Source organism: Fusarium flagelliforme, assembly GCF_020744385.1.
Source record: "Fusarium flagelliforme strain FIESC 12 MPI-CAGE-AA-0113 chromosome Unknown B0J16scaffold_1, whole genome shotgun sequence".
Classification (NCBI taxonomy): Eukaryota; Fungi; Ascomycota; class Sordariomycetes; order Hypocreales; family Nectriaceae; genus Fusarium; species Fusarium flagelliforme.
The window spans coordinates 3,232,966-3,746,445 of record NW_025763503.1 but is presented as its reverse complement, the minus strand read 5'-3'; the positions used below and the strand labels follow the sequence as shown (position 1 = coordinate 3,746,445).

Genomic DNA, 513,480 nt, shown 5'->3' with positions numbered 1-513,480 from the left:
GGTAGTGTAGAAGAGGGGTGAAGGAGATGGAAGATTTGCGTGTCGTCACCTATTTTCTTGCGCTCACGTGGCTCATTTTCATTGTTTACAGTACTGACTGACACTGCAATTTCTGTCATAGACTCGCCCATGCCTAGATGAGGGTGCAATTTAGATGAGGCGGGCAGCTATAGTGCCCATCTTTCCGTCCGAACTTTTCAACGGGGATGTGTTCCGCTTAACGGGGAGATTCTGTAGCTTCCCCTTTTTTTCTGTTTTTTTCTTTACTCTCTAAACAGTGTCGGTTACGTTGGATATGTTGAGAGCGGTGACTGGGTTCCATGTGAGAGAGGAAGAGAGAGGGGAGACAGGATGCACTAAGTTTACCCGACTTGGGTACAGCACAGCACTGTCACTGGGAGGAAAAGAAGGCGAGCGGTGTCCAAAATACATCCATGATGAGAAAAAGAAAATCAACAGCCCACATGAATGGAGGGGGGTCCCAGGGCCTAGGCCTGTGCTGTGCGGGCTGTCCAGCTCTTTTTAGCGATGTGAACCCCCAAAATTTGGCAGGTAATGAGCGTAGACTGGCGCCTGGGCTGCCGAAATTCAATGCAGGCTGGACCCGTTCACTGGCTGGTTGGTAGGTTTCCATTAGGTTGTCCATACTGTGCGGCCTGTTGTTGCTGGGCTCTGAACCGCTGCCCGGGCTGGCTTCTGACCCCACCTCCACAGCCCAGTCCCCGTCCCAGTCACAGTCCCAACCCAGTCCAGTCCCTCTCCCTCTCCCTCTGAGGTTACGGTCATAGGTTACCATCTCGCTCCCTCCTCCTCTCACCCCCCCAAATCTCAACCTCCAAAAATTCCCATCTTCTCACTCACAACCTCAACTTCTAACTTTCTTTTCCCTTACGACCGCTTCCTATTTTCTATCAACCAAATACCCAAAATCTTCCACAATGGCCACTGAGGTAAGTCGTCTCTTTGCTGCGCTGCGCTGCATCATTCCCCCCTCCTTTTCCAGAGGGTCCTGGCATCCTTTTCCTTCTCGGCCTGCTCCCGCCGAAGCCCGCACAACCCCTCAGTCGAAGCCCAACATGGACGGCATCACCACCACGAGTTTCCTCGTCGATAATTTCCGGTTCATGACCTCCAACACGTGGTTATGCAGCTTGCGATGCTCTTCGAGTTCTCTCGTGTGTCCTCCATGCGGTACTGGCTACTTTGATCTCATAGCTCATCTCTCTCGCTCCCTATCTCCCTAATCTATGTTGTTTCGATGCTGACTATTATGGTGTGATAGCGTGAAAGGTTTGTCCAGATGGTTCCCTCCCACCTCTCTCGTGACGCTATCGGCGCTCGATAACTGCTCTGGCTCGTCGAGATTTCAATCATCCTGCCAGGACACCGTTTCGCTAACCTCGTACGTCTTACCGCAATATAGCAAGACCTTCCTCGCCCGCCTCTGCGAGCAGGCTGAGCGCTACGATGAGATGGTCACCTACATGAAGGAGGTGGCCAAGCTGGGCGGAGAGCTCACCGTCGACGAGCGCAACCTTCTCAGCGTTGCCTACAAGAACGTTGTCGGTACCCGACGTGCCTCGTGGCGCATCATTTCCTCGATCGAGCAGAAGGAGGAGTCTAAGGGATCCGACAAGCACGTCTCCACCATCAAGGACTACCGCAACAAGATCGAGACCGAGCTCGAGAAGGTCTGCCAGGATGTCCTCGACGTTTTGGACGACTTCCTCATCCCCAACGCCGCCACTGGCGAGTCCAAGGTCTTCTACCACAAGATGTGCGTTTTTATCTTCCCCGCCTCTGGCCTGAGGCCCCTCGTCTGCCGCCCTTTTTGTGCTCATGCACCAATCACTACATTTCGACATATGCGTGTTTTTTTCCGCAACGAAAAAATTGCAATGCACCCCAGATATTTTTTTGTACCGAGAAGCTGACCGAGTTTGTTTACAATCTATAGGAAGGGTGACTACCACCGTTACCTGGCTGAGTTCGCTTCCGGTGAGAAGCGTAAGGGTGCTGCTACCGCTGCCCACGATGCTTACAAGGTAAGGCTAAACTACCCCCACCACAGTCACATGCCGCAAGATCCGGGCCCCTGGTGCCCCTCGCTGACAACTGTGCCCAACAGAGCGCCACCGACGTTGCTCAGACCGAGCTCACTCCCACTCACCCCATTCGTCTTGGTCTTGCCCTCAACTTCTCCGTCTTCTACTACGAGATCTTGAACTCTCCCGACCGTGCTTGCCACCTCGCGAAGCAGGCCTTCGACGATGCTATTGCCGAGCTCGACTCCCTGTCTGAGGAGTCTTACCGCGACAGCACCCTCATCATGCAGCTCCTCCGCGACAACCTTACCCTCTGGACCTCTTCCGACAGCGCTGAGGGTGAGGCCGCCGGTGCTGCTGATGCCCCCAAGAAGGAGGAGGGCGAGGCTGCCAAGCCCGCTGAGCCCGCCGCTGAGGAGCCTGCGCCTGCTGCTGCCTCCTAAATCTATCAATAATCCTCCTCGATACCACATGCGTCTCGGCATATAGGAACCGAGATGTATTCTCGCCCCGGTTACACTCGTCTGCCCCTGGACATACGGATAGCTGGGACTGTCTTGGGCGGGCTGGATGATAGTACGAGGCTTCTTCTTTTTGCGCGGTGCGTTGCTTTTTTCATGGCGATGGAGAGGGAGGAATGAATCAATAAGGGTCTGGTTCTGGCAAAGGGAAAGTGTTGCGGTGCGGAATCTTTCGTCTCGTTCGTCCGTCGGACTTTGAAGAAAATCGACCGCCAACCTCTATGATGATGACGGCTCTTGTTTTTTTCTTTTTTACCTGGCAGATAAATCGCAAAGTTCCCCCCTTTTTTTCACCTTTATTCTTTGCCTGTCTCGGGCACCTAGCATCCGTGTATCTCTCACTTCCCGTCTTGTTGGTCATTAAGAAAGTGGACAGGGCCTTGCCCATCCCGATGGATCGCCGCGAAGAAGGCTTTCTCATGTTTGCGCTTTTTGTTTTCTCCTTGTCTCTTGTCTTTTATGTCTTTTCGTTCCTGTCTATCGGTCCATTTCCAGACCGTGCCCTGGTGAGAGACGATGGAGATGAACTGTTTCCTGTTTCTAAAAAAGACCATTTCCCCCGAAAATTACACCCCTTACATTTATGTTCACGGGTACCGAGATGAGCGACTGTTATGTTGTCTCCGCTGGCTTCCTTCGTCCTGAAGCCTTTCCAAAGGTTCTGCCCTGGTGACGTTTGTCCAAAAGACATTTGCTTTGTTCCTTGGGCCGTTGATTTGTCCAATCTTGTCTTCGCAGGCGAGTGCTTGGACACAATTTGATGTTTATGGAATTAGCATATCATATGGCACAATCGTCGCATGTCACTCGTACCCCAGATTAGAAAGATTAGTTGCACGTACGTGCGTGCTTGCATACACGCGTGAAGCTGTCTGTCAAGGACATCAATTAATGAAGAATAAATGCTATATCATGACACATGTCGGCATGGCCCCGGCTTGCCTATTAAGAAATATTACTGGTTCCGGGCCTTTCGTGATTACAGAGACACATTCGTCATAGCGAGTGGTAGGTGGATGCGTCAATCAGCCAGAAGGTCACCGTTCCCCAGCGCGTCGGTTGAGTAATCGTGCTGCCCGTGCCAACCTTTCCTGCTTCTCTCTCAAGCCATTTCCTTGCTCGCTATCCCTCTCGAGTATGCCGCCCTCTTCGTCCATCACGTCTTCGCCCCTGGGCTCCCTGGTCTCGAGCCCACGGTACATAGCCGTTCGGCCATCGGGAGGTAGCTCGGCAGCGGCTGCAGCCATGTTGGCAGCTCGTCTCTTAGGTCCGAAGCGCCAGCTGAGGCGCTTCCACAAACTTCGTGGTCTTGAACCGGCTGGCGATGGGGGTGTCGCGAAAGAAGTATCCGGATCGGGATCAGGTGTCGCAGCGGATGATGATGATAGAGAGGATGATAGAGACGGGGCCGTGGGGAGGTGAAGAGCGGAAGCGACTTCGGTTCGCCAGACATGGATGCGTTCTTGCTTTGCCGGAGGCATAAGGGGGTTGACCTTGATTCGAGGATCTGAAGTGCCGGGCATGGTTGATTATGTATTTATTGAAACTTGTTTGAAACTTGTGATGGGGTATCCGATAGATGCTGTTGATATGATGGGTGGTTTGGTTCCTTCCTCCGCGTGATTGTAAAGAAAATAATTAGGCGGCTGGTAGGGAAAGGCTGGATTATGTTGATGTTGTACGTCGTATCGTATAATATGAGTCCGAGACCAGTCGGAGTCGTGATTCTGACATCCAATTGCTTCGCTTTTGCGTTTTCCCACTCTTCACGATGTGAAATTGATGATTAAAATCTCAATTCTGGTTTTCACATGGGCATGGCAGTGTTTTGTTCTGCGCCATCAAGCAAATTCGTTGGTGTACGCCAATGACTCGTGTAACTCGTCTGCTCGTGCAGGGAATTACACCACGATCGACGGGTCTGAGCGTTTCTGTTTCTCGCCGATTGATTGATTTGATATTGAAAGAAACAGAGCCAAGAAATGAAAGAACCCGTACAGTAGATGGAAATGCCAGGAACAAGGAACAAGACGATGAATGGGAAAGCAAAAAAGGAGTATCCGTACTCGGTTGGTTCCTTTGTTGAAGAAAAGGACGGGAGCGGAAAAGGGAGAAATTGCGATCAAGGTTTACGAGAGAGGCAAGCCAAGACAAGGTAAGGCAAGACCAATTGCAAGGTAACTCAGGTAGGAAGTAGGAACGGTTTTCTCGGTTCGAGAGTAGTTGGAGCTAATGGGACCACAGACCAGACCGGGGACGATCTTTCTCGAACAACACGGTAGAGTGGGGTTTTGTTGAGGAGGAAGAGTACCTAGGTAGGTATTGACTCGAGATGTTGAAGTTTATTCTCTTGAGGTTACGGATATGCAAGTAATAATGTAAGGAGGAGCTGAGCTGTATTGTGGAGAGAGGGACGAGGAAGAGAGCGGAGCGAAGGGAAAAAGTGAAGGGGAAAAGGACAAGGACAGGACGGGAAAGGCGAACAAGGGTGTGATATGATTGATAAAGTGATCAGCATTGGTCTAGATCGTCCAAGGTCAAGGTCTCGTGCTCACAACAGGGTACAGCTACAGCGACAGTGCAGCTGGTACCTACAGGAAAGACCTGCTTGCTGTATTGTACTAACAGCCAATGCAATGCACTCATTCAGAAGCGAAGCCTTTTTCATCCATTAAAAAAGCTAAAGTGAGTGTGGATATCGGTAATATCCATAGCAAAACATCAATCAAAAACGTTCGAGTTGATCCAGACTAAATTAGTGCTTCCTTTTGGTTCAGCCCAGTCTTAGTCTGAACTGTATCGGACGAGGATCTGTACTGACTTGAGAGTCAGCAGAGTGAATGTCTTAGTTCGAACTGACCGAATATTCAGACCAGCAGCAATAGAACCAACCCCAGACTTGATACATGCAAATTGGTTGGAGATCAGATATCCATTGTTTGTCTGTTTGTTTGTGGGGCAACGAACCTGGGTCATGAGGCCAAATAAAATCCCTCCATTTCGCCTCTCCAGGGTAGCAGCAGCAGGAGTCTTCTATGTATCTCACACACACATCACCCCACGTGCAGTTCTCTAAAAGGGATCGAATTAATTAGCTGCATCTTGGCGATGAACAGTGGCTTGACATACCGCCATATCGATTCTAGGGGTTCAGGGCTTTGCGTGACCGACTGGTCACACTGATTCATTTGTTGGCTCACATGTCGTGTAACAGACTCAATGTGAACACCCTCAACAAGAAAACATTAAAAAAAAGAACCATAGAGATAACAGTTATAATTTACTTCAACTTTTATGCCGTACCAGTAGCTATAATCCAACACGAGACAGACAGACAGGCAGGCTTACTCTAAATCCAAGCCCACAGAAACGCTCCAGTCAACGCCTGCGCATCCAAATACTACTATGCTAACAATGCTGTTCATCTCCTTATGTTCTCGTGCTTGGCTTCAATGTCTCCCATCCTCCAACATTCTGGCTGTCGTCCAGCGAACCTAACAAATCCATCGATCCTTGCCGTTGATGTTGATTTGGCTGCGGTAATTGCGGCTTGGGCTGTACCGGCGGCGCGGGTCGGCGCGATGGCACCCCGCCCGTCGTACCCCCGGTTGAACTTGACGGCTTTAGACCCGTTCCGTTAGTTCCTTGCTTCGGTAGGCCAACGGGTTTCCGTGCAGCGGCTCCGAGGCCTGGTAGTTGATGGCCTCCCATGGGACCGCCAGTTTGAGCTCTCGACGGCAGCGGAGGCCGAAAGTCTTCATCCATAAGGCTGTGACTCAGCCCAGGGCTCGAACTGGGTGATGTTGTGGTCAAATGTGCCGGCTTCTTTGCTACTGGAGGTGCCGGCTTACCGCCCTTACTGTTTTGCGAGAACTGAGAAACGTGCGAGGCCGCTGATGTTGGCCTTAGAGGGGGTGGCAGCGGCTGCGACTGAGTCTGAACTCTATTAAGACCAAATCCAGTGTTCGGTGCCACCCCTGACGTTCCTCGTCGGGGAGGCGGAGGTGGAGGCGGCGTCTCAACATGGCCCATAGGAGTCTGGTCATCCATAAGGTTGATACGTCCCACCTTGGCTGGCAATGATGATGGATCATACGGCGGAGGCAGCTTTCGAGGCTGAATACTCGAAGTCGACGCCATCGAGTTAGGCAAGCTGACCTTTTCAAACGGTGAGCTCGACATGCTGGATAGTGATGCCTTTGAAGATGATCTTGGGATAGAGATCCAGTCTGGTTCCTCCGTAAGACCAAATGGATTCGAGGGACGGTTGGGATTGAGTCCAACTGCCTGCCCATTCCTAGGTTTGGGCACAGGCACTGCGGCACGAGCAGGCTGTTTATTATCGAGCCACCATTTCTGGCGATCAGAACTTGCAGGAGGCAGCCCAGGTTCGATAGAATCATACCCGATGAGATCTTCGTCATCGCTGTCCTCACCAGTCCCGAGATGAGCCGTTGCGTCTCCAACGTCGGCCTTTCGACGCTGATACAATTCCTTGCTAATTGTTTCTCGCAATTGCTCGTCAACGATGCTCACTTTACACTCAAATGCGGCATGAACAGGTCGATGATCGGAGAACTTCAGGGGTGCCGAGTTATACAATAGTTGTCTCAGGTTGGAACCTTTTCGAAGAATACGATCCGTCCATGCAGGAATGCGAGCCTTCTCACTAAATCTCAAGTCAGCATACATGCACTGATACGTGATTCACAGCTAAACACATACGATGTATCGTAGTTGTCAGTCCCAATGTCGAACTTGTACGTGGGTGGGAATGTAATGCGAGCTTCAGAATAGAAAGGGAACGACAGCCCAGCTACCATCTGAAGGTTAAGCTGATCGTTCTCATACAGCGTCTCAAAGTCACGTTTCTTGACGAGAGCGCGCGCAGTCTCCGAATTAAGACCAATACGATAGTTGAAGTCGCCCAACCAAATCACAGCGTCTATTGATGTCAGCATAACGGCATAATAGGAGAAGGGACAGTAAGCACTCACCATGGTCATCAATACCACGATTTCTCTGGAAACGTAAGCCATGGTGAATTGTGGCGTAATCACGGTTACGTTCATCGTAGTTAGAAAACCCAGCGGCCAAATGTGCCGTGACAAAACAGATGTGAGTGTTGGCGTAGTCGAATCGAATCGCCACCGCGCCCTTGTTTCCAGCCATGCCAGACATACCCGTCTTTTTTACACTGCCTTCGACGTTCTTAATGTTGGCTAGACTAGGCGTCTTGACAAAGATGCATAGTGCTGCTCCAACAAGCTGCCCGCTTCGAAGCAACACATACCGCTCGCCGCCCAATCGCTTCTGCCGCTCGTTGAGATTATACTTTACAGCTTGCTCCCAGAGATTCTTCCGTGACGGATCACTGTTCATGATCTGCTGAGGACTGAGCTCGACAATCTCCTGAAATCCAACCACAAAAATATCTGGCTGGGCATTACCCAGGGCTTCCGGGAACAACCAAGGCCCGAGATCATCCTCAACGCCTTCTGTACGTCCGTTGAGATTGAAAGTGCCAACCCATATGGTGATGCTGTTAAATGAAGTGAATTCACCGCTCCTCTTGGCCAACTCTGATGACACGAAGTCGCTGATGGGATCAAACAGTAGCACCGGTGCTTGCCCAACAAGACGACCCAGAAGCATGTCAATAGTGATCTGGCGAGAAGGATCGAGAAAGTTGTTGTGGTAGATACGCTGTACGGATTTGCGCACGTCAGCGACCGCTCCAGCGAGCGACATCTTACCGTGGCGTGTGAAAGACGACTTGAGGGCACCCGTTCCAGCGTAGGTCTTGGACAAGGAATCGCCATTATCTGCCCATAGACTGGAATGTCTCATCCAGAAATCGGACGCAGCGTATTCACCGCGGTGTCCTAGGAAAGCCTCAACCGCCATTTGTGAGATCATTGTCTGTATAAGGTTGGTTCGATCGAGACAGTCAAGACAGTTGGTTCGAAAAACACCCTCCTGCTGGAGCACGACCACCATACGCGTATGTCCAGCGTTATCTTGTTCATACCTGGGCTCAGTCGTCTCCTCAGCTAGAAAGTACGCAAAAGCATCGGTCGAATTCTCAATATAGCGACGAATATCCCGAGCAGCCTCGTATCCGGCGGGCCCCTTTGTCTCGGCGTGGAAATCATAATTTGTCTCTCGCAGGAGGGCATGATCCGAAGATCCACCCTGCTCTCCGTGACTCAAAGGACAATGCCTGATACCTTTATGGTAGAGGTTACTGAGCTCGACCTCACCTGGTTTAGTCTCACTAAGAAGGTTGATGACATGCACTGCTCCATAGGATTGCTCAAGCTCCTCGAAATGTTTGTTGAAGGCAGGCTGCGTTCCGTCGGGAGATCTGGTGACTGTGATCTTCTGGCGACCTGGAATCAGGTCGGCGGCCTGCTCCCAGAACACTGGAACCGATCCACGTACTTGAGCATACGAAAACATTGTTCCTGCTGGACTCCAGAAAGTGGTTTCAGTTTCGACAAAGTTAGCTACGTGCCCATCATCATCGATACCTCGCGAATTGAAGCGAGTCCCAGCTCTGCGACAAGACAATCGAGATATGAGAGTCATAAATGAGGGCATCCCTGACTTGACATTCTTCAGGGGCGATGAGCTCAGCGGGATGGTCATTGTTTTACAAAAGCCACGAATTGCTGAAGTAAGTATACGCGACGAATCAAGAGCTGCTCGTTCATTTGGCATAAGTCGAGAGCGAAACTGCACAAGAGGACTGATCATGAATGAGTTCCAGAGGAATCCATCATCGAAGTTGTCAATCTCAAACGAGTTGGAGTTGATGGGTCTGTCGTTCGTCAGTAGGGGTTTGTTATAAGTGAGACGCCAACCCACCTGTCTTGAAGTCGGTTCGTCAGATCGAAATCTGTACTGTAGTAAAAGGTTCCATTGCTGAGTAGGTTGCGCAATTCATGGCAAGGATGCTCCATGGCCACCTCCCTTCGACCAAGGCCTTGACCGTAAGGCGCCGACTGCACTGATGCAGAATCTAAAAACTCGGGATCTAGCGATTCAAGGGGAACTACATCGTCGTAGTCTGCGCTACTCAAGCAATAGAATGCGACTCCGCCTATGCGTTCTACGGTCTCGCCAGGCCGTAAGGTGGCAGCGCGCGTCGCATGTGTAATGATAGATAGGAAGACCTCGCTGTTGACCGTGATCAAGCCCAATGTTCCATAAATCGGTCGATGAGTTAGACGACGATAGTCTTGCAGTAGGTGTTTCGAAACAGGTGCGAATTCGACCATGCATTTTGATACTAGAGTCTCGCCGACGTTCCCGCGGGGTCTCGAAATCGCAGCTAAGGATGTAAGCGAGCCGTTCGCGATGGCTTCACTGGTGGACGAGGTGTATCGGAATATTAGGGTATGGGAGGACGACACGATGGCGATAGACCGGTGAGGATAGTCGCGTATATAGAGCTCGCATGACTTTTCGGGAGACGGAGCCTGAGAAGACCAGGCTGCTGAAGGATGTTCCATTGTGTAGATGATTATGGGACAGGACAGATAATTTCAGGGTTCAGCGTGTTGGAGATAGCGATTTCGGAAAGGGTTCAAAGCTTCGCTTGACCCATGATCATATCAATGCATGTAAATTGGAGCCGTAGAAGAGAAAGAAAAAAAAAGATCTGGACGATTAAAGTTGGGCTCCGTAGGGTTTCAGCTGGTGCTTGGATGAAGATGAGGTTTGGGCATTGCATTAGACAAATGTCAGGTATTGGATGGGATTGGACGCTCTGCGAATGACGTTTCTCAGCTGGCGGCTACTACAGTACGAGATCCAACCCCTGGCTGGTAATAATCAAGCGGATGGAGACCCACCGATAGGTACAGTAGTGTAGGTAGCTTCTATATGCGGATACAGGCGTACAGTGCAGTATTGTGAAGCATATGGACGGCCAGTATAAATGACCTACTAGGCTTCATCTTAAATCAAACACTGCAGTTTTAAAGAGTCCTTCACAGGTCTCCTGAGCCGATTGGTAGCCTTGATACGGGTTTCAGAGCCCGGCTCTGTAACTTCTGTACATAGGTGTGAATTCATAAACACCAAAGATATGGACATATTCAGATGAAGGCTCAAGTGGAAGCTCAAGCATATGTTTCTTATCAGTTGTGTTTTTGGCGAGATACGACTTCGGAGCATTACCAAGTATAGAGAACGTAAAGAAACATCTTCAAGCACCGGCATTATGAAGTTCTGTTGAGCAATGCCTTTTAGAAAACTGCTGCTTTCCAGGCAGCCAAACCATGCCCCAACCGCAAACACTTCCAATCCAAGTCAATTTAATTTGACTTGATGAAAGGTATTGGTCGACAAGGTTGACCGGCGGCGTAGATCAAATTATTAGAAGAAAATGCACAAACAGTCAAGAAGCTATAGATGGTGTGGTATGGCCGTGATATTCAACGAATGCCGCTGGATGAGATTTTGGGGTGATAAACAAAGAGTAACAATTGAGCTTCAGATTCGAATTTGAGATCATGCTCTCTAATAGAGAGCGTTCATTCTCTTCCTATCATATGTTTATGTGAGAATCATCATAAGCCCTTTTTAGGATACAGAAAAAAGAAAGATTCTCTGACCTCGCACCCGCTCTGAGAAAATATGTGCAAGCTCAAATTTGCGCTTAGTCAGCTCTAGAACGGCGAATCGTTGGCCCGGAACTGGTTGATCGAGACCCATCCAAGCTGCGGAGACTTGTTGGACAAGTACAGACCTGTTTGCATCACACCCCTGGCAGCACTAATCTATCATGGTTTCGCGCGTCCTTGCTCAGGCACGTGCAGTGGAAGCTCTTTAAGTGACCAAGTCGCCAAGTACCTTGAAAAAAAGAGCTTGTCTGCAGCGCGAACTACCAGCCCCTGCCTTTCGCGACAGCCGTGAGCCTCAAGCGTCATCTCCTATCTGCAAACTTCTCAGCTTCACAATTACACTACAGAATTAGGTCGCAGTCTTTTCTCTACCCTACCATCAATCTCACTACGCGACCGAGAAAAACGAAGAATCAGTTATCCAAAGCAATGAGCGACTTCGGCCACTTTGGCTCCGAGGAGGAGTACGCGACTGTGCGCAAGCACAATGCGGAGGTGGTATGTTTATATCTTAAATTAGCCCCCTCATGCCTCGAGATCTCATCTGACATCTCGTGAAACAATAGGAATCCGATCCCGACAACTTCGATCACTGGGAAAACCTCATCAAAGCCTGTGAGACACTGGAGGGTGGCTTGAACCGCAACTCAAGCCCCCAAGCATTAGCAACTTTCCGAGATGCCTACGACCGACTTTTGACCAAGTTTCCCCTTTTCTTTGGCTACTGGAAGAAGTATGCGGATATGGAATTCAACATCGCCGGTCCTGAGTCTGCCGAGATGGTCAGTCATCCCTCTATAATATCTGCGACATGGCTGACACCACAAATAGGTCTACGAGAGAGGATGTGCAAGCATCACCAATTCTGTCGACTTGTGGACGGATTACTGCTCCTTCAAGATGGAGACAACCCATGACCCACACCTCGTCAGAGAGTAAGTTCCATTTGGATGGTTTCCTTCCCCTTCCCTTAACATGCCTTCGGTGCAGTATTTCGCTTGACCAGAGTGGTCTCGGTCGACATATCCGCGAGGGCTCTACACTCCATTATCAAGGTGTCTGATGGTGAGATATGCCTGCGATAGCCCCTCAAGCTGGGATGCTCTCTCACGCTCTCTACCAGGCTCTGTTGATAATACCTCCGTGCTCGTTCTAAACTCCAGAGTCGTCCCTGCGTTACACGTCACCCGCTCGATAGAACATTATCTCGGTTTTGCTACTCATTCGCGCAACCATCTTCCCCTCTGTATTAATCCTCTCCACCCTTCCCCTGAGTTATCCCTTCCGCACGCAGTCCTCATGCTAACCTTCTGTTCTAGGCTCTTTGAACGAGGAGCAACTTTTGTTGGTCTCGATTTCCTGGCGCACCCTTTCTGGGATAAGTACATAGAGTACGAAGAGCGCCAGGAGGCACATGACAAGATCTATGCCATCCATGCGCGAATCATCCGCATACCGATGCACCAGTACGCACGATACTACGAGAGATTTCGCTCATTATCACACAATCAACCGATTACCGAAGTGGTACCCGCCGAGGATCTTGCGCGATTCAGAGCAGAGGTTGAAAGCGAAAATCTGGCTTTCGGAGGCGCACCCAAGCCCGAGCTAGAGATCGAGCGCGACGTTCGTGCCAAGATTGACGCAATGTTCTATGAGATCTTCACGACAACACAAACCGAGGTATCGAAGCGTTGGACATATGAATCTGAGATCAAGCGACCTTACTTCCACGTCACCGCCTTGGAACATAAAGACTTGGCGAATTGGCGCAAGTACCTTGATTTTGAAGAGGCTGAAGGGGACTTTGCACGAATTGTTGCTTTGTACGAGCGATGTCTTGTTACTTGCGCATACTACGATGATCTTTGGTTCCGATACGCCCGGTGGATGTCTGGCCAGGATGGAAAGGAGGAAGAGGTACGCAATATCTACGTACGCGCCTCCACAATGTTTGTGCCTGTCAGCCGACCAGGCATCAGAATGCAGTGGGCGTATTTTGAGGAGAGTGCTGGTAGAATTGACGTCGCCCTCGATATCCACGAGTCGATTCTTCTGAGGCTACCTGACTCTGTGGAGGTTATTGTGTCATGGGCTAATGTTGAACGACGACAAAACGGAATCGATGCTGCTATCCAGGTGTACAAGAACCAAATCGACGCTCCCACAGTGGACCCCTATACCAAAGCTGCCTTGGTGGCAGAATGGGCCCTGTTGGTTTGGAAAGCTAGAGGCTCTGCCGAAGACGCTCGCGACGTATTCACCAAAAACGTACAGTGGTGCGGTGACAGCAGCCTATTCTGGGACCGATGGTTTCGTTTCGAGCTGGAGCAGCCAACAAGTGCCGAGACTGAAGGCCAGCAAGGCGAGTTCATGAAGAAGGTATTTGACGAGCTCCGAGAACGAAGTCGACTTTCTGCACCGGTCAAAAAGGACTTGGCTCAGCTGTACCTCAACTATTTGGTCGAGCGGGGCGACAAGAATGCCATGAAGGTGTTCTTGCAAGTTGACAGGGAAGTCTTTGGGTATGTTGTCACCTTGCTTCGTACCAACAATCGTGCGCTAACCACTTATAGGCCAACGTCAGTAGCAAAGCTGTCAACGACAAATAGCAAGGAGAACGACGTGGCAAGAGGAGAACTGGATGAAGCCAGCAAGCAGCGAGCTGAGGCTCGATATATTCATTTCTACGAAGTCCATGGGGAGCCAGACGCTGATGCACAAGGCAATGCAGACTTCAACTGAGCATCATGGATACACGATGGACTATGTGTGTAAAAAGTGCTGCGACAACTGGGATCAATGAGGACTTAATAAACGAACGAAAACAGCGCCTCTGTAAAAGCGGACGATTTGGATGTCGCTGGAGGATTGATGGGATTGCTTGCGGACACATTGCTGGATCAGTTCGATATGGGATTTGGCATTCTAATAGATAGAGACGGCACTTATAGCCTGCAGCAGGTAATAGACGATATATATATCCAATATTGAAAATGAAGTTGTTGATAAGTGGGACGATCTCGTTCAGTAGGTTGTCTAGATCGTGTGGAGTCTAGAAACGAAGACTTGCATTAGTGCTACTGACGAAGCCATCGGTATCGCTTACTCAGTTCAAATGCAATAAGTTATTGTGTCTCCACCGGAGGATTGTCGGCGAATGTTGCCCAACGGGATTCGGGATGTTTTGCCGTCTGATCGTGTTCCAAAACCTGGGGAAGCGAAGGCGCTCGCTGCCTCTGGCCTCAATTGATCATGAACAGAAATTGTCCAAATGGCACAAAACAGCGAAATTGTTATCATGTGAGATTTGTAAAGGTTGTTCAGCTCATTAAAAGGGTCCTGCAGCTATTCAGTGCAAGTCTGTAAGTGTAAGACAATGTAGTCGAAGTTGGCTGTAATTTGCTGATGACGACAGATCACATGTTACAAGGCAAGCGATTTGGAATCTTAAAAAGCCCAGACCAAGCGGACCCCTGTTGTGTAGAAAAGATTCCATCTCGCTGTGGTCATGTACCCGCTCGTGGCTAGTATTTGAGGCGAGCACTGGATGACAAATCTATTGTGGAAACATTAGAATGTATTTCGAGTATTGTTGTGTTCCAGAAGGGTCACAGGCAGAGTTTGATTGACATTTGAATCAAACCGAGATTGAGAGCGGCTCCGACTTCTGTCTGAGCTGATGACTGATATGGCCCGAGTGAGAGGCGTTGGAGAAGATACTACGAAGGTACGTAGTCTGGAATGGAGGGTTACTTCAGGGTCCTGGTGCATCAGAATTTTCCCGTCTCTTGGACACTCCAATTCCGACTAGCTGAGCTCTGATGGTTGGTCGCCTTGTGGTTCATAACCGAAAAGGGTCTCGCTTTCTTGTCTGACACATGGCAGCCGTTTTGACGACTTCTCATGAGCCTCTTTGTCAAGCCATGGTCGTTATCAGGAGCGGGTAACAGGTGTAACACTTTAATGCTCCAAGCAACACCCCCTGTTGTTTCTTCGACAGGCCTCAGCATTAGTAACCTCTCAGAGGAAAGAGAATCTCCATTACGAAGAATCCCCACCGACTCCACAGAATCCATCCGAGCGTCATCCCCCACCTAGATGAAAAGTATTGGGGCCCCTGATACTGAATTGACCAATTGTTGAAGGCCAATTTCGAGACATGGTGCCGGTTCATTAAGCCGGTACCGCTCCGAGGCGAGAGCCTGGGGAAATGATGTGAGGAATCATTGGGAATCTGGCCCACTAGGTCTCTACACAAGTACAGATTCAGTGAGAGTCTGAAGGTTCATGCCAAAAGAAAGCGATTCTTCACAGTCTCTTCCTTGGTCTTCGGAGCAAAATGGAATCGGGAAAGCCTAGACAGACCTAGCAGTGAATAAAAGAATGTTTGGAAGCTTTGCCATCCATTCTGCAGCCTTCCATGAATCGCGTCCCGGCCGCCAGGTGAACTTATCAGTCAGGGTCGGGGCTGCCTAATGGCCACTGACACGGCAGGTCCCCCGTCTTGCCCTCGGCTTCCCGCAGAGCTGAACCGACGCCATCCCTTCTTATAGGAAGGTACATTGCCGTTCGTCTCAGATTTCCCTTTCCTTCTTTCCTTCCCATTCTTTCTCGTCCATATAGTCTTAGCACTTTGCGATCTCATATTCAAGGTACGTTCAACTCTCCCACGTCGACTACAACCTCTCTTCCCCTCGGCATCAACAACAAACAGAGTCACCTACCACCACTCATCCATTTTCGTGCCTCATACAATCATCAACTTGATATTAACGTCTGCCTGTTATAGATGGCCTTCGCTACCCGACAGTTTGCCCGTGCGGCCACTCGCGCCACCCGCAATGGCTTCGCTATTGCTCCCCGACAGGTTATCCGCCAGCAGGGTCGCCGTTATTACTCTTCCGAGCCCGCACAGAAGTCCTCTTCAGCTTGGATCTGGCTGACAGGTGCCGCTGTTGCTGGAGGTGCTGGCTACTACTTCTACGGCAACGGTGCTTCTTCCGCCACTCCCAAGGTCTTCAGCCCTAGCAAGGAAGACTACCAGAAGGTCTACAACGAGATTGCTGCCCGCTTGGAGGAGAAGGATGACTACGATGATGGCAGCTATGGTCCCGTTCTCCTCCGTCTCGCTTGGCACGCCAGTGGCACCTACGACAAGGAGACTGGTACCGGTGGCAGCAACGGAGCTACCATGCGATTCGCCCCTGAGGCTGACCACGGCGCCAACGCTGGTCTGGCCGCTGCCCGTAAATTCCTTGAACCTGTGAAGGAGAAGAACCCCTGGATCACCTACTCTGATCTATGGATCCTTGCTGGTGTTTGCGCCATCCAGGAGATGCTGGGTCCCGTCATTCCCTACCGACCTGGTCGTGCCGACCGTGATGTCTCTGGCTGCACACCCGATGGTCGTCTCCCCGATGCTTCCAAGCGCCAGGATCACCTCCGAGGTATCTTCGGCCGCATGGGCTTCAACGACCAGGAGATTGTCGCCCTGTCTGGTGCCCACGCCCTTGGTCGATGCCACACCGACCGATCCGGATTCGAAGGTCCCTGGACTTTCTCTCCTACTGTTCTGACCAACGACTACTTCCGTCTTCTTGTCGAGGAGAAGTGGCAGTGGAAGAAGTGGAACGGTCCTGCTCAGTACGAGGACAAGTCTACCAAGTCCCTCATGATGCTGCCCAGTGATATTGCTCTGATTGAAGACAAGAAGTTCAAGCCTTGGGTCGAGAAGTACGCCAAGGACAACGACGCTTTCTTCAAGGACTTCTCTGACGTCGTCCTCCGACTATTCGAGCTCGGAGTTCCTTTCGCCCAGGGCACCGAGAACCAGCGATGGACTTTCAAGCCTACACACCAGGAATAAGCTGCAGACGAGTATCGGGGAATTGTCTGATAGAATTTGTGGAAATTGTATTTGATCATCACGTTGGTTGATGAACCGGGAGAGCGATATCCGGAGTTTTTGGTTGTGATGATTGGGTGCTGGCAGGGAATGCCGGCCTGTTTATAGATCATGTTATGGGATCTGACTGCATCAGCATGTCATTAGACTAAGATATCTATCTCGCATAGTAGAGACCAAAAGAACTTTCTTTTTACTCATCTTTCACTCTGGTTTCCCAACATCGTGAGATTTGGGTGGACCGAGATTTGAATGAAACCACGGTTCGGGCCGTCAATATAACCCATGACGCTCCATGACGGCAACTCGTTCAAGGGACCGGTGATCATTGGACTTGTTCCTGCGTCTGCCACAACGGCATTCAACTTTAACTAAGTTTGTGCTACGTGAGATTAGTGCTGCTGATCTGAGTTTCTGACCACGTTTCGAAATTCATTGTCTATGGCAGCATATAGATCAATACATAATTGTGTTTTGTATTTGTTAGTGTGCCTCCTGGCGTATAAGCAGCCGACGAGAAAGTTATGGCATTTTGACCTTCAATTATCTGTAGTAAGAGCATATAATAAACAGCCTTCGCTATTTGGGCACCTTTGTTAGACATACGAAGTGGCAATAACGTTATCGGCCAGAGTCGTTTACGAGAGGCTTGTTGTGGCAGCAGAAATTGTATTATTCAGCATTTGCCTTCATGGGGCATCCAGAACTCAGTACTCCGCAGGGTGTCAGAAGAATTGGCCGTCATAAGCATAAGAGACGAAATAGTTTAGTCATTTTATGCTAATTTAGAAGAGAATATAGACTTCTTTATTTTGGTAGCCTAAGGCCTAGAGGACATTTCTTCTGTTACCCACCTAGGTACTGTACAAATGTCTCCGGATATTATAGCCGGAAATGCGATGAATAATGGTTGCGGCGATGTTAGTAAAAAGGCACGTTTCTTCGCACGTCATTTTTCGCTTATCTGAGCGAATTCAAAGGTCGATACCGGAGGGATGTCGGAGAATTTTCAAGTGATCATTATGTTGCATAGGACGACTTAGCAACTATTTAGTAGTGTACAGCGGCTTACTTAAATGCCTTTGTAACTCCTTCAGATACTGGGCAGAAACATCTTAACTACTGATTCTTGTCTTGATACTATCCCCGGCTTGATTGGTGGATGCTTCGAAACTCGCGGAATTCCATACCCAGTCGCGCGATCCTGTATTAACCAGACCCAGAAGCCTGAACTGTCACCTACCCATTCGATCTTAGTATATATAGTTGCATCCCGCAGTCTTTACAGCGAGGCAAACGGTACATCACCTACCTTACTCAAGAATATCAACAGCAACCATGGGTAGCCAAATTCAAAACAAAGCAGCCTCCGGGGTTCCTTACTTCACCCCGGCCCAGGAACCTCCGGCCGGTACCCCGCTCAAGACCGATTCGGCGCCGACTCTGTTCAAGCCACTCCGTACGCGAGGTGTTGAACTTCAGAACCGCTTTGTCGTTTCTCCTATGTGCACCTACTCAGCTCAGGATGGTCACTTAACAGATTTCCATCTTGTTCATCTCGGACAATTTGCCCTCCAAGGTGCTGGCCTTGTTTTCGTTGAAGCTACTGCTGTTGAGCCCCGTGGGCGTATCAGTCCCGAGGACTCAGGTCTTTGGGAAGATAGCCAGATTGTGCCTCTCAAGCGCATCACAGACTTCATCCACAGTCAGAACACCAAAGCTGCCATTCAGCTTGCACATGTAAGCTCAGCCCAGTAAACGAACTCGAGTTCTGTGCATGAGCTAACAGATTATCCAGGCTGGCAGAAAAGCGAGCACAGTTGCGCCCTGGATTGGTGGCTCCGTGAACAAAGCACTCGCTACCAAGGATGTCGGAGGCTGGCCTGACGATATTGTTGCGCCCAGCGCCATTTCATTTGCCGATGACTTTGGAACACCGCACGAGTTGACGACTGAGGAAATCAAGGCTCTTATCAAACAGTGGCAGGACTCCGCTGTGCGAGCGGTCAAGGCTGGTTTCGATGTTATTGAGATTCACGCCGCTCATGGCTACCTCCTCCACCAGTTTCTCTCGCCTCTCACCAACGTAAGTTGTTCTCAGTATTCACCCTGAAGGTTTCGGCAACTGACATGAACTACAGAAACGAACGGATCAGTATGGCGGAAGCTTTGAGAACCGCACTCGTCTGCTCTTCGAGATCACCGAAGCAATTCGTGCTGTTATTCCTGAAGAGCTTCCTCTCTGGGTACGCATCTCCGCCACTGAGTGGATGGAATGGAACAACGAACCCTCATGGGACCTTGAGAGCAGCATCCGCCTTGCCAAGCAGCTTCCCGCGTTGGGAGTTGATGTCCTCGACATCAGCAGCGGTGGAAACTTGAAGGCGCAAAAGATCAAAGTTCACCAAACGCTTCAGACAGACCTTGCAGGCCAGATCCGCGAGGCTCTGCGCACCGAGGGAAAGGAGCTTCTTATTGGAACCGTTGGTTACATCACTGACGGACCTTTTGCTCGGTCGCTTGTGGAGGAGAACGAGGACCCCAAGGCGGACCTTGTGCTTGCTGCTAGACAGTTCCTCAGGGAGCCAGACTTTGTCCTCAGTGCCGCTGATCAGCTGGATGTTGAAGTCAAGTGGCCTGTCCAGTACCAGCGAGCTACTCCAAAGAACCGTAAGCCACACAGCAAGTAAGCGATGAAGATTATGTCATATGAGGCGTTGGGGAAAAGGTAGATAGCATTACTATAAACACTATCTGGTTGATTCACCGAACTCATTCACGGATATCGAAGATGAAGGCAAACTCTTTCCAAATTTTCCCAATCAGACGTCCAAGAATAGGTACCAATCGATGTTACTGCTCAGGGAGGTCAAAGAAAAATCGAGACTTAGTTAAGGATGTCATAAAGATTAGGATGGTCTACTACAAGCTTTAGCCTAAGCATATCTAAGTCATTTTTGTTAATAGGCTTCTGTGTGTCCTGGTTATTTTTCGGACCACTTGCTGCTATCTTGGCCTCCGACATGTTGTACCGTCGGTGAGTCTAAGATTATAGACTGTGATGGTGGGGCCGTAGCGAAGGAACGTGGGGCCGATACGTTGAATAAGCGGGATCATGTTTCGCCTCAATTCCTTTGGTGGCATATTTGATACCAAGGCTTAAGTTACTGCTACCCATTGAACTAAAGATACGTTTATAAATCATGATTACGAGTTGAGTGAAACCAGTTTCACCTTGAAATGTGTCAAATTCGTAATGCTATGGTATCTCGAAGGATCAAGTTGCAAGTAAGATCCTAAGATAGAACATGATATCTTCATGACTAGCATTGGTCAGAAACCTAGGAGCTGATGGCTCATATATGCGCCAACGATACAAAATATGGATTAATAATTCGAAACTACTTATCAATAAGCAGACATGGGATGTCACTCAAGCCAAGTCATGTGTCTCGGAAAGATAATTTTGTCTTGAGTCCGACGAGGCTGGGCTGTGCAGATTGTCCGTCTCTAAGAGACGTGGCCTTTTTTTCTCCAACCCTGCTATGAGTTTATTGCCACATCCTCCCGAATAGAGCCTTCAACTGTCAAGTCAGACCATGTTAGTTTTCCAGGGGAAAGCTAAATACCCCTCGAATATTTCGGAGCATCGAATCCCGTCTTGTTGCGGCTCAATTGGGCAACTATCTTTGCACTTCCCTAATCCGTCCCTTGATTTAGATTCAGATTCCAATGAATTCTACCATGGTGTGTTGGGGCCATTAATCACTAAGAATTAAAAGCATTGGTATCAATGCAAAGTCACATTCATACTTGGATAATCTAGTGCGTTTTGAATATGCTCATTTCAATGGGTTCGAAAAACCTGTATCACCTGTTGGTTTAACATAATACTGTCCGTCTCTTTCGTTTCCTATCAATGGACCAGAAACAGGCGGATGACGATCCCATAAATGCCCCTGGCTCCAAGGTCCCTACAGCCGCTTGGTGGCTCTGGCGCATCCTGTACGGCAGCTTCGACCAATTAAAACCGGTCCTAGATCACCACTACAGCCAGAAACAGACTAGTGACTGGTCCCCTCCGCCGCCGCTTATGAGGGGCCGTGCTGCCACAGCGCTGGGCTGCAGCTCCGGCGGTATGGAGCCAGGGAGCCCCACCTCAGGATCAACCTTCTCCTCTCACAGAAAAGGCGTAATAGTGCCACCTGCCACCAGGCAAAAGGGACACTTGTTCAATTGAAAGATGGACCCCCCGGACGTCTCCTCCACCTTTTCTAGGCGGGAGTTGGCTCCGGGCCCGGTGAACATGTAAACCAACCACTGGAACCTCTCGCCGCCCACTGAGCCGAGCGGGAACCACACTTTAACAGCAGGTACAATACAGTACAGCACTGTAGGTAAAGTAAGGTACACTGCACTGCCCGAGTGGATTGGATCTCTGTTACCTGTCCTCAAGCTCCAACTACAAAACTCTCCTCCATCTTCCCTCCACTCCAGACCTCCATTCTTCCTCCTCCCTCTTATCTTGTCTGCTTGTCTGTCCCAGCGAAGCTCTTTCTTTGTGTTTTCTAGGATACCCTCATAACCACAGCCCATCATGCAACACAAGAAGATCGCTTGCAGCTTCATGGCTGCTCTGGCTGCCTATGCCTCTGCTGCCGACTCAGATGTCTCCCAGCTGACCAAGGACACCTTTGACGAGTTCGTCAAGTCCAACGACCTTGTCCTTGCTGAGTGTAAGTCTTGATCAAGACTCGTTCTCTCCAGCCAGACAGCTACTGACAGAATACCTCTATAGTCTTCGCTCCCTGGTGCGGTCACTGCAAGGCCCTCGCCCCCGAGTACGAGGAGGCTGCCACTACCCTCAAGGAGAAGAACATCAGACTCGCCAAGATCGACTGCACTGAGGAGTCCGACCTCTGCAAGGACCACGGCGTTGAGGGTTACCCCACTCTCAAGGTCTTCCGTGGCCTCGATAATGTCACTCCCTACTCTGGCCAGCGCAAGGCTGCTGGGTAAGTCGATATTTGTTACGATCTGTCCAGATTTCAGCTAACACCAGTTCTTCAGTATCACCTCATACATGATCAAGCAGTCCCTCCCCGCTGTCTCCCTCCTCACAAAGGACACCCTCGAGGAGTTCAAGACCGCCGACAAGGTCGTTGTCGTTGCCTACCTCAACGCCGATGACAAGAGCTCCAACGAGACCTTCTCCAAGCTTGCTGAGGGTCTCCGTGACACCTACCTCTTCGGTGGTGTCAACGATGCTGCCGTCGCTGAGGCTGAGGGCGTCAAGGCCCCCGCCCTGGTTGTCTACAAGTCGTTCGATGAGCGCAAGAACACTTTCACCGAGAAGTTCGAGGAGGACGCTATTTCCTCTTTCATCTCTACTGCCGCCACTCCTCTTATTGGTGAGGTCGGCCCTGAGACCTACGCCGGCTACATGTCTGCTGGTATCCCCCTTGCCTACATCTTCTCTGAGACCGAGGAGGAGCGCAAGGAGCTCGGAGATGCTCTTAAGCCCATTGCTGAGAAGTACAAGGGCAAGATCAACTTTGCTACCATTGACGCCAAGGCTTTCGGTGCCCATGCCGGTAACCTGAACCTCAAGACCGACAAGTTCCCCTCTTTCGCTATCCAGGAGGTTGTCAAGAACCAGAAGTTCCCCTTCGACCAGGAGAAGGAGATCACCCACGACAGCATTGCCAAGTTCGTTGAGGAATTCAACGCTGGCAAGATCGAGCCCAGCATCAAGTCTGAGCCCATCCCCGAGACCCAGGAGGGTCCCGTCACCGTTGTTGTCGCCAAGAGCTACAACGACATTGTCCTCGACGACACCAAGGATGTCCTGATTGAGTTCTACGCTCCCTGGTGTGGTCACTGCAAGGCTCTTGCTCCCAAGTACGACGACCTTGCTTCTCAGTACGCCGCTTCTGAGTTCAAGGACAAGGTTGTCATCGCCAAGGTTGATGCCACCCTGAACGACGTCCCCGACGAGATTCAGGGTTTCCCTACCATCAAGCTCTACCCCGCCGGTGGCAAGGACGCCCCTGTCACTTACCAGGGCTCTCGAACCGTCGAGGACCTCGCCAACTTCGTCAAGGAGAACGGCAAGTACAACGCCGAGATCTCTGTCAAGGAGGAGGGTACCGAGGAGGCTGCCCCCGCCGCCAGTGAGGAGAAGAAGGAGAAGAAGGCCGAGAAGGCTGCTGAGGAGGAGGATGCTCATGATGAGCTGTAAAGAATTGATGTCAAATTATTAGTATACAAAATGGGGTATAACTGATTTCAATGGCGCGGGTTTTGATGGTGCTAAGATTTAATCGCACCTCTAGGTTTTTTAGTTCTCGCTACAATGGGACCCTTTCATGACTTGACTACTATCTTGACGTTTTTTTTTTTGTACCGAGTGAACAATGGTTTGAAAGATGTATTTTTATACAGCTGCAAGATGTTTGACAACTGAGTCTTGCAAATGTGCCAACACCGTAGTACCGAATCATACAAATCCCTCCGAATGCTTTCATGCTAATAATTCCTCATAGCCCAGATACTCAGGACGCACTGAGAGGCGTCATGATACTGTCGCTTCCACCAGGAGAGCCAGAAGCACGAATTTTGCTTCGCAACTCGACCTGTTTTATACACTTTTCGTGGCTTGTGCCATCCTAATCCTTTATTTCTTTGACCTGGTCTCGAGGGCCTGGACGTGGTTGCTGAGACGGGTGATGGAAGCCTGAAGAGTCTGTGATAAGAGACATTATTAGTATTTGGCAATATCTTAAGCGGTAGAGCAACCGAGTAGACTCGAGTTAATCAACTGCTCCGCCATGCTGGCTACGTACGTAAATGTCCTCAGTCAACAGGTCGTTGGCAGTCTTGTACTCCTTAAGAAGATAGCTGTAGGCGGCGCTGCCGGAGAGGAAGCTGCCGAGGAGGAAACCGAAGAGTCTGGTCGCAAGGTTAGCGATCCCAATCCTTTTTGAGATAACTTCTAGACCATAACATACCCTCCACGGAAAGCTCCCAAGGGTTTCCGGGCAGGAAGAGGCGAGGCATCGGCCATTCGTCGAGCAGAGGTGCTAAAGGTTCGGGTAGCGAGCGCGCGGCTGCTGGAAGAGAGGATTCTTGAGGCCAGAGACATTGTTGCGATTTCGATGTTGCTGTCGCGTGGGTGTCAGAGAATTGGAGTTTGCGGTGTTTAGTTAGGTAGGTAGGTTACGTTACGTGATGGCGACGACGAACGACAGCGATGGGCGTCAGAGGCACGGGAGAGCTACAGTGGTATGGACAGTAGGTATCTGTAGGAGCTTGTCGGAGCCGGGCTCCATCGGAATATTCTGAGCTCGGCAGAGTCACAGTGCCCTGTGTTGCTGTACTCAGCTTTTCTGGTCCATGATTGGCTACGTCACGGCATCCACTGGCCGAGAGGTAGGGTGGATTTCTTAGCGATATCGACGAACCCAGGTTGATGAAACTCCTACTCTGCCATTGCATGTTTCATTATTCTTCATGCTATCAAGAATCACGCGACAATGAACAATTTCGGGGTCGTCGAGCTCGCCAGCGCAAAGACAACTTCGGCGCCAGGCTGGGCCTATGTCCCCGATAATACCATCAGTCGCTCGACAGCACCGACTAATAGGAAGCGCGCCAGAAATGCCCCTGGCCTTACATATAGCGATCTCACGGCTCGACAAGACAATAAGATTCGAAAAGAAGTCGAAGCCTTGGACAAAGATGGCGGCAAGGATAATACGATACCGTTACCGGTGAAGAGTGGAAGAGGTACGTTCAGTAGCTGTCTTGCTATTCCTCCGGTTCAGGTCTAATATCTGGCAGCGCAAGGGAAGCATACGCCCAACGTTCGCAAGATTCTACAGTCGCAAAAGACGTTTGGAAATCACCTGGACGACTTTCTTGCCATGCAAGCTCTCGCCGAATCTAACCCTGCAGTTTCTCGTGCATCTGGCGCAAACAACAAGCGACCCTCCATCAGTCGAAAAGATACCCCTTCATCATCCAAGCCACCACAAGACGAAGATACGACTATGACCGACGCGAATCTTCCACCTGTTCTACCCGAGCCCTCGAGACCACCGCCAGCAACACATCCAGGCGATAATAACCCATTGCTCGTGTCGTGCGTGCCTGAAATGCCGTCAGACGAGGAACTGCGCAAGCTTCTTGCACATCCACCTCTCAACTACGGCGAAGCGACGGGTACTAGAGACACGAAATACCCCGTCAGATCTTTCTGCGAAGTCTGTGGATATTGGGGACGAGTGCGCTGTATGAAGTGCGGAACCAGAGTTTGCGCACTGGATTGTTTAGAGGCGCATAAGGAAGAATGTGTCACCAGATATGGACTATGAGTAGTCTTGCATCTTGCTATTCCTTTGGTTTATGATATTGATAGACGTTACGGCAAGGCGTTATGGATTGTTTGTTTAGAAATTGGTCTGATACCCCTGGATTTGAAGATGTTCATCTCGAATGAGTCAAGTTTGCGACCTCGGAGTATCGATACTCTAACACGCTGTTTACTATGAGTCCTGTTATTTGATGCACGGGCTTTCAGCATGACTCTACAATTGGACCATTGATGCGTCTGTCGTGAGGAAGCTTCGTGGTAGGTCCGGCTATAGCCTGGCCAGCGTACACAGTCGCGCAACAACGATAATGCTTAGGATTGATCTGATAACAGCAGAAATATCCTTACTGAGATACCAGAAACCCAACAGCATTAAGTTAAGCCTGAAAAGCTTCTCGAAGTCAGGTTGCCCACATGTGCCAAAATCTGATTAGTTAGTTCCCACTGTCGTCGGGCTGCGGGCAGAATTGAGCCCCTGCCAAACCCGATCAGTGACTCAAGTTCAACCCCACCTTCGCGTTTACTGCCCCTTGTGCCCCGCCATCGATAGTACAAGGCCACTTTCAAGACTGCAACTCTCCCACCAAATCTTCAACACCAGTGCGAGGTTCTCAACATGTCGTCCGATCAAGCTGATGCCGCCAAGGCGGCCGAGGGTGCTACTGAGCAGAGCCTTCCTTCTCGTCCTGCCAAGCAGCCCAAGGAGAAGCAGCCCAAGGAGAAGCAGCCCAAGGAGAAGCAACCCAAGGATAAGTCCGCCAAGGGTGGAAAGTCTGCTGGCCTCGAGGTTTGTGCCCCTCCTGTTGTCGCGATGCACTGCACAGCATCATGTCCGATCCTGGGACTTCTAACGCTTTTTTGTAGATGGCCGAGCCTCCGCAATTCATCCAGCACCGACTCGACATCTTCGACAAGATCAAGGCCCGCCAGGACGCCGAACTCGCTGGTGCGTGATGCAATTTGCCCCGCGCTTGCAAGCCTCGAACCGATCAAATCTAACAAGACAACAGCGAAACCCCGCGAGGAAATCGTCATCTCGCTCCCCAATGGAAAGGAGGAGAAGGGTACCTCATGGGAGACCACTCCTGGCGCCATTGCCAGGGGCATTTCCAAGTCGCTTTTCGAGCGCACTGTCATCTCCCGAGTTGACGGTGAACTGTGGGATCTGACTCGACCTCTCGAGAAGAGCTGCAAGGTTGAATTCCTCGACTTTGATCACACCGAAGGAAAGAAAGTCTTCTGGCACTCGTCTGCTCATATTCTCGGAGAAGCCGCTGAGCGACGCTTTGGATGCTACCTTTGCAACGGTCCCCCTACTGAGGATCCTCCTGGATTCTACTACGACATGGCCAACATGGGAGAGTACGTCAGCTATTGTTGCCAAACTGCAATCCTTTTACGCTGACACATTAATAGCCAAGTTGTTACTGAGGAGGACAAGAAGGCTTTGGAGCAATTGTCGAACGGAATTGTGAAGCAGAAACAGCCTTTCGAGCGTCTGGAGATGACCAAGGAGGAGCTTCTTGAAATGTTCGAGTACAGCGAGTACAAGAAGTACTTCATTCAACAGCGAGTTCCCGATGGCACCAAGAGTACTGTCTACCGATGTGGTCCCCTCATTGATCTGTGCCGAGGACCCCACGTCCCTACCACCGGCAACATCAAGGCCTTTTCCGTGCTCAAGGTATGCAACTGGAAACATTCCAAGTTTAGATATGACTGACACACTATAGAACTCGGCTGCCTACTGGCTTGGTGACAGCAAGAACGAGTCTGTGCAGCGTATTGCTGGTGTCTCATTCCCTGATAAGAAGGCCCTTGAAGAATACAAGCACTTCCTGGCTGAGGCTGCCAAGCGCAACCACCGAAAGATTGGACAAGACCAGAAGCTATTCTTCTTCGACGAGGCTTCCCCGGGATCTGCCTTCTTCCTACCCCACGGTGTCCGCATCTATAACGCCTTGATGGACCTCATCAAGGGCGAGTACCAGAAGCGAGACTTCGAAGAGGTTATGTCTCCCAACATGTACAAAGCAGATCTTTGGAAGACATCTGGTCACTGGGGCCATTACGAGGAGAACATGTTCACATTCGAGGTCGAAAAGGAGAAGTTTGGCCTGAAGCCCATGAACTGCCCCGGGCATTGCAAGATCTTCGCCCATTCCGATGTCACATACAAAGATCTGCCCTGGAGGATGGCGGACTTCGGAACATTGCACAGGAATGAGTTCAGTGGCGCACTCAGCGGTCTTACTCGAGTGCGCCGTTTCCAACAAGATGATGCTCATATCTTCTGTACAGTGGATCAGGTAAGTAGCGTACCCTATAGCGATATAGGGAGTTTACTGAACAAAGCTACAGATTCGAGAGGAAATCGAGTCTGCTTTCGACTTCTTGAGCAGCGTCTACGGAATTTTCGGTTTCACATTCAAGCTCAAGCTTTCTACCCGACCTGAAAAGTACGTCGGTGATGTAGCTACATGGGATCTTGCCGAGAAGAAACTTGAGGAAGCCCTTGAGTCGTTTGCCGAGAAGACCGGCGCTAAGTGGGAGTTCAACCCCGGTGATGGTGCTTTCTACGGTCCTAAGATCGATATCGCCTTGTTCGATGCGTTGAAGCGCGAGCACCAGTGCGGTACCATGCAGCTCGACTTCAACCTGCCTCGACGATTCAAGCTCCGATACGTTGCCAACAAGGGAGAGACGGGAGTCAGCGACGGCAGCAACCCTGAGGAAGAACTCCCTGCTGGATACGCACGCCCTGTTATGATTCACCGAGCCGTGCTGGGCAGTTTCGAGCGAATGTTTGGCATTCTGACTGAGCACTTTGGTGGAAAGTGGCCGTTCTGGCTCAGCCCCCGACAGGTCTTGGTTGTGCCTGTTATGCCCGCTGCCAACGATTACGCCCAGGAGGTTCAGAAGATCTTCAAGGCCAAGGGATTGTACAGTGATGTAGACCTGAGCAGCAACACTTTCCAGAAGAAGATCCGCACTGGTCAACTGGAACAGTACAACTTCATTTTCGGTAAGTTTTGAGAGTATCAGCTTTGTTGATGAATACTAATTCAATCAAACAGTCGTCGGTGCTGAGGAGAGGGAGTCACGCACTCTCAACATCCGTAACCGAGATGACCAGGCCACCCAAGCAAAGGGTGAGCTGGTTGCTATCGACGATGCCCTCGAAAAGTTGGTGCAGCTCAAGAACACTCGAGGTCTTGTGAACAAGCTGTAAAGAGATGTGATAGGTTTGATGAGACAAGGACGGCGCGTAAGGAAGGAGGGTGAGGTTAAAAGCAGAATAGGGTACATGGATTTACAACGAAATGAGACATGTTGGATGAGTGACGTGCGCGGGAACCAGCATAGTCGTGTAGAATCAAGACGGCAGTAAGTAGCGGTCAATCAAGGAAAGAAAGGCTCATGAAAGACACACGAATGAACGACTGTCAATGACTGGCTTCTGAGTTGTGAGATCAACTCAAGCTAGAGAACGGGGCTGAACGTGACAAGCAAGATCGGGGGTATCAAGAGCGGCAACATGCATTAGATGATGCCGGCCCGGCAAAGGACTTGCCTTAACTCGACTCAGTCAACGGGGGGTTTAAAGTGGATGGAGACAAAGGCTATTTGGCTGCATCGTAATTGAGTCAATATTGTATCAAAGCCGAGACAGACAGGTGACAGAGGTCAATATTAGGCTATGCAAGTTTGAAGATCCACAGTTCCAGCCTTGAGACCAGAAGAGAAGAGGAAACAAGGCGAGAAAAGTACAGTACTGTATAGATGAAGAACGATCAACCAAAGCCGAGTAATTGGACATGGTAGCCCCTGATTTGAGTCGCGGCGGCGCTTCTCTGTCTCGCTGTGTAACGTGAGAAGCTGAAAGTGAAAGTGAAGGTGAAAGAAAATGCCAATGGACACAAGACCCTTGGAAGCCACTTTTCGGTGTGCGGATTAAATGCTGCTTTCCTTGGCTATGAACATGGGATGAGACGAAATGAGCTGCCAGACGTTGCTTTTTTCGTGATTTGGCAAATGAGAAGCATGCGGACAATATTTCCGAGTTTCACGGTGTGAAGGATAAGCTTGCCATGGATTCCAAGTCGAGTACAGTACATAAGATACTTGTGATAACATTGAGTCATGGGAAATGATATATCTATTCATTGACGCCAAGTTTGCTTATCCTCATTCTCGTCACAGCAAACAAACAAAAAAGAATACTGGAATGTGTTTGGTTTGGTTTGGTTTGCTAATGCTAATAACGAAGCCCAGAAAAGTGACAGAATATTGTTGTCTAGGTACTGTAAGTGGAGGCCAACCCCCGTCTTATTCGCCGGTTAGAAATGACGCCTCAGATGATGTATCATTTCTGACGAGAAAAAGCAAGCAAGGCAAGTCCGCGGAACCGGCGAAGTGAGAAGGAGACAAAGAAGAAAAAAGAGGTCGTGTGGGCTAAAATACGCAAAGGTAGACAAAAAACGAGGCCCTCTTAGGGTCGAGTCAAGGGAGAAGAGAAGAACAGAGGCGGCGCGTCTAGACAGAGTCACGGGATAGGTTTATGATGTATCAACTTTAATAACCTAACCAGCCACCCAAAGAGTTGAAGAAGGTTTAATTGAGTATTGTACAATACAAGATTGAGCGAGGTATAGCCGGACAATCAGATCTGTGAAGAGAGTTGAATCTAGCGACAGCAGATGAAGCTTGGATCGTGATGGTTTATAGTAGGTATCTGTACTACTGTACCTATAGTGTCTAACAAGTCTAGTAGTCTAAGCATTGACTGACCGAGTGGGTTTGGTGATAGATCACTGTTGCTAGTAAGTGCATAGTGGGGGTTTAAGTCAACAAGAGACATTTCTATCCGTAGCGGTAGGAATCATGACTCCGATTACATACACTGGCTGACTGGTCAACAGCACGAGTCAGTCGGTATTCTCTATTCCGTCTTTACCATTTTGATTCATCAAGCGTCGGGGTTGAGAAAAAGTGACAAACAGAGCGGATCCGTTCTCAAAGAGACTTGAGCTGCACCTATGACCATGAGAGGTAAAGACCAGTCCACACGGGCAATTAATTGCCTTGTTGGTCAGTGACCGGTCTGGCTCTGTCTCTCAATATCGCTGATTGTGCTACGTCAAGCAATTCCTTTCCACTGTTGCGTTCCAGGTTCGTGGGATTGCAGCGGTGCATCCCGTGGGGGGGGGCCTTGTGGTTTGGTGGGTAGGACAAGAGATGAGACAAGACCAATGAAATGACCCTGTCTAGAACCGGTCAGGCTGTGGCTGGGCTCTTCCATACAGTGACTTTTGTACTGGATGTAATACCAAGCAGCAGTAAGCGAGGATATTGCATCTTATGAGGGCTGGTGACAAGCCGATACTGCAACGGTTTGCTTGCTAACGTTAGTCTAGACTATCTCGTGAAGCTAAACCGAGCCAAGACAAGGCAACGCCAACAGGTGACAAGTAAAATATGGTGGATGTTCCGAGAAAGAGGGTGCTGTCTGTTGGTTTGAGACAAGCACGGTCAGCTAAGTTATGCAGCGGAAGGCCTCATATTTCTATATCAATAACTGACTAAGTCGAGACGGAGACCGGTCAAGAAATAATTGCTGCACATTGTCTTAAGCGGAAGGTGTTCCGATGTCTTTCATTTGTTGTCTTCCGTATGATTCTTAGTCTCCTTTACGTGTTAGTACTCTGTAAGTACATAGCCTATACTGCTGTTGTGATGTTGCAGGTTATTTCATCTTACCTCGTGGCAATAAGCAAGGATATCTTGAGATATCTTGCTCTTTACCTTTTTCTTCCCCCCCACCTGATGTCTCTGGCTGGTTGCACAGAACATCGTATGGGCTCTGTCACGGCCATTTCACTGTTTCACAAATGCTGTGCAACAGCGGGGATCTCAAAGTGATCCAGGTTTGCGAAAAGATATGTCAGGCTGGGGTTACACAAAGAAGCAGGCTGTGGTTTGCCCATGTATAGTACAATCACGACAGGGTCGTGCTGTCTTGTATTATTGTTATAAAGTCAGGTAACTGGGCAAGCCTGGCAAGGCAAGGAAGGCCAAGGTAAGCAGAACTCTCCTGATGGGGATTCTGGGGCATTTGGTTGGATCTGCAGGTCGCCCGGTGTGGATGGTCATTGCAGATGCGTTGTCGTACATTGTTATTTCTGATGGTCATGAGCCTCGGGTGCATGAAGTCATGAGAACTTTTGGTTATCAGATCGTGTAAGATATATTGACAAGGCGTTATGCTAAGAGACCAAAACACTCATCAGTTGACGAATGTTTGTTCCGAAAGACCTGTTCGCTTCACATCAGCACATCAGCTCTGACCTTGGTCCCTGGATATCTGCATGCATCTCTCAATCGGGAATCTCATTACTGGGATCTCGGGCAGAAGCGTCCAGGGATGACGATGGGCGGGGCAAGGCGTGAAAGTGAGCCGGGCCAGGGCAGGCGAGTCCTGTATAGAAGACGAGAACGAATGGATACGGATATTCTGTGCATAAGCATAATGCATCCATGGCATGCCGCTATTGGGACATGTACAGTATATGCCCATAGAATTGCATGCATGCTTTACTTACTGCCTGCCTGCCTGCCTACCTTGTACCAAAGTAGGCTATCACTCAAAAATAAAGGCAGGGGCTTCGGAGTTGAACTCGATTTGATATCATCAAATATCAACAAGCATAGTAGGTTAGTAATTTCTGTATCTGATATCCATTCCTAGGTACCTACAGAAGGTAGGTGCTCCTTGATCTTGTGCCGCGCGCCAACCCGAACCCGCACACCCGCTCCTGCCGTTCAGATCGACCCCATCACTAGCGCCCGCCTAGGGGGGAAGGCCCAAAGAAGACACGGCCTTTGTTCTTTCCTGTACTCGTTATTGTTGATGGCTATTGTCAATAACTCGACCGAATCTGTTATTGTCATATAACTATATCAATTCATTGTATATCCTTCATATCCTCAGTCTGAGATGACCTTTCTACGGAGAAAAAGAAATTACTGCACAGGTAGGTAATTAACTATCTGTCTACCTATGTAAGGGTATTTTCGGTTGTCGAAACCCAAAAACCACCTGTCTCCAGTATTCATCCTGGTCTCCGTAGAACTTACCCATGCCCATGGATCCTTCCTTCCCAAGCTCCGCTCCATACCGGCACTCCACCGGGATGACTACCTGCTTTGTAACTTCTCAGCTTTTGCACTGCACCGCAGTCCCTCCTGCCGCTGTAATATTGCCATCATCCATCATCACAGCTTGTAAAAGAGGCGGCGCCATTAGCTTCAGCTGATGTTTTGTCCATCACTCAACCATCAATGGCGAAAGGCTGAAACAAGGCACATCGAGTATCCTACTGTACAGACTCTTTCTTGTTCTCTCAGCTTATAATAGCCGCGGCGATTCCCGGAGTCGATCCCTCCGTACCTAACTTACCTGACCTACCTAAATGCGGGCAGCCTTTTTAGGTGTTTCTCCTGCTGGGACTGCACTGCACTTTGTTGTGGCTACTAGGTACCGTGTTAGCGTTAGCTCAACTACCTAAGTTATTAGCTCACCCTCTCTTAACTTTAGTAGGCCCACGCGCCGTCGAGTTTCATCATCTATCATGTCGACCTCGGGTTTCTCATATTCGACAAAACTATACCGCATTCCCCCCTCCGCTCACTTGCTCCTCCTCACTCCAAACACATCGCATGACAGTCTGACAGTCTGACTTGACTCTGCTTCGCCGCAACCTAACCGACCCTTGCTTCAGACCTTCTTCTTTGCTGCTTCCAACATTGCATTCCCATTATAGGTACCCCATATGCCCTGTTGGCTGCACCCTTGCTGGCATTACGTCTCGATATGCCGTATGGATATCGGTAGTAGGCATTACAACTAGCGGACAAAGTACATAACCTCCAAACCGCCCGGTATTGTACATCGCGCATAATTTTGACACGATCGATACCCGCTCCTCGGCCTCATCTGCCAACCGTTGACGCCAACGACAGACAGTTTTAACGCGCTATCTTCGTCTAGTCTAATTCACTGCAGTCCACCTCGATCTGCAGCCCACCTTTGACTGTCTCTACTGTCGCCGCTCTAGCCTGGAGCGCCCCCCTCCCTCCATCTTCCATCGTCTTGAAATCAGAGACAACTGTCTCGCTATTAAAAAGCAACGACTGCCAATCTGCTAGACCGCCAACACGCCTCTAGCACGCGAGCGAATCCAAGCCTTTCTGGCCTCTTCAGCCCCCCTTTTGGATCTTGACCATACCGTATGCAGAAGCCTTCTGCCACTCATCCAAGGGCCATCCCACTGTAGAAAAACATCGGCTTTCCCCTACGCTCCATCGCCGAGCTGGTCCTTGATCTCACGATGCGCCGAGCCGCCCTTAGCAACTCCAAGAACCGCTCACTCGACATTCCTCCGCCAGCTGCAGATTCAACGTCACCCATTGTTGATCCGTCTGTGAACCTCGTCGAGGCTCTTCGGTGGGATGAGGCTTTCCAGACTGATCATCCCCAATCCATCAATACCGTCACTGTCATCGACAACGCCCCTCACGATTTCGAGACATACTCACAAACTCACACGGGCCAGTCCCAGTACAATTCTGCTCCCATCTCCACTGCCCAGCAGTCTTATGTCCTTTCCGAGCCTGTGATCGATTCGCCCATGACAGATGCGCTCTCCGAGGAAGTCGACTCCGTTGCCGCCATCGCCGCCACCAATGCGACTTGCTTCGCTGTAGGAACCATCGATCATACTTTTACAAACTCTAGCTTCCTGCATCAGGAAAACTACACCCAATACACGTCAAATACGTATATCAATGTCTACAACTCCGAATCAGAAACCCCCGAGCCTGATTCCAATTCCGATCCCGACCTAGACCAAGACCAGAATCAAGAGGAAGAAGACATCGACGTCGACTCGGAAGCTTCCATTAATGCTCCCCAGCTTGAAGATCCTTGGACCTCACCTGCACTTTTCGATCTACATCCTGGCTACGTTCCTCAATACCAGAGCGTCGACTATGACCTTGAGATGAGCGACAGCGAAGGAGGCGCCCCTTTGAACGACGACACTTCCAGCGAACCTCAGAATCCATCGCATCACCATCATACTTTAATTGAAGAGGACAATGACGGGGCAGCCCCCGTTGCAGGCCCAACCAACTATCTCTCACAATCTATACTATCATCCACCGTAGCCGATTCCGATTTAATCATGGATGCCGTTCCACCACCTGCGCCATGGGACATCGTACCTGGTGACAACGCGGCCGAGCCGCCTCAAACTCAGACTCCTGAACCGATGACTCCTATCGGTCTTCCGTTTATCAGCAATCCCAACCCGTCTATGTTTGGGTCTGAAAACCTGGGCTTGGTTGATTTCCTGAGGCACTGGGCATATCAGGCCCGGTTTGCTTCTTCATCACTTGCGCCACGACTAAACGCGCCTTGTCCAGAAGACATTCGTCGACAAGCACGCGAAAACCCTCGTGAGATTGGTTACGATGACCTTCTTGGCGATCGTTGTGATATGCAGGGCTTGGACTGGGAGTCCATGAACACCACTCGGAGGTATGCACGCCAAAGACGTAATGACACTTTCAAGAATTATGTCAACAAGGAGGGCTCAGATAGATGGAGCGTAAGTAACTTGCTTCCCTACGTTTTCTCAACTTCAAAAGCTAACCTGCCTAGCCTCATATGGTTGATGTTGATATCCCCCCTTCTGAGAGTTTTATGAGATTCAAGAGATACACCATCCGTCAGGATGTCTATCTTGCTCATTTTCAGCTTCGCAGTGTCTTGGCTTGTCCATCGATGTCACAAGTCTACTACCCTCGAGGCGACGGAGTCAACCGTATCAATCTCGCTTCTGGACAAACAGAACTTGCCCTCCACAATAATCACATAACTGGCCTTGGAGCTCTTATTTCTACTCTCGATGCGAATCACGGGGCATTGTTTGCGGGGACTTTCAACGGCGAATACTACCTGAAAAGCTTAGAGTCTGACGACAAGAAAGACTACTCCGAAGGGACTATCACTGAACACATGGGCGGCATCACCAACCATGTTCAGATCTACAAGCCTCGGCAATCTTCTGGGCCCGTAGCCGCCATCTCAAGCAACGACCATGGATTCCGTCTTTTGGATCTAAATACAGAGCAATTCGTGATGCAGAGCAGGTATCGATTCCCGCTCAACTGCTCACGCATCTCCCCGGATGGCCGTTTGAGAGTAATGGTTGGGGACGATTTCAAAGTTCTCATTACTGATGCTGATACTGGCGAGATCCAGCAGGAGCTGTCTGGACATCGTGACTACGGGTTTGCCTGCGACTGGTCTGACGACGGCTGGACAGTTGCTACCGGTTTCCAGGACAAGGGCGTGAAGATTTGGGATGCTCGCCGTTGGTGTGATTCGAGGGGAGTGAGCACGCCTTTGTGCACTATCAGGTCTGAGATGGCTGGAGTGAGAAATTTGCGCTTCTCCCCAGTTGGCAGCGGCGAAAGAGTCCTTGTCGCTGCTGAGGAGGCTGATTATGTCAACGTCATCGATGCCCAAACATTTGGGAGGAAGCAGACCGTGGACATCTTTGGTGAGATCGGTGGCGTTGCGTTCACGAACGATGGGCAAGATCTTAACGTGCTTGTGAGCGACCGAGATCGTGGTGGTCTACTCCAGCTCGAACGATCGGGCCTTGGACCTGAACCTTACTTCCGCAATTCGTGGCGCCGTTATCATGACCATGCGACAGATCAATGGCGCTATCGAAGCGATGAATACTCACATCTTGGTGAACCTTGTCAACGCAGACCCATATCAACAGACGCTTTGCCCATCTTCTGAAGCGTCGTATCCCCCTTTTCTTCTCTCCTTATCTTAAATCCGGAGCATTCATCTTTGGTTCAGATTTTATCATTCTGTGGCAGTCTGCTATTATTATTATTATACCCCTTTTGTTATGACTTCATCCATTTCTTGCATGTCACTTATATACATGCAATGATGGTCCACTTAAGGGGACAAGCAATATAACCCCTCAGCTACGAGGCTGCTTGTTATACTATTGTTTAGCGGTTTTCTTTGTTTTATTTTTTACATTCAATTCAGGGCTAGCGGTACTGCTGGTTATCCTGAGACTATATTAGATATAAGTATGAGGATGAGAAATTTGCTCTCTTTTTTCTTTCAACAACATGCATACTATAGATTTGGTCTTGGGGTTCATTGCATGGCTTGGTAGGGAAAATTGGGATATATGGACGGGATAGGAATGTCATGGACAACAGATTACAGTTAAACATCCTACAGTTTGGAGAATAGAAGTGTCAAGAACCCATACGGATCTCATCGCCAGCCTTGCCAGTGTGATTTGAAATGTCATATCCCGAATATCCATGACCAACGTTATCTTGGTCTCAATTGTCCAATGCGCCATACAGAAGGCCTCCCACGCTCAGATCTGAGACATTCGTAAAGAACCGGGTGATGGCTGAGAACCGCTCAGCACAAGCTCCGAGACATGAGGGTTTCATCGTCATTCCAAATATGCCATGTCCCGTTCACTACCTGACCGCTAGAATGCGAGAGAACTTCTCTCTGGTACTCAATTTGCCTTTCCTCCAATGTATACTGCTGTTCAAGGCTCAAGGTGCTCAAGATGCAGTATAGTAAATGCAATGAGACAGTCAACATCACACTCAATTCCTGGCTCTTGATTCATACCTCACATCTATCAGATCAGCGATATGCTACCAAGAAGTCCCTCCCTACCTGTTCAGCTGTGACGACACATCACCGTGCCCGACCTCCCTTCATTTCCAAAGGTTCAGGTATGTCACCAAGTCACTTTATCGCCAAGCCTTGCCATCGTCTCGATTAGAAGCCCCGAGTGGTTGGAAAGTGGGCTGACAGAATGTCTCACCTATATATGCACACGCCGCTGATGTCCAGGCGCCTTCATACATCCACATAGTACACAGATCTCATGCAGGCGGGTATTCAGTAGCAGTTACTGCCATGCCATGACAGTTGTTTACTGATCAGTTCGAGCGGCGATAAAGATTCTGGTGGCCACGATCGGATCCTTCTTCAAATTGATATATTTCAAGACAGGCAGATTTAGAGGGGACTAGCGAATTAAAGTATTATGAAGCAGGTCAAATGACAGCCCAGCTATAGTATATTTCATACATAGAATCATCTCCCCAAAAAGGCATTCGCTTTCCCTTCGCTCAAGAGCCGTGAAGACGCATATACCGTAGTGTTACACATAACACCCTTAGAATAGTGACAAAGTAACTAAAATTCGTATACCGAGTGAAGAAAGATTAAATATGTTTCATCAATGTCGTCCTCAACAACCCGGCCTTATCCATTTTTCGGCGGTCATGATGCTTGTGATAGCGCAATGTTGCCTATTGCAGGATATCGTGGATGATATAATGAGTCACTAGATAAAGGCGAGAGGAAGATCGTTGCAAAGAAGTGAACAGTCGGGCGGTATTGGTCATGCATTGATTATATACAACAGTTCAACATATTCCAAAGGTTGAATCGTACAAAGGACGCTTGAGTATGCCATAATCAAAACAGAGAATCCTCCAGAGTGGCTTAGTAACCACCGATGAAGGAAGACTTGCAACCCCAGCTGCGCTCACAGTTGCAGTCACCGGGCTCCTTCCAGAGGTCATCCTCGTAGGAGAAGAAGACGGTCTTCTCACCACAGGTCTTGCGGATGGACTTGATGGCCTCAGCCTGCTCCTTCTTACCGGGGCAAGCAGAGCCGTTGCACTCGCCAGCAGAGGGCCAGCCGCACTCCAGGTTGATGACATCGTTACCCTTGCAGATACCACTGAGAAGGTCGAGCTGGCCCTGAACAAATTCACCAGCGCTGGAGGGGGTGACCTCGGCGTTGAAGTAAGGGTGGATGTTGGCACCGGTGACATCAACAACGCCACAGATGGCGCTCTTGACGTCCTCTCGCTGCCAGATGTTGAGGGTCTCGGCGATGGTGTAAGGGCCGTTGTAACCAGAGCACTTCTCCTTGACGACAGTGATGAGGTCGGCGAGCTCCTTGGGAGAGCAGAAGTTGTTCATGATGGCCTCGTTACCGACGGTGAAGAGCTTGACCTGATCCCACTGGGCCCACTCGGCGAGGGCATCGACCTGCTCCTTGATCTCGGGGGTCTCGTAGGTGCAACCAGAGGCCTTGACGAAGACACCAACGATCATGTCAATGCCGTACTTCTTGCAAGCAGGGGCGACGGTCTCAAGGGTGTCGCAGTCGGTAGAGTAGGATCGGATGATCTGGAAACCAGCCTCCTTGAGGGCAGCAATATCCTTGTCAACCTTGTCGCCAGACTTGCACTTGCCGGTGGATGACTCGTAAGGAGTGTAGGTGATACCGTAGTGGTCGTTTCCGCCCTTCAGGTTACCGGGGTTGGAAGGCTTAGGCTTGGGCTTAGGGGCCTCGGAGGGCTTCTCGACAGCAGGCTTGGTGGAGGCAGGAACTTCAGGAGCGGAGTAGACGGGCTTGGTCTCCTTGGTAGGCTGAGGCTTGGGAGCCTCGGGGACCTGGCTAGGAACCTCGTACGCAGGAGCAGTAGGCTTCTCCTCCTTAGGGGGCTCGGGCTGAGGCTCGGGAGCTTCGTAAACGGGCTTGGTTTCCTTGGGAGGCTGGGGCTTGGGAGCCTCGGGAGCCTTGGTGGTGGCAGGAACCTCGGTGGTGGCGGGAACACCGGACTGAGAGTAGGGGCAGACGTAGACGAAGTCGGTCTCAGTGACGGTGATAACCTGCTCGGGAGCAGTGTAGGTACCAGGGACGTAGCTGGTAGGGACGGGGTAGACGATGACGGTCTCCTCCTCGCAGGTCTTGGTGATAGGAGCAATGGTGTAGGTACCAGCTGAGGGGCAGACGTAAGTGGTGGTCTCGATGATGCTGGTAACGACACCGTCGTGCTCGGTCTCCTTGGCGTAAGGGCAAGTAACGGTGGTAGCAGTCTCAACAATGGTGGTGACACCGCCCATGGTGTGAGTTCCAGCAGGAACCTTGGTGGTCTCACCGACGCAAACGGTGGTAGACTCGGTCACAGTCATGGTGGTAGCGGGGAAGGTGTAAGTGCCGGGAGTAGGGCACTTGTACTCCTCGGGGGTCGGGATGGGAACAACGACCTTGGTGGTGGTGGGAGCAACGGGCTCGGGAGCCTTGGTGGTAGGAGCCTCATAAGCGGTGGTAGGCTTGGGCTTAGCAGCCTCCTGGGTAGTGATGGCCTGCTTGGTGGGCTTGGGAGGCGAAGGAGGGTTGGGGACAACTGGATCAGTCAGTATATCTGTGTCACGCTATAGAGATATTCAAATACTTACGAGTAGGCTCGCCATAGTAAGTGGTCCAGATGGTGGTGCAGCTGGGAACGCAGACCTCTCCACCACGACGGAACAGCTCATGAGCACGTCGATGGTGAGGCAGGGCAGCCTGGGCGCCAGTGGCCATGGCCGCAACGGCAGCGGCAGCAATTCCTCCCTTCATATTGAAGATAAGGCGCGAAATTCAAGTAGGTACTTAAAACAAGTTGATTTGTAGTTGTTCAAGAAAACGAATGCCCGCTGAAAGAGTGAAGCGGTAATGAGGATATACGGAAAACGAGGGGACGAAAGCGAAAATTAACTTAACAAGGTGCTCTCTAGATTCGCGAAGGACAGAACCGTGAGGGAAGAAGAAAATCAGAGGCAAGAGCAGGAAAAGAGCGGCGTATTAAAGGAAGATCATTTATGGTCTCTCTATTTGCGACCTGGTCTGCTGGGCCTTGGCTTGCAGTGCCCAGATGGCCATCGCATTAACACAAGATGACCTAACCGAGAAAAGTGGTTTTGATGGTACCTGAGACGATGCAAGATATCGGCGTCAAACGCCAAAACTCAGGTACCCGTCTGGCCCCATGTCCATGTGCCCTGTCTGTGCCTCATGAAATGAGCTGGGGTTGTCAGTCGCCCAGTCCCGAAAGTGGACGACCGTTGGTGCAATGCCGAACATCATTACCATGACAGTTCAAAAACCCCCCAGTATTAAGGCCGGGGTTTCTGGACGAAAAGGAGGACGGTGTGGAGCACGGGGCACGATGCAATCTCGTGGTTTCGACCGGCTCCAGGGGCTTTTTGCTCACGTTGTCGATGCCATCAAATAACAAGACTGGTCTCGTTGAGGAGCTGAATGGGGTCCAGGCCAATCATGTACTGGTTGGGGTTACCTCTGCTTAGGGGACCTGTCGTGAAGCGATATTATCTCGAGGATGAGGCTTCTTTATCCGCTGGTTGGTCACTTGATTGCAGCCAAGGGATTTGAGATGAGGAAACTTGGAGATGGAGATTCGGAAATACCGATCTTTGTCTCTGGCATCTCTTTAGCAGTTCTTCCTTGTGCTGTAGTCACCGCTTTGACTTTGCAGATTATAAGCCAGTGTCATATATATAATGATCCTCGTATAAATCATCGATTTAGGGTCTCACAATCCCTTGGAATCAGTCGGTTCGTCGGCGAGTGGGGTCGAGACATTCATCCATTGTTCCTGTGCCTGTTCCTGCATCTGCCAAAGTCCTGGCGGCCCCAATTTGCTTTTAGCGGGGGTGGCTTCACTTGGGCCTTGGGAGAAACCCATCCAGGGGTTGGTTCTTAGTGACGTGCAGCGACTTTTGCCCACCAGTTTTGGGTTAATTAGCGACCATATCATATCGAATGGGACCATCAGTCAGGTCAATGACAATCTGGTGGCTTCGCAACCCACCCCCAAAGTACTCTGTACTGTACAACACAGACAATGTCTTGCGGGGAATTAAATCAATAGTTTAGCTGGCAAAGCTGGGGCAAAAGCTTGTCGGTCGGTCTGGTCTCTGCGCTGCGCCGAAACAGCCTAAGCCTAGGCCTAATGTCGTGTAGTATGATAACATGATCCTTGAATCCCAATCTTAGATTGCGTTCGTATTTATCGTCACATCGCATGGTGTTCTCGACTTTCCAGAAGTTCTCGCAAGAGGATAAGAAGCAGGCCTGCCTGTATCCATCAGTTCTTTAAGCGATAAATGTTCTCTTGTCCTGTCCTCGCCTATTGACTCCTTTTGCTGCCCGCTCTTTGGTGTAAAACTGTAGACCAATAGGCAAGCAAGCAAGCGGCTCGGAGAGGGGGATTGCCAGTGTCGATCCTGTTGGAATCATCTCGTTGGTAAATGAAGAGAAATCTCACGCGCCTCTTGGCTCTCGGCGGTCAGAATACTTTTCCGATTAGAGAAGGTCTTGATTCGAGACTCTCCTTAAAGGGGATTACTGGCCGACAGCTAAGTTAGTTAACCCATGATTAGAACTGTTTTGTCGAGGTAAACAAGCGATGAGTAGCTGACAGGCCACCCCCTTTCGCTATGCTGTTGTTGGCTTAGACGACAAAATGCATCAAAGGGCGAGAGATGAAGGTTGCACAATTATTTTCCATCACGATGATTGTACTGGACAGTCGAGGAATATTCACTGTAAACATCTGTTGGTATAGGTAAAGACTGTAGAATGCATGACTGATTGACTTCAATTAAAGTGGAAAGAGCTGTGTCATGTGACATCGCGACTATGGAAATCGCCAACACGGCAATGGCAAAATTTTCAGCCTCGCGCGTTGGCCTCGAAGAATTTGAAGGAGGCGACTTTCTCCAAAAAGTCTTGATAAAAACATCGTAAAAATGTTGAGGTCGTCGAGTCGGTCTTATGTTTGCTGGAAGTGTCTTTCGCATGGCCGTAATGACTTGCGGTCGTCGCTTCCTTCGTCTGTGCAATCTCTGAGTAGACATCAAGTTTGTTACCCTGAATGTCACTTTGAAATATCATTTTTCTAACAATATCCTAGTATTCAACTGAAAATCAGCCTCAAAATGCATTTGGCCGAAAGAATATTCCTACCTCTTTGCCTCAGCAGTCAGCTGCTCGAGATAAGAGACCGATTCGACAGAGACTACGGGACTGGACTGCTAACAATGATCCTGAGAGAGAGATAACTCACATTATCCCAGATGTTTCATTCTGGTCACACGTAACCAACAGCGTCACTCGTCCTCAATCTACTGGATCCTCAGAGTTGGACAACTTCAAGGCAGAATCAGTAGGCATGGTTGATGGTATCGAGACCATCACTGATGATGATGCAGAAGTTTCCCCTGTTGGACAGAAGAGCCAGTCACCTGGCGATCTTGTTGAAATGAAACAGCCTGGCTCAAGAACACCTCTATTCGGCATATACTTGGGTCACTTCGGCAACAGGCACCACTTCTATACAAACTCGGGCCGCTGGGTTATCAGCCTGGGCTTCTCTGCCATCTTCTCTGTCTCCAACTTCGTCTCCGCAAAAGATCTGAAACCCATCCTTGAATTGATACCTGCGAATGCCACTGCTGATCAGTATGAAGAGTGGCGCGACCAAGAAAAGGGTCCTGGTCGAGACATCGGTGCTCATTTGATCGCCAAGATGAAGAAGTTCATCTGGGAAGCAGATAAGGCCTACCAGGCCAGTCTCAACAATCTAGACAGAGCTAGGTCTTTGGTCTCGGACGGGAAGACCACCAAATATCTCAGCTTGTTTGAGTTGGCAGACATGTTGCTGCCCGCATCTCTCAAAAGGGATGGACTGTTTCCTCCTCCTGTGTTATACGCTGTTCACACTGCTCTCTTGCGTAACGACTTTGTCTTCCGACCAGTGAGCCCGTCTGCCGACATTCATCGAAAAGACCACCTCTTCGAGATCTTCCCCTACCAAGACTTCATGATGATTAATCGTGTGACTCTTATGATCCGGGAGTACGTTCACTTCCTAGGAAAGACGGGGGGCAAGATGTCGCAAGAAGACCTGGCACAGACGGCACTTGGCGCCTTCATCCTGAAAGCACGAGAAATTGTTCTTGCCAATCGAGAGAAACGCTCGTGGACGCCCCATGGTATCCTCGCCCCTACATCAGGGGTGACCATCAAAACATCAGACTGGTCCAGGAAGCATGCTGAGTTCATTCGCTTTCTGGAATGGTGGGCTAGCTACCATCTCTTCGAGGACTCTTCGCACTTTCACGCAGATGGCTCTCTTCTGCTACGAGCACTAGATCTATATGAGGATACAAGGCTAGATCAGGCTTGTGCCTGGACATTCCTACAGGAGCTGGGCATAATCCCTCCATGGGAGGTCCCTTCTCGATACAAGGTCCGTTTCCCTGAAGTCAAGATACAGAGCGGAGGTGGTCTCATTCGAGACCCCATCACCAGTCTTGAAGATTCAATTCGGCCAGACATCGCAGAGGGTGCCAGGAGAGACTGGGCCGATGACACTATTTTCTGTATCGATGCCCCTGAGACTATGCTTATCGATGATGGCATCTCTCTGGAACACACAGAGAAGCCTGACGAATTCTGGATTCATATCCATGCAGCCGACCCAGCGTCAGGAATCAAACCAAACTCTGAGTTGGGTCGGTTTCTGGAACTTATCCCCCAGAACATCTATCTTCCTGGTCACTTCCAGGCTATGCTTCCCCGTCAAGCTGAGCTGGATAACTCTGGAGACTACAAGTCGGAGAGCTTGGCCGATCAATATTCTCTTGCCCAAGGCAGGCCTACTCTCACTTTCAGTGCCAAGATCAACGAGAACGGAGATTTGCTCGATTATAAGATCGAGCCAGGTACTGTGCAAAATGTCAAATACTTGGACCCGGAGGATGTCAGCAAGTTTTGCAAAGAACCTCCATATCCTGTCAAGTCGGGTCAGACTCTTGTTGTTGGTCAGCTACCTGACAAGCCAGACACTCCACCAAACCGTCCCATAATATCAGCTAAGGATTTGGATGATAAGAGCAAGGAAGATCTTCTAACACTGCATCGTCTTTCTGGAGCTATCAGAAAGAGAAATCTCAAAAAGGGAGCATGGCCAATCTTCTTAGGAGACACTTCCGTTACTGTCAAGATTGATGATGTGCCCCTAGAGCAAGAGGAAGATACCAAGGTCCTACCAGCTGATCCTTACATCAAGGTTGGCTACGCCAACTCCAACGGTGCCTCCGTAGTGACCAACACAATGGTACTTGCTGGTGAGATTGCTGCTCGATGGTGCTACGATCGCAAGATCCCTATCCCTTACCGCCGAGACGTGGATTCAGCGAAGAACATGCCCAAACTCCTCGATTACACCGCCAAGGAGGTGTATCCTCTACTGTACAAGGGTATTTCACCATCGATGGCGCAGCGTCAGGAAATGTCACGTTTGACTGGCGGTGTTGAACTGTCTACAGAGCCTGGCCCATTCTTCATGCTCGGTCTGGACATGTACGCCAAATCAACTTCTCCTCTTCGCCGCTTCTCCGACCTCATCGTCCACTGGCAAATCCACGCGGCATTGGCACATGAGCGCAACATGAAGCGCAGCATAGATGCTGAAGCTGATGACCTGAACGAGATCCTGCCCTTCACTAACGAGACACTCCCCAATACCCTTTCCCTGCTGCGTATGAGGGAGAAAATGGCCCGGACTATCTCTCGCGGTACCAAAGAATGGGTATTGATGGCGCTTGTGCGTGCTTGGAAGTTTGAGAAAACGTTGCCGAAGCAGCTGTGTTTCACCGTTGATGCCCGTTGGAAGCAGGGCGTGTCTGGCCGGATAGACATGTTCGACCTATCGGCCAACCTCACCGTTGAGGGCATCGACGGTCTCGTGCTCGTCAAAGACATCAGAGTGGGGGATAAGTTCGATGTTGAGCTGACCGATGTCAATGTTCACTCTCGGCATATCTTCGTCAAGGCGCTCAAGCACCATCCCAATCCTAATAGCCAGACCGAACTAGAGGGTACTAGCCAGCCGGCACTCTCCCCGGATTCCCCGGACCCAACCCCGGCCTCGTGAGCTACGCCGCAGGGTCTTTCTCGAACACTGGCTTTGTTGGGGTAGAAAAGTTCTAAGCTTGAGCGTCACCGCCTTGAAGGCAACGGCATGTCTTGCGGGATCGTGGGCGAGATTGGCGGTGATTCTGTCTTACATGTTGCACTTTATCCTACCCACTCCTAGCCTTTGTTTCTGGCGACTTACATCACAGCACACCACAGCGCTTGGCTGTCGACTGACGTGGAGTACTGGAGTCGCTCATTTCTCCCCCGCATTTTTGCACATCCCATCGAGTCACCCCCTGCGTCAGAAAACATGGGGTTTCCTTCTAGAGGATTGATTGTCAGAACCCTGACGTCTGTCCATGGAAGTCATGTGCTGCAAAACGCACTGTACAATTATTAACCATCATTCTCAGGGGGGAAACACTAGAACTCAACGGTAGATCTCCCCTTGCCCGATGTACGTCACCTACCAACCTGTATCATCACCTGTACAATATTTTTACACATACCACATCGGATTTGGAAGAGTTTTGGAATACAAAAGCATGAGATGTACCGTAGATCATCCAATTATAGAATGACCAAATTCCCAAATCCTCATCGATGCCAATGTTGCATGTCGCGAATGACCATCGTCAAACGTTTCCTCGCTCTCTGTACGACACTAAGACAGTATAGTAAGCAACATGACATCCTCGGCTAATAGCCTCACTCACACGACATGCTTCCAGCCAGCCGTTGCCCTTGTCCCTGTCCTGTCCTGTCCTGTCTTGTCTGCAAAAGAAGTAAAAGGTTCATATCACCAATTAATCAACCGGCGACTCAACTCTCAGTACTGCACACTTGCATAGAATATGCGGCAATTTGCTAGGGCACGCGGCATGAGGTCACGCGGCCAAAAGAGAACAGACCAGACCGTGTCCTGTTTCCCCAACAATTTTTAAGACTTGCATTGCACGTCAATTGGCGATCAACGTAAACGAAATGCTCATGCTCATGCTCATTCGCCCGCAAAGAGCTTTTGCCTGCGCCTGAATTGTGGCGAAATCATCCAACGGCGACCTGTAAAACACGAACTAGAAAAACCAAGGGCCCTGGATGATCAGCAAGGTACCAACCAACCTCAGGCAATTCGTCCCTAGTTTAAATGAACCAGCTCCAGATCTCAGTTGGATGGGTGACTGAACTTGTATGATGCAACCGATCTAATTTGGCCAAAGCCGATAATTGACGACATGATGTAAACAGAGTATTATTGTATCATAGCATGCTTTTGTGTTGGCTTTTTGCAACGTATCTTTGATTCAGTCCGGTCCGCGTGTGTACGTCGAGATCCGATTCCCTGTCTGTATGTACAACGAATACACCAACGCACTGAAGATCCGGTCCTGTTGCCATTTGCCGATTGTGTCCTTCTTCTTTTCTTCTTCTTCTTCTTCTTCTTCTTCTTCTTTCTTCTTTAATCCGTCCCTTCCATGGCCTTGGCCGTACCGTATAGTCGCCGTAGTCGCCGAAAAAAAAAATCAATTGACCCCATATACCTTTGCCCTTGCCTTTCCTGATCCGTCCGTAGCCGCCCGAGGCCGCCTGTGATCCGTAGTACCCACTTGCCTATGGGATATCATGAAGAAAAAAAAGCCCTTGCCACAAAAGAAAGACATGAACGAAAAATTATAACGCCGAATATCCACCGGGCCTGTGACCTTCGCGATGCTCCGTTTGCATCGCCCTGACTTTGTAGCCGGAGTCTGGGGGCCGGGGTGTCACGGGGCAGGCTGATCCTTTGCTGATAGGCCTGATAGCCAATAATTGCGGTTTTGGTTGGAAAATGCCTGGCCAGATGACTGACTCTCCCCCTGCTGTGAGGATTGCCTCACAGCCACCCAGATCCCGTCCACAAAAACAAGTACATTGCTTTTCTTTAGCCTTTTCGTCTCGGTCCATTCCGTTATTACAGGCCGTGATTGAGCGATAGAGATGCAAATCCTATTCCGCTTTCCAAAATGTCGTCGTGACTAGGCCAGGTTGTCGACTAACAAGACCTTGACTTGTGATGGTCGCGGTATAATGACAGGTCAATGCCAATTACCTTCGAAAATCCCTTTATATAGAAGCGCTTTTGTTGATTTTTGTCATGGCGTCGTGTCAACTCACTGATTGTGAGCCACAAGCATTTGTGCTTGTTCAAATTCAAACTGCGTCGCTAAATGAAAGTCGAACGCATGTATAACCATTACTTCCTCCATCCCACGTTCCAGATAACGTGGGCGATGTCCCGGGCGGTGTTGACCGTGTCGATAACGCGGCCAAAAATCCCATCTCCAGATTGCATATCGCCTTCCTCGTAAGGCATAAACATACCGGATGGCGTGCGTCGCATACCCGCAGGCTCCTCACAGAGACTGCCTGAAGAGATGGATCTGTTTAGACCGCCATTGATGCCTTCACTAGGTGGTGAAGCCCACCCTGAGCGGGGGCTCAACAACGCATCGTCGAGGCCGTCATCATGATCCTCCTCCCCGAAAAAGAATTTTCCAGACTGCTTGGCAGGTCGCAGGGTCTCTTGCGACGAAGAAGGGGACATGAGGGGACTCCTTGAGTGCTTCATGGCAGTCTCTCGTGGTTCGGGGGTGTCCTCGCGGTATTTGAGTGTCGTTGATGGCAGCATGGCAATTGTCTTTCCTTCAGCCGCAGGCTTTGACTTCAAAGTCTTGCGTCGGGAAATAGGTCTCTTCTTTGTCTTGACCTGCTTCATCATGACTCCATCGTCTGAATCACTGTCAGAGCCATAGTGGTCATCGATTGCTTCTTCTTCCTCTTCGCCCTTTATTTCAACGGCTATGCACTGCTCGACTTGCTCGTTGAAATGAATGTGTTTTCGCTCAGCACTAGGCGAAATAATGCCTGATGACTCAACTGAAAGAGCGGCGCTACTGCTGTCTCCACTCAGTCGACGTGATGCAAAAGGATAGGCAAAGTAATCCGTGTTGGAACGGCCAAGGTGGGGTCGAAGAATTCCTCTTGTCTCTTGGGCCTTGACAGCGGCTGTGGCTTGCTTCAATAATGAGGCCGTGGACAGTGATCGCTGGAGCATAACTTCAGACATGCTTCGCTTCTTCAAGATGGGCTTCTTGCTAAGGTTGACAAGTGAGTCAGTCTTAGATAGTGACACACTGGAGGGTTCCGTGTGGGTAGGGTGGATGTTCTTGGGTCCTGACTGTAGAGGGCCGTAGAGCCAGGTGACATCACAGTCCTTGAGCCTTTTAGATGTAAGTATTTCAGTATATTCATAGGATACATGCCGCGGGGGACAAACCAGTTGAGGGATTCGGGAGAGATGGTCTTGAGGTTGTTCTTGGCCTTCATCCATGTCCTCCAAGAAGCATTTTCCAATCGAGCGCTGTTGGGAAATTCTCCACGTCGAGTCACGACATATCGCCATGATGACCAGATATCCTCTTCTCTCCATTCGTGAGACAGATAGTCGACCTGTCGCGAAGGTCTGCTTGAGACTGCAGTGTCGTCCTCTGCATGCTCGGACTTTTCGTGTTCAGGTGTTTCGGGTCTTGATGTATCCTCAGAGACCTCTTCGGGGTTCTCATGTTCTGCAGGAGAGACAGTGTAAGAGTCGCCTGTTCGAGGACTGGGGGGTGGCTCTAGGTTGTCATCGTGGTGGATTTCGGGGCGGATATCTTGGTGAACATAGAACTTCTCTTGCGCAAAGGAAGGAAACATAAAGTGGTCTTCAGGTGATTCAGCAAGGCCAATGGGATCGTCGTAATCAGATGCAATAGAGAGATTAGTGGCGGGGGTTGAGGCGTATGAAAGGTCAATGGAGTCGGCGTGGACTGTACGGGGAGATGAGGGAGCAGATGAGGAGTTAGATTCGGCGTAAGATTTGGATGCTGGGTTATAATGATCGCTCAAGTGTGAGGAGGTGGAAAATGGTGAAGTCGATGAAATGAAGTTGGATTGTGAGTGTGAGCGTCGTAGACCGGAGCCGGCAAAGTAACCGTTGTCGTCGGACTGAAGAACGACAGCCATGATGGAGATTGGAGAAAGAACCGTTAGGATGTTTTTCAATGCCAGAGCACCAGGGATAGGTGAAGTTGATGGAGTCGAGGTTAGAGACTCATGAGTACAAGCGAGACGACACTAGACCAGAAGTCGAAGGTATGCTGGTGAAAGAGATATATTGATGATGGTAAAGTAAAGGCAGAGCGAAGATCCAGCGTGGGTACGAGAGTATAGAGAATATGTAGAATGAATGGGTTTGGCAATGTGGGTGGGGGGCCAGGCTTATAGCAGGTGCAGTGTCGACCTCTCTAAGTTAACAGCCGACGGGGCCTGTACTGTATGTAAAGCAGAGCAGGCGATAGCCGGGGGTCCTTGGGCTTGGGGCAGGTGGACAGGTTCTGTTTGGGGCTAGTTCTAGCGTACCGGAGGAGCACGTAGCGTAACCCGGTGCTTGTTGGTGTTGTGGGTGTGGGCTTTTTTCGTTTTTGGTTTCTGGTCGGGGGTGTACAATGTGGAGACTGGCGTACAGTACAGTACGATGGATGGCAGGCCAGGGATGAGCTAGAGCTAAACCCGGTCGAGGCGTGGTGGCGTTGGAGCGACTGAGACCTCCCCAGACCCAGTTGCGGTGACGAAAATCGTGGGGACTCGAGTCTGGTCCGCTCTGGGTGGTTTGTTGCTTTGAGTCTGTACCGTACTGCGCTGTACTGCACTGGCACTTCGGTCACCGGCCGGATAGCGGAGACGTGCGCCCGCTACGACGGTATTGGACAGATGGTAACAGTGGGTGTCTAGCGAGGTGGGTGATTGTTGCTGTTCCCCAGGCTTTGAGGATGACAGGTACCGACAAGGACGAGAACAGGAAGAAGAATTAAAAGTTGAATACCAAAATATTTAGGGTCGAGGAGATGATGAATAAATAGGGAAAGAGGGGAGGTGAGGGGAGGTGATAAGTTAGATGGGTAGGTACGGAGTACTTTGGAATAATTTGGGTTTGGGCTTGAGGAAAGGACAATCAATAAAAAAGAAGACAGGAAGGGAGAGCGGGGGAGATAAGAAGCCACAAACCAAACCAAACCAAACCACCTTAATTCTTGAGACGACTACAAGTCGATAACACGCAAAAGTACGGTACAGAAAGACTTCCACCTTCAGACCAAGACCAGCAAATACCTGTCAAAAAGCCTAGTCTATACTGTACTGTATGCTGGAGGGCGTATCAATAGAGAATCATTCGCCAATTGATCAAATGATATCAGGGAGCAAGCGATTGCGATTGCAAAAAAGAACCATCGGTAGTTGACGAAGGGAAGCTCAACGGTCGAGGGAGTGTCGCAATCCTGAGGTGAGGTTGAACTGCACTGTAACTCTCCTCCTCAGCTACCTATGTACAGAACAACATCAGGGTATCTGGAGGTGTATCTATCTGGGTTACGACTGGCGGGTGAAGACGGGAGATTTGCTCAGGTCCAATAACTTTCCCAGTCTCCGATCCCATCTTCATCTGGGGGGGTCCTGCAACTTCCCCAGTCCAGCTTCGCATGTACTGTAGCTTGCTGTATAGTAAGATATGCCATGCCCCAGGTCAATGCAAGAGAGCGAGCTTGCAGGGCCGGTCAAGTTTCTATGCTTTGGCGAGCAGCACATCAATCCCTTTTGGTGTTTAGCCAGTTACCATAGTGTATTCCGTACTGCTACGCAGATAAGGTCTAGATACGTAGCTACCCATCTACCGTATATGCATGCTGCAGCTTAGGTATGTTGAGTTATGTCAACGATGGCGACAAAAGTCCAGGCAAGAGAATCATTGATTGACATCCGGCTCTCTAGACGAAACCAAGGGAGGAATACTGCTTATCTCGAATTATAGCTAGCCTATGGCTCATGTCTTACACAGCATATATCGCAAAAGGCGCCCACGGTTGCGTATTATGACTGATCGGCTTGCAGCAGTGATGAGCCACTGAGGTAACAAACGATGGCGTCTTTTTGGGGACCCTGAGGGGAAAGGCACATATCGTGCATTTTTGTCTCAGCCGACTTTGAGCTTGACATGGATTTCAAAGCTGTGGAGAGGTATGAGCTACAACTTATCGACGTGTAAACTTGTCGAGATTGGGGCCAGAGCCAAAGTACAAGGTACAGTAGGAAAGACACTCAGATATGGCTTTACCCCAGACGTGGGGTTCCCGTTCAACTCAGTGCTGCAAAGCAACAGACAGTTCATTACCTATCAAGCCATAGAGGTCGGATACACCAATAAATGGCATTACATGAGGTTGCACGCAAACTCACGCCATTGCAATTGCAAAAGGTCGCTTTGTGATTGCATTTTGATTAAGTATCACAGCAGCCTCTTCTGTAGAACAAGATGAGAAGTATTAGAGAAGGGGGGCGTGGGGGGAGTGTCTCTCGAAAGCGTGGAGGTCCCAAACCTGGGCTTCAAGCCAGCATGGGGGCGCAAGCGAGTCTGAGTGCTGTGATTATACTGCATTACCGTAATAGGGACGTCGAGATATCTGCAGAAATATTGAACAGAGCCATGGTAAGTGCCGTGCCCGCGCGTCTGTGTGTTGGTCCAGATCAAGATCAAATCCAAGGGAAGCGAAGCGAAGCGAAGCGAAGCAATACTCGCATTCTTTTTTTTTCTTGTCAATGAGGAGTGTCGATCGGGAATGTGCCGTCAAACATGTGCTTTTAGATAATGATTCTGAGTCAATCGAGAAGCCTTTGTTTCGGATATAATTCTTCTGCATTTCTCCAACAATGCCGCAAGTCAGCCATATAAACACCACGATGACCCAATACGGAGTACAACTCATCCCTTGGCTTGCGAACCGCCCTGCCACTGATTCAGTCTCTCAGCCTTCAAAAGCTCTTGGACTCATGCTCATATCAGGAAGCCCAAACTCACGGCATAGCCGGTGAAACAATGAACCAGTCAGGTCTATAGCAACAGAGTCTGTTCGCATCTTACCTTTGATAGTTGATGCAACGTGATGTGATGATTATTCTACAACCCAACTGGCCAGAAAGTCCACAGTAAGCAAGCCAGGTTACTTGGAGGCTTCTCCAGCATTGCCGAGAGCTCAAGTTCAAAGCGCCTTCAAGTTCCACAAGGGAAAAGTAGAACCGAACAATCCGCATGTGCAACCCCATGACCTTGTTATAAATGAATAAGATGCTATGACCTTGGACGTACGTAGACGATAATAAAGCTCTAAGATGAAGCTACAAGGTTGTTTGCGGGGTTATAGAGCCCAAACTCTCTAAGCAATTTGCTTCCAAACCCACTGCATGGATGGAAGTAGCCGTTGGGTTGCAGGGGAGAGAAGGATGAGAATCCCGCTATCCGGTAGCGAACGATACATACGATGCAGACGATTCAGGTAGATAATTACAGACCTGGTCATGACGAGCAGAAGGTGATCACGAGTTCATCTCCTGAGGGTACCTACAAGGCAAGGTTTGAATTACAGTACGGTACGGTACGGTATAAGTGAGGTATTGCAGGGCAACGCGCGTATTGATTGGGGAAGCGAGCGGCTGAGACGAACCGAACCGTTCAAGTGTCCGTCTTTGGTCACAGGTGAAGAAACCAGCCTCACCCCGGACAGACAGCCGAAGGGCAAGACAAGACAAGACGAGCACGACATTCATTCAATCTGAGTACCCAAACTGGCCCGGGCGTCGTTAGATTTTCCCTGCTTCTTCTTTCGGCTGAATCGAGAGCCCTGGGCTGGCCCCGTTTCTGTGCCAGGAACAGAGACAGACGAGTCTCAGTCTTGTGATAAAAAAGGTCTAGAATGAACAATGGCACGGTAGGATCAATTCTGATAAACTACATTTTATTATGAGGTAAAAACACATCATACTGTAGCTAACAAGCAAGAATTGCAGCACCAACAGCAACACCAAAACAACGCCACATAACGGGACATGCCCGAGTCACGATAATACTGTAACTCTGTCCGGCTCGACTCGCGGGCAAAAGAAAGCAACAATTAAAAACTTTGAAGCCATCTGATCCTCTGTCAATCTCGTGTAATAACCCAATTAAGGCCGAGCCTTTCTCTGGAATGGGTTCGGGAACCAGATTCGAGACAACCAGGGGTACTTACAGCGCAGGCAAGCAGACAAGCAAGCGGAAGTCTCAAAAGGGCAAAAAGAAGCCAGGCCAGGGTAAGGGGGTGGTTCATTGAAAGGGGCCCAGCGGAACGGTCCAACCTAGACAACCGGCCCTGTCTTGTCCTTCGGGGGCCCACGATTAGTTCCCCCGTCGAAACCGACTCCAGGGGATTGGACGGACAAGTCTTTGACTTTTGGGGCCTGAGCAGGGGTTTACAGTAGGGGCAGTCAGGTCAAGTCAAGGCCCAAGACGACAGCCTAAACAAGACAAGGGTCCATGTCTTTTCCATCCAATCAAATTCATCAAAAGAAACGAGGGGCAGGGGAACATCGTGGGATTTTTTTATTTTGAATTTTTTTTCTCTAATTCTTTTTTAGTCCATCGCTTGGCTTCGCTTGGACTCCTTCGCAACTGTCCGACGGTATAGAGTACTATACAAGCGGGGATCATCAAGGGCCGAATAAGTTCCAGAAGCCTCTTACTACGATTCATCACATCAATGCAACTCAGCCCCTTGCTTTACTTGATCATACAGTTAATTGACAGCTTTATTGGCTCGGATATCATTGTCTCGCCAATTCCCAAGTAAACGTGATACGATTAGAATGAAAATTTTAAGCCTCCTTCTGGAAAAGATCCACTTCGTAACCACAACTCTGTTTTACTCTGCAGAATACGGATACCACGCGTTGCTTCGACAAACGTTTTTTTTCTCTCACGCTACTCTGCTATGACATGTCTCACTTCAATGCAGGGCTCTCTCTTGTCTCACCAAACGTCACTACTTGTCATTTTTCCCCTGCTCGAAATTAATTATGTGTTCAGTGGCGTTTTGCCCTACCCTTAAATCACGGATCTTATACACAAATTTCCCATTATCTTGATAAAATATCTCATTGAAGACGCTATATTGCTCAGCGGCTTACGGATACCTGTGCACCTACTATAGCTTTAACTTTGCTGAACCTCCATGTCCTAATTATAGACAGGGATGAGAGAATTGTTACGAGCTCCAGTAAACAGACTCGGAGTTACTGCACTGCGTCGTATGCCAACAGCTATTGTTGTTATTGTCTTTCGTAGATGAGACGCGGTTGAATGTGAACCTAAACTTCTGGAGCACAATGATTTTCAGCGCTATCATCTGCGATGGAACAATTCCCCTCACATCAGTTCATCCAAGTGCTCCATAGTTCCAGGTCTCGATCACATCAGCCGCCGCGGCAGAGAGCTGAGGGCGCCAATAACTGGGGATGAAGATGGCCTCCACTGTCGATTCGATTGCGTCTTCGGGGAGATAATGATACTAGTGGGCATCCGGGAATCAACCCGGAACTTTGCTGACGCCCAAGAACTCAATTGTTTGGGGGTCAAAACGCCAATTAACCTGTCATCAGCTGTAGAATTCAGCTATTGTTTCGGGTGCTGTAGGGCTTTGTAGAGTAGGTATGGATTTGCGCTTGCTAATATCTCATCTCGACTCTGTTTCTGATCATTCACTAATTTGATGCTGGGTGCATGAGACTTTCAAACTTGAGAACATACTGGGTCAAGAGCCAATTGGAATCCCAGGCCGTCATCCGTGGTATTGTTGTTATCAATTACACGTCCAGCTTCTGCACTTGATCTTGTTAATTCTTCTACATGCCGGCTTCAAGTCAGTTCCATCCAGACCCTGCAACTAAGTATGTATCTAAGACCAACAAAGGACGGTCTCATCCATATCAGTCGAGATGCATCTTTGATACCGTATGTGGCTTCGTTGTTTCCTCGGTCGCGCTCAGGCCAGTGCAGGTCAGGGCAGAACAGAACGCTTGTTACATCACATCGCAGGAAAGAACAGGAATGCAACCCCGTCTTGTGGTGTTGTGGCTGTTTTGACAAGGTTGCGGCATTCCTCAACGCCAGACTGTTTTGATGTTATTGATGTAATTCCACATACGGTACGGTCCGTGCGGTCTTTGAGATCGACGTTTAGCTACCTCAAAGATCGACATTTCTCCATAACAAAAAATCTGGAGGGCAAGATCTTTCATTATAGGCAGTTGGGGTACTGTAGCCTTCGGATACTGTATCATACTGTACTGTACTGTCTTGACCTGCAGCCTGCGTGTCCGTCCCTTTCTTGGCTATGAGCAGCTATGCAGCTCACTTTCAGGGTTGATGCCACAGGCCGCGCAACATTGTCATCATGACATTCCGATCATCTTGGCTGCATTTCACATCGGCAAATCAAATGCAACCCGACCACGAGCATTGGTAATTGGTGAAGAGTTATTCAGGCCAGGTCGATATTATACGGGATCCAGGGGTAAAATTCATGATGGCTGCCACAATAGTGTTTTGGCAATTAGGGCTCTGCTTTTGCCTGGCTTCTCGTAGCTTTACCTAGGATGACTAGTCCGTCAGAGGTACGTCAGCAGAACAACAAAGGAAACTTCACCTATACCTTGACAGCAGTCCAGGCCTCATCTAAGAGACATAGAGTCCCGTGACTGAATGTGGAAGTACCTTGCCGAGTCGCTTGTGTCACAGCTCCAGTATGGCTCTCTGACGGATGCGCATTTCCCATGTCTTCCAGAGCCATGCCCTTTAAGCAGTCTAAGACCTTTGTACATAACTACACGCACGCGTAGTATGTTTGCCCTGAATGTTCTGAGCAAACAAAGGGAGTGCCACTGAGACACTTGTTGGAGAACCAACTGATCAACCAACAGTTTGTCTAACACTCCAATGGGGGTCTCTCGCACAGCAACCATGTGGTTTCTCCCGGCCGTTATATGTATGTCGTTTCTGATGTACCATGCTGTACTGTATGTAAGCTGTACCTGGATGTTGCCGACTGCTCAATTGGCTTTGTTGATTGGACGAATGTGCTGTTTCTCAACGTCTTCTTGACCAGGGTCTACCTGGTATGATTGATCGATAACCAGGTCTGCTCAATCAATTGCTCGAGATATCGTCAAATACCCTACTGATGCTGTGTACCAGATATCAGGTAGACGCTTCAAGATCAATACGTACCTACCTTGATATTCTTCCCCGTCAAAGTGATGATTGACAAATGCCAATTGCCGGATAGGTTAGCACCTACCTGCCTTAGACAAAGATAGTAGCGGGCGTTGATGGCCAGTCGTTCCTTCTACCTCAGACTCCCCAAGCTCTTAACTGAAAGCCACCGCCCGCATTCGCACTTGCACTTGCCAGCCCCAGGTTCCATCAAGCTAAACCCAATCAAATGCACTCCCCTCACCTCACCCCAGATTCAGAATCTCCCCCAGACACAGATCCATCGTCCATCCGAATCTGACCCCTCAGAGCGGCAGGCCAAGCGGAAGAAGCCAAGCACCAAACAAGGCACCCTACAGCTGATGTACAATACGTTTCGCTAAAGGTGCACCCCTTCTCGATATCTTCTTCACCTAGGTGCTTAACTGATAGACAACAACAGCAACAACAACTTGCTTATCTTCCTTATCTTGGAGTTTCATATCTCCCTCTCGCCAAAGTGCTCTTCGTGTCTTTGACTCCCTCGCCGAGTAACACAAACATGCTTATCATTATCATCTCTTGTTTGTTCGATGTCGCTCCGTCACTCTTCGCTCGGCTCGGCTCTTCGATGCCAGTCGTTTCGTCTTATTCGTATCTCGGACGGTTTCCGATATGACTTCTTTTGCCACACGCATATACAGCACCTTCCAACATTATGGATTCTTCAATCAATCCGTGAAAACCCGAGAATCCAAGCACACCAAGCTTTTTTTTCTTCTCGTCCCGGACCCTTACGCCATGACACATCAATCCTCAGCCATCGTTCCCATTAACAGGCATGTATTTTCTTGACAGCAAAATATCTTGTAGGTTGCTCTTAAGGGTGGGTCGATGGGGACCTATTGCTGCGTTGCTCTGCTTCGAGAGCAAACACCCTAGAGGGTCACTGCACTATCAAGTCCACTCCATGATGTCTTTGCTTTAACCCATTCATTGGCCGCCATGGCTTGCACTATCTGATTTGCAGGATGCATCTGTGGCCGCAGCTGCGAATGCGGATGCGCTGTGGCTACAGTAGGGCTACTGCAGCATTACCGTTACTGTACTGCTTTGACATAAGCTCAAGCAAGGGGATCTTGGCATTGGTAACGACGGACGCAGTTTTAGCTGCCGTGATCTCATTTACTATACCAGCCAAGCTGGCCGGGGCACTGAGATGCCTATCAATGCGGCTTTTGGAGATGTTCACATACAATGTCTCGTTTAGCGCCCTGTATGTGGGCAAAGTCTTACCTCTTCGTTCAGCATGGAAGTTTACAGGTGCTTGAAAAGCTGACTCCCCTCAAACGCTACTATTGGCGAGTTTGACGATGATGGCATTCTCAGCCTCTACGAACAGAATGGAGAACCTCTTCGGGACCGGCTACATCAACATCCCGCCCGAAACGAATTGACGCTCTTTCTGGGATTGGTGTCATGAACAACCCGTTTTCCCTACGGGCTATAATATAAGTGACGCCATTGGCAGCTCGTTTCAAGGATTAAGCGAATCGACAATTCGGCTATCGTTATTCGAGAGTTTCCGTTCTATAATTGTCGGTGCGATTGGCCTCTCTAATATTGGCTCATAACCGAATTCGCATGCTCGTTCTAGCTATGTAAGTCTAGACATGTAACATCGATACATATACGGATCCGTCTAATAGAAATAGTGGAATGCACACATACAGTAGAATTCGACTACTGATGGTTCTGTTCGGTCCTACCTCACACCAACTACGCAAATATCAAGACTTCCACGCAAGCAACCTCGTTCGCACCGGCTAGGCTCAGCAGGATTTCCTTGGTCGGATGTACCCGCCAAGGCTTGGTTAGCTAATGGATTCTAAAGCCAATCTACAGGGACCCTGATCAGCATAAGGATCGACACTTTCTTTTTGCTTCGGCCAAATCTGGCAGTATCTCTAACAAACTTGATGACATATGCTTTGCCGCGCAAAGCTTGGTTGTTGGTTGTACAAAGCCACTCGCGAGTATATGATGTTCATTGGAAAACTCGGTAGGATTCTACCGCATAATCGACTTGACTTTCTCACTAATAGGTACATTTTCATACAGAATGAACCTTTGCTCTGCGGTGGGCCGTGGTGATTTTGGGGTCCCCGCACTGGTGAGGACACAAGCTTTGGCTAGCATCACTGGCGCCAACTGCAACAGCTTCAATATTTACGAAGAGAAGTGGTTCTCGACAGCCATTCTATACTTTGAGGTACTTCTGTGCTCCACGTTGGCCCTCAATCTTTGGTCTCTTCAGCAGTGATGGACTGCATATTCTGTGTCGTGTCCCATTTCCAGGCGTGGTGTACCCTGGTTCTTTGCAGATGGACAATAGCTGTGTGAATAGAATCACGAGGCTCACCAAGAACAGTAACCGAGATTTGATTGCACACCGACGCGTTCGGGTTACCATTATGGGCTATGTGAGTTGTCCGTTTTCTTCACCACCATGGTATGGTGGAGTATCCTGCCATGAGCTGCGTTCAACAAAGTGCCAGCCAGCTATCATTCTTAGCTACAACGTAGCGCGAGAGACAGGATAAGGTTGCAGAGATCTTTGGCTACACTCCATGATGTATTCAATTACGCTTCTATCAGATATGCAATAACATGTTGATAATAACATGCCGTCGGCCCAGTTTGGTATCAGTGTTACTCCTGATACTTCCCTTATGATACATCACTGGAACGCCCTCGCATGCATTACCCAATACCGCCTGCCAGCGTTAACGAACTTCCATCATCGCGACTTATTATTCTCGCCTTCTCAATGCCAGGTCTGTCGAATAGCAGAAATCAAGTCTCGAACAGCCAGTATAGAAGCACTGTCTCCAATGTTCGGCCAATCATATTTCACGATTGCCCCTCGTTGCTCGCATATCGGATCGGCCGAGACTTAAGACGTTAGTGAACGCAAGTCATCTCGGTCCGAGCAAGTGGAACTTGCTGACTTCTAGACGAAACGACAAGAGAGAACAAGGAATTGAAATGGGTAATTTGTGGCTCTTGGAACGTCTAAATGGATGCCTGCTGGAGTTTCTGCATTCGATTCTCGATTTCCCCTAGCAATGTGGCTCTACCCACAAGGATTGACCAACAAGATTCGATTTTAACAATAGAAGCCACACTTTAGCATGTGAAGGCTGGCTGATTATGCGCATCCTCCAAAGTGGGATGCTATGAGCTAACAGAACTAGAGATCATAAATATCTCTCGCGAGCAAGCTCTCCACATAATCGCAACTCTAAAGAGTTATGATAATGACGAATTTCATCACATCAGACTTGGCGCAAAGCCTACAAGTCTTGTCGTCCATCCTTTGCCAACAAGAGCTTTTCCTCTCCTCTTGTTGCAATATCGCCTCATGAGTTCGTTACTGTGCTCGAACACCCATGACAACTCAAGTGCAACCCTATCTTGACAAGGGCGCTTGTTATTAACTCAAGTCCTCAGCCTCATACTGGCTATCCACTCGTCTCATCGTCTCGAAACTCCACACCCCTTCCCTCGAAGCGCTGCAGACGGGCCTAACGGGAGATGGAGGAGTTCCCTTGAAAGCAGATGCGTCCGCTGTGATGTACGTTGCAGTTGCATCTAAACGTAGACGCCAGACGATCCCCTCTCCAACCTCCATGAGCCGCTGTTCCCATAACCCGTTCTCTGGACTTGCAGCACAGCCCTGGTAGGCAGCGACGGGAAGAAGATCAATAACATCGATGCTCAGTCATGCAGACTCGCTTATGCGATAAGGAGGCAGCGATGGACGGCCTCAGAACAATTAATATAGCTGGGCTATAACCAAATGGCTGTTCATGATTGATGGTATGTTTCCGAATAGTTTCTCTTGCAGTTGATGAAGAAACCCCGGGCCCGCACCGAGAGACTGGGATGCTATAACAAGTCGCTTTGTAGATTGACAAGTTATCGCCACTCACTCTCCGTTGCGCGTTGCAGATGCTACGTTGGTTCGTATCTCTCCCAATATCTCTCACTAACGCTCATGTTCTTCAGCCTCTCGGTTTCTTTGTGGGTTCTCGAAGCTTGCCGACCATCCTTCGTATGAGAATTGTCATTCCTACTGTACAACAATAGCTGATATTTCAGGGTCCACTGCCTGTCACCATCTTAACTCTCCGAATTGACGCTGCGCAACTCGTATACCACCACGTTTTAGTGGTGTCGTGCCTCATCTCACTGATAACGCAACGCAGACATGGCTTGCAGACGTTATTTATGGCTGAGGCACATACCGTAGATCGGTCAGGGGAATTTGCGTGGGATGGCAGCACCCTCAACTGCGCGTAGGGTTACGGAATACCACACCGAGGTCACCTAGATTTCGAGGTAACCCTGGGCTCGGGATGGCGGGTATGCCAGAACCAGGGCCAGGGCTAGGGACTCGAAGCGGCCATGAAGCACGATACCGAAAGAGGAAGAATGGACATGGCTCCTTGAAAAAAGATCCTGAAGGAAGAGATATCCAACAGGTTTGCGAATGTGAGAATTGATAAGAAAAACATCACGACATTATTGATATTGGCATTATGCAGCCGCATCGAGGATCGAACCAAGCTCTTAGGTACGGTGTCGCATAAAGCCTTGTAGCGATTTATTTTCATTCTTGTATTTGCTGTCATTTGTCTGAGTGTCTCACTTAATCGGTTCGTCTCTCCGATCTTGTAACTGACCAAGAGTCTTGTCTTGTCTTGGCCTGGCTTGGGTTCTGCAAGGTTACACCACAGGGCGTGCGTCAGCTTTGCTCCAATACATGCGCGACGCACTGCGAATGCGGTGCAAGGTATACAAAACGTCGACGGTTCAACGGTGATGCCGTGAAACCATGCGAGGGTGCAGACTAGAAGGAGCTTGAGGGGTGCGTCTGCGTTGTTCAAGAGGGAGTCAGGTGTCGCCCATAAGGGTGTCCTCCAAGATAAGATGCAATCGCTGATGGGTAACCCGTTCCCATGAGTGCAAGGGTGGGCAAGGATAATTACCATGATAGGTGTGCCACGTCTTGACCTGGTCAGCCACGCCTGGCATTCGGTATGAGCTTGTTTTATGAGCAAAACAAATTGAACCAAACCAAACCAAACCAAACCAAACCAGCAGAGCAGGGCAGGGCAGGACAGACCAGAGGATGTATCGTCGATCCCTCAAGGGTATCCCGAAGCTTACGCTGACCGGCTGCAGTCACAGACCAAAAGAACCCCGCGACCCGTTATCGCGGCTAACTATACTCAGTCTGAGTTATCATGAAAGCGTCATCGTGCCTGGGCGGGCCGCGGGATAAATCACCCGGGCAAGATACAGTATCGGGCGATAAGTATTGTAAGCGCTTTATTATCAACGGCCATATCCCGATGGATGCCAATGCGACCCTGTTCTTGATTGTAGAAAGAGAAAGTTGCATTTGGCGTAGGCTTAAGCGCCTTGGTTTGTCCATTTTTTGAGTTTCCGACCTCGTACTGCATTGGGTTGGTCAATTAATATCCTACTGCAGTACGAATACGTTACAGCACAGCATAGCATCGTACAGCAGCTGTGCAAGGTAATAGGCTTTAGCCCTCCGGCCGTCCGCCCGGCCGACCGTTCCACCCGGGGCCCGACAAATGCCGGAGATATCGACATCGTCCGACCCGTCTAAGCCCTCTCAGCAAAGGCAACCTCACGCGGTAGGCGGAACGAAGCGCAGAACATTCTCTTTGCAGGCGCAACGTCTCGTACATCGTAGACGAGGACTTCGCCTTCTTTTTCGGGGTCGCCAGGCTTGAGCAAAACACCAATCTCTTTACGTATGCGTTCGCAGACGTCGTTCAATGGTGTCTCATCATCGGCCTTGACCGAGAAACAATGGACGTGCACCATGGGTAGCTTGGTCTCGGTGTGAGGCTCAAAGAGCTCCTCATGACCATGGTACAGACCCCGGTAGTTGTGAGTAAACTCAATGGCGGATGCGGGAAGGTTCATGACAAAGTGAGAAATGGTTGGTGGCACGGGCACTCGGACAGGCTCCGGAGGCGGCGCTGTAGACTTTCTTGATGGTCTTGGAGGTTTGACAACTGCACAGTCGCCTCGCTTGTGAGCTTCCAGAACAAGATCTGCGGATGTGCGGATGAAGTCGTGGCCATCGTAATTGAAAGGCTTCACGAATTCCGAAACCTGCAATCAAGAATTAACATCAAGTCATGATGGGACGAGACTAATGATGAGCTCACCTTGTTCCTGCGGATTGCGTCCTCAAGGTAACGGTAACTCTCCGGGTTCTTGTCGTTGGCCCAGACAAAGACACCCTTCTTACCAGCTGGAACAGCAAATGGCCCAATACCAGCCATGACATCTGCCACAACCTCACCTGGCTTGAACAAGCCTGCGATTCTCTTGTGCTCTGTATCGAGCTTGCTGTTCCAGTATACCTTGGAGTAATCAAACTTGAAGACGCAACCAGCCTCGCTGACTTCAACGTTCAGGTCATCAGGACCTCCAAGGACTTCGTAGGCAAAGGTTCTGAACTCGTTCTCTGAGCCGACATTATCGATCTTGTTGATAACGGTCTTGATGTGAGGGTTCTTGTCAAGAAGTACCTGGGCGATGATGTTCTTGTAGGGCAGGTACTGATCTCGAATGTTGAGGTGGGCTATCTTGTAAGTATGGATTCTGCTGGCTCTGATGAGGACTCGAAAACATACCAACGTGTCCTACTGTGTTGAAACCACTTGGGATCTCCTCGTGTAGTTCTTCAGGAAGAATCGATCTCATGACATCCACTGGCTCTTGTCAGCCTCCTGCATGTGAGATCACAGGGCCTTTGACTCACTGTAGGTCCAGAACTCGTAACCGATATCAATATCATAAGGGATAACCTTAATATCACCAACTTTGGCGGCTTCTTGCAAAATGGGACTCCATGTCTCGGGAGCTATTATCTCTTTATCAGTATCTTTCGCCAGTATCTCATATAAGGGTGTTGCCACTTACAAGTAGACTTGATCTGAGGAGCCAATACTATACACTTCTTACCTTGAGAAGCAAGCGAAGGGTCAGGGTCGGGCAGGATAGGGTTGAATCTCTCCATAAAGAGAACCTCATTTGTCTTTTCAAGTTCTTTACGATACTTGGAAAGGAGCTTGTTCTCTTTGATAGACGCCGCGGTAGCATTGAGTGTCTTTGCAAACACTGACCTATCGAGAGTCTTTGCTGCACGAGCAGCCGGTGCTCGGAATAGGTTCATGTCTCGTAGTTGAGAGTTTTTCTGAATATTTTCCAAGAGTCATTAGTTTCTGATTATTTCCATGATGGTATTTCTGTCTATTAATTTACAGTGACAGGGGTTGAGACTAACATCCATAGTGAAGCCTTGCTCCTCAGATATCGATGAATTTTTGACGAAAATGCACTGACTTTGACGGACCTGACATGAGTCAAACAAGGGTCCCTGCCTGAGAGAAAGTGAGGCTGGTTTGGACTGAGTTTAGGGCTTGCACTTTGCAGAATCTGGAATACTTTTGTGCACCGCCACAGACGAACGCCACAGTTTGACTTAGACGCAAGGCTGGGAGTTTGAAGGTGATGTCACGACTTTCAAGATAACTACTACATATTCACGGTTAAGAATTGGTGTTTCGTACATAGTAACTCAGAAAAGATCCTTTTATCTTCTTTGTACCTTAAATCGCCATTTGAAAACTTTAACCTGTCCACTCTATCATCATGTCTAAGAAGCGCACCCTTGATGCCTTCTTCAGCCCTACAGTGAAGAAACCCAAAACAGAACTTGGAGCAATCACTCCTAGTGACCACGATTCAGAAGAAGTAAGAAATTTGATATTAGTGACGATTTCATATGTTAACATCAGTCTTAGCCTACATATTCAAAACACCAGTTCTACCCTCATCCTATCAAGGACCTACCAGCCTCCCTCAGCAAGGAGCTGGCCACTCTACCAGATCAACCTGGCAGAGAAATCAATGACCAGCCTGACCTGGATCTCTTGTACTTTGAACCCTTCATAACAACTTCTGTATCTCGAAGGCTTTTCGAGTTTCTACGAGCAGAACTTCCCTTCTACAGAGTTGAGTATAAGATCAAACGGGGTGGAATAGAAACTCAAATACGAACGCCAAGGTAAGAACGATTAGACTTTCCGGTGTTCTATTGCTGATGATAGAACAGATGGACAACTGTATTTGGCCTCGACGAAACCTCTAGGTTCAACGACAAAGGCCTGCCTGTAGATGCCAACACTGGTTCCAGAGCTTTAGATAAGCGATATGCCAACTATCCTCCTAGACCTATTCCGAAATGTCTCCAAGAGCTTCGCCGTCGGACTGAGCTGGCTACAGGATGCGAGTACAACTTCTGCCTTGTCAACTATTATGCCTCTGGTTCCGACAGCATCAGCTTCCACAGTGACGATGAGCAATTCCTGGGTCGGGATCCCGCCATTGCCTCCTTTTCACTCGGAGCACGACGTGACTTTCTCATGAAACATAAGCCACCGCCACCAAACTCCGTGGACCCTCCTGCTGCGAGCACGAAACCGTTAAAGTTGCCGCTAGGAAGCGGCGACATGGTTTTGATGAGAGGCAGAACACAATCGAACTGGCTGCACTCGATACCAAAGAGAACAGGAAAGAATCAGGAAGATGGCGGAAGGATCAATATCACTTTTCGAAGAGCAATGGTTAAAGGAGGGACGGAGAATTACTACAACTACAATGTTGGGACAGGTCCAGTGTATAAATGGAATAGGGAGGCCAGAGAGATGCTGGTCTGGAAATCGTGAGATAGGATATAGTTATTCTAAACGCAAACGAAGATGGCGACAAAGAAACTACATATATGAGCATTTATTTACCGAGGCGCATCTGGGCCCTGCCATAGTGTTGCAGCGCCTTGAGGAAGACCTGATAGCCAACCCTCTCATTGTCCTGGAGACAGAAGATCTCAGTCAATCTGATCTGCCAAGGAGGGTATCCTGATAGCTCGAGGTAAGGGCCAAAAGTAAGCAACAGATCAGGCTCAGTCATGATACCCTCAGAAAGCTCAGCATCAATCAACTCAGTGGAGATGTCGCGAGGAGAGAGCTTGCCTCTCTGAGACATCTCGGCCAGGGTACGGGTGAGGTCAACCATGGATTCACGACCATCTTGCTCGGAGATGAGGTGCAGGCGAAGATGCTCCCTAGGCTTCTTGCCAAAGGCCTCTGGTAGGTCTTCCTTGTGGGGTGATGTAACAGTAAGGCCAGGATGTTCAGGGCCAAAGTAGAACGCGAACTTTTGGCTAACAGCATCGTAGACTCGAGGCATATGCTTTTTGAGAATTCCTGTTTTTTGTTAGTATAAATCGGACAATATCACATGTCAAAACATACCTGTCTTCTCGTACACAGAGAGCATCGGAATCTCGGCACAAGCGCACCATGTCGCAATCTCGGCTACCTCATCAAGGAGTCGCTCGACATCGGCCTTCGTGCGATGGTTCTCCTCGAGCTTTAGAATAACACTAAGGTGCTTGGGTTTCTTAGATAGGCCCTTCAAGTCCTTCTTAATATATTGCGGTGTGCCATGGTGATATTTGACGACGGATGAGAACTGGTAGCGCACAAGGTTCCATGTCTGGCGCAACTTGATGTAGAGAGAGAAGATCCCGTGCAAAACGACAAAGACGAGGACATGGATTTGGTTGAGGAGAAAGCGACGGAGTCCTAACCGCGATCTTCGTTGAGGTCGAGATACCGAAGCAGTCGATGGGGGGTCGTTAGGTTTGGGGAGATAGGACTGCAATTGTCAGTTTAAACTAATTATAGTCTCACGCGCTGCTTTGATTGTACCTTGAGCATCCTTTCCCTCTCCTGTTCAGACAAAAGGCCATGTTCCTTGGATTCGTCGGCTCTGTAGGCCAGACGATCGCGAGTCGTCATGATGGGCATGATGGTAAATGTGCAGCCTCGAGGCTGTCTAACAAGCTGCTGGGTTGCAAAGATGTCTCTGGACTGGTCGAGTCTATGCGACAAACTGCCAAGTTGAATAAACACTCGAGATCGGGATTTGCGATCGCGCTACAACCGGGGATGGGCAGGCTTATAAGTTGATGGAGCCTGACAAGGAAGGGTGGGTAGACGTGTCTATCAGTGGAAGACAGGCAAGGAAAAAGTCGTGGCGGTGCGAGATGAGTTACGTCGCTTCTCCACTGGAGCTCTTGGCTTCTTGGTTAACCTCACGTACGTGCGTGTGGCTCAGCTCGTCCACTGAACCTAGATAGCTGATAGCGGGGCTGGGCGCTGGCGCTGTAGCTGAGCCTCTGAAGCTGCCCTGTGATAATAGCGGGCAGCCAATGCCTACCTTCGATTGAGGTAAGGTATCCCAACCTAACCTCACCTCTACCTCTACCTACCTCTCGTCTGAATATCATGGCCACTCCATGAGCGCCAACCAGACTTGATCGACGACGTGACTTGGCAAATGATTTATGTTGCAGCCTCACTCCATCTCGAATTCGAACTACGTACAACCCTCCATACCACACGTATCAACCGTCGATGATCCCTCTCCATATGTAGCGCCTCGATTCTCGACAGCATCAACAACATGGATCGCGCTGGTTCCGGTCAGACGAGTCTCTTCCCAAGAGGACCGAACTTTACTCTCGACGACTTCTCCAACAAGGACTTTATAGTGCGTGACTTTGTCGACAGTCTTGCTGAGAGCGCCGTACCCTCGAACCGACGATCTGGCAATGCGCAAACGCCCTTCGATCCCAAACCCCTGATTCGAACATTTGAAAGTACGGCGGACACTCTTTGCCAGGCCGATATAGAGCCAACCATGCTGACTCAACGTCCTAGATGCACTCGATCAACTTGGTTCTCTTGGAGCTGAGCTCCAGGAGAAGGAGTCGGAGCTCATGTCGCATGTGCGCCGCGCAGAGGTAGCTCACGACTCAACTCTCGAAACACTAGGCCAGAAGCTCGACGAATCTATGAGGGCATTCGAACAGCTCGATCTCTCTCTCAACCAGGAACATTCATACAAGAACGGAATTGGCGTCAATTCCCACGCTGGTGGCAATGTTGCACTGCAGATTGGAGAGAAGCTCGAGGATTTGGACAAGAAGCGAAGACGAGCCAACGACGCCATATTTTTAATTCAGTGCTGGACAGAAGTCAGTGAGACGGGAAAGCTCTCGCTGTTACAAGATGTCCAAAGGCAGGCCGGTTCTGAACACAAAGTGCGATGCGCCATGATCGTTCGACAACTTATGCGCATCAGTCAACGATTGGATCCGGCATCATGGGGTCAAACAAACAGCTTGAGAAATGGCGGAACCACGAACGGCGTCGTGGGCAACGTGAGACTACATAACACCAGAGAGGTATTGGAGAAGTTCTGTGAAACGCTCGAACAGGATCTTTTACAGCAATTCGAAAACAGTAACAAGAAGGGCAACTATGGCGACATGATGGAATGCGCAAAGGTTCTATACGACTTCAACGGCGGCGCCAGTGTTATCGCGACCTTTGTCAACCAGCATGCTTTCTTCTTGGACCGCGATCAACTCCTCGCCGATGAGGTCCAAGTGGACAGTGACACCTGGGAACAGCTGGCAGATCCCGACTCAGAGCCACCGACGGTAGAGCCAAGCTTACAAAACCTGCTGGACGAGATCAAGATCGTCATGCAGGACGAGTCGAACCAGATCAAGCTTATTTTCCCATACTACGAAACAGTGCTTATCAAGTTCATTCAACGAATATTTCAGCAGTCAATCCAACAGAGGCTCGAAATGGTATTGGATGAAACTCTAAAGATCTCTTCACTGGCTTTCCTCAGAGCCTTGCACTCGTCGAGAACTTATCTCGGATCCCTAGTCGAGGACCTGAAGTCCCATGGCTTAACAGAAAACCCCGAGCCATGCTCGGCCCAAATAGCACATACTCTCGACCAGCAGATGGAAGAGCTTTTTGTGCCATATATGATTGGCAACTCGTACATCGAGCGGGAACGAAAGAGTTTAGAAGAAATGTACAGCTCTCTGCTGTTCAAGTACAGTATATACCATTCTAGACGGAAGAAGGCACCCACTGGCTTTATGGCATCTCTTGCCCAGCAGGGTACGCAGCTGATTGCATCAGCAAAGGACGCCTATATCGAGCGTCTTGACTCCTCGGAGCTTACGACCACACAAAAGCGCATGATGCTGCGCGTTGCCGGCGTCCAGGAGAAGGATAAGGACAACAAGAATGAAATCGAGGTCTCAGAAGAAGATGGTGCCTTGAGCATAGCAAACGCCAAGCGTATGCTCAAGTGGTTGGCCGAGAGCGTTCAGCGCACATTGGAGCTTGGCTCCCAGACCGATACTCCCAAGGATGTCAACACTCTTCTCAACCTGCTTCTGACAAGTTTGGGTCAGGTGTACATTGAGACAACTCTCGACGCCGCACTTGACCAGATCTCTGTGCAAGAAAATACGAAAACCGAGCCCGATCTATCATATTTACCAACGATTCATCCGGCCGTCACAATTACAAGTCTCATGGATCGATTCATCACAGTCGTCCTCATCCGCCTCGCGGAGTCAAACACAACAGTCAGGCGAAGCATGGAGGCGCAGAAAAGGGTGGCCATTAGTAACATTGAAAAGAAGACAAACAACGTCATAAAAGGCACCATTGATGTTGTGTCCAACTGGGTGACAAAGTCACTGCTGGGCCAGAAAAAGCAGGATTTCCGGCCAAAAGAGGTCGAACTCGACTCACTGCAGACGCAAACGTGTTTGAGTATCTGCACATTCCTGGCCCGTGTTCATCGTCTCGCTCGCCAAGCCATCGATGGTCAGAACTCTGAGAAGTTCTTCACCGAATTAGCATTGGTGCTTCTCAAGCTTCTCTTTGAGCACTTCAAGAAGTTCCAGGTCAACGCGACAGGTGGTCTCATGGTGACGCAGGATATCGCAAAGTATGTGTCCACGATGCGCGAGTGGCCAACGTCAAAGGAGGTTAGCTCTGCTGTCGAGATGCTTACAGAGATCGGTTCACTGTTTATCGTCGGACCCGAGGCGCTGCGTGAAAAGACCAGGACATTGGCGGCGACAGGTGCAAGAGGCGGCAAGTTATCGAGGATGGATTTTAGAGCCTTTGTACAGAGGCGTGATGACTCGGGAACGATAGGAATTCAGGGCGTATTGAGTGGTCTTTGAGCGTGGGTGCAAGAGGCGGATCGTGGGGAACTCTGTAGCACAGATAGCAGAGAGTGGGTTTTATAGTCATGAATACATTGAATGAGATACCATGATCTTGATGTCCCGTGTCTCAAACTCGTCGTGAGATGCGATCGGGAAATAATCATAGGTCTCGTCTCATACCGCCAACTCTCCCCGTTTTCTCGTCGATTTTCTCGTCGAGAAAGTCGATGATCTCACAGGTATTGGTCAACTTCATGAGTTCAGCACGCTCCTTCTTTTCCAGAAGGGAGTTCTTATCGGGGCCCATTCCGGGCGCCGTCATCTCCATGATGTGGTGCTGGACCAGCTTGAAGGGCACAGGAGCCCGTGCCACTTTGCACATGAATGTCTCGACGGCTTCCCACGGACAGGCTGAGTAGCCAGCGCAAATGGCTGGGTTGGCAAGGAGGCCACGGGCGGACATGAAGCCTGAAAGATGGGTGTTGCTGGGGCGTGGCATGTTGACAGCAGAGTTCTTCTCGTTGAGAACGAGTTTGTCTATAGAGGGGAGAGGGGCTTCATTGTTGGTGGTGATGGTTGGTTGGAAGGGGAGGGTGGACAGATCAAAGACGTCTCCAGAGAGGAGTATGGGGAGTGTCTTTGAATACTTTTCTGTCAGGATCTCGAGAGCTTCGGCCCTGATCGGGGTAGTTGATGGTGTTGACCTTGTCCGTGGGTGAATAGTGAGCCAGTCAATCTGGCGGTTCTGGGGATGACCTATCACGGTATCTATAAAGTCCATGGTTTGCCTTGGTGGGTGAGCGATATTCATTCTTTGGACTAGGGAGAACATACCTGAGATCATTGTGGATTCTGATCTTCACACTCACACTTCGACCCTTGGGACTGTCAATGTCCTTCTCGAGGCCGACACCCCATCCGTCACTTGCCAGCCGTTGTCTAGTCTCGACAACCATATCCCGGACCAGTTCACGGTGGTTCATCAAAGCAGCGCCTAACGTCTCAGCGCAAGCCCAAGATTGGGGGCAGCCGCAGTTGAGGTCCACGCCCTGTGTGAAAGGAGCAACGAGTGCCGAGGCGCGAGCCAGTTCCAGGGGGAGATTTGCGCCGAACTGGACGATAGTTGGCGGTTGGTTGGGTTGGGTAGAGACAGTTAAGTCTTCACTTGAAAATCAGCTTCTGCTTTAAGTCTTGCCTTTAGTCACTTACCACTATCTCGAGCGAAACTACTACGGTTGAACTCTTTTGCAAGGATCATGGGGGACCAGCAAAGGTCGACTCCATACTTGTGAACTGTTTGTCGAAAGGCAAGCTATGAGAGATTAGCAGTCTGATCCAGCACATATCGAATCTTGGCATACCTTCCCATATCGTACCATAGGCGCAAGAGCATATAAGAAACGATCCTGCTTCCTGGTAACATCAAAGATCTTGAGTGGACTAAGTCGTGATGTTAGAAAAGGTATACCCTGGACGATGTATAAGATAGGAACTCACTGAGCGGATTCGCCCATTTCGCCGACCGACATCATGCAGGAGGTGCTTTAACAAACAAATTTTATGTTCTTATGCGCTGTAAACAAATTTCGGCCCCATCAATGAATTACATATCGTGGTTAGATTTGCCTGAGAAAGAGGTTTTTTGTGCAAGTCGCGGGCACGTGATCAGATTAATACCCAAAGGATAGGAAGGAACTGGACAAATAAAATATTGAAAAGAATCAAGGCCTTCGTTTTATGCCTTTTATAGCTGTCTCCATCATACGGATGAGATATCAAATACTGATGATCTGTTGGAGATTTGGACAGTTGAAGTTACCAGGAGTGTAAGTTTCGCTATTAACTGAGCAATCCTCCACCAGCAGCTCCTTCAGTGCTCAACAGTCCTCTCAGTGATTTGATCCCACTTTCTCAATTACCCAATGCCGAGCATACAGAGTGTTCTTACTCATGTCACGGCATAACGTTTCCATATTAATAGTGATAGATCCAGGGCGAAAATATGTTGATGTAAACTCACTCATGTTATAGATTCTACAGGGTAGCTTGCAGGGCATCTAACGGCCCACATTGGATATCCAGTACTGTGCAGTATCCGTAGGTACCTAGGCTGGATGCAAGTTGGTGGATTCATCTAACGCCCAGCTAGTATTGATAAACTCAGTCTGGTTTCTCGTATAATGAAGGATTCTGTTATCATGTTGATATGCTTTCATTCTTTTAGGCTACAATCACTGCCCCTTTTGGTTCCCGATAAGACCACGCGCACATCCCAAGACGCGCTAGAAGCTTCAGCTGAACCTTGGTCCCGTTCCTAATGGTCACTTTTGTTAGCAACTTGTATGTACTGTACGCCCGCCTTTGCAGTACTGTCCAGATAGGACTTGAGAAATATGTGCGTGCAACCATACGGGACGTTTTATTGGTCTGTTGCCAATACTCACCAAGACCATGCTCCATCTCAAGGCATTCCAGGGCGTGATAGCTTCGCTCCATGCCTTAGGGACTGCCTCCAGGGCTGACTTGGCCTTTGGAGACTGCCTAGTTGAGTTAGCAATAAGACACATTCGGTCATATCATCCCCTAAATGAAGCCTTTCTAGGCATTCAAGTCTGATCATGCCCCTGTATCTCTCGACTTACATAGCCCAGTCCGACCAACCAAAGGAGGATTGACCTTGATTTAGCTTACAGCGAACCAACATCCTTCAGGCTTTACCAACGGACTACTGCATTGTTTGGGGCTCAGACACGTCTCAGTCGTTCGTTCTGTTTATTATTATATACCACAGCATCCTATCGCACAGCCATAGAATCTACTCAGTCAACACTTCAATCATACACAACTTAGTACTTTTGTTAACATCAGAGATAAACACTCAAAAGTGAACACTCCAACAAAGATAAGTCCAATAGGCATGGCTGGCTTAAGTCGAGGCCAGCCCCTCATGCCTGGCGCCTTTGGACCTGAAGATTATATCGACTTTTATGAGAATCCCTTTGAAATACTCGACAACTTAGAGTCTGCTTGGGTTACCAGAAAACCTCGAGTTTCTTGGTCCATCAACAACTTACCAGCCCTTGACGATGTTGACTTTGACTGGCATAAATACGACCCGCCTGGTGCTCTGAAAAAGGCTCCCAACATCACGTCTCAGGTTCTCCTCGATATACTACAATCATCAATCGAGAATATCAAGGCGAGGAATGCAGAAGAGGATCGCCAGAAGAAAGAACTCGAGGATAAACGAGAACTTCAAGAGAATAAAAAGGGTAAGAACAAGGAACCGTATCTACCCATTATCATCCCCGTCGAGAAACCTATCGAGGACGAGACAAGCAAAGAGATACCCAAGATCAAACCTGATATTCTCTTGACTACTTTCGGACCCAGCGTTGCTGCTACAAAGATCGAGGCCAAGGCAAACAAGAAACGACTCGTTGCACTCCGACGCTTTTTTCAGCGCAGCAATGAACGAGGTGAGACTAGCGCTACAGGCGCAGCTCTTGCAACTCTTCAGAAAGAAGCTGCAGAGGTCGAAGGTAGTAGAGACAGCCTCACTCGTTCGGCAAAGACCAAACCTATCGAAGAAGTGTGAGTCTTGATCTCGTTCATCACTTTTCCTTGCTAATGAGCTGCAGTGAATGTGTGTCTTGCCTAGATGACTTTCACCCCAAGGACGTCATCAAAGTACCTTGTCATAGTTATTGCCATGAGTGCTTCGTCCGTCTTGTTTCTGCCGCATGCCAGAACGAGCAGCAATGGCCGCCTAAATGCTGTTTGAACGAGATTCCACTCAAAATCATCCTGCGATTCATCCCCTCTAACGTCAAGAAGACGTTTGAGGAACGCTCCAAGGAGTGGGAGTTGCCCATCAGTGAACGGGTTTATTGCAGCGAACCTAACTGCAGTTTATGGATAAAGCCTAAGAAAATTGACCCCAGCCGGCGTCAGGGCCTTTGCGATCGTTCCCACCGAACATGTACTATGTGTCGAGGGCCGGCACATGCAGGACAAGAATGCCCACAAGACGTTGATATGAACCTTACAAATCAACTAGCTGAGGACGAAGGCTGGAAGAGGTGTTCCAAATGCCATGCTTTGGTTGAGCACAGAGAGGCTTGCCAGCATATGACCTGTCGCTGCGGGAACGAGTTCTGCTATGTATGCGAGAGGCGTTGGCGAACATGCAGCTGCACAATGGAGGAGCTTCAAGCAGTAAAGGATGGAGCAAATGCCCGAAGAGAAGAGAGAAGAGCCAACGAACTAGCGGAAGCTGAGGAGCTGCGACAAGCTCTTCTGCAAATCGAAGAGTTTGAGCGTGAAGAAGCTCTCAAGGCTGAACTATTACGACAGGAACAGGAAAGACTGGAAGAGGAACGGCGACAGCGTGAGCTTGAAGAAAGGGTAAGACAAGAAAGCATTCGACGCAGAGATATCGAAATCAAATATCAAGAGCTACGGATTCTACTCGACCAATTGCATGAGTTGCAGCAAGTATTACTCGATGTTGACCAGGAAAAAGAGGGCGAGAATATGGCTATCGACTGCGAGACTGCAAAAGACGATATGAAAAAGAAGCACGACGTGGAAAGATCTGAGTTGACAACAGCTAGCTCGGAGAAGATGAAAGAGAAGGAATGTGCTTTGAACAAAGACTTCCAGATCCGAGCATCCGAGGAGAATGAGCTCGAACAAGCCTATCACGAGCGACTCAAAGATTATTGGAAAGACAAGAAAGATGGAGACCAAGAGATAGAAACTGCAATGCTCGACTTGAGAAAGCGTATGGATCAGAAGCACCACGCATGGCAGAAGTGGAAGGCCGAGCAACTGAAGAACTTGGAGGTCAAACTACAAGACAAGAGGACTTACAGAGAAGAACTCATGTATAGCGCCAAGCACCGACTTGAGGATTCTTTCAAAGAGAAGGAGACGGAAATGGTGAGACGAATGGCAGCTGAGAAGAAGTGGCTAGAGGCTGTGGTATTGGAGAGGGAGAAGCTGCTCAGTGAATGGGAGGTTGAGGAGGTTGAAGGTGATGCAGATAGTATATTCGCACCAGAGCCAATAGATTCTGGGGAGGGGCATTATGTCGTTGGAAGTGCATCATAGAGATTGCAATAAACTTATAAGTGACAATGCTTCATGATTCTTTATTTCAGGTTGCGATCTGTACGTGTTAGTGCTCCCATCTTCAGAGGCGATAATGTCTCCACAATATGTACGCCATATTTCTCCATTCCACTGAAATTCATCAATTACATCAACACTCACTCCAATCATCTAGCCTTCAACTGAGCATCTTTTCAATCATAGACTTAATCAATTCAATTCAATATGGCTCGCCTTTCAGGACTACAGAAAGAGGTCCTCGCTCTCTACCGCAATTGCTTAAGAGAAACCCGAAAGAAACCACAGGTATGAGCAAATGCCGAGGTTATTTATTATCGTGACTGACATTGATACTTCAAAAAAGGCTACTCGGCCACATTTTGAGAGCTTTGCCAGGTCCGTTACTTGTACTCATCTCACAGAAGGTACGGCCTTTCCTAACATGCACTTGCTCCTTATAGGAATGAGTTTGCTCGCAACTTGAGCATCGATAAACGAGATTTTGCCGCTATTGAATTCCTCTTACGGAAGGGACGACGCCAACTTGAAGTCTATGGATCACCCGGAATCAAGGACATCAAATAAACGCTATCAGCTCTTTCCTCTTAAACAAACCGTGACCCAAACGGCAGGAGGTCACGCCTGTACAACACCTTCCAATGGAGAATTCACCAAATAGGTTCTCGGGTTCTCATAACTCGGCAATCTCTCCTCATCTTCATCACCATCACCAATTCATTGTATCATGCTTCCATAATTCACTCTGTCGTTTTCTTCTCTTCTTACCACCCAGATATCTGGGAATTGCATAACTTGTGCATCGCATAATGGTCGCGATATCATCTAACTTGGCTTCTAATAACATTCCAACCTTAACCAGCATACGTGCACCTCGCTCTATCAGCGACAACTCAGGACGCCGTGGACGAGTTATCTTCCGGCCAAGACGGCATGTACGTGCAGTTCATCGACCATCGACAAGCCAACGCCGTACCCAACGGCCGCTTTCATCGCCAGTTCACATACTATCATCAAATTCCTCCAACGGTTCATCTAACACAAAGGAAACTATAACAAACGGCCCAGGAACTCAGAACCACTCTCGATTGAAGCGGGATACACAGCCACGACCTGGCATTTCTACTAGCTCTGGATGTGCCGCACAGCCTAGCTCGGCAACCTCGAAAGACGAACACAGACCTGTCAATCCGCTACATATCTCTGAGATGAATGGCCTGACGCCTCCAAGAAGAGTGTTGTCTTCAACTCACCAAGACCGCACCAAAACAATGGGAATGCATAAGTATGCGATGCCATCGCAGGTCCTTGGTGCAGATGTTTTCGGAGGCACTTCTACCACAGAAAATAGCTCCAATGTGAACAATGAACTCATGGAAGCTATCTCAAGGAACATTGCGCAACAGCTGCAGTTGTTATCAATCAAAGACGAATCCCCATCAACAAAGTACACCCACAAGAAGAAGGTACCTCCAACATCCGATAGCCTCGACAACGAGTCGAGGACTCCAAGCCAAAAAGAAGCACTTGATCGTTTCACTCAAGAACTTTGCCAGTATGCTGAGCAGTCTGGTGCCAAGGGGAAGCTGCCAATATTCACTCCAACCCCACCCCAGTCTGGTGCAAGCCTCCGAACCATAGCTGCACTTCTTCCCTTTCGTTCCGAGTTCAAAGCTGCTGGGCTAGCTATTACTTCAAAGGACCAAGCAACACACCCTAGCCCCCGTGGTAAACCTCGAGCTACGAAAACCACAGCTTCAAAACCATCACCCAAACAACCGCATCTTGCCCAAGTGGATAGTGCCACCCGATGTCCAAGCTCGAGCATAGAGATTCCTTTCCCTGCCGTCGAGGACATGGACGAGTGGAGGTATGCAATGGTCGACGCCGAAGAACGCTCGCGAAAGAAGGTAGCAGATGCAATTGCGACTCATTGTACTTCATGTCAATCTGGAAATCTGTGCCATTTGAGTAAATAGAAGTGTTTTCAGCTTGCACAGAAACCAAGGCCGTTATACTCTGAAGCCCCCGAGAAAGAAGCAATGACTGGTCCTATATCCAAAGTTCCCAGGAGTCATATGCATTCTTATCCCGAGTGGCTTAACATGGTTTCTCCGGGCAAAAGGACGTCGTGTCAGCGAAGGGACCACGCAAACCGGGTAGCAAAATCATATTCGCGGCCGGCTCATAGTAAGCAGAAGCAGAAACAAACCACAGCAGCTTTCTTTTCATCCCCGAAGGCACCTGTCAGCCGTTCGAACGTATCGAAAAGATCAATCGCGTCACAAGATGCTGGTCCATCCTCGAATATTCATCGGCCCCGCGCAGAAATCGACACTCGCACCCGTGTATCGCGGGCAACGAAACCTGATCGAGACCAGAACCAGAGCTCACATGCCAAATCAACTCGACCGCCAAAGAGTCCTAGCCATGCCGTTCCAGTGTACAACAGCTCGAGACGCGGCCACAGTCTAAGTGCCGACGTCGTTGTCCCTCAGCGCACAGAGTCAGCCCGGAAACCCGAAAAGTCTTTACCAGATCTACCCCAGCCTGAATCTTCAAAAACATCCATAGAAGAAGATTGCGACCTGTCTGTTGAGGCTGGTGACTTACCCCTTACGATGTCCGCAGAAAAAGAAGATTGTAGACTGTTTGCTGAAGCCGATGCCTCACTACTTACACCAAAGACGGTTTTCAATGACAAAGGCAAAGGGAAAGCATCACACATGGAAGTAAAGAAGGAGCGAAGTTCTTCTATTTCACCAAATCATGTTACCGTCTGCTCACGGGGCTTTTCTGGGCGGAAGATTGGCCGGCCGAACGTCCCAAAAAGAACGTCATCGATCAGAAGCCTTCGAGAAAAGAGTCAAGACGATGACCAAGTCGCAATCTTAGACCGTGATGTCTTAAGGGGATTGCATATTGCAGCTTCGGCAGCTTGTAATGAGCAAATCGATGCGTTCATCCGCGAGAAGACTGGCCTACACATTCGACAGTTCTTATCCGACTTGACGCCATTTGAAAGTTTGGGCAACAATCCCACCCGCGATGCCAAGGAGAGGAGGGCAAAGAGAAGAAGAGCAGAGATTAGAGAGGTGAAGCAAAAAGTACGAAGGTCGAGGCAAATGAGAAAGCGAACCATGTCCTGATCGCTGCAGCATGCTATACAAAACGTTACATTATTAGCCTGGGCACTAATGGTTTACTTGGATGAAACGCAGACATTGTTGTGATTATAGGTAGAAGAATGAGCTTCTGGGACTTGTGTAGACCGAAGAAGAGCTAATGCCATGATGATCAACAAGAAGTGAGTTTCGTATGAAGGTTTGATGTGATGGTGTGTGGCTGCATGGGTCGTCGATGCAGTATGTATGATGATGGCTTTCCCCGCTCAGTTTCATTCTTGGCCCATCCTCAATGATGACCAATTTGTCCGCCAAACTGATACAGCCTGGCAAAACGCTATTGTAGTTGTATCGAACTTCTTTCTTTCAAACCGCACGCTCATAGATAATCATGGACCCTTCATGGCTATCTGATAGTGACATCCAAGCTTTACGAGCTAACTTCACCTCAAGCGGGGTCTCTGATGATGAGCGCTTCCGGCGATGCTGGAAGCATCAAACATGCAAAGGTTGTCTAGCGACTTCGCAATGCAGCTGGTGTCCCTTTGTATGGCTCCCATTGCTTTCGTCATGCGAGAGCCAGAAGTAACGCACTCGGTCTAATGAAAAACAGACATGGTCCTGTGTACCCAACACGAGCAAGATCCCGTTACTTGCGCCAGCATATGATGAGAACGTTTGTCCCCACTGGGCAGAGCGATGGGAACTTCGGTCACGACCTCTAGGGTGTCAAGTCTCGTCGATAACGAGTCTTACAGCAATCATCACCATCGTATCAACCCTGTTCTTTGTCCTGCTCGTGGTCCTGCTTGTGATAACCGCCCGCTGGATTCAACGTTATCACAAGAATACTGGCTGGTGGCAGCGACAGAACCATCGCTGGGACGGGGCACGGATACAGCATGGAGAGCATGAGCCGTTGCTACCAGGAAGTCGGCCAGATGGAGGTCCTTAGGAAGTGACCTTTTACAGAGCTACTACAGAACATACGAGTCACAATACGATGGCTGAGCGATTTTTTTGCGGTTGGCACTCGATATCCTTTAACCAGAGCTGACGGGAGGGATAATTGCCACTTCGTCTGCTTCCTGGATCACCGTGTCTTCAGCACCCTCCTCACTGGGCAAGTCTACATAATCGAGGTTGACAGTGACAAGGCACGAATCGAGGATCTTGGCTTTGATGCCAGGATACCTGGTCTCGAGCTCGGCGAAGAGCTTGCTGAGCGGCATAGTGGCTGGCAAGGTTTCATAGTCTTTGCCAGTAAAGGAACTGGCGCTGGCAAAGAAGAGAACGTTGAAATGCCCAGCTGGTGGCTTGGGTACCGACGACATTATGGATGAGTTACACCTAGGAGTTTCTTTTGTATGTTAGTCAAGTTGACCAGGAAAAGTGTGCGACAACAAGAGTGAATGAATGGTTAGGGTCAGAGATCTTGGTGATAAAAAGGTACATCAATGTATGTTTCAGGTAATACATGCTAAAAAGCATCATTCCCAATAGGTATGTGTAAAGCAGACATAAGTGTTGACTTACCAATAGAGTTGTTGGAACTTTGAGGAATCTTGGGAGATGTTGAAGGTTGAAGAAGAGAAGATTTCCTCTGGCCGCCCCGCCCAATTTGAGGTCGAAAAGTTGCACGTGATCAGAAACTCACGATGCGAAGCGAGGTTAGTTATGGAGAACAGGCTGTCATAAAAAGAGGCATAAATTCTCCTGTTGCTAGGTCAATATCGAAACCAAGGTCATTGAAATTTCGTAGCACATGATGACTGTATAATCCTCCAAATGTTTTCTTGTCTGAGCTTCGAGAGTGCGAGACGAGTGTTTGAGAGGAAATCGTGCGCGAGAGAAACAAGAATGAATTTCACTTTTCGTCGGATTCCAATGCTGCAGAAGAAGAACTGTTCTGGAATTTTTCGTTATCCCAGACCGTGTCCGTGTGACTCCTCTAACAAATGAAACTGGAGTGCCAGAAGGGTGATGTGCAGCTCCAGGTCAATGTCCCAATACAAGGCGCGCACGCCTCAGCATGCATAGACCATCCGTCGTTGACCGTCTTCCAAGAACCCCATGCTCCCCAGAATGCACATTTATCGTAGTCGTCGGGCCTCACGCTCGGACTCGAGGAGGCAGAGGATGTCGTCCTCACGGACTGTGTTCGGTCACAAGTCAGCATTCGCAATTCTTGATATTCTTACTCTGGACCCCTCCTAGAAAGTGAGGGGATTTTCGAGAATTATCGTACCTGGGCCCTTGACGTTTCGGATGATGGATCGGGTCTGGTCGTCCATGAACTCAACGCGGACCTGGGTGACACCACCACGAGAACCTATCCAACCAAGTCAGAAATTCGTTCATTTACTCCATCTTCTCATGGCGAATTTTTTGATAATTTCCTTCGACCATATCAAACTTCGTGGGGAGATAACGCACCGGTTCGGCCGAGGACTCGGGTGACCTTGACGAGCTTGACGGGCTGCTTGGAGGCGTCCATTGTTGCGACCTGAAGGATGGTAAGCTGGATGTGAAATTGCGCGTTGGATCGGGAGTGTCGCCGTACTGTAGGGAAATTGGTGGATTGGGCGGTGGTCGCGGGCGTGAGCTGTAGATTGACGCTTGTTTGGGACAACTTTTTTGGTGAGATTGTCAGGGTTTTCGTGTGCCAAAGCCCTTACCCCACCGCCAGCCGAAAGGCGCCTACAGTTGGTTTCGGTAGCGGATTAATAGTGAGACCGACGACTCTGTCAGCCATGTGGCTGGTGTTGTGGCGCCATGGCCCATTATGACTCTAACTCTAAAGAGAAGTGGACTTTAATATGAGATGTATCCATGCTCCTTTGTTCCCCTCCCAGTGAACCAACAAAGACAAAGGATTTGACAATCTACTGAGGTCTACGACTATCAACCGGGGCTTCATTTTCGGGACTGAACAATAAGAATTCCATAAAGACTCAGTCTATTTGCTAGGGTATCTGACCAACGCATCATCAATCATAACTCATCCATTCTCTCTTCAAGGTCCTTGACCCATTCTTCCATGACCTGCTTATTATTCTCGATAGATACGTTTTCTTCCTTTATAGCAGTTTCAATCTTGACAAGTCCTTCGTTCCACTGCTTCAGTTCGGCGGCCATCTCCACCTGCTGTTTCTCAATGTGACTCAATGTATCACTGGCAGTCGCAGCGTCTGCATGAATAGCCCTAAGTGATCGCAATCGGTCCAAGAGAGGCGGAAGTATAGGGGTAAGGTTCTCAATTGTAGGAAGAATGCCGTATAGTGCGTTGATCTTTGCTTCCTGCTCAGATTCTTCGGGTTGAACAGCAGAGCTGTTTCGGCCAAGCTCTTCTCTCAAAGATTTCGCCTTTTCCCTGGAGTCATTGAGTCTGTCCTGTTCTTGGGCCAACGTTCGTACCCGACGACTGATTGTGTCCAGGTTGGCGGTAGTAGCCTCCGAAAGGGTTGAGATTTGCTTGTTCATAGAATCCAAGGTCGGTAGAATGGCGCGAGGAAGACCGTTGGAATTAGCCTCTGACATCAATGAAGCGTTGATACCCAGGCCTTTCTCCAGCATTAACAACCGACGGTCAAAGTCAGCAGCCTTGGCTAGAGCGTGGCTTTGTTCAAATGTTGGTGCATATGTCACCGTGTAAGTCGCATCCTCTCCCGATGGCATTTCGGGTTGTTCTTCAGGGCTGGAAGGTGCGATCGGTTTGGGGACACGGATCGAGGTCAAACGACCTGTGGGCTTCGAGATCTCATTCAACACTTGGCTAAGGGAAGTCAACCTATCGTCGCCGGCAGTCGCATCAACATCTTCCTGCGCCTTAGATTCGGCCTTTCGCTTCGCATATTCATTCTTTGCCTCTTCTACCTCGCGCTGCAAGCGAGTAATTCGTCGTTCCAAGCTTTCTTCGTCGTCGTCATCCGAGAGATCACCGAGCTCGTGTGTCCCGTCGGGTAGTATGCGCTGTCTTCGGCTAGAGGCTTTGTACGATTTGCGTTTCCCGTCAACTCGATCTGAGAAGTCCACCCCATCCGCATCGACATTCGTGGGAAGAAAGCGAGATCGAGCTTCGTCTATTCGCAGACGGGACCTAGAGATACCAGGTGTTTCGTCCTCTGGCTCGTAGAAGTCATCGTCCGAGTGGGTTCGCGCAGCGGTCGTCTGTACGTTGAGTAAGTAAGAAGGCAGCGTGTCTTGCTCGGACAAAGCTTACGGGAACCGTAGAATTATCATCTGTGAGTTCAGGAGTTTCGTAGATATCTGGAGCAGAATCCTGGGTAAATAGTTAGCATCAGATGTTTGGCTTTGTTCTTTGTAGCAAACTCACCAGATCTGGCAGAGCTGCGTACTTTCGATTGAGAGCCATTTCTGTTCCAAAAGCCGGTAAGAAATAGTCTTTGAACTTTTGGGCAAATGGGTTGTGTTTACAGAGTTTATCCACAGCCCCGAGGTTTGTTTGCGACGTTCGAGGTTGAAAGCGAATGGATATATAGGTTCAGATAACAAAGGGTCGGTAGGTAGGCGTCCCTTTTCGGCTTCCAACCACTGAAGCACTGACCATGAAAGGGTGGGCAGCCTAGGTACAGCGCTAACGCTGGAGTCTTGCCCCTATGAGCGCTAAACATTGGGCGGGGTCCATTTGGCAGGAGCGCGTTTATGAAAATGCCCCTGGTGCTTCCCGTACCTAGGTACACGCGTGAAGCATTGCTGCCCTCGTTCAACTTTAGCAGATCTGATCTGTAGGTGAGGAAACACAAACAACCAAACAGTGATGGTACATTAATCGAGCGATTATAACGTTGGCCCCCTCATTCCCCTTCTTTGTTTATTATATGTACGGATACGCTCTCTTTTGCGTGGAATTGTTCTGATGCTCCCTTTGCTCTCCCTTTGCCGATACACTGCAGCTCAAAACTCGGAACGCCGCATCCCGTATTAATCTTGTCCCAACTTCATCAAGTACTAAGCAAAGGAAATTTGCAGAAAAGATGAGCAGAGTATTGGGATTGAGTAGGAACCAAAAACCAAAAACCCTCCTCAGCACTTTCAGTGGCAACAAGCGAAAGCTTGAAAAAGAAGTTGAAGAGGACGCTCCTCCACTGTCTTCCGAGGATGAGGATGAGGAACCGCCATCAGTTGCGGACTTAAAGTTGAAACCAAGCGGTCCCAAGGAGACACTTCCTGATTCTGATGATTCTGAGGCGGAAAGACCAGCTCGGGGGGACATCAAACGCTCGAATTTCTCTACTTCGAGTACCAGTAAGTCTCGGAAGAGTACATCAAGAAAGAAAGGAAAGAGCGGGAGTAAGCCATTAACGGCTGGGAGCACCGACAGAGAATCATCTCCAAGCTCCAAAAAAAGGAAGACGACTTCCTTGTCAGAGAACGCCAAGCCCAATCAATTCGTCGATGAGCGAGGGTTTACCAAGTCCAGATATGACAAGTTCGGCGGTTTCAAATATGGCAAAGCTGCGCAAGCTTCAAGAAGTTCTCAAGTATCCCGTAGTTCACAGGGATCAGAAACGAAACAAGGTTTGTTGAGTTATCATCTTCTTGGCCTCTTGTTAACTTGCTTGAAGGCGATAGAACTAGATCGGATGGCAAGACGATGAACAAGAGACACAAGGATGACGACCTTCTCAACAGCTCTCCGATCGAGGCTGAACCAGTCTTCAAGTCTGTCGCAAGAGAACTTCTTAGCCCTGAAGATTCAGAACCTAAAAAGGGCATGTTGGCTGTCCCTGCAGATGACTTTGGTAGCCCTGAGAAGGCAGTCAAAACAAAGATGGTCTTTCCTGGTTCTACCAGCACTCCGCAAAACCCGAGATCCAGCAGGCTGGGAGTCATGAAAGTATCCAAAGTTTATGAAGAAGAGCAGAGGAAAAAGAAGGCACGGCAGGAAGAGCGACCTCCTATACCAGAATATAAACCTGCCACGTTCGTCAATCCTGTCGCTCTCGATTCGAGTTTCGACCTAGAAAGTGGCAACACAAATATCCTGTCGTCGCCAATCATATCAGATCTGGACCAGCTCAGCGACACGGAATCTGATAACATGCCGCCTGAAGATGAGGAAAACCTTCAGGATAAGATGACACAGTGTCCATGGTGCGGGGACGCGGTTTCAGAGCAGTCCCTTAAGGACTACTCCAAAGGCAAGAGATTGAATGTGCAGATGCAGACAAGGTTCTGTGCAAAGCATAAGAAAGAAACGGCTATGGACACATGGCGTGAAAGAGGCTATCCTCACATCGACTGGGAGCGACTCGAGGAACGGCTGAAGGACCATCAACATTATTTGTCCAAAATCGTCGATGGGAAAACGTCTCACTACCGGAATGTCCTCGCTGAGAAGATCCGGACAGGTCAAGCTAGGTCACTCAAGAAGGAAGGGGATTTGAATCCAGGATACTACGGTCCACGAGGCTGCAAGCTCATGTGTGATTACCTCGTTGAGGAGTTTGGCGAATCGCTGAAAGAGAAAGCTACACAGGATCGTGTCATTGCTGGTCGTGGTTCAGCAGCTTTCATCCAGGTTGTTTTGGTTGCGGAACTTGCTGTACAGCTGATAATGGAGGACATGAACGTATCTGTTGGCGATGCTAGGGAAATTATGGAAGAGAGCAAGACTCTGGGTGAGTTACTACACGAAGAAGTATAACAGGACTTTAAAACGTTGGGGAAACCCTGGCAATATATTTAGCTTAAACATGATATTAGCGAATACACTGCAATCTTTGCTTTCCATCAGACCCGCCAAGTCTCACTCTGTCTTTCAATTGAGTTCGATGACTTCGAAACGAAACTTGGGATTTTGTTTATCGTGGAGGCCAATGTGGCCGTCTAGTTCTAATCACAGCTCCTCGAGCTGGTAGCTATATCGTACACGTATGTTCTAGCCAATCCTAGCCTTAACCAGGTCGTCATCCTCTTCTCTCTATACACGTTTTCTCTATTGCTCCTTCTTTGTCTTGAGGGAAGTGTCAGTTGTTGTCTGCATAAAGAACTGTCGCTCAATAGCCTTGAGGATCTCGTCGAGGAGTCTGTCAAACATTAGTTGGATGTACTTATTGTCAAAAGGGGAGCAAAACTTACACGACGGGAGCACTAATAATAACAACAGCCTTCCACTCGAGAGTGTTCAGAGGAAGGATGGAGAACAGACCCTGAAGGAAGGGAATGTAGAGAAGGGCAAAGTGAAGCGCCATTGACAGAGCGATAGCGTAGACGAGCATCATGTTCTTCCACAGAGGCAGGGTGAGAAGGGATTCGCTGGACGACAGGGCGTTGACGGCATTGAACATCTCGATAACAACCAGGATAGACAACGACACAGTCGAAGCCGACTTGGCCATATCGTTGGAGAACATGACACAGCCAATCTCGGGGAACTCAGTTGAACAGTGGTGGAAGCGAGTGAGCTGGCGGAAAGTGATCTGAGGTCCCTCGGGGTTGTACATGAACCACCAGGCGTATCCAGCAACGGTAGCAAGACCAACGTAGGTGCCGATGACAAGGTAACGGAAGAAGAGCCAGCCACCGATAAGTGCCTCATCTCGCTTGCGAGGTCGACGCTTCATGATGTCGTGGTCAGGGGGGTTGAAAGACAAGGCGGTGGCAGGGAGACCATCGGTAACGAGGTTGACCCAGAGAAGTTGAACAGGAACCAGAGCCTCAGGCATACCAAGCGCAGCTGTGAGGAAGATAGAAACAACCTCGCCAATGTTGGAAGAGATGAGATAACGGATGAACTGCTGGGTGTTGTTGTAGATGGAGCGTCCCTCTTCAATGGCGACCTCAATAGTGGCAAAGTTGCTGTCAGCAAGGACCATGTCGGCAGCCAGCTTAGCGACATCAGTTCCAGAACCCATAGCAACACCAATGTCAGCCTTCTTCAAAGCAGGAGCATCGTTGACACCATCACCGGTCATGGCAACAACTTCGTTGAGAGACTGGAGAAGATCGACCAGGCGGGACTTGTGGCTGGGCTCAACACGGGAGAACAGAGATGCACGCCTGGCGGCCTCGAGCTGCTCGCTGGGAGACAGTTGATCAAACTCGCGACCAGTATAGCTCTTTCCAGTAAGATCCTCATGCTGACCAAAGACACCGATCTGTCGACAGATGCTCTCAGCTGTATTGCGGTTGTCACCGGTGATAACGATAACGCGGATACCAGCTTCCTTGCACTGCTTAACAGCATGGGGAACCTCCTCACGGGGAGGGTCAAGCATGCACACAAGGCCGAGGAAAGTCATGTTCTGTTCAAGCTGGGCGTATTGCTCTGAAGAGTTGGCGGACTGGAGCAGAGGGCTCTCGGGGACGTTGTCAATGCTGGCGAGGGCAATAACTCGGAGGCCGTTGTTACCGTATCGTACAATCTCACTCATCAAACGGTCTGCAATCTTCTTGGTAAGAGGGACCTTCTTGCCGTTGGAACCAACAAGGGTCTGTGTGCAGCGATCGATGACAGACTCGGGAGCACCCTTGACCAAAAGTTTCTTATCGCGGCCACTGCCAACCAAGACAGACATGCTCTTACGATCGCGGGAAAATTCGTATGTGGCAAGACGGGGGAACTCATTCTGGTAGGTAGCACTGGCATAGTGACAGCAGTCTTCGGGGCGGGTATCGGCGGGAGCGCAAGGTCCAATCTTCTCAACCAAAACTCGAAGAGCACCCTCAGTGGGTTCACCGACGCTGGAAAAGGTAGCAGACTGAGAATCGTAGGCGAGCTGGGCGTCGTTACAGATGGCGGCAACCTGGGTCATTTGACGAATGGTGTTGGACGTGACGTGAAGATCGCGAACGATGACACCGCCAGCCTTGATAGATCCCCGGGGAGCGAAAGTAGTACCCTCGACATCAAGCTCGTTGAGGTCGCTACCGTCCTCGTTCAGATGCACAACCTTGTTCACACTCATTTGGTTGGTGGTCAAGGTACCAGTCTTGTCAGAACAGATAACACTGCAGCTTCCAAGGGTCTCAACAGAAGGAAGACTTCGTACGACGGCGTTTTTGGCGGCCATCTTTCTCGTTCCAAGAGCCAAGCAGGTGGTGATGACGACAGCCAGACCTTCGGGAATAGCAGCGACACCAAGAGATACAGCAATCTTAAGATAGTAGATGGCGCCCTTGGTCCAGCTACCGTGGCTAGGATCGTTGAAGTTGGGGATGTTGATGAGCCAGACCAGGATGCAGATGACGGTGATGACCTTGGCCAAACTGTCACCAAAGTCGTTAAGCTTCTGCTTCAAGGGAGTAGGCTCCGAGATCTGAGCAGTGATGCTCTCGTGGATATCTCCGATGGCGGTGCTAGCACCAGTGAGGACGACGACGGCTCGAGCGCGGCCAGTGACGACTGTTGTTCCGGAGAACAACATGTTGGTCTGGTCCTGTAGAACAGCCTTGTCATCGCTGACAACCGTGGAGGCGCGCTTTCCAACACTCTCGCTCTCTCCAGTGAGAACTGCTTGGTCGACGGAGAAACTGTTGCTTTCGACAGAGACAAGTCGGCAATCGGCAGGAATACAGTCGCCAATATGAACTGTAACGATATCACCGGGAACCAGTTCTTCAGCCTTGATCCGTGAGACCTGGCCACCGTTTCGCACTACATTGGCATCGTTGGCCGAATATTCTTGCAAGGCCGCAATGGCCTTCTCGGCACTGCTTTCCTGGGAGACTCCGACGACACCATTGAGAATGAGAATAGTAAGAATCTGTAGTAGGGTTGCAGGTCAGCGGCTTGTCCAAACTGAATCATAGTGTTTCAGAAAAAAAGCAATGTACGTACAACGACAGGGTCGACGAAGGCGCTCCATCCTTCTTCCTCGTCGAAAAGGGCTAGAATGAAAGACACAGCGGCGGAACCGAGGAGGATGATAACGAGTTGGTCCTTGAATTGCTCGAGAATAAGCTCCCACAGGGGGGTAGGAGGCTCCTCGGGAATGGCTACCAGATGGTTAGAACAGTTGGAATTGATGGCGGGGCTTCGTTGGGAGTAGACATACAGTTGCGACCATGTTTATTACGCAGTTCAGTGACTTGCGCATCACTGAGACCTGTCTTCGCGTTCACTTTGAAGTTGGCGAGAACATCGTCAACGGGCTTCGCGAAGGCGCTCTCCATCACGAAGACTGCGCGAGGCGGGCGCTCGAGGCAAGGCTAAACCTGGTTCGTGTGCTGAAGAGTCGATACGGTTTGCGACAAAGGAAGGGATATGAAGAAAGAACCTTAACGCAAGGTAAGAAAGATTACCCAGGTATGCAGAAGTCAAGAAGGAATAACAACAAGAGAACCTGTTAGAAAAAGAAAATGCGTGAGAGGAAGAGAAGACACGGAGGCAATAATCACCGACTTCCTGCCATGGTACCTGGTAGGTCTAGTCTGATACGCCGGGTGGTAGATTTGTCAAGACGAAAAAGGCAAGGCGATCGAAAAGGGCCCGCACGTGGCAACCTACTACTAACCTTCAACCTTGTTGTTCAGGACAAGACATTGATTGATTGTAAGCAGTTTCCTCCGTAATTATCCTATTATCTTTGTACGAATAGAAGACTATTCTGGTTTACTTTTCTATATTAATATATTAGAACGTTGAGGACCAATTGTAGACAGCATTGGATCTTGAAACTATCCTTTGACGCTCACATCGTCAGTTTGAAACCTCGAAATGAGTAGACTTGGTGTTAGGTCAAACAGCTTCGTCATCAGAAAGTTCAACGTGTTCGTTTCCATGGACCCCCGGGCAGTCGGCAGGTCTCTCCTGTCTTCTAGCGTTACAGTAGCGCATCCCCACAATCCGGGCGGGCAAGCGACAGGAGAGAGGGCCACTGTAACTCCCCTGAAAACAAGTCCAGCCAGGCACCAAATCCCCTGAAACGCTATTCAAGACTGCCTGAGGTGAAATGCAATGCTCGCCCGCACTCGGCCCCAGGTTGATTTTTACCTCTTTCGGACTTAGCTCTCATATGAATATGCACCGCCACGATGCCGAGCCCAGGCTAACCAGGCCAGTCAGCTAACACCTTACATCAACACAAGTCAAAACCTGGCTCTTGACTTGCCGAGCATATATGCCAAGTTGGCGATTGCCGACATGCCGTTCTCTCCAATGGAAGTTGAAGATAGTGATGGGTAACTGAGAGCAGGTGGAGTATAACCACAGCACACTTCTCCACGAAGAGGCACGATGCTCATAAGGACTCGTAAGCTTCTTTGTCTAAGAAAATTCGTTGTTTCGGTCCGGTATGCCGACTGACTCGGAAACAGTCTTGGCTCTACACACTTGCAGTCATGATAGTCTCAAGGCAAGGCTTGAGCCCGACTCGCGTGAAAACATTGAAGAAATTCATTCTCTGATGACATAGTTCTATGGCCATTATATACTACTGAACTCAAACCAGATAACGAACTCGGTTAATGATTAGCGGTCTCATGCATAGGGAAAAATTATATAACGCCAAGGTAAATCCACCAAGTCTGGGCAATGATTCATTGTGAGGAGTCTTCACGACTGTGAATCTTGGCATAATGATGTCGCAGATTACGATACTTTGAAAACTTGGAGCCAGTTCTTATCGCCTCTCAAGGTTTGCTGGTGTAAATATGTAGATGTGTTTGTTCTTGCAGGCCATTATACTGGTTTACCAACACACCATGACAGATTTCTACAGCCCATCGAAGCCAGAAAGAAACATGAGATCACAGAACATTCTATGCACATGCAGTCTCATCACTTGATCAGCTCCGCAACAAAAGTACTGGTCCCCTCAACCTTATTGCCAGTTCAGCATACATATCACCACCCAATCATCATCTCTCAAACACGATAGTCACACAACTGTATTCCGCGTTTCATATCCAACCTCCTCGGCCTTTATATGCACAGTTCTCTGGGCCGGGAAGCTCCTCGCCGCCTCAATCGGATGCTTCTGCAGCCCTGATACCGCAGCTTCGGGGATGGACGACGATACTGCGTATCTTACCTACCTGCTTACGTGGCCAGCCTTGGGTTTGTAAGGCTGCAAAACTCCTGCAAGCCATGAGGCCAACATCGAAAGGATACCAGCTGAAATATCCAATTCTGTGATATTCATATCGTGAAATCACATCCAACCAGGCTTGGCGCATTCAAGGTCTTCCATTCAAATTAACTCTCTAGTCTTACTGCATCATATTGTCAGTGCCTGGCATCAACATTACCATTACCATCACCAGTGCTTCCAGCCTCTTCTCAAGCCAATGAGACCTTGCAGGCGCCTCTTTGCACTACTACATCTCAGCTGTGATACTTAGGATGCGCATCACCGGCTGTGCCGAATGCAGTGATATGGCCCAAGTCGAGGGTTGTCGATTCCTGTCCGAGTGGACATGCAACATATCGTGAAAGACAGCCTCGCTGTAGAGTTCCTCGCTCTCGTGCGAAATGCTCGGTCGAAATCAATTTTACGGCCGGTCAGCTCCTGCCCTGCTGATCTGATAAGCCATTTGGGAAAGAGAGTCTTCAAGGATTGGTCCCTCTCTACGAGGGAGGTAGTTGCCTCAGTATCGTGACTTCCTTATAGGTTTCCATCATCGTAGAGCTGCTGCTCCTCTGACCTCTACTTAAAACTTATCATCTGGATTGTCAACCGCTCTTCGTCATTTTCATTCATCACGGCCATGTGTCACCGGCTCGCGTGAAGCCGGATCTTGGAGTGTTGATTGGCTTTCTTGGAACCAGCACTTTGTTACCTTCTTGGACTTTACCTAGTGACTCTCTTTTCGTCATGGCTCTTGTGAATCCTCCGACTTGGCCTGATGTTTCTCAAAGCATTCATAATACACGACATTTCAGCTGGACTGCCGGGTTTCCATATGCATCACGTCTCGATCCTCACGGTGGCCCACCCAGATTACATGACATCAGTTTGTCTACAGGTCTACGAGGTTTACGTCTCGACGATACAAATGCTTTGTCTGCCTTGAATACAACCAATGCCGAATACACGACTCATGAAACTGCGCCTTCTGATGCACAAGGACATATCGATCTCTCCAAGGGTCCTACCTATAAAGGCCCTTATTATGACAACAGCAACTCTCGACGACCATTCCATAAATGGATGAGATCTCTGCATCGGCGAATTAGCCATAGAAGCGATGAGGAAGCAATATGGCCTCCTGATGCTGGATGGCAATACCTTGAGTCCGACCAAACTTATCAACAGTCACTCCGCCACAAACTCAGCCGTAGACTCTCATCTTCCGGGTCCTCACTTGGTTTGATTGCCGCAGTCCAAAGCGCCAGTATCAGCCTTGCTAGCGGCAGTGCTGTCTCGCGTTCACGCCGACGTCAAGACCGTTCGCGTTGCCGTTCCCGGGCTGAGCGAAGCAGTCGAGCTTCTCTGTCTGTTCCTCGATTCTCCGAGGATAGTATCCCCATGGAAAAGGGAAATATAGATATCGATGCAATGCACCGTTCAATGCGGCGCCGAAAAATCCTGGAGGAGCTCATAAGTACGGAGGAAGGCTACATTGGCGACGTTCGCTTCCTCATTCATGTAAGATGGTGCTTCGTTCCATTCCCGATACATTACTGACGATCAAGACCTATATCAACATGCTTGCCGCTCTTCCTACTTTACCTGAACGACTACGCTCGTCCATCAACCACAACCTGGACCGCATCCTTCAGTTGCATGAAGAAATGCTAGGTGAACTGCACCGTGTGATTCCCGACTCCGAGTACAGCCAAGCCGATCACCTCTTTGCGTCCTCCAAATTCGCCAACCCTAGATCAGGACATCGTCGATGGGCCAGCTTGGATGTACTTCTAGAAGATCAGGTCAGCCTTCAGAGGCTCGAAAAGGAGCCTGGTGTATTTTCCGATCCTCAAGTGGCGGCGGAAGTAGCAAAGGTCTTCAGCAAGCGAGTAAGCTACCACCTTCACAGTTTTGTGGGAGTTACTGACCAAGTCCTTCTCCAAGGTGCATCGATTCTTCGTGTATAGAGAATATGGTGCGAAGTATGAGATCATGATCAAGGATACTACCTCGGCTCTTGAGAACCTTCCTGAATGGGAAACTCATCAGAGAGGCCTCGAGGCCTTCGCTTTCACGATAGAATCATCGCCATTGTGTGACGACAGAAAATCACTTACCATGGGGGACCTTCTTGTCAAGGTACGTCCTCTGGCTGATTATACTTCAATATCTGACATACTACCACCAGCCCATCCAAAGAGTTTGCAAGTACCCCCTCTTATTTGCCGAGCTACTGAAATGCACGCCTGTCATTGATTGTCCGAACTCTCATATGGAAATCGAAACTGCGTTGATGAGGCTTCGCGAAGCTACATCTGAGATCAATCGCTCGACCGAAGACAATTTGATGAAAGAGGCTCTTGAGAAAACTTGGTTACTGCAGGATCGCATAGTCTTTCCCAACAGGGTGTGTTCTACTGGTCACATCATTCCATGCAGCTAACGCCTCGAACAGAGACTTGACGCGAACTCGAAGAATCAGGTGCGGTCTTTCGGGCACATACAGTTGTGTGGGGTCCTGCATGTTTGTTGGAAGACACCGACTGGCGTCGATGGCCAGTATATGATCTGCTTGCTCTACAGGGACGTCCTTTGCCTCGCCTGTGGTGGCAGGTACGACCAGATTTACACGGTGTTGGCCTGCATCGATATACATAGTGCAACCGTTGAAGATGTTGACAATGGGCGTGGTAGGATATATGATCTTTTGCTAAAGCTCGTCGCTGACATAGGTTTTTTCAGGCTTGCAATGCCACCTAACGCCCTTCTCATGGAAACTGGTCTTTAAAATTGATCATCAGCTATACGAAATTGTCATGACGGCCTGTACAACAACAGAGGAAAACGAATGGCGAAGTCGGCTATGCCAACCTTCAGGTTCGAAACCGGATACAAGAGCTACAGGCCTCAACATATTTCTTTCCCTGGATATTATGAGCCTAGGTGCTGTTTTTGGACGACCGGGTATGTGATTTCGTATCGTGAGAAGCCCCTCCGTTACTAATAGTTGCAGGGACAATTGCACGAAGCTTGTCGACCCACCATACCTCAGCTAGAGACTTTGGGTCGTCTGCATGTCATGTCATTCTCAAAAACACGTGTGCTATGAGATCGAGTAATCTTACCAGTACGGTGAATGGACTCAATCGTTCACAATCACTGTTAACGACAAAACCAAGAACCCCAGTCTTGGTCCCGTCTCGAAGTGAAAGGGCCCGGCTCGAGATACTTGTGGCAGATGTCTGGAGTCGCGATGTGCTTCCGCTTCCTAGTATGACGAATATTGCGAGGAATGAACAGGTAGTCAGACGGTCGGCATCGACCGTAATGAGGAAACTGAGCGTATCAAGCATGGCGAGGAGATCAGGAAGCGTGAAACGCAAAATGGTTGAAGATCCATCCAGCGAGGAGCAAGCTCAACACACCAGCATTTCAAGTGATAGCGATATGGACGTGTTTGACAAGAACTTTCGGGATGGCAGCTCACGTTCTTGCACGACAAGGAGCTCCCTTTCCCCAGAGACCCACGCACTGAGTGAAGGGTCCTGCATTTCGGACAGTCAATCTCCAAGACTCGAGCTTGCACAAATATCAGAACTCGAACCTCTTGATCTGATAGGAACCATATCAAGGAAACGGCTTCAGAGCGGGTCGGAACAAGCGACGACTAGACAGGATCAAATGGCAGACAAGCTTCCAACAAGCTCATCACCGGCGCAAACAGGAAATGTTTCTGTTGCGAAGGACAGCACGACCGTCTGTGCAAACGCGGTAGTCAAAGCCAAGGATACTCCATGGGTGACCGCGAAGGGTTTGGGTTGTGAAAGAAAATATACAGGTATTCGTAGATTCTTCCATTGAGAAGTTTGCATGGCCAGCGGTGGTGTTGGATACACCTTCAGGGTAGCTGTGTAGATGTGATTATGGAATACACATCATTACCACAAGCTAGCTAATCGACGGCAAGCCTTATATTGTGGAACAGGACTACGTAGTACTAATATTCACCTGTTTGATGTTTGTGCACAGAATTATGTACCTAGAGTCTGGCACTAAGGGTGTATCTTCTTTAGAGCTTGGTGACATGATATTGAGACACAATCACGAGGTTAAGTGACGGGTGAATGCATACATCATGATGTTCAGGCATCTCATGCCATGAAGTTTAGAAACCTGGCCATTAGGCATCAAGTATGTAGGTAGAATGAAGCCAGCTTCCATGAATGGATGCCAAGGCAATGAGATATTACATATTGCATATCCAGGTACCTACAGAGGTAGGTATGATTTGTACCTGACGTGGAAGGCGGGAGAAGAACAAAACATCGTCAAGGTTCCACTGCAGCCAATGCTGACACGAGAAGTTGTTTGCTTGGGGCTGGCGCGGGGCACGCGAGCGATCAATTCGAAGCTTGCCATGGAATTGGTGAGGTGTCTTCTTTTCGGCTTCGCATCTGCTTGAAATACGGTGACGTACGCGGTGGATGCAAAACATGCAGGAACGTGAGGAATAAGACGAGCAACTTCTGACCTGGCAAAGCATTAGGACAGTGAATCTCCTATTATGATTGGCCAAGTTGATGCTCGTGGCTGGCTTTAATGGGGAATTCTCTCGTCTCCAGGTGAAAGTCGTCAATGCCCTGAGGTGAGAGCCCCGCGGTGGAGGTACGTACTTGCCCACTTGCCCGCCTTGAAGAGCACGGCTATGACGTAGGTAGCTCTTTCCAACAAGCTACATTCGTCACTGCTCCCCTCGTTGAGCTTCCTTTTAAACCTCCGAACGTACCTCTCCCCCTCACTTCCTTCCCCTCCTCATCTTCATCCCAAAGCAACATCAATCACTTTGATACACAATCAATCAACGACCTTTCACCACCACCAACACAACTCCCTTTCTTACAATCAACCACAATGGCTCGTGGCGAGACTCAGCAGACCAAGGTCCACTTCAAGGGCAGCGATGACTTTGTCATCTTCATCGACGATGTCGAGACCTACCAGAAGTGGAAGAGCGACAAGAGCATCCCTCTGGCTCACTTCATCTCCTCTTTCAAGATCTTCTTGACCCACGGGTAAGTCAGGCCATTTCCGCCTCGGTGTTTATTGTCTCCCGACAGAGACATGACCGACATATATGGCATCGAAGCTAACGAGTCAACAGTCAAGGAGCTCAGGGAACCCTCGATGCCGCTTCCAAGGCCGCTCTGGAGAACGAGTTCGGCACCTCTGTCGACGACGATGTCATTAAGCAGATCCTTGAGAAGGGCGAGACTCAGACCACTGAGGTAAGACATTGCTCTCATATATCATAACAAGCTTTATGACTAACATGATACACAGTTCCCCGAGCGTCAAGGCAACAAGAACGACAACAAGGGCCCTCTCCTCTCTCACTAGAAGAAACAAGGTGCCAGACGATGTACCAGGCAGCAGGCGTTTGGGTTTTTCACAGGTTTAGCGCAGAATCAAGTACGACGAAGTGGGCGATTGTTTTGAGCAACAACATGAGTCTCATCCGAAATGGTTGACGATTGTTGTTGGGCGGGTACTTGGTCTACGATCATAGTGATAGGTGATCGGGTCCAATAGCCAACGATCTGATGCTCTGAGAGATGGGCATGATTGATGATAGCGCCTCATAAATAACAACAAGCCTTTCATATTTGACCATAAAAGCTCGTGGCTTTATCATTGCACTTGTAGGATGTTAATGTTATGGTGACATGTTTTTCCTGATTGCACGGCGCATAAATGAACATGAGTGAAAAGTGCATCTTCACCAAGAGTCTTGTTAGGCTGAATGAAAGAATCAATGCACTGTCAGAATTAAAAACCGGTCTATCATTTCTATCAGCCACTCAATTAGTGATCGTTTGAATGCAGCTCACCAGCCAGCCTAATCTTTCATTATCGATAATTCCAGCTTCGACAATAGCATGCACTTTATCAATTTCCAGGGGAGTCACTGATCCTGGTTACTATTTCTCTTATCTTTTGCCCTTGTATATGTTTAATGACTGAAGATTGCACCGCCTCAAGGTGGGTAGGTCCTCAGCCAGTTCGTGGCTATAAGTGCTGTTGCTAAGGTATTGCAGGCATGCCAATATTATTATAGTCGCTATGATAACTATCGATAGGATTTGTCAAGGGGTGTTTCGGAATTTTCGCCCGATACAACAACTCGGCAACCCATATAATAAACAGATCCAGTTTCGGTTCATTTAAGAAACACCCAGTTGTTTCATTAAGTTTTGAACATCACGGCTGGTGTCTTTCCGGCTTGGCTTCGGTAACCAACCGTAAGATGACCAAACAAAATTTGTTGAATGTAACAATCCCTTGAAGGTATTTTTTGATAGTATTAGATTCTATTTTCGGTTGGCTACTTGGCCCATGAACTATGACAGGCTCCTATACGAATCTCTCGAGCCTGTGAATGCTGTCTTGCCGGGTCCTTCACCTTCCGACCACACGACGTTCCGCTGGAATCGACGGCAAATAATGTCTCCCTATCCTAGTATCCTCTACCAACGCCACCACGCTGGTCATGCATGTAATGCTGAAAATTAAATCAAGACCCAGTCCACTCCTCGGTGTAGGATCGTTCGTACAACGTGTAGTACTGGTAGTCGTATATATCATGAGATCGCCAAACGCCGGAAAGGGTATATGTGTTGTGCATTATTCCTGAGAAAATTGAAGCCCAGAACATGTTCGCCGGAGAACTCGTTCTGTGCCCCTCCTGTATTTTGTAGTATGTATAATACATTTATGCTGAGAACTCGCGACTATGCACGAGATGGGCCGCCACTACGTCCACGGGTAGGTAGCGTCCATGGCTTTGCACATATCATCTAGGCAAATTATGTTAGCCGGGATGAATGTCTCGGGGTGGCATTCATGACTTACCTCTCCTTCGCTGTAACCCCAGAAATAGACAACCATGCCGATGAGGTAGTAGATGGCGGAATTTGTGCCTTGGTAGATGAGAGCAGCACTCAGTGCCGTGAGTGGAATGATCGCCAGACGCAACTCCAGCGAGCGATGGAAAGCCGTGCCAGCGACGAAATTGAGAGGCCATTCAAGACATAACATGCCCAGTCCCAGAATCAGGTTTATTATCTGCAAAGCTGGTACAGGTTTTACTGCGCCGTCTAGGGAGCGTGTGAGGAAGTCCCAAAAGATCTTGGGATAGAAGAAGCACTCAATGGCAGCTATAACTTGGTCTGTGGCGAAGATATTAGTTAAATCCGGGTCATAGAAGAAGAGTCAACTTACAGGCTGCGGCACTGAGGATGATGAGCCGGGCCCAGTGGTTCTTGATGAGCTTTCCCATGATGGATGGATAATTGTCGAGTCCGAATTAAGTTGCCTTGCTCTTTCTTCTGAAACTTTTCTTCCCTTGTAGACAATACCGGTCGTCTTTTCCTCTCACTGATTCGTCGTCTATTCGTATGCTGCTCCAACACTGCTTCCGGATGTCGTTTTGATGTGGTATTACAAACCGGCCAGCGGCGAAAGGAAATAACAAACGAAAGAAAGAAAATATATAAATATTAAACGAAAGGTAACTGTCAGACCAGCAGACAGAAAGAAGCGAATGATCAGAGAAAGAGGACAGAGGGCGAAGGGCGGATGATATCAAGGAAGAGAAGAGGCCCTTGATGGATATAACGATGTGTTAAGGCTGAAGGTTGAGGGTGTAGCCAAGCTATTGTGGATAAAGCGGATGCTTGGATTTTGAGACGTTGGCGTGAGACGATATGTCAACGGATGGTTGTGAAGCCGATGATGTCGCGGAAGTTGGTTGGCAGATCCACGCTCTCGACTTTCTAGCATGCACCCAACATTGTATAGTATTTTTCGGTTTGGTTGTCTTTGGGAACGACGGTGGCGGTAGTTTCAAGCCTAATCTGTCTCATTAAGCAACGGCTTCGACTTGTCCCGGGTATTGTAGTCGCAAGATTGTATGAGCAGCTGAGGCGATGATACTCAGGAGTTTTCTGAGACGTTACAATGTTTTCAAGATGGACCAGGGAGTGGGAGGGGAGGGGAGGCTGTAAGTGGCAGCCTGAGACTTTTAAGAAAGGGCCAAGAAAATCGACGACGACAGCAAAAATGCGCCTCTTTCCTGGTATCGAAATCCTGGGCCAATGCAATGCAGTCATCTACAAATGAACCAGGGTATACATGGACCGTCGGGCCACGAGCCACGCCATTTCTCGGGACCATCTTGAAGTATTCGCCTCACAGACAAGCAAGCGCCCTGGTTGAAGACTGGCGGTGCGCTGGAAAGGCGGGGAGAAAAGAGCTAGGATGTTAAGTTATGCGATGCAGCGGCTCGTCACACGTCCGGCATCCATCGACTTGGAGCTAAAGCGGGTGCTACCAGCTCTGAAGCTTGATGATTGGAGGTTTAGGTGGTAGGTGTGGTCAAACATCGATAACCTCACCGGCCGTAGTGGTGCGGAGGCTGGTAATTGGTGTTGACCTCGGCGGTTAGATGTCAGAGCAAAAGCCAATGGGCGTGCTTAGCAGCCATGTGGGATCAAGAAGCGTGGGCGGGTAGACAGAGATGGGGCAGGGGTCCAGGGTTGGCGCAGTAAGCTAAAGCAAGCCCTGGATAGACGAGTGAAGAACTCGATCTGAGAGGGTCGACGACCGTATTGCTTCATTATTTCCTTTGATGAGCTTCATTTCAATCAGCAGTCTTTCCATCCTGTCTGCTTGTAGCATGAGGGAATCCACAAAGCTTGGCTGATATCGATTATAACTTATGAGACAATAGACAGCACATGAAGCACCTGCTGGGACAACCGACGCGTGCAGCGTTTTGGCTTGCTGCTGGAAGACAAGACCCCTGACCCCTGGTTTCGTTTCCCGCCCACCATTTCCTTCTAATCCCTGCTCACTTAATCGCTGCTTGCAGGATGGGCTGGATGGGTTTCTTTTTTTAACCATTAATGCTTGTGCCAGTGATGTTATACATCACAACAGCATGCCCGGTTGAGCAAAGTCCGCAAATACTGAAGATGAGGATCTGGGGCAGATCTGATGTTGGTCGGCTTCAGTAAGCATGTTGGTCGGTTGTCTAGGCTATCCAACAAACATGAATATGAGACACTCCGCCCCCAGATGAGAGCGCTTCTCGAAACAAACTTTCTTCGTTTGTTGGTAGAGGACCCAAATATTTGGATCAAGCGCTTGCCGTCGACATCGTCTACCGCTCGGGACCGACGAGACCAGACCCAAATCATTGTTCGTCATCTGATAGATAGCGTTGCGTTTGCTCCTTGACCGTCACGTCGAACTAGTGACAGAAATCACTCAGCTCATGCCATTTCAGATAGTAGCGGCTTGGTCTTTTCTCAGTCACCATATCGGCCAATACACAGGATGTGTGATTTGCCCCCAAATGTGCAAGCGAAGACTTCGGGTCGTCCGATAGTGCGCGATTACTCAGGCTTGAGGCCCGCCATCAGCATACGAACCTAAATCACATCGTTAGTAGAATCTCGCCCGGCGGTTGCAAAATCACTCTGATTGGCTCAGTAACTCATCGACCAGGCCAGCCCATGCATCACTATGCGTTGCCAGGTGGATAACCGTCCCTGTCCTCACAACGGTTGGCAAGTCCAATAATTTGAGCCTGTGACTGTTCTCTCCCACCGACTTTTTTGGGCGAAGAACTGTGAGTGGTCAACTATGCAATCCATTAAGCTTGCAGTCGCTGTGGCTTATCCCCGGCGCTTTTGCTCCATATACCTGCACAGCACTACTGGTCCCAGGGTTGTAGGACCCGAGTTCTTGGACAGGCGATCGACTTGGACCATTGTTGGTAAGATTCCATTCTGCATTGGATGATGATCATGCTATATCCATCGATGCATCCCAAGCCTCCGGTACACATGCTCATCGTTACCGCCCGGTATCTTGGGACAGGTACGAACCAACAGCTGCCCTGCATCTTTCTATAATATCGCAGGTTGGGTGCCTGTCGTGCTCAGCTTTTACCCTGGATATCAGAAGAGCCATTGGTAAGAAATGATACAAGCCGGCCACCGTCTTCGTCGCCCAAGTATTCGCGGATGGCAGCCTGTCCGCTTGGGAGAATAGAGTGGTCGGCAAGGTCTTTGAACCCGGACGTGATACCGGTTAGGATATTGACTTGGTCTTTTGAAAGCGGCTTCCCGCTAACACACCAACGCAGCAGGTCTCGATTAACCATGCCTATGTCGGCATCCAGTGGGGACTGCTTGGAGTCGCAGTCTCGTTGGAGCCATTCAAGACAGCCAGGTACTGCTTTGATGGTAGTAATAGGGATCATTGGCATAGCATAATCCCAACATAGCCATCTTGGGGGTACGATTTGTAAGTATGGGTATCAGTGATAGCACAAGCCTGAATCACATACTCAGCTTGGAGATTCGAAAAGCTCAAAATTGAATTCTCGCCGTCCAAAAGCAATACTACAGCAACATGCTCTCCCCCTTCCATCAAGAACAGCTTTTCTACGCGCGCTTTTCCCTGTTCAGATTGAAGCTCAGAGAACGACGAGAGAATGACCTTGAAATCAACGGGAGTGGTGTTAGACGCTGTGATGGGAAATGTGATATCACATGTTTCCAGAGTGCTTTCTAAGAGACATGTGTGAGCAGAGTGTGTAGTATGGAACCAGGTCACATCCTTTACGAACCTCTCCATGCAGACGAGCTGGTATTCAATGAGGGAATCACTGCAGCCCATTCTTTTCGCTTTCGCAAGGATGAAGAAAACATTATTGGCCGGTACTTTGGCGCAAAGCTAGGAAGTGATAACCTTGCATTGGGTGAGAAAGCAAGGTGATGAGAGTGTTTGCTGCGTTGAATGAGATCTTGTTCAAGGAAACAAGATGAGGAAGGAGCGATTTGCCCATCTCAATACCAAAGTGCAGCACTTGCCATGCACATTAAACGAACGGAAGGAAAACGCAAAGGTTGCCTAGAGGTTCCTTCCTAAATAGATTGCAGTAACATTAAAGAAGGCCCTTCCCTACTAACACCATCAATCAAGACCACCTAGGTATAATCCGAAGACATCCACTGTATTGAGTTGCTGGTGTTTAGGGTAGGTAGCTAATCACCAACTGGAGATTATAACAGTTCTTGGATATTCCAATATTGAAAGTGTGACATGAAGGGCGAATTTTCGAATCCTCTGAGTACACAAAATACATAGATCATGCTCTAGTTGGCCAGAGAATGAAGCCTTTCAAGTAGCAAGTGAGGTTGTTCTTACAAATAGGTATCTAGGTATGCATGGATTGAGCAGTATTAACTCGTTCAATACCATCAACCAATGAAAGCTTGATGCCTCTAGCTCTGCAATGTCAGCGCGGAACATCACGGCTCCGAAAGTGACGGCAGTCCATCTGGGCTGGAGAACAACAGCTGGCGTACTGGAATTTATACTAGGAAGGTAGATTCAATTGAACCAACAAGTTTACTGCTTTTGTCTTTATCCCCTTGGTTTTGTGCAGTGCTTGATATTTCACATACGTCAAAACGCCAATTGACCGATGATCGACAGCCCTCGATCGTGAAAGCCCCACCAACACTACCGAATATTCAACATTTACCAACTTGGCTAGGTAGCTAGTACCTTACCTACTCATTCTGAAGCCAAGGCATTCCGAACCACCGCAGCTATGGTCCCTCTCCCCCTCTTTAAGCTTGCATCACTTCTTGTGAGGCATGTCTCCAAATATGGCGCGGTATGAACTTTGCTTCCTTACATGGAGTCCAGATACTAATAGCGCGGCAGAACCATATAAAAGCTCGAGCTCACGACCACCCTCGTTTTCGAGCATTCGCCGCCCGATATGGACAATACATGCATCAATTGAATATGCGGATGTCGGTTGCGTTATTGCGAGATCCAGAAGCCGAGCGAAGAGCCAAGGAAAAGGCCGAAGCACCGACAGTCAAAACGGAAGAGCAGCAGAAACGCGATGATCAACTCAAGCAAAAGCCGGCCCCTGAAGTCCCCAAGAGGAGCATGGCTTTCCAGAATATCTGGCGGCGAAAATTCAGATCGCTCCCTGAGAACAAAGCAGTAGACTTGTTCGCCGATGTTATCGGTGATGCCTTTATTCTTTCGGTGGCCATCGCTCTTATCGTCTACGAAACTTGGAGGACGTCGAAGAAGCCTGATATGAATAAACTTCGAATAGAAGAGCTAGACCGAAAGTTAGAAGACCTCAAGAAGAGGGAGGAGGAGTTAGAGGAGGCGGAAAAGAGGCAGAAAGAAAGATATGAGAGCTTGGAAGAGGCTCTGCGTGAGCTAAAGGACCCCAAGACTAAGCAGCCCTTACTCCCAACGTTGCAGGCATCATAATGCATCAACACACGACCTATAAACGGAGTTTCTGAATGGAGATACCCGCGGCTGGGGAGACGAGATCTACCTGGAAACGTGTTGGCGAGGAAATGCTACGACGCGAAACTCTTGAAACCCCCGAGGGGCATCGGCCATGAACAATTGAAGCAATAGACAATTTGTTCAAGGTAGTTATGACCCTTGTAAATATCTTTATTGTTACATACCACCTCATCTCCGATATAGAACTAGATAGCCATGACTTACTGATTGATGATAGACATCCACAACAACAATGCGAAAATTGATTTAATCAAGCCAATTAATTGACCGCTCTACGCCCCAAAAAACCAAGGCCTAATACTGGCCATCCATTGTCGTTCAAGGATTATAGACCTATAATTGGGCAGACAGTGGTCTGCATAGTGTATGGTGTTATTTCATTGGCCAATCGCGCTCCACTGAATCTATTTGGTTGCCAACGGCAACAGTAGGAAAGTACACAAACCAAACCAACGCAACCAGTTGGAGCTTGACGACCTTTACTTTCCTCCGTCCAGCTTCACGCTTCGGTTGCTTTTTGCAGATACTAACCCCCAGGCTGATAAAAGGATCACCACAGTTCTAGCATTGCTTGATGCTCTTGCTTCTGTTTTGTGAGCAGGCGAATACTGTTCCTTATCTTGCATGTTGTCGTCGCGAGTTTTGTGAGTTTCGTCCCCTTGTTCTGGTCCACTGCCACGCCTCCGCCTTTTTCTTCATCATCGCTTTGGCTGCCAAATCTGCCCGCACTGCGCGTGTTGCTAATTCTAATTCTTTGCTGTAGTTTGATCTTCGCGATTTTCCAACGCGGTTGTTGATCCCACAACTTGCTCGTCGTCCCGTCCACGACCCGTCGACAACTCTTTCGCAATTTGCAAATTAGCTCCACAGCGTCCCAATAGTAATGGCCCATAGGCTACTGCCCCGAGGCGGCGCTGACATAGACCCTTTGTCCCCAAGGGACGCCAACGCCCAACGGGCACCGAAAATGGCCGACATCAAAACGAAGACCGCTGCACAACTCAAGGCTGTAAAGGAGAAGGAACACCCTCCTCCTCCTCCAACAGAAGTCCCAGAGCCACCAAGCACCGATCGACCCGATGGAGCAACCTACCAGGTTGGCAAACTGCTCGGAAAGGGTGGTTTTGCTGTATGCTACAGCGGCCAACTCATCCCCACAAAGCAGCGATTCGCCCTCAAGATCGTCAAAAGCCATATGCCTCCCAAGATGGAGCAGAAGGTATGTGCAATTAGAGGAAGCGTGACACATGGCTGATATCTAACACGTCTAGTTCCAAACCGAGCTTCAAATTCATTCCAAGATGAAGCACAAGAATGTTGTCCAGTTCCTGCGAGCTTTTTCCCACGAAAGGTGCACCTACCTGATTCTCGAGTTGTGTCCCAATGGTTCCTTGATGGATATGGTGAAGCGAAGGAAAGGTCTCACCGAGCCCGAGGTCCGTTTCTACTCGGTCCAAATCGCTGGTGCGATTAAGTACATGCACAGCAAAGGTATCATCCACCGTGATTTGAAGATGGGCAACATCTTTCTCGATTCCCAGATGAACGCGAAAATTGGCGATTTTGGACTTGCCGCTCTCCTGGTGACAGGTAGAGATATGCATACCATCCGTCGAACCACTCTATGCGGAACACCAAACTATATTGCCCCTGAAATTCTTCAGAAGGGGAAGAAGGGCCATGACCACATGGTTGACATCTGGAGTTTGGGCATCATCATGTAAGATGGAAAGATTTCTGGTTATCTGCCAAGCTAACATTACAAGGTTTGCCATGTTCACATCGAAACCCCCATTCCAGTCTTCGACTACCGATGAAATCTACCGCCGAGCTCGAGAGAGGGACTACGATTGGCCGTCTGCAGAGACATCTCGAAAATACATCAGCCAGGAAGCTAAGGAGCTAGTTGCCAACATGCTTCAGGACGCCGAAAGCCGACCGGAGCCGGAAGAGATCATTCAGCACCCTTTCTTCACCTGTGGCTATATGCCTACCGAAGCAGAGATGACCTCTCGCCTGAGAGAGGTCCCACCGGAGCGTGAAGAATTCTACGCCAGTCGCATGAGCAGCTCACTTCAAGCGCAATCGTACAGAAATTTCAAGGACATGTGCCGAGAATGTGGCATTGGCCCATTTGCACCATTGCAGGTTGTCCACACGCAGACCTGGAAGGAGATGGCAGCCGAGGAGAAGGCTGGACTGACACCCCTGATTCCTCTTGAGGAGGGCATCGTGTACAGACCATTTGAAGAATGGCTGAAGGAACAGCAGCAGATCAAGGCGAGATATACAGCATCGGTGGCGGCTCAGGCAAGCATAGCGACCGAGGATCCTCTATCTACCAGTCAAAGGGCTCCAGTCGGTTTATTACGCCAGCCCCCCCAGAGCTTTGCTGCGCAACAAAGAATGCAGCATAGGCCAGCCGGATCCGTGCTGCCTGCGAAGCCTCGCCCAGCGCCTGAGCCCACACTTTCGGCTTCTCAGAGCGTACGAACGAGAACACGAAGGGAGCTGCCCCGAGAAGCTCCTCCAAGAGCAACTGTCGAACCTGCAGGCACAACTATGCGAACTTCCACTCGATCTGCACCCCCGGTCAGGGCAGCTTCCCAGCAACCCCCGGAGCGTCAGCTGTCTGAGAGACCTACGCTTGACCGTCAGGGATCTGCTCCGGCCACTACTGCTCCTCCCGCACCGGCTGCACCTCCCAAGAAGGATACCACCAATATGCGTCCCGCAACATTATTCAGTTCCTCTGAAAGACAGTCCAGGATCACGGGTACAAAGCCCGATATGATATTGGAACGCTTGCGCTCCCTTGACAAGGAACTGGAGCGAGCTCTTAACTCGAGAACGACTGCTATTGTCAAATCGAGCTCGGTGACACCGCCTCATCCCCATGTAGTTGTTAAATGGGTGGACTACACCAACAAGTTTGGTCTAGGATACATCTTGAACGATGGTAGCGTGGGTTGCATTCTTCGAGATATCCCAACCACGGAGAACGGAAAAGCAGCTTTGCTTCCTCCCGCTGGAGTCTTCATCCGTGGTGCAGAGAGGCACATTGTTCGACGTGAGGATGAGACCTACGAAGACAGAAGCCAACCTCTGCCCATGACCGAACCCATCAAGTTCTTCGAGAACAATGGTGAATCTGGACTCGCCGAAGTGGTTGTTTCTCCTGAGCAGTTCCGCGTATCTGTGAACGAGGATGGAACCGCCGGCAAAATGCAGCCTGGTAAGGATATCTTCCAACATCGAAAGCGTGAAAGAATCATCCTTTGGAAGAAGTTTGCCAACTACATGATTGCGTATGGACGGGACGATGTTGCGCCTGTTGAAGAGACAGACCCAGCCGGTGCCATATCTCCAGGACAAAAGGGCACTGTGGCCGAATTGGTTACTTTCTACCAGCGCTTCGGAGACGTTGGATGCTGGGTCTTCTGTGACGGACACCTCCAAGTAAGTGACCATCAGAGAAATTGACAACGACAATGTGCTAACCAACACAGTTTAACTTTCCCGACCACACCAAGATCGTTCTTGATGCTCAGGGACAATGGTGCCACTTCTGGCATCTTCCTCAAGATGCTGCAGAGAGACTTGCTGCAACCGGCACTATCGGTGCCGCTGCTCTTGATGATAGGGCAATGCTGTCGTATCCTCTGCAAACACTGTTGAACTTTCACGTCAAGCCTGCTGCACCACGTGCTAGTCGTTCAGCAAAAACCCCAGCGCGAACACGGCTCGAAATTGCTCCCGAGCTGCAGGGCATTCCCGCCGCAAACGATTTCCGCAGGAAGATTTCGTTTATCAGGGATGTTGTCAGGGAATGGGTCACAAATGGAGGCCTGGGCAACAGTCAGATGAGTCGAGAGTCTCGTCTCCGTTGGGGTGGACACAGAGAAACTATCAGCAGCCATGCGCCGCAAAAGCATGTCTGGGTTACTGTTGGAGCCCGATGGGGTGACCAGCGAATATCGACCTATGTCGACCCTCGCAAGCCTTGGGAGCTTGGCGAGGACGTTGATCCAAACAAGAAGTGAGAGAGTCACGAAACGGCATGAGCAGAGCGAGGCGTTTGTTTAATTTCTTGACGACCATCATGAACAAATGATGCATTTCATATAGGGCACAGATTCTTTGGTTTCTGTGACTTTTGGGCGTTGCGCAACATGCATGACGGATTGGAGTTTGGTTTGGTTTGGTCGCGAGTCTTATCTTAGCTTTGAGTTAAACTTAATGGCAATTGCTTGTTCTCGAGTACTTTTGCATAGAAGTAATAGGAGTATTGAATATTCTGGCCATGACATGTTGAACCGAAGTAGAAACTCACTCCTGGTCGACTGCAGTGATTAACCTCCCCCACTTTCCGTTATCCTTCCGCCATGTCTCCGTAGAAAATGGGACTCTGCGACTGGACCCGGTCATAGCTGGTACGTACCTTTTCGCATGGCAAATGCTTTCTGCATTCAACTAGATCGCCAATCATTTTTACTTCCTGCAACTTCGCGACTTCAAGACTTCACGACGTCAATCTTTTTACGTCCCTGTCTTTAGCGGCGCATTATTTGCGCTCGCAAAAAACCATCATGGGTAAGAAACAAAAGAGAAAAGCCGCCCGATCACTCGTCGACAAAACCCTTACCGTCTTAGGAGCCGACTCAGTTCTCGACACCAACAAAGCTTCCTCCAGCGAGCAACAAGATGCGGCCCCAGTCAAATTTGAGGACGGTGTTCCCGTAACAACCGCGGTCGCGACCCTTGAGAAAGAGGTTTCCACACAAAGCGATGGCAGCCTCAAGCGTGACAAGCCGCATGAGGCCGAGGACGATGGAGAATGGCAGGTCGTTTCGCGAGCTACCAAGAAGCTCAAAAAGCTCCCCAAGCCAGGCAAGAACTATCCTACAATCGCCTTTTCGCCCAATGCGCGACTTCAGTCCAAGATCAACCTTACTCAACTACGAGATCTTGTGACTTATATCTTTGCCGACGGTGCTGGTCCTCAATGGGTTGGTGTTACCCATCGTCCTGCCTTTCGAAAGATTGTGGCTATAATGATACCCGGTGTTGAGGAAGCCATGTTCAAGCGCACAGTCGACTTTGACACCTATAACGATACCGACAAGGAAGGAAATACTGTCGCCACATCGCCTGACGACTATTATCCTAGGGAGCTGAGAGAAGACCGTTTACCAGAAGCCCTGCAACCCTTTGCAAAGATGTTCACACACCTGTGGCCTGTCAAGACACCCGGTGACGATCGCCATGGAAAGATGCATTCGCCTCTGGCGGCTTTCCTGACTGCTCCTGCCCCTAAGGAGAAGAGCGGGCAGAAGAAGGGACCCAAGCCAGCATCCGAACCCCAAGGTTGGAAGAACGAGAGGACACCCATTACCGAATTTCTTTGCACCGTCGATGATTTGAGTGAAAACGGCTACCTAGTTCATCCAGCTATGTTAGAAGGTGTCGCCAAGGATCAGTTTGTTCTACCTCCCGGATGGGTGATCACGAATGTGGACAAACTCGAGGACGGAGAACCCCCTGCGGATGAGATCCAGAAGGGCAGCGTTACAGCAGGACGAGATGTTTTGGCTCTGGACTGCGAGATGTGCATGACTGGGGAAAACGAATTCTCCTTGACGCGAATTAGCATAGTCGACTGGCTCGGCACCGTGGTCCTCGACGAACTTGTCAAGCCCGATAAACCTATTATCGACTACGTCACACAATTTTCGGGCATCACTGAAGAGATGCTTGCACCTGTGACAACTACGCTGCATGACATTCAGCAGAAACTCCTCGAGCTATTGACCCCTCGAACGATTTTAATAGGCCACTCTCTAGAGTCAGACACCAAGGCTCTTCGCATCTCCCACCCTTTCATCATCGACACCTCCATCATTTATCCTCATCCTCGTGGACCTCCCCTCAAGTCGTCTTTGAAGTGGCTTGCACAGAAGTACTTATCAAAGGAAATTCAAAAAGGTGGCGCAAATGGCCATGACAGTATCGAGGACGCCAAGACCTGTCTCGATCTTGTCAAGCAAAAGTGCGAAAAGGGAAAGTCTTGGGGTACATCTGATTCTCAAGGAGAAAATCTGTTCCGTCGTCTTGCACGGGCTGGAACCGCATACAAGGCTCAAGGGGGCGCTGCGGGAGGCCTTGAAGTGGGCAAGACGAGCGCCGCTATCGATTGGGGCGACCCTTCCAAGGGTGCGGGAGCCGGCGCCACACATCAGCTTGGTTGCAAGAACGACGAGGATGTGACCAACAACGTAATCCGTGCTGTACAAGGAGATGCGGATGGTCTTGAGATTCGTGGTGGTGGGGTTGACTTTGTTTGGGCGAGAATGCGAGAGCTTGAGGCCCTTCAAGGCTGGTGGAACCGCAACCGTGTCGAAAACACGAACAGCGACGGCGGTCCTCCCGAAGAGGCTGAGGAACATTCAGATAAGTCGCAGCTTGAGCAGGCGTTGGTTCGTCTCACAGAGCGCATCCAACGGATCTATGATGCCTTGCCGCCCTGCACCGCCTTCATGTTGTACAGCGGTTCGGGCGACCCTCGCGAGATGTCTCGTCTGCAGAAAGTGCAGGCACAGTGGCGCAAGGAGTATAACACACCTGGCAAGAACTGGAACGACCTCAGTGTAAAATGGACTGATGTCGAGGAGCAAGCGCTCAAGGAAGCGGCGAGAAAGGCCCGATCCGGCATTGGATTTATCACAGTGAAATGATAAAAGAGTAGCGGAGACTTATAGAAAGGCTTTACTTTAATGTAGATTGCACTCAGCAAACCGAGTAGTCAATGCAGGTATCATAGCGGAAGAAGTATGGGATAGAATAGATCCTGCTTCAGCACGGCCTATATAGCAAGACCCAAAACACATGTGAGACACAAAGCGCATTGCGAATATCATTACAACTTCTCATTAGGATTTTGTCTGTAAACCCTCGTCCATCGGGCATATCCAGACCCTTGACAGGACATCGGCTCAAAAATTATATATGCCAACCACGTTTCCCACACAATCTACAATAATACCAGTAGATAACATGAGCTTCAGTACCAACCACCGCTTGTGCAATTCCACTCCTTGGACCTGCTTTTTTGTTACGCCAACGCTAGTATGGACATTCTCAAAGAGTACAAATCCCTAATACACAAAGAAAAGAAGATAAACAGGCTCAGTCAGAGCGAAGATGCCACGAAAATCCATGTAAAACGCCTATCCTTTCGCTTGCACTTTCGTAGCTTGAGTTCCTCCGCAAGTCTCCGCGGCTGTGATTGAATATGCCTGATTCATAACCAAAAAGAAATGAGAGAGGTGAGCATGTGTGCTCATGTGCAAGATCCTTTGTGGACCTTGATCTATAGATCATGTACATAGCGTTTAACCCTAAAGTTACCCAAACAAAAAGAAAATAGTATTAAGATGTGACCCATGAAAGGTGTAGAGATGTTGTATTGAGGAAATTGTCATGGCGGGCAATGGCATAGGGGAGTAGTACACCATTGGTTTTGTCATGACGCCAAGAGAAGTGACGGGATCAAGTACGAGGTCTCACGGGAGGGTCTTCGACAAGCTCAGCAGAGCTGCCGAGTAAATCCACGTCACGGTGCAACGGGTCAACTCGGCTGACACCATGTTGTGATACCATGCCAAAACTGGCGGGTCGCTCATCAATCGACGGGCCGAAGTCGATTTGAGAGAATTCGCCCGGGAATTCTATAGATGAGTTTGACGACAATCGCTTCTGAGAGTTTGTACGCTCGAATGGCAGCCGCGAAGACGCTGATAGTGTAGCTCGATGGTGACTCGAAGCGCGACTTGGAGCATCATGATCGCGCCACTGCGACTCGAAAGATATTGTTGACCCAGGCATGTTCATCAGGTTAAGTGACGGTGCCCGGCTGTGGCTGTGATCACTGCTACCTGCGAAATGGCCCGACACACGCTTGGAACTCTTGCGAGGGATCTCCGGGGCATCATCCTCAGCCTCGCGCAATGCGATGTGTGGGGCCTTGGATAAAGACTTGCTCGGCTCCCTGGGAAAGCTCTCGCTGCCAGCACTGAAAGTGCGTCGTGGTCGCTCTAAAGTAGGGCTCTCTGGCTCAGAGTCGTGGGGATCGCCGTTGTCGTCTAGAAGAGAACTTTGTTGCGGCTGTGGCTGGCGACCAGGCGACCTTCTGGGCTGAGGCTCATCATCATCAGAGTCGATGGGCCCGTTTCGTAGCACGCCCATAGCCACAGGGATGCCCTCAGGAGGCGACTCCCCACCGTTCCTAGCCATCATAGCTGGGGGCATTCGCGAGCTTCTGACAACCTCGAAACCCTTGCCTTTTTCCTTCGTCTTGCCACCAAACAGATTTCGGAACCATCCTGAAGCAGTAGCCACAGGGCCTGTGGGATCAGCAGGCCCAGTTCCAAGTTTTCGACCCGGTCCATCTGAATTCAAGGCTGGTCCACGAACACCATAGTAAAAGTCCACTTCGCGAGTAGCATAATCGGGTCGATTTGGAGGAATGCTGACTTGCGAGTATCCAGCAGGAGGAGGAGGAGCTGGAGTTGCCCCTCGAGAAATATCCGCGCCCATGTCTGCCGGGTCGCCCAAGCCTCCAGGTTGACTAAGCCTCTTGGGATCTGTTGGGTTAATGGCGCCAGCTCCTTCTGAATGAATAGATTCGTTCGTCGTCTCGCGTCGTCTTCTGGGAGGTCGGTAGTAGGGGTCGGTGGCGTCCATTGACTGTGTGGGGTGATGGCGGGCAGCGTTGGGGGAGGGCAGGAAAGAAAATGTGCTCCTCTCTCCAGGCGTATTAGGCATATAGGAACTGCTGCTGTCAATGTTTTGCGGCATACCAGAGTAGACGTCGATGCTATCGAGGGCTGAGCTGCTTCTATGCCGAGGGTTCATGAGTCCACCGAGACTAGCACCAGACTCGCTACGAACCCTTCCGCTAGGCATGACATATCCTGACTTGCCACCATCGTCCATGTCCAACATTGCGGCAGTCGACAACTGGCTGGCTCGGGATGGACCAGTGTTACGATGTTGTGTGTTGCGGCGAGACAACTGTCGTGCGCCAAAGATCTTTGTAAGTCCTCCTCGGGTCAAACCTCGAGCATCGTCTCCACCGGCGCCGAGCATGCGAGCCGTAACTTCAATAATGGTCTGCAAAGCGTTGAGGAAGAAGCCAAAAATCAAAGCCGTACCATGAATTCCCAAAATCATGTACCCAATCCAACCCTTGTCACCCTCAGAGACATCGAGTGTAGGCACAAATGCGACCATTAGTAAGATGGAAACGAGACGAAGAGAACCAAATAGTGTGTGGTAGGCGTTCATCGCTGTTGAACGCTGGAATGGACGGAAAGCGTGGATTGTGAGAATGTGAATTACTTCGCAGATGGCGAGCAGCACCACTTGAGCGATGCCGCTTGGTTGAACTGCACCCACAGTGATGCCTCGAAGAAACGTCAAGAAGACGGGAATGAGAGCGAATGCAGCGGCCTCGTCAGAGTAAGTATTGTACAGAGGACCATACAAAAGTACTGTAGGTAGGTCGTCGTAGAGGACAGATTTAGGTCGTGTCTTGATAATAAGATAGAAGAGGTATGAGGCAAATATAATAAGAAAGATTAGAGTAACGACGGCGAGGGCAATGGTGTATGTAGGAGAGTCACTCGCGACGACGAGTTGAAAGCATGACAAGGCGACAATAGGGAACAAGAAGTAGTTGAAGACGATGCGGACGGCGTTTCCGACGGAAAAGGGGAGATTCTTGGAGCGCAAATCTTCCTCGGGTGTGTTGTTGATCTTGCGTAATAGCCACTGGACTGCGAATCCTCCCTGGACCAGCACAGTCACTGAGGCAATACACACGCATAACCAAACCATCATGCCGGCCCAGATATCTTGACTCTCTGCCATGCCAACCAACTGGCCAAGCTCCTGGAGTCCATAGGTACCGTTGGTGACATAGATACCATCTACGACGCTTTGCCACGAAGGGGCATCGGCGACAAAGCTCTCGTTAAACATCAGAGTCGACCATGCCATCTGACTGACGATGGGTTGATAGAAGCCGGGGTAATCGAGGGTGAGACTGCCGCTCAGGGCAATAAACTGGATATACTGAAGACAGTCGCCAAATCCAGGGGTGACGAGGCGGAGTAAATCGACATCGCGTCCGTAGTTGGAGGTCCAGTGAAAAACATCGGTTGAGCCCCAGGGACTGAAGATGGACGAGAAAACGACTGCGAAACCTGTGAAGAGCAGCACAATCATAGGCAGAAACTTGAGGAGCCACGAAAGACCCCCAAGATCTGGGGTTACAGACATGGAAACGCAGCCGATCTCTGGCGCAGCCCGAGTTCCATCAACAATAGACATGCGTGGTGCCAGAGACGCAAAGGCATATGATGCGTAAGCATCCCAGGTGATATTAATGGAAGGCAACTTGTACGCATCACTATAAGGTTATGGTCAGTTGATTTTTCATGAACAAATTCCTGGAGTAAACGTACCTGTAATCAACCTCCTCGAAGTAGGGACCGAGAGGGCATGAACCGTTAACCAATGAAGTCTCACAGAAATCAAACTTCGGGTTATACGGAACATAGGTCAAAAAGTTCACCTTGGGGAAGTAGGTCGTCGCAGTCCGGTAACCACTCTCGGGCAGCTGAGAGATTTTGCCATCGATATCTTTGTCGTCTTTCCAAGAAGAATCACCCGGTGGTGGCAGTTCGCCGGCTTTTCGAGAACCTGTGACATTACCCCACACGATGACACGGAGATTGTGTTTTTGGTCCTCGGTATCGAACACGGCATCGGCGTATAAGGGGACCCATTGCAGTCTCGTCGGTTCGGATAAGCGGTAGGCGTCGCCAAGGCAGTTTGTAAAAGGAATCCTCACGGCATAGGCAGGCGATACGGCGTGCAGGGCGATGAGAAAAGCGAGGAATATACTTTTGGAGAATTGCGATATCGTGCTATGTCGAGGGGCCCATACCCTTTGTCGAGGGGCAACTTGTGGTGACATAATTGTGGAATGTCGCTGGTGATATGAGTGATTAGAAGAATCTACGGTAGCGAGAGCATCAGGCACAGAGCCAGACAATAGACGTTTCGATGACCGTGCCACATATCGCCTTCCAGGCAGACCTTCAACGAGGCCGTGACGGCGTGTGCGAGAGCAGCAATCGACAGGTTGTTGACCGGCCAGACCAGGCTGCATAGCTCCAATGTAATGTTATCTAGAAAGCTGAGATAATCAATGCTGGATTACCGACAGAGGACTAGAAGCCCAGGGCGGACGGGAGATGGTTGAAGCTGTCAGGACGAGAGCAGTCGAATTCGAATTAGGTCGGATCGGGGGTTTCGTGGTGGCTCAGACTGAGATCATCTTGGTTGTCGAGGTAGGGTAAGCCGACGGATGGTTTGAGACCAACCAGCAAACGACGGAAGCAAATCTCGACACGGCAGCGGACGATACGTTTTAGATGACCACGAATCGGATCAGATCAAAATGGCGAAAGCTACTAGAGCTACCTAAGTAGGAGAAGGATGTTGATGGAAACTACTTGAAACACAGGATAGGGAAGCGAAGCGAAACGAAATCGAGCGATGGAACGAGCGAGCGACCGAGTAAGAAAGTAAGTAAGGTTGACGGTTTGGCCGATGGGAGGACAGGATGGTGAAGAAAAGAAAAGAATAGGATCAGACCAAACAACCACAGCAAGCAAGGGAAAGGAAAAAAAAGGGTAAAAGGGACCCAACAAACCCCAGCCCAGAGAGAGAGTGTGGTGTGCTTGTGCTTGTGCTTGTGCTGCGCTGCGCTGCGCGTGTGTCAGTTCTGCGTGTGTGCCTTGATCCTGAACTGCGATGGGGTTTCGTTTTCTTTTTTTGGGGGGGACCCAGGAAAGAGAGCAAGAACCCGCAATGGCAAGGGTGTTGCCTGCTTGGGTGAAAGTACCCGGTACTTGCAGACCTAGCATGGGGAGAACCACAGCACCAAACACGCTAGAAGCCAGCTGCAAGACTGGACTAGACTCCCCTTCAGGTAGGACTGAGGAACCATCGTCTAACCCGTCACTGAGGTGAAGTGAATGGAAGTGAAGTGCTGACGATCCCCCTGTTAGGATCTGCAGCATAAATTAGTGGGTTGTTTCTTTACTGTACATTTGCGTGCACCTGTATTTTCTGTGCTTGTCCTTTTTACTCCCTATTAATTATGTAAGTTGGTCAGAAACTGGACTACTAGTTTATTCCCTCCAGGCAGGACTCTTGAATCTGATCATAAAGTATCGACACCTGGCCTTGAGAGTGTGGAATGAATGGAAGGATCGGTTTTTGGAGCCATCGGCTCTTGGTGCTTATCCCAACTTGGGCGTTGTGGCTGGGTCGACGCTAAGAGCTGGAGCCTCCACTGTCCGTCCTATCTTTATCTCAGGTCATGGAAGCGATGGGTGCTTATCAGGAGAAGGGTAATTTGTGCGACGATCGAGGCTACGTAACAGTTATACTCGCTTCAGCTTTTCAGGAGTATTTTTATTGCATCAATCACTGCAGTTCAATCAATCCTGTAGATTCATTTGCACCTGAGTTAAAATCATGTTATGGCTGAGGTTGAGGTGAGAGAGTGAGAGAGAGCTGACTTGTACAAGTACCTGGTACTTCTCTCCTGCAATTCTCGTAAAACAAATCCCCCTCCAATCCCAATTTGCCTTAGCCTGTGACGTTTGGTACAAAACGTCATGGCGTGCGGCTTAGATTCAATCCGAGATGGAGCTTCCATTTCGACGAGCTACTAAAATGGGCAACGGCCTTTCAAAATGCCTTATTAGTCTCTACTGTATCCATCATGAGTGCATCATGATATGAGAATAAATAGTCGGTGTCATGTACTCCTCATCATTGACTTTTTGACAAAGGATTTGAATTTAAATTAACACTTCGAAATACAGGGTTAATGGATTCCTCGTTTATGAGCCAGGCCATGCAAGGAGGCGATCTCGGGTCAGCCACAGCCACGATGGAACGGAGCGCATATACTACCTACCATCAAGTTACAGTACAGCACAGTACTCTCATTCTCATACAACGTTGTATGTCAACTGCTGGGCCCTATTTATATGAACCGCGCAGTTGCATATCTTGAGACACTCTATTGGACGCCATGCCATGTCTGCTTACCTGTACATTGGACACATAAAGAATTCCATCTCTTAGCTCAAGCAGCTGAATTCATTCATCTCATGAGATCTGAGCAAACCAAACATCATGTGCTTTTTTGGAAAGTCGATCCACTGACTCACTAGATTCTTCTGCAGATACGAACTGGAGACTGGAATTAGAGCTGATGATATGAGCATAGACAATTCCGCATCCATCTTGGCGACCCTTTTTCTTCACTCTAGATTGGCCCTAGACTATGCGCTGACCGTTTATGGTGAGCCCAGGGTTGACTTAACTTAGTGCCGAAGTTTACAGGTGGGCGGACCAGCCGGTGGGCTATTTTGAGAAACATCCATCCCATCCCATCCCATCCATTGAACCCATGCCCTCCTCTAAAATCATCCAACATACCCGAGAGTTTTCTTATTCATGGATCGATCGTCTTCGAGTTAGTACAACGCCTTTTTATTCAACTTACCATTACGGAGTAATTTCCCTGTAGATCTTATCACCACCATTCCTCAAATTGTCAGGAATCTGGTTTTTACCTTAGTGATGTATCCATCCAATCCACTTCATCTCCATCCATCCATATCGCCGACGCCTTCCAGTAAATTCCAAGCTTATAAAGTCATTCCCTTGTCAATATTTCACATGTTAACACACACGTTGGAACCATACATATAAGCATATCTACGAATAGTAATTATCTCCATGCTTTGCCAGGTCATCACCAAACAAACCAGCATCATAAGGTCCCGTCAATGATGTATTCGGTGGTCCCTTGAGTCCAGACTGGACCCTCATCATCAACGACACCCTCTCAGCCCTAGCACAGTCTCAGTGACACACCCAAACCCAATCAGCCACCAACTTGACATGTACATACATACCTCGATATCATGCTTCCTCTGGGCTGCCAAGGTGTGCTGTACAGTACAGTGCCTCGCGCCGCACGCCTGAATCCCCATGAGGCCACGCGGCTGGCGCACAGAGATCAGCATACTGTACTGTACTAAGCTTGCCTGGCAACTCCTCGACTGTATCCGTATCACCAGACGTGTAATGTGCTTCACGATACTTGTCCCTGCACACTGGAGTACGCATATGGGCAGGTACCGTAGCACTCAACCAGCACGCCGGCCTTTCAGATACACCATTGCCTGCCTAATCGCATTGCTCGTGTTCTCTACTCCCCACCCATCACCTTTAAACAACTCACCTTGGTCGCAGCTTAGGCTGTCTGGGCCGTCTACTTGATGATTTGCATACCCCAATCCGAGAATTCACTTCAGCCGTGTTTCAGAATTAGCCGCGGCTCCCGGCCTATGTCACTAACTAAATCGGGGTGATTTGTCTTGGATTCAAACATCATTAGCCTCAGCCTTAGTTCCATTATTAAGTTAAGTTAACTATCTACGTAGCTTCATATCTATCTTTGGTCTCCTTAATTAGTCGTTCAGTCGTACAAGCAATTTCCGCAAGCAAATATTCTTATCTTCTTCCTGTCTTCATTGTCCCATGTGAATTGTAAAATCTGAAAGTCCCGAATCATAAAGCTCCCACGATAAAGTAGACAGACACCATTGTGCCTCAGCCCAGAACACTACGCCTTGGATTTGCCCTTCGCTCCAGATCGCAGAATGTAATCTACCTCGATCGACGAATCCTCACCCAGCCATGTGTCTGTGGTGTGCTTTAGCAGCTCATTCACTTTGTCAACTTCTTCCATGCTGCTGAACTGCATGGCGGAATCCTGCTCCGCTGCTCGGCCTGAGCTCATGAATTCCCAAGTTGCAATTCTGAGTTCGCTCATTCGAATCCTAGCTTTGATAGACAATTTCACTGTGAGATCAAGTTGAGGAATTGTTTCGAATGGCAGTTTCTTCGACGCAATGCGTTTCAGTCGTCCTCCTTCTGTGGAAATGCGTTGTCTCTTGATGAGAAGGCGTCTAGGGTCTGACTCTTCGCTTGTTGAAGTTGCGATGCTCGAGTGACGCCGTTGCCGCTTTGCTGGCCTCGGGTTGCTGTCCTTATTGCATTGATCGTGGCTGTGGTCCGGGGCTTCGCAATGTTCATTTTCGGTCTTATTGCCTGACCTCTCTCTTTGTGGCGGTGGTGTTCTTATTAACAATGCCTGTAGAGAATGTGACCATGTGGTATTATCTTGTTGTTCAATAGCTTCTTGAAAGGGCATTTGGATCTGCGGCTCCTGATCAGCCAGCCTAGGCTGTGTATGTGCATCGGATAAGAGTTGTCCATGGCCAGAAGACTGCTAACCTTCTTGGTCCTCGGAGTTGGTGTTGATATTGTGCAACCAGTCCTTCAGATGTACGTCTGAGCTGTCGCGACTGGCCGGTGCGGTTCTTCGGCTAGCCAACCCATTTCCACGCCCAACTTGTCCGGATCGACGTCTGTCGTTGGATGCAGGCGGGCCACTTCCCAGAAGAATGCGACCTTCCCTCGGCCCTTGTTCACCAATCCTGTTGACTGATGACGGTGCATTACCTTGAGATGATCGCTGTCCCCTCGTCATGATGTTGTTGGCAGAATTTCGGCGTGAATCACGACGAGCCAGGTTGTCGGCACGTCTGGGGTCCGATGGTGGAGGGGTTTGCAAGCTCGGCGACAATTCCAATCCTGTGTTGAAGCTGGGGGATTGTTGCGTCCTTGTGAGCGGCTGGAAGGGGATGTTTGGCATACGAGCACGGGCCATACGGCGTGGTGATGTGCGTGGTGATGGGCCAATATTTGTCTCGGCAAGAGAGAGCTCAACCAGTGATTCACTGTCGCTGAAATCCTCCTCCTCCTCTTCTTCTTCTTCTTGAAACATGTTGACCTCTGACTGCGTCAGTTCCTTTAGTGGACGTCGATTAGTCTCAGAAGGGCTTGCCAGACTGATTTCAAGTGTTGTGTTCTCAGGCGTGGCGGTCTCATCTGTTGCAATCACAATCGGCTCATCTCGCACTGGGCGGAAATAAGAACCAATATCTTCGGAGCGACGACCTGATGCTAGTATCCTACGCCGAGAATGAGAAGGAAGTGATTCTTTATAAGGTGAGGCCGCTCGGCGAGGTGTTACTTGCACAGGAACCAGCCCGTCTGTACCATCCACATCGGTAGAATCGCTGTCCCTGCGCGAAAGATTGATGCATAATTTCGACCTCATCATGTGTTGAATTTTTTCACTCTGATCAGCGTCGCTAATCACATTATTGATTCGATGCTGGATTTTGCTTGGTGAAGGAGAGCGGGTGAAAGCGCGAGGAACAGCGCCCCCTCCGTCTTCAAGTGTGCCTAGATTTTTGAGAAGCAACTTTTCGAACCCATCATTAAGGGGCCCCATAATATCCTCATCGACTGGCAAGTGTTCGCGTCTAGTCTTGCTGGGTGTACTCCGCTCTCTTGTGTTTGCTCTTGGGTTTTTCAAGGCTTCGGGTGTGGGTGAAAGGGTACTTCCTGCTCGCATCAATTTGTTCTGTGTTGTCTTGCTCGCCGGTACTTTCTTAATGTAAACAGTATCGCAAAGTGCTTGGAAACAGTCGAGAACCGCTAGCTCGTTGTTGAACATCACCTCGTCCTTAAGCTGCGACACATTGGGGTCGTATGAGCCTGGCGGACATTGGATGCTGATTTGAACAAAAGGATTGGAAGGCGCTCGTGAACTGTCAGGCGAGCCGAGGATTTTGGAAATGCTTGACTTGAAGATAGATACTAGTTTCTTGCCTGTGCTTCTGGCAGACGAAATAGGCCTTGAGTCAACCGATATGAAGGCTCCTTTGCCCTTTATGACCTGAACGTCGCTGTCAGGTCGAGGCAAAAGGGCCGTGATGGTCAAAACTCGCGGTTGTTCTTCTGTTGCGTCATCCTCAGTGCTCGTGTCAGAAGATACCTCGACAAGCTGAGCGGTAAGAGCATGGCCAAAAACCTGAGTGATCGCTTCTTGCGTACTGGATAGTGAACAGGGAGAGTAGGACCAGGCCTGGCTTGAAGAATTGAAAACTTTGAAGGAGAGTCTAAGATCAGGGATCGCTATCGCGTAGCTTTCCAGAAGACGTTGGATTTCAGCAAGAGACTTTCGGCTCGATTTGATAGCAGTCTGCTTGCGAACGGTGAATTTGTTGAACAAATTTAAAGCCTGAACAGTTGTTCCAACTGGGCCAGATACTGGCTGCTTCTTGCTGAAGCCACCAGTCCTTTCTTTTAGTTGAAGAAGTGATGCGACCGGATCCTGAGCTGTTCGAGTTGTGATTTTGATGGTAGCCGTTTCAGTCGCACTGGCAAGGGCCTCGCCACGGAAACCTAGTGTTTTACCGCCGTTTTGGTGAAGCTCATCAAAGTGCCGAAGTTTGCTTGTATGAGACCGACGCCCCAGATATTGGAAGTCCTCAACCTGTATTCCACATCCATTGTCTCGGACTTGAATCTTATCAACAGTGTTGGACGAGATTGTGATTTCGATAGAAGTAGCACCTGCGTCGATGCTGTTGTCCACGAGCTCTTTGACGAAAGAGTGAGCATCAGGAAGCTGATGCGAAGACCTCAAGCGATGTGCCGTAGATGGCGGTAACTGAGATATTGACATTATGGCGGTGAAGATTTCGTGAAGATTGAATTGTGTGATAAGAGCTCTCAAGGCGTTTATGGTGTATTGAGACACGGCATCTGGTTGCCCGAGAGACTAACACGGATCATGGATCATGTGGATAAAGCTGGTGGAGATGTATAAGAAGAGGAATTAATGCAATGGGCACTAACTTAGCAATGAGGAAGATGAAAGAAGACGAAGCATTCTAAAGAGCAGCGATTCATTTTATTTGCTTATCAAAAGTCGAACACGTTTAAAGAAGGAGATGATATTGAAAGTGTATGGTGCTTCCTTCCCCAAGTCGGGGGACTGTACTAACACGAGGGAAAACAACACCCATTACCTTAGTCCCATCGTCGCTGGGCAAGGGTCTAAGAAGGTGCGATCAGGTACGTACCTCAACAGTCCCTGCATCCCGTCTTGTCCCAACCTCACCAAACGATCCCCTGTGACGTGACCTACAAACCCCGCTGTGAGCCCCGCGTCCCTCCAGACTTCCAAGCTTCTGCTTTGCCCTTGAACTAACTTAAACCATTGATCCCTTGCCTAGCCAGATCTCACCACGACAGCATCAAATTAATTGCCGAAAGTTACACTCTTTCGCACGATCTGAACATTTTGACTCTCGTCTCCTCACAATGTCTCTCAAGGGCCCCTCTCCTCAGCACCACGACGGCTCCGGCCTGCGCATCGGTATCGTCCACGCGCGTTGGAACTCGACCATCATCGATCCTCTTGTAACTGGCGCTAAGGAGAAGCTTCTGGCAGCTGGAGTTAAGGAATCCAACATTGTCGTCCAATCTTGCCCTGGCTCTTGGGAGCTCCCCATCGCTGTCCAGCGGTAAGCTTCCCAGTATATCTGACTACCCACAGCCAATTGCTGACGCATCGCCGTTCTCCAGCCTCTTCTCTGCTTCCCAGATCCAGGGCACCGCAACTGGTGGCCCCTCAGCCGGTGACCTTCTGGCCTCGTCTACCACCGATCTCTCTTCGCTCTCTACTTCGTCCGGCGCTTTCGATGCCATCATTGCTGTTGGTGTTCTGATCAAGGGAGAAACCATGCACTTTGAGTACATTGCCGAGTCAACCTGCCAAGGCCTGATGCGCGTGCAGCTTGACACTGGTGTGCCTGTCATCCTTGGTGTCTTGACCGTCCTTACCGAGGAACAGGCCTTGGCTCGCGCTGGTGTTGACGGCAAGGGCCACAACCACGGTGAGGACTGGGGTATGGCAGCTGTTGAGATGGGAGTCAAGAGAAAGGAGTGGGCCAACGGTACCATTGACGGTTAAAAAGTCGACGTACGTATAAATGAAAGAATCAATATTTGGGATACGCTGTACATAAACGCGTATAAACAGATATCAAGGCATGGATGATGTGCGCACATGCAGATGAAAGTCGTTTCAAAAGTGACCTCCCAATTAGTCAATTACCGGCATAAAGATTTATCTATCATGCGCCAGGCTCAAACCCAATGGAGCCGGTGCCTGTCATATCTTTCCCCACGACGCCCTTGTGAAAACCACACTTTCTAGAATATACAATTGTATGGGGCTCTCCAAACGAAGGTTGAGTAATTCCAACCTGTGGATATCCAGATGCGAAAAATAAAAGCATATAAACCAATCTTAACCTCCATCTCTTTTGTAATAATTTCTCGACAATATTGACCTTTTGATTATATCATTGTTCCAAATCCACTTCCCTTCTTTGACTTCCACATGCTGCGCTTCTTGTCGCGCTTCGCCTTCATGGCCTCCCACCCCTCCTCGTCATCGTCGTCCGACCCATCTCCTGAAGTGCTTACAACGTTGATGGTAGACTTGGTCTTGGGTTCATTCCAGTTGCCGAGTGCCCCAGACATGGTGCTGGTTCGTCGGTGTGGCTCAGGGACAGCTGCGGCCGGCATTTGAGATACTGGTCGGTAGCGACCAGGCAGGCCAATGTTGCTTCGCTCAGAAGGAGCAATAGATGGGGTGTAACCCATGGGCATGCCGTGAATTGACCCGGCGTAACCACCAACTGGTGGCAAGAATGAGCTGCCTGAATTGGGCTGGACCATGCTCATGGTACGCATTCCGGCGTCCATACGGCGAGGAGGCTCCAAAGTCGGCTCGAGCATCATCGAATGCCGCGATGACAGGTCGTTCATAGACTGAGTAGCGGACATTCCGCCATAAGGAGGTTGCATCGGTGGCATCATGCCAGGTTGCTGCTGGTTGTTGGAAGCCATCATCTGCATAAACTGCATCTGCATCTGCATGAACTGGGACATCTGCTGTGTCATTTGGAGCTGTGCTTGATCTCCGACTGTTAATTGAGGCGGAGCCATGGGCATCTGCTGCTGCGACATGCCCATACCGGGCATGTTATACATGGCGTTCATCATGGCTTGAGGATTGTCGAATGGGGGGCCTTGTGGCGCATTCATGCCGGGAACAAACTTTTGGCCGTTGGCGTTGGGGCCACCACGTCGCATGGCCCTCGACCGTTCTTCGTTGGCGATAACACCGACCAAACCACCGGGAGGCAGAGATTGCTGAGATTCGGAAGCAGGAAGACCGCCACTGAAAGTCAGGGATTCACGCATGGCAGGCTTTGAGATACTGGCGCCCACGAAAGGGTCCTGAGGGAGACCACGAGCGAATGCAGGAAGCATCGAATGACGCTGGTTTTGGTTGCTCTCGCCCATGGCCGAGCCAGGTCGTGGTGGTGCCAGTTGCATAGATGCTCGCAAATTCGGGTTGGAACCCATGGTGCTCAGTCGAGCTGGGGGTCGGGTCTTGTTGGGGAAACCGTGGGCCTGTAGAATAGCCAGAGGCACCTCTTCATCATCATCTTCATCAGAACCGCCAGCTGGAAGTCCGGGCGATGGCGTCTTCATAAGATGAAGCTGGGGCGCACTCATCGAGCTGACCATGCCGGGACGCTCATGCGGGTGCATATCGGGTTGCTCTCCGGTGACCTTCATCATCTGCTGTCGGTATACCGCCATATGAGCCTCCTGCTTTCTTCTCTGCTTCGCTTGCTGCTTGGACTTCTCGATCTCATCCTCATCGTCATCGTAGTTGATCTCGTCTTCGTCATCATCGTTGGTGGTCGATTGCTGAGCTGCATCGCTCGATTCGTGACGTTCCTTGTCCTTTCGGTATTTCTCAAACTGGGCTGGTGTCATAACCTTATTGTTGCGCTGTGGGCTAGGGTTTCGCGTGTTCAGACGGTTGGTGATGCGCGAGTTATGAGCCGAGGTTCCCTCGAAAAGGTTGTCGTCGCCTCTGTTGAAGCTGGAATTGAGTGGCTTTCTCTCAAAAGAAGAGAAAGAGTCCTCATTTCGTCGGTATCGTCCAGAAGGGGCGTTCGAGGTGCTAGACTCTGAAAGCAATCGTCCTACCGCAATAGAATCCTGCAACAATTTTGCGTCTTCATCTTCGATAATATCGGACGGTCGGTTTGAGGTCTTGAAAGAACTCTGGTGGCGTGGAACAGGGGGCGGCACGTCGTCGAGTTCAGGAGAGCCAGGCTGGGGGCCAAGCAGGCCATCGTCTTCGTTTCGACCCCATGACTCATGTTCTTGCTCGACCTTGCTGACCTTGTTGATGCTCAGAGGGGGAGGCTGAATAGGACGGTTACTGGTAAGGGATCGAGGAGCGTCGGAACCGCCGGCCCTCATAGTAGCGACACTCGCTCTCTTATCGAATGAAGAAAACATGGAACCAAAATCTCCTCCCATGTCCATACCACCGTTCTCCATTTCCAACTTAGGCGGTGTAGCAGTGCTGGTTGTGGATTCGGTTAGGCCTCGAGATCTTCCACCATAAGCATCCTGCTGAATAGTTGGGACGGGTGGAATATCGTTGTCGATCTTTGGGGGCGAAGCGTTATGCTTCTTCTGAACGCCAAAAGAAAAGGTTCGACCAGCTCGGTTCAGAAATCCGGAGCCACTGGACTTTACAGCACTTCGAGGAGCAATATCGTGCAGATTTTGGTTCTGGTTCTGTTTCTGGTTCTTTTTGTGAGAGTGCTTGAAATCTTCCTGGGCTTCAAGATTTGTGGAGGATGGAGCGGTCGAGGCATTGCTGTGCCTTGAGGAGGTATCAGTTGATGTGGCTTTGGTCGTATTAGACGCCCCACTTCCCCTGAGAAGGTGTCAGCGCCTGGGTGCATGGCTTATTTTTATCTTTTTTCCAGACAGACCGACCCAACGGTAGCCGTGCAACACATTCCTTGGCGAGTCACACAGAGGGAGGCGGGGATGTAATTAGGGAAAAACTCACCTGTTGCCACTTTTGAGGTCTGCAAACATATTTTCGTCGTTGTCGAACTGTTCCAGATGACTTGGCTTGGGAATGTGACTACCAGAAGCCCTGGCCATCCTAGCGCCGCCGTCAAATGACTTGCCAAGAGAAGGGTCTGAACGCTCAATAACTCGGAATGATGATTGCCCCTCTGGTGGTGTTACTGGACCATGCTGGAAATCTTCCGATGTTGCGGTTGACTTCCGCCTGCTGAAGGCACCGAATCTAGCCATGTAGAAGGATTTATAGGGGTGATATGAGAATGACGGGATTGGCGAATTAGGTACAACCCATAAAAAGAGGCTCGGAACGATCCGACTTAATGTCGATTTGTTTGGGGAGCTTTCAGGTGTCGATATATGTCGGTAATGTGGACCTGGTATGTATGGAATCGAAAAGAATATAAAACAAGGGTTCCGAGTCGGGTCTCAGTGCGTATGGTATTTAGCGAGGGTATTCAAACCGAAGCGATTCAAGAAAGCAAGATGCGTATAATAAATGCGGGTAACTGCATGATAGGATCGCAAGTCAGCCGAGGTTATGAAAAGAAATTGTACTGAAGATCGTGGTCGTCGCAGTCGTAGCACGTAAATAGGTTGAACTGAACTGAATAGGACTGTACAGGGAAAACAACAAGCGATAGCAATAATAATAGCAGTGGGTATGAAAGGTCGAGGGGTGCGAGGCGAGGCGAGGCGATGGGGAAGCTTTTATTGGAATGTAGTGTCGAGACAGGTTCCAGGTTGACGGTAGAGACAGAGAGACACGGGAAACCAGGTGGTTGGAGGTTCGGCATGTGGTCATTGGCAAAAGCCAAAGAGAGTTCTTTACTTACATTATGTATATGATCTCCAAATTCAATCCAGAAACGAAAGACGGTTTGGTTTGTATTAGGAGTAAAAAGGTGGCTGGTGGAAGCCGGAACAAGACGGTCGGGCAAAGGCGAGAGCGAAAGTGAAAGTATGTATGTATAGAATGAAGTTAAAGACGGAGATGATCTCACGCCTCGTATCTTGTCTTGGAGCAAGAAACTGAACTTTCTCTCTTTCTCAACAGTGCAGAGCAACGACAGACAGAAAAGCAATCAATCAATGAAAGATTAAGAGTTAAGGTAGGTTAGGTTAGGGGGAGGGAGGGGAAGAGAAAGAAGCGAGTGGTGGTGGTGAGGTTTGAACGAGACGAGAGAGAGAAAGCGAGAGATGGAAGCGAGTTCAGGTCTAGGTTCAGGTCTAGGTCCGTTCAGTCCCAGTGCAGCCAGCCCAGAGTGAGTGAGTGATTGATTGAGTGGCCCGACAGGTCATGGATTGGAAGATCCATGTATGAAAAGGATGGATATGTATGTACTTGCTGTACCTAGAAAAGGCAGGCCAAGCCAAGAAGCACAAGCACAAGCAAAAAAAGCACAGGCAATAGAGAACTAAGAGAGTAGGGGTCAGGCGTTACACACACAGTGCAGATGCACAGTTGTTCGTAAATGGGGCCTCTTCAACGCTTTGCCATCCATCAGGTGGGTCAACTTACTGGAGGTCGCTAACGTTAACTAACGCACGGCCTCCATCTCGATAGAGCCACCTCCCGTCCCGCCCACTGCACTGCAGTCTTGAATCTTCTCGGAAGCTGCGAGCGAATGTGGCATTAGTTCCTTCCGTTGCTTTTTGATATGGATGTTATCAATTAATGGAATAACAGTATTAATATAGCAGATCTAGTAGAATAAATAGAAACAAGAAACATAAACAAGCAAGACCAGCAACAAAATCCAAGTGACGAAATACTGTCGAATTTGAGACAGGTCTAGGCAGCACAAGACATGGAAGAGACCCTAGGTACTGACTGCACAGAACTTCTACAACCACCCCAGCCCATAATATCCATACCTAAACATCAACACTTTCAGGTCATAAACCTGCAACTATTTATTGTCAACAGCTCAATGCTAGCAACTCCTGCCAGTATCGTCTGAATCCAGATATCGCAAAGCTTATCCCTGAGATCTCTCACAGACAGAAAAAAAAAAAAGCCCCGATACAGCCTCTTTCTCTTGGCTCATCATGAATGCCACCCAAACCCCTGCAAGGCCCATCGTCACTCGCAGGCTAACAACCCGTATCTTGTCCCGACTACCACCTTACTAGCACGAGATGAGAGAACCTGAGCAAACGATCCTTGTCTTTCGAACCGCAGTCACCGCTGAGGTTTGAACCACCCACGGCAACGGCCACGCTTCAGGCACGAGTGCCAATGATAATATGATATACAACATCATGTCATGTTCAGCTGGCCTGTAACATGTCCTCTTGAACTGAAGTCCAGTCGATCATAACAAAAACAAACCGAATCGTAATTAGAATATCAAATGCACCTCAACCAACAGCATCAATAAAACAGACACTAGTCTCGAGATATCCGAAACAATATTTCCAAGCCTCCTGTTCTTGGGGAGAGCTGACACTGATACTGATTACTGAGGCTGGGCAGTCTCGCTGTCACTGTCAGTCGCGTTCATCTCCAAACTCCAAAGAGGTGTGGCAGACTTAAGCCAGGACGGGCAAAGCCGTCAAATGGCTCAATAGTTCCGATATTAATTAAATCAGCTACCTACAAGTTGCTGGAGCTACTGTATGTACGGAACGGCACCTCCTCAATGTTGCAAAGTGCAAGACCTAAGAAAATCCAATTACTTTAGGTCGGACTTGTAGAGAAGCCGGTGCACTAAAGGGGGAAATTGCGTGGCATTTCTGAAAAGTGTCAACCAACAATCAACATACTTGGGTCCATAGCGCTGTTTCGTGCATCCAGACATGTTCAGTTTTTTGTCAGTGCTTCAGGAATTCTTCAGCCCTGGGGAATTTGATGATGTGCGGCAGATGGGGATGAATCCTTCGATGGATCGTAAGACAGACAATCTAAACCTAAAGATGCTAGGGATTTGGCCTTGGTGAACCGGGCTGATCTTGAACCACTTCGGACGTTTCACCGATCAAATTGCTATTGCCATTGGTGTCTGGATCATGGATAATTCTGTAATGATGTTGATTTCTTTGTTGTACCCTTGAAATTGAACATGGAAAAGAAGGGGGGGGGGAAGACGTCAACATCAAGGGTTAGTACCTCTCAACACGAGCGACATGTCGATGATCTGCGCTCTTGGCCAAGGCTTAGTTATTTTTGTAGGCAGTTGATGTAACTGACACCCATTAGTGAGACGAGATACCTTTTACTACACACAGACAAATACTGTATGTGCAGACAGTATCAGATAACGGAAGATGAGCCCCCATCGATCCGTGCCAAACCCCTTGGTGCTTCCTCACGATGGATTCAAAGTCAAGGCATTGCTTCTATTAATCTCCCGGACGGATGATACGCACAGTACACAAAGTCTCCAGCGTCTGGACTAGAAAGAAAATATTGGAGATACTGTGGAGATAAGGGTTCAATGATGCTGAGCTTGCTTGGCATTTATTAATCCAAAGTCAATGCCTCAGAACGACGCTCTTTTAAGTTTCGCCGACCTTGGTCGACACCTCCAAAGTTAATTGATACCTGCATCATATCAGAATTCACTTATATACCGTCCAGGGCCATCGGATATTGGTTCTCAAAGAGAGCAGATCAAAGTTGGGGATGGTTAATTATTGGATGGTTCGGTTGCGCCGTTCCCGCCGTGACCCTTCCATTTACAGCTCTTGACCCCTGGAACTTTGGGCTTGTTACGGGCTGGGGGTTGCGGGCACAGGCGCACCTCAGGCACAGCCTACAGGGGGCAGTCTCCACCATGATCCACGGCAGCCGAACAACTGAGCACCTCAACCTCCATAGTGAGTGGAGGTGAACAAGTTCCAGCCTTTGCTAGATTGCCAGTGATAAATGGAACTCACAGATAACAGACGATGATAGTTCCCACTTCCATCGGTATCATGGGACATCAAAAGCCCTTGCCCTGGTAAACGACTGCCATGATGTTTGACATACATTATCTCGTGGTCTTGTTTGGTTTCTCAATTCCCCATGTCTATCTTTCACTGACGTCGTTGATCTACAGGAGGAGTTGACGATCTTGATAGCAGCCAAAACTCGGGCTTCACAGCATGGTGGATTTATGCTATACCTAGGTTCTGCAACCAAAAACTTGGCCAAGAACCCGACATCCCATGTTAATAGAATAAGAGATGAATGATAGTTGACAAACTAAGTCAATAAGTCAGTCATTCAATTGATCTGCCTCTTTGTGCAGCCGCACTGTGACTTGTATGCAACCTAATCGAGTGCTAGCAGACCTCATCGTCACAGAAACTCAAGCCTGATCGGGTCAAGTTCAGGTACGCGGGTGATTTGAGTGAAAATCATTGAAAAACTCAGCGGTCACTGGACTCCTTTTTTCTTCTTATTTTTCTCAGACGATCTTCCCCTGTTCGCTGGGTGATTGAGAGTGACTGAGTGGATCGGGGATGGTCTCTTTTTTAGATCAAAGCTTGGCCAATGCTTCTTACATATTAGGGGCGTAACTCGTCCTCAGGGTGTCAGAAGAATTGGCCCTGGAGGCATAAGAGACGAAATTATTTGGTCACTTTATGCTAGCTTAGACTAGCACTTAGGCTACTTTATTATAGTAGCCTAAGCCTTGAGGACAATTCTCCTATTACACACCTGCTCGTGTAGAAAGTGAGAGTGAGTGGCAAGATATACACTTAAGGAGGAGATTAATGGATGATCTAGTGTTTTGAAGTTATTTCCGCCTCGTGTTTCCTGTCTTGTCTTGACTTGAAAGGCTTCAAATAAGAACTGACGTAAAGGAACAAAGTCCATCCTCGCAGGACACAATAGCTCGTGTACTGTACGAGTTGGGGGAGTACATAGTATATGCTTATGTTGTGAAACATTGCCACGACAGCTTCATTCTCCCGTCGCTACATCGGCCGACGGAGTACGGATACGGAGAGCTGCTGTGATGACAACTTTCGCGTGGCTGGGCCTGAGCCTGAGCCCTGGTGCAGGCTGACAGTTTATTAACTTGGGCTGAGTTCCCATCACGCCAACGTTCAATGAACATCCACCAGTCCAAACAAAAATCTGATAGCTGATGATACTGTAGCCACAGTTGCAGCTGAGGGCTGGGCTCTGGTCTAATCGTCTCACGTCAGTCGCCCACAAAAACTCAACCCAACTCGATGGGCGTTGGGGCGATCACCACACTGTTTTGTTACTGTATTTACGTGGTAGGCTGGCTACAGTTTCTATTCTTGTGTCTCCGAAGGGAGAGACACACAAATAGAAAGCAAAAGTCACACCATCTAGTGTCAACACCAGCGCAAAGCTTGTTTTCTTCCTTGGAACTTCCCTGCAAATCTTCGTATGGAGTGGACGTTGGATCTCCACTGAACTGGGGACCGTGGCAGAGGTTTGCGACTCCCCGTTTCGTTCGTTGATGATGATGTTGTTGTTATTGGATTGCCAATAATTAAGCGCGTCTAAGACACGACAAAGTCAAGACAAGACAAGACAAGACAAGGCGATTGATCAACCTGGTAATCTAGTCCTTGTTTCTGCTTTTGCTTTTTTTCCCCATTCGCGGGACACTGGTACGTGGTACATACCGGGGGACAGGAAACTCTTCATCTCCCCAGCCTTTCGTCATAACCGTCTATCTTTATTTTATTCGATACGCAGACTGATGATGGTTGTTGATCTCAAGAACCGGGGGGGAGCAGCCAAGGCAAAGACAAGAGATCAACTCCACTTTGTTGCTTTGTTGAGAGAAAAGCTTGAGCTAGGCCACCTACAGTACTCTGTGAATTTACTGCATTGCAATTATGCTCGCTGCGGTTATCAAGCAAAGTGATCCGTTTGGTCGGCTCCCCTGGTGGCGGACTGGTTCAATGGTGCAACGATAACACGGGGCGGCTTAACTTAGACGACGCGCGCGAATGCACGTCAACAAGTCTTCAGACATGAATTGCGTGGCCTCTGGTGGATCAGGATCTGGATCAGCACTCCATTGCTCGATCCCCGATACGCTAGCCTTCTTCTCCTGCTATGCCTAAACACCAAGACAGGGCAGGCATAGAGTCAAGACGCGATGCGCGCCGCACAGTGTGGATGAGACATTCAACGAATATCTGCGGACGGGACAGGATAATTCAACTCTATCACCACCCGTTGGCTCGTCTCCCGACCTTTTGGAACATCAAGATGCAATGATGTAGACCAGGCGTTGATCAACGGATTTAGGGCAGCCTCGTCCGTCCATGATATGATTTTGATTCTGATTGATGCTGGTGAGGGCATGTGATAATCGGGACAAGCCACAGACCAACCTCTCCTTATCATCACATCGATCAACCGTCCGATCTCAACCGTCGTAAGGAAAGCTGCAAACAAACATTAAGACAGGCTCTAGATCTAGGCATGCTTACCTTGATCATAGAGTCCACCGGGGACTCTTATGCGTCTCTTTATGCATGTCTTGATGACCGCGCATCCATATGTAGGCATGTTACTTTGTGATGCGGCCATGATGATGATTGAAGTAGTAGCCGGGCTGTCTGTGTTGGCTCGTAGTGCCTCTGAACGAATACGCCGTTCCCGTACGGAGTGCCCAGTAGCCGTCTCCGAAAGGGCATCTTGAGCTAGCATCTGTCGTGGTCAATCAATCATCAATCAATTGACCACGTTGTAGGCACTCTTCTTAATGCAGATGGTACAGTAGAAAGAACCAGCCTCGTGGATTAACATTGATGAGGCTGGTGGATAATTTATATGCATGCGACTGTATGCGTGACTGGAATGCAGTCACATATAAATGAGTCGTCAAACCAACAGCAATTACTAAAGGCTTAGCGACCTAAACAGGAGAAGGGGGCCATCCGTCGCAAGAGCGTTTGATAGTCACGATAAGCATACAATTAAGGTAGGTACCTATAGGTATTCACGGCACTTGTCAATGGTGTTGAGAGGGTCTTGGCCCTTGGTCCTTTAACTTACCCCATCTTCTTCTGCACTGCAACCAGCTCCAGGGGTTGTCCCGTCTTGTCGAAACCTCGGCAGCATAGAGCGAGATCAAGGATCCAATCAGATCCCCAATATGTCTCATTGCATTGCCTCACTTCACCATCGGAAAGTGACCTTCCCAGTGGCCAAAGGTTTCGAGTTGGAACTTTCAGTGGACTCTCGGTGGACTCAGTGGAGGATCTCAGCGATCCAGATCCGCCTGTCTCCACTTGCTCTTTCCTTTCGGCTCCGCTGACTAAGGCAACTTACATCTAAGATATGGATTTCAGCAAGAGGCAGATGAGAAGCACCTGCCACGAATTCGTGAATATACCGTTATTGAGGTAACAGAATTTATTCATATCACGGCTCAGAGTAAAACCTTAGCTCCTAGCATAAGAAACAACCTAAATATTGCATATTTATGCACTTTGAAACTCTCAATGGCGAACGAATTACACCAATGATTCGCCCCTCTCCATGTATTGAATTGGATCTCAATGGGTCCCTCTTCCACCTCAAAGCATCGAAAGGGACCTCACTAAACCTTCTCTGGAGTCAAGGGACCTTTAAACACCAAAGCCAAGACCAAACTGCCAGGGCAGCGGCCTTTACAGCGGAGCTGAATGCAAGCATGTGGGCGAATAATCTCGGCGCATTGGGATCTAATCAATCTTTGTAGTCTGCCTCTCCGTTTCCGAAGCTCCGAAACGTCTATCCTTTTTTGAACCTCGCCTGCCTCGGCCTCTTTTGCTTAAATCTTCAAGACCCTGTTTCTGAATATTAATTTTTTTTAAACCTTCATCCTGTTCAAGTTTTAAGGGTCCTGTTTGAGCATCAGGTCGGAGGCGCGGAGAATCGTTTCAACTACCTTCAAGGTGCCATTGGATAGTCGCATTTGTTTCTACTTCCAACTTTAACGCTTCAGATATTCCCCAGGAACCTCAAACACCAAACCTGACTCGCTACACGTTTTACCTTACTTTCTCGGCGATATATATTGCGCCTCCTCAACCAATTCCTCAGAACTCATTCGCAAGTCGCTGCGAATATTAGCGACAACTTAACTCTATTCGCGACAATGAGTTCCCCCAATACTCCCTCTTCAAAGCACGGCAGCCATGCTCAGTTTCGCCGCCCTTCCTTTCTCTCCAACGATGATAGCCATAACCCTCTCGGCACGCGCAGTGGCCATCTCCAGTCATTGATCCGCAGTCGCTCCCAACAAAGCATGCAGAGCTTGAGCAGCTCCCTCCCTACGCATTCTGCCGCATTCTGGATGGGCGACGATGAGGAGGCTGGCTTGATCCGCCACGACAATGATGAGCTAGGCAGACTGCTTGCTGACGAGCGCCGTCTAACCCAGCTGCTCCATGGCCCCCAGAACCGCAGCGCCAAACTAATTGGCCGAAGCAATCCTAGATACCGCTGGGAGCAGTACTGGAGACCCGAGGAAGAGCTGAGTTCAATGCCCAAGCACTTGTAAGTCCACAATCCTATCATTGTAGGCGCGCCATGCGCATATACTAACCAAGCCCGTCAGGCGTGAGTACTATGAGAGAACAAACGATTTGATTCAGCAATATCTGTACATCGATGCTCTTCTCGACTCGGCGATCCCCCATGACCTTCTAAACGAGTACCAGGCAGAGCTCGATGCATCTGCTTTCCGACCAGTTGATGTCCCAGATACCATCAACGAGGAGCCCTCGACCAGCACATCCGAGACCACGCCTCTCAATACCTCAACTCCTGCGTCCATTACACCAGGATCATATGGCGCTATCAGCGTCAAGCACAGCAGCTCCACCACAAAGCTTCCTGCTACCCGCACGCCTCAGGATATCTTCCGATCTTCTGAGAACCTGCCTTTGCTCCAGCGCCAGGATCACGACGACGAAGAAGATGAGCAAGTGGCACAGTCCCCACGACCTCCCAGCAAGAACGACGACAATGGCCCCAAGCCTATCCTGCCATGGCTCGAGGATGCTGAAATCGATAGCGATGATCCCATTGTTACATTGGCCATCTGGGTCAATTTTATTGCCAACGCTGTTCTTCTTGCCGGAAAACTTGTTGTCATCATGTCTGTTCCCTCCATGTCGGTTCTTGCTAGTTTGGTAGATGCCGTGTTGGACTTCCTCAGTACCGTCATTGTATGGATTACTACGCGCCTTATTTCTTCCAGTCATCATGACCAGTATAGTTATCCTGTTGGTCGTCGCAAGTAAGTTGCAGCTTCCGCCAAACATAGGGGCGAAAGTAAGCTAACATTGGCACAGGCTTGAACCTCTTGGAGTCCTTGTCTTTTCCATCATCATGATCACCTCATTCTGCCAGGTCGGACTCGAATGTATTCAGCGTCTCATGAGCCCCGAACATCCTATTCTTGAATTGGGCATCCCCGCTATCGCAATCATGGTTTCTACCATTGTCATCAAGGGTGCCTGCTGGATCTGGTGCCGTCTCGTCAAGAATTCGAGTGTCAGAGCACTGTAAGTTTAACTTTAGCTTCGCTGAAAAGGGATATCTAACCAAATCGCAGGGCCGAAGATGCCAAAACGGATGTTATTTTCAATGCTGGCTCCATCCTCTTCCCCATTAGTAAGTGGACAAAACATGCGAATTGAAACCGAACCCTCACTGACCGTTGCTTTCTCCCCTGCAGTTGGTTTCTACGGAAGAATCTGGTGGCTCGACGCTTTCGGTGGCTTGTTCCTCTCTGCAGTCGTTATCCTCAACTGGAGTCAGACATCGGCGCACCACGTTCGTAACTTGTCGGGTTTCTCAGCCCAGCCTGACGAGCGCAACCTCCTGCTCTACCTGACAATGCGCTTCGCTACAGCCATTCGCCAGATTCAGAACTTACGCGCATATCACGCCGGTGACAAGCTCTTTGTTGAGGTCGACATCGTGCTCTCCGCTGCGACACCGCTCAAGGATAGTCACGACCTTAGTGAGGTACTCACATACTTCCTCGAGTCTGTGCCCATCGTCGACAGAGCATTCGTCCACGTCGACTACACAAGCTACAACGCTCCAACTCATATGCTAAAGGGATCCGCCGCGAAGCCGAAATAATGTTGAGCTTGGATGTCAGTGGCAAGCGGAGACTCGACGAGTCACTTGCCTACAAACGAGAGCAAAGGCGCTCAATTCCCAGAATCTTCGTACCCATCCATACGTATTGACGATCGAGAAATCTACAAGTTCATGTTGGAACAAATGACTTTGAGTCCGTTACGCAAACTATAGTAGCCTTGATATTGGAAGAACTGGCTATAAAACTTATATTATCAAACAAGCTTGGCTAAGCTAATTACCATAGAATTACGGATGCAGATGTTGGGTTGCAACCATCCCTCCTGGAAGAATAGGAACAAAACTAGACAAATGCTGGAATTAAATAAAAAAATGTTCAAACCACACACTACAGATCCTCCTCTTATTTCTCCCCTAATAAGGAATGCCGTTTGTCAGCAGTTGGAACTGATCATAGATACCCGTGCTGTGGCTCGAGTAACTAGTCTTGATGAGATGCTTCATGAAGTTGGCGGCATCACGCTCGCTCTTGTCTAGAACAAAACGCTCGCGGAAGTGCTTGACACTTTCAGGCTTGAAGCAAGGCAGACCACTGTCCATCATGAGCCAGACGATCTGGCTAAGCTTCTCGCAGTACTGACGACTAGCGAGGAAAGCCTTTACACAGAGCTCCTCGAACGCTTTGAAGCTCTGGTGCTCCATTGAGCCGCCCATGACAGCCACCATCTCAGTGGTGAGCTTGAAAGGAGCACGCTCAAACTTGATGCCTCCAGGAGCGATATCGAAACAGAAACCGAAATCGATGTGCAGGATGTGGCCAGCGTCGTCGATCATGATGTTACCGTTGTGTCGATCCTTGAATTGCAGCAGGTAGGAAATGACTGAGTAAGCAGCCATCGACTTGACAAAGTTGCTGCGGGCACGTTGGAAACGAAGAGAGTTCTCGTTTCCATACTTGGAGATGAAATAGTCGTACAGACCGTTGACGGCTTCACGACCAAGCATATCACGCGAGATCGAGTTGGGAAGCACGTCGATGACACCACAACCAGGAGCTGTGGCGGTGACTCGGTAAGGGAAGACGTAGACATCGAGTCCGACATCGTGAAAGATTCCTCGGAATGCAGCAATCATCTGCAACGCCAACACATCCTGTCGACAATCATCACCGACCTTGAAAATGGCCGACTGCCAGACCTCGATCGTCTTCTCAGGAGTTCCATGATCCCCTCCGTCTTTCTCATCCATCATCTCGTCCACCTCAGACACGCCGCCCTTGTTCTTTTGGATACGGAACGTGGCCATGTATGGCGCCTTTGCGTGACTCTGCAGGGGCTTTCCAGATTTGCGATCAATGCCAATGACGACTCCATCAGGGTTGCTAGGGAGATAGACACCGACCTCGACCTTGATTTTGCGCAGCTCTTCTTCAATCTTTTGCTTCTTCTCTGGCTTGCTCTTCTTGATGTAAGGCTTGAGCTTACCAGAAATGTCTGTGACTTCGTCAAAGAAAGCGAACTCTTTTTCGTAGAACTCGCGGTCCTCTGTCGCAAATTCGTCAACCATCTGGGTCATAACCGTATCAAGAGTAGGCTTGATCTCATCCGGGATCTGTGCATCATCGTCCTTGTACGAGTTGGCCTTCATGTTCCAGATAATCTGATGAGCGAACAGTTGAGAGAATTGGGCTGTTTCCAGGATATATCGCTTGACGTATCCAAGGCTATCATAGCGGAGAGACTGAACAATCTGGGGGACGTAGAAGAAGGTCACGTCCACAGAGTGACTCTCCAAGGAACGCATGGCGTATTGGATGATGAAAGGATGATACTGGTAGGCTGGCAGGAACATGGTTACAGATGTCACAGGGTTTACAGGCTCCCAATACAACAGATACTGCCAAATGTTAGCAATGCAAAGATCAATCGATACACGAGACATACCTTGAGCTGCTGAGCACCAACGTCATCAGGAAGGGCTCCTCCAAAAATCAGGCTCAGGGCCTCGGGGCTAAAAATAGCCTTTTCAGGCATGGTAAGAAGCAGGAATCTGATGTCGCGCTGTAGACGAGGGAAAGGGAACCGGGTCGCCAATTCAATTGCAATGGCGGGATCTTGCCACCAAGCTGTGCGTATAAGTGGTAAAAGGGCGGCTTCAGTTGGTGTCTTGCCTGCTGGTGGCGCCAAAGCCTGATTACCAGAGGTGTTGAGTGGGTTGACCCAGACAATCAAACGAGTTTGTTCGTTCCTGAGAAGAAGGTCGAGAAGTTGCTCCTTGGACTGTAGAGACTTAACGTTGCCAACAGTTTGGGCCCCAATGGGGGAGACGAGCTGTAAGGCGGCGAGAACATCGGAGATAAGACGAATCTCAGTCTTCATCTGTAGCAGGTTGCCTCCAAAAGACCACTTGGGCGACGACTTGAACCAAGACAGGCCAGCCGTAAGGATTCGCTCCTTGAGTCTCCACTGTGCTGCAGGCTTTAGAGTAGTGCTGGATCGTAGGACACGCAGAGCGAATAGAATGATCTGGAATCGGATTTCGCGGGCCATAGGATGAGTTGCAGATTGCTTCATGGCCTCGAGTGTAAGGTCCAGCATTCGGAGGAATACTCTCTGAATATCAGGGCTGCCAAGCCTAGTAGCGTTGTAGTGGCTGGCGAAGAACTGCAGCAGTCGAGTATGGGGAGAGAGGATATCGTGCACAATCTGCTTCTTCTTGGCCAGAGCTTCCAACTCGCTGGGGGCGAACTCTTCCTTCAGGAAGAACGGATCAACATGGTTCAAAGTCGGACTGAAAAGGCCAACCTTTCGCCCAAGAGTGAACTCCCACTGCTGAACAATCTCATTCAGAAGCCTCGACTCCTGTCTGGGGTTCTCATTTATAACTCCAAGCCACAGAGAGACGCCAAGATTCATAGACTGCTTAGTAAAAAGAGCAAACGGAATGCTCACGAGATGGTGAGCAACAGCGGCTTCATCCTTGTCTGTGCGGCAAAGAAGAGCTGCTGCTCTGCGGAGGATATCCCGAACCTCTGTAGTGGATGTGCTTTTCTTGCTAAGAATCCTAGCCTCAATATGAGCCAGCGCAGTAGTGGCACTAGCACTCTCCTTCACGGATGACTGCGCAAATGACATGCGGCGGTTGTGGCTCATAAAGCTCATGAGTTCTGTACCACGATCTGGAAGCGTCTCGCCATACCGATACTCTTGACGAGTTGTGTACTGCGCAACAAAGGCAGATGCTGTGTTGACACTCGAGTTGCCAATTTTATCCATAGATTGCAGACGGTTGTCAGTTGACGGAATGATTGATCCGAGCTCGAGAGCGAACGACCTTCCAAGAGAGACATGACCGTACGCTCCCTCGTCACTGAATTCAGAGAGGTAGGTCTGCAAAATACCCTTTACATCGAGAGGAGAAATGTTGATAGCGGTATTCACCCATACTCTCGCCTTACGGTTAAGAATGTCTACCGTCGATCTTCGGAAGTCGTAGTCGTCTGAAAGTTGTACAGTCACACCACCAAGCTCCGATGTGAATGTTGATCGAGGAGAGTAAACATCTGTCTCTGCTTCCAAGCAGCTAGTCCACATGAGAGAGAGCAGCTCTATCAAGGCAAAGAGTGATGACCGATGGCAAAGGGCCGAGGGGATGTCGCGAAGAATACGGTCAGCGCAGACAAAAGCAGCCTGTTGAACTCGCTCAATGCGATGGCAGCAGCTGCAGAAGATGGACGCCAATTGCTCGGCAGCATACTGGGCAGAGAAGGTGGGATCCACGCCAGTTTGAGTCTTCTGAATATACTTATCCATGACAGCAGCAGCAACACCTTCCATAGCGCTGCTTACATCACCCTTAGCCATGCTCGGCTCCAAGAAATAAGATAGAACCTTCGTGCAGTCACCCGAGTCGGCTCGAAGAACTTCCATGAGATAAGCAGCCTGCAGGAATATCACCTTGCGATAGCTGAGACTCTTGATTTCATTAGCCTTCGAGGGTACGAGGTCGCTGAGAAGCTTCTTCTGCATAGATTCCCTGTCATTGCTCATGCCCCGTCGCAGAACGGTATTGAGTTCAATGTCACTTTCGACCTGTTCACCTCGCTGCTCAGCCACCAGAGGTGGAGAGTGAATCGCAATCATACGCAACTCTCTCAAGTATTGCTTTCCACGATCAGTGTTGGTGGCAAAACCATGGACAACGATGTTAAACCAGGCATCTCGAAGTAGAGAATAAGTTTCGTCATCAGTGATGGGGTTGGAAGCAAAATCGTTGCTGGACATGAAAGTTGCCAGGGGGGGTAGGAGCTCAGCAATTTCCTTGGCAGCCATTTGCACATCAGATTCTTTAGTATGTCCAGAAGAGTGAACATCGCCGAGTCCAATGATGTTGTCAAGCAAGTGCTCAAAGTAGATGTCGAACAGCTGGGAATCACGTCGCAAGTTGGCAGATATGAAGGTGCGAGCATTTCTCACCTACACAAGTAGTCAGTACACGGGTCAACATAGGGGGCGGGTGAGCATACAGCTTCAAGTAGAAACAGTTGGTTATCGACAACTCCGGTATGGCACAGTCTGCTGAACAACTTCAGTAATGAACGGAACTCAAGCTGGCCACCCTCAAGAGCCAGGGCGGCGGCTCCACTGATAATTCGAGCATCAACGCCTGTGTTGACCTTTTCAAGCTTCTGCTGAAGCATCGATTGAGCCAAGGCAGTGATCTTCTCGTCCTTGAACGCGGCAGAAATTTCGCAAATGGTCTGCACAACATTGCCTGAGACGATTGCAGTCTCCTCCTCATCATGCAGCTGAAGGGAGATGGAGCTTCCGATGGACTGGCGTCTAGTGTAGATGTGATTCAGTCCAGTTTCACTCGAAGCCCCATCGATCTGGTCGTTCACAAATCCCTGGTCTGATCCGGGACTGAGAACGTTACCCAATGTGTAGAGCGTACCGATGACAGCATCTTTGGAAAGCATTTTTAGAGCATATGCCAGGCTGCTGGAAGCGATAGTGACCATGTTCTTTTGAGGCGCGTCCTGGACAATGAATCTGGGCAAGATGCGGCTGACATTGGACGAAAACGATGGCGAAATCTGACAGATCAAGGCCAAACATCGGAGTGTCACAGAGGCAAGAGTTGGATCAGCCATCTGAACAGAGTCATCCAAGGTTTCCTGCAACCAGTTCATGAGAATCTCCGAATCGGCGGCGTCTTCGTTGAGCAGAGCACAATTCAAGTAGGAGATAAGGGCCGCAGCCTTGACAGCGTACGCGAGACTCTGCTGGTCAGGCGATCCCATGCGAATGAAGTCCGCGCCACCTTCGATGTACTGAATCTCCTCAGCCGCCAATGCCGCATAATCCTCAATAGTCTTAAAATCCGCCTCTCGAGCAGATGAAGCAACACTGCGCAAACTCTCGCCCTGAGAAATGTAGATATCAAGCACATGAGACTCTCGCAAAGAAGCAGGGCCGTTCACCATCAGAGAGGTACTAGAAACAACAAGATGGGCGAAGCTCTTGTGCAAGAGCATAGCTCCCAGGGGTCGGCCAGATGAGGCATAGTGGCGCAGATATCTCTTCCATTCCTTCACCTCACGGTCCTGGCTGTGGCAGTTGCGAATGGTGGAAAGTGCGGTTTCAACTGCAATAAGGAATGGCTCAGAAAGAAGCTCTCTAATCTTCTTAACCAACGCCAGTCGACCACCAGCTCTCCAGAAATCAGCTTGTGCCGCAGCCGCATCGAGAAATCCAAGCAAAGCCACGGCGATTGTTACAGTTCGAACGGCGTCTTCTAGGTGTGGGTTCTCAGGGTCTCCAGCTTGGGGAGAGATGATGCTCTCCGTGGCTCGTCTACATGAGTTCACAAAAGACCAGATTTTATCAATAACGTTTTCTTGGAGCTCATCGTAGTTGATGCCAAGTGCCAAAAGAGCCCCTGTCACATGAAAGGCTAGAGCTTCGGTAGGGGATGGATCGATCTTTCGGAAGAAGGGCGACGGAACGAACACTTGGACGTGTGCTTCGAGGATGTACGGAAACAATTGGTAGGAGAGCCTCTGCGCGCTCTGGCTCGACTTGATCTTGGGTGCCGTTTTACACAATGCGATTAGGACCTCGAATTCGCGGATGGACTGCGAGTGTCAATTCTCTGCCATAAAATCTGTAAATTCCCTTAAGAACCTACCATAGGCACCCGGCCCAAAGAACCTCTATTCTGACTTCCATTGACGTAGTCCTTGCTCTTCGCACCAGCGTGACAGGCTCTGCATAATCGGTCGAGGTCGGATCGGTCAAAGGATGTCGTGGAACTAGTCGCGGATAGCGAAGCTATCTTCTGGAGGGCCTTGGAGCGAATATCGCCTGTCATGATTTAAGCGCAGGCAGTGCAGCCGCTTCAAAACACAGGAGAAAAATAACAAGCTCGGAGAGCAATGTCAATAAATTTGTGTCTTAGATGCAACTTTGTAAATGACGATGGTTGTTAGGTGAACTTAGGAGGTGAACCCCTGTCAAGTTCTAGCTTAGTCATCGGAGCTACCCCAGCTCTACAGGTTAAGCGGGCAAGGCTGCAAGCTTGACGCGTGCGTCTCAACCTCAGCTCTATCGTCAGTGACAAGGCAGCATCAACCTCAACATCATCAACCACCGAAATCGACCTCGTTCCGCCCTGCGCATCGAAAACAATCATTCATCTTGTGCGACCATAATTTTTATAACATAACCCGCAACCATGGCTGCCATGTTTAGCCAAAACCCCTTGATGAACGGGCCCAATTACTCGTTCTCCGAGGCTCCCAAGACCAACAACGGAGAGTTTCGAGAACATCGATTCAACCCGTGAGACACCCCCCTTGGGCATATATAGGCTTCTTAGCTAACTGAGGCAAGATACACCGACAATGGTGGCTCAACTCTGGCCATCGCTGGCGCCGATTTCACCATCATGGCTGGTGATACCCGCCACACCAGCGGCTACAGCATCAACTCTCGCATGTCCCCGAAGGTGTTCCGAATTGGCGGCACAACTGCCTCTCAGGAGGATGCTACACTAATCCTATCAGTTGTTGGCTTCGCTGCCGATGGCGAAGCTCTCCGCGACCACCTCGACACCATCTGCAAGATCTACCGTTACCGCCACGGCAAGCCCATGTCTGTCAACGCCTGCGCAAAGCGACTCTCCACAGTTCTTTACGGCAAGAGATTCTTCCCATACTACTCGCATGCGATGCTCGGCGGTTTGGATGAGGAGGGCAAGGGTGCTGTATACTCGTATGATCCCGTAGGAAGCTACGAGCGAGAGCAGTGCCGTGCGGGCGGTGCTGCGGGCAGTTTGATCATGCCTTTCCTCGACAACCAGGTCAACTTCAAGAACCAGTACATTCCCGGAAGCGGAGAGGGCCACGAGCTGAAGGAGAGAGAGCGACGTCCTCTGACACGAACAGAAGTCGAGACTGTCGTCAAGGATGCCTTTGATGGTGCAGTTGAACGACACATTGAAGTTGGTGACAACCTTCAAATGCTCATCATTACTGCGGATGGTATTGAGGAGACATTCTTGCCTTTGAAGAAGGATTAAACAGCTGGTGAAGGGAGAATGTACAACAGGGTTTACTTAGACGTCACGGAATCGACGAGCCTTTTTACGGCCACCTGCGAGTCTTGGTCCATATTAAGATATGATTATAACAACAGGTAGCCTTTGATGATGAAATACGAAGGTTATGTTCCCACATACCCTACCAGCAGGTGTATCTACAAGTAGCACAGCGTGACAGATGTGTCTAGCTATGGCGTTGGGCAAGAGTGTCGTTTTCAGCTGCACCACAGGCTTGTCTGCTAACATTTGTTATCAGAATGCTGTCGCCATATTGCTGAGGCTACCGTGGCTCATGATTAACACCAGGTCCACCGACTGCTTGGGCGATCGAGCAGTCAATCGCATCTCATGATGATCGTAAGAATGCCTGCCCGGGTGCAGAATGCCCATACACATGACAATGTGACATACGATGCAACTACTAGGGTTCGGACTATACTATGCTCAGGTCTCACACAATACACACCACAAGGACATACAAACGGTAGAGGCTACTCAGCATATAGCATGGCAAAGATCCATGTCCAGCTGTAATCAACCCTACTCTCGGTGTCAAAGAAATGGAAACTAAATGGCACCAACTCACGGATAGAATTGTATCCGGACAAGTGAAAAAGCACTTATACTTTCAACAGCGCGTCTGGACTCTTCTGGAGCGCCTCAATGGCATGACGGCCGCGGCAAATGGCAGCACCATGTTGGTCATGTTAGTCTTTGGCGCTTATTATCCGTTCAACGGTCCGTCCTTAGACCCTGCCACGATCTCTTCAAGGGTAGGGGGAGAAAGACATCACATCCTCTGAAGGCAGGGGTGACAACAGCCAATATTGATCGGGCTAATGCCCCAAAAGCTTGCCCTACTTACCGACTGGCCACTGTTAGGTTACACACTTACGAATCATTCTGCAGCACTGAAGATCACTGTTGAAACATCCGAGTACAGTAAGGAACCGTTGGGTGCCTTCGGTACCAATAGCATCCGGGCTCTCCTTCATATCATGACAGTCACTTGAGAAGCCCTGGACAAGCACTTCCATAGGCTTTTGGAGGAACTCCGGCTATAGCAAACCAGACATGGCTATCTTACTTAGGGTTGCATCCGACCCTAAGGACTCATCAAACGGCTTGTGGCAGTCTGTCTTAGGGCTCAATGGCTTTTACGAGTCGTATACACCACGATCTCTAAAGGTGCCAGCCACATTAAGCGACACCCACCGCAGGAAACATGGACTTGCTGGACCCCATACAGGGTGTCAACTATCGAAAGTGGTTGATCAACCAGATATCTCACTGGCACGACCAATGCAGTGGCGTTTACGTTGCACAAAGTGTATGACCCTGAACAAAACTCGAAGCAACAATGCACTGCCTTTAGCTGGGCACCACTACCAAAGCCACCCCACGATTCTAAAGCCTTCAAGCTTGTGCATGTTTCGAGGTATCGAATTTTGACATATCGCCTCCTCAGCTGTTCAGGGGTCCGGTATCCCGGCTTCGGCCTGGCATTGGTGCCCGAAGAAATGAGCTTAAGACATGATAGCCCGTGCTAAGAATATCATGCAGCGGCCATCACACACTTAGTTGGGCAGAGTGCGCGTACTCGTACTGTCGTCAATCCCCAACCCTACTGTATGTTGTGGAGGGAAATCTGCCCTACAGTACACGCTTGCCTCTTTTCGACATGAAGCATTCTTTTCCAATCTCGATGAATTTTACGCCACGGAGTTCCCGATGCTGCCACCTCAAGTGATGGATGGGTTTATGAAAGTGAGGACTTCACTACAAGAAAAACAGTTCCACGACTAGTAATGCTTAGCCATATAATCACAGCAGAGTAAATAGACAACTTGTATATAAATTTGCTGTCGATAACTGACATTGCTGTTTGTTTTAACAAACAGTGGCTGTGCTTCATATCAGCGCTGGTAATGCTGGTTGTCTTTGGTATGTCAAAGTCAAACACAATATTTCATTTGCCACTCGAAAGGCCTGAGCGTGAGCTGCAGTCAAGCATTGGTATTCCTTTCCGAGAATAGTGTTGCTAGTAGGCTTGGATGTGAACTGATTGACAACAAAGTAACGGTACGTTACTATAGCATGCCTGACGGCATGGCATGCATGTTGTTGGTCTGAAGTCGTCTATACGCTAACATGAGCGAATGTTGTCGGCCTGTAATAAGTTATGCAAATAAGCTTCGCTATCCAAAATTGACAACCATGACGACTCAGTGCAGTAGTCAGTTTATTCCCGCCCTTGAACCGACGTCGTTAAGTTCAATGGATCAGCCACATGTGGCTACTGCTCCTATAGTACTTGTGCCTGTCAGTCATGGATTTGTTTGCTTGTTCAATGCTCGAGGGATGATAACGTTCTCCCGTGGTGGGCAAACAAAAGTCTCTCAGAAGTTCATGGATCACCAATGAGCCTGGTACATCGCCAGTCTTACTAGGGGCTCTTGCTGTCCGGCATTTGTTGCTATGGCTGGTGTCGGCAGATGTCACTCATACCAATATGAAGATCTAGTTACGGTGACATGCTAGTCAAAACGGAACTGAACTTTCAGTTGCTGACGACTTGCACGACCGTTACGGTTGACATTTGCCACCTCCCTCTGGAAATTGAGCCTACTGTACTGAGGCATGTGATGAGAAGTCAAGGCCCAACGCACCCTTCTGAACTTGCCAACGGTTCTTGGGCAGGCTTCACTCCTAGACAAGGCTGACGCCGTTCCTTCTCAATCCAGGTAGATACATACATGCATGCAATGCGGTACAACATATCTGGCAATTAGACGCTGCCGAGGTCCATGTGCGGCTTGATTTTCCACTGCCCGGTACAGAAACTAATAAGCCCCTCAGTGTCTAGCTTGATGAGAAAAATCTGATCATAGTCGACTCTCATCGAAGAAAATGCTGTTCGACATCGCCTCAAGCCTCAACCCATCCTGAGGGCTGCCGTACTGTACGGTCTATGTCTGTCAATAACCCGGGCGGCTCACAAGCCACACCTATTCTTAATTCGGGCCTCCGACGCAATGGCTGGCAAAGCTGTTTTGGTATGCTATCGGTGAAGACCACCTGGGAGTGTAAGGAAGGAAAACGGAGCATCGTCGTCATGGCGTCATTGCTGATTGTTCGACAAACGCAAGACGGGCATCGAGGTGCTGAAACGGTGAGGATCGGCGATAAAGGTTCTGGACCCCGGTTGACAGGCGGGTGGCGAAAGGCCCAGACAAGCAGGCTGGCAGGTACTGTAACATTTGACCCTCTCTCCGCGAGAACCAATGACTTAGATTCATGGTTATGATCTGTGCCACAATCTTCCCATCTTCCACATTTATTTCTGGTGCCAATTTCGGAAGTAGCCTTATTGCATGTACTGACGATTTTGCTGATCCGCCATGTCCAAGAGACGGCATTTTAGAGAGCAGCGCAAATATATCACCAAGTATTTGTAAAGAGCCTATCGGAGCGTTTCATCCGACCACCACTATTGGGTGTTGTTTCATTGGGTCGGTAGCGTTCAGGAACCCATCCAAGGGTCCCAGATGCACAGCTGGTGACAGGGCGCGCACATGTCTTTAGTCCAAATGGCGGTCGTACGACCGGGAGCCCGGATCCTTGGCCGAATAAAAACCACACCAACAAGAACGATGGAATTGAGTCCTTGGTCAGCGTGGTTCATGTTCGCGTGTATACAGTGGCTTCAACTTGACTTTGGCGGCATTGAAACTGCGGAGGGTTATACATAAGAGCTTGGAACCCATCAGCCAGGATGGGCTTGCGAGGGAGGGCAATTGAATCAGTATCGTGAAGTAGGAGAATCCCATGGTCGATCAGTCAATTGGGGATTTCTACCATTTGCCTGAATGGTCCCCAGAATCCCCAAGAAAAGCCACAAAATTGCCCAAGTCGTCAGGTCTAAGAGACTGTCTCCAATGAGATACTAGTGTCGCGGGAGGCTTGTGGCCCCGGCGCACTAGTTGTGCTGCAAAAGGCTGGTGGTGACTGCAGTTTTATAAAACCGGATGGATCGACGTTCTTAATGAGGACTGATGAAATATGTCATTGATCATTGATGTTGCTGTTCATGCAGCTCGTACGGTATAGTACTGGCGACAAGGATCGCGCCTAGAAACGGCGTTTCTTTGGTCGGCTAGTCGCTAATTGTTGCAGGACAGTGACGTCTCAGGATTTCTCACCTGGTGGACGGTTGGAATGGTACTGTAATGGTGATGGTTCTTTCTTAACCTCTTCGTGCGGTTTAATCAATACTGTGGTTGTGGTGACCTCTGGTCAAAACGACCGCTTCCCTCTGTCAGTTACCGAAAACTTTGACCATAATTCTTAGGCACGGATATAGTCAGGGATTCAATGTTTGGGTCCAGTAGCTGAAATTTTGTTCCACGACCTTCAGTGAAATTGAAATGCCGGTAGGAGACTTGGACCAAGAGGATGGATGGACTGGGCTAGACCCTCTGACCCTCCAAACTGATCCTGACCCCCGTCCTTGGAAACCAAGAGAGCCAGTGAAAGAGCTTGAAAGAGAGCCGGAGCTCGCCCGGGAAAAGCGCCACATAAACATGGGAGCGATAATCGAGTACGTATCCGATGGGTCGCATAGCAGGTAATGGTGGACCGCAAAAGCAGCGGATTATGACACCGGAGAATCTCATATTGATTATTCGGTTACTAATCGAGCCGGTTTTCATTGAAAGGAATTGACTTTGTTTTTTTTTGCAAGAGGATACGTACTCGTAAGGCCACTGGCGGGTCTGTCGCGCGTGTCGATCGGATCTCAGGGACCTCCACCCTACCGCCCTCGGCTCTTCCCTGTATTGCTGATCCCTTCCCTGTAAAGCGTTGAAAGTCGTCGCAAAGCTTGAGTGGCGATAGCTTCGTACGTGTCGCTGAATCGCGAGCGGCGATTGCTTCTTATCGTGGCTTACCGTACGTATGTACCGAATAATTGCGACAGCTGCGTGATTTGAAGTCGGTTGTTTGACGCTGGGTATCAGGATATAACAAGGCAAGCGCATCTGGCTATCATATAATTGGCATTGAAATGCGCCAAGTCTCTCTTTGTTTGTCAGATGTTCGTGATATAGAAGATCAAAAACTTCAGTAAACGCCAAAGAACACGGCTTAGATGAACAAGGCAGTCGCTGCCCAAATTTTGAACTGTGCCTAGGTAGGTACTGTACATACAGGGTCGTACCTACTATATTTGCTACAGCACCGTAGCATTACACTACTGACCAGAGTCAAAAATCTGGGGCTGGAACGACCTGTCGACCCCTAAAAGACAAATCACGAGACGGTGGCAAAACGGTTCCTTCCTGCCAGCGGGACGGGGAGTTTTACGTTCCCATCCTGGACGGTTCAACACCATCTCCTGCGACGACCTTGATCACACAAGCCAACGTCAGAGAGTCAGCGTCTTCAGGCCCGTTTTATGTTTCATTACGTTTCAAGCCACCAGCATCATTGACAACCGTCTACATATGCACAAGTGCTTTGCAGTATTGTCATCTTGTACCTTTGAGCGTTCACGATGTATACATTACTAAAAAGGCTGGGCATTGTTCTGGATGTCGTTCCAAGCAAAAAGGGAATTATTGGTGCACAGGCATAGGCACAGTCATGCACTCATACCTTACGTCTACCTGTCTTACCTCAAGAAGAGCTTATCCGCAAGACCTTCATCCATGAACGCAGAGACCTTTTGATCTCGGAGATTGTACCTCCCCGTAGAACCCACTAACATCCGTTTCCAGGGACCTCTGCCTTGAACACCGCGCAACTTGACTTCAAGGAAAGCAATTCTCCACAGCAACAACATGTTTACAGTAAAGCAGAAAGACCTGCATGCAAATGCGCCGCATCATCTGAGGCCTTGGCCTTGAAATGCTCTTGTCGACTTTACGGACACTCTGCCAATGATCGCTCCACTATGCACTTCATGTCAAGGTTTCCAAGTTCGCTATCGAAACGCCCCCCCGTTCACTTAACTCGAATTAGGTTCTGCTGTGGCTGTTCCTGCTTGGACCCTGTTTCTCTGCTACCGGCACCGTTTCTCGGCTCGAGCGCTTGCTTCCAATCACAATTCCGAATAGCCTCTCGACAACGTTCTTAATGCAAAGTTGTGGCACTCGGTACCTGAATATGTTCGTCAAGATGGTGGACCGATGGACGGTGGCGGAAATGGTAGCTCTTTATGTGACCTCAGCCACCAGCGTCTGACGAGACGGTAGTCTCCCAACTTACATATTACCACTCCAGCCGAGCAGGGGACTCTGTCACCTTGTGCCGAACCTGATGGATATACAGTACTGACCTGTATCTGGATCATTGTTGATTAGTCTCGCTTACGGCCAAGTATACCGTCCGTGGTTACTTCGCGGCGAGCTCCATCGTGTGTCTTAACGGCCTCTCGAGACCGTTGATCTTGCTCGGTCCTACCATAGCACCACCATATCGTTCTGGTAATAGCTACACTTGTCCTTACCTACTCGACTCTCGTCCGAGCTCTCTTCCTCCACTTCCTCCACTCACTCCTCCACCGACACGGCCCTAGCAAATTCCCATCTTCGAGCTGTGCTAACTTGGAGATCGCCCATCACATTTCCCATCCGTCATACAAACCTGTGGCTCACACCCCCATGGGCCTATCCTACTAGCACCCCTTCACTTTGGCTCGTTTTGGTCATTTATTCCCTTTATCCCTGCGTGTGTCCCTGCCGTACAGTAACTTCCAAGCCTTCCACGAGCCCTAGCTTCGGAAGCTTTGACTGTTGGCCACTCGCTATCTCCGTTGTTAAAGCCTTCTGCTGTTTAATCGTGGGCTTAGATTTCGCCCCTCGCCCCTCCAAAAGCTTCTCTAGTCTGGCATTCCCTTAGAGGCCGTTTTTCTTTTGAATGTTCCTGAGGCTTGAGAAATTGCTTTTGTCAATTCACTTACACCTTCAAGGACGCTCACTTGCAGCTTTAACAAGGCTGGCATAGTCCTAGTACGATTCAAAGGTCGTATACACCCCTCTGCAGGCGCTTCCTTCTTGTTTCTACCAGTACACCGCGAAGCCTACAGCCACTAGATTTCGCCGTCTTGTGCTGCTGTAAGTGCTTGTGCGTTGAGCCAACTGCGTGGCTGACCGCCGACTCGGGAGGCGGATTTGCTGCACTTCGACACTTCACCTCAAGCAGTCCACTGGTCCCTGGACTAAGTTCATATCCCTGTTACGCCAAAAGGAATCATAGTCAGTGCCCATTATCGATCCTATCATTGCTTCAACTCTTTTCTCTTCGAAAACTTGGCACTGGACTCGAAGGTGTTCAACGACTTGACTAGTTTCCCCGTGGGGCAATATACGCCTTTCTTCGAACACATTCTCCAGGAGCCGTCTTTTACCACTACCGCCACTTGGGTTCTCTGGAATTGCATACAAGACGAAAGAGCTATAATTTCGTCCCTTCTTGGACCAGAGTCGTGGGGCCCATACTATCCCCCACCCTTGAGCAACGTTGTCGGCTCTGACACATTCTCGGCCACAAAATTGCTCGATATCCCCTCTCTCTATTTGTCCTTAGCATTGGTCAGTCACAGACACCATAAAAGGGCTAGATCATTGTTTCTTGAGAACAAACCCTGTTCACCTGTGGCTCTGGCTAGCAAGTATACGGATATTCGTCAGAAACGTCAACGACTGACTTCCTCTTGTTGAGTTGTCTGAACGCTATCTACTCCCGAAGTACTGCGTTAAAGGTACTATAACCTCTCTTGCAAAAAAGCAATCCATACCATCTACAGTATCGGGTTTGGGCGGTTTGCTAACGCGAAGCAATAGCAGCTGTCCTATCACCACAGTTAGATAACACCTACGAAGCAACTCAAATGGGAGATCTAGCTAGCGCCCAAGTCTCAGACTCGGTGGCACTCCAACAGGAAACTACTAAGGTCGTCGATACAGTAGCAACTGGAGGTCATCCGCCATCCCAGGGCGAGTCAGAAACTACTCCGGATCACGAGCTTTCTCCACGGTCCCAACAACACTCTGCTACATCTCAGAACGCTTTCGCAACACAGTTCGACATGTCTCAACCTCCCTCGGGCCCTCGACCGGGGCCATATAACATGGCACCCATGGCCAACGCTCTCCCTCCGATGGGCTTCCGACCTGGACAGTATCCTCCAACTACCCAGCAACGCATGAACCCCGCAGGGTCGCCGCCAATGATGCAGCACATGTCACAGTTTCCTGGACATCCAGCAGTTCCAGTCTCTGGGCAGGGTTACTATTTACAACCGCAAATGGCGCCATACTACGGGAATCAGATGCCTCAAGCTCAAGCAACACCTGCAATGGTTCAGAGGCAGAACCTGGCATATTTCCCTAACCAGATGATGATGAGCCCTCAGCAATCGACTTACTACTACCCTCCCGGTCCCCAATACCAGGCTCCTGCGCAACCATTACCAAACGGCGGCGTCCCTGGTCACTATCCAGGTGGGGTATCTATGCCGAATGAACCACGAATCATGCCGCAGCAGGCAGATTATGGAGTTGTTCACCCACATCCTTTCAAGCAGGGCCAAGGTAGGACTGGGAAGCAATCTCCTGCCAAGACTGGGCTAAAGAAAACCTCAGATGGGTCAGAGAGAGAGAGACGACAGAGTGCAGTGCGAGGCCCTCCTAGAAAGCCGCGACAGAGTGGTGAGATAACCTACCTGGATGACCTGTGAACATTTACTAAAGTCACGCATCAGGACACGCGATCTGGATTGGTAATCTTCCTCCACAGACCGACCTTATGAATCTTGTCCACCACGTTTGCAAAGAAACGTCCGGCTTGGAGTCCCTTTTCCTCATCTCTAAAAGCAACTGTGCATTTGCCAACTTCAAGGACGAGGAAACCTGTAGCGCGGCACAACAGAAGCTACACGACTCGAAATTCCAATCGGTTCGCCTCGTCAGTAGGCTGCGCAAGAGTACAGTGGAGGGTGCCGCTGGTGTGACAGCCCCAACTGGACCATCGGTGGCCACAGCGGTACCAAAGACCGACCCAGTACCAGACAATTCGCAAACGGATAGCGAGGTGCTTGACCCAGGAGCTGAGTCGACAGGAGCTCATAAGTCAGGTGTTGCTGGCGATGCCTCCCCACAGAAAGATAAATTCTTCATTCTGAAGAGTTTAACGGTTGAGGATCTAGAGTTGAGTGTTAACACTGGCATTTGGGCTACTCAATCGCACAATGAGGATGCACTAAACAATGCCTTCAAAGTACGTTTCCATAACATCATTCCCCACTGAGGTGCACAAAAACTGACTGGGCGCAATAGGTCGCTGACAGCGTTTACCTGGTGTTCTCGGCCAATAAATCGGGCGAGTATTATGGTTATGCTAGGATGGTTTCGCAAATCAACGAAGACCCTGCAGCAGCCATTGAGTTTGCGCCAACCGCCCAAGCATCCAGCGATCTTGACCTTCCGAAAGCTATACCTACCGAGGCGACTGAGCAGGCTCCTAAGGGCCGCATCATTGACGATTCTGCCAGGGGTACGATCTTTTGGGAAGCTGATCGAGAGGATTCGGAGACGCTATCAGATGGGGAGAGTGAGGCTGAAGTGTCGGACACCAAGAGCAACGCTGGGGAGGAAGGCCCTGCTAAGACGTGGGGAAAGCCTTTCAAACTGGAGTGGCTATCTACAAGCCGGCTACCGTTCTATCGTACACGAGGGTTGCGCAACCCATGGAATTCGAATCGCGAGGTGAAGATTGCACGAGATGGTACCGAGCTTGAACCATCAGTTGGGCGAAGGCTTATCGGACTTTTCAACCGTGTGCAGAGCCCAGAGACAGTTCATCAGGGCGTGCGGGTTCCCATGGCCATGATGCAAGGCTTCGCTCCAGTACGACCATACGGACAATGAGAGCTGGATTGGACATCAGACGGGTTCTCTAAATGGTGTTCTCTATATTCGACTATTGCAGTGTCCTTATAAGTGGACTTGCTGAGACGATATTTCAAAGGCATGAGGATATGATTTTGGAATCTATGCAGGGCATAATTGGCATGTTACTACGGACAAGATCATTCATGGCTATTACACTTGTAACTATACGCATCTTAGGTCTTATTATGATAACTAGCTAATATCCGAGGGGTTTGGTGTTGTGGCAATAATAGGTGCATAGTAACTGGTTGTGACCTGAGGTGCTGGCTGGGACAGCAAAATGTTGAGACTAATCTGACATGGTCAATTAGAGGGGTCAAATCTGGCTTTCCCTCGAGTTGTCAGGTACCAGGTGGCAACGGCCAGTCCGGATGGTTCAACAGTGATTCCCCGTTGCTTTCCGTGAGCGGGCCGCTGTTCCCATGTCCGAATTAACTCGGGGCGTGTCTTTGACGTTGTATGTTAGTAGAGATTAGTCGGTACGTATTGATTTAATTTAGATCAAAACGATAAGACAAGGAGCTGATGTGAGGTTGGGAGCGTTGTGGCAACGTTGTGGCTGATACAAGAGCCACGGTGGGGTGTATTTTGAGGTTGTTGGTTGATTTCCATAGAAGGTAAAAGAGCAACTGGAACCAACATTAACTTGGCGCTAAATAATTTAATGACCGAACACGCAAGACTGACAAGTCGCCCCTGTCCCCTTGAGCTGGGATTTGGAGTAACTTACCTACCTTAGCTTTCTGGGGCAGGCGGTGCTGTGAGTGTGCTCTGACCTGCCCGACCTGACTTGCCCTGCGCTAATAGCCTTAGCAGCACAGAGCGTCATGGACTACGTCATGTTCTAGACCCTGCTGATCCGAGCTGGAACGGGCGAGACCCTGACCCTTGGACTTTATCCCCACCATCTCCATGTGGGGGTCGGCATTTGACGTGATGGTGATCCTGATCTTCCTTCAAAATGTATTGAGACCCAAGTATGTACTGTACTTGCTTACTATAATTAAATCATCGGAAATGACAAGGCAAAAAACCAAGGATCATAGTGACAGCCACAATGAATCATTATCGCGACCGATGGAATACAATACATACAATTACCCTTCGTCTCTGTTCTCTTTGTTTCGGTGCAGACATCGTGTGTCTCTACGTCATATTTTGGCTTGAAGAATCCCGATGCCATCTCGATCCGTGTCGATGTTACTTTAAACATGGACCCTGGTTTTTCCTTAGAACATTCAAGAAAACGTAGCTTTCATATGTCATTGAGTTTCTCTTTGATCAATTCAAGGTCACGATTGAATCAACTTGGAATTCCCAGTTCTTTTGACAATTTGGTCTCAGTTAGATGCAGGTCTTGACTTGAGGGTCTTCATCGATTCAAGAGCTCTTTCAACATTGCCTATTGTCCTGGATCTAGTACAGTATTTGTCTTTATTAATATTCTCTACTAACAAGTGGTATAGATCTGAATCGATTACAATTATTGTTAGCCGTTGCTGTCCAGGCCGATCCTGTTCCCTCCCGATCGATACCTCGCCGATACAATATGGTATTCTCATCAAACACGATGCATGATACTTTCTTTACGTATTCATGGAGCTGTGGTTATATGGAGGCATGAAACGGCCTCATATAGTTACCTTTTTATGTGTTGGTTATGACCATTATCTTCCTCAATGAGCTGGTCGTTCTATGTTTCATTCGTTGTATTGCTACCGATAGCGGTGGTATTCCTTGGCAACGACTCTGGTCCATCAAGTGATGTTCCAGATCTCAATCTTCGTTTGATATTGAACATGGCCGTTCTTGGAAAATACACTTGGACTGTCTTGTGTTTCATCCCAGGCTTGTTGAATGTGGCTTCTGCCCGGGGGCGAAAGCTTGCTGGAGACTCAAGTGTTTCTTCACCGTTCGAATTCTAGTCAGCTGTCAGACATCTCGAGTACTTCGTTGGTTTACCATGACGATTAGAAAGTCTCTTCATGCATCCCATGGACAATGTCCTTCTGTCGTGGTGGAGAAGTCGATCATCCGGCCTAGGATGTTGAATCTTGGGTACAATCAAAGGTACGGCCTGCCGATGGACGATTGGAAATGGGATTATGAATCCATTCTTTCAGTCAAATGCTCTGCTGGAATGCATGGTATTAGATGAGGGGCATTCTACATGACTCACTGTCCGACCAAGCCAATCTAACCATCGTTGCTGTTGTTGACAAGTGGTTGGTCGTTCCTCTCGCTTGGCTCTCAAAGCCATTGTTTTAACGTTCATTACCATTGTCCAGCCTTTCTGAGTCTTTATATTGTTAGCAAGCCTTTCTACTGGTTCTCACGGACTAGTTGTTTCGCTTGTTTGTTCCCAGTGTTAGTAGTATCAAATAGTCTCTCCTTCAATACAGACCTGGATTCAACCTGACCGTATACCAACAATGATGACATTGATTATCTTTACACAACATATATGTCTCTTGTTACTCAAGCGTCTGCTGCTGTCAAGATTTTTTCTTTTGTTTTTGTTGACGAAGAATCTGATGCTTGACTCTTCAACATCGGCTACATCCTCGACACCTTGATATAGTATTAGCAAGATATAGCAACAACTTTACGACTGTCTTGGGTAGTCAGAATAATAAATGAATTTAATATTTTATTTCTTGGAATATTTTGATTAATTTGTTGGTGGCGAAATACTGCCTGCGGGCAGCGGTCCATTTGAACATTAAATGAAGGTTAGGTATGTGTTTGAGCGGTTCATGCACTAGATCTTCATCATTTCAATTGGTTCAACGATACAATTCCATTGCACAGGCGATCAATAAACTGTACTATTCAGCTTGATACCGAATCTCAACAGTTGCTGAAGCCCTCAAACTCTTTAATGCTATAAAGGTATAGGGTAAGCAGAGATGGTTATGTAAGCAATCGTCGTGCACGGATCATCTCATGGAATCTGAACTTCATGGTTCGATCCCGGACCATCTTGTCCGTATCGAACATCAATGGAAAGCACAAAGACCCGATCACTCACCAACATCAGTCATTTCAAAAGGATTTAGAACTTCAAAGACATCCAGCGTAATCTTGAGAAATTTCCATGATATCTAATATTAGAATCTCAATGTTGCGAATGCTATGTTCTTGCCTGGCTGGTAATCTCTGGAACCTTCTACCGTGATCCAGCAGTTTCTTGTAAGTGCGAGCAAGCAACAGAGGCCGTGATACTTCGCCTATTCGTACGATTTGATGTCAACATTGCATCGGATGCCTCGCTTAATTGCTTTGTCAAGTTTCTATGCCCCTCTTCTGCAGTCGTGGAATTTCTAGAACCTCCAAGTAGCAGGTTTCGTCGAGCTTTCGCGAAAGGTAAGGAAGCTCCCGTCTCTTTCACACCTGCCTCATCACCAAGTATAAAGCAAGGCTTCTCTTCCTCCAAAGTTGGACTTCATTCTTCATCAGAACACAAGCAAACAAACAACCACAAGCAATTAACACTCGCCAACAACCACTACTTCAAAACTCTCTACGCACTCTTGCGACTCAACTCTCTCGAACACACCACCACTATCACTTTGAATCAACTTATCTTCAAACCCATCAACAACACAACAAACACAATGGCTTTCTTCCCCCGCAACTTCTACAACTCCTCCGACGCTTCCTTCACCCCTCTCTTCCGTCTCCTTGACGACTTCGACAGCTACTCTCGCCAGGGCGGACAGAACGGAAATGGCACTCGCCGCAGCGGCCTCAGCCACTGGCAGCCCAAGTTCGATGTCCGCGAGACCGGAGAGTCCTACGAACTCCACGGTGAACTCCCCGGCATGAAGAAGTCTGATGTTCACATCGAGTTCACCGAGCCTCAGACCATGCTCATCCGCGGCAAGACTGAGCGCACCTACACTGCTGGCACTCCTCCCGCTAGCCTCGTCGAGGGCAACGAAGCCCAGGGCGCTATCACCGAGGGCAGCGAGGAGCACAAGAACAACCACCACGCTACCGTCGAGGATGAGGAGCAGGCCAAGGCCCACGAGACCAGCACTGAGGTCACCCACCAGCAACAGAACAATGACGTTCAGAAGAAGCCTGCTGATCAGTCCAAGTACTGGCTCACCGAGCGCAGCTTCGGCGAGTTCTCTCGAAGCTTCAACTTCCCCACTCGAGTTGACCAGGACAACGTTTCTGCCAAGTTCAACGATGGCATCTTGAGCATTGTTGTTCCCAAGGCCAAGAAGCACGAGTCTCGACGCATCAACGTTGAGTAAACTCAACCACATAACAAAATACCGACCTCAATAATGAAGCGAGATATCCAAATGTTATCTCTTTTTCTGGGATCAGAAACGAACCGATTTTACGACATTAGCTTGCATGGGAAGGGTGTTTTGGAAGTTTATTAGCATGTTGACTGTAGGCCAATTTGGCCATTCACTCCTTGTGAAGTAGCAAATAATAATTCACTACATTTAAGCAAACAAACAAACTGTATTCTCGAGTGCTTGTTAAGCCAGTGATATGTTCATCATGGAGTGTCTGTGATTGATGCCTGGAAGGCATTATTATTCCATAAAACCTAAATTGTAGAAAATGAGAGGCCACTTACAAATACACGGCCGAAATTATCACCATTTCCTTCTATGGTTCATTTAAGTGGGTCATGGTTTTGAGCACTCCACGACACGTGACTTGGCGTAGCTTGGTGGCGCTGCTGCCTCCCATTAGACGCGTCCCACCGCGCTTTCCCTTAACTCTTCCCCCCTTCTTTTTGCCTCTTGACCATTTTTTCCCTCCTCTACACTCAAAAATCTATTTGTGATTCTTTTTCTTGATATTTACAACCTGAAAGAGTGTACCCGCAGTCGCAATGAGTGAGGAGTACGACGAGGCTCAGATGGGCGAGGAAGGCGGCATGCCTGGCCCTGGCGCCCCCACGCCATTATTCGCTCTTGAGGTAAGAATTCTGCAAAGGCCGATTGTGATGCTGGCTAACATGTTCTTTCAAGGGAATTGCTGGCTTGACAAAGAGAGACATCCAGCTTGTCGTCGATGGAGGCTACAACACTGTGGAGTCCGTGGCTTACACACCACGACGAGTACTGGAGCAGATCAAGGGCATTTCTGAGCAGAAGGCGACCAAGATCCTAGCTGAGGGTATGTAAAATACCTCTGTTGCGGAAAACTATTGCTAACGGCGGCGCAGCTTCCAAACTTGTTCCAATGGGCTTCACTACAGCTACAGAGATGCACCAACGCCGTAGCGAACTCATCTCCATCACTACCGGATCAAAGAATCTCGACACACTTCTCGCGGGCGGTATCGAGACCGGATCAGTCACCGAACTGTTCGGTGAGTTCAGAACAGGAAAGAGTCAGATTTGTCACACACTGGCTGTAACCTGTCAATTGCCCTTCGACATGGGCGGCGGCGAGGGAAAATGCATGTATATCGACACTGAGGGCACATTCCGACCTGTGCGATTGCTAGGAGTAGCCAACCGATTTGGGCTCTCGGGCGAAGAGGTCCTCGACAACGTCGCATACGCGCGCGCTTACAACTCTGATCATCAACTTCAATTGCTCAATCAGGCTGCTGCGATGATGTGCGAGACCCGGTTTTCTCTTCTCATCGTTGACAGCGCGACATCACTCTACAGAACAGACTTTTGCGGTCGTGGTGAGCTCTCAAATCGACAGACTCATTTGGCCAAGTTCATGAGAACGCTTCAGCGCTTGGCAGATGAGTTTGGTATTGCAGTGGTCATTACAAATCAAGTCGTGGCTCAGGTTGATGGCGGCCCAAGCGCCATGTTCAACCCCGACCCCAAGAAGCCTATTGGTGGTAACATTATTGCTCACGCCAGTACGACAAGAATCAGTCTCAAGAAGGGCCGTGGTGAGACTCGTATCGCCAAAATCTATGACAGCCCGTGTCTCCCAGAGAGCGATACACTATTTGCCATTGGTGAGGAAGGTATTGGCGACCCAGCGCCCAAGGATATGGAGAAGGATTAGTCTATGATCGATGATTTGTATTCGTACGAGCGCTGGAGTATGTGGTGATGATTATTTGCACGATTACTGGCTGGCGTAGATTTCAATGGTCGTTTTATGAGTGGCATTTTTGGAATGGTATGGAACTGTTCTGGGAAGGAGTATGGGCTATGGGAATGATTACCCAACATAGTGAATTCTCTTTAATGAAAGCAACTGTCACCAATGACTTATCTTGATATCTAATAAAGGGGAAAGAAAGGCAATATTGTAGACGTGCGGTGCCTGTTCTTGATATTCCATTATGATTCGTGATTCAGTGAGCCAGAGCTGATTGCCTTTCTCGGTTAGCGCGGTCGCGACCAACAGTTCCACCTCAGAAATTCTGCTAGGCAACGCGACCGCACTTCGCTAAGTCTGTCTACCACTTTGCGACCATCACATTGAAGACATCGCCCAGCCCACGACACCATCCCGTCACGATCGATCCGATTTATGGGGTCGAAATGGACTCAGGCGATACGCAGCATGTCTTTAAAGAGACAAGAGTAAACCTCGACCCTCCGACGGCTACTTCTGTCGTTACGATCCGAGTACCGTCGAATTCGATCCACGGCCGAACCCATCGCAAAGCGGCAGGAGAAGGCAATTCGGAGGACGAGACAACATTTCGAGTGAAAAACTTGGCGACTTCTTCATCTATCTATCATCGAATCTGGCACGACACACCCCGCAGCTTCCTCTGGCGAGTTCTTGAGGATGGTACGCTACTCAGCATTCGGGCTGTCGACGTCTGCAAGAAAACACAAGCCGCCGACTTTCCGCTTTTCTTGAACTTCCACTTCTCGGTACCAATCCAGCCAGGATGTGTGGCTTTCTCGGATCACGAAGAGCACGACTCGCTATGTGTTTTTGTTCTCGATCAGGCATACCAATTGTACAGCTTCACTCTTCGACCGGATTTCTTCAGAAAGAGATCGGCTGTCGATGCCGGGCTCGCTGATCTGGGCAAGGTCCAGGCGCCAGCAGGATTGGGCTTCAAGCATCCACACCGTATGATTGCTGTGAATGCGGAAAGCCTGCTGGTGACAGTAAATGATGGAGGAATGATCAGATTGGATAAAAACAAGGCGAATGACGGTGAGTTGCTGAAGGATCGAGAATCGAAAAGTGTATGCTAATTTCTACAGTAACATCCTCAAACGTTTGGAGAGAATCTTTCTTCAACGTGCAGGGATGGGCACAGAACCTTCGAAGTCTTCTTCCCTTCCAAGGGAAGCACACGATTAAGCACGGCAAGATCAATATGGAATACAGCTCAGCCACCTCAATCCAGGTCACCAGTTTCGGTTTAGAGGACAGCCTATTTGCGATCACCGTCTGCCTCGATCACCGAATGCGAATTTGGAACATCGACGATGGTCAGATTCTCTACACAAGCGATATCCTGAACGCCGAGAGGAACCCTCAAGAGATTGGCAAGTGGGCCATTGACCCAACACAGACGAATTTGGTCCAGATCGTAGGTAGGAACCGCGGTAGTAGAATTTGCGCGACGTACTCACCTATCGGCGCTGGAGAGTTCAAGTTTTGGAAGATTACAGCAAAGAATGCGAACAGTATTGTTGTTGAAGACATCTTCCCAAAGAACTCGTTGGTTCCAGTCACACCATCTTCTTCTGACGTATGGACTCTCGCCGACTTCGTCCTATCGTGTCCTGCTGAGGGCGCTATTCAAATCTGGACCCTTTGGAAGAACAACATGACATACAGGGTGCAACGGCTCGAAGTGGATCGTAAGAACATCTCACAGAGCTGGAACGAGAATTGGGATGGCGTTTACGCAGACAACTTGATCCAGGCCGCTGATGGGTCTGGCCCTTCCGATCCAACTGATGTCACCGAGAAGTGGCTTCAACTCATTTTGAAGCCTGGTCAATTTACTAAATCGACCCTCGAGGCAGCACTGTCGATCTATGAGCGAGGCTTTGGAAAATCAAAAGAGACTAGCAAGGGCAGGGGGCTGGCTGAGGCGATTTGCTCCATATTAGGATCAACTGCAACACTGGATCGGGGCTCTTCGGGCATGATGGAGTATGAAACCTTCCGCGCGGCGAGTGAGGCCCAGTGGTTGAGATTCTACCGTCTACTGCTTGAATTGGATAAGCAACGAGGAGAAGCACTCGGATTGACCCTCGATCCTAACACAGGTCTGACCTGGGTTGTCTGCGCCGATTTCCTATCGGCCATCAGGGAATGCAGCAGCCTAGAGCGTCTGTATCATAACCTATCTTCACCCGAGGAAGACCAGCTGGCTCAAGCGGCCTTGATCGGATCGGGTCTTAACTTTGTGGACGGTTTCCCCGAATACTTGATCCAATCTTGCCAGGCTACGCTGCGACCCGAGCTATTTGAGGACTCGTCCAAGACAGATCTCGAACGTATTCAGTACTTTTCGGATAAGTCTGGGTTCTGGCGAGGGATCACTGATGATGACTGCAATCAAGTTGTCGACGTTCTTGGTCAAAACTTCAGCACGGTGACAGATGACCTGTACACAGACGTGATGAATCTCATTTCTGCCCCTGAAGAGGCCAAGACACGTAATCTACGTCACCCTCTCACTGACTTTGGAAAGAAGTTGGTCGTAAAGGCGGTTCAAGACAGTATTGAGTTGCAGTGGAGGATTTACTTCAGCCAGTTGATCCTTCTTGTTCACATGGAATTTGAATTCGATAACGACGCGGACATCCTTCACAATCGAGTCGACGTTGGCAACGTGTTTAGACAGCTTGTCGCGGCTCTGCGACGCTTGGAGCTGTTGAAATGGCTCGCCTCGACCGAGCTCGCGGTGCCGAATAACCGAGACAAGAGCGAAAATGGCGCTGTTTCAAAGAGGACCACCGAGGAATCTCAGTACGTGACCGCACTGGAGGCGAATGTTGGTCACCTACTTGGTTTCGCCAGCAAGGGTGAACCTCTTGCTACTGGTATCACTGACCTGGTCACCAACCTGTGTGCCCCCGACAGCGATATTGAGGTTTCGCCAGCACTGATTCAGTGCTTCCTCATAAAACGAGAGAGGTCTGATTTGGCTCTGGATATCGCACCTTTCTGTGATCAGAACCCCTTCTCAACATACGTTCAAGGTCGTCTGCAGCTGGCCTTGAAGGACTTTAATACTGCAGCTATTTATTTCAGAAAGGCAGCCATTGGAATGAGTAAGTCAGTCCCTCTTGCCGTAACAACGTTAACTGACGTCCAACTAGGTACGGAAAACATTGAAAGCGATCGTCACAGCAGTGGCCTACTGGATGATACTGAGTGGAACCTCCTCAACCACGGCCCTGCAAAGTACTACTCACATATTGTCGCCTTGTTCGAAAAGCAAAAGGCTTATTCTTACGTGATTGAATTTGCCCGACTAGCTATGCAGTTCCTTGGAAACAAGCAAGATGCTATGTTTACTAAGACAGACATGCAAAGCCGTTTGTTCAATGCTGCAGTCGCGACGTCACAGTTCGAGCTTGCTCACACAACGCTGGTGTCAATCAAGGACCAGGCAATGAAGATTTCAAACCTGCGCAAACTGGTGGATAGGATGTGTGCAACTTATCACAATATCGAGCTCGTCTCTTTGCCATTTCCTGGTCTGCAGCAGGAGGTTGATGATATCTTGACGCAAAAATCAAAGGCTACATTGGATGTTATAGAAGGATTCCCCTACCACCAGGTGCTCTACTCATGGCGAATCAAGCACAACAACTACCGCGGCGCTGCATCAGTCGTTCTGGACCGAATTCACAAGTTACGAAGTTCTGGAGAAGGTGACGAAGCCACGGGAGAGGACATCTTGGACACTCCCGTGACCAGGCAATACCTCCTGCTCATCAACGCTCTCAGCTGTGTCGATTCCAAACAGGCTTGGATCTACGATGAAGCCCCAGCTGGCTATGGGCAGAAAGATGCAGTGAAGCGCAAGGTGGTCTCACTGGCGGATATCAGGAAGCAGTACCAAGATGAGCTGGACCGAATCGCAGCAATTCACAACAACCAGTTTGGCTTCGAGGCGGACGACGTTATGGAAATTTCATGAGCGCAGAGTAAGGAAGGATATGTTAGGCCGATTCATGTAGACTAAGGGGTGTATTCTTTCAAAATGCGGAGGGGCGCGATACCTCGGACATGTTTATATTTATTGGGATGGATCATTCATGGTGGAATTGATTAATTTGTTTCGCGGTTGGTTTGGTTTTAAACGAAAAAATAAAGAACTACAAATCTTCCATCATCTTGCTCTTCCCTTCTTGAAACCCGAAACGCCAGGACCGATGCTTAAAGGACGCGCATGAAGCTGATAGTGAATGTACATCAGAAGAACAGCTGGGTTCTGTTTTTATCATGCCTGGGCGGTCACCGCCTTGTTCTCAGGTAGTGATGATGTACCAGCGTTTAGCATAGGAGCCGCGTCAGGGGCTTGGCGGTACAGAATAATCTCTGACTGCTTAAAGTATCGTCGGGCATCTGCGATTCGGTTAGTTGGGTGCGTTTTGAGATGACGGGTTGAGCTGGAACTTGACTGACCTTCATCGATAAGAACTAAGCTGAGATAATAACGCGTGGAGAACTTCTTGTTGACATCGCGGAAAGTGGGTGTCAGGTCGAAACCGCCAAGGAATAGTCGGATAGGAATTGTCTCTCCTCGCGAGGGCGAGCCGTCCATGATCTCGAATCGCACAAGGGTCTCGCTTTCGTTATATTGGTTAGGCGCAGCACCCGTTGTCTCTCTCCTGATAATGGACAGCTCCATGTGCTTGATCTTTAGGCGAACGAGCAGGAAGTAAATGCGGCCGACAATGACATCCTTGAGATGGTACTTGCTCTTGCTGTACTCAAACTCAATGTGCAGACAGTCCTCGATACCAACGTCCATCTTGATGCTGCTGTTCATCTCGGGAGGAATGCGATAGCTGTAAACCCAGATATCCTTCTCGCGGATGACGTCGGCCATGCGGCGCGAGACTGTGACGCGGACGAAATAGCGCAGCTTGACGTTGATGCCATTGTATGATTCGTACTGTTTCTCGACGTTCTTGAAGTTGAAGTCGAATGTCTGGGGGTGCTGCAGCTCGCCAGGCGCAGCGAGTTCTTGATTGAGGGACAGAAATTCGTAGTGGTTACCGCGGTCAAAGAACATCTCTATGCGATATATCAGTCAGTACTGGGAGCATCGGCGAAGCGCATAAGAGCTTGTAGGCCCATTGTGGTATAAAGGGGTTGGTTGCGTACCTATCGTGCCGATGAATTGGACCTTGATACCAGTATGCTCGAGCCTCTTGCCATCCTTAGGACGAACAGTGACAGCGCCCTTAACAGACTCGCCATCCATAAAGAGGGGCGCCTTCTCGCGACGGTTCTTGTCGAGCTTAACATCGACCATGGAACGATCATCGGTGTCGTCGAGGACAACGTCGATATCGACGGGAGTCGCGAAGAAGTACGACATGACAGGCGATTTGACCAAGTCTGTTGTCTCTTGCCCCTGCTATCTGAAGGATATCGTGAAGTAAGGCTGAGGTTGGCGCGAGCTTCGCTTCGCTCGGTGATAGTGGGATGGCTGGGCTGGACTGGACTGGCCTGGTCTGAGCTGGGTTGTTTGGTGAGGACGTCGGAGGTCGGCGGCGCTGACGTATCGGCCGGGGGAGACAGGGGACCGATCAAGACCCACCCGAGCTTGCCGTGAGATGAGACTTGACCAGAGCCCGACTTGAATATGAGTTATATAGACGGATTGTATGTGAATCGTAGATTGAATTGTAGAAATAAAAACCCGAGTGTATCAAGAAATATATAAACTCTTTATCTACATGATTTCCCTACCAAAACTGTACAAATTATGAACAAGAAGTCTTGTCAAGGCCAATTCCTAAAGACAATGGCATTTAATTGGCTCAAATCAACTTCTAATAAAGCTCAGAGGGGCAATCTCACATCACGTGCTAGGTCACGTCTTTTGGTGGGAAGCAAATCACTAGTGCGGTCGGTTGCGACTTCCCCACCAGAATTGCCCTCACGTGGAAAGAGCGAGCCCTACCTCTGGCACTTACCTGGAACTTTTCCTGCCCACAGATTCCCAAAAATTCGCGGACGGCTCTAGATACCCTCAACCCCCGACATCAACACCTCACAGCCGGCAGGATGAAGTACATTCACTCCCAGGAGCTCCTTGAGATCCCCGAGGGGGGTACGTTGCGCCCGTTTTCTTTTGATTCCTGATCTCGTCGCCGCCGCCCGCTCGAATAATTCATTTTCCCGAAATCAAGGTTACTGGAGTTTTGCCCGCGATTGAAAGCTGCGCACACACGACGTCAAGACGAAATGCACTGCGTTCTCGCAATGGGGAACTACTGTATCATTTTTTTCGGGGGGACTTGTTCACGGGCAGGCGAAAATATCGAGAATTGTTAACTCGCAAGATCTGAAATGCTGACTCGTCTTGTGCCTACAGTCAAGGTTGCCATTAAGTCGCGAATTGTCACCGTCGAGGGTCCCCGCGGCAAGCTGGTCAAGGATCTCAGCCACTTGGCCGTCAACTTCACCAACCCCAAGAAGAACCAGATCTCCATCGAGATTCACCACGGTGTCCGCAAGAATGTCGCTACCCTCCGAACTGTCCGAACCCTCATCAACAACTTGATCGTCGGTGTCACCAAGGGTTTCAAGTACAAGATGCGATACGTCTACGCCCATTTCCCCATCAACGTCAACGTCTCCAAGAACGCCGAGACCGACTTGTTCGAGGTTGAGATCCGAAACTTCATCGGCGAGAAGCTCGTTCGCCGTATCGTTATGCACCCCGGTGTTGAGGTTGAGGCTTCTACCTCCCAGAAGGATGAGCTCGTCCTCTCTGGTAACTCTCTCGAGAACGTTTCCCAAAGTGCTGCCGATATCCAGCAGATCTGCCGGGTGCGAAACAAGGATATCCGAAAGGTAAGAAGACTTGGTCAACTCTTGGCTATATGGTGCGGAGATGCTAACCCGGTCACCTATAGTTCTTGGACGGTCTGTACGTCTCCGAGAAGGGCAACGTTGTCCAGGACGAATAAACGCGGACACGGACACGGATCTTGTTTCTTTTGCGTTTCTGGGTCTCAGGAGTGGCGAAGGTTCATCGTTGCATGTCATGTAGCAAAAAGAAAGGGCTACAAAACAAATTTCAAAAAGCAAAGAGATGATGACTCTGGTGCCGACCAAAACACTTGAATCTCGCTAGCGAATCGTGTATGTGACCATTTAAGGAGCGAAAAGGGCCGGCTTTAGACGAGGGTTCTGAGGGTTTTGCGATAAAAGAAAAAAAGGCGTTTTTAATCATCTCTGATGCGCATGACTTGCCTCGGAACACCACTTTGGCTCATCGTGAAGTCTGACCGATGAATCCGACCAATGATGGAACGACTTAATGCAGCACAAATTCAGTCACGTATAAGACGGTTATGTTCACAAATGGGACATTGGATCCAAAAAGAAATTGCATGTGAAAAATATCAAGGCTCGTGTTTGCATTAATACGTGCCTCGTGGTGATTTTATTCATTTTTGTACCAAACTCGTAATTTTCCTTCTTCCTTCATAGCGAGTCATTTCTCTTCTAAATTTCCTTGCGTGGCGTGATCTCTTGAGAATAAAATAAAAACAAAAACGACATTATCCATCCATAAAATGCGTGAGTAACATAAAGTGTCGAAATGGGGGTTGCGGATGGGGTTGAGGGGAAAACTAAATAAACGGTGTAAAAACTTTGATGGGGAACGGAAACCATTAAGAGCAACCAAAACGCCAGCAGCCTTATGATCAAAAGACAAGTCGAGCAGGTACAGTATGGGGGCTCGAATCTCTCATGTCAGATGAGTAGTCATGTACAGAACAGGATGTATATGTGAGACGAATGAGATAGAATGGGCGAGAAACGGGGATTTAAATGTTTCATCGCCGGCTGTCACGAGAGTAGTACGACCTTGGTCGACTTGCTGCTCGACTGTCTCTTGTGCGACGAGTGCGGTTTGTTCGTCCGCCGGAGCTTGAGCTGCCTGCTGTGACAGTTAGTACGAAGAAGCAATCATGAGTTGTCATATGGAGGACTTACTGGGACTCGTGTAGTCGCTGTATGAGTAGTAAGAGTCGCTGTATCGCGACCTTGAGGATCCGCGGGATGATCGTGCAGGCTTGGTGCTCGCAGGCCTCTTGTCCTTCTTAAGGTTGAGGAGAGCCAGGAGCGTGGCCGCGAGACCAGCAATACCGAGCCACTTCTTGCCGTCGGAGTTCTTCTCCTTCTCACGACGGTCGCCGGCCGCAGAAGGGGAACCACCTTTGCGGCCGAAACCGAACCAACCCTTGTGTCGAGGTCGGCGGGAGTGGGCAGAAGCAGAAGCAGGAGGCCGGCTTCCGTGTCGGGAGTATCGCTCCTCGTAGACATCGACTCGCTCATGGCTCTCCTTGTCCTTGTCCTTCTTGCCGAAGAGGGCAACCCAGAGACCTCGAGCAATGCAACAGAAGCAGAGAAGCAGGAGAAGAGCTACACCAGCAATAACACCGATGACGATACCAGCGATGGCACCAGCACTCAAACCTCCACCACCAGTACCAGTGGCACCGGCTGCAGCCTCATCACTGGTCTCAGTGGCCGTGGCTTCTGCGTCAGTCGCAGTCGCGGTACCTTCATCGCTCTCGGTAGGTGCACCGCTGTTGACGATAGTGGTGGTACCAGTGACTCGGTAGGGTGCCGAGTATTGAGTGGTGAGCTTTCCGTCGCTAGTAATAACAACGGCGGTGGGTTCGTCGTAACCAGGCTTTGCCGAGCACTGACCCTTGTAGGCGCAAGTCTGCCAGCCAGCGCAGCAGATCTCACCGCATTGTTCCTGTTCGTCATTTTTGGGAACACAGTCAACGCCCTTTGTAGGCTCTGGCGCAGGCTCCCAGCGGGTCATGATTGTGCTGGTGTATGTTCTGGTCTCTGTCCAGGTGGTGGTGTAGTCGCCGACCCAGCCTCCCTTTCCACCAACACATTTTGCGACTCCGTTGGAGACGTCGCATGTCTCTCCAGAACCACAGCAGTATTGGTTATCAGAGCCGCAGGGTGTGTCGCATTCTCGGCGCATCAAGTATGAGTAACCGGCACCATGAAGATTGTCTCTTGGTAGCGGACCGGCAGAGCAAAAGGCTGCAGCGGCGAGAAGCAGCAGAGGCTGCATCGCTGAACGCATTGCAGCGGCTTTTGCTGATGATCGTCGCTGTTTTGGAGCAAGGTAGAATTGAGACTGGCGCAGCGCCGAGGTCGGAATTTGTTGTTTGAGTCCAATTCCAGTCAGAGGTTGTGTTTGTTTCGAAATTGAATTGAGTGCACACGATAGATAAAAGCTGAGACCAGTTGCGAGATTTAACTGAACTGCTGTGAGACAGCTAAGGAACGCGGTAGAAACGGTTGTAGCGGGGAAAGCGTATGTATTTGGTGCCCGAGACTTGACTTCTGCCGACAACTTCAAATGGAGGTGAGAGCGAAGGTTGAGTTGAAGATGAAGGTCGCTGTGAGAAGGGGACTGAGTGAGAGGTAAAGTAAAGTGAGATGAGATGAGATGCCCAAGTTCTCAGCGAGTGAAAGCGTTAGTGAGTCAGTCGATTACAAGCAGGAAAAAAATGGGAAGAGGCAAGAAAACGGCTGCGTTAAGTTCTGGGCGCTGCACCAAGAGTTTTAAGCGGCTGGTGGTGGGCTGCAACGAAGGCTTCTCTTGAGTCCCAACCTCCCACTTAGACCTGAGAAACTTGAGACCAGCCTCTTTGATTTTCCTAGATGGGGAACTTGACACACGCGGTTTAAGGGGACATTGATCCTGATCCACACGCCAACAAATCAGTTTAAAATTTCGATGCAACGGTTCTTTTTAAGGAAGGAGGAACACTCAGCCTTTTTGGTTAATAACAATTCACTCTCTTTGCTGTCGGTGAAGATGACGACGTCTTGGTGTTGGACATATGCACCTCACTCCATGGCGGGGTGCCAGCTCATTGATACCTCTCACTACGACGCCTGTGCTCGCTCACTGGACAACGATCGATAGCAGTGCAATGTCCCCTGTAGCCCATGTTTGCGGCCCTGGAGCTAGGCCTAGACTACAGCTGTAGGTCACACCGGATGAATGTCATCACCACTTACACGCGCGGGGACCACCCCGGAATAGATCACGACTCAATCAGGGCAGCCGAGCGTTTTCTGTTGCATGATGCAGATTCTAATTAAACTGGTCAGGGGCAGTTAACTCTATTTGGTTCGTCTTATTGGCGCTTTTGTTAAAGTGCTGTGATCATTTGACAGGGAAACGAAACTCGGAGGCTGGGAGCGCTTTTTCAGGGATCATTTCCAGGTCGGTCTGGACTCGCTTTTCTTAGTGGTGTCGTCAGCTTGAACTTGACTAGGATGAGTGTTTGAATTTGGGCAGCCACAATCAAGGTCAAGCCACATTAGATGTTCCCACATCGACCTTCAATCTGTGGCGTACTTAGTGTGGCTACCCGACAAGCTCCAAGGTTTAGACTGGGTGCTTGCTTGGAAGCTTGCTACCTATGCCCTGTGACGCTCCGCGCGGTTCAAGTTGGTTGCATCACCAACGACTTCACCTCATCAGCCTCCCCATCCCCCTCCATCGCCATTTACCTCCTTCCGACCCCGCCTCCTAGATTTACCTCCCTTGGTCCATACTTTAAACAATCCGCTCGCTGCTCGCAGCCGCGACGCTGTAATCATGTCCCTCGACCCGCCGACGTACCTGGCCTCTCTCCAGAGCAACATCCGTCAGCGACCTATTCCCTGGGACGGTGCTGTCAGGGCCGGCACCCTCACTGAGGAGCAGTATGCGAAGATCCGAGCTGTAGATAAGGCAAAGAAGCCCGAACAAAGAAAGGAGATTGTGTCGGGAGATATTGATGGATACCGCGTCTTGTTTGTCGGCGATGAAGGAAAGACCAGTGTCCTCGAGACGGCAGGAAAGCATGCGAACGTGATCCAGTACATCCTCGTTTTGCTCGGCGACCTTCTTGAGGGTAAGAACGACCCTTCGATATTGTGCGACATGTGGAAGTAGTGGTGCAAGCATGGCTACTTCCTAAGCCGCAAGTTTCGTCATAACTAGATCGCCAATGCTAACTTGACCTTCTTGCACAGCTGTTCCATCCCTAGCCAAGGCTCTCTTCAAGACAAAGGAGCCTTACCGACATTTTTTGCCTCTACTTAACTCGACTAATGCCGAGGATCCTATTCCATTGCTTACCGCGCATGCACTTACCAACCTCATGGCTCTTGCTCGAGATGAGTCGCGATCGACCCTCCAGGCTTTGCCTGTGATTCTAACCTACCTCTCCGGCCTGGCCAAGAGCAACGATGCTGGTCTACAAGATATTGCTGTGCAAGAGTACTCCGGTCTTCTCTTTGGACATGCCGCAAGGGAACAGTTCTGGAACCAACGAAGCGAGACGATTGCCCCTCTTATCAAGATCCTCCAGACTGCTGCCAACATTGGAAACGGAGGAAGCTCTTCTGCTAGTCTCTGGAGTGGTAACACAGGTACCGCATCTACTGGCTTTGGAGGCTCCCTGGGCGGAGGTGTTGGACTCCAGCTTCTCTACCATGCTCTCCTTGTTATCTGGCAGATAAGCTTCGAGGCTGAAGAGATTGGTGATGACCTTAATGAGTAAGTTATTCTGGGAATGTGTAAAACGGCGCATGACTGACCCTACTTAGCGAGTATGATATCGTTCTTCTTTACACTCACCTTCTACGATTATCCCCCAAGGAAAAGACGACTCGATTGATTCTTTCTACGCTTTACAACCTGCTCGAAAAGAACCAAAAATCACTTCTACCTACTGCCGTCCTTGCTCGCCTTCCTTCTCTCCTTGAAAATGTCAGCGGTCGCCACTGGACTGACCCCGACCTGTTGGACGATCTTACCAATCTCAAGGAAATGCTAGAGGAATACACCAAGACTAAGACTACGTTTGACGAATATGTTGCCGAGGTGCAGTCCGGCCACCTTCGATGGTCGCCTCCTCACCGAAACTCAGTCTTTTGGGCTGAGAATGCTCGCAAGATCCTCGAGTTTGAGAATGGAGAGATCCCTCGAAAGCTGGCCGAGATTATGCAACAGCCCTGGGACAACGATAAGCAGGTGCTCGCCATTGCTTGTAACGATGTTGGGTGCCTAGTTAAGGAGGTCCCTGAGAAGAGATACCAGCTAGAGAAGGTGGGCCTCAAGAGAAGGATCATGGAGCTCATGCAGTCCGACGACGAGAACGTGCGATGGGAGAGTCTCCGAGCGCTGGGAGGCTGGTTGAAGTACAGTTTTGAGCAACAGTAAAGTGAACTGGTACGAGTCTAGAAGGAGGGTTTGGCGGCAGTATCTTGTTTATTACAGAGGCGACTTGATGTAGTCAAGTGGTCAATCAGTTCCGAGTTGGCGAGCTTAGAGGGTCACGTCACGCTAGACGAGCTGTGGGGGAGAGAAGCATCAGCTTGTAATGGCATACTTTTTAGTTATTGATAGTTGGAGCACGTCGACTATCATCACATTGTGCGTAAGAATGAAGCTTTTTGAGCATGATTTTTGGGTGCTATCATGACTTATAAACTGGGTGATGTTCTGTGTCAATTTGCCGCGGTGGATTTCCCCAAAGTTTCCCCTCATGTCGGGCCTCGGAGGGCGTTCCGGGGGGTCCGGGGTCGGTTTTCGGAGGAGTAGGCCGTGGTGACTCGGTGACACCCCACCAGAGTCAAGTAGTTCAATTGGCTTGGCTTTGGGGTGACTTGCATGATAAGTAAGTGAATGGCACTGGACTGTAATCGCCTTTAAGCGCCCCCTCGGCTGTTTGTTTGGTTTAAACTTCTTCTTCTCCCTCTTCTTTACTCTGTCTCCTGATCAATTGGCTCTCCTCACTTACTCCTAATTCCGTCAATTGAATACATCATGAAGAGCCTCAGCTTAGCCGCGAGGGCTGGTCCCCGTATCCTATCATCTGCTACCGCGCGACCTACGTCACTGGCAGCTCTGAGAGTGTCGCAACAGAGCGTGCGATTTGCTTCTGGGGGCTCAGCTGATCTCAAGAAGACTCCCCTGTACGACTTTCACATCGCCAACGGTGGAAAGCTGGTTCCCTTTGCTGGCTACTCGCTTCCTGTGCAGTACTCAGGCCTCTCCCTCGCTCAGTCTCACCACTTCACCCGCGAACATGCCTCACTCTTTGACGTGAGCCACATGGTTCAGCATATCTTCAAGGGCAAGGACGCAGCTGCTTTCCTTGAGAAGGTGACACCTTCGGATTGGACAAACCAGGGTAACATGCAGAGCAAGCTGACGACTTTCCTGTGGCCCAACACTGGAGGTATTGTGGACGACTCGGTTGTTACCAGAATTGGTGAGGATACTTACTACGTTGTCACCAACGGCGCCTGTCTCGACAAGGACACTAAGTACATCGATGAGCAGCTCGGCAAATTTGGTGGTGATGTTCAGTGGACTCGTCTCGACAACTCTGGCCTTGTTGCTCTTCAGGGTCCCCAGAGTGCTGAGATCCTCAGCGAGGTCCTCGCCAGTGATGTCGATCTCTCAAAGCTCTACTTTGGAAACGCTACTTGGGCTGAGCTGAAGCTCTCTGACGGCAGCAAGACTCACCCCGTCCTTATCAGCCGTGGTGGATACACTGGAGAGGATGGTTTTGAGATCTCTTTCAACGGCAAGGACTATCCTGCTTTTGAGACAACAACGCCTGCTATCCAGTCCCTCCTCAGCAAGGCTGGCCCTGAGCGTCTACAGCTCGCTGGTCTCGGTGCTCGTGACTCTCTCCGTCTCGAGGCCGGTATGTGTCTCTACGGCCACGATCTCGACGACACCACAACACCCGTCGAGGCCGGTCTGAGCTGGATTATTCCTCCTGCCCGTCGCGAATCCGGTGGCTTCCACGGAGCGGAGACCATCATCCCTCAACTTACACCCAAGAGCAAGGGCGGAGCAGGAGTCAGCCGCCGCCGTATCGGCCTCGTCGTCGACGGAGCCCCCGCTCGAGAGGGTGCCGAGATCCACAAGGACGGCGAGAAGATCGGAGTCATCACCAGCGGCGTGCCCAGCCCCACGCTCGGCAAGAACCTCGCCATGGGCTACATCAAGAGCGGCAACCAAAAGGTCGGTACTGAGGTGGACGTTGTTGTCCGAGGAAAGGCACGCAAGGGTACTGTGACCAAGATGCCTTTTATCCAGACCAAGTACTGGAAGGGCACTGCTCCTGCTTAGACGGGGACTAAAAAATGAGATTTATGTGTGTCAAAGCGAGTTAAATGATTAAACGCGTGGATGGGCGTGGATGATATCTGGAGAAGGAATTCAACATGGGACACTTTGGAGTCAATTGATTATGAATATCTTGTTACTATTAGTTACTACTGCGACTGGAATAGAGTCCACAAAGAATAAAACGTCTTTGAATCTGTACTTGTTCTTTCTATCTATCTTCTACAGTTGCGTAGTGGTTGCTTGAGATTGTTCTAGCCCCGGAATTTGGTGCTAGCTTCGGGATTTGACAGTTTCCTCGGAATCCGGTATCACCAAATATTGAATCTCGGGATTTGCGGCGGCATGTAGCGCTTTCCACGGCTCGGAGGGTCTGCCGGGGTCATGAGGTTAGTTGGTTATCATGTGAATTCTCAGTCTCAGATAACATCTCAACTTGATACTTGGACTAATTTTTTTTTTTTTTTTTGAGAATGAGGCCCATGATTATTTATTGGTCATGGTTATCTGCTCTTGCACAATGAGAAGATAACACACGCACAAATTTATTGGTCATTGTTCGGGAACAAGCTCACAGGCACTGGAGAACCTTGATCATTGAGAAGAGGTATTTTCTGTCTTTTCTCAGAAAAAGCACATCTATCCGTACTACAGCTTGGACGAAGCGGGCTCTCGAGATCCTCCATACGCAGGAGGTAGAGAGAATGGATGACAATGAGTTCAAGACGTAATAAAGCAGTCATTTCTCTTCAAAAACCTGTGATATTTGTATTCGAGCCATTTTTGACCATTCATTGGGACAGTCAAGATTTCGGTACTGATACTATTTATGGCCTTATCGAGAACTTCACGTTGATTACACACAGTTGAACTACAGGGTAATCAGATTGGTTATCTGCTCTTGCTGCTCTTTGCACAATGAGAAGATAACACGCACATATCCTTTTGCAAAGAGCAGGTCTAATCAGATAACCAATATGATTACCCTGTAGTCCAACTGTGTGATCAACGTGAAGTTCTCGATAAGGCCACAAGGCCATAGCATTAGTACCGAAACCTTGAATGTCCGGGAATAAAGGGTCACAAATGGCATGAATAAAAACATCACAAATTATAACGGGAAAGATATGTAGCCACGAAAAAACCATAGGAAACCACCACACAAAAGCGTATGGCCTCCCTCAAACGAGCGGCGATATGGTCTAGCAACGGCCTCCTCTCAATAGTGACCACCTGTTGAGGAGACTAAGATGTTCGTGACGCCAGTTTTGGATGTTACCGGCGCCGTCGAGGAGACGATGTTGCGTGGTAAGAAAAGGAAAAGAAAAAAGGAGAAGAAAAAAATTGAGGCAGAATTTTTGTACATCGAGTTAGCGGCGGTTGTGGCTTAGCGAGATGCGCTAGTGGGGCAGTGGTGGTTACCCTGAAGCTTCATACTATAAGTTTGTATCCTCGATTCTTGACTACCTCAAAGAGATGATGGTGTGTTGTTCTAGAAGCTCACGCGAGTTGGTCTTGTTATTGTTTTTCGTGTATCTGTTTCTAGTCTATGTTAGACAGTGAAAATAACCTCATTAGGATGGTCATGTTCTTCATAGCAACCAGTCAGCAAAGAGCTCCAACATCATGGGTTCAAATCTTGGAGGTTCGATTTGTCTCGAACACGGGATGCATGAAGACTATTCGAGAAATCTAAGAAGCCCCTCACTGTAATGGTGGGCATTCACTGAGCTGCAACTCAACATATGAGAGAATATATTGATAATTGTGTATGCAAATCTATGAGCGGTCATGATAGAACGTCCACGAGGTACATCAACAGACCTCACGAGGTTCCACAGAAAGGACTCGACAGTCCAATTAGATTGAGGTTGAGGATTTGTAGAAGGAACCCTGATGGCTGGCTGCTCCAACCTACCTGCCCACTTGCATTACGTATGTGCCTGGAAGCAAGGCTGCATTTTAGGACCCTGAATTAGAAAACTTCACTGTAAATTATAGAGGACGAGGACGAGGACGAGGAAAGAAGAACTTGTCTACGAGAAAACGAATATCAAAAAGTAGATAGCTACTCTATCATAGCACGCGATCAATGACAATAGCATAGCAGAGAACTATAAATCTATTAGAACTGAATAGGCAATCGTGTGTTTCGGTTGTTGATCTGCTCCTTCCAAATCGTCCACCATTTGTCCATTCTCTCGTACACGTGTAGCCCCTGCCACCCAAGATTGGATGAATCTCAACATCACCGGGCGTCTCAAAGTTCAAGCACACGACACGACAATAAGTGAGGAGAAAGAATGCATTTCAATGAATCCCATTATTGGTTTTTTCAGTCTTTTTGTTCCTATATTTAAGCTTCATGCCTTCCCTTCCGCTTTGCCTGCCATGGCATGTACATTCGGTCAGCTCAGCTCCCGTCGTCTTGGCTACTTCATAGTGGACCCTCATCTATTAATCATAGCTCAGGTAGGCTGGTTTTCTTGAAATTAGTTCATTGACGTCTTTTTTTCCCCTTCTCTTCCTCATTATCATCTTTTTACTTCACCATATACTCAAAAGTACTCGTCTCCTTCTACTAACGCGTCTAAAAGCAGGACTCGGACGTGTCTTGCTGCTCGAGCAGGGTTCATTCCCCCTTTGAAGGCTTACAAGAAATTGACTCTGGAATGACCTCACACCCTTAAACGGTCAACGCTACCACAGCTCACATCAGCCTCACTTCAACTTGGCTCTTACATCGAATTCCAACTCCAGAATCTCAGATTTTGCAGCGCGATATATAGAAAAGAGAGAGTACGACTAAGCGCCCAAAATGACACTCACAGGCGCCCGACTGCTCGTGGCAGCCGCCCTATTCCTCCCTAACGTTTCTCCGTCGCCAATCTTCGAAGCCGGTCAAAAAGTTCTTGATGCCATCACAGGAGCCCACGATTCTATAGAAACAACACATCACATTCAACAACCAAGTCGCAAGCTGAAGGGGAAATTTCTGCACCTAACAGGTACGTTACAATACACTGGAACAAGCTTGTGGATACTGCATATACATGGGACGAACTGGTGGTACATCAAGGTCGCATTCACTAAGACCAAACCCACTGACCATTGCGACTCTAGATTTCCACCCCGATAGTTTCTACAAGGCCCATTCTTCCACGGCAGAAGGCGTTGCCTGCCACCGCGGAGAGGGCTCTGCTGGTCTATATGGCGCCGAAACCACCGATTGCGACTCCCCATTGGAACTCGTCGACGCGACACTGGACTGGATACGGACTCATGTAAAGGACGACATTGACTTTGTTGTATGGACTGGTGACACCGCACGCCATGATAGCGATGAGAAGCGACCACGAAACTCCAGCCAGGTGTTGAATATGAACACCAAGGTCGCCAAAAAGGTTGTCGACACTTTCTCTGATGATGGCGCGCTGTCTATTCCTGTTATCCCAACCTTTGGCAACAACGATTTTCTCCCCCACAACATCTTTTATCCCGGACCAAACAAATGGTTGCAGGCCTACAGCAGCATATGGCACCGCTTCATCCCCGAAGAGCAGCGCCACTCCTTTGGCTTTGGCGGCTGGTTCGAGGTTGAGGTTATTCCCAACAAGCTGTCTGTCATCAGTCTCAACACCATGTACTTTTTTGATCGAAACGCGGGGGTAGATGGCTGTGCTCTTCCCTCAGAACCTGGTTTCAAGCATATGGAGTGGTTGAGTGTCCAGCTGCAGCGTCTGCGTGACCGTGGAATGAAGGCCATCCTGATCGGTCATGTTCCCCCTGCTCGAACAAGGAATAAGCAGCTCTGGGACGAAACTTGCTGGCAGAAATATACGCTATGGTTGAAGCAGTTCCGCGATGTTGTTACTGGCTCTGTCTACGGGCACATGAACATTGATCATTTCCTATTACAGGACACGAAGGACATCGACCTGAGCCTTTATGAACAGTCTGACATCTCACGGGAACCCATCGAGGATGATTTCTCCATTGAATCAAAAGGCGACTACTTGATTGACCTGAGAAAGTCGTGGTCGAATTTGCCAGGCGAAGCCGCCAAAGCAATGGGCGAAGATTTCACCGGCGACGACGATGACAGCCTTGTTATGCAAGCTGGTGACGTGGACGAATTGAGAAACAGAAAGAAGGGCAAGGGAAAGAATGGTAAAAAGAAGAAGGGCCATGGCAAAATTGGAGGCAAGTACGGCGAACGATACCAAGTATCTCTCGTCAGCCCCAGTGTTGTTCCCAACTACTTTCCCACGATCCGCATCGTCGAGTATGATATCAGTGGCCTGGAAAACAATCCAGTCTGGACTGACTCAATCGACGTTCGCACTGAGGTACCGGACGAATTTGCAAATGTCTTCGAGGATGAAGACGATGGAACTCATCAGGAGCTCAAGAGAGATGTCGAAACTGAGCGAAAGAAGAAAAAGAGCCACAGCAAGAAGGGCAGAAAAGGAAAGAAGGGTAAGAAAGGCAAGAAGAAGCCCAAGAACCCCGAACTTGTCGTGCCCGAGGATCCTCCCAAGGGATCACTTCCTGGTCCTGCATACTCTCGCCAGCCCTTTACCTTTTTGGGATACACACAGTACTTTGCCAATCTCACCTATATCAACAACGACATGACCGACTTGACCGCGATGAGTAAGTGGCGCGATGGTGACTTCAGTGATGAAGTACCCAACCACGACGAGCCCCGGCCAAATAACTTCAAATACGAGGTTGAATACAGCACTTTTACCGACAAGATCTTCAAGCTGCCCGATCTGACAGTCCGAAGTTATCTGCGACTGGCGTCTAGGATTGCTAAGAGAAAGGCGAAGAAGGGCAAGGGCAAGTCCGTTCAAGAGTACAACGAAGATTTCGAAGATGACTCAGATGATGATGATGACGAGGAGGAAGATGAAGTCTCTGACCTTTCAGAGCATGATGATGACAATGACGACCAACAGCCCGAGTCCGACTTTGATGGCACCAGGAAGGGCAAGAAAAAGAAGAACAAGCGGAGAAAGAGCAACAAGGTCTGGAAGCATTTTCTTCGGGAAGCCTTCGTTAGCACGGTCCCCGAGAAGAAGCTCAAGAAGTGGTCACGTAAATGATTGGATTTATGTGGCATAGCAACCCGTTTTGTATATTGTTTGTAATTGGCATATTAGCGAAGAGACGGATGGAACAGGGCACATAGTCTACGGTGTTTGCGGCGTATCTGTTTTCGAGAGCATGGCCATTGCCAAATCACTGATATCGGTTATATTTCTGATCATATTAATGGCACCCTTGCCGCTAAGAACATTGACTGGATCATACTTCGAAGCAAACTTATATCAGATTTAATTATTATGCGTATAAAGCACACGACATCATGAACAAACCATCACTTCTTCGCATTATACTCATCGTTAACATTGTATATATGTAAGTTGTCCAAAGTCTGTACATAAGTGAGACCCTTTCAACAGGACAGTAAGAAATAAGGGGGTATCAAGCGAATGCAGCTGCGTTGGTGCAAGCACCTTTAGCATTTCGTACATCGTTCATTTGTTCGTATATCATCATCAACCAATTCCGACCGATTTACAAGTCAATAGAAGTAAGAAAAATTCAAGTCCTTTCCTTTATCCAACAACGCCTCTGCTCGTACATACACTTTCTATTCCGCGTTATTGACAACCCGCAACGCTCGGCGTGGGCCCATAACAACGCTGAAGAAGCTCGGTTCTTCACCTTCGAGTAGCCCTTCGGTTGAGCCTCTGCTATTACTCGTTCCGGGTCTGGTCTCTTCGCTGCGCTTGGGACCTCCAGACCCGGTGCTCGAGCCAGGCGCTCCGGGCGTAGTATCGTCTTCATCTTCAGGACGCCACTTAGGCTCTGAAGTGTACTCTTCGTTACGATTGGCACCAACCCAACCGAAGAGGCTGCGCTGGGAATAGCCGCGGTTGGGGCCCGAGGGATTGAGCATCGAGTGCGAGGCGGGGTAGCGATTTTGAACTGCCAAATGCGTTCTGTAGGCGTTGACCTGACGGCGGTAGAGCCAGGCACAGAATCCAAGGTAGCAAGCCAAAGCGCCAAAGACACCCGCAATCACACCTGCAGCTACAAGTCCTCCATTAACAGTACCTTCGTCTTCATCATTGTTGTCAGAAGACGAGCTGACTGTTGCTGTGGGTGCGGACGTAACAGTAAAAACCGGAGGTTTGCCCGTCAGGAACGGACCTCCGGTGGCCGGCCCCGCAGCGGGGCTTGTCACCGTAGCGCTACCGTCTTTGTCTCCACCCACAACCTCGCGTACAGCGTCGGGGACCTCGTATCCATGCGATCCAGCGAGAACAAAGTTGTCAGGATAATGGTCGGAATCGTGATCACCCGCCGTGAATCTATCTTTCCACTTGAGCGAAGTGGCATCGAATACGTACATGCCTGGATCGCATTTGATATCCTCGCCTACTCCGCCAACGACGACAATTTGACCGTCGTACATGGCGCAGGAGTGGCCGGCACGTGGGGCTGGTCTGTTATCGTCGTTTTGGTCGACTTTGATCCATGTGAAGGAAGGGATGGTAAGGATGTACATGTCATCATACTGCGTTTGGTTTCCCTGTAACAATGTTAGCATTGGAGAGAGGTGGGAAGATACTCGATACTCACAAAAGGCAGATCCTGTCCACCAAACAAGTAAATTTGGAAACTTGATGCGTCGGGCGCGCTGGCGATGACGGCACAAGGGTTGACACGAACGCCTGGTGTATCTCCCGATGTCTTCTGATGGAACCATTCCGAGTTGGCGATATCGTAGACGTTCAGTACACTGAGGTCCTCGGTAAAGCTATTGTTGGTGCCTCCAGCAAGGCCAATCAACACACCCTGCTCTCCCCATCCAGGCACGAAGACGAGAACACCATCTGCCCTTTCAGTAAAGTTACCACTCTGAATGCCTGCCTCGGTGATGTTGCGATAGGCTCCGCTTTCACCTGCACCCGTACCGTCGGAGAGACTGTCGATGCCAGTGTTGACATAACCAGGGTGCGTAAACTCAAGAAGGCTCTTAAGATATACACGCTCGACGCTGCGAGACCAGTCCGGAGTAGTGGCCCAATCGAGGTGGCCGCCAAAGTACCAGCTAAGACCGAGCTCTGGCACAGAGATGCCAGCTCCCTCAGCAGCGCGGTGAACTGGCCGATTCCCTGGTTCGGATTCGTTACCGGTCGACGTTTTAGGGTTCTTAAACTCGGTCCATTCCTCGTCTTTTATGGAATAACGCCAGACAGACTCGGGCGACGGGTCGACGTAGGGTGCATCAGAGAATTGACCTCCGTATAGATAAAGGTTGTTGTAGTCGTGCCAAAGGTAGCCCATGGAAACCTCTGGGGGGCCGTCAGGTTTCTCAAGGCCCTTAAGAGCAGGCGAGTCAATCTCCCAATCCTTGGTGAGGTCCAATGTTAGAAAGTTGTTATTCCATGTATCTTCAGTTTGATCAGCCTTTGATTTAGAGCGACCGCCGTACAAGTAGAGCGTTCCGTTCAGCTGAGCAGCTTGAAGACCCCACCGGGTGCATACTTCAGTAGGACTGGTCTCGCGTTTGTTGATGACACCAGCACTGGCGCCATTAATGTCGGAGAATGATTGTCCATTCCTCCAGCTAAAGGCGGGAAGAACAATGGCGATGAGAACTGCTAACATGGTGAAGCGCTGCAGGCCTGAAATACTTGGGGCTGTACCAGAAGTGCTCTTGATTCTTGGTCGGCCTTTGGGATTTGATAGTTTAGCGTACCAAGTCGAGGGCGATGACAATGATAACTGTCGTGGGCGCTGGTAGTTACTGCCCTGACTCTGATTGCTGTCTTGTTCGAATGTTCGCTTCTTTTCGTTGTCCTGGGTATCAAGCTGCTCGCTCGCCAACAGCGAAGGTGCTGATGCAGAAGTGGGACAATCCAAATCGTGTTCCAAGCCGACTTCTTTAAAGACAGATCTTCTGCCCTTTCTAATGGCGCCTCCCATTTTAAATGGTGGTGTTACAAAAGTCTGAGCCTCACGCAAGCGATCCGAGGTGCGTTGCGAGTTAAAACGAGGCCGGGCTGGAGCTAAGAAACCCGAGTTGGACGGGGGAGAGGATTTAACCATCGACATCGTGACCGAATGCTTGGGCTTGGGCTTATACGGATTGGATGATGGCTTGTGGCGATAACGTCTGTCTCTTGGTGGCTCGGATCGGCGAGTACTATGATGTAGCCACCTTCAAGCAATACAACTCTGTAGGGATCATATCCTGCAGGCGGCTTGATATGATGGCCTGTAGGAGAGCGGATTTGATTGGGGTATTGGATATGACCTCTTCAAATGGGAACTGGGCTCTGGGAGACGTAAAAAGAAAACAATAGCTGAGAGAGCCCGTAGAGAATTCACAAGCGGGAGTCGACTGTGCCTTTTGAGGGAGCTTCAGCCTCTAATAACGGATTTAACAGTGATCGACGTTCAGAGCTGAGCAACAGGAAGCTCGGGCTCTCTCCACTTGGTACAGCACTTGCTATACTTGGGCCAGACGAAGGCCCTTATTGCACTGTAAATCATCTCGATACTGTAGTGACAGACAGCGAAGCGCGCCGTTGTTTCTTAACCCCTGACCCACTACATCATCGATTCTCGCGGCAGCTTTGCCTGGATGGAATTAGTTTCGATATCACTAATATCGACCGAGATAGACGCGAGGTAGTCGAACAAGGCGAAACACAGCCCATCAGCCCAGCGATCCGAGTATGGGAACGGAGATGGTAGACTCATCTACATACCAGTCAATTAAGCAGGACCTTGGCAATAGCAGCGATTACCTGCTAGATAGGTCGGTAGAGTATGTGTGCTGTACCTTGTACTTGGTCTTTAGTAAAGGGTGCACAAAGGTACAGCTCAAACAGGATCGTCACGTTGAGCGCATACAATCCAATATCGCGAATGCAATGCCAGCACCGTCTCCCTCGGTAACGAGACGAGCTTGGACGAGCCAAGCAAAACCCTGTGATGAGGATTTGCACACCAATGTGAACAAGCTTACTCTTAGCAGCCGTACACGGTGCACTAAGAACTGCAGCCGAGCAAGCCAAACCGGATGCTATTGTTTGTTTCCCCTTGCTGATGACTGACAATTCGGTTGCAGCGTCGTTCATTACCGGATTCATCTCCGGGTCTTGGCATGGAGGGTGTCATGATTGGGCCACCGAGACGTGGCGATGACTTCACATGCTCCCAGGGGTGTAGCCTTGGTTTTTGTTGTTTTGTTTTGGATTGTGTGATCGTCCGATAGCCCGACCGCTTGTTGATTGATGCTTTAGCATTTCTCGAAGATGATTGTTCGGAGATTTGACTGTGATGCCAAGAAACAGGACCTGTTGCTTATTGCTTTCGACGCTTCCTTTTTTCCGTTGCAACGCCTCGCCTGCAGGCAATGCAACGGTCGTGGAATCTGGGGTAAGACTTGAATTGCTGTGGGAAGCATAAGAGGTAACAGCCCAAAACAAGGCTAATGAAAGCACGATGCAGGGATTGTGCAACTGTTTCTTGTGTTCGATCACGATCTGGATCAATGATGAATGAGAGACCGAGGTTGCAATTGGCTCGGATGTCACTCGATCCGTTTACCGTTTTTGGGTAGATTCTGACACTGTAGCGTTTGGTGTAAGTGTCCCGTATATACAGTGCGACTTGAGCCACCCGCAAATAATGTGGCAGCATCACCTCGTGTCAAGGCTTGAAATGCTGCTGCAAAGCGTAAAGCCAAAGCTAGACCCAAAGCCGGAGCTAAAGATAAAGGCAAACGTCAACTCAAAACTGTAGTGTTTCCATTTTGAGAATCATGTCTTGTGTTGTGTTACCCTCCAAATCACCAACACGAGCCACTAGTTGCAGTAGAGTAGACCCTCTAGACCCTCTAAAAACAGCCGCTGCTGAGGATTCGACCATCCACTGGATTAACTACCGCCACCCGCCGGGCTCATGTACTCTCCGTGTTGATCATGTCGCTTTTCTCGTGTTAGAACCGTATCTTTAACCAAAGATTTCTCGGACTTTTATTTGATTGGAACTGCTTAATCTGCAAGCTTGTGAGTGACATATCGCACTGCCACACCTCGCTTAGCCGGGATGCTGAGGTTCCGCCACAGAGGCGCCACAAATTTCATGGGCAATTCGTGTTAATGGAATTGTATTGGACGTTTCTTGAGATGCAATGAACCGCTGAAATTGCAGATAACTGTCGCTTACTTTGGACGTCGATATAGGTTTGCAGGCTCTAAGCGTGATCCTGTTCTTGCCACCGGTATTCATTTCAACCCATCACGAAGTTGGCCAGGATTTGGCTCTCCAGCCAAGATACTACAGCTCTAAACTTAGAACATCCGACCCAATATCTCAGTTGGGTCTCACGGAGCGGGTCTCGGATTTCCAGCTGGGTCCGGAGACTCGGAGCGGAGCAGAGCTTTGGGGCCGTCTGTGTCCTTGTGGGACGTGAGTAGAACCAGCCGGAGGTGCACCAAAGAGAGTGTCTTGGTCTCTTGAGCGTTGGAAGCAATGAACCAAGTGTGGTAAGTGAGCCTCTGGATAGTCTTAAGGCATTGAATGTCAACCGAATCTGAACAAAGACCGTCTAAATGGCGAGCCTGTATATTGAATACTCCTCACATTATTCCTCGGCTCTGTGGTAATGGATCAAAGGTTTCGTCCTCTACCAGTTTTGAGGGTGTCTCTGCCTCTGGAGGCAGTTTGGACTCTCCCCGATTTACCTTCAGACCCTGCCTCACTCCCAGTTCCCGTCCAATAAACTGCAAAGATTCCCCTGCGGCCTCACTCTGCTCGGGGAGTGTCGACGGGACAAGGTAGACCGCCGTTAAGGGCCAAATTAGTTTCAATGCATCAAACACTGTTCTTGGAGATGGGTTGTTACGGAAGGATGCTGGGTCGAGGTGACGCCGTGTCGCTTCCATGACACCTTTTGCACTGTCTCGGACGCGCCAAACGCAATGTGCGCGCAGTACCTTGAGCTCATCAGCATGGACAGGAGTAGTAGGGTGATTAGATAGAAAGTTTGCAAAGGTCAAGATGATATGATATCCCTTTAACCGTGCCGAGTTGAGCATGTTTCGAAGATATGGGTTGAAAACCTCATCAACAAAGTGATAACTTGCATCAAAAGTGGTAAAATGATCTTCAGCCTTGAATATGATCCCGACCAGGTCGTAATACTCGGCAGCGGCGGCATCAAAGTCCCGAGCTCGAAGAATATCGAGTATGCGCTTTTGAACATGTGCCATCTTGCAAATGTATTCACCAACCTCAACCGCTAGACCTTCTCCGGGATGCAGCGTCTCTCTGATCGCTTCGAACCATTCTTTGGACTCAGGTGGGCATTCCAGGGACGTTAGTAGACACCGTACTTGCTGTCTTGTCGTTAGTCAACGGTTGATAGTCAGCCCTAAAATGACTTGCCACCATGTTGTAGGCAGGCCAGAAGCCCATTCTGCTGCCTCCTTCCCGCAGAGCAATTGTACCTCTCTGTTTGAGAATGCTGTATAGCCCATTCGTGTGAAGATGCCAGGGACTCTGGGGTGATACGCGGTTGATTGAGCCCATAAGAAGCTGTGGAGTCGTGAGTATGATAGCACAACTGCCAAGTGGGATATACTGCCTACTTCGTAGTTTGCCAAGATCCAGACTGTTGCGAGAACGTCGTCTCTCATAGGACCATCTGGAGTCTTGAGTGCCTGGCTTACTGAGCTGAGAGTTTTTCCAAGATAAGTGCCGAGTTCCTTATCGGTCTGCTCAACGGAGCCGTTATCTATTGCAGTTGGATATCGCAGATTGGTGATGTAAGTGCGGGCAAATAGATGTGTAGCCCAGAGAAGAGGACCCTGAGGGCTGCTCTTCTTATAAGTGTCGTGGAGGAAGTCCAAAGTATAGTAAACATTAAGAAGAATAGGAATGGAATGAGCCGTCCAATGTTCGCTGAGGGATTGAGGGATAATGAGAGAACCCCCTGTTTGTGTGTATTCAACGAGATCAACTATGATTGGGGAGGCCGGGCTTAGTGCACAGTCGTCCTCTGTTGTAACCCTCGGAGTAGGAGAGCCCCCACTTGAGGAAGACGAAGAAGAAGAAGGAGTGTCAAATGACATGACCGACTCGCCATGAGTCTTTTGTTGAGTTTTCTTCTTCCTCTTCTTAATTGAAGTTGGGTTTGCATTGCGAAAGACGAGCTCCTGTTCATCTCGATAACCCGGACACTCTTTTCCATATTTGATACATCTTTGGCAAGACGGGCGACCTAGATCACACTGCAAACGTTGTCAGTAACTACATATATACCTAGGTAGCTTAACGATTGACGTGAGATGAGATAACGCGTAAGCACGAGCAAGCTGGCTAGCTGACCTTGACACGCCGTGAGCGGCAGAGATGGCAATCTTTGCTTGGTTTCCCTGTGTTGGGCATTGTACAGAGAAAAGAGATCAAGATCGGCGAGTAAATAGAGAAACATGTAACTAGCCTGTAACGTATCTTGTTAATTGATGGGTTGTCAAGGTTGAAAGAGGTAATCCTTTCGAAGCTCTTCTGCAAGCTGTCGTCCAAAATGGACTAGCGGTGGACTCGCAACGAGGAAGGAACGATCATCACGTGCGGGGCCGGTTACCTACAACGGCCACTGTCCACTACCACTATCTGGATACTTTAGATACAGTAGATATCTGGTATCCATGGGCATTTAGTTATAAAACTACCTAGGTAATTATCTGTGGGTTGTTCATAGCGAATGATACTAGTGTCCAAGTACTCTTTAAGCCATTTTGGACTGTTCCAGGTTTAGACTCTACCAAGTGAAGCAAGGAGAAAAGAACAGGACACAGGCACAGAATAATATTCATGAAAAATCCTCTGAACACATTCTTGAGATTCTATTAAATAAACCTTAGTACCTACCTAGGTGATGATATCATAGCATTACAAATGTGCATCGCAGTTAGCTCACTGTTACGGGTGGGTAACAGCAGAATTGTCCTCCAAGGCTTAGGCTGCCAACGTAAAGTAGTCTAAGTACTGATCTAAGTTAGCAAAAGATAACCAAACTATTTAATTTCTTATGCTTTAGGTTGCTAATTCTTCTGATGCCCTGACGCTGGGTAGGTAGAATGAGTAACTCGATATGTGCATAGACAACTCTGGGCTGGCTGTACTATGAGTCCTTGTTATAGCATAATAAGAATAGAATTCAGTATGAAGCTACGTATGAAGGAGTTTCTTGGTGCTTTAGATGTATTATAAATAAATTCTAAGTTTGTATCGGCGATATCCAGAAAGCGAAATCGGAGTTCCTTGAAGCAACGAACGCCCTTGCATGGCGAACACAAACAACAGTTCGATTGTTCACGCCGAACACAATAGCAAACAACAACAATAGAATAAAAATGACACGCCGCTTACATAGAAAGCACTAGATCTATTAATGCGACCCCACTATTCTGCGAAAATGAATGGAAGTGAATGTTGCCTGCCTGCTACTGGCAGCCGGCTGTCAGATACCTAGGGACCTAGCGATTTTATTGTGTGATCGGGCACTGCCATGGACTCGCCCCCCTCCTGCCACTCTCTATCTCTTCCTACTCTCCTCTCCCGAATATTCTTTCTTTCTTCCCTCCTTCAACCTTTTCCCAAACCGCAACCGCAACCGCAACCGCAACCGCAATTCACATTAAGAACTCTTTCATCAAGAACTATTCTATCAAGAACTATTCTATGCAGATTCACTTTATTAACCATTTCCATCTACCAACACGATTTCATCTATCATCTTTGAAGAGGTCTCGATCACCACCGCAATGGATCTCAAGCGTCTCGAGAAGATGAAAGCTTTATGCCCATCACGAAAATCCATGATGGATTTCCTCTACGACGGTAACCCTCCCAGCGATTTGGAGAAGCCAAACACCTTTGAAGTTGGTAGAGTGCCATCTCCCCCTAACGATGGCAACATTGCCAAAGAACCGCTTCGCGATATTACAAATATCCAGCCTTCTCTCAATGTCGGCGTACAATACGAGGTCGTCAAAAGGGACCGTACCACGGCGGGCAAGAAGAACGCCGGATCTGCAATCATCGGCCATGTCCTGGCTAATTCTCACGATGAAGGTTATTATGTGACCAAAGAGTAAGTTCCATCCCTCACCCTCTCGGTATAGTTTGATCTAACACATCCTCAAGTAGCGAGACCCCCGACAACGATGCCTCCTCTGTTACCAGCGAACGTATCAAGCTCAACCCTGATGCGCCCGTTTTCGTTCAAAAACAAGCGCCAGAGCAACAATCAGTTGGCAGCCCTACTTTTGAGATATCCAGCCAGGATCTTTCGGATGTCAACTCCGAACAGTCAGAGCCCACCAAAGACGGTTCTTTTGAGCAGTTTGAGGACGTCGAGCCCCGAGCCATTTGCACTCCAACACACGAGGTAGCAAGTATTGAAAATCCCCCCGCCCACAACGAGCGAGCCCAGCCTCATTCACTTGACACCCCATACTACGAGATTGAAGATCGCCAAGGCTCACCAAATTACCGTGAACGTCTTGATACGATCTTTGAAGAACCCGAGACAGAGAAAAACGAGACTTCTGAGGTTAATTTCACTGGCCATGCAATTACCGATTACCGCACTATTTCCCCCAACGAGCTTTCTGCTACTTGCAGTGGCTCATCAACCACTGAATCTGAAACCAGTGATTCTCTGATGTCCGAGAGTCTGGCGATCGATAGCAGTGTCCTTGAACCTGGCTCTCCAGAAAACACCACTAATGAGCCCGTCGATGCAGAACGGAAGAAACAAACCATTCGCTTTGACCGCGATGGAGATCTGTACCTCGAAGTCGGCAAGAAGCACGTCCGTACCATGCTGGTAGACTCACGAGCTCTTGGTCGTGCATCGGCCCAGTTACGTGATGTTATCTCTCAGAGTGCTACAGAGGACACCGGACACCGCTGGACAATCGGCTTTCCTGAAGATGACCCAAAGTCTTTTGCAATAATTCTTAACCTCATCCACACCCGGTTTGAGAAGGTCCCGACACAACTTACACTTGACCGGCTCTACGATGTGTGTACCCTAGCCAAAAAATATGGCATGACTAGCGTTCTACGACCTGTCGCCGAAAGATGGTACCTATCGGCTCGAACACTTGAAAAAGCCTCCATCTTCAAGATGGCTTTTATTGCATGGGAATTTGGATTCCGAACCGACTTTGGAGAAATCCTTGGGTACATAACCCATAACTGCTCCACTAATGAAGATTCCCAGTTGGTTTTTGGTCCCGATGAGCAGCGTCTGTCTGATAACGACATCTTGAAGAAGCTTCCAGTTCTAAGTAAGTCTAACCAACCCTACTAGCATTGAATTCACTAACTCTATCTAGCATGCATTGAGGAGCATCGTCAGCTAGCCTTGGATACTTTCTAGGATGAGTGCCAGGGTCTGAGCGAACTAGTCCTGAGCTGCTCAGTGAGCGGCAAGCTGTGCGGAACCCGACACGGCCGTGCCGACATTTGTCTTATGTTAGGCAAAATGTTTAGCAAAGCTGAAGAGGAGGGCGTCATGGACCTCTTTACTCCTGGAGGTCGGTACCAAGATTGCACAAGCCTGAGCATGAGTCTCACAACACTGGAGCAGAAGGTTAGCAATGTCACCGCGTTCATGGATATCTGCGGGTTATGTGTTGGAGTGGCTGAGATGCTCAAAGAGATCCGTGAACAACTTGGAAGAGCTGGCGACCCCCTTTACAGAAGCCACATTAATGCTATGGCCGCGCACGCTGCGAAGGTGCGAATGTTGTCTGAAGATGGCCGTGAAGATGATTAAATTGGACGACCGAATATCCGAGTGTAAGGAACCGTGGCAGATTGAGCCACGAATTGCTTTCTCTTTGTTTTTTCTTCTTTTTCTTTTTGCTTTTGGACGACATCCGATTTATATTCATGGAATGAGGTGAAGAACAAGGACCGCCCTAAGTACCGGCGGCCGCTACTGTGAGACAAATAGCTTCTTTGATATGTATGAGAAGCCGGATGTATTTTGGGAAACGATGATATATTTTGATGTGATTCATAGTATTGCTGTGAAAGCTCCCTTGGTGCCTGATGATGACTTTCCTTGACACCTACGAGACCTGACAACAAGGACATGGTTGAAGGACAGCCGGGCCAAGAATGATAGCATAATATAATTAATAGAAACAAGTCGAGTTTACTCTATCTGAAATCATTTATCTATGCCCGAGAATAATAACATCTAAAAGAAACAAACAACATCCAATGGGAAGATGATATGATGCCTCCGATGCCCATCTTTCCTTAGTCAACTCCGACATTAACTGGGCATCTGTTTGAGGAAGTTGAACTCCAATTTCGACTGTCGAGGTTTGACTGGGCGAGCTTCCCAGTCCATCCGTACATATTAAATTGGCAGCGCACAAAGCACCTTCGGGTCGGTGGCTTACATTAAAGAGCATGCAATGTGGTACATGAGGTGCACTGAGTTTTTGTTTTTGTTGTTTTTAGAGAGTGGAAGGCGAGCTGTTCAATCTCTACTAACATAACTGGTTTCTCCCCTTTATAAAAATTAACTCCTCTCTCGTCCTTATCTAGATCATAGGGGCAAAGTCTCGTTGGTGTCCCCAGTAAGTGAGGTCTTTTACCAATTTCCTAATTAGGCCGTGTCGCTCCTTCTCACTGGCCAGCTCTTGTCACCCCGCTTTCGTTGGACAAGACATGGTCTTAGCGAAGCCCAAGAGTGAATTAAATAAAAGGGAAGTAATCACACAGAATTGTTCTTCTGACACGGTTGTTCCTTACTTAATGGATTAGTAGGTAGATATTCAAGCCATGGTCTAGGTACGTAAGTAGGTAGGTAGGTAGTTTGTCAGCTGTTTGCTCCTTCTTCTCTTGTTGCCTGGGCTCTTCTCTTAACCTCGTTTCTTCTTCTCACTTCCTCCTCCATCCTCACTCTCACTTTAACAACTTCAGCAGCTTGATCACTTTGAACAACTTAACCCCCCATCAACAAATCACCACCATGGCCAACTCACCTACCAGGGGCAACTCGCCCGACATGAGCAAGTCGCCTGCGGTGACCAGCACGCCTGCCGTGAGCAACTTACCCGCCGTAGACAACTCTCCGTCTATGAACAACTCGTCCGACACGAATGACTTGCTCGGCATAGAGGACTTGCTCGATATGAGCAAACTATCCAGTACAGAAAACTTACCTGATATGGATACCTCGCCTACCATGGATAACGCACCGGACATAAATAACTTACCTGATATGAACACCTCGTCCGCTATGGACAACTTGCCTACCATGGACAGCTCAACTGACATAGGCAACTTACCTGATATAAATACCTTGCCTGCCATGGACAACTCGACCGACATGGATACTTCGACTGGCACGTGTTACTTACCTGATCTAAACATCTTACCCGGCATGGATAACTTGACCGGCATGGGCAACTTACCTGATATAAACACATTGCCTACCATAAACAACCCACCGGACATAAACACCTTGTCCGCTATAGACAACATGAACAACTTGCCTGACATGGATAGCTTACCCACCATGACTAACTCGCCTGCCATGAGCAGCCTATCTACCATAAACAACTCCACTATTGGGATTGATGATACGGATACACTACCTCTCGAAGGTGGCTGCGCCTGCGGTTATGCTCGCTACAAAATCACCACATCATTTCTCCTCGTTCACTGCTGCTACTGCACCGCCTGTCAGCGCCTAACAGGATCTGCTTTCTCCCTCAATGCGATCATTGAAAGAGATCGTTTACAGCTAATGAGCGGAGAGCCTTCCTCAAATGCAGGCACACCCTCCAACCCAACCCCTGTTCCCACAGCCGTACAGCCTGCCTTCGCAGGGCTCACCATGGCCGAGTCTGCTCGCGATGCTACCCTTGCGCCTGAAGCCAGGTTCGGTGCATGTATCCCGACAGAGTCTGGCGTAGGACAGACAGTTTGGAGATGCCCAAAGTGTACTATTTCGATGTGGAGTTACTATGGGGATGGAGGGCCCCATCTGGCGTATGTACGCGTTGGGACACTGGATAAGCCTTGGGAGATCAAGCCAGATGTGCACATCTACACGCGCAGTCGCCCGAGCTGGCTGGCTGCCAATGATGGCAAACCTTCCTTTGAGGAGTATTATCCTGACCGAGAGGAATTAATGTCGGAGGCTGCTCGCATGAGGTATGAAGCAATCAAGCCAAAGATGAAGAGATTCGGGAGTTTGATGGTAGCTGGCTGGTAGGACGATGATGAGCAACTACCCTCATTTGAAGCACAGTAGCACTCAAGAGACTAGATATTTCATTGCAGCCATTATCATTAGAAAATGTCCTCTAAAGCTTAGGGTACAGAAATAAACTAGCAAAAGGTGACCAAATTATTTCGTCTGTTATGCTCTCGGAGGCCAGTTCTTCTGACCCCCTGACGCCCAGCCAATATGATATGTACACATGATGTTGCACTGAGAAAACCATCGCTCCGTACATGTAGCCGTGCTCGCTATAAGGCTTTTTCAATTGCATCCCTACTCCTTCCCTGTTTGCCTATTCCCCTTGACCTAAAAAGACCTGCCCCGAATGTACCGCCTGTGGCGACTTGATATATGATAAATGACAAAATGAAGCAAAACGGTCCAGTTGTTGCTTTCCCTCAAACGCCTGAACATCCAAAGACATGTAACCCAAGTACCATTTAAATCCTTAGACAAACGAACAAATCGTGGGGATGGACTCGAAACAATGCCGCGATCCACGCCAGCCCCACTGGGTTTGATTTAATGCAAGAAAGGCATCCCAGGATGACCGATGACAATATTGGGGTGTTTGTGCAGAAAAAGTAGATATGCCCATCCACTGCTGATGCATGTAATAACAAGGTAAAGAGAATCATGTATGCAAAAGAACGTATAGCATAAATGTGCTGTGCTTAGTAGTTGGGGTATCTTAGATTCATAGCTTTTAGCCTCCGACCTTGCGGAAACCCTCAACTCCAAGAATGGGGATTTCCACGTCACAAAGATTTTCCATCCCTTCATCGCGGCGGCGTTCGACGAAGTTATTGCATTCAAAAACGACTTGTGCCCACTCGGAGAGTGCCCTTCCAGCATAGACTGAGTTCTTAACGTAAAGGCCAGCAGGTTTCACAGGCTGCACCGCGGCATCAGTTTGCAAACCCGCGTTAGGATTAGGTGATGCCGATGGTGATGCCGACTGCGAATGAGGTTGCGACGGTGCAGGTGACGGTGACGGTGACGGTGACGGTGATGGGCTGCCCTTGGGGTTATGGGGGCTATCCGATTCGTCACTCGAGCCTGAGAGCGTGAGTTCAAGTCTTGGGGGGCCACTTTGCTCGATGGCCGAGTTCAGCATGCTGGCATTCTTAGCATTGTCAATAAGACCCTGCTGAGGACTACCTGAAAACTTGCGTGTGGGTGCCGAATATCCAGTAGGTACAGTAAAGCCGTTGACTCGTAACGGCCCACTGATGCGGGTCTGTGCCGGGCCAGGAAGTCGAGGGCGAGTCAGAAAGCGCTCTCGGAGGGGCCCTGCCTGTTGTTGCCAAGCAAGAACAAACTTGAAAACAAACTTCGGCTCCTCGTAGGTGGGCTGGGAGTACAAAGAGTCATCCTCAGAGGCGCGGGGCTTGTGATTGTTGGTGGCAAGTCTGTTCGATGTTGAAGCACGGGACTCTGCAGTCTCACGACGAACGGTTTGGAAGTCATCGTCCCAGCCAGAGTTTGCATTACCACCGAGGGAAAGTACTTTGCCCAGTAGCGACCATCGCTTTCTGCCATCCTGTCTCGAAGAGTCAGGCGGCAGGCCATTGAGAACGCTATTCTCGCTATTAGGAAGCTTGGCGAACGAGTCGAAACTGCCCATATACAAGCCAGGCTGAGGTACGTTGATTTCCTGGCGAATAATCATGAAGCGTTTTCCTGGGGCTGGGTTTACCGGGGCAGTCGAGGGTGCGATCCGTTCTTCATGTTCGGCAGTGTGCTTGATATGCAGATAGTGAGACCACGTTGTCTGAAGTCGCTCAGCCACAAGAACGAAGATTTGACTATGACCAATTAGTAAGAATGCAAGATGCGGAGTACTCGATATGCTTACCCATCAACCTCATCCAGCGTTCCTGAGTCTCGGCACATTCGCCAACACAGCAAACGCTGGTAGTAAGCCCGAACCATCGGGCACCAGTGGTTGAAGAACTCATTGAAAGTCTCTTCAGTAAGCAGCCAATCCTTGCAAACTGCCAACTTGCGCACAGGGTCTCTTGAGATGGCGTCCCATATCGAATAAACCAGGGCCAACATTCGAATCTCAGACATGGTGTTGAAAGAGCCCATGACCTTTTGGCAAACATCAAACCAGAATGGCCAGTCGAGATAGCTGTCAGAACTATCTGGGTCCTCGAATTCGCTGTAGAGTACGAGAACTTCCTCCAAAAAGTCGCACAGGGTGAAACAGGCAGGATGGTTGTACATTGAAACTCTTCGGGTTGCTGCCTTCATCATGGTGGCGAAGGTCTCCGCAAACGTGTGTCGAGCCCCAGCGATGTCAAGGGAGTCGTCCGAGAGATAATCTTTCAACAGCATGATGCATCGGTTCTCAGCCATGCCCCTCATGACATTGCTCATAGGAAGAGGCAGGGCCATTGCGGCATCGGCACCTGACATGCCGTCCATGGCAGCGGGGTTAAAACCACCATCCATGGGTGCTTGGCGGTGGATGGTTGTGTCCAGCACGTACAGAAGCTGTGCCTGAACAAGAGCGAACCCGGGAGACCTTGCTTTTTCTAGGAGAGGCAGCCCGGGGGGCATGAACTGTTCGGATAGGATGTGGAAGTACTTGACGAAAATGAAGAAGACATCAGTATCGCGACCTTTCCAGCGAGCCGCCCAGGGACCTGTCCAAGGAATTCGAGACACCAGCATCGGCAATCTGGGAACCTTCTTAAGGCTATCCCACATACCCTTTGGCGAGGTCCAGGCAAATACGCCAATGGTTGGAGGAAACAAAGCTGCAATATCATCGCTCTCACCCTTGTTTTTCCGTGGCAGACCGAGCTCATCGGCAACGCGTCTAATCAATTCAGGAGAAAGACCCCAAAGCCTAATCAGAATATCGGCAACACCAGGCGCGAAAAAGAAGGCGTACGCGCAGGCCTTTCCTGCAAAGTTGACCAGGCTGGCGGGTGTATGACGAAGCGAAAGCTTATCCACTACAAACCCCATCTGTTTTACCAGGTTGGTAACAAACATAGTTCTAACATTATGCTCAGCCGACTCTTCGAGGAATGCTGCTTGACTAGACGTAATAGATGAATTGGACGAGTTAGTCATGGATCGGGCTCGAACTCGCTCGGCTGGCGATCGGTTGGAGAGCGGTAAGAAATAGGAAGTAGCTTGTCGCCATTCGAGGCGCATCATAAGGAGCGTTGCCGCGTCGAACAATACCGGGCGGTCGACACCAGGTACAGGTTGGGGAGCTTGACCGTCCAACATCTCCAAGATCGAAATCCACCACTTATTCAGAATTGTTGCTCTTCGGTCAACATCTTCAGCGCAAAGCTTCTTTGTTGATTCATGATCCATGGTACTCCGGAGGAACGGTAAGAGTTGTGTCTGAACCTGCGACATTCGCTGGGCGGTGCTCTTGGCAAGGAACCCCTTAAAATCCTCGTCGATCGCCTTGAAAGACGACCACAGCACGTCTCTCTGCTGAGGCGGCATCTCAACAGAAGACTCATCAGTAACAGTCGTAGCAGATGTGGTATCGTAGGCGGAAGATTGCGGTGTGTGCTCTTCTGTGATGGTCGAAGCTGGTGGCGCGAGGCTTGTGGCCGAGGAAGCACAGCTGGTGTCGGAGTCGGTGTTCGTATTGAGCTTGGACAAGCCCGCTTGTTTCTGTTTGAGCTTTGAAAAGTAGCTGCTCGCTCGGGAGAAGGCTTTAGGGGCAGCAGATTTAAGCGAGTCGCTCGACTTGTTCTTATCCACTTGATCGACGGTCAAACCAGGGCGTTTGCGAGTCTTTGTCAATTTCATTGATGTTGTGCTCTCGGATCGGCTGCGCCCAGACTCCTCATCTTCTTTGGTAGAGTCGGCATTCTTCATAGGCGAAGGGGAGCGAGAAGGTCTCCATGAGCGTTTGGCGAAGTTGACAAAAGACTCGGATTTCGTCAGGGGTTTGTCTGTTGGTTTCAGATTTCCAATCGATCCATCGCCAAATTTCTTGTCTCCTGCCGATGTGGTCGGTCGAGGAGGGTCTTCGCGAAGGTTGTGAAGATCCGACGTGCTCTTAGAGCTTTGGAGCCAGCCTCGAGTGTCGATGAGCGAGCTTGTTCTTTTTCTGGCGTGTCTGAATCGTGAATTTTCTTCAGGCGCCTCTTTTGTTTCAACGATTGTAGGTGGTGGTGGCGCTTTCGTCTCAGCCTGTTGCTCCTCGGGCTGGAAAACGGTCGTATCAAGGCTGGTATCGAGGTCAAAATCAACATTGAAGGTGGGAAGGTCAAAGTTGGGTAATGATTTGGAATCGGGAATCTTCTCGCGCTGCGGTGTCGACGTCGTTGATGTTGATGTTGAGGATGAAGGTTTTTCGAGAGAAGATAGTGAGAGAAGCCCCAGGTCTGGGCTGGATTGAGACCTGGAGAAGGGAGACGAGGATTCGACGGCCGGAGCCATTATCATGGTAGGACCACTCATCTCATGACAGAACGGTTAAGTACCAGGTAGGCTTCAACGAGAGAAGCGTCCCGCAGGTTTATGCTTCTCTTGCTGGAAAGCCGACCGTATAAGAAGAATTAACAAAGCAAATAAATTCTATCTCAGTTGACCATTATTCGATGCTTCTCTGTCCGGCAGAGGTATGAGTATATGTCGGGGGGACTGCAATTGGATGTGAAAGATTCGAAGTGGTTTGAAAGAAAGAAAGACAAGGCTTCTCAGGGTTTCGATTCAATAGGCAGAATACAACTGAACTGCAGTTCAGCGCAGCGCAGTGCAATGCAGGCCTAGCCTAGTATAAAGTGTGGACTCGAGAGTACCTTCTCTCACTAGTGCGACCTGCAGCTGCAACCTGCAACCTCCACATACAGGATCGCCGCGGACTAGCCGGGGGTGTAGCGCGGCAAGACGGAGGAGGTGATTGACAGGGAACCCGTAGGGAGGCCGAAGTATCCGTCCAGCTGGCGTTGTACCGGGCTGTACTGACTGTAGCCTGTAGGTACAGCGCAGTCAGGTCAGTACGGTACAAGGAGGTCCCCCAAAACGAAATGAGGCTATGCCCAGAAGGGGCTGCGGGCTGTTTGTCTTGTCAGAATGGGGCGACGCACGGATTAAGAGATGGAATAATTAGGTGTTGGGTTCCTTTCCTGCTCCTGGTCTGTGTTGTTTCTAGACAGAAAGGAAAGACTCCATGTAAGAAAGTCAGGACAGGGTGAAAGCATTGGCGTGGTGGAGCGCTGTAATTGATTGCAGCTTCAGCAGATGAACCGCTGTCAACCCCCGTGCAATACTGTACCTAAATTTAATTACCTATGAGCGAGGCGGGATCCATCCAATTTCGATCAACGCCTCTGAAATGAACAAGAACGTCATTGATGAGAGACGTCAAGTCTGAGCGCTTCTTATGGCATTCTTTTGGGAAGTCGCTTATTGTTTAGTTCAGCAGCTAGAACAATAATTGATTGATTGAATCACACAAGATCATGATCGCACAAACCTACATATTCCCCGGTGAAACATTAGACAAGAGGGGATGCGCCCGCTGTTGCATTACATTGCATTGCATTGAATCTAGTGTTGTGTATCGTAGAAACCTCGAGATGCTTTTAGATACAGTACAGACTTGGAAATCAAGGCACACTCCTGGTACATAGAAATCAGCCTAGTGCACGACCTTCATGTCGACGAGATGCTATTCGTTAAAGGCCACGGCACTCTCCTTCTCCAGGGGTCGAAGCCTGGCGGTACAAGGAGCTGAAGAGGCACAGATTACAGAAAGATTGGACGGAGCCGAATGCAACACCCATGGAAAGTCATCACATTATTGCGCGCTATCTCTTAACGGTATTGACAACGAAGCAGAGTGAGACGCAGTGAGACGAGGTCGGGGGCAATCATTCATTCATTCTTCTTGATCAAGGTTTTGTTCCGATCTGTACCATGATTCTCGTCTGACACTGAGTCTGATATTTCAGAAATCTAGCTAGAGGTAGCTAACCTTATATGTATCTGACAGTGCATAGATGGCGATATGTATATCGAAGCGAAGCTTAGCTTTGGTGGCGGTGGACGAGGCGCAGAGTAAATTAGACTTTCCTCTGATGTAGGTACTCCTCAACAACTGAATTCATTCATTACAAATGAAGACCGACAAAACTCGGAGGATATTACCCGTCTGTTCACGCATATAATAATAGCCTTGTTATAGCGAAAAGAAGCGCGAATATCATGGTATTTCTCAACCCCAAATCTGTGAAACAAGTGTTTCGGAACCCTCAACTTCCAAGTTTTTTCCCCAGTGACATTGTGAATACATTCAAGCTTTCACTTGTACATCGCAAAAAGAGCGATAAAGTTAGATCGTCGATTGTATATCTATAAGCCCCCTGACTCTTAGCTCCGAGGATCGAGACGGTTCTCGTCTGGTTGGCTAAATGAAGCAACTCGGCCTTGTTGGATGGAGATCATGAGTTTGATCCATGGTTAAGTGACCCATTAAGAGACAAGCAAGTCACTTTGAGTGATAATAGCAAGAGGATGAAACAATAGCATGTGCATGTCAGACTAATCTATGTCTGCAACTATGTTTTTGTTATTCTAACATACATATTCTATGTCTCAATTATTCGTTCAACCATCCGGTTGCCTGTCCGGCTGAGATTTCGTTAGTGGGTTCAATGGACCAAAGCAAAAGCCCAGTCCAGGCCCATGACAACCGCTGGTGGATCTTGCCGTTGAGGCTGACTCTTGTCGTCTCAAGTTTTATTCTGACTGGATGTGATGGGCATAGCAACGGGGGCTTCATCTCTACGGTTGAAGAAGATCTACGGGACGGGCTGACAGTTTAACGGGTACATACCTGATCGGTATGTACAGTTGATAAGCCAAGAACGTATTGACATTGTGTCACCCGGGCTTGACAACAGACGAAATTCATCAATTTTCACATGATTGGAAATCGACGATTGTTGGCTCAGCAAGGAGTATGGTTCATTCTAAAGTGGAATTATTTAATGGAGTTGTCCGAGATTGAGGGCCGATAGAGTCACTGCACACTGCAAAAAAGGTAACGAGCGAAACATGGGCCAAAAGGTTAACCCCCCTAAACTAGTAACGTATCTAGCTGATAAGGAAGAAAAAAAGAAAACGAGGTAATTTTTTAGATGATTTGATTTTATCTTATTAACTGTGACTGGAAAAGGCTCGGGTCGTTCTAAATTGTGCATGGAGCCGGCTCTCACTAAGTTAAAAAACTAGAGCCGCCGTTGAAAGTCGGCTGTAAAGCCAATCGCTGGGCCATCGTCATGCCGTGCTGTAGCTGAAGTTCTGTACCCGCCCGACAAAAAAAAAGGGACCTAAGAGCGTAGGTTTTTCTCCGCGGCCGGACATATCAAATTCTTTTTTACCGCTCATTGGATTGTTTTGGTTCTTGTAAATACGTGCCTTACTCATGCAACTGCAATGCAGTACTGCGCCGGTATGTAGGTAGGTAGGTATCTAGAACACAGAAGCAAATGGCAGTTGATTGGATAACATGTCACAAAGTACATCAAGATAGACAGGATTCGGAAAGCTCAGACTCCGAGAAAGGGGTCCTTTAAGCGATGGCCTATGGATGGGATAGGATGGGATGTTTCTTGGAGCACGCAGCAGCAGCTCATTTCTCACTAGCCCCACCCAAAAGTACCTCTTTGTATTCATTGTTCATACAACGTGTTGATGACGTTCATTAACTGTTCTGAATACATTTACCTGATCAAGCCTAGAATCTGGAGACTGGATGCTACATCACCATCCTTATCCGACCTAGCTATGGTAATGCAATTTTAGATTTGAAGAAAGAGGCGCCTGTTCCGCACGTGTCTATGTTCCGACTATATGTCTCAGTTATCTGGTCTGGTCTGGTATGGTACTGTCTGTTCTGGGGAGAAATGTTTCTTGTTGTCCGTACAAGGTATTCGGTCTCGAATTGGTAATCCGGAATTCTGCTTGTCAACATGGCATTCTCGGTTTCACAACCGTAAACTTGTGATGATGCTTATTCATGCCATGCGCCTTGTAGAACTACGGATACACGTGCAAGGTCTATTGGTCGTCTGTTCCGTTGGGAACTTGGCGGTGACAGGAGGATTCTCCATCTTGTCTGTTCCGTCATGTTGTGTCATGTCATCCATGCCATGTTCTACGGATACAGAACTAGCAATCAGATTTCCCCAGCTTTATCTTCTCTTTTTGCTTACTGTACCATAATGGGGCTGCGGTTGCGGCTGCGGCTGCGCCTGGTGCAGTAGTGCAGGCAAAGTATCTGATTATCAGTACACCGAACTGCAGAGCAGGGTACAGCCCATATAAGCTGGAGGCACAACTTCGCGACCGATTTCACTTTTGGTTTCCCTTGCATGCATGCATCGCATCACGCTGTTCAGCTCTGGAATACGGTTGAGGCCCTTTTCTGTAGCCCCATTCTCTCAGCTGTATCGCCGTGCGTATGTATGTATGTGCATGTATGTGCACCTTCGATCAATCGTAGGGCTACCTTGTCCAGGCTGGGTAATTGAACCGAAGAGATGGAAAACGATAGGACCTTGGCTACGACCTGGCGAATAACCACAGATGCTGTTCTGGATCCCTGGTCGGCTGAATCCGAGGTAGTCAGAGTTCCAACTTGATGGACCTGTATGCACTGACCAGGCTGTCTGTTGGTCCAATGCGACCCCTAATGTGGCTCTTATTGTCTTTTTGCCCACCGCATCTTTTTTTGTCTGATACCAAGTCCGCAAGCGTGCGGTGATGTGGGCTTCTCAGCAATTCGACAACCACCCAACAAGGCTTGTCTTGCTTGGCCTTTGGAAAATCGTCCAATATGCGGGCTGCATGCTGTATTTTCCATCCTTACATGTAACCTAAGGAGTTTGGCCGATTAGGGGTTCACAACGTCAAACTTGGCAGTCGAGTACGTACTTGCTCTGCAAGCTTCCTGGGGTTCCCATGTTGGAAAACAACACGGCTGGGCTGGCCTATGCGAGGGGGCATCTCCAGTGACAGTATCACCATTCTTGCAGCCGTCGGGGCGTGCTTCACGTTGGAGAATTGTATTTGTTGGCAAAAGTAACATGTCCATTGTAATGGCATGTACCCCTAGCTTCATGCACCAGTGTCTGTGGGATTACAAGAACAGAGGTGTTTGGTAATAGTAGGGGGATATCAATCTTGGCACGAAGAAAATTCCTTCAGCAAGGCGAGCATAGAAAGAGCCCATTTGCTGTACACACTAATGCCGTTTGTGCAGTTTTCACTGCACTTCACTGTTTCACCGAGAAATCACCTACCTGGATAACCTTGCCTGGGTCACTCGTATTTGAGATCTTGTGCCATCGGGACGATAGGTTGAACCACGTACGAGTCGGTCAATCGCAACCGCATGCTCGTGTGCGTACTCCTTGTCGGACCTGATGCTGTGATCTTGAGCTGGCCCAGGTTTGATCGCGAGGGACCTTGTGCTGTAGTTCAATGGTGGCCGATAATTCGGCGTTGCTCAAGAACAATGCATTGTGAGAGTTGTGGAAGAATTAAAATTTCGTGGAAAATTTTGAGGTTGATAAGATGGTTGTCTGCTTATGTAATAACTAGTGGGGACGTCACGAGAACTGGAGCTGGCAGGAGCTCCTCAACATCTTTCACTATTTTACCAGTTGGTGCCTACAATGTCCACTTTCGATGCTGACTTGTGCGTTTTTGTACCAGTCATTACAATTGAGTACTAGGTCGGTAGTTTGATCACGGCTACCTAGATCCAATAAGTCGAAAATCACTTAAAAACACCACATATTGAAGAGCAAGCCTACTCAACTAGGAAGGTACAGATAGCAAAATCGAGAAAGAGAATAATTAAATGACGTCACCCAGATATTCATGCTTAACTTCTAGCTTAATATTGAGTGTGTCTGGGGGTCGCTGGACTGAAGACAATTGATAAATGATGATGGAAGCTAGAATGGATTACCAGAAGATCTCGATAAACCCTCCCGGGTAGGTGAGATTCATCGACAAATGAAAGAGGATTTATCCATGACTCTAATGTAATGAATCGGTATGTAGATCTTGGCGGGGTTCGAAATTAGATGGCGTCGATGTGTGGATTGTTCCTGTTTCATGTTGCTCTCTCGATAAACATGGCCAACAAATATCAAAGCACATGATTGATACGAGTCTATGTACTCGTCTTTAACCGTAGAATTAGGTCAGATAAGATGCCCTTTAGCCAAGTCCATCTTCATGCTGGAAAATTAGATGGTACACTCATTACCCCGTCAACCGTCGAGTAAGGGTTCATATCCTGGCCAACTCAGGTCCATAGGAGCTTGATAACAAGTCGGTGTCTTGGGTTCCCTGGATTCTCCCAGGGATCGCTTCCACTGTAACCGGCTGACCAATGAGGGACTTGACGATGTGCTTGGCGCCATCTCATCCCATCCAATTCCCTGATCCTCATTGCTGTGTCCGTATAGTGTATAATTTTAGTCTGTGCCTCAATGGGGTTTTCTCGAGTCTTGTTACTTGATGGAGTTATGTTTGTGTCGCTGAACAGCTGATGGAGGAGCCAGTGGTGACAATGGATCTAACAGCAATTGGTACATGGCATGCACGGAATAGAGGAAAGTACCTTCCTCTTGGTGTTTACAAAGTCCCTTATCGCAACTGCCCCATGACCCCTGCACCAACTGGCGGGATGTGTCTGGTTGCACCTGCGTCATCATCCAGTTGTGCTGTGCTTTCGTGTCTTGGTGTCTTACCGTTAGACTAAAATCCTCTCGTCGGTCTTACCCTCGAGGTTTTCTCCCGGACATTGTCATTTTCTTTCTTGTAGCATTCATTGCAGAGTCTTGTTTTGGGCTTCCATAGCAGTGCACGTTCTGTATTGAAGACTTCGCATTACCTTGGACTATTGTCCTCGTCGCGTTTAGTGACAACCCGCGTCGTCGATTTTCCCACCCGATATTAATCCATAAAAGTTGCGACGATCTATCCTGTACCACACCCACCACAGCCGGAGGCCTCCATATATAAGCTCCCGAAAAGCAGCATACAGCTGTTTCTTGCGACCAGATTCACAAGATGGCAAACGTTGGAGAAAGACCCACGACCACAGAGTCGCAGCGCAATCCATATGCGTCGTCTAGTCGCTGGCGACACCAGGAATCTTCTGCTTATGCTGCGCATGCCTCGCAGCTCTCTGGCCAAGGTCCTCCGCGAGATCCTCACCAAGAGAATACAGCTACGGGCGACCTTGTAGACTTCCTCAACCAGTCGCGCATGGAGCCAGAAGACGAGAACCGCGAAACCGGAAAATACAGACCCATCACCGCTGCCGCTGGCGATGTCAATGGATCCGTTGTGGGCGATAATGTAGGCCAAAGCCATGCCGGCCAAGGTCCCCAAGGAGAGAATGCCCCCGATGGAAAGACAATTGTTTGCGGTCCCCTCCTGAACTATCGCCATATGAACGAGGGACGCTGGCACGGCAGTGTACTGGTTGTTGTGGAGGGCGGCGGCAAGATTCCTCTGCATCAGCCCTACTTGACGCTCAACCTAGCTGTCACTCTCCCAGAGGGCAACAACGTAACCAATGGAGCAAGCGAGGAGGTGCGTGTAGACGGACATTGTCTCTACTCTGACCCACGCAATACTTTCTGGGCTTTCAATATCAGTGTCCCGGTCCAGGACACCGAATGTGGCTACGACTATTCTCTGCCTGAAATGCGCTTCTCAAGCGAGCACAAGCCTCGAGTAAACCGATTCTTTGTACCCGCCGCAACCGAGTCTTTTCGCATGATGTTCCACTCGTGCAACGGTTTCAGTGTTGGAACCGATGAGGAAGCTTGGAGCGGCCCGTGTCTATGGAATGACGTTACACGAAAGCATCGCGAGATCCCTTTTCATGTCATGATTGGTGGTGGCGATCAGATCTACAACGATGGAATCCGAGTCGATGGTCCTCTACGCCAATGGACTGACATCAGTAACCCCAAGAAGCGAAGACATTATCCCTTCCCCGAGACACTGCGTGCTGAATGTGATGACTACTACCTGAAGAACTATATCCGTTGGTACAACCTTGACCCCTTTGCTGGTGTCAACGGTCAAATCCCCCAGATTAACATCTGGGATGACCATGATGTAAGTCTGGAACGCGATTGCGTGAGCGACGGCAGTAGCACATGACTGACAATTTTCAGATTATTGACGGATTTGGCTCATATGTCGACGATTTCATGCAATGCGACGTGTTTCGTGGTATTGGCGGTACTGCTCACAAATACTACATGCTCTTCCAGCATCATTTGCCACCTCCTGCATCAACATACACTTCCGGTAGGATAGCTCCATTCACTCTTGACATTATTCATACTGATGTGCGACAGACCATGCCGCTCTCGAAGCAGCCACCCAAGGACCTGATCCTAATCAGCTCATTGATACCTACGTTGCGCCAATGATCAAGTCGCCCGAGTACATTGTCGGTGACCATCCTGGTCCATATGTCGCTGAACGTTCTTATAACATCTATACCCGTCTTGGAGCTCGTATTGCTCTTGTTGGTATTGATGCACGAGTAGAGGTCAGTACATCGCGTTCCAAGAGAAACAGTAGCTAACTCGAAGCACAGCGCACACGTCACCAAGTCAATTACCCCGAGACATACAAGAAGATCTGGGCAAGACTCCGTTCGGAGCTCGAAGCGGCAGCGGCAGCAGGACAGCCAATCAAGCACGTAATTCTGCTCCTTGGTATTCCCATTGCGTATCCGGTATGTGTTTTGATACAGAACAAAATAGTTACCAGCCGTCAGACTAACATGTTTTAGCGCTTGACTTGGCTTGAGAACATCTTCCGTAGTCCAGTTATGGGCCCTATCAAGATCCTCAACCGACGATTCGGCATTGGAGGAAGTTTGTTTAACCAATTTGACGGTAGTATTGATCTGTTGGACGATCTGGATGACCACTACACTGCGAGAACGCACAAGAAAGAGAGGCGTGAGCTGATGGTTGAACTTCAGAGGGTCGCTGCCGAGTTCAATGTTCGCGTGACCATCCTGGGAGGCGATGTGCATCTGGCTGCGCTGGGACGTTTCTACTCGAACCCCGACCTCAAGATTCCCGCGGAGGAGGATCACCGCTACATGGTGAATGTCGTTTCCTCGGCCATTGTCAACAAGCCACCACCGCAGGCTGTTGCAAACCTTCTGGCCAGAAGAAATAAAATCCATCACTTGAACGCCAAGACTGACGAGACTTTGCTGGACCTGTTTGACAAGGACCCTGGCAACTCCAGCAAGACAGCTAACCATAACAGCTGCACAATGCCCAGCCGTAACTTTGCGACCATCACCGAGAACTCACCCAACAATCCAGGGGTTGCCAACGGCAGTGTAAATGAGAACGGAACTGAGACCTCGGAGCAGAACTTTTTGGGCAATGACGGCCACAAGGTCCTTCACAAGGGAGAAGTTCAGGCTGGAACAACACACAGGGCAGCATCGCGACAAACTCATGGCAAGGCCAACGACGGAACGCTTGATGTGTGTATCAACGTGGAGATCGACCAGCACGATAAGGAGGGTCGAACAGAGATGTATGGATTGACGGTGCCATTACTCAACTACCGACAGAGAGATGAGCCAAACACCCCTAGAACGTCAGTCACGTCAGGAAGCCAGCATTAGGAGGACTTAAAGGCTTCTGAACGGGATGAATATGATAGCCATACCGTTGACAAACTCAATACTCGAGCCGGTGCGACCGGCTGGAAAGCAATAACGGGGTGGGTCCGACGTATGCGGGGCCGGGCCGACGACGGCTTGCGAAGGGCGAAACGAAAAGGACGAAAATGGCTTGAACAGAGGGATGAGAGAGAGCCTGGGCAGGGATAAAAGGTACCCAGCCAACCAGCGAGAGAGGCAATGTTCCCATGGGGTAGTTTCTGTTTGTTTATACCCGTTGAAGGTAATTGCCTTTGACATTAAAAGTACACGAAATAGCGGTTGGAAGATGTGGGTGGCTGGAGTCTTGACATTACTGTTTGCCTGACTGAGCTTATTCGGGACATGCGACGGTTTGATGAGACAAGTATTGAAGTACTCATTGTTTATAGTCTATACCTAATTCATTCTATTCTTACATTATGATGTGTCGAGGTATCATGCAAAACCGAACCATGTCTTGCATGTATCACATCGTAGCAGATAAGGAAAATTTCTTCCCCAGGCTCGCCAAGTCAAAAGAGGTAAAGTCTTTGATGTGAAATGCTTCTAATGCCGCCGCTACCTGTACCAAGACGAGATACTGTACCTAGCACATGACCGTCAAAGTACCCCACGTTCGGAAAAGCGCGGCCATATGTAGGTTTATCAGAGACCCCCAGTTAACTAAACTAGAGCTCTCATCCTTGGCTTTCCTGGAGATGGAGATACATGCTGGAAATAACTGACTTTAGTTGAATACCTTGTTGAGTCATGAATGTTAGGTGAGTTGGGTATCTCTCATATTCGAGTAGAGTTCTCATATATGGGTGAGAACTCACGGTCTACTAATCTAGTGGCACCTGTTTGCGTTAGTACTTGGAAATTCTAGAACAAAAAAAAAAGGCCCTGTTTCGGTGATACAAATACGATGCCTGCGGGTGCGGCTCTTCGCGGGCAACAAAAGATAACGAGCCATGCCCCATCTGCCGAGATCGGCCCCAGCATAGAAAATGGCCATTGACCAATCAATATTGATCCCCGGGCTGACCGTAGCTGGGGGAATACAGGCGACGTCATGTGCCCATTCCCCACACAGATTCTTTTTAGGCCGTGATAAGCCGCGATCTTTAGCTCTAACTGGAGAAGAAAGATAGAGCCTCTAAGAAAACAGAGGCATTGATAGGATGGAGAGTAGCTTGTTTAGCTTAGCTCGCGTGGCGAGCGGCGGCAGTTCACTTTTTTGACGGATCGAGGAGGATTTGCTACGCGAGGTCTGGGTCTTGAGTCGTGATATTGCATCTGAATTCGGAATTTCTGTTAGTCAGTACAGTCAATACAGTACAGCAACTGGATTTCTTCTTATACCTACTTCCTTTCCCCATCATCTTCTTTCCCCTCCTCTTTTTTCTTTTCCTTTCTCTTCATCTTCCATCTTCGATCGTCGTCGAACCTCTGATTTTGCTTTTTGTGATACCCCTCCTCGACGACTCCCCCGATAACGAAGAACAAACACAAAACATCACATAATGTCTTCCATGATGTTCCTTAACCGGGCTGGTGCTCAGGGTCTTCGCACCGCAGCCCGAACCCAGCAGCTGCGAACTGCTGCGACTCTGGCTTCTTTCAAGACCCCCAAGGTCTTCAACGAGCCCAACCAGCACTACGCCAAGGGCAGTGAGCAGCGACAGGGTTTGACCGCTGCCATTGAGAAGCTCCAGAAGCAGCTTCCCATCGAGGTTCCCGTCGTTGTTGGCGGCAAGCAGGTAAGTTGGCTACAAACGCCTACTCGACCACTATCATAAGAACCATAGCTAACACGAGATCTCGTAGATCAAGGCTTCTGCCCTCTCCAAGCAGCAGAACCCTGCCGACCATGCCACCACCGTCGCCTCTTACCACACTGCCACCACTGCCGATGTCTCAGCCGCCATTGACGCTGCTCTGGCTGCCAAGCCCGCCTGGGAGGCCCTCCCCTTCGCCGACCGAGCTGCTGTCTTCCTCAAGGCCGCTGACCTGATCTCCACCAAGTACCGCTACGACATCATGGCCGCTACCATGCTCGGCCAGGGCAAGAACGCTTGGCAAGCTGAGATCGATGCTGCCGCTGAGCTGGCTGACTTCCTCCGCTTCAACGTCCACTACGCTGAGCAGCTCTACAGCATCCAGCCTGAGCACCACTCTCCCGGTGTCTGGAACCGTCTCGAGTACCGTGCCCTTGAGGGTTTCGTCTACGCTGTCAGCCCCTTCAACTTCACTGCCATCGCCGGTAACCTGCCCGGTGCCCCTGCTCTCCTCGGTAACGTCGTCGTCTGGAAGCCCAGTGACTTCGCCATTGCCTCCAACTGGCTCGTCTACCAGATCCTGATCGAGGCTGGTCTCCCCAAGGACGTTATCCAGTTCGTCCCTGGTAACCCTGTCGACATCACCAAGGTTGTTCTCGAGCACAAGGAGTTCGCTGCCCTCCACTACACTGGCAGTACCAGCGTCTTCCGTCAGCTCTACGGCACCATCGGTCAGGGTATTGCTGAGGGCCGATACCGCGGCTACCCCCGTGTCGTTGGTGAGACTGGTGGCAAGAACTTCCACTTGATCGACCCTACTGCTGAGATTGACAACGCTGTCAAGCAGACCGTCCGTGGTGCTTTCGAGTTCCAGGGCCAGAAGTGCAGTGCCACCTCTCGTTGCTATGTCCCCAAGTCCATGTGGCCCGAGTTCAAGGAGAAGCTGATTGCTGAGGTTGAGGCCATCAAGATCGGCAACCCTACTGAGTACTCCAACTTCATGGGTCCCGTCATCCACGAGGCTTCCTTCAAGAAGCTCTCTGGTGCTATCGACGAGGCCAAGAACGACAAGGACCTTGAGCTCGTTGTCGGTGGCAAGTACGACTCTTCCAAGGGTTACTACGTCCACCCTACCATCTACGCCACCACCAACCCCAACCACAAGTTCTTCTCTACTGAGTTCTTCGGTCCTATCCTCACCACCTACATTTACGATGACGCCGCCCCTAACGCCATTGCCGATGTCTGCAAGCTCATCGAGACCACCTCTGACTACGGCCTGACTGGTGCTGTCTTCGCTGCTGACCGTGAGGCTTCTCGCTTCGCTGAGGAGCACCTCCGCAACGCCGCTGGTAACTTCTACGTCAACTGCAAGAGCACTGGTGCCGTTGTCGGCCAGCAGCCCTTCGGTGGCTCTCGTGCCTCCGGTACCAACGACAAGGCTGGTAGCCAGAACCTCCTGACTCGCTTCGTCAATGTTCGCGCCATCAAGGAGGAGTTCACTCCTACCACCAAGATCACCTACCCCAGCAACGAGGTCTAAGTGCCGAACATATACCCAAAATTTAAAGGATAGAGTGGAGTTCGGATGATATGATACGACATGAATGACCTAGGTGGAAATGCATATATACATACTCCATCAGGGCTATCGCCCACGACATAAAAGGAAAGAAAACACACCGGACAACAGAACAGACCGCATATCGATCAAGTCAATTTGTTGTTGATAAGCTGAGGAACCAGTTCAAGGATCTTGACTCGCTGCCTATTTGGGTGATCAAGCCTTGTTCGTGGGTCTGCGGCGTGTCAGGGGTAGGTTCTTGGCTAAGAGCCGCTCCAGGGTCTCTCCCCACGTTGGCTCACACAAGATGGTGATGGGTGGGATTCCCATGTGGAATTGGGGAAAGTGGCCGAGTGTGTTGCTGTATGATAGAAAAGTCATCGACGTCTCAAAGACGCGCACGTGCTCAATTAAGTCCAAGGACGAATAATAAAGCCAATTTTTTTAGTTGCAACCTTCTCCTCTCTTACTGGTTAAATTGAATGTCGTAAAGACCCGGGTCTTATCACTTTAGAACCGAGTCTTGAGTCTGGAAGCTCGCAGAGTTCACATGGGACACGTGCCCTCTTGCACTGGCTGTTTATCTTTGCCTAATTGGAAACCGAGTGAAGCATGAGTCCTGGCTTCAATAGGCTTGTGGAGTTGATGTTGTGGAATGGCGGAGGTGGAGTTGAAGATTGGAGACAGATTGGAGATCCAAAGCCCCCCCTCCCCTCCCCCGGCTTACTCTCGCTCACAGACTGGCAGACTCATGTTCTGACCCAAACGTTTGTTTGAACCAAACCCAAGACGAAGGACAATTTGTCTGGGGAATTGTTTGGCATTTTGACCCCGCGTAGTTCTCAACTTCAATTCCAATTGTGTCACTGAAAATGATCATTTTCATGTGTCAGGAACTGTGCTGACTTACCTTTAGCCTCGACTTACACCATCATGATGAGCCATCATGGTACCTTAACCTTCAAACTCGAGTCAACAGCTGCCAATGTAGCACAAGCTACCGCCCCTCGTGCCCTCCTGTACGAAATCCCAGTAACTTTCCGTCTTTCTCCATCAAGCATAGACGCCAACCTAAGCCTCGTTCTGTGTTTCCGAGACTGGACCCCTGCCCACCGAAAAGCCTACTTGGACCACGTTGGTCAATCCCCCACGCTGATTCGCTCATCACCAAATAGAGCACGCGACCATTTCCTCGATGATGCTTGGTCCATGAACTTACATCCCTTCAACCCGGTCGTTCTAGGTTCAAGTTGGACAAAGCCTGCGATGTAGTTTGCATCTCCTTGCGCTGAACCGGAGCGAACAGGGGGCTCAGTCGTGCAACTCTTGCGCTTTTGGGACTGGGGAGGCGTTGTAGCGCTGCGTGTTCGTGTCTGCATGTGTCGGCTCCGTCTCTGTATCGCTGGAGCACGCCTACCAGTGTGTTTCCAGTAATCAATTTAGTATCTTTTGCCCCATGCCCGTATGCTGTCTCTAAAGAGAGACTGGAACTTGCTTACCCTTTAAGAATATCGCACAAACATACCCTACTCTCCGACCAATCCATATCTCTGTGCCCTGCCGCTCGACAAGAGTGTTATCATTGTCTCTCTCACAAGCGGCCTGAACGAACAGCTTGATCCATTCATTATTGGCTTGGTTTCAGAGCAGCAACGGTTCCAATTGCTCTCCTGACTTTTGTTCATTGGCTCCTTGACGAAACCCGCCGCCATTATTCTTCCTCAGGCTCTCATATGTTCGTCTTGGCACCAACACCACTCATCGTGCCAACTGTGTTGTAACAGAGAACTCCTCCCAGCATCCTCAACATGCCCCGACCAGGCCTCCCACCCACTCCTGGCTCCTCATCCGACATCCAGGGAAAGGACGGAACTCAACAACTCGCTTCTTTCCAGCTCTCTTTCGAGCTGCCGCCTCCAGCGATCCATGACGCATCTCGCACATCGCCCACGATACCATCACAGGTTTCGCCAACAGATGCAAAGTCGCGCCAAGTCGGCACTACTTCACCAGGCACGACATATCCAATGCAGCCGGCCGAGGCTGTAAAGGCTCGACGTCGTTCATCGGCTGCCAGAGATGGCAAAGATAACTCATTTGCCCTGCCGCCTCCGCCAACTCGATCTCGGAAGATTATCCAGATGAAACCTCGACAGGAGGGAAGCGGCGATAATTCCAACAAAGAAAAGGCCAAGACGACAGGCAAAGGCAACGCAGCTGCGAAAACCACAACGCCGGCAGCTAACTCAAAAGCTTCTGCAGTACCCACAGGAGAAGCAGTCACGGATGACAAGTCGAAGAAGAAGCAGCCCAGTGCCACAAGTGCAGCAGGACGGAAAATTGCAAGAAAAACTGCACACAGTCTGATCGAACGTCGGCGGCGAAGTAAAATGAATGAGGAGTTTGCTGTACTTAAGGGCATGATCCCAGCTTGTACGGGAGATATGCATAAGCTATCCATTCTTCAGGTACGCCGTCCGATGTTTATGCTGAAGATGATTGCTGACCAGCTTATATTTAGGCCTCGATTGAATATATTCGGTATTTGGAGGATTGCGTCTCCAAATTGAAAGCACAACAGGATGAAGACAACGACCAAACAGAGTCCGGTCGTCAAACGCCTACGGGTCGAGAGCGGTTGCCGTCTATTCGTGAATTCCACCCAACTTTTCAAGGCGATCCAGCTGGTGATGATGATGATGTTGAGATGGAGGATTCTGATGTCACGTCACCTGCACTGAACGCGATGCCTGATCAAAGTGCCCGCCATCCATCCGTGTCTCCCGCTCTTCCACCCCAAGACTCTCGCCATCGAGCGCAGTCTTACTCTTCAGCATCAACAGAACATCGTCGATACAGTTATAGCGTTTCTGCCGGCGCATCGCCCGCTTTTGGCCCGCAGATATATGGAGCACCACATTATGCTCGTAGTGACGCCTCAGCGCCAGGGTCGGCCTTGACAAGCCCAGCACTTAATCCTCAAAGCGAGTTGGATCAAGAGGCCATGGCGGCACTGTTGATGTTGAACAACGATCGCCGGGACTCTAAGGGCCGTGGGTTATCAGTGCGTGACCTCCTCAGCACATGAGCCTCATCAAGAAAGACGTTGAACGGTTAAAACCGGCACTGTCATTGGCTTCGAGGGAAGTAAGAATCGCCTGGTACCTGTACCGGTCCGAAAGAAGGGAATTTAACGGTCAAGGCATATAAATGTTGGGTTTACTTTTTGGACATTGGGGTGTTGGGAAAGGGAAACGTTAAAAAATGGATGGGTACTTCTTGATCATTAATTTAATGGAAGGAGGGTGGGGTTCTTGGTTGATGTCGTTCCTTCTACTTATCACGACTGGCGCTTGTTCTTAGATAATGCACCTCTTCGATGCAAAAATATTTCCTTCTTACAAGTATTTACTACCTAGAGAAGAGCTTAATAAATGAAGACGCAATACTAAGTACTGAAACTACACTGCCGTCCTTCACTGTGAAATTGTGAAGTCAAGGTTGAGATTGTGTATATTGATAGATTGACCGGGATAAATACCGACGCGAGTAGCGAATCCTCAAATCACAAAGAAATAGGTATGACAGATATCAACCATTAAATTAGTTTTATAAGCTGTTATTGTTCTGGTAGTGGTACAAGTATAATGGCTACTAAAGCTTGAGCCTCTGGCTGTTAGCCATATCGTCTCGAGCGTCCTTGACGAGGAAACTGTTTATTGTTAGCAATGTAGCGAAAGAGTCGAAACGTACGACCACTTACTTGTACCACAAGACGGTTGGCCCAATAGTCATAAAATGCCAAAGGCTGTGAGCATCGATACAACCCAGCCAAGGTGGGAAGTCAAAGAGCTCCATGCTCATGGCAAATATGACCCAAGCAACCACAAAACCAGGCCAGACTGCCCACATGCGTCTTGATTCTCTATATCTCTTGAAACTGAACCATGTCCAGAGAGCATTTTGTACAATACCTGCTGCCACATTCGCGGCCATGTTGTAGGTATAATCCCAACGAACGAACTTCAAGAACGAGATATGGCCAAGAAACATGGAGGCACAAAGGAGCGACCAGACTCGGAGTGCGGTACGCTTTCGAGGTGTGCGCTTATCGAGCCTGAAGACCCTCACAACTGTATAGTATAGGCCATACAGGACACTGGCACCAGCAGCAAAGTAGTCGAGCTCCTCGGTGACGCGGAAGTCGCGGGTATGGAAGATAGAGCTGAACGTCCAAGAAGCAATGCCAACATATGCCAGCCAATCATAGAATATCCGCATAGAGTATGAGGTTGGTATCCTGGCTTGGACCTTCTTCAAGCCATCCCAGTGCGCCCAGAGATTGCCCAGCGAAAACAGGACACTAAAGGGTTCCTGCATGCCGAGAAATCGGTAGAAAGGCCACTTCCCGTAGAATTGTTCGACCGAGAGACCGGTGGTCATTCGTTGGCCCGTCACTATATGCTGGCAGGCATAGTCGCATTCGCTGGCGCAATTCCATAATAGGAGACGATGTAGAACAGCTGTTGACGGAAAGACACATTAGCCAATTGCTGTGATGGCAGGATCGAAGACACGTACGGATCGGAGTGTGTGGTTTATCTGAGGCGCAGTTTTCTGCGTTGCAGACCTATCATGCTATTAGTCGCTGGCCGCTTTGCGCTGTGGCTCTCATTACCTTGAGACAGTCCTTGAATTCTGGCAACCTGTCGCCTTTTGAAGCACTAACTGTAGCTGCAAGAGCAAGAACGAGGACGGTCAAGGATATAATCCGCGCCCATGGCCGCCCCCTTTGAGTTGTCATTGCGAGCGCATCGACGTATTTATGGCGAGGGGAAAGAAGTTGGAACAATTAAATGTAAATCTGCATGAGAGAGGGGGAAGAGACTCTATGTACCTAAATAAGGTACTACCTTGCTCCAGTTGACGATGTGGCTCACTGGCAAGAACCCGGACGTAACGTTGGCGTTTCAGAACCTTGATTGGCTGGTAATCTGCAGTTAGCTTTTGTGGGGAAGAGCATCATTGTTTGCTGTCTGGGGATCCATTACCAGAAGCCTGCCAACAGCCTCTGGAGTATCCGTACATGCCGGAGAGTCGCATTGTATTTAAAGATGCTTATATGAAGAGACATACTCCACGATTCCTTTGGGAGAATTAGATGCTATGTCATTTAGTTGAGGAGAAGATATGAGTCAGACGTTGAGTACAGTACATTGTACAGAGTAGTCTATTTGGGACTGGCATTCGAGGCTTGACTATAGACTGGGGTCTTTATATCATTAGACAGTAATGATGTTGGGCTAACAGCGACTTGATCGTGAACCATGCCGTTCTCTTACCAGTAGTGAGAATAGAATAATCTTCAGTTCTTCATTTGTTCTTTTTCTCGATTTCCTCTCGCGGTTAAACTGGATGTATTACATGCATATGCGGACTGAAGCATGAATTAAATTCAGGTGGCTAGGTTATGGATACGCCAGTTGTCCTGCATAGTAACCGAAAAACCGTCCTCAACTTCAACCCAACTGCCTAACGCTATAATATTCAAGACATCTTCTGTTCGATCGACGAGATGACAAGCTGCCGGTAACCAACTACATGATATTTGCTTGTCCAGCAAGATATAATGCATGAGATTGCAACCCTATACTTGGCCGCTAAGATTAAGGCGGATGTCGTTGCTAGGCAACCGGCAACTCAGTGATTGGACCATATTTTCTCGTGGGACAACACGCCTCGCTTCTCATATCTCTCTTCCCTGCCCCAGACGCGATAGTCTCAAGTTTTGGAAACTTGTCTTGCAAGTCGAGCAATGGCAATAATAATCGAATTGTAGCAAATATCAACTCTTCGCCAAACCGACCCTTCACCAATCCTTTACCATTTCGATTTATTACACGCCACGGACGCGCTCTACAGTACCTCTGCAAAACAGCATTAATATGGCGACTGCCTCGCCCACGCCTATAGGCAATGGCCTTGTACGAAGAACGTCGCAAAGACAAGCCCTTCGAAGGTTGCCTTCGCGCTCAGCTGTGAACCACAACGAGAGCTCCTACGCTCCTACGAACCAACCGCTTCCCAATGGCTATCACCCAAAACCACAACAATTCCACGATGATAGCTCCGAGGACGAGATCCCGGTACCTATGAAGCTCAGTGCTCTCACCAAGGCGCTTCTCAATGATGGTGCTCCCGCATCCACCGAGCGTCCTGTTTCACCTCCCCGAACGCGACGACGCACGAGCGCTCTGAACGCGTCGACTTCTTCCGCCAGTGAGACCCGCCGACATCGAAGATCCGGAAGCGTACAACCCCACGATAGGTCTTCAAGACCAACCAGCCCAGCACAAGTACAAAGTCGAGAGATCAGCCCTGTGAGAAAACGAGTTGTTAGATTGAGCAACACTCCCCAGAGTCTCAACCAAATGAAGCCTACGAAGCGACGCTCAACTTCCATGTCTCGCTCAACTCGACAATCTCGACCCCATAGCCGTCCTGAGAGCCGCGATATGTCTTCAGATGAGCGCTATGATTCTAAACAGGACTCAAAGGATTCCAAGCAAGATTCTCAGTTGGACGTGAATACCCCAGCGCAGGGTGGACGCGTTGTGCGAATTAACGCTGGTTCTCCCAGCAACAGGAGTCGCCTTGGCTCCACTGGCCCTTCTTCAGGGAGATCCATGGATCGATCTTTGGTGGACAGATCTGCAATCGAGGACAACGACCAACCCGAGGAGCCTGCCACAGTCGCAAGGAATCCTCCTCCCTTCCACCATGGCAGTGTTTCAAGATATCCTTCAACGATTACGCGGACAAGGCCTGAAGATAACGCTAACCTGCAAAGCTCGATGCGTGTCAAGCGCGTCAGCAAGGTTGCGGGTAGCTTTTTGAGTGGCCCAGCTCGACGCGGTCGCCGAAGACAGAGTGAGGAAGAAGGCGAAGCAAACGCAGATGGAGATATGATCTTGTCCAGCCAAGAAGCTGAGAGCCAACCCGCCGAAGACCACCATTCTGCTTCGTATTATGGAGACAGTATTCGGGATTTCAACTCGGGAAGCCCTGTTAGTGGACAAGCCGCTGCCAGAGCAATTCACCGTCGCAATGCTTCCAACATAGACCTACGACTTGGTGCCGCAAGGCAATCTTCTAGGGAGACATCCCCGCGAGAATCCACACCAGAGGTGCAAGTTCCTCAACCAAAATCCGAACCTGAACAAGAGGAGGAGATTCATTACAAACTTCCTGCCCATCGACCAGAGCTGCCCTCAGGTCGTGATCAAGAAAATGATGTCCAGGCGAGCCTCAAGAGAACGAAACCTTCTATGGATGCTATTTTGGACAAGATGCCGAAACGACCAATGAGCGCTGATCCAGCTCCTGTGAGAGCAGTCTCTCCCGATAGGAAACCGCTTGCTTCAATGGCACGAAACACCCCTTTGCGACAAGCTCCCCCACCACCTCCCAAGATGTCTGTCCTTGAGGCTGCCACCGCCACTGCTGGTGCCGCTACAACCACACAAGCAAAGCAGCGTAGAAACATTCTGCGAGTGAATGGTGTTGCTTATACCCGTCTTGATTGTCTTGGCCGAGGTGGTAGTGGAAAGGTGTATCGAGTTGCTGCTGAAAACGGCAAGATGTTCGCTCTCAAGCGTGTTTCACTAGAAAATGCGGATGACTCAACTATCAAGGGTTATCTCGGCGAGATTGACCTTCTGAAAAAATTGGGTGAAGTGGAGAGAGTTATCAAGTTGTTTGATTGTGAGATGAACACCGAGAAGCAGGTTCTTACTTTGGTATGCTCAGACTAAACATTTTTGTGAATTGGTTACTGACTTTTAAACAGCTTATGGAGATTGGAGAGCTGGATTTCAACACCTTTTTGAGGAAGCGATACAACCCCGAGGCGGCGAAGTTTGATCCAGTTTTTGTACGATTCTATTGGAAGGAGATGCTTGAGTGTTTGCAAGCTGTCCATCAGTGCGATATCGTCCACTCCGATCTCAAGCCTGCCAACTTCGTTCTTGTCAAGGGTCAACTCAAGCTCATCGATTTCGGCATCGCCAACGCTATTCAAACGGATGAAACTGTCAATGTTCATCGTGAGACTCAAGTTGGAACACCCAACTACATGTCTCCTGAATCTCTAATGGACTCCAACAACCCCCGAGGTGGCCGAGTCCCTGGCCGACCAAAGTTGATGAAGCTGGGTAAGCCCAGTGATATCTGGTCTCTCGGCTGCATTCTGTATCAAATGGTTTACGGCCTACCGCCGTTTGGTCACATCGCCAACCAGATGTCAAGGTGCCAGGCCATTATCAACTGGGATCATGATATTGAGTTTCCCTCGCGCGGCATGGGAGGCATGTCTGTTCCTCCTTCGCTTATCCGCACCATGAGACGTTGCCTCAACCGCGACCATCACATGCGCCCGACTTGCGAGGAGCTACTGCATGAGTCCGATCCCTTCCTTTATCCTGCCGAGCTTACCGACAAGGCTCTTCCCATCGACGAGGAGCTGCTTGGTAGAATCATTCAGAGTGTGGTGACGAGATGCCGTGAGCGTATGCCCACGGAGGCCGAGAGTTTGAGCGTCTGGCCACAGGCTTATTGGGCCAGTGTTAAGAAAGCCATGGCCGGCAGGATGTGAAAGGAGAATTATGCTTAATGTTTGAGTTGCTGAGGCGCAATTGCTTCTGGATGAACGAGTTTTATGATCAATTTGAACGGACTAGAAGAAAGCATTTTATAGCTGGGTGTTGAGGAGTATCATTCTTGTCTTTCGCTGCATAGCTAAATACCTACTTTTTTATTTCAGGCATAGGAGGTTTTTGTTCATTGGTAATATGGAAAGGCTTACGATAGTCAATGGCGTTTATGGTTCGAACCGCAAATGAGCAGGTTCCTGAATAAAAACATTTTTCAGCGTCTTCCAACTTGAAAACTTAAATGGTCTTTGCAAAATTTGCTGTATTATTGTACAGCCAGCTTTGAGCTGGTAATGGTACATCGTTTCATGGCATTTCCTGTTTTATACATATACACCAACGTCTTCCATATGAAACTTTCATTCCTCATTCTCATCTTCATTCGATATCCTCTCCATTGTTGATGTTCAGCTCCGAAATCCGTAGAATTGTGTATCGGTGCTTGCTCTTGGCTTGTCTCTTTCTTCGCTGCCTTCTCTTCTTCTTGATCTTGATACGTAGAGGTTCAGATTCCGTTCCGATAACAGTGGCCCTGCACTCAAACACTCGCTCATCGATGTGGGGAGCGCCCTTCATGGTGTAATCCCTGCTACCGAGGACACTGGCACGGTTGAGTCGTAGCACATCGCCGGGCTGAACACCAGGCATACGGAAAGGCAAGCGGACCTGATCACCCTCTCGGACCAGGTAAGGGAATCCGTGGACATGGACGGTGATATAATGATCCGGTTGAGCAGCCAGGAATGGTAGAAGGGTCTTGACGGAGTCGTCCATGGGCTTTGGAGGCGGAGTAGGATGGCTGACTTTGAAGGCCAGAGGTCGAGGCTCATTTGCTGTAGGGTTGGTGGCATTCTTTGGGTGACGCTCAGGGAACGATTGCTCAATGATGGGCGCTGTAGTGTTGAATGCGCGGGTTCGAATCGGCAGTAGAGATGAGGGGGCCGAGAGTCGGGCGCTGGGAGCTCGAAGCTCCAGCATGGAGCGGAAAAGTGCCCTGCTCATTTTGGACCGCAGTGCCTTTCGGAATTTGGCACTATCGCTGGTCAATTGGACGGGGAAATGAGCTGTCGGCCTCGAAGTCGTTGGATTGTATCTCAAAAAAGTTCAAGGTGCCGGTTCATGGGTCAACCCGGAAAAGCGTAACACCGAGCACCGGCCACTCTAGCTTTGATACCAGCCGCCTCCGATAAACCGCCACTTTTTTTTTATCGCTGGGGAAATTTCAGCATCACTCCAACCAGATATAATCAAGTCCCTGCCTGGGCGATACCAACAATATGGTACGTATCAAAGCCTGCACAATGTTGGAATTGATCGCTAACTCCCCAAAAGCCTCAGAACGAGTATATGGAAAGATGGCGCAAGCTGCACGGCCGTCGTCTTGATCATGAGGAACGAGTTCGCAAGCGTACCGCCCGTGAGGGCCACAAGGCCTCGCAGGATGCTCAGAACCTGCGTGGTCTCCGGGCTAAGCTTCACCAGCAGAAGCGACACAAGGAGAAGATTCAGATGAAGAAGCAGATCAAGGCACACGAGGAGCGCAACGTCAAGACCGCCGACGAAAAGGAGCCTACGACACCCATGCCCTCTTACCTTTTGGATCGTACCAACCCTTCGGCTGCCAAGGCTCTCAGCAGCGCTATCAAGAACAAGCGAGCCGAGAAGGCTGCCAAGTTTGCCGTGCCCCTGCCCAAGGTCCGAGGTATCAGCGAAGAGGAGATGTTCAAGGTTGTCAAGACCGGAAAGAAGATCCAGAAGAAGGCCTGGAAGCGCATGGTCACCAAGCCTACCTTTGTCGGACCCGACTTCACTCGACGCAACCCCAAGCACGAGCGCTTTATCCGACCCATGGGTCTCCGTTACAAGAAGGCCAACGTCACACATCCCGAGCTTGGCGTCACTGTTCAGCTGCCCATCATCAGCGTCAAGAAGAACCCCCAGAACCCCCTTTACACTCAGCTGGGTGTTCTGACCAAGGGTACCGTTATCGAGGTCAACGTCAGCGAACTTGGTCTTGTTACCGCTGGTGGAAAGGTTGTCTGGGGTCGTTACGCCCAGGTCACCAACAACCCGGAGAACGAGGGCTGCATCAACAGTGTCCTTCTGGTATAATATGCTCAACAGCGTCCGCGAATAATGTTGAGGGGGTTCGTTTGATGAAGTTCGAATGCATGTATTGGCGCCATGGCGTTTTTGGTTACCGCACGAAAAAGAAAACAGGCCGTGATGGTAGATGGTTGGTAAACGGGTTGATTGTCGACTGAAGATTCCCAGTTGTGATGAAGAAGACTCACTCGAGTTATAGGCCACGCTCTGCTGTTCGCAGAACTTGACATATGGCCATAGATAGACGAATAAAAGATCTAGAGGGTGCTTTGAGTGGCATTGACCATTGGTTGTGCTACGAGTGCTCACCCGATTCAATTTGCATTAGATTATATTCTGTTAGCGACCTGAATTGTAGAAGCGACGTTTTCATCTGTACTCTGGTAGCTGTCTAAGATCTGCAGTTGGCTAATCACTCGCCCAAGGGTTATCGTTTACTTCCCTCTACAGTATCAAGTAACATATGAATGATAATACAGAGAGAGAATACTCTCGTCTTATGAATAAGAATAAACCTTTAATTGATAAGTTTAGGTACTTTAACTTTTAACTCCTGAATCTACGGAAATTTTCTGTTATCTGATGCGACAGAGTCTTGTACAGCAGTTTTCTAGACTAACCCAAAAAGGAGCTGGTGCTGAAAACAGGGTCCTTCGCCGCCTCTTCTAAAATTCGGGCGGTGACGCCGATAAATTATTTTCTGCCCGAGCTAGCAAAATCGCATCCGTCTGTGGTTCCCCATCTCGCCCGCCGAAACTGTATACTCCGTTTTGCGACTCGTTCTTTTTTTCTTCTCTAGTTTTCTTCCTCCCCAACTTCATATCATTACAACAACCTTTTCTCTCTTTCATTATAAACTCCTCAGAAATTCTCAATAACCCTTCAAGATGAGCGGAGACAAGATGGACGTCGAGATTGCGGAGCAGAAGATGAACTCCATGGAGCACAGTGAGCAACACTACTTCAAGAGGTAAGCTTGGAAACCCTATTCCAGTTAAGAGAAAATGTTGTATACTAACAGCGCTTTGCAACACAGTTACGATCACCATGGTACGAACAGACAACGTCCTTTTTTATTTTGAAGCTATATAGTTATACCCAAGAATACCTTGCTAACAGAATATTTGTTGCTCTGCAATAGGTATCCACGAGGAGATGTTGGTATGAGCTCCCCTTCCCCTGCGCTGCTTCATAGAGCATCCGCTGACCAGTTTTTTTTCTTTACTACAGAAAGATGAGGTCCGAACACGATCGTACATGAACGCCATTATGCAAAATAAGCACATTTTTAAGGACAAGGTCGTTCTCGATGTTGGCTGCGGTACCGCCATTCTTTCCATGTACGTGCGCAGCAAGACCCTGCAAAAACTGCCCCTCGATGTGCCCCGCGTTTGCAAAACCATGACTCTGTCGCAACACGCGCCATTCAACACATAAAAGCATATACATCCGATGGAACTCAAATTAACATATTAATAGGTTCGCCGCCAAGGCTGGCGCCAAGCATGTTATTGGTGTCGACATGTCTACCATCATCTTCAAGGCTCGTGAGATCGTCAAGCTCAACGGCCTTTCCGACAAGATCACCCTTCTCCAGGGCAAGATGGAGGAGGTCGAGCTTCCTTTCCCCAAGGTCGACATCATCATCTCCGAATGGATGGGCTACTTCCTTCTCTACGAGTCCATGCTTGACACCGTTCTCTACGCTCGTGATACCTACCTTAACAAGGATGGTCTGATCTTCCCTGACAAGGCCACCATCTTCTTCGCTGGTATTGAGGATGGCGACTACAAGGAGGACAAGATTGAGTGTGAGTAGTCTTGTTGGGATTGAATCGACTCTGAAACAAATTGCTAATGGTTTTATAGTCTGGAATGACGTCTACGGTTTCGACTACACCCCTCTTAAGGCCACTGCCCTTTCTGAGCCCCTCGTCGACACCGTTGAGGTCAAGGCTGCTGTCACCGACCCCGCTTCTGTCCTTACTCTCGACCTCTACACCTGCACCGTCGCCGACTTGGCTTTCCAAGTGCCCTTCAAGCTTTCCGCCAAGCGTGACGACTTCATCCACGCCCTTGTGTCGTGGTTCGATATCGACTTCACCGCCTGCCACAAGCCTATCCGCTTCTCAACCGGTCCCCACACCAAGTACACCCACTGGAAGCAGACCGTTTTCTACTTCGAAGACGTCCTCACCGTCCAGGAGGGCGAGGAGATCACGCTTAACCTTGATGTCCGACCCAATGACAAGAACAGACGTGACCTTGACATCAAGATTGCTTACGAGCTCGAGACCCAGGACGCTAACCGCGCTTCCAAGGGTGCTCTCGAATACCGCATGTGCTAAGCGGCCTTTTTACTAGGCTCATGCTAATTTACTTGTTGTAATGACGACACGAAAAATAAAAATTGAGGATATAGAATGACTCAAGTGAGGAGGGATTAGATACTCTTGCACTTGAGAAATGTGTTCAAGGCGGACGGCGTCTTCTTGCATCTTGAAACGGGTGATATTGTTGTTAGATAACACGAAAAGGGGAAAAGAAAAACATGAGCGCGGGGAATGGTTTGGTTGATTGACGGCCCGTTATGAGTGATACCACAAAGAAGAGCACTCCGGAGTTACCTAGTCAATAGATCTTTTGCTTGTTATGCTTTGATATACTACTGTGTTATGTTAATTGGAGCTCTTTTTAAGTCCTGTCACCTTTGAAGCAAAAGTTTTGAAAGCGAGTCTGCTTGATCAGAGTAGAAAGTTTTCATTCATCGTTAAAGCGGGCTGAGCATATGGCTCCTTATTCCAAGGCTCATTTGAGCTGAGCTTGATAACCTATTCTTTGGAAACCTCTTTTTGTTTCCTTTTGTCCTTCTCCCATACTCGCATCCCCACAAGCCCTGTATTAGACGTTTCTCCCCCTTTTATTTGTACTTTTATTGTAGAAAAAAACAAGCTCGTTCGCTCAAGTCTGGTCGATGTATGGGAAATTCCTAAGAACCAAACTGCTTGACGATTTGAGCAACCTTGTTGGCAAGCTCATCTGCCTCGGAGCGAGTGGCAGCCTCAGCGTAGACACGGCATGCGTTCTCAGTTCCACTGGCGCGAGCAAAGGAGCGAGCGCTGGTGTACTTCTTAACGCACTGGTCGATCTCGTCCTGAGCACCCACAGGGTGGCTAAGGCGACGCTCAGCGTCAGTTGTTTGGAAGAGGTCCTTGTTGCCAACCTCGACACGGACCAGTCGGTTAGGAAGGTCATTGTAGGTCATGGCCCAATCCTTAAGAGTCCATCCCTTGTGAGCAAGAATAACCTCGACCATGAGCATGTCGGAGATAGCATCACCAACAGTCTGGTTGATAAGGTCGCTGACGGCAGCGAGAGTATCGAGAGCATCCTTCTGGGCAGGAGATTGGGGCTCAGTCTCACGGAAAGCACGGATAGCCTCTTGAGAAAAGACAACGGTACCGTGACCGTTGGCCTCGAAGTAAACACCAACATCGAATTGGCAAGCAGCGTGGTGCAAGTGCTTCACACCAGTAGGAGTGAAGACAACGGGAAGACCAAGGTGCTTCTCGATGTAGTTGGTGCTGGCACCGTTGGCATAAGCGGTCTGAACAACGCCGATGCGAAGGTCGTTTTCAAGGCCAGCAGAGCGAACAAGGTCGCCAATGAAAGAAGCATTGAGCGAAGAGATGCGGTCACCGTCGAGCATGAAGAAGCCAGTATCGGGGTCGATCCAGTAGTAGATCAGACGGTCAGCGTCACCGTCGAGAGAGCAGCATCGGGCGCCGGGAACGGGCTTAGGGCTGGGAGGAGCTCTCTGCTTGGTCTTGACAAAGTCGGCACCGGACTAGCATTGATGTTAGCGATTGCGCTTGAACCACGATGATAGGAAGTAAACTTACATCAAGGTTGAGAACCTCAGGACGAAGGACGTCGTCATTGACGACCTTGACGTCGATAGTGCCCTCGGGCACGACCTTGAGGAAATCGGAGAGCTTGGGACCACCAACACCGTTGGCGCAATCCACGATAAGCTGACCCTGAGGCTTTCGGCCCCGCAGAGCACGAGTAAAGGCCTCAGACATCTTCTCATAGTAACCTTGCTCGCTGACCTTGCCATAGGCCTTGGGGGTGCCTTCGGTGTTGACGCAACGGGTCAGGTAGTGAAGCTGGGGGGTGGTAAGGATCTTGTAGTCGGTGTAGTCGGTGTCTGTGGCCTCGAAAGCATCGGCGAGAGCAGCAACGAGGGAGTGGCCGGAGGGACGGGTATCACGACCGTAGACAACTCGACCGGGAGAAGAAAGGTCGATCTTGAGCTGGGTGGCCAGAGCCTTGTAGTTGTCGAGAAGCTCCTGATCAGAAGGAGAGTTGACGAGCTTGGTAGCAAAAGCCTCCCACTCCTGCTCGAGCATCTCACCCATGGGGTCAACGATCTTGACACCATTGTCGATAGCTGGGTTGTGACTGGCAGTGATCATGACACCAATGGCCTGGCCATTGAGCTTACGGCTTCGCAGACCGGACAGAAGACCAACACGGAACGAAACACCATCGAGAAGGTCGGCCTTCATACGGAACCCCGCAGTGCCATAGTTGTAGACATGGTTGGGCACGATAGGGTGCTTGGCCGAAGCGGCGAGGAACTTTTCGTCAGACATTCTACGTATTCTTGTCGGCGAAATAGACTAAAGAAGATGGGATGAAAGAAGAAGAAATGACAAGATAAGACAAGACGCGGACGCAGGCGAGAGGAGAATAATAAAGAAAGATGGAGCTTGAAATGGATTCTATTTGAAACGATCGAAGCCTCCGCAGTGACGAGGCGGGGTGGTCACTTCGTTGATACGAGGGGCATCAAAGCCACCACCTAACAGTAACAGTGCTTACTACAGGGGCCAACAGTTCCTACTACAGTCGGGCCCAGGTCCAGTATGAGCCGTACAGCCCAGCCACTTGCACATTCATATTGAGAGCTGAGCTGAGCTTAGCTACAGTACTGTGGGCGGTTGGCTTGGTTACACACCTTCAATACCGTACCTAGCCTAAGCTAACGGTTCAACGGGGCTATGGAGTAATCCTTTGGCGGTCAAAAATACTGTTCATGATACATACCGCCTCAATGAAGTGGATTCTTCGATGTGCTATAAACAGTTACAGCATAACTTTCACTCAGAAATGCCCCGCTTCAAAGAGCTAAATTTGTTGTAGTGCAGGTGGGAGCTTTAGCCGCTTTAATTGGGTGGGGGTTCCATTCCATTCTTACAGCGCTCTACCCGCAGAGAATCTCGGGCTCAGGGCCTCACGTCAGCCTAACGACAGCCAAGAACTTTTTCGATTCAGGGTTCACACTTTCTCCTCACCGCCCGATTTCTTGGGTCGAAGCACGCACGTGACCTCGCGTCAAGTTCTTCACCCCTGTCGTTCTCAACGCGAGATAGTCGTCGCGTCATACTTCACCAACTGGCGACCGGTTTTGGATTCGGATGAGACTGGGTCGAGCAGGCCGCTCATCTCATCTCAAGTCACAACCATCGATATTTATCTAACAACTCGCTTCTATTTCGTCATTGCACGAATTGAGGTGGCAACATGGCCGACGCAGACTCAGCCAACCCCCAGCTCCTGGCTTGGGTGAAAGAGTGGTTGGATCTGGCCCGTGAACGCAATTCCAAAGGCGTTACCACCTACAGGACAGCGTATAACTCATTGAAAGCATGCCCGATCACCTTTGAACACCCTGCGCAGCTGCAGCAACTCAAAGGCTTTGGACCTAAACTCTGCGACCGGCTTGAACAACAATTAAAGAAACATTGCGAGCAAAATGGCCTCCCTATGCCTCCACATCCCAGGTCCCGTAAGGCGGCACCAGTTACTGGAGATGAAAATGGAGAAGGATCATCAAAACCTGTGAAAAAGGCACGCAAGCCTAAAGCCTACGTCCCAGCTTTTCGGTCAGGGGCGTTCGCTTTGGTAGTTGGTCTTGCAACTCTGGATGAAGATTCTGTTACAGGAATGACCAAGGCGGAGCTCATCGAAGTTGCACAGCCGTACTGCGACTCGTCCTTCTCAGCTCCTAGCGACCCAACTAAGTTCTATACTGCCTGGAACTCGATGAAAACCTTGGTGCAGAAGGAACTAGTCTACGAAAGAGGGCGACCATTAAGGAGATATGCCTTGACCGACGAAGGATGGGAAGTTGCCAAGCGCATCAAGGAAACGGACCACTGGAAGGCTGAAAAGGGGAAGGCTAAAGACCCAACCTCAGCACAGCCAGTTCCAAACTTTCAGCCCGAAGCTATCTCAAGGCAAAAGTCGCCGTCTATGGAAATATTCGAACCAGCGCAAGCTCCATCAGAGCACCAGAGTGTCGTGTCTGATGGCCCGATATCAGAAGATTCCTCTTTGCCGAATTTTACTCCAATACTATTACCTCCGGGATCTTTTACTGTCCAGTTAGTTCTGGACGTTCGCGAAGTAAGGGCCAAGACAGATCGAGATTATATGCAAGAGGAACTTGCAAAACAAGGTGCAAAACCCATAATGCGCAGTATGGAGCTCGGTGATGCTCAATGGGTTGCGAAATGCAATGACCCTAATCTGCTCTCATCACAAGGTGCTGAGGGCGACGAGGTGGTGCTGGACTGGATTGTCGAAAGAAAGCGCCTTGATGATTTGATCGGAAGTATCAAAGATGGCAGATTCCACGAGCAAAAGTTTCGCTTGCAACGATCTGGTGTAAAGAAAGTGATTTACATCATCGAAGATATCGGCATGGACCCAGAGGTGGTCACGAGATATGCTGAAGCGGTCCGGTCCGCTATCGCCTCAACACAAGTAGTGAACGGCTACTTCATAAAGAGAACCAACAAGATGGACGAAACAATCAGATACCTTACTCAGATGACCAAGATGTTAAAACGGACGTACGAAAGCAGAACCCTCCACGTTATACCTACCAAGGTCCTTACATCTCAAAATTATCTCACACTGCTGAAACACCTCAGGGAGTCTATATCTCCAGACTGGTACATCACCTACCCAGCCTTTTCCTCGCTTGCCTCCAAGTCCGAGTCGATCACTTTGCGCGACGTATTTTTGAAAATGCTCATGACTATCAAAGGTGTCACAGGAGAAAAGGCACTTGAAATCCAAAAGCGTTGGAAAACACCTTACGATTTTGTCAAGGCTTTTGAGGCATGTGGCCCTGGCGAACAGGGCTTAAAGCGTAAGCGCGAGTTGGTTTTCAGCCAAACAAGCCATCTTGTCGGGCGAAAGAAGTTTACCAAACCCTTGAGCACCAAGATTGCTGAAGTGTGGGGTGATGCATGAAGCTTTGTGTATGAGTGTATTTGTATAAGCATTTTGACGGCAGGTTGCAAAAGGATATCATATATCTTGGTACGCGGAATTGAACAACATGGAAGCTTGCATGATAGGGATATTGATTTAGGGCGTTTATGGTGTTAGATAGGCAACACTTCACCGTCAGGAACATCCGAGTATTCAGGATGATGAGCAACATGATACCCAAGTTATTAACCATTAAAATCTATCAAATCGTCTATTGCTTCTCGCCAAGTCTTTGTGCCACAATTCTCTCGACGATCTTCTCAATGAAAGGGAACGAGGACTCGGATCCGGGCTCTGAGCCCACAACCCCGCCCAGCGACTTCTCGGCATACTTGGCCATCATGTCAACCTCGATGTTGACTGTGTCGCCCTCCTTCTTCGCCGCCACAACAACCCTCTCCTGAGTGTAGGCGATCAGCATCACCTCCCACCAGCCCTCCTGGTCGTTGACCTTGGTGACAGTCAAGCTAGTACCGTCAATGGCGATGTAGCCCTTGTAGACAATGTACCGCAGCATATCCTTGCGGGCAGGCTGGAAACGGAAGGTCAGGGCATTGCCATCCTTGGTAACAGAGAGGATCTTGGCGGTGGTATCGACGTGGCCCTGGACAAAATGGCCACCCATGCGAGTATCAGCACGGACAGCGCGCTCAAGGTTGACGTTGCTGTTCTCCTTGAGGTCGCCCAAGTTGGTGATTCGTAGAGTCTCGGGGGCTACACCGATGGTGAAAGACTCGGGTGTGAAAGCGGTGACAGTGAGACAGACACCGTTGACAGAGATGGAATCACCATCATGGCAGTCAGAAAGGAGCTGAGAACCAGAAGAAATGGCGATGGTCATAGAAGTGCCACCAGTAGAGTCATTGTTGTCGAGCTTGGAGACAACTAAAGGTTGAGTTAGTCTTATCCATTGACAACGACATGAGTAACTAACCTCCTACTTCTTCTACGATTCCAGTAAACATGATGGTTTGCTATGTGGTTGAATTGATGTTGAAGATTAATTGTTGATATTGACAACAGTCTTGAAGTCTAAGAGGCGATGACAAATGCTCTAATAAGTCGGACTGAATGCTGATGATATATTCCACTCTGCCCCGCGAGTGCCCCGCATAGAGATGAAAGAAATACTGGGACAAGCTTTATTCTTCAGCTTTAGGCCTCTAGCATTTTACATAGAAGAATCAGACTATCTCATATAATACCGAGGCTCACAGACACTCTTGAGCACCGATAAATGGTTTACATGTGCATTATTCTCGGCTAGAACTCAGTTGTCATGTACAATTCCTGCAGATGTGCTTCCACGTGAAGTGAAGATCATTAATGGGGCAATTTTGTCAACTTTTGCCCCTCAGTCAATGGACACCCAAATTGCCCAGTCTGGACATTGGATAGCAATATTAGCAACTCAACCAAAGCCTCAACGCCAGTTGTGCGATTTGATTAAAATGCAGTTAAAGAGCCTCTTACTATAATAAGTCCTATCAATAGAGCTAACCATCATATTCAAATCAAAAGAAACATGAACTATCAACTCACATGAATGAGATGAGTTGGCCTGTCATGGGTCTTTATCGATAAGACCCGCCTAAATTTTTCAGTTTCCCACTCAACACCAAAGCAAGCTTCTGACAGAACAAGCCTGCTCATTGCACATTATCTCATTTTCACTTCTTTCAACGATCGTGCTCCTACTCGATCTTACACCCAGAAATAAACAGTGACTTATCACCAGTCATTTTATTTCTTTCATAAGCGCCAACTTATTCACATTTAATCTCGCCAATTCTCACAGCAACTCCCTGCTACTGCGACATCATGGCACCCTCAAGACCTGACGGCAAAAAGACGAATCCTGACATCGCAAAGCTTCTTGTCGATGCGCAGACTCAGCTCGAGGTCGGAAGATTAGAAGAGGCTGCTACACTCGCCCAGCAGGCCCTTGATGCCACCGGCCAGGGTGGTGACTTTGAGCTTAGTGCTGCCAACCTTCTTGGTACCATCTTTATCGAGTCGGGTGATCTGGACGAGGCCCGAGCCGCTTTCGAGCGTGCAGTTCACCTAGATGAAGACGGTACTGTAGACGAGAAGATTGGAGGTGGCCCTGAGAAGTTCCTTCTTCTTGCTCAACTTAGCGAGGAGGGTGGTCTTGACACCGTTCAATGGTATGAGCGTGGTGCTACTGCGCTTCGAAAGCTGATTGCATCCCTGACCGAAATCCGATCACCCACTCCCGAGCAAAAGGCTGCTCTTCAGGAGAAGCAACACAAGCTGGCTGGAGTTCTCTGCGCTGTTACCGAGGTGTACATGACCGACTTGTCTTGGGAGCCCGATGCCGAGTCTCGCTGCGAGACCCTTATTACCGAGGCTATGCTCCTCGCCCCTGCGGCCCCAGAGACCTGGCAAACTGTTGCCAACGTCCGAATTTCACAGAACCGTGCCAATGAGGCTCAGACCGCTCTACGAAGGAGTCTTGAGCTGTGGCAGAAGCTCCCTCCCAACCACCCTGACGTTCCCGAGTTTCCTACCAGAATCGCTCTTGCCCGCTTGTTGATGGAGACTGAGTTGGAGGATGAGGCTTTGAGCGTGCTGGAGCGTCTTGTTACAGATGATGATACTAGTGTTGAGGCTTGGTACCTTGGCGGTTGGTGTCTCTACATCACCGGTGAGAAGCAGAAGACCACTGCTTCAAAGCCTTGGAACGAAGGCGTCAAGGATAGTGATGAGTGGAAGGGACTATGGAAGTCTTCGAGACAATGGCTCACCCAGTGCATGAAGCTGTTCGATATGCAAGAGTATGAGGACGAGCGACTAGGAGAACACGCCAAGGAATTGTTGGCAAACATCAACAACGAGATCGGTGAGCCAGCTGAGGGCGAGCTCGAGGACTGGGAAGATCCCAGCGATGGCGAGGGTGACGACGACGCTGAGATGCAGGGCTGATAAATTTTATACTGGAGGATAAAGACGGAATGAATTAAAAGGCATTTGGTATGGCGTTTAGGAACAAAAAATGGGCCTGACTAGAGGAAATATTGTCACCTTTAGTATTTTGTTAAAACTGAATATATTTCACCCCTGGGTCTATATCAGAACTTGATCCATGCACCAATGGCACCAATGGCACCAATGGCACCAATGAGCTCCGAGTCTCTTCCGTTTTCTTCTGTGATATCATCCGTCATCTCGTCTCATGGCAGGCTATTTGCCGTTGCTTTGTATTTGTATTTGTACCCAAGACCAAACTCCAAGTAATGCACCTTTCCTATTTAAGCCCCTATGCGGCCTCAACCTTGAGCTTCTCGACACCCTCCACAGGCATGTCGTCCTCCTCATCGTCATCGCCCTTGCCAGCAAGACCCCTCTCCCAAAGCTGTCTGCCTGTCAAGCGAGTAGGCTCCTTGACCTTTGCCTTCTTCAACTCAGCCAGACGGTCATCTTCCTCCTGTTGTCTCTTATCCTCCATCTCCTTTATGAAACCCTCGCGCCATTTGAGGAAAGTTTCAGGAGTCACCCGAGTACCGTGGAACTTCTTATTTTCCTCAGCCTCCGCGGCGAGAGCAGCCTCTTCGTGAGCCCTTGTAATGGCATCCTTGCGCTCCTGGACTAGCTGCTCGGCATTGTCCTTTAGTGTGGAAACAATCGCAAAAACCATAGCCATGCCGAGGTTTTCTTGAATAGTCTCATCTAGACTGGCGAGAAGCTGGTCGCGATCGTCGGAAACGCTGAAATGTTCGTGAGGGGTGGCATTGGGAGGAGCGAGAATATCGAGATGAGGCGGCTTTTCGGGGTAGTCTTCTGGATACTTTACTTGAAGAAGCATAGTAGGAGGTTCTTGATCTTCTTCATCGGGAATATCTAGTGCGACTGATACTCTAAACTCGGTTTCAGAGATGTCTACAAAATGGTTAGGCACAGATCTTACAGGTAGCTTTTTTGAATTGATTTTTCGTACCTGTAATTTCTTCTGGAAAAATTGACTCGAGCACCTCGCGCTCTTCAACTTGATCTTCTCGTCCCATTTTGACGATTTGACCGGAAGCCTCTAAATTGCAAAATATTGCTTTTGATAGAGTCTCGAAATGACGAGAGTCCTCATGACAGTGGGGAGGTTTACAGGCGGCGGGGTGGGAGATGAAAGAGGCTTAGTGTCTTGTTGACCGCCCGGCAGTTTGTCTCTGTCTCAAGCTTAGCTTCTTGAAGTTTCCTTCCAGAACAACAACAATGCAAATAAATATCGATATTCAGATATGAAATTCATGATGACTATGGTATTCCATCAAGAGAATAATTTCGAACTTGGTGCATAACTGCCATCATTCTCCGTACAAAAAGCAATCCGAAACCATGCTATGCTCCATGCGTTCATGTACCGATGAGACTGAAAGCAATGCACCCTTAACCAATAACTCCGAGGCTCTATCACGTCTGGCTTTAACGTATGCATACGAATATCTACTCGTATTAGTTCCACACAGGAACAATGGGCTCGTTTCCTGTCAGACCCTTTGCAGCGAGTTTCGCAGCTCTCTTATCAAGGTACTTTTGATACGGTGACTTGGGCCTCTTTTTCTCGTTGTCTTCCCAAGGTTGGTAGTCGACAGCTTGCCAGATATCGAGTTGGTCGATAAAATTCTCCCGTGGCCTCACATGTCGCTTTGTCTTGACTTGAGGGAGGATGACATCCAAACTCTCCTGTTTTTGACGCATGAGATATGCTACTGCGACGGCAGCCGATCTCGACATTCCCATACGGCAATGAATCAACACATTCGGCTCCCGGGTCAAGCCGCTACTTGGTGTAATTGAAAGTGACTCAAGCTCAGACACCTCTCCACAGACAGAGGAGGGTGGGCTTTCCAGAGGTCGGCGGCCCAGCTGTAAGTCGATGAAGTTACAGATATCGTCCAATAAACAGAGAATATCCATTGTAGAATTGTCGAGACACGGGACAAACATGTGGCAGTCCTGAGGTACTATTTCTCTGTTTTTCGTCTTGTCCCATTTTGGATACGGACCGTCAAGGAGCGAGACAATTGCCGTTATGTTGTGATGTCGGAGAACATTGCGGTTCATGGAGCTTGCAATATTCCCAACATACAGGTTTGGGGCAACCTGGGAGATTGAAGGAGGGTCCATGTCATCCATGGTTAATTAGATAAGATTATAAAAGAATGGAAACTCACGAGTATCAATTGATTCTCGTTTTAAATATTAGTTGGTGTTCATATTCATTCTACCCGAAGCTGAGTATAGGTACACTGTCTCACTTATGCTGGCTCCTCACGTGCATAAGGCGTCAACCTAAGTGGCAACATGCAAGACCAACATAATGAAGATCACTGGAATGAGCGAATAGTGGCATTAAGCGAGCTCACGTACACGCTTAGACTGAAGCTTAACGTAAGTTGCGTGGGTCAAGCTGTCGTTGTGGATAGATTTCGACGATGAGACGGTTTCCAGCGAGATCAGATATAATAGTAACGATCAGAATTTACCTGCAAGTCCATCAAGGGACAGAGTACCTGCAGCGAGAGGCCTTATGATTGTGGGGCTAGTTCTTTCAGATCTCTGTTGTCCAAATTCCTGACTGTACTTGGACCTAAGTTAACTCAAATGGATATCCTCAATTGAACAAGATAGAGATAATAACTACAATTGATCATGTCTGGGTATAAGTCAAAAGCGCAAGGTGCACGTGATGTCTTCGACCCTGGAACTAGCAGAAAAGCGGGACTTCTCTTATCAGTTAGCTTAGCGGCGGAAGTTTAGCTTATCGCCAGAAAAAAAAGTTGAAGTCTCAACTCTGCGACTCTGCATCCACCCATAGCCATACCCATACACGATCAAATTCGCAACAATGGCTACCAAATCCACAGCTACTGGCGAGAAGCGAAAGTCCGCCCCTGGTGGAAAGTACCAGACCTTCTCTAAGCTTCCCAAGAAGCCCAGACTTGAAGAGAAGGTGTCCAAGAAGAAGAAGCCTGAACCAGAGTCCGACGACGATTCAGAGGGCGGCGCCGATGTGAGCGAGGAAGCTCCCAAGAAGTCAGAAGGAAAGACATTTGAGCGAGGTATGATACATTGGTTCGATTCCTTACGCAAGCAGTCGATACTAACTTCCCTTCAGCTGCAGGCCAAACTTCGCGCGAATCCCATGCCAAGCAGAAGCAGCTCGCCCTGGAGCGCAAGGCCGCAAAGCCTCTTGCTGACGAAGTTCAACGCACAAAGAAGCTGTGGGAGAGATTGCGACGAAAGTCTCACGTTCCCAAGGAGGAGCGACAGACATTGGTCGACGAGCTGTTCACCATCATCACTGGTCGCATCAAGGACTTCGTGTTGAAGCACGACGCCGTCCGCGCCGTACAGACTGCTATCAAGTACGCCACGCCCGAGCAGAGGAAGCAGATCGCTCGCGAGTTGACTGGCACATACGCTCAGCTTGCCGAGAGTCGATATGCCAAGTTCTTGATCGGAAAGCTTCTGGTTCAAAACGACGAGGAGATCCGAGATATCATTATTCCCGAGTTTTACGGCCGTGTCCGAAAGATGATCAACCACCCCGAGGCTTCATGGATTCTCGACGATGTCTACCGAGGTGTTGCGACAAAGGAGCAGAAGGCCATCCTTCTGCGCGAGTGGTACGGTCCCGAGTTCTCTCTCCGAGAACTCACCAAGGATACCAAGCCCACGTCCGATCTCAAGGCCATTCTCGAGGCCGAGCCCAGCAAGCGAGGTCCCATCATGAAGAGTCTGGTTGACATGATCAGCTCTCTTGTCAACAAGAAGATGACCGGTTTCACTATGCTCCACGACGCTATGTTCCAGTACTTCTCTGCCACTCAGCCCGGCACTGAAGAGTTCAGCGAATTCTTCGAGATGGTCAAGGGTGACGAGGGCGGAGATTTGCTCAAGAACATGGCCTTCACCCGCAACGGTGCCAAGCTTACATGCTTGCTCCTCGCTCATGGATCTTCAAAGGACCGAAAACAGATCCTCAAGACTTACAAGGATACCTTCCTGCTGATGTCCGGCGACATCTGGGCGCATCTTATCATCCTTACTGCCTACGACGTTATCGACGATACTAAGCTGACTGCCAAGTCCATCTTCCCCGAGATTTTCGGTGAGGGTGAGAACGTTGCTCAGAATGTTGTCGCTGCTGCCAACAACTCCTTTGCTAGAACAACAATTCTTTATCTCTTCGAGGGACTTGCCAAGTCTCTCTTCCCTCCTAATCAGTCATTTGATGTTGAGCTTCTCCAGGAGGTCCACGAGATCCGCAAGACAACAAGTAAGAAGGACGAGGACGTTCGACGTAACGAACTCATTACTGCTATTTCACCTCAGCTCATCTCCGTTATCGCTGAGGTTCCTTCCGAGTTTATGGCCAGTCCTTTCGGCTGCCAATACATTACAGATGTTCTTCTCTCAGGAGCTGGCGACAAGCAGGCTGCTCTGGAGGCCGTTGCCCAATCAGCCGGTGGTAACCCCAGCGAGGAGCCAGCAGAGGATGATCTCCAACCCCAAGTTCACATCTCAAAAACACCCCATGGTGGCCGTATGCTGAAGTCTCTGATCCAAGGCGGAAAGTACGACAAGGCTGCCGGCAAGATTATTCCCGTCGACCCCCCTCTGGAGTTCTCCAACATTCTCTACCCCGTTATCAAGGAATACATCATGGACTGGGCTACTGGACCCAGCTCATTCGTCGTCGTCGGTCTCCTTGAGGCTGGCGACTTCAGTGAGACTGATGCGCTTAAGAAGACACTCAAGAAGAACAAGAAGACTCTTGAGAAGGCCGCCACCGAGGAGACCGCTGAACAGAAGGCTGCTCGTGAGGCTCACGAGGCTGCGCCCAAGGCAGCCAAGAAGGGCAAGAAGAAGGGCGACAAGCCTGTTGGTAATGCTGGAAGCAAGCTTTTGTTGGAGAAGTTGTAAATGGAAAGCTAAAGAGATTGAGTTATGGATAGAGATGTGGTGTTTTAATTATCATATATCAGGCGTATAAAACTAGGGTGTTTTTGACAATGATATCACGGACTATGATATACTCCTTGCTTGTCTATCTTGATTGTGTTCTCCAATCTCAACGTCAGTTAGTAATACCGAAACAACAAGACGCCACAACGAATAAACGAGCTGCTGCATTTCTTTTCCCTAGTAGGCCTCCTGATCCTTGTTTTTTCTTTCTGTCGGTGCAATATGTGCCACGATTAAGGATACGGTATCGAACCGTCAGAGTCACACATGGCAGTGAACTGTTTGCTCGGCGCTGTTTCGGTGTGCTTTAGCTCTTGCAAGTTCTGCTCCTGGATTAGAGAGATATTGGGATGGGTAATATGGTTTCGTCTGAGGCTGGATCCAACATTGAGGCTCAATTAGATAGCAACGTCTCATATACGTATTCATATGAGCCAAATCAAGTGGCTTGTTTACGTTCGTTCTAGACTACTCATTTCATAAATGTGTGTATTACTCATGTAGCACAAAGGGGGGAGTACAAGATGGACACAAGATGGATATGAGCCACTGTGAGATACTTTGCGCGACTGTATCTTGCCATGGCAGTTGGATGTGTTACTTCAATAAAACGTTCCATGTTACGTTTTCTAGGAGAAGGAGCTGGGCATATGCTGTCAGTGCAGGTATTCAAGGAGAGATGAAGAATAGCTGGCCTGCCACTTCTCGGGTGCAGATATTATGCCAAGTCTGCTATTGATAACCTGTCACTCTACTCTCAATACCTCTTTCCTTTTGTTGCCGAAGTGGCTATTTATGGCACTGTCTAATACTTGAATTATGATATATTCTCATCACCGTCTCTCCTCTCCTCTTTTCTCGTGCTTTGCTCGTGATTATATGACTCTCGATCTCGTTGCACCTGTCTTCTCTACAGTTCCAGAACTGTAACTCAATTATCGTCACTTGTTACGCTATTGGTAAGTTCATTGCAGTATTGCAGTGCAATTCTTTAGCAATTTCTCTTTCGATCGTTACTTCGGTGTGCGGTGAAGGGGCAAGTTTGGCCGACAGCTGTTGACAACTGGCAGCTAGGGAGTTGCAACTGCTGAATGGCAGCTGCCAAACTTCCATTTCCTCCTCCGTTGTTCCTCCTTTTTCTTTTCCTCGACGTCACCTGCACAAACGGAAAAGTCCCAACCAAAGCAACTCTTGCAAAATTGATCTTTTCATCTTTTTCCCCCTCTTCGTTCTTGTCTTCTCTTTTCTTTGCCTCCTTCCGAATCAGCGACAAGATTACCCGCCCTCTAGAGGGGGCAGAACAACACTCTCAGTTACTCAAACACTTCTTCGCAGATTCACGGTCGATGCGATAGCTATATCAAAGGCGGCTTCACCTCCACGAACACAAAACGCAGCCACCTTCCAAGTCAAACGAAGTACAATCAAAGCAAACAAGTATCTCTCTCTTGCTGCTTAACTGACTGACCGTTTGTGTCCCCATTGCCATACCGTTTGCCTACTATGGCCAAGGTTTTACGGGTGGGCGATAAGGAAGAATGCGGCGCTGACAAGATATACTACGATTGTAGTGACTCCGACTTCTTCAAATACACCGGCTGCTGTTCCCACAACCCATGCATCAAGCCTCGCGGCTGCCGCGACGATTCTGTCACCTCAGACCTGAGCTCGTGGCCAACTAGCGAAATGTCTGAAACCGAGACTACTTTCACAATATCAGAGTTCCCAGAAACTACCGGAACTTTTACTTCTGACATCTCCGACACTGAAACCACTCTGTTGAGTCAAAGAAAGCCTAGTGCTTCACTCACCATGTCCGACGACGAGGAAACTTCTTCGCCTGACAGGCACACAGCACCTTCCACTACTAAGACCGACTCAGGGATCACCCATACAGTTTCAAACCCCAGGAAGGTCACGGTTACCAACAGGAGGACTATCTTTACCAGCCAGGCACCTTCAACACCAACCGGCTTCATGACTTCCGTGACCTCAGCTGGCACAGATCAATTTCCATTTCCAACTGGGTCCTTTGATGGCACAGCTACCTCATTGCCTACTGAGACGAGCACACCAGGTGCTTCTCTCAATGATAACAACAATGCAGGATCGCCCTCAATTGGTCTTGTTGTCGGTGCAGCAATAGGTGGCATTGCTTTCTTTGCCCTCATCATCGCTGCAGTGGTTTGCATACGTCGTCGAAAGGCCAAGCAGATGGAGTTCCCCAATACCCCTTACTACCTGGAAGAAAAGGCGGATAAAAGCCTACTCAGCAGGATGCTGTCACGCAAGAGCACTCGTAGAAGTGAAGACCCATTTGCACCATTTGGAGGTATGTTACCAGATTCATCATCGGACTCTTCATCGGACGACTCGCTACCGAAACGAATACTAAAGCTACTCTGCAGGCCGTATCGACAGAGTAGACAACCACGTCCGGCCCCCCAGTGGCACTTTTGAGATGGATGGCGCTGACAATGTTGTGCATGAGCTTCCTGCAGTCACTTTCAGCGACGCCAGAGAAAAGGAGTCTCAGCCAGATCATGGTGCAGCTGCCGTTTCTGGATATTCCGCTCAGACTGCATATCCTACAGCAAATGGGAGCTGCATAGATCCTCGTGCCAATCTCAACGCTACCTTGGAGGACCGTCAACAAAAGCAATTTGTCAATCACTGGAATCAATATCGAACTCTCGGTGAAAGTACGAATCAACAGAAGCCAGGATGAAAGGGTGTCGTTACGAACAGTGTGGGGGACTAGTTGTGGTTTAACAGGGAAGGTGAACACATGCAGTACTGACTGACAAGCATTTGATGGCGTTGTGCGGAGAATACTTTTACGTCTTCTCCCTTTTGTGTTGTAAGATATGATTCGCTACTTGGAGCTCGAATACAAGATCTATAGGTTGAAACAGCCCGAATGTGGCTTGAAGATCAAAGCCCTGCCCAAGTCTCTCTCACCATGACAATGATACGCATTCCCTGCTATTGGAGCAAATCTGACAACCAGGCGGCAGTTCATTCTTCCCGTTTGCGGCCCGCTCCCCGGGGCTGAATCGGGTGAGTTTCCGTTTGTGCTGTATCACGTAGATGGTGCTTATGTTGAAAGTGGAGAGCTGACTGTCTTACTCTGTACTGTAGATGTTGGGAACCATTCGATTCGAGCTTACTATATGCCGAAAATGTCTGTACTGGGTATTTCCCCCGCCGATACCCTGCATTATACGCTGATTGACCAATTCATGCTGACGTCTGACACTTTTACGAAGCACCTGCCGAATCATTGTGTAGTTTCACCGCAACTGCCTCGTCCTCGACAAGAGCCTATCACGACTCTAGTTTCCAGCACAATGATCTACCAAAGTGAGGGGTGAGTGGTGCAGCAGACCTATTCGGGACTGCCGACCAAGACACAGCAGCATTGTGGCTTCAGCTGAGTCTAGATACTGCAGGGAGGAAAGAGACGGGAGCCTGAAAGAAACCGGGCTGTGCCCCCAGATCACCTTCATGAGAAGGATATAAGAACCCAGAGGAGAAGTTCAATCGACCGCCATCAACTCTCAGTTCCAAGACTCCCTCTATATCTTGTCAAACATCACTTAACAGAATGCCTTCTCATCCTCATTTCTCCAAAGCTCTGAATGGTGGCTCTCATCATGAAGCAGCACAAGATGCCCATGCCGCTCCCAAGCGTATCGTCGTCTGCTGTGACGGCACTTGGCAGTCTTCTGTGTCAGGCCTCAAGAACATCCCGTCCAACGTGACAAGACTTGCCCGCTCCATTGCTCGCAGCGGCAAGGACAAGGATGGAAAAGTCTGGCAGCAGATAGTATACTACGATGCCGGCATTGGGACCGGCGATCTGGGCCAAGCAGAAGCCAACCGACAGGGAGGCACAGGCATTGGGTTTGTAGGTAATGTCATTGAAGCTTACAACTTCATTGTTCTGAACTACAACCTTGGCGATGAGATCTTCTGCTTTGGCTTCTCACGTGGAGCGTACACTGCTCGTGCGGTAGCCGGCCTTGTCACTGACATTGGCATTGTCTGTCCCCAAGACCTTCAGGATTTTCCAGACCTGTACGCCCTGTACCAGAAGAACCCTGACGGCTTGCACTTCCGCAAGTCACAGGCTTATCTGGAATGGGTTAACGGAGTGCATTCTAAGAAGCAGGCCAACGGAGGATCTGGAATTCCCTCTGAGTGGATTAGTCCTCCTCATCATGATGCGCCTGAGACTTCGAGATTCGTAAAGGTCGTGGGTGTCTTCGATACAGTCGGTAGTCTGGGTATTCCAGATTTGCCCTGGACACGCTTCAACTTGAAGTTCCTCGAAAAGGCTGTTGGTATCTCCGAGCCTGGCTTCCACAACATTCACCTCAGCCCTTGTGAGTCTTCAAACAATAAACATTGGTTCCTAATACTGACTTTACTAGATATCCAACATGCGTACCACGCATTGGCTCTTGATGAACATCGAGCCCCCTTTTCGCCCAGTCTTTGGCACTTCCCAACCAGCAAAGACCAGTCTCCAGAGCCCGAAAAGGATCTAGAGCAGCTCTGGTCTGACTGGGAAAAGGTGCACTGCAATTCTGATGCCAGCAAGAAGGAGCTACAAGACGCCTGGGGTGCTGTCGTTGACGGCGAGATGCATGAGCAGTTGCGCGACAGCAAGTCTGAGCTTCTCCAGGTCTGGTTTCCTGGTGTGCATATCAACATTGGTGGTGGAAATGACGATCTTCTTACGGACAAGAAGAGTGATTTCGAACGTGAGTTCATTGGCCAACTTTGGCTCTCGAGTATGTGCTGACAGGAATAGAAATTGCGCTCATCTCGTTCGCCTGGATGTGCGAGCAGGTCGCTCCATACCTGCAATTCGTTCAAGATGGCAGCTTGGGCGACCTGGGCAAATCAGCAGTCCAAGACCGCTACAACCTCCTCAAGCCTCTCCTAACCGATATCCAGAATGGTGAAGAGAAGGATTTCGGCGGTGGTCTACTGACAAGTCGCATCGCAGCGTCCCTGGACCGCACAGGTATCAGGAAAGCAGATGTGCGCAAGATCCCAGAAGAGACAGTCAGTGGCTGGGCAACTGGTCCGATCGTCGATAGCTTCACTGGTGCCATGGTCGCTGGTGGATCAGTCGACAGAGCGCCTGGTAACTATACCAAAGATGATAAGGGTCGAGACCTGGGCGAGACGTACGAGATGATCCATCCATGTGTCAAGTACCGCATGAGCAAGGTGCCCAACTACAAGCCCAAGGCTCTGCGTGGGTTTGAGAGGGCTGCTGACGGTGGAAATGGTTATGTGTGGAAGAAGGGTAATGTACAGATTCCTGAGTTTGTGATCAAGACTGGGGATGCGTTCTCAAGACATATTGCTCAGCAGGATCGCTATGCGACTGATTTCATCAAGTCGATTGATACTATTTTGGTTTGAGGGCAATTTGTAATTAGTCACCTTTAGCAGTCTTTCGTTTTCCCATCTGTCGTCGAGTTCCAACTGAGTGTCCCGAAAGTTGAATTCAGCAACATCTTGCTTCAGTTGGATCACTGAGAGGTCTGTACATAACGCTCATTTTCCACTGATATAATATGTCCGAGCTTATAAAATACCAGGCTATTGTTTTCTTTGTGCACCATGGCACTGGCTGTTGTTATATATGCTTGGGATACGAATCCTGCGAGCTAAACAGAGGATAGTCGGTCAACTTATTTCTACTCACCAAGAAACAAATCTAATTATTAGTATTTTGTCATAAAAGAATCAGTAGTACAAGAACCACGAAGTGCCCCAGCCCGTCCAACAAGGAACAATACACATTGACTGCCATACTTTAAAACATGCATGGACTAGGGTCATCGTGCGTTTCCAGAATACAATATGCGGTGTCCCCTTTTTCCCGCTATGCGCCTCAAATGCAAGAGTAAATGTGTCGCCATCCCTGAAGTTGCGACTTTCGTTTCCCAATTTTTCTTTTTTCATTCTTCGAGCTTGGATAAATATGCACGCATCAACCACCACGAAAAGAAGCCAATCTGCAAAAGTACGCCGTCCGGTTGGTGTTAAGTCTGAATCGAGTCTCGCCATGCAGTTGTAGCAAGCGCTTCACCTGGTCTGGAGCTTGGAAATCTCGTCGAGAAGATCCTGGAGGTCCTGGTCTGAGATCTTGTCGGCCAGTGATGGGATGAGTGTCTTCGCTTCGTCGGCTCCTTCGCAGCATAGGGACCCTAGAAATCAGGTGTCAGTTTTTCGGGAAGTTTAACAAGCTCTTCCTAGCTGCCTTACCCAACTGTGCGCGCTCGAACTTGGCAAGGTTCTTGTGTGCGCTCAGAAGACGCTCGACAGCTTCTACGTTCTCCTTCTGCGTGAATCGCGCAAAGTTATCCAGGTAGGTAAGAGTCGAGTTCAACATTCTATCCATAGTCAGTCTCTCTGTTCACGATTCAGGAGTCGCGAGGATTATTTACTCGGTGTTGTTGACGTTTCGGCGGTCGTTCTTTCGCTTGGCGTGGAGGGCGTTGAGAACCAGGGCAGCTTCGGAGAGCGTGAGGGTATCGACATCTTGGAACTCGCCAAGGTTGAGGACTGCAGAAGCCTCTTCGTTTCCAGGAGCAGCGGGCTTGGGTCGCGAGGTTCGAGGGTGGCTAACCTTCTTAGGCGGCTGGGGGATGGCCGGTGTTTGTTGGTCCTCCATTGTAGATGTGAAGATTGCGCTAGATGTGAGAGGTGAAATGTGTTCGCGTGCGATTCGTATATCTTAATTAATGCGCGGGTTGTGAAGATAGTCGGTATGCGAACGAGTCTTTGTTATAGAATGCGATGGATATTGAAAGTGGAAGAGTCGAGAGATCAGAGGCAGGTAATGTACGTACCCCAGCTTAATTAGTGGGGCTTCGGTCTACTTTAGGCCAGGTACCTCCCTGAGGAAGATGAAACCTTTCAGTGGCTGTTCGCTGTTTGGTTTCGGTGATAGAGTCGCGTGGCGGTCTCTTCCAGCCTCTGGGCGCCGCTCTGTCTTGTCAATCTGTCAACCCTCATTGATACTCCGCCCTAGAGAACCGACAAGATTTGGCTTCACAGCTTCATAATCTCCCGATCCATATCAACGCATATAAATAATCGCTCGATCTTGTGTGTATCTTATTCCTGTATAAAACAAAGATGCTAACTATATGCTCACAGGCTCATCTCACCCTCATCCCTCTCACCCTTGTTCTGGTCCCTTTTCATATGGATATAAATGACGAATGAGGCTCAGGGGCATACAAACGACAAAACCAGAACACTCATGATATATAAAACAGACAAGGCATCATGTACGAGTGTCTATTTCCGAGATCCCAGAGGACACTCCATTAATCATATACTAGGACTATCTTTGCTCTCATCATCATCAACAAGGCTGGTGGTTTAGTCTACAACAAGAACTTCCACGAAGGCCTCCAACAAATCAGCACAAATGACTATTTAGTCCTTGCCGGAACCTTTCACGGGTATGTATCCTCATTTCCTCTACACAGATGTGCTAAAGCTCACGCCAATACCCAGTGTTCATGCAATCACCTCACGTCTCAATCCAGTAAAGAACTTACCGGGCGCAACACTACCAGGCAACAGACCAGAGCCATCATCAGGCTTAGAGGTTCTCGAGACAGAAAACTTCCGCATGCAGTGCTTCAACACCTTGACAGGCGTTAAGTTCCTCCTCTTCACCGACACAACACAAGCAAACGTTGATGTCACCATCCGCAAGATCTACGATCTCTACTCAGACTATGTCATGAAGAACCCTTTCTATTCTCTTGAGATGCCTGTTCGCTGCGACATCTTTGACAGGAAACTACTATCATACATTAGGGAGATAAATAATCGATAGATGGGTGGGTGGTCCATAGATTCACGGAGTATCGGGGGATATTTGCATATATCGTAATGGCTTTAATCTTCGTCATCTAAACCCCTCCCCTGTGTCTATTGTACAGTTGCTATGATGTTCAAAGCGGGACCGTAATCTATTATGAGATGTCCATCTTATCATCACCCTTCTTGTCCTTATCTTGGTCCTTGCTGCTTGATCCGTGGCCCTCGTCCTCCTCCTTGACGTCGCCTAGAGAAGCCTTCTTGGCTGCCTCTTCCTCTTCGCGAGCCGCCTTTTCCTGTCGGGCCTTTTCCTCCTCCATACTCATGCGCAGAGCAAGAGCAAGCTCGGGCTCCATCGCGGGGTCGAAACCAAATTCGAACTCGTCGTTACCGCCACCTGCGCCTCCAGCTCCGCTAGATCCGCCAGCATTTTCGCCCAGAAGAATGGGGGACGAGACGAGTTGGTCGCTAAGCAGCTTACTGCTAGCAGGAATGACTACCAAGTGACAGCCCTCGTTCGTCTTGACCGTATCGATGAACAATTGCAGCTTGTTCTTGGTGCTGTCGTCGTCGAGATCGCCGAACAGAACGAAGTCGACCGAGATGTTGGCCTTCTTCATCTTCTTGGCGAGTGTGGTGAGCTCCTTCTCTGATTCTTCAACGGGGGAACAGACAAAGACTATTATTCGTTGACGCTGGGATCGGTTCTGGCGATGCTTCAAGGCAAGCTAAGAAAGGGTCAGGACTTGTGTGAGCTCATCAACAGTGTATGCGACTTACAGTAGCCACCTGAATACCCGTCTTCAAATGAGAAGAGCCTCCAATCTTCTTCTTCGTTCGGTGCAGACCCTCGAGGATCTTGCCCTGCTCCGTGGTGAGAGTCACCAACACCTCAGGTCCCTTGCCTCCCATGCTCATCAATCCAACAGATGATTCGGGGTTTCCTTGTGTGATAGACTGGAAAGTGATGTTGACGGCATCTACTTGCGAATCGAATCGGGTTGGTTGGTAGTCGCCATTTCTGCTGCTTTCGCTGTTGTCAACGACAACCATGACCGCCTCGAGAACCATGTTGAGCTTTGTTGTGTTCTGCAATTAAATCGGGTTTCGTTTGCAGCTGTGGAGATGTGAGGAGAAGAGATGCGTAGAAAATGTTCAGGTGTTGATGTTGAGCTTCGGTTGGAGGTGAGAAGGCTAGAGGCGATTGAAGCTCCCAGTGTCGTAAGGCAGTTCAGCCTGGCGGAGTGCAGCTGTAGAGGTCCAAGGTAGAGCTACTTTGTTGCTGCGGGAACATGGGTGCAACACCGAGTAGCTCTACCTTCTGTGTGGCCGCTATCAAATGCTTGCGTCAGGGAAGCTAAGACGTATTACCTAATCCTGAGGCCCACATACTTTGTTTACTTCCCGCAGCTCCACCTCTAAACCAACGCGCCTGGGGTAGACAATTGCAACTCCAGACATTCCGCACTTTTTGATTATTGTCACTAAATAAACAACGGCCCAAATACACACCACACATACACAAAAAATGGCTCCTACACGACCAAGAACAAGATCCTCAGTGGGATCTTCATCCCCTTCCAAGAACGCCATGGCCGAAGTAGTCCCTCTACGATCTGGAAGCCCTACGGCGCACCCACGAAGTCCTATTAAGAAACGAACACCCGGTACCATCACGCTGCAGCAAAAGCAAGCCATGATCGATAACATGCAACTTGAGAGTATGAAATATTGAATCGGTAGAATGACACGCGACTAACCATGCTTCAGTCACTGAACGCGCTCGACGACTGAGGGCTCAATATAACTACATGGCCACAACAGTGCGCTCACGTATCGAAATGCGACTCAACAGAATTCCCATGTCAATGAGAAACGTCAAGATGGGAGACTTGCTACAGAAGTACATGGAACAAGAAAAGCAGCGAGCTGCACGATCAGCAGTCACAAGGAAGCCTCCCACAACAGCACGAATTACAAGCCCAGTGAAACACTCCCAACCCAGCGCGCACAACTTCAAGCCTTCGACGCGTACAAAGCGCATGAGGTACATACTCCCTCTTAACTTGTCGAGGTCATGGGCTAACAAACTACAGTGATGCTATCTCGGGAGATAAGGAGAACGAAATTGAGCACAACGAAAATGCGAAGAAGAAGGTCAGAGGGATACCAAATGGAGACATGTCTCTTATGCGGCCTGCACAAGTTTTGTCACCAACTTCGTCAAACTCGCGAATGGCGAATCGACCAGTATCCCCTATCAAATCCGGTATTGCACGACCCGCTTCTCCATTGAAGAACCCCTCACAATCTCGCTCTGCTGCGGCTGCAAATATGCTTACAAGCATGGTGGAAAAGGCAAAGGCCTCGCGAGGTGGCGTTGCACGGAAAGTCACCACATCCTCAACTATAAGCACAAACTCCAACACCGTTGCTGTGGCGAAAAACAAGAAAGTGCCAGCGAATGCCACCTCTCGGCCCCCTGTCTCACGACCAGCCACGCGGACAGGACGTAGATCAATCGCCAATAGTGAATCGAGCGAGACCAGCAACGGAACAGTGATAAGAAAGGCCTCGGGGGCCAAGGGAGCCCCAGCAAAGAAGGGGGCCACAGCTTCGCGTAAGGGGGCTGCAACAGGTGGAGTACGCAAGACAACGGCAGCAAAGGCAAACACTTCTACCGCGAGCACAGGTACAGGACGAGTCTTGCGGAAACGGGCATAGCATGCTCCGTGATGAAGCAATGAGACTTGATTGGTGTATTGGTCATTTTTATCTTGGTACATGATATGGCGTTCAAGGACATAGGCGAGTCGTTATGCATAGGAAAGCAAGCTCCAGGTTATTTTACGATGTTGTTTTGAAACTGCATATGCCTAGAAAAGAAAAGCGCAAGGTTTCATGAACAAACTCCCCTGTGCCATTTTTTAAATACGGAATGACTTCTGGTATATATCCCCATTCGCTCTATGGCGCCGGAGCGGCCTTCTTCTTCTTCTTGTCCTCGACAAGTTCGATGTGGTCCTTGGGTATCTGCTTGTACTTCTCGAGTAGAAACTCCTCCAGCTCAATGCTGACATCACCCTGCACAACAATCTCGTCTCCGCCACCGGGAAGCTTTGTCACTGAAGCTCCAGTAGCAAACTTCTTGCCAAGATCCTTGGCGACCTATGATGATGCTAAGCATTGTTGTTCTCCAGCCCTGAAAGGGAGTGAAGTAGTAGACTCACCTTCTTCAGCTCCAGGTCAAACGCCTCAAGTCCTATCACGGCGGTGACAAACTTCTTCTTGTTTCGCTCAATGCGCTTGATAGTGACCGTACTCTTGGCCAGCATGTCGGCATGCTTAGCTTCGGCAGCCTCGGCCTTTGCCGTCTTCTTCTGGGCATCCTTCTCGGCTCGTTTCTGGGCTTCGACAGACAGCGATGCTGTAGCAGCTTCCAGGGCCTCTATAGGTAGCGTTGAGGGTTATCGCATGTTCTAACGCATCCAGAATCATTGGTGATTGCATACCTGGTGACCAGATACGGCTGTACAGCTCTGGTTCGTTCTTCTCAAGCCACTCCCGGCATTTCTTAGCTGTTCCGCCATACTCGCAGTACTACTTGGGCGATTATTCAGTTGGAATGGTTCTCTCAAGGGGGTCTCGTAAAAGGTAGGTCGTTACCTCTGGGGGTAGAGTGCAGACTGTACGTAGACGCGGTCAGATATGTTTTGATTCTCGTTTTTATATCAAAGCTTCAGAATGATAGATAACTTACCACCGCAGTAGGTGACACGACGGCTCTGAGGCTCGCCCTCGGGTTGTTCCACGTCGGCCATGGAGATGAGAAGCTTTTCGGGTATTCTTTGAACGCTATTGAAAAGGAATTGTAGTCAAAAAATCGTTTGATATGGAGATACGCGTTACGCTGGTCGATAATCGGGGATGCGAATCTATGGCGGGGTAAATTTCATGGAGGGGCACTGCACCTATCTACTGGGCTTGAGCCTTGTCCTCCAAATCGTAACCTTAGAGGCAAGGCCGGGACCATCAGCGGGGACATGACGGAGCTTCAAGCCTGAGGCAGGTTGCACTAACAATTTTGTGCTGGTGATGGTCACCCTAGACTTCAACGAAAATACGACATTTGTTCATCTACATCAGCATGAATCATTGCTTGAGTATCCCTCAAATGATAGCGATTATTTTGATCCTTTTTAGGAGTTGCTGTACGGAGTACCTGGATCAAATATTGCGGTATTGAACGAAAAGTCTAATCCTCTGTGGCTCGTATCTGGACGTCGATACTGTCTTCATATGTACCCGCATCAACTGAAAATATGTTTCAATGAGCCAAAGTCTAGACTCAAACTGGGATTCTCTTATTCTCCGAAAGAACGTACCCGAAAACGGTCCTGGAGTTTATCCGCGCTTATTCTCCAGGTTCTGCAGCATCTTGAGATTTGCCTATGCAAGACGACGTGACGAGAATGACCAACGACAGATTAGTGACGCTATCTTGGGTTACATTGGAATGATGTGCGCGCTTGCAACCTGACGGGTTAATTGCTTCTTCTAGACCCTGGACTAGAGACAAGGCCTCGTGGCGTTACTCCAGTATCGCCAACCTCCCTATTCACGACTCACGTTAATCCACAATGAACTACGTCACACTTCTCACCGATAATGTGGCCATTGCGATGTTTGATGTTTGGGCTCGGATTACCAATATCGGGCAACCTTGAGTTGTCCTCGGCGCCTTCCACATCTTTCGACGTTTGATCGATCAAACCATGGTCTCTCAAAGCGGCCGGGACCATTTCAGCATGAAGAATTAACGGCCAGTGAAGTAGTGGGTTCCAGCATACGCTTGGATATACGACATTTGGAAAGTCCGGAAACCTCCCCTTTGGGCCGGTTCTGTTGCATGACTTGTCTCAATTGAGCGACCTCATGGTCTCTGTCTTCATGCGTTCAGGCAGTGCTATCACAAAAACGATACCGCATTCGACGATGCACAGAATTGGCCAAGAGGCAGTTAGCCGCCCGAGAAACAAATGTTTTCGCTTATTGGCTCTATAGGGCCGTGAGTCGACCAATGGTCTCTCACGCTCGTTACCGTCATCACAGCTTTCGCGCGCGCAACAAGTTCTACCCCTGTCAACCGCTGTCAACCAAAAATAGAAGTCCACGATCTTACATCTTATTGGTTATTTGAACTAATTAGTTGCTCGCTAGTGGGGGTCAACCGACTTAGAGACCAGGAATCGATGCCACCTTGATGCAACCTCTTCCTCGTCTTGTCTACCGCCAACACAGACTTCACATTGCTTTCGCAGCCTTATGTGCCAGTCAGCTTCTTCAACACCATATTGGCGCTCTTAGTGCCCCCGCATGCGCCACATACCATGTCAATGGATGTCTGTCGATGCATCGGCCCACCTGAGCTATGGTACGGTGGGCGAGGTGCTACTGCAAGTGCAGTATGTGCCGCCCAACCTCAACTCGTTCTGAGCCCACTCTTCGGATAGCCGCTCCAGCGAGTGTCGATGATCCTGGACAAGACTAGTCTAGCCTACGGGCTTTAAGACTATGATAATCCCCCGGCCAGAAGCCTGGCCTCTTGTTCTACATTCTCTTCTTACCATCTTCAGCCTTCCGTGCTGTGTCACTTCGCAGATCCGCATAGAGCTTCGTTGATCGAGGCATCCTGTCGTTTTACACCACTTAATACCGACGCAGGCCGTCCCCAGTCCCTAAATACCACAACTAATTTAATCAGCCTGTTTATTGCGTCGAGCCCTCGGGCCATAGTCAGATATCGGGAATAGCTGATATAAAAACGCAATATGGCCGATACACAAAACCGATACTACCCCCTGGACTCTTCGCTGGCTCGGAAGCACAGGGGGAGACTTAATCCTATAATCGAGGAGGATAGCGACGATGGTCTGGCCCAGAATGGAGGTCGCAGGCTAAGACGAACTGGCAATACTCAACTCAAGATCGAGGCTTGGTTGACACCGATGAGCGATCACTTCCCGACACCAAGGGGAATTCATTACCTATCCGCTCCAGTTCTACCATCGTCACCCTCAGCTGACTCGGCTACTGACACTTCGCCAACAACTTCCAGCAACCCCTGGAACCGCCAGAGTGTTGCTACCGAGGCCACCGAGTTTGAGGACCTCTACGATGTAACGGATGACGAGGAAGACATGCTCAGGAGAAAGGCGTCTGCTAAGTCGAGGCAGGCCCCGACAAGGCAGCCCACTCCGCTTGTTATCCCAGCAACACGCGACAACTCTGTCGAGACGTGGTCTGCTGTGGACAACATGAAGAAGTCACTGACTTCTCCAGTTCCTCTGACTCCTTCCGTGAAACTTACTATGTCACCTGCTCAGATGGAGTTCATGCACGAACAACATGCCGCGCAAACACCAACAATGTCAGCACCTCCCTCCTTGGATGGTAGCTTGACGTCTGAGCAACTCGCAGCCATGAGCGCTCCGCCCACACCAATCATTGGCAACGAGGAATCAGCCACAGATGATGCTTGGGCCGGCGTTCAACTCCAGCCTGGTGCTCTGGCTACTCTTCACGCTCTTGCAAGCGGCGAGAACCTTCATGAACAGCCATCCCAGGTTATCGAGGTTCCTGAGCAACAGCCAACACAGCCAGCAGTTGAGATGCGACAACAACCACTGCGACTCATCACCACCTTCCACCCGCAGTCTGCTATCAACAGGGCTTTCTCTCCCAACACCAACCGCCAGTCTCTCGCCGACTTGACCAAGCTCGACATTCCCTCTCCAGGAGGCTTCTTCTCTGGCCTGTCTCCACGAACCCGCAACACATGGCACATGCCCTCCAAGTCTCCTGAGGACATGCCCCCGCCTACGTCGACCACCGCCGAGCAGTTTTACCGATGCCCCTGGAACGCGGATGCTTCTGCCCCTCCAGTTCCCAAGCGAAAGGATATCGTTGAGGACTTTTACCGCAATGTCAGGTTTACACCCGCTCCTACGGAGCCCATCGTTGAACAGGTGGTCGAGCTTAAGGAGGAGGATGATTTCTCTGATGACATGCCCACTGCTCGCCCCGTGTTTGAGCACAAAACCGCTCCTTCCACTGTCGAGTCCGCCGATGCTCCCGCTTCTCCTCAGGTCGAGGATGCCCCTACCGAGATTGTCGTCGATTACGACCCTGACTATGCTCGCAAGCAACAGAAGGAGGCCCTATCCCACTTTGACCGTACTGAGCTCTGGCTCTTGGCTCAGAGATCTTACCTTCGCGGTGTCCAGGATGACACTTCTGAGGACGATGGTGGTCTCAACACTATTACTGAGGAGGCCGAGGAGGAAGTCGGAACTTCCATGATTCAGAACGAGCTCCCTCCCCTCAAGGTTCAGCCTGAGCAGTCTATTGCTCCCCTCAAGAAGAGTGTTCGTTTTTCCAACCTTGTCTCGACATCTGACCACCCCAAGCGCCTGCCATCCATGCTCATCCGCCGCGAGTCTGCCTACTACCGAGCATTCCAAGACTACATCGTCCGCATCCAGCGCCAAGATGTCTTTGTTCACCAGCTTGCTCGCTTTGAAGCTATCCAGGCTCAGCGTGTTTCTCTCCGCGACGCTCACCGCAACCAGCTTCTCGGCAAGTATCAGCTCAGTGTCGTCCCACAATCCGCCAAGAAGCGGCTCAGCGCCAACGTTGCTCGTGGAGATGATAACATCATCGACGACCCCGAGAAGCTCCGACATGAGAAGGAGGTTGAGGCCATGAACCAGATGACCGTTGCTGCCTGGCACGTTGCCGCCATGAAGATGCTTAACGGCGGCCGTCTGATCTCTGCTCCCGTGACCAAGAGACTTGCTCGTCTTTCTCGCGCTGCCCCCAACAAGAGCGGTATTGTCCGTGAGCGCGCCAGAGTTCTTGACCTTGGTGGACAGACTACATGCGACTGGGCGTGGCACTGCGCGCTCCAGTTCCCTAACACCAAGGTTTACACCGTCACTACCAAGTCTATTCGTCAACTTTCCAACTGCAACGTCCGCGGTCCTCCCAACCATCGTCAAGTTGCCGTTGAGAAGTTCTCTCGCCTTCCCTTTGCGGACAACCAGTTCGATCTCATTTCTGCCCGAGAGCTTCACAGCATTCTCAAGCTCTTTGGTGAGAACGGCGAAGATGAGTGGGACACTTGCCTCAAGGAGTGCATGCGTGTCCTCAAGCCTGGCGGCTACCTCGACTTCTCTCTTCTTGACTCAGACATCATCAACGCTGGTCCCGTCGGATTGGCCAAGAGTGTTGAGTTTGGCTTTGCCCTTAAGACTCTGGGCTATGATCCCAACCCCACCAAGCTCTGGCTTAGCCGTCTGGCTCGTGCCGGCTTCCAAGACACCCGCCGCATCTGGATGTGTCTTCCAATGGGTGCCAGGCGAAGCATGTACAAGCCTCCCACTCCCCCCATGAAGGACAGCCCCGATGGACAGGACGTTAAGACCTGTCAGATGGACGCCATGGTTATGGGAAGCAGTGACGATATCGCGAGCGCTTGCAGCATCGCTGGCGGCTGGAACTGGGAGCGATGGCTCCTTCGCTGTGAGATGGAGAAGGTTGCTGGCGAGCTACGACTGGCCGACACCACTACTACTGGAACGGCCATGGAAGAGGCTGGCAAGTGCCTGGACGGTGTCGCCGCTGTATTCGAGGAAGGCCGAAATTGCAAGGCCGGCTTCCGAATGCTCAGTGGTTATGCTCAGAAGCCCAAGGCTGGCACTGAGACAATCAAGATTGCTCTCCGCGAGTAATCTGTGACATATAAAGTATTCGTTTTCCTTTGTCAATACGCGCTCGAAATATTTGCAATACATAGATGAAATTTGCTCTTGGAATATGGATATATATGAAAAGATATATAGGAATTAAGTATGAAGGGATGACGGGATGCGTGGATGCCGATTTCACGTATAATGGGTATCAGGTTAGGTTGCATGTGTTTGGCGAATGGGGTTTGTCCATGTTGTGTACGTACAGATACCATTGTATATAGTGCAGAACATGGTGTTCTGATGCCCCTTGACGGGACAAAGATTTCCTTTGTATGAAATATTCATTCAATTATGATGCATCCATGTTTTGGAATAGTGACTGTAACTGTGACTGTAACTGTGACTGAGTAACACGATTATCTCATGTCTTGTGTAAAGGCAAGAGGCAATTGGACGAATGGTGCTTCTTAAACGGGAAAGGTCGGGCGGGCGGGCAAAAAGAGGGGACCCACACCCGACAGCTTCAATCGCAGCTCCATGACCCATCCCATCACCATCATTGACGACTACACGGACGCCTAGGAAAAAAGCATCACCACCCACGTCGACATCCCACTTCGGTTCGATTCGTCCACGCTCGCTCCGAAAACACAAGCTTCATAATGTCGAACAACAACTGGCAAGAGGAGGCCATGCGCCGTCTTCGACAGATGCAGCAGGCCCGTGGTGGTGTTGGAGGAGGTGGCCCTCAGATGCCTCGAGCAGCCGGTGGCGCTCTCGCTGGTGGTCTTTTGCTTGCTGGTGGTGCTTTGTTCCTTTCAAACTCGCTTTTCAACGTTGATGGTGGTCACCGAGCCATCAAGTACCAGAGATTAACTGGTGTGAGCAAGGAAATCTACAACGAAGGTACGAGAACCAATATCTCGGACGATTCGGATCCGGCCTAGAGGCTGACTCGGGAAAATTATAGGAACACACATCAACATCCCTTGGTTTGAGACTCCGATCGTGTACGATGTCCGAGCGAAGCCGCGCAACGTTGCGTCCTTGACTGGTACCAAGGATTTGCAGATGGTTAACATCACCTGTCGTGTGCTTTCCCGCCCTCAGATCGATGCTCTTCCCCAAATCTACCGAACACTAGGCACCGATTACGACGAGCGTGTTTTGCCCTCTATCGTCAACGAGGTTCTCAAGAGCGTTGTTGCCCAGTTCAATGCCAGTCAGCTCATTACACAGCGTGAGAACGTTGCTAGACTGGTGCGAGAGAACCTTTCTCGCCGAGCTGCCCGATTCAACATTCTTCTCGATGATGTCTCTCTGACTGTATGTACAAATCTTGCAAGTTTACTATGTATATTGGACTAACATGCGATAGCACCTTGCCTTCTCTCCCGAGTTCACAGCCGCCGTTGAGGCCAAGCAGGTTGCCCAGCAAGAGGCCCAGCGAGCAGCCTTCGTCGTCGACAAGGCACGACAAGAGAAGCAGGCCATGGTTGTCAGGGCACAGGGTGAGGCTCGCTCTGCTGAGCTGATTGGTGAGGCTATCAAGAAGAACAAGGCCTACCTTGAGCTCAAGAAGATCGAGAACGCTCGATTGATCGCTTCTCAGCTCCAGGAGGCTGGCGCCAAGAACAGGCTGATGCTTGATTCTGAGGGTCTGGGTCTTAATGTTTTCGAGAATGGCGAGAAGAACTAAGGATGTTCTGGTGAGAAATGAAGAGAGGTGTTTATGGGGTTTAATGTAACTCTCCACTGTATGTCTACCTACCGAAAGGGTTGTACTATTATGAATAATGAGGTAGTGAAAGAAAACTGCCTATTCTGCTCTGTTGCAAACGACATTGATTGGAACGCTCAACTTGTAAACCTTTAATGAAAAACTGTTTGTAGCGCAATGTATTTATGCGAGCCAACTACATGATAAAACGATTCGATAGTGTGTTGAGTTTGTCGGCAACATAAACGAATCTTTGTTGGAATCCTGCTGAAGCCTCGGATTCATCAGATGGGAAGCACTGATAACAGGCAGATGAATGTTCCTAGCGAGGCAACCGCCATTCAGTACCAGGGTCGCCCCTCCTTCCGTGAATGTTAGCCTACAACCCCACCATCGATCCGGGCTCAGTCAGCCCAACAGCGTCCAGCATTTGACTTTCCCATCAGCCTCGCATACTTGGAAGCTTCACGACTTTCCGTCTTTCTTCTTCAAAAACTCCAAAAAAGGACACCCGATAATACCAGACCCGAACGCCTTAACGCAACCGCAAATATGTTGATCAAGTACGTCACCGAAACTTCGACGTCATGTACAAACGCAGCTAACTTTGCGATTCAACAGGGTCCGAACATTGACTGGCAAGGAGATCGAGCTCGACATCGAGTCAGACTACAAGGTAATATTGGACGGGTGTTTTGCAGTTGAAGCAGAGATGTTGAAGCTTATACTGACTGCTTGTAGGTCTCCCAAATCAAGGAGAAGGTCGAGGAGAAGGAGGGTATCCCGCCTGTTCAGCAACGACTCATTCACGGCGGCAAGCAAATGTACGTCGCATTTAACAACGCGCCCGTTTCAAAGACGCACCAGTTACTAACTTATCTTGTCTAGGACCGACGACAAGACCGCCTCCGAATACAACCTCGTCGCTGGAGACACTCTGCATCTCGTCCTCGCCCTTAGAGGTGGACGATGGCTAGCATAAATAGTATCGAATTGTCATTCGAACTACCCGAGTAGACTTTATTCCCAACCCAGGGAACTCGATACAGGTTCCAGGATCATATACACTAAGGATACACAACACGCGCAATATACAACAGCTGTTGGACCGAAAGGATCATGATGTCGAGTCAGCTGTACACTGAAGATGCGCAGAATGCTGTTGCTGGGATTGAGCACTACTTAGAAGACACACACATGATGAGGATATTATAAAACAATCAAAGAGTTATCAAATTCTATAATGCCTGCCGATGCTTGCAGTTCTTTTCGCTGGCAGTGCTGTGTTTGGTGTCGTACAAGTCACCAGCAAAGATAAATCCATTTTGAGCCATCCCGTTTTATACCCAGTCTAATTCACATTGATGGACCGTATTCCTAGTCCTATTTGCAGTGTTGTACCATTTCCTGAAATCACCCGTTATAACTCGTACGCCAGTAACGCAATAAGGACAAATAGTCTCATGCCGGTAAAAACGCTCCGATACCGTCCGAAAATGCAATAGTGGAAAACAAAACAAAAAAAATGTCCCATGAAGCCTTAGGCTCTTCTTTTGGGCTTCATGAAGATATCAGTGCCCTTGCGCTTGCGTGGGTTGACAGCAGGAGGCGGTCGTGCAGCTGGTGGGGGCGAAGAGGATGGGCCAGCCTCAGGTGAAGGGGACAAAACTTCCCGCTCGGGGATAGGAGATCTTCTTTCCTGCTTGACTGGCCGCGAAGATCGAGGTTGTGAAGGTGCTGCGGCGGCTTGAGGTTTGGGGCCTTTATAACTGTTGGATAGAAGGCCTCGCTTGGCCTTGGCCGCTGGCTTGCTTGGACTAGGTGATAGCCCCTTGAGGGTAGATGATGAAGGGCGAACAGGTGCCTGTCGAGGAGGTGATGGATCGTCATCAAACAAATCGTCTCCACCGCCATCATCCGAGTCCGAGTCTGTGATGTATTGCGCTCGTTCCTCGTGAGCTTCAACTACCTCAGAAGGTGTTGGCTTTGGTGGGGGCGGCCGAACAGCGGGTTGAGACGCTCTCTGGTAGTCATTGACCATAGCGGGAGGTGCCTTTCGAATCTTTGAGATGGCATTGGATGACTGGGTCGGTCTCGACAATGAGCCATGGATGCTGGCAATTTCCTTTGTCTCCCTTCGCACCTTGCGCATTACGCTTGCGCCATTGTTTGTCTTTGTGCGACTACCCCTTGTAAACGCCAGTGTGCTGCCATTGGGGTCTCGCGCACCGAATCCCCAAGGTTTCTTTGGTCCGACTCTCCCTCCCTGCGGGAGCAGTCTCCTGTCATCAACAATCTTGGTGATGGTCTTCTCTCTATCCTTCTTGATCCCCATAAAGGCGCTCTTGAGTTTAGCCTCACTCTCGTCGAGGGCTTTCTGATGGTCTGATTTGTATTTTTCGTAGACGCGATACCATTTTGTCGCGTTCGGGGGCTTGTATGCCTTCTGCTTGAATTCCATTGGGAATTCGTGCTTGATTATCTTGAGCCATATCTCGCCGGTCTCGCCTTGGATTTGCGGGGAGTTAATCTCGATGGTACGTAGTTGTTTGGGATTATCGATCTTGAGGAGGAGAGGGCGGATGGTTTTGTAGAGGAGATAGTCGCCAACGCTGTCGAGTTCGCGGATGTTCTTGATACATGCCGTTGTGGCAATCTCCAAGAGAGACTTGGCTGGCATATTGACGTGTATGTGTAGGAGATTAGGATCAGGGGTTTGTGTTCAATTTTTCACTCGGTCCACTGATGGTATTATATATCGCGATGTTGGAAGGTCTGTCGTGGAAATTGGGGCGAAGTCGGAGCTGTCGACTATGTGACAACGGGTCAAGATGGCTTATATGAATCCAATAGTAAGGAAAAAAGGGGGTAGCCGTATATATAAGCTGGCTCAATAGCTACCGCTTGTGAATCAGTGTTACCGAGACATTGCAAAAATTAGGATGTTGAGTTAAAGAGAGCCCAGGGTTGTCAGAAGTCAAAGGGATGTTGTTAAAGAGGCTGAGCCACGACGTAGTTGTCGGGGACGTGATAGGTGAGACCTCTTTTTGGCTTTGGTATGCAGCTTGGGGAGCATGGGTCTTTGCCTTATTGGTTCAAGTGCAGAACGACTTTGGTCTAAAAAAGAAAGGGGATCTACATAAAGATGACACAAAGAAACGAAGAACCTGGGGCCTTTGAGGCGTGTTAAGTGTGGCAGTATTTTGTTTTCAGTTAGGTGTCCGCTAAAAGACAGAGAGTCATTCTGGTAGCTGGAAATAAGCAACACTGAAAGACATGACTCAACGTCCGTGCACCCTTGTTTGCAGGCTTTCTTTGTTCTTTGAAGAAGAGATGCTACCCTATATCTAGAATAATACAAACTTACTTAGCTTGCTTACAAAACAAGGTAACTGAGCATTGCAAACTTCAAGTATTTCGAGGCTTAATAAGACTATCTTACTTCTAGTTAGTGTTAGTCGGTTGCTTTCTCTTTTCTCAACTATAAGTTTCCCCATCAAATTACCTTAGCATCCATAGTTCTGCCTGTAGTCGAGTATAAAGAAAGGACCCGCTTTAGTACATTTTTAGCTCCTGCAGCCTGTAACTCCATCCATATTTACGACATTGCGCGCGCCGTCACTTTCTCGTACAAACTTGCCATCCACATCAACCAACATCATGTCCGAACCGTTTATCAAGCAAGACCCTTACATCAAACCCGACCCCGAAACCCCGGCGGAGGAAGAGGATCTATATGAAGATGCTGGCGACCTCGAATTTTACGATAAGAATGCTCCCACTTCCGAGACGCTCTACCTAGCGCGCGTTCCTCGATACATGTGGGAAGCTTGGTACAAGCTCACCGAGCGACTGGGCGATGACGACGAGATTCAGATTGGCACTCTGCGAACATGGACCGAACAAAAGCCAGACGGCAGCTCGGACGTGCGTATTCTATCCTGCGCCTGCATAAGCAAAGCAAGGCAAGGCATGATGATGGCATCATATTGACATAGAGATAGACCAAGCTGCGCATGCTTCTCTCCAACAACTGTCCCGAACACCAAGTGCTACCTCGCGAATACGACCTCGAAGTCCTAGAGCCCAATGTCAGCAACCACTTCATCTTTAGCGAAGAAGATTTGCCCGGCTTTAAGGCGCGGAGCAAGGCGCGACAAGAGGCTGCTAACGCTGGTATCCCTGCCTCGCTGCTAAGGCAGAAGCAAGCCAACAACGGAAATGGGCCAGATCGACCGACGTACGACCGCAGGAGCCGATATCAGCCCTACTACCGAAAAGCTGTTCCCAGTAAGTGCGACTGGATGCTTTGCGACCAGAGGATGAATGGCTAATTCGTTACATCAGAAAAGACGAAGATCTTTGGTAAGATTCATTATGATGTTCGCGTGGAACCTCGTGATATTAGGGAAGAAGAGCGATTGCTTCAGCAGAAGATTCTCGATGCTGAGGCAAACAAGTCCAAGCTTCAAATTATCAGTCGAAACGCAGCTTCAACCATTGTCAACCCCGGAAGTGTCAGCGCAGCCAACTGGGGTGGCAGCTTTGTCGTAAGTTTCGTTGCTTCCTTGTGTGTTTCGATTCAAGCAATACTGACTAACTTGCTAGAAAAATGCTGCAGCTACAGCCAAGCCAAAGAAGGGCGAGGTTTTCAAGGCCGCCCGTATCCCGGAGAACCAGCTTCTGGATCTTATTTTCGAGTGTTTCCGTCAGTATCAATATTGGTCTATGAAGGCACTGCGACAAAAGCTTCAGCAGCCCGACCAGTACTTGCGGCAAGTGCTTGAGAAGATTGCCGTCCTCAATAAGAGTGGTCGATTTGCCAACCACTACTGTTTGAGCGACGCTTACCGTGACAAGGGCGGCGCAGAGGCCCAAGAGGCTGCTGCCGAACCCATGGACGATGACGATGACGACGAAGAGATGGAAGATGTGCTACCAGTCTCTTAGGGTCGCGATTCCTTCACGTCCTACGAGCAACAAATAAGGAGGTAAAATTTCATCATCACAGGGAGATTTGATTACAGCATAGCTGTCGTATAATGCTACATTGGAAGGATTCAAACAAAGGATAGGGTTTTTAGAGCATGATACCCTTTAGTACCAGAGATTACAAGAAGTAGTCAATTTCAGCGAATTGTTTTTCTTAAAACCTGTCGACTTGTCTTGATAAACTGTCTATCGTTGTATTATGTCCGGCCTTTACTAGGGACCTACCTAGGTATGCAAGTAGGAAGCTTGGCCGAGCTATTATTTCCTGGTCATTGTGATCCACTCACTCTCACTCTTTACAAGAACAACTACGTAATGAACTTCCCCGCAATAACCAAGTTAACTTAACCTTAGTAGACTTTAGAGTAACCACAGGCGCTCTATAAAACGCCATTTGAATATTGAGTCAGCTGCTGGTTTGAGCGGGAAGCTACCTTCCAAGATCTTGGCTCAAATGCTTATGCTTATAGCTCTTCTCCACTTGTTGATCATCCCAGCAACTTCGCTTATAACAACAACCTCGCCTCAAGACTGCCTTCATTATTCTTCTTGTTACAAAATGCATCTGGTATTCGACTTTGACGGAACCATTACCCAACAAGACACAATTGGGGAGCTGGCCCGCTCGGCTATCGAGATACAGCGGAATAGGAACGGCCACGATCTTCAGGCTTCATGGGACCAAGTGGTTCAAGCCTATGTTGCCGATTACAGACACTACAAAGAGAACCACCCGTCACCAGAGGATACGCGGACATGCGTAGATCAAGAGTTTCACTTTTTGTCGGGAATGAAGGATGTGGAGGAGGCATCATTACAACGCATTGCCGAGTCACGCATCTTTACAGGCTTGGATGCTGAGACGCTATCACAAGCTGGAGCCGACGCCGTTACTGCTGGGAGGATAAAGATCAGAGATGGGTTCAAAGACGTCATGAGCCTTGCAGTGGACAGGAATTGGAGCGTGAGCGTTATATCGGTGAACTGGTCCCGCGCTTTTATTCGAGGCGCTTTATCTCCACATACTCTTGATATTGTGGCGAACGAACCAGCTCTGGACGGAACCATTACAGGCCCCGAGTTCTTTAGTGGACGTATGACGAATGCGCGAGAGAAGAAGGAAGCTTTGAAGCATCTCATGAAGGAGAAGGATGGGAAAGTGATTTACTTTGGGGACTCGACGACGGATATGGAGTGTTTACTTACAGGGGGAGTTGTGATATCCGATGATGAAGAGTCAACCTTGATGAAAACACTGAAGAGGATTAGAGTTAATGTTCCTCACGTTGGTGAGAAGAGTGAAGAGGACGGTAAAGTGAAATGGGCGAGGAACTTTCGGGAAGTTTTGGAGAGCGGATTATTGGATGGACAGGCATAATAGTACTGAACCTGGAAGATTCTTTGCTTCTAAAGAACATTCTAGTCTTGGGGAGAGAATTTTCTCGTTTGTTTCTAATCTAATTGACATGAATGTCGATATTGAATAATGGACGAAATGCATGAATTCGGGCACGGATGAACCTTGCGATATTGCACGCTGTTCACGCCAACGACGTGGCTAGTGCAAGAATCCATTAATAGTGAAATGAGATTCCATGTAAACAAAGAAAATGCCTCCCATCTTGTGTCTGGTTGCGCCCTGTACCAGAGAACAAGGTTTGTTCACTGTCAATGGATCTGGTTGTACATAAAGAACATAGCCCCAAGAACATTAATAGTCTGTCAACACAACAAAAGAATACTTCTTCACTGTCTTATTAGTTACTTTACTTGTTCAGATAATGATATAAGAACGACAAGATGCTTGACCGATCTCTAGACTCCGCTCTCATCCACAACAAATATCGATACAGAAGAAACCTCTACCCACGAGCATTATCAGTATCGACCCCATCAACGTCTCTATCTCTACACCGTCACTATGTGTTTATACGGCCGTGTCGTCTTTACCTGCGCCCACGAGCGCTGGGGTTTATGTGTAAAGAAGTGCCCGACCAGCGAAGCCTTTGCCGCCAAGGAGAGCGACCAAGATTGCTTTGTAAAAAACCCTCACGTGCCTACATCGCGAAGATTGCAGAAAAAGTGCAACAGATGTATCGCAATGGAAGACAAATTGGGCAAAGCTAGGAAGAGCATTGAGGATGTGAAAGAGACTATCAGAAGATTTGAGGAGAAGAGGGCAAAGATTGAAGAGAAAAAGAAGATCGAAGAGAAGAAGGTAGAAGAGAGTCAAGTTGAGCCTGTTGTTGAATTGGATCCTGGTCTCGGAGTCATTAGTGAGGAGGATGAGACTGAGGAGTCTGAGATGGGAGATTCTTCTTGGGCGAGTGGTTCATGCACATCATAAATACGAAGATACGAATCGAGATAATACCCGGTTGATGGATTTGGAGTTGGTTAGAAACATGGACTTTCGATATACCTTTATAGACTAGAATGGACACGAGTCTAATGAATAAACGAAAACATTTGATTCTATATCCAAGTAATACTTGTCTGAACTAACATGACTTATCACAGACTTCTTTTGGTGACTAACAGTTGTTATCAACATATCAAATCAATCTATACATTGGGCAGCAATTTTGTAAATCACATCACGACTCTTACCCTTTCTGGTCATCTCTGCGAGAAACAAGTCTCGTGATGTCTGTTGGTTCATGGATATCAAGGTCAATGTCACTCTACCAAAACCTGCGCCTCAGTTGAGAATCCATATTTACGCCCGAGATAAACCCAGAATGGCAGTTCGCTTATAATTGTCCAATTGATGTACATCATGTCACTGTCCTTTTCTCTTTTCCCCGGATCTAATCTAACTCAGCCACCACCGACCGCTATCCTCCGATTCCCCGTTCCGGCCGGATCCACTTCCCAGGTCCCGGAGTCCGTCTCATTCGCCGTTGGACGGATCTTGAAGCCGTGATGGAAGAACATGAGACATTCTAGAGTCGTGGAAGGAATATTAACCTTGTCTCTCAAGATCTCGTGACACTCTTTGTGCGTAGCCTAACAGCGGTATCAGGATGTCGGGCTCGTAACGAACCAGGCCCCCCGGCTAGACAAACTCTTGGCAGTCAGCTTCAGAGGATAATTCACATACATAAATAAGCTTGACCCGCCGCTGGATGATCAATGACACTTGATTGCATACAGCTGTAGAAAAAGGAGTGACCTACCGCTCGCTTACATCGTATCCCCCCACCGACACTACAGTCCTACCTTAACTTCCAATCCTTCTAGTCAAAAGACTCTCATGAATAACGAGTTCTCGACCCCGTTCAAGAGGGTCGCCGTTCTTCTCAAGTCCCGCAAGACTACGCTGTCCGTCTCGGGCGGTGGAGCACAACCGCCCTAATGGGTTTTGTACACCACGGTTTAGATCTCTTCAATTATGACCAGAAGGTCTGTTCTGAGCAAGTTCTTATCACGGGAAATGATACTCCGTCAAACATTGAGTATGATGAGTATGTCGTTTATAAACGAGATGATTCTGAGCCTGCGCCCGAACCTTCACCGGCGAGTTTGAATCATGCATGGGGACATCATGATGAGCATATCACTCATCACTTTACCCGCGATGATACCCCGGGAACTACAATCTTTGATCTAGCATTCCGCCAAGGATTCATGCTTGATCGTGAAGTCAGTATTCATCAGCAGCTACAAATGATGTTGACTAACTAGTTGAAAGGGTACTTTTCGAAAGCCAGATGACGATGAAGCACCATCAGCTGGCATGGAAGGTCGAATTCGCAGAGTGTAAGTTCTCTCTGTCATCTCATAACTACTTATCTGACTGGATATAGCATCTGTTTCAAGCGCAAGACAGGTATCTATGATGGCAACCGCGAGATTCTCAGCATGACAGTTGACGATCTCGCTGCCATGAACCTCCACCCTGCCACTCTGCAATACTCAACCCGTACCACAACAGAATCTAGATTCTGGTCCAAAGACAGGTCTCAACTGAGTAGGTTTACTTATAGTTATACAATTAGCAACTTCTAACAAAATACGTAGGCATCATTCTCGCTTTCTCAGAAATGCCAAAGACACCCTGCGACTTCCTCTCCATGACATACGACGTTCGTGACCGCGCTGCAACAATCTTGGTCCGTCAGTCCTGGGAGCCGAGACGTCACAACATGGACGATCTCGACGAGTACGATCACCGTCTCGAGTCATGCAGAACCCATTGGGCACACCCTCTCATCATGCCTGTCGTGTTACTCCAGGTACAGTTCTTGCGGTGCGAGGAAGCTGTCAGCGAGAACAACTCCAACGTAGCCCATCTGGAATACGACGTTAGCAACATTGCCGGCTTCGATAAATCAGAGTCTGGGAGACGTCTGAGCCGAACCTTCAGTAATGGAAAGGATGGTGAAAGAATTACATGGGGCCCCTCGACTATGACAAAGCTCATGAAAAGGGCGCACGAGGTTCTCAAGGATACTATCAAGCTTCTTGATACTATTCGATGGATGGAGCGAGCCATCAAGGTCTTGATTTTGGCTGGTGATGAACTCAATGAACGAATGGGGAACAGCTTGTGCTTTGGTCAGGATCTTAGCATGTTGAGTCCTAATTTCTTGGACCCATCAGGAGGACCTCCTCCAGTCAGTCCCGTTATGCCGCCTCGAGATCTCCCCAAGCTTCGGCTTCCTGAAGAGATCACGGATGGCGACTCTCTGGGACCTCATTGGCATGAGATTCGCCAGTACCTTGATGGTTTGCTTAGACTCTGTATGGGTCTCGAGACTGATAGACGTATGTCAGAGGCTAGATGCCGTGCCCAAATCGACATGGTAAGTATCACTATCTCCCTGCTGAACGGCATATGCTTACATACCACAGATCTACAGTAAGATGGCTCAGGAAGACAACATCCTCAACGCTCGAATGGCCGTATCATCCTCCCGCGACAGTTCCTCCATGAAAGCCTTAGCCGTCATAACCGCCATATTTCTCCCTGGAGAGTTTCTAGGTACACTCTTCGGCATGTCCATGTTTGACTGGCTTGGCCCAGAGGCAGAAGAAGATGCCAGCGACGATACTGAAGGACCCACGATCCCAGGAGTAAAAATCAACCGATTCGGTGAAAACTTCTGGTACTACTGGGCCACTGCCGTTCCCCTGACCATCATGATCCTCGTCTTATGGCGGGCCTGGTGGGTTAACCAGGACCGTTACTTCCGAAGACACTTGTCCCAGGAGCTCAGCGAGGAGAGATACTGGACCGCTGATGGGAAGCCTCGACAGCTGGAGCGTAGCTTTCTTTGGGACTTCTTTTATCTTTCTGCGAGGAGGGATGAGAAGCCACGTACGACAGAGGAGTTGGCTGAGCTTGAGACTGTTTCTTCCACTACGAAGGATGAATACAACGGAGGATTGCCGAGAGCTACGAGTATGAGACAGAGAGAGATTCATGAGACGCGCAGTTGGAGACTTCAAAGGGGGACTAATACAGCGGTATGATCAAAGTTTCTGCGTGTGCAATGTTAGTTTGCCAGCATAATGTAGCAGCATTTACGAATTTGTATATGGGATTTAATTAGGTTGTCCTCAGGTTCTGTACTTATTGTTCACATATCCACATATTTCCAAGACATTAACCGACCTTCTAAATCATCTTCGGACAAAACTGGTTCTCGATCAATCGTAGGAGCTTGGCGGGAGTTTGTCACGGCTGTTAGTGATAGTGCTTCCACCAGTTTGAAAGAACTTCCAGGTAGCCCTGCCACTCTTTTCTTTTCCTGTGGCAATGTGAGTAAAACATTGAATGACATAAATGCACGTGATTGTGACATCAAATGGCGGTTTCAAAGTGAACCAATTCTTACTTATGCTATGCTCAGAGAGTTACATCTGGTGTCTCATCCATTCATGGCAGAGGCTGTCCATAACTGAAAGTCGCGGGAACGGGGGGGGCATGACTGATGTCTTGTATCAGAGATAGACAGCAGAGATTTCGATGCAACCGGCCGACCCGATGGTTTCTGAATGGATAATTGTGGGCGACTGGAATGCAGATTGACAATTCGGGCGCCATTAAGGACATCGCGATGGCTTCACTAGTCTAGTGTCAGTGCCAGTGCCAGCGCCAGCCATGACTGATCTGTCATCATCGTCTCTAGCTTAGCCACAGACCCCTCTCTGAATCAGGGACAGACAGAAGAGGGGAGAAAAACTGTTTATTTCAAATCATTAACGCTTGGACGTTGTGAGAGGCAGAGTTCGTATGTTCAACGTTGATGAGTCCAGAATGAGTCTCGGCGACGCCTTTACTAACGTCTGCTTTCTGGATCATGATCTAGACCCTTGAAATTGGTTATTGCTTGGTTTCTCGGGATTGTCTTGTGTGAGTTAAAGATAGTAGTCTTGACGAGCTGTCAAAAGTGAATCATTCAAGGGAGTCGCCCTTGAGGTAGCGGGAGCGCAAGGGAAAGGACTCGGACATTAGCGGGAGCGGCGTCTTACATGCCCTGACAAAGGCTCATTGTGAGAAGTAGGGGAACAATCAATTATTTTCTCCCTTAATTGATATTAATATATAGACAATATATATAACTTGGCGATTATCCTTGAATTCAACCCTTCTTCTGTGTTCAATGTATCAGTCAGCAACCGTGAAAGTCAAACTGGGCAGGCACGACCAACGGGTTAATTCAGGGTCAATTCAGGAACAGGAACAGGCACAAGATTGGAAGGTGCAGAAATCGATTAAACGGAAGGAGGCTTACGCAGGAACAACTGTCACTTTCAGTTTTCAGCCTGTCAGGTCCCGACGCCGATCGGGGTCCTAAACTTTATACTTTCATCATCACCAACGCTACTAAGACTAAATCCACTTACACCAGGATCACCAGCATCAAGCCTACGGACTTTCTCTCCAAGCCCGAGAAAGACCCCGACTCAACTCTATTACGGCTCATTTACAATGACAATCTCATCTGAAAGAAATCACCAGTATGTTCCAGTGCCTTAAACTCCGACCGTCCCTCCCTAGTGCCATCATCCACTGGTTCCAGACACTAAGCGCATTCCTCATCAGGGTCCCAAGACATACCAATCCCACGTTTTAGAGGCTTGTGGCGCTCAATAAGCCCCCGGAACTTGGTCTTCATGTCTCATTCGGCGTCAAGACACCCTTAGTTGAGAACGGAATCCCCTTGATGGAGGGTCAGCGATGCTTTCCGTAACATGCTTGGGCGTCCTCTTCCCACCGGTACGCGTACACGATACGCTTTCGTCGACATGCTATACTCCTTCAGGGTCTCCTTCTTATCCTGAACCGACATAGCCAGAGTGGCGTGCCTTCATCATGTCCAGTGTCATAAATTTGCCTCGATTCCCGTGTCTCACCCTCTTGGCTCTCCTTCTCTTCCCATTGATCTCACCCTTGAGCCATTCCTTTTCCATCAATATCCAACCAACGTCATTCGTTCCTTACAAACCGTCTCCCTCGCTTTCATAAAGTATAGTGCTTTCTCATTCTCCGCTTCCGTCACCTGGTTTCTGTCTCACTGCCAGCCTGCCTTCAGCATCTTGTCTCAGCTTAAACTCCCTCACAAGACTGTTGGACCCCTTGAAGCATTTTCTGAACACCATCTCACTTTTTGCGAGGTGTCACTCCTTTACAATCAGCTCACTGTCAGTCGCTTATAAGAAGCGTTGATAGTTATCAATTTCTTATCGACTTGCTTTCACAACCCATCATCTAGACTCTCACAAGTTTGAGAACGATTACACCTACGGACAGGTCTCTTCTACCAAAAACTTCTACTAGAGTACTGGATATGCTCAACCAGATCTTTATCATCGCGCCCCTCTTGGTGCAAGCAGCCTTGGCTGTCCCGTCAGTGGAACCCAGACACCAGCACCTCCATGGCCACATGGAGCACTCACACGGTTCCAGGACTACCATGTCGACTGCTGTTCGCCGTCAAGCAGAAGAAACCGCCGTCGTCGCACCGCAGTTCATCCCGCCCAAGATGCCTTATGCGCTCAAGCCTCAGACCAAGGTAGCTAAGCCTACCGCTGCAGCCCAGCCAGATGACTCTCAGGATGATGTTGTACCGGGGTTCATCCCACCCAAGATGCCTTTTGTTCCAAAGACGTACCAGCAGCAAAAGTCGACCAACGAACAGGCTAGCCCTCAAAGGCTTGCCTCAGTTGCGTCTGTCAACGACAACAAGAAAACTGCAGCAAAGGATTCGAAGAACTCAAAAGACACCAAGGACAACAAGGATAACAAAAGCACCAAGGATACCAAGAACACCAAAGACACAAAGAACACAAAGACAAACACCAAAAACGCCAGTCCCCAGAAGCTTGCGGCCCAGGACAATGCAGACGATGATAAACTGCCTAGTTTCATCCCACCTAGGGCACCCTTCCGAGGCCCCAAGAAGCCCCAGCCTACTCAAGCTGTTCCTAGAGACACAGTACCCGAATTCATTCCTCCCAGGAACCCTTGGTTGCCGTCCAAGTTCAACACACGCTCAGCAAACAGTAATATTAAAGCTGCTTCTCAAGAGACTGCCATTCCTGATTCTGAGCAGAGAGCTTCTCGAGCCGATCTTCTGAAGCGTGACGAAGAAGATGAAGGCGATGTCGACTTCGAAGAAGAGGATGATGATGAGTTCAGCCCTTCGGACTTCCCCAATCTTGGCGACTCTGAGGATGAGGAGTCCGACGAGGTTGAGAACCAGGACTCTGAGAACATCCCTGCTGTCAATATGTCTGAGCACCAGGCTGAGAACGAGGAGACCGATGAGGCTCAGAACCAGGATTCAGCGAACATTCCTGTTGCCAATATGTCTGAACAGCAGCCCGAGAATGAAGAGGCGGTCAATGTCCAGGATGAAGATGACGCTAAGAACTACTTTGGTGGTGACTTCGATGATGAGGATGCCAGCAACACCCCTACTCGTCTAGAGGCCCGAGGCGTTGCAAAGCGAAACATGATTTACTTCACAAACTGGTGAGTTCTTTCGTACTTTCTGACCACTAATGGGTGCTAATAATGAAGAAACTAGGGGTACATACCGGGGTTTCCATCCCCAAAACCTCCCGGTAAAGCATGTCACGCATGTGCTCTACTCATTTGCCACTGTAAACGCCAAAGATGGAACAGTGTAAGTACTTATCGAGTACAAGAGCATCAATGAATCCCACTAAATAAATATCAGACAATCATCAGACGAGGGGGCGGACACCAAAAAACTCTATGCAGGTGATGCTGGGGGTGGTAACAACGTATATGGGTGTGTTAAGCAGCTGTATATTCTCAAGAAAAAGAACCGCAATTTGAAGGTAGCCTTGCCACTAAGACTCAGAGTTTTTGAAGTGAAAATGCTAAGACGTACGAACAGATGTTGCTTTCAATTGGCGGCTACAATGGAAGTCCAGCACTCGCCGCTGGTGTGAGCACCCAGGCTGGCCGAAGGCGCTTCATCGCTACTGCTGTCGAACTCATCACAGACTGGGGATTTGACGGTATCGATGTGGACTGGGAGTACCCGACCAATGCTCAGGAGGCTCGAAACTATGTCCTGATACTGGGTGAACTTCGAAAAGCCCTTGACAGGTACTCAGCAGACAACAAGCTCAATTATCACTTCCTGCTCACAGTTGCCTCACCAGCGGGTTCAAGCCATTACAACACCATGGATCTCAAGAACATGAACCGCTTGATTGATGCCTGGCATCTAATGGCCTATGACTATGCTGGCCCCTGGGACTCTACCACTGGTCACCAATCAAATGTTTTCTTGGACAAGAAGAACCCCCTTTCAACGAAGCTCAGCACCGATGGAACTCTCAATGCTTACATCGCTGCTGGTATACCCCCTGAAAAGATCCATATGGGCATGGCTCTTTATGGCCGTTCCTTTTCTAACACCGCTGGTCTTGGTAAATCTTACTCCGGCACTGCTGGCGACTCGGAAGGGATCTACCGTCTCAATGAACTGCCTCGTCCCGGAGCCACGACTTCCCATAGCTCTTCTCTTATGGCCAGCTGGACATATGACAGCAGCAAGAAGGAGCTTGTGACAATGGATGACCTCAAGTCAGGCCAGGCCAAGGCTGGTTATATCAACCAGCGAGGTCTTGGTGGTGCTTTCTATTGGGAAGCCAGCGGCGATAGAACCGGATCCGCAAGTGTGGTTGCTGGTGTCCATCGTACTCTTGGCAGTTTGGAGAAGAGCCAGAATCTTCTCAAATACCCCACGAGTAGATATGCCAATATTCGAAACAACATGCCCTGAAATCTTGGGGAACACTAGATGAATTTCCTTTGTAACTAATCTTGTACGGATATGTGGGATGGTCTTGGAGTTCTGGTCCAATTTTCCTTTGTTAACTTTGGTTACATTATATGTGATTGGGATATTGTCACTTGTAGATTATAGAAAAGCCCTTGTTAGATAATGATATACACTCGTTGATCGAAAACTTTTTCAAATTGAACTCGGCTTTGGGAACAGTGTTAGTAGTTTAAGTACTGAACCAAAATGTCATAATCAGTTCACTGCTTGTTGCTCTGGTAAGCAAAACTTGGGATATACCGAGGCCTGGTCTTAAAGATTTGGAGTAATGAGCATTCTTGCACAAGTGCTTTCCAGGACTCATAATGAAACTTAGGGGATTTCAGCAACTGCATAATTGAGCGAAACTCATGTGTTACCATTATCATCTAATATATTGATTTGCTTATAACCATGCAACAGCATGCCCCGAATTAACACATATATACCGAATGTCATGCATCATTCTAACACCAAACACCGGGCAAAGCCTTTCTCTGGCTGGAAGCACGAATTAGCCAAGTAGTCGAAGACCGTTCTTAGTCTTTTGACCAGGCTTGACAACACCACTGCCACCTTGGGGTCCCAGGCTGGGTTCATAACTAGCACCTCCGCCATGACCACCGTGGCCGCCCTTCTTGTTCTTGTTGTTCTTCTTTCCATTTCTATCCTTGTCCTTGACATTGGCCACCTTGATTTCGGTGTTGGCTTTGCGAATGGTTACGGGGTGACTTTGGATGTATTTGCCGTTCATTTCCTTGGCGGCTTGGAAGAAGTCGTCGGCGTCACTGAAACTGACGAAGCCGTAGCCCTTGGACTTGGATGTGCGCTTATCACGGATGACACGGGCCTTTTGAACGGACTGCCAGCGCGAGAAGGCCTTCAAGAGGGCATCGTCGGTGGTTTCGCCTGCGAGGTTACCAACGAAGAGTCGCAGGTGAGAGGGATCCCATTCGAGAAGGCTGTCGTCTGTCCATTTCTTGCCACCACCTTCGCGAACGACCGTCTTCTTGCGCTCTTGGTTTGCAGCGGTGGCTGCAGCAGCCGCTGAAGATTGGGTATCGGTTCGAGGTGCCGCAGGACCAGCGCTCTTATCTTTACTGTCTGCCGGGGCACTCGAGTATGCGCTTTGCCATTGCGCTATCTGAGCGGCCATCTCGGGGTTGTAATCGGCTCCGGCCGTGCCTGGCGTAGGGAAGGGATTTCTAATCTGTGGTGCTGCGCCATAGCTTTGCGGTTCGTAGCTCTGAGGGCCATAGCTTTGCGCGCCGTAACTCTGAGCACCGTAACTCTGAGGTTGTTGAGGGTACGAGTATGCTGCGGCCGAACTCACCGCGCCGGGAGCGGTAGTCGGGTAGGAAGAGTACGAGGCGCCATACTGTGTTGCGGGAGCGCTAGCGGCTGGGTAACTCGAAGGACCGGAGTAGGTCGGCGGTGCGCTGGAGTAGGCAGGCTTCGAGGTCTGTGCCGCGGAGGAAAATGCGGGCTTGAAGCCTGACTTGGAAGCGGGTGGTCTCGGTGGTAGAGAGCTGTTGCTGATGCCTGGAGGGGGAGGGTACGACATGATGAATACAGGAGAAGGCGGTGTAGTTTTTGCACAGAAACGTACCTTGAGCCAAGTTCTGCTCAAAGTTCCTCTTTCACAAGATTTGCTAGCAGCGTGTGCAGTTTGTTGCTGAAAGAATCGACCGGGCGCGCGTTGCGACGAGGTAACGCGATTTTGATGGTGACGATGGTGTGGTTGGATGGAAATGGAAGAAAATGGATATTGATAAGGCTGCCTCCAAAAAGTTGGGTTGCCTCAGCCTTGCTCGAACTCTGATGATCTAAGTGGGTCCGCTGTGAAGTCACGTGTAATCATTGTAAATGCCATCATAACTGATGGGTACTCATGATAGAGAGGAATCGCATAATACAACATTAAAATAGACGAACTCTATTTGATAGCCTTTTCGCTCACCCTTGGCTCAATTTGGACGCTGGCCTTTGATGTACAAGAGGTTATGCTTTGCAGCTTAAAGTTGACCCCCACGAATAGCGGGCTACCTCGTCTCGACCTTCTTGAATGCAAATCATGGAAAAGATTGTAGATCGGAACCTAGAATATCTCTCATGATCCTTCGTAGTTATTTCCATGAAAGACGTTGTAGAGCCGTATACTAGGATAGTACATAATATCACTAACCAAGTCTGGGTTAATCTGCCATGTAATATCACATACTATGTTCGTTATAATATAATCCATTGGATAGGTATACGTCGGCTTTTTGACAAGTGAGTAAGTTGGGAAATACGATTTTTGGATACTTTCCCATCAATGATAACCAAGGCTTTATTTGCCTTTGAGTGGGGGCCCACGATGTCTTCATGTCCAGGTTTGGTAAGTTTCAAACCTGTCGAAAAAGGCGCATCCGCTCTTGTTAGTTACGATACCGGACTAGGTGGCTGTCTAGACTCTGGACATGTATCCGTAATTTCCATTGAACATGGGATGAGGTTAAAAGGAAGGATGAAATTGATCCGTTATCAAGCCGACTTGGGCGGCAGAAACTGGCGGCTAATATGAACCGAGCCGATGCGACTGGACCTGAGACATTATTATCCAGATGCAGTGATTCACAATGGTTCGCATATCGATAGAAGTTTTGCTTTTGATAGAGCCGAGTCAATTAAAAGTCGAGTTTGTCAGGCGTGCTCAATGGCATAAAGATTGCCCTGGGCAGCTGGTTATACCCAAGACGGCTTTTGGCGGTTCCGCTTCTGAGGCGCGTTTCGCTTGGTTGACCTGGGGCTGTCTCGTCTCGTCTTGGGTGCTGGGTTATCCATGAGTTTCTTGTATGTTTCGTCATGAGCGACTTCGGACTCCAGTGAGGCTGTTTATCTGATTCGGCGCTTATACCGCGCCGTGGTACCTGTTGCCGGGCTAATGTCCGGTGGGGGTGTTGTCCAGAAGTAGAAGTCAGGCTGAGGTGAGTGTGCACCTGGGTTGAGAGTACGCCTGTACTGGCTGACGGTTGAGTCCGAGTCTACTATTTGCGGCCTTTTTTCTTTGGGCTTCCATTTGCCTGTATCCGCCTTTCTCGGGGGCATCGGTACGGATTGGCGAAGGCTAAAGCGCGTTGGGGTTCGGGTTATTGTCCGATGGAGAAGTCAATTGGCACGGCAGTGATTACACGGGCCCGGAAGGTAGTGGACCCCAACACTCGGACAACATGGCATCGCATGGCATGAACAACGAGGGAGGAAGAGGCTGGAAGTTATCCCAACCGAACATCGAAAGAGCTCTGGAGGCCAGAAGGTTTAGGGTTGATGCTTTTGCATGATTGATTGTCAAACGGAAGCTACGGAAGAGCAAACCCAAAAAACTGACACGACATGCGGCATGAGGTTTGTAACGAGATTTGTATTGCTTGTGTCACGGTTTCAAAAATCTTGGTAAGCCTTGGGGTTCAACTTGGGGGTAAGACCGCAGCAGCACCGCAGAGTCGTCATAACGTTGGAGCTGAGGGGGCGCAGAGGGGCCCGGGACCTGGACCTGGAGGGGTAAATCTCAGTGCCTGTGATACCGCTAAAAACATTGTGAGGGAAATCTCTGGAACTTGGTGTCCGGTGGCTGATGGACCCCTACTAGAGAGTATTAACCAATGAGGAACTACAAACAAGGCCAGGGAGTGGAGGGGCATCACTTCAGTCATCATGATGGCTGAAGGAATTGAACAAAAGTTTGAATTGTAGCTATAGATGTTTATGAGTAAGTTTGAGTATAATGCTGATGAATATTACTGATACCCGACAAGATTACTCTCAGATTCTACAGCTTCGAAAAGACGCATTGGAAATAATACGTAGTGATAGATACAATAATGTAATTTATCAAAACCTCTATCGTCAGTCGTTCACTTCACTTCGGCCGCACCGCGCAGTGACGACTGGCGAGTGACGATGACGATACGCACTTACCTAGCAAAAGCCCCGCCAATCAAGGCGGATTCTCCACCACTCTTGGCGTTATGCCAATTGTATTGGATTGGTTTTGAGCTGTTGCTTCGTTGAGCGAAGCGGTCGCAGAAGAAAAAAAGGGACCTTTATTCCCTCCCATGCTTTGCTGGCGGACAAGGTACCGAGCCTTAGTACGGGTGTGACAACATCCATCAGATTTCAGTCCATCCCAGGCCCAGTCCCCGTCCAAAGCCAGAGCAAGGTTCTGTATTCGTACCAGTACTTGAACTTTGCATCTCCTCCCACCTTCTTCTTTTTCTTTTTCTCCTCTTCTTCATTCATCCTCACAAACTTCATTTTATTCTATCACCTATACCCCGATCACATAATATAGCCCATCATGTCTGGCCCTGTGTAAGTTACAAGCTCCCCTCGTCGCTCCTACCTATCGACATTACCCCACCACCCCTCCACGACCTCTTCATGGTGATGCTCTCATGCTCTCATTTCCGCGCGCTCCGGGCGCTGCTTGAGGGAAAAAGAGAAAAATGAAGCAATCGCCATGGTAGGATTTCTCATGGAGTCGTCGCGTGGATGGTATCCATTGTCTCCATCATGAACACCGCTCATGCTCTTCTTTTTGGGGTAGAGCTCGTCTCGCTCACCTCAACCTGGGCGCCCCTCAACAACGCACTGCTTCCACATCACCCTCAAACTCTGATGCGACTCAAAATACAACGAATGCTGACAATGTGCCAAGTGCGGATCTGGGCCTCATCGGCCTCGCTGTCATGTAAGTTAAACCCCAAGTTCATCTCTGGCTCAGCCAGGAACAATAGCTTGTACTTACACGCCTTACAGGGGACAGAACCTTATTCTGAACATGGCTGACAACGGCTTCACCATCTGCGCTTTCAACCGAACCGTCTCCAAGGTCGACCGATTCCTCGAGAACGAGGCCAAGGGCAAGTCCATTGTTGGCGCCCACAGCGTTGAGGAGTTCGTCAGCAAGCTCAAGTCTCCCCGCCGTGTCATGCTCCTGGTCCAGGCTGGCCAGGCTGTCGACGACTGGATCGAGAAGATCCTCCCTCTCCTTGACGCGGGCGACATCATCATCGACGGTGGTAACTCCCACTTCCCCGACTCCAACCGCCGCACCAAGTACCTTGCCGAGAAGAAGATCCGATTCGTCGGCTCTGGTGTCTCCGGTGGTGAGGAGGGTGCCCGATACGGTCCCTCCATCATGCCCGGTGGTAACGAGGAGGCCTGGCCCCACATCAAGGACATCTTCCAGAGCATCTCCGCTAAGAGCGATGGCGATGCTTGCTGTGAGTGGGTTGGCGACGAGGGTGCTGGTCACTACGTCAAGATGGTCCACAACGGTATTGAGTACGGTGACATGCAGCTCATCTGCGAGGTAAGGAGCACTGCCCAAAATGTTCAAGCCTTGACTATGAAACTAATGACTTACTTTGCAGGCTTACGACATCATGAAGCGCGGCCTCGGCCTCTCCAACAAGGAGATTGGCGATGTCTTCGCCAAGTGGAACAAGGGTGTTCTGGACTCTTTCCTGATCGAGATCACTCGCGACATCATGTACTTCAACGACGACGATGGCACTGCCCTCGTCGAGAAGATCCTCGACAAGGCCGGCCAGAAGGGTACCGGCAAGTGGACCGCTGTCAACGCTCTCGACCTCGGCATGCCCGTCACTCTGATCGCCGAGTCTGTCCTCTCTCGATGCTTGTCCGCCATCAAGGACGAGCGTGCTACTGCCTCCACCAAGCTTGAGTTCGTCAGCCGAACCAGCAAGTTCGAGGGTGACAAGGAGCAGTTCCTCGAGGACCTCGAGCAGGCTCTCTACGCCTCCAAGATCATTTCTTACGCTCAGGGCTTCATGCTTATGCAGGAGGCCGCTCGTGAGTACGGCTGGAAGCTTAACAAGCCTTCCATCGCTCTCATGTGGCGAGGTGGCTGCATTATCCGATCCGTCTTCCTCAAGGACATCACCCACGCCTACCGCAGCCAGCCTGACCTCCAGAACCTCCTGTTCGACGACTTCTTCAACAAGGCCATCCACAAGGCTCAGCCTGGTTGGCGAGACGTTATTGCCAAGGCCGCCCTCCTTGGTATCCCTACTCCCGCCTTCTCTACCGCTCTGTCTTGGTTCGACGGTTACCGCACCAAGGACCTCCCCGCCAACCTTCTCCAGGCTCAGCGTGACTACTTCGGTGCCCACACCTTCCGCATCAAGCCCGAGCACGCCAGCGAGAAGTACCCCAACGGCCAGGACATTCACGTCAACTGGACTGGACGTGGTGGTAACGTCTCCGCCTCCACCTACCAGGCTTAAACGGCTTGGAGGTAAGAGGAGGAATTATGATTGGTTAAAGAATGAATATCGTCGGGCCGTACGAAGCTCGATAGCTGCGTCTTATAAAAAATCTGTGATTAGGAACGCAGGAACAACGCTGGCGCTGCAAGGATAATGATGAATGGGCTGGTATGGATTTAGAAAGCTCAGTGATGACATACAGGTTCGCCTTAAGAACCTGAACAGAAGAATTAAAAAATAAGTTAAATAATATCTCTGACCGTGTTCGATGAGTGATGAGTAGTGGTCTATAAAATGTGTGTGTTTTATTTTATCTTTTAAGTATCCTACCAAAGTCAATTGTATGCTGCAAGAGGATTAAACGCGAGACGGACTGATAAGCTACATGTCAACCGCATGGAACCAGAGAAATGGATAGTAATCTTGCTCACAGATCGCGTGATGCTTCCTTTCATTTTAGTGTTTTCAAAAAATAATATGTAAAGACAATTGACCTTTTTATGTTGAACTCATATCTTGCTTGACATTGGATCCTTAACACGAATGTCGAGAGACCCACCATCACCTACCATAAATACGCCCCTCTCATTGGCTAGGTGCACCCAGCCTTGTCGCGAGAAGTTTGGAGCCGCGCAAGGGCATTACTCTTCTAACAACTCCATCGCATATCATATCGTTGATTGCGCCACGACATTCCCTTATCTTTCTAACACTCAATCGCCCCATCAAAACCTCCATACAGCGAATGTCTTGTATCGCGCAGCTATACGTCCGATCACTCGCGTAAATAGAAATAACGACACGCCAGCAATTATCCATCGCGACGCTTGCCCATCATGGCTCAACCGGATCCTAGCCAGGGCGTTCCTCAGGAACTTGTATGTTCAGCTTTCACGCGCAACGACAGAAATCTCGTCGCAGTGTCCCTCTGACAGGTTGATAGATGCCCCATGTTCATCTCATCTCATCGTTTCGATACCCAGTGATGCCCCGACTTGACCTCAACGAGGTTGCTAAGTGGCTTATGAGCGCACCACAAGTCGCGCGAGACAGAGCACCTTTCTTCTGGACATATCTCGATAAACCCACAGACGGCACAATGCTCTTGACCTGGCAGCCTCTTCAGCGTTTGGGAACCAACTTCGCGACCGATGGCTATGTGTGGGCTCCCCCGGAGCAAGTCTACAAGCATGATTTGGGCAATGGACTGGTAAGATTGAATGGAATAATAAAACAGAGGAAGACAATGCTGAATCTCTCTAGATGCTCGAAATCTACTACCAAAAGGCCGGTTACTACCCTGGTGAACAACTTACTCTTCACGCCCGTCGACGATGCCGATTAGTCCCTATCCCCGGTCACCCCAACCCGCCTCAACCAGACATCGGCCTGTTTATCGTGCACTACGGACCATCCGATCCCAATGATAGAGTCCCTGTCACAATGATCCCCTTCGACGAGCGAGTCAGCAACATTATGCAACAGCGCCACTTCTTGCTACGTGCTGGTCAGATTCGTCGTAAAGAGTTTATGTTGTCTGACCGGGTTAACTGGCCCCAACTGCCGGACCTTACACGGCAGGCAATGCCTCACCAAATGGCTCCCCGAGGTGTCCCTCAGCAGATGGCTTATCCCACGCAGCCTACACCGGGTCCTCCTGCCAAGCGACCGAGACACGCCGCGAGCCAAGGTGGTCAAGCTCCCCTACCAGGAATGCCTCAGGCTGATGCTGCTTTTGATGATGAGGAGGATGTCTCCAGGGGTGATATGTTCGATCATCTCACTCCCAGAGAGATCTCGTTAAGCCGATACCAACAGAACCACGAGTGGATGGAAGAGATTCTCTCATCTCCTTATCGTATAAGCCAAATCACACCAGCCGACCTCAACCTTGGTTTCAAGGGTGAATTATCACCACTGACAGACGGAATCTTCCCTGCCCAAGGTGTCGAGGCCTTCACAACTGTGCCAGAAAAGCCTTATATCGGCCGCCTAGACCCTGATAAGGCCGAAGAATTTCGAAAGCGAGTTCATAATCACATCGAATCCACCAAGGCAGAAATAGAAAAAATGCAGGCCGATCACGCAAAGGCGCTCGCTGAGTTCAAGAAGAACTCCATTCTCAACAGCAAAGAGAAGGAGCTTCGAAGTATCGTCGAGGGCACAGGCACAGAAATTTGGCGAGTTGAGGGCAAGATTGACCCCCATGATGAGGACCCTGCCCCTCATCCCGTTAGCACGAAAACAGTCGAACAGATAGTATCTGAGGTTGAGAATGCTACTGGAAAGAAGGTGGAGACAAAGCCGACGGTGTCCCGTGTTCAAGATGGAGGTTATCAGCCACCAGCACCAGAGCCCGTTCAGGTTGGCAACTCACAACTATCCCGTCAGCCCTCACAGTCTGGTTCCCAAAACAGCGGTATCATGATCGGTGAGTCTGATATTGATATGGGCGGTACTGTTGCTGGATTGCTAGACCAGATGCACACTACCACCTCCACACCCCTGAATAGCTTTGGAACCCCTCAGCCTCAATTGTCAGCCAACCAGTCCGGAGCCGGAACACCCTCCAACCTCAACACTGCATCCGCTAATACTGGCGATGTGACCATGGGCGGAACCCAAGGACCTAAGGACGCGAGTGCTACAGCCCCTGATCAAGGAACCGGTAGCGGAGACTGGGTTGTCGTGCCCAAGGATGGTACATCTAACGATCAGATCAACCAGGGACCCGGATCAGGTACCGCATCTGCCAATGCCAACACACCTGTCGCTCCAGGAGCCGATGCCGCCAAGTCAGTAGCAAAGACCGCTTCTGCCGGTGCCACACCGGCAGCTGGAACTCCAGGAGGTTCTGTCACCTTTGACCAGAACGATTTCAGCTCGTTGGGTGATCTCGATACAGCAGGCGACGCCCTTGCTGGCTTCGACGGCCCTACGCTAGACGGCTCAGCAGGCGAGTTGGGTGAAGGTCTGGATCTGAGCATGGACATGGACGACTCGGCGTTCGGTGATGCTTTCCACGGTGTTGACACTTCCGGAACTCCTCAGGGCCAGGACATGTAGGATTCTCCTCTTTGACCTGAGATGACGAAAAGAGGAAGCAATTTGATGAAAAGGGGGAAGTAGATAACAGCTGAAAGGAAAGACGGGAAACGGATCATCAAGACGGCGGAGAATGGCGCGTCTTTGTAACCACGGGAGTTATTTTAATCTTTCCTTTTCTTTGACAAAGGTTGGGTCTGGACTTGTAGTTTTTGCAAGAGTTTTTGGTCCTTTGCTTCCATCATCGAGGCTGGTTGTAGTATGTTGGACTACTGCTGCCTGCGTGGTGTAGAAATAGTTGTAGACAGAAGCAGAGGAGGATCTTGACTGAAGGATAATATCACAATTTTTATATACTTTATTACCATGTCTGGGACTTGGTAGTTACAGTCATACCGTTTAGTAAGGTGATAAACAGTATAGCTGTGATCATCTCCATCACCACGGCCCCTTCAGATTGCTTCCAAGCTGGTTAAGGCGTCCTCGGCCTCCGGGGATCAGACAGGTGTTGTGCAGAGTTTCCGGATTTGGGATTTCGAAAACCGACATTATATTCTAGCGGCCTATTCATGAGCTTTCTTGTTTACAGGCCCGGACTACCAGCCAATAACTCATCGTTGGCTGAGAAAAATCATTATTGCCGCTGTTGAGGTGCTCAAGACATGAAGTGATTAGCTACCTAGCATAAGAGCTCCTCTATAAATATGCATAAGATAGCCTGGTAATTTGGGATCCTGTGCTCTTGGCAGCTGAATTTTCGGATAACCTGAGACCTAGAACCTCGAGTATCAAACCTGAAGAAATTCAGTGACATGTTGATCCACATAAGGCTTTGGAGAGTCTAGACTGTCTGATAACAAGAGCTTCCAGCGAAGTTCTACGTGCAACGCGAATGTCTCAGGTCACTATCATTGGTGGACCGAGAGCTTGGGTCCGGCCTCAACGGGAGAGCCCATGTCTCGGATGGCGAGGACCCTCTCTCATGGGCCTGTTAAATCCACTTGAGGACAACTCAACCGCAAGCATCTGGGTTCTAATTTAGTAGTGAATTTATTCCTGATCAACGTTACTTTCGCCAAGAATTCAAATGCCGTCTCCCGTAGGCAAACGTGATTAACTCGAATGTACTTTTTTAAAGGGGTTGATATAAACAATTGGAGTCTCCCAAATTTATCGAATACGACAACGATGTCATGATGGATAACTAACGTTGAATTAGTGCTTGGACTTTATGCAAGATCAAGCCCCGTCCAATACGAGTTGGAGACCTCCCGTTCGGTTGCCCCTGGATTAGCGGGTCGGCAATTCAACTGCAAGTTTGTCTGAGACTCTGAGTGCATGCATCTTGAATATCTTCAGGATGAAAGTTGGAGTTTCAATGAATCAACATTGATAGATCATTAGTAAGTAAGTTGATCTGACTCGAGGGTTGCATAAAGCTAGAGGATGCATCACATGGGCAACCCACACGTGCTCGAGCTTGATCAGCAGCGGACCGCTGTCGATTGAAGATCGCTACAGTAAGTACTAAGGTATCTAGAGAAGGCTTAGTCCGTAGACAGTCCGGAGGTCGGTTGCAGTACAGTATCTGATGAACCACCAACAGACAGAGCAGAGTTATGATGCAACCCCCGCATAAGCCCTTCAAGTTCTCTGTTCTTCTCGGGTAAGTCCTGGTTTATTTATTGCTGAACTGTCAGACGAGACTGCGCCTCAAATCCTAAACGTTGCGCTGTCGAATCTTGGCCAAATCTCGCCAACCTCCGTCTACCGAGACTGATACCTTGGTAGTCAAAGAGCGTAAGAGATAGATACCGCTTTGCTGAGCAGCCCGTTCTTAAGTTACCGCTCTTTTTGCTTATGATGGAAGGTGACCACAGGAAGATACTGTTATGTGCTGCACAGTCTCACAACCTTGAAACAGGGTCTTCGGACCAATCATGACTCCGTTTCGAGACCCAAATGCTGTGTCGCGTGCAGCTGGATGCGGTGCGCCACGGGGTTCCTTGTAGCCGCCAAGAGGCCGAACACCGTGAAAGGTCCACTCCGTATTTTGTGCTGCTGGGTTAACAATCCAACATAGGAGGAAAGGTAAAAACCAAGAATAGAGAGCAGCTGTGAGAAATCATCGCTGTCCTACGAATACAGTAATAGTCTGTGAAACTGTAATCAGGATCCATCAAGATGACTTGAAGGAGCCATCCATCCATACCATACCAAATGCACTGTCGACGTCAAGAGATTCAGGTCAGTGGTCAGTAGTTAGTGGTTACTGACTCCTGTGCTTGGAGTCTTCCCCCCCCCCCCCAAAAAAAGCCCAAGACACGGCACTACGGTCCCCTACCGTGACGGCCCCGACTTAAACTATTGCCACAACGGGATTAGCTCCTCCGCCTTTTCTAATGCACTACTGTACGAATGGAGTCCTTGCGACCACCTAAGCCAGCCAGAGATCGACCATCCGACAGGACCTGACCAGACCCAACCTGACTATTCATTACCATCACCTAACTAACTGATTGATTGACTTATGAAAGCCCCATCCCATCCCCTGCTCTAGTCCGTTCTTTTGTCCCCATCATGACCGCTCTTCCTCTTCCTCTTGGATCTCATCCTGTCTCCTCTTCTCCCTCCTCTTCACCACCACCACTCCCTTCATCTTCGACTCGCACTCCAGCTTCAGCTTCAGATCCCTCCGCATCCTCCGAGCCTCTTCTCATCGACGACTCCGACTCTAGACTCTTGGAAACAGCAGCAGGATCATCATCAGGCGCAGCAAGGGTAGCTCCCACGTTAAATCCGGGCGCAAGTGGAGGAAGTCAAGCAGTAGCTGGTCCGTCTCGCGACCGGGTAGCCAGATCAGTCAACGGCGAAGACGAGAGCGAAAGCGATTGGAGTATAGAGATGGAGCCCATTGCAGGACACCGACGACGGCGAAGTAGCCACAACATGGTCACTCGGCCAGCCGGGTCACCAAGCCGGCTTCGTGATACAAGCCGTGGCCCTGTACCAGGCAGCTCAACACACGAGCCCAAGATATCCGAAGAAAACTTGGATGCGAACGGTTTTGCGATCGGCAAAGACGAATCAGGCGATGACAGCTTTACCGATGAAGATTTACAAGACGACGAAGAGACGGGTTTGACCCGTAAAGATAAGCAAAGGAGGCAGAAGAAGCGCATCAGAAATACTCAATTAGATCAGCGAGTTGCCAGGGATAGGAATGACATCTCAAAAGAGGAGCGCAAAGAAGCAGATAAGACCGTTTTCAGGAGCCTGATGATTAACTTGGTCCTGATTCTATTGTGGTACCTCTTTTCATTATCAATATCGATTGTAAGTCCTCTCATGAATTTTTCCCCTTTTCGGGAGAACTCAATTGCTGACATTGCTTACAGTACAACAAATGGATGTTCGATCATGACCGTCTGAACTTTGCGTTTCCTTTGTTTACAACCTCTATGCATATGGTAGTACAATTTGTGCTATCGGGTCTGGTTCTGTACTTCATGCCCTCCCTGAGACCAGGGCACGGTGTTAGTCAGGCTGGAGTTCACCAATCTGATATGGGGAGATCAAGACATGACGACGAACCCAAGACATACGGCATGACCAAGATGTTTTACCTCACCAGAATTGGACCTTGTGGTGCAGCTACTGGTCTTGATATTGGCCTTGGCAATACCTCTCTCAAGTTTATCAGCCTTACTTTTTACAGTATGTTTGATTCCAAAATGCGTTTCTGTGAGACTTGCTAACCCGCTGTAGCTATGTGCAAATCCTCCTCGCTCGCTTTTGTCCTTATGTTCGCTTTCGCCTTCCGCCTCGAAACTCCAACACTGCGTCTCGTTGCCATTATCGCTACCATGACACTAGGTGTCGTTCTCATGGTGTTTGGTGAAGTCGAATTTAAAGCCGGCGGTTTCGCTCTCGTTATCTCAGCCGCCTTCTTCTCCGGTTTTCGATGGGCATTGACCCAGATCCTGCTCCTCCGCAACCCTGCGACCTCGAACCCATTTTCTAGCATCTTCTTCCTTACGCCCGTTATGTTTCTCGTTCTTATCTGCCTCGCCGTCCCTGTGGAGGGAATCGGCAACCTGCTTGAGGGATACACAGTTCTGGCCGATGAATGGGGTTATTTCATGGCACCTCTTTTCCTACTTTTCCCCGGATGTATTGCCTTTTGCATGACAGCATCTGAGTTCGCTCTGCTGCAGCGTACTTCCGTCGTTACCCTTTCCATTGCCGGTATTTTCAAGGAAGTTGTCACTATTAGTGCAGCTGCTCTTGTCTTTGGTGACCGCCTGACTCCCATTAACTTTGTTGGTCTTCTCACGACCATGGCTGCCATCGCTGCTTATAACTACATTAAAATCAGAAAGATGCGCGAGGATGCCCAAGAATCTGTCCATGGTCGACACGCCGACGAAGACGAACCAGGCTCTCCTGGTAGTCAAACAAGTGGAATTATCGACCGCGATGGCAATCCAGATGCGGAAAACACTGGTCTTTTGCGCGATAGCATCGACCGTCTTGATATCGATGAGCCAGCGGCAGCCAGCGAGCGTCGCTAGGTTCGAATACTTGTTTCAGCGTCACAATTTTCTTGTTTTGAATATCATTGCCTATATATAACGACTCTATGGGCCGGTTTCTTTGTCATACTGGGTGAGAGTCGACACGATGGCTCCATATCTTTTGTCTTAATGTAACACAACCACGGTTAAACAGGCGGCGCAAGGGGGGTATTGTTGCTTCCGTATATGACGGATATTAGAAGAGAAGAGTAGAGAATGGGGATATGTCCTGTGAATTCTTTCGTAACAGGCGTCCATTTTTCCAAATATTTGACCATCATTAGATATGTATGTTTGGGATGGCCTTTTGCAATAGTGAAGAAAATGTTTGGGTATGGATTTTTAGATACCAATACTGCATTCAAGTTTCAGATGGCTCTTGCTATATTCTTTGAGCAAACAGAATGTGAGACTTATTGTATCAACCATGCCGTCATTGGCGACCTGGAAGATGTTGTCTGTACTCCCGGGTAAGTCAACCAAGTGGCCTATGTAGTACTTTCATCATATTGAATGGATTTATACGAGAGAAAGACACAAGAAGTAGTTTCTGTCTTTGGAGACCTTAGTAAAATGTATGTAATCAAAGACCATGGTTCATCATCTACTGCATATCTGTTGTTTAGCTTGGCTGGATGATGTAGATACCACAGCTCTTGGCCTACGAAACGATACGCTTACCTCACGACTATCGCAAGAAAGGAATGAGTTACTTTGTCAGCCTCAAAAATGATTTACAGTCCCAAGAGCATCTCTCCTCTTTCGGGAATGGCTGCTCAGGTAATAGCGTAGTCATCCACACCATTGAAGAAGTACGTAGTTACACATCGTGAAAGCTTATAAGTAACCCCGCGCATCTCACCCTTAGAAGCAATTCCTTGGAATCGATATCTTTTATTTACTAGAACTTGAAAGAAGGATCCAATTTTATGCTTCGCCGGGGTATCCGGGGTAGTACGATGCTAAGCGTTTCCGTCTAAACCACTTATACGATCCATTACATCATTCTTGGGTATCTATCCCAAGCTCCCCGAGCTATAGCTTTTGACATCTTTCAACTACTATCAACAGTCAACAGTTTGAGAAATGGAAGGAAGACGCTCTTCGACACTCCCTGGAGGTTCCCGTCGGGGACAGACTGGGGGATATCTTCCTATTGAGGATTATGGAATGATTGGGAATATGCATACTTGTGCTCTTGTGGGTATTGATGGAAGTATTGATTATATGTGTTGGTGAGTATATCTCAAGTATTCTGTATGAGATAATATTGACCAGTCAACTACAGGCCTGATTTTGATTCTCCCTCTGTATTCTGTCGCTTGCTCGACAAGGACAAGGGAGGCCATTTCTTCATCTCGCCTCCTCCCAATGTGAACTGCACCACCAAGCAGCAGTATTTGCCTTCTTCATGTATCCTCCAGACAAGATCTATTCATGAAGACGGTGTGGTTGATGTGGTCGACTTCTTTCCTCGTCCAAAGAGCACTCAGGTGACGACCAAGGGTGTTAAGCTTAACGCTTACCGAGAAGCTACCAGGGTCCAGGATGAACTCAAGAAGTGGCTTGTTCGTCGAGTGGAATGTATTCGCGGCTCGATGAATCTCGGTAAGTTCCTCTGGGTTTGAATATGAGAACTTGAGCTGACATGTTCAGATATCGAGATCTTCCCCTCATTCAACTACGGTAGAGACGAACATGAGACAACATTATTTCAAGCCCACCACTCAACAACCGACACAACCAGCAAAGTCGCTACCTTCCGCAGCAAAGACACTCAGCTCCAACTTGACGTCGCAGTCGAGAAAGGAGAAAACGAGACAAGCTGCCCTCTCATAACATTCAGAAAAGAGAAACGTGACGGTATTCACGGTGAAGGCCTGGTAGCCCAGATCCGCATCGAAGAAGGCCAGACTATTTCCTTCGTGCTTAGGAATGATATGCAGCAGCATAACACAGAGAATATCACGACTGATGTTCTGGATGCGCAGCAGCATGCTACCCAGAGCTTTTGGTATAATTTTATTGCGCAATCTAAGTACAAGGGGCGATGGAGAGAGGTTGTGTCGAGGAGTCTGATGATTCTCAAGATGATGACTTATGGTAGGCTCTCAGACTCTTCCCGACACATGCACATTATGCTGAATCTGTACAGAACCAACTGGAGCCATCATAGCTGCCCCAACCTTCTCTATCCCCGAAGCCATCGGTGGTGTGCGAAACTGGGACTACCGCTACTCCTGGATCCGCGACTCTAGCTTCACAATCTATATCCTCCTACGTCTGGGCTTCAAAGCCGAAGCAGATGCATACATGGAGTTCATCATGGAGCGATTCGTACACTCACGCGGTCCCGATGGTGGACTGCCTATCATGTTCACCATCCGCGGCGAAACTGACATCCCAGAACTCACGCTGGATCATCTTGAAGGATATCGTGGAAGCAGTCCTGTTCGTATTGGTAACGGAGCGGCGTTTCATCAACAATTTGATATCTATGGCGAGCTTATGGATGCGATTTATCTTTATAATAAGTATGGCAAGCCGGTTCCTTGGGATGTATGGAAGGCTGTGCGTGAGATCCTTGGTAAGTTGGCATACACTGCTTTGAGGCATGAGCTAACAACTGTGAAGACTATGTTTTGACCATTCTCGACGGTAAGTGATACTCATATTTCTTCAAGACTGTGACTGACAATTTTAGACCCTGATATGTCCATCTGGGAAGTTCGCAACAACAAACAGCACTTCACCTACTCCCAAATCATGCTGTGGGTTGCATTTGACCGAGGTCTTCGTCTCTCAGAAAAGAGATGCTTCCCCTGCCCAAACCGCAATAAATGGATGCAGGCTAGAGACAACCTCTACGAACGTATCATGGAGAAGGGTTACAACGAGGAAATGAAGTGCTTCGTACAGAGCTTCGAGAGCAGAACCATGCTCGATTCCTCCATTCTTATTGCTCCTCTCGTCTTCTTCATCTCACCCTGCGACCCGCGCTTCACGAACACTCTTGATCGTATCCTTCTACCCCCTGAGAAGGGCGGCTTGACAAGTACTGGTTTAGTATACCGTTACGACACCACACTCTCCAACGACGGTAAGGAGCCCTGATACTCCACTGAAGGACAGTTGCTGACGAGAGAAACGTTATTGTAGGAGTAGGCGGGCACGAAGGCGCATTCAGTATGTGTACGTTCTGGCTGGTTGAAGCTATGACTCGAGCAGCTGTGTACGAACCAAAGTATCTCGTTCGAGCTGTCAACTTGTTTGAGAATATGCTTGGTTTCTCTAACCATCTATGCATGTTCTCCGAGGAGATCGCACGAAGTGGTGAGCAACTTGGAAATACGCCTCAGGCTTTCAGTCATCTCGCTTTGATCAGTGCTGCTTTCAACCTTGATCGTGTCGCGAGATAAGATTTATCGACGGGAGATCCCGAAGCAAGGCGTGATATTTATGGCTTGGAAAGTTGCATCGAATCATTTGTCTTTTGAATGCCCGCATTTGATAGCTTCAAGAGCTTGCAAATTCTTTCCAAGGGTGAACTTTCTCAATTGCACAATATTCAGATTTTATGCTGCACAGTTATAACCATAGATGATGAATATCTTTTTGAAACAATGCGGTCTCGCTAGCTATCATATATGTATATAGTGCAGATGTCTCATGTCCTGTTAAAACGCCTAAGCACGATGCTGCACCGATACAGGATCTCCCACTTGAATCGTAGGATATTGCGAGTCCTTACTCATAAAGTCCCCTTCACTCAAGGGATCGTGACGCATATGCACCCCAAAGTAAACCTTTCCATCAAATCGTCTCGTCTTTGCTAGCGTCACAAATGGCTCTTCCTTCTTTTCACCAGTATCTTGGTCTATACAAACCATTTGACACCTGCGACACGCACCCATGAGTTTGAATTTCTGGATTCCAATGCTCATAGAGTCCCAACTATCTTCCGAAAATGCTGGCTGGGCTTTGAAGCCAGCAGCCTGTTCGACAATGATATTTGCCCGGAAGGACTTGTCTTCCACAGGGGTACCACCACGGCTGGTAACCTCCTGATTCAAAGCATCGACACTCGAGCTATGAATCAACAAGATGGGGCTCTCATTCGAGAGAAGTATCTTAGAAGGTTTCTGCTGTTCTGAGTCTGAGTCGGGAGGCGATGGTACATCTGGGAAAGAGCCTGGTATTGCATGAGTTTTGCTTGACTGCTGATATCGTTGTATCTGAGCTTTCGAAAGGCGGCTTTTCATGCCGAGTCCACCAGGAGGAAAACGTGCCAGGACACAAGGAATTCCAAGCACAGTAGAAAAGAAAGAGTTGATCCGATCTGAAGTGTATATCTGTGTGCTGACCTTTTCACCACATACCCTTGATGATTGTTTGTCGAAGTCGGAATCAATAAGTGACGGGTCCGCGGATAATGGTATAGATATTTGCTGTAGCCGATCAATAAACTCTTTGCCGTGATACGTAACAATCAGTTGGCCCTTCTCGAAATCTAATATCGGTCTCAAAAGAGCCATTTTCGGACAACGTTTTTGACTCAAGGCATGCCCTGAACCATGATGTACCAAGCACCATTCACGGTCCCAAGCTAGACCCTCTGGACGAACTTCCCAAGCGGTGGCAGATGGGATGGAAAAGCTGGCGCAACTCTTGATAGGGTAAATAGTTATGTTTTTAACCCTCAGTGTAGGCGATTGAGATGCAATCGTTGATTCAGGAAGAAGTGAATCAGATGGGGCGACTGCTATCGCGCTTTCCCGATAAAACTCGTCGATGAAAGCAACGAAGCTGTCAACATCTGCTTTAGTACTCATCGCGCCCAAGCTGGCTCGAATCACTCCTGTTGGCTTGCCAGACATGATATCGTTATCTGCTCCGCAGCGGAACCCTGCCGAGAAATTCTTCTTCATTTCCCAAGGTTGCAGGTTAAGAGCTGAAGCGATACCTCCTGGACTGCATAGCCCGCCAGTTCGGATGTGAATGTTCTTCAGATTTGTGAGTTTCTCAAACTCGGTCAGACTTATCCAAGCACCATGACTATTTCTTAGATTGAAAGAAATGATTGGGCCATTTCCTAGATGTTCTCCATCCTCAGATGTCGATGTATAGATTGTGCAGACTGGCGCCCCGTTGGCATGACGCAAGCTGCCAAGTTCCCGAAGCATACGTTGAGCGAGGTACGAAGTATGCGAACTGACTTGGTCCATCGATCCGAATAACTTTCGATGTATGTTCATGGCAATGTCAAGTGCCACTATATTGTGAAATGGTAGCGTGCCGTCCTCTAATCGTTCGTGGAAGGAATTCGATTTCGGGGCATGCCACTTCTCCTTTCCAGAAACAACCATATCGACGGTGCCACCTCCAAAGTATCTTCTGTTTTCGAATGCCCATTCTGCTGAGCGTTTTACCAACAAAGCACCAAGGTCAGGAAATCCAAAGATTTTGTACAAGCTCAGAACTGTGAAATCTGGTGCAATTGTGGGATCGCTCAAATCGAGACGGGATGTGGCGACAAATGAAGATGCGTCTAGCAGTGTAAGTATTTGTTGGTTCGAGATCTGTGATGCTGTTTTCATGTCCTTTGTCCAACTAAGAGGATACCTCTTGCCGTCCATATGAGATTGGGCAGGGTAAGCAAAAAGGGTTGTCAACGATGAGCCGGCAGCATCCTGAAAAGGAGAGTGACCACCTAGCCACGACCGAACACCGTCATCGTCGATGGGCATACTAGTAACTGCTTCTTCTCGAGCTCCAATTAAGCTGGTGTGGCAGGCCTGGTGATATGCATATTTGAAGCCCTGTGATTGAGCTCTCATCGCATCTACAACCATCTTCACACCAGCTGTGGCATTGGCGACAAATACCACGTCATACTCAGTCGGATCCGCCCCGAAGAATGTTAATAAGTTCATTCGCGCATCTTCAATTCGTGATGTTGATTGTTGTGAAGACGGAGAAGCAGAGTGAGGGTTGCCGTAGAGTACAGTGGTCATCTCGTTGGCGAAAGAGTCCATCAAGGACTTTGAGCATAATGTTGTGCCAGCATGGTCCAAGTATAATGAATCTGTAACGAGTCAATATATTGAAAACTACTAATACAAGAGCATATAACCTTTGATCATTGGATATTCAGATTCTCTCAACTCTTCCACCGCCGCATTGTATTGGTAGAGGCTCAAGTTGCCACTGTGAATGGATGTCCCCATCTTATGAGTTTTTCTAAAAACAACAAGGTCGAATAAAAGATGAGGGATTGCCCAGTCTGTCGTTCCTGATCCTCAAGATGTCTCGAGGATACTTCAGGTTGTTATATGCGGCACGACTCTTATCATATGCCAGTGAGGAGGTCTAAGCCGCTATCATGGGCGGATAGTGGGGGTGAAGAGTGGATGAGGAAGCCAAGCCGAGGAAGGAAGTTGGTTATGGCTTCTCTGAGCAGTACTTGGATAAATTAGGAGAAATATACAAAATGCTAGTGAGATAGCATGTGTATGGCAATATCGCTAACAGTATCGAGGTCTTATCATGGTCAGCTGGGTTGTTGTTTGCCGCTTGTTAGTGAGTGAACCACTGAGCATAGAGGAATGTCCCCCAGATTCTTTTGTTAGTTGCAAGCGGAGATCGCCACTTTCCTGTTTCAAGCCAGCATTACACAGGTTCGCTGTTTGCCGACAGGCATAAACTGGATGATGATTGGTCGAAATGGGGAGGGACGAATTGCAGGCAGCAATTTGGCGACATGGATTGATGTATCAGCAGGTACGGACTGCTATTAGAAACTCATATGAGTACCTGCCATTATACCTTACCTGGTTGATGTCTATTCTTAACAACAATCATCCTTACTGATATCGTTTCTGATGCTTTTGGGGAGCAAGTTTTCTTTCATCCTCAGATTGTTACTATGTGTTATTCAGAAACATGGAATCCTTTGTCTCCCGTCGGCCAGGGACTGCAGAAAGTCAATGGCAAACACAGCGAAGAAAATGAAATCAAAACCTAACATATTACTATAAAGTAAAAGGTACTCACGTCCAAAGCATCCATCGCAGTATTGTACCTGAGAATCTCCCGCTTAACTAATTAGGTGTCCAGAGTGCCTTATCCTAAAGCAGAGCTACAAATCACCCCCTGCAGTTTCCGTGGAGTGGCCCACAACCTCGCCTGGCGCGACAGGTACGGGCAGCTGAACTTCCGAGTGGCCCCCAGCTAACCAACCAACTTAGCCTCTTCAACATCACATCGCATCGCATTACCGTTCACATTCTGAACAGTACTGTCTTGCAATCTGCTTGTGAAGTGAGAGTGCTTATACCTCTCTCTCTACCTTATTCAAGCTCATCATCTTCCTTTCAGAAGATCGCGCTTGTTCAATTAGTTTGTCTCCCTATACTCTTTCTCTCCTGCTCTACTCTCTTTTCCCCTTATCCCTCTTGCAGCTCTTGCAACCCGTCGATCCAGCCACTCTCGCATCCTCGCGTTCTCTCTCGCCCTCCCTCTTAGACGCGGCATCCTTCTCCTGTCCCTTCCAATACTACTCTTCTCTCAATCCTTCTTCTTCTCATTTTCTCTTCTTCGCTCAGGGCGCGTTGTCCTTAGCTCATCTTCTAAATGGCGCCTCTTTGGCAACCCTCCTCTTTCTCTTGTTTGCTACACTATCATTTATCCATGCTCTTCTCAAGATGATTTCTCTAACGTCGACATGTTGCAACACAATAGATTCGACCTTTGCGAACCGCCAATTATTCTGTAGAACGCAGGAAAGACCTGCGCCGGAATCCCGCTAGCCAACTTTCTTTCATGCCGCGTCGCGTCGCCGGCAACGCTACCAACAATGGACTCTTATTCATCCTTCCGGGATGCCTCGGCTCGTTCTCCCGTTGATCGCAGCTGGAACCGTGACGATTCGCGCAACCGCGATGAACGTCCCGACCGCGGCGACTCTTTCTACCGTGGAAGATCTCCAGGTTCGTATTCGAAGATTTAAGCTTTGCTTCGCGCCGGCAAGCCTCGGCATCGAATCGAAGATAACTAACATATCCAAAGGCCATGAACGTCGCGAACGTCGCCGATCTCGTTCCCCTGCTACTGTTGACCGCTATGAGCCCCGGCCTCGTCGAGACGACCGGGACCGCGATGATAGACGCCGCATGTCGCCACCCGCCAATATCGATCGATATGTTCCTGGTCAAGATTCCAACTCAGGTAGCCCGAGTGTGAACCCTCTCCACGACCCGGCCAAGCTCCCTTACCAGGTCGGCTTCTCGTACTTTGGCGAATGGTGGAGAATAAACGAAAAGATGAAGGAGGAGAAAGAGCGATTGCGCACTGGTCGACGTCGCGAGCCAGAGAGGGCCCGTGGCCCCGAAGATCGCGAAAAGGAAAAGGCTAAGATCCAGGCTGCCTATGATGCATACAAGGAGGAGCTCCAGGCCAAGATGGCTCGCTCGTTCGTTTCCGAACACAAGAAGGAGCAGTGGTTCAAGGAGCGATATGTTCCCGAGATTCGAGACGATTTCAGAACAAAGCTGAACGAATATCGACGCGGTGCATACAGTCAGTGGGAGCAGGATCTCGAGTCTGGTACTTTCGACGACTTCTCTTTGGAGGGACTCCCCAAGAGTGAGAGTAACGGTAGTGGTGGTGTTGTTGAAAAGGAAGAAGGAGAGGCGACAGCCACGAATGAGATCCTGGGTGTCGGTGACCTTGTACCCGCCAACGATGCTGACATCCGTGACGACAACCAGTTTCAGCCAACTCTTCTGATTAAGACGATTGCACCCCATGTTAGCCGTCAAAACCTCGAGGCTTTCTGTAAAGAACACCTTGGTGAGGAGGAAGGTGGCTTCAAGTGGCTCTCTTTGTCCGATCCCAACCCCAGTAAACGATACCATCGTATCGGATGGGTTATGCTTCACCCTTCTTCTGAAACAGTCCTGCCTGCGGACCGTATTGATCCCAAGGACGAGGATGGCGATGAGGCCATTAGATCTCCCCAGCCAGTGTCGACTGCCGACAAGGCCTTGGAGGCTATTAACGGAAAGACCGTCAAGGATGAAGTTAGAGGTGACTTTGTCTGCCACGTTGGTGTTCATAACCCACCCGTCCATCCTAGAAAAAAGGCTCTTTGGGATCTCTTCTCAGCTCCCGAGCGTATCGACAAGGACCTTCTACTTGTGCAGCGAATCGTCAACAAGTTCGAGGAAGACTTTGGTTCTGATTTCCAAGCTACTATAAAAATTGAGGAGAAGGTCGAAGATCTTAGAAATGCAGGCCAACTCCAACCAGCTGTTGTTCCAGCACCTGTCAAGAAGGTCAAGAAGACCCGAGAGGTTGGAATGGATGAAGCCATGGATGATGAGGAGGACGGTGTCATTGATGTCGAAGAAGAGGAAGAAGAGGGCGCCATTGAGGACGAAGAGGTCGATGATGAGGACCTTCTGGTTAAGAAGAAGCAGCTTGACCTCTTGATTGAGTACTTGCGCCGAGTCTTCAACTTCTGCTTCTTCTGTGTTTTCGAAAGTGACTCGATTCACGAGCTTACCCGAAAGTGCCCTGGTGGACACTTGCGTCGCCCTCGAAGCACCCTCTCGTCAACAGCCAAGGCCGTTGCAAGAGCCAGTGCAAACGGAGATGCTTTCCCCGGCAAGAAGCGAAACGATGATGATGAGGGCGAGCTTACCGAAGGAGAGAAGAAGTTCCGAAACACTTCTAACAAGACTGAGCAACAACTCCTTCGGGCTTTTAACTGGGTTAAGACCTTTGAAGATAAGCTTACCCAGATCCTGGATCCTCACTCAGTTGATCTTCGAAAGCTCGGTGGTCGTCCTGCTGATGAGGCTGTTGAAGAGGAGCTTATGAAGCACGTAAAGCAAGAGGATGAGCATAAATGGCGATGCAAGGCTCCCGACTGCTCCAAGCTGTTCAAAGAAGAACATTTCTGGCGTAAGCATGTCGAGAAGCGCCATGGCGACTGGCTTGATAGCCTTAGACAAGAGGTACGTCATGTTTCCAACAATTTGTTACTTTTGGCTAACCAGACAATTAGTTTGAACTTATCAACGCCTATGTGATAGATCCATCGCATATCGCACCATCTAGAACTGACGCCAACTCAAATGGCCACTTCCCAACTTCCAATGGCCAATCCAGCAGCGGAACACCTCGCGGTTTCAACCTCCAGAACTTTTCCATGAATGGAATGATGGGTATGCCAGGTTTCCCCATGGCCCCTGGCAACTTCAACCCCATGTTTGGGAACATGCCATCCGGAGGATTCCATCCTATGGGTGATGAGCGATCCGGTGGAGGTCCCATTCGCCGAGGAGGCATGGGTGGTGGCCGAGGCCAGTACCGTTCTGGTCCTTATGACCGCCGTGGTGGTGGTAACCGTTTCGATGGTGCTCGCAACCGAAATGGTGGATCGCGCTGGGGTGACGGTGCTGGAGGAGCCGCTGGAGGTCCTCGGGAAGCAGTCCAGGGCAGAAGCCTAAAGAGCTACGAAGATCTTGACCAGGCTTCGGGCGGTGGAAGTGGCGAGCTCAATTACTAAACCGTCAAGGCATTTCTTTATCGAGATCATTGCAATTTGGACGCTCTGGAGTTAATTGCTTTTTTACATAATCAGAATCGAAGCCGGATTATAAGGAGGGAAGGACTACGTACTTAGATTCTTTGTACTATATGCTTACAATTATTGCTATAAGGCGGTCACTGGATGGACCAGCAGTTTATCAACAGAATGTTTACATCCATTATAACAAGTTACTCCAGTCCCCTATTAACTTAGTACTCTATTCGGACTACTGCACTTGTTCCTCGGTGAGGTTCGGTCAGGATAAGCTAGTGGATGGGCTACGGGGCGATTATAGTTCGCTTTGTCCAATAAGGTGCAGCGATAAGATATTTTCGCGACCACACATCCCCACTGCCCACCTTTTTTTTCTGTACCTCTAGTCTTGCTCAACTCTCGCCTTGTGAATTGTTTGGTGGTTGTATCTTTCAAGAGTTTTAGGTCGCAAACATGGGACTTCTCGCAGAAAACAAGACGTAAGAGACCACACACTTCCAGAGTGTCTGTGTATCTTTACGGTCATGCGCTAATTCACTACAGTCGACGAAAGATCAACAAGGATCCCAACAACACGAAATGGACTAAAGACGAGAACACCTTCGGACAGAAGATCCTGCGCGCTCAGGGCTGGCAGCCGGGCCAGTTCCTCGGAGCCCAGGATGCGCCTCACTCGGAGCTGCACACTGCCGCCAACGCTTCCTACATTCGTGTGGTTCTTAAGGATGACATGAAGGGGTTGGGCTTCAGCAAGTCTAAGGAGGACGAGGTTACGGGTCTCGATGTGTTCCAGGATCTGCTCAGTCGACTCAACGGAAAGACAGACGATGCAATCGTAGAAGACCAACAAGCCCGACTTGCCGTCAAGACACACCACTTCGTCGAACAACGATACGGACCCATGCGATTCGTGTACGGGGGTCTCTTAATTGGAGATGAAATGAAGGAGTTGGAAGATAAGAAGACCGAGAAGACAGAGACAAGTTCCGACGAGGATGTTGCCATGGAATCTGCACCCACACCAAAGGAATCCAAGAAGGAGAAGAAGTCCAAGAAGAGAAAGGCCAGCGATGAGGAGGAAGACGAGTCCTCTAGCCGCGATACCGATTCAAAGAGCAAGAAGCGACGCAAGGAAGAGCGCAAGCTGAAGGAAGCCGACGGCGACGATACCAAGGCCAAGAAGAAGAAGGAAAAGAAAGAAAAGAAGGACAAGTCCCGCAAGAAGTCCTCCACCGAAGCTTCAGACGACGAAGATGCCACAGAAGAGCGCTCCAAGAAGCGCAAGTCCAAGAAGGACAAGAGCAGGTCACCAGAGGACTCAGACGAGGAGAAGGTGAAGGACAAGAAGTCTAAGAAGGAGAAGAAAGAAAAGAAGAAGCGCAAGAAGGAGGAAGAAGCTGCCAGCACAGCGGATTCTACACCTGCGGCTTCAGTACCTGGAACTGGAGTGACAACACCATCTGGTACATCTACACCTCGCGGAAGCAGAAACTTTGTGCGGTCACGATTTATTGCGCAGAAGAGGCAGGCAGTTTTGGATACCAAGGCACTTAACCAGGTTTGTCTACCACAATGCCACTATTATTGACAAAGTTTGCTAACAATTGATAGATTTTCATGGTCAAGGCTTAGATTACAAGGATCGACTTTATAGGTTAACCAATGCTAGATATTAAAGAGATGCATAGAAGCACCTGGATGGATGGCAATGGCTAGATCATAGCTGTCGGGTACGGATATATACGACAGCGAAATAAAAGGCGTCGGGTTGCATGGTAATGTTAGAAGAATTGATCACATTTGAAGCAATTGATTGAGCTGCATGCCCATAGTGATTTGGCAAGTCGAGTCATATGCACTCAAACTTAAGGCCAAGCGAGACAGCTGTCAGAAGAATTGACCTCGAAATCCCAAGAGACGAAATAATCTGGTCATCTTATGCAAGCTCAGGCTAGATATGGGGCCACTTTATTTCTGTAGCCTAATCATTAGAATAATTCTTCTAACTCCCACCTGATACAGCTACAAAGTCAAGATATGCCAGAATGGAAAATCACTGATCAAGATTATAAAACACCAAGACGTTGCTACTACCAGAAGAGCGGTATTGGTTTTGAACTGAAATGCTTATCAAGAGTCTGATACGCGAAGCAAAGTCATTCGCTCTACTGCCATTACCAATTCAAGCAGCGTCATTATATATCATCAGTGTCCCTTTTTGAGTTCGTATGACACCCTTCACCCTTGGTCATTATCGTTAGTCTTGTTCCTGATGATCACCTGTCAAACATGTCACAGGCTATACACAACACCATGAGAGACATGACAAGTTAATTGCATCGCATCATTTATTCTCCTATGCTACTCCAATTGACACCTGAGCTCGCTTTTGCGTTTAACTCCACGGCCAAAATACCAAATTGCAAACTGAAGGAAAGGGCCTGAAATGCCCTGCAATTCGCCGTGTTGATACTAATATTACAATAGGACAATGCCTTTCTTTTCATCATGACTTCATTTCAATTATTTATGGGCGTTCTTGCCGAAGTTGCTTCGGAGGTTGTCAGTATATGAGTCGCTTGGATGAAACTATGATATGACAATTGTGACGTACTTGTGGAAGAACTGGCCGAAGAAACCGCTCTTGGGCTGCTGGTCTGACATACTCGCTCGGCGGGTAGCGCTGTCCTGAGAACCGCGCTTCTGCTCGCTGAGGCTGGCGAAGGCGGGCATGAAGCCTGAGCTCTGTTGGTGAAGCGTGTTAGTGGAGGGTGTAAGTGAGAGTGGATACGAGTGGACATACTCGACGACGACCGCTGACGTTGCCAGTGGGAGCACCAGTCTGGGGAGCACCAGAATCCATTATGAAGGTTGTTGGAGGAAAGTGTATATATTTAGGTATTCGTTGTATTCGTATGTATCCTTTGCTTTAGGATACGTTCGTGGGCAGTGGACAGGATTTCAGTGTTGGATTGTATGTTGTGGTTTGGATATGGAAGGATGAGAAGCCAAGATGAGGGGGAAGAGCTCAGTTTATATCCTGTGCGAGGAAGGAGAGAACCGACCAGCTCTTGTCGATCTTTCTGCTCTTGCAGCAAAAGGGTAAGAGCGAGTGCAGCTGTCTACGCACGTCTGGGCCTGATCTCGCGTGTCACGGAAGGGAAGTCAATCAGCCATCATCATACAGTTAGCCAACGAGCTGTCCAATGGAGACATCACTCAGTAAGCTTTGAGACCAAACGTGCTGGCCATCCTTTTTCGAGCATTAGCCAACCAGACCATGACAAAGGTGGCGTACCCCCCGTTCGCCTCAGACTGTCACTGTCATCCCTTTCAACCTCAACTGAAAGGGACCAACCAGGACGCTTCGATCGTTAAGCTTCCTTGTGAATCTGGTGAGGAGGAAGCAGTGAAGGATGTTCATCTCGCTTGGGAAGAGTGAGCATCATGACTTCTAAATCGGCAGATGCTGATCTCTGCGGAGAAGCTCAGGCAGGCAGGGTGCTGCTGTGATAGAGGTCACACCACCCATCAACTTGGCAGGGGAATTACAAACACCAGTAACTTTACGCGGGGAAGGACGCCACGGGCGTTTATTCTCTTGTCCTTAAACTGCAACCGACTTCCAAATAGCTAACATGCATGCAGCGTTGCATTCAAGAGCCAAGAGGACCAATTGCCTCTACTGTTCTCCTTCTCGTCAGTTTCAGGGTTCAAAGCGTGATTCTACTCAAGGCACTAATTACGAATAGTCGTTACGATATTGAGGAAGAATCCAGACGTCAAAAGCCGTTCTTGGATCTCAATGACGAAGTCTCAAGTGGATGCGATGAGCCGCGATGCGATGCGATGCGATGAAGGCGGGGCTCAAGGGACGTGGGGCCGATCAAGTGTAATTGTGGAGCTGAAGAGACCAAAAGCAAAAGAAGGTGCCGAAAGCGGGGGAGCAGGGAAAGCCAAGAACTGACACTCAACTCCATCCATTTCTACTCCAGTCAGTCAGTCAATCAATCAGTCAAATCACATGAACAAGAATCAAGTTGACAACCACCTTCTCAATTGACAAATAACTGCCGAAATAAAGCGTCATGATTCAGGGTCCAGAAACTAATCAATCGAGTGCGTAATTCACCGCAAAAATGGCTTCCCTCCTTGTGGGGCAACGGCAACCGTCTCTGAAACAAAACCTCACTGACGACATGACTCCATCTTAAACCTCGATTCCCGTCTCTAGTCAGGGTCCCTCCTCATCAGTCATCATCTCAGCCCAGGGGACCCCTATTCTATTCAGATCCAAGATCGGGACCCAGATCGAGGCTTATTTCATGCTTGAAACTTTTAGGTATCCGTCTTTTTTTGTTGGTTAATCTTATTTCGTCTAGTCGTGATAGATACTGACACTGCATTGCATTGCATTACCGATTGCATCGGGTCCTCTAGATGCCGTCCTCTAAACCAATCCAACATGCGTCATACGTATCTCTCTCTTTCTTCTTTTTTGTTATCTTGCCTATGCATCCATGACTCGATCTTTTCTTTACTCCTTCTCTAATCTCACCGCAGGGTTTCTCTCAATGAAGTTGAGATCGACCTTGTGGCCCAACAGCTCTCGAATGTTGGAGATCTTGTACTTGATCATGGTCGGGCGCTCCAGTGACAGACCCCAGCCAAAGACACGCATGTCCTTGGGAAGACCCATAGGCTCCAGCATCTCAGGTCGGAACATACCGCTGTTACCAATCTCCACCAGCTTGCCCAGACCTTCATGGTAGCTGAAGATTTCCATACTGGGCTCGGTGTAAGGGTTGTAGGCGGGCTTGAACTTAAGGTTGGTGATGCCCATCTTGGCGAAGAAGGCCTCCATAAACTCCATCAGTCCACCCAGTGTAAGGTCGTAGTCAGCGATAACACCCTCGACCTGGTGGAACTCAGCCAGATGGGTTGCGTCGACTGTCTCATTACGGAAAACTCGATCAATAGAGAAGTATCGCGCGGGAGGTGGGCGGCCGTCAGGTCCCTTCTGTGCTGCTAGCTTGTAGAGCATGGCCGTTGAAATGGAAGTAGTGTGTGTTCGGAGCACCAGTCTCTTGGTCTCTTCCGCTGACCAGGGGTATCTGTAACCAATTGATCCAAACTTGCCGTTCTGGTGAACCTGCTTGATGTTCTCCCAGTACTCCTCAGTGTTCTGTCCTTCTTCTGATCGGGGCGCATCACCAAGAGCAGGGTCGGAAATGTAGAAGGTGTCCTGAAGATCACGGGCAGGGTGCTGCTGAGGGACAAACAGGGCGTCGAAGTTCCAGAATCCAGTCTCGACGAACTTGTTGGTGGGCATCTCCTCGAAACCCATCTCGAAGAAGATGGATCGGAACTCATGTCGCACCTTGTTCAAGGGGTGCAGGGCACCAGCGTTTTGGTCGGCACCGAGGGCCTTGAAGTTGTAAGGCTTGAAGTTGGCACTCTTCCATGATCCGGACGCAATCATGTCGGCTGTCAGGTCAGTCTCCTCCTTTTGGATTTCCAGTGCAAACTTGGGTCCCTTCTCGATCTTGAAGCTGATGACCTTTTGCATCTTAATCAGCTTTCGCTTCTTCAAGTCGGTCAAGATCTTGGGCTCGTGTGTTCGGGTCTCCTTGATCTTCTGGAGCTGCGCTCGGGTGACATCCTCGATGGACTCGGCCTGTTATATCCAGTTAGCCACCAATTATCGCAGAAATAGCATAAACATCCTAGGTACTACATACAGTAGCAACAAGCTTGCCATCGCTGCTCTTCTTGATCCACTTCTCCTTGAAAGCCTTGCCCTGTCCGACCTTGGTCACTGTCTTATCTCCAATGGCCTTCTCCAAATCTTGAACCGACAATCCTTCAACGGCACTTCTCAAGGCCTCGAAAACACGCGCCTCGTGACTACCGTGCTCGGCAATCTGCTCCGCCTCGGGTTCGAGAATAGCCTCCTCTCGGTCAATTGTCTCGTATGTGACCATAGATCGGGAAGCCAGACGGTCGAGGGCAGCCTTGATGTCCTGGAAGGCGATGGCGGGGAAGGCCTCTGAGGAGAGCAGGGGGCTCTTTTCCGAAAGGGCTTGAAGGATCTGGGAGGTGAGATCCCCCGAGGGGGCGGAGGTTGAGGTCGTCATGATGGCAGACTTGGAGATTTTCGAACCAAGTCGTAGGTTCTGTTCTGTTGTCTCGTCCTTGATTGTTCGTCTGAGTCACGGCGGGCAGAAATTATTTGGGCCGTTGCAGTGCTGCATCCCACCAGAGACGGCCGATGGCGGGGTACTGGTACGTACCCTTCTGCTCTCAGGTGCTGGGGCTTGATCGTTCCTGTCGGACCTTACTTTTTCCGGACTGAGCTGTGGCCGCTGGCAGCTTAGCACCTATGCCTGCCTGCCTGTCGCAGATGATCCCTGCAATCTTATCATGGCGGCTCAGGTCGTCTCATGCATGCTCCAACAAGTCACTTCCATTCACTCGAGTGCTATTAGTCCAAGCTCCAAAATCACATAGAGCCAGTCGAATCCATCTTGTTACAAACTATATATACAAAAACACTCATTTCGACTCTTACTACAGTTCCCCGCCGTTTGCGAAAAGGCCCATGACCCGCACGTGCTTCTCCTGAGCTGTCACCCTGCTCATGCAGAACTAGCTCTACAGATGCAGTTGCAGATGCAGATGACGATACTCGAGAATGAGCGATGATGCCTCGCCGAACTCTACGGCGCCGAACGATGTCTCCCCAGCCGAACCCGCCAATGCTTCGTCCGGCAGCCGCGTCACATGGGATCTGCCACAGGAGCAGTCGAGGTCGACTCGGTCTCGCGCCCAGTCGCAGTCTCAGCGTCGCAAGAAGAAAAAGAATAGAAAGAAGCGAAATCCTGGTTTAGCGAGGAAGTTGCTTTTTGTCACACATTTGCTCAAGAGTCTTGATACCCTGGTTTTTGCGGAGTTAAGTGCCTTATACTATATGGAGTACGTCCCATCATCCTCCTGCATCATGGCTTTATGCTTCTTGAGCTGTGCTTACAAGTGATACCTTTCCAGATGCTCAATGTTTCGATTCATCCTCAGGGCTGTTGGTCAGTACTTGTATCTTACGCCAAAGGATGAATCGTTCCCTTTTCTAATGCCTGCGAGTCCCCTGCATGTCTGCTTGGTACTCATTCCCAACATCATATGCATACTTCTGCATATCTTTGTTTCTCTGCCAGTGGGGCCAGACTTTCATCGTGGCTATATGCATGGCGGCCTAGTCATTGACTTTATAGGCCAGAAACCTCCCACTTCTCGAGTCTACTATGTTTTGGCAGATGTCATGATACTTGCCGTTCAATGCTTTATGTTGACGGTGCATACTGAACGAGAGAGGCTAAGAGTGATCCTCAAAACCTTCAGGCCCATGGTCCCGGATGTGGCCCAGGAGATGGCTCCCACTATAGAAGATCTGGACGCCGAGGAACGTGGGGTATCGAGGGACATGCCCGGCTCATTGCCAGTCGATGAGGAGGAAGGCATTGAAATGCAACCGTTACATCGTGTCAGCACAAATGAAGAAGGCAACTCGACGTCTGGAGAGTCGGAACCATCTGGCAGAGAACGCTCTGTCGATGAACCGTCCAGGTCGCATTTGTCCGATGTGTTGAGCTCTGGAAATGCGATCATTGGCGAGTATCATATTCTCCACTCGCTTCATAATGCGGCATTGAACATAGAGAGAACGGCTGCATATTCTCTGCGTACGATTAGCTACGGGGCAACTATGGCTTCTATCGAAGCTCGGAGGCGAGCCCTTCAAGTGCCAGTCCGGACGGTTCAAAATGATAGACAGCAATAGCATAAAGGTTTGAATTATGTTTTTTAATAAGGAACAAGCGATACTCTATGATAGGTTTGGAGGCATAAATGATCAGTTTCAGTTGGCACGGCCTCAGGGTCTTAAAACCACTTGTTTGTTAAGGTACAGAGGCGAAGAGTGAGCTAGACTATGCCATTGACGTTTCTTGGCTCATTCAGCCCTGCACTCCAGATTTCAGAGCCCAGAAGGAGTCCCGACTGTGACAGGAAATACGGCATTCTTATCCTGAATCTGAAATTTAGAAGAAGCATAGAATGGAGACCATCGTCTCATTTGCGGAAATTTGAACAGGAATATATTACTCTTTGCTTTTACGCTATCTTTCTTCCGACATTGCCAACGCCAGTACCCTTAACAGAAACAATGATATCATTCGTGTCGTCCCCAACATCTCTCAGACCCCAGCTGCTTGCGCCAAATGTCTTCAAGTCTCTTGCAAGAATAACCATCTCTTCATTTCCAAGCACATCTCGACCGATTCTGAGACGGCCAACATCCTCTGATCCCATGGCCATAAGAATAAGCATCGTCTTTGCCGAAACCTGTGTAGCGCATCCGCCTTGAGAGATGTTCTCTAGAAGTTGGTATGCGCATTGCTTTCCAATGTCCTCAGGGACAACACCACCAGTAGACGGGACAACGACATCTGCCGAGTATAAGACACCAACGGCGCTTGACTCAGCGACCAAGCTCAAACCAAAACCAATTCCTAGACGTCTCTTGCTTCCTGCCTTGTCGCCTGTGGGCACAAGGGGCGCCTGGTCGTACTGCGCAGCGATATGGATATCAGGTACCAGGGGGTTGAGGACCTCACGCGCTGAGTGGATCATACGGGCGTTGTTAGAGGCAGATACTCCAGTGCAGTATGCGACACCACGAATGCGCTTTATGCGACCAGGGCTTCGGTTAAGATGCAGAGTCTTTGGTAGTCGCACTTGACTTGCGAACCGAAGCTCGACACAACCACCGCCGCCCTTTCCACCAGGTCCAGCACAGGATCGTTGAAGTACTCTGAGTTCGATACGGGCGGGAGGAATTCCATAGAGGGCGAAAAGAGGAAGAATAGCTGTTCGGAAGGAATCGACCGAGATGTCGCCAGTCTCGGTGGATGATGTGATGACTCCGGGGCCTGTGAACCGAACGTTCATGTGCGCTTTGGAGAAGGGTGCCAATAGACACAAAGGCATAAGGAAGTAGGTAATACCACGGGTGTTGTTCATAGAGATGTTGTGCTCAATAACATCGCCATCAGAAGCTCCAAAGCCGGCGATAGTTCCGGTGATCAGACCTGGGTGAAATGTTATAGTAGTACCAGTGTAGGAGATCTGCATCGAGCTGCCATTGGTGACAGCCTCGAGGAGGCGCAAGAAGGAGATCTCATGGGGAGCGAGACCAGGATTCGTAGGCGACGAGCTTCGGATCTTGGAGATGTGAATCGGTCGACCAGTGAGCGTTGACAGAGTCAAACGCTGCGTAAAGGACCGATGTCCTGTAAATCGAAGGAATTCCGGCGTAGAATTCGACATTTTGCTGTGCTTGGGGGTATCTTTGGGAGTCGCAATATTTCCAGCCCGTCGCCAAAGTACAGACAAAAATTAATTTTCTGCCGCCGGAAAAGCTGTACGTGAGCTAAAAGAGTAAGGCGGTGAGAACCACCACTGCTGGTCCGCCTGTAAGTGGCAGATTTACAGTCAAAGTCTTATCGATAACCACTAAAAAAGGTTCCATATTCAGTCCCTCCAAGCTTCAACTTCAACACCAGCGCCTTATGTACTGAGAATGGCGGGCCGACCGCTTTTACGCGAGCTACGATCCAGCAATGAGACAATATGCCGATCCTGTCGTTTGGCGATTCGACAGAGACCGACGCAACGAATAGCGGCAACATATAGCACCAAATCCACTGCGCAACAGTCGATCGATGATGCCGTAACACGGAAACCCACCAAATTCGAACTTAAGCAGTATCTCGACCGAATAAAGTCTCTACGGAATCCGACCCAGGATAATGAGTCGTTCAGCGTCCGGTTCTTTGAACAAAATGACAATAAGAGAACCGAACTTTCCGGAGAAGATGCTTTTGGTGATTCACTCAATGAATTGGATACATCAGGCTTAAAAGATGCTCTCTTAGAGATCAAGGACGATATTGGTGGAATCGACGAAAAGGCGGCATTCCAAGAAGTGGTCGATCAACTGGGTAGCGAATGGCAGAAAATGAAGACGGCAGATGATCTGGAGAGGATTATTACAAAGCTGGATGCATATACTGCTGCGATTGATCAAGAAATCGACAAGACCGGCGCAGACTTACCCAAGGAATTATTGGAGAAATTGGATTCTGAACTTCCAGGATTACCAGGACTTGGATCTTTGGGTTCTCGAGTGACGTTCCCTCAAATCCCGGAAAAGCCATGGACGATCAACCAGCGCAAGAAGATTGCTCGTCTTAATTCTATTCTATCGCGAGTCGCCAGAGATTATCGCCGGAATGTCAAACTTACAACAAAGACGGTACAAGGAGTGTACAAGGCGTACCACTCAGCTAGGCTTTCTCTTGCCCACGGTTGGAGTCATGTACCTCTCGAGGTGTGGGATTTGCTATGGAAGATATTTTCGGCACCCGAAACTGTCAATATCCATCGTCTATCACATATTGCACTTCTTGCTCGCGACATGAGCGAGGCCAGAGTTACTCTAAGCCCTGCCCAGCAATTGTTGACTATTGAGGCTGTGTTTGTTGATGGATGGGAGTCAAAGGCGATCGAGAACTGGAAGCGATGCATGAGTACCCTGGGCGACGAAAACGCAGAGACATTCCAAGAATTCTGGGAACTTGGTGTGAGGATGTACTGCCGTGTAGGAGATCTGGACCAAGCACAGCGAGCCATCGGCAAGCTGATCCAAAAGCAATCCGATCCTCGCATCCTGATGCCTTTCATTCGTACATGTTCTGAATTAGGCACAGAAGAGGGCAAGGAGAAGGCTTGGGCGGCATATCGCCAACTCCGTGAGCTTCTGGGAGAACACATGAAGCTCGCTGACTATGATCAAGTCATATCCTACTTCCTGACAACTCACCAGACTGAGAATGGCTTATACGCCTTCGTCGATATGATGAGCGACGGCAAGATCGATTTAAAGAAGCAAAAACAGCTTCCATCAGTCGTGGCAAACAAGTTCTTCTTTGGAAAGTGGTTGAAGAGGCTGATTGGTGCTGGCGATCTGAACGGAGCGCATAGTGTTGTAGAGTTCATGGGTCAGAAAGGCATTGAGCCAGCACCTGTGCAGTTGAACGGTCTCATCGCAGCATGGCAACGGGCGGGAGGAGCTGAGGATCTTGAGAAGGCGGATCAAATGGCATGGGGCATGATTGACACACGAATCGAGTTTGTCAAGGCACGAAAAGAGGCCGAAACTTCTCAAGAAGACCCATTGAGCAAGGATGGTGTACAGACCGGCCTACCAAGAGCGACGCTCGAGACATTCTCGCTATTGGCAGAGAACTACCGCCTACGAGACCTGCACGATCGCATTCTGATGCTCTGGGATGCCTTCCGCGAAGCAGAGATGAGAGCCGACTCTTTTGTCATCAACCAACTTCTCGAGTCCTACATTCAAGCGGGACAATCTCAGCAAGCCTTGGACTTATACCAAACGCTCGTGGTAGAGAAAGGTGTCGAGCCCGACCCCTTCACTTTTAGCGCGCTTTGGAAAACCCTTTCCATCAACAGACTGCACACCTCAGCCGGTCCTGTTGCTGGCCAGGTTGAGCAAACCCGGAAGATGTTTGCTGAAACGATCAAGTTTCCTAAAATCTTTGAGCCTGACGGCATAGACGGTCAACTTGCTCGCAAGATCCTGCATACTTTCCGTCGTGTCAAGGATAACGTTGGTCTTGTTGTTGCGTTGACAACCCTTCGAGAGGGATTCCGCTTCCTTCCTCCCGAGACTCTCATTCTCGAGATGGTCTTAGATACGACTAAGCTATCATGGGATTCTCCAACCCACCGCCGTCGTCTTATGACCGCCAAACGTAATCTCGATCGAAGTATTGCCGCTTCAGCTGATGGCGATGTATCGGGCCTTGAGAATGAGCGTCGTGCTCAGGCACTGTTCGAGTATCTGCAGAGACAGTACTGGCCTACTGAGGGCGACGAGGCCTACAAGGCAAGTTTGTTCAAAGAGGCGGCAGCACAGATGGGAGTGTACGATTTGTTGAAAAAGAGTGTAAAATAGTAAAATAGGGGAGCATTCTAACGGCGCTTGGGGAATCATGAATCATCTCCTGACGAATTCAAAATATGTATAACAAATAGCATAGAAAAGGACGGGCATAGCCTGTGGGATCTTGTATACTATCTAGGTACCTAGGCATAGAACAGTCATACGAAGTGATGGCAAAAGACATGGCTAGGGCCAAATCTTACCATCTTTCTCGATCTTCTACTCAAAGTGACTTTGCATATCTTCAAGCCCAATAAGGTCGAACATTTGGGTAGATTAGATAGAATGAAATTTCAAGAATTCTCTTAAGACTACTATGAATACGTATGTCTCTTCAAGTCGAACCATTGCAAACAAAGGAGCAAAAGTGTTTCCGAAGCTCGAAAAAAAAAGCCCTGTCTTTCAAGGCCAAGATACTTCTTTCTGTATTTCCCTTTGCCTCAATCCACCCCTTGCCTCCCTGAAGAACTCCGTCGCTATGCAAAATAAACCAAGACCTAATCACTATCGCCGGTGTAATCACTCTGCCGCTCCAGCTTCGTCGCGTTCTGATTATTTCGATCGAAGAAGAGCTAGGACTTGTTTGTTAAGACAAGTCCATTGTGTCGTCCTGATCTAGACGGTCGCCTACAGAGCTAAGTCCTGAATCGTCGTCGCTAGCATGACCATTCTGTTGAGGAGCTTGTTGCTGTGGAGGTTGGTCTTTATCCTGTTGCTGGTCTTCGTCAGGTGTTGGACTGCTCGGTGGTGACGCGCGGTTGGAAATCCATTCTGCAATCGTGGTCTCTGGACCGCCTTCGACTTGGATCTCGCCTGTGTCGTGGCCACGGCCGAGTATGGTTCCGTGGTACTTTGCGTCCTCGCCAGTTTTGCTGTGCTTCTTTTTAAGAGCTGAACAGGCTCTCTGTTAGCTTGATTTCTGAATGTACAAGGTTACAAGACCTACCATTAAGATAATCCGTAGCATCCGTTTCACCGTCTCCGTTACCAACCTCCATCATTTCCTTCATGCGCTGTCCGGCAAACCACGCCATGAACTCTTCCACTCCCCGCAAATCCTCTTCGCCGCGCCACATCTCTTCTGTGGGAACGCGCTCGGGCATAATGGCACCTGCGTCCTGGAGCGCCATCCGTATGTCTGCTATGGTGAAGTCGGCACTGTCGCCTTGGTTGTGAGCTGCATGATCAGCGGTACTCTGACAAAGAAGCGACAGGTATCGAGCGGCGAGGTCGGTTAAGGAGTCGAGCACGGCTGGGCGCGTCGAGTGGTAGCCTGTAGAGCGAAGGATCTGAAGGATAGAAGGGCGAAGGAGCGCGTGAAAAAGAGAGGGTGGCGTCGTCATGTTTGTATAAAGTGTGGTATATTTCTAGTTCTCTGAAGTGAAGTGAATTGAACTGTTTCGTTTTCGTTTTCGTTTGAGCGATCAGCTTGCGATGGCGTAAATGTAAATCTTCCCGTTTGCTGGTAAGCTATTGATTCGTTCGTTTTCGGTGTCGCGGTAGCAGAGCTGGGCTTGGTTTGGCCGTCATCGAGTAATCTGCTTGAGGAAAACCTCGCAGCGCATTATCCGAACAATGCGCCTTGGAACTGCTCAAAAATTGGGGTGAAGCTATTTGGGATGAAGCTTCTCCAATTGTTTGAAGTTGGCCCGTTTGGGTGAAGTGCAGATCAGAGAATAGCTTGCGAAACGGCAGGAGCAGCCTAACAATAAAAAAGAGTGGGTACTACAATAGAGGTTGCAGGTACAATATTAAGAGCTCTACCAGGCAAGATAAGCAGGAGCAGCTAAGCTACGCTCATTCTATGACAATAAATTCAATGGCTATTAGAACAAGGAAATGGTACTTGATACAATCTTTGAAATCATTTAAATTGTATTGATATGATCTGCTTTAGGTATATGTTGTCAACATCTGACACAAATAACATGCAATGAGCAGAACAATACCATGACCGACTTGAAGCCACTGATTGAGAGCTTTATGATGTTGGGGCTCGGCTAGAATCTGAACGTGATAGCATTTTATTATCATGCTGCGCTAGAAGCTATCTTATAATCAAGTGCCAACTCAAGCTATGAATTCAACTGTACAACCCCCCTATCAATAATCAAGTCCAAATTCGCGCTCCTGTTCGGATCGGTTGCGGCTATACGGACATCTCTTTAATTTCGTCCACCAGCATTTCCTCGTCAGAAATACCACTGTATTTGTTAATCCATCCTAGAACCTCTCTGTGCCAGACAAGCGAATTCTCGGCCTTAAGCACCCACTGCATATATGGTTAGCAAGTGGTTAACCTGACTAAATCTATTGTGATGTACTTACGTGGTTTTCATCGGGAAACATAACAAACTTGCTGGGCACTTCGCGGGCCTGTAGAACATTGAACATGGCCAAGCCTTCTGAGATAGGCAGCCGATAGTCGAGTTCGTTATGAATGACCTAGAGTCCTGTTAAAGTTTGTTCACGCATTCACTTCCCGCCTTTCTTACCAGTTGAGGGGTGGCCCAGTTGCCGGTGTGCAGAGAGGGATCCCACTTCTCATATCCAGCACGGTTATCCCAGAGTGTTCCGCCAAAGTCGTGCTCAGGGAAAAAGAGCTCTTCGGTAGACCACTGACTCTGTGTCGAAAAGACACCATCGTGGCATACCAAGGCCTTGAACCTTCGTCCTAGGTCATGACCCTGAATCCAATCTAACCTCATATTAGCATACTGCACAGCTTCATACTGAGAACATCGAAACTTACTAATCATGTATCCGCCGTAAGAAGCACCCAATGCAACTGCTCGATCGGTGTCTACATAGTCGACATGCTTCTCCAAGTACTCAAAGCACTTTACCAGGTCATCATACGGGGCGCCTCCCCAGTTTTCAGCAATCGCATCAACATGAGCTTGTCCGTACCCAGTGCTACCTGTCGGGTTGGGGCACACTGCCACATAGCCTTGCTCAGCAAAGATGGCAGGGTTCCAGCGAGTGCTCCAATCGTCAGTCCAAGCTGACTGAGGTCCGCCATGGATCAGGAAAGCCAATGGATACTTCTTAGACTTATCAAAATCCGAAGGAAGCATTACCAGAGCATGATTGTCGTAGCCAGCCGATCCGGGGTACCAGATTTCCGTGGCCTGAGACTTAGAAAGGCCGAAGGTCTTGCCATTCTTAGAACTGGCTGAGATCACCTTGACAGACTTGGACTCGGGGTCCAGGATACCGTAGCTCGAGCTTTCTACACGCGACCGGGTTGTGATAAGAAGGGAGTCACTGTTAGCCAGAGTGTGGGCTACCAAGACAGAGCCATCTTCGTGGATAGGCTCAGGGAGATCGCGGGCTTTGAGGGTGTCGGCTGGCAGCTTCCAGAGCATCGATCGTCCATGCTTCTCGGCGGCGACATATAACTCCTTGTCATCTTTTTTCCAGATAACCCAGTCAGGTCTTAAGTCCCAGCCGCCCTCGTCATCATCTGTCTGGTAAAACTCTTGAACATTGCTCAAGTCGGTAACATCGGGGATTAGCAACAGTCTTGACTTGTCAGACTCGTACTGCTGGTTCTTCATTCTTGCGAATGCGAGTTTCTTTCCATCATTGGAAAAGACTGGCGTGCTGCTGTATCCCCTTAGCCGTCCGGTCTTGATGATCTGGGGCTTGGGTGCCTTCTCCGTCCAAGATTTGATGGGTACATAGTAAAGGTCAGTCTTGGTGTATCGGGCTGGGTTCAGCTCGGGATCCTTGGAAATGAAAGCAATGCCATTCTCGCAAATGTCAAAATCTCCCGCGCCACCGAAGGGAGCGACAGGACAGCTTAGCTTAGTACCTTCCAAGAGGTTGGTGAGGCTAGAATTCTCAAGTTTCCACTTATCATCCTTCTTGCTGAGCACGCCATACCAGAGTGAGTTCTGATTCTCGGTAGTCCATTTATCCCAATGGCGAACGAATAGGCCGGTATAGATTTTGGCTGAAGTATAGGTCTTGGGCTGAGCTGCTTGCCAATACATGTCCCCCTTGGGCGTGGTTAGAGAAGAGCAAACAATCAAGACCTTGTCTTCCGACAGGATTTTGACCTTTGGGTCAGAGACACCTCCAGCAAAATATTGAATCATGCGAGGCCTTGGTTGTGAACGTTAGCATCCGATTGAACCAGAGTCATTTGTGCCTGGCATGTTCTTACTCGAATTTTCGCGAAACTTCTGAATAGTATAGCGATGCTATTCCATTATCTTGTGTCCTGATGAAGCCAACTTCTTTCTCTCCGATCCAGAAAGGAGAGGTGTCATGCGTGTCGTCGGTGATGACATGAGAAGAGTCATCCTTGATATTGAGTACTCGAATCTGTGACGACACGGAATGTTTCTCGAATGAATACGTCGAGATCTGTCTGTGTAAGTAACGCCTTCAATGATCAATTGATATGCCAACTTACAGTATAGAGAATGAGCTCGCCGGTGGAGTTGGGAACGCCGGGAGAACGGCGCGGGGCCGAAAGCATCACCTCGGGGGTGAAGCGGGAGGCCTGTCTTGTCATCTTTAAGATGGTGTTGCGAATGAATGATGGTTATTTTTGATTGAGTTGGTTTGAGAATGATTGTAGTAGAGTAACGAAAGTTATTGGAAAGAGGAGATTCGAGAAGTGTTTACATTCATCGTACAACAAGGTCTAGGCGAGGTATGCGCCTGTGCTTGTGCCTATACCTCCCCCTCTCGCACCTACTCTCTTTCCCGTCATGACCTGCTGCTGCCCGCCCGGCCCCTCACTTCCGTGAACCCACCGCTCATGCTACCTTCCTTTATCATGGTACTTTTTAACTTTCACTATACCGAAAGAAAGATCAACGACACCAGGATTTATTATCAAATAATCTGTCCTGGGTTTCCCCCAATCCTTTTCTCAGCGATTGTCCAGCAACATCATAATCATTCACATTCATCTTCCACTTAGACCCCGCATAGATCGACCCATGTTTCCTGGGGGATAGGTACGGTAAATAAGCCTTGTGAGACGTCAGCTCACCCATAGTCTTGCCTTAGCTCATTGACTTAACTGGGGCACATTGTTCCAGTCTCAATTGAACCTTGTTGGCCCAGCTATGCTCTGCTTTTTCACAGTTTTTGGACCTATTATTGACATTGGGTTGCGACACAGCATCACATCTCCTAATCGTCACTCCGTTAACTCATGGCGCGCCATCTCTTCCGAATCACACTTAATGAGAGCATTCCAGGTATAAATGCTCTTCCGAGTTACCTGTATGAGAGCATACAACACCCCGTCTACAGTTGCTAAACCCATGCCACATTAGAGGACAAGGCACCTTTATACAATCGGCAACTTAAAAAGAACCCGAGGAAGGAATTTATTCTACTGCATTACCTAACGCCGTCCATACCATGCTTCCATAGCACTTCTTACTTATAACGCCCCGTCCCATTACACAGTGTATCATTACAGGTATCCTACTTGCGCTGCGCTCCAAAGTTCGTTCGCTTCTTACTCGTCGAAGTATCGTTTTCGCTATCCTCGGTTTCAACCGTCTTCTTCTTAGTCTTACTGGCGTTCTTAGCCGCTGTTGTAGACGTTGGTGTGGGATGGTTCGAGGGTCCGTCTCGGAAAGCTGCAGATGATGGTGTCGCGCCAGCTGGTGTTGACCCTCCTGATCCTGGCGTGATGCCCTCCTAAAATATAGTCAGTGTCGCATTCTTGTAAATGAACCGACAATGCCTCGCTTACCAAATTGTTAGGTCGGTATGAGATGGATGATCGCGAAAAGACCCGGTTCTGCTCCATTGGTCCAGCCTTTCGTCGCTGCGCTGCCGCGCCGCTCATACCCTTCATATAGTTGTCGAAACCTGTGATGATGTTGCCGCTCGGTGTGCTGTCGAGGTAGTTGGTCTCTTTCTGAGCGATTCCGTCTTCAACTTGCGTCTACGGACAAGTCAGCATATTCCCGCTGAGCGAATCCGAGTTGCACCCACCAAGCGTCGCTCCAGCATTCTACGCTTCTCAACCAGATCCCGAACTCGGGCTTGCGCCTTCTTGTATTCGGACATGGTCACTTGTCCGTTCCCAGCCCCCGTTCCGTTCGGTTGCTTTCTCTCGGCCATGCACTTTGTTATGTCTTCGGGTCGGTAGAGTTGTTTTTCGAGATACGCGACAAGTCGAAATGATATGTAAGATCGTGTTTGATTAACAAAGGTCCAAGATGGGTTGCCTGAGTTAACATTGCGGGGCGCGCCAAGATCAGCCGCGGTTTAGACGCGTTAGACGCCAGCCAGTCAGCACATGCATGGTTTCATTCAATGCAACCAACAAAAAGATTACACAGGTATCAAAAAAGTCATGATGAAGGAAAAAAGAAAGTCTGCGTATCGCAGATGGCTGGAACTCTCCCGCCGGGAATTGAACCCGGGTCTCAAGCGTGACAAGCTTGCATACTGACCACTATACTACGGAAGATGATAACCGTTGAGGCGGTTACTGTAGCGGAGTTCGATGTGAGCCGACTAATTAATATCTATTATATAGGTATCTAAGTAGCTTAATATCTGGCCAAGTGATTATCAACAGATCCAGGCTAGGAACGTCTTGCTCATGAATCTCCCTCTCTGTCCAACATTTTCCAAAGACCCTTCTACATAATAACCCAATTACAGCCTCATCTGATTACTTCTTGACCGATTTGTCCATTCGCGCCAGTCAAGCAGTGACTATTAAAGGTTATGCTTCTTTTGCTTCGATCGTTGTATGTCGCTCGGCTTCAGCTTCAGCTATAGCGGCTAGCTCGCGCTTGGTCGGAGGTCTCGGGGGCAACGGAGACCGGGCAACAGCTTTCAAGATCGGAATCCAGTCAGGGAGATTCTTCCCTTCCAACTGCATCTCGGCGTCTCTGACAGCTATCATGAGCAACACTCGAAGCGTGAGATGTGCATCGTTCCCAGCCATGTGAAGTTGCGAGTAGGGAACCTCAAGCTTCTCCAGCAGCTCCTTGAGATTGTTTCTATACCACAACTGCAGCGGAAACTGAGCTGCTTTGACGGTGTCGATAGTGAATACGGGTTCAAGCTTTATGTTCAGCAGTGAAAGTAGTGAAAGCTCTTGCAGTCCCCCGTGAAAAACAAGAACATAGGGCTTACTGGTGAACTTTTTTAGGAATGTTTTAAAGTCCGTTATCTTGATCGCCGTTGCTTTGCCAAATAGGAAGTGATAACTTTTCCATGAGAATGCAACTTTGTGACCAAACACGAAATGACGAGATTTGATAACACGGGACGCCAAGTCGTCACCTTGCGTACATTTGCCATGTAATTGTTGTAGAGCTTGTGCTTTGAGGTAAGACACACCAACCGCGACTCGTTGGATTACACCATTTTCTACTTTGAAATGATCAACATCAATGCTGAGAAATCCTAGATTCTTGATGTCTGAATTAAAGCCACGTGGGACAGATGTCTGCGGTATGTCAGGCCAGTTCATGCCATCGATTAGCTGAGCGTTACGGCAGTAGCCAAAGATCCATCGGAGCATCACTGTCTCGTCTCTAAGGATGCCTTTGTGGGCTGGCTCGACTGGGGTGTTCTTAGCGGAATCCATACTGGCTGCGAGTGCCAGTAGGTCCTCGCTGTCGGTAAAGTTGGATGGAATTGGAAGACGTATCGCGGTAGCCGATGGAGTATGATTCAGATGGGGCGAGAATCAGATCTTTCGTTAGACTCGTGATGGTGTCGCGGTCGAGGAATTCTCTGCTTAAGAATCTGAAGGCTTTGAATTGCTGAGGGCCGAGAGATAGCTGATTAGGTTGTAAGCTTGAGCCATAGGTAATAGAGTTAAGCTCACACGAATGCCTTGTGCTTCACGATAATAGCCAACCACAGCCAGAGCTTATTCTTTTATTACTCTATATATAACCTGCGATACTTTTATTTATTTATTTTCCCGATTTCCAACGCCGTGAATAGCAAGTAGCGTGATTACAAAGTTGTCGTAGTAGCAACACCAGAAGGGAGGGCTTTGAGGAATCGTTAGCTTCGGCTTCCCAAAAACAAGATAATCTCGATCTTCTCATCCTTCTTCATGGTACAAGAACGGCATAAAGTGAGTATAAGTTTGGTCCTTCAAGAATAAAAGCAAGTCAGCGCCAATGTCCTCTCATCCTAGTGGACATGTAATCAAAACTAACCTCGAATACTTTATTCGGTAGCCACCTCTGTCTCGGGCTTGGTCGGCGGGGCACGAGCTTCATCTTCAGAAACATCAGCTGACTTGTCTCGAATCCTGGATCGTGAAGAAGCCGAAGAACTGTTCCTTCGTCGGCCTGCGGGCGACTCTCTCCTCTTTGAAGATCGCTGTCCGCCCCTCCTATGGTTTGGGCCTCTCTTGGATTTACGGTCTGGGGATGCACTGCTCGAGCGACTGCGACTTCGGCTACGACTGTAACTGCGACTCCTGCTACGAGAGTCAGACCGTGACGAGGAGACACTCCTCGTGGACCTCCTTCGGCGGGACACCGAGCGACTCCTTGAAGGTGAGTATCGTCGGCGTTTTGCTGCAGGAGAATCCCGGCCTGACGATACAGATCGGGATGGACGACTCAAGCGACCTCTATCTCGGCGTCTGTTGGCGCGACCCCTGTACGAGTCTCCTCTGGGAGAACGCGACCGCTTCCTTCTGTCTCCTCTTCCCCCTGGAGAGGTGGCCTTGGGCCGTCGGTCTGATTGATTAGAGCTTCGTGACGCACTGCGACTCCGAGAGCTTGATCGAGATGATGCCGATCCTGAGCGAGACCGCGCTGGTGACTTTCGACGGCCATGGTCGGCCCGGCCTCCTCCTCGCCTGCCTTTAGGAACGTAACTGTCACGCCCGTACGAGTCCCTGGAATCTCGGAAGCGTGGGCCTGGTGATCGTGATCTGCGGCCACCTCTCCTGGAACCTCCTCCTCGACCTCGGTTGTCGAAATCGCGGTCTCCTCGCCGTCCTTGCCATGTATCCCCACGAGTAGCTGCCCGGTCTCGGCGGTCACGATCTTTCATGTCAGCGACTTCGCGATCGCGGCGATCCCAATCATCTCGTCTTTGTTTGGCAGTCTCAGCGGCTCGGTCTGCCTCGATCTAAATACAGCATATGTTAGAAACATAACAGTATAAAGGAATTGTGCAACGACTTACCTTTTCCTGCATGAGCTCCAGCTTCTTGGCTTCGAGTAGCTCTTTGGGAACGCCTTGTGGGCTACTTTGAGCACTCAGCAGTAGTTTCCAAAGATCTTTGCAGAATGGCGCCGTATCCTTGTCGAGAAAGCCTGTGAGTTGTATTTGGAGTGACTTGATGTCCGGCTATCGGCGAGCTGTCAGTATTCGTCATGAGTGGTTCGAAGTCGGGGTAGACGTACGTATCGCGGGCCCTCGATGAGATTGAAAACAAGCTCAATCACTACATCGTCTTCGTTCCCCAGAATGTCGGAGATCTTACTAGCAATCCATCTGACGAGGCTTGTCAGCAAACGCTACCACGGAGCTCGGGATCAGAAGACTTACTTCTTCATGACTTGTAGATTGACCTTTTGCATGTCAACCTTCTGGCTAAACTCGGCAGGAAATTTGGTCGACTTCATGAGTCGCGCATCTACACCGGTAGCCATGATGGTTGCTTTGCAATGGCAATCTGCCGTCGTGGATTTGGGAGACGCGTTAAGAAAAAGTTGCTAAGGAAGAAAAGTGACGTCGCCAAGGTAGGCTGTTTGAGCCGCGATAAAGAGTGACAACTGCGATGTGCACGGACCACCTTCGACTCGGGTAACGGTGCAAGCTCTCCAGCTGCGGCAGTCTGCTGTGGTACAAGGCCTTTAGTGGACTGCATTCGGGAGACTGCACTGAAGAGCCCTGAAGCTCTACCCAGCTCCAACTCCGTCAGGGTAAGGCACGTCACCCATCGGAGCCTATCTACCTCTAGTAGAAGAGATCACAACTTACATTGGCACAAAACACCAACTCTTATTTTCCAACGCAGGATCTCTCCGTATTGCACTCTACTCCTCTTGTTCAAACCTCTCAAAATGGAAATTTTACACGCACCAACCGTACCCTCTGGGGAAACAACCGCCTCTGTCACTAATGGCGATGCGGGGCATCTAAGCTTTGCAGAGTTGCAGCGCAAGAAGGAGGATATTGAGGCCGAGCTCAAAGCTCTTGGAGGCGTGCTTGACTCGGTATTCACGAAGTTTAAAGAATTGTATGAAGCATGCTGATTCTTCTGCAGCATGGAGTTGATATGAGCACTTCTCTGTTGACAAGTGATGGTTTCCCTCGCGCGGACATCGATGTGGCTCAAAGTATTATCTTGAACATTGTTATTAGGTGTTCATCCACTAACAGCTATAGTTCGAACCACAAGAGCTCGCATCATCCTTTTACGAAATGATTATAAATCTTTGATGGCTCGTATTGAGAAATACCTTCATGAACATTTTGCTAGTCTCGACGAGAATGATGCTGTACCAGTTGCAGACTCAGGGAGCTCCCAATCAGTCTTACCAGACTCAGTTTCTGCACCTTTGGATCCTCCTTTCGCCAAGGTCAACACTGTAGCCGCAGGAAGTCCTGCAGAGACTGCTGGCCTGAAATCTGGGGATGAGATTCGCAATTTTGGCTATGTCAACCGGGCCAATCATGACAATCTCAGAAAGGTTGCGGAGTGTGTCCAGGGTAATGAAGGAGTAAGTTGAGATTGAGGGATAGTCCACGAAAGCAAGTCAGCTAACAACACATAGAGCAACGTTTTCATCAGAGTATCACGAGCAGACGGCGTTGCCGAACGACAGGAGTTGAGGTTGACTCTCACACCCAGAAAAGATTGGGGTGGTCGTGGAATGTTGGGTTGTCATATTCTTCCTCTGTAATGCTGAAGTTGATCAGGCCACAGCCACATATCATGCCATAATGGAAGACTCTACAAGGTTCTGTGCATTGCTTATATCGCTGGCAGCCATTGGAAGGTTTTATGCAGATTAGAGAGGTGACAGAGGACCTCAAATATTCGCAGAACGAGTTTGGGTGCCTCAGACTAATATTAACCATCATCACAGTATCATGGCAGTCATCGTGACATCCAATTAGTTTCATTATGAAGTAGTCCGGATGCTGTCTATGACAGTATAGCACAGTTGCGAATAAAAAGATAGCGTTGATGCTGCCCTCACTCTTTGCCATATCATATACCTTAAGTACAGGAGATTTTATTGGTACACGGGTGTTAGGCTAAGCATAGTACTATCCATAGAATGGCCAGTCTTTACACTACATAACCACGGTAACCTACGTATCTCAACACCCGGGAAAGGTAATTCTGGCAACCTGGGAAGGAAGGAAAACATGTAAGGTATGGGAATGCATTTCAAACCCAATTCATGGTATGCCTAAGTACCAAGCTACTGGCGTACCTCTGAAATGGGGTATGCTATCTTTGTTAGCCAGCTGCCCAGAAGCATCGGTCAACAACCTATTGGTGCCAACTCAGATGAGATGATTACAAAGCTTGTGTCTGTCTGTTTAGGCAGCTGCTGAGGCATACACTCAATGTTGTTATGAAACTGGTCTTGAGGCCTCATGAAAGACCAGGAAGCACGGTATTGATGGAACTACTTACGGGAGAATAGATTACTAACCTTGCCCTCATAACTTAATATGTAACAGAGCCTTACCCAGTGATTACAATATTGTCCAATGAAACTTGCAACTGATAGTACGATAAGTGCTACCTAAAGCTGCCTAGAGGTTGCCTGGGCAAGATGACTAACCATCTTGATGCAAACAACCTTAGAGGCAGCTCACCCGATCCACGATGTCGGGTGGCAGCGTGGTATCGATGGAAGGGAGCCTGACCTGACTGAAGGTGCTGGGATCACCTCATAAAGAAAAATGACGGACCAAAAAGCAAGGCCAGGCACTACCAGGCGGCCATGCACAGCCAGCGGAGCAAGAAGCAGCGAACAGGAAGACGCATAGGATCGAATCAACAAAACGGTGCCCAATGACAAGAGCGGATTCTCGGGCTCAGAGCGGTGACGGTGACGGCAGGCCTTGATTGAGTGGGTGGATCACTGGCAGCTAGCAGAAGCAAGAGGATGCTGTACTCAATACTGAATGGACGTGCATCACGTGCAGCCTATCCACTCCAAGGTAGGTAGGGGCGACTGAATTTTTCGCTTGAGGTCCTTCCCTGCCCAAAAGTCCCCCGCCGCCTTTCAAAACATCCATCAGGTTGACCTCTTGAAAGTTTGTCAATCAATATACCCACCAACAAGCAACGGTTTTTTCAGGTATTTAGGATCCAGTCCCCTCGCCGCTCCTTCACCTCGACGTCCATATATCTCACTTGATACCCATCCATCCCATCCCATAACATTCGAATCGAGCCATCTTTGCCGACCGCTTGCTCAACAGAAGCTAACCCAGGCCTCTCAGCACCCCGCTTGTTTACATCTTTCGCGCCTGTCGCTACAACACCACAAACACAACCATCAAAATGGCTGAGCAGCAGACCCCTACCTTCAAGCTCGTGCTTGTCGGTGACGGTGGTACCGGAAAGGTGTGTAGGATCCCATGACGCAACATCCTCTTTTCGCGATTTTTTCTTCGACGACCGCCGAGCTCTACTCCGCCAAGTTGAACCGAATCTCGAGAGACATGAAGCGACCGCCCATCAAAACTGCAACGTCGACTAACAAATTATTCTACGATAGACCACCTTCGTCAAGCGTCACTTGACTGGTGAGTTCGAGAAGAAGTACATGGCCACCCTCGGTGTCGAGGTTCACCCTCTTGGCTTCACCACCGTAAGTCTGGCGACCCCACGTTGATCTATGCGGGGTACTAATTCCATCACAGAACTTCGGTCAGATTCAGTTCGATGTCTGGGATACCGCCGGTCAGGAGAAGTTCGGTGGTCTCCGTGACGGTTACTACATCAACGGCCAGTGCGGTATCATCATGTTCGATGTTACCTCCCGTATCACTTACAAGAACGTCCCCAACTGGCACCGTGAGTCGCACCCCGCCATGATATCATCATCAGAATCGCGATTGACAATTATTTCCAGGTGATCTCGTCCGAGTTTGCGAGAACATCCCCATTGTTCTCTGCGGTAACAAGGTCGATGTGAAGGAGCGAAAGGTCAAGGCCAAGACCATCACTTTCCACCGAAAGAAGAACCTCCAGTACTACGATATCTCCGCCAAGTCCAACTACAACTTCGAGAAGCCTTTCCTCTGGCTCGCCCGCAAGCTTGTCGGCAACCCTCAGCTTGTAAGATTGCTCTCACTCGCTATTTGAATTCCAAGATGCTAATCAATTTCAACAGGAGTTCGTTGCTGCTCCCGCTCTGGCTCCCCCCACTGCCCAGGTCGACGAGAAGCTCCTGGAGGAGTACCGCAAGGAGATGGAGGACGCCGCCGCCATGCCTCTGCCTGGTGAGCTTTCCGACGACGATCTGTAAATGACTCGTGCGTTCACGGAAAAACTTTGTTGAGGAGGATGCTGCCAAGTGTCCAAAGAAGGAACGGTGCATTGGGCAGTGTTTGAGGATGGCACATAGGCAGCCGGAACGACCATTTATGAGTACAGGACGGAAGTCCTGGAGTTTACAGCAGCGTGATTATGGGGCGGCACAAAAGACTGGCCGTCATGCCTCTCTTTGGGGTTACAAGGGACGGTGCGCTGCAAAGAGCAGTGTCTTATTTAGTTTAGCTAGACTTCCTCCACAAAAACAATGAATAGGGCCAAGTTTGCGTGGCTTGGCTAAGACAATGAACCTTGACCCTTTGATGGAATTATTGTGTTAATTCACGATGTGATGTACTGCAGATTAGGGAGGGATGAGACAGGGTCCTGACGGAGTAGTTCTGTCATCGAGTTCAAGGGAGATTCAAATGTATGCATCTTGTGCTGAAGATCAACACAAACGTTGTGTGTGTAGCTGCATCCCGGCCCCAGGTTGTCGGAGTAGTCAGTCAACTTGCAGCCACCATGACATTCATCAGAGCGTCGTGTTACCCTAGCCTCCCGATTAAATTTGTTCGGCATATTGCAGGTAGCACACTTAGATAGGCTCAATTGACAGGTCTGATTCGACAATTGCCATGCTGCTCTAATGCATCCTGCCGGTCTCGTTTGAGGCGGCCGGACGGGCGAGGACAGCCAATATGCCAATAGCCTATAACTTGGCCTCAGGGTATCAGAAAGATTGCCCCCCCGAAAGCATAGGATATGAAATTGTTTGGTCACTTTATGTTAGCCTAGATCAACACTTAGGCTACATTATAATGGTAGCATATACCTTAGAGGATAGTTCTTCTGTTGTTAGCTACCTACTAGGCTTGCTGAGAATTCCCGTTAATCATGCATCTAGACATGAACAAGTTGCTGGAGAGATAGAGAACTGCATTCTGAAGTTCAGACTTCCTGTGTCATATGATCGTGAATATCTGGCCATATTCTTTACAACATATGCGGAACCATGCCAATTCGTAGTCCTGAGATGAGAAGGGCCTTCTGAGACAAGTGTCTAAAGTCATGCTCTAGGAGTTCAGTGGTTGACTTGGGATTTCTATAATTACGATAACACGTTTATCGAGATTATACATTTGATCTGCATGTTACCGAAAACAGGGGTCGTCCGTGGTTCTAATCATCTAATGGCAGGGCGTTGAAGACATTCACATGCCAGGCTTGTGCAAAAGGTTAGTTGAACGGACGTTGGGATCTTCGGCTAATACAAAGACCGTTATGAGCCGCATTATTTATGCTAAATGATCGAAACACGCGACCCGGGAGTGACATGAGAGTCGATTCTCTACCAATGAATTATTTATCGCTTGTCTTTGGGTGTGCTCCTTTGACTATAAGATCGCCACTCTGGTTGTCCTGATTTGAGCATGTGCTTGCCTACAGATCAGACCAGGGATCTAGCATTTATGTCTGTAGTAATTCCAGGATTTAGCAGAGCGTGGGGATGAATTATGAGTGGCTAGCCCAGGAGAAACATGATTTGGAACAAAGATGTTTCTTCTTGTTGTAACCAAGACCTCGTTGAATAACATGATGGTACAGGACCTACGATCTGGTATTTTTATCGTAACCGAAATAATCTCATCAAATAGTGTAAAGCCTAGCTTGAGAAGTGTTTATTTTGGTCGGAGGATCTTACGGTTTCATAACATGACCCTCGTATAGTCAGAGTTAGTAATCGGGTTTAAAGTCGAGACGGTAGAGTGGGAGGGTAGACGTTGACGATCATGCCTTAGTGGTTTGACAATCTACATGGATATGGCATCCCTCCACTTTGTGCATATGTATGTACATGCATCCAAAAGCAAACAAAGCGCGTTTGGTTGTCAGTGAATGAGGAAAAAGAAAGACATGTCGAGCTGTTGTGTTTCTTGTTGATGCAGTAGCCCATAAATACGTGAGACGCGCTTTTTTGAGGGACCCATCAAAACAAGATACAAACATGGATAGAGGATGGATCCATAACTTATACGAGACTGGACGTGTAGACGAATAGGATTTGAGATAATGTTTAAGAGAAGAAAAATAGAATCAAGTAAATGAAATGAAATGGGAGATCTCTAATCTCGATAATCGAATATGGCACGCGGACTTGCTGTAGGGGAATGATATTTAAAGGATTGTTGACCAGGATCTGTGCGGGCTGTCATGTTACGTAGACAGACGGAGAGCTTGAGAGATTAGGCTTGGCGGTTTATTTATTTGTTTAGACAAAATAAAGTGGCTATTAAAACAGTTGAGATGGATGGATCATGGATGGCGGGCATGACACCCCTGCGTATCTGTACTGGCGCATGCAGCCACTTAATGAAACAGGGGTGTCAATTGACCACGATATGGTCTGGTCCCCCCAGGATCGCTACCTAGATACTTAACTAACACCGTTTGTTAATTGATCAGATACATATCCGTACATAAAGAGCGTGGGGCAGATGAGAAACAAGGGAATGAACCAAGATTTTTGAGCAAACTATGCTCCTCAGTCGAGTTAGACCCTGGGTAAGAAACTGGAATGAAAAGCTTGCCTCGAGCTAGATCTTGCCCGAATTCTTCTGCATGCATAGTTTATGCACCTTGTCCTCTAGCCGCATATACAGCCTGAGTCCAGTAAAATCGAGGAGCAAGTTTCTGCAAAAAACTCTTTTCCTAGAGTCTCAACTCTGTATTCCCCCCCTGTGACGCAAAGCACGTCAGGATAGACACCTAACTAACCGTGCAACAGATAAAAATAAAGTTATGTCTAGTATTGGACCTCACGCGTTTGTGATGGTTTGTTCTGGTTCCTGTTGATGAACTACTCCACAACTTAATGTAGCGCGTTTCTTCTCTTTTTATCCAATACTCTGGCGGGGATGCAAAACGAAGGGGTAGAAAAGGAAAACAGTTCCATAGTTCTTGTCCTAGGTACTAACGTAAGGGGACAAGTCAGCTTCCCTCATATCGTATCTTGTCGGCATTTAGGGAGTTGTCTCTCGAGCAAGACATTTTATATGAAAGCTTAAATGATCATGGAACCCAACTCAAGTCACGGTGAGACTGAGACAACGCGCTTTAACTACGGATACTAAGGGATCCAATCAATCAATACCGCGTTTTAGGAAAAAGCACATACGCCATCCATTAAAAAAGAACAAGGCGGGAAAGCTAACGACTACTAATCTAATCTCCAACGAGGTAAATAGCACTTAAAGATGGAGATCTGAAAGTGCGGTAGGGGAGGTTGGTTTGGGTTCGTAGGTTTTTTTCTGTTGTTTACTGGGTTTTTTCCCTGTCAGTGCTAGCAAGTGCCACGGACAGGGGGGCGCGTTTACAAGGTTTACGCGGAGGCGCAAGCGCCCAAGACAAATGGGGACCCAGGAGGGGAAGTACAGCGCAAGGGCCTTGGAAGGGAACTGAAGGGACGATACCTTCCTAGGCTGGGTCGCCTCGTTTTAGAAGCACGCCCTAACTACACGTCGCTCCTCTACTCTACTCAACTCGACTCGACTGGACTCTACAACGACAACCTCGTTCTCCTTCTCTTCTTTCACTTCTTCATCTCTTTCTTCATCATCAAGACCACTAGGACTACTAACCAAATCTTCTTTCTTGTCATCTTTCTTCTGTACATCTGTTTACTCCCTTGTTAATATCGTGACTGTTCTGTTCGTCCTCCCGCGAAACAAACCACCACCCAGACAAATCGCCTCCTCGTCCATTCTCCGTCCAGTAATGTGTCTGCATCATCAATAAGGCCATCTCCATCACCCTCTCCTCCTATCCGCAACCATGGCCGCCCACAACAACTCCTCCTTCGTCGCCGCTACACCCGACAGACACGCTGCCTCGGCCCCCAGTCAACACGATGTCGCCGTCACGCCCCAGAGCCTCCCTCCTCTGGCAGATGCCACTGGCAATCCAAACATGTCCGCCCCCGACTCGGAGAAGCATCCCAAGGGGAAGAGAAAACGCACGGTGTATGTTTTGACGTCAATGGCAACTCGATTTGAAGGGTGGACGAATAGCATCTAAAGAGCTGAGCTAATTTTGTTTCGATTGCGTCGTGCAGGGCCAAGGACAAAATGATTCTCGAAGAGGCGTACAGCAGCAATCCCAAACCCGATAAGCAAGCGCGCCTGGACATTGTCCAGCGCGTGTCCTTGAACGAAAAAGAAGTTCAGGTATGGCAAACTCAATGGTCGACGTTGGAAACTCTACCCTATCAAGGGTTGCCTCTCAACGCGTCTGCCAAATTAATTTTCTAGAATCACGAAATTGACATGGCCCTACCAGATCTGGTTTCAAAACCGAAGACAGAACGACCGCCGCAAGGCTCGCCCGTTATCACCACAAGAGGTCGCTGCTCTCCAATTTGGAGGCATGAACGTCATCCCTTCCGACCCTATTGTCAACACCACCACGCCTAGTAGGCCTGAGAAGGCATTCCCAGTAACCGACCCTACTGGATCACGATATGCGGATCATATCTCTGCGCCTCGACCTTACGATCAGACTCCTTCTATGCCACGAACTCATTCAGACCTCTTAAATAGCACCCCGGTCTCCATTCCTCGGGACCGTGACTACCGCTTCCCCGATGTCACTCCCAACCGTATCGATCCTGCTCTCTCTCATAGTGCTCACGGTGCTTCCCATTCTTTGTCCAGCTCCATCTCTAGTAACGTTGGCTATCTCGCCAACCGTTGGAACTCCGCTCCAGGTTCTTTCTCCACCCCACCCGCTATGAGCCGTAGCGGGGATGATTCCTTCAGGTATGCAGTGGTTTCTCTAACCATCCGTGATCTCTGGCTGACCCGTACAGATTTGATCATTTCCCTCCTTCCTCGTGCACGTCTGAAGGTTCCTCTTATCCACAGAGCCAGTCCAAGGTTCGCCTATCAATGTCTCTAGAAGGCAAGGCTGAGCTTGTCTCCAACCAAGGCTCTCCATCACGTGAAATGCCTCCTCGGCCATCTTCAACCACACCAAGTCTGCCCCAGGTGCGACAACGAAGTCTGCAGCGTAGCCATAGCGCGGTTCCATCGGTCACTCTACCTCCTATCACGGCACTTACCAACAGCTTGCCTCCTCCTAGGTTTATGCGAGGTCGGTCTCGTAACGTGCACGCCTGGGAGTCCTGCGCGGACGCAGAGAATCGTGATGAGCTGACAGCCCAGGCCGAACACGAGTCGAACGGATCGGCGATTGCGGCCATCAACATCCTTCGATCCCTGGGGGGAGCTCAGCAGCCAAGCCCTGCTAAGCGCAACGCTCCCATGACGAAACCCCAGCAGCGACCTCACCAGGCGAAGAAAGCCAGACTGGACCCCACTGGATCGAGTATCTCACGACTGGAGACGGAATTGGAAGAGCTTGAAAACGCAGATAGGGAGTATGGCAAGGTAAAGGTTTCCATGTTGGTCTCACCAACGGGCGGTGATTCAGACAAGGAAAACTTGAGCCCTGACGAGGATCATAGCTCCCCTGATCCTTATCACCGTCGAGTCCTGCCCCCTGCTCCTAAGCCCGTTAGCGAGAACCCCCGACGTCTCGGGCGAGTTCTTCAGGAGCAGAAAAGTCCAAACCTACTAGCCAACCGAGCAAACACTGCCCCCGCACGCCCCCGGTCCATTATAAAAGAAGGATTGGAGATTTTCGAGGACACGATGAAGTCTGCTATGCCTTCTCGAGAGAACGAGGTCGAGAAATTCATGCGAGGCTCGGTCAGCCCTAGCAAGAAGCCCGACATGGATTGTGTCGCTGGCCTTCTCTCCCTCAGCCAGGGAGCCTGGAGGTGAACCAAATGATGAAAAAAGTTTAAAGAGCTGCCGTTGCAGTTTCTCGGATGTAATGCAAGGGGAATAACCGGATGACAGTTATACGGTCTATGCGGCTTATCTTATGTGTTCTTTTCTTTCCAGAAACGGAGAAGAGAATCTGTCGTGCATTTGCATGAATATTGTATGAGTCTGTTCCCCAATGTACGTACATAGGTGTACGATGTTTGTTCATGTCCTGTTCAAGGGTGGCTGGGTATGGGTTTGGTTTTAGGCGCCTGGGAACTGGTGCTTGTAAATATGCTTTGACATTCAACCAATATTGCTGGCTTAGTGAAGCTGGTAGCTCGGCTTCTTGGATGAATGGAAAAGAACAAGAGACACTGTCTCGCAAACATCATCAAGAAATGACTTGTCTCGTCACGAGAAATTGGAATGCACAAAGTTGATTGCAATTATTCGAGGTGTAACGTGACGACAACGCGAGTTTGTAGAAATCGAAAGGTACTGGTAACCCTCCAGCAGGTAAGTAACAGAAGAATTATCCTCTAAGCCTTAGGCTATTATAATAAAGTAGCCTAAGCTAGCATAAATAAGATGACTAAATTATTTCGTCTCTTATGCTCTCGGGGGCCAATTCTTTTGATACCCTGGCGTCTGTACGGCCAGCTCGTGTTGTAAGCCCAAACTTTGTAAATAAACAAGTTCTTCTAGATTTGACCTCACCAAGCTCATAACCGGCCCATCTTTGACCAAAGGTTATCTCTAGTTGATGATCCCAAGCTCTGTTGTACATATCGTGGATCTTGTACAAATGTCACAATGTCCTGTTATAACACGAGTCGATCGTGGCCATATCTTGAGACATCGGGTCTTTGGGCAGCATATCACTCGTTATAATGTTTTAAAAAGTTTATAGTCATGCATTGTGTATTGCATCGACAAGGCGATGAATCTTCTTATTCTAGATGTCTAAGTACCTGCTCGCCATCATGTCCAAATTATCCCTGTATGGTCATCCTTTAACCAAAGAGACCTAATCTATTGATGTATTTATTGCCCAGATCAACTGGTAATGCAAAAAACCAAACGCCGCCAACACCTTGCCTGAAAACCATTCGCTCTTTCTTGTATAGATGGATGAATGAGATGCTATGCTACGCTTCGGATCATAGCCCCAGAAGACTCATTTGACGGCGAATGGGACTGGCACTAACACTCCCATCCTCGCTGGCGTAGCATGCACTATCGGTGTCGATATCCCAGCCGATCTCATCATCATCCTTGCCGTCCTCAGCAACGTCAGCATCAAAGGGCTTCTGGGCAGAAGCGCGGACGTTCCAGCGGAGAGTGCGGCTGACGCTGTCGAACCATTCATTGTCGGTGCGTGTGACGGTAGGGAAGGGGTACTGAGAGGCAGTGATGGTGACACAGTCTCCTTGTCGGAGTTCAAGGCGGCCCTTGCCATCGAAGGCACAGTAGGCCGTGGCTCGAGAGTTGCGAGGAACAACGACTCGGAGAGCCATGGTATCGGAAAGGACCATGGGTCGGAAGGAGAGAGTGTGAGGGCAGATAGGAGTGAGAAGAATGGCAGGGATATCAGGGTGGACGAGGGCACCGCCGGCTGACAGAGAGTATGCAGTAGAGCCAGTGGGAGTGGAGAAAATGCAACCATCAGCCTGTACGACAGTGAGGAGCTCATCGTCACCATACAGCTCGAGGTTAGAGACGTAAGGTGAAGGGCCTCGGTCGATGACGAGCTCATTGAGAACCTCAAATTGCTCAGGCTCCTCGAGCTTAGGCGCGTCAAGGGCTCCAGCGCCGCGGTTGTTGCGGTGAACGGTACAGGTAAAGCGCATACGAAGGTTGATCTTCATACCGTCATCACCCATAACTCTGTTAAGGTGCTCCTTGTACTTCTCGAATTCAAATGTCGTCATGAAGCCGAGGCTGCCGAGACTGAATGAGAGCACAGGGGGGACGATGCGCTGGAAGAGCCATGATGTGAAGAGAACTGTACCGTCACCACCAAGGGTGAGGACGAGATCGAACTTCTCGGGCTGGCTCCAGCACAGATCGGGAGTCCAGTACTTGAGCATGTGCTGGAAGCGAGGGTTCTCGTTAAGCAGACCAGATGCATCGAAGCGTCGTGAGTTACGGAGCTTAGCATCGACGTAGACGTTAACGCCGAGGTCGGAGCCGTAGCGTGGGGTTCGCAGGAGCCAGCCAGCAAGCTCACGAGTGAGATAGACCAATTGGTTGTCGCGGGCCTTTGTGACAATCATGATGTTGCGGACAGCGCGCTTGATGGGACGACGCTGGAGCTGCTTGGAAACTTCTCGGACACCAGTTGCGGTCGCAACGAGGCGCGAGTGAGACATGGAAACATCGTTCTTGATCTCCTCCAGGACCTTGCCGATATCAACAGCATCAGCGAAGCGTTGATGGTAGAAGCATGGAGACTGAAGAGTCGAGGCGAGGATGGTGGCTGCGGCGTCAGAAGTAGCTGTGTCGTTGCTGGCGATGGAAGTGTAAGTGCGAGCGGTAGTGGGCGTTGCGCCAGCGGTAGGCAAGCGAGATTTGGCGAGATCGTTCAGCGCATCAGTTAAGCTTTGCGAAGGAGTAGCAGAGCCCGAGGTCTTGAGGACATTGGAAAGACCGGGGACAGCCGAAGATGAAGCTGGCTGTGAGAGGGACTGAGAGTCTGACTCTTGAGCTTCTGAGTTGTGTACTGAAGCAATCATCTTGTGGGAAGAAGGTGGGAGTGCGAGAGATAGAGCGTCGGGTTTGTTGTGGCGGATGACCGAAGCCGAAACCCTCGGGCCAGAATTAGACCGATGAGCTTGGTACTGAGAAGAAGCCCACGACGCGGTCTGATCTGAGGCTGAAAGGGGCAATGATGAAGGAGAAGCAAGTAAAGAAGAGGAGCTCAACGGAGTTGTATCCTTTTGCTGGTCTTGAGCTTGGGCAGAAGACAAAGTGGAAGCGGCAGTAGAAGTGGAGTCTTCCAGGGAAGGTTGAGGGTTTAAAGGGTCCGGTACTTGAGGATGGTCAGAGAAAGATAAGGAGGGAAGTAAAGGTGTTGAGAACGAACCTGACTGCTCGAATACTTGACTCTGAGTTTGGTGAGAGTCTGATTCTGAAGGAGCGAAGGTTGTCTTCTTAAGAGGCGAAGGAGCAGGCAAAGGAATAGAAGCAGGAGACAAGGTACTGCTGCTGTAGCCGTTATTGTCTCGGTCTCGGGGGCTGCCAAGAGCTGGGTGGAGAGCCGTGGGTGAAAGTACGCCTGTCATATTTCCGATGCTAGTGGAGGGGGGCCGCTGTAACAGAAGTGATGGGGAGCTAAATAGGGACCCCGAATTGCCGTAATGGAAAGTAAAAACAGGGGGTTGAAGTTAAAGCACGCGATGTCTCGTTATCTTGGCTGCTTTATCTGGTGCTTTTGATCACACACTCCTGTTTGTGACTTTTAAAGGGAAAGCGATAAAAGTATATTCCAGCAGGAAATTCCGTTGACTGATTGATTGACTGAACCGGAAAAGGCCGCGGAGCAAGCGGAGACAAGCCTCGGATTTTGAAGCACAAATGCCGTTCTTGTATCCGTAAGAATATCCAGGTACACAGATACAAAGATCTGACTTGCACCAGCACTTCAGAAGACCTCCAGGGGTTGGTTGACAAGATGTGGATGACGTCGCAAGTGTGTGTGTGAGTGTGATACAAGGGTTTTTGCTCTTAATATTCGGCGGTATTAATAGCTCGGTTGGATGTACGGTGACTGGATGTAGACAACCCAATGAGGGAAATGACAAGACTGCAGTATCGAATATCGAGAATCGAGAAAAGTGATATCCGAAGGGTCGACCCGTGACAGAGGACTCGTCGAATCGCTAGTTCGTTGTGGGGGATGAGACACTTCCAGGGATTGGATTGTCGATGCTGGAACAGCTTCTTAGATGGACGCAAGAGCCGAGCCGAGCGGGAGGGACACGCCGCTATTGGGTGATGGTAGGTGATGAGTTGATCGTAGTCGCAGCTGCAAAAGATTCACGTGGGTGGTATTCCAGACCAAAACACAACAAGAACAAGAACAAGCGGTGTTCGGTTGCCGATTATTGTGTCTTCTATTCACCGTCGATGAACAGAATCTCCACTCACAGAGTGATCGGAGTCTCGGGCAGACCTGGCGTAGGCGAGAAGAAAATGGAAGCAATGGAAGAACAAGGTCCCCAGAGCAAGGAAAGACAAGACAAGGATTCGAGGATCTTTCTCTTCTGGCTGCAGATGCAACGCAACACAATGCAACCAATCTAATGCAAGTCGCCTGCAAGCCACAGAATATGTGATGCAAGAAAAGGGTTTGATTCGAATTGACTTCAACGACCAGCGAAGAAGAAAAGATGTTCAGCTCTTGTTTAACAAGAAAGGACCAACAGCTTTTTTATTCACTTGGCCAATCGAAGGATTCGAGGAAAGAGGGTGACAACTGAAATGAGAAAGAGCAACACTGTATAAGCGAAAGGCGAATTGAGGAAAGAAGGAAGAAGAAATAAAGTGGGCGAATTCTTTTGACACGAGACTCACAGAGCCTTTCTGAACAATTGAATTTTCGCGTGATTATTACAATCGATGTAGTGAACAAAACAAAAAAAGGTGCAGTATTCGAGTACGAAAGGATGATTGTCCTTGGAGGAAAGAGAGTGTTGAGTTGAGACCGGCTACCGAACCCAAGAACTGATGCGTACTATTCCTCTCTTTAATACTCTTCCTCCAGTGTTTCCTTGTTTTCCTATATCCGACACCTCTTCTCCATAGTTATCTCGAGTTTTAAAACTTCATCCCCTCCTCCTTCTCCTTCTCCCCTCCCTTGTCATATCTGCTCCAGGGTCTGGGCTCGTTTTGGTCATTTGGGAAAAGCTCCCGTCGTGGACTTAGCAGCCCATGGAATTCAGGTGCTCATGGTCCCCTTGACCTACGGTGATCGGTGATAGTAGATGAAACCCCCTGGTCGCCCCCTTTGAGAGCCTAGACTCCCTGTGACAAAATCTTTTTCCTCGTCTAGCGCCGGCTGAGACGTCGATTAAAACGACGTTGCAGTTGATAGGGGACCCAACTGCATGGTTGATAGCCAGCTGAATCTGATTGTATTCCCATAGCTAATTGCTTACCGTAACTAGTGGCTGTTGGGCGGGACAAGTAATATAGAGTGACTTATATGATTAGTGGTATTATAGGATATAAAAGAGCATCCTAGTCCATGTAATATAACTCTAGATATCCGTAGCCTCCGTGCTTTTCCTAGCATACCTAGGCGATAGGGCATTCTATGAGGATTATACGCCCAGCAAGTGGATCCTACAGTTGTCAAGTGGACATTAGCTTTCCAACGGCCTCCGGGATGTTGCAGATTTCCCCAGTTTGTTAGTTTCGAGCTCTTTTCTTTTTCATGCGGCTGTAAGTGCTCATAAACTCTATCAACACGTAGGGCATGAAAGTCTGTGATACAACGCCTACATGCAAGTCAGCATTCGTTTGAGATTTAACTTCATCTTGTTCAAATTCCACCAATTTGAGTTCATCTTTTGTTCAGTACAACATTGTCAGTCTGTTCGCCTAATTGACACATGAGCCTCGGTCTCCGAGCTCTACAATGGTTGTAACATCAGCTATGACGATCCTCTTAGCCATTGTGACACCAAAACATTGGCATCAGGTATTATCACAAACTGTTTACCAGTAAATAGTGGATAGTAGAAACTGGCCAATGTCATGTGGACATTTACCCGCGTGGCAAGCTGTAGCTGTCTCAGCAATAATCTCGCGTAGTTTGTTCACCTCATGTTTCGATACCAAACGGCAACGTGGAGATCTAGACTAAGCATTGGATACAAAGTCGGAAATATTCACTCAAAACGTCCCTTCCGTATGTAAACGCTGACAAGAGTGTTGCATTTTGCTGTAACTTTGCATGCTCGTATCTCAATGCAACCCCCAGTTTTGTAAGCCCCCTTGTAAGAGAAGAAAAGCATCAAGATCCTCACCGCGTTTAAAATCACAAACAGACCAACCAACCTTCCAGTCTGGGAATACGGTCAAGAAAAAATGTTTTATCTCAAGATTCTGTGAAATTTCATTGGTATCTATTCTCCTTCGCTAACTCGTCCAATCCCCAAATCGGCCTGAGACTGCCAACACGGCTTCTGATGCTATGGTGAAACATCCCCAGCCCGCCAGTCTCGTCTCGTCCACTGAGGCTGAGGAGCTGATGTACACTTATTGACACCCTATCCGATAACAGCCCGGATCAGCAAAGTCCCGACAGACTTAGGAAGAACAAACTATGCTTGGCAGTTTGAATAACGGGAAACAAAAAAGCCAATTTGATAATCCTGGGTTTGACCCTCTTCTCAGGATTTTCAAGGCTGGCCTCAAAGCCCCGTCGAGATAATCCTCGCCACGCGAGAGGCTTACGCTGTGTTTGATCAGATTGGTAAACGGCCAGTGGCTGGGCGCCTACTGTTCTGTAAACGAGGGTTTGATGCTCATCTTGGCTGTAGATACATGTTGGAGATAACGAGCTTGTTGTCATGCAGTTTGGACTGGTGGATCATTTCCAGTGAAGGTCTTCCGCCACTTGAGCTTCCATAGCAGAGCGGATGAACTGTCGCATGCCCGGGGACTCAACATTGTCTCCGGACATAGCTGTATCGAAGCCAGGTTGTTGATGTTCGCAACATATGCGCTGTCCGGTCTGGAGAACCTTGGTCCACTCATCCGGGGTGAAAGCGCCCTCACTCTCCGCCAAGAGCAAGTCATCGTGAGAAGTGAATCCGAGAACGTGCACTGACTTCGCGTGATCAATATCTACGGCGCTTGGATCGACGATGATGTCCTTGCCCTCCTCCTCGGGAATGGCAAGTAGAGTTGCTGCGCCGATAGTCTTCAGAGGAACTGCGGCGCTGAGAAGTCCTAGGATCGCTGTGTGGAAAAGTGCAGGAATGATGGGTAGGTTCTTTGGTAAACGTCAGCTCAAGGGTATCTCTTCTGTTTGACATCTCAACCTACCAATTGGGCTTGATTGATCTTTGCATTGACGTATGCATTCTCGGGTGTCTCGGCCACCTGAAGAGTGATCTGAATCACAGATCGAGGAAAGTCTCTCACAGGGATGAGCTGCCTGAGCGCAGCCTGCATGATGGACTCAAGCTGTCGCTCACGGGTACCTGTAGTTGCGACACGAGTCAGTATGAGGATCTGATACTATCTGTAACAAGACATGTTACGCACCTCCTACGCCAGCGGCGGGACGAACAATGACGTCCACCAGAGCCTCAAAGGCGTTCTCGTCTCGTCTCTGGGCCTCGACAGGGCCGTTGACTGCGGCTATCACGGCATATCCACCGTATGAGAATGTCGCAGAGCCGTCGGACTTTGTGAGATGTGAAAGCTCGGCTGTGGGTTCGATGGGAGCCATTGTGATGTCTTGATTTGGTGTTTGAAACGACTAAGTTTTGGTCGTCTTGTAAGGCTGGGAAATTTTCCTAGGTCCCTTGAGCTATGGCCCCGCGCTGCGTCAGGTGGTATATCGGATTATCTTGGTCAATTGAAGTGAGTGAGAATTATTGAGCGTGAGAAATTATGAGATTAGAATGAAGCTATGAGAATGAAGCTATTAAAATTCACCTGAGAAAAGAAAAATGTTCTATGAGTTGGTTTGTTACTCGCTGTGACATGAAGATAGTGGGGTCGGTCTAGAAGCTACCCGTAAAGGTTGCTGCCAATCAGAGCTCCATAACTTATGCCATGCAGCCTCTCTCGGTATTAACAATCCAACTTCAACCTACCAACAACATAACCACAACTTGTACACAAAATGACTTCACAAGCTCCTCCTCAGTATGCATCACCACAAGGTGCAGCAGATTCAGCGGCGTCATCGATACCAAATCTCAAAGACCGACTCCCAAAGCTCGAACCCCGAAAGCGACGTTCCGGCCCCTCCAATCCTACTCCCATCCCCGAGACGCCCGCTCTACCCACGCCACCTGACACCTCCAACTGGACGTTCAAGACGCCTTCACGACGAATTTTATCGAAGAAGGACCATGACATTTTCCTCTCGTCCTCAACATATAAGCTCATCACAGCCTGGGTCTTTGCCCTAGCAGAGTCCGTAGTCGATACTCCCAACTCCGCGGTCAAGGACGCAGACTTGAGCGCCCCTGTCAAAACCATCCTACACATCCTTGACGAGACAGAACAGCTAGTGTCGAAGTCACCTCCAGATGAGCAGGGCGGTTCGAGATTTGGAAACAAGGCGTTCCGCGGTCTTCTCGAGCTTGCGCAAAAGAACAGTGCAGAGTGGCATCGCGAGATCGGCGTACAGAACGAAGATGCTATCAACGAACTTTCCACATACTTCTGCCAGTCTTTTGGCAACGGAAACCGAATTGACTACGGATCCGGACACGAGCTGAACTTCATGATTTGGCTCCTCTGCCTTTACCAGCTGGGCCTATTGAAACAGTCCGACTTCAAGCCCATCATACTTAGGGTCTTTGTGCGGTACCTGGAGGTTATGCGAGTTATTCAGATGACATACTACCTCGAACCTGCTGGATCTCATGGCGTCTGGGGTCTCGATGATTACCAATTTCTGCCTTTCCTCTTTGGTGCCACACAGCTGTTGCACCACCCATATATCACACCAAGAGCTATTCATCAGGACTTGACACTGGAAGAGTTCGGCCGCGAATACATGTACCTGGGTCAGGTGAGCTTTGTAAACAGCACAAAAACTGTCAAGGGCTTGAGATGGCACAGCCCCATGCTCGATGACATCTCATCAGCGCGATCATGGACAAAGATCGACGGAGGTATGCGCCGCATGTTTGTCGCCGAAGTCTTGGGCAAGCTTCCCGTCATGCAGCACTTCCTTTTCGGATCTCTGGTGCCAGCTGACGATGGTATGAGTGAGGACACTGGTGCCGGTGATGAGGAAGCTGCTGAAGACGATCCACATGCGGGTCATGACCATACTGGCAAAGCCCACGATGGCACCGGTTGGGGTGACTGCTGTGGTATCAAGGTCCCGAGCAGTATCGCAGCTGCTCAGGAGATGAAGAAGAGAGGCATGAACCAGGGCCTGCGACGAATTCCTTTTGATTAATGTAAATCATAAGGAGCAGGAGCTTTGATGTTAGAGTCACAGCTTTGACGAGATATCATGTACTATTGTTACGTTCATAATGAATAACGACGAGACACTTCCTATCCAACTTGTTCCACTACCTAGGCACAGTGATTGTACATGTCGACAGCTGTTACATCAATACTATCGTGATGGCTTCTTCCAGCTCTACGAAAACTAGGTACTAAAGCAGGTATGATGCCAGGGCTTCGCAAAAGTTGTTCTCTGAGGCTTAGGGTATAAAAGAAAAGTAGCCTAAATGCTAACCTAAGCTATCATAAAGTTGCCAGACTATTTCATCTCTTAGGCTCTCGTCATGCATTTGTCAATACTCGTAAGTCTCACTCCTGGTTGCGTCAACCTTCTCATGTTGTTGGTGTTAGTTGCGTGACGATGACCAGAGTAAGAGAAATGATATTCAATCATAAGGGAAACTCAAAAAGCCATAGAGATTCTCTAATTGCCCCTTTACTTGTTTTGATCTCTGCTAATTTATGATGGGAAGGAGGCAGTCCGTTGGCAGTCGCGGTATCCTGCCTAAATAGCCCGCGCAGTGACAGGCAAGTGAACAGAAGTTAATCTACCAGTGCTGTCCACTGCCTTCCATAACAGAAGCGGGAATCTGCAGTGAGAAGTCGCTCTCCTAGCCTCCTCATCACAGCAGGCAGCCAGCTGCACTTGCGGTCATTCTCCTTCCCCTTCTCTTCCCCACCTCTCGCTCTTTCATCCACCTTCAACCACTCAGGATTTAACTAAACTCTCGTTCTACCTTCTTGAGAACTACGAGTGTCCCAGCTTCCGGAGAGTCCTTCTCGATCTTTTCACTTACTCCTTGAGGTACTCATCAGGGTGCTCTTTGTTGTGGCCACTGCTAGCCAGCCTCCAAAGAAAGTCAGAGATTAGCGAAGAACCCAACACTACCCAGCTCCTCTTCTTTTATCTTCTCATACATCTTCCTCGCACATCCCCCCCTCGCTGTCTTGATCGGTACGTCGATTTGAACTTTGCGCTTACTGTCTATCATCTAACAACTATTAGCTGTCGCAATGGACGAAGATCACGAAAGTTTGGAAGCCGATTCTGTCGCACACAACACTAGTGTGCTGGAGTTCGGATTAGGGGCTCGTAATGAGGCGCGCGACCGTTCGGCAATTCAGGCATACAATCGCCGATACCTCACCGTAAAGCCTATATTCCCACCAGACAAAGCTGTTAGTGACGATGACGATGGAGACGACAACGAAGACGACGATGAAGACTACAATGAAGAAGACGATGAAGAAGACGATGAAGAAGACGATGAAGAAGACGATGAAGAAGACGATGAAGAAGATGATGAAGAAGACGACGAGAACGACAATGTTGACGCTGAATGCGATTTCAGTGTCTATCTTGAACAATACCTCAAGAAGAATAAGGGGGCATGGAACAACTATCCTCCAGATGTGAGAAATTGGCCTCTTATCCGCTACACAGGTAACGCAAAGAAGAAGTGGCCTCAGAAGATGGCCATTGAAGCTGCATACCGCTGTATCAAAGACGCAAATGCACTGCACACGGAGCTATTGGATGACACAGTCGAAATCATTAAAAAACACTACAATTCGCAGAAGGGGAAGAAGAGTTCTCAGAAGAGGAAGAAAGATTCTCGCTCTTATGAAAATGAATACAGCCTAGTCAGAACCACCAAAGCTGCATGCGAGAAGGCATGGCAGGCGTACTCTGGGGCTAAAGTGCACCAAAGGCCATGGGAACATATTATCCCACGACATGCACGGATTTTAGCGTGTCAATTCGTGGCGAAAAACGGGCAAATCAACAGTTCGATTGCCACTTACTTAACTGCCATGTCGCTGCCTCACCTTCTGCGGGTCAGAACTATCAGGACTATCAACACTGGAGATAGAGACGAAGACGGAGAAGTCCGTAATTTAGCGTTATCAGCCGTCAATACAGCTGCCAATGCGCTTAAAGCGACTGAAGCAAACGAGGAGATGTTTAAGAAGAGGACTGCGAAGCCTTTCCAGGCTTTGACAGTTTTGAGAGATGAAGTTATTGCTATAGATGCTAGGGTCGATACTCTCGAAGAGAAACTCGGCAAACAACCAGCTGAGCTTAAGAAGGAGCTTAATGAGGGATTCAAGGTGGAACAAGCTCGTCTCAAGGAGGAACTCAAGAAGGAGCTTAGGGAGGAGCTCAGAGAGGAGCTTAAGAAAGAACAAGACGATCTCAAGGGTAAGTTGGACAAAGACCTCGCTGAGTTCAAAAAGACACGACTGGGCAAAGGGCAAGTGACCAGGGCGAGTTCCACGCTTCCTACTCTTACTTCTACGCCTAATAAACGTGGTTCTACCTCAAGTGAGTCAGGACCAACAAAGAAGAGCAAGCTGGATTCGAGCCTTTTCGATTTCACTAAAGAATAAAGTGTGAATTACGCGAAGGTTTAAGACAGGCTGGAATCATTAATCGCGGAAGGAAACGAAAGGAAAGAATAGTTGCTTTAAACACTGTTAATGAGTTAGCAGTAGGAAAGTTGCTAATACGAAATGTAATACGAAATTACATTACCAATTATCAATCTTAAAGGGGGGATTCTGTGCCTTATGGTCAGCTATGTGACTTGGTTTCTGCAACGCTATTAAGATAGCGGTATGCAGTTTAATATGAAAGGGCCGGGTCTTTGACAAAGCATAGATCTCTCTATCTGTATCTATGATATCGGATCCTCTGAGAGAGGCAGAGAGATAAGCATATGAGAGACTACAGCTAGGGTATTTAGCAATGTGCGGTCACTACGGATATCAGACTACTTTGAACCCCCAGACGGAACGAATAATATGATTGCGTGCGTTCCTACAAGTTCAAAGAGACACTACTGATAACAATGAATCAAAATACATAACCAGCTTCCAACTTTCGTGTTCCAGCTATTTTCAAGGATCGTCAGCAAATTTGTTGCACCAAGCATAGATGAAATTAAAACGACTACCAACGTAATCAGTTGTCACAAATAATAATGACAGGCAAGTAAACATTCTAGTCAAGGTGGTCAGGCAGGTGGGTGATAGAAGCATTATCCTCTAAGTCTTAGGGCGCCAAAATAAAGTAGCCTAGGTGCTAGTCTAAGCTAACATAAAGTAACCAAAGCATTTCGTCTCTTATGCTTTTTGAGGCCAAATCTTCTGATAGCCTGAGGTCAGGATAGCCGAAAGCAACCGTTACAACCTCTCAAAGACGGTGAGTCTTTGAACTGAACTGGAGAAGGTTTTCCCTACCTCATGGTATTCAGATATGTGGTCTGATAATAGCAAAGGTATTGGGATACGACAGTCGAGTTTCTCCGTCGCCAACTCGATAGATGTCCCCTTTAATTAAGCTCATTGCTTTTGGTGACTATTCTTGACTTTAATTGAATCGCTTGATGGCAGTGGGCCACATCACAAGGATCTAAAGCCGTCTTGGACTCGGCCTCTACATCTAAGTAGCAGTTGTGGTACAACTGAAAGGTGACAGATGACAGGGGAATCGAACACGGACATGGCATCTCATGGACCCATTCCTTAAGATATCTCTTGCACTATACCATGAGAACGTGACCTTTCTTTTCGGTATTCATTTAATCACATGCCATATCTCGTATAGTCTCGTGTTTCAGAATAGTCTTCATCTATCCTTGATCTCCGGCTCTGCTGATCGTACAATCCACCGAACTCGCAGCCAATATGACGTGTAAGGTTGTATCAAAATCAAGTTACGTATCCCCATATCCCTATCCACCATGGCTATTGAAAAGCATCCCGTGTATGCGGAGATTATTAATGATGGGGGAAAAAAGGAAAGAATATTTGCTTCAAATAGACAAAGGATACGCAATAAGAGATGAAGGAACACTGCCTTCTAATTTAAGCTTCAGGTGACAAAAACAAATCCTAAGATTGGATCCAAAATTGTTCATGTAATTAATTTATTTTGTATCTTATCTTTTTGTGGGAGTTGAACTGCTTTGATAGATCTTGCATGCCGACTACCCTGGACCATATTACTGGAGAACTGAGATCGAAGGATGAATAGAGTCAAGCATGCATACTCCGGAGTATCTGATTGGGTACTACTTAATATGTAGACATCGTGATGAGTTAGCGGTGAGAAATAGTTGCTAATACGAAATGTGATACGAAATTACATTATCAATTGTCGCCGTTATGACAGTCTCCAGTTGTTCTCTCAGTACTAACTTACCGCATATTGATTCCGCGATGAATCATCCGAACTTTTCTACTGTTGTCAAGCCCTGGTCCATGTTTTCTTTGCTCTGCCGTTCTGTCCCTCACCTGAAATCGAGCTTATGCGTACGACGTATCTACGTAGTCAAGGTAGCATTGGATGCATATCAATCATGATCCACCTTGTAACATTGCCAGGACTGCCAGTTTAGCTGCTTAGCTGCTGTCAAAAAGGCTGGGCAGATCCCAGTATTTCCGGTTTGGGTTCAGGACCCATCAGATCTCCAGGACCAGCCAAGGAACCACGACAGGGTAAAAAGGCTCACTTTGCAGAGAATGTAACTCCAGCCAAAAAAGCGCATCTCAAATGTCAGATATGACAGCTTCACAAGAGCAACATACCCTGGAAAAAACGACTGAAATAGTGGCGCTCCGGGTTCCTGCGGCAGCGAGGTTGCCACAGAATTAGAGTCGAGTTCGTCGCACTTGCGACAACAAGAGACACCAAGGATGCATCATGCAAGAAACTGCTCATTTCTATCTTTTTGTTGGCAGACAGGAAGGAGGCTCTTACAGTAGCGTTGCGAAACGTCTATGATGTGCTTTTTATGTTTCTCGGGGTCGTTCGCCGTTCCCGCTCGCGTGGCCCGGGCCAGATCCGCATAGTCTAACGGCGAAAACAAGAGGGAAGAAGAAAAGAGGCTAGAGACAGACAGGGACAGGGCACCGTGGTGAGTGGCTTGCAGATAGAATGGGGCCTGTTCAGTGGGGTTGACGTGAGGGATGAAGAATGATGTTCTTGACTTGGCCATGGTCGAATCGTACAGTAAGCATCAAGCAAGGGAGTAACAGAGATTTAAGCGATGAAAATTCTGTTGAATCTCGAGGGTTCCATGGATCTATGAGCAAGATTAGCGAAATTCAAATCTTGTATTATGTTCATTCGAGGGATATTTACAATGAACTGCCTCTTTTGGTATATCTCTGTATGCGCAAAGACATGTATGTAAGGTACAGTACGTATGTACCTGTGCAGCTGCCGGCACAGGGATGACCCCATCACTACAATGTCGGTCAGATTCTGGGTTACCATCAATCTGACATTTCCTTACCGTCGGTACCGCTGCTACTGTAGGAGGGCAGCATCCGTTCCCAAGATCCAGCACAGAGTGCTTATGCTCTAGATTGCAGGCATACAGTGACCAGTCAACTCATTTAAACCACCAATAGAATCTTCAAGGCTTTGTGAACAAGACGAGGACATCGAGACAAAGGCCAGAGCTAGGTTGCACCAAACTAGCTTCACAATGCCGGGGTCACTGCTGCGGCCTGCCGTAGGTCGCTGGTGAAATGGTTTCCTCAGCATGACCACAGACCTGACACAGCACAACGTTAAGTGAGATACCAGTCATAATCGGATCACGCACTCAAGTGAGGATTGTGGGAGGAGTACGTCAAGCCGAACCAAGATCGCTTATCTGGTCCAAAATTTCTGATATATCGACCAGAGATTCACCGAAACCCTGGAATATCAGTTTGCAGTCCTCACAGTACGGGCGATAGATCTCAATAATTTCAGCTTGGCTCGTCGCGCAAATCGGTCTTGGAGCTTCAGGTTCAACCACCTGCTTGTACTTCTTTCGGTGGTGGCTTGAAGCGGTTTCATACACGTATGAGAACAAGATCGTTTGTACATAAAGAGTGTGAGCCTCTCGCTCTCAAGTCTCACAACAGGCAGCGGCGAGCCTCCGAAGTGTTTGACAACCGGCCCACATCCAAGATAGCATGTCAGTATCACAGGGAAATACCAGTTTCGAAGATAGCATAATAACAACGTGTCTGGCAGCAATGCAGACAGATTGCCAGGCGACGAGGGATCGCCAAGGCTGTCACTATCAGTAGACCGGACCCAGTATAAGAGAGAAGGGTTGGCATAAGGGATTATGAAGGGCGCTCAGATGAGAGATGTGGTAGGTGGTGCATAATTATTCTCCCTTCTTGCCACTCATGGTCTGGACATCTAGTCATTTTATGAATTGACTCAAATCAGATGAGACATTGAGAAGCTGGCAGCTTCTTTAGAATTGGTCTGACTCCGTGAGGCTGTGAGCAATCCAGGCTCGTATGACCCAAAAAGCAAGGGAGACTCTGGTCAGTGAACCCAAATGTCATTAGCGGGGTAGATACGACTCGGACCCGATGCATCGAGGTCTTTTGATTGACGGGATTGAGTCCTGAAAAAGCTTAGCAGAGACATTGTTCAAGGCGAGTTATGTGAGAACTGATGAGAATTCTTTCGCGGATGCAGTTACAAGGCGGAACCATTATCCAGGTTAAAATGCATACCATGTTGCCTGAGAATGCTCGTGCAATCGCTACTATGGTGGGGAACAGTAAAGTAATTAGTCTCCAAGTCTTTCAAATCTGGTCCCATGACTGTTCAGAGCTGCACTGGGGCAATATAGTTGGAAGACGGCAGTTCTGGTTGACAGCCGGTTCATCTCTTGCTAGGCCATTACGTCGATGCCGCAAGCCTCGGCACCAAGCGTAACTGAACAAGGGTATGCGAAGCTAGACGCACCACTCAACCAAGGGGAGGTCAACAGGGGCCTTCAATCCGAGGACGAACAGTCGCACGGCCATAGCAGGCGGGGAGCCCATGCGTTCTACCCACCAGCATCAGCCAATGAACAAACATGCAAGAGACAAAAGAAGCAATCTGATCCCCACCTCCCAGGGCCCTGAGTGATAAGGACAGGGGCACGCTGAAAGGTCACATTCGCGATCCGGCTCAGCAAGCCTGAGCAACTTGAGAGATTCCCGCAACGAAACGTAATTTTTTTCCGTAGACAGTAATAAATTGCGAGCCCTTTTGGGTAGGCGGCGAGAGACTTTATAAAAGCCGGATGATGAGGCGAGGCTCTGCTAGTCCACCGGTGACCGTAAGCCTTGTTATGTTTTCTTCGTGTATAGCATCGCACTATCAACCTCGATCAAGTTCTGGTTTTTAGTATTGAGTGCATGCTGAACATAAAGCCGTCCCTAAAGTGAGAAGATTCGAGTCCTGGCTACTTGGAACACGGCCCGAGGAGTCTCAAACGTTGATTGGTATACATTGTCAGCCTGGAGCTACCTGTCAGTTTGCCATGAGTATTTCTTACCAAGTATTTGGTGAGGGTGATAGCGGAAGGTACGCGCGCTGCTGCGGAAGTTTCATTTTGTAACCCTTGTGGCATGTACCGTAGTATTGTAACAGACTTTTGTGAAGTCTCGTCCGTTGTTTTGTCATCCGGTACTTGATCAAGTTCGGTTGGGGGCACAGACCGAAGATATGTCCGTGCATTTTCATGGTTTCGGCAGAGTCCTAGTCGAAGATCTGCCCTCTAGTAAATGAGAAACTAGACAGCAAGAGAATGAATATCCAGGGCGACTCCAACTAGGATACTGAACAGTAGGGCGGGTTTGATAGGAAATGGAGGATCCATCCATGGTAGGAGATCCCTAGACCAGGCAAGATGTTAATAATCCAACACTCTTGAAAAGAATTTGGGTAGTTTGACTTACTGATGTATCTCCCTTGCTCGGACTTACAGTCAACTTTGCGCAAGCTCATAAGAATCCACCATTCGATCCAGCAATTTACGTTTCCTTGTGCTCAGGACTTTCTGATGGCGATCCAACCGTGCATGCCCCGTGGTAATCATAGTGGTCCGAGGCCAAAAGCTGCCAAGGGTCTGCGCGTTCATGGCCAGAAACTGTTTCGGTCACAGCGCCACCCTGCGAGAGAACTACTCTGCCAATTTGACGATAGACTATCCGCAGTCGTCCAGGGAGTAAAGGGTCCAAGACTCCAAGTCTAGGGGTCCCGAGATGACGTACGACGCCCTAGACTACAGAAAACCAGTCCAGCGTTGTGTAAGGTAAAATGACAATCACGAGATAAGCTACTCTGGGTAGGATTTGGCCGGTCTTCAACGGTTGACAAAGGCTGATCCTGATAAAGGGTTTTCAACTTTTGGCTGTTGTCGCGACAGTATTGAACAAGTCGTGTATAAGCGCATATAAAGGGTAAGTAGAATCCTAGTTCAAACCGTATCAATTTCAACTGAAGAAAAATGTTGTCCGTGACCACGGAATGCCACGCATATTGGTTTCCTCGCCTGAAGATTTGAGAGAATCTGGATAGGTCCAGGGTCATGGGTAGAAATAGTTGACTGCGCTAAGCCAAAGATGGCTCACTATAAGGAGAAGCCATCCACCGTTAGTCAGGACTAGGGACTAGGGCATGGTGTCGTGGGATATCCGGGGAGAAAACAAGTCCAACGTCTGATCTCTCGGGGAGAGATCAAGAAGCCGTGCTCCCTGCAGTGACTTTGGTGGTACCCTTAATCGGCACTGCCTGGCCCGTGGTATCGTTGTTTCGTAAATGTCCCTAACATCATCAATTGGTTCCGGCCTCCTTTCGAACAAAGGGTATTTGAAGAGGGTGGTAGCATCAGTAGCAGCGCTCATGATTCGTTGTATATAAAGACAAAGTGAGTAAAGTAGTGGTATGTGCAAAGGAGGCAGACGAGTAAGAGAGTCCGGGTATGGTTTTTCTTCCTGAGGGCTGTCACTTGAATCGAGTCCTTTCTTGAATTACTCTCGGCAGCCCGATTTGATAGATCGGATCCAGACAAAGGAGTGTGGCTATCCATCCTTAGGAATCTGAGTGAGCACTCCCGTTTCTATCAAATGTCCGTGGCGTCACCGGTTCTCTTCAGTAATGAAAAGCAAGAACAGTAGCATCCGGACATCGGATGGTGGTATTTCGTTGATTTGTATCCGTATGCACTGAATTGTAACAGAAGAGAGGCTAGTCGACTGCCTGGCTTGGCTTGGCTACTAGGTATTGAAGGGAGCTGGTCCTGGAGCCAGTTCGTGTAGTAGGTCGCCCTGGTTCAAGCAGGGAGAGGACCTAATGAAAGGGACGGGAGTGAAGGGAGTGTGGGGGCGCTAGCTATGGGTGTGCTGGGGCCCAGCCAAGCCTGCCTAAGTGGGCGGGGAACCAACTAGGGCGCTGCTAAATGATCCCTGCCCCTGATCCCGCAGCAGAGAGCAGCAGAGCAGCCACAGACGTTTTGCGGTACCAACGTTGAAGTGGGAATTCCTTGGTGGGCGTTGGATGTTTATTTTAGTTTAAAGTCGTCCTTTGTCCCAGACTGTCTCTCATGGTGATGCTAATAGAGGAGAACGAGATTCTTTCTGTTTGAAACCTTTAAGATTACTGCATTCCAACGGCTTCAAATTTGTTTGTTTTCTTGTTGTCTTTCCGTATCTCCACGAAGGAAGTCGCATCGCAGCAGCAACGGCAACGGCAGTAGGAAAGATCTAGGTACCGTTTGTCCTCGGTGGTTCCTTCCTTGTACAATCCAAACACCAGACTGAGGTTCCTTCCTTCGAACTACTCTCGCTCCGTTGCACCTGCTGTGCAACCTTTCTTGCATCTTACCGACTTGCATTACTTTACTCCTACACCTCGCACACAATTAGTATACTCCCTTTCTATCTATTACTTGCAGCTTCCAGTATCAGCATCGATATCGCCTGCTACAACGCCGGAAGCACAGCTTCCTTGTGGTGGAGCTTACACGGCGAAAAACATTACAACACACGGCACCAAGCAGAGCAAAGGAGGCAAGCGCATGATATCACGGTGTCAACCTCGACTCTGACACTCTCGATTCACATTCGATTCACCTTTGACGACCTTTCACCAACAAAGCACTTTTCACACAACGAATTCATCATAGGATTTCGAGTCGCTGCACTTGCCCTTGGGGCCATGAACGATTCCGCTCCGCATCCCTCCCTCCTCGTCACTGTTTGATACAGTTACACCTGAATAAGCATCGAATATATCGCGCCATTCAGCTTTAATTCCAGTCTGAACTGTTTTGCCTTGATCTCACAAACACCAATTTCCACCACAAGTGGCTCTGATTCACCCCAAGCGTCACCCCGGCGCACTTCTTCACGCGTCCTTTCCTCCATTCAGAGCTTTTCATCAAATCAAACCCGGTATGTAACAGCCAATACTTCTCTTCTCGTGCACCTCCAAGCACGAGGCAGCCCTTAGGTTCTGTCCCAATTCGCTAACACCATTTGATCCAGGCATCCTGCACAACATCGACTTCACTTACTCACCAACCAAGGTTCAATATGGCCAATGGTTTTGGGAGCCTCGAGCGCTTCTTCGCGAAGAAGGAGAAGAAGACTTCAGCTGCCACAAGCAACCATGTACAGCCAATTCCTACCCAGCCAGCTTCTGCCCCTCCTACTATACCTCAATTCCCTTCGCCTTCATTTATCCGCCCAAAGACTAGCCGGATGGCTGCACGAGAGGAGTTCAGAAAGCAGCCTGCGAGCCGACACCCTTCTTTTCCCGGTCCTGTTTCTCCTCATCGAGTAGACTTCTCAGATGCTCAAAGTCCTACATGCCTGTCGGGTCCTCAACCGTCACAATACTCTCCTCTTAATTCCTCCATGCCTGAAAAGTCCTTTCTAGGCGACTTCAACGTTTACCAATTCCCTCGACCCCCAACCAGCCAAGGGGGAACTTCCGCCTCATCTTCTACTCGCGATCCGAAATCATCGATGGAAGCGCCTAGTGAGCGCAGCCTTCCCCTTCGACGCCCAAGAAAGAAAGCGTCATGCAGTTCGCGGCTTGAAACACCGCCCTCATCAGATTTGGAAGACGAGGGTACCTCTAGCCCTCTCTACTTCCGTAACAAGAAACTTCCAGCACTGCCCCAGCAGAAGCTTCCAACCCCCGAGTCTTCTCCAGAACTTCGTCCCCTTCATATCGCACAACTAACAGCATCGAAATCGATCGACATCCTCAACAAGGCTGTCTACAGAGATATCCGACGCCATTTTACCAAGAATTTGGAACAGCAACAAGTACAGAAAGCTTCCAATTTCACCTACCAGGAGTCTTACACGAACAGGCTCTCTATCAGTAGCTCTACTCTTCGAGAACCAAACTTCAATGAGTTCTTTGAGCTAAGTGATGATGACATTGCTGAGTCGGCTCTGGAGGAGGCAGCAGATGGACCAGAAGCACCCATTCCATCCACCCCTTACTCTCCTACTGGATCCAATCGCTCTTCTGTACTGGTATTGACTCCCCCACCTCATGCTAGCAAACCTGCTGTCATTGGCGCTTTCGAGGCGGCTAGAATTGCTGCCCGCTACGACTTCGATTTCATTTACGTCGTCAACTTATGGACGGATCATTCTCAGGCGCAGACCGGTGTACAATCTCCAGGAAAGAAGTTCAAGCCCTTGGCCGGTCGTCTTCTTGCTTCCTATGGAATGGAGAACCTCCACGCGCCAATGCAGATATCAACTGCAAGCCATCGAAAGATGCTAAAGACCTCGGGATGGATTGAGTATCGGCCTCAACACTTCAGGGATGACGAGTTTGCGCGGGGTTATGCCCATGCCTTTTACACCGGCCATGGCACGTCGAGAAATTCTGCCTCTTCATCAGCTTCAGTGCAGCTCACGAATCCTGATCGCGGAATTGTCTTCGCCGCGTACCGTGTACCACGATCCGACGGCACTCTAGCGTGTACCAAGTCTGATCTTTCCAACCTACACAAGGATGCAGAGGCACTTGTTGAGATGCTCGTCGACATCAACGAAACAAATCAGCTGCGCGAGCCCCGATCCCCTTCTCATCAATCGGAAGAAACCGGCCCCATGCCAACACGAAGGTTCGGTATCTGCGAAGTCAACAACAGCGAACATCCTTAGCAAGTCTTGCTACAATGAGACATGTTTTCATGACATCATTTCTTTTGTTATTTCTGCGAGCAAGCCGAGCTTTGCGATGACACGACGCGGAATCTTATTTTTTCTTTGCACTCGAGATACCTCAATGGGCGGTCACAATTGTTTTCATTGCACGTTACGATCATGAACAGGCGCCAGGGTTGCTTTTGGCAGGCAGGTCATGCATGTATATCGGCTCAGATACGGGGGATGCGATGATGGAACTCGAGGACAGACACGTTGTTAGACCTCGTACGAGGAGACGATAGTTTGTCATTTTTCTGTCCATCAGTGGACAATGTGTGGATGAAAAATATGCGACACGGTTGATGCTTGATGCATCATGGTCAAAGAACGTTAATGAGCCTTATGTCAAAACCAACATGTTCAACCATAATAATACAAATGATCAAAAACGCTTCTGTTGCATTTTTCTGATTTTCTTTTTGGTAAATTTCAGTGACACGTTATCCTACATACTAGAAAATAGGAGATAGGCTGTAGTGATTCCTTCTTCAGATGTAGAGTTGAGAAGTGGAAGCTACCTCCTGGATACCTCCTAGATGTGGATGCTACTGGCTTACGGGTAGTTGCGAGCAGTGTTGCTAATGAGCTTCTGCTCTTACTGGTACCTTTCTGTTCTGAATCACTGTCAAAGTCGTATGTACCTAGTCCTAGGAGAATTGGCTGTTGAGAGTAAGAGACGAAATATTTTGGTCACCTTATGATAGCTTAGACTAGGTCTTAGGATACTTTATTTTAATACTCTAAGTTTTATAGGATATTTCTTCTGTTACCACACGGAGACTTGGGTGAAAGGTTCATGTGAATTCATCTACCTTACTCTCTCATTCCATCATAATCCAAAGCGATTTTCTTCATCCATTGATTGGCCTGGAATTCTTTGCCCTAATTCGACATTGTATTGGGCGAGGAAAGCTCGACCTGCCCAAAACTGAAAAGACCTTCGTTTTACTTCCCCTTTTTCTCCCCCTAGACCAATAAGAGACTTGCTGTATACGATGTTCTCAATGACGAGCATCAACCACTCTAAACTCATCCGCTTCTCACCCATTCTTGGTACTATTCATCCCTTTTTATCAACTGACGAAGTCATACGAGGGTGACCATCGAAGCTGAAAGGACTCAGTTACGAGCCACAAGATCGAAACCGCAGTTGGCTTGGTTCACGAGACGTCTGATGTGCGTAGAAGCAGTGGTAATGTCGTGCATTCCACCACTAAGATACCTAGTCGCAACTCTGACGGACTTAGCATCTGCCCAGGCGATTCCTTCGTCTTTGTCAATGTCGCAAAATCGATCCCAATCATAGTCGACAACACTTATATTGTCTTCGCCCTCGACCGGACGCAAGCAACCAAGTCGTGGAGTTATGTTGTTCTGCATAGCCTCCTCGCCGACTCGAAGATGTTCAAAAACATTCTGGATAGCCTGGTCCTTCTTGTGCCAGACCACAGGCACGCTCGGGTCACGCTCAGGATGGAGGTTGATCACAAGTCGTCGGTTGGCCCCCTCCAGGACCCATTTCTTGAAGAAAACCTCCCTGCCTTTCTCAGGGCTCACGTAGCAGCCTTTGACGCCGTCCCACTCGCCGGTTCCGTCAAGATCGAAGATTGAAAGGCTTGGCTCCTGATTTCGGGTAGTTGATTTGATGATGTAGAGTTTACGCTCTTTGTTGTTGGTGTTTTGGTTGTTGGCAGACATGATGGGTGATCAACGAAGATAGGGGTATATCTGACGGTCGATGTGTCGGGTCCTGCGATGACAGAACAATCCAGATGGATTTCAGAACGCAACCTCAATGTAATGAGTTGTTAATATAGGCATCAGAGTGAAACTTGGTTTTGAGAGAATGTTACGTTGTGTTGTATATAGCCCCTATACGTCTTAAGTGCCACAACGTCATTTGCAATTAAGCCCTGTTGGTCTGTCGTTTCGGTTTGACTCTGCTTCTGCAAAGATGTGATGATCTTGTGATGGTAATCCGGCTGGATTATGCTGATATATAAGAGGGAGAAGAATGAAGAGGAAGGTTAACAGAATGAAGAGAGCTATTTATAGATGGGATACCAGAGGCAATTTTGAACCATGGACTCGATGTCTGACTGTTGGCAACTCGGCTATATTCTAGGATCTCCCCTGATCATTACGAAACTACCGTCTACAGAAGCTGCATATAACTTGGTGTATCTCAAGTAGTTCAACCTGTATTATAGCCTCAAGCTGAAAACATTCTTCTTGCAGCCTTCCCGAGCATATGCTTACTCAGGCGTCGGAGTAAGGAAGTATATCACTGTATGGATGTCGTAGGATCGTTAAATTCAACATAGAGTATTGTTACTAGGCGGTTTTAATGTAGGCTGTATTTTCTTCATAATGCATAGTCTGACTTGCATCGCTAAGGATCCTTATCTATCTGTTAGAGCTAGTACAAAACCACACTATGAACTTGAATTTCTTATATTCCTATCATTTGGTTCTAAATGCCGTGGCTAGTAGGCATGTTGTATACTGTTAAACTAGATTTCTCAAGCACCAAGTAACAGGCCACGCTGACTGTGTATCTCAGGCAAAACAAGTCCATCTTTGTCGCGTATGTTTAAAGGCCAGCGATTTGGACAAAGTGGACAAAGGCACCAAAAGTAGACATCTAATGCAATGAATCAAGAGTTTGAAGAGGAAAACGAGGAAGTGAGTGATGACGACCTTTGCCCATTCGGAATCAGTTGATGCCTGGCTAATTATATGGAAACACTGTGAAGAATAGAGACACCGTCTTCCTTCTCACCTGTGGCAATAAGGAACATGGTTCTGATAGCCTAAGCGTATACATGTTCCTGAAAAACGAATTGTCTGCAGTTCTAAAGATTCTCGGGGGCCCAAAGGATAGTTTCCATATCATCTGTCGAATCTCGGGCGGAAGTCTGTTGAATTTAGGGAACCCTTGGGCACCAGTTTTGGTGATTGTGGTAGGGGCAGCTAAGGCAGTCGAAGGGGTTTGCGGTCCGAATTCCGCCCGGAAATGGAGTAGTTGTGTTCCTTTCTTCCTGTTAGTATAGATGTATTAGATAGAGAACAGGAAGAGGTATCGCTTACCATCAGGAAGACTGAGTGTTGTCTCCAACCTTATGTTTGGAGTCGGCACAAGCTTGCAACAAGCCGCCAGAGGACTGAGAATCGCATCAGTCACGCGAGAGTCAATCGAAGACATGTCAGACTCTGGCATTATAGTGAAAGAGTTCGCCGATATCTGGGGTTGAGTGGTAGGTGTATGTAGGATGAAAGGTTGAACGGCGTAAGATCAATCTCCGTATGATGCTTGAACAAAGCCAGGTGAAGGAAGATAGAATCCTATCTACTAGGTAAGGAGAAGTCCAGGTGGAGATGTTTCTTCTCTAAATCCAAGGCAGAAGTGTTAATTTAAGCTGGCAGTGGCAGAGTGTTTTGGCAGCTGCACGCAACTGGCGAACGAGAGACAGAAGCCTAGGAGACCACATGAATTTTACCTCTCAGGATATTCTTACCTAGGCGGGCATTTATTCCAATATTTACCATAAGTATACTCTTCTCCTAAGGCTCTTCTCACTTTGCACCTACGGAATTCACTTTACTGCCGAGTGTGCAAACAGAGGTTTGTCACCGGCCACTTGCATCAAGTTCATCAACGGAGTAAACACTGCGCATCAGACAAACAAAGAAGAGTTCATACCAGAGCCACGCAGCTTTTTTTTCTTCATTCTTATTACTTTCTTTACTCATCGCGGCTGCATCTTCGCTATGGCGGAGCCTCCTCCAAGCATGTCGACTTCGCTGCAGCTCAACAATATCCCCAAAGGCGGCTACAAAGTCACTATAACTGCCGCGGATGGTACAGTATTTCTCATTATTCGCGTACCTTCCCTTACTGATGATGAATCCCAGGCACCACGGTCTTTCATCAGGTGGTTGAGCACCCATCGCAAATCACTCTCAACATCAGCGGCACCCATCCCTTTCCAAACCAAAACGCCATACCGGCAACCACTTTCCCAAAGTTCAGTCGACTCCCTCCTGAAATTCGAGTCAAAATTTGGAATTTTTCCCTCGATCAGCCTAGAATCTTCTGGCCAAATAGGGACTATGAGAAAACGGACTGGCTGCATGGTACGAACTTCGACCACAAGCCCCCTGCCGTGCGTCAGGTTTGCCGAGAATCTCGAAAAGTATCCAATAGCCGGGGCAAATTCTTATTTGGGTCGAATGATACGCTTTTCGCGTCCCTCTGGTTTGATTTCCATAGCGACATCTTCTTCGACTATCTCAATGATAACGGCTCCTCCAAACGCTACTCAGACGAGGAGTTTGTAGACCCTGCTTTGACAGATCAAGTTCGCAATGTCGCACTCTCGTACGGTGCTCTCAACCTGGAAGCCATTAAAAGAATAACAACTGTTCTAGAGAAATATCCCAGCTGTCAAAGAATCATCTTCGTATGGAGTGGTAGAGAGATGAAACCATACGGAGACATCAGATTTTACCCTATTTCCGACGATGAGCTCCTTCGAGGCACCAAAAGGAATTGGGGTGAGATCAAGACTCGTACGAACAGAACCTGGCGCAAAGAGCGACCTCTCAGTAAAACCAAATTCACTGAGGATCAACTCCCAGTCATCGAGGCAGCAGAGTGCATATTCGTGGAAAAGGAGGAGCGCAAAAAAGAGCCAGACGCTTGGGATTATTGAAATGGGGGACGGATTCAGTCCATCGCATGTGGTTTTAGCAAATGGCGTTACTATGGTCTTGGTACTACTTATCTGCACTGTCTCAGACTCTGACAAGCAATATAAAAGAGCTTAAGGGAGAGCTATGGTACAGCTAATAGCAAATTGATTCTGAATCTCAACAAATAAACTGCCTATGTCGATGAGATGCAATACCACTAAGCCAGAGAGCATAAGAGACAAAATTATTCAGTCCCTTAGGTTCGCTTTATGCGAGTTTAGGCCAGCGTTTAGGCTACTTTATTTGGACATCCTAAGCCTTAGACTTAGAGGATCTTTTCTTATCAATAGTAAATCCTTATATAAGAACCTTACGCTACAATCACAGGACAAATTGTGAAACCGCAATATTCATTAGGTAGTTCAAGAACAAAAGGAATCGAGGGCATTCATTGAGTTTTGTGCTCTATTTTACAAGTGGCAATACGACGGGCGAATCTCCCTCAACTCATTCCCGTCGCTCCATCCAGGCGCGACCCCTCGACATGTTCCCTCCGCCTCAAGAGAGAAAAACGACAATAGATATTCGATATAGACAGTGACATCCCCAAAGGCCCCCGCTATTCTCCGCACAAGTTGCTTTTGATTATATTTAACCGAGGAAGCTCTTGACGAAAGACTGGGTAACGTCCTTGAGCTTAGCCTCTGTCTCCTTAGAGATAGCACCCTCCTTGTCAATGGTGGAAAGGAGCTCAGTCTCGTTGGTCTTGAGGTGAGCAAGGAAGTCAGCCTCCCACTTGAGGATCTTGTCGACAGGAATAGTATCGAGCAAGCCGTTGACACCAGCGAAGATAAGGGGAACCATGTCGGTAACGGCCATGGGGCTGTACTGCTTCTGCTTGAGGAGCTCGGTAAGACGCTCACCACGGTTGAGGGTCTGCTTGGTAGCAGCATCCAAATCGGAACCGAACTGGGCGAAAGCAGCGACCTCACGGTACTGAGCCAAGAAAAGCTTCAGGGAACCGGCGACCTGCTTCATGGCCTTAAGCTGGGCAGCGGAACCGACACGAGAGACGGAAAGACCGACGTTGATGGCAGGTCGAATACCCTTGTAGAACAGCTCGGCCTCGAGGAAGATCTGACCATCAGTGATGGAAATGACGTTGGTGGGAATGTAAGCAGAGACATCACCACCCTGGGTCTCAATGATGGGAAGGGCAGTCATGGAACCACCACCGAGCTTGTCGTTCATCTTGGCGGCACGCTCGAGCAGACGAGAGTGGAGGTAGAAAACGTCACCGGGGTAAGCCTCACGTCCAGGGGGACGTCGGAGAAGCAGAGACATTTGTCGGTAAGCGACGGCCTGCTTGGAAAGATCGTCAAAGATGACGAGAGAGTGTTTTCCATTATCACGGAACCACTCACCTGGATCTAGGTTAGCAGGTTTTAATTGTGAAATTGTATCAGGAACTTACCGATGGAGGCACCGGTGAAAGGAGCGAGGTACTGGAGAGGAGCGGCCTCAGAGGCGGTGGCGGCGACAACGATGGAGTACTTCATGGCGTCGTTCTCCTCGAGGGTCTTGACGAACTGGGCGACGGTAGATCGCTTCTGACCGACGGCAACGTAGATACAGTAGAGCTTCTTCTTCTCGTCGTTGCCATCGTTCCATCGCTTCTGGTTAAGGATGGTGTCAAGACCAACGGCAGTCTTACCGGTCTGACGATCACCAATGATCAGCTCACGCTGACCACGGCCGATGGGAACCATGGCGTCGATGGACTTGAGACCAGTCTGGACGGGCTCGTTGACGGACTTTCGGGGCAGAATACCGGGAGCCTTGAGCTGAGCACGGCGCTTCTCGGTGGTCTTGATGGGACCCTTGCCGTCAATGGGGTTACCGAGAGCGTCGACGACACGGCCGAGCATCTCAGGGCCGACGGGAACGTCAACCTTGGAAGTGTATTAGCTTGAGCTGTAGCGAATTGTCGTACTTGATGATAACTTACAATCTCACCGGTACGCTTGACGGTCTCACCCTCCTTGACGAGACGATCGGAACCGAACAACACAACACCGACCTGGCCGGCCTCGAGGTTCATGCACATTCCCTTGACACCGGAGGCGAACCTGAGATTTGTTAGCTATGGATGCATGACAAAGCCGCTCCATATTCGCTGAGTACGTACTCGACAAGCTCCTCAGCCTGAACGTTGGCCATGCCGTGAACACGGGCGATACCATCACTGTAAATTTAGAGTCAGCACTGAATAGTTCCCAATTGAGTTCATCCTGGACATCCGGGCTGTTAGGCGGTGCGGTGTTGGTTGAAGTCATCGTGCACCAGCTTCGCCTTGCTCCGGTTGCTCCCAGTGGAGATCCACATACCCGACGGAAAGAACACGGCCAGTCTCAGCGAGGTTGGTCTCCTCCTGGACACCACGGATTCGCTGCTCGAGGATGGAAGAGACCTCGGTGGGAGTAGCCTTGGCATCGGAGGCGTAGAATCGGGCGGCGTTGATGGAGGCGGGTGCGGCATTTCGGAGCTGGTGGTGAAAAACAAGTTAGCCGAAGTCCGAAAAAGTCCTCGACAAGTCGACAGCGACAGCGGCCCCAAACAGCTCAAAAAAGCTGAATCCAAAGTCGAAAAGGCAATCCAACTAATCAATTGAGCTCGTGGGGTAAATTGTCGATGGATGCACGATGTTGGGGGGCGCTGGTCGATGGAATTGTCGATTCGGGGCTCGGAAGAGCACGTTTTGACTTACCGCGGCGACCCTGCCAGCAGCAGAGACAGCGCCGACGGCGCGCGTCGACTGTCGAAGGGCGTTCCGGAACATATTAGAGGTATACGGGAGGTTTGGAGTTGAAAGGAGAGCAATTGCAGCCGGGTGCAATTGGGAGGAGGGGAGATTGGGGAGTGCGGTGCTGCCTTTACAGGAGAGCAAATGGAGATTTTTGAGGAGGATGGTGATGGAGAGCAGAGTCTGTCTGAGGGATGAAGTGGGGCTAGCTGCTCCGACTGCCCAATAAGGCTTCACTGCGTCTTTTTGCCTGGATATTCCGACGTAGCCTTAACAATTTCTTAGCCTCTTCCCGCCTATATTTCGGAGCTTTCAGTTTCATCCACCGAGCTGACGTCCGACAATGATGCCAGATCGAGAGGAATCTCGAAGCTTTAAAACATCACATCTATGTATTGCAGCCATCTTTGCGTATCAATTGATCCGATCTTGAAACCCTGGATCTCAAATAACCTCTTTCGTGGTCACTAGCCGACTTCTTGCATCTCATCTAACTCCCGTACCGCCGAATGATCGGTATTACCCGGGTACAGGACATTAGTTCATGCCTGAGAATTGTGGCTGCACATTCTAATGGAGCTGCGGGCCAATACCAGAACAGCTTTGATCCAGCAAGCTCTCATTTTCGTGGTGGGGTTTACGCTGGCCTGGTGACCGGCTACGGAGCAGAGAACAGGTTGGTTACAGGCTTACAGGCAAGCTACAGCACAGCAATCCAACGCTGGAGAAACAAGCTAACCAAGGCCAACTTTATTACGCCCATCAATTGATCAATAGCAAGCTTCCGTGGCTGAAGATCGAGGGCTTTCCTCCTCTTCAGCCTTGCTCCGTGGATATCCCGGCTCAATTGTATCCCACCGAGTTGTTAAATTTCGTCCTGGTAGCCTTGCCGTCTTAAACTCCTTTCCGGTGACGGACTCCCGTGTCCCCCGAGATATCAGATGCCATTAATCCGGGGTGTTTCTCCACTGGCGCAATTGGTCCCGTCATGAAATCCATCTTTGACTGACCTTTGATCAGCTGATGGTGGCTCACGCTGATATATCGTCTATACCTAGTGTGATACTGAGCATGACGGCCAGTATTTACGCGAAACTGGAAGCTGTGCAGAATTTGGTGCAGATGCTACTTCTAAGCCACTACGGTCGACCATTACACAAAATACAATGATTTTCAAATGAGCTGGTTGTGTTTGCTCTGGCTCGTTGACACCCAGATAGGTGGCAGAAGAAATGTCCTCTCCAGCTTAGGCCATTAAAATAAAGTAGTCTAAGAGCTGCTCTAATGGCATAAATTATTTCGTCCCATATTCTTTCGACGGCCAATTCTTCTGGCACCCTGACGACACCTCAGGCCTCTTTCTTACATTCAAATGAGATGTGCGTATTTGAATCCATATGCTCCACAGACTTTAAGAGAGTCCAATTCATTGGACTCTCTTTGAAGACAAGACAAGCTTGAAATATTCTGGCAGCGAGATACGAGGTCTCAGAAAAGGGAACGACAATGGTTGAGTTACCTTGTCTTCACGAGAAGTCTATACAACAACCATAAACCCAGGTCGTGGTTATTTGATGATAACTTTTAAAGCGACCCGAAACTTATTGACGTAAGTCTCATACTCTGCTGGCGATACATGAATCAAGTCAAACAGATAAAGGATGTGTCTTATAGCAGATACCCATCTCTGCCAATGCTCTTCTCGGCCAGCTTCTGTTACATGATATGCCTGGCCAGAAACCGGCAACAAATCTAGTATCCAAGAAGACAAGATTTGGTCAAGGTTGTGTAAACCCTCAGGTCAGGAAAACATCTACAGTTATGCAACATGCTACAACATTCACAGATTTCACGCATAGGTGGGAAGTCGTGACGCTGCTCGATTGAGCAACACCAGACATGCAAAGAGTGATGCATCAAAGTCCCAATGGACATGTTTATAACGTCTCACGTAGACGTAAACAGACGAGAGGCCAAGTAGACAAAGTACCAATGATCTGACGATTGATGGCAGCTGTCACATTCAGAATGAATATCGGAAAGCCGGCAAGGTGCCGGTCGGTCTCTCAGGCCGTGGCTCGACTAAAAGAGTCGAGCTGATGCAACAATGGCAACAGAAAATACATGCCCCATGTGAGTTTTCCCCTTATTTTCGCCGTGACCCAATCCGCAAATTCAAATAACCATTTTGTTTTCAACCGTTTATCGGACGATACCATCGAAGCGAGACTTGAACCACTTGACGGTCTCGTCACGCTTGATGCGGTGAGAGGCACCGATCTTGGTCTTTGTTCGGCGACGGCGGGTGACACGCTCACCAGGTCGGGTCATGCAGCAGTAGAAGTCCATGCCGTAGATACCAATGGAAGGGTCGTACTTGATGCCGAGATCGATGTGCTCGCTGATACCGAAGCCGAAGTTGCCGGTCTCGGAGAAGTTGCGCTTGCGGAGCTCGTACTCCTTGACCTTGAGGCCACGCTCGAGAATCTCCTCAGCCTTGGATTTGTTAGTCTCGTGCCTTTTTCGAATTGTTGATATTGTGTGTATTTACCTTGGGGCCTCGGACGGTGACGTGGACAGCAATCTTTTCGTTACGTCGGATACCGAAAGTTCGGACGGTGTAACGGGCCTTGCCTTCAAGGGGTCAGATGGAATCGTCATATTCAGAACAGGGCAAAACTTACTGTAGACGGGGGTTTGACCAGAAAGCTGCTCAAGAACCTTTGCGGCTCGAGTAAGTCTGTCACCAGACTCTCCGACGGAGATGTTCAGAACGAGCTTCTGAATCTTAAGCTCCCGCATGGGGTTGTTTGCCTTCTCGGAAGCCATGGCTGCTGTTATTAGTCGACCTGGTGATGAAGTTGTCAAAGTCCGCAAAGGTTGCAAGATCAGTTTCGAAATTTGGTGTGTTCAAATATTTGAGGAGGGTTTGGCTGCCCTTAAGCGAGAGATGTGGGGCTCGTACGAACTACTCCACTATGTGACTAGCGCCAAATCGGTACATTGTCGGTGTACCTTTCAGCCTTCCGCATCAGGCTCCGCAAATTTTGGACATCATAACTCACCTTCAGAGCTCCAGGCATTGAAGGTTGTTGCGATCGCGCGTAAACTCACCGCGATACAACACCAATTTTTGAAACATTGAGCAACTGCACTAGCAAGTTCTCGCAAAACACCGCCAATATGTCGAACAAACAAGGAAAGATGGTATGATTATTCTCCCAATTCTCACGCGTCTCAAAAACTGCTTGTTGTCCATAGCTAACCACTTCTTTCTTCTAGGCCGGTTACGTACGTATATCCGAACGCGCATGCGACGTCGATGTCGTATCTCTTTGATGGATCAATAAAGCTGACTTGGACGACACAGATCAACTGGCGCATGCGAGTCACTCTCAACGATGGACGAGCAATGACCGGTCAGATGCTTGCTTTCGACAAGGTACAACATCTTCCTCTATCATCATCATTAACACAAAGCTGACTGGACTCTAGCATATGAACCTTGTTCTCGCCGACACAGAAGAGTTCCGACGCGTTAAGCGCAAGCAGAACAAGCCCGCTGCTCCTGGCGCAAGTGGTTCAGCTTCCGCTACCATCGAATCCGAGGAGAAGCGAACTCTTGGTCTCACAATCGTTCGAGGCGCTCATATCATCTCCCTCTCCGTCGAGTCGCCTCCTCCTGCCGACCCCAGTGCCCGACTTGGAAAGAGCGCGCCTGGTGGACTCTCCTCTGCTCTGGCTGCCGGTCCCGGTGTTGCCCGTCCTGCTGGCCGAGGAGCTGCCCCTCCTTCTCTAGCTGTATGCGACCCCTATTCTCTTCAAAGTTTTAAACAGATGCTAACAGTTGCTAGGGTCCTGCTGCTGGTGTTGGTGGTGCTCCCCCTCCTGGATTCCCCGGTTTCCCTGGCGGTGCTCCTGGCTTCCCTGGCCCTGGTGGTCGTGGTGGTAAGTTCACCAGATCCCGATACACTCATAGAGTCTCTAACCATTTCCAAGCTCCTCCTCCAGGTTTCCCTGGAGGCTTCCCTCCCCCAGCTGGCTTCCCCGGAGGTGCTCAGTTCCCTCCTCCCGGATTTAACCCCGGTGGTCCCCCACCTCCTGGATTCCAGCCTCCTCCCCGAAGATAGGTTATATAGTAACTGGACGACCAGAGTAATCCTACTGGTGCAAAGGGCGGCCACAATATCGATTACAAGACTGAGAATGTCTGGCATGTCGGTCGAACCCAAGGACCTTGGACACTGGAAGCAATTATCGAGATTTTAAGTTTGGGTCATACAAAAATGTATGTGAATTTCTTCATGGCGCTCTACCATTCTCCATCAGTGTTAACAAGCTTGTCAAGAACTTTATTACGGAGCACTTGAGGCGCATGATGGTGCATTGGACTAGAAGTGGTTTGCGTTTATAGGGTAATCAGCCGCTTCAAGGCTATGAATTGATGGTGTTGAAATATCATGATAAATATGTTGTCACAGCAGTGTACAAAAGTTCATATTGGAACCAAAGAGCATACATATCATCATTGGGACCTCACTTCCAAGTTGATCTTTCATGGAATCCAGTCCTCGACTGAGCACAACAAAACCTCGAAACGAAGTAAAGATCAACAACTCGCTCAATGTGTCAGTTCGCCCGAAGGTTGATCTCTTCTGGACAAATCGTCTGGCGGGCTAATCGTTGGCATTGTGACTGTTGCCATATGAGTGTCTGACATTCAGGTCGTTGTAACAGCCAGCTCTTTGACACTAGCGCTTTGATGTTGACGGGACACTCAAATACTTTGGGTGATACAGCGTCTAGAAACAACTAGCGACAGTCCTAATCTAGTAGAGTATATTCAGTCATATTACATGGGACATGTTGGATCGGTATCGAGAGTTCTGAAGAATCATCTCACTAAATATTCAAGGTTGTTTCTAGAGTCGTTAAATCACTCCAAGCCAAGAAGGCTACTGACTCGAGGTTACCCTTGATGAGTCTTGGTTATAAGTTATCGTCAAAACATCATGGACCAGTATAGGCCTATCTGGAATATCCACCCCTAACGACGACCATGCGGACCAAACGTACACTGCCTTTATTACCGACAGCTGCAATTGTATTTCTGAAAAGCTACCTAGGTATGTCCCGCTCGCATTTCATCCCATTCAATCCATTCCATATCTTGTTCGAAAGCAAACCAACTCCCAAAGCGCCTCGTGAAACCAGCCTAACCTATACCCCATTCTTTTTCAAGCTCAAATACCGACAGCGTGGCTGAACACCTTGGCAGCCAACTGGCTAAGCAGTCTTGACTTGTCATCCTGAGGAAGCTCTTGGAATACAGAGTATACACTCTTTCCCTTGGCGTCGCGCACAGCGCCCAGTCTGTTTCCTGCAACGGCACCCGCTACAAGACCTGGCACGTTGGCAACAATGAAGCCTAGGGCGCCGCCACTAGCACCGCCCAACATGCTCCAGAATCTGCCAGTAGGGTGGTTATCCCTTCCTTCGGCCATGCCTTCTTCGCGCATCATCTCCTCAAAGACGTCGCTGAACTGCGCATTTTCGGTCTGCTCACGGTCCTGAGGAGGGGCTTGGCCTCCCGTGGCTTGGTTGGTGAAGAAGTTCCATGCCCATGAGTACGGGCTCTGGCGTGGTGCAGCGCCGCCCTCAGTTTCGGTCTCAGAGAAGTCTTCGAAGGGATCTGAGGGGGTGCTGGTGTTGAAGAGATTGCGCTGGGCATCGTACTCGCGACGGCGCGTGGGCTCGGAGAGGGTGAAGTAAGCGTCGTTTACGAGCTGGAACTTGCGAGTCCTCTCAGCTCGCTCTGGGGAGTCATTTGCGACACGGTCTGGGTGCGTCTTTAAAGCGGCACTGGAGATATATGTTAGTCATGTCGTTGGTGTAAGTGATATGTGAGCAGTGACATACCGCTTGTAAGCATCTCGAATCTGCTGGGTGCTCGCAGTTTCAGAAACCTCGAGAATAGCATCTGATGGAAAGCTTAATTAGCTGTCGCATTCACATGTAGTGGGGTTATCATGGAAACTTGCAGTAGTTTGGGGGAGCTCCAGTAGTCATGATGGATTAGTGTGATGGGGAATAGGTTGCAACGACAAGAAGATCTGAGGGGCTTGTAGCGAACGAAAGTTCTAGGATTTTCTTTGTGGATGGAGATGCCAAGTTGCAAGTTGGTAGGTAGGTACAGTAGAGTAGGTTTGTTTCTGGTGCAGAGTAAAGAGACGTAGCTGAATCAAGGTCCTCGAAGGTGTCCCTCACCCAGAAGCGGGAGTGTCAACGTCATTGTGGCGGTGCGTGACCGGAAGTGTGGCGAACCAATCAAGTAACTGCATTTCATGTCTAAACGTTGGGTATCTCAAACTAGAACTCCAACCAATGATCTTCTCAAAGGAAGATGGTAAAGATCCCCTTTCCCCAGCACCGCTATGCTTTTCCCCCTTTAAGAAGTACAAAAATAAGGAAGAAAGAAAAAGAAGTTTAACGTCTTGAAGTTGTAAAAAGGTTAAACCAAGACTCAATTGTTTCCGGTTATATCCGTGCCGCGCCATATCAGCCAACAAACACCCCCAAATCGTGTATTGTGTTACATTGGTGTAAATTCCTTCGGTGGCTTCGTGTATGACAAATGCTTCATTCCATTCCCTGACTCAAGAACTTCTGCGCTCTCGACAATGCATCGTTCGTAATGGCGTTTGCATCATCCAACCGCCCAGCCTTCTGGTAATGTGCCGCCAGAACCCACATGTCGCGAATGACGCGCAAGTTATTGTCGCCGCCATGTGCTGACTCTCTCTTAGAGATGGCATGTTGTAGGTTTCGTTCGGCCATAGTCCAATCACTCTTCTCTTCCTGCACTCGAGCCAGCATCTTGCATGCGTATGCGTGGAATCGATCGTTGGACCTGGGTCCCGTGTCGGATCTGGTGATGTCGAGTAAGTTGGTGGCGAGCTCTTCAGCCTTGACTTTGTCGCCGACGTCCATTTGTGTGAATTCTAGTCGCAGTGCTTCGACTCGTAGTCTATCCGCATCGATCGCATTTGACGTCTGGGTTTGCGCTTGTGACAGTCTCTCCAGGGCTTGGTACATAGCTTCCTGCCGTTTCCTCAGATCACTTCCCTTGCGTAGGCGCGTCCTCCCATCCCATATCAGTTGTTCGTAAAGCCAAAGCCGATGTGCATCTGAGGTTTCGATGTGTTGGCCCAGGAGATCGACGTTCCGTAGCCATGCTTGGCGTAGTAAGTGGCACAAGTAACTTCGCCCCTCATCTGAATGGTAATCGCAATCCCGTAATTGCTGGAGAATGAGAAGGAGGGGATGCTGGGCGGGGAGTTGTCGTTTCGCAAGTACCGTGGCGTGATCTAGGAAAAGACCCAAGAGCTGCAGATGCCCCCTGTCTACCATGTCGAAGATCGTGTCTAGTACGTGCCAGATTAGGTCGGGATGATCCTCGCTTAGGACGAACTCAAGCACGTAGAACCCTCGTCGTGCAGCCATCCCCGCCAAGTCGCCCTTGCCGTGATACCAAAGATCGAAAACAAGCTCGAAAATCCGGTACATTGTGCGGCTGTCCTGAATAGGGGGCGAGTTTGGATTTGCTAGGTAGGCGGACATGGGGTCTGAGATGCTGGGGAGGAATTCTAGCTTGGACTGGCTCCAGTTGAAGACGCTGCCGAGGATTTGCTCGAGGTTGGCATAGGGCCCTGTATTTGATGGTTGAACCAGGGCCATGGCCATGTTTGTGTCATCCTGGTCTGGGAGTTCTTCTGGTGATGTTGATGATGAAGATGAACCTTGATCGTCGACGGTGCTTGCACCAGAATATTCGATGGGAGTCTCTGTTTCCTCTGTTACTGCTCTTGTTTCCATTTCCATTTCCATTTCCACATCCGCATCCGCGTCTGCATCCCCCTCGGCATCTACCTCTGTTACAGGGGTTGGGGCTGTAAAATTTGTTTGACCCTTTCGATATGTTCGTTTTCTCAAGTTCCATTTCTTTAGACGCTTCTTGAACATCTGTTCTCTTTGAACCACGAATCAGCTTTCCTTTCCACCTCTCGGGTCTTTCGTTAAGGGGGTGTCGATGGGGAGGGCTTTGTAACCCACTCACGTTGCTGCGAAACCATATCGAGCTTGCAGTATGGCCATAGTCTCGTTGAGCTTTCTATTGTCTTTGATGTATAATTTCTTGATGATTTCGCGCATAGACTCCCACTCGTCCTCGGAGTGCTCTTTCGTGTAAGTCCTGTCATCCACCGGTGGCGGACAGCCCGGAAGTCGGGGAGCCAGGACTGGCAAACTGGACGACATGATATTCTATCATGAAGCGAAGTGGGATAGGATTGGGTGTAGTGGTAGAGTCGGGATCGAACCTCGACCCAGCCCAGCGGGAGAGTTGCAGGGGTTGGTGGTTAGATCAGTGACAGTACAGCAATACAATAGGGTATCTACTGCAACGGTGATAATGATGGGAATTGGGATATGCGTATAAGCCTTCCTCCACCAAGAGCCTCAACCCGAGGTCAGATATTGACCTGGTTGTAGCTGTAAGTGTAAGTATAGCTGTAGCTGTAGCTGTTGGAGCTGTAGCTGATCTGTATCGATATCGGCATCGGCATGCCGGACCGTTTGTTTGATGTGCATGGCGAACAGGAACTTAACTTGTCAAGTACGCCTCGTGTGTTTCTTTTAGTCTTCAAGTTCCCGGCAGATGGAAGCCGTTTACAAGACTTGGGGTTCGTTTCATTTGATTGGATGATCGAGTTCCCTGCATGCTGGGTATGTTCTAGGCTTTTTCCGGGTAGGTTCGGAAGTCAATTTCGCATGCTTTTTGGTCTCGAATCCGTTCGATCTTTTGCTTGTTCCTGGTGTGAGCGGCAGAAGCTTTGGTGTCAAAAGTTGACAGCCTCTTCATCGGTAGAGTGAGGCCACTAAGGAAGGTACTTTGGTACTTGATGACCTATTCATGCCATGCACATGCGGTATCCCTTCTTGACCCCTGGTACGATATACGGATACCCAATTCCAGTTGAGGAGTTTAAGATATGGAAGATCACTAGTTAGGTCACAACGGTCTGACACACGATGAGACGACCCCACAGGATGGGTCAGTTTTGGTTAATCTTCAACAGCTTGTGAAATTTCCACAACTTGGTAACTAAACTGTTTGTTGTTTGTGGGAGGAACGAGACGAGACAGATTCTGGTGATGACCTCACTAATAGACGCCCACCCCGATCAATGTCGGACCACCCAGATATTTTTATCTCGTTTTTTTCCTTCTTCAGTCATGTCACGAATCACTGTTCCTGGAATTTCATCCGAGCTTCAAGCCACAGTCTATGACATCAGGTTCCAAGGGTCAAACAGGGTCTTGTTTCTCTCGACCATGGTCGTAAAACTCAACGTACGTAACCGTAAAAAATGGTGGCGTTTTAGGCGAAGTTCCATTGTCAAGGTATCGTGATCTCGATTTCTGCATCTGCATCTGCATCTTGCAAGACACTTCATTCATCCAGTCTATAGATACGTACCTGCTACAGCCGTCGCGTGATATACCAAGCCGGTTACTGCACGTTTTTTTCATGAGCTTAAATCCACTTTCCACGGTCAACCTCCGCCGTTATATGACCAATTGGAGCTGAGCGTTTCAACATGGATCATCACCAGTTCAATTCTGCAGACTGCAGCTCAGCTCGGTGGGATTGCTGGCCACTAACATGCCATCAACATGGAGGGTTGTCGGGGCTTTTCACTTTACAACTTTCAAGGGTACTGTGCACCAACAACCTGATTTGCTTCCTAGGGCAGGTAAAGTCAAAATGATCTACTGATCCCCAGCTAGGTGGTTAGGGTTACCGTATCCCCTTCAGGTCTAGCAGTAATGTCAGTACAGTATAGTACAGTACTGCACTAGCACTTCACTAAAGCACCATGATCCTCATCGTATCGCAACACTCGAGTCTGTCGCTGTCAATCTTCATACAGTGGTTTATTTCTCAATTGTAGTCTTCCCTATATGTACGCAGTTGACCTCAATATCAACGCCAAGTCTTAACTCATATGGGCAATTCATCAAGCATTCCATGGCACTAACTAGTGCATTCGTAGCGCGACCAATAGCTGCCATTCCCAAATCCCAAATAGGATGGACGGTTGCATTCGGCCCTAGCCATGATCATCTACCGAGGAGACAACTTGTTTCTGTGCTGCAGCCGCTTGAAACTTCCATGATAGGTTCACCAACTTCTCGAAAACGCCATCCGCTTCCCGTTCATATGCATCTGCATGCCGAACGCCACCCACCAACACTACCGAATACCAAGCTTTTTCATTTCGGAAACTGCCAGTTTCCTAACCGAACCCACAAGCCCTGCAAGCCTCCTCCTAACCCACCGTTAGTTTAGGCTCTAGAGTCTAGACTTTAGCCTTCATCTCTCCCTACATACCCGCAGGCCGGTGTCAAGTCTCACACGCTTAGGCGAAGGCGACCAGGGCGATTCATCGCAGGGTGTAGCTCGCATCCTTGGCCCAGACGAGGTTAGAGCCGCCTGTATTTAGCCCGGATCGGCCGAGACGACGGCCGTCACCACGGCCACATCCCGATCATTAGTTCAACTGTTCCGCACATATACACATGGGAGGCCTAACTTGGCAGGGCTTGCGATAGCGTCAATCGTGATTATCTCTTATGTCTTGAGAATCCAATGATCTCCTGACATTGCTGTCGTCTGCCCCTTCTTGGATGTGTGCCGATAAAATTGGCTTGAATCGTAACTTGCACTTGCGTCTCGTGGCGCTGGAAACTCCCGTCCAGCTTGATCCCTTACAGTAGTAGGCTCGTCATTCTTCATGATTCGCTCGCCCGTTTGACCTGTAAGTGAGAAAAGTCTTGGCAGCATGTCTCGTACACGCCTCGACGATGTTGAGTAAACATATTTCGAGAATCGCTGTTTCGATCGCCTCTATTCAATGTCGGCGGGCGTACGATTGAGCTCAATGTCGTCACTCTCGTTGTCTCCTGATACAGACGGATCCATCAAAGTCCCCTCATCTCGAAGTTCTCAACCGCTAAGGTGTAGCCACGAATCTAGCTGCGATAGTAATGACATGTGGTACGTGAGGCAGTTTCAGCACCGGGTTTCATATCGGTGTAGTCACTGAGTGGCATCTCTCATGACCTTCGAGCTATACGGGACTGGGACCGATTCGGTGTGATTCCTGTGGACCACGATTGCGCTCTCGAATTGCGGAAAGTTCGCAACGTCCCTCAAAAACAGACTCGGGTTGCATCTTGACACCTCCACACGAGGGTTGGGCCAATGATCCCTGCGTTAAACCCTACGACGTCCGCAAGGCCACTTGGCGCGAATCCTCCGTCATATAATCCACCTCGGCATGGGTACGAAGCACCCTTAGCAATTGTTTGATGAGGAAAAGGGACAGCCTCCAATATGACAATGTCTTGGCCAGCATCGATGCACTTGCTCATCTCGAGGAGGCCTAGGGGCCTGCAACGTCCGGGTATGGGTGCACGATACACCCTTAGCACTCCCGGCAGCGTAGGAGAATCAGAGAAGCATGATTTTGAAATGGTCGAGAGCATGAAGTCTGTGGATCCAATATCTCTCACAGTGAGTCGGCACGTCGAGTACCTCACATATCACAATCGAGACTCGGGCAGGCAGGGTAGGCCATATTCCCACATCATGTATTCCACAACTCGGGAGGAGGCCTGATAAGGGACAGAAGAGTCACTGTTATGGATCAAGGTTGCAGTTCTCTCACTCTAAACGCCCACGGGCGATGAATGAAGGATCCCGCGATCCTTGGCAGGTATGACTGTGTCTTTGCCCATTTTACCCCCACGAGTTCAACTTGTACGCAATACCCAAAAGAGCTTCCCGCGATCCAAATCGCCCGGACCCTAGAACTGGAGCGCGAAACAGTCAAAGGAGCCAGCGGTCACGAGTCTTAAGCGTGTGTTGTTTTCTGTTGCCGTGCACGAATTGGTGGTGATGGACCCGTATCGGTGAATAGTTGACAATACTTGGTTGCATTCGGATATACAAAATAAGCAATTTCTTCTCTTATGCCGCAATCAAGGTCTTCCAAGTGAGATGATGTCTGGGTGATAGACAAAGGGGTAGTCAATGAGTCAGAGTTTGCAGAGTGTTTGTTCCTTCTGTTTATGCATGCGCCCTTGAATATTGAGTCGTCACTGCAGGCGGCTTCTCTCTTTCTCTTCGAAGAGAATGGAGAGAAGGGAAGGTTCTCAGTACAATGATTAGCGTGCACGAGTAAGGTGCAGCCTGCGTTTCAATGGCTGCCTAGGTAGGTAGCTACGTGGGACAGAGGATCCTTCTTCGAAACATAGGCAGGAGGCAAAGCAGGTAGGCAGGGAACAGAAGAATTGTCACCTAAATCTTAGGCTATCATAATAAAGTAGCCTAAATTCTTGTCTAAGATGGCATAAAGCGACTGGATTGTTTCGTCTCTTACGTTTTTGGGGGCCGATTCTTCTGATACCCTGAGGGCAGGCAGCATCGAGTTACTGTTGCCTTAATGAGTCCCATTCTGATACCTCAATCAAGATAGAAAATTTGCCTCGTAAGCCATTTCAAAGTGATGAGATGATCGTTACCTATGGGAGCTGTAATTCCTCATTGTCTTCTGCCGGTCATCCGTGCGCTGCGCAAGTGCCTTGTTACTCTGGCATTGACAGGTTAGGTTTCTTCAAATGATTACCTACCTACCTAACAGCAGGCAGAAACTACCTACCTAGGTATCTAACGGGTTGGCAATTTGTCTGCCTTAACTCTGTTACTGCCAGAAGTGTAGAGGTGTTGGTTAATCAATACTCATGCGAAGGGAGTTAACGAAATGGTCATCGCCTGGCTTTGTACTCTTCGTTCTGTTCAGTCAAACGGCCTTGAGCTGGCCAACTGTCTTCAATCACACATTTAATTTCTCAGTTGGATAGTTCCGTCTAGATTTAGTTGCTATCGTAGTTTGGTATTCACGTTCACATTACCCCTATCTGTGAATATTTGTCTTCGAATCGCCGGGCATGTTCGTCCTGATTATGACAATTAAACATTCTTTGTACGAATTTCTTCGCTTCATATTTCTCTCCTCCTTATATGCCTGTATCATTAAAAAGATAAGCAAGATTCGAATAGTGCCTTGTCAGCTTCATCTTTCTATGTCGACATGAGCATCGGACTCTTGGTCTTCACTTGGGTCCAATTGTCACCAAAGGGGGGTGATATCGCAATTCTTGCTATCCATTACCGTTAAATTCCAGGGCGGTCCATGGCAGTACTATGCCTGTCCTGCCAAACAAGAGTCTATTGAGACAGGTGTTTCCTCCAATTTGCCGCCCAGAGCACGGGTTCCCACTCCATTGCTCGTCTGCCCCTTGCTGCCTTCACTTTATCCATTTGGAGGGTACGTTCAGGCAGGAGCCGGCAAAATACTGACAAAATCTATCATTCTCCCCTCACTCTACGAAGTTGGCATCCATTCGACCAAGAACTCCCTTGCACTCTGTTTGCTGACCGTCTTGCAGGTAACCCCGTCAACATATCCATATCAAAGCCGAACTCGACGATGATTTGACATTCGATCCTCCCAAGCCTATCACCAGCTCTCTAGCCGAAGCTGACGTGAGCTACAAATACTCTATGCGCGACACGCAGACGATATCGAACATCCCAATGAGCCCGATAGCAGATCGATACGACACAGCCTAAGGGAGGTCAGAGGACTACAGACGCGAATATCCCTTACACTATGACAGATTTGGACATTCGTGTCCGGCGTCTCTAGTCTGTAGCTATCAAGCTGTATTACCGACACGACGGGCACGCCACGGGCCACTTCCTCTCGGCGACTAAGAAATGCCAAGTCTGCTAGAGGACTTTGACGCTATCCAGTGATTTGGAGACGCTCGGACGGATATCACCTGGAATGGTGTGTGAATGTTTCCATAACCTACTTTCTGTCACCTGCGGGAGATGTACGACAAGAATGATTGTCGACCTGCACAGGGGTCTTGTTGGCAACACGGTGTGGAGAGGAAACTCCGACTCTCTTCATCGACTATCAACTCGTTGACTATGAAGTCTACAGACAAAAAGCAATGCAAAGCCACATGTCTGTAACGTTTACGAGATGGCAAGTCTCCATTACGGGGTTGCGCCTCCACCGTCCAAACTTCAGCCCGTACCCAACTTGCTAACATTGTTCTAGTGTTTCACACGATACATGATCGATTTGTTGACATGAACGATCCAGAGCTATACCGAATTCTTCGAGACCGAAAGACCCGAATGCCACCATCGGCGACGGTCAGGCGGCCTGCACGATTGATTGCGATGAAGCTATTGATCGCATTGTCGCCGCTAGACGTATAGCGGAAGTCTGGAGAACTCGGTCCACCAGTGGGACATTATATCCAACGCAAGAGTAGGTAGAGATATGGTCAAAATCTTCCCCACCCGTTGACTTAACTCAAAGAGGAAGATAAGCACACGGCTCTGAAGAGACTCAGCCAACGTAGGGGCTCTGTAACCTCCGCCGATCAAGCGGTCTATGCGGGCAAACGTAGCTCCGCGATCGAATCCGATGGGAGACCAAACGGTGCACTGCAAATAGCAGTGTACGTCAGCTTCTTAGCTTCACTAAAACATCGCTGTCTATCAGGCCGTCGGTTTATAACAAAGCTTATTCCCCCTATACCCATCAAGAGTAACCCTAAGGTCGTCTTAGTTCTACAGATTCCGCACCGGTCGCCTATGCTTTACGATGGCGGAAATACAGCGCTTGGTTGCGAATTAGCTCTGCTGGTTATACACCCTCACTGCAGATTTCAATAAGCGGCCTAATTGTGGCTGATATGCTAACTCAGACTTAATATATGCTACTATTAAAGCCGTACTACTTTCTAGCATGCTGTTGTTCAACAACGCCATGACGAGACTCAACTGCCGAAGACGATGAGGGAGCCAGTAGGATGATGCCATTCTAGACTAGTTCTTCGGGTAGTATCCATTTCATCTGTAGCCAAAACTTAGGTTAGATATGGCGTATAGCGCTCCTCGGCTCTTCGGTGTGTACATTGGGTTCTATGAAGCTTTATTTACGAAGGTGATAGGGTGCCCATTCGCTTTGACGGTGTGAGAAGAAACTTGTCAAACCTGTAATAATTACTCATGACATATAGCTAAACTTTAGTCCGTGCCAAAAACGTATTTTCCGCATTTTGGTGGCCATAATCTGGATACGAAGAGTCTTACTGCTACTGTAAGCTAGATATAAGCTATCTTAAGCCGCAATATCTAGTGCAATTTACTGACTGCAAGCAATGCCAGTTTGAATTGCCCCTTTCGGACTATTATTTGGCGCTCCGTGCAATATGATCTCGGGGATATCGGTACCGTTTTTAGCTCGACGGGTCGTGATCGCCAACTTGGCTTGTTTGTATGCCTTTGGGGATAGTCTGATCTGCCCCAATATCTGCTAGAATGACTCGTTTATGTCTTACAGGAAACAGCCTTACAGAGTTGCTAGACTGTCTACTACCCATCTTCCTCACTGATATGCTCCTCTCGTTTTCCCCGTCCTATTCTATCGCTGTAGAATTTCACGAGAGAAACTCATCCTTCCGCCCATAGATGACCATACATTTACTTATGTGATAGAAGTTGAGCATTTCGCAGTAGTCTACCCTAGACCCTTTCAATCCCGGAAGCCGGAAGCATTTTTAGCCGCAGGACCACATTGACGCACGGACCAAGATCCGCAGCGACGGAGCATAAAATCTCGAACGCGTTGTTGAAGCTTCGCTTTTTCTTTTCTCTTTTCTTCTTCGTGCGGCTGGCATAACATGAAAATTTTATACCCGTGTTGCTCGAATCCCTGTCTCCGTGGATGTCATCGAAGCGTCAGTTATGCCCCAGATCAATCAAAATTGCAGGCCCGCCCGACCAATGTTGGCTTCGGTGTTCTACCACACTGAAGCCGTGGTTTGGGAGGCAGGACATACCAAAACCTTCACCTCGTGATATGTATATGCGACTTGACTAGTCTGAAATTGTTTGAGACATGATGCGCGTAGGATTGGACATAGTGCAGTCATGAGTTAAACGTGACCGTGGTCTATTATCTAACCCGAGTTATGATGATAACATGGATCGCCTTTTCCTAAACTCCTATTGCCCATTTCGACATGTATACATGAATCATTGCGCACTCAATCTGCGCGGAGTTTCATTGTAAAGCATAATGTCCCGTTCTATCAGCTGTTCCTTTATTCCTCGTCTCCAACCTTCTGGAGCTTGCCCATGTCGCGCTTGGCTCCAGCCTCGCCAATGAGTCGCACTCGGTCAAGACGGACGGTTTCTCCATCGCCTTCACCCTGCTGGACGTAAATGACAAGACTTGATGTCTTCTGGAACTTGACGTATCGGAGGCTCAGGTTGACTGTTCCATCGTCGTTCCAGTCCTCAGGACCGATCTCGATAGCCTGTGTAGGCTCGGTATCGTCGGCTTCGCTAAAGTCGAGGTTATGGGTGCGGTTGATATACAGGTGAACGTTGCCGGGTCGCATCACATCTTCGTCGTCCTTGGGAGGGAGAGAGGTGAGCTGTAACATATATGTTAGTAGAGTGCGTACACGACATAGAACCGATACACTTGCCTGAAGAGTGTGAAGCTTGACGATGGCCTGGAAAGGGATGAAGACAAGTAGCTGGTCATCGGCACCGCTCTGAACGTAATCCTTAGCTGTTCCTTTGCCGTTACTAAGCCCACTTGGCTTTTTGCCGTCGAAAAGGTCGCGGGCACCGCCAGCAGCCTCATCGGCGTTGAGAACCTCGAGATCTCGCAGCTCTATTTGGTCGGTGATGTCGCTGTAGCCTCGAGGAATTTCGGCACCCTTCCAGTTGGGACCACCGCTGCTGGGGCCGGAGCCGGAGCTCTCGCCGAGGGATTCCACCTCAGATGCTAGCTTCTGGACAATACCCTTCAGCTTCTGAGGGTCAGCACCCTGAACCTTGTCGATCTGCTTTCCATCTCGGAAGACGAGGAATGTAGGCAGAGAGGAGATGCTGTATTCTCGGGAGAGGTCGGTTTGGCTATCGCTGTTGACCTTGACGAAGGTGACGACGTTGGGGCGCGAAAGCGCTTCAGCGAGGCTCTCGTAGACAGGAGCGATCTGCTGGCAAGGACCGCACCACTCAGCCCAGACTAGAGAAGCCGTTAGCGTCTATCATGAGAGTTTATGTGCTGTCCTCCGAAAGGACCAGTGGTAGATCGCATGGTAGGACAAGCTGGGCAAGCGGGATGGCGGGGTATCGGTCTGTTGACTGTTTCATGGGAGGGAAGAAACTCACAGTCAGCGACAACAATGCGCGAGGACTTGAGAAGAGAGTCGAACTGGGCCTTTGAGCCTATCGAGACGACGTTTTGCGACATGATGGGTATCTTGCGACAGTTGAGTTTGACGGGGTATGACGGTGTGGCAGAGACAACCTATTAGCCAAAAATAGGCACTGTACTGTACCTTGCCTGCCTCTCTAGACCAAACGTTGAGCCCCTCCAATAGAAATCGATCTGGAGGGGTCATTGTTATACCGGGGTTGGCGTCATACAGCCAATGGGAAGCTCAATCACGACATTCAACATCCAATCTTAAGAACTAACATATATAAGAATAGTCAAGTACGAGCCTTATATAAACGATTTTATTAACGGTTCAACGCTATTATCTTCTACCGTATCTGTTGAGGAGCCCATCGACTTCGGGGTAACGAGACTTTAATAGCATACCTAAGAGACGAAATGTTCAGTCCAGCTCTTAGGTATGGTATTTTCTTCTTTATGGCACTGATATTGGAACATTGGGGTATTGTATTGAGAGGTTCATGGACCTAGAATAAATCTATCTCCGCGTAGTATAGACTCTAGCGTCAGAGATCCTTATCGGATGAGACCGCCCCGGACCTGGGGGATGATAATCTTGTGTCGCCCTTCTGCGTATGCCCCCCATTTCATACGGCGACGAGTACTCTGCAATTCGATTCGAAGGTTGTGCAGGAACCGAAGTCCAGTCTTCTGTTCCAAGCGGCTGGGATATGGTTACTGGTTCAGCGTATGCCCCCTTTCCAGGTCGCCCAAGTAACCACCGAGATAGGTTACCTAACTCTCCCATAAACCACAACCCGATTAGAATGACTACGACCGTCAACGGTATGGCGACAGCCCAATATAGCCACTGGGAGTGAGGCATATCTCTTACATCAGTCGTATTCATACCGAATATACTCGAAACAGCACTGATGGGCAAGAATACGATAGTGACAAGCGTGAAAGCGTAAATAGCTCGCTCCTGTCGATCGCGCGTAAAGTCCACCTTATAAGCTATAGCACGCTCCAGATCTTTGGAAAAATCAGTAAACCGTCGAAATTCAAACTCGCGCTGCTCGATGAGTCGTGTACACTCGAGAAAGAAAAGGCCGCGCAAACCGCCTGCATCCGTGGGCGAGAGCTTGGAAGTTGACGTCATGTCAAAGAGGAAGTCATCATCGAGGCCCGTGTATTCGTTCGCCGGTATTTCCTGAGCATAGCTAATAGGGGCAACCCGTGAGTAATCATCATCTGCTCGGTGAGAGGCATAAGTTGGGGGTGGCGGGACACTTTCTGCATAATGCCGTTTGCTGCTGTATTGCCTCTCAGCATCTTTTAGCGCTGCCTCATGTTCAAATTGACTCATGACAATATCGTGAGTGTCAATGGCGGTCAGAGACTTTCGTAATCGTGAGATGAGTAATCTTTGTTTGCTGAGTGTCCGGTTTACTGATATCAACTCTTGTTGTACTAGATCGATTTGGTGTTGGAATGATCTGTCAGAAGGTTTCGATGTGATTGCATTTTCCTGTTCATGTCAGCAACTTATCACAAAACTGACACTATAACTGACCAGAGAGTTAAGGTATTGCGAGTAAGTGTCGCAGATGTCGTCGGACCTGCCAACCTGATCCCGCAGCAAACCCATCGTGATAAGCGAAAGAACCTCAAGCGGCAGCACGGCAGCTTTATCCAAAAGGCTTTTCCCGCCAAGCCCTTGGAGAAGCTTCTTTGAACCTTTCTCAATAAGTGTTTCTGCTCTTTTCATTCTACTGTCCCATTTGAGATCCTCTTTGGAGCTATAGACCATAGCCATGATTATATAAAGCCAGGCTTTGGAAAACTCGGTTGGCAGTTCAATCTCTGCGCGCTCTTCTTTGGAGGAGTGGGCCAAGATGTTTTGGAGAGCAAAAAGATTTCGGGTCAAGTATCTGAGGGATATTCGAATATTTCCGGCGATATTGTCAAACGATGGGTGGTGAAAATCGCCATCAGTCGAGGGAAGCTTTCATTGTCAGCAATTTCTCTCCGAATGTAATAAGCTAACCAACCTCGATCAGCGTTCTAATAGCCCCCCAGAACCTGTCGATCATAGGGCCATCAAAATCCAGGGGTATGAAGAAGCTGTAAGTGATGTCGGCAGCATTGAATATGTCAACCTTCTCCTGATATGCCCGTCGAATAGTATCACTTCCAGTTTCCTCAACTAGGCCAGACAGCCCGCTTAAATAGGCATAGCACTCAGCCCTATTCCCTGCCTTGCAGGTTTTGTATGCCTTGCGCTCCGACAGGGTCGTCTCACCTATCAAGAAAGACTCAGCCGCACTCAATTGGGCTTCTAAGAACTCGGAACCGCTGTTCTGGGCATCGATACCCTTGGAACCTCCTGTTGACAATGCTAGTAGGTGGACGAAATCATTGATCTTAACCTTGCCCTTTCCTCCATGCGTTGTGGGCAACACGTGGGGCTCTGGGCGAAGGGTAGCCCGCGGAGGAGGATCAGGCATTGTTCCAAGCTTCATGGTAAGCTTGATCGACGTCGATCGCTTGCTAGAAGCCAACCTAAGAACCTTGGGCCATAAGTCGGCGGTGACGGCTTGACTTTTGTGCCAGAATTCAGGTATTTCAGGCCAAAAGGTCCGAAACTTGGACAGAAATGCCTAGGCCAAAACCCTGGTTAGCAGAGATACTGCAGAGAATAGATTCAGGAACTGCGGAACTGCCATGCTGAAGCACCGGCCTGTATTTGAGCGACTTAACACCCCCTTTGACGTTATTTGGATAGATTCGAAGATAGCATGAGAATATTTAGTCCTCACTATCATGTAAAACATCTCCAACAACGTTATGTATGCCCTGCACGAGGTGTGATAGGGCCGATTTTGACTTACAAACCACGTCTGGCACTTATCGATTTCAAAAGACCAAACAACTGAGTCGCCATACGCAACTAGAATCTTCCCTTGGTGTTCAGTTGTCACAACACGGGCAGGATGCTCTTTGATCTCAAGACTTTTGCCAAACAGATCCTCTCGAGCCATTGTGCCACACGTCACTATCAAGCCTGCCCAGACAGATGTAGTCAGTAGTTGACCCTCCAGGTAGAGGAGAGCAGGAGAGAAGACCTACTGTTGTCAATTGTGACACACCATAACTGGGATATATGAAAGCACTTTCCACGCCCCGCGTTCCCTAGTCGAACGACAGCCTGCTCCATGTCCCTTGCCACAGTGTTTCTTGAGTATTGAGCTTGTAGCAAAGTCTGAGCTGGAAATACAGATGCACTGGTAGCTGCGAGTAGACCAGAATATTGTTGAAGTGAGAAGTAGGGTATGCAAATCCATCTCGCGGATCCAGTGACTATCTCTGTAGTTGGTGCTTCCTGCTTGAGCGATTTTAAGGGTACTTCAATGCATTTGGGCTCCAAGTAACCAACTTTTGCACCTTTGGGATTAGTCCTTGTTTTCACGCAGTTCTTTTTTACGTCTGCGCGAAGCCGTGAGATGGCCTTTCTTTCTAATTCAGCAAGTCCAGAGATACGACTAATCTCGACCTGGCGACGAGTCAGTATAGAGTTCGTGTCTTTGTCAGACGTCAATTTACCCAGAAGTCTTCAAAATTCATGACGTCCTGAGGGACATGCCTGGCTGATATTAGCATTAAAACGACGCCGAGCTTTAAAGAGACTCACAGCCATCTGAATAAGGGCTGTTTCTGCACGTTCAAGTCATGAACCACATTCAAGGTCGCAGTATGGGAGCCTCCCATCTCAGCATTACCAGTATAGACTGAAGAATCAACAAAAGCCAGCTGAGAGCTTGTTTTGCCTCCTTTTCCATCCTTAGCAAGAGCAACAAGTTCTTCAGACTCGGGGGCTTCAGCGTCAGAATCCTCGCCTTTTGACGACTCAATGACGATGGATTGAGTCTGGCTAGAGAAATCGAATTTGTCGTATGGATCGAAGTCGTCACTCGAGAAGCTGTCTGCTCTTGGTCTCGAGTACCAGTCGCTGTCAGCCGTACGGGAGTGAGGGTAAGAGAAAGTCTCGCGAGAGCGATATGTGTCGTGTGTAGGACTATAACGAGGTCTTCTATACTGGGGATCAGGTGACATTGATGGACTCGCTTCAACATAGCAAACATTGTTGTTTCTTCTCATGCCAGGACCGAATCGTCCTGGTCTGGACTCTTCCCTCTCGTCGTCGTTATCATTCTCTATTAGGTGCGGAGACTCAGTGTATGCTCTGGGTGGCCTACTGGATCTTGGTGCAGGTATCTCCCATTCTGTGTAAGTTGGCACAGGGACTGTTTCTTCAGCCGTCCGTCGTCTTTCGTCACGATCATCTGTGGACCGTCGCGGAGATGGCCTAGATGCGGAGTCATAGCGGGAGCTGGGTCTTGGACGTTGTTTAACTCTCACAGGCCGAGGAAGCTGTCAAGATGTGAGTTGAGTGCCGGAGAGAGTGTTTATTAGTGAATGTAAACAGACCGGATATTCCTCTACATCTCCCCATCGGACGCGACTACGGCCATCGCCTGGAGGTGAAGGAGACATTATGAATCACACAACAGAGACTATAATTTGTTACTGTTCTTTACGACATCGTTGTCCTGTTAATGAAGAGATTCAGCTAGACAGTCAATTGTAGTTCGTGGATGAGATCGCCTTCGTTCGTACCTTCCAGCCTCCTTCCATTATTGGCCGTTAAAGGTAAGCTTGGGCAGGGGTATAACACTAGCGCTTACCCTCAGCGGATCAACCCGCTATAAGACTATGAGCCAATGATCTTCAACTTGGACCTATCATCATTCAACTTCACTTCTTCTTCTTCTTCTTCTTCTTCTTCTTAGGTAGGTGGGTGGCTCGAAGAAAAACCGGGACTTAGTTAAGGGTGTCATAAAGATTAGGATAGTCTACCCTAGGCTTTAGTGCCTAAGCATGCCTAGGTGATTTTGTCGATAGGCTTCTGTGTCCTGATTATTTTCCGGATCGCCTGGTAGGTACCTAGGTATTGTGCAAAGCAATTGAATTTCTAATATTTGTCCCAAGAAATAAAGATTCTACGTTAGACGTCTACACAAAAGCCTCAGTGTAGCCTGACCTCTAACAACATACCAACCCCTTATTCACGTCTGATCTCATTCCTTGGAAAACCAGTATCCAGTATCGGATTCCGCTAGCAAGCAATAGACTGAAACTCATAGAGAAACGCGCCTCGTACGGTGAAGAACAGGAAAATAGTACCGAGGATCACCTTGGTAACCCGTGCTCTCTGGGATATCCCCGGTCTGTGTCGCGATTGACTTGATCGCTATTCTCTCCTCCACCGACTTCGTCTCCTCAAACATCTCCCTCAACGCCATCTCGTTTGGCAAAGGACTGTTGTAATTGCCAGGAATTCTGCAAAGACGCTTGTACTCAGCAATGTCCGCCATGCTCATCTGCAAGATCTTCCACCAGGCTGACTTCAACTCGCTGACGAAGAGTGGCTGCCGCGCGAGCCAAAAGAGCATGGCATCGAGAATACTTGCCATCGCGAGCCTCATGGGCATCATTAGTTTCTGAGGCTGACCTCTAAAGACAACTTCCAATGCTGTCTGGTAGTGCCATGAGAACTGGACCCACGAGGAACAATCTATGTCTCGATGGAGGTAGTATCTTTGGATGATCGTCGTAATCTCGATTGAAGTGTTTTCAACCACTCGGAGAAGATGGTTTGCCATTCTGGCCATGCGGAGATATATAGCTGCAGTGTACGCCAAGACGCAGCGTGGGATATGTGAAGACTGCCAAGGATTTGTTGTATCGAACTCGCAGATCTCGATTCCTGTCCCTCTTGTCAGTCATTTCATGTCCTCGCGCGGCACAAGGGCAAGACATACTACCAGTGTAGATATATCGCAAACAGTGTGCGACGGCTTCAGGGGCATATCGTAGGTCCACCATGACCGGTGTTCCATCCTGGCACTGTCAGTTCGTTCATGATATGTCTGAAGGGGTGAAAACTTACCAAGTTTGGTGGTGGCAGGTTGTCGCGGAACCACCCTGATTGAGGTACCACAATATTGCGATGCACTTTGATGAGTATGTTACCAGTACGTACCAGCACATCGGCACCAAAAGGGGTTCTCCAAAGGCTGTGAATTGTTAGCTTTCGGTTTTTCGGACAGTACTTGGAGGGTGGCTGACTTCTCGGTTGCTCGAGGTGCTGCAGCTTCAAACAGCTGGCGAGTCGTAGAAGAAGTATTGGACACAGGGGAAATTGACCTGATCGAAGGCGCAGGTTGGGCGATGTCGTTTCCAAGGCGGGACTCATTCAACGATATGGAAGACTCTCTAGATGTTTCGGCAGTAGGTGTCTTGACTGGTGACCATGGTGATTGAGGTTTTGGCAGAGGCGGGAACATGCCCTTGAGAGAGGCCGCCGTAGCCTTCTTTGTTGAGCTCCATGGATTACTCTTAGGAGGCGACGCCGGTCGCAAGCTGGGCGGTGTTTCTGCCTCGGATCTGCGCAAGAGTTTGATGGGTGGCAGAGCAGCGTTTTTGTTCTTGCGCCGCCCGTCGATGGATGCTTTATCCATGACGATGAATACTGAAAAAAAAAATCAAGAAAAGAAATACCAAAGATCTTGAATAAAGGTATGCAGAGATTTGGCAGTGAGCAGTTTACAGGCAGGCGAGCGCGTGTTAAGGGCGCACGGCTGTGCAAGGAGAGCACCACCTATGCACAATAACAATTCCTGTGCGATCGATACCTTGGTCACACTGGGGCTATTGAGAGTGAATTAATACTCGAGGACTGTCAACAGCTGCCAGCCGTCCGTCGACTCGAGGGCCCGTTTCTTCGTGATTCGCGCTCCAAACGGATACCTGCACTGCCGCACTGTTTGGCAACAAAGGTTTGTAAAATCCCACTGAGAATTCTAGGTAGTAACTTGGTGCTTGATCTTGTTATTTTCCTTGCCATTTTCGTTTACTCTGTTGCCTGGTTTGCGAGGTTGTTAAGTGTTTGTGTCAGGCGGAAGCAAAGTATTCGATATCGAGGCTATGCAATCAGTGCATATTCTGAGTCCTTAGACTGATATCAGGGATCGCAACCTAGGTACTAAGCTTACCTATTTATGTATTTCAATCCGTAATGATACGTCTTTATATCTATCATAGCTTCATTGTAAAGTTCATAGTTGTATCTCTATGTAGAATCAAGCAGCATAGCCAGGTGAGCTCCTGTTTGGCTTCGTCAAACCCTTCTCTCAGGCAGTTTATGGCAGCAGGCAGCAATTGTTCACTCGCTTGAAGTACATCCCCTTTAGTTCAAGCTGCATCACATGGTCGAAATTATTCTCTAAGATTTATGAAATTATTCTCTAAGGTTTACGAAATCATTCTCTAAGATTTAGGGTGCCAGAAATAATTAGCAGCCTAAACCCCCTCCCCCTTCTCTTCACTCTTCGTCCTACACCTACTTCTCGACACTGCGAATCACTTCCATCGCTATCACTCAAGATGGAGTCGTCATCACCACCAGAGACGTCGTCGATCTCTGAGGCGATGATGTCTTCCTTTGAGAAGCTCCAGTCACAGCTTCCAGCTGGGACACTGAAGATGAGTTTCACTACACCTGAAGGTCAGTACCTGTCTGCGCCTCCTGCTGGATATCTACTTCACCACTTCACCTGGCTACCTCTGGAGAGTATCATCTGCTAACCAAATCGAACAGGCCGTCAGGTTTTGGCTCTCAAAGCTCAACTTGACAACGCAGGAGCGCAAGCAGTTGTGCCACCAACGCTTCGTCCTGCCACCACCTTTCATGGCTTCAAAAAGCTACCCAGTGAGATACAAGACATGATTTGGAAACTCTCTTTCCGACAACCAAGAATCTTTCGCGTGTGCGATCTTGCAGAGGATCAAGGCGCACAACCTGTCGTGGTTTCTCACAAACCTTTAAGTTCTGGTCAAGCATGCCGTCGCTCTCGTTTACTATATCGGCGAGAGACGCGTTGCGCTTTTGGCATCCGCGGTGGAATTCGTAAGAGTCTTCGAGTGTCGCCTTACTATGACACCCTTTATTGGGACATGGATATGAGTCAGGGCTTGCCTTTCTATTCAACCCACGGATTTGAGAATGTTGCACTGAATTTACCGCAGAACTTTCAATCGATCAAAGAGGTGTTCGCAGAAATGAATCACTACAGCTATCCCTATTTCGAGATAAAGAACCTCATCTTCGTGGTGAAAAGCAAATCTCTACCAAAAACCGACGTAACCTTTTTCGATATGGGGGACAACTACAGAGAAACTATGTACTTCAACAACGTGGACTATACCTGGAAAGTTTTGAAGAAAGAGACCAAGGCGATGTTACAATCGTGGTCAGGTCTTTCTGATTCGGTGGAAATCCGCGCTGTCGAGGTTGCGCCCATCAGACCTCAGGACTATTGAGGTGCCAAGATACCAGGCTCAAGTGTTGGAGGTGAACTGGTGAATAATCTGGGCCAGTCTTTGGCGGGCTTCGGCGTTGAGCTTTCTACTGCATCGAGGGGATATTAAGGGAAAGACGACATCTCAGCACAAGCACATCAGGAATGGGTTTATATTTGTTTTTGGTCGCGGAACAGTACAACAAGGACTGATTGAAACTGCTTGAATGAAAGTTTTGCACCTCTGGCTCACAGAAATTAATTCCACAAATTCTCTTTTACCGGGTGAACATGTTAAGTCAACGACGATATATACGGAGATGCGGACGTCATGCCCCGATACTTGCTGACTAATCCATCACCAAACGTTCGGAAGTATCGGGGTCGGCGACAAACATCGCCGTCCTCCACCATAGCATCATCAAAAGACCGGCATCTTGAAGCAACAAGCTCCGATGGAGCTTGACCCTCGCCTTGGCGCAGCTGGCGATAGAGCCTCATCACTAACCAATTTTGGGTCAGACGGAACGTCAAGACCGTCGCCGAGTCATAATGTGTCTTCTGGTAGTGGCTCATTGATGCCCTTCTCTCATTCTCACGACGCGCATGATGACCACAACAGCGCCGATAACACGCCCAGCGCATCAGCTGAAAATCGAGATACACCACAGCATCAACAGTCGCAATTTCATGATGAACATGATGGAGACGCAAACGATCCTAAGCGACCGCGGGCATGTGAAGCTTGTCGCGGATTGAAAGTGCGCTGCGAGCCTGATCCTAATGATGAAGGGCCATGCAAAAGATGCCGGAAGGCCGGAAGGAACTGCGTCGTGACCATGCCAACGCGCAAACGTCAAAAGAAGACGGATAGTAGAGTCGCCGAGCTGGAAAAGAAGATTGATGCCTTGACAGCAAGTTTACAGGCCAGGGCGGCACCTGTAGGTGGTCAGACATATACTCAAGCTCAAGCTCACGGCGCTGCGGACTCTCCCAGAAATGTCACTCCAAAGCCGTCAAATGACTCCAACCTACCTGGAGCTTCACACAATAATGCTAGTTGGAGACCGTCCACTCATCCGCCTGCATGGGGCTCCTTTGCATCGACTCAACCTCTCATGCCACAGGCGTCTACAGCCGAACAGAACTCAGAGCGCGCATCCCCAGCTCGATCAACTGCGACGATGAATCATACTCCAGCAATCGGACAGAAGAGGAAATTCTCAGACGGTCGGGAAGGCTCAGTCGAGCAACCGCGCGCTGAAGAAACTCCGGCCGAGGCTCTGGCGGCTTATCTAACTAGGGCAAAGGGTGGTGATATCGTCGAGCGTGGCATTATCACTATGGACAAGGCCACCGAGCTGTTTGCCCGATATAATGACCATATGATTTCGCATCTTCCGGCTGTCATCTTTCAGCCCGGATTTACAGCATCTGAGCTACGAAAGACCAAACCAATATTGTTTCTAGCCATCATGGCAGTTGCGTCCGCAGAGTCGCCTGCTCTCCAAAAGACTCTTCAAAAAGAGATGATGCTTACCTTTGCCGAGAAGGTGATTCTCTCGGGTGAAAAGAGTCTCGAACTAGTCCAGGCGATCAATGTCGGTGTGATTTGGTATTGGCCGCCAGAACACTTCGAGGAGCTCAAGTTCTACCAGCTTGTTCACATGTCAGCTGTCATGGCCATTGATATTGGGCTCGGTCAGAAATTCAAGCAGCGCCGTGGATTAGTCATGCCTGATGCATGGCGTCCTGCACCAGGCGCCTCGCTCCCTGGACCTCCTATGCCTCAGAACCGTCGATGGACACCTCCAGATTCGACGAGTCTGGAGAGTCGACGCACTTGGCTGACGTGCTATTTCCTAGCAACCAACACTTCCATGGCATTGCATCGCCCAAATCTCGTTCGCTGGACTTCTTTTATGGACGAGAGTCTCCAACTGTTGCAATCATCGCCAGATGCTGCCCCGACTGATGCTTATTTCTGTCATATTGTTTGGGCACATCATCTATCAGAAGAAGTCGGCATACAGTTCTCCCTCGATGACCCGACTACAGATATTAACATGAGTGATCCAAGGACACAATACATTCTCAGGGGCCTTGAGCAAGAATTGAAACAATACAAAGAAAAGGTTCCACAGGACCTGCTGCAACGTAAGTTAAAGATAAGCCTCCCAACTGCCGTTCTTCCCACTGACCTTATATAGCAACGCTTTTGATCAGCTTTGGTGTACTAAACTTATACATGCACGAGGTGGCGCTACAGTCTCGTGTCGAGAGTTTACGTCCGCCGTTCTCGACGGCCAACCTACAAAACGGTCTGGTCGGCGGGGACAAGCTGTCTGCTGCATACATCAGTGCCGTATCAACTTGTTTGGCCTCCATAAGGGACATGCTCAGCACCTTTCTCGCTATGGATGTCTTCAGCGTGCGATGCTTGCCCGTATTCAACTTCGTCCGCGTTGCCTATGCTGTCGTTATGCTTATCAAGCTCTACTTCACAGTATCGGCGACTGGTTCAGATCTTGGTCGGGTGATCAACAAAGAAGATTTACAAGTGGGCAAGTACCTTGATGGCCTTCTTGATAAGTTCCGTGCCACCGCTGCAGATGACCGCTGTCGACCTGCCGCCAAGTTTCTTGTCGTTCTTGTCATGCTTCGTAGCTGGTTCTACAAACAAGCAAAGTCTGAAGCCAAGGAATCCCAACCGGCTCCTCCACCACCTTCAGTCAGACAATCACCCTCACAGCAGCAACAGGCGGCTCCTGTCAATAATTCATCATCCAAACCGTCGGACCGCGCCTCAACGGCCAATACTCCCCTCCAGCTTCTCTCTGAGGTTGCTACCGGCGCTGGCTCTCGTAACCGCGAGTCTTCAGCCAGCCGGCCGTCGGTAGTAGGATGGGGCTCAAATATGCCACAAGCTCCACAGCCTTTCTTCCATGATACCTCTGATAACGCTTCCAATTCAACCGCTTCCATGCCCTACTATAACGAGCCATTCTCAGCAGACCTGGCTGCCGCAATGGCGCCCGTAATGCCATCCCTACCGTCTGCAGCTGATGGTATGGGCAACAACAATAGCGGGGACATATTTGACTTTCCCAACCTCATCCCAGGATGGGACTTGGAAGGCATGGGTATGGGTTTAGGTTCGCAGGGAATGTGGGAAGACGGAATGCGTATCTTTCTCGAGGAGCCTTGGTTTAATACCATGTTCCAAGGCAACCCTGCTAATACTAACCCCAATTTGAACTTTTAATATTGTGTTTTTAAATATGGCGAGTAAGGGCGTTCGGATATCGTCTTTTCACACTTCTTAGAGCACATTCGGGATTCATAATCATATATCACTTTATTTTCAATTATTTTTTATTGTAATTGTACGATGCAACTAAATTTCAAGTTCTCAGAGTGATATCTAACATCGACTATAGTAGGGTGATTTACTTCCTTGTCGATACTCTTGCACATTCCACCCGAGACAGCTTCCTAAGTACACCTACTGCTTGAGAATATACTCCCCAACGAAAGCAGTGATATAATCCCTCTTTCCAAGAGGAACACCCTCCTTTCTCAAGATAGCATACGCCATCGACAAGTGGAAGTTGATATTAGGCACAGCCGCTCCCATAGCAAAAGCCTTGCCCGTCAAATCCATCGTTCCAGCAGATGGCAACGCCGTAGGCGCAACCTCCTCTCCACAACGGTTGACGGTCTCTTTGTCTGCGCTTGCAAGCAGCTCTTGTGCTTTAGTGATGCGCGAGTGCATGTCATCGTATGTGACGACCTCGTCCTCAAACTCGACTGATTCACGGCCTGAGAGTCTTGCTACAAGCTTCTCAGCAAAGCGAGTAGCTGCGTGGACCTGGAAGCTCAGGGGGTTCATGTCTTCATAGAGACGAGCTTGGGGGAAGTTGGCGGCGTTAGGGTGCTTTTGCGCTTCTTTGAGAATGTGTGATAGGGAGCCCAGGGCCAGTTTGGCCTCAACAATGGTTGCGTCGTAGAGTGAGAAGGCCATGATGAATATATGGTTTGAATGTGATATTTGATGTCAAGAAAGTAAGGACGTATTGAGTAAAATAGTTACAGGACAGCTGGTTAATGAGTAGATTCAAAGAATGTAAGTATCAGCCCTACTATAAATACGAAAATGTCTCAATGCCTATGTCATTGGATGGATGGATGGAAGTTGGTCCAAGGATGATTGAAACCACGACGCGGCTTTCGGGATGTTGGGAATTCCGGCCGCTAGAAGCATAATAGACAAAATAAAGAAGCCAGCCCATGCCGACTTCAACCACGTTTTCAGATCATTTGTTTTTTTACAGTCTATTGATCGAGATGAGCCTAGCTAGGCACGGATTTACAGGCCTAGTGTAGGCTCCGTGATCCACAAGGCGTTTCTGTTCGGAGAATTAACAGTCTCGGAATTCCATGTCCGAGCGAAGTTGTTTCTCGAAGAATAATTACGTAGAAGCATGTTCAAGTACGCAATCTTATACACGGGTTCGTTGACAAGAAACAAGACTTGTGATAATGGGTTATTTCAGAATATCCTATATAAAATGACCTATCCGTAACGCCATGCTAAGTAGAAGAAGAAAAAAAGAACCATGATGTTCGAGCCTAGATCGACGATACTCATTCCACCTGCAATTCTTCAAGTTCCTTCACAAACCGTCTCTCGTATGAATGAACTGGCTCACTCTTGATTTCTCTTCCATTCTGCATTTGTCTCCAAGCCTTTGGAACCAAGAGTCCAATTCCATAGTGGTTGGTGATATATCAAGAAAAGAGTAGATCCAACACAAAAAGCCATTAAGTAAAAACTCCGATATGCAAGGTATTAAAGTAAAAATCGTCATGAAATAGTGTAGTAACAGTAACGGTATGGTATGTATGGTATCATCGCATGTCGAAATGAGTGGGTATGTGGCAATAACAAAAAAACGTAAAAAGCCATTCACATATACAATTAGAACCGCGTTTCCTCTCTCAAACGGCTCTTCGATCCCTGGTGATGGGGTCCCATCATGCCACCCATGAAGATGGAACTCTCGCGACGTCTGCTGCTTGGCATGGAATCATATGATGCGGAAGCACTGCCGAGATCCTCATATGAGGCTTGCAGCATGCGTCTGTCGTTTGCCGAAGGTGGCCGGTAGCCACCATCAAAAGCACCAGCTGAGGGGTCGTAGCCGGGCCTGGATGCGCTTGAAGGAGGTGAATATCGCATGGGGGCGTTGTTGACAAGAAGGGGAGGCGTAGGGGTTGATCGTTGCGCGTTTGGTCGCATCTGACCATGGGGAGATGAACTACCAGCGGTAGATGGACGAGCAGGGACGTCAAATCGCGGCGGTGCCTCAAATCGCTGTAGTTCCGGTTCGGAGACGGGCGAGGGGAGCTCATAAACCTCGGGGTCGATGCCGAAAATGCCCTCATAGTTCTGCAGGAACATTGCGAAAACTGGTGCTGGGATGTTGAGGGTCGGTGAGAAGACAATGCCAACGTTGCGGACCGTCATCTTATTTATATCCGCGTTGTTGATAATCTTGATCAAGAAGCCAATCAGATACTTGAGCAGCGTCGCATTGGCCTGGGGAAGTCGCTGAACCAGCTCGCCCAATGCTGACATCTTCTCCGCATGATCTGTGATCTCCATTGTTGTCAGGAACTCCATGTGCAGATCTCGAGTAAGAATTGTGGTTGGTAGCTCCCGCAGATAGAGCTTCAACAGCGAAGCCACAGCATGGATATCGTAGTATTGGCGATCAGTGGTCAGGTTGATGTCTCCTTCAGTGTTGAATCGTTCTCGGAGCTGCTTGATGACGATGTTAGAGCCACTCAAACGGAAGATTCCTTCTTCAAGGATGGCGTTCTTGGAATCCAGATATTGGATGCATCGGTAGACAACGGCCGGAAGAGGCACATTCACATCCGTAGGAGAACAATACCGAACGGCTTCTCCCAAGGGCGCTCCGAAAGCTTGTCGCACAGGGCCTTGGTAAGAGTTCTGGGGAGGTGTCGCATTTGCGCCGCCCTCACTGCCACCAAACAATGAGTCTTGGCCTTCAGACGAGGACCGAGCCTTTGGTCCAAACCCGAAGAAACTTCGCTTCCTTACCTTCTTCTCGTCGGCAGTTGGTAGGTTTGGCTTGTTTCCCCAAGCACCCAGGTCTGAGATAGGCTGGGGATCCCTAGGACCTGAGATAAGCTTGTTCTGCGATGAGGAGAAGGTGTCGAATCCATGGGCATGCGGTGTTTCAGGGAGACCACCCGAAGTCTTGGGTCGTGCGGGACCAGTGAGTTGAGGAGCATCTCCCGCTTGAGTGGAATCATATCGAACACCAACCAACGTATCAGAGTCTGACGGGTGATGATAAGATTTTCTGGGCACCTTGCGAACTTTGCCGGAATGAGGAGGCTCGAGACGGTGGTCAGTACGATGCTCAGTACGGTGGTCATGACCTGGTGTTTGACGATCGTGAGCGTGGCCGCTTCTTGATGTCAGTGGTGGTTCAGTGTCCTCAGGATCGCGATAATCGACCCATTGCATAAGAGCATCAACCCAAAGATCTCGCTCTTTGTCGCTTTCTGCACAAAGAACGTGTCTAAAATGGCTGCTGGTATCCTTCTTCTTGGGTTCCAGGATGAGGAAAGCGTGACGGAACTGGTTGTCCAGTTCGTCCCCATTGGCGGCGTGCGCTGGCGACTGGTTGTCGTTGTTCTGATTCTGCTTTCCAATCTGCGCACCCTGGAGCTTAATGGTTCCCATATGCGCACCGCCAGGCACCTCAAAGTACTTCAACAGCGGTCCGTTCAAGACAAAGTACCTGGCTTTCCAGCCACCGAAGTTCTTGCCCTTCTTGGTTAAGTAACCGCTACGACGAGGTCGTCCATCGGGTCCAATCTTGTTACCAGTAATTTCAGATCCAGAATCGCCCAACGATGCCGCATCGTCCAGGTTGGGTGGTAGAACGTGAGATGACAGATACTTGCAGAGTTCGATGGCGGTTTTTGTGTCAAAAGGAATATCTAAAATGTCGTCCATAAACTGCTCCAGGATCGTCCTACGAGCATCGAGCTTGGCTGGCGCATGACCGCTGAAAAGAGAACGCTCGGGCGCCCTCACTGTGTAAGACGCACACTGCTTCAGTCGTTGATCAAGTCTTGTCAACGAAGCCAAGTCCTTTTCAATTCGCCAAAGCTCGCCATTGTCAGAGCGCGAGATAATGGCAAGAGTGAAAACAGGGTCTTCCTCGAGTTGAGTCAGGGACATCATGCTCGCGCGAGAAGGCTTCATGCGCGAAGACGCTACCATAATCTTAATAGAAGGCAACGCATTTGGTGGCAGCAAGAGGTCCGGGTACTCGTCCGTCACCAAGCCCCTGTAAACCTCGGTGCGGTCGTTAGGGCTTGACATTCTGGGAGTGGGTTGGTCCGCGTGGCCGACGACTCCTTGCTGCGCAGCGCCTGGTCTTTGGGTAGAAGAAGCTCCTTCAGAAACAACGCTGTTTTCGGATGCTCGCGCTGGATGTGTAGCAGGTGTTGCTAACGGAGTATTTGGCGGTAATGGAATAGGTTGGCGAGGTGGTCTTGGAGAAAGAGGTGCTGCTTGAAACTGTATCGATCTTGGAGACAAAGGCGGCGAAGTGAAGTTAGAAGGCCGGGGGCTTGCGGGTAGGCCCGGGCTCAACAAAGGCGCAGGGATTTCCCTGGTCTTGATTGTATTTAGCATCTCTCCCAGTGAGGCTGTCCCGATCTCTTGTGCAGGGACCTGGGCTGTGTCTCGTGGGGATCCAGGCTGGCTAGATTTGCTCGACTTGCTCTTCTTGGACGCACTACGTGCAGCAGCTTCCTTTATAGCAATAATTTCACGATCTCGATCGTCCTCTTCTCGGGTTCTCCGGCGTCCACGGCGATCGATAACAATTTCATCAACTTCCAAGATGTCGTCATAATCGGATTCTGTTTCTTCCTCTTCTTCGGGGGAGGGACTTAGATGTGTCCTCAATTCCTTGTTTAGTTTCAAGGGTGCAGGTGGTGGTTTCCTTGGTGGAGGCACTGGAAACTTGGAAAGGCCTTCATCAGGCTGAGGAGTGGCCTCGAGAACAGCGACCGTTGGGAGATGTGCCACTGGAGGATTAGGTGGTGGCATCTTGGGTGGTTCACTTGGGAGGCTGCGTGATGGTGGGATAGAGACGTTGTAGGGGATTTCCTTTAGTGGTTCCTCCAGCTTGCCCGACTTCTCCTTCCGTGCGACGTCCGCAGCGCGCTCCTCGGCCTCGTGGTCATATTTGTCCAGAGCGTGGTCTTGGGGCTTGGGCATCGCATGCGCAGGGTTCAACAGCTCGCCAACGGCTGAATGTGGAGCACTGAGCTGGTCTGCTGGTGGAGTGATGGGATAAGGCGCCATGGAGATGTCGATCGGCGAATTTCTTGGGCTTTCGGCTTCGAGAATAGGCGATTCTGGAGTTATGGTCTGCTCCTTGGCCCGTTGTAAGTCTGCTCCGGAGGCTGTGGGAGCAGGTGCTTTCGTGGGTTCTTTTGCATCATCGTTTGATGACAATGGAGCTGATGGAATCGACATGACCTCTTTTAGCTTCTTTCTGTACTTCTCTTTGTCTTTTAGGGCTCTTTCCAGATCCTTGTTAAGACCCAGAATCATGGCCCGTTGCTTGTCCACCAGGCGCCATAACTGGCTATTTTGCTGTGACTGAGAATGTTTCTCCTTTAGCAAATATTGGATTAGGGTTTCGGGACTGCCCGCCGTTTTAACAAGGTGGGCGATTTCTGAGGGTCCATGTTGGCCGTCGGTGTTGGTGTTTGAACCAGACTTGGTCGAGATTGCTGAGATGGCCGAGTCAATAGAGGAATTTCGAGTAAGTCTGGAAGATTCGGCCTGGGCCGTAGCTACCGGGCCAGCCATGGTCGGAGACAAGGTCGAGTCTGAGCCTGTAGCAGGCTTCGAATTTAGAGGCTCGGAGACGGTTCGCAACCCATTCGGACTGCCTGTATAGCCCTGTCTAGTGGAAGTCAGTTTACAAGTGAAGCTCGAATAGTGGTGGCAGCTGCTTTGGTGGCCGCCCGTCGGAAAACAAACCTGGGGCTTAGAGGTGGCTCCGGTGATCCTTCGTCCGAGGAGTCGCTAAGAAACGAGGTCTCTTTAACGAGGCTCGATGAAGTTTCGGGCTCCGTATTGGTTCGGTATGTTGGTGTTGGTGTAGATCGACTTGGAAAGGTGGTGCTTCGCGGACTGGGACTTGCTTGTTCGTAAGGAAAGTTGGAAGATGTCTTAAGTGGACTCGAAATGGCTGGTCGAGGAGATCTAGTGGTCGCAGTGTGTTAGAGAAGTGGCGCAAAAGGTTCCACGGAGCGCAAGGTATTCCTGGGATCGAAGTTGGAGGTATAGTGAAGGCTCGAAGTACAATGGTAACTTCGCACAGCACTCGACCTGGGGTAGGAAGGAAAGATAATTGCTGGTCGAGAAGCCAAGAAGCAAAGCTGTGTAGTGGAGGGGAGAGATTGTGAGAGACAAGTGATGAAGGGGCCAGGAAGAAGCCTGGGGCCAGCGCTGGCCGGGGGGGTGTGGGTGGAGATGACCCAAGCAGTCAAGCCTGCAGTTGCTTGCGAGGGCTTGGAGTTGGGATGAATACGCTGAAAGCATGTAGACTAATGCTTACCTAGAACCTGGCGACAAGGGACCGAGTGAGAATGAGGGAAGACTTGGGCTTGCGCGAATGATACGACCAACGGTAGGACTGTCGCCGACGGGGACTTCGACAGGTGAACGAGCACGATCAAGGAAGTTGGGTTCGACAGGAGTAGTGACGGAGTTAATAGCAGAAGCAGCAGAAGCTTCAACGCTCTGGCTCTGGAGCGCAAGTTGTGGCATGGTGCGCCGGGCTACCTTGCGTTGTTATGCACCATAGGGCATCGGCCAATGGGTCGTGGTGCAGTACCGTACAGGGCACGGAACGCTGATGTGAGGTGAGGTGAGCCTGGCGAGGTGAGGCGTTTCGAGATGCCGGTTACTGCGGTGGGAATTAGTCCAAGCTCCAACGTTACATGCAGCTGTAACCGCGTTACGGCAGTAGAGTACAGTACTAACTGTGCAGAGAGCTGTGCAGTGTAGTATGTACAAGCCTGGGTGAGACAGTGTAGCGCGCGAAACAGGACCGGGAAACGAACGAACTGGGAAAAAGTAAGGTAAGGATTACGGGTATAATAGAGCAACTTTTGGTGTGGAGTTGCAATGCAGTGCCGTTGGAAAAGGTTTTGAAGCGAGCGACTGGGAAGCGACTGGACTATCGCAAAAGGTTGGCCCAGTATAACTATGCTATGCGACACCAGGCTAGGTAACATAGGCTGCCCTGGACGACAAGACAGGATACCTGACACCTTGCTCTGGCTTCCTTGCTTGGCTTGGGAATGGGAATGAATGGAGCAAGGACAGCGGGCTGCGGACAGGACAGGGAATGTCGTTTGCGGAGGAACCAGGTACAGGTTGAAGCGAATATCGACGGGACGGTGGTCGGTACGTACTGTAGGCAGTATATGCGCCGGCGTGGGGGGTGTCGGCTTCGGATCGGTAGGACGGACGAGCAGGTATATACTGTAAGGGTTTGTATGGAACAAAAAGAAAAGAAGAAAAGAATGAATGATGGGAGACTAGTCTAGAAGAAAAGGAGTGGTAACTAGATGGACAGACTTTTTGAGGGGGAGATTTGCTGATTTGATGGTTTATCGATGGAACCAAAGTAGGTGCCGCCCTCGTAAAATCCAGTACCTATTCTGGAAAGGGGGGGCGAGAAAAAACGGCAGGAAACGGCCACTACCTTATGGATGATCAGGTTGCTTGAATCATTCACCATCAAATGGTTTTATTAATTCCCACTCCTACAAGTCCACGACCAATCTCTAGAAATACGGATACTCACGTTATGACCCTGTTTCAAGCAAAAGAAAAGTTGGTTCAAACAAACGTTTGTTCATTCACATTGAAACTGACGAGATGGAGCCAGGTCATCTTTGATGTCGAGAAAGAAAGAAAGAAAAGTACCGAACGGAGGTGTCTCCGCCGAAGGATACTTGCTAGCAGACTGCAGTACAGGCAAGGATCAAGGCACAGCAGAAGGATGCCCTTGCAAACATCCACCATCACTGTTGTACTATACCTACAGCACAGCATACAAGAGTGCAGTGCAAGGCGCCTATACTGGTGATACATATGAGCGATAGTATTGTTATCAACCACATAGCACATTCAGATGACTGTCCCATCCAGATAAATGACCACTGAAGAAATAAGGGGCAGTCTGACTTGAACTCTGACTTGACTTGACTTGACTTGACTTGACTATCTTCAGCCATTAGCCTACTAAAGGTAACAATAATCCCAGCATCCAGGTCAGCTTCCCGCACTAACGCCTACTAATAGCAAACGAGGCTTCCGCCCTGCTTAGCCCGCCCACTGGAAATCGTCAATCGCTCTCGACTAGAAGACGCCACTCAAGCGTCCACTTTACGATGCAAGTTCCTACAGTAACTTAACTTGACTTGACTCAGGGCCTGCCTTCCATGCAAGGTTGAAGGCGGGCGGCTGCTGCGGGGAATTGAAATTTAATTTTGCTATCGATTCATCGTCATGATCGTCATATCGTGACATTGAAAAAGGGTTCTTCAATATCGAAGGCGATGTCAAACGAAACTACAACTCCAGAGAATCGCCGTTTCAAACAGAAACGGGCTTCAAAGGTCTAGAATTTTAACGGATGATTTCTCCATTCCAAGACGCTTCACTACTCTGTAAGTAGTCATGGGTTCACTCTGCAACGCGACTGGAACGCAAAATGCCACGGGACCTACGGGACGTTGCGAGAGTTAACTTTGTTTGTCCCTGACTTTTGCCAGTGGACAAAGACTTTTTTTTTAACGTTTTATTTTAGTGCTGAAGCTTGGGTTCACGCGTGGGCATTTAGTCAGGGGTAAAAAGAGGTGATTTCTGGTCTTTGCTCAAGCCTCTCCCTAAGGGATTGAGATCGGAGGGCACTATCTTGAAAGATCGTCCTCTTCGGCCAAAGCGCAATGTTGCAGTACTGTTACCATGAGTTACCATCGAGTTGGATCAAATTGAGATGAGACGACTCTGATTATCTCGATTATGTTTCAAATGTTTCTGACTATTATCGTCCACTCCATTGTCAACATTCAACCTTTGTCCAAAATCTTTTAATTAATTGTCTAATTGTCTTGTTCGATTGAAAAGGCATTGTCAGTTTGCAACTGGCCAAGCCTCATGTGGGCTCCTTTACACAAGGGCAGGGATGGGATGCCACCCTTGAAAGTGTCGAGGATCACCCTCCCAATCAGAGCCGCAATGGGCTTAATCCAGCACGTTCAAACAATCCACTGCAGGGATCAAGGGTCAAGGATTGGTGAGTCTAACCGCTATAGACTGTCATGTAGCAGCCGAGAAGGAGTCAGATGGCCCGGAGTATTTCTGCGATGTGTTGGGGCCCTTGGGGCTTGGACAAAGACACACGAAACCTGGATAAAGCTAGAAAAAGAAAAGAAAAGATGGAGATTTAGATTTGTTGGACGGAATCAGAATGTAAAAAGATGGAATATCCACTTGTATCCGCAAACGAGTTGTACTGTAGTCTGTCATTATCGATCATGGTCTTCCACGTTTCAGTACATAAGCAATCCTTTCCTATCCGTATACATCTCGCTTACATTTTGAGGTCCCCGAAAACAGAAGGTCAACTTTCGATATAGTCTTAATATGCACGTGTGTCCTATATCAATGGCGTATCGAGCATTATGCAGGTACAATCTGGCCATCTCGAGTGGCCCGGACTCCGAAGATCCATTTCTCTATCCTTGTCAGTTGTCATCAATCAAATCAGCTTTTAACCGCCCAGACCCAGTTTATTCGAGAGATGGATGACATGACATGACACAGAAGGAGCTTCAGATGACAAGACTCCTTGTATATCGGCTCTGTTTTGGGGTTTAAACGAGAAACACAAGGCGCTTCGGGCTAAGATGGTTTGTAACATATAGCAGCTGAGATATTCTTAGCAAAGACATTTCCTTGTGGTATGACAATCAAGGTGTAGTAGGAGCCCTGTATACACAAACACTGCAGTCATTTGATCTATCAAATGCAAGCCACACTGGAAGCGTCACATCCGTGCCAAATGCCAAGCTGCATATGCAAGAGAAAGGGTAATTGTTCACACAAAACCGTCCTGACTCTCTTCCGTCCATGTCTTTCCATGAACTACAGCAACATTTACCAGATACAGACGGACAGACACGGACAGACACGGACAATAGGGGCCATAGCAACATCTTTAACGCATGCCATTCTCCTCTTCCTTGCAGCTCAACACTGAGACACATTCGTCAGCGGCCGCTCAGAGCATGTCTCGCAGGTTGTTCACAAATTCTTCCGTAGGGTTGGATTGTGAACTGACACGGTAGGACGGCTCCATATTGAGGCTTGGGAACGGGAACGGGGATCTTTGTTCCTGGATCTTGTCATTGGTACATGTACGATCTTGGTCTCAAGGGCTGCGCTGCGAGATGTGCCAAGACAATGTTCCAGATGAGCTTTTCGTCACGATAACGGGATCCCGAGTATGGGAATTGCAGCCTTTTTCAGCTCTGGCTTTGAATTCCCGAGACCCACGTGGATACATAGCTGATAGTTTGAATGGTTTTTGTATAGTGGCTTCATTGTATTGATATATAGTCTGAGTCTAAATGGTGAGTTGCAGTTAGACAAGACCCAATCTCTGTTGTTATGAGAGGGAAAGAACACAATGGCCAAATATCGGCTATGAAGCCAAGGTTCGAATATCAATCAATCAAATCAAACCTCTTAATCTTCAGATAGGCCAACTTATATCATACTCGTAAAGCGGTGTGATGCTCATATGTGACAGTAACAACAGCCATTCAGAGTCGTGTTTGTTCATGGATTAACACCCATGTCAACGCGTGCCGAAAAGACTCCTGTAATTATGCATATTCTTCCGCCATCATGAAGACTCAAGACTCAAGACTGTGTCATGATATCCACTGCAACCTTGTGCTGTTACACGCGGTTGATTTCGATCATCGCGACTCCGCCCGCAAAAATGCAAGAAATATTCTCCACGTTTTTTTCTTCTTTTCTAGCGCGGTAGCAGTCATTAAATTTTAATCTTTCGCGTAATTAAGTGAACAAACGTGCTCTTCGTTTGGTCCCTTGATTCGGGCTGTTGTGAAGAACCCTTATTTTTCCCCTCCCAGCGCGGCGGGCCTACCCGTTACAGGGTAAGGTCGCGGCTGTGGACGGACGGTAACCGCATCGCGGTACAAACTCCGTGGGTGCGGTGCTTGGATAGCATCGGAATGTGGGCAAAAGATGCTTGTTCTGATATGAGAATTCAGGTCTGAATCACTGTGTTGTGTTGTTGACGATCTCTGCGCGACTAGATCGATGCATTCTCTTGTCAAGTGTTTCACTATCTCAGGTGTCTGAATCTCCCACAAATCCGAAGGCTGGTTTACCTGGTGACACCCATTCTTATCCCACCGTCGATTTAGGATATTTTGCAATAATCGTACGATAATTCTGGTCTTCGGTTTAGGATGAGTATCAACTATTCTTTTGACACAGCCGGCTTTCTCACATTCCCTACTATCATGGGAAATCATTGCCTATGATGTTGTTATAGTCAGAGATAGTTTGCCTTCGCAATGCGTTCACCCGATCTATGACATTTAAGCCATCAACCTGAGTCGGATGGATCACGGATGTTGATGCGGTTATTTTGAGAAGTTGGTCGTCTGACTGTCACTGAAACACGCGACAATGGTCCATCCGGTGTACGATCATCGTTCAACTTGCGACTCACTCAACATCATCGCTGGTCAACATTTGACACTATTTACGGTGAGAGACCTATCCAACTCGCGATACGGATACTATATGGTATTTTAGGACATTCACCGTAACTATTATTGACATAATACAACCTGAAGCAGGCTGCATGAAACCTGTGTTGACCACCAGATGCCATAGCTTCTACGAATCTGAATCTGCCAGTGACCTCGCTCCATGCTTCACAACTTCGCCTCCAGATTCTATTCGTCCTCCAAGTTAAACTCGTATTAACCACCTTCAATATCGCATCCCATCGGATTTGCAATCCCCGGTGGACGGAGGGTCTTATCACCCCTGAACACTCGCTGACGTTCAGGGGTCTATAGAGCTAAAGCCGGTTTCAGGAGACGGTGGAAGTGGTGATCGCCATGACAAGCTGCTAAGTAAGATTATGACAATTCATGACTAGGAAGCCGAGGCCTGGACTGAACCCTTGAACCGAAAAGTTCCTCCGGGCCGTGAATACGGGATTATTGAAGATGAGAGTCGGCGTTGGGGCGGAGGAAGGACCCACTAAACCCGAATCTCGGGGCTCCGTTCGGATGAACGGCTTCGGCCGCTCCCGGGACCTTTGGCCTTGGAATATTCCACTGGGGTATCATTGGTTGAATGCTGTATTGGATTTTCAAGGTTAGGCTCTCGATCCCATATTCATGATCAAATTCCAATACCACCTCGCTTAAGCCAGCCCACGGCCTTGAATAAAATTTTATTTGTTTTTCAAGACAAGAATGACACAACGTTACCATCTTCAACCAAGGTTCTACATCGTTTTCTCCCAACGGTCAATCCAGCCTAACAAGACAAGCTCAGCCCTGCATCGCTTGTGTTTTTCAACTTCTTTCTTTCTTTTTCTTTCCCAGGGTCCAGGGGTCTAGAACACTGTTAGTCTATGCTCTAAGCCCCTGCCTAAAAAGCTGGTTTCTTGTGGTTACTGGTTCTGGTTGTTGGAAGGTGGAAGGCGGGGGCTGACGTGCATGAGGGTTGCGCATGTGCGACGTCATGATCCTGTGACCAGGCCGTAACTGCCAAAGTTGAAGTGTCCAGTCTCTCTTTCCAAGGTGGAAATAAATTGTTAGTGGCTTTGAACTTGGCTGATGGCTTAGACTTTTGGGTTTATTGGTGGTTATTGGTTGGGTCGAGTTGGGTTAGAACAAACCATGGAAGCTTAATACCTCTTCCTCTCTCTTTGTCTTTCCTCTATCAATCACCTGTTGCAGCCTAATCACTCTCATTTCACTTTATACATAAGATCGCCGTTCCCATTCAAACCGCCCGTTAACTGTCATCCATCCATCCGTTCATCCTCAAAAGTGAATCCCACTTAACTTTACCCATTGTGATCTGCTCTGAGCAATCACCCCCACTCTGATCATCATCGGGTTGTTCCCCATCAATCGCTGTTGGGTTTCTTTGTCCGTCGCATTCGCATTGCGGGTAACTGCATCTCATTCCATCTAATCCATCGCTCTATCAACCGCCAAAATGGGTATGTTATGTCTCTTGCGCTGCACCTCGCCGTGTATCCCGTGTCGCAAAGTCAACCGTCACTGACGTCATCGCAACAGTCACCAAACCCTACGAGAAGAAGCGACTCTACCTTCAGCACCCAGAGGAGGATTATGCCGTTGTCAGTCATCGCACAACGCGCATTATTCCACCTCCGCGAAGAACACCTTCACCACCTCCTCCGCCGCCTGTTGTTATCAGGCCTCCGCTGCCACCTCCACAGTTTTGCCCGCCTCCGCCTCCGCCCGTTTTCGCGCCTCCGCCCGTTTTCGAGCCACCGCCGCCAACACCTTGTCCTCCTCCTCCACCTCCGGTCGAGAAGCCCAAGCCCAAGCCACCACCACCTCCGCCCGTTGTTGAGCCACCAAGACCTTGTTCTCCGCCTCCCGAGGAGCCTATTGAGGTCATCGCTGTCGACGTTGAGCCTCATCACAAGAAAAAGAAGAAGCCCAAGTCTCGCTCTCGAAGCAGCCACAGCCACCGCTCTTCGTACGATCACGATAGGGAGCGTGTAATTGAGCGTGAGAGATTTGTGCCAGTTCCAGTGCCTGTTCAAGTTGAGCCACGCTACGAGACTTTCCGCTACGTCGAGGGAACTCGACGCCAGCAGTACTCACCTCCATCACCACCTAGACGGATGATTGAGGATGAGCATATGCGACTCCGGATTACGGATCGCGAGCGCGAGTACTATCGATGATAGAGAGTGACTTGGATAAGCGGAAACGGATTGACGAATTTGTATTATGATTAATGACTTGATTTCACTTCACGGCTGAATCTAGGGTACGAGAAAGAGTGCTATTTGAGGAGTTAGGGAAGATTGAATGTTCTTATCTTAGATGATCTTGATGGTATATTGTCATATTCTATGAATACACGATCTATTCAAGGTACCCGTCCATCCTATGTCTCCTGTACACATCGCCTGAGGCTTCGGCCACCTTTGAGCTCGTTGCGTACTGATAGAGCCACCCATATACTCTTTCTTGTAGACCATTCAAATTAGTATATTCCTAGATCAAGGAGGAAAATAGGTACTTTCAGTAGCAGAATCTAGCTCTGCGTCACAGTGTCATAAGAATTGGCCGCTGATAGGAGACGAAATAATTTAGAAATCTTATGACAACTTAGACCAGCACTTAGACTACTTTATTTTAGTGCCCTAAACCTTAGAGAACGAGAATGAGACTTTAAACATGTTTCCTTGCTCTAACGGCTGCCTTTATTGATCCTATCTGCGGTTTCGGCTCAAATGCTATTTGACTCTAACTCGTTTTCTCCCCCTCTCTTACTTCTGTCATCCTTCTCTTCTGTCATCCTTCTCCACGCCATTTTCAGTTCGCGGTTTTCTCTCTGTTCCCCTGACTTGGTAGTAACTTTGTCAGTAGGCGAATTCCAAGCCTGTAGATTACCAAAAAATGAATCAAAGTCAGATTGTTCCGTGGGGCTCCTGTTCTTCTTTGACGTTGACTTCACAGCATCAGAGGCCGCACTCCGCTTGAGAGGAATTGCAGTTCTAGAATTCAAAGGAGTAGAGACTCGTGCTCTAGGCATAGAGACTCGCGATCCAGGCGGCTTAACCAGGGTCTTGGGTTGAGGCTTAGTGTTGGACTCAACCTGAGATTTAGTAACAGCTTGGGCTATCTCGCGGATTCCGGAAAGTACTGCTTCGGAGAAGTGTTTCAAGCCAAGGGTCCCTGCTTGAATGGCTTTGGCATCCACCTGAACATCCCTCAGTTCGGGTTTGACTTGATGTTTCTGGAGTTGGCTCTTGTGGGCATCGATTGCCTTGTTGAATTCCTCATGCTGTACATCGTTGTCCTCCTGAGGTAGCTACAGCTTGAGAGGCTCCACCACCGACCTGGAGAAGGTGAGCCTGTTGATCGCAGCTAAACAACTGGCAATAGTCGAGTTGATTTGCCCATTCTTAGCAACAGATCTACATGCAAGAATCTGCGCATGGGGCATAGTTCCTGTAGGTGCAAAGTATGCATCCCGCGCTTTCTTTGCCTCCTTAGTTGTTCGAACAAGGCTGAATTTGTTTTTATATATACGAAAAGTCATATTCTGGCTGCCTTCCTTAGGACCGTTTGGTGGAAATAGGGGCGCGACGTTCGCATGCTTCATCTCGAACCCATGGTTCGACGTGCAGAACGCCATTCCGTTCGCAAGCGGCTGTTACGATCCCGATACCCTCATTCTCCGTTGTGATAGCTAGTGATTGTTAGACAGTATACAGTGAGCGCAAAGTTAAAATCAACTTACCCATCAATCAAGCGAGGAAGACAGAGCATAGAGAAAGGGAGTGGGTATATATAATAAGTCCAAAAAACGACGAAACTGCGATATTCCTTTGGTAGTTAAAGAACACAATAAAGTCCTTATGACGTTATGTTATATGGTTGACGCCCGGTATTGTTGACGGATGAAGATATAAGAACAAATACAGACCAACTGCCTGAGAAGGTGCGTCGGAGAAATCGAGACCAATAGACACAGGCTTAAAGATTGATGAGGCGGCCAGGGTCAATGAAGAGCTGCGAACTTTACATATGTCCGTATATATGTGTGTAGTAAAGTACAAGGAGAGGAAAAGGAAACCAAATCCAGGAGCCATGTATTCTGGTCGGATCAAGGAACAGATCAGGGGGGTATGAACGGTTTATATACAAGAACCTGGAGTGATTTATAATCATATACAATACCACTCATGAGTTCAGGCTGCGATGATCTGCTCGCTGAGCCAAATATCACTTGAAAACAGACTGCAACAACAATCGAATTGCTTTAGAACACGGCTAACATTTGTCACTATTTGTTGAGCAGCAACCAGGCCATTTAAAAAAACACGATGGCCGATAAACTAGATTGCCTTGTTACTTGACTATCAGGAGATAAACCCCGTTAAGACTGGATAATTCGACTGAAGCTGAAGAGGACTCCCAATAAGTTGACATCTAGTTTAGACGATCTGAGCTCAGAAGTGGTACAGTAAACAGTATTCCAATTCTCAGTCTCAGTATTTCATAGCTACATACCTTCATAGAACTACATAGTCGAGTGAGCCATTTGTGTTCTAAAGTCGTATTCGGTACATGATTGTCCGGTCCGTTTGAGAGTAAAGCAGTTATCTAAGGAACCGTTTGGTGGGATTGGCAACTCCAAAGAAAGACTACAATCGAGCATGGACCTCACTTCCTTCGCTTCTCTCAGCCTCCTTTCCTAGTCTGAAGATGAGGATACAAGTTAGCTATATGAATGACCCAATCTAATTGTAGTTTTATATGCTTCAAAGCAATGATTGCATGACAATGTTCAATTGCATTGTCGTTGTCTTCCTTGAAATGGGTAATTCAATTGCTTAATAACTAAGCACCGGCCGAGAATCGGAAACCTCAAAAACGTATCTGATATCAAACTCCTGATGGCTCACTTTCATTTGTTGCTGCCATTCTGTTGGTGGTACAGCATAAGAGCTCATAGTCAAAGACGTTGAGGTTGAAAGCTCTCTCATCGCAAAAGTGACATCATAACTGGTAACGCCGTGGAGGCAATACCTCATCGATTTGTTTGCATCGATCGATTGATTTAAATCCAGTTTTATTAAGTTCAAAACTTCTTATACAATCAACCTCTTTGGCTTTGTTCATCTCATAATTTATCGTTTCTTCAACTCAGCTACTCAAAATCCTCCGTCAACTCGACAACCCCGCAACGTCACAGCTTCAACCTCTCATCACATCACATCATTCTTGCAATGTCGACTCAGGATTCGGGTCCCAAAATGTCTGCTGCTACAAAAGATGTTATTTCCAAGGTTCAGCGAATGATTCCTCCCATGCTGGAGAAGTTCCACAAGGGTTTGTTACCAAAAGCAATCATTGTAGACAAGCAGTAAAACTGACGCGATAACAGGCCAGCTTGGTAGAGTCGCCGTCATCGGTGGAAGTGAGAACTACACAGGCGCGCCTTACTTCTCAGCCATGGCAAGCGCAAGACTGGGAGCTGATTTGGTACGAATCTCCCTATTCGAATTATGAATACATTCTAACACTTTTAGTCTCATGTCATTTGCACCCCCGCTGCTGCAACCGTCATCAAATCATATTCACCAAACCTCATGGTTCACCCTCTGATGCGCCAGAGTCAGAACGCCAAGAAGGAAGACGAGCCTGCCGCTTGGAACGCATCTAAGGACCCTGAGTCCAACGCCGAGCACATCGCTTCCCAGATCAAGGACCTGCTTCCTCGACTTCATGTCCTCGTTATCGGACCCGGTCTGGGCCGTGATCCACTGATGCATCAAACCGTCGCTCTGGTCATCAAAGCTGCTCGCGACCAAGGCCTCCCTATTGTATTGGATGCTGATGCTCTGGCCATCGTTCACAAGCAGCCTGAACTTGTCAGCGGCTACAACGGCGCTGTATTGACACCCAACGTTGTTGAGTTTGGCAAACTGTGCGAGGCTCTCAAGGTCAATGTCGATGATAATGCCCCCGAGACTGCTCGCGTTGAGGCTCTGGCCAAGACTCTCAAGGGTGTTACAGTCGTCCAGAAGGGTGCAAAGGATTACATCTCTAACGGCGAGACAACATTGACAGTGGACCTTGAGGGTGGTAAGAAGCGAAGTGGCGGGCAGGGAGATACTCTGACTGGATCCATTGCTACGTTCCTTGGATGGAGAAACGCCTACATGGAGCGTCTTTGGGATGTTGGTAAGAACCCTATTGACGAGCATGAGCTGGTTGGGTTGGCAGCTTTCGGTGGCTCTGCTATTACAAGAGTAAGTGCCCCTTCATCATTCCAAGGACACGATTCTAACAAAGCTTATAGGAGTGCTCCCGACTAGCCTTTTCCAAGAAGGGCCGCAGTCTTCAGGCGAGTGACTTGACTGACGAGGTACACATTTCATTCCTCAACATCTTTGGTGAGGATAAAGAAGTAGACGATTCCAAGTTGTAAAGAAAGCCTAGCGTTCTTCGAGTATATAGATAATACGACACACAAGATACTATGACCATTCAAATTATTGTATAAATCAAGCGGAAAAGGAGATATTTTCCAGAAGAATTTAGGTCAATTTCCGTTATATCGCATTGATTACAAGAACAACACTTTGGATGTATTTTCTTGCCCTGATGGCTGCCGACTTTATTGATCCTGTCTGCGGATTTAGCTTCAAGGCCGTTGCTTCTAACTCTATTTTCTTCTCTTATCCTTATCTCGGTCTTCCGTCACCATTTCTTTTTTCATTCGCATTCATAGTCCTCCAGATGATAATCATCAAAGCATATATCCGGGACCTGGGCCACTAAGCACCAGAAGAATCATACTCCAAGGTTTAGGATACCTGAGATAATTATCCTAAGGACCTATCTAAGTTTGCATAAAGCGCCTAAATCATCTTATCCCTTGGGCTCTTTGTGGCTAATTCTTCAAATACTGATCAGACCACTATTCTGCTCCGTCTGTGTCCTGTCTCCTGTCAAGCTTATTCTCATCCCCAATGATTGGCCGGACCAAGTGCCGTTGACTCTACTCATTATCCCGAATCTACATATAAGCCGTGGCCCACATGCATGAGCAAGGGGGAATGTTACTGCAAAAGTAAAAGGCTTCATCTACATCTGGCAATCATCTCTCGGAATACACCCTCCGTCCTGCGGCATGCAAGTCACTCACAGCTGCATGGCTAAAAAGTACCCGCCGATACGCATTGCACGACTGCAAGCCTTGCATACCGGCGGAGACATTACTCGTGGACTTGTGAAAGAATACAACTAAATAAGACGATATTCGTATGCATTGTTACGCTCCGAGTTCGGGAAAGCAAGACAGAATCTCAGAAACGTACGATCAACGCGCCATGTTTCTTGAGGGGTCGAAGTAATGTAACCCCCTTCAAAGTGTTGCTTTATTTTGGGTATACTATCCTGTAACTTATACAGCGTCTCAGCAGGCAATTTGGCATCTCCTTCACGACACTGACCAACCAAAACAAACTTCCATGGCAGCAAAGACCAGTTCCCATTCATTCTAGTTGCGGCCTACTTCATCTTTCCGCTGAATACCCTCATGGCTCTGCGCCCTCTTCCGACTCCATCATTCCCCATGTTTGTGGCTATCGCCGTCATATTGTCCCAACACCCGACTTTCCTTAGCCTCTGAAGCAACTTTGGCCATCTTGCCACTCTGTACAACATCTCCACCTGTTTGCCAGTTGTTACACATGCATGGCATCATTGTGCTCATACACGGAACCCAAAACGCCGTCAACTTCACAAAGTCCAAAAACTCCCCATGCTCGCTATTGTTGTGATTTATCTTAATTCGAAGTATCCTCTTCCACCGAACTTTCAATGTCTTGTATCATATCAACCTTAACCACTCCCTTTGCGCCTTGGGGTGAATTCGATGCAGCGTGCATGTTTTTTGTTCGGTTTCGCATTTGCCTAGTACAACAGCTCAAAAAAGACTTGCTTGCAAAACACATAAAAAGCATAAAATTCCAGCCATGTGTTTAGCGAGAGATCTCCTTCAAGGGAAATTGGCTGGAAATGGTAACCATATCAGGAACAACATTGCGTAGTGCATCCGACGGGTGAAAGGGATCAGACGGCTATTAAGATCGTCGGACAGTTGTGGTAAGGTGGGCGGGTCGTCATTGTTGGTATCATCATTATCATCGTCATCATATCAGGGTGGAATGGCATTTGAGGCAAGAATGCACTCAGTCCATATAGAAATCACCCTTGAGAATCCTCTCCTGGAAAGCATCAGGCTTGGGCCGCTCAGGCTGCTTGGGCTGCTGCTGCTTGACGGAAGAAGCTTGAACTGGGGGCTGAGGCATCTCGGAAACGGACTTTGCCCGATCGTGAATAGAACCTCGTGGCGGAGAGGAGGAGGCGAGCGAAAAGGAAGCGCGAGGAGCACCTACGACGGAGCTCTCGGCACGAGACCTAAGCTGCTCGGACCAGTTGAAACCTTGCTGGTCTGCGCGCAAAACATAATTGTCAGATGGGGCTCTTGCATGTTTGGTGTTGCTTGCCTGTGAAACAGAAGAAGCGAGGCTTGGGCGACGTCCAGCAGACAAAGCTGCCGCGAGGCTTGACCCTTGACCAGGGGAGCCCACGAGCGACGCCTTCCGCCCACCTGGGACGGGGCGCCCATTCTGAGAAGCGGGAGGAGAGGACGGGCTATTACCATTTCCAGGGCTGCCGTTGGGACGCATGTTGCGCATATTGGCAGTACCGAAGCTCATTCGTCGGACAAATGGTGTAGTAGGTGCAGTCTTGGAGTACATGTCATCATCTTCGATAGCACTCTCGTCAATGGAGTCGGAATTGTTGGAGGTGGTGGACACGCTTCCTCGACGAATGAAGGAAGATGTGTTTGTGGGCGAAGTGCCCGAGAGACCAAGAGTGGTCACAGAAAGGCGTCGGCGACCAGTGTCGACTGGACCAGAAGACTGACCAGGGAAGCCATTGCCGTTAGGAATCGAGTTGCCCCTCTGGAAAAGATTGGTCAGAGCGGCCTGAGTGATGGACCCTCGTCTGTTGCGTGTATACATTTCGCCGTTGTTGTTGTTACCGTTGGGAGGAGCGGGAGCAGTGTCTGCGGACATGATGGGCAACTGATTAACGACTTTCGTCGTTGGTAGTTATAGTTTTGGTAACGGTGAAGAATGGGGAGATATGCGTAGCAGTGGCGCCAGAGTGGTTCGACGATGGCACAGACAGCGTTACACGTAAATCCGGTAGTGGGATGATGGTGTTTTAGAGAATTTGTGGACTGCTAATGCCTGGTAAAGTTGAAAACAAAGAAGAGTTGAGGGAATGAGTAAAGAGGAAGAAAGGAGAAGAAAAGAAGAAAGAGTTTAGAAAGGCGAGATGGAAACGGGGGGATCGAGGGGTTGATAAAGACGAACGGACAGTGCAGTCTGTGAGCGATGAACGAAGACGAATTGGGGGTTGATCAACTCTAAAACAAGGGGAGTACGGTAGAAGCAGAGGCAGGCTAACAGTGGAGGCCAGGTGGTGATGAGAGATCACCGTTGCCGGTTTAGGTAAGATGCGTTCTTCTAGGTCAACGTTAGAGGGGGCGCGGCGACATGAAAGATGAGCGAGACCGGCGGAACAATAGGCAGTGAAATTGACAAGATGAGATTGAGAATAGAGGATTGCAGACCAACACAGGAACCCCTACAGGAATTGACCAGGGTTGGAATCTACAGTACAGCTTGTCTTATTCGCAGCAAGTAAGTTCAAAGTTGGGGGAGCATTCAAAATGGGTCTTCCTCCCCTCAAGCTGACGCCGGTACATGCAAGCGCGGCTAGCTTTGAGATTGTTTGATTCTGGTTCTGAGAATGGGCGGGTGAGACCTTCCTTCCTTCCCAGATGGAGGGGAAAGGTAGATTGCGTCCGGGGGCCGAGTGACGTAGTGGCTACCAAGTGGAGACTTTCCCCCGAAATCGGGCTCATGGTTGGTCAACTCATCCAATCGAGGAGGGTTGGGGGACCTGGGGTCGCTAGGTACTAAGCTACCTACTGCATCCACACTGCACAGTAATGCCACAGGGTCCATTGTGGAGGGTCTGAGTGATGGAAGTGAATCAAATTGAATCCTTTTCTCCAAAGAAAATGTCTGGGGCTGAACCCTTGTCTCTCATCTCGTTTCTGCTCATCTCGAAATTGAGGCTAACAGCCACTATGCATCTTGGCTTATGTTGGTGTTGATATCCAAATATTGTTGAGTCGACTATCGAAGCCCGTCAACTCGACTCGAGTTCCCGACTCGGACCCCTTGTTTGTGTAATGCTCAACTGAGAAGGCTGTATGAGAATCAGCAACTCCTTGCCTATCGCTATCGACACACACTCCGAGACTCCGTGACAAAGATTGCCAGATCTGACGTGGACAAGCAGGTAAACGTCGTAAATGCTAACCCACACAATGCAAAAGCGACGATCTGTCTTTCCCTCATGTTTCGTTGAGGGAGGGTAAATACGTTGAGTGAACATTGATTCTGGTATGAGACAAAGACTCACCAAAGTCTACATAGGTACTTGTTTCCCTTTCTCATTTAACCATTCCTTCCATGATGCTGTTGCATGGCCATCTCGGAAGGTCCCATGGACCAGAGCTGGACCAATGTTGATAGGAAAGTACCGTACCAAAGCGGCAACGAAGAGGAAGGTGGGAAGGAATGGCGTTGTAGCGTTGACAGAATGCCACTGCCTAGCTCTACAACCCAAAATAGCACTGGCTGGTGCCTTTCTCGTGCTTATCACAAACGTCTCAATACACAGCACCCTCACTTTCACGTGTAATTTTACCGCATCCAAACATGATGTCTGTTCTCCTCGTCAAAGCTACTATTGCCCTTGACAAGCTGTCAAAGAATTGAAGGCGATTTACACGTCAGCTACCAACCACTGACCACTCTCTACGACTGTGGTCCGATAACACAGCAACGAAACTATGGGTAGATCGAATTCAGGGTGCAATACGAATGAACCGCCACTTTGACCTTTCAGCGTCGTGCTGCACGGGCTGTTGCTCCTACAGCGGCTAAGGGCACGGTGGACCTCGATGGTCCCTGCCTAGGGCTCTGTGCTCAATGTCCAGATTCCTCCCCGGCATCTGCGGCTTCAAGCATGGGCCTGTCTGAGCGGTGCCTTTACTAGCGCTGTCTGGCCGACTGCGGAGAAAACGGGTCTGCAAAGGGACCGCCCCGAGAAGCCAATCCTAGAGCGGAAAAGGCCCCTCGTAGGGCACCCTGCAGTATCCACAGCGTAAACGATCCATTACCACCTGGCATCGACGTCACCCCCAAATGACGGTTTGCGTTTTTTGCGGGGTAATTCGAGTTGAGACGCCAATTCAGCCATCTTTCAAGACAAACTCACCAGCAATTTTATCCTAGGGGCTGCGGCTTTGCCGCCCAGGTACAGTTTCTCAGTCAACGAGATGCAGCAAGTGTTGAACAGGCATGGGAAACATCCTCAACCTTAATCTTTTCGTGTTTGAGGATACACCGATAGACGGCCGAGTAGCCAATTACTATCCTACGATTGATCTCTCCACTAGCTAGCCACCAGCTAGTTACATATGCAATTTTGGTCATGATTGAAGATAAGACTAAAGAGTGAAAGATGGTCCCAGATAACCAGACGATGCACTCGAGACAGTGCAACTCTTGGGAGTAGGCAGAGTCACCTTCGTCAGATGACCAAGTGTTGATCTAGCACGTAAACGCCATCAACAGTGGTGGGAAAGAGATCGAAGGCCACGATGATATGCGACGTAACTCAAACACAGAAACGAAACACCATAATCGGCATTCATCTTAGCTCAGCTTTTGAGGGTGGAGAGATCCCCCCATCCCTTATGCGATTTGGGTTCATTATCAATTGACACCTCGACTGTTGTATCTCATCCAATCCTTTTCAAGCCATTGGCAGCGCAGCACACCTCGCTTCCCTTGACATGACTCTCTTCAAACCTTGAATCGCGCACGGCCTGGCGTCTGGCCTATTCTTAGCGCCTAGCATTTCAGATCAAGTGATGGTTGTGATGCTAAGATAATGGTGGTATGTAACCTCGAACAACGAAGACATGATCAGCACCTCTCGGGAGATTTAACACGATGATACGGTGCGCGGCAGAGTCGTCATCATATCACCATGTCGTTCATTTCCCATCATTCATAATATTGCTGGCAATGCCTGCTGCAGTCTGCAACCTTTCCATTTCGTTTGGCATTTGGGCTGGGGATTTGTAACAGCCACTGTTTAAGGTATGTTGATGAACATATCCATCCTTTGTTGCATGCTTGGTTTTGTTCCGGCACCTCTCTCGATATACGTTATACATGATGACTGACACTTTGTAGTTTACCTTTCTCATGTCCTGTTTTGCCTTCGGCTGTATGACGGACCACGACTCGGTGTGTCGCAGTTAATAGCAACAATGACAAACCCGCCTCGTGCTATAAATTGTTAGCCTCTGAGATTCCACTAATGCCACGTTATTCGGGAGGACTGAACTCAGAGTACCTACGCACGGTTAAAAACCCATGTCCCAAACTGAGAAAGCCAAGCAAAGAGGCCCTGGTCTAAATCTCCTAAACTATCTCATCAGCAGCCAATCATGGACTGCGGTTCTTACCCCGCGTCTGGACACATGCTCCCGCGACCGGTTCACGGCATCCTCGGCCGCTGAGATGCATTGGTGCCCTTGGCTTGACCTCGACAACCTGTCTTGGACTGTTTTGGGCAGGTTTTCCTAACCCTCGACACCCTCTTCATCTTCTAATGTGTTGTTGATGCTACTCACCCAATCCTCCCTGACATGGTTTTGTTGATCAATGACTACCGACTGAGCCCGGTGGTTCTTAGTAGGATCTCCGTGGACCACAATGCTTGTTTGTGCTAGCATCTGGGCTATGGCGATTTTCTTGAGACAGTATTCCTATCTCTGAACATACGGACATTTTTCACAATCAGTCTTGATAGCTCCTGTCAATCTTGGCTAACCACACCACCAAGAGATTCGCGAGCTTGGTAGCGGCCATGGCTTGCCTATCAAATTAGATTGCCAAGGTAAGTGCCAGAAAAGACAGACAGGATGGATGGATGTTATCCACAATACTGCATCTTACAGCCCATTAGACGAAGGGTGAATTCGCATGCTGCACGGTGATAGACTTATCTAAATGATACTGTATGTTCCTGGTGGTGGGGGACAGCGTCGTCAACATCAAGCCCACCCATGTTCTGGACGGTCTGGACCTCGATGAAGCATGTCGATCTGATTCAAGTCATCCAATGATTACTGTTCTACATAACCACAGCTAAAGTAAGGTTATGTTTGTTGGTTGGTGGTTGGTGGTTGGAATTTTGGCTGCTCTTGTCATTGCCCATTTCTTGCCTCCCTCCATTCCTTTTCCTCCCCTTCTTTTCTCATCTCTTCCCTTCTTCTTCTTCAGTTCCTCCTTCATCTGTTTTCTCTTTTCTTACGGCGCAGTGACTCTCTTCTTCAGCACTGTCTTTACTTTACTACTTCTCATTTGTGATATGTCTTCCTCCTCTGTTCTTTAGTGATACTCACCGCTTTTGTTCCCAAAATGGCGTGCATATTCTTCCCCACGTCGCGTGGGTTGCCTGCTCCTATCTTGACCTGACCTTGTACTTGAACCATCGCTTGCCTCCTACTTGCATGAATTATCAACAAGACTTGTACCGGATAGCCGGCCCGCTCTCCTTCGCGCATTTACCTCCTATTTTCGCTCTTTAACAACATTCTTAACGCCATTTTGCCCTCAACCACCTTTCCTTCACCTAACCGAGTTCGCCTTACCTCGACAGATTTTCAGCGCTTCTACCATCCATTGATCTGACAACTTGCAACAAAACAACCGCCTGGACCTGATCCCACATGTAAGTGACTGCTGCTAACATGCGCAGATCCCCCGGTCTCGCCCATGAAGTAGCCCTAGATCAACCCAATTGATCGGGCATCAAGATCGCACCAACAGTCCTTACGCGCAAGACATCGCCATACTTGGCTGCGCTAGCAAGTTGTACTCTTGAACAAGTACACCACCGGCCAGACTGGTAGGACAGAAGTGAAGCTGCCGGGGTGCTAGCACTCACAAATCGTAGGTCACTTCCGAACGAGCTCCGTATAGCAGCATGACCGACATGTGCTAAGAAAGGACGCCGAGGGGATGAGTAGTTGGACTGGGTGTGACGGCTTAATCTTGTAATTAAAGAAAGTCCTCTTGATCCCTCATAAAAGCGAATCTTGTGTGGTCATCAAGACTCTAAGATAAGCAGTGAGACTGATCTTTCCAACAATTGCACCTTGATTGAACCGTCATAAACTATCATCTGGCCATCAAATGTGAAGAGAAGAATACTGACTCGTGTGCAATGTCATTCCAAGTCTGTAAACTCTAGCCTACCTCATCGACAAGATCATAACAGACAAAAGAATTTAGAGGATACTTTGTGCGAGTTTAGACTAAGCCTTATGTCATGTTCAAGATGGAACATGACATTACTTGCGGCTTCTGTAATACTCATCAACGGGTGTCCCAGTATGACCCTTCTCATACAGGAAAGACTCCATACTCCAGTGATGCAAATACATAACGATCCCATCTTTGTTTTACATAGCATCCCCTTTTCGCTTCCCACACAGCCCACACACCCCGCAATCGCTGGCGTTGCGGTACTGCGTGGTCTGACAGGCGTCACTCGAACATCGCCACGAACCAGGTGCTGAGGAATCCAGCACATTGGCGCACATCGCGCATGTAAGAACTAGACTAGGGTTGACGTACGAACACATTGAGCACGTCCCGCTAGGAACTGACTGGTCGTTTATAGAATCTGATTCTGTTGTTGTTGTTGAAGATTCCATCTGCGGTTCTTTTGTAGCCTTTGTAGCGTCTTTGGCGTTGGTAGATCTTGATGTAATTGTTATTTTGGGTCGTTCAGGCTCTTTGGATGACTCTGATTTGATATTTGTGACGGATATTGCTGGTTGTGATTGCTTCTTTTGGGCTTGAGGGTTTGTCCTTTCCAGTACTTCCGATATCTCCGGTTCGGGCGATTCTCTTTTGATACCCCTGATCATCCTCTGGAGTTCCTGCGTCTCATCTCTGGCTCCAGGATCATCGGCGTCCTCATCTTCACAGACCCGTACCATTCCGCGACCCTTTCCGTCTAGTAGTTTCTTTCCATCAACATCAATGGCATCTTTCGAATCTTCTCCAGGCTCATCTTCAAACTCGCTATCACTGCCAGATTCCGTTTCGTCGTCATCTTTGACGGGATCCGGTTCTTCTTTTTGCTTTTCGAAACGAGCAAGTGCTGCAGCTGCTCGGAGCTCACGTCCTCTCATGCTTCCAGCAACTCGGGGTTTCGCTTGAATCTTCTTCCCGCTTTCCAACTTGACCTTTTCCACTTCATCCGCGCCAAGAGCAACTCCATTTGCGCCAAACTTCTTCAGAATTCTCCTCTCCTTCCTCTCTTGGTAAGACAACTGAGGCTTGACCTTTCTTTTGCGTCGTGATCTGTATGTACCTCCGCAGAGATGCTCCGGCAGAACCTCATCAGCGAGAACAGTGTTCTTCTCCCACTCGCCAGTGGAAAGATTAGCCCCTCTTCCCCAGAGGCCATCTCCGGTGTACTTTTTAGACCAAAGCTCGTGCATTTGAGATGCGTATGAGTTTCGTACAGCCCAGAATGCTCGTGAATGGTTCATCTGCTTGCAGTGCGCTAGCTCATGCATCATGACCATCTGGACATAGTTGAATGGAAGCCAACGGCCGGTGCTGGGCGATTTGAGAACGAGTTGGACGACTTCTCCTGCATTGAAGTTGCGTCCGACGAATTCACGATTTGGTTCGTATTCTTCTAAAGAAGTGACGTAGAGATGGTGTTCTTTCATGATGGGACCTGACATGACCAAATTTAGTGGCAATTTGGATTTTGAGCGGAAGAAAACTCACGACATTGTGCAGCTATTCTTTCGAGAAAATCCTGGGCAATCTTCTTATCAGGACCTTCCAAAGGCTTAATAAAGACAATATTGGGATTTGGTTGCGTCTTCCTTTCGTTTAACCGTTGCCATCCGGCGACCATTTTTGCTCAGATTTCCAGGTACTGAGTGTGACTGATGCAGGACATCCACGAGATTTGGAGGTTCAATTTGCCGATAAATGAAAGAAGTCGTGTAAGAAGGCAATGAATGAATGACGCAGAGTTACAAGGAGTCCCTAGAGTGGAGTTGAACAGGGGACGTGGTGTTCCTGGTAGACGCGTAAAGTGGAAAAATGGAATCGCGAAGTCATGTGATCGGCTTAACCATTAACTGCAAGTGATAGAGCAATGGAAGAGTATTACTGCTACAACCAGGCAGGCAGGTAACAGAAAAACTGTCCTCTATGGCTTAAGCTGCTGAAATAAAGCAGCCGAAGTGCTGCTCTAAACAGACAGCATATGTAAGATAACCAAATTACTTCATTTCTTATGCTTTTGGGACCAATTCTTCTGACACCCCAATCCCAGGCATCATGATAGTTCTGGCCTCTCCTGCTGATGAATATAGTCATTGTTTACTCTTCAGCCTTCCACATACGACCAAAGCTCGTAGAGAATACGGGGTCCCGTCCGCTCCCCCATCGTCAAGCTGCGAAGCGCTGGATTAGTAGTTGGGTCGGTGACGACCAGCGAATCCCCAGTGTTGTATGTTTTTTTGGTCTTCCTGACATTGTTATCTAAAACTAGGTATTCAAGTCTCAGCCATAAAGCAGTATGCAGGCAAATATGTTCGTGGAAGCAAGTAAGTCTGGGTAGCATCGCCAACTTTGACTTATAACAAATATGGGACGATATATATGTAATCAGCGGGTATATAATCTATATCGTGTAACAAAAGAACGACTCGCTTGCTTTCTTCATGTCTGTCTATAACTAAAACCAATACCCAAACGTCTACATCAATATGCTTTGCTCTTTTCGTTTCGTCGTTTCCTCATGTATATCATTATTCTTGAACTGGTCTCCCTTCCACGTTGGCGATGGCGCTTTGCAAAGCACTCGTCAAATCCACATGGAACAACGGCTTATTCTGACCGTGAACCACGGCACCTCTTCGTCTTTGCTTCTCTAACTCTCCCGATGACATGGATCCATAAGATTGCACAGAGGGCATGCCTCCCATCAATGGCTCTTCCTCTGTAACTGGTGTAAAATCGTAATAGTCCGTTTCCTCGATCAGCGCTGAGTCTCTGTCTCCAATTTCTGCCACGCTGAAAATCGATTTCCATCTGCGGTGAAGCCCCTCTTCCTCGGGTCTGTAGGGAACTCCGAATCCTGCTGCTATAAGAGCCCGTTTGGTCCAGCGGTTGTTGATGCATGCAAAATGCCAGTCGACTCCATCAGGAGAGGCATAGGAATCAAGTTGGTTTCGTATATCTATCAATCGCTGTATAGCGGTAATGTCGACATTGTTAACAGAACTAAAATCCATAACCACCGCCTTCAATGTCGGGAGCGTTGAGTCTGGATCCACGTGAACAGGTCGCTTGGCAGATTTTCTCGGTCCTGGGTTGTTCCATGGTCGATCTCCTGGTCGATCGAATGCTTCGGGACTGCTTCGTTGGGTGTTGGACTGGATAAAGTCGGTAAGATAGTCGAGAGAAGAATTGGCGTTTGGGTAGTTAAAGCCTTCAGAGAACCTGTAGATGAAGATCCCGGGATACGGATGATCGACTTCAACTTCTGGGTTTGAGCCGTCATCATGATCGAGTGGCAGAAACACATTTCTTGCGGAAATATCCAGATTCTCCGTGGTCCCAAACTTCCCGACGATTTTGCGGTGATCGTCGCCAATGACATGATCTCCAATAACTGAGTGAACCTTGACCTTGCCCAAGAACCTGCCATGCGCCTTGAGAATCCGATATAGGAGCACAGCGCCTGAAAAGAGAACGGTGGCGTAAAGTCCGGCTTCGATATGCGCAAATATGCTAACGGTCACCCCGGTAAAGAAAATGAACACCTCGACTGGTGAAACTCTCCAGAACTGATAGATTGTGTTCGGAGGCGTAACAAGATCACCAACTGCATGGATGATAACAGCTGCAAGAGCTGCACTTGGAATGTAAAAGAAGATAGCCGTCAACAGGTATGTTGCAAGCAGAACAACCAGCCCAGTAACTATACCAGCAGCAGGTGTTCGCACGCCAGCCTTGGACTGAATTGCAGTGCGACTGAAAGATCCCGTGGATGGAAACGCCCCAAGGAAGGGCCCGATCAGATTAGCCATTCCAATAGCAACCATTTCTTGCGAGGGATCGATCGTGTAGTTGTTAACTCGTCCGAAGGATTTTGAGATGGCTATGTGCTCGACAAGTAAGACTATAACGGTTGCTGGCAGATAGGGGCCGAAGCCTGAAATCAGCTCTGTCGTGATCTTGGGCACTCCAACGTTTTGGAAACCGGTAGGCACAGCTCCTAGAATGTTGAAGAGGGGATCCTCTCGTCTGTGTCTGTTCAAAGCCCAACTGATAATCGTGTACGTCAAGATAACAAACACCGTTCGCATAGTATTGGTGAAGAACAAGAGCCTTTTATGCTTGGGATATCGCTCGGCCGCGGCCGTAAACCCCTGTCGGAAGAGGTACAGAATAGATAAGGCTGATAATCCGACGATGGCATCGCAGCTCGCCTCTCCCAAATGCTCGATCGTGTTCATAAAGACATTGTATGGCGATTCTCGAGTCGAAAAGCCGGACAGTCCAAGTAGGGCTGGTAGTTGGCCAACACAGATCGTGATAGCAGAGCCAGTCATGAAAGCTGAGAGCGAGGTAATGGAGATGAGATCCACGATCCATCCACACCTAAGCATTCCAATAACAAGAACGATAAGTCCAGCAGAAATGGACAAGGCTGATGCAATGACATGAGCTGGTATATCTTGCCCGGAGTTCTGAATATCATGAACAACGTTGCCGACAACAGTGGAAAGGACAGCAACAGGACCAATCGATATATCCTTGGATGTCCCGAATATCCAATAGATCAAAGCCCCTATGAAGGAGGAGTAAAGACCAAACTGTGGTTCCAAGTTGGCAAGCATGGCATAAGCCATTCCTTGTGGAACCACGACTGCACCAATCGTAATACCAGCGACCAAGTCACCTGCAAACCACTGCAGATTATAGTGGCTGATCCAATTTGAGAATGGGAATAATGAAACACCGTAAGTGATGAGATCTTCTTTGGATGGAATTTGTTCTTTGACCCATTCTGCTGATGTGGGCTCTGTTTCATAGAAGGAGCTACCGCTTTGTGATGAGAGAACCGATTGATCACTTGTTTCTGTGTGGTCTTGGTTTTGGTCGTCTAGTTTGATGCCGAGGATTTTAGCTAGGCCATAGCCCAGTTCCCTTTGGCCTGTCATTGTAGCTGTCGATATGTCTCTTGGTGTTGTAACTCTGTGCTAGAGATGTAAGTCCCGAAAACAAAACTCGCGAGGCTGCCAGAGCCTGCGATCAAACAAAGTATCGTTTATAATAGTCGGAACATGGCAAATAGCTGCTTGTAAATGCCCCAGCGACAATGGATCTTTGTCGAGTTGAAAGTGCCAGGTGACACTGCAACCAGCTGTTTCGATATAGAAGTGGGTGTACAGCTTATTTGAGCTGAAGATGTTGCTCTAGCGAATAAGATACCAACGGTGCTCACCTGGTGTCTGTGGTTTTAGGTCATGCCGATGACGAATATTGTAGGGGTGAAGACGACATTCAAGTATGGAGGATCGTAAGAACTGCATTATTTATTCATGATGTAAAACCTCAAAGAATCCGGGGGATTGACTTCGTAATCCGGACTATCGGCAATCGGGATTGCGTGGATACATGATAGGCTATAGAAGAGCCATAATCTTTTTTCAGGAATATTCTCCATCTTTTTTTCTGCCCAAGGATGAAGAGATGACCAACTTTTTGAAAGGAAGAATGATATAAAAATGGGTGTTTATGTTTAGCATGACCGATGTCGCAATCGCCACTTTGCCTATCATGGTAATAGTGCAACGGCCTTAGTAAACCCCACGGTCCATCACTAAAATAATCCTTGATAAGTCAGAGTCATGACATGGACTGGACTGAGATCGAAGCAGATTAGCGATAGTCTAGTATTATTAAGAGGACTATTCCTTCTAGAAACTTGTTAGGGAATTGTCCTAAACACTAGGTAGAGTAGATTGTCATAACTTAGGAGACAGTCATCTGCCTTGGCTCTTGTGTTGAAACCACGGGCAAGTTAACAGTCTAGCCTATGATAGTATGGATTAGGAGTGTCCGATATTCCTCATGATGACATATGTGACTTTGGCAGGATGATAATCATTGATATTGAACACCCAATATCTATTTCATTCTCATAACGTTCTTATTCTTGGATCAATATATATCCTTGTTAAATTGCATGTGAAGTCGGTGGATCGGCCTGACCAGCCCCGATCGCAATCTCAAAATAGCATACGCAACCAACCTCTCAATTACGTGCATTCCAGTCTCCCATGAACCAAGAAAAAGAACAAGACGTTGGGAGCGTGGCACCAAAGACATGACGAAACATCAAAAACGTTCAATATCAAAGAACCGTTAAAACTATTAGCCTTAATATATATATATATATATATATCTTTAATTAATGAAATAACTGGATGCAGGTTTAATTGAAACGCGAAACAAACACGATTAATTCATCAATTTGTCTCCCCAGCGACATCCATCTTTTGTCTCCTTCCCTCTCCTCCCTTGTGCTGTGCCCTTTCCAAGACTTTAATCAACCTCCAGCCTCCCCGCTAAGGGAAAACTAAAACTACACATTTCGATCCTTTCAACGACATCAGCCCTAGTAATAATTATCACTGGGCAGCTATATTCGACGACCTTGCCAATCATTCTCCTTGAATCTTTTGTATAATACTTCCTCCCTTCTTTGTCTTCTTATGCTTGTCGCAGCACTTTAGCGACACTCTCGAATATCACCACAGCCATGTCGGAACCTTCATCAAACTCCAACCTCAACGCCAGCTTCAAAGCGTCAATTCCCTCGCTTCCCGCCCCTGTAACGACACAACTCCAAGCCCCGCCATCGCCACGCACTCATCGCGCCCTTCGTCGTCTTCAATCCGCACATACTCTCGGCGCCCGCGCCCGCGAACAGGCCACGCCCTCCCTCATCTCCCAGCAGCGACAGCGCGACGATCAGCGTGATACCACTATCACTGCCACTACCAATCCCAATGCCAAAAGCAATGGAAGCGCCTCGCCAACAAAATCTACGCCTCCTCTTTCAAACCAGAACGTTAATCGCTCGCCCCAACGAGGCCGAGCTAATAGCGATGCCACCCCGCCTCTCGTACACCAGATGAACGTTGTTACGGCCAGCAAACGTGCCGGGAGTAAGAAGCCCGTCTTTTCGCATGGCCATTTACCGTTGCATCAGATTATACGCGAGGGGCCGACTGATGGGGATTTCTTGGGTGCTTTGGAGAGTGCGCGCTGGAAGGTTATTGATGAAGGTGTCAAGAGTGCTGAAGATGGCATGGTAAGACCAAAGACAATTCATTGCGGGTTGGTTCTTGAAACTAATAGTCTTGCAGTCAACGTTGAGAATATACGTCTGGCTCGTCCTTCTCGATGCCCCTATTCTATCAACCGACGACTACCTCGCCCTCATCCACAGAGGCGCTTCCCCGGCCTACTCCAAAATCCGTAACGACACGTTCCGTACTCTTACAACAGATCCTCTCTTCCGTCGCCGTGTCAGCGAGGCCAGCCTTATTCGACTCCTTAATGCAATTGCGTGGAAGCTCCATGACACCCGCGAGGAAACTCGCCAAAGCCGTCCCACCAGCAGCCGAGCTTCACTTCCAGGTGGCAGTAGTATCTCGGGTCGTTCTCACTCAAACGCAAGCACATCCTCTCCTACTGCTCGAAACCGTGCTCGTGCCTTGACGCTCACTACCGAAGGCTCCGAATCTGGCGCTGGCGCTAGATCGTTGGAGCCTGGCACATACGTTCAGGGCATGAATGTTTTGGCTGCCCCTTTCCTCTATGCAGCTCGTAGTGAGGCAGAAGCGTTTGTAGCCTTCCACTCGCTACTAACTCGCGAATGTCCTGGTTACATCCGTGGTGCTATGGATGGTGTCCATCGAGGTCTTGCCCTGGTGGATAAAGTACTTGCGATTGTAGACCCCAAGCTGAGCATGTATCTCACTGCAAAGGGACTTTCAGCTGAGATCTACGCTTTCCCCTCTGTTCTGACGCTATGCGCTTGTACACCTCCTCTCCCCGAAGTCCTACAGCTGTGGGACTTTCTGTTTGCCTATGGGCCGCATCTCAACATTGTTTGCATCGTGGCACAACTCACTATCATGCGGTCACAGATCTTACAGTCACCCAGGTAAGAATTATACACAGAGCTCTGATCCGAATGACTGCTAACATTCACCAGCCCGAACAAGGTCTTGAGATCGTTCCCCCAGCTCAATGCGGATCTCGTCAAATCCGTCACTATTGGCATTATCAAGAAGATTCCAGATGATGTTTATGCCGAGATCGTATCCCACGCTCTCTAATCAAGGCCAATATAATCTCGTGCTGCTTCGATAGCCCTGAGTCCCGAGATGGCACAGAGTAGAGGCACAGCATGGGCAGGGGTCTTAATACCACCTCGCGAATCGGAACCTAATCTCGAGCTGAGTCCCTTGTACAACAGCTCATAAGCTTGAGGGTCCTGCGGCGGAAGCTTTATTGAATACCGCCATTGCGCCATCCAGGGTTTTGCAACAGACAAGACTGGAGAGGCTTTGTTTTGCTTTTTTTGTTTATGGTTAATGATCAAATGCGTTATGATTGGGAGGAACATGATGGAACATGAATGATGAAAGGGTTCGTAATAGGCACTAGGACCTTCCTAAAAGCACAGATACTTGCGATGAATTAATGAATAAATATACGACTACTTGGTTTATCTATTATCTATTTACATGTGAATTGAAGCGAAACAAAGCGAAAGTGTGGTTCTGGTTCGCACGTATATCATGTCATGTGTTGGGCTTCAACACTTATTAAGCAAACTCAACGCCGGCTTACATGCATGTGATTTTCTTTTCGTCAGACGACATAAGACTTCAGCTCAGAAGTAAGTTGAAGTGCAACTTTTGTTTACCGTCACTCACGTTAAGATCGTCAAATCGTAGATACTCATTAACGTGAATGTGGAACGTGGCAGATGAACGTACTGTTCTTGATCTGCTCCCTGATAGTATCGCTGCTGGTCGAAACCGAAGACTGATGTAGCGAGATACAAATCAAGTACTCGGTCAAAGTATTGCGACTCAGGCGGCGCGGCAATCAGTTTTACCATCGATTTAGCAGAGTTGATCATAACTCGAATCAAGCTTGTCGATATGTGGCAGAGCCAATCAACTATGCGATACCTTCAATCGTCGTGGAAAGGCCCAACTAGGTGGTAGTAGGTTCGTTGACAAACGCCATTCTCATGTTTCAGCTTCTTAGTAGGAAGGGCAGCCACCCTCAGCTCGGTGGAAAGCATTGGCAAAGAATGTCTGCATGGCCGAGTAATGGAACAGGATACCTCCGAGGACAGCAGCGTGCCAGAGGTTGTGGCTTCCGCCAATGTAATCAAAGCAACCGGGGTACCATCTCTCAGGGATCTTGCTGGCGTAGACAACGGCACCTGAAAAGTAGACAAGCATTGACTTGGAGATGGGCGAGTAGAAGTCGTAAACAAAGTCAAGGCCGTGAGTCCATCCGAGCTGAACCATGGGAAGGAATCCAGTCAAAGCTAGACCGACATAAAAGGCGACACGAACCCAAGCCATGTCGGCACCATTAAACCGAGGATGCCAAGGGAGAATGACGCCACCAATTCCGAGAAAAGCTGTTAGACCCATGTAGGTATACCGGCTAAGGGGATCGCAGTAGAAAGCCGTGTATTCAGTCGTCATAATCGAGGCAGCGATCAACAGTGAGATACCAGTGTAATCCACACAGGCAAAAATTGAAATAGCATCCACATCAGCCACGGCGTTCATAGTGTGCCAAATTGTAGAGCAGACAAGTGTCAAGCAAGCCATGACGAAGAAGACTCCGGCGACAAACACGTCGGTCTTGCTGCTGAGATTAAAGTTGGCAGTATTAGGATAAAAGTAGAGCGCAATGGACAGAACCAATACGAGACCGAGCGCATGGGACCAAATGTTGACCGACTCGTTGGACAGGTCAAAGGCTGAGCGTATACAATCAAGTTTAGACTCTGTGAAGCGATAGCCCTTGTGGATGTGGGGGTTGTTGCGCCAAGGAGAGGGGAGGTCGTCATAGGATAGAAGACGCCCTTCCTTGGCCAGAACAATAGCCTGCTGAATATGTTCCTCCAGAGAGTAGGCGGCTTGAATTGCGCGCTCGATACCCTCATTTGCGACTCGACGTCCCTCGTCCATAAAAGCCTCGGCGGCGTTGGCGGCATTTGCGAAACCTTGCTCGCGCAACTTGTAGGCGCGGGTCTCAAAGTCGGAGAGCATAGTCTCAAGCAGGTCGACTCCCATATGAGCCTTTTCGTTCAATGACTCGGCGGCTTCTAAAGTCTCTTTGTATCTTGTCTCGAGGGTGTCAACCATGATGTGTAGACGACGTCTTCCGGCGCCAAGAACTTCTTCTGAGGCGTGAGAACATCTTGACCGAACAGCCTGAAGGGTGGAAAAGGTGCGCGAGATGCTCGAGTCCTTGCTGAGGTCGACATAGTTCTCGATAAAGTCGAGACGACGCTCGAGCTCCGAAAGAAACAAGTCGACCTTAAGCAAGAGACCCTCCTCGCCATCCATTATATGGCCGACAATGGATCGTCTCCTAGGAATGAAGAAAGAGTGTCGTCGCTTTCGGGGTTCGGCGTCGGGTCGGATATCAGAACCAGAGGTTGTCGCTATATTATCGCTATCACGAGCCTTGTAGGCACAGGCCGAAGTGATGGCGGTGGTAACGTCGGACATGGTGGCGGCTTAATAACTTTAACGAAATTCTGTAGTGTTTATGCCGCGACAATTGGACAAGAGAAGTACAGTAAGCTGGCAAGCGTTGTAACGCTGCAACTGTAATGTCGACGAGTAGATTCAATGCATCAAGTGATGCTGTTAATCGGTTGGTGAAGTTTGCTGGATAATTCACATGCAGAGAGAGGCTTTGTCGAGACCACGAGTGATGAATGAAGAGTGCAATTGGTTGTTGTTGAATCAGCAAGTCTCGGGACAAGTTGGGTGAGGTATGGAAGGAACCCCTGCGGTTAACTGGACGCGGGGACAGCGATAGCCGAGTTTGGTTGGCGGAAATAGTCCAGGGCTCGTTTTTTCCTCTTTCTCAGTAGGATAAGGATCTGCGAATAAGCCGGAGAGCCAAGCCTTGGTTGATGGGGAAGATGATACGATTGTTGAGGGGGGTTTCAAAGAATTAAAGAGAGTTGTGATTAAAGATTCAAGAATAGTACAGTATAGTAGAATTGAAGGAGAGAAGAATGGATGGTTCAGAGGAGAAAGGAATGAACAATGACAAGGACAAGGCGCATGATGGTTGAGAAGTCAAGAGGGAAAAAAGGAACTGGATTGATCCCAGCACCTGAAATGACGGTACGGGGGGCGGTCTTGGCGTCTCCTTGTTGGGTTACTTCAACGGACGCCACTGGGAAAACGACTGCATCGTTTATTGGGCAGCCATTTAATAAGGCAAAGACAGGATGTACTCTGGAACAATACTCATTCCATTTCTCAGCTGATAGCGATACTCACGAATCAGAGAGTTGACACAGAGAAGGGACATACCCTCCTGACCAAGACACTCTTTTGTTTCTACCAATCCAAACCCTTCCTAGCAAGACATAGACCTCGCGATTGAATCTCGTTACTTTCACAAGATAGCTCGGTAAAACCACAGCTCGCCACGGCCCGCTTGTAGATTTTGGAGGGTGTTTACTGGCGCCAATAAGACTTGAATCTGGAAACGCCGCCGATGCATCCAAGGGCTACTTGCAGCTGAGAGGTTCCTTCTGGTTGGTTCATGTTCCTGGACTAGAAGATTGAAGAAATCGACTTGAAGATTGCAGCTGAGACTGTCAGAGATAGTATTAGCTGACATTTAAGTATCATCATCATCATCATCATCATCATCTCCTAGCTGAGTGAGATATACTCTCTCCTAGAATCATTCGCAATATCTATCCGGTGGTCCCGGTGCAGAAAGGGGTCGGAGCGGGTTCATGCTTATGTACGGATACATTTGGGATGATATGGGGTTTATATGGAGCTAGTCTCAACCATTATTGATAGATATCCAACAAATCGTCAAATCATACACAAGACTACGGTCTTGAGATCACGTTCTCAGATCTCATATGCCCAAACCCTGCGGACATTTAAAGATGCAGGCTGACGGGGATGACTCGCTTTCTGTAAACCAGCATTGGTTGTTAAATGTCACCGCCTTGTTTACCAGTAGACTAACAGACGCAGGGACTATATTTGATCTATGCGCTGATCTCAGGCGGTATAACAAATTCTGTGTCTCCGTGTCTGCTTGTTAGAATTTGGTTTGGGTAGGAATCGATATGGTTGCTTGAGTAGATGTGAGTCAGTGAACTGCAGTTGCACGATGGTCAGGTACCATGATTGAGAACACACAAAAATCAGAATCACGCATTTCGTCCAAAGCAATGCGACTTTGTCTAAATGTGTGTGTTTAAGTAGATGGTATTAGAGGTAATTTCTGGCGTGTGAGTGAAGTTATAAGTGAAGTTAACATCCATATCTATGTTAGGCTCCTGAGAGTTAGACTTCTATACCAGAAGATAAAGAGGAGTATTAAATCTGTTTCTCTAAAATTCTTTCTTCCTGTTGTGCTTCAGTTGTCTCCTTCAATAATTTAATTGTTTTAAATACAGCTCACGCATCTATCTAACTTTGTCACCTGCAGAGTGCAGTTTGTCGTTAAGTTTGGTAGGTGCTAGTGATGTACAATTCAGAGCCCCACCTTTATGCTCATCAAGTAATTCTCCCTCCTGCAGAACAAACAAACCATCCCATTTCTTTCGAGCATCGATCGCATTATCAACAAAGAACACTTCGTCATACCTCCTACGACTTAAGGACCTCGCGCTCATACGTAAAGATGGCTATCGATAAAATCGTAACGGATCCGAAGCTCCGCACCCTCCTGCAGACTTCCGAACAGGCACGCGATCAAGCTACCACCTTCATCAACCTCGGCGAGCAAATCTACAGCCAAGGACCTGCATCAGACCAGGCGCTAGATGAACTATACAAGGAACAGAGACATCTCTTCGCGACTTTGGCCCAGTTGAAAGGAATGCACAGAAACGTCTGCTTCGAAGCCCGCGATACCAAAGCCCAGACTGCCGAATCGCGTCAGGAAGTCGATCGTCTGCATCTTGATCTTCAGAACCTGTACTACGAACAACGACATCTTCAAGGCGAAATCACAGCATGTGAATCCTACGAGTAAGCTACAGCACCCAGACTATTGCTATGTCATGGCTCAGTCCGCTAACACATTGCAGCCACAAGTACCAGCAACTACCTTTGATCCCCGTTGAAGAATTCCTTGCACAACATCCCGAGCATCAAGACGATGACGAGAATACCTTGATGGTGGCGCGCATCGACCATGAGCGAGCTGAGCGTGAAGCGCTCGAGCAACAGAGACAGGAGCTCCTCAAGCGAAAGCAGAAACTCATCGCGGATAACAAGCGACGAAAGGATGACTTGGCCAACCTTGACAATGACCTTGAGAAGTTTATTGATGTCAGTAAACTCGATCTTTTGTACCACAATTTGTGTTTCGTTGTTCTTCGTTCTAACATTCTTCCAGGCTGCCAAGCCAATCCACATGCTTTTCGAGAAGGCACCTTAATGGATGGTTGTACGACTGGTAAAACCACTCGATTATGTTTTCAATTTGTATTCGAGCTGGCAACTCAACTCGCCTCGGTTCGATAACATTAAGCGAGGAAATTGGGTATCGAAACCTCTTCAGTCGAGGCAAATTTGACGTTACGGTAGCATGATATACAGCGGGAGTATGGCGTTTAAAGAAATGGTTGAAACAAGGGAATCTTTGCCCTGACAGGGAACTAGGAGAGTTTCCCTTGACAAAATATACCCCGAGGGAAACACCAATGGTTCGGAATCGAGCATCCATATTCGTTTGGTACCCGAGACCAGTCTATCGCAACAGACGCAGCTCGAATTGACCACACAGTGTTTCTCTTTTACTACTCAATACTTCCCGAACCCTGTGACTATCATTTCCACGATACTACGGACGCGATTATACCTAACATTTAGATATGGCGCTTCAGCTTTACCATTGTCGTATTAGAGTGGGCCTGTACGAAAATGCGACATCCAATCACTTGTCCCCGTGGGTCTACAATAGCCGTGTATCATCGGTATCGACTAATACACTCGTCAATTGCCGGAAGATAACCATAAAGCCCTTAATTAAGTTCCGAAAGATGTCGCCGTGATTTTGGCACATGGCATAGCTGGTTCCTAGCCAGTTGTGACGGCGCGTGTTGAAGTTACCGCATGTTATTGACGAACAGGGTTCCAGCTATCACAACTACCAAAAGGCTTTGCGACAGACACCCTACCATCACAGGGGCAAGAGAGCCGCGTGAACGAAACCATCAGCCAGTCAAAGTTTTCTGTCCATCAACGTTCCTACGCAAACAATAACCAAGTGTCGAGGTTCCAAATTGGAGGCCTGCTGGCCGTGATCTCTGTTTACTGGGGTTGAGGATTTCGCAACGATGTCTTGGCCAGCACCATCTACGACACGGTTTAACCAAGTCTTTGCATACCAGTGACAGTTCAAGCTCCCGGCAGGATTCTTTCTGGGGAACATGGGTTTTCGGATGATGGCTGGTGCAGTATACCACTGGTATAGCATACAAGGAGAAAGCTCAGGGGAGCAATGATAACAACAACAGTCGACTGCTACATCACTACTGTTATCGAGAGATGGTCGCTAACACACATATTACTGCCCTGGCTGAACTGCGCGAGTCATGAAAACTAACTAGTCGTCAAATTGTCTGGACCCAAGCATTTCAATCAGGTTCAAACGGCTAGGTCGACCATCTGGTGTTGATCACCAGTATATCTTGGGTTTACTCATATTATAAATGATTGGATGGCGGTTAGACTTCGATTCGAAAAGTCCCTCCGCATTCATCCGTTTATTTGTGCTGTTTACAATCAGTTCTTCAAGGTGAAATCGGTCACAAGAAGCCATGCATCTTTTCAAGTTGTTCGATCAAAGACGAAAGAAGCATTGCCTGCAGCACATCAAATGTAAATCGGGACTAGCTCCGGCAAGGAGTTCTAAGTCCCATGGGCTCGTGCATCTATATCATGGGCATATCCTCGATTGTGAATGGTCGGAGCTCAACGTCAAAGACCTCTAGTATCGAATTTCATGGTCTATCTACTATATCGCAAGATGCCTGTTTATTAGAACCACGGTCGTCAAACTTGTTTACCAAGCAACCATCATAGCTTGGTACTGGTACACTCAGCGACCTCACCGCCCTGGCTCCCATCCTCGAACTTGAGTCACCTATGGCCATTATGGAATGGCCCCTTCAGAACTTGGGCTCCAAGTGTTCGTCTCTTGTACCCCATCTTTCTCTAAATGGGTGTGGAGTCGAGAGAGATCATTATCTTGTTGCCATGGCCGAATCAGGCTGTCTATACCATGACGCGTGCTATACGGGTTGGTGGCCATGTCTTCGACAGTAACATGTAATTTGTGCACTCGGGATGATCACTGTATCTTTTCCACGCCGTTTCTTCCTCTAATCTCCCGGGACTAGCTGCTTTCACGATATCATATTGCATTTACATTTGCGAAGCTCGGATCTGTAGCACTTGCACATGCAGATACACGTCACAGCTTGTTTTTGTTCTTTCCCCTAAATCTAATCGATAGTGTCTCTGTCCTTCCGTTTCACTTTGTTTCTTGGGTATACTGATTTCGAGTCTTGAGTATACTGATTTCGAGTTGCTCAACTTCTTTACCAGCTCCATACCTATCTGCGTCTACAGACTCATCTGTCTGGACGACGACCTCTCCCGGCAGCATCGAACGCCATGACTGTGTTCACGTGGTTCGCGCAACGCGCGGGAGGCTTGAGCATGATTTCTCTCAGTGTTCTCTGCTACTGGGTCATCTCCCGCGACTCAACCCTTGAGCAGCAACGATACAGCTACGATCAAACAGACAGCAAAGGCGTACTTTACCCATCAGCTTCAAACATAGGCGCAGGCTCCTGGAGTTACGTTTTCGCTTACTACTGCCTTCTTGTTCACGTCCTGGTCTGCATCTTCCCTCTCCGGGCGTGTTGGACGATATGGAACCTCACACAATACATGAAACGAGCGGCGCGCAGCGATTCACTACTTGATTTGAAGAGACTTGCCTCACGTCGTGACTCGTACGCTTCTGCTTCGAGTTCCGAGACTCTCATATCCACTCGCACCAGTACCAGCTCATCAACTACCAGCGAGGCTGGCGATTGCGACCCCGATTTCTACACGGACGGTGTGCCAGGAGCCAACGACAACGTGGTCCATGCCATCATCATTCCCAACTATAAAGAAGAGATTGATACACTCAGGGAGACACTGGATGTTCTGGCATCGCATCCACAGGCTCACTATTCTTATGATGTAAGTCATTTCAACGCGCAAACTGAAATTTCACCACTGAAGTGATTTCTAACCCGGCCTGCTAGGTTTATCTTGGAATGGAACAGCGAGAGAGCACCGCTGAGACAAAGGCTCTCGGCTTAATTCAAGAGTTTGCCAAACGGTTTCGATCTCTCGACTTCACTCTCCATCCTTCAGATATTCCCGGTGAGGCTGCCGGAAAAGGAAGCAATATTGGATGGGCTGCTCGTAAACTAAGCGAGAAATACCCCTCGACTCTAAGAAATAGTGTCATTGTCACGGGTATAGATGGCACGTTTGTTCCTGTTTCTAGTCTATACCACTTTGCTAACACTCTTTTCTAGCCGACAGTCATCTTTCGTCGAACTACTTTACAATCCTAACGAATATGCACTTGTCGTATTCTGAGACAGCACTGACTACTGTCTACTCAGCCCCTATGATCTTCGATCGAAACGCTCATTCGGTCCCAGCTGTTGTTCGCGTTGCCGACATACTATGGGGAGCTGCTGGAATGTCTGGCTTGTATCCTGGTTCATCTATCGCACCACCTACTTCCGTGTACTCTCTTCCACTTGACCTAATTGATCGAGTTGGCGGATGGGATTGCGGCAGCGAAGCTATTGGTGAAGACCTGCATATGTATATCAAGTGTTTCTTCGCACTCAATGGCAACTTGACAAGCCGAGTTATCTACAGCCCTATTAGCCAGAGCAATGTCACTGGTGGCGGTGGTCTGCTGAAGGACGCTCGTGCTCGTTACAAGCAGGCTCTCCGTCATATGTGGGGTGCTCTTGATACTGGTTTTGCTCTATGCAGGCTTGTCCAGCTGTGGAAGGATCGAAAGCAGACTCATTGCACCTATCAGCCTCTTCACTATACACTTTCTGCCGCCAACGATGTCGCCATTCCCGAAACATTCATAATAGACGAGCAAAGTGGTCAACCCCATGTTGAAAATGGTATCTTTTCCGGTATTCACAAGGATACTGTTGAACAACCGCACTGGGAGCGCATCTTCTATATGATGCATCGACTTTTCGAAGCCCATTTCCTCCCCGTCCACATGGCAATTCTGGTCATTTCTTCTGCGCTATACGTAAAGCTTACAGAAAACAACGACGACCCACGAAACCTTACTTGGATCTTCGATTGGTGCAACATCATACGCATCTACGGATTCTTCCAGATTGGAATCTACGTATCTCTTTACGAAAGCTACCACCAAGTCGGTGTTGCTACTCGCGAGAGGGAGATGGTCAAGGCCGGTTTGGCTGATGGGACGGACTTTTCGAGACGGTCCCTGAAGAAGAACTGGTATGACTATCTCGTTATTCCGGTCGTCGCTCCATTGTATGGTACTATTCCTAGTGCCCAGGCTTTGATTTGCCAGCTTTGGGGCCAGGATTTGGTTTATACGGTGAGTAAGAAGGCGACAAGACAGCAGATACCGATTGTGAAGGTGGATGACATGGCATAATTGCGCCGGAGTGGAGGTTACTTAGTCATGAGACGTCTTTATGCCTGTTCGATGAGGTTCGGTATTATTAATATATTATTTCGACCTCTCATTACCATTCAAGTCATTAGTAGTTGTATTATATGCTCTATTATGCCCATGTACTACCATTACCTAGGTACCCAATTATGCATCATTCATTGCAACATTGCCACTATCTGGAACTCGGATACAGTACAATCTCTTACAAAGGAAGACCTTGTAAGCAACACCGGCTATGTGGAGTCACTCGGCGCCGAAGGGCTTCGGATGTTAAGTCAATTCAGCCAATGAGAAGGAGGCCGAGCGACTAATACAGCATTCGGAAACATTTTTCGCGACTATTAGTCCGATATCTTGAAGCTATTTCCTCGGCCATGCGGAATGGAATGTAAGTTGGACTAGAGGAGTTGGAATGCATCCTTCCATATAAAAAGGATATAACTCTTCGTCGATGGAGGACATAATCCTATTGTTTAGTATCAGTATCAACATTTTCTTTCCTATCTAGCACCGTCAAGATGTCATCTAAACAAATACGTATCGGCGTTTTCATGCCCTCGAGCGTACAACTCCTCGACCTCGCGACAGTTGATGTACTCGCCTCAATGTCGAGGGAGTATCTTGGTCTCTTACCTCTACCAGCTCACATTAGCAAGATAGCCCCCAGCATCAAGATAACATACATCACATCACCCAAGCTCTTCCCGGATGTAGCTTTAACTGCTGATCTCACCATCCGCGCAACACGCACATACGAAGATGATGATGTTGCACCAGGCAAACTGGACATAGTCGTTGTTCCTGGTACAGAACCAGGAGATGACTTTGAGGAGGATGCAAAAGGGTGGTTAAGGGATCAATTTAACACTGAGGGTGTTGATGTATTGTGTGTTTGCACTGGTGTCTTCTTGTGTGGTGCAGCGGGCATACTTGATGGGAAGAGTGTAAGTGGGCCTAGAGGGCTACAGGATGATCTGAGGAAGAAGTATCCAGATGTGAAGTTTGTGGGAGAAAAGTATCGATGGATTCAAGACGGTAACTTGTGGACAAGTGGTATGTCTTTGCTTGCAAAACCATAGTCCAATGGCTAACAGAATCATAGGTGGGATAACCAATGGCAACGATATGATGGTTGCTTATGCCTACGCCAACAGCAAATATTGGCCAAAACCTGTTGTTAGTATGGGCGCCATGCTGACTGACGTTGGGGATCGGCCTCAATTGTATGATCAGGGCCAACACAAGTTCTTCTTATCCATTGCGTGGCATATTGCTCAGGCTTGGTTTTTGAGTTTGATGCCATCCAAGAAGAATCAGAACAAGAAGGATTAGACTAGACAAGTTAAAGTTGATGAGACCAACAGATAGACGTCATCTTTTAGTCTGGCAGCTACCCTGTAATAGTAGCGATGTTCATATGGGTTATTTTGCAGTGCTGAGGTATTGTTTGTTTTCAAGATAAGATGAATATACTTTGCAATGATTAGTAAATCTATCCGCTCTTGCCTCATGCCTTCAAACTCGACTTATCCGCGCTTGACTCGCTCAGTAAAGTTACCGTCTTTTCCTCGGAGGCTCTCAAAGGCTCTTTCCTTGCCTTTGCTGGATAGTGGAGTTTGCGGCGGGAAAATCTGCACCAGAGCGGATACTGCCTGCTGTTGCTGCGACAGCGACCGCCCCATTCAGATAAGAATTCTTATCGCCAACTCCTATTGGTAGGACGTGCTCTTCCCAGTGGGGGCACCTGTCGAGCCCCGAAAAAAATTTCGAAGCTCTGGAGGATGCTTCTCGATTCTTAGTTTTCTTCTTTCATAGTGAGCAAGAGTTCTAACAAAACTTCATCCCAACATCATCTCTTCATCTTTTCTCTTACTTCCTAATTCTCCATTCTCTACCCCCATTCCCTTTATACACCTATAGTCTTTCTGACACAAAAGTAATCACACAACCGTCACAATGTCTGCTGTTCCTGGTCCCGTTTACGGCCTCGAGGTCCCTCCTGGAGAGATCTTGATTCCTGCCGCCATGGAGTTCCCTGCTTCTGTAAGTCTATCTCTCGATGCTCCAAGGCGCTCCTGATGCGATGTGATGCGTCTTTGCGACTGGGCCTGTTTCTGGTCCTCGGCGCATCATTTGCGACGCTGTCTGCGCTACCAATTGGATCCAAAATTCTAACTGTAAAACTTTGCAGTTCCGCATCACCATGGCTGCTGTCGACCCTACAGAGGAGCCTGAAGCCGATGGTGAGGGCAACATCCCCACCGTCCCTCGCTCTACCCTGCGCCTTGTCAAGCGCGCTCTCACTGATCTCGACGAGGAGGATGATGATGATGAGGAGATTGACGACGAGACCTTGAAGGCTCTGCTTGCTGGCTCTGACGATGAGGAGGACTCTGATGAAGAGGCCAACGGTGGCCCCAGCGACCCCGTCAAGGCCAAGAAGCAGCGACAGGCTGCCGCCATCAAGAAGCTTCTCGAGTCCGCCCAAGAGGAGGAGTCCGACGAGGAGATGGAGGATGCTAAGCCCAACGGCAAGTCCAAGGGCAAGGCTAAGGCCACCGAGGAGGACGATGATGAGGATGACGAGGACTCCGACGATGACAGCGAGGAGGGTGCCGACCTCGAGAACTTTGTTATCTGCACTCTCGACACTGAGAGGGTAAGTTGTAGCCAGTGCTCTATCAAGACATCAAACTAACTTTGTTCCAGAACTACCAGCAGCCTCTTGACATCACCGTCAACCACGGCGAGAAGGTCTTCTTCGTTGTTACCGGTTCCCACACTGTTTACCTGACCGGAAACTACATCATGGACGACGATGAGGATGAGGACTCCGAGGACGAGGACGAGTACGACCTGTCCCCCGATGAGCTCGAGTACGGCCTCGAGGGTGACGACAGTGATGCCAGCGATGACCTCGATGGCCTTGAGGACCCCCGCGTCCAGGAGATTGAGACTGATGAGGAGGAGGCCCCCAAGCTTGTTGCCACCAAGAAGGGCAAGAACAAGCGCGCCGCTGAGGAGGCTGAGGGTCTCGATGAGCTCATGGCCAAGGACGATGCTAAGCTTTCCAAGAAGCAGCAGAAGAAGCTCAAGAACAACCAGGGCGAGGCTGTCGCCGCTGAGGAGAAGAAGGATGCTAAGAAGGTTCAGTTCGCCAAGAACCTCGAGCAGGGCCCTACCGGCTCCACCGAGAAGGCCAAGCAGGGCAAGGACACCAAGCCTGCCACCGGCGTTAAGGTTGTTCAGGGCGTCACCATCGACGACCGAACCGTCGGTAACGGCCGCACTGTCAAGAACGGCGACACTGTCGGTGTCCGATACATTGGCAAGCTCCAGAACGGAAAGCAGTTCGACGGTTAGTACTCCACTATTTCGCTACTGGCACAGCTTTACTGACATTATGATAGCCAACAAGAAGGGTAAGCCTTTCTCCTTCAAGGCCGGCAAGGGTCAGGTCATCAAGGGCTGGGACATTGGTGTCGTCGGCATGGCCATTGGTGGTGAGCGTCGTCTGACCATCCCTGCCCACCTCGCCTACGGCTCTCGTGGCCTTCCCGGCATTCCTGCCAACAGCACATTGATCTTCGATGTCAAGCTTCTGGAGATCAAGTGAGCGTAGCGCATGCTATGATTTCCACTAGCCTGAGTTGCCGACTCGCCACCAGTCTCGTATAATACCCCCTTCAGAGCGGTGGCAGGAGGCGACAAGTTGATGACATGGAGACGTTTCTCTTCCCAGGCTTCTATACACATCGTGCGCTGCTCGATTGCTGTCGGGCCGCATGTCAGGATAAGGAGCCTTGGACTTTTGCCCTGCAAAGAGCCCATGTTTATACCAAACATGAGGGGAGCAGTCTAGATGGCAAACAGGAATGATGGGGCGAGGACCGTCCCGCGTTGCATGATATGAAATTGGCGTACGATAAAAAGGGTTATTGTTTCTTTTTTGCTGTTACTGTGGGATACTTTCCCCTCCATCTGAAAGGATATGTAGAGTTGAGCAGATAAAATGCCATTTCTTTCCTCTTCATCTTATGAACCGACCTCTTGCATTGTTTCTTGCCGTGAATATGTAAAAACATGATCCCTCTGCTTACTCCTTGACTTGGCAAGTGCGGTTGAGGAAGTCACGACAACCCAGATCGAACTTCCCCAACTAACCTCTCTCCATAAAGTGGTCTGTTGCCTCGATTGGCATTCTAACCTGCATCTATCATGTAACATGCCGGCCGTGACATAAACAAGGCTATCGTGGACACACGGTTCAGGTGTCATTCTCTTCAGAGTACGGTTATCCCGTTAATTCTTTAATACTTTAATCAAGCCCTACTTTCTTATTCAGTATCGATGCAGCAATAACTTTCTCTTCATCATTCATCTTGCAGCATCATGGCCCCGGCCCTCCTCAAGAAGGCCAGCCAACAGTTTATACGTCTTTCTTCATGTGATTCAAAACATGCTTTAGAATTGTCACCGGACTCTGAGGCGAATGGCCCCGACGGCCTCGATGCACGGAAACATGGTAATGTTGGCCCGAAAAGATGGAGGAAGCCTTTTCGCAGTGCCCTCAAAAGCCTGAGGATCAGTGGACGCAGTGGTAAGTACCTCGATGCCCTTGTTTATACTTAAGCCTAACCGTCATAGTTGTTGAGGTATCAAAGGACTTGAACACGCCTCCTGGAGATCAAGTCAGAGCCATTCAGCTGGCGAAATATGCCCAACAACATGGATTCGCTGCCAAGAGCCCCCATACAAAGGAACTACTCCGAAAGTTCCGACCGAACCCTGTGGCCATGACTTCCAATTCGACATTGGTGATCCGAACTCCTCCAGCAAGGGCACGGAGTTCTCTGCAACCGTTGAACGTCACTCCTTTGAGTGACTTGTCAACTCCTACTTGCTCCGAAGCAAGTGCTAAGCCCTCTTCAGTTCCGGAAGAGTCAACGGCGAAAACATCGGTCGAATCGTCTCCCTCACAGCAGGATAGGGCAACAGCCGATAGACGATACAATAGACGGAATCCATGGACACGATCTAGTCCCGAAGGTCGAGCACTCAGTACTATTCCAGAAGCTGGCGTAATCCAAGCTCGACCTACAATTGCTACTGTAGAGAGAGCCTCTGCTGCCAAGATCTTCCTCGAGACCCATTTCAACGAGCTCCTTTACAAACCCAATGCGAGAGCTTTACGATTTCAAAGTCTCGAAGCTCAGCTGTGCAACTGCTTGCTAATAACACCAGAAGACAAAGAGAGAATTCGAGTTCAGTACAGAATACAGGAAACCTGCCATCTGAGAGAGCTACGAACAATGAAAGCCCACTGCATCGCTCATGACTGGAAGGATGAATCCGGACTCTCGGTCAACAATTACGAGCCACTGCAGATTTTAGGCAAAGGAAGTTTTGGAGTAGTTAGATTGGTACGTGAGAAGGCTGCTCCAGGACATGCTTTCCCCGGACAGGTATACGCTATGAAGGTCATTCGGAAGTCGGAAATGATAAGGAACAGTCAAGAAGGTCACCTGAGGGCTGAGAGGGACTTTCTTGTTGCCTCTGAAGGCTCACAGTGGTTCGTATAAGACAAGTTCGAATGCATATCGAGTGCCTAACTAACAACTCACTAGGGCTGTTCCATTGATCGCCAGCTTTCAGGACCCAACAAGTCTCTATCTTGTAATGGAGTATATGCCAGGCGGAGACTTTCTTGGGCTACTCATTCGACATTACATCTTGCAAGAGCACATTGCGCAATTCTACATTGCAGAGATGATCCTTGCTATGGAAGAGGCCCATCGCTTGAACTTCATTCATCGCGACATAAAACCAGACAACTTTCTGATTACAGCGAGTGGCCACTTGAAGATATCTGATTTTGGACTAGCATTTGACGACCACTGGTCTCACGACGCAGCGTATTACAGCACTCATCGGTATTCACTGGTGCGAGGACTCGGTATAAATGTCGCTGGCGATGAGATAGATCAGAAAACCAGCAAGGACATCTTGAAACAGTTCGAATGGTACCAGTCCGTTATGTCTGGACTCGATCGACATGCAAGATATCCAGTGGGCAATGAAGATTTGCGAACTCTCATCGGTTGGAGAAACCGACACGGTAACCGCACTGCTGCGCGCTCCGTTGTTGGAACTAGCCAGTACATGGCGCCTGAAGTGGTTCGTGGCCATCAGTACGATGGGAGATGTGATTAGTAGAGCATTGGCATCATCCTCTACGAATGCCTTTATGGGCAAACCCCCTTTCTAGCAGAAGAGGGACGCAAACAGACGAAACAAAACATCGTTGTGAGTATGCATGCTTGACTGGATCTTAGCCGGGGAAGACTGACATGTTGATGTAGAATTTCAAAACGAACTTCAAATTTCCACATAGGCCTTTTGTCACTGAAAAGTGCAAAGACCTTATCTGGCAATTGATTCAAGATAAAGACTCCCGATTGTGCTCAAGGAAATACAAAATGAAGTACCGTGGCTTTGAGGGCTCACGAGATTACTGTGGTCGCTACGTTTTCCCCGGTGACGCGGAAGATATAAAAGCCCACAGATGGTTCAAGAACACGCAATGGGACCGCTTACAGTCCATGCCGGCGCCATTCACTCCTCACCTAAAAAGTGACGATGATGCACATTACTTTGACGAGTCTGAACCTTTCGAAGACTGGTCTGAATCCATACCCTCCGGCATATATCTCAACACAGAAGACGTGAAAGAGCTACTATTTGGGTTCAACGCTCACGTACAGGAGAAGGCCATGGGGCTCATCAAAGTTCCCTTCGATGCGGCCAAACTCCGAAGTATGGACCGTGATATTGATGCAGCGACTGACCTTCAGCCTAAGGAGAAGGCAACGTTGAAGCAGTTTGTCAGGTTCTACGGCCACAAGGAGCGTAAACGCCCACGAGATATGTTGCTTCGGGACAAGAGTACGAAGAAGATATCATTAAGGATTCGAAAAGAAACGGCATTCATGGGATATACTTGGCGACGAATGCGACCTGGTGGTTACATTGAGCAGACGCAGCCAGAGACACCCTCGGTCTCTGAAGTACAAGTTGCAGCCTAAAGGATTCCCACCTCGAACATAATTTGAACCAGAAACGAACGGAACCACGAAAGAGTAGGAGGATAAAGAGACAGTGGAAAGTTTTGTGAGCTCCTCGGAACCCTCAAAAGTAGTATTATGAATAGACATTAAGCATTAGGCCGTAGTAGTGGCATATGTACGTGTATCCTATCCTCATTCCATCATCCTAGTCCTATACAAAAACGTCAAGTCGTCATCAGTCAACATAATATGCAGTTCCTATTATTTCTTCCATCATTGAGATTTGGGTCTCTGCCCAGTATGATATGCCTCAGACTCCGTCAATGCAATGGGATCACCTGAAGCTACAGCCTTGGCATTACGGATTTCCCATTCGAATTCCTTCAACCCGCGAATCTCCCAGGAAAAGAAGAGTAGGGAGAGAAGGCCGTCGATAACACCAGCAACCAAGCTCAGACTGCTGATCAGCATCAGGATGAATGCAACAAAATTTTCAGGGCTGAACCACACAGCAACAAGACAGGCGAACCAGATGAACAATGCAACAAAGAAATGTACACCACGCCAAAAGCGTTGCTGGAGTTCACGGGAGTGATACTTTTGAATCATGCCAAGAATCTCATCGTAGGTAGATGCTTGCAAAGAGTGACGGCTGGAGGAGCGACCACGCTTGAGCTGGGTATCCGGATCGGCAGTCTGCGCTGCATCACCAGCGTGTATGCTGCTGGCTGGACTGCTTGGAGCCAAGTACGCACCGGTCTGGAGAGCCGCAGAAGGAGTCTCGGAGCGGGGATCAACTGGAGTGGGCGCCGGAGAAGGAGTGTGCCGGGTGAGAGTAGCTTGGACGGCGAAGTGATCGGAGAGCGAACAAAGAAGGTCGGGATGTCGTTCGGTCATTGAAACGTGAGCGGATTTGACGATCCAGCCAGGGGCGGTGGCCGGAGCATCAGGGTCGACGCCTGTTGAAGCAAAAATGTAATCAAGGCGTTGCCCTCGAGAGTCGATCGTGTCAGGTGGGACTTCACAAATATCACCCTTTTTGAGGCGGTTCTGCTGATTCTTGTTCCAACGCCAGGTGTTGTAGACGGAATTGCTAGTTGCGCCATTCTCGAGAAGGTTGAAATCAGCTGTAGGTAAAGGGCGGTGACGTTCTTTCTCAGAAGGATGGTAAGCAGGGCCAAGAGAGCTATCTGGATGAAGAATTCGCCAAACATCGCGAACAGGCGCGCATCCTGTAATGACACGGTGGAATATGGACAAAGGGAGCATATTAAAGTCGCCCATGCCAACAACGAGATGTCCACGTTCAGCAGCACCGCGCAAAAGTTTCGATATTTCCCATGACTGAGCAACTTGATGGCAACTGTAGGTACTCACGGGTTCAGGCTCGTAAGGGGAGTGAGTCTGAGATGTGTTAGTCGAGAGTACGGGCCTCATGAACACGGGCGACTTACATGAGTGTTGAAGACCTCAATGATATCCTTTCTTCTTGGTCCAAAGCGAATTTTCGCACACGCGATACCCTTGCCCACATACCAATCTCCTCTCCAAAAAGCGGTCGGACGTCCATTGAGAGGATACTTGAACATGGTGCTCTCCTCGATAGGCCAGTGACTCAAGATGGCCAGACCACCCCCGAAAGCGCCGCTATGGTAAAACTTGCCATAGGGAAGAATTTGGCGAGTATGGTGACGAATAGCCTGGTAATCCTCTTGTGTAAAACATTCCTGCAAAGCGACGATTTGCGGTGTAGGCACAGCGTGTGCGATTCTATGACCTATCTCGTCTAGTCGCGCGTTACGTTGAGTCGAAATGTAGCGAAGACCCCAGCAGTTCAGGGTCAAAAGATTGACCTCGGAAGGAGCACCCTGACGAGAGTCATCGTGGTCGACGACTATGGTAGAAGGCGACGTGACATGCTCAGAAGCGTCACTTGCCATGACCATGGCGCCGGTAGAGTATGCGGAAGTAATGGTGACTGTCGTCTCCGAGGTGAAAGAGGGAAAGAAGAAAAAAAGCGACGGCAGGTTAAATTAGATAGATGGATGTATACCCGTACATGTAAGGTTAGAGTATAAGATCTGCAGGTGGAAAGATTGAATTCAGGTGGCACGATGCCTCGGTTGAGGATATTAGTTAATTACGATAACAGCACCAACCAGGCGTAACCGCTGTTAGTGGTAAGGCTAGCAGGCGTCAAGACAAAATAGTGCCTGTTAGCCACGATCGATAATTCGGAGAGAGAGGCAGGTGATGTTAAAGAAAAGGAGCCCAGTAAAACACAAAACACGCGACGCGCGGGGGGAGTTGCAGATGCTAATTTCCTCAATTGCCCAATAGAACCTATGTCATGGCGCCTTCTCGTTTTGGGGGACGCCTGTCGGTAGTTACGGTGGTAGGGTGGCTTGGGGAAGGTAAGCTGGAGTTGTCGGACTGGACCTTCCGCTCTTAAAAGGGTCCGGCCACACGTTGTGGGGAACGCCTACCGAAAGTGCCGAGAGTTTAGATGGAAGGTGCAGATGGGAGGGAAGCTGGGAAGTTACTTACGGAGTTGTCCTTGTCGAAGACATTTCATGGATGAGTAGAATATCTACATGGATATAGACAGGATATCGAAGATCACCCGTTGGAAACAATGGACCTCGTCTATTGAAACATCAGGTTTTTTTGTAATCGATGTACCGAGTACAACTCTATGGCTCCAGTACGTACAGAAGTTTCTAGGAACCTTCAAGTCTCACGCCATTCCTCATACAGCACTGTACTTAAAGCTACATACAGCTCCTGCCCAGAGCTCACTTACACCACATCTTAGAGCCTCATAATTGGTAGATACCCCTCATCAATGCCTGGAACCCAAAACGCGTCATTCTTTGGTATTTCATAGAACCCTCTCGTATCATCCAGCTATCTGTAGAACCCTTTGTTCCCTGTCATCACTCATGTCTATATGTTGATTTGCTTTCTTCTATGCTCATGGTATCAGTGTGAACAGACTCACAGCTTCAAACTTCACATCGTATCTCTTATAGTGCAATCTCAAAGAACTCCTCTTTGATTCATCCTCACCATGTCAGTAGTCTTTGAGTCCCTTCTCATCAAATTTAAACCTATCCTCGTTGAACATGCCGAGTCGCCTCCGGCATCTTTCTCCTCTGTGACCGACCACCTCAAGTCTATCCCAGGTGTCGAGTCTGTCTACCTTGGTCGCCCTCTCGAGAAGCCTGACTACTGGTTCCTTGGTATCCGTTGGGCCTCGCGTCCTGCTTATGACGCCTTTGTCTCCGGTTCTGCGGCAACTGACTGGCAGGCTTCTCTGCGCGCTCTCGTGACAGGTCATCCTATCGTCAGTCCGACTGCCGAGTATACAGGCCATGCTGAATCTGCTCTGCATGCACCTATTACTGAATTCTGCACCTGCTGGGGCATTGACGAGACCTTTACAGAGGATAATATGAAACCGTTCGCTGTGGCTTGTGACGAGGGTAAGCTGGCTGGTCTTCATGGTCTAGCTTACGGAGAGTTTGTCCAGGGTGAACACGAAGACTCATCGGTCATTCCTGGTCGTGCATCAAGGCTACTGATGGGTTGGGATAGTAAAGAAGCTCATTTGCAGCACAAGAATAGTGGCAGCGGCAAGTACCCTTGAAGCTGATATGATATGGCGCAAGCTAACAACATGAAAGCAATCGACGACAACATCGACTACCTGCTTGCTCGGAACAAGAGCCTTGAGATAGTAAGTCTTGGTTGTGTTCTGGCAGCTCATCGGATAATTAACGTCATATTAGTATCATGTTCCTCTCAAGAAGCTCTAGTTGGAAGTACCTTTTAGGGGCCTCCCAAAACCGCACTGCTGGCTACACAACAAAAACAACATATCTAGGTCAAATCCCAAAGGTTAAACGGATCCTAAGTTTCAATCTAGAGACGTTCGCTTATCCCTAGGGAATGCCCGGAGAACCGTGTTGCTTTTGTAAATACCAAAGTTTATTGAATTAAGTAGTGAACAAAACAAAAACAGAGTCAATGCGCCGTTGAAAAACCAAGGACCCTGAAAGCTGTCTCCTGTCAAGCAGTGAAGCTTCCAGTCTTTGCCAAACAGCCCCGTCTTGTTTCCTTTTTCATCCCGATGAAATGCGAACCCGTCCTTTGACACCATTTATATGCCGCTCAACCGTCCAGCGACCTCTTTCCATCCCTACTTGAAACTGCAATCCGGACATGGGCTGTTGGGTCGGCATCGATTCGTTGGCGCCTCCTCAAAAATGTCGCTAGATCCCTTTACTTCTTCGATACTGCGTTCTCTCGCAAAGACAGAACACACTCCATCCTCCTTTTAACTTCTTAATGTCCCTATAAACAACACTGTATTCGTCATATTCCGTGGATCGGTCGAAGATCGTCGCATTCGCATCGAAGGTTTAATTAAACACGGTGTTTTTCCGATTCTGTTGAGTTGTCAAGGTTAGAAGCTTAGTCGGTGCTGGATCTGTTTTGGACCTCACCAAGTCGAGAGTAGAGCATGTAAAGAGCCATGCGATTGCATTCCTCCGTTCCGGTGATTGTCACAAGTCGTTCGTTGCTGTTATCTTGCGGTTCGTTAATCTTAATAACACTGTTGCTCATTTGTCGTATCTCGTTGATCTTCTGGCCACCCTTGCCGATGATCGCGCCGACCATGTCGTTCGGGATGTAAATCTGCTGGGTGATAGGGCCACCGGGGATCGCGCCGCCCATGGGCTGGGACTGAGGAGCACCGCCGTGGGGTTGGGGACCTGTGTGAGGAGCCATGTGAGGCTGGGCATGGGGAGCTGCACCATAGGCACCTCCTCCTTGCGCACCGCCGTAATGCATGGGCATGGCAGGGTTAGCTTGAGCGGCTGCGTGAGGCGGGTACTGTTGGGGGTAAGGTGCAGGTGGCAGGTGGTGAGAGCGACGGTCGTTGTGGCGGCCATAATTCTCACTTCGGCCGTAGTGACCCGAGGCAGGCTGAGGAGAGTATGGAACAACCTGCATGCCTCCTGGGATTGAACCAGCAGGGGCGCCACTCCGTGTCGCGTATGCGGACGCGGCAGGACCACCGAATCTATCATTTAGCTGCTCGAGCAGGGTGCTACCGACATAGTATGTTGCAATGTGCACGGCATCAGCGACACCCATGACGACCAGTGATCGCTCACTGGACATGGGGAGGCAGGAATCAGACGCATTCAATCGGGCACCAGATGCATCCTGAATCTCACGGATACGAGCACCACCCTTGCCAATGATGGAACCGATCAGAATGTGTGGGATTAGCAGCCGCAGAGGATACGTCTTTGAAGATGCGGTCGAGGATTCGTTAAGCGGTTCATTGTTCAGTGTTCGGATAATCAAGCCAAAAGCCTAAATCACGTTAACGCAAAAATCAATGGATTGAGGAAAGATTGGTATACCTTAGCCACAGCGTCTACTATTCCACTGACGGTAAGGATTCGCTCGACGGCTCCCTTCTGGTAGTCACTAACAGTGCATTTGGCGTTGGAGAGCTTCCTGATGTTGGATACATTCTCGCCTCCCTTTCCAATGACTGTAGCGGCCTCCGGGCTCGAGATAACAGCTCTAATATGAATCCAGGAGGTCTCATCGTGAGCGGCGGCAGATGTTACGGCATTCGATGAGGAAGCAGCAACAGTCGCGGCAGCTGCAGCTTTGGCGTCGGATGCTTGGTCCAGGGCGGCATCGTCGTCGTCTTCAGATTTGGCAGCCCCGTTGACCTTATCGTCGTGGTCGTCGGCAGAAACATCGGCCGGAGCTTCAGGAACTTCGACATCGTCGTCATGCTTGATCTTGTCGAGAGCAGGACGCTTAGCATCAGGCTGATCACCGGCGCGCGAAGGTGATGAGGCTTCTTCCAAGGGGCGCTTGGCCGACTGGGTAGGTTGAGTAGGAGAAGCAGACATCTTTGATGTAATTGGTACGTTCACACGAATTTAGTCCTTTCGACACAGTCGATAATTTGAAACGTTTCGTTCTCTTTTATTGCTTGTCTTATATACACTCAGGGGTTTTCGAAGGAAAACGTGCTGGTGTAGTGACTTTCGCTGGGTGCGCGCTTCGGTGAAGTATTCGTGAAGTGACTGGTGTCGCGCAAGGACGGTGCGGTGCGTGTTGCGGGCTGAATTGGGTTGAATTGAATTGGATTGAATGGAAGGAGAAGGGATTCGAGTCTCGTGTTTAAGGACGGGTTCCAGAACTCTTTCAGCGGGCGTCAATCAAGTACCCGGGAAGATCTCCTAGATTGCTGTAGGCAAGGAGAGAGAAAGGGCGGAGATGATAATCTCGTGATGAAGATGTTGAACGGTTGTGAGGAGATTGTGAAGCGATCGATACTGGGACGGACGGACTTCCTTTAAAAAGCAAAAAGAGGCAGTGCTCAGCTCAAACCTTCTGACCGTGGCGGAGACTCGAGGTTTAATCGATCGCAATCTATCCGTGGCTCGAAACGCGAAAGCGGGATCCGATGGGAAGATATCTCGTCGCGAACTGTCGAAGGATGAGAAGCAGAAACAACTTCTCTCAATGGATCGGCGCGCGGTGTTTTAACTTAGTATGGAGACTAGGCTGTCGCAAAACGGACAGGGAAGGACCGATCCTATCCTAGGAAAAGAAGGTAAGAGAATGAATAAAAAAAAGACACTCTCAAAAACGCGATTATGAGTAATCGCCGAGAATGAACAAGACGAAGAATCTTACGAGGGTGGAAGGGGAAGGATGAGGGGAAGGGGGGAAGGTACGACACGACAAGAGGCCGATAGGTAAGGTAGGTACTCGAGTTGGAGTGAGGAGATTGGGAGAAAGCGGGAGAAGCAGCCCTGCGAGGATCCATCAGAAGGATGGAGAATGCTGAAAGCAGTCACGTGCTTGGCGTACGATGAGGGAAGCTTGGGCCCTTGCAACCTTCCTTCCCGCTGTAGGTAATGGAAGCTTTGACTCCACAAAACAACATCACTACAGCTGTCCTTGTATAAATCATAGTAGACAATTGATTAATTCTCGAATATCAGGTAGAGCTGAATTGATCGACTGCTCTTGATTCTTGTAACAAGCATCACTGCCATAAACTTTGAATGCGCTTCTACAATTAAACTTACCTTTTCGAGGTATCTCTGAAGAGCAAACAAACCTACACTAATAACTTAAGACGCGCCTATCTTTTATTGGCCCAACTCTCATACGTACATTTACACCTGGACCTTCCTACCGCGTCGACCCTCACGGCAAACATCCAGTATTATTCTGTTCAGAGCTGAAAAGTCAAATCAAATCGTCCTTGCCAAGAATTCTGACTATAAACTATCACGAACATGGCGGCACAGGCATACACAGCCAGTCTTGACCAAACACTACGGGAGCTTCAGCAACAGGTTCGACAACATGAAGAAGAGCTAGAACGAGTATGTACTTACTCACCTTCAAACCCTAAAATTGAATCACATACTGACTTCTAATTAGCTTCGGTCAGAGGAACTGCAACTTCCAGAGTCAGTGGTGGGACAATCGCGGATCATTCAAGCTGCGCTCAAGGAAGTGACAGAGTCAGACCCCTTTCTGCCATCGCCAGGCTCTCTGCTCCCAGCTCTGCTAGCCTTGCGCAGAACTCACCAGACGATTCAAGAGTCAAACACTTATCTCGCTTCTCAACGCTCGAGCCATGAGCAGTTATCGCGCCAGCTTGAGGCTGACGAGGCGCGTCTCAAGGACCAAAATCTCCTTGGCGATGCTCTGACCGCGCGGATTGACTCATTAAGAGATGAAGTAGACGCCAACACAAATGTCACTCCAGAAGAAGGGGCAAGGGAGCGACTACAGGAACTCAGGGAGAAGAAAAAGAATTTTGACAGGGACACTTCTAAGCTTATGAAAGTCCTGCTTCGGTTTATTGATAATCATCTGGCACCTATGCTAGCAGCGGAAGAGCTTGGTGGCCCTGTTGTTGGCGATCTCATGGACGTTGATGGAGAAGCATTGGCCGCTGGGTTCAACGCTCAAGGAAAACTCAAAAAACCAAAAGAGACTGCCGACAAAGACGATAAGCGACAACGGAGGATCGATGAGATCTGGGGACAAGCGGCTGAAGAGGGCGCCGGGCGACAGAACGAGGTCACGGCGGCGGCGGCAGAAATGAAGTCGCTTACAGAGGAGCTTCTTAACGCGCTTGCCGAAGCCGAAGGCGATAACTCAGCGTCGTACGTGCAAATACCGCGCGAATCTGCGGCTGCACGATTCTTGGTGCGATCCAAAATCGCGCAGTTTCACCCAAGAGATGCGATGAGGCTCAAGTTGATCGATTTTGGACGAGACCTCGAAGGATGAAGATGAAGCGCTAGATGAATCTTGCGTGGGTTAACATTATGAGACCCTCACATCTCCAAGCTGATTTTACATGCAATATTTACATGTCAGACTTGGCATTACTTGGTCACAGGGTATAGACGAATAAATAAATGAAAATCCCGTTAAATGACGCCTTTTCTCTCCGGCCTCTACCCTGTTCTATCCGTTCTGCTGTTCTCTGCCATTTCTATACCCAACCAACCCAGCTCTATACAGCATATACTCTTATATAGCCTTCGCATGGTATTGAGTTGCTGGAGTCCTCAAGCAATCCAGATTCCTCACCAGTTGCAGCTCAGCCGCCTTACTCTTGACAAGATGTACCTTGGTCTCGTTGTCTCTATCCTCAACCTTCATCTCACCCGTCGTGCGCTCAACAACCCTCTTCATACCCTCGCATGTCTTGGACAGAACCTCGTGCATGCTGCCCAACACCTTTTCAGCCGCACGGGCAAGCGGAAGCTCAGTGGCCGAAACAGAATCATCGCTGAGCCAGCTAGCTGTGTGACGCAGACGCTCGTCGGCGTTGAATACGGCCTCGCGCATGCGGATAACCATGAGGGCCCCGAACATGTCGCCTGTGCCGCTGAAGTAACAGTCGATCGATGGGAAGACGATCTTGAAGAAGCGTGCTTGGCCAGTAGAAGTCATGGTTGAGCCAACGACGGCAAGGTGCGAAGGAGGATGGTCTGGAGCATCTAGGTTGACTGATGTAATTACAACGTGAGGGACTTTGTACTTGTCGTGAAGGACTTGAATGGCCTTTCGAAGGCTGTCCATGTCGTGGATCTTAACCTCGGAGAGCAATCTATTCATGGTCAGTCAGTGGCCACGCACATAATGAAAGAGTTTAACCGTACTCGGCCTCAAACTGGTTTGGGAGAATGAGATCAGCATCGTGGATGAGTCTCTTGTAAGCCGGTACAACTTCTGGAGAGACGTAGATCTTTCCATTGTCGCCCATGACAGGGTCGAGGGCCCAGAAGAACTTGCCCGGCGTGTCCTTCGACTTATCTTTGAGTTCACGGCCTATCGTTCCAACGGCATCAACAGCTTCGGCGCCTGGGATGTAACCGGAGAGCATCACGTCGAAGTCATCTAGGTAAGACTGCTTGAGTCCATCCCACAAGTCCATAATCTCCTGCGCCGAGACTCTTGTTCCCTTCCATTGCTTATAACCAGTGTGGTTGCCTTGGAAGGTGAAAATTATATGTTAGATTGTGGCTCATGTGCGTTTTCTCGTAGTCATCTGTGAAAACTCACTGAACTGAACAGTATTCAGGGCTGCGACATCGCACCCTAAAGACTGTAGCACAAAGACGGCAATCTTGTTACCCACGTAACTAGGACCCGTCAATTCTCTTCTTTTCTGAAAAGAGGGTATTACTCACCCAGACACGACCTAAGTGAAAATTGATGATCAGTATTGACTCGAAATTGAAAATGAGCCGATTCAAGATTTACGTACATGGCTCGCCACCGCGAGAACCCGTGTATCCGGCACTGCATGAACGATAGACATGATGAGATAAGAGGCAATAAGACAATATCCCTAGGACTTTCTCAACAGCTACAACTGAGCCTCGTAGGAAGTTGTTAGATTGGATTCAGCCAAAGGCGCCTTGAGTTGACTGAGTATGAGAGAGACGTCACTGGACAAAGCCTCTTCCTCTACGTCAGCAGATAAAATGTTGTGGTAGTAGATTCTCAGCACGATGGATCTCGATTAACCCAAAGCGATTCTTGTAAGAAAAAGAGACCAAATTAAAAGAGAGGAAGGAAAAATAGGAATCTGGGGTTGGTCAAAAAGAAATGGTAGTTTTAGAATTCGGTTGCGGCGTCCTTGGAGCTGGATGCGCTTATTAGTCACGAGCTTAAATCTAAAGAAACTTGACTCAGACTGGGGATGACAAGCCGGACATGTACAACAGAGCTATTGCCGCTTACCTTGGATTTGGTCCGATAAGAGATAGGGTCAATTGATTTGAATTGGAATTCAATGATAGAGACTATCAAAATAAGACATTGAGGCAATGGCTCAAGGTTGCTAGTGACTTCCATTTGATCTCGTGCCCCGCCAACCTCTGATAAACTGCCCCGCATCGACATCGGGCAGTTCTTGATTGTTACGAATGGCTTCACAAATGGTACATTGTACGATGAGAGAAATACTTACACACTCAGCCACTATATGTCGTGCTTTAGACTGTGGAACATCAGGTGAACATGATCGCATAGCATCAGCAGGTTTCACAGTTCCACTCCTCAACCAAGAACAAACGTCACCAAGACTCCGAAGCCGGCTGATGTCATGACAGCCTCTAATCCAACAAGAATGGTTTTATAGTTTCATTATCGTCAAAACTGGTCCATCGACATATGGCTAGAAAACAGTCTAACTAATACTCCTTGATCTCCATGTCTAGCCTATTCATTTCCACTTTGCCCATGCTCGCATACGTCTCTGATGCCTAATAAAAAAGCTCTCATTGGGTAGACGAGGCTCTTGATATCCGTATTTATTGCATATTCTTTCACACATGCTCCCTTAAAACTAACCACTCGGCCAATTCCTTTTAAACATAAAGGCCAAGCTCATTTTCATGTATCAGGATAGTGTTGCACTACTCAATGGCAGTCGTTTAGTCCTCGTCGCCAATCTTGGGAGCAAGGTAGAATCGGAGGTGGCTTTGGCCGGAGATCTGGTACTCCACCAGGAGAGGGACCTCATTGGAGAGGCAGATGTTGACTTGGTCGGCCAGGGTAGCAGCCTTGCAGAAGTTAACAAGGTACTTGAGAGAGAATGTGAGGGCGACAGGCTCGCTCAGTTCAATCTTGATCTCCTCCTTAGGCTTCTCGAGGTTAGTGCTGCTGCGGAGGGTCACAGAGCCGTTGCCAATATCACCGTTGCAAGCAAACTTGACACCGTCCTTGGAAGCCTCGATCATAACTGTTGGGGTTTTGTTAGATCCCAGCTGAGAATCGTACGGGGTGTGGTGAGAAACTAACCTGACTCGGACATGGCCATGAGATCTGTGCAAATACGTCGGAACTCCAGGGAGGGCATTGTGATGGTAGCGGCGTACTCAGTATCGGGGATACCCAAGTGCTCCTGGTCAATGTCCATAAGCTTGAGGTCGTACTCGCTGATACGGTCGTTCTCGGTGTTCTCGAACTGGAGATTCAGCACATCAGGGCCATCCTCAGCCTTGAGTGTGAGCTGGTCTTCGTTCTGGGCAGCGCGTAGCACTTTGGTGAGAGATGTGAGGTTGACACCGAGAGAGATGTTACGGTCGCAGCGGAAAGGAGAGAAGGCCTCAGCGTTGAGCATCATGGAGACCAGAGCAACGTGGGAGTTGTCCATAGCCTGCAGTTGGATGCCTGTGTCATTGCAGTCGAAGTTGCAGTCCTGAACCAAGTCCTTGATCGCATCGACGACCTTCTTGAAGACCGAGGCCTGTTCGAGTCTGGCTTCCAACATTTCTGCTCTGGTTGTTAGCTTTCCGTCTGTTGGTGAAGTTTTTCTGGTGGTGCATGGAGCTGCCACGCGAAAGGAAAAGGGCGGGGTGACCGTTGCTAGGAGACTTACTGTGTGTGTGAAAAGAGGCAACGGGGAGAGGTATAAAGAATATGTAGCGAGTATGTAGACAAGTGTCTAATTAAGGGAAGAAGAGATGATTGCTTTGAAAGATGTTGTTTTGGGTATGAATGGGAGAGAAAGAGTTGTCTGGGTGAAGAGGATGCAGGTGGTAATGGATGGCTTTACCTTCCCTCTAGCTTAGTCGGTCGCGAAATTGCTAGGCTACCGCACTTTACTAGCAGCTCCATACCGAAGTGGGTAGTCACTTAACGCGCCATTCTCTCAAGATACGCGACGCGTCTCTGAAGCTCCCATCTGATAGCCCCACCAACAGCTATGAAAGCAAGGCTAGGATTGGTCAAACAATTTGATAGACAGGGCGAACGAGATGATGCTGTTATACGTAGTATTTGGTAGATCTCTGACTATCAAAATAAAACATCTAACTTCCACATACTTTGTCTCGAGATTGGATGCTCATCCATGAAACCCAGCTTATAATAGCATCAATGCTTGAATGTTGTAGTTATTTCTATCATACATGGGCAAAGATTAAGGCCCCCTTTGGTTTCATTATTTTCCCAGACAAGATAGGAAATGAGTTTCCGAAATGAAGAGGTTGCCGTGCCGGTTTGCTTTTCCTGACGGCTTTGATGCATACCCAGACTATGACGCCCACAATCTGACTTGGGACGACATCATGTCTAAATACAAATACTCCAACCAAATCCATAAACGCCTAGGCCTCCAGTGGCCTGTCTATTTTGAATCAAAGTGCCTAATATGTATATAAAGAAAAGTGCGTGTCGTCGTGACGCCTCCGGATGCTTGGCGTGTCTATCCATCTGAAAAGGTCCAGTGATGTATCGTAAGTTGATAGCAAGTGTAAGAAAATAGCTTTAGTGAAGTCGATATTGGTCCAGATGGTAGTGCGCGTATTTGAATATACGCGAAAGGTAACAGGCGAGGTAGGAAATGTATAGCGATGGTAATCGTTGGCTTGTTAGTTTCATAAGTCAGACATCCCTACATAGACGCAATCCGCCCGGCTGGCGCACTTGCACGGGTTCGTGGTCGTAGGTTAATAACTGTTTCCAGTTCACGGAGCATGCCCTTGGTAGCATCGACATGTTGCCGAGCAATAGCCTTCTGCTCTCGTTCCTCCCGAACTTTGACTATCCTTTCTTCTCGGGTAAGCATACTTCGTGGCCGAGGTAAAGCAACAGCCTCGAACACTTCCGGTGACTCGTGTTCGGTGGAACCAGCGTATTCGGAGCTGGGAGGAGATTCTCCCGTCAGAGCCTTGAGCGCAGCAGCGGTCCCACCATTCTCATCCACAGTTGTGAGGCCGCTGAGGGAGCTCACAGGTGACAGCAGGGTGCTCATAGACGAGAGCCTCTTCTCGTTTCTATCGATACCGAGTGCTAGAGCTGCCTTGCCCTCCTCCCATGCCGACATTAGTTCCTTTAGATCCATGCCAATGGACTCATACTGCGACATGAGATTCGGTCCAAGTTCTGAGATGTCGCTGGAGTCGTTCAAGCTTCGGTCGGATTCTTCTCGAAGCAATTGTAACTTGGCTTGTAATCCTCTGATGCCGGTGGAAAGGGAGCCTAGCTTCCGGAGCTGGGCTCTCCAACGTTCTCGTCCTGGTGTAAGAGCATTCAACGGCGTTGGAGGAGATGGAAAGTCTAGATGTGTAAGTCAATGGTTAATAACCAACTACAGATGTCAGGAACTCACTATCTTCTTCGCTAAGGATGCTCTTCAACCTGGAATGTGCTGCTTGAGTTGAGTTATTCAAGCTCAAGAGCGATTCCACGGCTGTAGTCCAGCGAAGTAAGTCGTTCGTGTCAGCGTCGGCATCCAAAGCTAAGAGAGCGCAGAGAAATAGCTTCCGAATAGTTGAGAAACGAGCGGCGAGGATCTTGAGGGTTCTTAGTGATTCGGGATCTTCTAAATCTTCATCAGTGAGACCACGACGGGCGTCGGACATGTCGAAGTCGGTTATGTCGTATATATCATAGTATTTTTCTAGGTCTGTCTGTTCCGCAAATCCGTTGACAACTGTGCAGACTTGGTTGTAAGACTCGAGAACTTCGGCAAAAGAGTGCCTCAAAGCTTTGCGTAGTCTCAGACATCTTCGTGTCTGTGTGCGATCTTCTATACGGCTGATTGGTGGCAGAGGAGCGCTTCTATAAATTGGTTAGCCATTTCATTCACACTCGGGGGGCAGCAAAGACCAACAGTCGGTAGCCTCGCGAGACCAGCTCGACCTCTTGTATCAGAGATAGAGCTGCCCCTGTCGCGCTATCAAAGTTGTGAGAATGCTCGACGAAAGAAGTGATTTCGGAAAGCGATTGCGATCTGCGGTAGCGCAACCATTGTCGCTTCATGTAAATCTGTCCCAAAAGCGCCCCAGCTACGCACAGCAACAGCAAAAAGATGAGTCTTTTCTTGGTAACTCCGCTTCCGAGAACCCAACTTAAAACTACTGCAACAGCCAGTGCTGCGAGAACTGATGCGATAATGCCTTCGGTAGATAAGAGTGACTCGTCATTGCTGGACAGCGGGCTTGGTCCGCTGTTGCCGAATTGCGATTGTCCTAATCCAGAATGACCACTTAGAAGCTGAGAAGCAATAATCGTATATCGGAATTGCTCGAGGAATTTGGCGTTGTCGGCTCGATCGATACTCGCTGCTACCGCGGCCTATCACGAGGGTATTGTTTAGCAATGTTGATTGGTCAAGATGGCGCGATTCGACCTACCGAGTATTTCCCACTGGCAGACCGTAGGCCAGATTGTTGAGGAACATTTAGTTGAAGCGCATTTGGAGCTTTGTTTCGAAACTTGGGCTTGACCAGAGGTCGACCGGTCGGCGCAAACGGAGAAGGGCTCGATGGAGGCGATGGACTGGAACGACCGGCCGACGATTCAGGTTCGGGTGTTATTATACCAGGCGCCCAATCTGCCTGGGGTTCATCTCCCTCATCTTGAAGGAATGTTAGTTCGCGGCGAAGAAAAAAGAAATATCCCGCGGAACCGGGAGGGAGGGAGCTCACCTCTGAGGTAGTCGGCGAACGGGGACTCTTCATATACTACTGGCTCCATCTATCTTCTTTGTGACGTAGTCGGGGTCGATAAGATGTCCCACGGAGCCATCGAGCAAAAGTTGTCGATGGAGGTGTAAATCGTATCGTATGCGACGAGTTGTTTTGGTTTGTTGTTGTTATGATGTTATGTCAAGTTGACAGTGTCTTATTCAGGAGAAGGCGACTAGAAGTAATAGAGAAGGCGAACAGGGACCAGCTGGGTCGTCGATGTTCCCAATTAGGGAAGCTCCACGCTCACCGTACGGTCCGTACACGCGGTTCAGTGGACAGCCCCGAGAAAGCCGACAGGGATCCTGGGCTATTGACTGCCTGTCAAAGCATGCGATGCACCGCTATGTCGGATTGTTGGTGAATATACCCCGGAACCGTTAAGCTTGACCTTGCCAGGCGTAATTTCGATGCGAATGGATGCCGTTCATGCAGCCCTTAGCATACAACGTAATAAGATGCAGGAAGACGTAGGACACGGCGTATCAGCGCAAAGTAAAAGGGGATCTGGAGCGGGCTTTTGGACAGATGGGCTTGTCTTACGTTGGGGCCGATGACAAGGGCAGCTTGAGCACCTATCCTATGGATAGGCTTAAGTTATGGCGCAGGCGGAGCAAGGAGGCGCTAGATAGCACAATAATAGCGACTGGGCCTGACCACCAACAGTGGAGTTCGGATCAGGTAAGCCTGAGGCACCAGCACTGACTTTCTATTGGAAAGAACCTGGGGTAACATCTCGCTTCTGGTTGGTCAATACGCGCACGAGCTAAATTCTCAAAGTTGAAGCTCCTCGACAATTCGTTTCAAGTTACGAAAGAGACGCTCATGACATCAACTCTGATCAAACCTGACATCCACTCGCGCAGAGCCTCAATTCGATACGACGACCTCACAATGTTAATACGGAGGTGAATGCCAATATCTCGACAATCCCTTAGGGCTACTCCAATGCCTCGACGATGTGTTATCCCGCATTATCGTCCGGGCATACGCCCAACCCCGAGCCCGTCAGACGGCATCTGGGTCACTAATGCCATGCTGGCTCGAGCCATTGAGCGATTTCACCATGTCTATCCAGTCCCCCGAAGGAGCTTGAGTTCAGTTCCAGGTCCGCTTGAGAGCCGACGCCGCCTAGGCAAGCGACATATGACGGCCATTGTTCCCGATTCTCACGCCTCGCCTTTCCCCTGGTCAATTGAATTCCCTATCGATCTCGGCAAATGGACATGGGAGGCCCCAACTCGACCACAAGATCGGCGGCATAAAAAGGTTGGGTTGCTCGAACGCTTTCTTAGATCCCTCGAAGACATGGATTGCCCGGAGAGCTCGCTCGACACCACTATAATACCACCACAAACAGCAACTCTCTCACCTATAGAACAGGTACTCGTTGGGCTCAGCGAAGATCTTGCTTCTTTTCAAGACATCGAGGACGGGAAGGCATTGTTCAAAGCATGTGAACCTCACCTCATGAAGGTTCTGGACATGATCGATGGGAAGACGATATCCTCCGACGACCTTATCCTAACACTCAACCCGTTCGACGAAACCATCAAGCGTCGGGTCCCAACGAAAGTCGTCGACTATGTGCTAGCGAGACAATGGATTTCAATCATCCATTGCATTCACGACAATCGGATCCGTCCCACCAGTGATGTCTTTGGTGGACACTTATGGCATCAGTGCCTCAAAACAGCATTGCAAATGACACCTCAATCTGTCACATTCGAATTTCTGGACGAGTTACTGCGACTAACCCGACAATTTGAGAGAATCTACTTGGATTCCAATGACTACATTGCTTTGATGCGGGCACATCTCCTCCTTGAGTCTGGTCAAGACCGGCGGGATCCATCACAACCTATATCGACTCACATTTTACGCCGAAATATTTATTTGTCTCGCATGTTTGGTGTCAAGGGTCCATCAAATATGGACACCTACGAACAGTTATCACAATCTTGCCTCGAGAATAGCACAGATGCCACAGAACGACGTTCGATTGCGTTCCACTTATTACTTAAACTGGCCACTGCCCCCGGGCTCAAGATAAGGGAATTCACGAAATTGATCCAAGCGGCTCACGATACGAGCGAGTGGACCGAATCGGAAGTTCGACAATTTGCAGCCCTGCGCCTCATGAACCAAAGCCAATGGAAGTTACGTCCGGAATATTTGCAAGAGTGGTCCGAAAAGCCTACACAACTGCATTCTTGGGCCGCGATGCTTCACTCTGCTTTCCATCGACACGCCAAAAAGCGCAAAGCCAATCTGAGGGCACTTTCGTTTACCAGTGACGCCTGCGGTCAGCTTCATACATTGATGAAGGCTGTCCGTCTATTGCCAAATCACAATGAGATTGTCTCCGATATGGTCAAAACGGAAGAAGACCCTCACTTTGCGCTTATTATGTGGGAATACTACAACGAGGAGCAGTCAACCGCCGATAAATTACCTTGGTATACATGGGCGCGGCACGCAGAAGCCATAGTGATGGATACTGATCTACCTGCCGACCTCATCTGGCGGGTTGCAGAATTCCACCCCGAAAGGTCGTTCAATAAGTTGAACAATCCCATCAGAAAAGGCACAGTCTACACGATGGAGTTTCTCGCCGAGCTGGGACGACTGTACATGAAGCGACCTGATATGACAAACCGGTCGCGCCTGAGATATATCGAAAAGGTCATGAATCTTGGCAAAGCTTCCCGACAACCAATGCCTCAATCTTTGGTGCAGATACTTACAGAAATTATACTACAAGATCTAGAGATGGGTAAGATGGGTCGCAAAACGCGTCTTGAATACTTGGTAAAGAAAATAGAGCAGTTCTGTGGAAGAGAACAGGCACAGAAAGCTGCAGTCTCAATTGATGGTTGGAGATGGACCAACATGAATCAAATGAGACAAACACTACCGATGCCCGCTTCTAGCGTGCAGCATCGCAAGGCCGAGGAGGATAACGAAGAGTTTGAAGTGCTTCTCAAGGCTGCTCGTCGAGAAGTACAAACCCCAGCTATGGCAAGTGCCACTTTTTAGACGGCTTATTGCATTGCATTCGATACCCATACTGGAACAAGAAAAGGAAGGCATGTCAGCGTGGAGTTATGAGAAAAGACAAAAGACTTACCATAAAGTGGAAGTGCCTTGGCGTGCTGATAACAGAAATTCAGGACGAATTATGATAGTATAAAACAAATAAGACAGAGCCAAGTGATGCTCATTGAACATACAAAACCCATGGCTTGACAAGCCGCAAGTAAATTGAGTGATTGGTTGACTTCAGTAAGTCACAGGCATAGTAAGTTATACGCAGAATATTCATGTGAAAACGTCGTCCCAAGTGTCATTACAACGGATCTAAGTTACATGTTGAACATAAAAAATGCAGTAGTTATTCCAGCACCGAGACATCATGTCATGTCATTAGAGAGAATCGTACATGAGAAATAAGGAAAACATAACTCAGATGTAGCAAACAAAGGAGACCCCGGTCATAACAGGCAGATAAAGCAGCGTGATGTGGAAAATCCAAGAAATGAAACAAAACAAGAGCTGATATCATTAGAGCATTCTCCCTTCGCCCCAGTACATGAAACAAGAAAAAGAAACAAAACATAAAGAAAACCGTCGCTGAAAATGCGTTTGTCCATAAAATACCATGCCCCAAAAACACCCTTTATCCTTTTTCCCATTGGTATCTTCCCATATCCTAAACCCCGTCTAATAGTCTACCTCGGTCTGGCCCATCGTTTCAGTCACAAGGCTGATATGACTGCGTGCGCCGATTGAGGTGCTTCCGCCGTCACTTGCTCCAGGGAACAGCTTGGAGCGGGGAACAAGAACCTGGGCTGGGCATACCACAATTTCTTCGTCGCCCTTACCATTATCGTCTCCTTTCTTGACGACAAGTGGGAACAGGACAACTCTGACAATGGCGCCCTGAGTCTCAAGATCTTCGTTCGAGGTTGTGATGCTACCGCTTCGCTCGTTCATCATCGATGCGTTGAATTGAACTGTTGCGGTGAGCTCACCGTCTGCATCATACTCAGGTCGCAGAGGCGGCAGCATCATATATTCAGCTTTTTGCGTACGCATCTCGATCGAGAGACCAACGGCCTCTCTCATGACACGTCGTAGCTGAGATTGAATTTGATCCTCCAGATTTGTTGGTGGCGGGAGAATCTTGCATAGTGTCTGGAAGATGGCCTGAACAACGGCCTCGGTATCCAGATCTCGCTGGCGCTTGAAGCTTTCGCGCTTCGACAGCAAAGTTAAGGTAACGGCACGCCATTGGCGCACCGCTTCGGGAGGGCCGACCTCAGTCAGCAACTTTTCTAGCGACTTGAGCTTCTGTCTTTGCTCTCTGTCCATGCCGAACAAATAGCGAGTAAAGACAAACTCCCAGATCATGTTCATGGTCATGGACATGAATATGTCACGTCGCTTTACACGGTCCCGAAGGTAAACGTCGACATCGGAGCCATCGAGGACGGCATTGTCGAGTCGGTCAATTGTTTTCTCGTCATTGATCTCGTTTGTCAAGCGACAAGCGCGCATGTCTGAGAATTTAGAAAATCGCAGCACCCACTGCTGAACGTGAGAACAAAGCTGTTGGCAGCGGTGATCGAAGTGATCCTCATCACGAATGTTGAGGAAGTGATCATCATGGGCCTTGGCCTCGAGGATCTGGCGTTGCAAGTCGCGAATCTTTTCTTTGGCGGAGTCGAGTTGGGCTCTAAGATCGGCAATTTCGGCGTCTTTCTCTTCAAGAGATTGCTCAGAAGTTCCTTTGGCGCGTCGTGCCTCTTCTAACTCGCGAGCGACAACCGCGTTGCGGTTCTCGAGGTCCGCTACACGACCAGTGTCCTTATTAGCGAGCTCGGCGTTGGCGCTGGTAAGGCCATCATTAACTTCGGTAAGGCGAGTAACTTCGTGTTGGAGGAACTGCAAAGATTGTTTGAGGTTATCGATCTCGGCGTCGCGATCGGCGAGACTGCTGGCAGCGCGTTGACTCAAACTTGTCTCGGCAGAGGCACGAGCTTCTGAGAGCATTCGGTTCTCAGCCATCAATTGCTCAACCCTGTTCTCGAGTTCGAGAACCTGCATGCTCTGTCGGCGGCGCATGCTGTGAGGCCTTGTGGGCGATCGGGGCGAACCGATGCGACCCTCGCCGAAGCCATCCTGGGATGTGTAAGTACTGGCGAGACTATACATGTTATGGTGGAGTTGTAGTTGTTAACTTACGTAGATGTCGGCCATGTCCTTGGCGGCACGGGCACGACCCTCATTTGCGACAGGCGTGGAACTGACAGGCGCAGTTACAGTAGCGGTAGCGGGAGCTGTAGCGGTGTTGTTTTGTTGACGTATAGCCCGCAGATCACCGCTCATTCGCTTATCGGCACGGCGGAGCGGTGGAGTGGGGGTGCCTGACGACCTGTTGATGCCTGGAGATTCAGGCCTAAAATTAAGCGGCTCTGGCGTTCGACGACGGGAGAGGCTCGTGTTAGAGACAGCCCGACGTCCTGCGCTCTCGAGACGGGGAGTTGATCGGCGAACAGGAGATGCATTGTCGGAAAAGCTTCTCTGGCCGGCATATGAAGCTGCAGGATTAGAGTTGGGTCTTGAAGTTGGAGTTGGAGATCGAGTTGGCGTTGATCTTGAAGTTGAAGGTTCAGGGCCAGGGCCAGATCTAGATAGCGTTGACGCTAGGCCCGCACCCGCACCCGCTGCAACGGTAGTGCCTGCAGCGGCTCCAACTGGTGTAAGAACTCCATATTGCTTCCTCTTCTCGGGCTCTGGAGTTGGTCCTGGAACTGTAGGTTCTCGTAGCACCGGCGTGCCTCGAGGAGAGCGACGAAGCCTTCTCTCCGTCTTTGGTTCAGGAGTTTGCATCACCGTACGGTCCAGAGTTGACTGTGGATATTCCCAGCCTTCAGTGTCTACTCCGCTGTCGCGAAATGGCTCTGGACTGCGAGGAGGTTTGCTTCGTCTCAAAGGTGACCTCTCTCCACTGAAACTATCACGCCTGGCTTCTTCACTCAGGCGCCTGCTCCGTCTCTGAAAGCTCGATGCGTCGCTGACAGGACCACTGTTGCGTCTAACCTTGGGTGCTGGAAGTGCGCCCCTGCCTGGTTCGGCTTCGGCCTCAGGAACCTCTTGGACTGGCTCCAAGAGTCTGCTTGGCGACCTTTGAGTATCGCTGAGGTTGGACTCCATACCCAGAATTGGGGTGAATGTTGTGTAGTCTTCTCGTAGCAAACCACCTCTTGGCTCCTCTACGCCGGAGTCACGGCGTAATAGAGGCTGGGGGGACCCTCGTGATAACTCTGAATCTGGACGACCCAGAATGGGACTTTCAACGTCGTTTGAGGTGTTCGGCTGTGGTCTTCGTAATGCTTTCTTGTCTTGTTTCTCAGGCTTCGCAGACCCGTTTGCGGTTGAGACGTGCGGCTTGGGCTTTTCGCCTTGACGGTCTGACTGCTTGCTCTCGTCTGTGTTGCCACGAGGCTCGTCTCCTGATGGCCCGACGCTCCTAGTCCCCCTTGATGATTTCAACTTCTTTTGGGGTGTCGTGACCTCTTCTTTCGCGTTTCGAGTAGTGTCTTGTTCCTTTTCTTTGTCCTTGCGGTCTCTACTGGATTCCTCTGTCCTCCTGTTTGTCTTGTCTTCTTGGACCTCTCGGGGCACCGCTGTCCCTTGGCGACTGTCCTTGAGAGCATCCATGATTGGTGATTTGATATCATTGGAGTCGGATTCATTTTTCGTTGTCGTGTTAGTTGAAGCTTGCTCACTACGTTCATGCTGACCCCTGTTTTTCTCTGTCGGCACCTTATCCCCTTCCTTTCGTTCTCTCTTGGTCTGTTCATTCGCTGTCTTGTCGTTGACCTTTTTAGTACCCCAAGCAGCGGCTGCCGCCGCCGTAACCCTGGCAAAGATTGATGACGTTTCAGGCTTGTTTGGTGGTTTCCCTCTCACGTTGTCTTTTGTATCGTCGACGTCTTTTGGAACCTGGGCTGGTCCTTTATCTGTGTCGGCCACAGTCTCTGGAGAGGTGTCAAGCACAGGCCTGGGGGGTGACGCAACTTGTTCTGAGCCCTTCCGGCGCTTCTTCTTCTTCTCTTTTGTGCTTGTAGCAGGTGGATCATCTGAACCCGCTTCAGTAGTCAGAACTGTGTCCTTTTGAATACTCTGCACAGGTCTCAAGATCGGTTTCGTCGATTGGTCTGCTGTGTCCATTCGTTTATCCTGTGGGGACAGAGGTAACTCGCGCGACTTCTTTTCGGGTAGGATCACAGCAGAGCCCTGAGGGATTGTGGCAGGAATGACCGTTACAGAAGTTCCTGTTGAAGCGTCTGGTCCGGATGGGAGGGCGTCCGGTGTCGTTTTCGGCAAGACTGCTTTCTCAGTTGGCTCAACGGTTGTTGCTGTACCAGACTCAGCCTTTCCATTGTCTGGGACAGAAGCGGCTGTAGGTTGCATGGATTCCGTTATCGGTAGAACCTCAAGCTTATCGTCAACTACAGTAGTGACGGGAGTTGCAGTTCCAAGTTCAGTATTCTTGCCCTTCGGACTTTTCGCTGCAGCAGTTTCAGTGTCACCTTCAGTAACATCCTCAGTAGCTTGGTTGGTTGCTTCAGGAGCAGTGGTTTCCATGGCTGACTGAGTGCTCCCTTGCGTTGGTAAAGATTGGCCGCCTTGCGTTTCTGGCTCGATTGCCTCACTAGCTGGGGGCGTCTGGTCATCTCTTGTGCGAGAAGCTTCAGGCTCCCTAGAGAGTTCCTTTTCTAACGCTAACTTCTTCGCCCTTTTCTTTTCCTTCTTTGACATCTTTGAGTCTGACGTGCTGTCGGCGGTTTCTGCTTTTGTTGGTGTAGAAGGGGTTGGCTGGGAAGAAGAGGGGGCGGAGGTGGGAGCTTGACTGGTAGGAACATCTGGCGTCCTGGGCTGTGTGACAGGCTCATCAACAGAAGGTCCTTGAGGAGGTTCAACTATCAAAGAACCAGCATTGACCGGAGTGGTGATATCAGCATCGATAGTAGTGTTTTCGCCAATACCAGTTGCGCTTGGCACAGGCTCCGCTAGCAATGGTTCAGCGAACAGCTCCGGTGCAGGTGACGCCTGGCGTGCAACATCGTCGAGCTTTACATCACCATCAGTTACAGGATCGATTACCTGCCTGTCCTTCGCTCCATCGATGTTATCTTCGCTGATCTTGAGCCCCTTCCGAACCTCTCTAGTCTGTTCAGTTGGAAGTGGAGAATCCACACTCTGGAACACATCGGAAACAAGTTCCATGGGAGTTTCTAGGTTCCGGGGCGGGTTAGAAGGCTCAAGAAGCGTTGAAGGTGGCTCGGGTGCTTCAGCAGACTGCTGCGTGTCGGGACCGCTTTCGATGGGTTGTTTAGTAGTCACTGCGTCAGAAGGTGTGATATCTAGAGCTTCTTTTGTCGTCCCAGTCTCATCGTCGGCCTCCTTCTGCTTCTTTTTCTTCTTTTTCTTGTCCTTCTTTGATAGCTTTTCAGAGGAGTCAGGTACAGTATCGCGTTGCTGCTCTACTGGTTGGCGTGTTTCGGGCTCAGGCATCGTAGTTGCATCTACTGCCTGCTCTGGCTGAGAATCATTTCCGATGGCAATAGGAATGGGGACTTCGTTAGCATCGGGGACAGCACTTTTTACAGAGTCCATGGAGGCATCTTCAGTACTGCCTTGCTCTACTGGCGCAACAGGCTCTTCGAGTTGTTCAAGTTGTCTCTGAGGTTCAGACGGTTCGACAGTGGTGTCCTCCTCAATTTGCTGAGCAGGCTCAACTACCACATTTTTGGGGGTTGAACGCGCTTCGTTTTTGCGAGCTTGCAATGGTTTCTGTTGTGATTCATGAACTGGTTCAGCAGGTGATGCCGGCCCTGTTCCGGGTGACTCAGTAGGCTCGCCTTTTCGTTTCTTCTTGTCCTTCTGGGAAAAGAACGAGCTAGCCATAGAGAAGATTGAGCTAGCAATACCCTCTTGATGTGTTGTGCTTTTATTCTTTCTTGGCTCAGCAGGTGACTCGATGGATTTGGCGTCATCAGGCTTCTGCTTCACCATGTCATCAAAAGTGGTTTTCGGCATTGTCTCTTTCTGTGGCGTGGAAGTTGGCAATCCAAGAGCGGGCTTTTCTGACGATACTTCTCTGGGGGAACGAGGCTCGTCGTTTCTCACAGAGTCAACAGGCTGTGTGGAGAGATTAATCATACCAACATCCGTATGCTTTAGCCCATCTTGTAGCTCTCCCGATGTCTGGACTTGCTCCAGGCTTGCGTGATCATTGCTGGGCTCGGCGGATTCCGTCTCAGCAGTGTCGAGATTCTTCTTGCCCTTCTTCTTCTTCTTCTTTTTCTTGTCTTCAGCAGGCATGATGTTCGCAGTTTGCTCGACCTCGAGTGGCTCTTCTCCAGCATGTACGTCCAGTTCCGGAACTTGGATATCCTCGCCACCTTTACCAGTAGTATACGGCGTCGACTCTCCTTCAATGGCGGATTTGTCTGATTGGGATCGAGTGGATTCTGTCGACTCCGATTCTTTGGAAGCCGGAGAGACGTCGATAGGGTTTTGGGCGCCAAGCTCTTCAGTAAAAGGAGAACGTCCTTGGCCTTCGTTTGTCTCGGATGTTCCCCGCGATAGTTCCGCGTCTGCCACGCTGGGTAGATCAGTTTCTGCCTCCCGCATTTGGGAGGGCTCAGGCAAGATGTCAAGACCCGAACGCTCTGACTCAGCCGGTCGCTGTTCTGTCGATGGTGGAATCTCATCTGCAGGTGGACTGGTTATGGAGCTGTCTACTATGTTCTGGGTTTTGTCCTCTATCTCATGCTGCTGAGTGTCCTCAACAGACCGGCTTGTTTCTTGCTGCACATCACGCCCAATAGCGTTGTTTGTCTCGCTGGAAGGAGTATCGCTTTCGCCGATGTCAGACTTGCGACTCTTCTTTTTCTTTTTGCTCTTCTTGGGTGAGGCTTCTGTTGCTGGTGTTGAGGGTTGCTCGGCCACAGAAGTCTCCTGAACATCAGGTGTCTGTTCGTTTGATCTTGAAGTTGGATCGGCAACTATATCCAAGTCCGCTTTTGCATCCCTGGGTTCTGTGGCTGGCGCTGACGATAGTTGCTCTGGATCCTGAGCATGCGAAACATCCGTCATGACTTGGGGTGCTGATATCTGGGGATCAAGTTCATGTGATACTAACGGCTCGGGTTCGATTTCCGTGATCAACTCAGCAGGCGTGGTCTCCTTCCCAGATTCTTGACTTGTGGCGTTCTCAGCTGGCGATGGAACAGAGGCGCCTTCTTGCAATTCAGATACAGGTTGTTCTTCGACAGATAAAGGCACCTCGGTATCGATTGGGGCCTCAACTGCGCCTTCCGCTTCATGCTTGTGTTGATCATCAAATTCAACCGCCCCCTCGTTCTTGTCTTGCGTAGAGGGGACATCATCCTGTGGGGTTTCTTGTTGGTCTGGCTTGATTTCAGCGACAGGCAATAGCTCTTGCGAAGAAGGTACGTCAGTGGAAACATGCTCTTGGCCGACTGTGATCTGTCTTGTGGGTTCGGCTTGCTGCTTTGGCTCATCGTTCCTAATTTCCTCCTCTGTGTCATGGACAGGTTTATCCTCATCTGGACTGGAAGTAAGCTGATCAGATGCAGATACCCCCGGAAGTTTCTCAGTCTGCGCATCTGTTTCAGTAAGCTCAGTGGTCATTTCTTCCAGCTGGGCTGGAGCAGGCCGCAACTCAGTGTCGGCTTCGGGGAACGCCTCGCTGCCAGAAACGGTTGATTCGAAAGAGTCTTTGATAATTAGATCAAGACCCTTCCTTTTCAACTTCTTTTTGATGTTCTTCTTCTCTTTAGTAGCAAGAGATTGCCAGTCCTCGGTTGTAAACTCATTCTCACCGCGTTCGTGAATAGGCTTCTCAGACTCATTAACATCAGGAGTGTCTGTAGGCTCCGTTGTTGAGTTCGGCAGGGGTCCTGGGAGTGCACCGGTATCTGGGACAGTAGCCGCTTCTGGAGATTCGCCTTTGGGAATAAATGCATCCTGTGCTGTCTCTAGTGTCTCCTGAACTTCCGCCTCACTCGTAGCGGCCTCATAGCCACTTCTTTCCTCATCAACTTTGGGTTGTTGAATCATTTCGCTGTCTCTGCCGTCCGTCGCTTGTGGGTCATTTTGAGACAAGGAGTCCTCAAGAAAGTGTCCATGAGGAGCTGATGGTTGCTGAATCTCAGTTACAGGTGTGGGAGGCTTGTCCTTTGGCAGCTCGACAGATTCTTCCTCTACCTTGTCGACAATCACATCGTTTGAAGTATCTTGCTTGGCTTCCGTCGCCGTACTGAGAGAGCCAGATGATGCCGGTTCTTCCTCGTAGTTGGAGGCAGGAGCAGGATCAGTAATGGGAGGTATCGACGAAGCAGTCTCCTGAACCGGCTCTTGCGGCGCAGGCCAGTCCGTGGGGAGTTCTGGGCTACCTGCGGCGGGAGATTGCGGGATGTAATCTGGCTGAGCAGGCTGAGATGGTCGATCTAATCGCTCCTGAATAGCGTCCTCTGCCACAACTTCATCCGTTGAGACCGGGATAGTCTGGACATCAGAAGTCACAGTGTCTTCATCTGTGAGAGTATCCGGCTTCACAGACAGGGGATGCGTCTCTTTAGTAGTCTCGGTAGCATCTCGCCCCTCTTGTGAAGGCTCGGTGGGCTCACTCACAAGTTGTGGCGGGCTCCTAGGCTCTGAAGATGTGACTGGTGTAGAAGGGAGAGGATCAGATGAAGGCACAAGGTCTAGGGGTACTTGCGCAGCAGGCTCTGCTGCAAGATTGGGAGAGGATGGCTTGGTGTCACGGGTGGGTGCATTCTCAACCGGAACGGCAGGTTCGGAAACGCCTCCTAAGTCCAAGTGTTGAGGTTCGGACGGCTGAATAGTAGGAACGTCGGCAGGGTATGATTCAAGCTCTTTGGGACCTTCCGTTGGCTGCTCAGCGGCACTCGTGTCCAGGGTGTCAGTGGGCACTTCGTCCAATACCTCCCCAAGGGGCTGATCGATCTCCGCCGGGCTTGAAAATTCATCTTCGACAAAAGCCCTTTCATCTGCGATTACATCGGTCTTGTTTGAAGGTGAGGATGGAGTATCCCCAGTAGTCGCCTCAACCGGTTCAGGCTCGACTGTAGCGACAGGCTCTATTTCCATTTCAAAAGACGAGCCAGGAGCTTTGAAGGTCTCGCTAGATTCTTCGAGCACTCGTGGTGGCGCAGACACTTCCTCTGTTTGGGATGAATCTGGCTCCTTCACGTCTTGATCCTCGGCTATGAGGTTAGTACTTGAACGGTGGTCAGGGGCATCAATTAAGTTGTCTCCAGAACCAACTTCCGGCGCAGGAACAATGACATCCTGTTCGGAAGCTGTCTGCTCAACAGATTCGGGTTGTACTTTTTGCAAGTCGGCATCAGCTTGGGGCTCAGTATCAGCTCCCTCTGTCGCAGGTTGAATATCGGTGTTGTCCAAAGATGGAATCTCAGTTTCGGACTTGGGTTCAGCTTCAAAATCAGGCTCAATTATAGGTACAGTCTCCTCAATGTCAGGGAGTGGTTCATTCATGGTCTCGTAGCCACGCTCCTGGTCTGCCCTCGTCCAGGCTTCAGCTGCAGATTCAACACAGGTCTGAGGGTTTGACTCCGACTCTGCACCAATCTCAGCCGCAGGTTCCGATGCCTCCTCCGTTGAGGTTGCGGTTTCCTTTGGCATCTCTGGTTCAGCAGAAGATTCCTGGGCAGCCAGAGCTCGGGCTTTTTTCAACTTCTTGATTTGCTTCTTCGACAGGCCAGCATACTCCTCTTCGTCTTCCAGTTTTTCCTCTCCCAGTCCCAGTCCCGACTCCGACTTTGCTTTAGGCTCAACAGGAGCATCAGGATGTACAGCTACAGTCTTGTCCCCTTTACGCTGTGTGCCCTCAGAAGATCCTTGGCTCTGGGCCTCATCCACGGCGGCGACGGCGGCCTCCTGCTTTTCCGGATCCGCTGTCGGTTCCGGCTGCGTTGGATGATTGGTTTTGGGGTCCTGCAGGATTTCAAAATCGTTGTCTTTAGCCTTGTTCTTTTGGTCGGTCTGGGATTGACTGAGGCTAAACCCACCCCGCTCGTCTTCAGGACTAGCTGGTTCTTCGCTAGGAAGTTCTCCGGTTTTACCGGTATCTTGCTCGTCGGCATCGTTGGCTGGAGTGGCAGGTTCGCCCTCCAAAATAGTCTCTACATTGGGAGTTTCGGTGGAATCGGTCTGTTTGGAGGTTTCGTCGCGCGTGTCTTTGGAATCTTCGGCCGGGCGCTCGGTTGATTCGGGTTCGACTTTGACCTCACCCTTCTCGGAAGAAGCAGCTTGTTCGGGTTCAGGCTCCTTGGATTCTTCTTCAAGTGCAGCCTTCTTCTTATCTGCCTTCTTCTTTTTCTTCTTATCCTTCTTGGAGAGTTTCGCAGGGGAGTCAGGCTCATCGACGGTTGGCAGAGGTTCTTCATTAGGGGGCTGCTCGGTAGGTAGGTTGGCAGCCTCGACGGTTGATGCTGGTTCCTGGGCTGGAGAGATTTCTGCAGGTTTCTCGACATCAGCTGACTGTGACTGCTCATCGTTTGCCGGGGTAGTCTCAGCAGCAGCATCTGCCGTTGCCAATTCTTGAGGAAGCGCCGCATCGTCTCCCGAAAGAGGCGCCTTTTCACTCTCAACACCGGTTTGCTCTACAGGGGTAGGAGCAATGGAGGATTCTTCTTGTTCAGCGGCATCCTTGACGTCGTCAGAAGACTTCGCTGTAGACTCCGGGTTTTCTTGGGTCAGTGAGTCCGCTTCGGGCTGCTTCTCTGACTCGTCGATGGAAGTGTTCTTCTTCTTCTTCTTCTTTTTCTTGCTCTTCTTCTCAGACGCAGGCTCTGACTCAGCCTGGTCCAAGACAGCGTCTGAAGGTCCTTCGCCCTGGCCCTCAGCAGTCGTGTTCTCGGCCGAAGGGTCCTCAAGGTTATGCGACGTAGAAGTCTCGGCCTCCTTGACGTCTGGAGTCGTCAGGTCCGCTGGGGTGTCCTCAGAGGCCGGCGTTGCGGACCCGTCTTGAGTGGCAGGGGTGTCTTGAGGAGCAGGCTCTGCTTGCGTTGAAGAAGCTTCTTCGGTGTTGCCGGGAGTTTGATCAGGCTGTTCGGGTTCAGTTGCCTGTGTGCCCTTTTCGGTGTTCTCTGTTGCCGGATCTTGAGATTCTCCATTCTCAGAAAAAGATACTGACTTTCTCTTCTTCTTTTTCTTGGACTTCTTGCTGCTCGCTAACTCTGTAGCCTCGTTGTCAATTGTCGTTTCCTCTTGACGTTCTGCAGTGGGTGCCGTATCGGTGTTGTTCTGGTTCTCCGTTGGCTTTTCTTCCGGGGGCACATCCGTCGACTTCTCTGCACTCTCATCCAACAGAGCGGTGCCTGGTGTTCCAGCTTCGCCAGATGTCTCTGCTGGTTTTGTCTCGCTGATGTCAGGCTGCTTCTCGGAAGCTAGTGCTTCGCCAACCTCGGTCTTGTCTTGAGAAACGTCTATGTCGCGAGTCTCTTCTGGCTGAGCTGGCTTGGCATCCGCTTCAGATGACTCCTGGGTGGTAGTGTCGGCAGTGGTTGATGGAGGTTGTTCCTCAGCAGCCTGTTCCTCAGCAGCCTGTTCCTCAGCAGCCTGTTCCTCAGCATCACGAGCGGTCTGTGCCTCTGCTCTTCGAGATGCACTCTCCTCAAGCGCGGTAAGGCGTTTTTGGTCTTTCTTGAGGAGGCGGCCACCCCTTCGTGATTGCTTTTCAAGCAACGAATCGATCTCTTCTTTCTCCTTTGCTGCCTCGGCGTCATCTGCTTCGCGCAAAGCCCTATCCTCGGCTTCTTTGGCTTCCTTGGCAGTTGAATCAAGTTCAGGTGTAGCTGAAGACAAGCTTTCTTCTATCGAGGGCACAGTAGGAGGGTCTTGGGAAGCTTGAGTTGATTCCTCGGGTACTGCCTTGCTAGCCTCTTCCTCGATAGAAGGGAGCTGTTTGGCTTCGGAATCAACTGGGAAGTCACCGGTACCTTCGGCTTGTGCGGGTTTATCATCGGTCTGCATTTGCTCCGCAACCTCAGGTTGAAGCGGCGTATCTTCTTCCTTGGGTGTCTCGACTTCCGGAGATCTCGCGTCGGCTTCAGGCTCTTTGATCTCATTCTCGGCCGGCTTGTCATCCGACTGCATTGTCTCCTGTGTAATGGATTCGAGCGGTGTAGCATCTGTCTGCTGCAATTCCCTTTCTTCGGGTTGAGGTGGTGTGACATCAATTTCGGGCAAAGGCTGGGCCTCCGACTCGGTGGGCTTGTCTTCAACTTGAGCTGCGTCGTCGTTGGTCTCAGCGGGGATCTCTTGGCCTTCAGGCTTTGCAAGCTTGTCATCGGTCTGTGGCTGTTCAGATGCTTCAGGTCCAGGTAGCATATTACCGCTTTCGAGCTTATCCTCTGAGCTGCCTTCAGGTTTGGCATCGGGGGTCTCGTCAGGCTTTCCCTTTACCAGCGGTTCCTCGTTGGACTCTCGAGTGTGCTCCTCCTCGTTCTTGACCTCTTCCTTTGTCTCAGGCTCAATTTGCTTGTCAGTTGGGGGCTGGTCTAATAGTTCAGATTCAACTGGCTTCTCGTCGATCTCGGGCTTGACTTCCAGGGCCTCCTCAACATTGGTTTCAGATACAGCTTGCGTCTTGTTGTCCGACTCGGCTTCGGGCTCTTGATCACCAAGTTCCTCAGTGTTGCCACGAGAGGTTTCCGCCACTGATTCTTGAATTGGAGCCACAACGTCAACCTCGTTTGGTGCAGGTGTGGCCTCTTGAACGGGTCCTTCCTGGGTGCTTTGATCTTGCTGGGTCGAATCCTTCGCGTCCTCCTGAGGTGTGTCGTCCTGGTTGGCTTGGCTCTTCTTTTTCTTCTTATTCTTCTTTACTTTCTTCTTGGAATCAGGTACGTCAGCCTCGGCGTTGTCTACAGCAGTCTCTTCGGTAGCATTCTTGCTGTCGACCTCAATTGTCTTGTTGAGCCCCTCTTCGGTTGAAGGCTTGGATCCAACTTCGGGGAGCTTTGCGGAATCATCTTGGGCTGTCTCAGCAGGCTTTATGTCGTTGCCTTCAGTCATCTCAGCGGATTTATCCTCAGTAGTATCATCCGGCTTGACGTCAATAGGATGCGTTGTGTCGTCAGAAGTTGTCTTGGTGGATGGCTCCTCGGTGGAATTGACGTCCACGCTTTCCGTTACTTCAACGGGAGCTTCTTTAGCTGTCTCAGGTGCGGTCTCGGCTGGCCTTGTGGGGTCTCCCTCCGTCTTCGTGGCAGGTTGTTCGACGGCCGTAGGCACTTCCTCCGCGGTAGGGACGTCGTGGCTCACATCTTTGTCTGTGGTCTGTAGCTCATCAACTTGGGAAGATTCTAATCCAGGGCCTTGCGATTCATCTACGGGAGCATCTCCTTGTGAAAAGAGTGGCTCAGATATATGAGACTCATCGGCAGTCAGTGGCGGTTTCTCGTCGGCCTTGACATGCTCCGTTTCAGTGACAGGGACTTCGGGTTTCTTGTCAACCACCTCTGACTTCTCAGCATTCACAGTATCAGGCTGGATCTCATCACTGGGCTTCTCGACTTCCGGCTGAGCTTCTCGCGTGCGGTTTTGGGCTCGATATTGATCTTGGAAGCCCCACATCCTCTTGAAAGCGGATATACCTGCAGCGCCTGGAAGTGCGCGGAGGGCAGAGGGGAAGTAACCTTGTCGATCTTTTCGAACATTCCTCTCTGAGGGGGAAAGATTCTCGGAAGAGGGGGAGTAGGGAACATCGTCCAAGTCGTCGAGATCTCGAGTATCACGTGCTGGTGTAGCGACTACAGGAGTGTCAATGTGAGGTGTCTTGACTGTCTCAACGAGCTGATCATCACCATCATTTGGTGTTGGCACATTAGGCTGCGATGGGGTAGCCTGGTCGGTTGGGGCATCGACAGGCTCGGTTTTTGCTTCACCTGTTGTGGCGGATGGCTCGATTGAATCATTTGTCGGCTTCTCTGGTGCTTCAAGAGATTTATCCTGGGGTGCATTGTCTTGAGTCTCAGTCACCGGCTCGTCGTCTGTTTTGGTACCCTTCTTCTTCTTTTTCTTCTTCTTTGACTTGGAAGAAACAGCATCTTCGCCCTGCGCGGGGTCGTTGGACGCTTCAGGGGTCTGTTCAGGATTCTCGACAGGCTTGTCAGACTCTTGCTCAGGGGCATCAACGTTTGCAGTAGCGTCTGGCTGAGCCCAGGCATCAAAGGCATCTGCGTCAACAGAGCGCTCCGTAGGGGCATCGAGTGGCAATTCAGTCACAAGTTTCGAGGAGTCTTCAGCAGTAGCAGAAGACGGCTCGGCAGCTGTGTCAGCAGGAGCATCAACTGGAGTCTCGATAGGGAGAACTGGATCAGCCCAGGCGTCAAAAGCATCCTTTTCGGCTTCAGGGGCTGGAGCAGACTCGGTAGTCGTATCTTCAACTGGAGCAGCTATGGGTTCGATAACAGCTGGTTCTTCCGTGGGTTGTTGCTGAGACTTATTCTTCTTCTTTTTCTTCTTACTCTTGGAAGGAGACTCGGTCAACTCTTCAACAGCTTTCTCCTCGACGGCAGCATCGGGCGCAGGCTCCACGACAGTTGGGACCTCGGTGGAAGGATCCGGTACAGGCTCATTCTCGGGTGTGGCTGCCGCAGGTTCGGCGGATGCTTCTACCTCCTTGGAAGATTCCGGCTCATGGACTATATCCTGACTTTCCTGTTCGACAGGCACTTCTTTGTCAACTGACATGTTGTCCTGTACAGGCTCGGATGGTTGTTCAGGCTTCATGCTGACAGATTCCTGTTCCCGAGAGACAATGGGCTCTTGGATATCCACGACCTCAGTAATAGAAGATGGCTCAGTGGAAGAGTCGGGGATAGGTTCAGATACGGACTGAGCAGGGACTTCAGGTTCGATCGTAGCCGGTTGTGATTCAGAAACTTCGTCCTTTGCAGCAGGTTGTTCGCTCGGGGCGGGCTGTTCGTCCTTGCTGGACTCCTCTGCAGGAGCTGGAATGTCGAACGAGTCTTGGATAATCGGTTCGAGTCCCTTCTTCTTGAGCTTCTTCTTCATGTTCTTCCTATCCTTGGCATTCATGTTGTCCCATTCTTCCGTGGTGATCTCATTTTCTGCACGCTGAGCGACAGGCTCTTCTGACTTCACTTCGGCGGCTTCGGTGGCTTCGGCAGCGCTTTCAATAGGGGCATCAACAGATGGTGCCGACTGAGACTCTACAACAGCATCGGGAGTAAGTGCTGTAGAGGTGTCAATCTCACGTGGAAGGTCCTCGGCCGTCTCTGTCTTGGATTCAGCCGGGGGTTCAACGCTAGGCTCTGGGACTGTGACATCTTCGACAATCAATTCAGGCTGGGGAGTGGTATCCAGCTTGTCGGTAGACCCGGGAACTTCGATGATGTCGATGTCCTTGTCGACCACTTCAGTTTCTCGCATATCAGAGGGCTCGACAATCTCGGGAACAGCATCGATTGAGGGTTCGGCAAGTGATTCTTCGGTGAGCAGCGATGAAGATTCAGGAGCGTTTGCGGTAATATCCTCAACAATAGGTTCTGCTGCGAGATCTCGAGAAGCTTCTTCGGTTACCGTCTCGACGGGAGTGGGCTCAACGGTGTGCTCAGTAGGCTCTGCCTCGCGAATGTTTTCAAGGGGCTCAAACGCTGGCTCCTTCGGTGTCGCGGCACGGTCTTCCCAGGTAGTCTCCCGTGTCTGATTACGCTCCTCTGCTACAGGTTCCTCCGGTGCAGGTTCTTTCACGGAAGGCTCCTCAGTAGTCTCGGTGACTGGCTCAGGAGTAGTTTCGGCAGCCTTTTCCTGAGCACGTTTAACCGAGTTGCCAATCAAGGTCATTAAACGAGCTTTTTCAGTCTTGGTGAGCTTCTTCGCCTTCTTCGATTTGAGAACAGCCATCTCCTCCTCTTCCTTGGCAGCCTCCTCTGCTTCGGCGTCAAAGGCAGCTTGTGCTGCAGTCTCAGCTTCGGCGGCGGCTTGAGCGGCAGCTTCGGCTTCAGCCGCCTGGAATGCTGCGGCAGCATCCTTGGCAGCCTGTTCCTCAATCTCTTTGGCTGCAGCTTCGTCAATTGCAGGCTCAGTGCCAGACTTGACATCGGTAGGCTCTTCAGCAACGGGCTCGTTGGTAGAGATACCACGGGACTCATTTGCGGTCTCCTCGGCCGTTTCGTTTGACTCCTCAGTTGCATGATCGATGCCTCGCTCGGCATGAGAAGACTCATTTACAGTAGGCTCTACGGCTGTAGGCGCCTCAGCAATGGGCTCCTCCAAGACGGGTTCCTTGACAGGCATGGAAATGGACTCCTTTGCAGTCTCACCATCATCGGCAATGTCCTTAGCAACCTGCTCCTCTGCCTGTCTGACTACTGACTTTTCGGCTGAAAGTTCGGTATCAGACCTGGTATTTGTAGGCTCTTGAGTGGCAGGCTCATCGACAAAAATGGCGCGAGCTTCATTTGCGCTTTCAACAACTTCGGGCAAGTCCTTCATCGCTGACTCCTCAACCTTCTTGACTGGCTCAGCTGCAGGCTCGATGTCAAACTTGGCATCAGTGCTCTCTTCAACAATTTGGTTATTGGCAGGGAAATTGAAGGGCTCAGTGGCAGGTTCAGCGGCGTCAGTGATGTCTCTGGCAGCCTGGTCCTCCGCATCTTTGACGATTGCCTTTTCCGCAGCGACCTCGGCGTCTGACTTGACATCGGCATGCTCATCAGAAACAAGCTCATTGACAGGAGTGGTGAAAGCTCCGGTTGTGGTTTCAGAGGTCGGTTCGTAAGGAGATCTGGCTATAGGCTCGGGAGTAGGGTCTCGGTCAAGGGCAGTCTCAAGGGATCGAGACATATCTTCTCTGGGTGAAGTCTGCTCAGAAGGGCCTTCAACGGCATCAGAGAAGTGTTCATCGGCAGAAGTGAGATCGTCTGTCCTCTCTGTAGGCGAGTCGGTACGGCCCCTAGGTTGGGCAAGAGCAGCAGCAGCCAAGCCAGCACTAGCGCCCAAGCCGACGGGAACAGCAATGGCAGCGGCGTCAAAGGGGGGCCGAGAGGACTTGTCATCAGCCGCGTCTCGGTCCCTGGACTCCATAGGAGTCGCCAAAGAAGGTGTAGGCGGGTCCGGAGCGATTGAGGGTGTGGGCTCTGGTAGTGAGGGCCGTGAGAGATTAGGGGAGGGTTCGTTGGAAGTAACAGAGGGTGTAGGCTCGGGCAGCACAGGCATGAATTCAGCGCGAGGGGTCGTCTGTTGTGATTCCGCATCGGATTCCTTTCCATGCTGCTCGGAGAGGACAGTGTCGACACGAAGATCAGGCCCAGTATAATCAAGACTCTCGCCAAAGTAACCATCGTTGTGTTTAAGAAATTCGGATTCGGGTGAGTTTCTTGCCGAAGTTTCACTAGGCTCACTAGGAGGCAGCGCAGGAAGTACAGATCCTGTGGTGGGTGGGGGATGTCGTGAATGTTCAAGAAGATACAAAGGCATAAATTCACGGCTGTTGTCCCAAGAAGTAGGTCGAGCTTGTCGTCTTGACATGACAGTAGCGTCGGAGTGTGGAATAATGGGAGAGCTAGCCGGCGAAGCTCGGAAGCTTACAGGAGAAGCAGGGTTTGAGGACCTGTTGCCAAGACGGAGGGCGATGGGAACAGCGGTACGGCTGGGAGACTTGACAGGCGTCTCGAAAACACTTCGGCGTCGCTGGAGAGGTCGGGCATCTCGCCGAACACCACGCTCCTCAGGGGGGGTATCTGGTCGGCTGTCAGGAAGTGGTGGGAGTTCGTCGGAGTGAGAAGAAGTTGGGCTAGAAGGTTCGCTGGGAGGTAAAGGAAGAAGATCGCCATATTGGGGATCAATGGCAGGTTTGATAACACGCGGAAGGACCTCAGGATCAACCAGTTCAAAGCTTCGAGCATGGCGTAGCCCATCACCAGAGGCAGAACGTTCTTGATCTGATGGGGCATCAGCGGCGTTAGAGCGAGCAGCATCAGACGCATAAATGGCTGCTGCACTCGCTAAGCCGACACCCGCGCCAAGGGTGTCGGCATTACCTAAAAAAGAATCCTTCTTCTTATCCTTGCTTGATTTGAAGAGGCCAGAAAGGACGCTGTTGCTTGGTCGCTTCTCTGGTGTTTTGCGTTCCTTGTACTCCTTTTCACGACGGGATGAGCCAGGTGATGAGACACTTGACTTCACATCGTCATCCTCGTATCGAGAGGATGTTCGTCGGTGTCCACGCGATTCAGACACGACAGAGCTTACGTCTTTGTCATCGAAGTATTCGCGCTCGCGATCACGCTTGCGGGGACTATCTCTGGAATCGTCGTAATCGTCGCCGTTTCTTCGCTTGGACTTCTTGCTTCTCTTGCTGCTAGAACTGGCAACAGAGATTTCAGAAGCGGCCATTGAGGGCGAGTCGTATCCATAGGGATGACGTTTCGATCGCTTAGATTTCTCTTCCTCGTCATCGGATCTTCTGTGACGAGACCTATCCCTAGACTTCTCTCTAGTTCTGTCTTTTGACCTGTCTCTTGTTCTGTCTCTGGATCGATCTCTTGACCGGTGATCCTTCGACCGGTGGTCTCTTGAACGGTCTCTTGAACGATCCCTAGATTTGTGGTCTCTCGAGTGGTCCCTGGATTTGTGACTTCTTGAGCGATCTCTCGAGCGATCTCGCGACAACTCTCTCCTTGATGATCGGCGATCATTGGGATCCAAGGTCGAAGACTCACGGTATTTACCTTCGTCTCTTGACTCACGGTCCTTCTTGTGCTTTCTCGACTGCTTAGAAGAATCCTGCTCATCGTCTGATCGGACGTCTCGGGATGAAACGTCTCTAGACGAATGTCGGTGATGGGAGGGCTTTGCAGACGAGGAGACGCGCGACCTGTCGTCACCGTAATAGTAGTAGTCGTTCGACTGCTGGCGTGGCTCCTTAGGAGAGTCGTGCGTATCATCGCGGACATCCCGAGAGGGTGTATCTCTCGAACTTGACGCAATGGCGCCTAGGGCAAGGGCAGGCACAGCCGCCTTGGCAATATCCGCGTAACTAATGTCACTGCTGCGGCTGCGGCTGTGGCTACGGCCTTCGTCTCGAGGAGTGGTCCAGTCATAGTCGGATCTTGACTCGTAAGTAGCAGGAGCGGGTGCCCTGGGACTCGACTCATCATCAACATCACGACTCTTCCGGTCCTTCTTACTCCTCTTGCTGGCAATACCTTCCCATACTGGCTCGCCTACGTCTCGTGACAAAGAAGGCTCGGCTCTAACACTCTCAATCTTTCCATCGTCTTGGACTACAACAACGTCTGACTTGTCTCGCTTGCGCTGCTCTCGCTTGCTCAACTTGGGGCTGTCAGATTGGTTGTCAGGCAGTGGCACGTCTTCAGGCTTTGGCGCATCTGGCTTAAAATCACGCTCGCCTTCGAAAGGAACAATGGTCTTTTCTTGAGGAGTTTCAACCTCTCCAAGAACAAACCCTTTCTCAGGCAGAAGCTTTGGGACATCGACTGGATCCGGAACAGCCTCAGCGTAGGGTCGCTTATACCAGGCATTTCCGTTTGGTCCACTGTGGGAGTCACCATTTGCTTCTTGGACACCTGGAGGAGAGTCACGTCGGCTGTAGGTTGGATCGTCAATGACAATGTCAGGGTTGAATCCAGTGTCCTTCAATCCGGCAGCAAGGGTAGCAGCGAACTCAAAGTCGTCCGCAAAGCGACCAGGCATTTGCTGAGGGCCTTCGGGCTTAGTTCCAACAACTGGAGGGAAGCTGTTCATATCATCAACATAGAATTCGGCACGACGAATAGAAACGTCGCTGCTTCCTGCATCTGAGTATGAGTAGGCTCCCGGCATCTCTACTTGTTTCGGGTCAACTTCGACATCAGGTTCGTTCTGTGGCTCGGCGCTGCTGCCAGCAAGTGCCGCAGCAAGAATCCCCCAGCGGCTCGCCTTGTTTAGCTTGGGTCTGGACTTCTCGACAGCTTTCTCAGCGGGGAAGTAGTTGTCAGAATCACTCTTCTCAGGGCTGTCGGCGTCAAAACGCTTCGTCTCGTTCTCTCCCCAGCTAACAGACTTGGCCGCAGGCTCGTTTACAGGAACGATCTCGCCCTTGGGCCCGATGCTGTAATCTTCGGGCTTGACATCTACGACGGTAGCCTCTGGCGCTTCTCGCGCCTCAGGGGCTGGTGTGTGCTGACGGCTGACCGCAGGGGTAGGATAGATCAAATTCAAAAGGGGACGCTCTCGCGAAACGTTCCTTCTGGAAGACTTGTTGCCAACATTGCGGTACTGGTGCTCTTCCCGGGGGTGGATCTTGTTATCGATCTTCACATCTGCGTCAGGGCCTTCATAGATGCTCTTGTCGGGGTGCTTGTCATCCATGGATGGTGGCGTGACAATAGTGAATGATTCCTCCTTGCTATCTTGCCACTTGTCAACCACGGATCTCTCAGGCGAAGCACTTCGTGATCGCATTTCATCAGAAGCGATTTTTCGAGCGATGTTGGTCTCGCGGTAGTATCGATCTGCTTCCTCCTGAACTGCATCCTTGCGGCTTCGAGAAGTGTCCTGAGAGCTATCGTCTGAGTATCGACTCTTTCGGCGCTCTTGCGAACGCTCATTCTCAACTGCCACAGCGGATGCGACCGCAGCCGCTGCGACAGGAATAGTAGCGTGCTTAGCTTCATCTAGGATCGACCTAGCCTTGTGCTCCTCCTCTTCATACTCATGGCCATTTCGAGGGTCGCGACGCTGCGATGCGCCTTGCGACTCGCGGTGGTAGTCTTCGACCATGCGCTGAATCTCAAAGGAGTCGCGGCGGCTTAGTCGAGCATCGGCAGACAAATCTCTTGGTGGAGAGTCGTCAAAGTTAGGTTCGCGCTCAATAGTAACTACATTAGGTGTAAGGGGTCGTCCAGGGGTAGTAGGATGAGACATGGTAAAAGCATCGTCTGAAACCTGGTATTGGAAAGGGTCAATATCCTGGTATGTAGACTTGGTCGATTCCGTCACGGCCTGATGGCCTGCACCAGTCGCTAGAGGAAGGTCACGACCATTCTGTGTAGGCTTGCGCTCACTCGGTTGAGACTTGACCGTAGGCTCGCGCTCAAGCTGGAACTCCGAACCGTACTGGATTCCGAATGGTTTGCCCTCGTTCTGATCCCGTTTGGGGGCGACCACTACATCGACATTACTCTTCTCCTTCTCCTTTCTATCCTTGGGGGTATCGTCATGATCATTATATCGTGAAGATTTTCGCTCATTATTATAATTGGGAATAACAGCCTCGGGCTCCATTTCGCGGTATTCACGTTCCCATTTCATGTTTCGTGCACGTTCTTTCTCCAATCTTTCGTGTCGTTCAGCCTCGGTTTCGGGATGCTGCACCCTTTGTTGGGCTCGCGCTTTTTGACGCTCAAGCTCTCGGAGTTTCTGCTCTTCAAGCTCCAAGGCTCTCTGGCGTTCTTTCTCGAGTCGTTGCTGTAACTCTCGATCGTCACGATCGCGCTGCTGCTCATCCCGGCGCTCACGACCATCCTTCTTCGAGGAAGAAGCCATGGCCACGCCAGCCGCTGCAGCTGCAGCAGCAATGCCACCGGCGGCTGCTCCACCCCAGCCCTTTTCTTCGGTCTGTTCGGATCGACGTTGTCGTTGGTCTCTGCGGTTTGCATCATCAACCTTCTCAGCACCGTAAACCTTTGATGATACAGGCACCTTGGGAACTGGCTGTTGTAAGGGGACGGGGGGAGGTCGGACCGCCGGGTCCTGCTGTGCGATGGGCGTTGAGAAACGGTCACCATCATAACGGTTAGAGCCAGAATACGTGTCTTGCATCTGGATTGGTCCACCGTTTCCAAAATTGGCAGAATCACGGCGGTACGCAGCAGCTTCATTCTCATCCCGGAATCCGCATGGTGTGTTGATTGAGCCTCGAAGCGAGTTGTGGGGTCCAAAAAGACGAGGGTCGACAATCGAGCCTCTGTCGCCATGTCGTCGATACTCGGGTGACGAGTCGTAGCCGTAACTAGATTGTCTCCGGTGGTCAGCCATATAGGCGGCAGCTGCTGCACCTCCAGCTGCTGCTGCGGCTCCACCGAAGGCAGGCTTGCTAGACTCTGCAACGGTTCCATACGCAAGCTCTGAATCGCCACCTGAGCCTGCGCCGTCACTGCTTGATGAGTCGTCTCCATCCTCGTCATCCGAAGCATCTTCCCAGTCATCTTCATCGTCTGAGGATTCAACGCGCTGTTTTAGGTTGTTCGCGCCTCGGCCATTCTTGCCGTACTGAGAAGCCATGGCAGCGCCGGCAGCACCAGCTGCGAGTCCCATGGCGGCAGCCTTACCCTTACCTTTACCTGATGCCTTGCGCGCCTGACGTTCCTCGTCCTCCTTGGATCGGCGCGCCAGGTTAGAAAGTTGCTGGCCGAGCGCCATGATCTCCTCATCAGCAGTCTTCTTCTTCTTAGGGGTCAATCGCGCAGCACGATCAGACCCTCCAGAACTACGTCGCCGTCCCTGGCTTGGACCAGGGCCCGCGGCGGCGGGTGCGTAACCCTGGCCAGAGGTACGACTTTGACTTCGGGGGCTTAAGGTACGGCTCTTTGGTTGGCGCACATAACCGTTTCCATAGGCCAAATCAGAGTTTACGGAAGATGAAGAAGAATTGCCAAAGTACAGTACGCGACGCTTCTTGCTTTTCTTTCGGTGGAGGCGCTGTTTAACCCTGTCTGAGGGCGCCTTGAAAAACGTGCCAAATACGCCACCATACTGTTTCGTGTCCTTGAATCGCGAGATATCTAGCAGCGACGTTGATGTATCGCTGGAGGACGAAAAGACACTTGAAGGCGTTTGCGGTCGTTGCGGGTTCTGTTGCTGTTGCTGCTGGTAAGGACTATTATGACTAGGCATCGATTGAGGCGGTGCGTTATAGTAAGGCGACTGCTGCTGCGGCTGCTGCTGTTGGTACTGTTGTTGATACTGGTACGGGTACTGTTGTTGACGTGGTGGCAATGGCGGATATTGCTGTGGTGACTGTTGGTACATTTGATACTGGTCATATCGTTGCGGATCGTACTGTCGCTGTTGGGTTGGCGATTGATACATGGTTGGTGTATATGGCGATTGCGGTTGTGGTGGTTGCTGTGGTGTTTGCTGTTGCTGACGCGAGTACGAGCGTGAGTGCGAGTCTCCCTGATCTCCAGCTCTTGGAGTAAGATCGCGATCGCGAGACTCGTACCACCGGCGACGAGAACCAGAGCCCTCGGGGTCCCGAGAGCGGTCGTCTCGCTGCATTGCGCCGGTTTTACGGTCTACCGACGTTGCGATGCGAATTAGTCAGGGTATGAATTAAATTTTAAGGATGATGTTTTGATGGTGTTTTGATTTCGGGAACGGGAACGAAGAAATGGGGACCTGGACCTGAGCTCCAGCCTTCCTTCCTGTCATGGGGGGGCCCCGTTTTGGTCGCGGCCCGCTAAACAGGCGGTGGCTGGGGTCCAACGTCGTTGGTTGAGCTCCAGATTTTAGGCGGGTCCAAGATTCGATCTATGAGGCCCTTTTTGGCTTCTGTTGGTGCTGATGGGAGCTGAGTGAGGGCCTTTTTTCTTGTTCTTTTTCTTTTGTGAGGCACGGCGACTTAAGTGGTCTGGGCGTCAAATTTGGTCGATCCGATCCTCAAAAAGCTTGACTTGGATTACGTGTGTAGGGTATATGCTGTACGGGTATTAGGTACCTAGATAGTAGATAGATAGGCGAGATTCGATTAAGTGGTGGTAGCTTTTAGTTTGAGTTGTACGTTGCAAGAACCAAGAGTTAAGTCAAGGCAAGACAAGACCAGACAAGACAAGCTGTAGGTTTAACAGCTCAGGGTAGCCAGCCAGCCAAGAGTGAGTGAGTGGCCTGTTTATCAAGGGCGTTGGGACTTTAATTAAACCGGCATAATTAGTTAGAGGCCTCATTCAGGCCGCCACACACTGGTTAGCGCCTTCGTCATTATCCACTTCTCTTTAAAGGTCCATCCATTGCATTGCCAGCTGGCAAGTCATCTGCAGTTGAGCAATCACTACACTTATGCAGCCGATCCGATAGGTCTACCCTGTAACAATATTAAGAATCGGGGGAATTTCTTATCTGCAATGTGTCGAAATGGTTGGACATTGAGTGCGTTGTAATGTTATTTGTACAATACATTAATCAAGGCATCATGTTTCTACCTTGGCACTGTTGGATCAATCTCAACTACCGAATACCAATTAAATACTTGTCTCGTCTCATAGAGCTATGAGGCTAACGCTGACCACCCGTTCGTCCCATCATTACCCGTCAACTAGAACAAGATGTGATGGAGGTGCAATTGAATGACTCAGGAAATGTGACAGTTATTTATCTCTACTCATATCATGATATTTCTTTGTACCTCTCGTCCTGTCAGCTTACTTATTGTCTTTCCTACTGCAACATGCAACATCTAACATCCAATATAAACTTCATATAAACGCCAACAGACTTTCCAACTGTACTGTGTCCCAATGTTCCTACCTACCCAATAACCTTAGAAATACAGAGAAACCTCAAGACCGTTAATCCATCGTACCTATACCATGGCACAAACTACTATACCTATGTATGCTTTGCATTTCAGTATCCGCCGACAACCTTAACCTTGACGTGCATCCCTTTAGCGGGCCGGGCCGTTACACCGCCCCGAATTTCCACATTCTTCTCATCCATCTCCTCCGGATTCGCCAGCGAGAATTCGAACCGGCCGATCCATGCTGCCAAAAGACAAGCGAACTCTGCCTTTGCGAAGCTCTGCCCGATGCAGCTTCGCGGCCCATGCAAGAACGTCAGGAACGCGTAGTTGCTGCTCGCTCCTCCGCTTGCGGCTTTGCGATCGGCACCACTCTCTCCATCTGCTGAGAGCCATCGGTCTGGGTTGAATTGGTCTGCGTCTGGACCCCAAAGACCATGGTCGAAATGTGTTGCCCAGGGTACTATGACAACTCGTGTGCCGCGGCGAATTGGGTGGCCCAGGATGGTAGTGTCGTATGCGGCATCGCGCATCGTCAAAGGTACAGGGGCGTAGTATCGAAGAACTTCGCTGCATACTGCATTCAGATATGGCATGCGATCAATGTCGAGGCTGGTAATATCGACATCCGAATCCACTGATGGCAAACGTTCGCGCACCTCTTCTCTAAGCCGGGTCTGAATATCGCTATATCGTGAGAGCATGTAGATTGCCCAAGTCATGGCTGATGCTGTTGTCTCGTGTCCTGCAGCGAGAAATGTCATGAGCTGATCAACCAGATTCTCATCAGTAAAACCACCGCTCTCAAGCGCCACAGAGAGAATATCAACGTCAGCTTGCTCCTTGTTAGCCATTTTTGCCTTCTTCTCCTGGATCAGATCTCGACAGATTGCCCGAATATCGTTTGCAGCCTTGGAAATATCCTCGTTTCGTCGGAAAGGCAGCTTGGTGATAAACTCCATAGGAATGATCATGCCAACAAGAGCAAGAATCTGAGCTTGACGAGAAGGTTTGAAAATCTTGCTGTATGTTTGAGCAAGTGTGTTGTCCGGGTTCTTGATGGCGCCAAAGTCCCGTCCCATCCCAGCAACGCCAATGATATCGAGTGTCGCTCGCGATGCCCAACCGGATATCTCAACCTGAGTCTCTTCCTGTTGACTGAACTCTGCCATCATTGCTCTGGTCACTTCTCTGGCTTTGCGCCAAAAGACTGGATATAAGTTCTTGATGTGACGAAAGGCGAACGCGGGTGTCAAGCTACGGCGCTGCATCTTGTGCTCCTCGCCTTCAGCAAGTAAGATGCCGACTCCAAGGATACGGCCGATGGACCATCGAAAGTGACTGGGTTTCGGAAAAGCATAGCTGTTGGTGACAAGTACTTCGGCCAATGCCTTGGGTGATGATACCATGACCCTCTCCTGGTTGAAGAAGCCACGATAACAAATGAGTCCATCATTCGGAATTTCGGCGGCCCTAAATGTTTGTCCGTCAGCTACCACACCCAAAATACGACCCAGAACAGGTATTCACTAACCATTGTCGCATCGGCACACCCGAGGGCTCTGCCATGATCTTCTTTGACTGTCCCATGAACCAATGGTTGCCGGAAGGCCCTGGAAGATGTCGCAGCGGCGATACGAAAAATGGATATATCCATGTCGCCCACACACCCCAGACGGCGAACCCAGCAACCCAAAATATTGAAAAGTGTCCCAAGAGCTGGGACCTAGACCAACTGTCCCGCGACCAGGCGAGGGACAAGCTGCTTATAGCAGAGGTCGCTGTGATGATTTGCCACGGCAAACCCATGATAACCCGATCTCAGGTGTTTACTTGCACCGAGAGAGAGTGGAATGGCAGTCAAGTTTACGTGTACACGTCGAGTTTAAAGCAAACACTTGTGATGGGCGGGTGTTGCGCGTCGTAACCAAAAGGCCAAGGGGGTACGGAAACAGGGAACGGTATATAAGCGATTCGTCTATCTTACATGTGGTGGGGATGGGATGCCCCGAATCCCAAGACCCGGGTTAATGAGACTAGAGACTCTCAGACTCGAGCCGTCAGAGACATATGAATGGATGCCTCGGACGCGCAGCACATGGCTCCGACCCGGTGGTCAACATTACGCCGTGCCGTTCCAACGGGCATCATCGATACAATGAAATCCTCCGGTCTTGGGTTGCGCTAGTTCTATTCTAGTATCGCTTGCGGTGCGGAGATGGAATGAACCAAGCGTTTCATTTAGCCCCACGGAACAAGCTAGGGTCTTGTCTTGGAAACACTGCACAGAACAGCTCACTCAGCACAGCTCAGCTACAGCACAGTACAGCACTCTGTACACGCATTGCATCCATGCTTTATTTACCTCAACACGTGCACTCATGTCTTGTCTGTCAATCAATATTATCGCTAATTCCGATGCGTTCATAGGTCACCAGTTTGATACTGTAGTGATCCTCCATCCTTGTTCTCGACCCATAAAATGACATCCATTAGCCGTATCCGTAAGTTTGTGGCCCTGATAAAAGCAACCAGAAACACCGTCCAAAAATGATTAACCTCGTGCAATTTCATAAACTTGTCGCAAACTCAACGCCGAACCGTGTTAGATGCTGTCCTTGCATATCTGTGCTGCGGGAACTTCAGATAGCACCCGCTCAGCATGTTGCAGGAGATGAGGCTGTGGCTTCAAAAAGCCGATAGCTTCCATGCCATGCATCGTGTTCCCTCAAACGCGCTCTGAATACATCCTTTGCTGGCATCTAGCTGTCCGCTTTGCGATTTTGCAGACCTGTCGGCATCGTTGATCTCGACGACATCACTACCATGCCTGAGTTGAGCGGTAAGGCATGTCTGGTGCGGTTTCATTATTTCCAAGCCCTTCGTAGGGCGAACCAATGTGCGCTTGCAAAGGGTTCCGCAGAGTCCTGGATATCCGGTCCTGGTCCCGTGCCTCTTGTGGAGGAAATGGAGATAGCTCCGGCAAGACTGCGGGGGGCAATTGAGTTTCTGTGCTGGGATCCTGGGTTGTCGTCGATACCGCATTCGCAGCCTGGGCGTTACCCCGCCTCCATTCCTGAACCTGTCCTTCCACCGGCAATTGTTCAACTTGCTGTCGGATCGAGGGCAGTTCAATGCCAGTTGCAGCGGGCTGCGTAGGCGTTTCCCCGGAAGCTGTTTGGTTGCGGGATTCAGGCAAAGGTGCAGCATCATGCGTGTTTGAACTACCGTGGCGCGCCCGAGTCCGTCGGTGCTGGTGTTCACCACCTTCTGTAGGTGGCGATCTTCTTGCTGTTTGTGCCGATGCGTGTCGAGTCGGAGAGTCGATTCGTCGATCTCCTACTGCATAGTGAGCTCCGAGACGAAGGATATCTGATAGTTCCTCTGGTCCCCAGCTGCTGCTCAACGTATTAGTTGATTGCTCAAGTGAGCGATCCACGCTCGTTTTTACGTACCTAGAGGGCCCGCCTCTGGACCTTATCAGGTTCATGAATGCTCTAGTAGAAGTACCGGGCTGTGTCTTTGGTTCTGAATGAAGCTTGTCTCGGCAGTACGGACAGTTATCCGAATCCTCAAACCACTTCTTGATGCAATGGTCGCCAAAGACATGTCCACATTTCGGCAAGCGAAGGGGGGCCTCGTTGATACCCTCAGGAGTCTCGACACCATACTCATTGTAGCAAATAACACAACCTAATAATTGTCAGCATCTGCCTTCTTTTATCTGCGAGGAAATTCTCACTTCGATCTGCCTCGGGCAACTCCTCAAGCTTGACGCTCTGGAGCGATCGGAGTGTCAGTTTTGAAGCCACCATCTTGGTCAACACGGAGCCTCTGGCAAGCTGCATATGCCTGATCATCATCTCTTCCGTTTCTTCGGAGGAATACGAGCGACCTGGACTGCGACGCCCATACTCCGCGATGCCAAAGGATCCTTCTTCTTCATCCTCGCGTCCGACTTCTGCCGCCATGCTGCGCAACGAGGCTGATCTGCGTTGTCGTGGATTGGTTCTGCGAAATCCGGACGAGGGAGGGGCAGGTCCTAGAACAAAATTATTAGCACTTGAAAGGCGTGCACAAACAAGCAAGGTTCCGCAAACCCGCAGTTCGTGTTACTGAAAGAGGGAGTTGATGTGTTGGTAAAATTGAAAGGTGCTTACTGTTGGGGGAAGGAAGAATACCGCCAAAACCCCTGGTGACCAGAGAGCCACTTGAGGGATGATTTCGTCTTGTCGGCGTTGGAAAATGTGGTGGTGGTGGCTGGGGGGCTGATACAAAGTGTGGAAGGTAAGCGTTGCCGTGGTTGTGGTTGTGGCCAAAGTTATTCACGCCAGAATCAGCAAACGGGTAATTTGATTGATGCATTGAATAGACTTCCGGGCCTGGATTTCCCGGTACATGTGACTGCCACTCCATATCTGTGCTACTTGGAATTTGGTTCGCAAAAGCTGCGTCGTGGCCGTGACTGCCGGTACTTGCGTGTATCGGCGGGACGGGGAGCGGCATACTGCTGCGATACGATTGAGGTTGACTGTGGAATCGTGGTGATATTGGCCCATGCATGTTGCCTGAAAACGAACCGGAAGCGGGCAGGTTTTGGAGAGGTGGTAACATAGCTGCAGGTTGACCATATGGATCTGGACCAGAGTTAGGCGCAGGCGGTCCAACGTGATGTGAATAGAGGTGAGGTAGGTTCGGGTTTGGTACTGGCCATGGGTAAGGAGCTGGGTTTTGTGACAGCGGATGGGGTACCCAAGGGCTTGAGGCAGAATGCACTGGATCGTAGTGACCGTTTGACCGACTGTAACTATTCGACATGGTGTAATTCATAGGATCCATTGCGAGACAATTGCGCTGAATATGATGTGATGTCGGCTATGCTGGCTCACTTAAGAGCGAGTCGCGCGCAGAACACAACCCTAGCTGCAGCTTACTGAAGTTGCAAAGGGAGATGTTGTCGTCGTCGTCGTCGTCGTCGTGAGTAGGTCTTGAACAGCACGAAAGTTTAGGGAGCAAGACAGGGAGAAGACTGATTGCACGAATGCCCACGTAAGAGATGGATGGGTAAGTGTATTCGTATTATATGAGTGTTGGACTAGTAGTATTGGTAGCACGCTGCAGTCACAGAGCGGTGATCGGGGACGCAGAAAGGTTGTGGTCATGAGACCACAGCACCCCGGACGCCGAGGCAGGGTAAGTAGACTGAGAGTTGTTGCAGGAAGAGTGAGATTGAGATTGAGAGTATGAGTAAGAGTGGAAATGAGAGCGAGGGCCGAATAACGAAAGTAGGCCGCGGAGGAAGCTAGAGAGGGCGAGAGAGACTGAGCTGAGAGCGGCTAGGTCTGAATATGGCTATCGGTATGAATGCGTATGATGATGAGGGGCAGTCGTTTGTTATCGGATATCTGCGATAACGCCGATGACGACGTAGTCGACTCTAGCGGCGGCGTACTGCGACGATACGATGTTGAGGCGGGGTGTTGTCTGGCAACCGAGCGAGGGTCCTTTGTGTTTGCGTCTTGAGAGTCAACCACGGGTCGGAAGAGTGGAAGAGGAAGTAAAAGAAGACGGAAGAGATGGAGGGGGAATAAGGGAATAAATTGGTGTGGAGGACAGAAGAGCTTTGGTAAGAGACATGGGAGACTTGATAATCAAGTACCTAGGATGGCAGAGAATAAAGCGAATGCCACGTCTTGTGCGAATGAGACCGGACCGGACCAGACCAGACCAGGCCAGGCGAGACGAGACCCAGACTCCTTACAGTGACTAGGACTAGTAGTGAGTGGTGATGATGCTGTGGGTTGATTTGCAGGGACAGTCCAGGTCAAGACAAGACGAGACAAGCCAACCCAGGTCTGGTCGGGGTGGAATTAAAAATGTAGGTAGGCAGGTGAGGTAAGGCAGGTAAGCTACGGTGCAGCTGGGTCGGGTGCAGCGCGTTGCAGTGATGTGATGGTAAGGAAGGAAGGTACGATATGGCGTCTTTGTTCAGTCCAGGCTACGGTAATGGAAAGAGCCCGGCCTGGGCTGAGCCTTCCTTATAAAATACGGTCTAGAGTATTAAGTTGGCTTTGAATCACGACAAAGGAATTGCATGATGATTATAAGTCAGAATGAGTTATGAGTACAATTAATCACTGCGGAATCTTTCGCCATTGGAACGGTATGTAATAAGACGGGCTTTCAATCACCAGTTAGGCAGCGGTAAAATTGTCGAGAAGAAAGGTAAATGCAGGACTGGGCAAAATGTAAGTGAAATTGGATTTGGATATCAGAACCTGGCAAGAAAGCGACGATAGCCTAGCTTAGTTGGCAGGCAGACAGCCCAGTCGACGTTTGCAGGCGTACGAGGCGTTTAAGTAGTGTAGCAGAGAATAAAATGAATATCCGTTCGGCTGAGAGCATGGTACAGATCACACACGATATGTACGGCGGTCAGATTCGGCTGGGGGCGTGAAAACGGAATGGGTAGTAAGAGTGAAAAGAGAGGGGAAGAAAGTGAAAGGGAGAGCCTTGTTCGTGTTTATTATCTACCGTCTAAGGCAAGGGAAGGGAATGAATGAGCGTGGGAAACCCTGACTGGTGGAGGGATGGGATTGAACCACCAAACATTTAATACCTGAGGAACCCAAAAGAAACCGTACGTTGCATTGGGAGTATGGATGGATATTGGTGATCAGACTTTTCCGACTTGCATTCAACAAGCAACTCAAATGTGCCGAGAGGCCGACTGGGCCCTTGTTGAAAAGTTATAAGAGCGGGCAAGGGAATGATTGACGAAGTACCAAGCTAAATAAGATGGCGGTGTTAAGTTATGATAAGCGCAGGGTCCGAGAATGGATCACCGAGGAACGAGCACAACAAACAAAAAGAACCATCATCTCTCGGAAACCAGAGACTACGAATTGGAAAGGGAAAAACAAAACAAACAACAAACAAACGAGTCGCATATGTTTGCGCAGCATAAATAAACATGGAACATACGAGGTGCTAGGTTAGGACTGAACAAAAAAAGACGGTTACACTCTACAAGAAACCATCCCACTACTTGATTCATACAAGACCTCCACTTCCAAGAATGCAAAAAGCCGATCCAAAAAGGGTCATTTCTGATTCATGTCCATGTCCATGGTCATGTGCAGATGAAAAAATCTAGCCGCCAACTCAGCTGCAGGCGCAGGGTAGGGAAAAGCGAGGGGGAAAAGTCAAAGCCCGATAGCTCTATTCAGCCAGCCCAACCTCAATACCTACCTACCTTAGGTAGCCAAGGATCATCGATCGAGGACCCAGCGCAGGAAGATACCAACTCAGGCGGCGTTAGCTAAAGGTCACTGATATCGTTTCTAGCTTGGACGTTCACATGATGCAGAGTAGAAGCCATGATGGATGTCATGGACAAGACTCTTGATTGGACCGTTCCATTCAATCCGTCCAAGGATGGAGTTAACTTTAGGTTGGTGCATGTGGGCCTGAATTCTTAGGTGACTCCACAGTGAGAGGCCGCTGTAAGAGTATCCAATATTCATTCATTCTTGAACAAAATCAGTCCATCGCAGTGATGGAATTTTGCTTATCGACCCTCTTATCATGGTTCATGACTTGTATGGGGATGACATGCGACATGGCGGCGGTGGACGTTTTTGTTCTTGGTATTTTCAACTCCAACCATCCAGAGCTATGCAGAGGCCAACAAGGTTATACACATACCAAATCATTTACACAATAAGTCATGGAATCCACCAGGAATTTCATATATTGGAAGGCCTCAGAAACTCATATAAAACTCTCATCTTGTGCAAGTCCATAGTGGCTCATGGCAAACATGATCTATCATGTGAGATCAACCCATGATAGCATGGACCTTTTAACAAAGTCTCACGCCGAGAAACTCGGGCAACTACAAAAACATTCTGTTAGGCGACTCGATTACGAAGAGGCACAATCGTCAACCTTGCGTTCCTCTGACGTTCACGTTCCCAGTCCAAAGTCAAACTCAAAATGGCTTTTCGAGTCCAGCTGCAGACAGGCATAAGCAGGAAACATGCATGCTATCCTGTAGGTAGCCCAGTAATCACAGAAACAGGGTCCAAACTATCCGAATTTGGTAATGTCTCTTCATGCACAAAGTCCGACTGCGTCGTTGCGCAAAAGAGCGTCAATGACCTATAGGCTATCGATGCATGGTCTGCTCGTCATAGTTTCCATGTGCCGTCGATTTCCTTTTACGAACTCTCCTGCATCCAAGCACCCGGAGACAATTGTCCAGCCAGCCAGCCATCAATGAATAGGTACTCCGTACTATATGGATGCTACGGCGCATCCGGGCGGATATCTACGTCGATAGTAAACACAGCTCGACACAGCATGAAAAAACCACACATAGCTGACTTGTAAGATATCAATCTTTTAGACAGCCACTGTAGATTATATTTTGTAATGCCCCATCCATGTAAGCATTTCTTGTCAAGGCTGTGTCGTATCTACCTACCTATCAATAGCTAAAGAGTAGCCTTCCAGTCGCCCATTCAACAATTGAGCAACAAAGTGGCTCACAGCCCGGAACTGAAAACATGCAAACCAAAGCCAAATACTTTGATATTGAAGAAACGAGTCCACGATAGTTCAGGCTTAATATCATGATTAATGAGTACGCAACCATCCTCGACAGATCCTTCTCGCATGCCCTTTTCGACTTGTCCATCCACAACATGATCGAAATTCAAGTCTCGTGCCAGTCAAAATGTCTGCTGATCATTCGTAACTCTCAAGAGCCGACAACTGCAACCACTTTAATCCACAAGACGAATCAGACCAAACATCGACCAGAGCCTCAAATACCGGATGGATTCTTGTTTGCACACCATTGGAGCGGTCCTTAATCTCACATCTGTAGCACGTCAAGCTCGAGGACGCTGAAAATTTTGCACCTCGCAAACATTTTATTCGCCTGATTCTTTATATTACGGTGACATTCACATATACTCGGGATTTCATTGTTCTAGGTTTCTTTGTCTAATTCTTACTTCCTATTTAGGTTCTTTACCCGACCTCGGCTCTATAGTTGGGAACAGCGCACAAACTGATACATACATAAATGGCCCTTTCCCCCGGGCACGACATGCGGGAGCATGAAAAAGCATGCGTCAATGCACCAACCCTGTGAATGTCTCCTAAGCCTGAGACCAGGCTTTACATTCCCTGCTTTATCGCATGCTCAAGAAAGGCCTCATCGTTTCACCGGAAGGGAACAGCCCGACATATTCATTCCTTGCACGCTCCGCCAATGCAAAAGATATATGATATCGCCAGAAACTTTCACCTCGGCTCACAGCGGTTTCTGCTCGGTTCCGTTTGTTTGTACAGGCAGCAAGCATACGCGAATGCCTCCACCACCTCGGACAAGGTCACACTGCATCTAGGACTCATTTCTTTCAAGCCCGAGACATGGAGAACTAGCTCATAAGCCGATTGCTTACGGCCAAAGTAGCCTGTTTTCATTTCTTGGGCAGACGATACTTGCCGCCAGCTAGCTCCAACTTATTCTCCGCCACCTTTTCTGCCAGAAACTCCTGCAGCTCCTCATTAGTCCACGAACAGCCGTCGGGAATCAGCATCTTCATCATCATTAACATCTGACCAAGTGGCATAGTTGGCGCCGAGTTTGTTAACATGCCCACGATGAACTGCCAGTAGACGGTACGCCGCTCCTGCTCCTTGGAGTCGATCTTGGGTTTGCGCGGAGATGGTCGGCCACCAACATCATCCTGTCCGTCATCAGGAGCACCTGCTTCTCCAGCCTCATCTGCGTTGTCCAGTTGCTCCAATACCATGTAGGTTTGATTGCCAATATCACGAATGACTCGCTTGGAGACCCAGAATTTGAGAGCAAGCTCAAGAAGATCCTCGTCAATCATGAGTTCTTGCCATATTCCGTTGAAAGTTCGTTGTGTAGGGCCAGACTCTCCTTCATTATTCTCATCCTGGAACGCGTAGATGACTGCAGCTTCGTATGTCTTGCATTCAAGCTCAACTGAGCGATCTTCCAAGTCAAGCTTGACAGTTGCTGAACCCAACTGGTCCAGCCAGTTGAGTTTCCGAGACGTCTTGAGTCGTTCGAATCCCTGCTCATATCTACTGTGTATTTCTGCAACAGGCGCTGGTACTGTGAAAGGATCTTTGGGCAGACTAGGCCAGAATAGTCGTGATAAAATCTTGGAGTGATGCGCAATTGCTCCAGGATCGTTATACGTTTGTCGGATGGTCTTGCACAGAACCGCATCAACTCTCTTCGAGTCCTGGATATCCTTCACCATGACATCGCAGTTTTGTAGAGCACTCTCACCGAACCGCTTTTTCAGGAGGCTCAATACCTTGGTCTCTTGTAGGAAGGTTGCCTGGTTTGAAAGCAATCGCTCAGCAATGATTAGCTGGAACTCTTTAATAAAGATGTCCTGAGAACCAAGTGCACTGATTAGAGTACCGATAACATCTTCGTTTCTGGGTCTCTTGTAGTTTACACCTGCGTCAACAGGATCCGGAACCCAGGTCATATCATTCCAATCGAGGTCCTCATCCTCAACCTGGCGTCGCTGTTGTTGAGATGCCGCGTTCAGCAGTACTGCTAACTCCGCGAGTTTTGCATTGCCTTCTTTGGTGCCAGCCTCACTGGGGTTGGAGAGCAGGCCGCCGACGACAATGCGAATAGCATCGTCTCTTTGACAAAGATACAACTGCAGAGCGTGAACGACCCGGTCAAGAAGGACTTTAGAATGATCCAAGGCATGAAAAGTTCTGATCATGGAGATGTATGTTTGCAGAATATCCGAGGTCGACCTGCCAGGGTGAAGTAGGCGTTTCTGCAGGGCCATCGAGAAGTTATCAGTTAGTTGAAGACGTCGCTGTGGTGTTGTGACAGCCAGACGAAGATCTTCCAGTCCGCCTCTACTTTCGGGCCAGTTCAAAGAGATATCAAAGAGCTCATGAATTCGAAGTGTTGCAAGACGTCCTATGGCAATATCCTTCCAACATTCGACATCACTCCACGCGATATGTGTTTCCAGACGACTGAAGACTTCAACAGCAAGACGCCCATATTGGTTCTCAACCCATTCAGAAAGATGACCGAGACAGCCAGGGGAGACACTAGCAGATTGCGTCTCTGACTGTTCGGGTACTTTCCAGACTCCCGAGTAGGATATTTTAATGAAGTCTTTCATGCTGGCATCCATGATCTCTGCAAACAGAACTTGGAACTTCTCTCCCACTAGGCCAACATTCTTAAGGGACTCTAAGAGACCTAATAGCTCTTGACGAGCTGCTAAGTTGTCCCCCTGCGATTCTGAGAATGATGCAGACCCATCATAACGCTTCCCTATGCCAAGATTGAGTCGGATAAGGCGACGCAAGACACTGGTCAGGGCATCCGTCAAGCCTTGGTTAAGAGAATTGCCTATAATAGCATGTAGGTCTCGACGGAATTTTGAAAATGCTGCATTTGAAGAAGTCTCGTCGTCGTAACCTTGCACGATGAGAGTCAATCCCCAAAGATACTGTCTATGAGCTGCCTCAAGTGTTGAGATGCTTGACAGCAATACTTGTGTCTGGTCGCCCTGACTGGCACAAGCAGCCAACAGGGGCATAACATGGTGAACAAAGTGCTGGCGTACTTGATGGGTATGCCATAGTAGGATGTCCTCCGTCTGAGTCGCACCAGGCAGAGACCGGCTAGGGTAGAGGAGCAGGGCGATAGAATCGCGAACATCCAGATCGACCTCTTGCGACTCTGGCGGTAAGGTCCCGAAGGAGTCTTCCACAGCCACTGAAGTCGGCAACTGTATCTTGGAAGTAACGACATGCCAGGCTCGGTCCCACCTCACTTGATCATCGGCATGATGGAGAGTCTCGTGAAAGAGAGGCGGTGGTGGTGGGGGAGCATGTTTAGATGACGACGCGTGGGGACCTCCAAAGGCGGCACCTTGATCCGTGGAGGCAGCGATAGGCGTTGAGCGAGGCGTGGGCGATGAGACCTCAGTCTGGAAAACGGACCGGAATACCTTTTGCTTGCGTGCCCTATATCTCGACGCTGTCAAGGCCATTGTCGCATGGTAAGGTGTGGTCTAGGCAGGGTGTGAGAATGTCAACAAAAGTCTTGTTGTGGTTGTTACTAGGACGTGCGGATAAGAGAAAAGCGGGTGTCTGATAAGCACAGGGTGAATGCCGTTTACGTGACGTGCTGGGCTACACCTTCCCCTGTGGAGTGAAATGACGGGCCGCACTCCTTCGACGTTAGAGGGACCCACTCCTTTGAAGATGAAGGCGGCCGACTCACTTACACGAAATACCATGTTGAGTTTAGAGGCTCCAGGGAACGAGCTACCTAATCGAATCGAATCGGTATACTTTGGTACGTACCGTCACGATCAATGCTTTTTGGCTTTCTTTGCTGCGGCCGTTTACAGCGTTTCAGATAAGGTATGAGGCTCAATCACACTTTCTTTCTTCGGTGTTTCACTAAGCTGATGTTTTGACCAAACGAACGAACCAACCAGCCAACAAGCACATCACCAGGATAAGTCATGTTGCAGAGATGAAATTTCATGTCGGCAGATTCAGATTCACATCAGATCTTGCCTTGCCTTACCATGGCCCGTGACCCCCCGAAATGAATTAAAATTGAAGTACGCGCGAGAAAGAGTAAGGCAGACTGACAGATTTCTGACATATGCTTCGAGTTTCACCACGACTCAGCCACAAAGGATCCAGCAGTTATATCAGAGTCAGTGATGCTTTGTACAATCCTCGCTATTGCCCCACGGCAGGGTATAGTTTACGTAGCGAGAGTACAGAAGTACGGTAAGGATACATCCATACAGATCACATCCTGGTTAGGGAGAAATAAGCTAAGGAAACTCTTCAGGGGCACAATTTTGGCGAAAGTAAGATCATGTCCGACTCGGCCGATGAGTCTGTCGTCCGGATCCGAATAAATATGGATGTGCAACCGCGGATCTTGAACGGATTAAGAGCTCCAGCCGAGATCGCCTCATCCACTTTAGTGACAAAATAACACGTCGAGGCTCTCTAGGTCTGGTTCGATAAGGCCTTCTGAGATGTTACTGGACGTCGTGGCTAAAGAGCTTGTCCTTGCTTGGCAGCATAAGGGACCCAGCTATTAGACTATACGGAAGGAGTCGCCGCAAACGATTCGTCGGATAATATTCAAGAGAGCGAACCTACCGAACTTGTCGCTTGCTTTATCCCGTCCTGTGCTCTGGGCTCTTGGCGAGTCTGCCTAGCATGGAGGAGTTGAGACCGTTCACCTGGGTCGGGGAAATTAGCTAGCCTGTTTATGCTCAAGGTTGTTTAGGTCAAGAATCGTCACGGAATTTGCCGTCTGGTCAGTCTAATATCATTTTGACAAACGCCTTTCCTATAACATGCTGTCTCGGCGAACTTGAGTGGGTTGCGGGTTGATGATGGAGCCTGGTTGACGTAGACGCAAATGTAGACGTAAACAGCAAGAGAGCATGTGTGTTACTGTGATATCCAATCTGTCGGAGATACAGAAATCCCCAGGATCTGGAATGCCCCTATGCCGGTTCATTGTTTGATTGTCCGTGTGTTGCTGTGCTCTGTACCTGCATCCGAATGGACGGTTGAGAGGCAAAAACACGGGAACAAAACCTGTTCTTGTTCGCAACTCCGTGGCATTTCCCCCTTATCGGGTCAAGTCAAGGACATAAGCATATCCACCTCCACGTTTGCATTATATTAAGTATGCACATTGGATATTAAATCCCGCTTTTTCCAGCCCTACCCAGAGCCAGAACTGTGATTTATGCCTTGCCATATGCCCAGGGTAGCATTCTGCAACGGTTTATGTCTGACACTGAGATCCTTCAAGCCACCACTGCAGTATTCTGCTCCTTCTGGAACGTATGTGTATCACGGTTGGCCATTCTGGTCAAAAAGCTAATCAGCAAGATTCAGCCTAAGAAAACCGGGTTCTCGAATGACAGCAACGCCTCCCGCGTCAGTTTGTCAAGGATGGAGCATCGTAAATGTACCTATGCAATCCAGGTACGTATCTGCACTGAGGTCAACCGTCTGAAAGTATCACAGTGAGCTATCCGAATGAGGAAGGAATCATGACCTGATGAGCTCGAGTCTTTTGCTCGCATACTGACGATCCGATCCACTGTGACACTTGGCGGTTGACCCATCGACGTGGTCAAGTCACACTTAGATTCGATTGGTGCATCAGTCACCACAAGTGATGGACCACGTCGATGCCCACTGTACAGTACAGAGGTCAGAAGACAGTATAATAATGCAAGATTGCAGTTGAGCAAAAGAAACGACAGAGTAGCATTGATGCTCCTCAATGTTGCAGTGATAATCAATCGTTGGGGTCCGTGGCGTCATGAATTTACAAAATAGGCAGATTGAGATTTTCTTCCGGTTTCCCGGTAAATATACATACAAGGATTCGAATCACTGCAGCCTTGTACAGCAGATGAGCTGCCCATGAATATCGCTCTTGGACAATGGACCCGACGGTGAGGATACTGAAGGAAAAGATCCAATGGATCTTTGGGTACTTACCGGCCCTCGGGGAAAACTGCAGCAAGAGACGGGAGGTGTCCCTGGATTTCTCCACTGTAACTTAGCCCTACAGCAGCGGAAGGCCTTCTATCCGTACCACTAGGAATATTGCGTTAACCTATCCCAGTCAAAATAAGCACGGGAGAACATTAGTAGTTAGGAGAATAGAGTGTCAAGCTTGGCTTTGTTACCAGTCATTCCCACTCTATTTCCTTAATCAATACCCATCCACTGCTGTTTAGTCTAATGTTAAGTTTACCTTAGTTAATGTTTCTGGGCAGGGCAGACTTTCAGCTTGTGCCAGAACCTGAGTTGAGTGTTCCAGAAACCATGTGGCTGTCACTCACCCCCGTTTCATGAGAAGATCCCATGCAATGCACATGCCAATCCCATGGTAATGTACATGTACGTACATGTATCCGTCTGTATGTAGGTATGCCGTGGGGGTGAACCAGCGGGTGACATGCTTCCATCGTAGGGGTACATCTAGTATTCCAATGGACCCCACGCATCCAGACAGGCTAGACAGGATAAGGGGGGCGCCTCTCTCATTTCTTCTCTAGGCACCCATGCTTCGCTTGTCCTGTCCTGTCCATCTCCTAGGAGCCCTGCTGCTATGCCCTGCCCTGACTGAGACGCCCTGAGCCCTGCTGGGCGGACGATAGTGGTTGCGCCGGTCGGCCGTTGGGACCGACTCGATCCGACCTACCATTCGCCAACTGACGCCGGGGGGACGCTGCAAATCTTCCGTCTTTTCGTCCAAGTCTGTTTTCGGGGGTCCTTTCTCTCGGGGCCGAGGCGGGATCGGATACGGGCCTACGGCCTAATAACTCAACCGGTCCCGAGAACCATGTCAACCAATAAACGACTGATTCTTTATGTTCTTTTCTCTCTATCTCCTGTGTGCGTTGCTGCAATACGACTTATACTTTGAATCTTTAAAATACCTTATATCATCTCTAAATAGAATGGCTCGACTTACAAGTGGCAGTACTGATCCTTCGGACCTTATATCACTCAACCACAGCCCACATAGTACATGCCTTGGCTGCACCCTGCTATTTGCAGCGCGGCTGTGCTGCCAACCCAACCTGGTCAATTTCATAAGGTAGCTTACTAACTTGCCTAGCATTGCAGTGACGGCAGGGATGGGCCTGAGTGCCGCGACGATCATTTTCTTCCCACTCGTATGGCCTGCCTTTCCCGGCAGTCTGGGGCATCCCGTCCTTTCTGGATGGTCGTCCTGTTTCAAATCAGTCTTCTCGTTCGATTCTTGCATGCTCAATTTGCCCAGACTCTCCCCCCAGTCGCTGTCTACCTTGGTCCTGCTGTAAACGGTCCTACCTATGGCTTAGACCAGACACGTATTGTAAAGAGTACAATGCCCTAGCACGGATTTTCAAGTCTCCACGCTAAACTGCTTTCCAAACGATTACATACAATCGTGCTGTACTCTAATTTAGCACGTCCCTCAACCAACACGACCCAACTGGTGCCCTTGGTCACCCATTTCGCCGAATCTCACAGTAACAGCCAAGTGCACAATCATGTGTATCGAGATTTTGATTTCAATGGCAAAAGCCTTGTTGTAGACCAGCTTGCTATACCGCTAGCCCTTTCTAGTATATCGAGAAATATTTGTGACATAGAAGTGTGAAAAAAGAAATACAGCAAAACTCCATACCAATATTGTATGGGGGTATTGGCGGAAAGAAGGAGCACCATATTTTGCTCAAAAAAAACAGACTCCATAACCAATATGCTCCGGAGGCTTTCCAAAAGTTGCATGTCCTTGCCTCGACAGACATCCATCCCAAGCATGTTTCCATCATGCGTGACCATCCATATCTGGTCGCCTTGCACCTGTTAAGCAACACCAGCCATCCCATCCCATCTAGGTTTATTGTGAGATAGAACCCCAAAGGCTTAAACCAATCCGTGTATCCCCAATAGCCTTGTAGCCTGTTACCCAAAAGATATAACGCCGACCTGTTTAAAGACCGCTGTGACGATTGCAGTCGTCAGTAACCAACGCCCAGTATGGCTCAGTTCAAAATCTGAGCTCCCAAATATTGAAGTAATGATAGCATGAAGCATCTCCCGATCGTTTTTATTTTTCTTAGGTGCACGCCTCACGAGTTTCGTCGGCCTTTGCACTTGTCATGGAGGAGATGTCCGTTTCGTGCAGTAGTTCTTGTAAACTCCGCTCCGCAGTTAGGGCACGATGCTTTGGCGGCTTGTCCTGATTTCTCGCGTTGGTGTCGTAGTAGGTTGCTGAATGTCGAAAATTGTCGTCCGTTACACCCATGTTCCCAGCATCGTGGCTTTGGTCGGCTTTGCACCACTCTCACATGTCCCGCATCTTGCGAATTTGTGCTTCCGGGACCCATAACAGTTGGCACCTGGTACATGAAGCCGACATCCTGACCAACAGGCACTGGTGGCGATCGGGCGCTGCCTTGGGTTAGCTATGATGATTTAACATGTGAAGACCAACAACGTACCTATAATGATTTGATCCGGCATAAACAGGTGCATAATCCACAGGCATATTGTAGCTGGGTTGTCTATCGCAGATTAGCATGGTCCGGGCGCCGCCCTATGATGCAGGGGTCTTACAAGCTTTGTGGGTAAGTGGTAGGGTACGCCGAAGGTGGTTGCTGGTCTTCGAGAGAAGGGCTGTAAGATTGTAGGTATGTCGAATTGCTCATTGAAGTCGGGGTGTCGCTCATAAGTGTTACGGGTGCGGGAGCGGTAGTATAGGCTGGGATGCTCATGGAAGTTGTTGTGCTGGGAAGTCCCATCGCCGATGGGGAGGAATCGACATAGGGGTTGCTGTTGGCACGGCGCATTCTGTTCACAAGCCTCGAGTCTCGGCGTGCCCTATCCGATTGTCGCTTGACTTCTCGCTGATCTGTCGAAAGAGAGAATCGTGGAGGGCTTGATGTAACTGATCTTGACTGAGGGGAGACATGTCCCATTGAAGATAGTCCAGGACTAAGCAGGCTACTTCCAGAGGTGCTCGACTCGATAGGGCCTGTAGATTTTAAGTTAGCAACGTACGGGCGAAGGAAGAATGAGTGTTGCTAACCTGGCCATGTAAAGGCTGATCTTGGTCCCATGGTGAAGGCAGGGTCAAACTGAAGAGCAACAGTACTTAAGGAAACAGTATTAGCGCCTGTCTAAAATGTTAGGGTATAGAATGGTAATACCTCATGCTGGTTGATCTTGATGGGCGGGAGCTTGGTGTTAAGTGTTGATGGCCCTGTTGTGGGTGAGAGAGAGACGACCTGGACCCCTCCTGTAGTTGTTCTGAATGGTTCCAGTTTGAGTCAATGCCGGTCGAAGCCAAGGTTGGAAACTGAGAATAGGACTGAGAGGCAGGTGTGGGTAAATAAGAAGACTCGGCGGTTGGTGTGTTGAGGTAGGGGGTGGATGATGAGTAATGATCTGGTGAGGAGACCGGAGGCTGATGGGATAGTCCAAGTGTGTGAGTCTGTGGCGAGGTACTGATATTCGAGCCGAGTACAAACTCTCCGCTAACAGAAACTTGACTACTGAGAATAGATCTGGCGGGCGGTGAGCTCGAGTTGTCACAGTTTCCATCTGTTAAGGCTGAATCCATCTTGACTGAGGATGGAGGAGACGGGGGCAAGTAAAGAGACTCTGATTGAGACATACGGAAAGATGAGGAGCTAATGAAGCCGATGATAAAGGATTGGATGTTGTTGAAGTGAGGTGCCGATGTGGTTAATAAGTGACGAGCTGGGTCAAAGGATTGGGGCTTATAAGAATGCCTTGTGTAGTTGTTTAGGATGAAGAAATATCGAAGCTTGGTTTTAAAACGTTGATCTATCTATGGACCATCTGAGCCCCAAACACGACCAGGGACAGGATGTCGACTTATATGAAAGAGGGCAGTACACTATCCTCCCGTTGAACGTGCATGACGAAGTGAAGGAACACTGACACCTTGAAAGAGACTTGAGTGACATGGAGCCATGGGTACAGGACGGTACATTGCAAGGGTCTGAATTGCAGTGAAGCGTGTTCCGTGGAGCGTACGCTGAGCAATAAGAAAACATGCCGTTAGCAAGGGTGACAAATGATTGCGGGAGTGGCACCATGGAAGAGTGATGGGGGAAAGAGCAAAGCTTGGAGTATGAAGGACTGACTGGGGGGGCGTGTTGTAAACGAAGAGATCCGTTTACTAGGTAAGTGAGCCATCGTCTAAGGGACCTGTGGTCACGGCGTTGGTATGTGGCGTAGCGGGGAAAAAAGAAGCACCCATTGATAGGCTCTTTTGGAGTTGACCGGCAGCATGTTTAGGACCCATGTCGATTGCCCTACCAGGCCATCGAGGTACCCATACGACGGCTAGCTACTGGGTATGGATGTAGAGCTGACAAGGGTCGTGAGTGGGAGAGCGCGCGCACCTAACCCACCTCCAAGGCTCCATCCAAATTGGTGGGCTCTTTCTTCCACCTCAAAGTCAAGCGGGTCATGGCAGACCCTATCAATACTCCCTACACGTTACCCAAGAGAAGAGAAGACCGGCATTATGAGACGACAGCCGACCTGTCCTGAGATTGGGCTGGAGCAGGAGCCGCACCTGGCGGGTATTTGGAAATACCTGACCAGTCCAGTTTTGTCAAGCGATGAAAGGGTAAAGAGGCGCGACATGATCCAAAATACGTCAGAGTCATCAGTGATTTGCTCTGCTTCAGGCTGTTTACGTATGGGGGTTGATTGTGTGACTTGGTATCAACCCAATGCTCGCCTATATCTGTGTATGCGTCTCGTGGTCCAAAGACCGAGAAGCGGTTATCGTCGACATTTTATCGCTTAGTTAGCGTTGTTCTGTCGTATCAAGTCCTGATGTGATTTTTTTTTTTGTTTCCATTTGGACACATTCCGGGACGCGTTAGAAAGAAAAGCCACGCAAGCAGTGTGCTATGCTTTGCAGACGGCAGTTGACTGACGTTTACAAATCAACATATATCGAACGTTTCCTTGGAAGCAGAGATGCACGTATGTACAGAGGCGACAGAGGCGGGAAGAATCCTGAGAAAGCCGTGGGATTCGTATCCTTGCGCTTCGCTTCTCCGTTCGTACTCGACGAGTGAGAGGTCGATATGGGCGGGAAGGAGCCATCTCCTTGGCTGTGCGGAAACCGCAACTTGTTATCCGTTTCCTTTCTGAGGCCCAATCCAATGGCATAGATAGTCTTGCCAGCGTCTCGACCCAATAGACTGTGCAAAAAAGGGCGGGATAAAATGCTGTTCCCGCAACGCCAAGGAACAGGCACGCAGATGGCCCAGCTACCCAGGAACATTGTAGGTAGGGCCACGCAGTCTCGTCAACTTTGAGTCTCAATCTACATCATCAATCGTAGGTACCTAGCTAGACCCATCAGCTTTACTAGCGACGGGAATAGCACGGCCATGGTACGGGGTTCAAACAGAGTTCGAATGGCTTGCCTAAATGTCCATTTGCCAAGAATGGTTCGTTGCGAAAGTTCCAGCTGGGTGTTTCGGTAGGGCAATTATCCTTGAGCAGCAAGAATAATCCAATAGGCCTGTTGATAGTGAATGGCGGGTCGACAGCAATCGATTCCAGGGCCAAGGTCGCGGGCTCACGTTGAAAAAGAGCGGTCCATGGACGACCCAGGGATCAGGAAAAACGACAAGACAGTGGTATAGGGAGAGAAATAGAGGGGAAGGGGGAGGGTGGTCGGAAGCATCCCCATCCGATGTGACCGTATAGATACAGTAGCAGTACAATACAGCGTAATGAGTGCGGTGCAATGATGGTGAACCAGGGGTTCATGTTCAAGAACGCGCCCGCTAATTAGGCGTGATGCTGAATTCAATGCCGCGTTGTGTGGTGGAATAAGTCGGGATGACTCGCGGAAACCAATGCCGTGGATATGTTGGTTACAGAATAGCCATTTCGAGTCTCTGATCTAGAAGCGGGTGCATAGGAGTAGTAGACGCCTTCCGCTTTTGGCGCCCAGGATGGGTTGGTCTCAACAAGCGATGCGGGAAGGAGCAACTTAGGTTGGATGGAAGGCATCTTAGGAAGGCATGGTAGGGGGTACTGTAGGGTGCTGCCCGCTCTGCTGGGCTGGGCTGTAGGTGGTCTGTCAACCTGTAGGGCAGGCACGACGGATATCCGTTCCATCCACATGCTTAGACGCGGGTATTGGCAGGCAGGCAGGCACAACCCAACTGACACTGCGCTAGAAGGATGAGCAATGCCTGTCGCCTGTTCCATTCCCTAATTCCCTCCTGCCGCGCAATGGATAGAATAGCTAGGTTTCTATCATTCCTTCCCTTTGCTCCCTGTCCTGCCCTGTCGATGGGCGGCCGACTCTTGGCCTTGGACGTTAATCAATCCATATCAACTAGGATAGGGAACAGCCTTAGCCCGGCAGTTTCCCACTCATTATACCTTAGCGTCCAGGGCCTTTTCGCTTGTTGAATCTGTCCATGTTTATCATGGTCGCTTTCGTTCTCGCAACTTCCCCGCTCCCCCATAGACAGGGTGCCATATGTCTTTGATATAGAATGCAACACAACAGCCTGGGATCGTCAACGCGGATGAGTATCATTATCACGCACAGCACAGCCCCATGATCGCTTCGTTTTCTTCATCCTTCCCTGAGAGGGGTCCCCAGTCGCCTCAGTCGATTACTTGCTCGCCTGCCTGTCTGCTTACTATACACAATCGCCCCCATTGGCACCTTACCATCCAATTACTTTCAAGACCTGCTGTACAAAGGTCTATCGTGGCAGTACGTATATCCAGACCTACAGCACAGAACTGTAGCAGACAGGCCGCAGGTGACAAAAATAGGCTCATGCAAGCAACCACAGGGCTGGTAGGTGATATTAAGCGCGAAAGTCTATCAAAGTCGACTTCCATAACGGGTAATCACCGGGAATCCGTATACCCTCCATCTCTTGCTCTCGTTCTCTGAGTGTCGGTGTCGGTGTCAGGTCGTCTTTGTGTAGTAACAAAAAAACGCCCGTCATCATTCTCACTCACCGTCAACGTGCACCATCATCATTGGAACCCTCGGGGTCGATTTCAACTTGCAGATCAACAAGTCCGAGAAAGATTCTTCAACCAGAATGACAGCTTCAAATGTCGGACTCGAGCATGCATCGGACCGATGCATCATGACAGCCCTGGGCGGGTGTAACGCTGAACTGGTAGCTCCACCTGTATCCGACAGCAGATGGGAGGCTTGGGCTGTTTAGGCTTGGTGAACAAACTGCTCGTAAAGACTTTGCGGTGATTGGCTGAGGCGCTGAGAGCGTCTAATCAACCCAATCGACAATGCTACATCAACCACAGGCGCGCAAAAACTTGCCAACGGGAGAGAGAGCGGGGATCGTCCTGGGCCCCAAAGGCGCAGTGCAACAAAAGGACATTGACGTGGATCAACAGCCTTAGCGTTTGGCCCCCGACAGTCGGGAACCAATCGGAAGAATTCACTTGAACTACAGCTTAACCCAAAGGAACCTTAGATGCGACTGTCTCTCTGAGGACCCAGTTCTCGAGCTTCAAGGTCTATGCTGGCAAACTTCATCATGTTGCTCATGACTTGCGGGTTTTTGCTCCATTTCAGCCCCCAAACAATACCTACGATCTCAAGCATGTGGCTGAAGCTTCGTCCGGGCGAACCTGCCAAAGCTCCAACACTTGGCTGCTGAGCTTGATGAGCTCAATACTCAGATTCAACGGCTATGTTGGCGGTGTCGCTGATATTCGCTTGGAGCATTACACAGCCTCTTACGATCATACTCGCTTGCTTGAAGAAATGTTGCAAAAATAGCTATACAACTGGGCCCCTGCTTGGCAGCTCACTCATTCACATCAAATCTTACATACGCATGTACTCAGTCACCGTCACAGCTGTCAACCATGGCACGCTCAAGAAATTCCGACTTGCGGGTCTCTGTCGATATCGCGATCCAAGATACAGATACAGGCTCAGATGGTGATCAAAGCAGGTTGAGCCAGCAAGCATGATCCATCTCATCTTGAAGAACTTGCGCCAGCTTTGGCCGTTTATTGGTTGCTTTCGTTCTTTTATTCTTTGCTTTTTAAAAACATTTATCGTGTATCAAGATATTTCTCGGGTTATTGGCACGATTCTTTACTCAGTTCTACCGGTAGCTTTCCTGCACTGATCCAGCCAGTGGAGAAATATTACGTCCAAGACACCATGTAGCAGGCGCTATAGGCTTAGTCCGTGGACTTGGTCTTCTGTTCCTGTTGCTGTTACGAAGATCCAAGGTTTGGCTACTGGATGTATCCAAATATCTCATGAGCTGTTGATCTGTGCCAAGCTTCAACCCAGTTAGGGACAACGCTAGCCATCTCAAGACAGCTCAGCCCGTTTTGTATGCAAGAGTACGGCACAAGTCGAGGATCTATCAAGAACTATGGGCCCAGAATTGCCTCTTGCAATGAGCCTAATGGCTTTCGAGAAATGCATACTAACAATGTGAAGGAGACCCAATCTCAAAACTGTTACGTCTGATCTGAAGCTAGTTCTCCGGTAGTGATCAGTGATTACTGAGCTAACTTACGCGCGCGGCATCCCCACCCTACCCTTTGACATTAAGTCCAAAGCTAAGACGGCGACTCAGAGAGCCGTCGAACTAAGAGCACTCGCACACGCATTCGCTCACAGTTCAAGGACGCCACGCATGTTTCAGACAGCCCACGGTTCCGTGATTCTATAGAAATTCCCCGGAAAAAGCCCTAGGGGAAAGATCAACGAAACGGCTGCGATCCCTTACAGCACTAGATCACACCGCGATATGCTCCGGTCGAAACATGTTGGCTTGATCTCCCATTTGGTTTGAGCCTTGACGCGGGCCAAATTGGGTGTTCAGTTGACCTGGACCTACTACTGCAGCTCGTAGAACCGGCAAAGATTGATTTATGTCGCTGCCTAGGTGACGATCGATGCCCTTTCGGAATTAAAGGCCTGTGCATGATGTCTGAGGGTGGGCGTAAGGGCCATCACAGGGCAAGGCAGACTTGAACTTGGATTGGAAGCTGTGATATTCCAAATGCCTGGAGAGATCACAGCTACGCCATCAGGCCGCGATTCTCCCGATTCGCCGATCTGCTATGATTCGAGTGCTGTCTTCAGCACTGCAAGTTTCATCGATCAATCCTCCAATACCAAGCAATGACGAAATGAAGCTAAAGTGCATTGTTACCAGAAGCAACAACACCTTTCATCTGGCCTGACTCGGTGAATTCCGGGTCTCAAACAATACCACGACAGGCCGTCCATGTCATGTACGTTAACCTAGTCTCGGCAGTGAAGACTCGAGGCACATGCTGGCCATGTGTTGAAGATCGACTAGTTCCCATTAGTTGACGTTGACGTCCACTGTCAAAGCAAAACCTCAATCCCCCTCCCGATCATTTCGAGTGCAAGGGTCCTGGTCTGGTTTCATGACCGCTATGTCCATCTATTGTACGCTATCATGTACATCGAGATACTTGCAACATTAGCCTTAACGGCTGCTCCGGCGCCGGGAAAACCTTAGCAGGCACTAGAGAAGGCTCGCAGAAGGTCGGGTTCTGATTAAGCTCGTCCTCGAATGTCTGATCTCGAACCGCAGTCACGGTGTAAGTGCTGGGGTGCCTGGGTGCTTGGTCGTGCAATACAGTACACAATGACAACCCAACAGCATGGGTAGCAGTCTTGCTGATCACCCAGTATCCTGGTCACAGCTGATTTTCTCGGTTCCGAGCTACGCAGTGCTTAATCCCTGAGCATAACGTTACAAGCCACCACGTTGTTTCAACACTCAGATTGCAATATAAAACTCACAAATATGATGAGGTATTTCCCACATCTGATGAGTCGCGAGGCAGTGTTGATTAGTGAAACACTTGATGTGCCAATTCCTTTTTCGCTGTCTCTGAGAGAAGAGATACGTACCATGAGTTGTTGTTGCCAAGGGCACTGACGCCAATTCGTTATCATGCATGCAAGCGAAATATGTCAAGTTCTTAGCCTGTCTGGGATTTTGGCAGACTCACGCTCGCCCACTCCTTACGTACGCGTTCGACTACTGACGTTGAGTGTTGGGACATCCTTAGCCATACAGTATATCCGGACAAATGCTGAGTCTCCGCAGTATGGACTTGAAGCTTGCTAAATCCTACTATTTGACAAGACCCAGTTACACATGCTTCCTCGGCCTCCACTTGAAGAACACTTGAAGAACATTTGTGCGGTCAGTGTGCAATACACTAAACTAAGCCGTTCCTACTCATCAACATTGACACTTGTGGCTCCGACTAATGCTAATCTAATGTCAGGGCAACTTCTTTAGAGAGCTGTGAGGCGGCTCCTTCAGGATTAAACCCATGCGTTGAAACTATCTTGGAGATCTTAGTGGAATTGGCCGGCAGTCACTTTGTTGCCTTGATGACCATTGCGCTCTTCCTGTCGATCTACATCTGGACTCTTGAAACTTCTATGATGGGACGAAGAGTGCAGAACCACGTTTAAGGGGAAGAAGGAGCTTTAATGCTCCATCAAGTTTGAGATATAGCATCTGGAGAACGCCTAACCTGGTCCTAGCATAAAGAATCAAGGAGCTTGGATCTCAAATTTCAGATGAAAAGTCGCCTGGCTTGATGATACTGTGTGTATCTCCTGGGAAGATCTATACTACCAGTATCAGGTTCAATGCGCTTGCAACGTTTATTCGTTGTTTTGCCACCGAATCCAACTAGATGATGCGCATATGCGAGTGACGATAACTATCTGAGACCACAGTGGCGAGCTATCGACTCAATAGACGGTAAAAAGGACTCGGTATTCTTGCCGAACATATCCGTCTCTATTTCAGGTCTTTGATCTCTTGACCCCTTTTCCTCTTCTCTCCCTTTTAACCATCTGTTCAGTAGGATCCAAACAGAGAGGGGTGGGTCGAGAAGAACCACCGACTCGAATCCTTCGGGGGTTTCTTCCTTCCAACGGCCGCAGCTTTCTTTTCCATGCCCACAAGATCGAGTCTCGACTCCTAAACGAACCCTTATTCGAATAGTGGCAAGGCGGAACCTGACCCGGGGCCATGCAGTATCCCAGGTAGCTGGATGCAGGTTGAAGGGGGGCCAAGTTGGAAGCTTTAGCCTCTGCTGCACTAATGCTAATCTTCGCTCAAATTGATGACCCGGCGGCTAGTCTGTCGAACCAGAGTTGACGCTCTTACGTATGTATTTCACGGGGGTGGCTGTGGTTCGTTCCTCTCATAAGATGGGTGGTGACCCTTGAGGGGTCTATGCCTTTTCGAGGCTGTGTGCAGTATCAGGATCACGGTGGAAGGATCAGGATCAGACGGGAGATTCCGCTCAGAAGCACGTCAAACTGGCGGACCTAGTTGGATTTAAGCTGTTTCTGTTTGATACGCCTAATCTGCTCAACAGTCGGTACTTGCATGGTGTTATAACTGTGTCATAGCTGGGTCTCTGTCGGTGAACTCACGTGTCATGCAACGACCATAGACCAAGTTGAGATGAGATTGAAACAATCTCTTTAGATGGCCCAAGCTGTTTGTTTAGTTTGAATGGCTGGCTATGTTTTGTGTCAGTATACGGTTTCATGGTTGGGTCGGAAGGGTGGTGTTGGTTGTGATGCTTCATCTTTGTCCATCAACTAATCAATTCATCCACACAACTACAATTTGACGAAGGATTCGGAATCAGATATCTCTGGCAGAGACTGTCGCATTCTGGAGCTTACAAGATTGAATTCGCAGAATTCTTGACGATGATGTTCGAGAAGTTTGCGTGGTGTTCCGGACCTAGTACAGGGTAAGTTAACATCGAGATTGGTAATGGCATTTATCAGCCCGACCCATGAGTTGGGAAAGTATATTGATTGATCTTTCTGGTGCCTATCATCATGATCAGGTGCTTGACTAATTAAACCAGTGCGGTGTTGATACCATACAGTCGGTTGAGTGATACGTTGTGTGGTGACTCTGCAGGTGACTGTTGGGGCTATTTGTGATGCATTTGTAGAATAGAACCTCTCAAACGCACAAAAAGACGACCAACGCCATATCAAGCTCATGACCACAAAGAACAATTCCAATTCCAATTCCCCTCAAGTAATACAAATAATTAATATCGTCATCCGCAGTCACGAGGTCCTCATGTCGAACACCAGATCTCCAAAGTAATGACTTATGTAATCCAATAAGAGCCCGGCACGCGATCTGGGTCATTCACGGCCTAAGAACCAACCACCTGTCGTCATTGCATCTACCTACGATACATACAACAGCATAAGCACAAAACCTCTTTCTCACAAAGAGAAAAGGACAGCAGTTCACTCACAGAACGATAACAACTGTCCTCTCGTCAACCAGAACACTCGGACGAAGCTGGTTGGGCTACTTATTCGCAAACTGTACAGTGGTCGCCAGGCAGCGACCGCTTCTGTCCTTACTTAAACAAGACGAAGCGAAAATACGACGTCGAACCGAAAAGAAAAAAAAAAAAACAGACACCACAGTAATAGCCTGCCTCATCTCGTTACATACCAAACAAAGCCACAACATCATCGCGATAAAGCATACTATTGCTCCTACAGTAGTCCCAATACCTACTATACACCTGCCGCGTGACAATCAACCCCCCTTGTCAATAACGACCCCGCGATACATCATCAACCATGTCATCCTTCGTCGTCAAGCTCTGGGAAGACATCTTCACCCCAGGCCCAACGCCCACCATCCTCAAGGCAGCCAACGCCTCCTTCGCCGCTCTCCAGTTCGTCCTCTTCTGCCTTCTGCTGGCCACATACAACATCCACTGCGTCATCCTGTCCATCCTTTGCGGCGGTCTGTGGTGGAGCGTGAATTGGTTCGCTGCCGAGCTGGCTATCGCGCAGCGCGAGCAGCGTGAAAAAGAAGAGAAGGAAAAGCAGCAGAGAAAGGAAGCACTGGGAAATGACGACAACGACGATAGCGAAACAGAGGTCGACACCCCGGCTCCGAATAAGGCGCCTCCCGTAGTCTCCGATGCCGCTGCAACCTCCCAAGTCGCCGTCGCCGCTGGACTCGAGCCCCTCGAGTCAAAGGGTGAGGTGAAGCAGCGTGGTGGTACAACAGGGACGCAATCGAGCGTTAGCACTGAGGATGAGTGGGAGAAGGTTTCGGAGGCCGAGAACGAGAAGGATAAATAAAGTGTATGCATGCACTGGTCAACGTACATGGTGATGTCTATACAATCTTACATGGGCAATTATCGAGGTGTTGGCGGCATAGGAGTAAGAGGTAGCATCGGAGTTGTTAAGGATACCCCTTGCGATATCTTTTCTTGGTGACTTGTATATGAATAGCGTGGTCACAATCACTCGATATCCCAACTACATTCAGCGAGCAATTTATGACGATATCTATTTGATGTGTATATCGCTACCGTCAGGTATTGTACCACTGAAATACCTATCCAGTCCTTCGTATAACTTCGTTTAATCCCAGATCTATACTCACCGTGTTTGCGCCAACGCCGTCATCATAATACAAATTAGCCACATAAACAAACGAGATTAACTGTACAAGGCGATTCTTTGGTCTGAAATTATCCATCACATAACCTTCAGCTTTCGCGTCACATATGCCGCAACTATACTGCTCATCGCTCCAATGAACAAGCACACCGCAATCGCGTTCGGGCCATCTGCATCTGGCTGCTTCTTAGCATCGTCGGCCAGTTCGGGACTTTTACCAGGCTCGAGAATGGCGAAAACGATGGTTGAAATGAATGTGCCCACAAATTGCGGAAGGGTCGTGTAAATGTTGAGAATGCCGAAGTAGATGCCTGACAGCTCGCCCGTGGAAGCTGTAGAGGGTAGGTCTACTTCTGAACCATGATCTAAGTGCATGGGCGCATCATCATGATTCATCCCAGATAGCTCGATATCGGGTTCGTCTGAAATACGGCGATAGGAACCATCTGCTCCAGTCTCTCCGCTCATCTTATTGACTTCGACACCAAGAAAAGCACTTGGAGCCCACATGGCCAATGTCCACGGTCTAATTCTTGTGTTAACAGCGTGCATGAGATCGAACGTGGGCTAAACTTACATGCCACAAAGACACACTAGAACTGTCGCAAACCGGAAGCTTGTTGCAAAAGGCGCTAAAGCCATGGACGCAGCAAACATCAAATGACCAAACATCCATGCTGTCAAAAGGCTAGGCTTCATCTTGTTGAAGCGTGTCAAAAAGCCTGCAATAGCTTGAGGAGGCCGATGTGTAAAGGCGTCATCCTCCGGTGACTGAACGAACATGGGTAAGATCCAAGCACCCGCAAAAGTGATCATCGAGTACATGACCAGCGCGGTGCTTCCTATGCGACCAATGGCACCCAAGGTATCTTCGGATTTCCTGGCATCGGCTGGCACGTCGTAACGAAAGTACGTTTCGCCCACCCATGTAGTACTGTAGAAGAGAAAGGGAAACCAACCGATCCAAGCCCAGAACTGTGCCCAGCAGATAGCCTGTATACGAGGAGGCAGGTTCAGCAGTGTCGACCAGATCTGGCGGAATACCTGGAAGCGACCCTCGTGTTTGGCAGGCTTGGACGTTACCAGGACACGTTCTGTAACGGCCCAGCATGTGAGCGCCGTTGAGCCCAAAAGTGCAATCGTTGAGATGACCGTGAGCTGCTTAAACTGGGTATCGCCGAGCGTTTTCCCAAAGAGGCTTACAAGATCGACAGCCCCAGCTCCATATGCGATCATATGGCCAATGGATGACATGCGGCTTGCTGTGGAAACGGACGTTAACTTACACCCAATCCAAACGATATGTGACGACTTACACCAAGCCGCTCCCGACTGTTGCTTTTCGATCGGCAAAGAATCAACGACAAGGCTTTTTGAGCACGACATTACTGGGTCATGTTAGTTTTTAATCATTCAGCTTATAGGAAAACCCATACCAGCATTGATAGCGAAATCGACTACGTAGATGGCCAGTACAGCCAGTACGATCGTGGGTCGCTTCGCAGCCTCCTCATCGCTAATGAAGAAACCGACGATCTCACGAGTGAAACCTAAAATCAAGAGGCTGATAGCAACAACGATGGAGCCAACGACCATCAACGGCCGTCGACGCCCCCATTTGGACTTGCTTTCGTCTGCGATGACACCCACAACAGGTTGAACTACAAGGCCAGACAGAGGACCAGCAATCCATACCAGCGAAGTGTTGCTTTTGGTTAGACCAAGGTTAAGCAGATACGGTGTGCAATCTGATAAAGTGTTAGTGACGACAATGATGAAAGTATACTGTAATTAGACACATACAAGTCATTTCAATACCCCATGTGAAGCTAATTGAGTGAATGAATGTTAGAGGATTGATTGACTGTTCGTCATATCGCAGAGACTCGCAGGGTAAACGTACGTTATGCCAATGGTAACAAAACTTAATAGAATCATGCGCATTGCTTCAGAGTTGCCTCTGATAGCAGGCTGTCCCGACCAGGTGGCCATGTTGGGCGAATTGCGCCCTTGGCGTATGTAGCTATAGCTGTCCGCGCTATCTCGCTCTGAGTTGTTATGTTCGGAGGAGTCTCGTTGAGGATGGCTACCGTGAGCCTCAGCACTCGTCGAAGAGGGAGTTTGAATGGGCGATGAAGGACCTCGAGAGGAATAGGGTGCGTCAATGGATACGGCAGAGGCCGAAGGAGATATCGAAGGCGTCGGTAGAGCCGAAATCGACGACGAAGGTGAAGTGGAGCGGACACCAGGTACAGATGGGACCTCGAGACGAGTATTAGGCTGGATAGTATGCGAACGAGATGAATTCTGATGATGATAATGCTGCTGTGACTGTGACTGTGAGCCTTGATTCTGTTGATTGTCAAGTTCAGTCTCGTTGTGGTTGGAGTCGCGGAAATTAAATTGCGCCTGTTCAGGATCAAGTTCCTGATGACGACGATGATGCTGATGCCGCCGTTGCTGGTGCGGGTACTCGCGATCGATTGCCTGCTCTTCCAGCGAGCTTGTCGCGGGCATGGCGTGTAATGTGGGTCATGGAACAGAGTTGACGGTACCTTTATGCGAAGCTTTCTGTTCTGCCAGGGGTAGAAGTCAAGCGAAAGACTTGGCAGAATGTGCGAGTGGCATGGGGAACATGCCTAAGGGATGTTAAGCGCAGATTATGTATGGAAGAGGAAGAGAAGCCAGCATTGGAGATGCCGGTTGATCTACGCTAATAATGATAGAGGTAGTAAGCAGCCATAAAATAGGTTCAATCCAGGAAGGTGTGAGCATGCACTCCCTTCCTTACACAGGACATCTACCTACTGCAAGGGCGGGGGATCGATGGAAGCTTGGACGGGGCAGTAGCGGACCTTTCTCCCTAGCTTCGCTTAGTGCAGCGTCACATGTTAGACGTTGAAAACACCAAAAGTGCTCTCATGGCCATTGTTTTATATAGCCTTCAGCAAATCATTTTACATAGATACGTGGACTAAATCAACCGAAGAGAATCATCGCTTTACGGCTCTTATTTGACGAGGTTTGACAGAGTATAACTCAGTCATGCATTCCTGGTGTTTCATTCAGTAATCAACAAATCTTTCCATCTCTTCTACTAAAACAAACAGCAGCAAAATGTAATGTTCATAGCAGTGCGAGCCCTGCCCGCATAACTTCTTTCTTTATTCCTGCATCTCTCACATCCGAAATCTTACATACGCTGTTGGTATTTTGTTCTGAACGCCGGGCTCCCTCCCTTAAAACAACCGTCCTCGAGCTGTGCCTCGCCTTCCATCTCATAGCTCCGACCCTTCCCCCGAGGACAATGAGAAAAGCTAATACAAAAACAATAAGTCCAAACAAATGAAAGCTGAATCGATTAACACATAGGTGAATGCCAAGTTCCAGAATAAACGGGAGCCAATATCAAAGGATGGGCAAGAAAGTGAAGTCGTGAAAGATAAAGGCGGAAGATGCAAACAAACATGGATGACTTCCATGATCGAACTGCCTTTTTAGTCGATGTAGGTCCAAATTGCATGTCCGTACAATAAACGCCCAAGCTCCGATCTTGAATCCTGGTATGGGTCTGATGCGTTGAATAGTTCAGTCGTCGAAAAATAAAGCTGGTTGAGGGGTTCAACATGCCGAGACCTGGGTTAATCTTAAGCTGTGCTTATGAATCGGCAAGCCTGGCAAAGTGCTTGGACCAAATCCACCCGACTCGATCGTCTGGATCGTCCTGGTTTTTCGCCAGCCAGAGTTCTCCTTTCTCGCCAAGAACATCGAATATCTAGATTATCAATTAGCATCTGAACCTCACCACCGTTTGATATGCAGTTCTTCTTACCTCGCCAGCTTGATACACCAAGTACGGGTACCCAGCTTCATGCTTTGTTGTAGCAATATTGAACTCAAAGAGCGATGCAGCCAGCCAAAGCACGTTATACCCATCATCTACTGGCGCCCGCTCCCTAGACGAAGCTCGGGAGGATCGAGCACTATCTTCGGGTCCATCAGCTGGCGGTAATGCCGAGTGGAAAAGCCCGGAGAATCGCCGGCTTTCCTGGGATTGAGACTGGTTGTGAGAGCTATAAGTAGTTTGTGAGTCTCGAAGTTGCTGTGTAGCTGAGTCTGAACTTTGGCGTGGAGCACCACCAGAATCGAAGCTTCGGCCTGTGCTTGGTCTTGTTGAGGCAGCAAAAGACCGCGCACTGCCTGCGAGTTCGGGGGAGATAGGGGATGCCGTGCCTTGCTGGTGATTGCTAATACCTGCATAGTGGTCGCGGTAGTAATACTGGTGTGGGCTGGGAATGTTGCTTGCCGTAACCACAGTAGGCGACGACGTGTAGGAACCACTGTGGCGCTTTGTGAAGTCTTGAGCTGGGACACTTGGTACCTTCTCGCTGCTCACTGAAAGGCCTCGACCCCGTGAATCACTTTCAGATGGACGCGATCTCATCCTAAGGGAAGATGACTCGTCGGTACTCCTTGTAGTCGACTGTGAAACCCGGCCTCGGTACATCGGGTTAAGAATACCAACACTGGCCAGCTGTTCTTGAGCGTACGGGAAATCCCGATTAAAGGTTGCCACGATTTCTTTAAGATCTGGCGTGTCAGGGCAGTCACCAAGTACCACTTTCATCTTGTCTTTCCAGATGCCGTACCAGGTCGTTTGGATATTGACAAGATTGGCCAGACAAATGTGGCCCACCTTTTCAGTCAAGCCGGATAACCTAGGAAGCTCCTTTTTCAAAGTATCGTTCAAGGCCTCGTACTGCTCGACCTGCTCGTTGAGCTTCCCGTCAATGCTCTTGCCTGCTCGCTTCAGTTGCTCGTAGCGCTCAAAGTCAACCCGCCGCTTCTGGCGCTTCTTCATCGCCAGTGACGGGTTGCCATAGGCCTTGATAACTTGTTCAAAGGGCTCAATGACGGTTTTTCGGACTTGCGTCAACTGTTACTTGTGAGTGAGTGTGTGACAAAGGCGGTCTATGGGGTTTGCTTACATGGTCCTCGAGAGCAACCTTTTCGAGATCCCGTATAGAGATATTGAACTGTACCCACTTGCTTTCGAGTTCAGGATAATTTCCAGGCTGAAGCCGCATAACCAACTCGATGGAGGAGAGGTATCGCAAAAACTCATGCACATACTCGGACACTTGTCGCGTGTAGAATTCGACATCTCGAAGAACAACTTGCAAGCGTAGGTAGTCATCGCTAAACTTCTCGTTAAGTTTCTGATACTCAGTATCATCCATTTGGCGAGCACCCGGCGCTTGAAGTTTGTCGACTCGTTTGCCGAACGCTCGTACGAACCCTGCTTTGACATCGGATTCCTTTCGCTTTCTGCCTACAATCTGGCCAACCAATTCAAAGTTCTTCTTCGTCTTGTTGATTTCGATTATGGAGTTCTCAAGAAGGGTTTTAGCCTCCAGAAGACTTTGACGGTCAGGGTGGTCCTCTGGAGTGTGAACCAACAACGTCCCGATGAGGTTGGGGTATTTGGTAATGCGCTGCATAGGCTTGATCAGGAGGGAGTCCAAATCCCAAGCGGCTGTCAAGTCTTTCGCAACTTCATTACACTCATTAAGCCACACCTTGACCGTAGGATCCATTTGTATGTCGATGAGTCGCTTTGCTGCCCCATCACTGTTCCTCAAGAAGCCTTCATGAGCCAGCTTCATACTTTCCATATTAGCTTTGAAGATAGGCCCAATCTGAACGGTACGATCCTTGGTATCATCGATATCGGCGGGATTAGTTTGTGAGGGCTCGGACATCATGGAGCCTTCCCTGGCGAGAGCCGATCGCCTTCCCTGCATGGCATACACTGCAAGAACCGCCTCTTTGATCTGGGCAAAGAACGCTGTGTGGAATGCGATGATCTCGTCCGTGTTTCGGAAAATGAGCTTCACAGTGGTGGCATCAAGTTTAGGACAAGCTTCTGCTGTACCTTTGTAGATCTCTTCTACAATGTTCATGTCGCGCACGAAAACAGCCTCTGTGTCGACGAGTTCCTTCAGAATGTTGCGACGCTGGGTGAGCCGTTGCCTCTCCTTTTCTGTCATTCCCTGCTTATCATTTGTTTCGGAGGCAGCATCTCCATTCAGAGTAGCTGCATCGGCGAAGTACTGATTGCCTGTTGACAGTGATGTATTATCCGTTGATTGAGGCGTCGTCATCATAGGTATGTAATCTTCCGAGCCTCGTTCCGAATTGACAAATGTGCTTCCGCTTTGCGACTGGTCGTAATAGACACCAGATGCCCGTTGCGAGTTACATGCGGAGCCGGACGTTGACGCCGGAATAGGAGGAGGCTCGTGGTTGGGTGACGGGAAATACGAGAAACTCTTGCTGGCTCTGTTGGAGAGGTAAGGAATTGAGAAATCATCCCCAGTGTTCAACTCAGGGAGCTGGTGACCGAGATACGGCGACCGGGTTGAATCAACAGAAGGGCGGGGCTCTGGTTGACTGTTGCGAACCTCCGGGGGGCGGTTGGTAGGCCGGCTGTTTCTATGGATAGATGTCGTTTCAAAGATTGTGACATGGCCGTGATCTCCGGTGTCATTTTCGTCGTCGATGTCGGTGAATACTGATGACCGGACCGCTGGCGACACATCCCCACTGTTTACAGAAAAGTCCGTCCATGTTGACTGCTGACTGGTTCTATTAGGCGCAGACAAAGCCGGTACCATAAGATTTGCTGTAGAGTCAGGACGCTGGTGGTCATCGAAAGTGTATTGCCGTTCGTTAGTGTCGATGGATTCACAGGTGGAAGCCCTGTGTGATGAGACTCGATCATCAGATGGGGCCTCGGACCTGCAGCCCTTCCTACTTTCATCGTCCATATCCTCAGTGCAGCAGTCGGTGACAGCATCGTCGTCATGGGAGCGGTGATATTGTCTCTGTAGTTCACCGTATTCCGAATCAGACTGGCAGTCTGATTCATAGTCAGGCTCTATCCTTGGGAAGGGGACCGTTTCTTCGGGCTTGCTGATCGGTCGTGAATCATCACTAGGCGGCAGAATCGTTATTGTGGTTTCGCAAGAAGATTGGACATTTTGACGGCTGTCATCTTCGTCGAGGCTGGCACCAAATGAGCCAGGAATTGCAAGCTCGTCAGCAATATGGTGTCTAGATGAAGAATGTTCACTTGCGTGAAGCGCTACTGACGTAGGCTTTGGTCGAACCGGTGAATCAGGACCGTCTTCGAAGGGGTATTGATACTCCGCTCTTGGGGGAGACGCAGGCTTCTGAGTCTGCGGACTAGGCGGTTTGACAACTGTGATGGGAACCTGAAGTGGTGTTTGCGCAGACCTCGGGGGAGTCGTTTGGGGTTCGTTATCAAACTCTGTTGTTTCTGATGCTGCCGAAACTATACTCAAAGGTCGTTCTGACATCTCAATAGGAGGGCTGAGTGCAGGAAAGCTACCGGGAACGCCAAGCGTGGGCGAATCAAAGTCGCTTTTCGATGGCTCAGCGGTGGGTGTTGCCTGAGAGCTGGCAGATAGCATCAGCGAAGCGGGGGGCAGTGACATCGCGATGTCTACGGGACTCATCGTTGGATCGTCAATGAACGGTGTAGGTTGCCGGAGCGGATCTGCAGGAATCTGTCCATATGAAGCATCGTAGCCATCCGAGAAAACCGGACCATCTGCATGGTCAATCGCATTCAACGCATTTTGAACTTGCACAGCATGAGGAAGCTCCGGGCTCGAAACCGGCGGTTGAACAGTTGGTACTCCCGGTACTGGTTGGTGACTCTCTGGAAGAGGTGGAACTGGAGGAATATCGGAGAGGTCTTGTAAGTCTGCACCGCCTGATTCTGAAGTTATGGATGGCGAATGTGCGAGTGAGGATGTAGCGCCAGCGGCGTTAGCAGCCCTTGCCTCAGCGGCAGCCTCCATTTCCTTTCGCCTTCGATCTGCCGCCTTTTGTCGTGCTTCAAGCACCTGGCTGTCGCGGATGGACTTGGTATACGCCAGTCGAATATGTTCTCGTCGCTGTTCGAAATCGATTGGCCCTATAGCTATCTTTCCACGACGTGAGGATGGTTCGGCAATCCTAGATGGTGGCATAGAACCCGGATTTGGTGACCTGGCTCTCTCCACCGCCCTCATTCGTGAGCTTGCTGTTGTGGCTACGGACACAGGCTGACGGGGCCGAGAACTCCTAAGCGGAGGGGAGAGCTTCGGGGGAGGTGCAATAATGTTGGCTTGGAGACGATTGTTATTTGTTGGCGTAACGAGGTTTCGGGGTGCCGGTTTTCGGGCAGCGCCGCTCTGGGTGGGTGTCTTGGCTCTTGTTGGAGTCTTCGCCCTTGTCGTGGTCGGAGTCTTCGCCCTTGATGTAGTTGGGGTCTTTGCCCTTGATGTAGTCGTAGGTGTCTCCGCCCTCGATGTGCGGCCATTAACCTGTGGTCTTTTGAGATTAGGAGAATTCGAGCGTGTGGACGGCGCCGAATCGCTTGAACTATTCAACTTCTTGACAGAGCGTGGTAGCTTGGAAGATGATCCAGCTCCAGCTGTATTATTGGTGGTCGGTTTTCGAGAGGGCGTCTCGCGGGACGCAGCAGGCACCGAAGGCGACCTGGGTATATCGCTACGTGACCGCGCGTGACCTTTCTGGCGAGGGGCTCGAACTTGAGGCGGTTGGCCGTTGTTATCGTCCCCGTTGAGGCTACGGTACCAGATATCCGGAGATGTAAGGTCGGCGACATCTGGCGGATCAGACAGGCTTCTTTGATGGCTGAAGGGATGATACAAGCTCGATTCGGAAGTCCTCCTTGGGCGGACGCCCTCAATGCCATAACCGAGGGCTGAAAAATTGTACTGATCGGGAAGAATCTCGCCGAACAGTAGGCCTTGAGAACGCGAAGATGTGGGGGAGATGGAAGAGGAAGTCGATTGTTGTGGTGGAGCCTCTTGTGCCAAGTTGGAAGAAGACTTAGAGGCATTTGAGTTTCCGCTAGCCGCATTTCGTGGTTTCCCTATACGACTTGCGAAAGACTGAGAATTACTCGAGACCTGGTCCTCAGCAACATATCTTGATCTTTGGGAACGAGCTGAAGAGGAAGCCGTTTGCTTGTTAAAAGTGCTGCTGCCATCACGTAAAGCCGAGTAACCCGTTCCGCCATTTCGCAGTTGTGGACTGGCACCGTCATGCCGAGTCTTAGCTGCAGCTCCCATATGCGCTGGAGCACGGGGGATCGATGAAGGTGCAGCACCGTTTTGGTCGAACCGTCTCTTCAAATCTCTCACGCTGGGGTGAGTTCCTGTAGGTTTGTAGCCCGGGAGGGCAGTTCTGTTGTCGACGGGATTCGACGCTGAACGCATGTTTGTATGTGTTTGAGAAATGACAGGATGTTTTGGTGTAAAGCCATTACCGTTAGAGCGCAATGACGGACGCGGGGCCGCAGCAGCCACAGAAGGTGACTCTGTATTATTTTGGTTCGTTACACGATAGCTCTTGTAGAAATCGTCTGGATTTACGGGGTTGAAAGCATGATGGGCGCCCGCGGGATGGGAGTTGTGGTCGTCGGGGTGCGGCACAGGAGCGTGGGAGTAGAGGCCGCTGTGGTCGAAATGGGATGCAGGAGTAGCGGAATGAGAAGAGTCTTGGAGGTGGTGAGAGTGATCGGTCGGCACCTGGTCGTGGAGGTAGGCTTGGGGTAAAGAATCGGTATCGCGGTCGATGCGGCGGTCGTAGTCGTGATCGTGAGATTGTTGACGTTGGTGCCTGTGATTGTAATTGTGGTTGTAGTTATGGTTGGAGAGGTGGTGAGGCTCGAGATTGGGGTTTTGGAAACCAGAGTCTACGTCCTGTATGTCGGCTTGGAGGCCCGCGTGAAGGGCCAGGTCCATGTCCATGTCGTGGTCCATGGTGGCCTGAGCATCGGTCAGGCTCGTCGAGCGGAGCGACTGGTCGGGGGACTATAGACCCATGCAGCGAGCATCGATGCGTTGGCGTTTAGAGGGTGCGGGCGTTGGCGAGAGGCACACTCGATAGGTGTGAGAGTGCTGCGCTGTGCTGTAGTCTCGATAGAGGATGGCAGAGATGCAGATGCAAATGGGCCTGCACAGTACCGTACCGTAGAGG

The 513,480-nt window shown here is 49.2% G+C and overlaps 156 protein-coding genes and 1 non-coding gene across 157 annotated transcripts; 86 read left to right on the top strand and 71 right to left on the bottom strand.

Annotated features, from left to right (window-relative positions):
* The first annotated feature begins 1,103 nt into the window (after nucleotides 1-1,103).
* Nucleotides 1,104-2,659, top strand: B0J16DRAFT_21555 (14-3-3 domain-containing protein). Its single transcript, XM_046123003.1, has 3 exons — nucleotides 1,104-1,777; nucleotides 1,958-2,045; nucleotides 2,129-2,659. The coding sequence occupies exons 1-3, from the start codon at nucleotides 1,473-1,475 to the stop codon at nucleotides 2,486-2,488; spliced, it is 753 nt and encodes a 250-aa protein (XP_045989177.1). The 5' UTR covers nucleotides 1,104-1,472; the 3' UTR covers nucleotides 2,489-2,659.
* Nucleotides 2,660-3,362: 703 nt separating this feature from the next.
* On the bottom strand, nucleotides 3,363-4,261 carry B0J16DRAFT_21756 (uncharacterized protein). Its single transcript, XM_046123004.1, has one exon. The coding sequence runs from the start codon at nucleotides 4,087-4,089 to the stop codon at nucleotides 3,604-3,606; it is 486 nt and encodes a 161-aa protein (XP_045989176.1). The 5' UTR covers nucleotides 4,090-4,261; the 3' UTR covers nucleotides 3,363-3,603.
* Nucleotides 4,262-5,861: 1,600 nt separating this feature from the next.
* On the bottom strand, nucleotides 5,862-10,289 carry B0J16DRAFT_328442 (SacI homology domain-containing protein). The gene is made up of 4 exons (XM_046126227.1): nucleotides 9,437-10,289; nucleotides 7,564-9,389; nucleotides 7,292-7,511; nucleotides 5,862-7,235 (listed from the first exon to the last, which is right to left on the bottom strand). Exons 1-4 carry the CDS (start codon nucleotides 10,081-10,083, stop codon nucleotides 5,996-5,998), a joined length of 3,933 nt encoding a protein of 1,310 aa, XP_045989175.1. The 5' UTR covers nucleotides 10,084-10,289; the 3' UTR covers nucleotides 5,862-5,995.
* A 1,339-nt stretch (nucleotides 10,290-11,628) lies between these two features.
* B0J16DRAFT_377986 (uncharacterized protein) lies at nucleotides 11,629-13,944 on the top strand (the record flags this gene model as incomplete). Its single annotated transcript, XM_046130888.1, has 5 exons — nucleotides 11,629-11,697; nucleotides 11,766-11,981; nucleotides 12,031-12,134; nucleotides 12,519-13,724; nucleotides 13,776-13,944. 5 exons carry the CDS (start codon nucleotides 11,629-11,631, stop codon nucleotides 13,942-13,944), a joined length of 1,764 nt encoding a protein of 587 aa, XP_045989174.1.
* Nucleotides 13,945-15,991: 2,047 nt separating this feature from the next.
* Nucleotides 15,992-17,068, top strand: B0J16DRAFT_261029 (mitochondrial cytochrome c peroxidase; the record flags this gene model as incomplete). The annotated part of the gene is made up of 1 exon (XM_046123261.1): nucleotides 15,992-17,068. The coding sequence occupies one exon, from the start codon at nucleotides 15,992-15,994 to the stop codon at nucleotides 17,066-17,068; it is 1,077 nt and encodes a 358-aa protein (XP_045989173.1).
* Nucleotides 17,069-18,168: 1,100 nt separating this feature from the next.
* On the top strand, nucleotides 18,169-19,977 carry B0J16DRAFT_21466 (uncharacterized protein). Its single transcript, XM_046123002.1, has 3 exons — nucleotides 18,169-18,847; nucleotides 18,906-19,193; nucleotides 19,249-19,977. Exons 1-3 carry the CDS (start codon nucleotides 18,446-18,448, stop codon nucleotides 19,795-19,797), a joined length of 1,239 nt encoding a protein of 412 aa, XP_045989172.1. The 5' UTR covers nucleotides 18,169-18,445; the 3' UTR covers nucleotides 19,798-19,977.
* A 1,568-nt stretch (nucleotides 19,978-21,545) lies between these two features.
* On the top strand, nucleotides 21,546-23,442 carry B0J16DRAFT_21452 (thioredoxin-like domain-containing protein). The gene is made up of 3 exons (XM_046123001.1): nucleotides 21,546-21,843; nucleotides 21,906-22,122; nucleotides 22,178-23,442. The coding sequence occupies exons 1-3, from the start codon at nucleotides 21,705-21,707 to the stop codon at nucleotides 23,346-23,348; spliced, it is 1,527 nt and encodes a 508-aa protein (XP_045989171.1). The 5' UTR covers nucleotides 21,546-21,704; the 3' UTR covers nucleotides 23,349-23,442.
* Nucleotides 23,443-23,937: 495 nt separating this feature from the next.
* Nucleotides 23,938-25,482, top strand: B0J16DRAFT_313855 (uncharacterized protein; the record flags this gene model as incomplete). Its single annotated transcript, XM_046125153.1, has 5 exons — nucleotides 23,938-24,069; nucleotides 24,106-24,277; nucleotides 24,321-24,400; nucleotides 24,631-24,895; nucleotides 24,950-25,482. 5 exons carry the CDS (start codon nucleotides 23,938-23,940, stop codon nucleotides 25,480-25,482), a joined length of 1,182 nt encoding a protein of 393 aa, XP_045989170.1.
* Nucleotides 25,483-26,024: 542 nt separating this feature from the next.
* On the top strand, nucleotides 26,025-29,172 carry B0J16DRAFT_21353 (uncharacterized protein). The gene is made up of 7 exons (XM_046123000.1): nucleotides 26,025-26,268; nucleotides 26,346-26,427; nucleotides 26,492-26,843; nucleotides 26,898-27,165; nucleotides 27,215-27,790; nucleotides 27,843-28,506; nucleotides 28,559-29,172. Exons 1-7 carry the CDS (start codon nucleotides 26,098-26,100, stop codon nucleotides 28,711-28,713), a joined length of 2,268 nt encoding a protein of 755 aa, XP_045989169.1. The 5' UTR covers nucleotides 26,025-26,097; the 3' UTR covers nucleotides 28,714-29,172.
* Nucleotides 29,173-33,656: 4,484 nt separating this feature from the next.
* B0J16DRAFT_21339 (WD40-repeat-containing domain protein) lies at nucleotides 33,657-36,859 on the top strand. Its single transcript, XM_046122999.1, has 2 exons — nucleotides 33,657-35,152; nucleotides 35,206-36,859. The coding sequence occupies exons 1-2, from the start codon at nucleotides 33,872-33,874 to the stop codon at nucleotides 36,358-36,360; spliced, it is 2,436 nt and encodes an 811-aa protein (XP_045989168.1). The 5' UTR covers nucleotides 33,657-33,871; the 3' UTR covers nucleotides 36,361-36,859.
* Nucleotides 36,860-38,127: 1,268 nt separating this feature from the next.
* B0J16DRAFT_377978 (glycoside hydrolase superfamily) lies at nucleotides 38,128-40,042 on the bottom strand (the record flags this gene model as incomplete). Its single annotated transcript, XM_046130887.1, has 2 exons — nucleotides 38,128-39,827; nucleotides 39,880-40,042. The coding sequence occupies 2 exons, from the start codon at nucleotides 40,040-40,042 to the stop codon at nucleotides 38,128-38,130; spliced, it is 1,863 nt and encodes a 620-aa protein (XP_045989167.1).
* Nucleotides 40,043-42,283: 2,241 nt separating this feature from the next.
* On the top strand, nucleotides 42,284-45,760 carry B0J16DRAFT_391292 (uncharacterized protein; the record flags this gene model as incomplete). The annotated part of the gene is made up of 2 exons (XM_046131930.1): nucleotides 42,284-42,289; nucleotides 42,399-45,760. 2 exons carry the CDS (start codon nucleotides 42,284-42,286, stop codon nucleotides 45,423-45,425), a joined length of 3,033 nt encoding a protein of 1,010 aa, XP_045989166.1. The 3' UTR covers nucleotides 45,426-45,760.
* Nucleotides 45,761-47,143: 1,383 nt separating this feature from the next.
* B0J16DRAFT_366722 (uncharacterized protein) lies at nucleotides 47,144-49,718 on the bottom strand. The gene is made up of 2 exons (XM_046130101.1): nucleotides 48,726-49,718; nucleotides 47,144-48,669 (listed from the first exon to the last, which is right to left on the bottom strand). The coding sequence occupies exons 1-2, from the start codon at nucleotides 49,451-49,453 to the stop codon at nucleotides 47,643-47,645; spliced, it is 1,755 nt and encodes a 584-aa protein (XP_045989165.1). The 5' UTR covers nucleotides 49,454-49,718; the 3' UTR covers nucleotides 47,144-47,642.
* Nucleotides 49,719-60,545: 10,827 nt separating this feature from the next.
* Nucleotides 60,546-61,761, bottom strand: B0J16DRAFT_328392 (uncharacterized protein). The gene is made up of 2 exons (XM_046126226.1): nucleotides 60,615-61,761; nucleotides 60,546-60,568 (listed from the first exon to the last, which is right to left on the bottom strand). Exon 1 carries the CDS (start codon nucleotides 61,598-61,600, stop codon nucleotides 60,995-60,997), a length of 606 nt encoding a protein of 201 aa, XP_045989164.1. The 5' UTR covers nucleotides 61,601-61,761; the 3' UTR covers nucleotides 60,546-60,568; nucleotides 60,615-60,994.
* A 383-nt stretch (nucleotides 61,762-62,144) lies between these two features.
* Nucleotides 62,145-64,054, bottom strand: B0J16DRAFT_21188 (Met-10+ like-protein-domain-containing protein). The gene is made up of 6 exons (XM_046122998.1): nucleotides 63,943-64,054; nucleotides 63,579-63,852; nucleotides 63,418-63,519; nucleotides 63,290-63,367; nucleotides 62,819-63,237; nucleotides 62,145-62,762 (listed from the first exon to the last, which is right to left on the bottom strand). The coding sequence occupies exons 1-6, from the start codon at nucleotides 63,946-63,948 to the stop codon at nucleotides 62,244-62,246; spliced, it is 1,398 nt and encodes a 465-aa protein (XP_045989163.1). The 5' UTR covers nucleotides 63,949-64,054; the 3' UTR covers nucleotides 62,145-62,243.
* A 148-nt stretch (nucleotides 64,055-64,202) lies between these two features.
* B0J16DRAFT_21154 (uncharacterized protein) lies at nucleotides 64,203-65,418 on the top strand. The gene is made up of 3 exons (XM_046122997.1): nucleotides 64,203-64,412; nucleotides 64,463-64,725; nucleotides 64,774-65,418. Exons 1-3 carry the CDS (start codon nucleotides 64,311-64,313, stop codon nucleotides 65,384-65,386), a joined length of 978 nt encoding a protein of 325 aa, XP_045989162.1. The 5' UTR covers nucleotides 64,203-64,310; the 3' UTR covers nucleotides 65,387-65,418.
* On the bottom strand, nucleotides 65,269-66,654 carry B0J16DRAFT_21144 (Decaprenyl diphosphate synthase-like protein). Its single transcript, XM_046122996.1, has 3 exons — nucleotides 66,434-66,654; nucleotides 65,975-66,380; nucleotides 65,269-65,926 (listed from the first exon to the last, which is right to left on the bottom strand). The coding sequence occupies exons 1-3, from the start codon at nucleotides 66,530-66,532 to the stop codon at nucleotides 65,451-65,453; spliced, it is 981 nt and encodes a 326-aa protein (XP_045989161.1). The 5' UTR covers nucleotides 66,533-66,654; the 3' UTR covers nucleotides 65,269-65,450.
* A 321-nt stretch (nucleotides 66,655-66,975) lies between these two features.
* Nucleotides 66,976-69,871, top strand: B0J16DRAFT_21132 (exocyst complex component Sec10-like protein). Its single transcript, XM_046122995.1, has 2 exons — nucleotides 66,976-67,386; nucleotides 67,448-69,871. Exons 1-2 carry the CDS (start codon nucleotides 67,191-67,193, stop codon nucleotides 69,796-69,798), a joined length of 2,547 nt encoding a protein of 848 aa, XP_045989160.1. The 5' UTR covers nucleotides 66,976-67,190; the 3' UTR covers nucleotides 69,799-69,871.
* On the bottom strand, nucleotides 69,871-71,350 carry B0J16DRAFT_21129 (uncharacterized protein). The gene is made up of 5 exons (XM_046122994.1): nucleotides 71,281-71,350; nucleotides 71,145-71,223; nucleotides 70,993-71,095; nucleotides 70,618-70,942; nucleotides 69,871-70,571 (listed from the first exon to the last, which is right to left on the bottom strand). Exons 1-5 carry the CDS (start codon nucleotides 71,313-71,315, stop codon nucleotides 69,944-69,946), a joined length of 1,170 nt encoding a protein of 389 aa, XP_045989159.1. The 5' UTR covers nucleotides 71,316-71,350; the 3' UTR covers nucleotides 69,871-69,943.
* Nucleotides 71,351-72,730: 1,380 nt separating this feature from the next.
* Nucleotides 72,731-74,898, top strand: B0J16DRAFT_377969 (uncharacterized protein; the record flags this gene model as incomplete). The annotated part of the gene is made up of 2 exons (XM_046130886.1): nucleotides 72,731-73,377; nucleotides 73,425-74,898. The coding sequence occupies 2 exons, from the start codon at nucleotides 72,731-72,733 to the stop codon at nucleotides 74,896-74,898; spliced, it is 2,121 nt and encodes a 706-aa protein (XP_045989158.1).
* Nucleotides 74,899-75,072: 174 nt separating this feature from the next.
* B0J16DRAFT_21010 (uncharacterized protein) lies at nucleotides 75,073-75,604 on the top strand. The gene is made up of 3 exons (XM_046122992.1): nucleotides 75,073-75,204; nucleotides 75,263-75,294; nucleotides 75,360-75,604. Exons 1-3 carry the CDS (start codon nucleotides 75,124-75,126, stop codon nucleotides 75,481-75,483), a joined length of 237 nt encoding a protein of 78 aa, XP_045989157.1. The 5' UTR covers nucleotides 75,073-75,123; the 3' UTR covers nucleotides 75,484-75,604.
* A 121-nt stretch (nucleotides 75,605-75,725) lies between these two features.
* On the top strand, nucleotides 75,726-78,322 carry B0J16DRAFT_391288 (uncharacterized protein; the record flags this gene model as incomplete). Its single annotated transcript, XM_046131929.1, has 2 exons — nucleotides 75,726-76,826; nucleotides 76,908-78,322. The coding sequence occupies 2 exons, from the start codon at nucleotides 75,726-75,728 to the stop codon at nucleotides 78,063-78,065; spliced, it is 2,259 nt and encodes a 752-aa protein (XP_045989156.1). The 3' UTR covers nucleotides 78,066-78,322.
* A 1-nt stretch (nucleotide 78,323) lies between these two features.
* B0J16DRAFT_21060 (uncharacterized protein) lies at nucleotides 78,324-79,040 on the top strand. The gene is made up of 2 exons (XM_046122993.1): nucleotides 78,324-78,588; nucleotides 78,655-79,040. The coding sequence occupies exons 1-2, from the start codon at nucleotides 78,433-78,435 to the stop codon at nucleotides 78,994-78,996; spliced, it is 498 nt and encodes a 165-aa protein (XP_045989155.1). The 5' UTR covers nucleotides 78,324-78,432; the 3' UTR covers nucleotides 78,997-79,040.
* A 44-nt stretch (nucleotides 79,041-79,084) lies between these two features.
* On the bottom strand, nucleotides 79,085-80,538 carry B0J16DRAFT_377966 (ribosomal protein S28e-domain-containing protein; the record flags this gene model as incomplete). Its single annotated transcript, XM_046130885.1, has 4 exons — nucleotides 79,085-79,401; nucleotides 80,158-80,196; nucleotides 80,290-80,373; nucleotides 80,478-80,538. The coding sequence occupies 4 exons, from the start codon at nucleotides 80,536-80,538 to the stop codon at nucleotides 79,085-79,087; spliced, it is 501 nt and encodes a 166-aa protein (XP_045989154.1).
* A 338-nt stretch (nucleotides 80,539-80,876) lies between these two features.
* On the bottom strand, nucleotides 80,877-82,648 carry B0J16DRAFT_328365 (Dynamitin-domain-containing protein). The gene is made up of 4 exons (XM_046126225.1): nucleotides 82,618-82,648; nucleotides 82,378-82,568; nucleotides 82,264-82,323; nucleotides 80,877-82,211 (listed from the first exon to the last, which is right to left on the bottom strand). The coding sequence occupies exons 2-4, from the start codon at nucleotides 82,414-82,416 to the stop codon at nucleotides 81,036-81,038; spliced, it is 1,275 nt and encodes a 424-aa protein (XP_045989153.1). The 5' UTR covers nucleotides 82,417-82,568; nucleotides 82,618-82,648; the 3' UTR covers nucleotides 80,877-81,035.
* Nucleotides 82,649-82,757: 109 nt separating this feature from the next.
* Nucleotides 82,758-84,926, top strand: B0J16DRAFT_20962 (RTC4-like domain-containing protein). Its single transcript, XM_046122991.1, has 2 exons — nucleotides 82,758-83,582; nucleotides 83,630-84,926. Exons 1-2 carry the CDS (start codon nucleotides 83,039-83,041, stop codon nucleotides 84,709-84,711), a joined length of 1,626 nt encoding a protein of 541 aa, XP_045989152.1. The 5' UTR covers nucleotides 82,758-83,038; the 3' UTR covers nucleotides 84,712-84,926.
* Nucleotides 84,857-88,420, bottom strand: B0J16DRAFT_20954 (uncharacterized protein). The gene is made up of 4 exons (XM_046122990.1): nucleotides 88,064-88,420; nucleotides 87,847-88,004; nucleotides 85,146-87,772; nucleotides 84,857-85,093 (listed from the first exon to the last, which is right to left on the bottom strand). The coding sequence occupies exons 1-4, from the start codon at nucleotides 88,179-88,181 to the stop codon at nucleotides 85,003-85,005; spliced, it is 2,994 nt and encodes a 997-aa protein (XP_045989151.1). The 5' UTR covers nucleotides 88,182-88,420; the 3' UTR covers nucleotides 84,857-85,002.
* A 2,296-nt stretch (nucleotides 88,421-90,716) lies between these two features.
* On the top strand, nucleotides 90,717-94,226 carry B0J16DRAFT_20889 (uncharacterized protein). Its single transcript, XM_046122989.1, has 7 exons — nucleotides 90,717-91,597; nucleotides 91,645-91,968; nucleotides 92,024-92,218; nucleotides 92,268-92,486; nucleotides 92,535-92,769; nucleotides 92,822-93,043; nucleotides 93,093-94,226. The coding sequence occupies exons 1-7, from the start codon at nucleotides 90,824-90,826 to the stop codon at nucleotides 93,938-93,940; spliced, it is 2,817 nt and encodes a 938-aa protein (XP_045989150.1). The 5' UTR covers nucleotides 90,717-90,823; the 3' UTR covers nucleotides 93,941-94,226.
* Nucleotides 94,227-94,774: 548 nt separating this feature from the next.
* Nucleotides 94,775-95,839, top strand: B0J16DRAFT_328353 (ribosome maturation protein). Its single transcript, XM_046126224.1, has 3 exons — nucleotides 94,775-95,151; nucleotides 95,241-95,364; nucleotides 95,420-95,839. The coding sequence occupies exons 1-3, from the start codon at nucleotides 94,991-94,993 to the stop codon at nucleotides 95,474-95,476; spliced, it is 342 nt and encodes a 113-aa protein (XP_045989149.1). The 5' UTR covers nucleotides 94,775-94,990; the 3' UTR covers nucleotides 95,477-95,839.
* A 919-nt stretch (nucleotides 95,840-96,758) lies between these two features.
* On the bottom strand, nucleotides 96,759-97,663 carry B0J16DRAFT_20824 (uncharacterized protein). The gene is made up of 3 exons (XM_046122988.1): nucleotides 97,358-97,663; nucleotides 96,989-97,305; nucleotides 96,759-96,933 (listed from the first exon to the last, which is right to left on the bottom strand). Exons 1-3 carry the CDS (start codon nucleotides 97,413-97,415, stop codon nucleotides 96,868-96,870), a joined length of 441 nt encoding a protein of 146 aa, XP_045989148.1. The 5' UTR covers nucleotides 97,416-97,663; the 3' UTR covers nucleotides 96,759-96,867.
* A 2,419-nt stretch (nucleotides 97,664-100,082) lies between these two features.
* B0J16DRAFT_366709 (uncharacterized protein) lies at nucleotides 100,083-101,331 on the bottom strand (the record flags this gene model as incomplete). Its single annotated transcript, XM_046130100.1, has 3 exons — nucleotides 100,776-101,331; nucleotides 100,494-100,716; nucleotides 100,083-100,434 (listed from the first exon to the last, which is right to left on the bottom strand). Exons 1-3 carry the CDS (start codon nucleotides 100,855-100,857, stop codon nucleotides 100,083-100,085), a joined length of 657 nt encoding a protein of 218 aa, XP_045989147.1. The 5' UTR covers nucleotides 100,858-101,331.
* A 185-nt stretch (nucleotides 101,332-101,516) lies between these two features.
* B0J16DRAFT_328348 (optic atrophy 3-like protein) lies at nucleotides 101,517-102,769 on the top strand. The gene is made up of 2 exons (XM_046126223.1): nucleotides 101,517-101,831; nucleotides 101,882-102,769. Exons 1-2 carry the CDS (start codon nucleotides 101,766-101,768, stop codon nucleotides 102,452-102,454), a joined length of 639 nt encoding a protein of 212 aa, XP_045989146.1. The 5' UTR covers nucleotides 101,517-101,765; the 3' UTR covers nucleotides 102,455-102,769.
* A 216-nt stretch (nucleotides 102,770-102,985) lies between these two features.
* On the top strand, nucleotides 102,986-106,802 carry B0J16DRAFT_328347 (kinase-like domain-containing protein). The gene is made up of 5 exons (XM_046126222.1): nucleotides 102,986-103,143; nucleotides 103,263-103,718; nucleotides 103,771-104,219; nucleotides 104,266-105,958; nucleotides 106,009-106,802. Exons 2-5 carry the CDS (start codon nucleotides 103,383-103,385, stop codon nucleotides 106,540-106,542), a joined length of 3,012 nt encoding a protein of 1,003 aa, XP_045989145.1. The 5' UTR covers nucleotides 102,986-103,143; nucleotides 103,263-103,382; the 3' UTR covers nucleotides 106,543-106,802.
* Nucleotides 106,803-107,004: 202 nt separating this feature from the next.
* On the top strand, nucleotides 107,005-109,458 carry B0J16DRAFT_20704 (uncharacterized protein). The gene has a single exon (XM_046122986.1). It carries the CDS (start codon nucleotides 107,089-107,091, stop codon nucleotides 109,231-109,233), a length of 2,145 nt encoding a protein of 714 aa, XP_045989144.1. The 5' UTR covers nucleotides 107,005-107,088; the 3' UTR covers nucleotides 109,234-109,458.
* Nucleotides 109,459-109,966: 508 nt separating this feature from the next.
* Nucleotides 109,967-113,890, bottom strand: B0J16DRAFT_20722 (uncharacterized protein). Its single transcript, XM_046122987.1, has 2 exons — nucleotides 113,026-113,890; nucleotides 109,967-112,970 (listed from the first exon to the last, which is right to left on the bottom strand). Exons 1-2 carry the CDS (start codon nucleotides 113,733-113,735, stop codon nucleotides 110,048-110,050), a joined length of 3,633 nt encoding a protein of 1,210 aa, XP_045989143.1. The 5' UTR covers nucleotides 113,736-113,890; the 3' UTR covers nucleotides 109,967-110,047.
* A 3,391-nt stretch (nucleotides 113,891-117,281) lies between these two features.
* Nucleotides 117,282-120,260, bottom strand: B0J16DRAFT_259220 (uncharacterized protein; the record flags this gene model as incomplete). The annotated part of the gene is made up of 2 exons (XM_046123205.1): nucleotides 117,282-117,950; nucleotides 118,074-120,260. 2 exons carry the CDS (start codon nucleotides 120,258-120,260, stop codon nucleotides 117,282-117,284), a joined length of 2,856 nt encoding a protein of 951 aa, XP_045989142.1.
* A 551-nt stretch (nucleotides 120,261-120,811) lies between these two features.
* On the top strand, nucleotides 120,812-121,661 carry B0J16DRAFT_20672 (6,7-dimethyl-8-ribityllumazine synthase). Its single transcript, XM_046122985.1, has 2 exons — nucleotides 120,812-121,104; nucleotides 121,166-121,661. Exons 1-2 carry the CDS (start codon nucleotides 120,902-120,904, stop codon nucleotides 121,551-121,553), a joined length of 591 nt encoding a protein of 196 aa, XP_045989141.1. The 5' UTR covers nucleotides 120,812-120,901; the 3' UTR covers nucleotides 121,554-121,661.
* Nucleotides 121,662-121,942: 281 nt separating this feature from the next.
* B0J16DRAFT_257452 (uncharacterized protein) lies at nucleotides 121,943-124,792 on the bottom strand (the record flags this gene model as incomplete). The annotated part of the gene is made up of 2 exons (XM_046123150.1): nucleotides 121,943-124,400; nucleotides 124,539-124,792. The coding sequence occupies 2 exons, from the start codon at nucleotides 124,790-124,792 to the stop codon at nucleotides 121,943-121,945; spliced, it is 2,712 nt and encodes a 903-aa protein (XP_045989140.1).
* Nucleotides 124,793-132,363: 7,571 nt separating this feature from the next.
* On the top strand, nucleotides 132,364-134,818 carry B0J16DRAFT_20641 (uncharacterized protein). Its single transcript, XM_046122984.1, has 5 exons — nucleotides 132,364-133,031; nucleotides 133,093-133,776; nucleotides 133,832-134,044; nucleotides 134,095-134,153; nucleotides 134,218-134,818. The coding sequence occupies exons 1-5, from the start codon at nucleotides 132,631-132,633 to the stop codon at nucleotides 134,628-134,630; spliced, it is 1,770 nt and encodes a 589-aa protein (XP_045989139.1). The 5' UTR covers nucleotides 132,364-132,630; the 3' UTR covers nucleotides 134,631-134,818.
* On the bottom strand, nucleotides 134,758-140,963 carry B0J16DRAFT_391258 (uncharacterized protein; the record flags this gene model as incomplete). The annotated part of the gene is made up of 4 exons (XM_046131927.1): nucleotides 134,758-136,487; nucleotides 136,535-139,066; nucleotides 139,117-140,727; nucleotides 140,781-140,963. 4 exons carry the CDS (start codon nucleotides 140,961-140,963, stop codon nucleotides 135,006-135,008), a joined length of 5,808 nt encoding a protein of 1,935 aa, XP_045989138.1. The 3' UTR covers nucleotides 134,758-135,005.
* A 138-nt stretch (nucleotides 140,964-141,101) lies between these two features.
* B0J16DRAFT_328326 (nucleophile aminohydrolase) lies at nucleotides 141,102-142,369 on the top strand. The gene is made up of 2 exons (XM_046126221.1): nucleotides 141,102-141,433; nucleotides 141,485-142,369. The coding sequence occupies exons 1-2, from the start codon at nucleotides 141,327-141,329 to the stop codon at nucleotides 142,170-142,172; spliced, it is 795 nt and encodes a 264-aa protein (XP_045989137.1). The 5' UTR covers nucleotides 141,102-141,326; the 3' UTR covers nucleotides 142,173-142,369.
* A 7,715-nt stretch (nucleotides 142,370-150,084) lies between these two features.
* Nucleotides 150,085-152,122, top strand: B0J16DRAFT_377948 (YT521-B-like domain-containing protein; the record flags this gene model as incomplete). The annotated part of the gene is made up of 3 exons (XM_046130884.1): nucleotides 150,085-150,904; nucleotides 150,958-151,472; nucleotides 151,532-152,122. 3 exons carry the CDS (start codon nucleotides 150,085-150,087, stop codon nucleotides 152,120-152,122), a joined length of 1,926 nt encoding a protein of 641 aa, XP_045989136.1.
* Nucleotides 152,123-155,602: 3,480 nt separating this feature from the next.
* B0J16DRAFT_359770 (HSP20-like chaperone) lies at nucleotides 155,603-156,628 on the top strand. The gene has a single exon (XM_046129665.1). The coding sequence runs from the start codon at nucleotides 155,764-155,766 to the stop codon at nucleotides 156,409-156,411; it is 648 nt and encodes a 215-aa protein (XP_045989135.1). The 5' UTR covers nucleotides 155,603-155,763; the 3' UTR covers nucleotides 156,412-156,628.
* An 89-nt stretch (nucleotides 156,629-156,717) lies between these two features.
* Nucleotides 156,718-158,401, top strand: B0J16DRAFT_20432 (Rad51-domain-containing protein). The gene is made up of 3 exons (XM_046122981.1): nucleotides 156,718-157,097; nucleotides 157,150-157,297; nucleotides 157,347-158,401. The coding sequence occupies exons 1-3, from the start codon at nucleotides 157,011-157,013 to the stop codon at nucleotides 158,156-158,158; spliced, it is 1,047 nt and encodes a 348-aa protein (XP_045989134.1). The 5' UTR covers nucleotides 156,718-157,010; the 3' UTR covers nucleotides 158,159-158,401.
* Nucleotides 158,402-158,643: 242 nt separating this feature from the next.
* B0J16DRAFT_260208 (nucleoporin Nup120/160-domain-containing protein) lies at nucleotides 158,644-162,233 on the top strand (the record flags this gene model as incomplete). Its single annotated transcript, XM_046123239.1, is given in 3 exon segments — nucleotides 158,644-159,277; nucleotides 159,292-161,358; nucleotides 161,407-162,233. The coding sequence occupies 3 exon segments, from the start codon at nucleotides 158,644-158,646 to the stop codon at nucleotides 162,231-162,233; spliced, it is 3,528 nt and encodes a 1,175-aa protein (XP_045989133.1).
* Nucleotides 162,234-162,384: 151 nt separating this feature from the next.
* Nucleotides 162,385-163,838, bottom strand: B0J16DRAFT_20488 (vacuolar protein sorting-associated protein 26-domain-containing protein). Its single transcript, XM_046122982.1, has 3 exons — nucleotides 163,427-163,838; nucleotides 162,722-163,336; nucleotides 162,385-162,661 (listed from the first exon to the last, which is right to left on the bottom strand). The coding sequence occupies exons 1-3, from the start codon at nucleotides 163,641-163,643 to the stop codon at nucleotides 162,537-162,539; spliced, it is 957 nt and encodes a 318-aa protein (XP_045989132.1). The 5' UTR covers nucleotides 163,644-163,838; the 3' UTR covers nucleotides 162,385-162,536.
* A 406-nt stretch (nucleotides 163,839-164,244) lies between these two features.
* B0J16DRAFT_328299 (ribosomal protein L6, alpha-beta domain-containing protein) lies at nucleotides 164,245-165,691 on the top strand. The gene is made up of 3 exons (XM_046126220.1): nucleotides 164,245-164,381; nucleotides 164,646-165,127; nucleotides 165,190-165,691. The coding sequence occupies exons 1-3, from the start codon at nucleotides 164,336-164,338 to the stop codon at nucleotides 165,241-165,243; spliced, it is 582 nt and encodes a 193-aa protein (XP_045989131.1). The 5' UTR covers nucleotides 164,245-164,335; the 3' UTR covers nucleotides 165,244-165,691.
* A 68-nt stretch (nucleotides 165,692-165,759) lies between these two features.
* B0J16DRAFT_20496 (uncharacterized protein) lies at nucleotides 165,760-167,726 on the bottom strand. The gene is made up of 2 exons (XM_046122983.1): nucleotides 166,280-167,726; nucleotides 165,760-166,226 (listed from the first exon to the last, which is right to left on the bottom strand). The coding sequence occupies exons 1-2, from the start codon at nucleotides 167,394-167,396 to the stop codon at nucleotides 166,120-166,122; spliced, it is 1,224 nt and encodes a 407-aa protein (XP_045989130.1). The 5' UTR covers nucleotides 167,397-167,726; the 3' UTR covers nucleotides 165,760-166,119.
* Nucleotides 167,727-168,761: 1,035 nt separating this feature from the next.
* On the top strand, nucleotides 168,762-170,796 carry B0J16DRAFT_366690 (armadillo-type protein). The gene is made up of 3 exons (XM_046130099.1): nucleotides 168,762-169,227; nucleotides 169,349-169,874; nucleotides 169,925-170,796. The coding sequence occupies exons 1-3, from the start codon at nucleotides 168,930-168,932 to the stop codon at nucleotides 170,538-170,540; spliced, it is 1,440 nt and encodes a 479-aa protein (XP_045989129.1). The 5' UTR covers nucleotides 168,762-168,929; the 3' UTR covers nucleotides 170,541-170,796.
* Nucleotides 170,797-171,011: 215 nt separating this feature from the next.
* B0J16DRAFT_328295 (uncharacterized protein) lies at nucleotides 171,012-172,663 on the top strand. The gene has a single exon (XM_046126219.1). It carries the CDS (start codon nucleotides 171,147-171,149, stop codon nucleotides 172,464-172,466), a length of 1,320 nt encoding a protein of 439 aa, XP_045989128.1. The 5' UTR covers nucleotides 171,012-171,146; the 3' UTR covers nucleotides 172,467-172,663.
* A 2,618-nt stretch (nucleotides 172,664-175,281) lies between these two features.
* On the top strand, nucleotides 175,282-177,574 carry B0J16DRAFT_359765 (Metallo-dependent phosphatase-like protein; the record flags this gene model as incomplete). Its single annotated transcript, XM_046129664.1, has 2 exons — nucleotides 175,282-175,475; nucleotides 175,543-177,574. 2 exons carry the CDS (start codon nucleotides 175,282-175,284, stop codon nucleotides 177,572-177,574), a joined length of 2,226 nt encoding a protein of 741 aa, XP_045989127.1.
* Nucleotides 177,575-178,125: 551 nt separating this feature from the next.
* B0J16DRAFT_377938 (uncharacterized protein) lies at nucleotides 178,126-180,599 on the bottom strand (the record flags this gene model as incomplete). Its single annotated transcript, XM_046130883.1, has 2 exons — nucleotides 178,126-179,070; nucleotides 179,121-180,599. The coding sequence occupies 2 exons, from the start codon at nucleotides 180,597-180,599 to the stop codon at nucleotides 178,126-178,128; spliced, it is 2,424 nt and encodes an 807-aa protein (XP_045989126.1).
* A 2,362-nt stretch (nucleotides 180,600-182,961) lies between these two features.
* Nucleotides 182,962-185,047, bottom strand: B0J16DRAFT_20343 (uncharacterized protein). Its single transcript, XM_046122980.1, has 4 exons — nucleotides 184,887-185,047; nucleotides 184,148-184,789; nucleotides 183,945-184,094; nucleotides 182,962-183,895 (listed from the first exon to the last, which is right to left on the bottom strand). Exons 1-4 carry the CDS (start codon nucleotides 184,944-184,946, stop codon nucleotides 183,137-183,139), a joined length of 1,611 nt encoding a protein of 536 aa, XP_045989125.1. The 5' UTR covers nucleotides 184,947-185,047; the 3' UTR covers nucleotides 182,962-183,136.
* A 1,281-nt stretch (nucleotides 185,048-186,328) lies between these two features.
* On the top strand, nucleotides 186,329-188,352 carry B0J16DRAFT_391236 (uncharacterized protein; the record flags this gene model as incomplete). The annotated part of the gene is made up of 4 exons (XM_046131926.1): nucleotides 186,329-186,657; nucleotides 186,711-187,861; nucleotides 187,910-187,927; nucleotides 187,997-188,352. 4 exons carry the CDS (start codon nucleotides 186,329-186,331, stop codon nucleotides 188,350-188,352), a joined length of 1,854 nt encoding a protein of 617 aa, XP_045989124.1.
* Nucleotides 188,353-189,564: 1,212 nt separating this feature from the next.
* B0J16DRAFT_313809 (Mss4-like protein) lies at nucleotides 189,565-190,815 on the top strand (the record flags this gene model as incomplete). Its single annotated transcript, XM_046125152.1, has 1 exon — nucleotides 189,565-190,815. The coding sequence occupies one exon, from the start codon at nucleotides 189,565-189,567 to the stop codon at nucleotides 190,813-190,815; it is 1,251 nt and encodes a 416-aa protein (XP_045989123.1).
* Nucleotides 190,816-191,312: 497 nt separating this feature from the next.
* B0J16DRAFT_20334 (uncharacterized protein) lies at nucleotides 191,313-195,589 on the bottom strand. Its single transcript, XM_046122979.1, has 2 exons — nucleotides 192,683-195,589; nucleotides 191,313-192,632 (listed from the first exon to the last, which is right to left on the bottom strand). The coding sequence occupies exons 1-2, from the start codon at nucleotides 195,271-195,273 to the stop codon at nucleotides 191,531-191,533; spliced, it is 3,693 nt and encodes a 1,230-aa protein (XP_045989122.1). The 5' UTR covers nucleotides 195,274-195,589; the 3' UTR covers nucleotides 191,313-191,530.
* Nucleotides 195,590-201,556: 5,967 nt separating this feature from the next.
* B0J16DRAFT_328278 (uncharacterized protein) lies at nucleotides 201,557-204,977 on the top strand. The gene is made up of 5 exons (XM_046126218.1): nucleotides 201,557-202,971; nucleotides 203,031-203,166; nucleotides 203,217-203,413; nucleotides 203,462-203,602; nucleotides 203,660-204,977. Exons 1-5 carry the CDS (start codon nucleotides 201,910-201,912, stop codon nucleotides 204,518-204,520), a joined length of 2,397 nt encoding a protein of 798 aa, XP_045989121.1. The 5' UTR covers nucleotides 201,557-201,909; the 3' UTR covers nucleotides 204,521-204,977.
* A 669-nt stretch (nucleotides 204,978-205,646) lies between these two features.
* B0J16DRAFT_20276 (Aldehyde/histidinol dehydrogenase) lies at nucleotides 205,647-207,981 on the top strand. The gene is made up of 2 exons (XM_046122978.1): nucleotides 205,647-206,301; nucleotides 206,369-207,981. Exons 1-2 carry the CDS (start codon nucleotides 206,065-206,067, stop codon nucleotides 207,860-207,862), a joined length of 1,731 nt encoding a protein of 576 aa, XP_045989120.1. The 5' UTR covers nucleotides 205,647-206,064; the 3' UTR covers nucleotides 207,863-207,981.
* Nucleotides 207,982-209,392: 1,411 nt separating this feature from the next.
* B0J16DRAFT_20243 (uncharacterized protein) lies at nucleotides 209,393-211,207 on the top strand. The gene is made up of 3 exons (XM_046122976.1): nucleotides 209,393-209,618; nucleotides 209,682-210,351; nucleotides 210,405-211,207. Exons 2-3 carry the CDS (start codon nucleotides 209,692-209,694, stop codon nucleotides 210,969-210,971), a joined length of 1,227 nt encoding a protein of 408 aa, XP_045989119.1. The 5' UTR covers nucleotides 209,393-209,618; nucleotides 209,682-209,691; the 3' UTR covers nucleotides 210,972-211,207.
* Nucleotides 211,114-212,793, bottom strand: B0J16DRAFT_20246 (Per1-like-domain-containing protein). The gene is made up of 4 exons (XM_046122977.1): nucleotides 212,562-212,793; nucleotides 212,465-212,513; nucleotides 211,647-212,406; nucleotides 211,114-211,595 (listed from the first exon to the last, which is right to left on the bottom strand). The coding sequence occupies exons 1-4, from the start codon at nucleotides 212,685-212,687 to the stop codon at nucleotides 211,538-211,540; spliced, it is 993 nt and encodes a 330-aa protein (XP_045989118.1). The 5' UTR covers nucleotides 212,688-212,793; the 3' UTR covers nucleotides 211,114-211,537.
* A 1,035-nt stretch (nucleotides 212,794-213,828) lies between these two features.
* Nucleotides 213,829-216,536, top strand: B0J16DRAFT_313803 (kinase-like domain-containing protein; the record flags this gene model as incomplete). The annotated part of the gene is made up of 2 exons (XM_046125151.1): nucleotides 213,829-215,682; nucleotides 215,733-216,536. 2 exons carry the CDS (start codon nucleotides 213,829-213,831, stop codon nucleotides 216,534-216,536), a joined length of 2,658 nt encoding a protein of 885 aa, XP_045989117.1.
* Nucleotides 216,537-216,810: 274 nt separating this feature from the next.
* B0J16DRAFT_328272 (ribosomal protein L21-like protein) lies at nucleotides 216,811-217,777 on the bottom strand. The gene has a single exon (XM_046126217.1). It carries the CDS (start codon nucleotides 217,594-217,596, stop codon nucleotides 216,973-216,975), a length of 624 nt encoding a protein of 207 aa, XP_045989116.1. The 5' UTR covers nucleotides 217,597-217,777; the 3' UTR covers nucleotides 216,811-216,972.
* Nucleotides 217,778-217,871: 94 nt separating this feature from the next.
* B0J16DRAFT_313801 (ribosomal protein S8e/ribosomal biogenesis NSA2) lies at nucleotides 217,872-218,706 on the top strand (the record flags this gene model as incomplete). The annotated part of the gene is made up of 2 exons (XM_046125150.1): nucleotides 217,872-217,874; nucleotides 217,927-218,706. 2 exons carry the CDS (start codon nucleotides 217,872-217,874, stop codon nucleotides 218,704-218,706), a joined length of 783 nt encoding a protein of 260 aa, XP_045989115.1.
* Nucleotides 218,707-219,453: 747 nt separating this feature from the next.
* B0J16DRAFT_328269 (S-adenosyl-L-methionine-dependent methyltransferase) lies at nucleotides 219,454-221,399 on the top strand. Its single transcript, XM_046126216.1, has 6 exons — nucleotides 219,454-219,670; nucleotides 219,737-219,750; nucleotides 219,842-219,861; nucleotides 219,931-220,040; nucleotides 220,180-220,511; nucleotides 220,570-221,399. The coding sequence occupies exons 1-6, from the start codon at nucleotides 219,588-219,590 to the stop codon at nucleotides 221,046-221,048; spliced, it is 1,038 nt and encodes a 345-aa protein (XP_045989114.1). The 5' UTR covers nucleotides 219,454-219,587; the 3' UTR covers nucleotides 221,049-221,399.
* Nucleotides 221,400-221,416: 17 nt separating this feature from the next.
* On the bottom strand, nucleotides 221,417-223,644 carry B0J16DRAFT_20203 (uncharacterized protein). Its single transcript, XM_046122975.1, has 2 exons — nucleotides 222,603-223,644; nucleotides 221,417-222,547 (listed from the first exon to the last, which is right to left on the bottom strand). Exons 1-2 carry the CDS (start codon nucleotides 223,356-223,358, stop codon nucleotides 221,690-221,692), a joined length of 1,614 nt encoding a protein of 537 aa, XP_045989113.1. The 5' UTR covers nucleotides 223,359-223,644; the 3' UTR covers nucleotides 221,417-221,689.
* Nucleotides 223,645-224,013: 369 nt separating this feature from the next.
* B0J16DRAFT_328266 (crossover junction endonuclease MUS81) lies at nucleotides 224,014-226,224 on the top strand. Its single transcript, XM_046126215.1, has one exon. The coding sequence runs from the start codon at nucleotides 224,290-224,292 to the stop codon at nucleotides 226,027-226,029; it is 1,740 nt and encodes a 579-aa protein (XP_045989112.1). The 5' UTR covers nucleotides 224,014-224,289; the 3' UTR covers nucleotides 226,030-226,224.
* On the bottom strand, nucleotides 226,225-227,313 carry B0J16DRAFT_278672 (uncharacterized protein). Its single transcript, XM_046123848.1, has 2 exons — nucleotides 226,985-227,313; nucleotides 226,225-226,935 (listed from the first exon to the last, which is right to left on the bottom strand). The coding sequence occupies exons 1-2, from the start codon at nucleotides 227,013-227,015 to the stop codon at nucleotides 226,262-226,264; spliced, it is 705 nt and encodes a 234-aa protein (XP_045989111.1). The 5' UTR covers nucleotides 227,016-227,313; the 3' UTR covers nucleotides 226,225-226,261.
* A 377-nt stretch (nucleotides 227,314-227,690) lies between these two features.
* On the top strand, nucleotides 227,691-229,194 carry B0J16DRAFT_328264 (uncharacterized protein). The gene has a single exon (XM_046126214.1). The coding sequence runs from the start codon at nucleotides 227,872-227,874 to the stop codon at nucleotides 228,994-228,996; it is 1,125 nt and encodes a 374-aa protein (XP_045989110.1). The 5' UTR covers nucleotides 227,691-227,871; the 3' UTR covers nucleotides 228,997-229,194.
* Nucleotides 229,164-230,151, bottom strand: B0J16DRAFT_20167 (RWD domain-containing protein). Its single transcript, XM_046122974.1, has 2 exons — nucleotides 230,009-230,151; nucleotides 229,164-229,950 (listed from the first exon to the last, which is right to left on the bottom strand). Exons 1-2 carry the CDS (start codon nucleotides 230,073-230,075, stop codon nucleotides 229,331-229,333), a joined length of 687 nt encoding a protein of 228 aa, XP_045989109.1. The 5' UTR covers nucleotides 230,076-230,151; the 3' UTR covers nucleotides 229,164-229,330.
* Nucleotides 230,152-230,278: 127 nt separating this feature from the next.
* On the bottom strand, nucleotides 230,279-231,266 carry B0J16DRAFT_328262 (protein-tyrosine phosphatase-like protein). The gene has a single exon (XM_046126213.1). The coding sequence runs from the start codon at nucleotides 231,199-231,201 to the stop codon at nucleotides 230,518-230,520; it is 684 nt and encodes a 227-aa protein (XP_045989108.1). The 5' UTR covers nucleotides 231,202-231,266; the 3' UTR covers nucleotides 230,279-230,517.
* A 599-nt stretch (nucleotides 231,267-231,865) lies between these two features.
* Nucleotides 231,866-234,195, top strand: B0J16DRAFT_278663 (armadillo-type protein). Its single transcript, XM_046123847.1, has 2 exons — nucleotides 231,866-232,127; nucleotides 232,184-234,195. The coding sequence occupies exons 1-2, from the start codon at nucleotides 231,914-231,916 to the stop codon at nucleotides 233,992-233,994; spliced, it is 2,025 nt and encodes a 674-aa protein (XP_045989107.1). The 5' UTR covers nucleotides 231,866-231,913; the 3' UTR covers nucleotides 233,995-234,195.
* A 1,344-nt stretch (nucleotides 234,196-235,539) lies between these two features.
* Nucleotides 235,540-236,764, top strand: B0J16DRAFT_391228 (uncharacterized protein; the record flags this gene model as incomplete). Its single annotated transcript, XM_046131925.1, has 2 exons — nucleotides 235,540-236,368; nucleotides 236,445-236,764. 2 exons carry the CDS (start codon nucleotides 235,540-235,542, stop codon nucleotides 236,762-236,764), a joined length of 1,149 nt encoding a protein of 382 aa, XP_045989106.1.
* Nucleotides 236,765-237,371: 607 nt separating this feature from the next.
* Nucleotides 237,372-239,700, top strand: B0J16DRAFT_20149 (uncharacterized protein). Its single transcript, XM_046122972.1, has 3 exons — nucleotides 237,372-238,424; nucleotides 238,473-238,805; nucleotides 238,856-239,700. Exons 1-3 carry the CDS (start codon nucleotides 237,644-237,646, stop codon nucleotides 239,476-239,478), a joined length of 1,737 nt encoding a protein of 578 aa, XP_045989105.1. The 5' UTR covers nucleotides 237,372-237,643; the 3' UTR covers nucleotides 239,479-239,700.
* On the bottom strand, nucleotides 239,642-240,346 carry B0J16DRAFT_20143 (uncharacterized protein). Its single transcript, XM_046122971.1, has 2 exons — nucleotides 240,328-240,346; nucleotides 239,642-240,269 (listed from the first exon to the last, which is right to left on the bottom strand). Exon 2 carries the CDS (start codon nucleotides 240,127-240,129, stop codon nucleotides 239,806-239,808), a length of 324 nt encoding a protein of 107 aa, XP_045989104.1. The 5' UTR covers nucleotides 240,130-240,269; nucleotides 240,328-240,346; the 3' UTR covers nucleotides 239,642-239,805.
* On the bottom strand, nucleotides 240,148-240,736 carry B0J16DRAFT_313790 (HRDC-like protein; the record flags this gene model as incomplete). The annotated part of the gene is made up of 3 exons (XM_046125149.1): nucleotides 240,148-240,269; nucleotides 240,328-240,455; nucleotides 240,510-240,736. The coding sequence occupies 3 exons, from the start codon at nucleotides 240,734-240,736 to the stop codon at nucleotides 240,148-240,150; spliced, it is 477 nt and encodes a 158-aa protein (XP_045989103.1).
* Nucleotides 240,737-240,990: 254 nt separating this feature from the next.
* On the top strand, nucleotides 240,991-241,976 carry B0J16DRAFT_328259 (Sybindin-like protein). The gene is made up of 4 exons (XM_046126212.1): nucleotides 240,991-241,173; nucleotides 241,225-241,358; nucleotides 241,413-241,535; nucleotides 241,591-241,976. Coding segments are annotated over exons 2-4 (453 nt in total). The 5' UTR covers nucleotides 240,991-241,173; nucleotides 241,225-241,356; the 3' UTR covers nucleotides 241,919-241,976.
* Nucleotides 241,977-243,180, bottom strand: B0J16DRAFT_296456 (uncharacterized protein). Its single transcript, XM_046124439.1, has 2 exons — nucleotides 242,683-243,180; nucleotides 241,977-242,630 (listed from the first exon to the last, which is right to left on the bottom strand). Exons 1-2 carry the CDS (start codon nucleotides 242,971-242,973, stop codon nucleotides 242,058-242,060), a joined length of 864 nt encoding a protein of 287 aa, XP_045989101.1. The 5' UTR covers nucleotides 242,974-243,180; the 3' UTR covers nucleotides 241,977-242,057.
* A 162-nt stretch (nucleotides 243,181-243,342) lies between these two features.
* B0J16DRAFT_20086 (Borealin N terminal-domain-containing protein) lies at nucleotides 243,343-244,733 on the top strand. The gene is made up of 3 exons (XM_046122964.1): nucleotides 243,343-243,623; nucleotides 243,673-243,949; nucleotides 243,999-244,733. The coding sequence occupies exons 1-3, from the start codon at nucleotides 243,431-243,433 to the stop codon at nucleotides 244,624-244,626; spliced, it is 1,098 nt and encodes a 365-aa protein (XP_045989100.1). The 5' UTR covers nucleotides 243,343-243,430; the 3' UTR covers nucleotides 244,627-244,733.
* A 45-nt stretch (nucleotides 244,734-244,778) lies between these two features.
* B0J16DRAFT_20071 (translation initiation factor SUI1) lies at nucleotides 244,779-246,019 on the bottom strand. The gene is made up of 6 exons (XM_046122961.1): nucleotides 245,983-246,019; nucleotides 245,663-245,912; nucleotides 245,569-245,588; nucleotides 245,415-245,502; nucleotides 245,133-245,350; nucleotides 244,779-245,070 (listed from the first exon to the last, which is right to left on the bottom strand). Exons 2-6 carry the CDS (start codon nucleotides 245,721-245,723, stop codon nucleotides 244,870-244,872), a joined length of 588 nt encoding a protein of 195 aa, XP_045989099.1. The 5' UTR covers nucleotides 245,724-245,912; nucleotides 245,983-246,019; the 3' UTR covers nucleotides 244,779-244,869.
* A 1,463-nt stretch (nucleotides 246,020-247,482) lies between these two features.
* Nucleotides 247,483-250,710, top strand: B0J16DRAFT_20062 (uncharacterized protein). The gene has a single exon (XM_046122957.1). The coding sequence runs from the start codon at nucleotides 247,734-247,736 to the stop codon at nucleotides 250,692-250,694; it is 2,961 nt and encodes a 986-aa protein (XP_045989098.1). The 5' UTR covers nucleotides 247,483-247,733; the 3' UTR covers nucleotides 250,695-250,710.
* A 411-nt stretch (nucleotides 250,711-251,121) lies between these two features.
* Nucleotides 251,122-252,539, top strand: B0J16DRAFT_366665 (band 7 family-domain-containing protein). The gene is made up of 3 exons (XM_046130098.1): nucleotides 251,122-251,561; nucleotides 251,626-251,981; nucleotides 252,034-252,539. Exons 1-3 carry the CDS (start codon nucleotides 251,318-251,320, stop codon nucleotides 252,352-252,354), a joined length of 921 nt encoding a protein of 306 aa, XP_045989097.1. The 5' UTR covers nucleotides 251,122-251,317; the 3' UTR covers nucleotides 252,355-252,539.
* A 109-nt stretch (nucleotides 252,540-252,648) lies between these two features.
* B0J16DRAFT_296448 (ubiquitin-related domain-containing protein) lies at nucleotides 252,649-253,604 on the top strand. Its single transcript, XM_046124438.1, has 4 exons — nucleotides 252,649-252,938; nucleotides 252,997-253,051; nucleotides 253,117-253,199; nucleotides 253,264-253,604. Exons 1-4 carry the CDS (start codon nucleotides 252,928-252,930, stop codon nucleotides 253,355-253,357), a joined length of 243 nt encoding a protein of 80 aa, XP_045989096.1. The 5' UTR covers nucleotides 252,649-252,927; the 3' UTR covers nucleotides 253,358-253,604.
* On the bottom strand, nucleotides 253,588-255,321 carry B0J16DRAFT_20036 (RNA polymerase II transcription factor SIII subunit A-domain-containing protein). The gene has a single exon (XM_046122951.1). It carries the CDS (start codon nucleotides 255,053-255,055, stop codon nucleotides 253,916-253,918), a length of 1,140 nt encoding a protein of 379 aa, XP_045989095.1. The 5' UTR covers nucleotides 255,056-255,321; the 3' UTR covers nucleotides 253,588-253,915.
* Nucleotides 255,322-255,910: 589 nt separating this feature from the next.
* On the top strand, nucleotides 255,911-257,527 carry B0J16DRAFT_328244 (transcription initiation factor IIF, beta subunit-domain-containing protein). The gene is made up of 4 exons (XM_046126211.1): nucleotides 255,911-256,302; nucleotides 256,380-256,665; nucleotides 256,723-256,925; nucleotides 256,984-257,527. Exons 1-4 carry the CDS (start codon nucleotides 256,036-256,038, stop codon nucleotides 257,323-257,325), a joined length of 1,098 nt encoding a protein of 365 aa, XP_045989094.1. The 5' UTR covers nucleotides 255,911-256,035; the 3' UTR covers nucleotides 257,326-257,527.
* A 156-nt stretch (nucleotides 257,528-257,683) lies between these two features.
* Nucleotides 257,684-258,876, top strand: B0J16DRAFT_328243 (HAD-like domain-containing protein). The gene has a single exon (XM_046126210.1). The coding sequence runs from the start codon at nucleotides 257,822-257,824 to the stop codon at nucleotides 258,743-258,745; it is 924 nt and encodes a 307-aa protein (XP_045989093.1). The 5' UTR covers nucleotides 257,684-257,821; the 3' UTR covers nucleotides 258,746-258,876.
* A 63-nt stretch (nucleotides 258,877-258,939) lies between these two features.
* B0J16DRAFT_328242 (uncharacterized protein) lies at nucleotides 258,940-259,826 on the top strand. The gene has a single exon (XM_046126209.1). The coding sequence runs from the start codon at nucleotides 259,289-259,291 to the stop codon at nucleotides 259,712-259,714; it is 426 nt and encodes a 141-aa protein (XP_045989092.1). The 5' UTR covers nucleotides 258,940-259,288; the 3' UTR covers nucleotides 259,715-259,826.
* Nucleotides 259,827-260,480: 654 nt separating this feature from the next.
* On the top strand, nucleotides 260,481-263,005 carry B0J16DRAFT_20001 (uncharacterized protein). The gene is made up of 5 exons (XM_046122948.1): nucleotides 260,481-261,012; nucleotides 261,062-261,129; nucleotides 261,177-261,340; nucleotides 261,391-262,175; nucleotides 262,225-263,005. Exons 1-5 carry the CDS (start codon nucleotides 260,725-260,727, stop codon nucleotides 262,843-262,845), a joined length of 1,926 nt encoding a protein of 641 aa, XP_045989091.1. The 5' UTR covers nucleotides 260,481-260,724; the 3' UTR covers nucleotides 262,846-263,005.
* Nucleotides 263,006-265,166: 2,161 nt separating this feature from the next.
* Nucleotides 265,167-267,790, top strand: B0J16DRAFT_391218 (glycoside hydrolase superfamily; the record flags this gene model as incomplete). Its single annotated transcript, XM_046131924.1, has 4 exons — nucleotides 265,167-266,353; nucleotides 266,409-266,507; nucleotides 266,562-266,685; nucleotides 266,745-267,790. 4 exons carry the CDS (start codon nucleotides 265,167-265,169, stop codon nucleotides 267,639-267,641), a joined length of 2,307 nt encoding a protein of 768 aa, XP_045989090.1. The 3' UTR covers nucleotides 267,642-267,790.
* Nucleotides 267,791-268,040: 250 nt separating this feature from the next.
* On the bottom strand, nucleotides 268,041-269,534 carry B0J16DRAFT_328238 (uncharacterized protein). Its single transcript, XM_046126208.1, has one exon. The coding sequence runs from the start codon at nucleotides 269,242-269,244 to the stop codon at nucleotides 268,195-268,197; it is 1,050 nt and encodes a 349-aa protein (XP_045989089.1). The 5' UTR covers nucleotides 269,245-269,534; the 3' UTR covers nucleotides 268,041-268,194.
* A 2,323-nt stretch (nucleotides 269,535-271,857) lies between these two features.
* On the top strand, nucleotides 271,858-274,257 carry B0J16DRAFT_328233 (6-phosphogluconate dehydrogenase). The gene is made up of 4 exons (XM_046126207.1): nucleotides 271,858-272,033; nucleotides 272,269-272,412; nucleotides 272,481-273,036; nucleotides 273,098-274,257. The coding sequence occupies exons 1-4, from the start codon at nucleotides 272,020-272,022 to the stop codon at nucleotides 273,971-273,973; spliced, it is 1,590 nt and encodes a 529-aa protein (XP_045989088.1). The 5' UTR covers nucleotides 271,858-272,019; the 3' UTR covers nucleotides 273,974-274,257.
* Nucleotides 274,258-274,617: 360 nt separating this feature from the next.
* On the top strand, nucleotides 274,618-277,393 carry B0J16DRAFT_278638 (uncharacterized protein). The gene is made up of 3 exons (XM_046123846.1): nucleotides 274,618-274,833; nucleotides 274,899-275,165; nucleotides 275,219-277,393. Exons 1-3 carry the CDS (start codon nucleotides 274,792-274,794, stop codon nucleotides 277,019-277,021), a joined length of 2,112 nt encoding a protein of 703 aa, XP_045989087.1. The 5' UTR covers nucleotides 274,618-274,791; the 3' UTR covers nucleotides 277,022-277,393.
* Nucleotides 277,394-279,383: 1,990 nt separating this feature from the next.
* On the top strand, nucleotides 279,384-281,684 carry B0J16DRAFT_19935 (triose-phosphate transporter family-domain-containing protein). The gene is made up of 3 exons (XM_046122939.1): nucleotides 279,384-280,336; nucleotides 280,399-280,717; nucleotides 280,769-281,684. The coding sequence occupies exons 1-3, from the start codon at nucleotides 279,581-279,583 to the stop codon at nucleotides 281,572-281,574; spliced, it is 1,881 nt and encodes a 626-aa protein (XP_045989086.1). The 5' UTR covers nucleotides 279,384-279,580; the 3' UTR covers nucleotides 281,575-281,684.
* A 631-nt stretch (nucleotides 281,685-282,315) lies between these two features.
* On the top strand, nucleotides 282,316-285,196 carry B0J16DRAFT_278631 (Six-hairpin glycosidase-like protein). The gene is made up of 7 exons (XM_046123845.1): nucleotides 282,316-282,812; nucleotides 282,866-283,185; nucleotides 283,234-283,680; nucleotides 283,733-284,164; nucleotides 284,212-284,235; nucleotides 284,282-284,677; nucleotides 284,737-285,196. The coding sequence occupies exons 1-7, from the start codon at nucleotides 282,664-282,666 to the stop codon at nucleotides 284,994-284,996; spliced, it is 2,028 nt and encodes a 675-aa protein (XP_045989085.1). The 5' UTR covers nucleotides 282,316-282,663; the 3' UTR covers nucleotides 284,997-285,196.
* On the bottom strand, nucleotides 285,197-288,142 carry B0J16DRAFT_328226 (pyridoxal phosphate-dependent transferase). Its single transcript, XM_046126206.1, has 2 exons — nucleotides 287,711-288,142; nucleotides 285,197-287,662 (listed from the first exon to the last, which is right to left on the bottom strand). Exons 1-2 carry the CDS (start codon nucleotides 287,802-287,804, stop codon nucleotides 285,264-285,266), a joined length of 2,493 nt encoding a protein of 830 aa, XP_045989084.1. The 5' UTR covers nucleotides 287,805-288,142; the 3' UTR covers nucleotides 285,197-285,263.
* Nucleotides 288,143-289,432: 1,290 nt separating this feature from the next.
* B0J16DRAFT_377896 (uncharacterized protein) lies at nucleotides 289,433-292,150 on the top strand (the record flags this gene model as incomplete). Its single annotated transcript, XM_046130882.1, has 3 exons — nucleotides 289,433-289,565; nucleotides 289,645-291,596; nucleotides 291,647-292,150. 3 exons carry the CDS (start codon nucleotides 289,433-289,435, stop codon nucleotides 292,148-292,150), a joined length of 2,589 nt encoding a protein of 862 aa, XP_045989083.1.
* A 383-nt stretch (nucleotides 292,151-292,533) lies between these two features.
* On the top strand, nucleotides 292,534-293,975 carry B0J16DRAFT_328221 (uncharacterized protein). Its single transcript, XM_046126205.1, has 3 exons — nucleotides 292,534-292,647; nucleotides 292,712-293,726; nucleotides 293,780-293,975. The coding sequence occupies exons 1-3, from the start codon at nucleotides 292,622-292,624 to the stop codon at nucleotides 293,798-293,800; spliced, it is 1,062 nt and encodes a 353-aa protein (XP_045989082.1). The 5' UTR covers nucleotides 292,534-292,621; the 3' UTR covers nucleotides 293,801-293,975.
* Nucleotides 293,976-294,691: 716 nt separating this feature from the next.
* B0J16DRAFT_377894 (uncharacterized protein) lies at nucleotides 294,692-295,031 on the bottom strand (the record flags this gene model as incomplete). The annotated part of the gene is made up of 3 exons (XM_046130881.1): nucleotides 294,692-294,719; nucleotides 294,783-294,913; nucleotides 294,972-295,031. The coding sequence occupies 3 exons, from the start codon at nucleotides 295,029-295,031 to the stop codon at nucleotides 294,692-294,694; spliced, it is 219 nt and encodes a 72-aa protein (XP_045989081.1).
* A 1,674-nt stretch (nucleotides 295,032-296,705) lies between these two features.
* B0J16DRAFT_313770 (tRNA synthetases class II core domain (F)-domain-containing protein) lies at nucleotides 296,706-298,305 on the bottom strand (the record flags this gene model as incomplete). The annotated part of the gene is made up of 2 exons (XM_046125148.1): nucleotides 296,706-297,845; nucleotides 297,910-298,305. 2 exons carry the CDS (start codon nucleotides 298,303-298,305, stop codon nucleotides 296,706-296,708), a joined length of 1,536 nt encoding a protein of 511 aa, XP_045989080.1.
* Nucleotides 298,306-298,603: 298 nt separating this feature from the next.
* B0J16DRAFT_328212 (uncharacterized protein) lies at nucleotides 298,604-300,320 on the top strand. Its single transcript, XM_046126204.1, has 2 exons — nucleotides 298,604-299,143; nucleotides 299,216-300,320. The coding sequence occupies exons 1-2, from the start codon at nucleotides 298,863-298,865 to the stop codon at nucleotides 300,003-300,005; spliced, it is 1,071 nt and encodes a 356-aa protein (XP_045989079.1). The 5' UTR covers nucleotides 298,604-298,862; the 3' UTR covers nucleotides 300,006-300,320.
* Nucleotides 300,321-301,597, bottom strand: B0J16DRAFT_328209 (RNA 3'-terminal phosphate cyclase/enolpyruvate transferase). The gene has a single exon (XM_046126203.1). It carries the CDS (start codon nucleotides 301,550-301,552, stop codon nucleotides 300,338-300,340), a length of 1,215 nt encoding a protein of 404 aa, XP_045989078.1. The 5' UTR covers nucleotides 301,553-301,597; the 3' UTR covers nucleotides 300,321-300,337.
* Nucleotides 301,598-301,743: 146 nt separating this feature from the next.
* B0J16DRAFT_409060 (uncharacterized protein) lies at nucleotides 301,744-304,533 on the top strand. The gene has a single exon (XM_046133071.1). The coding sequence runs from the start codon at nucleotides 301,806-301,808 to the stop codon at nucleotides 304,263-304,265; it is 2,460 nt and encodes an 819-aa protein (XP_045989077.1). The 5' UTR covers nucleotides 301,744-301,805; the 3' UTR covers nucleotides 304,266-304,533.
* B0J16DRAFT_328205 (uncharacterized protein) lies at nucleotides 304,534-305,921 on the bottom strand. The gene is made up of 2 exons (XM_046126202.1): nucleotides 305,200-305,921; nucleotides 304,534-305,144 (listed from the first exon to the last, which is right to left on the bottom strand). The coding sequence occupies exons 1-2, from the start codon at nucleotides 305,594-305,596 to the stop codon at nucleotides 304,840-304,842; spliced, it is 702 nt and encodes a 233-aa protein (XP_045989076.1). The 5' UTR covers nucleotides 305,597-305,921; the 3' UTR covers nucleotides 304,534-304,839.
* Nucleotides 305,922-306,402: 481 nt separating this feature from the next.
* B0J16DRAFT_259678 (Alpha/Beta hydrolase protein) lies at nucleotides 306,403-308,805 on the bottom strand (the record flags this gene model as incomplete). The annotated part of the gene is made up of 6 exons (XM_046123217.1): nucleotides 306,403-306,525; nucleotides 306,582-306,698; nucleotides 306,749-306,951; nucleotides 307,006-308,363; nucleotides 308,425-308,627; nucleotides 308,677-308,805. Coding segments are annotated over 6 exons (2,133 nt in total), but the record flags the coding sequence as incomplete, so codon positions are not given.
* A 902-nt stretch (nucleotides 308,806-309,707) lies between these two features.
* On the bottom strand, nucleotides 309,708-310,301 carry B0J16DRAFT_377887 (histone acetyltransferase subunit NuA4-domain-containing protein; the record flags this gene model as incomplete). The annotated part of the gene is made up of 3 exons (XM_046130880.1): nucleotides 309,708-309,926; nucleotides 309,982-310,176; nucleotides 310,227-310,301. 3 exons carry the CDS (start codon nucleotides 310,299-310,301, stop codon nucleotides 309,708-309,710), a joined length of 489 nt encoding a protein of 162 aa, XP_045989074.1.
* A 334-nt stretch (nucleotides 310,302-310,635) lies between these two features.
* B0J16DRAFT_t10 lies at nucleotides 310,636-310,707 on the bottom strand. The gene has a single exon. It is a non-coding gene; the product is annotated as a tRNA-Asp (tRNA).
* Nucleotides 310,708-310,808: 101 nt separating this feature from the next.
* On the bottom strand, nucleotides 310,809-312,112 carry B0J16DRAFT_328199 (uncharacterized protein). The gene is made up of 3 exons (XM_046126201.1): nucleotides 312,085-312,112; nucleotides 311,662-312,037; nucleotides 310,809-311,580 (listed from the first exon to the last, which is right to left on the bottom strand). The coding sequence occupies exons 2-3, from the start codon at nucleotides 311,839-311,841 to the stop codon at nucleotides 310,969-310,971; spliced, it is 792 nt and encodes a 263-aa protein (XP_045989073.1). The 5' UTR covers nucleotides 311,842-312,037; nucleotides 312,085-312,112; the 3' UTR covers nucleotides 310,809-310,968.
* Nucleotides 312,107-313,945, bottom strand: B0J16DRAFT_328197 (uncharacterized protein). The gene is made up of 4 exons (XM_046126200.1): nucleotides 313,779-313,945; nucleotides 313,634-313,724; nucleotides 313,413-313,577; nucleotides 312,107-313,355 (listed from the first exon to the last, which is right to left on the bottom strand). Exons 1-4 carry the CDS (start codon nucleotides 313,880-313,882, stop codon nucleotides 312,438-312,440), a joined length of 1,278 nt encoding a protein of 425 aa, XP_045989072.1. The 5' UTR covers nucleotides 313,883-313,945; the 3' UTR covers nucleotides 312,107-312,437.
* A 351-nt stretch (nucleotides 313,946-314,296) lies between these two features.
* On the top strand, nucleotides 314,297-315,139 carry B0J16DRAFT_377884 (uncharacterized protein; the record flags this gene model as incomplete). The annotated part of the gene is made up of 4 exons (XM_046130879.1): nucleotides 314,297-314,449; nucleotides 314,500-314,572; nucleotides 314,622-314,956; nucleotides 315,011-315,139. The coding sequence occupies 4 exons, from the start codon at nucleotides 314,297-314,299 to the stop codon at nucleotides 315,137-315,139; spliced, it is 690 nt and encodes a 229-aa protein (XP_045989071.1).
* Nucleotides 315,140-316,473: 1,334 nt separating this feature from the next.
* B0J16DRAFT_328192 (ras family-domain-containing protein) lies at nucleotides 316,474-318,073 on the top strand. Its single transcript, XM_046126199.1, has 5 exons — nucleotides 316,474-316,827; nucleotides 316,982-317,074; nucleotides 317,127-317,280; nucleotides 317,339-317,544; nucleotides 317,600-318,073. Exons 1-5 carry the CDS (start codon nucleotides 316,765-316,767, stop codon nucleotides 317,732-317,734), a joined length of 651 nt encoding a protein of 216 aa, XP_045989070.1. The 5' UTR covers nucleotides 316,474-316,764; the 3' UTR covers nucleotides 317,735-318,073.
* Nucleotides 318,074-321,232: 3,159 nt separating this feature from the next.
* B0J16DRAFT_328180 (uncharacterized protein) lies at nucleotides 321,233-324,038 on the top strand. Its single transcript, XM_046126198.1, has 4 exons — nucleotides 321,233-321,761; nucleotides 321,854-321,965; nucleotides 322,078-322,556; nucleotides 322,607-324,038. Exons 1-4 carry the CDS (start codon nucleotides 321,574-321,576, stop codon nucleotides 323,580-323,582), a joined length of 1,755 nt encoding a protein of 584 aa, XP_045989069.1. The 5' UTR covers nucleotides 321,233-321,573; the 3' UTR covers nucleotides 323,583-324,038.
* Nucleotides 324,039-324,730: 692 nt separating this feature from the next.
* B0J16DRAFT_261161 (ATP-NAD kinase-like domain-containing protein) lies at nucleotides 324,731-326,305 on the bottom strand (the record flags this gene model as incomplete). The annotated part of the gene is made up of 1 exon (XM_046123266.1): nucleotides 324,731-326,305. One exon carries the CDS (start codon nucleotides 326,303-326,305, stop codon nucleotides 324,731-324,733), a length of 1,575 nt encoding a protein of 524 aa, XP_045989068.1.
* A 3,863-nt stretch (nucleotides 326,306-330,168) lies between these two features.
* B0J16DRAFT_313756 (uncharacterized protein) lies at nucleotides 330,169-331,035 on the bottom strand (the record flags this gene model as incomplete). The annotated part of the gene is made up of 3 exons (XM_046125147.1): nucleotides 330,169-330,573; nucleotides 330,627-330,784; nucleotides 330,849-331,035. The coding sequence occupies 3 exons, from the start codon at nucleotides 331,033-331,035 to the stop codon at nucleotides 330,169-330,171; spliced, it is 750 nt and encodes a 249-aa protein (XP_045989067.1).
* Nucleotides 331,036-331,384: 349 nt separating this feature from the next.
* B0J16DRAFT_296404 (uncharacterized protein) lies at nucleotides 331,385-332,837 on the top strand. The gene has a single exon (XM_046124437.1). It carries the CDS (start codon nucleotides 331,435-331,437, stop codon nucleotides 332,728-332,730), a length of 1,296 nt encoding a protein of 431 aa, XP_045989066.1. The 5' UTR covers nucleotides 331,385-331,434; the 3' UTR covers nucleotides 332,731-332,837.
* A 960-nt stretch (nucleotides 332,838-333,797) lies between these two features.
* On the top strand, nucleotides 333,798-335,244 carry B0J16DRAFT_391205 (uncharacterized protein; the record flags this gene model as incomplete). The annotated part of the gene is made up of 1 exon (XM_046131923.1): nucleotides 333,798-335,244. The coding sequence occupies one exon, from the start codon at nucleotides 333,798-333,800 to the stop codon at nucleotides 335,172-335,174; it is 1,377 nt and encodes a 458-aa protein (XP_045989065.1). The 3' UTR covers nucleotides 335,175-335,244.
* Nucleotides 335,245-343,141: 7,897 nt separating this feature from the next.
* B0J16DRAFT_328167 (uncharacterized protein) lies at nucleotides 343,142-345,209 on the top strand. Its single transcript, XM_046126197.1, has one exon. The coding sequence runs from the start codon at nucleotides 343,176-343,178 to the stop codon at nucleotides 344,772-344,774; it is 1,599 nt and encodes a 532-aa protein (XP_045989064.1). The 5' UTR covers nucleotides 343,142-343,175; the 3' UTR covers nucleotides 344,775-345,209.
* Nucleotides 345,210-348,590: 3,381 nt separating this feature from the next.
* B0J16DRAFT_409046 (uncharacterized protein) lies at nucleotides 348,591-349,534 on the top strand (the record flags this gene model as incomplete). The annotated part of the gene is made up of 2 exons (XM_046133070.1): nucleotides 348,591-348,681; nucleotides 348,735-349,534. The coding sequence occupies 2 exons, from the start codon at nucleotides 348,591-348,593 to the stop codon at nucleotides 349,532-349,534; spliced, it is 891 nt and encodes a 296-aa protein (XP_045989063.1).
* A 376-nt stretch (nucleotides 349,535-349,910) lies between these two features.
* On the bottom strand, nucleotides 349,911-352,474 carry B0J16DRAFT_328164 (P-loop containing nucleoside triphosphate hydrolase protein). Its single transcript, XM_046126196.1, has 6 exons — nucleotides 352,282-352,474; nucleotides 351,902-352,059; nucleotides 351,703-351,759; nucleotides 351,523-351,643; nucleotides 350,989-351,466; nucleotides 349,911-350,938 (listed from the first exon to the last, which is right to left on the bottom strand). The coding sequence occupies exons 1-6, from the start codon at nucleotides 352,351-352,353 to the stop codon at nucleotides 350,166-350,168; spliced, it is 1,659 nt and encodes a 552-aa protein (XP_045989062.1). The 5' UTR covers nucleotides 352,354-352,474; the 3' UTR covers nucleotides 349,911-350,165.
* A 1,872-nt stretch (nucleotides 352,475-354,346) lies between these two features.
* B0J16DRAFT_19412 (ribosomal protein L5 domain-containing protein) lies at nucleotides 354,347-355,294 on the bottom strand. Its single transcript, XM_046122853.1, has 3 exons — nucleotides 355,002-355,294; nucleotides 354,869-354,951; nucleotides 354,347-354,813 (listed from the first exon to the last, which is right to left on the bottom strand). The coding sequence occupies exons 1-3, from the start codon at nucleotides 355,144-355,146 to the stop codon at nucleotides 354,520-354,522; spliced, it is 522 nt and encodes a 173-aa protein (XP_045989061.1). The 5' UTR covers nucleotides 355,147-355,294; the 3' UTR covers nucleotides 354,347-354,519.
* A 29-nt stretch (nucleotides 355,295-355,323) lies between these two features.
* On the top strand, nucleotides 355,324-356,612 carry B0J16DRAFT_19472 (uncharacterized protein). The gene is made up of 6 exons (XM_046122861.1): nucleotides 355,324-355,524; nucleotides 355,600-355,608; nucleotides 355,688-355,759; nucleotides 355,813-356,118; nucleotides 356,172-356,265; nucleotides 356,317-356,612. The coding sequence occupies exons 1-6, from the start codon at nucleotides 355,501-355,503 to the stop codon at nucleotides 356,445-356,447; spliced, it is 636 nt and encodes a 211-aa protein (XP_045989060.1). The 5' UTR covers nucleotides 355,324-355,500; the 3' UTR covers nucleotides 356,448-356,612.
* Nucleotides 356,613-357,218: 606 nt separating this feature from the next.
* On the bottom strand, nucleotides 357,219-358,671 carry B0J16DRAFT_19389 (DnaJ domain-containing protein). The gene is made up of 3 exons (XM_046122850.1): nucleotides 358,359-358,671; nucleotides 358,237-358,297; nucleotides 357,219-358,179 (listed from the first exon to the last, which is right to left on the bottom strand). The coding sequence occupies exons 1-3, from the start codon at nucleotides 358,384-358,386 to the stop codon at nucleotides 357,561-357,563; spliced, it is 708 nt and encodes a 235-aa protein (XP_045989059.1). The 5' UTR covers nucleotides 358,387-358,671; the 3' UTR covers nucleotides 357,219-357,560.
* On the bottom strand, nucleotides 358,488-360,786 carry B0J16DRAFT_19400 (Clr5 domain-containing protein). The gene is made up of 2 exons (XM_046122852.1): nucleotides 360,434-360,786; nucleotides 358,488-360,346 (listed from the first exon to the last, which is right to left on the bottom strand). Exons 1-2 carry the CDS (start codon nucleotides 360,631-360,633, stop codon nucleotides 358,957-358,959), a joined length of 1,590 nt encoding a protein of 529 aa, XP_045989058.1. The 5' UTR covers nucleotides 360,634-360,786; the 3' UTR covers nucleotides 358,488-358,956.
* A 7,674-nt stretch (nucleotides 360,787-368,460) lies between these two features.
* Nucleotides 368,461-369,882, bottom strand: B0J16DRAFT_328150 (PITH domain-containing protein). The gene is made up of 3 exons (XM_046126195.1): nucleotides 369,719-369,882; nucleotides 369,025-369,572; nucleotides 368,461-368,970 (listed from the first exon to the last, which is right to left on the bottom strand). The coding sequence occupies exons 1-3, from the start codon at nucleotides 369,798-369,800 to the stop codon at nucleotides 368,635-368,637; spliced, it is 966 nt and encodes a 321-aa protein (XP_045989057.1). The 5' UTR covers nucleotides 369,801-369,882; the 3' UTR covers nucleotides 368,461-368,634.
* A 346-nt stretch (nucleotides 369,883-370,228) lies between these two features.
* B0J16DRAFT_328146 (uncharacterized protein) lies at nucleotides 370,229-374,391 on the bottom strand. Its single transcript, XM_046126194.1, has 8 exons — nucleotides 374,220-374,391; nucleotides 373,423-374,162; nucleotides 373,335-373,374; nucleotides 372,861-373,284; nucleotides 372,623-372,795; nucleotides 371,783-372,391; nucleotides 371,305-371,736; nucleotides 370,229-371,259 (listed from the first exon to the last, which is right to left on the bottom strand). The coding sequence occupies exons 1-8, from the start codon at nucleotides 374,283-374,285 to the stop codon at nucleotides 370,267-370,269; spliced, it is 3,477 nt and encodes a 1,158-aa protein (XP_045989056.1). The 5' UTR covers nucleotides 374,286-374,391; the 3' UTR covers nucleotides 370,229-370,266.
* Nucleotides 374,392-374,593: 202 nt separating this feature from the next.
* B0J16DRAFT_409039 (uncharacterized protein) lies at nucleotides 374,594-376,449 on the bottom strand. The gene is made up of 4 exons (XM_046133069.1): nucleotides 375,921-376,449; nucleotides 375,742-375,868; nucleotides 375,614-375,692; nucleotides 374,594-375,558 (listed from the first exon to the last, which is right to left on the bottom strand). The coding sequence occupies exons 1-4, from the start codon at nucleotides 376,310-376,312 to the stop codon at nucleotides 374,930-374,932; spliced, it is 1,227 nt and encodes a 408-aa protein (XP_045989055.1). The 5' UTR covers nucleotides 376,313-376,449; the 3' UTR covers nucleotides 374,594-374,929.
* A 788-nt stretch (nucleotides 376,450-377,237) lies between these two features.
* On the top strand, nucleotides 377,238-378,390 carry B0J16DRAFT_391180 (uncharacterized protein; the record flags this gene model as incomplete). The annotated part of the gene is made up of 2 exons (XM_046131922.1): nucleotides 377,238-377,358; nucleotides 377,452-378,390. The coding sequence occupies 2 exons, from the start codon at nucleotides 377,238-377,240 to the stop codon at nucleotides 378,171-378,173; spliced, it is 843 nt and encodes a 280-aa protein (XP_045989054.1). The 3' UTR covers nucleotides 378,174-378,390.
* Nucleotides 378,391-381,509, top strand: B0J16DRAFT_19276 (uncharacterized protein). Its single transcript, XM_046122822.1, has 2 exons — nucleotides 378,391-380,308; nucleotides 380,362-381,509. The coding sequence occupies exons 1-2, from the start codon at nucleotides 378,607-378,609 to the stop codon at nucleotides 381,414-381,416; spliced, it is 2,757 nt and encodes a 918-aa protein (XP_045989053.1). The 5' UTR covers nucleotides 378,391-378,606; the 3' UTR covers nucleotides 381,417-381,509.
* An 82-nt stretch (nucleotides 381,510-381,591) lies between these two features.
* Nucleotides 381,592-382,422, bottom strand: B0J16DRAFT_328139 (uncharacterized protein). The gene has a single exon (XM_046126193.1). The coding sequence runs from the start codon at nucleotides 382,173-382,175 to the stop codon at nucleotides 381,657-381,659; it is 519 nt and encodes a 172-aa protein (XP_045989052.1). The 5' UTR covers nucleotides 382,176-382,422; the 3' UTR covers nucleotides 381,592-381,656.
* A 710-nt stretch (nucleotides 382,423-383,132) lies between these two features.
* Nucleotides 383,133-388,052, bottom strand: B0J16DRAFT_260016 (uncharacterized protein; the record flags this gene model as incomplete). Its single annotated transcript, XM_046123230.1, has 3 exons — nucleotides 383,133-387,183; nucleotides 387,261-387,485; nucleotides 387,841-388,052. 3 exons carry the CDS (start codon nucleotides 388,050-388,052, stop codon nucleotides 383,133-383,135), a joined length of 4,488 nt encoding a protein of 1,495 aa, XP_045989051.1.
* A 6,163-nt stretch (nucleotides 388,053-394,215) lies between these two features.
* B0J16DRAFT_19247 (uncharacterized protein) lies at nucleotides 394,216-395,788 on the top strand. The gene is made up of 3 exons (XM_046122812.1): nucleotides 394,216-394,587; nucleotides 394,667-395,393; nucleotides 395,450-395,788. Exons 1-2 carry the CDS (start codon nucleotides 394,584-394,586, stop codon nucleotides 395,305-395,307), a joined length of 645 nt encoding a protein of 214 aa, XP_045989050.1. The 5' UTR covers nucleotides 394,216-394,583; the 3' UTR covers nucleotides 395,308-395,393; nucleotides 395,450-395,788.
* Nucleotides 395,789-395,858: 70 nt separating this feature from the next.
* B0J16DRAFT_366618 (uncharacterized protein) lies at nucleotides 395,859-397,138 on the bottom strand (the record flags this gene model as incomplete). Its single annotated transcript, XM_046130097.1, has 3 exons — nucleotides 396,876-397,138; nucleotides 396,745-396,824; nucleotides 395,859-396,443 (listed from the first exon to the last, which is right to left on the bottom strand). Exons 1-3 carry the CDS (start codon nucleotides 396,877-396,879, stop codon nucleotides 395,859-395,861), a joined length of 669 nt encoding a protein of 222 aa, XP_045989049.1. The 5' UTR covers nucleotides 396,880-397,138.
* Nucleotides 397,139-398,394: 1,256 nt separating this feature from the next.
* On the top strand, nucleotides 398,395-399,572 carry B0J16DRAFT_313735 (Ribokinase-like protein; the record flags this gene model as incomplete). The annotated part of the gene is made up of 4 exons (XM_046125146.1): nucleotides 398,395-398,470; nucleotides 398,526-398,623; nucleotides 398,671-399,393; nucleotides 399,444-399,572. The coding sequence occupies 4 exons, from the start codon at nucleotides 398,395-398,397 to the stop codon at nucleotides 399,570-399,572; spliced, it is 1,026 nt and encodes a 341-aa protein (XP_045989048.1).
* A 1,654-nt stretch (nucleotides 399,573-401,226) lies between these two features.
* B0J16DRAFT_19163 (uncharacterized protein) lies at nucleotides 401,227-402,588 on the bottom strand. The gene has a single exon (XM_046122803.1). It carries the CDS (start codon nucleotides 402,232-402,234, stop codon nucleotides 401,341-401,343), a length of 894 nt encoding a protein of 297 aa, XP_045989047.1. The 5' UTR covers nucleotides 402,235-402,588; the 3' UTR covers nucleotides 401,227-401,340.
* Nucleotides 402,589-407,509: 4,921 nt separating this feature from the next.
* B0J16DRAFT_19119 (WLM domain-containing protein) lies at nucleotides 407,510-409,409 on the bottom strand. The gene is made up of 2 exons (XM_046122798.1): nucleotides 409,132-409,409; nucleotides 407,510-409,078 (listed from the first exon to the last, which is right to left on the bottom strand). Exons 1-2 carry the CDS (start codon nucleotides 409,262-409,264, stop codon nucleotides 407,784-407,786), a joined length of 1,428 nt encoding a protein of 475 aa, XP_045989046.1. The 5' UTR covers nucleotides 409,265-409,409; the 3' UTR covers nucleotides 407,510-407,783.
* A 665-nt stretch (nucleotides 409,410-410,074) lies between these two features.
* B0J16DRAFT_19088 (sulfate transporter family-domain-containing protein) lies at nucleotides 410,075-412,774 on the bottom strand. The gene has a single exon (XM_046122792.1). It carries the CDS (start codon nucleotides 412,587-412,589, stop codon nucleotides 410,169-410,171), a length of 2,421 nt encoding a protein of 806 aa, XP_045989045.1. The 5' UTR covers nucleotides 412,590-412,774; the 3' UTR covers nucleotides 410,075-410,168.
* A 1,218-nt stretch (nucleotides 412,775-413,992) lies between these two features.
* B0J16DRAFT_278583 (rab-GTPase-TBC domain-containing protein) lies at nucleotides 413,993-416,160 on the top strand. The gene is made up of 3 exons (XM_046123843.1): nucleotides 413,993-414,748; nucleotides 414,804-415,606; nucleotides 415,658-416,160. Exons 1-3 carry the CDS (start codon nucleotides 414,194-414,196, stop codon nucleotides 415,779-415,781), a joined length of 1,482 nt encoding a protein of 493 aa, XP_045989044.1. The 5' UTR covers nucleotides 413,993-414,193; the 3' UTR covers nucleotides 415,782-416,160.
* A 91-nt stretch (nucleotides 416,161-416,251) lies between these two features.
* On the bottom strand, nucleotides 416,252-418,489 carry B0J16DRAFT_19066 (hemolysin-III related-domain-containing protein). Its single transcript, XM_046122787.1, has one exon. It carries the CDS (start codon nucleotides 418,212-418,214, stop codon nucleotides 416,721-416,723), a length of 1,494 nt encoding a protein of 497 aa, XP_045989043.1. The 5' UTR covers nucleotides 418,215-418,489; the 3' UTR covers nucleotides 416,252-416,720.
* Nucleotides 418,490-420,110: 1,621 nt separating this feature from the next.
* Nucleotides 420,111-421,678, top strand: B0J16DRAFT_328110 (Fms-interacting protein-domain-containing protein). The gene is made up of 2 exons (XM_046126192.1): nucleotides 420,111-420,728; nucleotides 420,788-421,678. The coding sequence occupies exons 1-2, from the start codon at nucleotides 420,220-420,222 to the stop codon at nucleotides 421,224-421,226; spliced, it is 948 nt and encodes a 315-aa protein (XP_045989042.1). The 5' UTR covers nucleotides 420,111-420,219; the 3' UTR covers nucleotides 421,227-421,678.
* Nucleotides 421,679-423,208: 1,530 nt separating this feature from the next.
* Nucleotides 423,209-425,831, top strand: B0J16DRAFT_19031 (glycosyl transferase family group 2-domain-containing protein). Its single transcript, XM_046122783.1, has 3 exons — nucleotides 423,209-423,962; nucleotides 424,028-424,253; nucleotides 424,307-425,831. The coding sequence occupies exons 1-3, from the start codon at nucleotides 423,384-423,386 to the stop codon at nucleotides 425,440-425,442; spliced, it is 1,941 nt and encodes a 646-aa protein (XP_045989041.1). The 5' UTR covers nucleotides 423,209-423,383; the 3' UTR covers nucleotides 425,443-425,831.
* A 100-nt stretch (nucleotides 425,832-425,931) lies between these two features.
* On the top strand, nucleotides 425,932-426,998 carry B0J16DRAFT_328107 (class I glutamine amidotransferase-like protein). Its single transcript, XM_046126191.1, has 2 exons — nucleotides 425,932-426,516; nucleotides 426,566-426,998. The coding sequence occupies exons 1-2, from the start codon at nucleotides 425,982-425,984 to the stop codon at nucleotides 426,793-426,795; spliced, it is 765 nt and encodes a 254-aa protein (XP_045989040.1). The 5' UTR covers nucleotides 425,932-425,981; the 3' UTR covers nucleotides 426,796-426,998.
* A 227-nt stretch (nucleotides 426,999-427,225) lies between these two features.
* Nucleotides 427,226-429,509, top strand: B0J16DRAFT_328104 (uncharacterized protein). Its single transcript, XM_046126190.1, has 4 exons — nucleotides 427,226-427,506; nucleotides 427,655-428,122; nucleotides 428,173-428,821; nucleotides 428,874-429,509. Exons 1-4 carry the CDS (start codon nucleotides 427,420-427,422, stop codon nucleotides 429,077-429,079), a joined length of 1,410 nt encoding a protein of 469 aa, XP_045989039.1. The 5' UTR covers nucleotides 427,226-427,419; the 3' UTR covers nucleotides 429,080-429,509.
* Nucleotides 429,510-429,570: 61 nt separating this feature from the next.
* On the top strand, nucleotides 429,571-432,606 carry B0J16DRAFT_391159 (kinase-like domain-containing protein). The gene is made up of 4 exons (XM_046131921.1): nucleotides 429,571-430,063; nucleotides 430,111-431,035; nucleotides 431,091-431,640; nucleotides 431,826-432,606. Exons 1-4 carry the CDS (start codon nucleotides 429,856-429,858, stop codon nucleotides 432,546-432,548), a joined length of 2,406 nt encoding a protein of 801 aa, XP_045989038.1. The 5' UTR covers nucleotides 429,571-429,855; the 3' UTR covers nucleotides 432,549-432,606.
* A 197-nt stretch (nucleotides 432,607-432,803) lies between these two features.
* Nucleotides 432,804-434,476, bottom strand: B0J16DRAFT_377851 (Endonuclease/exonuclease/phosphatase; the record flags this gene model as incomplete). The annotated part of the gene is made up of 2 exons (XM_046130878.1): nucleotides 432,804-433,934; nucleotides 433,985-434,476. The coding sequence occupies 2 exons, from the start codon at nucleotides 434,474-434,476 to the stop codon at nucleotides 432,804-432,806; spliced, it is 1,623 nt and encodes a 540-aa protein (XP_045989037.1).
* Nucleotides 434,477-435,478: 1,002 nt separating this feature from the next.
* B0J16DRAFT_18820 (uncharacterized protein) lies at nucleotides 435,479-436,399 on the top strand. Its single transcript, XM_046122746.1, has 3 exons — nucleotides 435,479-436,165; nucleotides 436,217-436,269; nucleotides 436,322-436,399. The coding sequence occupies exons 1-3, from the start codon at nucleotides 435,601-435,603 to the stop codon at nucleotides 436,346-436,348; spliced, it is 645 nt and encodes a 214-aa protein (XP_045989036.1). The 5' UTR covers nucleotides 435,479-435,600; the 3' UTR covers nucleotides 436,349-436,399.
* Nucleotides 436,400-436,849: 450 nt separating this feature from the next.
* Nucleotides 436,850-438,783, bottom strand: B0J16DRAFT_18974 (uncharacterized protein). The gene is made up of 2 exons (XM_046122777.1): nucleotides 437,969-438,783; nucleotides 436,850-437,918 (listed from the first exon to the last, which is right to left on the bottom strand). The coding sequence occupies exons 1-2, from the start codon at nucleotides 438,473-438,475 to the stop codon at nucleotides 437,007-437,009; spliced, it is 1,419 nt and encodes a 472-aa protein (XP_045989035.1). The 5' UTR covers nucleotides 438,476-438,783; the 3' UTR covers nucleotides 436,850-437,006.
* Nucleotides 438,784-439,636: 853 nt separating this feature from the next.
* Nucleotides 439,637-441,037, top strand: B0J16DRAFT_366604 (uncharacterized protein). The gene is made up of 2 exons (XM_046130096.1): nucleotides 439,637-439,969; nucleotides 440,028-441,037. Exons 1-2 carry the CDS (start codon nucleotides 439,880-439,882, stop codon nucleotides 440,886-440,888), a joined length of 951 nt encoding a protein of 316 aa, XP_045989034.1. The 5' UTR covers nucleotides 439,637-439,879; the 3' UTR covers nucleotides 440,889-441,037.
* A 97-nt stretch (nucleotides 441,038-441,134) lies between these two features.
* Nucleotides 441,135-442,431, bottom strand: B0J16DRAFT_313721 (Ribokinase-like protein; the record flags this gene model as incomplete). The annotated part of the gene is made up of 4 exons (XM_046125145.1): nucleotides 441,135-441,717; nucleotides 441,770-442,100; nucleotides 442,173-442,278; nucleotides 442,378-442,431. 4 exons carry the CDS (start codon nucleotides 442,429-442,431, stop codon nucleotides 441,135-441,137), a joined length of 1,074 nt encoding a protein of 357 aa, XP_045989033.1.
* Nucleotides 442,432-443,243: 812 nt separating this feature from the next.
* On the bottom strand, nucleotides 443,244-444,686 carry B0J16DRAFT_409017 (proliferating cell nuclear antigen, N-terminal domain-containing protein). Its single transcript, XM_046133068.1, has 3 exons — nucleotides 444,499-444,686; nucleotides 443,919-444,392; nucleotides 443,244-443,859 (listed from the first exon to the last, which is right to left on the bottom strand). The coding sequence occupies exons 2-3, from the start codon at nucleotides 444,388-444,390 to the stop codon at nucleotides 443,552-443,554; spliced, it is 780 nt and encodes a 259-aa protein (XP_045989032.1). The 5' UTR covers nucleotides 444,391-444,392; nucleotides 444,499-444,686; the 3' UTR covers nucleotides 443,244-443,551.
* Nucleotides 444,687-445,368: 682 nt separating this feature from the next.
* On the bottom strand, nucleotides 445,369-447,706 carry B0J16DRAFT_18752 (Mysoin-binding motif of peroxisomes-domain-containing protein). The gene is made up of 5 exons (XM_046122734.1): nucleotides 447,554-447,706; nucleotides 447,260-447,483; nucleotides 446,737-447,200; nucleotides 446,233-446,684; nucleotides 445,369-446,180 (listed from the first exon to the last, which is right to left on the bottom strand). The coding sequence occupies exons 1-5, from the start codon at nucleotides 447,600-447,602 to the stop codon at nucleotides 445,516-445,518; spliced, it is 1,854 nt and encodes a 617-aa protein (XP_045989031.1). The 5' UTR covers nucleotides 447,603-447,706; the 3' UTR covers nucleotides 445,369-445,515.
* Nucleotides 447,707-448,403: 697 nt separating this feature from the next.
* B0J16DRAFT_328086 (uncharacterized protein) lies at nucleotides 448,404-450,821 on the top strand. The gene has a single exon (XM_046126189.1). The coding sequence runs from the start codon at nucleotides 448,505-448,507 to the stop codon at nucleotides 450,629-450,631; it is 2,127 nt and encodes a 708-aa protein (XP_045989030.1). The 5' UTR covers nucleotides 448,404-448,504; the 3' UTR covers nucleotides 450,632-450,821.
* Nucleotides 450,822-475,103: 24,282 nt separating this feature from the next.
* Nucleotides 475,104-477,245, bottom strand: B0J16DRAFT_18221 (cytochrome P450). Its single transcript, XM_046122634.1, has 2 exons — nucleotides 476,764-477,245; nucleotides 475,104-476,702 (listed from the first exon to the last, which is right to left on the bottom strand). Exons 1-2 carry the CDS (start codon nucleotides 477,036-477,038, stop codon nucleotides 475,337-475,339), a joined length of 1,641 nt encoding a protein of 546 aa, XP_045989029.1. The 5' UTR covers nucleotides 477,039-477,245; the 3' UTR covers nucleotides 475,104-475,336.
* Nucleotides 477,246-477,854: 609 nt separating this feature from the next.
* B0J16DRAFT_18277 (uncharacterized protein) lies at nucleotides 477,855-480,330 on the bottom strand. Its single transcript, XM_046122650.1, has 3 exons — nucleotides 479,390-480,330; nucleotides 478,972-479,271; nucleotides 477,855-478,922 (listed from the first exon to the last, which is right to left on the bottom strand). Exons 1-3 carry the CDS (start codon nucleotides 480,066-480,068, stop codon nucleotides 478,051-478,053), a joined length of 1,851 nt encoding a protein of 616 aa, XP_045989028.1. The 5' UTR covers nucleotides 480,069-480,330; the 3' UTR covers nucleotides 477,855-478,050.
* A 4,393-nt stretch (nucleotides 480,331-484,723) lies between these two features.
* Nucleotides 484,724-487,324, bottom strand: B0J16DRAFT_259722 (uncharacterized protein; the record flags this gene model as incomplete). The annotated part of the gene is made up of 1 exon (XM_046123220.1): nucleotides 484,724-487,324. One exon carries the CDS (start codon nucleotides 487,322-487,324, stop codon nucleotides 484,724-484,726), a length of 2,601 nt encoding a protein of 866 aa, XP_045989027.1.
* Nucleotides 487,325-491,820: 4,496 nt separating this feature from the next.
* B0J16DRAFT_18462 (uncharacterized protein) lies at nucleotides 491,821-493,763 on the bottom strand. The gene is made up of 5 exons (XM_046122689.1): nucleotides 493,046-493,763; nucleotides 492,925-492,989; nucleotides 492,453-492,870; nucleotides 492,338-492,400; nucleotides 491,821-492,287 (listed from the first exon to the last, which is right to left on the bottom strand). The coding sequence occupies exons 1-5, from the start codon at nucleotides 493,510-493,512 to the stop codon at nucleotides 491,966-491,968; spliced, it is 1,335 nt and encodes a 444-aa protein (XP_045989026.1). The 5' UTR covers nucleotides 493,513-493,763; the 3' UTR covers nucleotides 491,821-491,965.
* A 3,616-nt stretch (nucleotides 493,764-497,379) lies between these two features.
* Nucleotides 497,380-498,341, top strand: B0J16DRAFT_328061 (uncharacterized protein). Its single transcript, XM_046126188.1, has one exon. The coding sequence runs from the start codon at nucleotides 497,588-497,590 to the stop codon at nucleotides 497,843-497,845; it is 258 nt and encodes an 85-aa protein (XP_045989025.1). The 5' UTR covers nucleotides 497,380-497,587; the 3' UTR covers nucleotides 497,846-498,341.
* A 4,219-nt stretch (nucleotides 498,342-502,560) lies between these two features.
* On the top strand, nucleotides 502,561-503,073 carry B0J16DRAFT_377838 (ER protein Pkr1-domain-containing protein; the record flags this gene model as incomplete). The annotated part of the gene is made up of 1 exon (XM_046130877.1): nucleotides 502,561-503,073. One exon carries the CDS (start codon nucleotides 502,561-502,563, stop codon nucleotides 503,071-503,073), a length of 513 nt encoding a protein of 170 aa, XP_045989024.1.
* Nucleotides 503,074-503,290: 217 nt separating this feature from the next.
* Nucleotides 503,291-506,018, bottom strand: B0J16DRAFT_18162 (uncharacterized protein). Its single transcript, XM_046122614.1, has 5 exons — nucleotides 505,304-506,018; nucleotides 505,204-505,229; nucleotides 504,837-505,148; nucleotides 503,978-504,788; nucleotides 503,291-503,926 (listed from the first exon to the last, which is right to left on the bottom strand). The coding sequence occupies exons 1-5, from the start codon at nucleotides 505,915-505,917 to the stop codon at nucleotides 503,479-503,481; spliced, it is 2,211 nt and encodes a 736-aa protein (XP_045989023.1). The 5' UTR covers nucleotides 505,918-506,018; the 3' UTR covers nucleotides 503,291-503,478.
* Nucleotides 506,019-507,058: 1,040 nt separating this feature from the next.
* Nucleotides 507,059-513,263, bottom strand: B0J16DRAFT_377836 (uncharacterized protein; the record flags this gene model as incomplete). The annotated part of the gene is made up of 3 exons (XM_046130876.1): nucleotides 507,059-507,175; nucleotides 507,233-508,336; nucleotides 508,389-513,263. The coding sequence occupies 3 exons, from the start codon at nucleotides 513,261-513,263 to the stop codon at nucleotides 507,059-507,061; spliced, it is 6,096 nt and encodes a 2,031-aa protein (XP_045989022.1).
* Nucleotides 513,264-513,480: the final 217 nt, after the last annotated feature.

Excerpts from the sequence above, each read along its gene's own strand:
- B0J16DRAFT_21555 (XM_046123003.1), top strand. The coding sequence starts at position 1,473 with ATGGTCACCTACATGAAGGAGGTGGCCAAGCTGGGCGGAGAGCTCACC. Across the intron at positions 1,778-1,957 it reads AAGGTCTTCTACCACAAGAT|GAAGGGTGACTACCACCGTT; the intron begins GTGCGTTTTTAT and ends TACAATCTATAG. Across the intron at positions 2,046-2,128 it reads CTGCCCACGATGCTTACAAG|AGCGCCACCGACGTTGCTCA; the intron begins GTAAGGCTAAAC and ends TGTGCCCAACAG.
- B0J16DRAFT_21756 (XM_046123004.1), bottom strand. The coding sequence starts at position 4,089 with ATGCCCGGCACTTCAGATCCTCGAATCAAGGTCAACCCCCTTATGCCT.
- B0J16DRAFT_328442 (XM_046126227.1), bottom strand. The coding sequence starts at position 10,083 with ATGGAACATCCTTCAGCAGCCTGGTCTTCTCAGGCTCCGTCTCCCGAA. Across the intron at positions 9,390-9,436 it reads ACGAACCGACTTCAAGACAG|ACCCATCAACTCCAACTCGT; the intron begins GTGGGTTGGCGT and ends GACGAACGACAG. Across the intron at positions 7,236-7,291 it reads ACTGACAACTACGATACATC|TGAGAAGGCTCGCATTCCTG; the intron begins GTATGTGTTTAG and ends CTTGAGATTTAG.
- B0J16DRAFT_21466 (XM_046123002.1), top strand. The coding sequence starts at position 18,446 with ATGGGTAGCCAAATTCAAAACAAAGCAGCCTCCGGGGTTCCTTACTTC. Across the intron at positions 18,848-18,905 it reads CTGCCATTCAGCTTGCACAT|GCTGGCAGAAAAGCGAGCAC; the intron begins GTAAGCTCAGCC and ends CAGATTATCCAG. Across the intron at positions 19,194-19,248 it reads TTCTCTCGCCTCTCACCAAC|AAACGAACGGATCAGTATGG; the intron begins GTAAGTTGTTCT and ends CATGAACTACAG.
- B0J16DRAFT_21452 (XM_046123001.1), top strand. The coding sequence starts at position 21,705 with ATGCAACACAAGAAGATCGCTTGCAGCTTCATGGCTGCTCTGGCTGCC. Across the intron at positions 21,844-21,905 it reads CGACCTTGTCCTTGCTGAGT|TCTTCGCTCCCTGGTGCGGT; the intron begins GTAAGTCTTGAT and ends ATACCTCTATAG. Across the intron at positions 22,123-22,177 it reads GGCCAGCGCAAGGCTGCTGG|TATCACCTCATACATGATCA; the intron begins GTAAGTCGATAT and ends CCAGTTCTTCAG.
- B0J16DRAFT_21353 (XM_046123000.1), top strand. The coding sequence starts at position 26,098 with ATGTCGTCCGATCAAGCTGATGCCGCCAAGGCGGCCGAGGGTGCTACT. Across the intron at positions 26,844-26,897 it reads GACATGGCCAACATGGGAGA|CCAAGTTGTTACTGAGGAGG; the intron begins GTACGTCAGCTA and ends ACACATTAATAG. Across the intron at positions 27,166-27,214 it reads AGGCCTTTTCCGTGCTCAAG|AACTCGGCTGCCTACTGGCT; the intron begins GTATGCAACTGG and ends GACACACTATAG.
- B0J16DRAFT_21339 (XM_046122999.1), top strand. The coding sequence starts at position 33,872 with ATGCGCCGAGCCGCCCTTAGCAACTCCAAGAACCGCTCACTCGACATT. Across the intron at positions 35,153-35,205 it reads AGGGCTCAGATAGATGGAGC|CCTCATATGGTTGATGTTGA; the intron begins GTAAGTAACTTG and ends TAACCTGCCTAG.
- B0J16DRAFT_366722 (XM_046130101.1), bottom strand. The coding sequence starts at position 49,453 with ATGGCTGTCGTTCTTCAGTCCGACGACAACGGTTACTTTGCCGGCTCC. Across the intron at positions 48,670-48,725 it reads TCTCCCGAATCCCTCAACTG|GCTCAAGGACTGTGATGTCA; the intron begins GTTTGTCCCCCG and ends TACATCTAAAAG.
- B0J16DRAFT_328392 (XM_046126226.1), bottom strand. The coding sequence starts at position 61,600 with ATGGTAATTATCCTTGCCCACCCTTGCACTCATGGGAACGGGTTACCC.
- B0J16DRAFT_21188 (XM_046122998.1), bottom strand. Across the intron at positions 63,368-63,417 it reads TTACGAGTTCTGGACCTACA|TGGATGTCATGAGATCGATT; the intron begins GTGAGTCAAAGG and ends GACAAGAGCCAG. Across the intron at positions 62,763-62,818 it reads ACGCAATCCGCAGGAACAAG|GTTTCGGAATTCGTGAAGCC; the intron begins GTGAGCTCATCA and ends TCTTGATTGCAG.
- B0J16DRAFT_21154 (XM_046122997.1), top strand. The coding sequence starts at position 64,311 with ATGTCTAAGAAGCGCACCCTTGATGCCTTCTTCAGCCCTACAGTGAAG. Across the intron at positions 64,413-64,462 it reads GTGACCACGATTCAGAAGAA|CCTACATATTCAAAACACCA; the intron begins GTAAGAAATTTG and ends CATCAGTCTTAG. Across the intron at positions 64,726-64,773 it reads ACTCAAATACGAACGCCAAG|ATGGACAACTGTATTTGGCC; the intron begins GTAAGAACGATT and ends ATGATAGAACAG.
- B0J16DRAFT_21144 (XM_046122996.1), bottom strand. The coding sequence starts at position 66,532 with ATGCCCATCATGACGACTCGCGATCGTCTGGCCTACAGAGCCGACGAA. Across the intron at positions 66,381-66,433 it reads AGAGGGAAAGGATGCTCAAG|TCCTATCTCCCCAAACCTAA; the intron begins GTACAATCAAAG and ends TGACAATTGCAG. Across the intron at positions 65,927-65,974 it reads CTCTGTGTACGAGAAGACAG|GAATTCTCAAAAAGCATATG; the intron begins GTATGTTTTGAC and ends AACAAAAAACAG.
- B0J16DRAFT_21132 (XM_046122995.1), top strand. The coding sequence starts at position 67,191 with ATGGATCGCGCTGGTTCCGGTCAGACGAGTCTCTTCCCAAGAGGACCG. Across the intron at positions 67,387-67,447 it reads CCTGATTCGAACATTTGAAA|ATGCACTCGATCAACTTGGT; the intron begins GTACGGCGGACA and ends TCAACGTCCTAG.
- B0J16DRAFT_21129 (XM_046122994.1), bottom strand. The coding sequence starts at position 71,315 with ATGATGTCGGTCGGCGAAATGGGCGAATCCGCTCA. Across the intron at positions 71,224-71,280 it reads GAAATGGGCGAATCCGCTCA|TCCACTCAAGATCTTTGATG; the intron begins GTGAGTTCCTAT and ends ATCACGACTTAG. Across the intron at positions 70,943-70,992 it reads TAGTTTCGCTCGAGATAGTG|ACTTAACTGTCTCTACCCAA; the intron begins GTAAGTGACTAA and ends TTTCAAGTGAAG.
- B0J16DRAFT_21010 (XM_046122992.1), top strand. The coding sequence starts at position 75,124 with ATGGCTCGCCTTTCAGGACTACAGAAAGAGGTCCTCGCTCTCTACCGC. Across the intron at positions 75,205-75,262 it reads AAACCCGAAAGAAACCACAG|GCTACTCGGCCACATTTTGA; the intron begins GTATGAGCAAAT and ends ACTTCAAAAAAG. Across the intron at positions 75,295-75,359 it reads CATTTTGAGAGCTTTGCCAG|GAATGAGTTTGCTCGCAACT; the intron begins GTCCGTTACTTG and ends TGCTCCTTATAG.
- B0J16DRAFT_21060 (XM_046122993.1), top strand. The coding sequence starts at position 78,433 with ATGGACCCTTCATGGCTATCTGATAGTGACATCCAAGCTTTACGAGCT. Across the intron at positions 78,589-78,654 it reads AATGCAGCTGGTGTCCCTTT|ACATGGTCCTGTGTACCCAA; the intron begins GTATGGCTCCCA and ends AATGAAAAACAG.
- B0J16DRAFT_328365 (XM_046126225.1), bottom strand. The coding sequence starts at position 82,416 with ATGGCTCTCAATCGAAAGTACGCAGCTCTGCCAGATCTG. Across the intron at positions 82,324-82,377 it reads ACGCAGCTCTGCCAGATCTG|GATTCTGCTCCAGATATCTA; the intron begins GTGAGTTTGCTA and ends CTATTTACCCAG. Across the intron at positions 82,212-82,263 it reads ATGATAATTCTACGGTTCCC|ACGACCGCTGCGCGAACCCA; the intron begins GTAAGCTTTGTC and ends CTCAACGTACAG.
- B0J16DRAFT_20962 (XM_046122991.1), top strand. The coding sequence starts at position 83,039 with ATGAGCAGAGTATTGGGATTGAGTAGGAACCAAAAACCAAAAACCCTC. Across the intron at positions 83,583-83,629 it reads GGGATCAGAAACGAAACAAG|GCGATAGAACTAGATCGGAT; the intron begins GTTTGTTGAGTT and ends ACTTGCTTGAAG.
- B0J16DRAFT_20954 (XM_046122990.1), bottom strand. The coding sequence starts at position 88,181 with ATGGAGAGCGCCTTCGCGAAGCCCGTTGACGATGTTCTCGCCAACTTC. Across the intron at positions 87,773-87,846 it reads CCTTCGTCGACCCTGTCGTT|ATTCTTACTATTCTCATTCT; the intron begins GTACGTACATTG and ends ACCCTACTACAG. Across the intron at positions 85,094-85,145 it reads ATTATTAGTGCTCCCGTCGT|ACTCCTCGACGAGATCCTCA; the intron begins GTAAGTTTTGCT and ends AATGTTTGACAG.
- B0J16DRAFT_20889 (XM_046122989.1), top strand. The coding sequence starts at position 90,824 with ATGGCTCTTGTGAATCCTCCGACTTGGCCTGATGTTTCTCAAAGCATT. Across the intron at positions 92,219-92,267 it reads TGGGGGACCTTCTTGTCAAG|CCCATCCAAAGAGTTTGCAA; the intron begins GTACGTCCTCTG and ends TACTACCACCAG. Across the intron at positions 93,044-93,092 it reads TGCTGTTTTTGGACGACCGG|GGACAATTGCACGAAGCTTG; the intron begins GTATGTGATTTC and ends TAATAGTTGCAG.
- B0J16DRAFT_328353 (XM_046126224.1), top strand. The coding sequence starts at position 94,991 with ATGGCTCGTGGCGAGACTCAGCAGACCAAGGTCCACTTCAAGGGCAGC. Across the intron at positions 95,152-95,240 it reads AAGATCTTCTTGACCCACGG|TCAAGGAGCTCAGGGAACCC; the intron begins GTAAGTCAGGCC and ends ACGAGTCAACAG. Across the intron at positions 95,365-95,419 it reads GCGAGACTCAGACCACTGAG|TTCCCCGAGCGTCAAGGCAA; the intron begins GTAAGACATTGC and ends CATGATACACAG.
- B0J16DRAFT_20824 (XM_046122988.1), bottom strand. The coding sequence starts at position 97,415 with ATGGGAAAGCTCATCAAGAACCACTGGGCCCGGCTCATCATCCTCAGT. Across the intron at positions 97,306-97,357 it reads CATCCTCAGTGCCGCAGCCT|ACCAAGTTATAGCTGCCATT; the intron begins GTAAGTTGACTC and ends TCTTCGCCACAG. Across the intron at positions 96,934-96,988 it reads GGGGTTACAGCGAAGGAGAG|ATGATATGTGCAAAGCCATG; the intron begins GTAAGTCATGAA and ends TAATTTGCCTAG.
- B0J16DRAFT_328348 (XM_046126223.1), top strand. The coding sequence starts at position 101,766 with ATGGTCCCTCTCCCCCTCTTTAAGCTTGCATCACTTCTTGTGAGGCAT. Across the intron at positions 101,832-101,881 it reads ATGTCTCCAAATATGGCGCG|AACCATATAAAAGCTCGAGC; the intron begins GTATGAACTTTG and ends ATAGCGCGGCAG.
- B0J16DRAFT_328347 (XM_046126222.1), top strand. The coding sequence starts at position 103,383 with ATGGCCCATAGGCTACTGCCCCGAGGCGGCGCTGACATAGACCCTTTG. Across the intron at positions 104,220-104,265 it reads TGGAGTTTGGGCATCATCAT|GTTTGCCATGTTCACATCGA; the intron begins GTAAGATGGAAA and ends TAACATTACAAG. Across the intron at positions 105,959-106,008 it reads TCTGTGACGGACACCTCCAA|TTTAACTTTCCCGACCACAC; the intron begins GTAAGTGACCAT and ends TAACCAACACAG.
- B0J16DRAFT_20704 (XM_046122986.1), top strand. The coding sequence starts at position 107,089 with ATGGGTAAGAAACAAAAGAGAAAAGCCGCCCGATCACTCGTCGACAAA.
- B0J16DRAFT_20722 (XM_046122987.1), bottom strand. The coding sequence starts at position 113,735 with ATGCAGCCTGGTCTGGCCGGTCAACAACCTGTCGATTGCTGCTCTCGC. Across the intron at positions 112,971-113,025 it reads TTCGAGGAGGTTGATTACAG|TGATGCGTACAAGTTGCCTT; the intron begins GTACGTTTACTC and ends ATAACCTTATAG.
- B0J16DRAFT_20672 (XM_046122985.1), top strand. The coding sequence starts at position 120,902 with ATGTCTCTCAAGGGCCCCTCTCCTCAGCACCACGACGGCTCCGGCCTG. Across the intron at positions 121,105-121,165 it reads CTCCCCATCGCTGTCCAGCG|CCTCTTCTCTGCTTCCCAGA; the intron begins GTAAGCTTCCCA and ends GCCGTTCTCCAG.
- B0J16DRAFT_20641 (XM_046122984.1), top strand. The coding sequence starts at position 132,631 with ATGAGTTCCCCCAATACTCCCTCTTCAAAGCACGGCAGCCATGCTCAG. Across the intron at positions 133,777-133,831 it reads TATCCTGTTGGTCGTCGCAA|GCTTGAACCTCTTGGAGTCC; the intron begins GTAAGTTGCAGC and ends ACATTGGCACAG. Across the intron at positions 134,154-134,217 it reads CTCCATCCTCTTCCCCATTA|TTGGTTTCTACGGAAGAATC; the intron begins GTAAGTGGACAA and ends TCTCCCCTGCAG.
- B0J16DRAFT_328326 (XM_046126221.1), top strand. The coding sequence starts at position 141,327 with ATGGCTGCCATGTTTAGCCAAAACCCCTTGATGAACGGGCCCAATTAC. Across the intron at positions 141,434-141,484 it reads CGAGAACATCGATTCAACCC|ATACACCGACAATGGTGGCT; the intron begins GTGAGACACCCC and ends AACTGAGGCAAG.
- B0J16DRAFT_359770 (XM_046129665.1), top strand. The coding sequence starts at position 155,764 with ATGGCTTTCTTCCCCCGCAACTTCTACAACTCCTCCGACGCTTCCTTC.
- B0J16DRAFT_20432 (XM_046122981.1), top strand. The coding sequence starts at position 157,011 with ATGAGTGAGGAGTACGACGAGGCTCAGATGGGCGAGGAAGGCGGCATG. Across the intron at positions 157,098-157,149 it reads CGCCATTATTCGCTCTTGAG|GGAATTGCTGGCTTGACAAA; the intron begins GTAAGAATTCTG and ends TGTTCTTTCAAG. Across the intron at positions 157,298-157,346 it reads GACCAAGATCCTAGCTGAGG|CTTCCAAACTTGTTCCAATG; the intron begins GTATGTAAAATA and ends ACGGCGGCGCAG.
- B0J16DRAFT_20488 (XM_046122982.1), bottom strand. The coding sequence starts at position 163,643 with ATGTCGTACTTCTTCGCGACTCCCGTCGATATCGACGTTGTCCTCGAC. Across the intron at positions 163,337-163,426 it reads CCAATTCATCGGCACGATAG|AGATGTTCTTTGACCGCGGT; the intron begins GTACGCAACCAA and ends TATATCGCATAG. Across the intron at positions 162,662-162,721 it reads CTTAGTTCTTATCGATGAAG|ATGCCCGACGATACTTTAAG; the intron begins GTCAGTCAAGTT and ends ACCGAATCGCAG.
- B0J16DRAFT_328299 (XM_046126220.1), top strand. The coding sequence starts at position 164,336 with ATGAAGTACATTCACTCCCAGGAGCTCCTTGAGATCCCCGAGGGGG. Across the intron at positions 164,382-164,645 it reads CCTTGAGATCCCCGAGGGGG|TCAAGGTTGCCATTAAGTCG; the intron begins GTACGTTGCGCC and ends TTGTGCCTACAG. Across the intron at positions 165,128-165,189 it reads GAAACAAGGATATCCGAAAG|TTCTTGGACGGTCTGTACGT; the intron begins GTAAGAAGACTT and ends GGTCACCTATAG.
- B0J16DRAFT_20496 (XM_046122983.1), bottom strand. The coding sequence starts at position 167,396 with ATGCGTTCAGCGATGCAGCCTCTGCTGCTTCTCGCCGCTGCAGCCTTT. Across the intron at positions 166,227-166,279 it reads CAGCGACTACACGAGTCCCA|CAGGCAGCTCAAGCTCCGGC; the intron begins GTAAGTCCTCCA and ends TAACTGTCACAG.
- B0J16DRAFT_366690 (XM_046130099.1), top strand. The coding sequence starts at position 168,930 with ATGTCCCTCGACCCGCCGACGTACCTGGCCTCTCTCCAGAGCAACATC. Across the intron at positions 169,228-169,348 it reads GCTCGGCGACCTTCTTGAGG|CTGTTCCATCCCTAGCCAAG; the intron begins GTAAGAACGACC and ends CTTCTTGCACAG. Across the intron at positions 169,875-169,924 it reads ATTGGTGATGACCTTAATGA|CGAGTATGATATCGTTCTTC; the intron begins GTAAGTTATTCT and ends GACCCTACTTAG.
- B0J16DRAFT_328295 (XM_046126219.1), top strand. The coding sequence starts at position 171,147 with ATGAAGAGCCTCAGCTTAGCCGCGAGGGCTGGTCCCCGTATCCTATCA.
- B0J16DRAFT_20343 (XM_046122980.1), bottom strand. The coding sequence starts at position 184,946 with ATGCCCAACACAGGGAAACCAAGCAAAGATTGCCATCTCTGCCGCTCA. Across the intron at positions 184,095-184,147 it reads GGATCTTGGCAAACTACGAA|CTTCTTATGGGCTCAATCAA; the intron begins GTAGGCAGTATA and ends ACGACTCCACAG. Across the intron at positions 183,896-183,944 it reads GGCCTGCCTACAACATGGTG|CAAGTACGGTGTCTACTAAC; the intron begins GCAAGTCATTTT and ends ACGACAAGACAG.
- B0J16DRAFT_20334 (XM_046122979.1), bottom strand. The coding sequence starts at position 195,273 with ATGAGTGGTCCTACCATGATAATGGCTCCGGCCGTCGAATCCTCGTCT. Across the intron at positions 192,633-192,682 it reads ACGCTGGATGAGGTTGATGG|TCAAATCTTCGTTCTTGTGG; the intron begins GTAAGCATATCG and ends AATTGGTCATAG.
- B0J16DRAFT_328278 (XM_046126218.1), top strand. The coding sequence starts at position 201,910 with ATGGCAAACGTTGGAGAAAGACCCACGACCACAGAGTCGCAGCGCAAT. Across the intron at positions 202,972-203,030 it reads ACATCTGGGATGACCATGAT|ATTATTGACGGATTTGGCTC; the intron begins GTAAGTCTGGAA and ends GACAATTTTCAG. Across the intron at positions 203,167-203,216 it reads TGCATCAACATACACTTCCG|ACCATGCCGCTCTCGAAGCA; the intron begins GTAGGATAGCTC and ends GATGTGCGACAG.
- B0J16DRAFT_20276 (XM_046122978.1), top strand. The coding sequence starts at position 206,065 with ATGTCTTCCATGATGTTCCTTAACCGGGCTGGTGCTCAGGGTCTTCGC. Across the intron at positions 206,302-206,368 it reads TCGTTGTTGGCGGCAAGCAG|ATCAAGGCTTCTGCCCTCTC; the intron begins GTAAGTTGGCTA and ends GAGATCTCGTAG.
- B0J16DRAFT_20243 (XM_046122976.1), top strand. The coding sequence starts at position 209,692 with ATGCCCCGACCAGGCCTCCCACCCACTCCTGGCTCCTCATCCGACATC. Across the intron at positions 210,352-210,404 it reads ATAAGCTATCCATTCTTCAG|GCCTCGATTGAATATATTCG; the intron begins GTACGCCGTCCG and ends GCTTATATTTAG.
- B0J16DRAFT_20246 (XM_046122977.1), bottom strand. The coding sequence starts at position 212,687 with ATGACAACTCAAAGGGGGCGGCCATGGGCGCGGATTATATCCTTGACC. Across the intron at positions 212,514-212,561 it reads AATTCAAGGACTGTCTCAAG|GTCTGCAACGCAGAAAACTG; the intron begins GTAATGAGAGCC and ends ATAGCATGATAG. Across the intron at positions 212,407-212,464 it reads TAAACCACACACTCCGATCC|CTGTTCTACATCGTCTCCTA; the intron begins GTACGTGTCTTC and ends TTCCGTCAACAG.
- B0J16DRAFT_328272 (XM_046126217.1), bottom strand. The coding sequence starts at position 217,596 with ATGAGCAGGGCACTTTTCCGCTCCATGCTGGAGCTTCGAGCTCCCAGC.
- B0J16DRAFT_328269 (XM_046126216.1), top strand. The coding sequence starts at position 219,588 with ATGAGCGGAGACAAGATGGACGTCGAGATTGCGGAGCAGAAGATGAAC. Across the intron at positions 219,862-219,930 it reads GTATCCACGAGGAGATGTTG|AAAGATGAGGTCCGAACACG; the intron begins GTATGAGCTCCC and ends TCTTTACTACAG. Across the intron at positions 220,512-220,569 it reads CAAGGAGGACAAGATTGAGT|TCTGGAATGACGTCTACGGT; the intron begins GTGAGTAGTCTT and ends ATGGTTTTATAG.
- B0J16DRAFT_20203 (XM_046122975.1), bottom strand. The coding sequence starts at position 223,358 with ATGTCTGACGAAAAGTTCCTCGCCGCTTCGGCCAAGCACCCTATCGTG. Across the intron at positions 222,548-222,602 it reads CTGAGGTTCTCAACCTTGAT|TCCGGTGCCGACTTTGTCAA; the intron begins GTAAGTTTACTT and ends CATCAATGCTAG.
- B0J16DRAFT_328266 (XM_046126215.1), top strand. The coding sequence starts at position 224,290 with ATGGCCGACGCAGACTCAGCCAACCCCCAGCTCCTGGCTTGGGTGAAA.
- B0J16DRAFT_278672 (XM_046123848.1), bottom strand. The coding sequence starts at position 227,015 with ATGTTTACTGGAATCGTAGAAGAAGTAGGAG. Across the intron at positions 226,936-226,984 it reads AATCGTAGAAGAAGTAGGAG|TTGTCTCCAAGCTCGACAAC; the intron begins GTTAGTTACTCA and ends CTCAACCTTTAG.
- B0J16DRAFT_328264 (XM_046126214.1), top strand. The coding sequence starts at position 227,872 with ATGGCACCCTCAAGACCTGACGGCAAAAAGACGAATCCTGACATCGCA.
- B0J16DRAFT_20167 (XM_046122974.1), bottom strand. The coding sequence starts at position 230,075 with ATGGGACGAGAAGATCAAGTTGAAGAGCGCGAGGTGCTCGAGTCAATT. Across the intron at positions 229,951-230,008 it reads TTTTCCAGAAGAAATTACAG|ACATCTCTGAAACCGAGTTT; the intron begins GTACGAAAAATC and ends ACCATTTTGTAG.
- B0J16DRAFT_328262 (XM_046126213.1), bottom strand. The coding sequence starts at position 231,201 with ATGGATGACATGGACCCTCCTTCAATCTCCCAGGTTGCCCCAAACCTG.
- B0J16DRAFT_278663 (XM_046123847.1), top strand. The coding sequence starts at position 231,914 with ATGGCTACCAAATCCACAGCTACTGGCGAGAAGCGAAAGTCCGCCCCT. Across the intron at positions 232,128-232,183 it reads AGGAAAGACATTTGAGCGAG|CTGCAGGCCAAACTTCGCGC; the intron begins GTATGATACATT and ends ACTTCCCTTCAG.
- B0J16DRAFT_20149 (XM_046122972.1), top strand. The coding sequence starts at position 237,644 with ATGCCTTCTCATCCTCATTTCTCCAAAGCTCTGAATGGTGGCTCTCAT. Across the intron at positions 238,425-238,472 it reads CAACATTCACCTCAGCCCTT|ATATCCAACATGCGTACCAC; the intron begins GTGAGTCTTCAA and ends TGACTTTACTAG. Across the intron at positions 238,806-238,855 it reads CAAGAAGAGTGATTTCGAAC|AAATTGCGCTCATCTCGTTC; the intron begins GTGAGTTCATTG and ends TGACAGGAATAG.
- B0J16DRAFT_20143 (XM_046122971.1), bottom strand. The coding sequence starts at position 240,129 with ATGGCGAGACTCGATTCAGACTTAACACCAACCGGACGGCGTACTTTT.
- B0J16DRAFT_328259 (XM_046126212.1), top strand. Across the intron at positions 241,536-241,590 it reads CTTGCCGGAACCTTTCACGG|TGTTCATGCAATCACCTCAC; the intron begins GTATGTATCCTC and ends GCCAATACCCAG.
- B0J16DRAFT_296456 (XM_046124439.1), bottom strand. The coding sequence starts at position 242,973 with ATGGTTCTCGAGGCGGTCATGGTTGTCGTTGACAACAGCGAAAGCAGC. Across the intron at positions 242,631-242,682 it reads CGGGTATTCAGGTGGCTACT|CTTGCCTTGAAGCATCGCCA; the intron begins GTAAGTCGCATA and ends ACCCTTTCTTAG.
- B0J16DRAFT_20086 (XM_046122964.1), top strand. The coding sequence starts at position 243,431 with ATGGCTCCTACACGACCAAGAACAAGATCCTCAGTGGGATCTTCATCC. Across the intron at positions 243,624-243,672 it reads CGATAACATGCAACTTGAGA|TCACTGAACGCGCTCGACGA; the intron begins GTATGAAATATT and ends ACCATGCTTCAG. Across the intron at positions 243,950-243,998 it reads ACGCGTACAAAGCGCATGAG|TGATGCTATCTCGGGAGATA; the intron begins GTACATACTCCC and ends AACAAACTACAG.
- B0J16DRAFT_20071 (XM_046122961.1), bottom strand. The coding sequence starts at position 245,723 with ATGGCCGACGTGGAACAACCCGAGGGCGAGCCTCAGAGCCGTCGTGTC. Across the intron at positions 245,589-245,662 it reads TCGTGTCACCTACTGCGGTG|TCTGCACTCTACCCCCAGAG; the intron begins GTAAGTTATCTA and ends GTCTACGTACAG. Across the intron at positions 245,503-245,568 it reads TCTGCACTCTACCCCCAGAG|TACTGCGAGTATGGCGGAAC; the intron begins GTAACGACCTAC and ends TCGCCCAAGTAG.
- B0J16DRAFT_20062 (XM_046122957.1), top strand. The coding sequence starts at position 247,734 with ATGGCCGATACACAAAACCGATACTACCCCCTGGACTCTTCGCTGGCT.
- B0J16DRAFT_366665 (XM_046130098.1), top strand. The coding sequence starts at position 251,318 with ATGTCGAACAACAACTGGCAAGAGGAGGCCATGCGCCGTCTTCGACAG. Across the intron at positions 251,562-251,625 it reads CAAGGAAATCTACAACGAAG|GAACACACATCAACATCCCT; the intron begins GTACGAGAACCA and ends GGAAAATTATAG. Across the intron at positions 251,982-252,033 it reads TCGATGATGTCTCTCTGACT|CACCTTGCCTTCTCTCCCGA; the intron begins GTATGTACAAAT and ends AACATGCGATAG.
- B0J16DRAFT_296448 (XM_046124438.1), top strand. Across the intron at positions 253,052-253,116 it reads ACATCGAGTCAGACTACAAG|GTCTCCCAAATCAAGGAGAA; the intron begins GTAATATTGGAC and ends GACTGCTTGTAG. Across the intron at positions 253,200-253,263 it reads ATTCACGGCGGCAAGCAAAT|GACCGACGACAAGACCGCCT; the intron begins GTACGTCGCATT and ends TATCTTGTCTAG.
- B0J16DRAFT_20036 (XM_046122951.1), bottom strand. The coding sequence starts at position 255,055 with ATGCCAGCCAAGTCTCTCTTGGAGATTGCCACAACGGCATGTATCAAG.
- B0J16DRAFT_328244 (XM_046126211.1), top strand. The coding sequence starts at position 256,036 with ATGTCCGAACCGTTTATCAAGCAAGACCCTTACATCAAACCCGACCCC. Across the intron at positions 256,303-256,379 it reads AGCCAGACGGCAGCTCGGAC|ACCAAGCTGCGCATGCTTCT; the intron begins GTGCGTATTCTA and ends ACATAGAGATAG. Across the intron at positions 256,666-256,722 it reads CTACCGAAAAGCTGTTCCCA|AAAAGACGAAGATCTTTGGT; the intron begins GTAAGTGCGACT and ends TCGTTACATCAG.
- B0J16DRAFT_328243 (XM_046126210.1), top strand. The coding sequence starts at position 257,822 with ATGCTTATGCTTATAGCTCTTCTCCACTTGTTGATCATCCCAGCAACT.
- B0J16DRAFT_328242 (XM_046126209.1), top strand. The coding sequence starts at position 259,289 with ATGTGTTTATACGGCCGTGTCGTCTTTACCTGCGCCCACGAGCGCTGG.
- B0J16DRAFT_20001 (XM_046122948.1), top strand. The coding sequence starts at position 260,725 with ATGGGTTTTGTACACCACGGTTTAGATCTCTTCAATTATGACCAGAAG. Across the intron at positions 261,013-261,061 it reads GATTCATGCTTGATCGTGAA|GGTACTTTTCGAAAGCCAGA; the intron begins GTCAGTATTCAT and ends ACTAGTTGAAAG. Across the intron at positions 261,341-261,390 it reads CAAAGACAGGTCTCAACTGA|GCATCATTCTCGCTTTCTCA; the intron begins GTAGGTTTACTT and ends CAAAATACGTAG.
- B0J16DRAFT_328238 (XM_046126208.1), bottom strand. The coding sequence starts at position 269,244 with ATGTCGTACCCTCCCCCTCCAGGCATCAGCAACAGCTCTCTACCACCG.
- B0J16DRAFT_328233 (XM_046126207.1), top strand. Across the intron at positions 272,413-272,480 it reads CTCATCGGCCTCGCTGTCAT|GGGACAGAACCTTATTCTGA; the intron begins GTAAGTTAAACC and ends CACGCCTTACAG. Across the intron at positions 273,037-273,097 it reads ACATGCAGCTCATCTGCGAG|GCTTACGACATCATGAAGCG; the intron begins GTAAGGAGCACT and ends CTTACTTTGCAG.
- B0J16DRAFT_278638 (XM_046123846.1), top strand. The coding sequence starts at position 274,792 with ATGGCTCAACCGGATCCTAGCCAGGGCGTTCCTCAGGAACTT. Across the intron at positions 274,834-274,898 it reads AGGGCGTTCCTCAGGAACTT|ATGCCCCATGTTCATCTCAT; the intron begins GTATGTTCAGCT and ends ACAGGTTGATAG. Across the intron at positions 275,166-275,218 it reads ATGATTTGGGCAATGGACTG|ATGCTCGAAATCTACTACCA; the intron begins GTAAGATTGAAT and ends GAATCTCTCTAG.
- B0J16DRAFT_19935 (XM_046122939.1), top strand. The coding sequence starts at position 279,581 with ATGACCGCTCTTCCTCTTCCTCTTGGATCTCATCCTGTCTCCTCTTCT. Across the intron at positions 280,337-280,398 it reads TTTCATTATCAATATCGATT|TACAACAAATGGATGTTCGA; the intron begins GTAAGTCCTCTC and ends CATTGCTTACAG. Across the intron at positions 280,718-280,768 it reads TATCAGCCTTACTTTTTACA|CTATGTGCAAATCCTCCTCG; the intron begins GTATGTTTGATT and ends AACCCGCTGTAG.
- B0J16DRAFT_278631 (XM_046123845.1), top strand. The coding sequence starts at position 282,664 with ATGGAAGGAAGACGCTCTTCGACACTCCCTGGAGGTTCCCGTCGGGGA. Across the intron at positions 283,186-283,233 it reads TCGCGGCTCGATGAATCTCG|ATATCGAGATCTTCCCCTCA; the intron begins GTAAGTTCCTCT and ends TGACATGTTCAG. Across the intron at positions 284,236-284,281 it reads TGTTTTGACCATTCTCGACG|ACCCTGATATGTCCATCTGG; the intron begins GTAAGTGATACT and ends TGACAATTTTAG.
- B0J16DRAFT_328226 (XM_046126206.1), bottom strand. The coding sequence starts at position 287,804 with ATGGGGACATCCATTCACAGTGGCAACTTGAGCCTCTACCAATACAAT. Across the intron at positions 287,663-287,710 it reads TGAATATCCAATGATCAAAG|ATTCATTATACTTGGACCAT; the intron begins GTTATATGCTCT and ends GACTCGTTACAG.
- B0J16DRAFT_328221 (XM_046126205.1), top strand. The coding sequence starts at position 292,622 with ATGGGACTTCTCGCAGAAAACAAGAC. Across the intron at positions 292,648-292,711 it reads CTTCTCGCAGAAAACAAGAC|TCGACGAAAGATCAACAAGG; the intron begins GTAAGAGACCAC and ends AATTCACTACAG. Across the intron at positions 293,727-293,779 it reads ATACCAAGGCACTTAACCAG|ATTTTCATGGTCAAGGCTTA; the intron begins GTTTGTCTACCA and ends AACAATTGATAG.
- B0J16DRAFT_328212 (XM_046126204.1), top strand. The coding sequence starts at position 298,863 with ATGAGCGATGATGCCTCGCCGAACTCTACGGCGCCGAACGATGTCTCC. Across the intron at positions 299,144-299,215 it reads AGTGCCTTATACTATATGGA|ATGCTCAATGTTTCGATTCA; the intron begins GTACGTCCCATC and ends ATACCTTTCCAG.
- B0J16DRAFT_328209 (XM_046126203.1), bottom strand. The coding sequence starts at position 301,552 with ATGTCGAATTCTACGCCGGAATTCCTTCGATTTACAGGACATCGGTCC.
- B0J16DRAFT_409060 (XM_046133071.1), top strand. The coding sequence starts at position 301,806 with ATGGCGGGCCGACCGCTTTTACGCGAGCTACGATCCAGCAATGAGACA.
- B0J16DRAFT_328205 (XM_046126202.1), bottom strand. The coding sequence starts at position 305,596 with ATGACGACGCCACCCTCTCTTTTTCACGCGCTCCTTCGCCCTTCTATC. Across the intron at positions 305,145-305,199 it reads TGCTACGGATTATCTTAATG|CTCTTAAAAAGAAGCACAGC; the intron begins GTAGGTCTTGTA and ends GAGCCTGTTCAG.
- B0J16DRAFT_328199 (XM_046126201.1), bottom strand. The coding sequence starts at position 311,841 with ATGGATTCCGCTAAGAACACCCCAGTCGAGCCAGCCCACAAAGGCATC. Across the intron at positions 311,581-311,661 it reads TTAATTCAGACATCAAGAAT|CTCAAAGCACAAGCTCTACA; the intron begins CTAGGATTTCTC and ends GGTGTGTCTTAC.
- B0J16DRAFT_328197 (XM_046126200.1), bottom strand. The coding sequence starts at position 313,882 with ATGGCTACCGGTGTAGATGCGCGACTCATGAAGTCGACCAAATTTCCT. Across the intron at positions 313,725-313,778 it reads AATCTACAAGTCATGAAGAA|ATGGATTGCTAGTAAGATCT; the intron begins GTAAGTCTTCTG and ends AAGCCTCGTCAG. Across the intron at positions 313,356-313,412 it reads TGGAGCTCATGCAGGAAAAG|ATCGAGGCAGACCGAGCCGC; the intron begins GTAAGTCGTTGC and ends TGCTGTATTTAG.
- B0J16DRAFT_328192 (XM_046126199.1), top strand. The coding sequence starts at position 316,765 with ATGGCTGAGCAGCAGACCCCTACCTTCAAGCTCGTGCTTGTCGGTGAC. Across the intron at positions 316,828-316,981 it reads GTGACGGTGGTACCGGAAAG|ACCACCTTCGTCAAGCGTCA; the intron begins GTGTGTAGGATC and ends ATTCTACGATAG. Across the intron at positions 317,075-317,126 it reads ACCCTCTTGGCTTCACCACC|AACTTCGGTCAGATTCAGTT; the intron begins GTAAGTCTGGCG and ends ATTCCATCACAG.
- B0J16DRAFT_328180 (XM_046126198.1), top strand. The coding sequence starts at position 321,574 with ATGGCCGCCCACAACAACTCCTCCTTCGTCGCCGCTACACCCGACAGA. Across the intron at positions 321,966-322,077 it reads TGAACGAAAAAGAAGTTCAG|ATCTGGTTTCAAAACCGAAG; the intron begins GTATGGCAAACT and ends TGGCCCTACCAG. Across the intron at positions 322,557-322,606 it reads AGCGGGGATGATTCCTTCAG|ATTTGATCATTTCCCTCCTT; the intron begins GTATGCAGTGGT and ends TGACCCGTACAG.
- B0J16DRAFT_296404 (XM_046124437.1), top strand. The coding sequence starts at position 331,435 with ATGACTTCACAAGCTCCTCCTCAGTATGCATCACCACAAGGTGCAGCA.
- B0J16DRAFT_328167 (XM_046126197.1), top strand. The coding sequence starts at position 343,176 with ATGGCCAATGGTTTTGGGAGCCTCGAGCGCTTCTTCGCGAAGAAGGAG.
- B0J16DRAFT_328164 (XM_046126196.1), bottom strand. The coding sequence starts at position 352,353 with ATGTTCCGGAACGCCCTTCGACAGTCGACGCGCGCCGTCGGCGCTGTC. Across the intron at positions 352,060-352,281 it reads CTGCTGGCAGGGTCGCCGCG|CTCCGAAATGCCGCACCCGC; the intron begins GTAAGTCAAAAC and ends TTTCACCACCAG. Across the intron at positions 351,467-351,522 it reads TCAAGCGTACCGGTGAGATT|GTTGACGTTCCCGTCGGCCC; the intron begins GTAAGTTATCAT and ends TACACTTCCAAG.
- B0J16DRAFT_19412 (XM_046122853.1), bottom strand. The coding sequence starts at position 355,146 with ATGGCTTCCGAGAAGGCAAACAACCCCATGCGGGAGCTTAAGATTCAG. Across the intron at positions 354,952-355,001 it reads TGGTCAAACCCCCGTCTACA|GCAAGGCCCGTTACACCGTC; the intron begins GTAAGTTTTGCC and ends GACCCCTTGAAG. Across the intron at positions 354,814-354,868 it reads TCACCGTCCGAGGCCCCAAG|GCTGAGGAGATTCTCGAGCG; the intron begins GTAAATACACAC and ends AACAAATCCAAG.
- B0J16DRAFT_19472 (XM_046122861.1), top strand. The coding sequence starts at position 355,501 with ATGTCGAACAAACAAGGAAAGATG. Across the intron at positions 355,760-355,812 it reads AGATGCTTGCTTTCGACAAG|CATATGAACCTTGTTCTCGC; the intron begins GTACAACATCTT and ends ACTGGACTCTAG. Across the intron at positions 356,266-356,316 it reads TGGCCCTGGTGGTCGTGGTG|CTCCTCCTCCAGGTTTCCCT; the intron begins GTAAGTTCACCA and ends ACCATTTCCAAG.
- B0J16DRAFT_19389 (XM_046122850.1), bottom strand. The coding sequence starts at position 358,386 with ATGACTACTGGAGCTCCCCCAAACTACT. Across the intron at positions 358,298-358,358 it reads TGGAGCTCCCCCAAACTACT|ATGCTATTCTCGAGGTTTCT; the intron begins GCAAGTTTCCAT and ends GCTTTCCATCAG. Across the intron at positions 358,180-358,236 it reads ATTCGAGATGCTTACAAGCG|TGCCGCTTTAAAGACGCACC; the intron begins GTATGTCACTGC and ends ATATATCTCCAG.
- B0J16DRAFT_19400 (XM_046122852.1), bottom strand. The coding sequence starts at position 360,633 with ATGTCGTCCAGTTTGCCAGTCCTGGCTCCCCGACTTCCGGGCTGTCCG. Across the intron at positions 360,347-360,433 it reads CGATATGGTTTCGCAGCAAC|AGAACAGATGTTCAAGAAGC; the intron begins GTGAGTGGGTTA and ends CGTGGTTCAAAG.
- B0J16DRAFT_328150 (XM_046126195.1), bottom strand. The coding sequence starts at position 369,800 with ATGTCGCAAAACGTCGTCTCGATAGGCTCAAAGGCCCAGTTCGACTCT. Across the intron at positions 369,573-369,718 it reads GCGCATTGTTGTCGCTGACT|TCTGGGCTGAGTGGTGCGGT; the intron begins GTGAGTTTCTTC and ends CGGCTTCTCTAG. Across the intron at positions 368,971-369,024 it reads TCAAGCTTCACACTCTTCAG|CTCACCTCTCTCCCTCCCAA; the intron begins GCAAGTGTATCG and ends TATATGTTACAG.
- B0J16DRAFT_328146 (XM_046126194.1), bottom strand. The coding sequence starts at position 374,285 with ATGTCTCCTTCACCTCCAGGCGATGGCCGTAGTCGCGTCCGATGGGGA. Across the intron at positions 372,796-372,860 it reads GTGTGTCACAATTGACAACA|GCTTGATAGTGACGTGTGGC; the intron begins GTAGGTCTTCTC and ends CTGTCTGGGCAG. Across the intron at positions 371,260-371,304 it reads CGCAATACCTTAACTCTCTG|GAAAATGCAATCACATCGAA; the intron begins GTCAGTTATAGT and ends TGACATGAACAG.
- B0J16DRAFT_409039 (XM_046133069.1), bottom strand. The coding sequence starts at position 376,312 with ATGGATAAAGCATCCATCGACGGGCGGCGCAAGAACAAAAACGCTGCT. Across the intron at positions 375,869-375,920 it reads GCACCTCGAGCAACCGAGAA|CCTTTGGAGAACCCCTTTTG; the intron begins GTCAGCCACCCT and ends AACAATTCACAG. Across the intron at positions 375,559-375,613 it reads GCGATATATCTACACTGGTA|GAATCGAGATCTGCGAGTTC; the intron begins GTATGTCTTGCC and ends CAAGAGGGACAG.
- B0J16DRAFT_19276 (XM_046122822.1), top strand. The coding sequence starts at position 378,607 with ATGGAGCTTGACCCTCGCCTTGGCGCAGCTGGCGATAGAGCCTCATCA. Across the intron at positions 380,309-380,361 it reads TCCACAGGACCTGCTGCAAC|CAACGCTTTTGATCAGCTTT; the intron begins GTAAGTTAAAGA and ends GACCTTATATAG.
- B0J16DRAFT_328139 (XM_046126193.1), bottom strand. The coding sequence starts at position 382,175 with ATGGCCTTCTCACTCTACGACGCAACCATTGTTGAGGCCAAACTGGCC.
- B0J16DRAFT_19163 (XM_046122803.1), bottom strand. The coding sequence starts at position 402,234 with ATGTCCGCAGACACTGCTCCCGCTCCTCCCAACGGTAACAACAACAAC.
- B0J16DRAFT_19119 (XM_046122798.1), bottom strand. The coding sequence starts at position 409,264 with ATGGTCGCCGGATGGCAACGGTTAAACGAAAGGAAGACGCAACCAAAT. Across the intron at positions 409,079-409,131 it reads AAGAATAGCTGCACAATGTC|GTCCCATCATGAAAGAACAC; the intron begins GTGAGTTTTCTT and ends TGGTCATGTCAG.
- B0J16DRAFT_19088 (XM_046122792.1), bottom strand. The coding sequence starts at position 412,589 with ATGACAGGCCAAAGGGAACTGGGCTATGGCCTAGCTAAAATCCTCGGC.
- B0J16DRAFT_278583 (XM_046123843.1), top strand. The coding sequence starts at position 414,194 with ATGTCGGAACCTTCATCAAACTCCAACCTCAACGCCAGCTTCAAAGCG. Across the intron at positions 414,749-414,803 it reads AGAGTGCTGAAGATGGCATG|TCAACGTTGAGAATATACGT; the intron begins GTAAGACCAAAG and ends ATAGTCTTGCAG. Across the intron at positions 415,607-415,657 it reads CAGATCTTACAGTCACCCAG|CCCGAACAAGGTCTTGAGAT; the intron begins GTAAGAATTATA and ends AACATTCACCAG.
- B0J16DRAFT_19066 (XM_046122787.1), bottom strand. The coding sequence starts at position 418,214 with ATGTCCGACGTTACCACCGCCATCACTTCGGCCTGTGCCTACAAGGCT.
- B0J16DRAFT_328110 (XM_046126192.1), top strand. The coding sequence starts at position 420,220 with ATGTACAATTCAGAGCCCCACCTTTATGCTCATCAAGTAATTCTCCCT. Across the intron at positions 420,729-420,787 it reads ACAGCATGTGAATCCTACGA|CCACAAGTACCAGCAACTAC; the intron begins GTAAGCTACAGC and ends AACACATTGCAG.
- B0J16DRAFT_19031 (XM_046122783.1), top strand. The coding sequence starts at position 423,384 with ATGACTGTGTTCACGTGGTTCGCGCAACGCGCGGGAGGCTTGAGCATG. Across the intron at positions 423,963-424,027 it reads AGGCTCACTATTCTTATGAT|GTTTATCTTGGAATGGAACA; the intron begins GTAAGTCATTTC and ends CCGGCCTGCTAG. Across the intron at positions 424,254-424,306 it reads CATTGTCACGGGTATAGATG|CCGACAGTCATCTTTCGTCG; the intron begins GCACGTTTGTTC and ends ACTCTTTTCTAG.
- B0J16DRAFT_328107 (XM_046126191.1), top strand. The coding sequence starts at position 425,982 with ATGTCATCTAAACAAATACGTATCGGCGTTTTCATGCCCTCGAGCGTA. Across the intron at positions 426,517-426,565 it reads CGGTAACTTGTGGACAAGTG|GTGGGATAACCAATGGCAAC; the intron begins GTATGTCTTTGC and ends ACAGAATCATAG.
- B0J16DRAFT_328104 (XM_046126190.1), top strand. The coding sequence starts at position 427,420 with ATGTCTGCTGTTCCTGGTCCCGTTTACGGCCTCGAGGTCCCTCCTGGA. Across the intron at positions 428,123-428,172 it reads GCACTCTCGACACTGAGAGG|AACTACCAGCAGCCTCTTGA; the intron begins GTAAGTTGTAGC and ends ACTTTGTTCCAG. Across the intron at positions 428,822-428,873 it reads GAACGGAAAGCAGTTCGACG|CCAACAAGAAGGGTAAGCCT; the intron begins GTTAGTACTCCA and ends ACATTATGATAG.
- B0J16DRAFT_391159 (XM_046131921.1), top strand. The coding sequence starts at position 429,856 with ATGGCCCCGGCCCTCCTCAAGAAGGCCAGCCAACAGTTTATACGTCTT. Across the intron at positions 431,036-431,090 it reads GCCTCTGAAGGCTCACAGTG|GGCTGTTCCATTGATCGCCA; the intron begins GTTCGTATAAGA and ends ACAACTCACTAG. Across the intron at positions 431,641-431,825 it reads AGTACATGGCGCCTGAAGTG|AATTTCAAAACGAACTTCAA; the intron begins GTTCGTGGCCAT and ends ATGTTGATGTAG.
- B0J16DRAFT_18820 (XM_046122746.1), top strand. The coding sequence starts at position 435,601 with ATGTCAGTAGTCTTTGAGTCCCTTCTCATCAAATTTAAACCTATCCTC. Across the intron at positions 436,166-436,216 it reads GCACAAGAATAGTGGCAGCG|CAATCGACGACAACATCGAC; the intron begins GCAAGTACCCTT and ends ACAACATGAAAG. Across the intron at positions 436,270-436,321 it reads GGAACAAGAGCCTTGAGATA|TATCATGTTCCTCTCAAGAA; the intron begins GTAAGTCTTGGT and ends ACGTCATATTAG.
- B0J16DRAFT_18974 (XM_046122777.1), bottom strand. The coding sequence starts at position 438,475 with ATGTCTGCTTCTCCTACTCAACCTACCCAGTCGGCCAAGCGCCCCTTG. Across the intron at positions 437,919-437,968 it reads TAGTAGACGCTGTGGCTAAG|GCTTTTGGCTTGATTATCCG; the intron begins GTATACCAATCT and ends AACGTGATTTAG.
- B0J16DRAFT_366604 (XM_046130096.1), top strand. The coding sequence starts at position 439,880 with ATGGCGGCACAGGCATACACAGCCAGTCTTGACCAAACACTACGGGAG. Across the intron at positions 439,970-440,027 it reads ATGAAGAAGAGCTAGAACGA|CTTCGGTCAGAGGAACTGCA; the intron begins GTATGTACTTAC and ends ACTTCTAATTAG.
- B0J16DRAFT_409017 (XM_046133068.1), bottom strand. The coding sequence starts at position 444,390 with ATGTTGGAAGCCAGACTCGAACAGGCCTCGGTCTTCAAGAAGGTCGTC. Across the intron at positions 443,860-443,918 it reads CATGGCCATGTCCGAGTCAG|TTATGATCGAGGCTTCCAAG; the intron begins GTTAGTTTCTCA and ends AAACCCCAACAG.
- B0J16DRAFT_18752 (XM_046122734.1), bottom strand. The coding sequence starts at position 447,602 with ATGGAGCCAGTAGTATATGAAGAGTCCCCGTTCGCCGACTACCTCAGA. Across the intron at positions 447,201-447,259 it reads CTGCCAGTGGGAAATACTCG|GCCGCGGTAGCAGCGAGTAT; the intron begins GTAGGTCGAATC and ends CCCTCGTGATAG. Across the intron at positions 446,685-446,736 it reads GTCTCGCGAGGCTACCGACT|AAGCGCTCCTCTGCCACCAA; the intron begins GTTGGTCTTTGC and ends ACCAATTTATAG.
- B0J16DRAFT_328086 (XM_046126189.1), top strand. The coding sequence starts at position 448,505 with ATGCCAATATCTCGACAATCCCTTAGGGCTACTCCAATGCCTCGACGA.
- B0J16DRAFT_18221 (XM_046122634.1), bottom strand. The coding sequence starts at position 477,038 with ATGGGTTTGCCGTGGCAAATCATCACAGCGACCTCTGCTATAAGCAGC. Across the intron at positions 476,703-476,763 it reads GGTGTGCCGATGCGACAATG|GGCCGCCGAAATTCCGAATG; the intron begins GTTAGTGAATAC and ends ACAAACATTTAG.
- B0J16DRAFT_18277 (XM_046122650.1), bottom strand. The coding sequence starts at position 480,068 with ATGGATCCTATGAATTACACCATGTCGAATAGTTACAGTCGGTCAAAC. Across the intron at positions 479,272-479,389 it reads TATTCTTCCTTCCCCCAACA|GACCTGCCCCTCCCTCGTCC; the intron begins GTAAGCACCTTT and ends ATTTTGTTCTAG. Across the intron at positions 478,923-478,971 it reads GTTGCCCGAGGCAGATCGAA|GTTGTGTTATTTGCTACAAT; the intron begins GTGAGAATTTCC and ends GACAATTATTAG.
- B0J16DRAFT_18462 (XM_046122689.1), bottom strand. The coding sequence starts at position 493,512 with ATGTCTCAATCAGAGTCTCTTTACTTGCCCCCGTCTCCTCCATCCTCA. Across the intron at positions 492,871-492,924 it reads ATCAGCCTTTACATGGCCAG|GCCCTATCGAGTCGAGCACC; the intron begins GTTAGCAACACT and ends TAAAATCTACAG. Across the intron at positions 492,288-492,337 it reads GCCGGATCAAATCATTATAG|CGCCCGATCGCCACCAGTGC; the intron begins GTACGTTGTTGG and ends AACCCAAGGCAG.
- B0J16DRAFT_328061 (XM_046126188.1), top strand. The coding sequence starts at position 497,588 with ATGTTGGCGGTGTCGCTGATATTCGCTTGGAGCATTACACAGCCTCTT.
- B0J16DRAFT_18162 (XM_046122614.1), bottom strand. The coding sequence starts at position 505,917 with ATGCCCGCGACAAGCTCGCTGGAAGAGCAGGCAATCGATCGCGAGTAC. Across the intron at positions 505,230-505,303 it reads TTTGTTACCATTGGCATAAC|CTTCACATGGGGTATTGAAA; the intron begins GTACGTTTACCC and ends TCACTCAATTAG. Across the intron at positions 505,149-505,203 it reads ATGGGGTATTGAAATGACTT|ATTGCACACCGTATCTGCTT; the intron begins GTATGTGTCTAA and ends ACACTTTATCAG.